The 437286-nt window shown below is 40.5% G+C and overlaps 10 protein-coding genes, 4 non-coding genes and 1 pseudogene across 51 annotated transcripts; 9 read left to right on the top strand and 6 right to left on the bottom strand.

The window, feature by feature from the left end:
• Positions 1-12370: 12370 nt before the first annotated feature.
• Positions 12371-132826, bottom strand: PBRM1 (polybromo 1). 30 transcript variants are annotated; one of them, XM_020971510.2, is made up of 34 exons: positions 132616-132707; positions 131650-131705; positions 130489-130565; positions 127057-127209; positions 126444-126541; positions 123353-123500; positions 120555-120698; positions 110817-110933; positions 105395-105463; positions 103265-103363; positions 101686-101771; positions 100939-101034; positions 98075-98166; positions 91012-91225; positions 85141-85282; positions 83209-83306; positions 81028-81072; positions 75449-75725; positions 66976-67081; positions 61843-62485; positions 54758-54969; positions 40938-41123; positions 40052-40209; positions 38738-39004; positions 35271-35416; positions 32036-32193; positions 29725-29908; positions 28388-28598; positions 27381-27582; positions 24105-24269; positions 20531-20686; positions 16762-16832; positions 16408-16624; positions 12371-15300 (listed from the first exon to the last, which is right to left on the bottom strand). In XM_020971510.2, the coding sequence occupies exons 4-34, from the start codon at positions 127192-127194 to the stop codon at positions 15128-15130; spliced, it is 5118 nt and encodes a 1705-aa protein (XP_020827169.1). In that variant the 5' UTR covers positions 127195-127209; positions 130489-130565; positions 131650-131705; positions 132616-132707; the 3' UTR covers positions 12371-15127. The 30 variants fall into 30 exon arrangements, with proteins under 30 accessions (XP_020827169.1, XP_078008425.1, XP_078008424.1 ...); XM_078152299.1 differs by having other exon boundaries at positions 40938-41120; XM_078152298.1 differs by having other exon boundaries at positions 91012-91222.
• Positions 132827-133018: 192 nt separating this feature from the next.
• Positions 133019-146594, top strand: GNL3 (G protein nucleolar 3). Its single transcript, XM_020971522.2, has 15 exons — positions 133019-133112; positions 134225-134283; positions 134780-134917; positions 135083-135193; positions 137916-137999; positions 139089-139224; positions 139858-139964; positions 140845-140965; positions 141940-142027; positions 142464-142638; positions 143058-143200; positions 143306-143442; positions 143522-143715; positions 146098-146152; positions 146239-146594. The coding sequence occupies exons 1-15, from the start codon at positions 133100-133102 to the stop codon at positions 146340-146342; spliced, it is 1665 nt and encodes a 554-aa protein (XP_020827181.1). The 5' UTR covers positions 133019-133099; the 3' UTR covers positions 146343-146594.
• LOC144457332 (small nucleolar RNA SNORD19) lies at positions 139275-139350 on the top strand. Its single transcript, XR_013486645.1, has one exon. It is a non-coding gene; the product is annotated as a small nucleolar RNA SNORD19 (small nucleolar RNA).
• LOC144457359 (small nucleolar RNA SNORD19B) lies at positions 140025-140104 on the top strand. Its single transcript, XR_013486665.1, has one exon. It is a non-coding gene; the product is annotated as a small nucleolar RNA SNORD19B (small nucleolar RNA).
• On the top strand, positions 141701-141772 carry LOC144457333 (small nucleolar RNA SNORD19). The gene has a single exon (XR_013486646.1). It is a non-coding gene; the product is annotated as a small nucleolar RNA SNORD19 (small nucleolar RNA).
• Positions 142311-142387, top strand: LOC144457334 (small nucleolar RNA SNORD69). Its single transcript, XR_013486647.1, has one exon. It is a non-coding gene; the product is annotated as a small nucleolar RNA SNORD69 (small nucleolar RNA).
• Positions 146595-146767: 173 nt separating the features above from the next.
• On the bottom strand, positions 146768-160544 carry GLT8D1 (glycosyltransferase 8 domain containing 1). Of its 2 annotated transcripts, none has more exons than XM_020971526.2 (10): positions 160483-160544; positions 151990-152043; positions 151805-151903; positions 150970-151183; positions 149049-149166; positions 148699-148783; positions 148416-148528; positions 147819-147985; positions 147610-147722; positions 146768-147517 (listed from the first exon to the last, which is right to left on the bottom strand). In XM_020971526.2, the coding sequence occupies exons 2-10, from the start codon at positions 152003-152005 to the stop codon at positions 147327-147329; spliced, it is 1116 nt and encodes a 371-aa protein (XP_020827185.1). In that variant the 5' UTR covers positions 152006-152043; positions 160483-160544; the 3' UTR covers positions 146768-147326. The 2 variants fall into 2 exon arrangements, with proteins under 2 accessions (XP_020827185.1, XP_078008421.1); XM_078152295.1 differs by lacking the exon at positions 160483-160544 and adding an exon at positions 152568-152719.
• Positions 160545-161389: 845 nt separating this feature from the next.
• Positions 161390-165867, top strand: SPCS1 (signal peptidase complex subunit 1). 2 transcript variants are annotated; one of them, XM_020971527.2, is made up of 4 exons: positions 161921-162044; positions 162622-162681; positions 162755-162841; positions 165638-165867. In XM_020971527.2, the coding sequence occupies exons 1-4, from the start codon at positions 162009-162011 to the stop codon at positions 165761-165763; spliced, it is 309 nt and encodes a 102-aa protein (XP_020827186.1). In that variant the 5' UTR covers positions 161921-162008; the 3' UTR covers positions 165764-165867. The 2 variants fall into 2 exon arrangements, with proteins under 2 accessions (XP_078008423.1, XP_020827186.1); XM_078152297.1 differs by lacking the exon at positions 165638-165867 and having other exon boundaries at positions 161390-162044; positions 162755-162794.
• A 2602-nt stretch (positions 165868-168469) lies between these two features.
• On the bottom strand, positions 168470-204210 carry NEK4 (NIMA related kinase 4). 5 transcript variants are annotated; one of them, XM_020971537.2, is made up of 16 exons: positions 203937-204210; positions 197861-198127; positions 194728-194925; positions 194455-194562; positions 193452-193606; positions 190962-191103; positions 190319-190714; positions 189580-189633; positions 187900-188013; positions 185286-185435; positions 184554-184620; positions 183500-183618; positions 178725-178813; positions 171980-172185; positions 170161-170294; positions 168470-169534 (listed from the first exon to the last, which is right to left on the bottom strand). In XM_020971537.2, the coding sequence occupies exons 1-16, from the start codon at positions 204027-204029 to the stop codon at positions 169442-169444; spliced, it is 2385 nt and encodes a 794-aa protein (XP_020827196.1). In that variant the 5' UTR covers positions 204030-204210; the 3' UTR covers positions 168470-169441. The 5 variants fall into 5 exon arrangements, 4 of the variants coding, with proteins under 4 accessions (XP_020827196.1, XP_020827199.1, XP_020827198.1 ...); XM_020971540.2 differs by lacking the exon at positions 187900-188013; XM_020971539.2 differs by lacking the exon at positions 189580-189633.
• An 11349-nt stretch (positions 204211-215559) lies between these two features.
• On the top strand, positions 215560-260136 carry ITIH1 (inter-alpha-trypsin inhibitor heavy chain 1). Of its 3 annotated transcripts, XM_020971561.2 has the most exons (22): positions 215560-215692; positions 216183-216203; positions 216578-216744; positions 217684-217788; positions 218175-218337; positions 220792-220902; positions 232520-232645; positions 232728-232844; positions 234279-234447; positions 234584-234709; positions 235109-235290; positions 236005-236190; positions 239009-239148; positions 239993-240153; positions 240355-240366; positions 241620-241640; positions 242795-242878; positions 245221-245334; positions 245468-245669; positions 246134-246306; positions 247419-247530; positions 259715-260136. In XM_020971561.2, exons 1-22 carry the CDS (start codon positions 215603-215605, stop codon positions 259842-259844), a joined length of 2712 nt encoding a protein of 903 aa, XP_020827220.1. In that variant the 5' UTR covers positions 215560-215602; the 3' UTR covers positions 259845-260136. The 3 variants fall into 3 exon arrangements, with proteins under 3 accessions (XP_020827220.1, XP_020827221.1, XP_078008419.1); XM_020971562.2 differs by lacking the exon at positions 216183-216203; XM_078152293.1 differs by lacking the exons at positions 215560-215692; positions 240355-240366 and having other exon boundaries at positions 216166-216203.
• LOC110197518 (twinfilin-1 pseudogene) lies at positions 250428-256440 on the top strand (annotated as a pseudogene).
• A 9687-nt stretch (positions 260137-269823) lies between the features above and the next one.
• ITIH3 (inter-alpha-trypsin inhibitor heavy chain 3) lies at positions 269824-301288 on the top strand. The gene is given in 23 exon segments (XM_020971559.2): positions 269824-270012; positions 271574-271594; positions 273213-273379; positions 275217-275321; positions 279063-279225; positions 280545-280655; positions 281288-281413; positions 282454-282570; positions 285516-285684; positions 288997-289122; positions 289608-289789; positions 290515-290700; positions 291144-291156; positions 291159-291282; positions 293396-293550; positions 294009-294011; positions 295555-295581; positions 295836-295883; positions 297549-297662; positions 298364-298568; positions 299404-299576; positions 300526-300637; positions 300954-301288. Coding segments are annotated over 23 exon segments (2772 nt in total). The 5' UTR covers positions 269824-269838; the 3' UTR covers positions 301105-301288.
• A 10099-nt stretch (positions 301289-311387) lies between these two features.
• On the bottom strand, positions 311388-354142 carry LOC110197544 (inter-alpha-trypsin inhibitor heavy chain H4-like). The gene is made up of 21 exons (XM_020971553.1): positions 353975-354142; positions 352864-353024; positions 341917-342021; positions 341540-341702; positions 341200-341310; positions 340222-340350; positions 337398-337514; positions 336337-336505; positions 335658-335783; positions 334646-334827; positions 334178-334363; positions 331407-331546; positions 330960-331111; positions 326712-326750; positions 323674-323727; positions 322444-322479; positions 321440-321637; positions 319391-319577; positions 313304-313455; positions 312113-312200; positions 311388-311607 (listed from the first exon to the last, which is right to left on the bottom strand). The coding sequence occupies exons 1-21, from the start codon at positions 354044-354046 to the stop codon at positions 311505-311507; spliced, it is 2670 nt and encodes an 889-aa protein (XP_020827212.1). The 5' UTR covers positions 354047-354142; the 3' UTR covers positions 311388-311504.
• Positions 354143-362595: 8453 nt separating this feature from the next.
• On the bottom strand, positions 362596-394239 carry LOC110197545 (inter-alpha-trypsin inhibitor heavy chain H4-like). Its single transcript, XM_020971555.2, is given in 21 exon segments — positions 362596-362843; positions 363413-363512; positions 364264-364415; positions 364588-364649; positions 364651-364769; positions 365341-365538; positions 365846-365905; positions 367034-367090; positions 367326-367480; positions 367773-367912; positions 376700-376885; positions 377291-377472; positions 380835-380960; positions 381550-381718; positions 381962-382078; positions 382841-382969; positions 383527-383637; positions 383856-384018; positions 384234-384338; positions 393215-393375; positions 394135-394239. Coding segments are annotated over 21 exon segments (2658 nt in total). The 5' UTR covers positions 394216-394239; the 3' UTR covers positions 362596-362758.
• A 9763-nt stretch (positions 394240-404002) lies between these two features.
• Positions 404003-435488, bottom strand: LOC110197543 (inter-alpha-trypsin inhibitor heavy chain H4-like). Its single transcript, XM_020971552.2, has 21 exons — positions 435315-435488; positions 434107-434267; positions 425676-425780; positions 425298-425460; positions 424970-425080; positions 424281-424409; positions 419970-420086; positions 419507-419675; positions 418793-418918; positions 418114-418295; positions 417606-417791; positions 413271-413410; positions 412825-412979; positions 412537-412587; positions 410983-411117; positions 409183-409221; positions 407798-408001; positions 407123-407303; positions 406686-406837; positions 405901-406000; positions 404003-405377 (listed from the first exon to the last, which is right to left on the bottom strand). The coding sequence occupies exons 1-21, from the start codon at positions 435393-435395 to the stop codon at positions 405293-405295; spliced, it is 2772 nt and encodes a 923-aa protein (XP_020827211.1). The 5' UTR covers positions 435396-435488; the 3' UTR covers positions 404003-405292.
• Between the last annotated feature and the right edge of the window lie 1798 nt (positions 435489-437286).

Here is a 437286-nt window from a genome sequence, read left to right as displayed (position 1 = left end):
GGGTTCAGGGGCAGCTTCAGAGAATCAGTGGAGTTGAAGGTGGGATTTAACATATATGTGAAGGAGAACTTTCCAGGGATGTGGAACAGTGTGAGCCAGAGCACAGAAACAGAACAGTGCAGGCTGTATTTGTGGGAGGAATATGGTCCAATTTGACTGGAACATAGAGTAAGTAAAGGGCAGTAATATTAAGTCTGGAAGCGTAGGGGAGGGCCAGATTGTGGAGCACTTTGAACACCAGGGAAATTTAATTTAGTAGGCAATGAGTTACTGAAGAATTTTGAGCAGAAGAGTGATGTGCCTGGATCTCAGGATTAGAAAGATTAATTTGGTAGCTCTCTGGAGGTTTGGAAAAGAGAAAACAGAGTGGGAAGGCCTATTAAAACTCCAGACAGGGTGGCCAGGCAGGAAGAGTGACGTGGCTGCTCACGCTTTGGGGATAAGAGAGACTGGGAGTCATTAGCTATGATATTTCTAGTGAGAGAGAGGACTACCATATCTTAACTCTGTTTTGCCATTGAGTCCTAGGGTCTTCCAGGCCTTAGCATTTGCCCTGGCACTGTGCCCCCCAGGCCTCTGATCTTCCATTGCACCTTGAGAACTCTTGAACCTTGTGTACCACCACTGAATCCTTAGGAATTTGGGGCTTTTCCATCTGCCCTGCAGTTGAATGCTCTTAATATATTGTTAGAATGAGAGATTCTTGAAATTAGGGACTATTTGTGCTTTTCTATTTGTATGCCCATTACTGGCACATAGTAAATGCATATTCATTCATTCATTCATTCATTCATTCATTGCTGAAGTAGACCTGGCATGTGGTAATGGGGCCTACAGTAGGGTGACGGCAGTGGGAATATAGAGTATGGAATGAATGCAGGAGATATAGTAGAGATGAAATCAATAGGATAAGGCAACTGAGGAGAGGGATGTGGTGTATGAGGAGGGGGGAGAATCAACCATGACAGCAAAGTTTTGAATAGAGCTTATAAGTGAATCGTGGTACCATGGACAGATATTGTGAGCTCAGAAAGAGAACGAGGATTAGGGTTTCCCCTAATAATAAACTCTGCTTCAGAAAAGCTGGGATTGAGGGGCTAATGGGACATTCAGATGTCCTGTAGTCAGCTAGATATGCAGTTGTGGAATTAAGGTCAGGGCTGGAGAAGGAGATTTGGGAATCACTTACATTATTTCCAAGGAAGAGAATGAAGAGGAGAAAATAGTGCTGATGACAGAATCTTAGGGAACATCTTCCAAGGCTCTAAAGAGGATGAAAAGCTGACGAAGGAAATAAGTGCATGGAAAGAGAAAGTAGGAGAACTAGGAGAGGGGAATCTTTGAAGATAAAGGATGAACGGATATTCAGTAGGTGAATCTACCTTCTATCTATCTACCAATCTGAGAAGTGTAGACATAGAAATGACAAGATCTGGCACCTTCCTAGAAATGTGGTGTGAGAGGTGTTTGGATGAAACCAAGGTTACGAAGCTTGGTGGCTAGAAGGATGGTAGTACTCTCAACAATAATAGGGAACTTCAGAAGAGGGATGGGTTTTGGGGAAAGATAACATGTCCAAAACAGAACTCATCTGAGAACTGGTCATCCACTTTACAGTTTCTAACAGAAGGGGGTAATGTGGGACTGGTGTTCAGGAGAGATGGAAATGTGGATCTGGTAATCATCTGCATAGAGCTGATCACCAAACTCTGGGAGGCTGGCAAGGTCAACAAGGGAGAGTGTAGAGAGAAAACAAAAGAGGCCCAGAACAGAGTCTTGGGCTACACATACAGTTAGCAGGCATGACATGGATGAAAAACCAGCAAATGAGACTGAGGAGTGGTCAAACAGGCAAGAGGAAAACCAGGAGACAGCAACATCACAAAAATGCAGAGGATTCAGGAGGAAGAGGGTTATCCATAGTGTCAAGTACCAGACAGAAGTCAAGAGGCATGAAAATTGAGAAAAAGTCATTAGGAGACTGGAGAGGTGTTGCCATTGATCAATAAGGTCAGAAGCTTAAGAAGAGACTGAGAGTTGAACAAAAATGTAGGCTCTGAGCACAGACAGCTTTCTCAAGGAGGTTAGCTTTAGAAGGGGAAGATGTATGTGTGTGTATGTATGTATGTATGTATGTATACATATATGTGTATATACACAAGCATAGAGAGAGAGAGAGCTATTGAGGATGGTAGGATCTAGTGGATGTTTTTTTTTAAGGAAGGGGGAGACTTAGGCTTATTGGTAGGCGTCAAGGAAGTAGCCAGATGGGGAAAGACTGGCGGGGGAAATGCTAGTGGAGACAGCATGCTGGAGATGGAAGGGATGGGCTCTTTCCAAAGTAACTAATGATCTCTTAGTCGCCAAATACAATGGCGTTTTCTCAGTCCTCATCCTCCTTGACCTCTTTGTAGACAGCTTGTCACTGTCTTCTTGATACTCTCTTCTCTCTAGGTTTTCAGAACACCACTTTCTCCTGGTTCTCCTCCTGCTTGTCTAACTCATCTTCCTGTCTTCTTTGCTGGCTCCTCCTCCAGATCATGCCCTCTATCCATAGGTGTCCCTTAGGGTTCAGTACTCATTCCTCTTCTCTTCTCCCTACACTATGCCACTTGGTGATCTCATCAGCTGTCATGGATTTACTTACCATCTTTATATTGATGATTTAAAAATCTACCTGTCTTGTCCCAAATTCTCTGCTGACCTCCAGTCCTGCATCTCCAGCTGCCTTCCAGACATCTTGAACTCAATATAGCCAAAACTGACCTCATTATCATTCCTCTCAAAACTCCGCCCCCCTCCCCAACTCTGCTTACCTTCCCTGCTAATGTAGAAGGCACCACCATCCTCCCAGTCCCTCAGGCTCATGACCTCACAGTCATCCCGGACTCCTCACTATCTCTTACCTCCCATTTCCAAGTTGTTGCCAAAGTCTGTTGACTTCGCCTTTACAACATCTCTTCGATATGCCCCATTCTCTCCTCTGACACTGCCCCCCCCCAACTGCAGGCCCTTATCACTTCACTCCTTGATAACTGTACTAGCTGCTGGGGGGTCTGCCTGCCTCATGTCGCTCCTCACTTCATCCTCCATTCAGCCACTTGAGAGACTTTCCTAAAGTGCAGGTCTAATTACGCCAGCCCCTACTCAGTAAACTCAAATGGGCCCCATTGCCTCCCAGAGCAAAAACAAAATGCCCTGTTTGACATTTAAAGCCCTTCACAACCTAGCCCCCTCCCACCTTTGCAGTCTTCTTACACCTTCCTCCCTGACATATACTCTTTGATCCAGTGACATTGGCCTCCTGGCTGTTCCATGCACAAGACACACCATTTCTTAGTCTGGGTATTCTGTCTGGCCGGCCCCCAGGAATGTTCTCCCACTTCCACTCTGATTACTGACCTTCCTTGTTTCCTTTAAGTCCCAACTAAAATCCCACTGCCTACTGGAAGCCTTCATCAAACCCTCTTAATTCCAGTGACTTCCTTCTGTTAATTATTTCCTATTTATCCTGTATGTAGCTGGCTTTGTATATGTTTATTTACATGTTGTCTCACCCATTAGATTGTAAACTTCTTGAGGGCAGGGGCTGTTTTTTGCTTGTTCTTATATCTCCAGCACTTAGCACAGTGTCTGACACATAGCAGGCACTTAATGTTTATTGAATTGAATTTAAAAGTATTTATAATTGTTGGTTTTGGTAGGAAGGGCCACCTCATATGAGACTGCAGTAAAAGAAGTGTGTGTGTGTGTGTGTGTGTGTGTGTGTGTGTGTGTGTGTGTGGAGGGTGGGGTGTCAAGAGGTTATGAGAGGAGGAAGGGTGAGTTAACTTGTGACAAATGATATGATATGAGCTCATATGATACGTTCTGATTGTTTTTTATTTCTTTTGGTTTTGCTGTGATTTTACCTTGCTCGTTTGCTGTTTTATTGATTTTTCTGCCCTCTTTTAAAAAATCGAGTTAGCTAAAGGTTATCAATTTTATGTCTTTTCAGAGAACTAGCTTTTAGTTCTATTTTTTGATTTTTTTTTTTGTTTCCAACTTACCTATTTCCCCTCTAATTTTTAATAGCTCCTCTTTCGTTCTCATTTCAGGTTTATTTGGGGCTTTCTAGTATTTTAAATTGCATATTAAGTTCATCGGTCTTCTTTTGTTCTATTTTGTTAATGTTTGTAAGGATATTTCTTCCCTATAGGACTGCTTTAGCTGCATTCCAGAAATTTTGGTATGTTGTTTCATCATTACCATTTCCTTTTACATAGTTATTGTTTCTATGATTTGTTGTCTGACCCACTCATTATTTGGGATTTCATTGTTAAGTCTCCATTTGTCTTTTTACTTTTATTTGTGGTCCCTAAACCAATTATTATTATTATTATTATTTTAACTGCATTGTGGTCTTTAAAGGATCTGTGAACGATTTCTGCCTTTTTATATTTGTTTGTAATATCTCTGCTGTACTACATAATTAATTTTTATAGACATTCTATGTGGTGCTGAGAAATGTCTTGGCCTCCATGGGGCTGTGCCTGAGGTCATCTCCCCCTGCCTTCTCCAGTGCAGCCTCTCAAGTCCCTTTTTCCTCCCCAGGGCCTCCTGGTCCCCACGGCTTCTTTACAAGCTCCCATGCTTCCTCCTGCTCCTGCTTGCTGTGAGCTTAGCCTCCTGAGGTCTCACAGGATACATCCCCACCACTTGCTATGCGAGCAGGACCTCAAGGGAGTATCCTGAATAGTCTAATCATGTGCTTCCATCTGTGGCCCTGTCTCTAGCTAATACTATGCTTTGACTCTTTAATAGCATGCACACTCCCTTCTACTCTATGCATCCCAGTGCTTCTGAATCCTGAGAGAGCAATGTACAAACCCCAGCCTTTCTCTCCACCTATTTCCTCCCTTATTCCCATACACATTAAACCCTACCTTGGCAATGTCTAATTCCAGATCTGCCCATCCTTTTCACTGTGCCCTGTGGAATTCCTGCTTCATAATTAATAAGCTTATTTTCATCTTAAACTTTTCCTTTCTCACGCCTTACATTTTGTGGCCCTCACCGACACCTGGATCCCTCCTGATGCCATAATTTCTTTTATCATCCTTTCTAAAACTGGGTGTATTTTCTGCCTGATTCACTGATTGTGGTGGGGAAGTCAGACTACTCTTTGTTTTCTTCTTTTTTTATTTTTAGGCAATTGGGGTTAAGTGACTTGCCCAGGGTCACACAGCTAGTAAGTGTCAAATGTTTGGTCTGAGGCCACATTTGAACTCGGGTCCTCCTGACTTCAGGGTTGGTGCTCTATCCACTGTGCCACCTAGCTGCCCTACTCTTTGTTTTCCATTGCCACATTCAGACTTTTCCTCTACCATACTCAGCTACCTCTCCTCTTGAGATTCATGTTATCTGAATTTATTACCCAATCTAGATCCTGGTGATATTTATTGACACCCCCCCCCCCCGGGAACTTTTCTTTCCTCATTGCAGTACCCGGCTCACAATCTCTCTTCTCTCCCTCACTGCTGCTCTGATACTAGAGGCCCTCATTCTATATATTGTTGTTCCCTCAAATACCCAAACTTCCCAGTTCTTCAGTATATTCATGTCCCATTCAGTTCCTCCTTCACTAAGTCAGTTACCCAGAGATGGCCGTAACCCTTATATGCTCATAAACAATGAAATCCCATAATCTTGTCCTCATTCCATCTCTCCCTGTGCCTTACGGCCCATAACCCTGTTCGCTGTCCTCACCGTGACCTTCATGTCTTTCCCTAGTCATCGCTTCTGCACCGGCAATGCTCTCCTCTCTTCTCTAACTCGACCCCTTGGTGAACCAACTCAGCTGGACTCTATCTTCTACTTTAAGATTCCACTGCCCCCTCGTCCTATTGATGATCATGTTCTGGCAACTCCCACCACCTTCCATCTTCGATGCTATTCCTGTGCTACTGATGAAGCTTGAGGAAATCATTAACCTATGCCCACTGGGTCCATTTACTCATCTTCACTTGGGTCTCACAGCAGTAAGGCAATCGGCTTACTTTTTAATTAAGCCACTGCTCCCCCCCCCCCCCCCGTGGCATGTTCCAAACCTTTTTGTTTCTCCTCAAGTCTCTCCACTCCTTAGCTGAGGTCCACAATTCATTTTACCCACCAACCTGGGTATATTTATTATGGGTTCCCCTTCTCCCTATTGCATCACCTCCACTCTTGTCTCAGATGAAGAGGTGGCCCTTCATCTTGCCAAGGCCAGCTCCTCTACATGTACCCTAAAAAGTCTTTTACTTCGAAGGAGAGCATTTCTATGAATATAGCAAAACACAGAGGATTGTATATGACACCATTAATCTCCATTTCATACCAGCTTTTATAAGGTACAAAATAAATTTCATATGTTATTTTTAAAACTGCCCTTGTCTGTATTTCCACTTGTTCCTTCTGTTATTTATTTAAAAAATTTTCAATGGCCCCCCTTTTTTGGGTATCCCCAAACTGCTTCCTTTCCAACCTCATCCTTTCGCAATTAAAAACTAAGAAAATAGAAACCCTTGTAATGAATAGGCATAGTCAATCAAAATTGTATAGTAGTTATGCCCAAAAACTGCCCTGTTTTCATGGCCACCCCTTTCTTGCATCAGATCCCTCCTCCACCCCATTAAAAAGCTGAAAGAAAATAAGACATGGCTGGTCATTGCATCAATCGGAGTTCTTAAGTCTTTCCATATTGTTTTTCTTGTCCTTGTATAAACTCTTCTCCTGTTTCTGCTCATCTAACTGCACCAGCTCATACTACCCAGAATTCTCTGCAATTATCTTGTCATTATTTATCGTGCAGTGTTCCGTCACATTCACATGCAACAGTGTGTTCAGCCATTCCCCAACTGATGGGCACCCCCTTGAAGGGAAACCCCCTTAAGGATCTAGATTTTTCTTTTTAAAACCCCCTTTAGGATCAGGCAATTTGTTCTGCTTGAGCATCTTTATCCTGTACTGTCCTCCGTCATAAGCTCCCCTCTCCCTATGCCCACTAGTTTCCCTGTTGTTTGATGTATTTCTGCACCAAATTGTGTGTTCATGTGTATTCATCACTCCTTTGGCTGTTAGATGATTGAGGTTCTTATGACGCCTGCTCCCTCACCGTTTTCTCACACACTCCAATTAGAAGGACAAACAAGTTCCAAACCCTTCTTGCTGCTTTTTCTAAATACTAAGAAGCTATTTTATTCTTTCCCCTCTTAAAACCCTCAGAACTGAACCAATCCACTTCACTACTTTTTTTTTTTTTAAAGACATTAAGGTTCTGAAGGGATACTTGTTTCTTTTCCACATACTAGAATCTTTGGGTTACATCACTGTTCAGCTCCTTCCAATTCTCAAATAACTTTATCTTTCTAGGTTTTTTGGACTTGTGTGTGTTTCTATGTTCCTACTCGGCTCTGGTCTTCTTATCAAAAATGCTTGGAAATCCTCTATTCCAATCAAGGTCTACTTTTTTTCCCAGTAGAATTACACTCAGTTATGAAGGTTAAGGTATTCTTGATCATATACCTATTATCTTTTCCTTTTGGGAATATTACATCCAAAGATCTCCTTTCACTTTTAGTAGAAGCTGCCAGGTCTTGTGCGATCCTTATTGTGATTCCTTGGTACTTGAACTTTTTTCTGTGTGCATTTTATTTTTCCTTTGATGCTGGAACACCAAATTTTAGCTATAGCATTCCTAGGACTTTGAGGTTTCTTTCAGGAGATGATCGATTCTGTCTTCATTGGTTCGGACAGATCTGGGCAGTTTTCATTTATGACTTGAAATAGAGTGTCCAGACTTCTTTTTTGGAGGGGGGTGGGGTATATGCAAATCTTAGTATTCAGGGAATCTGATGATTCTTAAATTATCTCTTTGACCTGTGTTCTAGGACAGTTGTATCTGTTATCAGATTTCTTACATTTTCTTCTATTTTTTCAATCTCTTGACTTTTGTTTCAGTATTTCTTGCTGTTTCATAGAGTCATTGATTTGTTTGGTCTGTTTAATTTTTATAGGGAGTCCATTACTTGGCTTACATCTTTCTCTTCTAAATGACTTGTTCTCCTTCCAGTTCTGTCCTTAAGAGTTTTCATTTCATTTTTTACTTCTTGCTTCATTTCTCCTAGATATCCATATAATCCTTGCAGAAAATTCATTTTTTTCTTTGAGAATCTGCTTGCAGCTATTTATGGAATTAGTGTATTCTTCTTTTGGGAGAATCTCTGGAATTGCAATACTTTTTGCTATTAGTCTGTCTTCTTTGGTTTGCTTATCTCTCTAGCTTTAGTTACTTGAGGCTTTTTGTCAGGGCCAGGCTCTGCCCCTGACACACTTTTGAGTGGATTGGTTAGTCCTGGGTTACCTGGATTCCCCTCTTCCCAGGCAGGGTTAGGCCCTTCTGGATCTTTGAGGTTCAGAATGGTGGACCTTCAGGATCCTTTCTGGTGTCTCAGGACCGGGTACTAGGGACCTGGTCTGATGAGTGCTTGGGCTAGGCATGGTTATTCTGTAGGGAGAGCTGGGTGGCCTGCTTAAGTTCAGGCAGCCAGGCTGGCCAGAAGTTAAATGTACATCCATAATTTTACCCCCTCTTATCTTTCCTAGCAGATTTCTCCTGTCATTCACTTATCTTTAATCTCTATCCACTGGCTTCTTCCATGCTGCCTACCAACACATACACACCTCTTTCCCATCCTTAAAAGAAACCTCTCCCCAGAACCTACCACCTCATCTAGGTATTGTCCTATTTCTTCTCCCTTTCTTGGCCTTTGAGAAGGCAGTCTGCATACACCAGGTACTTCCATCTCCTTTCTTCTCACTTTTTTTTTTAAACTTTGCAGTCTGGCAAACGATTTCATCATTCAGGTAAAATTGCTCTTATCGCTCTCTTAATTGTGAAGTTTAGAGGTATTTTCTCAGTCCTTATCCTTGACCTCTCTGCAGCATATGACACTAGATAACTCTCATCTCTCAATTCTGGTGACCCTAGGTTTCTCTCCAGGCTCTGTCCTGGGCCCTTTTCACTCTCATTTATTGACCCCCTCAGCTCCCACTGGTTCAGGTAGCATCTCTAGGTAGCTACATATCCAGCACCATTCTCTCACTTGAGCTCCAGTCCTGGACTACTCATAGCCCTCTGAACATCCCAAACTCACGTCTGCTAACTGGGTCTTTTGCCTTAGCTCTTCCAGACCTTTGCCCCTTGGCTCCCTTCAAGACTAAGCTCAAATTCCAATTTACTCAGGGGCCTCAGTTTTCCTTTCCGAGGCTGCCTCCTGTATCTGTCTTGTATGTACCTTGTTGTTTATGTGTGGTCTGCTTGAGAATGTGTGTGAACTCCTGAGGGCAGGGACGAAAATTTCCACAGCTTAGCCCAGCACCTGACCCATTGTAAACTTAATAAATGCCTACTGATTGACAACCATGGGAGCCCCACTTTCCTCATTTTAAAACTGAGATAGATCCTTGCACTGCTGAGTCAGCAGGGTTGTTGTGGGGAAAGTACTTTGTAAATTCTAAAGCACTATATTGCTACAGCTGCTGGAGAGTGCTTGGCTGCCTTCCCAATGCTCCCCCACCCCTCTCCAAACCTCTGCCTTTCTACTTCCATCCAAGTCCAGACCCTCATCACTTTTCACCTGGATTTCTTTCCTCTAGTCATTTATAATGGTGCCTTCCCCTTAGTCTATGACATGCCTAAGTGTCCAAATCACTTCTCTATTTTTGAGCTACCTATTGCCTAATGAGTAAAATTTAGTCTACATGACCTGGTTTCACAACACCTTTCCTGCCTTATCTCAAAACTGTTTTCCTTCATGTTATTGAATTTCAAACTTATGATTTCCATTTTTACTTTGCCTTTTCCCATCTTTACTTTTGTTCATTATCCCGAATGCTTGGACCGTACTCAAGACGCTCCCCCCTCCCCCCACTACTGTTAAAATCTCTTTTGAACCCCAACTCTGGAGCCACTTTCGCCATAAAGCTGTCTCTGATTCCTACCAGCTAGAAGTGATAACTTTTCCACCTCTAACTTCTCAGGGCATTTTCTCTGGACCTCTCTTTTGCATTTATTACATTCATCCCTTGTATCAGACTTATTCATATACACACCCTATTCCCTCTCTGTCATGTAAACTCTGTGAGGACAGGGAAATGTTTTATTTTACCCATCTACCCAGCCCCAGCACAAGCCCTTCACGTTCTGGAGGTCAGGGTTTGTTGGATGGAATGGAGTCTAACCTGCAGCAGGGGGAAATCCTGCAAGGATCTGTGGGAGAGAAAAAAATGGCTCCTCGGCACATCAGCCGCCAAGCTCCGAGTCTGGTACTGGCTAGAGCTTGAAGGCCGGGCTATGACGCAGTTTTCTCTGACCTGTTTTGTCACTATACACGGTGTTATCCTCTACTTTATTTGGTTACAATGAGGCCTATTTTATAAACACGAAGTCTCTGAAACAGAGAGGCTAATGATGTCTTGCTACTGGTTTGGCCAGAAGAAAAAGCACCCATTTTAAAACACCAACCACGTGTTAAAGTGTCAGAGCAGACTGCCGAGGTGGCCACGTGGTCTCCAGCACCAAGAGAGCCCTGATTAGTGGTCCCATCAAAACACATTTCTGGTTTTTGTCTTCCATGCAGATAGCCGCTTCTTTCATAGTAAAAACATTTAATGAGACCTCATTAAAAAGTACAGCAGTTCACATTAAAGAGCAGAAAAATGAACATATATATTATCACGAAAGGCAATGTGGTCGAGTAGATAGAGAATTCTGACCTCAGAATGAGGAAGACTCTGGTGCATAATGATTAGCTAGGGGAACTTGGGGAAGTCACACTTCCTTGTATCCCAGACAACTTGATAAGTAAGGTACAGAAAAGTTGTCAACCTTTTATTGGTGGAGGGGACTTTCATTTGGAGAGTTCCTTACACTGAAGATGAACTCACAGGACTTGCTTAATAGTAGCAAAAAATGATTAGCAATGCCTGTTGCTGCTAATTTATCACATTTTCATAGGTTTTAGAGTTGGAAGGGATGATCATCTACTCTAACCTCATTTTACAAATAAGGAAACTGAGGCCCAAGTTAATTGACTTGACTGTTTTTATGCAGGCAGTAAGTGATTTTCTGAATCTAAATCTAATGCCCCTAATACTACATGACATTACCTTTTAACAGCAGAAAATCTGCAAGGTCAGAGTCATATTTCCCCAACATCTGAAAATACAGTCTGGCAGTCCTCAAAAAGGGGCCATTTATTTCATTTTTTTTGCCTATGACAAAAGTGATCATTTTTATTTATCTCTACAGGAAAGAATCCTACCATTTTCCCTGACAACTCATTTTAATGGCTAGGAGACTATCAGGCAATAATGTTTTACCTAATCTAAATCCTTTGTACTGCAAAGTACCCATTAAGATTATTACACTTCCCCCAAAGCAATACCTTCCCCTGTGAAGCCATCCAAGTTTCTCCAAGAAGACTGAATTTCTATTCTTATAATTTAGTAGCATTCACAATTCAACCAAGGATTTCCTTTAGTTTAGCAACAAGGTTGCAACTTTTTTTGGGTCAAGAAAAATGATTTCGCCTTTGCTTACTTTTTACATTTTCCAAATCTCCCCAGAAAAAGTAGACTATAGTTTTCTGGTTTCTCTGTTCTCACGGCGCATTCCCTCCTGGGATACATTGGGAGTACATGAAAAGGTAGCTCCAAATATTTTACTGCTCATTATATTTAATAGTTTTTAAAGCCTCCTACTTTTTTGGGATATCAAGGAAATCATATGGACTTTGCAAAGTGATGTGAAAAGCAAGAATTGGTTGAATTTGACTAACACTAACAGTTTCTTTTAAAAAGTGCCAATGTCTTACACACAAACGCATATTAGACATACCAAAGCCATACTTTCTTGTCCATACGAGTGGTGTACTTCACCTACTGCAGCGCTATTTTTTATGGATAACATGCTGTCTTCACCCTACAACTGAACTTAGCTTCTGCTTGACCTTGAATTGCAACTTCTACTTGGGGTTGTCTTTCACATTATATTACGGTGCCAGGCTAGATTAGGAATCTCCTGATTGCCTGCTCCAGTGGCATGCTGGGCATGGCTGGTCAAGTCTCACTGAGCCCAGTGTCAGTGGGCAACACCAGCAGGTCATTGTGGGCCTTCTTTTCTACTTGCTATGTTCTCTTCCTGTGTGACAGGCATTCCCGATGCCAAACTCCAAGTCTTTTTAATCAAAGATTTATCATAGTCTTTATATGATCACATATTTTAGGAGCCATACATTCCTGAAACTAAATTCTGTCAACAAAACCTTAATGGAACCATCAGACCTGATTAATCTAAATCACTTTGCAAACTCCATTTTTATTTGGATTAAAAAGCTTCAGATGAACAAAATGATGGTACATACATATTATAAGACTGGTTACCACTTTAAAACCCTTTTGATACAGAAGTAAGGATAAACCAACCACGACTTAACAGGTCTGAAAACGTTTAAGCTGAAAAGTCACCAACACCAATTTTGAGATTTTGCACAGGTAATTTTTTGTTTTTCTCTTGAAGGGGAAAGGGTTTGTATGTGTGTTGTGTGTGAGAAATGCAATTAATGGCTTTCAACCAGTTGACTGAAAATACATACACTATTTTAATCTATATTCTTACTTTGCATATAAACCCAATTTTCTCCCATACATACTTGCGCTTTAAAAATATTACAATGCTGTTTAGGCCAACATATTTTCCACAGCCATACAAACCAGAGGTTCTAAAAACCACAGGAAAAATGTGTGGTTATTTTATTATTTTTTTAATCACTTGAATTAGAAAATTTTTTTTTTGGTTAGGTATGAAATTCTAGACTGCAGACCTCAAATCCTATCTCCTAAATTTTTACTGACATTCTCCACAGAAATACACAGAAAGACATGATTCTAAAATAAATACACAGTTAAAACAAAACAAAACAAAACAAACAAACTTGACTGGGCCCACAAATAGCCTCAATGGCACTGCTCTGCATGACCTTAAAGGAGACCCAGGGTTGATTTGGTTAGTTCTTACAGTGACAATGAAGCGGGGAAAGGGGTTGAAAAAGGAGTGCTCCCAGCTTCTAGTGCCTTCAATAACAGCAACCATTTCATTTGCTGAAATAAGTGTTTCTAATAGGCTCCCAAAAGGAGTCTTATCCAGGCCCCAAATAAAATAAAGTAAAACAAACTTAAAAAATAAATAAATAACTTAACTAAAATTAATTCCAGGCTCTTTGGTGTAATTTTGTTAATGTCTAGGAATAAAAGTATCTGATTTTAATATACAGTCCATGATGGTGGTTGGATGGCTCAGATAAACAAAGAACTAGGACATGTTCATTATCTGATTCAGTTCAATGTCTTAATCTTTGTGGTGAAAACAGCAAAAACTCTAGTCACTGAGATGTATTCTAACAAGACAGTAACATAAATTTTTAAAAAAGTGTTTGAAATTACTTAGAAATACTTGATGAAGATTTAGATCCAGTGGTTGACTACGGCAGTTATGACGGCCTACTGTATTTAAGTATATATAGAGACAAAAGAGTTTCTCTGCTCTATAGTCATGATTTAATAAGAATGGCATTTACACATTGGGGTAACTAATGCCTACTAGAAAAAAAAATAGGAGTTCTTTTGCGGTTATATGATAAAACCACTCTCAAAAACACCAATACCCCCCTCCCCCCAAAGTGATGTGATGTAGTCTATAGCAGCATGTGAAAGCTTTGTCCAGCTGCCTGGGCATTTTCCTGGATAGATGCTCTAAAAGTAAGCTGCCACCTGAAGAGTGTTCACTATAAGGTTAGACAGGAAATGAAATATTTCTAAACTAATGTGTATGGGATCTGTGTGGCCTTTTCAGAAAGCATTTTCTTAGTGATTTTCCCCCCAGCTCTAAATGCACTTATTACCCCCTGAAATTCAAAAATTTAAGCTAATATTAAAAATATTTCTGAAACAGAAAAGTTGCAGCTCATAAGTTTTTGGCTGAAAACGTGTAGCAAGTCCTAAATGGTAGAAACTTACAATCTTGAAACTTGGAGAAAAAAATGCCACGCATAGGAATGAAAAATGGGGAGAAAAAAAAAGGACTGTGAGTAACTGATTCTCATAATTTCATTTTCAGTGTAGGTTTCAACTTTTACACACTGCTGTATTTTATTTTTAAAGCAAGGGTTATATGTTTTAAAAATCACCTCCAGCCACCATAATACTCCAGTGTGAACATAAATGCTTTTTAACATATGAATTTGAAAACTTCATAAGATCTAACAGAACATGTGGAGACAAACTGTGAATTCTTTTTAAACAGTTGAAAATGTTCTATACAATCGCCTGTTAAGACTCCACAAGATTATGCACGTCTTTGTAAAGGTCAATTACTACCCAGACATTTAATGAAGCACAAGAAAATGTGCTTGCTGTACTGGACTGGTCTAGGGTACAGGCAAAAGCTTCAGAAGAATGCCCAGCTGCTCCCCATTGAGTAGCTACTGATCAGATCGAAGTCTCTACAAATCTGCCAAATCTCTAATATTTCTTCTTGAAAAAGCATTTTAATTCACCCGTAAGCAATGGTTTCTGCTGGAAGTGCCTTAAAACACGCAGGCACGAGAACAGACATACTTTCCTACAATGTAAACTAGGACTAACTTCACATTTCATTGTCATTTTAAACTAATTTGTAAACAGTTGTTTTTTTCATGGTTTTTTTTTTTGGTCTGTTTTTCTTTTATAAAAAAACCCCCAATGGTATCAGATTCATGGCAACAAGTAAAAAGATAACTCCATGTCTACACATACAACCAAATATGAAACTGGCTTTCAAACAAAGGAAACATATGCAAAAAAATCTTTGTGTATTTGATAAAGTCAACTTAATATAACAAAAACAAATTGAAATATGCTTATTAAAAGTGTCCTTATATAAAAATGGTCTTGCAATGTACAATAAAATGCAATAAAAATTATTGTTTTGTTATCCCCCCCGTAACTAAAACAGCTATTGTTCCACAAAACTCTTTTATGTTTGTATCAAAGAAAGTAATTTATGCAATTAAACATTTTCTATGTTGTATGCTTGGCGAATGTTAAGGGTATCTCGAAGCATCAAATCACGAAGGCGCCAGAGGGCATCTGCCATTGTAGTGTGGGCCCCTTTACTTTTCAGCCAGTGTGAAGGAAGACGGCTTTCTTGTTCTTTTGATAGATGAACATCTCGTCTTCGGGCTGAGAAGTAAAACAGAGTGATCACCTAACCTCAGCTTTCATTTTCTTAAGGTTTACTACATTTATTAAAGTAGGGAACAAAGTTTGTGAAGTTTCACTGTGGCATATTTCCAAATCCATTCTCCCTATCATTTCAGTTGGTGTCTATTACAGCCAACTCATTACAATTCCTAACTGCACCACGTGCCAGCTGTGGGACCAGGAGCAAGTTCCACCAGAGTCTCAGATGCCTCATTTGTAAAATGGGGGATATCACAATTCACATCTCTATAGCAATCTGAAGTTGACAAAAACATCTTTCTTTTCTCATTGTTCTGAAAAGTAGCATAATTGAACTAAGGTTCAGAGAGGTTAACTAACTTGTCCAAGGTCACACAGCTAGTAAATGTTGGAGCTGGGAACTAAAGCCAGAGCTCATAACTGAGTCCAACACTCTTTCTACTACAACCCCATTCACCACCTGTCAGAACTCATACTTTAGAGTTGTGGTAAGGAAAACACTTTGTAACCTTCTAAATGCTATACAAATAGGTTATTATGATTCCCATGAACAATAATAAAGAAAGGATTAAAACATTTTCCTTGATTTAAGCTTCCTGAGTTCTCACTATAGATTAGGTTAATGCTTATATATTATGGTCAGTGACTCCTGAAAATACATAAATATTGTTGAATTGAAATACATTACTTTTCGAGGTTAATGTGATTATTTTTAATGACTTAAGTTTTAGCAAAATTCATTTCTATGCCTGAGCAGATAAACTTAGAATTTACTGAAAACAGGGCAGTCATATTCAATACAAAATGCAACACTAAAGTCTGGCAGAAATAGATTTTCATTGTGCTGTATAGTATTTACTACCTCGCATCACTAAGTTCAAAGCCTGTAGTTAAAATGTTTTGGGATTTCTTTGTATTTTTCAGTGGCTAGTAAGTGTTTAACCAAAAGTCATTGTATGAACAGTTGCCTCTAAAACTTCAGTACCAAAATATAAACTACTGACACACATGCCATATAAATTGCTTTGAAAATGAAAATACCATGAACTGAAAATGCCAAATCCAAGCAGGCATTAGCTTTGCCTGGTGTAGATACTCTATTCTTACCTGCAAGGGTCTGGTCCCACTTGCTAATACTGTTTGATTCGGCACTGAGCCCCTCAATGTATTTCAGGTAGGCCTCTGAATGCAGAAGCCGCTGTGTCTTTGGTGGGGGAGAGACAAACATTGGTGTTGTTGGCTGCTGCATGACAGGCTGGCCTGCTGGATTCTGGCCGGGATACGGAGGTGGTGCTTGTTGGCCTGGGGGCCCAAGAATTCCCATCTGAAATGGGACATGACCAAGAAATGAGCATGTCTGTCTTCACAAAGAAGAAGGTTCAGCACACAGGGCACAGAGGCATGCATACACTCAGATGGGCAGAACTCTGGACATGGAGGAGACCAAGCTAAGTGATTTACCTGCTGTCCGTAAGGACTCCCTCCCGGTGCTGGAGGTCCTACAATGGGGGATACTCCTTGGCCCATCACACCTATGTTTTAAAATGTAATTAACACAGTTAGAGGTTCAGGAAGTACAGGGACAGAAAAATCATTCTGATAAGAGATTATGTCATTTATGCCGCAAGGCCCTATGTCTTTTTGTCTTTATGGCTGTGTCCACAATACACTCAATGCAGCTTTAGAATCCTGCTTATTTTTGAGGGATAGGAACTGGACCTGCCATTTCACTGGTATACAGAACTCCTCATGAGGAAACTCTTCTCTCTGGATCTGGAATTGGGGTGAGCAGTTGTTGTTTGTTTTTTTTTGAAACCTAAAGTCTTCTGGAGGGCAGCAAGGTGGTGCAGTGGAAAGAGTACTGCCCTGGATTCAGGAGGACATGAGTTCAAATCTGGCCTCAGAACACTTACTAGCTGTGCGACTCTGGGCAAGTCACTTAACCCTGTTAAAAAAAAAAGTCTTCTAGAATTGTCCCAAACATAGAGAAGTGAAGGGCCTTGCCCAAGGTCTCCCAGCCGATATGTGTCTGAGCTGGGGCTTGGACCCAGGTCTTCCTGGTTTTGAAGGCTGCTATTTCCATGAACAAAAACAGTGACCTAACTTGAACTTAAATGTCTATGCTCTGAACCTTAATGAATGCTTAAAACTTTTACAAATCCTCAAGAGTTTTTCCCCCCCAACTGGCTATGGCCAGAGTGAACCTTTATGTCTAAGGTTTCTGTCTTCTGTTTGGCAGCACAACCCTCAGATCTAGGGTTTTTATTATGTGCAGTAACGGGTGACATTGGCATTAAACTCAAGAGTGTATAAAGTGCTAAAAGAGGAAGGAAATTATAAATGGATGGATAGGTGAAAAGTAAAAAGTGCTACAAAAATCCAAAGTCGTATCATCACAATTATTATTATTATTCAGCAGGGCTTCCCAGTGCAATATATAAAAATAAACCAGAAGATGAAAATATTGGCTTTATAATTATAACTAGCACTGACTGGCACAGAAAATATTTGCATCTCTCATATTTGTGCTGTCATTAGGCATTAGACTAAAATAAGTTCATTTTTAATTGCTATGACTTAATATTCAAAATTACTATGGGCATGACAAAGGCAGACTTTTGTGCTACTGTTGTATTTGTAATATCTTCTATGACAGTAATCTATTTTTTTAAGTTCCTTTGGTGACCTTTCACCAGCAACTGTTGTCTCACAGGTATCCTTTAATATTCTTGTAAAACTCAGTTCAGTTTTCTAGGCTTGTTTCAATCCCTATCTCATCTACTGGCTTTTCTGATGAAACAAGGACTTAGTTCTTTAAAAAGCCAGGACTTTACTCTGTGAAAGCTCTTATTTGTGGTTGCTTCATCTCTGGTCCTGCTGACTTGCTGCATAGATGGTGCTGGGTGAGATTTTCTTTCCCTGGACATTCCTATTCTAATTCACCCTGCTTTACCCAGAGTGCAGATGTTTCTTTAGGGATCTAGGGAGGCCAACTGTCCTGCGACGTCACTGACAAGATATTTTTCCCTGTAGTATTTGGGGCTCATTTTTGTTGTTTTGAAAGAAGAGAGAAAATTACTATATGAGCTGCCTGACTTGAGGCAAGCAGCCACTCTACTGCCTGTGATGCTTACATGGATCTGCCACAAATGTTAGCACAGACCATGCTGGCGCCTACTGGGTGCCAGCACCGAGTGTGCCATAGAAAGGCTCTGCAGGCTAACACAAAACCAATCCATTTTCTCTCTTCTGTTTCCCTGTCCCAGATATTCATGTTACTGTTGCTAAGATGGTGGCCAGAAAGAACATGAGTTATCTCTGCAGCACTTTTAATTTTGTGTTTATATGTCTGATATAAACTTACTCCTCTAGCACGTTAAGAATCATACTATTATTCTCATGAAAAGTCTTATTACATATAAGAACTTTGACCTATTATTTTAAGTCTATATAAACATATCTACTTTTAAAAAATGTGTATCTAGGGGCACTGGGAAGGCGGAGAGACAGAGAAAACTTGACCACTCATCACAAAGTGTCTGCTTGTCTAAGATGCTGGTGTTTTTGACAGTTTCTATTAGGATGTAGATAATTGGATAAACTGGATAATTAAAAACAATTAACTATTAAATCAATGAGGCAGCTACAAAGTATGATTAAAAATTAATGACATCAATTTTTTCATGCCACATGTAAAAATGGGCCACTTAACTTCACACTCGTATCACAGTTACACAGAACCAAACGTCTCCATTCCTCTCTAGTAACATACCCCTAACTTTCCCTGTTCTAATGATTCTTTTAACAACTCCCAACCTTTTAAATACTTTCCAGAAGCCTTTTTTCAAAAGAAAAAAAATTTTTTTCCATCAGCATCCAATAATTCTTGAGGCTTCTCTATAGATTTCAAATTTTTAGTGTAAAAAGGCCCTAGAAGCCAGTACCTCTGCTTCACATATCCCACAAATGCTTTAATATCATCTCCTTAGAACTGTTTGGAACTCAGTAATTTTGAGACTCACTTAACTTTCCTGAAGCTTCAGGGATTCCTAGTCTAAAAAGTGTGTGTGTGTGTGTGTGTGTGTGTGTGTGTGTGTGTGAGATGAACATAGGGCCTTACAGATAGTACATATTTTATAAAGTTTTGCTGTATTAAAAGATCAGATTATTAACTGAGTTTATAGCTTATAACTATACATAGTGGACTAACTTCATAGGGTAATAAACTTGAGCTGGAAGGGATCTCAGAAGCTTCCCTCTCTTATGGACACGGAATCTGAGGCCTGGATGGTTAAGTGACTTGCCAGCATCACTCAGGTAGAATTTGAGAGCTAGTCCTCTGATGAGAGAGGTGCCCAGTTGCCTCTGGATTCATTTGAAAGTCATAATTCTCAGAAGACAAAGCAAGCAGATGGCCAATCGTTCTGGGTCAGAAAGCAATTTATGTACTTTTCCCGTCACTTAATACTTCCAAAACATGCCCTTTGATTTTCTAGGAATTCTTGTAAAAAAGGTCAAGCTGAATAAAACCATTTTGATATCATGTTGCTACCTAAAATGCTTATCGAGTGGGTCAGCACACAAGCCAGGGTATTTAGTTTGGGGGAATCAACTGAGCTAAATTCAGCTGAGACTCATAACCTCCCTTCTATCCATCCTTCAGCTTAATTAATATTCCTTCAATCTGTTACAAACTGCTAACCAGAATTTCTGAGGCATTGCTATTTTCTGATGATTTTCCCCAATTTCTTTTGACAGTTGCTCCTTCACAATCCATTTAAGAAGGAGCAGAAAAATAGGAGAGGGAAACTGACTTTTTTCTGTAGTTACTGAGAATAGCTTCTGTGAGATAAGACTGCATCAGGGAAGGACTGTACCAAGTCCTTTCACAGAAATAAGGCTCTGAAGAATTTGGGTAATTGTACAGTCTTTCTTAGGCTGTATGTGGCATTTTCAGGCCCTGGTAGGATGAATTCAGTGATACAGGTTTTAGATTAGTTTGTTTACTTTGCCTGGCCTTCTACCATGCTGCTCCTTTTAAATCAGGTATCTACAGGGACATGCTCAGTATCTGTAGCAACATAACACTGGTTCTCCTGATGGTTATTACTAGCCTCTTCCTCAATAGTGTAAGAAGACAAAGGGGCAGGTATTCTCTAAAATACCTGGCTGCAGAAGAAAGATGAAAAAGTGAAGATGAGATAATGAGTGAATGAGGATGATTTCTTACCCGGTGGTGGGATGCCTGGGATGCCTGGCATACCTGGCGGAAGGTGGTGGGGTGGGGGCACCCCAGGGTGAAGTGGCTGCATGCTGCCCATGCTAACAATGCCATCAACTGGCCCCTGCAAAGGTGGCAGGACTGGCGGATAGCCACCTATCATGCCTTAAAGGACATAACAAATTTCAAACATGCATCAATAACATGCAACATGATCTAAATAATTAAAAACAAAACCTCCCCTCCAAAAAACCACGTGCACTACTAATGAAAAGCACCTTTAGTACTGCATGATACAACAGCAATTAGTATCTTGCAATAATGAACAAAATAAAAAGTTATAAATATGAAATACACCTTTCTGGATGAATTAGTATTTAGTATATTATTATTATTTGTTGCTGTATGTTCATCCTGGGTGAAATACACTGTATATTCTTAGTTAAATATTAATGAAAATTAATATTACCAGCCATACCAAGATCATTACTACTGCAAGCTGTTCATACATCGCAATCAGTTCTGCCAACTGCAATCCAGATTAAACAGCATAATATTGACTTCCCTCGACTCTGCACACACCTGGATGGTGCTATCATGCATAAAAATGAGGGCCCGGCTACATGGTTATGAAGTACCCTGTATCATGAAGCATGGGATTCCTTGGGGCATATATATCCAGGGTCCTGCCCCAGGACAAAGTAAGGGTCCACACTCGCACCGGAAATATACACTTGTCTAACTCATAAGACCTAATGATAAGGAATTGTTTCCCCTTCGACTTTAAATTGTGACAAATGAAATAAAACAAAAACCCAAATTGAAGCCCCAGGTAGTTGACTGCACAATAATAAAAGCACTGGGAGAAGTGGCTGGTGAGAGAACTCAGATGAACAGGGGGAGAGCTCCAAAAAGTAGAAATGACTCATAAGGGTCACTTCTAAGTTTATACAATACTCATCTTTGGGTAAAGTATTTTCTGTTGGCTAGGGAAGAAGGTTAGTGAACAAAATATCAAAATATCTGGCAAGTAACAAGGATGAAGAGAAGAAAATGTTCTCAAAATGGCAAGGACTCACTTATAGGAAAGTTTTTAAGGAGACATTAAAAAAAACCAAAACAGCATTTTTTTCAGGTCACCCAATTTCTCTTTTCTAGAATGATTAACACAGTGGTAATAATGGACTCCAAAGCATTCCCCACAGAGTACCCTTGATTCCCCCAAATAAAGCCACCTACACACCATAACCTCTTCTGCAAAAGTGAGGATCGAGGGAGCCTGTAGCTAAGAACACTACTGCCAAACCTTATTTTTACAAAACAGTGCTATAGGTGTTTAAGTGCTTGTGGAAGGAATGGGTGGGAAATTCAAGCTTTTTAGGGTTTGACCAACTCAGACAAATTCTTAGGAAATGAGTGATAAATTTAAAAGGTCTTTCTTTTACAGCTATTAAATAACTCAAAATATTTATTACCAAAGACCAGGGTCACTCAGGACTTAACAGAATTCACCTTGGCCAACTTCATGAGTCAGCCAAGGAATCTTGAATTTGTTTATATTGATTTAAGTTGATTTTAACTAACTCATTTAAATGGCAACATTTCTGAATTTTGTAAAGAACTTGAGCCTGAGTTGTATAATTTCAAAAATGCAAAGGCAGAGAAATAAAAGTTACTTAGGAGCATGAAGAATCGCTTTCTAGGGGGCAACACAACCCTAGCATACTACCAGATGCTGCTTTTTGGACTAAGAATATACTGATGTGCTGTAAGGCTTTGCTTTCAATTACAAAAGCCCATCTGAATGCAAACGTCATGGGCTGCTACTAAAGAGCCATCTATAACTTAACTGAACCAGATACGTGAAGCTTCTTCATTAAACTGTACTTTGGCATTTACTATCCCAGTCACATTTGTTCAAATGAGCTTTGGTGTTTGTAAGCAAAGCTAGTCCCAGGCAACAACAAATCCAAGATGGCACCAGGCTGTTACTGCCATTTGTAAGACCATGAAAAAGCATCCTTTTAATGGCATGATGCATTGGCAAACAATACCTTATTTTCTCAGTGGATTAAAGGTTGGTTATGTTAGAAATCACATCTGATCTGTTCCCTCCACACTCCTGGGGCCAGTGAGCTCAGAAAGCACACTCCTGCTAATGGAACCAGGGTGTTTTCTAGTGAGGGTGTATATTTTTGTCCAGTGTATGGCTATTCTCCCAGTCTATAAACGTCTACATGACTAAGGTACCTTTGGACTTGACATTGTTATTCCCCAACAGGGAGCTAAAATGCTGCAGCTGCTGTTCTTCAAAAAAAAAAATCCACATTAAAAAAAAAAGTTGTTTGTACTTCTTTTGTGAATGTGCCCTTAGGCATTTTAGCCAAGGGCACAATGCTAAAATTTTAATGCATAAAATAAAGGCAATTTTGACATTAATGAGGGAATGATTTCTAGAAACCTCAGAACCTTATTAACCAAAATGGGCCATGGAATAGAGCAAGCAACTATGCAACTTGTTAGCTTTACATCAGCTGTGATAAATGCAATCAATTCAAATGCCATGATTCAAATGTGCTTTGGTGAGTGCAATTATTGACTTAAGCGACAGTGTTTGAGAATTTTGCCATCACAAAGATGAGAGCACCAATGGAAAAATGTTACCCTGTACTTATCATTCCATTTTAAAAAATGAAAACAACAACAAAAAGAAGCTAAGACTATATTGAACACCACTGCCTTAGAGTCACCACAAAAGGGGCAAAAAAACTGCTTGCTTGACAGTGGAAATATGGAATAGCTGAAAAGGTACCTCGTTTTCTATCAGAAAGTCCACTTCTAGGGAAGTTGTTACAGACCTCTGAAGTTAGAACATGCCAAACAATAAATTAAGAAACAGCCAAATTTGCTATGGCTATAAGAACCAGAGACAACACACACAAGCAACCACATTCACAATTTTTTAAAAAAAATATGTGACCGGGATACTAACAGAAAATGCAGTTTAATGCAATAAAATAGGAAAGCATTACAGAGTGGGCATGATGAATATAGATACATATTTAATTTAGCAGTCATGCACGTAAGTGATCAGGAAAGGATTTAGAATTGAAATCAAAAATCCTTTAAATGATCAGTATTTTAAGGATGGCTGCGATAAAACAAGGCCGACTGATACTGCATGAAACAGGGAATGAACCACACTACTCTGAGTTTAATTTGGCAGATTTTTCTGAAAGGATTTTTTAGGACAGTGCTCAAGGTCTAGTTACCTTTCTGGTTACAGCAAGAGTAATCTGGGGCACAGAGTATGACTAGATCATCCCCACAGCCAAGGCAGAATTGCTCCCTATGAATTCTCCAGTGTTGGGCCCAGTTCCGGTGTTTATGGGGAGGGTATTTTCTGGGTGGAAGAGGGCAATAGAGGAAGACATGGATGATCTCAAACTCTGAAAGTAGACTGGTTATGAGAAAAGGCTGGAGGAGCCCAAGGCTCATTTGGAACTGGAGGGAAAAAAAAATGTGATCCATTATGAAGGAATTTCTTAAAGTGGAAAAAAATGGTCTTAGCTCCTGCTTTTACCTGCAACAGGTGTCAACTGCTGATTGAGCATCGCCATTGGTGTTGGTGGCGGCACCACCCCCATGAGTGCCCCCGCGGGGGGGCCCGCCCGGGGAGAAGCACTCGGCTGCGGTTGCTGCGCTGCGCGCTCTCTCTCCTGCTGCTCGGCAACTTTAGCTGCCCGCTCTGCAAAGGCATTTTAGATTTTCAATTCTGCTTTTAACCCAGGAGTTCACAACACCATCCATTTCATTCAACAGGACTAGCAAAACACAGCGACAGTTTCATCTAACGGAAAGGCATAGAGCAGAGGCCCATTCTCAACCCAGGATATACGGCTGATGTCGTTGGGTGGGTAACCTAGTGGGCATCCCCAGCTCTCCTAGCCCGTCGTGAGAACTTGTCTGCAAAGATTTCAAGAATGTTAAGACTGCAACACACATTCAGAAAGCACAGGTTTTAAACATGTCACCAGCATAACCAATGTAGTTAATTAATGTTGATGAGGCACCCTGACGATGAAAGCACTAATTGTCATTACTCTATTATTAATGGCATCACGGATTGTTTAGAATTTCAACAAGAAGCAATTCCATGGCCCATTATCATTTTTGGCACAATCAATACTTGGGTTTTCATGATTGCTTGTACCCAGTCTTACAGAGACCTGGGCTCACTGGTGTCCTGGGGGATAGCAGCTGAAGAAAATTAACTCTGTAAGGGAAGAGTAGCTCACTGCCTATTTCATAAGTTTTCAGGTAAAGCTGATGACTAAAATCATACATTCGGATGAAGCAAAGAGGGCTGTGTTAATAACTAAACTCCAGGGGAAAGAAATGATTTCTTGTATACTTGTCTAATGTAGTAAGATTTTACCAAAAATAATCAAGTTTCTTGAGGCTAAACTGTTCAACAGTAAAATTAAATTACCCCATGCAGCTGCTCCTTAAATTAGCAGATTCTAGAAATCAATGCTGTATATCACCTATTATATAGCAATAGCAACATCCTTGTTCAAATTCTGAGGTCAGACATTCTCTGCAAGGTGACTACATTCCTTCAAGCTAATTTTTCTGCTTCTCCATGATCCTAATAGCTGTTTTTTCACATAGGCCCAATACAAAATACTGACTCTCCATTTGCTGACTATGACCATTTAATACTTTCAATTCACAAAACTCCCTCAATCTGGATTTAAAATGTTTTATAACATAGGTGAGATGTTTTCCTCATTTTTCACATATGTAAATTGAAGCACAGAGACATTTGGTTACTTCCAAGGACACAAAACCAACAGCACCAGGGAGAGGAGACCATGAAATCCTGAATTCTAATATCATATTCCAACCTCCAGACATTGACTCTCCAACATGGAAACTCAAAAGAATGATACTTGAGCTAGGGCAGCAGAAAATTTATCTCCATGTCACATATATTTAAGGAAAATAATGATGTGAAACTCCAACATTTCCCTGGTTATAAGAGGGTCAAAGCTGTAAAAGCCAAAGCCTCTTTGACTGTATTAGAGTAACTCCTTATTTATGCTCCAGTTTACGGGGCTAGTGGTTTTCTGAAAGGTCTTCTAAATAATGAATTATAAGAGAAGGGACATGTGAAATCTAGTTATGGTTGAGGCAGGTTGAACACTGAACGCTAAGAAACTAGACTGAATGTTGACGTTTTTCACCACATAATCCACACAATAAATGGGAGAAGAAATGCTGGTAAAAGAAAAGACAGAAATTCAGGCTTACCTGTAGATTAAGCTTCTAGGTGAATACACCAGCACGTTCTTGTTGGGTGGAAACCAACCAATGCCCCTAATCTACCCTGTCTGTACCTAATGGAGGACCGCTTATATTTGACTTCGATGTGTTAAAACCCAAGGGAGTTTGGATTTTCTGACTGATACAGCACCTTAAGATAATATCATTAAATTCTGAATGACTTCAGACTCCCCCTTAAATTCTGGATCCTGAGATCCTCTTTCTTTCCCTTCTCTTTCTCCCTCACAAGTCACTACTATCTTTACCTTCACAAACTTGAGTTTTTCTCTCCCACTCATATCCTGAATGATTTTGCTTCTCTTCTCACAGGACAAGCCTTACAGGTCCTCATTTCCTGCTGCTGTCCAACCCCTGCTAGTACATTATGGCCTTAAATTCACCAAGAACTGTAGGCTTCCAGATTTCTATGTTATAATTTATTTAGAGTAAGTCAGCCTAGACTAGAAGGTACAATATCACTTTTTGGGTATTCTTATGGAGTCTTTCCCAAAAAGTCCACAGGGTGGATTTTTTTGACTAAAGCTATTGAATAAAAAGGCAGCTTTTTACATTGTCATCTTCTTTATATCTCCTGCAAAACAAACAAACGAACAAAACACTGCCCTGACTCAGCTCATCCGACCTGCCTTGTACCTACAGAAGGGAAGCTTGCCCTGATTCCATATAATGAACTAAGATGCAAAATTCTTGGTGGCAAAAATGCAGCCATGGGCCAAAGTCTGACCAACCAGCTGGCTTGATTTTCTACTACTTCTCTCTTTTAAAACAAAAGACAAATCCCACAAGTACTTGCTTCTCAGTTAAGCCACCAAATCCTTGAAAGCTGACTCACCGCCCCCCACCAAAAAAACAATTTCCAAGTGGAATAAAAGACAAATAAAGATAAGGAATCTCATTACAGAAATACTAGTAATCTTAACAAGAAAACACTTATGCATTCAGAAAGGATATATGCTAAAACCTGCCTAAGAGACCACCCATTTTGGCATGGCATCTGCCTAAAAGGCTCAATAGTCCTAGTCTAGAGTCAAACAGAGGCAGCAAAACCCTGTACTATATTATGTAATGTATTTGCAGTTTTTTGAAAAAAGACATTATGTTTCAGGTGGTCTCCTTAAGCAGGTTTCACTATATTTATATGACAGGCTATATCTGATACACAGCTATTGCATCCTTCCCCATTTTCCCTACTAGGGGCAGCTGTTTCGAGGCACAAAGAAAGAAGGAAAACATGCCTTTTCAGAAGGGCTTTCCGTACCCTGACAACTTCTGCTCAGGCACGCTGGAGGAGAAGTCAACAGATCTGGGTTAAGTCAAATGGCTGTGTCGTCATCAGATCGGATCATGCTGGATGCTACCTTGCTGAATGTGTACTTAGCATTTGAGATAATCCTCAAATAGAAAAACTCCACATTTCTGAGTAACACACAATGACCAACGGGTAAAAATATGGGTAAGTGGTTTTAGAAAAGGTGTGATCAGATGAAAAGTTTGGCTAAAGTCTATTTACCTTCATATTCTGCCTTCTTGGCTGTCTCTAGGTTTCTCCACTCTGTTCCCACAAGCCTGCTGAGCTCTCCAAAGGAGTAGTCTGGATGCTGAGCTTTAATCACAGCTCTCATCTCACTGCTAAAGAGGATGTAGCCGCTCATGTTGATCTTCCTTTTGGAGCCTTCCTTCTTAGAGCTGCCCTTGGCAGACTTAGGAGTAGACTGCAAGAGAGAAAACCCTGAATTGTCTACAATGCAAATGGAGTTTGTTAACTGCCTAAAGTTTCTGGACTCCAGAAAAACATGGTTTAATAGTTCCTGTTGTGGATTGATGTTACAGAGATGTCAGGTGTCAAGCTGACCATTTTCTTAGTGGGGGAAGGGGAAAGGAGCCCAAGCATAAATAGTACTTGGTACTTGTTGTAGTATGTAAGAAATAAATTAATATTCCACTGGACTCAAGCATTGCAACCTGTAATAGTGACCTCATAATTAGGGCTTGAGAAAATTCTGAATGGAAAAACATCATCAATAATCATCTCAAAACACAGCAAGATGAGTTTTCCAAAATAAGAGTAAGCTAATGAAGCATAGATAACAGTAACCAGGTGGCTAGTCCTCTGGAAAGCCAGAGAGTAACAATGAAATGTCATTCCTTATTGTTCTTAAAGACAAAGCAGGATAGACATTCCTATGACTTAAAAAACAAATGTTTTTATTTTTAAAAAATCATCTTCATTGAAGGTTTAAAACAATAAGTAAATTGAATTTTTTAGTTTATTTTTGTCTCAGTAGCTTACTATACAGAAGCCTAGAAAGTCCCATACCAGAGAACTAGAGATGAAATCCTATATCGAGTTTCTTCTCTCCACTAAATGATTTTCCATTCCGACCCCCTCTTTTCCTCCCCCTGAATCCCCCCCCATCTCCCTCCACCCAAAGGAAGGGCTTTCTTCTACAATTAGAAAAATAAAGCAACCCTATTTCTTCTGCTTCGTGTGTGTGGCCAGAAACATATTATTTTCACCTGTGGGGGAGTGTAAGGCATAATGTCCAGATCACTGGCCAATGGAGTCTGAAGCTGTGGCAAAGAGGGGGCTTCAATGACTTCACCCTCCTCTTCTCCCATTTCTTCAATATCATCATCTCCACCTTCCAACTCGGCAAATTTTGCTTCTAGCAACTGAATCTTCTTTTCCAATAATGGCGAGGGTTCCTTCTGTGGAACTATGGGTTTTCTAAGACAGACAGAAATAGCAGAAAAAATAACAGAGAGAAGAGAGCACAATAGGCTACTATCTAATTTCTTGCTTTTTACTTCCAGACACTACTCTAGGGAAAAGAGGGTATGCTTAAGTCAGAAGGCTGCACTGTAGAGGAAATCTTGTTCCAGATACCAGCTTAGATAGATATTTACAAAGCTACGTTGTCATGTATCATATAAAATATTTGTTTTTGAAGCATTCTGTTAGGTACCTCAAAGTTTTTTGGGGGCCAAATACAAACTTACTCCCATAATAATAATGACATGGATAGAGGGTTTACAGCCTACCTCAATCTATTCTCATCCTTTTCAAATTTTTGTATTGGGCCATCTTTCTTACAGCAATTTAGCCCAAAGTTGAGTCTTGATTGCTTAAAACAATGAGAATAATCTTCAGAATCTATATGGAACTTTTATAACTTCTTAACCATCAAGATTATTACACCTCATAGCAAATGGTGACCAAAAATACTAATGCAATCTTAAGATACAATAAGAGATGTGTGATGATCAGGACGGTGGAATGACTGTTCTCCATGTATTTTAGTTTGTGTCAACCACATTTGGAATATTGTGTTCAGTTCTTCTGAGTGCCACATTTTAGGGAAGGGCATTAATAAATTGGAGAGTGACCAAAGAAAAACCAATGAGATGGTGAAGAGGCCAGAGACTGTACCAAATGAGGACTGGGTAAAAGAACTCTGAGGATGTTTAGTCTGGGAAAGAATAGACTGGGTGGGTGGGGGAGGAGGGTGAGGGGGGCCATGCTGGCTGTCTTCAGGAATCTGAGAGGCTGTTCTGTGGAAGAAGGATTAGAATGGGTTGTAGAGAGAATTCCTGTTGGGAGTAAGGGTGTATGCTAGACTCTGGAGATGGCCTCTAATGAACTCAGCTGAAGCAGGCTGCTTAAATACAGTAAATAATTTCCTTTCCCAATTTAACCTACTTTATTTTTCTCTTTTAAGTATTTACATATATACACACACTATTTTATAAAATCACCAGTCACTCAAAAATAATTTTGACTACACAATTTTGATGTTCAACGACTCTTAAAAGCCAAAGAAAAGGTTTTTCCTTTAAAATGTTTTGTATTTTACCTGAAATAGTAGATTTCATCATCTACCACTTTAGCAGAGAGTGAAAACCTCTTCAGCCCTTTGAATTTCTTCATTTGTTTGTCACTCTCATTATAGCGGCTCTCACAAAGCAGAACATCATTTTCTGGTATTTCAGTTGGCCTGCAGGACAGGAAATCCTTGAATGACAACACAGCACACTTTCCTGGAAAAAAAAAAGTAGGTTAAATCAAGCACATCCTGTAGTCATGTGGGAACACTGCCATCTAAAAAACCCAAGTACTTCTGTGCAATTAGGAATAATTCTGGACACTGAGCACTGCCAGGGCAACCATTTTTATAAAGCACCTTTAGGAAGGGGAGGCTTTTATTACTTGTTAGAAAAAGTGAAAACTGAGACTTGGAAAGGGTAAGAATATTGCTGAAGGCCCATACCTCAATGGCAGACCCAAGTCTACCAACTCAGGGCTCCTTTGTTATCACAATTAGGAAGGAAGGGAAATTGAGCTGTGCAGGCAGGGAGGCAGCAACCACTGCCAATGACTTATCAGGAAGGCATTAGACTCATTCTGGGGCTTCCTGGTGACACTGGATAAAAGCAGGGGAACCAAGAACTTCTGGGATGGTACTACTGTTAGAACATGTGTACCTCTGCCATAGACAATTCCAAGGGAATAGTTAAGGGCTCAGAAGTTCAAGGACACAGCTGCCAATCATCTTCTGATATGGAATCATCATATCATGAGCCCACTGATACTCTTCGAACCTAAGGCTTTAAAACACTGCTTACGGCCCCAGCCTAACATTCAGGCACAGGGAAATAACTCTTGGAGCCCCCTCCTCTAGGCAAGAACTTTGTGTGACAGACAGTGTGGCTGGGGACAAGAGGAAGTCAGGGGGCTTCATGATTACTGGGGTGTTTTCCATATATATCTGAGTTTGTGTTTTCTGTATTGCATGTGTCCCTAGGGAAGTCTTGTGTGCTGGGCTATGCTGCAAGCTGCCTCAGGCAGAGAGCTGGACAAAGAGTTTAGGCAATGATGAATGTGTCACGACATCAGCAGTAGCTGGGTTCTTGACACTGCCCAAAGAACACCCCTATTCTTTTCAGTCTGCTTGTGTCAGTCAGGAGTCCCAGCATCTTGCCACCAGACCGATATAACACATATCTGGCTAGGACAAACAGCAAGTTTCAGGGAACCTGATTAAGTCTCAAGACATCAAAGTGTCTCATTTTGTGAAAAAATTTTAAAAATGATCAGTCAGACCAAGGACAAAGTTATAAAGAGGTGAGGAACTTGGCTAGCAGCTACTCAAAGACATTATACTCCACCAGTTCCACTTCCTAGAGAGGTTTTTCAAGTTTATCAGAAATTAGGATCTAAGGAGTAGAAATGGAAGAAGTTCTACCCTCCTAGTGCAGTACTATACTTTAAGAGGGAGGCCCCTCTTTGCATTCCTCTCCAGTACTGGGGACACATGTACCATGCCTAGCTGTTCCAGACAATTCCTGCACATATCTAGAACTGAAAGAAGAGCTAAAAGACCAATGAAAAAAGATCTCAGGAGAGACTGAAAAAAGGCACTGGGGCACTGTCCCTCTGGAAAAAAAAATTCATTTGAGATCACAGAAACAAAATGTATATTAAATAATGACTATATTTAAAAGAAAACCGACTTCATTTCCTAATAGTTTCTCCCTATAGGTTATTTTTGAAAATGGTAGCTATAAGAAGAAGAAATAAGTTTCAGGAGCAAAATAAAGAAAAGTTTTGACCAGCACACAGTAGATGCTTAATAAATGCTTAATTCCTTTTCCCTTCCCCTTTTTACCAACTTCTGTTATTACGGATTTCCTTTAAAGTGGGAAAAAATGACATGTTTAATATAAAAAAAGTAATGAAATCTATATGTAAAAATCTACCATTAAAAAAAAACAACCAACCTTTGATGATAGTTCCTTTTTTTTAACTTTAAAGTTAAACACAATCACATTTAAAACATATGACAACCCCAACTCCATTCCAATGGATTTTAACAGGAGGGATGTAAACTGTGAAAGAAAACCCAGATTATCAATAAAAATAAAAATGTCCTCAGTGCCGGAACCTATTAAACTAGTCACAGTAATGCTGGAATAAAAATGAATATATTGAGAAGGGCAAAGTCACGTGAGCAGGTAAGAAAATCATATCAGAGTGAAGATCCAATAAGGTGACTATCTGGAACCCATGACACTGGCTGGCTCTCTCTTTTTGGCAACTATTAAAATGATTTTGATAGAGACAACAAAAGCTCTAGCCCACCAGGATCTCCAAGTATGAATATTTACCCAAGATACATGTCATGGGACAGGTTTCTTCCAAATTGCTCAGAAACACTTCTTTTTTGTAGAACATTTTTGTTGGCTCATGTTCTGTTTCTTCAGGGTGAATGAAGATGGGGCCAAAGAAATATGCAGCACCATCCCGGACCCATAGCTTTTCAATTCTACAAAGAAGAGAAGTTTCCAATAAAGTAAGAATTAGGTTGTATTTGGAAATGGCTAATCGATTAAAATAAATTAAAAAAAAATCAATGGTCATTTCTATGCAGATGATTCTAAGATCTGACCCATCCCTAACTTCTCTCCTTACTGCAAATCATGCATTTCCAATTGCCTACTGGGCACCTCAAATATGTATGAAACTCAACACATCCCACACAACCTTTGAGACTGTTCATCACCCTCCTCTCTTTGACACACTTGTGTCTCTAGGATTTTGTGACACCGCTCTCTCCTCCTACCTGTCTAACTGCTTCTTCTCAGTCTCTTCTGCTGAATCTTCTTCCAGGTCAGGCCCACTACCATGGTGGCCCCCTAAAGCTCTGTCCTATATCCTCTCATCCTCCTATACTATCTCACCTGGTGGTCTCATCAGCTTCAAAGAAGTCAATTATCATTTCTACATAGATGATTCTTAGATCTATTTATCTAGCCCTAACCTCTTCCCAGACTTTCAATCATATCAGTGTACTGTACATCTCAAATTGGATGTTCCAAGACATGTTTCAAATTCAACATGTCCGAAACAGAACTAGTTAGCCTCTTCCTAAAACTCTTTCTTCTTCTTAACCTTCCCGACTGTTGTCAAGGGTACTATCATTTGTCCAGTCATTCCTTACTCACACTCATTCTATGTAGCCAATCTTTAGGATTTCACAAAATTTCTTCCATATGTCACCTTCTCTTCACTCATGAAGCCACCTCCCTCACTGAGGCTTTCATTACTTCATGCCTAGAACATTGCAATATCCTTCTCGTTAGTCTCCTTGCCTCAACTCTCTCTATTCCAGTCTACCCTTCACTCTGGTACCTTATTAAAAAGCACAGGTCTGATTATGTCACCACTTCTACTCAATAAACTCTAGGAGCTCCCTGTTACCTCCAGGATCAAATATAAAAGCTTCTGTTTGGATTTTAAAGTCTTCACAACCTGACCCCTTCCTACCTTTCCAATCTTCTTATACTTTACTCCCTTTCCATGTATCCTATGACACTGGTCTCTCTGCCATTCAATCAATCAATAAACATTTATTAAGTGCCTACTAGAAGCAGCTAGGGGGCTTAGCGAATACAGTACTGGGCCTGGAGTCAGGAAGACCTGAGTTCAAACCCGGGCTCAGACACTTATTAGCTGCATGACCTTGGGCAAGTCATTCAGCCTCTATTTGTGTTAATCCACTGGAGAAGGAAATGGCAAACTATTCCAGTAGTTGTGCCACAAAAACCCCTTGGTAAGTCTGGTCCATGAGGTCACGAAGAATTGGACATGAGCGAATGAATAAACAACAACAAAGTGCCTACTATGTGCCAGTACTATGCTAAGTGCGGGGGAGATAAAAAGAGGCAAAAGACAGTCCTTGCCTTCAAGGAACTTACAATTTAGTGGGGGAGACAACATGCAAACAAATATATACAAAGCAAGCTATATACAGGATAAATAAGAAATAATTAACAGAGGGAAGGCATTAGAATTAAGAGGGGTTGGGGAAGTCTTCTTGAAGAAGAAAGGATTTCAGTTCGGATCTAAAGGAAACCCAGGAGGGTCAGTAGTCAGAGAAGAGAAGGGACAGTGTTCCAGGCATGGGGAGAATGTTCCTGCCAGAGAGAATGCCCAGAGCTGAGAGATGGAAGTCTTGGTTCACAGAAAAACCAGGAGGTCAGTGTCACTGGACTGAAGAGTATGTGTTGAGCAGCAAGGTGTAAGAAGATGGTCCCCAGCCACTTCCCACCCTTAATCCTATCTACACTCCATTCTCCCCTGGCCACATAGGCTAGGTCCCAGATGCTCTGTTCATCCCAAACTACTTAGCCACTCCTGGATCCCTCCCAGAGTCTTTCTGTACATAGGGTCCGTCTGGACTCCATTAAAATGCTCAGATTCTTAAGATCTGGCCTGCTTGCATTAGTGATACAAATGCTTAGATTCCTTAAGAGTCTGACTAATATGACAGATTAGTTCTAATAAACCCTGTCTTTGGCTGGGGAAAAAAAAAGGACTGGAAAGGTGGTAGGGTGCTAGGTTATGAAGGATTTTGAATACCAAACAGAGCATTTTGTATTTACTTCTGGATGCAACAGGGAGCTGCTGGAGTTTATTCTGTGGAGGTGGCAGGTGGGTGATATGATTGGACTTGGCTTTAAGAAAAAAACTTTGGTGGGTGAATGGAGGTTGGATTGGGGAGAGACATGAGGCAGGCAGACCCACCAGAACGCAATAAATCAGGCATTAGGTGATGAGGGCCCTTTGAACAATGTCCTCCATCTCCCAATTCCTTGACTTTTTGCTGGCTGTTCCCTACTTCTGCAACGCTCTCCCTCCTCACCTCTGCCTCCTTCAAGTCTCAGCTCAAATGCTACTTTCTGCAAGATGCCTTTTACCACCAGTGTTTTCCCTCCCACTTACACTATATACATCTTGTATGTAAATGGCCATTTGTAAAACATCTCCTTCATCAGAATATGAGCTCTTTGAGGGCTTTCTCTGTGTCCCCAGCACTTGGCCCAGTGCCTGGAACACAGTAAATCCTCAGACATGGAAAAAAAAATAATCAGTCTCTCTTGAATATTCAGATAATAGGCACCATATAGGGTAATTTCAGTGGTCACTCTTATGACGGAGAGAATCTTTTCCTGATTTTTTTTCCAAGTAAACATATGAGCACACACTGATGAAAGAGAACAGAAAGTTCAGCAGCTCCCACTGAGAACAGCACTCCCCTAGCTGCCCAACTTGACTCAGTGATGCCTGGCCGAGATGCCTTGGGCCAAACAGTGCCACAGTCCAAACTCCAGGCTCTATCTTGAGCTGTCATAAGGAAAGAGAGAGATTCTGGGATATGGATGCAAAGGTGGCTAGAAAGCGTTCACATAGGTTGCCACCTCAGGATTCAAATGACCTTGCTTTTTAAATTTATATCATATTCCTTATTACCAGTCTAATTCTCAATGGACTGCTGATTTTTTAATCCATAATATTTTTATACCTATGCTTTTCTAATAGGGAAAAACTCCAAATACTCACCTGCCCACTCGAGGCCGTACTAAGCCATGAGATTTTATGAAAACACAGTCTCCAACCTTCAGCCACATATCATTGTATCGAAGTTGTTCAAAATAGTGGCAGCCTGGCTCCCCATTAGACATTTCTACTGGTACATCTTCTTTCTCCTATAGTAAAAGATGTAGTTAAAAGATGATATGAGAAAGGAAAATGAGCATCAAAGGAAATATTCAGGGATGTGAAAGGGAAGATAGATTTTTAAAGAATATTAACTGAAAAAATTAAACTTCCATCATGGATATAAATGCTGAAATTAGTAAACCAAAGAGCCAGTCCTGGCTTCTCATAGTACTGGACGTTGAAACTTTGTTATAACCTACACTAATGTATCTGGAGGCAACTAGGCAGCTTAGTGGATAGAGTGCTGGGCCTGAAGTCAGGAAAACTTGAGTTAAATTTGGCCTCAGTCACTTACTATCTGTGTGAGACCTTGGGCAAGTCACTCTGTTTGCCTTAATCCACTGCAGAAGGAAGTGGCAGACCACTACAGTATCTTTGCCAAAAAAATCCCACGGACAGTTTGGTCCACGGGGTCATAAAGACTAGGACCCCACTAAATGACTGTACAGCAGCAACAACAATATATCCCTTTTAAGTTATAAATGCGATCGATATAAAGACATTACCACAAGATGATACTTTGAAATATGACTACAATTAACTAAAGGGAATTTTTAAGGGGCATATTTTAGTGACAAGACTAAGATTATAGCTAAACATAACAGAGAAAAAGAACAAATTTTAAAAGGTGACTTAGAATGAACTGGCTTCACTTAGAAGAAAACAGACTACAGAGTGGATAAAAAGATAAGACCCACAATATGTTGTTTATAGGAAAACACTTAAGGTTTAAAATGAGAGGTTGGAAAAAGTTTATTTTATGTTAGCTGACTCCAGAAGATTAGGAGCTGTAATCAAGATTTCAAAGACGGATTAAAGTTAGAAAGTTGAGAGATAACGTTGACAATTAAAAGAAACACTGACAGTGAAAGTATTTTATCTACATGTATATGCATACATATTTGTACACCCCCCCCCACTCCAAATAACACAGAAACTAAATTTTTAAGGGAAAAATTAACTGAAATGCAAAAAGATCTGGATGAAAAACATTAATTTTCAGAAATACCAGTATCCTTTTGGGTTCTAAGTCAAACTACACATATACATTATATGTATGCGTATATATACATCTATACATCCATCCATATGTATGTGTATACGCACACATTTCTCAATCTTCATTCTCCTTGACCTCTTGGGTCACCTTCCTCCTTGATATTCTCTTCCCTCTAGGTTTTCAGGACACAGCTCTCCTGGCTTTTCCTCTACTTCTTCTCTGTTTCCTTTGTTGGATCCTTCTTCAGAGCACACCCTCTGAACCACAGGTGTCCCTCAGGTTTCTGGCTGGGCCCCCATGTGGCTCCAGCCCCCGTGCGTTCCTCTTTCTGCTCTCACTTCTCTGTCCCTGGCCCCCTTCCTCTCTCTCTTCTCCATTGCTGTGGGCAAATTCATACTGCTTTACATAGGGGCCTGCTTAGAAAGTCCACTTATGTAAAGCAAGAACTGTCTGTATAAGGAAGTTGCAATTAAATGAAATAACAGTTTATAGGTTCTTCTTGGGAGCCAAGTAATGGAGCAGGCAGAGTTGGTTTTACCTTGGTACCTTTGAATTGTGCTACTTATGATGGGGATAAACATGCAGTGGAAAGAAAAATTGGATTTGGAGCCCCAGGACATACAAATCCTGACTCTGCCACTTTTTCCTGTGTGACTGTATACAAGCCATTACCTTTCTAAGCTCAGTTTCTTCCTTGGTAAAATGAATTCAAGACTTGAATTTCAAAGGTCATGCCATTAAAAAAAAAGAAATGAGCCAGATCAGATACTTTTCATAGTTATAGCTAAGAGGAGAGTTCTTAACTACATAAGGGATAGAAATGATCAACAAAAAGTAGAAAATTTGTATGAACACAACCAGGAAAAGAAAGGAAGTGGTCACTTTGGAAAAATTTTTTTACACTGACTATCTTTGATGAGAGTCTGATATTTAAGATATATAGGAAACAAACATGAATACTGCAAACACATAAAACCAAAGAGTCATTACTTAATGGAACTGCAAACTATCAAAAACCTTAAAAAAGATCCAAATTGCTAATACTAAAACAAATACAAATAAAAATAATACTGAGGTTTTTCACCTCACATCCAGCAAATTGGCCAGGATAACAAAAGATGGGAATTGTCAATGTTGAAGAGGACGTGGAAAGACAGACACACAAATACACTGTTGGTGGAGCTATGAATCTGTCCACTAATTCTGGAAAGCCTTTTAAAACTATGTTAAAGAGACTAAAATGTCCATAACTTCAGACTCAAAGACCCCAAATGTGAGGCATATACCCCAAGGTATGTGATGTATGGCAGCTAGGTGGCACAGTGAATAGAATCAACGCTGGAGTTAAGAAGACAAGTACAAATCAGCCTCAGACACTTTTTTAGTTGTATGACCTTGGACATGTCATTTAAAGTCAGTTTTCTCAACTGTAAAACAGAGATATATAATACTACCTCCCAGGGTTGTTGTGAAGTGCCTAGCACAGTGACTGGCACACTACAGGCACTATACACATGCCTGTTTCCTTCCTTCCCTTTGCAAGGAAGCCTGAGATAGAAAGGCAGTACTTTTTGTAGTAACAAATAAGGGGAAACAAAGTAAATGTCCATTAATTGGAGAATGGCTAAAGAAACTGAGATACATTGATGTAAATGACTATCACTTTACCATTAAACAAGGAATATGATGAACTCAGAAGAGGCATGGGAAGGCTCATGTAAACTGATGCAAAATGAAATAAGCAATTCTAGGAAAACAATAAATACAATGACAAAAATGTAAATGGAAAGAACAACAACAAAATGAAACCAAATGCTAGCTAATTATAATGACCAAATCTGGCCTTGGAAAAGAGATGAGAAGATGTGACTTCCGTTCACTGGACTTTTGAGGGGAATGGATTATGGGTAGGGAGTTCAGCACAGACTTTCAGACTCAGTTGATGTGCTGGACTGCTTAATTTTTTACCCTCTTTTTTATTCATTGGTGTAAACAACAGCCCTTTGAGTAGAGTAGAGGAAAGGGACATAAAATTAGTGTAAAAACAAAGAAAAAAAATAAAAAAAATTTTAAAAATACATCAAGATTTATAAAAGTTTAAAGCAAAGGAAGCTACAGGTCAGAGACAAAATGCTGATCTCCAAATTGCCTTTTACTGCTAAAATTAACTTGTATGATTCCCAGGAACGTTGTTTAAATTCTTCTTTCCTATTCACCCTTCTCATTACTGGTACAACATCAGATAGAATTGTTTTATAAATATTTTTCTTTCCAAATATAAAACCCTTTATGACTTTCTTCCTCGTACCTTTTCCAGGTTAAGGAAAGTGTCTGCTCCTTTACTATCCTCTGAAGTTTCAGTGTGTTTCTCATCATCCATTTTGTCTGTATTTGCAAACACAGAAGCAACACGCACCACCGGCAGAGGCACATCACGTGGGATAAATCTAACGGAACTGACAGGCATGGTCCACAGCTTAATTTTCTTAAAAGACTTTGTTTTGGCAGAATATCGTGACTCACAGACATAAACATCTTCATCTCGAAAGGTTTCTGGACACAGTTTAAAGTATTCCTGTTAAACAAAGCAATAGCATTAGATTATTTAATGAAATGAAATTACTAAAAAACCCAGAAATGACTAAATATTAAATGCTATTTTTCTGTACAAAGACAAAAAATGAAAACAATTCCTGTTCTCAAGGATTTTCTAATTTATTATAGGAAACAATATCCATACATAGCATGTAGTGAAATACAAAATAAATATAAGGGAGTTAAATGCAAAGTTGTTAGGCAGAAAAAGCCCTAGTAATAATGACAAGTAGCTCACATCTATATCTATTTAAAGTCTGCAAAGCACTTTTCTCTATAAGGAGAAAACTACTCTGTAAGGAAAGGAGTCAATTAGTGTAATCTTTAAATTACAGATGAGGAAACCAAAGTTCTGAAAGATTAATGATTTGCCCACAATCCGTATAAGGGAGGAATTCTGACTCAGATCCCTGGATTGCAGGACCAAACTGCCTCTCAAAGTCATGACTGATGTCACTGAGATCTCCTCTGACCTTGCAATTGCCTGGTAATGTGGCACTCTCTCCACTGCCACCATACTGCTTCTAGGCCTCAGTGTCCTGATCTGTAAAATAAGGAGTCAGACTGGATCTCCAATGTCCTTTCAAACTCTACATCCCATGTCTGCTCTTATGGTCTTTGCTACTCTCCTTTTCCCCTAGCACTGGGATACAGCAAACTGAGAATATAAATACAGAGATCCCGAACAGTTAATTTCAGTTTTTCTTTGAAAATCTCCCTTCAACTGAGAAAACACACCAGTCTGATTAAACATTTTGTTGCTGACAATTAGTTTTTATGTGAAAGAATTAACATTCACTCCACATAAAGTGCTTAACTCTTTCCTTAAATTATTATATGCAATCACACATACTGATTTCAATTAGATTAATACAGTTCCTGTCTTCCAGAGTTTCAAAGTTGCTCTGTGTGTGTGTGTGTGTGTGTGTGCGTGTGTGTGTGTGTGTGCGTGCGCGCGTATGTGTGTGTGCTATGTGTTTTGTGTTTCATTATAAAACAGGTGATGAATTTGAGGGCAGTATCTCACCTTAACAAACATGACTACACATTTGCCTAGGATTTTGCTAACAGGTACTTTGTTGTAATAGTCACTTTTAAAAACTTCTTTTTCCAAAAATTTTCGTGTAGCAAGGTGGAATGTTTCATTTGGCCGATAAAACCAACAGCCACACAACCATTTCTCACCTAAAATAAATAAAAGGGGAAAAAAACCACCACATTAAAGACAAATGTTAGAAAAAGCAAATTAATCTATTAATTCATCTTTTTAGGACCTAAACCCAGTAATTACAGCCTGTATAGTCTTTAATTTTTCTGTCACTGCCTACTCAAAAGAGTTAAGCTAGCCTTTTACCAAATTTCTGCAAACAAGTAAGCAAGGAAACAGCAGTTTAATTACACTATATGCTGGAAGTTTGGCTGTTCTAAGAAAAATGCTCTAACAGGTCTCAAAGAAGCAATTCAAAATGCTAGTGGGTTAATCTCATATCCTCCATCTTTGTTTCTTAAAACATTCCATTACTTCTACCCACAGCAGCTCTTTCCCTCCTGCCTATTAATCCATGCTCCTCTCTCTTCTTCAAAACTCATCTGTAAACATTTGACCTCAATGGTGGGGAAACACAGCTTATTCAATATTTTCCTGTAAACAGACTGCTTTTAAAGTATTCTTTTCATGTGAACATTATTTTAACTTGACTGTAAACTCATGGATAGCAGGAATCATGTCTTTTTTTTTTTTTAAGCCTGAACACTCTCCAGAGCAGGTGGGTCCAGGGTTTTACAAACAATGGGTGCTTGATTACCATTTAGTGATAGATTGTGCAAAGACTTACATCTACTTAAATTACATATGCTCCCAAAACATCCTGTATCCCTCCTCTTGACAGCCCTAGTGAGACCTTGGTACTCACCAGCAGAATCTTCCCACAGTCTTTCAATACAGACTATGTGTGGTTGGAGGTTGGCTTCTGCTGGCTCCACATAGACATAATCCCCAACGTGGTACATGCTGTTCTTGAAGCTACAATCCTGGCTGTATGTTCGATGTAAGATAGAGAGGCCTGCTCCTCCAGAGGAATCCTCACTCTTTTCAGCTTCTTATTTCACAAAGCAGAGAGAAAAAACCATTAAAGAGAAAGTTGAGAATAGCAAGGGCTTTACTTTCATATCTACTGGAAAAGGTTCTACTGTATCTACATTGCATGTGGTGTTTGCTTTTGGTTTCAGATATTTTTTTCTGATATTAAAAATGTCTGTGCCTATATTTTGCAGGGTTTCTAGCATCTCTACTGAGATAATCATGTAGTTTAGGGTTTTAATGTGATCGTACTGATTGTTTTTCTGATACTGAACCATCTTTGCATCCCTGGCATAAAAACCAACTTAATCATAAAGAATGATTTCTTGGATAAATCACTCGTAGTCTGTTTGAGAAAGTTTTGTTTCTAATTTTCAAATCAATATTCATTAATGATATTTGCTTATATGGTTTTCCTTCTGTGTTTTATTCTTCCCTGGTTTAGGTATTAAGACTTATATTTGTCTCATAAAACAATTCTAGTAGGATACATTCTCAATTTTTGAGAATAATTTGTGAAGTATGGGTATTAATTATGTTTTTAAAACTTGAAAGAATTCTCCTGTAAATCATTAGGATTAGGAGTTTTTAAAAAAACTTTATAGCTGATTTTCTAGTTCTTTTTCTGAGACTGGGCTATTTAAAATCTCTATAAGGTCATCTGATAGTTAAGGCATACTATATTTTTAAAAGGTATTCCTCTATTTCTTTTGTATTCTCAGTTTTCTTAGTATATGACTGAATATAAGAGGTTCCAAGTATTCTTTTTATTTCTTCAGGTTTTGTTTTGACTTTACTTTGTTCACGTCATTTTATTTGATTTTCTGCTCTCTTGTTTTTAATCAGACTAGCTAAAGGTTTATCAATTTTATTAGTCTTTTCAAAGAACCAGCTTTTAATTTGATCATGTCTACTTTTTTTTGTTTCCAGTTATTTCTGCTCTAATTCTCAATATTTCTTCTTTTGTGCTTCTTTTAGGTTTTTTTTTTATTTGTTGGCCTTCTAATTTTTTAAATGCATATTCAGTTCATTAATCCTCTCTTTTCCCTATTTTGTTAATGTATGTTGAAGATATATGATCTTCTGCCTGAGGAAGATTTAGCTGCATCCCAGAAATTCTGGTATATTGTTTCTTCATAATCATGTTCTTTCACATAATTATCGTTTCTGTGATCTGTTCTTTGACCCACTTATTATGTAAGATTTCATTTTTAAGTCTCTATTTGGATATGTCTTTGTTTGTAGTCCCTGAACCAATGACTATATTTATTGTGTTATGGTCTGTAAAGGATGTATTTACTATTTCTGCCTTTTTACATTTGTTTGCAATGCCTGTGCCATAATATATGATCAATTTTTGTTAAAGTTCACATAATACTGAAAACCACGTATATTCTTTTGCAGCCCCATAGCAGATGTCATAAGTCTTTTAGTTCTTGTTTTTCCAACAATTTGTTCAGTTCTATATTTTCCCTTTTATCTGTTAGACTCATCTAAAACTGAGAAGGATATTGAAGTCTCCTGTCACTATAGTGTCACTGTCTATGTATTCTTGTAGCCGTTAACGTTTCCTTTATGAATTTAGATGTTAAGACATTTGGACCATATACATTTAGTATTGATAGTGGCTTGTCTATGGCTTCTTTCAACACAATGTAGTTTCTTGTCTGTCCCTTTTTTCTCTTTTTAATGTTTGTTTTTGCTTTGTCAGATAGCATGTTTGCAACTTTCGTTTTTTTTTGGAATGACTTAATGCATAACAAATTTGTTTCTAAACCCATAGTTTTATTCTGTGTATGTATGTCTTTGTTTTTTAAATGTGTTTCTTATAGGCGATAGATTGTAGGGCCTTGTTTTCTTATCCATTCTGTCACTTCTTTTTGTTTTATCTATTCACATTAAAAGTTATGAGAGGGGCAGCTAGGTGGCACAGTGGATAGAGCACTGGCCTTGGAATCAGGAGAACCTGAGCTCAAATCTGGCCTCAGACACTTCACACTTACTAGCTGTGTGATCCTGGGCAAGTCACTTAAACCCAATTGCTTCACCAAAAAAAAAAAAGTTATGAAAGTTGGGTTTATATTTTCCTCCATTTGTCTATGTAGCTTCAGTTACCTTAGCTTAATCTTTTATGATGGCCCAATTCTTAGTGGCTCTCTTCCCCACTCCCCTAATCCCTGCTTCCTGTTGGTTATTCCTTTCCCTTTGGAATTTTATGTTAGCTCCTTTTTCCTTCTAATTATTTCTTTCCCTCTATTTTCCTTTCAGTCCAGTAGATTTCCTCTACTTCTCTCCTTCAATCAGTCCTGTTGGTTTCTTAAATTTTATTTTCCTCCTTCATTCTCTTCACTATCCCTCATACCTTTCTGCCCACTCACAGGCCCTTATTCTCCAGTTCATGGCCCTTATGCTTATCTAGTCCCTTCCTATTTTTTGCGTTCTTGATGGAATCAAAACTTCAAAATATCCAGTCTGGACCCTCCCCTCTAAATAGTTTCTGCCATTTTATTGTAGAGCTTTCTCCTCAATCCCTCTTTTCCCTTGTGCCTCATTCCATGAAAGATGCCAGTTCTTGCAAGTGACAGTGAGAACACTCCCATCCCCTCATGTCCTTGATTATACAGCCTACTAGTGAGTTCTATGCTTTCCCTGGTCATCTTTCTTCACCATTTGCCTTAAAATCTCCTCCATGAGTCCATGCCCTCCTACACTCTCAGTCTTAGTAGCCCCCAGAAGCTCCTCACATTCTAAGGCAAGATGAATGCTATTTTCAAGCATCAAAAATCTGCAACACCCAAAACAAGGTTTTCATCTCCCTTCAGATTCATTTACACCCCTTTCTTATTTCAATTGTCTGGGATGTAGGAGAAGCAAATAATTTCTTCAGGTATGATTTTCTTCCTAAAATGTTTCACATTTCTCTTTATTATTGATTATTTATCTTTCATTCATTAAAGGTTATGCTCAGATTTGTAGGGTGGCTCACTTGGGGCTGCATCCTGAGATCTATTGCTCTTCTGAACACATTATTCCATTCCTTTCTGAGTTTTCTGATGGGTTCAGAATAGTCTTGTGTTATTCATATCTCCTTTCTTGTGTATTTGTAGGTTTTCCTCCTAGTCACTTGCAGAATCTGTTTTTTTTTCTCACTGGAATGATTAAATTTAACCACTGTCTTGAAGTTTGCAGCCTTGCTTTTGTTCTGGATTCTTTTAATTGGTATTTCATTTTTGTGCTTAGAAATTCTAGGCAGTTTTTTCTAGTATTTCTTGCATTATGGTATTCAAGTTTTTTGACCCGTTGTGTTCTCCTTGGGATACCTATAATCCTTTAGTTCTCTCTCTACATCCTGTCTTTGAGATCAATTTCTTTTTATTTCTGCTGTGCAGGCCTTAAATTCGGCTCTCACAATACTCATTTCTCTTTTAAATCACTCAGGAACAGCAAGTTGTGGTTTCATTTTCAACTCATATTCCACAGGATTGTCTGTCCCATCAAGTATTGAATTGTTTCCCTTTCTTCTGTGGTATTTATCCTTAGATGCTTGAACTTGTTTATGAGACCTGAAATCCAAATTTCCTTCTGCTCCTAATGTTTTTCCTTCTTTCCTTTCTCTGTTAATGTTTTCCCTATTGATTTATCTATTTATGCTGAAGGTCTCTGAGTTTTCTTTCCTGTGAGATCTTTGGTAATTTCAGTCCCCCCCCCACCTTATTTTTCCTTATTGTTCATTTTCTGACTCTGTCCCCTCTGGGGACAAATTTCCCTGGGGGCTGGATCTCAAAGGGTCTCACCTTCCTCTCATGCTGAGCAATTCATGGTTCATAAGCATAGATCACTGCTCCATGACTTTTGGATGGACAGATCTGGCCCCACTTGGAAGCTGGGCTATTTCCCTCGAGCTTAGTAGAGTGCCACTTGGTAGAGCATACTCTTCTCCTCCCCACTGCATCCCCAACCTTCCAACTCAGTGGTGTCCTGGCCTGTTCTTTCTGTTTCTTGGGTCTCTGTCCCAGCAGAACAGAGTACTAGAGTACTGCTAGACTGATGCTACTGCAACCCGGGCTGATTTTTATCCTTTGGAGTTTGGATCTCCCTTCTCTACAAGGAGGAGAGGAGCAGGAGAGGGGTTGGGGTATATAGGTTATACTCTATTTCTCTTTTTTTTCTCCTTCAATTAAAAAAAATCTAGTATTTTATTTTTCCTCAATTACATGTAAATACAATTTTTAAAACATTTATTTTAAAAACTTTTGAGTTTCAAATTCTCCCCTTCCTCCCCCCCTACTCCCATTGAGAAGGCAAGCAATTCAGTATAGGTTATACATGTTATAGTTATGCAAAACATATTTCCATATCAATCATGTTGTAAAAGAAAACACAGACCAAAAAAAAATAATAAAGAAAAACAACAAAACAAACCCTCAAGAAAAATAAAGTAAGTAAAAAAGTATACTTCAATCTGTATTCAGACACCATCAGTTTCTTCTTGGAGGATGGACAGCATTTTTCATCATTAAGTCCTTTAGAGGTGTCTTGCATCACATATTGCTGAGAACAGCTGACAATCTTATAATATTGCCGTTACTTTGTACACAATACATTTTGCTTGCATCAGCTCACGTTAGTCTTTCCAGGTTTTTCTGAGAGCATCCAGCTCATCATTTTTTTATAGCACGCTACTATTTCATCACAATTTGTTCAGCTATCCCCACTTGATGGATATCCCCTCAATTTCCAATTCTTTGCCACCAGAAAAGAGCTGCTATAATTATTTACGTACATATAGGTCCTTTTCCTTTTTTTTTCAATCTCTTTTTGAATGCAGACCTAGCAGTGGTATGGTTGCACTCTATTTCAAACTTAGATATGTGTCCTGCCCCTTTTCTTCTATTCCTTCACTCTCATGCTAAGATCTTTTTATTTTTAAATTTAAAAAATTTCAGTTCCACTATGCCCAAAGGGCTACAAAAATGTGCATACCCTTTGATCCAGCAATAGCACTTCTAGGGCTATATCTCAAAGAGATCAAACAAATGGGAAAAGGACCCACATGTACAAAAATATTCATAGCTGCTCTTTTTGTGGTGGCAAAGAATTGGAAATTGAGAGGATGCCCACCAATTGGGGAATGGCTGAGCAAGTTGTGGTATATGAATGTAATGGAATACTACTGTGCTATAAGAAATGGGTGAACAGGCTGACTTCAGAAAAACCTGGAAAGACTTATATGGTCTGATGCTGAGTTAAGTGAGCAGAACCAAGAGGACTTTGTACACAATAACAGCCACATTATGTGATGACTAATATTGTTAAACTGAACCCTTCTCAGCATTACAAGGATCTAAGACATCTCCAGAGGCCTCGGGATGGAAAATGCTGTCCACATCCAAAGAAAGATCTATGGAAATTGAATCGTTATCACTTATTTTTACCTTCTGTTGAGTTTTGTTTCATCTTTCTGATGGTTCCTCCTACTGGTTTTAATTTTTACTTACAACTTCACTAATGTGAAAATATGTTTAATGGGTATGTAAATGTAAAGCCTATATCAGATTGTGTGCCATCTTGGGGAGGGTGGGGGGGGAGGAAGGGGGAGAAAAATTTTCAACTCAAAAGCATATGGAAGTGATTGTTGATAAATCAAAATAAATTAATAAAATTAAAAAAAAAATTTCAGTTCCAATTTCTCACCCTCCCTTCTCCACCCATTGAGAATGCAAGAAACAATACTCATTATACATAGGAAGTCATGTAAAACATTTCCACATCAGTCATGTGGCCAAAAAAAAGGCAAGAAAAATAAAGAAAATGAAAAAAATACTTCAATCCACATTCAAGAGTTCATCAGTTTTCTCTTGGAGGTGGGCAGTATTTTTCATCATGATTACTTTGGAAGTGTGTAGATCATTATATTGATCACAGTAGCTAAGTCTTTCACAATTGATCATTATCACAATACCTCTGTTATGTAGATTGTTCTCGTGGTTCCACTTATTTTACTCTGCATCAGTCCATAAGTCTTCCCACATTTTTCTGAAGTCATCCCCTTTATTACTTCTTACAATGCAATAGTATTGCATCACAAACATATATCCAACTTGTTTGGCCATTCCCCAACTGATGGGCATTCCCTTAGTTTCCAATTCTTTGCCACCACAAAAAAGAGCTGCTATAAATATTTCTGCACATATGGATAATTTTCTTTTTTCTTTAATCTCTTTGAGACACAGACCCACTAGTGGTATTGCTGGGTCAAGGAGTATATGCAGTTCTATAGCCCTTTGGGCAGAATTCCAAATTGTTTTCCAGAATGGTTGGACCAGTTCACAGTGCATTAGTGTACCTATTTTTCCACATTCCTTCCAGCATTTGTCATTTTCCTCTTCTGTCATGTTAGCCAATCTGATAGCTATGAGTTGGTACCTCAGAGTTGTTTTAATTTGTAATTCTCTACTTATTAATGCTTTAGAATATTTTTCATATAACCATTGATAGCTTTGATTTCTTCTGAAAACTGTTCATATCCTTCAAACCATTTATCAACCAGGAAATAAATGGCTCTTATTTTTATAAATTTGGGCTCAGTTCTCTATTTATTTGAGAAATGAGACCTTTATCAGAGAAACTCGCTGTAAAGTTCCTCGCCCCCCCCCAGCTTCCTGGTTTCTTTCTAATTTTGGCTGGATTGGTTTAATATAATCAAAATTACCCATTTTACCTACCATGATCCTCTCTATCTCCTTTGGTCATAAAATCTTCCCTTATCTGTAGATTTTTCCATGCTTCCCTAATTTGCTTATATCACCCTTGACGTCTAAATCACGTACTCATTTTTAGCATATCTTGGTATATGGTATGAGATGTTAGTCCAGGGGTGGGGAACCTGCAGCCTTGAGGCCATATGTGGCCTTCTGAATGTGGCCTTTTGACCAAGTCCAAGTTCTACAGAACAAATCCTTTTATTAAGGGGATTTGTTCTGTGAAGTTTAGATTCAGTCAAAGGGCTGCACCTGAGGATGTAGAGGGCCACATGTGGCCTCGAAGTTGCAGGTACCCCACCTGTGTTAGTCTATGCCTAGTTTCTACCATATTATTTTCCAGTTTTCCTAGAAGTTTCTGTTGAATAATGAGTCCCTGCCCCCAAAGCCTGAATCTTTGAGTTTATCGAACACTAGGTTACTGTGGTCATTTACTGTGTATTGTGTACCTTAAAAGAAGTAGCTGGTGACACAATGCATAGACCACTGGGCCTGGAGACAGGAAGACCTGAGTTCAAATCCAGTCTTAGATACTTCTTGTGTGTGACCCTGGGCAAGTCACTCAACTTCTGACTGCTTGACAAAATGGATCTACTGGAGAAGGAAATGGCAGACCACTGCCAAGAAAATCCCAGGTGGGGTCACAGTCAGACATGACTGAAACGAGTAAACAACATTAAGTACCCTAATCTATTCCACTGATCAACCACTGTTTCTTATCCAGTACCAGCCTGTTTTGATGATTACTGTTTTATAGTGTAACTTGAGATCTGATATTGATAGGCTGTCTTCCTTCACTTTTAATTATTTTGCTTTTTTAAGTGACTTGCCCAGGGTCACACAGTAAAGTGTCAAGTGTCTGAGGTCAGATTTGAACTCAGGTCCTCCTGACTCTAAGGCTGGAGCTCCATCCACTGTGCCACCTAGCTGCCCCTTTTCCTTCACTTTTATGCAGGCATACCTTATTTTACTGTGCTTTGCAGATACTGCTTTTTTTTTTTTAAATAGATTGAAGCTTGTGGCAACCCTATGTTGAGCAAGTCTATCGGTGCCATTTTTCCAACAGCATGTGCTCGCACTGTCTCTGTCATATTTTGATAATTTTTGCAATATTTCAAACCTTTTCATTATTATTACATCTTATCTCTGATCAGTGATCTTTGATGTTACTATTGTAATTTTTTTGGGGCACCACAAACCACGCTCACATAAGAGGCGAACTTAATTGATAAATATTGTGTGTTCTGACTGCCCCACTGACTGGCCATTCCTCCATCTTTCACCCTCTCCTCCAGCCTTCCTATTTCTTCAGACAAAATAATATTGAAGAATGTTACATAAATTTAGCTGAGAAAGCAGCAACAGGGTTTGAGACAAATGACTCCAATTTTGAAAGAAGCTCTACTGTGGGCAAAATGTTATCAAATAGCATCACATGCACAGAGAAATCTTTCCTGAAAGGAAGAATCAACTGATGTAGCAAACTTCATTGTTGTCTTATTTTAAGAAATTGCCACAGCCACGCCAGCCTTCAGCAACCACCACCCTGATCAGTCAGCAGCCATCAACACTGAGGCAAGCAAAAAGATTATAACTCACTAAAGGCTCAAATGATGGTTAGCATTTCTTTAGCAATAACGTTATTTTTTAGTTAAGGTATGTGTGTTTTTTTAAGACATGATACTATGGCACACTTAAAAAGGTTATAGTATAAACATAACTTTTATGTGCACTGGGAAATTAAAAAATTCACATGACTCATTTTATTGTGAAATTTGCTTTACTGCAGTGGTCTGGGACCAAACCTGCAATATCTCCAAGGTATGGCCATAGTGGTTTGGCCTACCTATGAGCAATGAATATTTCTCCAATTGTTCAGATGCATTTATTTGTGTTGAAAAGTGTTTTGTAACTGTGTTCCTCTAGTTCCAGTGTGTATGCTGGCAGGTAGATTCTCAGGCATTTTATACTGTCTGCAGTTATTTTAAATGGAATTTCTTTCTATCTCTTCCTTTTGGCTTTTGTTGGCATTGTATAGAAATGCTGATGATTTATATGGATTTATTTTATATTCTTGCAGAGATCTTTTGCAGCACAGAATGCAACCAGAAGATATGGAAAGTCTGAGATTAGTGAGACAGCAGGGATGATAGAAGGAGAATTGGTCTTATGTGTTTATATTAGAAACCAATTTCTCCTATATCTTGGAAATGGTTGCTTCCTCCTATCAGAATGTAAGTTGCTTGAAGGAAGAGACTGTTTTTGCTTTTTTATTTGTATTCCCAGAGCTTAGCACAATGTTTGGCACGTAACAAAGTAAGCACTTAACACAGGGTTTCCCAACCTAGTGTATGACTATCTTCAAGGGCTAATGGAAGCCTGTCAAAGAAATATGGGGACTATTTAGCAAATAACTATATTACTCTACTGAAATATTAAAAAGTAGTAGGGTTAGTGGAAAAAATTGGACTGTGAAGAAGAAGGGCATGAGTAGGAAAGTGAGGGAGCACAATAACACATCTGCATAATCTGAAAGACTACTGATGGACTAATTCCTTCTGACTGAACCAAATGAAAACCAAGATGGGTTTTGGATACAAAGATCTTTTACTATTAAGCCAGGGGGGAAAAAAATCAGTGACAGTGACCCAATAAAAGATCAACTGATTTCTGCAATGACCTGAAACTCTAAAGTGATTTCCCATCAATAGAGTCACAAAATTTTTGGCATAACCTTGAAGAAGCACATTTCATTCTTACTACACATGCTCACAATTCCGTTTATAATTACTTATCTTTGTGAATTAGAATTTTCTGTCTCATTCTTAAAGAGGCAGCTCAACATGATATGTGGCTTTTTCAATAACTATACTGAGACCAAAACTGTTAGTTGCCAAGAAACAAAATCAAGGGTCTCAAATTAATTTGACGGTTCTGATAAACATCTAATAAAATTAAGAAACTAAAAAATTTTATGTACTAAATAAAAGTTTTCTTTATGAAAAATTAATCTCTTATTTCTCATAGTAATAGTTTAACTGAAACCAAAAGAGCAGGGTGAAGAAAAAAGGTTGGGAACCCCTGGATCAATAAATGCTTTTTCATTCATGATTCCCAAACTGTCCTATAAATTGATTTGATATTTATTGCCTTTTAGTATTGTCTTTATATAGGCTGTTGCTGTCATTCTCTGTATGTTTCTTCGCTTCTCTTTCACTTTCTTTCACTTTTAAAAGCCCAACTCAAAGGCCTATAAGAAGCCTTCTTTGATCTCCATATTTAGTAATGTTCTGTTCTTTTAGATCTTAAAAACGTTTTTTAAAGGAGAAAAATCACAAAACTGTGCTACCTGGTCTGCTACAACTTTATGTTACATAATCTTAACTGGGTCCTCATGATTTCAGAGTAATCCTTTTACACCTCCCTAAATGATTCACTACCCCACTCGTTATAGTGGCTTTTAATCCCTCCTCAAACTTCATACAGCTTCCAATTCTTTCCACCTCTCAGCTAAGGACCTTGACTCACATATATTTCACTGAAAAAAGTGAGGCCATTCAGGGACAGCTTTCTCCCTTATCATCTCGCATCACTCAGATGCCTTCTATAATTTTCTCTACCTTTACCCATGTCTCATTGAAGATATGGCTCTTCTTGCCAAGACAAACCTCTCTATGTGCTCAAGTGATCACATTCCATCTCATCTTCTCCAGCAGATTACCCCCCTTATTCCTACACTGTGATCTTCAATCACCCCCGTTAACTGTTTGCTTCCCTATTTGCCTAAAAACATACCCATGTCTTCTTGATTGTCCTATGTGCTCCTTCCCTTTCATAGCAAAATTTCTTGAGAAGGCTTTCTACAATAGGTACCTCCATTTCCTTTCCTCTCATTATCTTTTTAACTCTCTACAGCTCTGCTTCTGACCTCATCATTTTGGGAACTGCTATCCCCAAAGTTACCATTATTTCTTAAATTGCCAAATCTAAAGGACTTTTTTCAATGCTCATCCTTCCTGACCTTTTAACCTTTGACATGGTAGCACTCTTTTCTCTCTGATACTTTCTTCTCTCTAGGTTTTTGTAATATTGCTCTATCCTGGTTTTTCTACCTGTCTGACTGCTTCTTCTCAATGTCCTTTGCTAGATCCTTGTCTATGTTAAACCCACTAATGGTGAATGTTCCCCATGGTTCTGTCCTGGGCCCTCTTCTCTTCTTCTATACTATTTCATTTGATGATATCATCAATCCCATGAATTCAATTATCATCGCTATGATGATGATTCTCAAATCTACTTAACCAGCCCTAACCTCTAAACTTGAATCTCTAAACTGAACTCCTTATCTTCCCCCCCCAACATTCCTCCATTCCAAACTTCCCTATTACTATTCAGGGTACAACCATGCTCCCAATCATCCAGCCACCAACCTAAGTGTCATCTTCAACTTCTTAATCTCTTTCACGCCCATTCCCTCCCACTCCCAATCTAACTTGTTGTCAAGGCCTGTTGATTTGACCTTTGTAGCATCTCTTGATTTCTTGTATATTCTGCCTTCTCTCCTCTGACACTGGCACCTTACTGGTGCAGGTCCTTAATCTCCCTCTACTTGGACTATCATAATAAACTTTTGGTTGGTCTCCCTGACTCAAGTCTTTCACTACTCCAGCCTACCCTCCACTCAATTGTCAAACTGATCTTTCTAAAGTAGGGGTCCGATCATGTCCCTCCCTATTCGAGAAACTCTAGCGACTCCTTATCAGTTGCAGGATCAAATATAAAATCCTTGGTGTCGCATTCCAGTGACACTGGCTTCCTTGCTGTTCCATGAAGACATTCCATCTTCCAACTCTTTGTCTTTTTACTAGCTGTCCTCCATGCTTGGAATTCTCTCCCTCCTCATTTCTACCTCCTGACTTCCCTGGCTTCCTTCAAATCTCAGCTAAAATGGTAACTTCTAGAGAAGGCATTTCCTGATCCCCCTTAATTCTAGTTTTTTCTCTGCTGGTTATTTCCAATTGATCCTGTATATAGCTTGTTCATACATAGTTGTTTGCATATTGTCTCCCCATTATACTACAGAGTAACTGAGAGAAGAGACCTTTTTTTCGCCTTTCTTTATATCTGTACCACTTAACACAGTGCCTAGCACATAACACGCCCTTAATAAATGCCTGTTGATTGACATGCATTATAATTATCTATGCATCTGTTGAATTTCTTGTGAGCAAGGATACAGCCTTTTCATAAAATAAAAACAAACAAAAAATCCACAGCACTTCTCTTAAACCAAACTCATTCATGACTAAATTATACACTGACTTATTTTAAGGTATACAAGAAAGTCTGCCATACTTCCAAATATTTGGTTTTTAAAAAAGAGCTCACCATTCCATCAGACAACCTATCCATTCCAACTCCACAACAGTTACTGTTGATGAATCCTGTGAAGAACCATCTTGTGTTCCTTCTGGATCTACCGATGGAATTTACTAACAAAAGATTTCTCACACTTGGCCAAAAATAATTGAAGAGGCCAGTGTGAAAACAAAGATGCCTTTTCTAGATAATGTGTTATGTAAGCTACTCAAAAGAATGATTCATTTCCAATTTAAAGATAATGCAGGAGTGAAGACCTGCCAAATGACTGAAGATCAACTAGCTCTGGACATGTGTTATCTTAAAATTCTTCTGTAAGCAATAATAATCAACACAAACATTCAGGATAATTTTAAGGATCTCTTTTTTGGTAGCATTAAATAATTTCTCAATGAAAAATATGCTCAACTTAATTTAAACTATGCAACTCAGTAGGAAGTATAGTGTAGAAGAAGAAGAACTGCGTGTGGAGTCAGGGGGCCTGGGTTCAAATCCCAGCTATGGCACTCACAGGGCAAGTTGTTTTGGCCCCTCTGGGTCTCAAGGGTCCTGTAAAATGAAGAGGTTGAACTAGATGAACTCAAAACTCTTTCCAGTTCTAAAACTGACATGATGACCTGGTTACATGTAGTCTGTGTGAGAACACTGTAGGTGGCAGCCATGAAGATAATTTAACTAATGAATGACAAATCAACTTTTCCAAAATTAGCTGTAGATTGCCTTTGCTAAAGTCCTTCCCTGATGCCTCACTGTGCTATGGAGTTGACCCTGGCAAAAATGACTTTAGTGGAACACAAGCTCTGGAGGACTCTATGCCAAGCTGAAAAGGCTCTCAATATTGAACTGTTCGTCATCTGGGAATCAGCTTAAATTCACAGAGGTTGGCCATAGAGGGATGCATTTTTTGGCCAAAGCAACTCTTTAAGACATTCTACAAAGTTGCAGAAGTATGATCTGTGACAATGTATAGAACACCCACAGCAATGAAATTCCCTTTCCCTAAATAACAGTAATGATAATAATGATGATGATGATAAACAATGGCATTTACATAGTTCTTTAGGCTTGAAAACCCCTAACATGTTGACTCATTTGATCTTCATAACTCTGTAAGGTACTATTATTACCCCATTTTGTAGATGAGGAAACCTGATGAAGAAGAAAGAGTGTGTAAATGCTTCGTAGCCCTAGTCAGATTCTTAATTGCTTGTCAGTCCACAATACTAAGAAGTTCTAAGTACTCTTGTGAACTTTTATCATCCTGTTTCTTACAGACAGAGAAGATACCTTTATCTGCTATTCTGTACCTAGACTTCTAAGCCTTTTAAGCCCTATGAAAATACCCCACAGTGATGATGAGGACATATAGTTCCTCTTAATGACCTCTGTTGTAGGAGACATATCTTAAATTATGATTCTTCATTTACAAACTCAGGATCCTTGTAAATAGAGGGATTTAACTACAAAATCAGCACTACACTTCTTGGTCATAAAAAAACCCCCAACAACTCACCTCTCTTTTCTTCTTCCCGTTTTAGTTTATCTTCTTCTATTTCTTTTGGTAACTTTTCCTTTTTCTCTTTCTCCACATCATTATGGAGATGCTTTGTTGTATAACTGAGTGCTGGTGAGAGAAGGATTTCTCCGTTTTTGCAGAGCTCGTCACGGATTTTAATAAAGAATTGTTGAAGTTCTACTGCATCTTCGTATATTTCTGAATCCGTCCTGGAAGGACACAGGGTATATTTTCAGTTGAATTATTGTCATTACTCTTCCTTTCCTATCTCTTCTCATACACGCCAAATAGCATTAAAACGAGCGTTTGTTTTCAGTGATACTGAATACAATTCAGGTACAGGGAAATAATGTGGATACATTTCTAAAGTACTGCTAAAAAAAACTGACTCTTACCAGTTTAACTACTATTTGTAATATGGTCTGTTCATTTCATATCACATATGGCATATGTCCAACAAACAGACCAATGGCTTCTCAAATTGAAAGGAGTGTTCAAATTCAAATACTCAAGGGGAAATCATATGTTTTCATTATTATGAGGTTTTGTTATAAGGGTTGAAGGGGCTTTTGGTACATCCAAATGCACCAAAACTAGCATCTAAATGCTTGTTACATAGGATATATACTGCTAGATTTTATATAATTCTTATGGGTGGCTAGCATAGGCTCTTTGACTCTTTATTGGCTATGTGGGCTAGTGGGATACAAAGTGAATATTCAAAAATCTGAGTTATAACACAAAGAATCAGAAGGGGTTCTGACAACAGTCAAATAACTTTTTTTAAAAAAGCCATTAACATCAATTTTATTCCCAAATATCAGTTTTCACTTTAGTTTCATTGTTGTTGAGAAAAAACAATTTCTGGACAACTGGGAGGATGCGAGTGGAAACTAAGTCTCAGAAAAGTCAAGGGTCATATCACCAATAAAATGTCAGGCCTGATTCACACCTAGGTGTCTTGACTCAAAGTCCTTTTCAACACTATGCTACCACGTGACCTCTAGCAGTTTGCTAAACTTTTTGGGGCATCAGTTTTCTTATACAGAAATGAGGTGGCTGATATAAATATAAATAACTTTGAATCTCAGAGACTGAAAATTATCCAAAATGCTAGTTTGTCAGTCAAATATTCTATTATGTAATTATAGAATCATTTTGTCAAGATATGAGGAAAGGATACTTCTGTGTCTCCATGTCATCATGAGAGGAGCTGGGAGAGGAGCTAGAAAGGGGAAGGAGATGCTTGTTTTTATTAGCTATGACAGTGCTGTTCCTGGGACAAGGACAGCAGCAATGTATGCAACACGGTTAAGCCATAAGTGCCTCTAATGAGAGGAATTCAAACAATAAAGCTACTACTAAGCTACCACTTGAAACAAACTGTTTTCTTAGGAACAAACAGAAGAGTATGGTAAAGAACTTGATGAGGTTTCGCTTGAAAGATACCTAAACACAATCCTTTTTGGGTACAGAAGTAGATCACTCTCAGAAATGAGAGCCATATTTTCCAGGAAAAGTGTTATGGGTACACATGAATGCCAAATTCAACTTTGATGTATGTTTTGAGTATTCTGAAATCTAGTTATTGAAAACATCAAATGGATAACTGCAAGTAAATAGTTTGTAATTTTAAGTTAAAAGCTAATTGTATATTCAGTGACTACATCTCCAGACAGGCTGTTAACTCTTAATAGAAGAGCTCTTGTGTGTGGGGGTGGTAAAGAGGCTTTCTTGGCATAAATGGCACCAGGTAATCGACAAATTAACATTTAAAAGAAAGTGAGTGAACAGTGAGTTAGCTTTCTGTGGGAAATGGTTGTTTTTCTCATATTGAAGGGAAAGGTGAAATAAAAAGGTAAAAATAAAAGACCTGATTCTATTCTGAGGCAAGCATTCTGGCTAATTTGTGGGAAATCTTTTCAAAGGAAGCAGATGATCTGAAGAAATGATGAACTTTTCAGGGTCCTTGCTATACTTCCCTTGTCCCTGACTTTCTGTGTATTACACAGGTCTAAAAGCAAGCAGGACAGAACACTTATCCTGAAGCAATGCCAGCAGATGAAGGTGGAAAGTGGCCAAGTGTTTGAAACTATAAATCAAGTAGAAAACACCAGACATTTTCCTGGAAAGTAATGAAGATTTCCCTCTACGAGCCACCCTTGTACTTTTACGGACTGCTACCATTCAACAACTTATTCAAGTATTTCCTCTGCCAATATAATGAAATGCAGAGGGCCAAATGCTTTATTTTGAGTCACCTACATTGGTAATCTTTTCAAATCTTTTGTTCTACTAAATTCACATTCAAATTGAACCACTAAGCTCCTTTACTGAGTTCTCAATCATTCCCCTGCCTGCCCAACAGACATCTAGGGAACATCTGCTGTGTGCAGTCACTGTCAGGGGCTGGGATGAAATCATGGAGAGTGGGAGAGGAAGAATTCACCAGCTCCTTGGTGAGCAATAAGGAAGATGAACCATGATAAAAACAACTAGCTAAAAAGGGTGCCTCAGATCTATGGAAGCCCATAGTGCTTCTCAGATGCTACTTGTGTGAAGATCTTGCCAAACTATGCATTTATAATGATTCTTCTAATACTGCACCAAATGATGGACGTGATTCCCTCTTTTCCTTTTTCCCAACTGAAGTATGTGTTCTAGTTTTACTAGATTCATGCACAGTCCGTGGATTTCATCTCCTTAAAAACCGTTATGTCATTATTGCACAATTTTGGACTCAATGGAGCTGTAACCAAACTTTCTGCAATGAGAATATCACCGAACAAGACAAGGTAGCTTCCTCCAGGTGATGATTTAGGAGATGCAAAGAAGACAAACGATGGTCTGTGTGTCTAAGTGCAAGCAGTCTCTGAAAGAACTTGCTAGCAGCAACTAATCCGGAAACCACTCAGTAAGCCACTGAAATCTATTGGGGGAGGACACTTGAAATTGGGGACAGGAATTTCTGACATCTGTGACTACTAACAATTTTGTCATAGCAGGAGATCTGAGCTTCAGTTTCTTTGCCTGAAAAATATATGAGTTGGATTAGATCAGGGGTTCCTAATTTTCCTTTTAACTCCTTGGCAATTTAGTAAAGTCTATAGATCCCTTCTTAGAATGTTTTTTTTAAAAATAATAATGATAATAATAATAATAATAACTAGCATTTACATAGTGCTTTAAAGTTTGCAAAGTACTTTACAAATATCTCATTTTATCTTCACAACAACCCTGAAAGTTAGGGGTTATTATTATTTCCCATTTTAAGATGAGAACACTGGGGCAGCTAGGTGGCACAGTACACAGAGCACCGGCCCTGGATTCAGGAGGACCTGAGTTCAAATCCAGCCTCAGACACATAACACTTACTAGCTCTGTGACCCTGGGCAAGTCACTTAATCCCATTACCTAGCAAAAACAAAAACAAAACAAAACAAAAAAGAAACAAGATGAGAACACTGAGGCAGACAGAGGTTAAGTGACTTGCCCAGGGTCACATAGCTATCTGCTAAACTTTGGTCCTCCTTACTCCAGGTCTTGTGCTCTATCCACTGCACCATCTAGCTGCCTAACACATAAAACAAAATAAGATTACAAGCAAAACTAATTATATTGAAATGTGGTTATCAAAACATTAGAAAAAATCAAATTTATGAGAGTTCATGGACAACCTGAAATCTATCCATAAAGGGGAGCTCATGGACCTCAAATAAGAACCCTTGTACTAGATGATTTTTAAAGCTCCTTCTAGTTCTAACCCATATGTCAAGGTTTTCAATCTACGTAAATAACATAGAGGCAGCACAACATAGTAGAGGGTGAACCTTGAAGTCAGAAAGACCCGGCGTTCAAATCCTGCCTGATACACGCTAGCTATTTATTAGCAGGCATGTCATTCTTCCTCTCAGTGCCCCAGGCAGATCTCTACAAGTGTAAATTTCAGACAAATGGCAGAGCTGTATCAGTGGAGGAAGTTCCCTATGTTGATGAAATCAAAAGTCTAGGATGACAACCTCTCTCCAAAACAACAACCAGCAAACTCTGACCACAAACCTAACGTAATAAAACTATCAGCAAGGGGGTATTTCCTATGAAGTGCTAAAAGCAGCAGGTTATCTCCATAAATGACTGCATCATTCACAGATATAAAGGAAACTCAGTCTCTGGAGGTGCCTCTAAATGATCCAGAGGGTATTGAGCCCAAGGCACACCTGAAAAGAAATCCCCTTTACAACGAGCACAAATCGGTGCTTCGCTTCAAGGACAAACTTTATCTCTCTAGACAGCCCTGGACTTGGACTCAGGAAGACAGGAATTTAAATCCTACCCGAGACCTGGACAAGTCACTTAACCTCTGTCTGCCTCAAATCCCTCATATATAAATGAGGATAACAGCACCCAACTCCCAGGGTTATTGTCAGGACAAAATGAGAAAATATTTATAAAGTGCTCTGAAAACCTTACAGTGCTATATAAATGCTAGCTATTATTACCACCACCACCACCACCACCACCACCACTTTTAGTAGACAGCCAATTCTATTTTTGGAAGTTCATTCCCTTTTCTACATAACAGCCCATTATCCAAAGAAAGCAATAAATACAATATTTAAGTACCCTTTAACTCAGGGTTTCCTAAATTAGGGTCTGTGAACTTTTTTTAAAAAAATTTTGTTAACTATATTTCAATGTAATAAGTTTCCTTTTTAACTCATGTATTTTCTTTTATGCATTTAAAATCATTATTCAGAAAAGAGAGCCACATATTTTTATCAGATTGACTGCCCAAAGGGTCTATGACCTCCAAAAAGGTTAAGAATCTCCGCTTTAGCTCTTTACCAAGTATCTTCCCCCCCCCCACCCCAAGCATGCTGAGAAGCCACGTGGAATACATGAAAGGATCTTCAACTGAGAGTCCTAAGTCCTAGATCTGACTCTTGGCTCTCTTATTAGCTGTGTGACTTTGGGTAAGTCCTTTAACTTAAATGTCAAGTCCACACTTGGGTTAAAAAAAAATCAACTATACAAGAAAGACTTGATGTGGCATGAATAGACATGAGTTTACATGAAAAAAAAAACGATCTGGTGATCTCAGGATCCACCACTGAAGAGGCTGCTTTAGAAGCTGGTGGGTTCTCCCCTACTGGAGCAGCACTTGTGGGGGATGCTGTTGAGAGGTGGCTTGGGCAGGTTTGACCAAGACAGCCTCTGAGGTCCCTACCAATTCCTAAGAACATGCCAGCTTTTCTGGCTGTCATGTCCTACTGCTGTTGTGATGATGACACTGATACCTATCACGTGGAGTACCTGAATGTTTCCAAAGCACTTTATAGACATTATCTCACTTGAGCTTCAAAATAACCTGCTGAGGAAAGTGACGTGGGTATTACCTCCATTTTATGCAGGAGGAAACTTAAATGCAGAGAAGGTTAAGGGGCTTGCCTATTATTAGACAGCTAGTAGATATCACAAAAAGGATTCAGACCCAAGGCTTTGTGACTCTAAGTCCAATGCTCTTTCCATGGTACCAGAAACTCAAATGCCAAACACTTTATCTAGCTCTACCTCTTTCATCTGGTATTTATGCAGCTGATTAAAAAAAACAACTGAAGTACTTCACATTTATCCCTGTCAAATTTCATTTTACTGGCCCCTCATACTAGACCAAGGCTCCTAATCTGAGGTCTGTGAACTTGTTTTAAAAACATTTTAATAACTGTATTTCAATACAATTGGTGTCCTTTGTATTTTTTATTTTATATTATGCATTTAAAAGCATTATTCTTAGAATGGGTTTCAACAGATTAGCCCACCAAAGAAGCCTCTGTAACACAAGAGAAGTTAAGAACTTCTTCTTAGACAGAAGACATCTTTTAAGATCCAAAGTATTAGTTCTTCTTCCTGACTTCTTACAAGTCTGAGTAACATTTCAATTCATGACTCACAGATGCTCAGAGCTGTGAGACCCAGCTGGATAAGGGACTTGCCCAAGGTTACACAGCTAGTTAGAAGAAGGACTTGGATTAAAATTTAGGTTTTCTGATATACCACATAGCCTCTAGACACTGGAAATATTTGGTAATGATCTCTAAAAGATCCTTAAGTCTTATATTTATTGCTTCATTTAATTAACTCATGTCAGTATGAATTACACTAAACTCAGCTCTTTAAAAATCTGAAGAAAACTCCTTTAAAGTGGAAAAGACCACTAATTTTGGTCTAATTTTTAGAGAACATGGCATTAAAGCTTATGATATATTCTTATACTGTTAACTTTTAAAGCCCTACAGATCTAGTCTTTCTTTCCAGACTGATTGGACATTACTCTGCCTCCCACACTCAGTGATCTGGACCAACTGGCCTTGTCTCTGTTTCTTACCCAAAGCAACCCCTCATGCCTCCTTACTTAGACCTCAGAGTTCTCTTCCTTTAAAATGTAGCTTAAGCAATATTTTCTGTATGAAGCCTTTCCTGATTCCTCCAACGGCTAGGGGGCCCCTCCCCCCCAACCACCCTGTGTATATGTGTATTTATTAGCTTTACATTTATGCTGCATATATTTTATAAGTCCTTGTTGTCTCCATTAGAATGTAAGCTCACTAAAAGCAAAAACTTCTTTATTCTTTGTACGTATATTTCCAGTGCCCAAAATAGTGCCTGCCAAATAGCAGTCATTTAATACATCCTTTTCAATTGGTTGCATTTAATTAATACAATCTATGGAATATATTCTTGGATTTGTATCTGGTGAATTTTTAAAAGATATTTTATAAAATGGTTTTATTTTAGCTCCCACATAAATGTTTCTCCTTAATGCTTGTCTTCTGATTTTTAATTGTCCTTTCTAGTATTAATTTCATCTGTTCACTCTCTCTTTTCCCTGACAAATTACAATTGCCCTCCAGATTTTAAAATTGGAGTTTCAGAACAGAATCCCTCCATCAGATCATCAGATGTCAGTGATGGAACTCTCTTATACTCTGAATAATGTGAAACGAAGTTGCACAAAATGCAGATCATTTTGTTAACCTCCAAATAAAACTTATTTGTCTTCCAAAGGAAATAGTCTAACTTACCGATTCATTCTTCTTGCCCTTTCCAGCACGTCAAACATCTGTTCTTGAAATAAGTCCAGCCTGCGATAGCGATTATTTTCAACATTCTTCCTAATTATGTCAAAAGTCAGAGGGGGTTTGTTTGGGAAACTAGGATCCACAGAAGGGATTTCAGCTAAGGAGTCACTGTAGCACCTTCCCTCATCGTCCTGATGGCTCATTACAGACACAAAAAGATTGTGGATAAGCTCCTGGATAAGTAGCGTCACATTAGGAACATGAGAGTCCTCATCTCCTTCTATGTCTCTTCGAGTTTCAAGCAAGACCTTATGCAGGACTAAGGCATCTTTGTAAATCAGGGATTCGGGCTCATTATATGTGCAAGCATTATTAAACATCATGACAAAGTCTTCAACCATGGAGTCGATGTCTTGGTACTTGTTAGCCATCATGTGGCTTCTGATCTTTTCCATGTCCACAGGCTTTTTGATGGTGAGATAGTAGTCTGGCAGCTCTGACCTGGAGGGGAGTCTCAGGAAGATGGCGCTGAGCCGGCGGCCCCGCTTATCTGTGTAGTTCTTCACTGCTTCATATACTTCATTTAGTTTCTGTTGCATTGGAGTCATGTATTTTGACTTTTTAGGAGAAATGCCACTCTTTCTACCTAAAAAAATAGTTTCAAAAGTTATAGGAGCAATAAAATATTTCCATTTCTCCCACAGCCTACTCTTCTCCTCCTGTGGCTCAAGCATCCAAGTAAAGATAGGCTAGATAATCTAGGGACAAATATGATTATTCTGAATTCTATCTTTTATGAATACATATGTCCTATATTAGTGGTTCCCAACCTTGTGGTTACTGCAAGGAGTTCAAGAATCCATATGCAAATCCACAAATAAACCAAAATAGCTCTATGGGCTAAAGGTACTGCAATATATGCAATGTTATATATAGATGCTAATGGGATTAGAAAGATACAAATTCATTTAAAAGCTTTACTGAATTCAGAGTAGCTTTCTGTCATTAAGTATTTTTATACTATTTATACTAATCGTACAACTACAAATATATAGGGATTAATGAACTTCTTTGATGTAAAAAAGGGATGCTCAGTCAAAAAGGTTGGGAATTACTTTCCTAAATGGTTTTGCTGCAGAAAATTATCAATTAAAAGAAAGATTAAGCTGCTAGGATGGAACCTCCTCCTTCTATGAGAAGAATATATATATATGATAATGGTCAGTGTTAGCTGCCATACTACTGAAGGTCCAGGAACCCTCTGACAACTCTTACAAAGTTCAAGAAAGGCAGGAGGAGTGTGGACAGAGAACTGACCATATGAAAATGGAACTCTATTCAGAATTTCAATCTTGACTCACTGGTTTACTTACAGATTAGTTCTTTTTCCTCTCAAAATGCCAATTTTCTCACCACCAAAATTAAGAGTAATTCCTCCTCCCATCCACCTGTCCTAAGCCTATTAACAAGCTAGAGATGAGATCAGATTGATCAGTGACCCGAGATCGTCAGAGAGGTGCCACACAATAATGCATTCATATTACCATCGTAGCTCTTCCTCTGGACTTTGATTTCCTTGATTTAAACATTTTAATTTGTAATGCTTCACTACTTACTAACTCTTCCATAGATTAAAATCCACTCAATTAGGAACAGAAGTTTATTACAAATGAAGTCTTTGTAAAGTACTGCCAAAAAAATTAAAAAGCACTCATTCTCTGGGTTCTATTACAATATCTAGGTAATAACTTTAACCTCAATATAAGTTAAAGATTTAATACTTTTATAAAGGGAATTCTAGATATAAAGCTCAGTAGGACAATTAATAAATGGCTAGAAATTTTGACACTGAATCTCTACCATAGTTGATCAGAATTTCAAACCGATTACTTTTCAGGTTCAGTTAAAAGCACAACGGCTTTTTTAAAAACAATATGTTGACTGATGACTCATTAAGCAGTGGATTTTTAAAAGTAGTTTTACGGTGAAACCACACGAAAATCAGCTAGCCCTGATATAGTGCTTTAGGGTTTGTAAAGAGTTTTACATATATTCTATAACCTTTTGAAGTAGATGCTATTACTACCATTCCAATTTTACATATGAGGAAACTGAAACATAGAGAGGTTAAATGACTTGATCAGGACCGAACAGCTAGTATCTAAGGTGGGATTTGAACTCGGGTCTTCCCGGCTAAGTCCTGTGCTCTATTCATTGTGTTAATTAGCTGCCCAGTGAACACATATTGGTTATATGTGTTTTTAAGTCTGGGCAAAAATATATCTTTAGGCTACATAAGGGTATCATAAAATAATGTTTGGAGATTTTCTTCACCTGATATTTTTCAGTTTTTAAATTATAAAAGTACCGGGCTTAAAAACCCCCCCATCACTCAAACATAGTGATCAGAAACATTTGACACAGTATTATTCTGCTACATTACTTGATAACTGAAAGCATCTTTTGTTCTTAATATTTTCCTACAATAAGAGATCTTTTTTGCTGGGTCATTATCCTATTCCTGCCCCTTAAGAGTGGTGCTATTACCTAAGGCTCTTTCCTGGGCCTTAATCTCTCCTTTCTTTTTAAATTAAAATAAAAGCATTTAATAATAAATTAGTTTAATTTAAATTTTTCATCCTTTTAAAAAACAGATGTTTTATTGACACCTTCCCCCGCCCCCGCTTTTAAATACTTCTGTCACTTCCCAGTGAATCCTACTCCCTTACCACAGAGAATTTCAGCTAAGAAAACAATAACAGAATTAATCTGTTATCTTGAATTGCAATTCAATTTCACATTACCATCTTCCTGCTGTGCATTTCTACCTCAATGCTAGATGTTCCATAGGCAACTCAAACTCAACATTTCCCAAATTATATTTCTATTTCCTTCCAGTCCTTCCTGCTCCCTGTCCTCCCCACCCCCATCCTTCAAATTACCCAAGTGTGCAGCCTTGGAGTCACCCTTGATCCTTGCCCCGCTCTAAGTCTTCTACCTGTACAATTTAAATCCATCCCATTCTCTCCATCCCCACAGCACCCTTGCTTCCAGTTCCCCTCTCTCAACCCATCCTTTACACTGTTGCTAAAATAATTTTCCTAAAACATGTCCCTGACCCTACTCAAAAATCTTCACTGGCTCATTGTCTCTAACATTACATTCAAATACTTTCTGGCCAGCTGTTCCAGCTTCCTTTCCCATCATTTCACCTTCCTTCTCTTCACATGCTGATCGAGTGACTTTGGCCTGCGGTCTCAGTGTTTCTGCACAAGGCGGTCCTCGCCACCTGCAATGTCCATCCCTCAAAGCTGTTTCAGTGAGCACCACCTCCTGCAGGGGTCTTCCTGGAACCCTCCTCTGTAATTCTCTCTACACAGTGTATGTCTCTCCACACCCCCAGAGAAGTGAACGCCTCAGCCTCAGGGGCAGGGGCTAGTTCATCTTTCGTTTTTGTATCCCCAGTGCCTAGAATAGTAAGTTCTTGGTATAGATGTTTGTTGAACGAACTGAGTAAGCAATGCTCCAATGAGACAACTATTTCTCAGTTAATTCCAAATCACAGAAGCTCAGAGCTGGACAGATTTTAAAAACAAACTAGTCAAAGCTTTCCCTGAGCAATGACCACCTCATAATACAGCCAAGAAGTAGTCTTCCAGTCTTCTGTTTGAAGACTTTCACAGGTGGTGAACCCTTTACCTCCCAAGAGAGCCCTTTTATGTCTGCCTGTTTGGGAGTTGGTGGTTGTAGAAACCTAAATCTGCCCCCAATCCCTCTTCTATGTGATGGCTATTCTAACAGACAGTTCTCGCTTTATGTAAGTGGTCTGTTCTGCAGACCTCTATGTCAAGTGATTTTTATATAATGTGCATTTACATAATGTGAATTTCCCCACAGATGTGGGGAAGGGAGGGAAGAAAGAAAGTAGGAAGGGGGCTGCATGACGTTGGAGGGAGGGGCTGGCACACAGTTCAAGGACATGTGGGGCTGGGGACAGAGAAGTGAGCACAGGAAGAGGAACACAGGGCTGGGGCTAGAACTAAGAGGAAGAACACATGGGAGGAAAACACATGGAAACTGTAAATGGACACAGGAGAGGATGGGCAACATGCAGGGGGCAGGGACACACACGAAGTACCTGAGTGTGAATGGACAGAAGACAGACATGTGGGGACCAGACATGTGGGTGTGTGAGTGGAGAGGGCCAAAAGCCCCCCATCTCGGTGCTGGAGGTCTCGAGCTAAGCCCTCAATCCAGTGGCAGCAGTCTCTTTGCACCTCTGTTCTTCTGTTTTCATTTGAAGGTTTTTTTTTTTTGTGGGGAGAGGGAGTGGGAGGCTGGGGAGCGCTGAGCCAAGGGGCAGGAGCAGAAAGAAAACACAGTACTGTGTGGTGAAGTCACCATAGGTTTTTTTGGAATGTCAATTTCTTTCAGAATTCTATATGTAAAGTTGAATTTGTATGATGCAAATTTACATAAAGCAAGAACTGTCTGTACTTGAGGATAGTTGTCACTTCACTCTGAGTCTTCTCTAAACTTGACCCAAGATACCTAGTTCTTTCAATCCATATACGGCCTAAGTTCTAAGGCCTTGCTGATCTGGGCTGCCCTCCTTTTTGGGGACCTGGTAGCACAATAATGTCCTTCCTCAAATGCAAATGCGGTCCAACCAGACTCTTAACCATCAGGACTATCAGCCTATGATTACTTTAGTTTTTCACTGTATATTGATTACACATAATTAACCTCTGTAATTCTCAGCCTAAGAGCACTAGAGGTAATTTTAAATCGAATTGATTACAAAATAAAAAAGGAATATGGGCTCCTGCACACTTGTGTATAATTGCAAACAGGGAAAGTTTTTATTACTCCGTCTTCTTTTATGTAACAAACACCCACAGTGTATAAGAAAGTAAACTGAAGCCATATGACATTTTTTACACCATTTCCTTTTCCCTACCTATTTTTCCCAGCTGAAGTATTTAGATTAGAAAAAGAGTGAGGGCAGAAGAATGGTCACTTAGATGCTAGAATGCTAGTGACTTCAAGAACTATCAATTACTTCATGACCTTTCAGTAAAATGGCAATCTCTCATTAAACACAACACTTAATGCACATGCACAATTCTGCCTTACTTAGCTTGAGTTTGGGAGAGGCCATGTCATCATCCTCAGGGAGTGGGCCCAGCTCTTTTCTCTTATCTCTGAGCATCTTCTCCAGAACATGGGCATCATTATACACCTATTTCCAAAACAACATCAAAAAGAAAAAAAGCGTTTAAGGGATCTGACACTATGCTAACTATTCCAGCAACTGCCTATGGGCAATGCAATTTTTTCTTGTGTTGAACCACATTTATGCATGTTATACTTCTCAAAAGTGTTTCTATTCCTTTGGGTCAAAAAAGCAGCAGATTAAGTCCAAATAGAAAGTATAGATGGAAACTTTGCTAATGTTGGGAAGACTGACACCTTGAATATGTGTTCTACACTAAAGTCATACTTGACACGTCTGATAATAGTCAGGAGGTGAAACCACATACCGTGTGGCAATATAAGTGATCGTGGCACTTACAGTTCTACTACCGTCTGGATGATCCTATTTCCCTAGGAGTCATTTTTCCCGACGACCCCCTGGCACAGCTTAGGCGACATTCCCAGATATGGGGATGATACGCTCCTGTCCCTTCTGCCTTACATATCTCTTCATTATCGGGGTCCTGGTATCCAAGAGTATAATAGTAGCTAGCATTCCTATAATGCTTCAAGGTGTGTTTTCAAACATTTGTTATCTCATTTGGCCCTCACAATAGCCCTGTGAGGTAGGTGTTATTATTATCCTCATTTGACAGATGAGGGAACTGAGGCTGATTTGCTTAGGATGACACAGCTAGCTAAGTTTCTGGAATAGGATTTGAATTTGGGTCTCCTTGATTCTCAGCACTCCATCTACTTGGCCACGTAGCTGCCTCCAAAGCTAGAATGCACCTCCGAGGTCATCTAGTCCAACCTCTTCATTTTTAAACTTGAGGAAACTGAGGCCCTGAGATCTAAATAATGAGTCCAAGGTGGAATCTGAACTCAGATCTTCTGACTCTGGAGCCAGTGTTTTTCCTATATTACCACACCGAACTACAATGAATAAAAACCAATAGTCAACACTGGCGTTAACTTATAAAGCCTGTATCTACCCTTCTGCCTAGCATTCAAGGCTCTCAACAATCCCGTGCCTCCATATCTTTTAGCTTTCTACCATATTATTACCTGTAGGTAGTAGCAGGTAGCCTACCAGTAGGCCTGGACTCACCCCTCCCCACTCATCACCACTTCTGTCCCCTCTGACTCTGCTGTGATGAGACATCACATCAACAGCCATGCTAACCTGAAAGGTCTTGTTTTCTCTTTCCACCTGTTGAATTTTAGCCATCATTTAAACCTGATTCAAATACCATCTCTTCCATTAAGTTTCAGACCTAATTTCGAAGCACTTTTTTGGATAACTCTATTATGTACTACTATATATTACATTTATTAAGTGCCTACTTTGTGCCTGGCACTGTGACTGTGTTGGGCACTGGGGACAAAAAGTCAAAATGAAACAACACTTGCCCTCAAAGTGCTTACACTCTTTTGGGAGTCAACAACATTACACATAATTACACATAAGTAAATATAAAATACCCAAAGTAATTTAGGTGGGAGAGGAAGAGGTCTAACATGAATGGCAGTTTGGTGACACCAGATAAGGGATTCCAGAGGGCACAATGGAGGGGTAGGGAAGAGGGCCACCCGAGGAATGGGGATGATGTAGATGGGCAGGAGGAAAGAGCCAGTGGGAGTCAGGACAGGGAGCTGCAGCCTAGCCTGTCCACAGCTCTGAAGCACAGGGATACTGAGCAGAGCCACAGGGCAGCATGTTGTTAGAAGCTAAGGTGCCTTGGTCTGTTGTATCTCTCTGGGTTGGGGTCCTATTCCTTTACTGCAAAAATTCCTGAGGGGAAGAACAGGGTCCTGTCAAAGCTCAGCCCACATGAGGTACTTGGTGTTTGCTGCTGTTACAGAACGCCATACCACACAGCTTAATGAGAAGTGCTAGAATGCAAGATTCTATTGACTACTGCTTTGCTTTTACAAAAGTATTTGATTTGGTAGAACAAAATGCAGCCCTGAAGGTTCTCCTCAGATGGGGTATCCAAAGCACATAACAAAATCATACAAAACAATGACAGATGGAACTATGGTAAGAACCTCATTCAGCAACAGACTGCATATTGACAACGAGGAGGTATGGGACGACCCCAAAGTGTTCACAGACCTAGGCCTAGAAGGGACCTGAGAGGTCATCTAGTCCAACACTCAGGATGAGGAGACTGAAGCCCACAAGGTTAGAACTGAGGCCACCAGCAGCAGAGCTAAGACTGAACTTAGATCTAGGACTACAGACCTAGCATTGCCACTGCGGCCTGCCAATATCATGGAAGAGGACCTACAGAAAGTCCAAACAAAAGAAGAATTCCCTATGGATGGTGAGTTTCTCCTAAACATTTACATTAAGCCCCAAAGCACTGAAAAGCTTCACTGGAAAACACAGCAGTGGGAAAGATTGTTTTAAACATCCACACTGCATAAAAAAGTGGGTAAAAGATGCAGTCTTTGGAGAGGTAAACTGTTGAATTAATATGTCCATCTTGTACAGGTGATGCAGATAGACAACAAGTTGGGTACAGAATAAAGTAGCACAGGAAATCTGAGTGGACTGCACTTGAGAAAAGCTCAGTGTTTTCAATAATTCCCTAACTGATGGCTGCCACAAAAGCCAATCTCTTTAACACCAGTATTTTCCCAGTGATACGATACTGACTGCAAATCAGAGAATGCCAAAAACAATTTCTACTGCAGAAGTGGTGTAAAAGATGTTAAAGGGCAGGTATTACTGGAAAGGTAGTGGACTAGTCACATAGTGAGAATGAAACACAACAGGTGGACAGACAAGGTGGTGCACTGGCCCCACTGGAATATTTTAAAAAATAACAGCCACAACAACAAAAAAAACCAAGAGGAAGGCTGGCAGTGGGTTGGCTAGAACTTCTATCAAAGATTTTTCTATGGAAAACATGGAGAAGAATCACATAGAATGAGAAGGTGTGGAAAGGCTACGATCTGTTCCAGTAGAGAAAAGTACTTTCCCAATAAAATCACAGATCCCAAATAGCAAAACTTAAAGACCGTTACAGGTCCCTTGATTAAGCGGAGAAGTGGAACAATAAACAAACCTTACCTTCCAGGCTTCTTCTGCTATGCTGCATTCTGAGTAAGAATTAACAAAAGCGTTGTTAAAGTCACAGAACAGTAGAGTCCACTTTATAGAGAGTGGCCTCTCCCCCTTGGCTGACACTAATCAGTTCTCCTTTCTAAGTTCTATGGACAAGTAGTGTCTAAGGCACTGACAGTGGATAGGAATGACAGTATCATAGGTGCCCTTTCCATGATGCAATCCTTTATGCCAAATCTAATCTATCACTGGCCAAAAATGGGGGAGAGAAGAAAAAAGAGATTTATAAATGCTGTGGTATTTCTGGAAGAATGAAAGTAGATACAGGACAGCAAACTTATCAAACCAAAGGAAGGAAGAGGAACTTTCTCTTTGGTGTAATTGCAAAGATTTGAAACTTAATCTGTTACATATCAAAATCGATAATTTTGGGAAAGAATACGCTTTCAACTTCCGTGTAACCACTGAAATCTTATCCAACTGTCCTTGGAGAAATGTAGTCATTAGAACATGCCACACTAAATCTGAATGATTCATCCAATTCAGGATTCATTCTCTACACACAGGGTTTTACGTATGAGTGGGCCTCAGTAAGTATTTGTTGAATGAACTGACTGTAAAAGTAGAACCTATCTTTGGGTACTTTCAGAGGGGTGGTATGGTCTACTTTTGAGATTAAATTTTAATTTTTTGTAATTCTATTCCTTCTAATTTGGGGCAGAATAAGGGGAAATAGCTAGGTAGCTGAGTAATTAACAGTAGGAACAGAAGATGCCATTTTAAGGCCTATAAGAATACTAGATATTCTGATCTATGAAGGATTTCAGAATGAGCCAAGTTAGGCACAGAGGAGTTAAGGAGAATGCCATATGAGCTAAGTACCTTCCAGGTAAAAAATATGTAGTTTTATTTGCATTTCTAATTATCCTACCCTGATATATTATTTTTGTATGGTATAAATTCTTTTCTCTTGTAGTTAACCCTTAGAAAATGCCATTCTTATGAGCTTATGTACATAGAGACAGTGGACAGAAGGGGAAGTGAGGCAGATTCTAGAAAAGGGCATCCAGGTATGAGACCAGCATTAGGAGAAAAGTGAGAAGTAATTGGGAAATTCTCAACCAAAGGAATCAAACAGGATTAGAGCAGTGGGAAATCTAGAGATAGGCAGGCCTTGAGCTTGGGATGGGGCTGGAGGGGGAGGAATTCAATGATCAGAGAAGGCCTGGAAAGTAGTAAATAGTGAAAGTCCTGAGGTCAAAGTCAAAAGCCCTTTGAATTGGCTCTCAGGGGGAACTGGTATCCTGATAAGATGCAAAGGTTGGGCAAGACCTAAGGAGCAGGACTGAATCCTTCACATAAATGGAACTTCCCCCAATCCTAGATACCTCCGACAGGCCATTATGGCTAGACTGTCCATGGATCTGTCTAAAACCTTCTTGAATTTTGAATGTTTTCAGCTTATACCACTTATCAGAATAACAAATGCCTTAATTTACTACCAAATGTGTAGCCTTTCAAGAATGAAAGGAGATAACTTTAGTCAATTTGGGAGTTCTTTCAGCTGAGGAAGGATGAGAAACTGAAGAATGAAATTCTGAAGACACAAAGGAAAACAATTTCAATGAGGAAAAATGGGAATTGCCTGGAGACCAATGGGCGAACAGAGAATTCACCTGATAATTCATTTTTAAACATGTATATAAGGGATGGAAGCAAGGAAAGGTAATAGAAACTAACCATGCTGTTCATAGTGAGCAGGAGGTAAGATTACTACTCAAGTGGATGGATCAGTGATCGCTGACAAGGGAAGGTGAGCCACTCAATTCTCATTTTTGAAATCTGTTTTCTTGGCCAAGGACAATGACTTTTGGATTGGAAAAAAAGAAACCAAAACAAACAAAACAAAACAAAATTGGCTAAGGAGGAGTAGCTATCTAAGGATGGTAGAAGTACTTAGCTGCCCTTGATGAAACTGACTCACCTGGCCAAATGAAAGTTCTGAAAGAAATGACAGAAGTGAACACTGGGTAGTCAATATCTGAAAGATAGTAGAGGAATAGAGGAAATACATCCAGACTAGAGAAGTGCAAATATCATCTGCATTTTTAAAACAGGAAGGAAACAGTCAGCAAACCTCACACTGATTCTTGGAAAAATTCTAGGATACACAGTTATCCCTTACATATCATGGGGATTAAGAGCATGGGGCCTCACAATCTGGAAAACCCACATAAAATTTTTTGGCCCTCCCTTCGTACCAAAGAAGTTGTCTGAATTATTATGGTATTAAAAGAAAAAATACGATTTTATAAAATATTACATATATACACGTACATACATATTTTATGCATTTCTGAGTTTCTAAACTTTTTCTGTGTTGTTTACTGGCCTTAGTGTGTCATCTGTAGCTTCGGTAAAACTTCCAAAAAATTCCCATTTAATTTCTTATGCTGACCCTCAGTATGCCGAAACTGTGATGGGGAAAGTTGTGATGTGGAAGGGATAACTGTATTAAACGAGCAGTTAGTAAACATTAGAAAAGGAAGTAGTGATCACTAAGAACAGTATGGTTTCAGCAAAAACTAACTTTATTTCCTTTTTTGACGTGGTTACTAAACTGGTAGATTAGACGAATGTTATGGTCATAGTTTACCTAGACTTTAACAAAGCATTTCATAAGGTACCATGAGATTCTTGCAGAAAAGATCAAGAGATGTATGTTCTACACAACAGAACAATTAGATGGACTCAGAACTAGCTGAATGGTCCAAAATGAAAAAGGAGTTATTCACTGATTTCACGTCAACTTAGAAGGAGGTCTCCAGTGCAGTGCTTGGCCCTGTGGTATTTCACATTTTTATCACTGACTTAGATAAAGGCATAGATGGTATCCATACAAAATTTTCAGATGCCTCAACTCTGGGAGGAATAGCCAACATAGCAGATAACAAAGTCAGGATCTCAAAAGATGATAACAGGCCATAAAACTGGGCTGAATCTAATAAGATGAAATTTAATTGGGACAAATGTAAAATCTCACCCTTACACTTAAGAAACTGACTTCATAATATGAAACAGGGAAGGTGTAGTTAGAAAGAAGTTGGTCTGAAAAAGACATGGGGTTTTATTGGACTAAAAGCTCAATGTGAGTTAACTGGCAACATGACCAGCCGAAAAAAAGCTAATGTGATCTTGGGCTGCATTAAGAGAGGCATAGCTTCCAGGAATAAAGAGGAGATCATCCTTCTACCTGTTCAGACCACATCTTGGAGCACTGTGTTCAGTTCTGGCTGCCACAGTTTCTAAGGAGACTGATAAACTGAAGAGTGGCCAGAATGGTGAAGGGCCTCAAGTCTATGCCATACGAACTGTCTGAGGGAACTGGGGAATATGTGGCCTAGAAAAGAGATGGCTCAGTGAAAAATATGTCTTCAAGTATCTGAAAGGATATAATGTGGAAAAAGAAATAGATTCTTTCTGTCCTGAGAGGCAGAATTTGGAGTAATGGAGAGAACTTGCAAAGAGGCAAGTTTAGGCTTGATGTCATACAATCTTCCAAACAATTTGAGCTCTTTGAAAGTGGAAAGTGCTGCAGGAGACTGTGGGCTCCCCCTCACTGGAAGGCTTCAAGCAAAGACTGGATGGCCACTTGGGGGCTGTAGCAGAGATTCTTTTCTTGGCTCTGAGTTGGCTTAGATGGTCACTGAGGTCCCTTCCACCTCTGAATTTCTGTGATTCCTCTTCATTATCGCCTTCTCCAGTTTCATTTTGGTTTTCTTAAGCCAATTGTTGCTTCATATTTTATTGAACCAGGGTTATAACTCTTATGTTTGTTAGCACGTGTTAGGTATGTTCTAGTGAGGAGTCCATGTATGGGTTGGACTCAATGATCCCTAAGGTCCCTTTCATCTCTCAAATTCTGTGATTTATGTGTCTGATAAACTGATTATGGCTGATCTATACCTTATACCTTAGGTGTTGTCTTGCAAAGCAATCTTTAAAATCCCAATCATTTTGAAAAGGGTGGTCCAACTTTATTTTCAAGTTAAATCTTTATTTTCATCCTCTCATTTAAGTCAAATTGTTTTCACTATTATTTTTTCACAACACATCAAAATAACCCTAGCCATGCATAACCTATAAGTATTCTAATAGCTAAACATGAAATAGATAAGCAGAAAATCCATATGAACATTATGATACAACTTTTTTTCAGACATTTTTGCAAAGAAACGATAAAAAATTCATATGCTTTGACCCAGTGATTATACAACTAGGTACATATTCCAAGGAGGTCAAAGACAAAAACAAAATCCAATATACATTAAAATATTCAGAGCAGCTTTTTTCTTTTTTTGTAGTAGCAAAGAACTGGAAACAAAGCGCTGTTTGTGGAATGACTGAATAAACTGTGGTATATCAAAATAAGGAAATATCGTGGAGTAAGAAATGAATATGAGAAATTTGCAGAAGCATGGGAATTGTATGAACTTATAGAGAACATGTATGAACTTATGGATATTAAAATTAACAGAACTAAAATAATAATGATAGCACTACAATAATGTAAACAAAAGATCACAAGAGAAAGCCAAAGTTAGAGCAAATGAAAAGCCAATAACTGTCCTGATAATGAATAGGTAAAGAACACAGCTTCCTCTCTCTGCAAAGAGGAAGATGAATACCAGGGAAGAATGTTATATACACATTGTCAATTGAAGTCACTGTACAGGATTGTTTTTGCTTAACTTTTTTCTTTATCCAAAGTGACATTTCAATTTAGAGAGGGTAGCACTTTCAGAACTGAATGTGATTTAAAACAAAAGACATCAATTAAACTTATTTTAAAAAAAACTTTTTTGTTTGCTTTTTTATTTAGGAATAGTAATTAGCATAACTACTAAACGGAATGACCTAAAAAAACACAATTATAAACATTTTCATAGTACAAATATTTGTTTGTTTTATGGGTCAATGTGACCAAAAAAAATTCCTAACAAGCTTTTCTGCACTTATCTAGGCTGGTCTTCAGATGGAACAAAGTCTATCATTAGGGCCCATACTGAAGCTTGGTAGGATCTACCAGAACTCATACCCTGCTGGCAGAACTTTTGAGAATTCTGAGTTGCATCTGTGCTGTAAGAAGGCAATGAAGGAGGACTTTTGTGGAGGGGCTATGATCTGCTCTGGTGGACAGAATACCCATAATCATGAAATCATAGTTTCAGAGAAGGAGAATGAGAGAGAGAGAGAGAGAGAGAGTGAGAGTGAGTGTGTGTGTAACTCTGCCCTGAAGCCCCAAAAGGAAATGTGTTTATGAGGTATGAACAGTACCTGTGAGCCTTCTTCATTATAGTGTCTGGCATTTCGAAACATCAGCTTCATATCTTCCATCATCGCCTCTTCTCCTGCATACTTGTCATTACGAATGTTATGCTCAATAATTTTTAAGTCCATTGGTTCCAAGATGATTTTGTAATAATCAGGGTAGTCCTTTTTAGATGGCTTAACCATAAACAGATCACAGAGTCTTCTGCCTGTACCTGGCTCTCGAGCTTCAAGAACAACGTTGAATAAAATTTTCATTCGCTGCTTTCTTATGTTCTTTTTACTGTTAAGGGAGCAAAGGAATAGACAACTTAATTTCTTCTTTTCACAAGGGTGGAAATTGAAATGGCACTGCTTTCTTTCTCTATCTGGTAGGCACTTCATAGTGATTATGCCTCCCTTTGCCATATATGCCTACAAACAATGCCATGTGCTAAGTCAATACTTTGGGAGCTGTCAGGGGAAAGGTAACTTTTAACAAACAGGCACAGCCAAATTTCTAAAATAGTTTACAACAGGGAGGCTGTGTCAGAACTGGCAAACAGATCTCTAGGCTAATGGATCTTAGGGAGAGATATCTGTCTTTATAACACTTTCCAGTGAGTCCAATTTTCATGAAGAGATGTGACCTGACATGCAGGAAGAATGAAATCTTTTAACAACTATTACCCAGTTTCAGCTTTTAAGACTCATACAGCAAGGCTGCAGTTAAACTGAGTAATGTTCTTTTCCTACAAATACACTTAACATTTATCAAGGAACCACAGTAGAAAGAGAAAATCCCTAATGCCTGAGGTCCTCCCTAAGGTTTAATCATCTTGGTTGCTAAGAAGCTTGTGTAAAATGTGCATGTCTACATAGTGGATTAGCATTTCCCCACCAGCGTCATAAGGGAACACCTATATGTTACACATTTCACTGGTACATCATGGCAAATCCTAGTTTCTCTTCTTCCCCTGTGTGAACTTCTGCCAGGCCAACCCTTTTTCTCATTCTGTTTCTGACCTGCAACAATCAATGCCAATCTTAAGTAAGAAGCTAGTTTGGGGTTATTTGGGGGTGTAGGTGGTCTATGGCTTATCCAAACCTCTCATGTGGCTGGTGCCAATTTTTTTTTATTAATGTGTGTGGAATTCCCACCCCACAATTTCATTTCCCCTCCAGTTAGGAAATGATAAACTTAGAAACTAATAAGGGTGATATGGAGAAGTGTTATGCCAGGTAACAGAATTTAGACTATAAAGGACCTTAGAGAACATTTAGTCCAACCCCCTCATTTTACAACTGAGGAAACTGAGGTCTAGAGAGGTTCAGTGACTTGCCCAAGGTCACACAGTGAGTTAGTGGCAGAGTCAGCACTAGAACCCAGGTCTCCTGCTTTCCGGTCCAGGGCTCTTATGTCATAAGCCTTTGGTGGTGAACTCCCAGCTGAACTGGAACCAGTAGCCTCCAAGTAAGCAGCTGAGGCAGATAACCTAAAAGTAAGAAGAAACGGCTGTGCAGAGACTTGGCGGCAAATGTTTTTTGTCTGCTTCCTAGTCTATAGTTCAAAAGTTGTCCCTAGGCACAAGCTAAGTGGCTGGGAGAGTCTATCCATCCCTAAATAGACTTCGCCCACTGACACTCTGAGTTATGAAACTTCTAAGTGTCAGAGGTTTTCCTCTCAAAAATTCAACAAAGCATTAAAACAAACAAGCAAATGGTCAGGCAAAGACATTTCTGTGCTTACATTATGATTCTAAAATACATTTGAGTGTCTATTGACTCTGTAAAGCTAACATTTTAAAAGGTTATGGCAAGCTGGATGGAGGAGGTTATCTAGAAGAAAAAACACACACAGAGGCTCACTGTTTCTATTTAAAGAATCACTGTTATTCTCTGATGGTAGGTGCATTTTCCCTCTGATCATTCATGGCTGTTATGGGCTTCTGGAGCACTGTGACATTAGCTTTTATGTCTTTAAAAAAAAAACAAAATACATCACTTTGTTAAGTGATAGCTCTTCTTGACGGCTTTGTCTAAAACTTCAGTGTAATTTGGAAGCAGTTTCCTTTGATAGATGTGATGAAGCCAAAGAGACATCCCATGATAAAGACATGGTAGGAATAGCTTTCCTATCCCAAACTTTTAGCAACCAGACAATGAGAAACTTTACACCTGACATTAAGGCTTAGGATACAGGTTATTTTGACCCTCAGACTTTATAAAACAGGCCTCCAGGTCCAAAGCTTGAAGAAAGCAAATATAATGTCTGCAGGTCCTATGTCACAAAACCTGAATGTCTGACTTTCTGAGAGTTCAACTTTAAAGTAAACAAACTCAAGAATTCCATTCTGAAATCATAATCAGCTCAAAAAACATCTCTTAAAAAAGGGACTTAGAGGGGCAGCTAGGTAGCACAGTGGATAGAGCACCGGCCCTGAAGTCAGGAGGACCTGAGTTCAAATCCGGCCTCAGACCAAACACTTGACACTTACTAGCTGTGTGACCCTGGGCAAGTCACTTAACCCCAACTGCCTAAAAGCAAAAAAAAAAAAAAGAGGGGGGGCCTAGAAAGTGTGTGTTTTTGTTGCTTTAACAGAAACATTCTAATGGGAGAGGAGATGATTTCTCATTTTTGGTTGACTGGAATCTATCCCTGGTTATACACCAAATTGCTATCAGGCTAGAGCATTGGAAGTAATTTTTTTCATTTGGGAACTTTATCAACTTTTAGAGAAGGAGAGGAATAGTTTTTAAATAAATCCGGAAGCAATTATAACAAAGGCAGAGCGTTTGCATTTTCCCAGACATGTAGCTACACAGCAAGCTTAACTGAATCTTTTACATTATGCTATAAACATTGAGAGGTCTGACTACTCTTGGCTGTTGTCAGATAGACAACTGATGATAGATGGTCATTTTGTCTCCAATGACTGACACCTGCAGGCAGCCTTTAGTGAGACAAGTCCCAAATCTGAAATCAAAAAGGACATAACCAGGAAACTACTTTAATCTGATGCTTAAAACTCAATTTGCTATAAATTTTTGTACATTAAAAATACTACCCTCCCCTCCACCTAACTCACTTATTACTACAGAAGATGTGAGATAGTCCTAACCGTATTTTAGGTCTTTTTTCTCCTGATGCTCTATTAGAAGTTTATGCTAAATAAGCCTGCTTCATGGCTTTCAAAGACAAACTAGCCTTGGGAAGTCAGACAAAAAGAATGGTTGCTTACAAAAGTGTATGCTTTTCTATTTTTCCTTACCATTTTTCTTTTCTTCTTTTCATACATTCATGATACCCAATAAGAACTTAAAAATAGAACTTCCTTATGCCTTTCTACTTTTCTTAAGTTGAAAACCTGAAAATGAAGCAATTGACTACAGGGAGTGGATACAGCAGCATTCTGTGGAAGAACTCAGATGTACACTCAGGAGAGCTAGGTGCATCCTACTGGCTGGGCAATCCTTATAAAGTGGGGAAATCATGATTGTCAGGCATTTTGGATTTCACCGAGAAAGAAATCCTGGTGTACCTCCTAGTATAGTGCCTAAACAACAGATGCTTAATAAACACTTTTACCGATTTCCACATAAATTCAAGATCCTTTGCAGGTATAAGGGATTTCGTGAAATTTTTATGAAGAATAAACAGATGAGTGCCTCATGTCATGAGTGAAAACATCTAAAAATCTAGGGGAAGTCAATATTAATCTTGGAATAGAAGTAAAACGCTTCCTTCCCCCTTGACATTCACTCTTAATTTGTAACAGTGTTGGAGAGATATTATCTGTCTCTCAGTTAAAGAAATGTAATTTAGTTTACTGCCTGTTGTGACTTATCTGCTCTGAAGATTAAGTATATAGTTGGGAGGGAAGAGGAGACTAAAAGAGTTCTAGCCCAAACTACTACCCAAATACTGTTGTCATATGATATGCTTCCAGATACTGTTCCATCACTCCACAATCATAGTGAAACTCTTGATTGTTTCTTCTATATCCCTTACCTCTATCTTCTCACCACTAAGTCTCTTCTGGACCCAAATCTAATTGGGCTTCAGCTATTACCAGTCAAGTGGCTATCAGTCCAAGTGGGAGCTTTACTCTCATTCTGCAGGACCGATTTTTAACACTGGTGACTCTCAGCTTCTGTTTCTACAATATGTGCTTTTCTGGCTTATCTCACATTCATTCATTCAAAATTCAACAGTTATTTATTTATGTACCCACTCATAAGCTCAGACTACACCTATTGAAACAGTTCCTTTTCTCTCTCTCCAATACTGACTTCTTCTAACCATTAACTCTGAACATCCTTTGACTCTTCTCATTTTGTGGGGAGCCCATCTCTTTACATGGTTTCAATGACCATTACAAGGAGAATAGTTCTCAGATGTTATCATTACTCTCTACTTCTCCAGTACTGATCTTGTACCTTCTTTTGCATGATCACCTAAAATTCAGTATGTCTAAAACTAAATTCAAATTTTATTTGCTTTGCTATCATCATCAACAGACCTGAGGGTAATGCTTAAAACTTTAGAGCTGTTTTACACTTCTTGCTCTCCTCAGCCTTTGACATTAAGGATTAACAATTCTACTACCAATTCTTCTAAATCATATTTTAGATCTACTCCATTCTTCCATTTTCAAAGCTAAAGCTCTGGTCCATAATCTAACTACCTCATTACTGCTCGGAACATACTAGGTCTACCTTCATTTTTTGCTCCTTCTTCATTCCACCTCTATTCACACCCACAAGCAGAACAAAAATCACTTCCCTTGCAGTTTCATATTCATTACTATTCTCCTTCTCAGAGGCTCACAGTAGATCTTAACTGCTGTTTTAATCAACATAAAACCTCTGGGCTTTGAGGCCCTTTATCAAGTTATAACCAACCCAATAATCAGTTACTGCCTGACTTGCACTCATCATTTCAGATGAGCAAACTTCATCTTTCCCTTTACTTTCCTCACTCATCAACACTTATCTCATTCAATGACACCTTCCCAGACTAACTAGATCTGAGTCTAGGAACTAAATATCAAATGTTTCTTTACTGAAAATCTACTATGCGTACAGCCTACTTAAGGTTGTATTAAGGGGAGTTGCATTTGAGGGCAGTATTTCATTATGCTGCAAATAACTGAAACACTCTGAATTTGTTGTTTTAAACGGACCTTATGTTGTTTGTTAATAGGCATGAAAAGATAATTTTAGAGGATTTTAGTACAAGCGTTCTGCCAAAGTTTTGCTTAAACAAAACAAAATTATATTCTACCACTGTGGAAAAGTTTGAGAACAACTAATGTAGGTGATACCAGTGGAGCACAATCCTTGCCCTCAATAAATTTACTAACAGATAAGGCATTTTTGGCTCTCTTAGTAAAGCTAGTGACAAGTCCCTGGTCTAGGCGTCCTGTTAACTTGTATTATTGAGGACACTCTTTACACTCTGGAGGTGCTACCACTTTTTATTAAAATAGCCTGGTGCTAAAAATAAAGCTTTAGGTTTCCCTGTCCACCTAAATAATGGTGACCACATCCCAGAAAAGGTTAACCTTTAGAAGTACGTTTATGCATAAAAAATGTGTGCACACCTGGATAGCCTCCTGAGGCCCAACATCTCATTGTCATGAGTGTTCCTGGGAAAGCAGAAACAAATATTTTACATGTGGAAAGAAACAAAATAAGCAAACATCAGATAGACATATATAAACTAAATGTGGCTGAGAAAAAGGCAAGTGGCTCTTTGTCCCCAAAGATTAAAGATAAAAGGGGTATCTGGAAACCCTTCAACAATGAAAATTAAGCTTTATCGTTGGTGTTTTGGGGAAGAAGAGGAGGAGCTTCACTGTCATGAGGGACAGAGAAGACCACATGCAATTGCACTTGTACTGAGGCATTAATAAGGCGATAAGGCAGACATAGAAGCACACTACAGTTAATCCTCAGCTCTGGCAGCACTCAGACAGCTTAGTAATCAGGTGAAGCTCTGTGAACACATATACTGATTCCTATAGCAAAGTTTGACATTAGCCTGGTTAAGTGAGCGTGTTTATTCTACACTTTATGGAGGCACACCTGCCAAAGTAATCAAGCTCCCAAAGGCAGTCTGCTATACTTCTCTTTTCCTGGACTACTTTTCCCCTTTTCTCCCAAGAAGGATTAGCCTATCTCACAAATATTTAATTCACCTCACAATTATTCAAGTTGCATTTCATCTCTGAATTTCTAGGCTATAGCTTTTACTGCTCCCAAATATAATCTATATTTATTCTGTTTTCTTATTTATGTTTGATCATTTATTGTATGTATCATTTCCTGAGGACTCTGGATAGTGACAAAAAGTTTTCATCAGAGCTAGAATCATTATCCCCAAAGCACACTATTTAATTTTCTTTTACTGGTGGCTTAATGGCAAAGAAATTTATTTAATTTTATGGAATGCATCCTGTACATTTCAAGCCAACAACACTTATAGTTTGTGTGGCTCTGTCCTGGGTTGAGTTGGCTTTGGAAGTTTTTAAAGACCTATCTTTTCCTTTAGTAATGGTAATAAACTGTCTCATCATTCATTACCTTCATTACCTTCTTTGCCTGAAAAGTATCTTTGATTGCTGACTGAGTTAGAAAACACAGGTAGTGATGTAGTATAAATTGCACTCACAGACAGTCTTGATTTGATGTTTCTGATCTTGTTTCACATTTTTTCCATCCTTCCCCCTCATACAAGCAATTAAGAACTTACAAGATTGAAATTCATAGGCCAGAAGTGGTGATTCTCATTTCAGGATGCACTGACTTATTTAGCTATGGGAGTCTATCAAAATAAATGTATTTTCAAAGCAAAAGTTCTCCTCCCCCCATGTTGGTATAAAAGGGAACAGATTGAGCAGCTTCTCATTTTTAAACAACTGACTAGATTTAAACCTATGTCCCTCGTTAAAGAAGTATATGTAGAAAATCACGTAAGCAATCACTAATTTACCCCTTCCAGTTCAACCTGTTGGGCTTCATGGTCAACCATATTTTATTCTTTATATTTGGCTTAATCTCTTATCAATTATTCCACAAACTGCAGGGCCTGCTGTGTGGAAGAGCCTAAGACAGTGGAAGTTGGGGAGAAAAAGCATCTCACAGCATCGGAATCAATCTGAGAAGCCCCATAGAAATGCTCTAAGACAACAGAGCTGGGTGGATGGAGCTGCTGGAAGTTTTACGGCCAACAAACACCTTTTCCAGAAACCTCCTCAAAGGCAAGGAGGCAGGCTAAGAAAAGCTGAGGCTAAGGTTACGGAGAAGGGCATGGATCTTCTGTCTTAATGATTTCACGAACTGCATGAAGACATGATTTAGTATTCTGTGATTTGACATCTTAAAAATAAGATCAGAATAATAAGGAAAAATAAAAACTTACTTTACTGAAAACAGTCCAGATGTTCTTAACTAATTTTAGTTAGTATTAAATTGCTAAAGTCTTTGCAGGGACAGGATTTAAAATCTAGAAAGAACTACTCTTGATTCTTCTGTGGCTTTCTAAAAATATTAATTTTTTTGCAAATATGAAAAGGAAAGCTATAAGAACTAGTGGAGTATTTTAATGCTTAAGAAAGCAATATTAATGTCTGATTTAAAACTGATATTCTGATATGAAAAGTTATCAAAGAATCTAAATGGACAATTATACAATTCATACTCGATAGCATATTTACCTTCCTTAAGCCAAAAGACAAGCTAAAGAAGTGAAGGAGAAAGAGTTACGGCTAAGAGAAAAGTACCTTTTTCTTTTGGCACTCCCAGTGTCAGAAGTGGCTGAAGAGATCATACTGTCGCCGTCCTCAATGTCGTCTCTTCTAGCAAGCTCCTTCTTCTTTGCCTGAAAGAGAACAAATCCCTGGAGTCAGGCTTACTCTACTAAATACTCTTGGAATACATGAATAATAAAGAGCCGCAAAGATCAGATTCACACTGAAAGATACAACTACAAGTAGGATGCATGAATATTAAAGCACCATTACAAATTTTCAATAACCACAAATTAATGAAAGTCTGCCAGACAAAAAAGTGGGTCAAAGAAGGACCTAGATATTTAAGGAATCAATTCTAGCCAACAGCATTTAAGACTACAAAATACCTGAACTAGCCCCTTAAAAGTTCTAACAAATGAGACTTAAGATGCCAATGCTTCCTTCCTCTGGTGGCCATATTAAGTGGTATTCTTTTCATGCAACTTTAAAAAAATTCTATGAGTGCCTTTTATTTCAGAGGGGCAGTCTCGCTGAAAACAATGGAAGTTTGAAGAGAGAGCTGAAAGAAGATATACTTTTCAAGCAACACATGAATTTTTAAAGCTCTTCTACCAAACAGAACAGAAGCCCTAACCCAGCAGGCTGACATAACATAGATATAGCACTTAACAACAAATAATAAGTTCATAAAATCTGCGGTGGCCTTTGCAACTACTGTTGTCCATTTAAAATTCTTTCATTCACTAAACATTTATTGAATGCCCACTAAGTGTACAGCATTACACTAGGTGCTGAAAAACAAAATAAAACATGGTTCCTGCCCTCAAGGAACTTAAAGTTCCACAGGTGAGAGATAAGATATGGGCAGGAAGTGATAGATGAATACAAGGTAAAAATACTACTCTTCAGGTGGGCCTGGTATCAGAAGTTACGGGATCCTTGCAGTTGGAGATTGCAGCATCCTGAAAACAGAGATCACGTCTTCTCTGCTTACTACATTTTTGTGTTGTTTTCTATTGCAACTATTGTGCTATGAAAATTAAGATTAAGGAGTGTTCTCTTCTACCTGGGAAGGCTTCATGGAGGAGGTAATACTTGAACTGGGTCTTGATGTATGGAGAAGATTTCAAGAAGTGGGAAATACATTCTAAGGTGCAAAGATAGACATTAAAGTGTGGACTACATTGGGTGAATAACAAATAGTCTGATTTGGCTGGAACATAAAATATTTTCAGGGAAGCAGTATGAGATAAAGTAAGAAAATTAAATTGGAATTTTGTAGGGGCCAGAAATGCTAAGTTCAGGAGTTTGGACAATATTTGATAGGCCTGAGGTGGTCTTTGTCTATTAATTCTCCAAGACTCTCTTAGACATCAAAGCCCTATGGAAAAAATAAAACTGTGAAGTATGAGAAGTTTGTTTTTTGCGTCCCTAACTTTCCTTTTTATTCCAATGATTATGTCCCATCCTGCTTCTCTAGGTGTCAGTGATGTCATGTTCTCTCTACTGTCCTGCTAAGACAATTTTAAGGAAACGAATTTACAACGTAGGATAAATGCCTAATAAGAGTTTTTGTATTTTAAAAGGGACAGATATTAACAACAAGGTAGAGTACTGAGTCAAAAGCACAAAGCTCTAAAGGTGGAAGATTTCAAGTACCAGTGAACCAGCAGGTGAGGTATTGCTTATAGAAGGAGGGCTTTCTAAATATCAATGTGCAGAAAGACAGTGTCTGGCACCCACGTGTATGTATGGCCCTGTCTGCAGTATCAGTGGTTCCTGAGACTGTGTTGCCGACTATAAGAAGATGGTCAACAGGATTTGTGTGTAAGATGAATAAAGTCAGATAACATGGAGTCTCTTGCAATTCACATCTCCAAGAAAAGAAAGAAGGCACATCTTTGAAAAATTATTTCCACTGAATATATAACAAAAGCTCACCCAAATACCATTATAACTTACCTGCATAACTTGTTGCATTTTTAGAACTCGTTTGTAGATGGCTGAATTGGGAACATTGTAACGTTTGGCATTTTCAAACATTAAATTTAGATCACACTCCAAGTGATCTAAAGTTTCATATTCTTGGTTCTTTAGTTTGGTTCTGTGAAAGAGAGACATATGACTTGAATTCTGCCTCATGGAGGCCAGCTACTGTGAAACATCCTTTGTTAAAATCTAACATGGATTCCTAACAGAAGGAGTCTGGGATCTGGAGTCAGAAGAAAGAAATTTAAATCCTAGCTCTGTTGTTACTCACTATCTGTGACCCTGGATAAATCACTTAAACTCTCCAGATCTACTTCTATGGCTGTACAATGAAGGCAGTGGCCAAGATGAGCTCCAAGTTTACTGTTAGCTCTGTTACCAGAGTATACTAAGTATACTCTCAATCTCTGACCTGGTCTCTCCAGCACCCACTTTGGGGCTGTGCTCTCCTGACTGATGAGAGTTTATGACATCTGGCTGGCTGCCTCCTCTCTCCACCCCTTTCTCTGGAAACAATGAAATCAAATAGACATTATCATTCTTGGAAAGAACAGATCACCAGTTGCCCTATGAAGGGCATCCTGGTGACTTCCAAGACAAAAACACTCCTCCCTGTTCCCCATTCCCCTATCTCTGTTGTGTTCTCCTATCAGAATCTAAGGAGCAAGGACCATCTTGTTTTTTGCATTTGTACCTCTAGTGCTTAGCACAATTCCTGGAATATACTAAGTACTCAGTAAATACTAAATGCTTTTTCATTCATTCACGGCATTTTGGGGATAATAACGATTAGAAAACTGGAGATGATCCAGAGACAAAACTACCTATTTCCCTTTCTAGTGGGTAACACCCTTTCTTGAGGAATAAAACTGATTTAAGAGAGTTTTGAACTGTAGTAGTGAGTCCAATTATCATCCTAATACAAACACTTCTAAGAGGGCATTTCACCTTTCTGTATAAATCAAAGCACAGGCAAAGGCCTTGGAAGAAGGGTAATGAATCTTCTCTAGATGTCAACCTGGGGTAGTACCCATATGAAATGTGCAGAGAGATTTTCACATCTTAGTTATCAAACCCCTCATCTATTCTCAGGATAAACATCTTTCATTAGTTAAGAAGCTACTGAGTAAGTGTTTGTTGGATGAATGAACTGAAGTATGACAATACTCCATCTATTTTTTATTTATTACACTTGGAATTCAGACTTCTGTTTCTTTCTTAAATGATACCATTAATAATATCATGAACGGCCCCATGTACAATGTACTATGAAAGGGAGTATGATGTAGTGGCGAGAAGGATTTGGAATTAGAAGTCCAGTTTTGCCACTTCCTGGCTATGAAAGTTAACAAATCACTTTTCCTATCTGGACATCAGTTTGTCATCTCTAAATGAGGGGAGTTGGACTACATGATTTTAAGGTACTTTTTGGCTCTGACATTCTGTGATTCTAAGTAACTTATGTTTGTCCTAAAACCACACAGAAAATAGTTTAAATTACATATGCGTGTGTGTGTGTGCATACACACAAAGGCCAGATTTCTAAATTCTGACTGAAACACACATGTGCTAACTTTATTATAATCAGGTAATGAAAGAAGCAAAAAGAAAATATTACAGCTGTTTTACAAAGATGAATGTCAATCTTCTAACTTGACCATTAGAATAATATTATGAGTGGTTCTCCAACTGGTAAATGGCCAAAAGATATTAACAAGCAGTTTTCAGAGGAAAAAATCCAAGCTATCAATAGCCATATGAAAAGCTCCAAAGCATTAATAATAGAAGAAATACAAATTAAAGCAACTTTGAGGTTCTACCTCACACTTGTTAAATTGGCAAACTTGACAAAAAAGGAAAATAATGAATGTTGGCGGGGGTTTTGGAAAAAAGATACATTAACGCACTTTGGTGGGGCTGTAAACTAGTCAACCGGAAAGTGATTTAGAATCATGCCCAAAAAGCTTTTAAGCTATGCATTTACCCAGAAATACCATTACTACCAAAGAGATCAAAGAAAGAAGAAAAGAAGCCACATATACAAAAATAATTATAGTAGCTTTTTTTGAGGTGGCAAAGAACCAGAAACTAAAGGGGTGCCCATCAACTGGAAAATAGCTAAACAAATTCTGGTATATAAATGTAATGGAACATTACTGTGTTTTAAAAAATGATGAACAGGATGGTTTCAGGGAAACTTGGGAAGATCTGTATGAACCGATGCAGGACAAAATGAATAGAACCCAAAGAAAAATTTATAAAATAACACTGTAAAGACAAATTTGAAAAATGTAAAAACTTATTAACACAATGACCAATCATAGTTCCAGAGAAAAGATGAAATATGGTACCCACCTCCTCACAGAGGTGATTGGGCTCAGGGTGAGTACAGATTGATTTTTGGGATATGGCCAATACTGGAATTTGTTTAACTTGACTATGCATATTTGCTATAAGATTGTTTTTTTCCCCCCAATGGAGGAGGGGGAAAAGGTGGGAGGGTAAGAAAACAGGATTTTGCTCACTAAAAAAAATAAAATTCAGAAGGATAATACTACATATTCTATAAGTAATTATAATTTAGTGTGCCATTCAAAAAAAAAAGCTATACAATTTACATGTGGTCCATAAAACAAACATAAACTTTCAAGGGAGCATATCACAGCAAAGAAAAAAAATGCATAAATTCAGCCATGAGTTATATTTTGCAAATGTAGGGGTTAAATAATATCTTTGGTACCTATTCCCACAAATGCATAAGAATAAATTCTGCAAAATACTAAGTGCTCTCCACATCAGCAGGGGACAAAGGCACAGAATTTTATATGCCACACAATTTTAGAGACCATCTCATTCAAATCTCTCATTTTACAAATGGGGAAAGTAAGTGACTAGATAAGTTTATATAGCTAGTCAGTGGCAGAGGCAGGACTTGAATCCAGATATCCTGATCTTTATCCAAGTGTTCTTTGTCCCACAGCTTGCTGCTTCTCAACTATTTATTATTCAGTTGTTTCAGTCATGTCTGACTCTTTGTGACCCCATCTGGGGTACTCTTGGCAGAGATACTGGAGTGGTTTGCTATTTCCTTTGCCAGTTTATTTTAAAGATGAGGAAACTGAGACAAAGAGGATTAAATGACTTGCCCAGGGTCACACTGCTGGTAAGTGTCTGAGGCCAGATTTTAACTCCTAAAGAGAGTGTCTTCCTGACTTCAGGCCCTGCACTCTATGCACTCTATGCACCATCTAGCTGCCCCTACTATTTATTAGGTATCCACTAAATTAACACAAATTATGGATGAAGGCAGAATGGGAACACATTAGAAAAGAACCAAACAGCTCCGTCCCATAAACCTAATGATGTAGCTGATGGGTCGGCCAATCCCAGCACACATGCTGGGACACACGTGAGGGACATGGTGGGTGCATCACTGCTTAACTTGCCTCGTGCCCACTACAACTTATGAGGCATTCTGGCACTGACTGAAGGTTGAACTGGATCACCCCAAAGGCCCCTGGTAATGCTGAGACTCTGTCATTCACCTAGCTTCTCTCCTCTCATTTTCTCCCCACCACCTCAGCCCCAACCTGGCACATCTAAATCTTGCAGATGTAGCAAAGAAACTACACAGTCAATATACTTAGCATCTTTAAAACAAGACTCAAGTTCTAAACTACCCCTAAACAAGAGCAGCAAAAATCTATACCAAGAAGAAATTTTTCTGACATAGTATATTTCTGTATAATTGTAGTGCAGCTCTAAATCTGTGATCCTCTGTGGGCCAGTCACTTAGCAGATACCGTGCTAGGCACTGGGTATACCAACACAAAGAACGAAACAATCTCAGGCAGAAACAATCTCCTTACGCAGAGGCAATAGGGTACAATGCAGAAACCACAGGCTGATGAGTCAGAAGATCTGAGTTCATATCCAGCTTCTGACACTTACTCCCTATGTGTCCCTCCCTTTATTTTTCTGTCCCCACCCCTCAGCTAAACCTTCAGTTTCCTCATCTGTAAAAAGGGATTGGGTTGCACAGCCTCTGGGGTCCCTTTCACTTCTGGGTCCATGATTCTAAGATACTAATCCCCACAACTGCTAGTGGCCTCTCTCCCAAACTTTTACCTGACTGCTTTGTATTTCTTATATTTATATTTACTTCGTATGCATTAGAATGTAAGATCCCTGTGACTGTATACTGTTTCATTCTTCACATCTCTATGCCAGGATCAAGCATTGGGTCTGATACATAGGAGGTGCTTAACAGATATTTGCTGAACATCTGTAGAATAGAGAAATAAAACCTGTGGTACCTACCTCACAGAGTTGTTGCAAAGTTCACAAGAAATAATTAAAAGAATTTCGCAAACTTTAAAGCAGTTATTAAATCTGCAAAGATTTTCTACGTGAGGCAATGACAAGTAATTATGGCTAAACAACTAAACTTGTGTTATTTCAAGTTAGAACATTTGAATAAAAAGGGCTAAAGAAGATCAGTCCTTCTTGTAAAGGACAAAAAGTCAATTAAAAGGTTATTTCTCTCAGGGTCTACCTGCCACTATCTTTTTTCCAGCAGGGAAGTAAGACAGGGGTAGTTTAGAGGTTTCTAGGGCACTTCTCTCATAAACTGTAGGTAGACTGTATTTTCATTTCATTTTAAGAGGGTGCCAAGTACACTGATCATATACTATTTCTCCATAGCATCTCAAAGCTTTCAAATAAAACACCCTAAGTACTAAATTGCTGAGGAAAAAAATAAGTTATAAAGAAAAAAATCTTCAAAAATGTTACCTAATTCTGATTTTTGGAATCCAGCTATTTGAAAAGTTAGTTGTTACATTTCAATTCCTGGAAAACTGGACATTTGTCCTAGTTGGCTCATGTAAAGTTTTAGCCCTTTTGATTTGTTTTAGAAAAGCCACTCTATTTAACTCTGATGAACACTGCCAGGTCTGATTTCCCCAAATGACAAAGTCCAAAACAGATTTTGATGGGGATTAAATTAAGGCAATATTCTATTTGAACGTTGCATCTCTCCTATTGCTTTGAAGGGTTTTATATATATGCCTTAAGAATTCTGATTTGCCAAATACTCAATAACCCTGTACCTTAAACCTAAGTGAAAAATGGAAGTTAAACAGAAACTTTCTCAAATTTGTTTTTGGGAAATACAACTATTGTTGTTGTTTCTGCTTCCCTCTTGAAGAGGCCCATGGCATCAGGAAGGCGATGCCATGACTTGCAAGTGAACTGGATTTAAGTGAGGGAGGGCTGTGCAAAGTCACCAGCCTCAGGAACTCAGGAACTCAGTTTGACTGAGGCAAGGCCCATTCAGTGATTTAAGGCTAGGTAAGAAATGAGGCAAATGGGAAAAACTGAGTTAATTTCTGAAAATGGTTTATACATAGTTCAATGTCTAGAATACATCATGAACACAGATAAATAGTCATAATGAGGTATTAATAATCAGAGAAGGAAAATAGGTTTTACAGTCTGGTCAGTTCCAAGATAAATGCCAGTTACATTTTAATTGTTTATTTTTCATACTCTGTCTCCTAACCAATTAAATACTCAGAAGTAATCTTTACTTGCACTATGATAAATTAATAACTGTGCTAAGAATGCCACCTGTCATTTAACAGACTGAATTTCTCATATGGAAAAAAAGAGGAAAGATATTTCACATAAAACTTGAGAAACTTCCAAATACCCTCAACCCAAACATATTTAACTTTCTGTAACTCTTCCAGGAAAGAACATACATACAAAAGTTCAAGCTCAATCAAATGCAGTCACTTGGAAATAACTAAGAAATACACAGATAAAAGACTGTTCTCTTACCTTATCTGCTGCAGGGAAATGGGCATTTTGATTTGCTGATAATAATCAGGATATTTTTTCTTCGAAGGCAAATGGAAAAATGGTTCTGCTATTAGTTGTCCCTGGTTATTCCGACAGCTCCTAACAGTATCATACAGCTGATAAAGGGGATTGGAAACATCCATAAAGGAAGTAATACTCTCTGCTTCTGATTCCCCCTCTTCATAACGAGCTGCTAGAAAGACAAAAAGGAGTGTTTGTGAAGGTTTTTTGGAAAATGAAATTTCCCTTAAAAGTACTTTGTTAACCTGCATAACTAAGGTATGTATTCTTAAAGAGTAATTGATTTAAAAAACTAGCAGCTCACTGCAAATATTGATAACACCAGGAATGCTTAAGAGTGTGGGTAATAAAGTCACTTACACTGTTTCCCAAAGGACCGATGCTCAAGGTCATGAACACTAGGAATACCGATGATCGAACCATACCCCACTAAGTCTGTTTTGCCCATTCATCTGATGTCCTTGGACTGCTGTACTTTGGGTTCATGCCTGCTTTTTACAGTTTGTCTCCTTGATGTCACTTTTTATTGGTGTCAGTGCACCTGAGGAGTCTTCTTTTTCTAAAGTGCTTTTTTAGTCTATAGGCTAGGAAAGCAAATAACCGAGTTTGTTAGAATTGTTTCACAATGGGGCTCTGAGGAAGGGGCGGAGAGGCTCTTATCAATGAACTGCATCTGATTTAATGCAGGACACTGGTGCCCTTTGCTATGGCAACCTTTTCTCCTCTGGCCTTTTTTCGGCTGACTCTCAGGTTCTGTCTTATCTTCATTTTCTCTCTAGTCACAAAGTCAGAAGTTTATTCCCTGATGCTAACAAACAAGCCCCCAACTCCCAGATCCTATTATCCCCTAGAAATAGTTCCCTAAAGACCTCTTCCCTTCATAGCCAAATTCCTAGAAAAAGCTGTCTATCCTTGTTGTCTTGACTTCCTTCCTCTCCCTCTCTTCTAAATCCTCTGAAATCAGGGTCCTCACTTCATTCTACTGAAATTGTTTTCTCCAATCTTGCTTGACAATTGTGATGGCCTTTCTCGGTCTTGCTGACTACCCTGTTAGCCTGGATGCCCTCTGCTCTCTGGGCATTCATGTCACTTTTTTCTATTAGTTCTTCTCCTATCTGACCCCTCCTTTCCAGCCTTCTCTGTTGGCTCATCATCCATACCCTATTTCCCAACTGTGGTTGTACCCCAAGGCTCTGTCTTATGCCCCTTCCTCTTCTTTCATCTCTATAAAGAAGACTCTCAGATCACTATATTCAGCCTTCATCTTTCTCTTGAGTTCTAGTCATTATCACCTACTACTTATGGGATACTACAAACTGAATGTCCCACAGGCACCTCAAATTCAATACGTCTAAAACCTTACTCATTTTGCTCCTGGCCCCCCAACCTATCCCTCTTCTAAAACTTCCCTATTTCTGTAAAGAGGGTGGCCATTATTTCAGTCGGCCAGGTTTGCTTCTTGGTGTCACCCTCAACTCCTTACTCTCACTTACCCGCTATGTTCTGCTACCAAATCTTCTCATTTTTATCTTTACAGCACCTCTCACACCCATCTTCTTCTCTCCAATCACACAAGTGAACACGGGTGGTAGTTGTGTGAGTAGAGAGGAGGAGATGGATGTGAGATAAGAGCTCATCACCTCTTACTTGGACGATTAAAACAGCCTCAAAACAATCTCCTGGCCTTCAGTTTCTCTCCACTGCATTCCATCCTCCATATGGCTGCCAAAGTCATTTTTTTAAAAGTACAAGTCACAATGTCACCTACCCAATAAACTCCTATTACCCCTAGGATCAAATATAGATTTTTATGTTTGGCATTCAAAGCTTGACACAACCTGCCACTAACCTACTTGAGAGGCACCCTATTGTAGTGGACAATAAAGTGTAGTCAACTAATGAGCATTTATTAAGTTCCTACTGCAAGTCAATCAATGGGCCAGACTAGGAAGATTCTAAGACAGAAGTGAAGCCGTTTCTGCCCTTTTTTATCTGGTGAGGGGTGAAGTGTCTTCATATGTAGGTAGATACAAAATAGTCACAGGATAAATGGGGTGGGGGAGGTTGAAGGCACTAACAGCTAGAGGGAATCAGGAAAGGCCTGATGTAGATGCTGCCACTTGAGCTGAGCCTTCAAGGAAGAAAGATTCTGAGAAGTGGGGGTAAAGATGGAGGGCATTCCAGGCAGGAGGGACAGTCAATGCAAAGTCCCAGAGACAGGATGGGGAGTAACTTGTGTGAGGAACAGTAGGAAGGAGGGTTTTGAATGGACCATGTTATATATGAAGGAAAGCAGAGTCTGAAAGGTAATAATCGCTAACATTTACATAAACACTTTAAGGTTTGCAAAGCACCCTTCATGCATTATCTCATTTGTGCCCCATGACAACTGTGTGATATAAACGCTGACATTATCCCCGTCTTACAGATGAAGAAACAACAGTCCAAGGACATAAACCATATGGGCAAAACAGACTATGATGGGGGCAGCTAGGTGGCGCAGCGGATAAAGCACTAGCCCTGGAGTCAGGAGGACCCAAGTTCAAATCCGGTCTCAGACCAGACACTTGATACTTACTAGCTGTATTACGCTGGGCAAGTCACTTAACCCCAATTGCCTCACAAATAAACCCAAAAAACAAAAAAACCAAAAAGACCCGAAACAGACTGTGATCAGATACTCATATTGTTCATAACCTTGAGCATCAGGGTTTTAGAAAACTGTGTAAATAACTTATGAGAAAACTGGAGCCGAGAGAGGTTAAGTGATTTGGGTTATGGAATGGGGTCACACAGCTAGTAAACATCTGAGGTAGCATTTTAACCCATTTTAAATGAGTAATTTCCATGCAAAATGCTAAGTGCTATGGATAATTATGAGGTTATCCTTTTTTCAAGTTTTGGTTAATTTTTTTCATCTCCTGGAGTCAACTTTATCTAGGAAAGGTGGTTTAGAAATCCACAACTGAAGGGCTAGATAGTAAGTACAAATTTTCTTGTTTCAGATTATAAGCTCCTTGAGGGCAGGGTCTGACTGTCCTTTGCCTCTTTTTGTGTACTCAGTGCTTAGCACACTATGTGTCACAGTCTGGCACACAGCAGGCACTTAATAAATGTTTACTGACTTACACAGCATGATCTCAAATATGTATCATAGGACCATGAATAGTGTGGGATGGTTTACTATATACTCTTAACAGAAGGGTCTCATTGCTTACCAACAGCTACTATTTCTTTGGCTCTGGGATTTATAAGCAAAAAGCTAAGGTTAGGAAACATGTACACATATGCTAGTCGAATAGGAGATGGAGAAGGAAGGAAAAGGAAACACCATTAATACTGATAATATACAAAATGCCTAAAAAAAAGGCTAACATGTTTTTAACTAGACTGCATCAACATCTCAATCATAAAGACCTATATCAATCAGGTTTATTTAGTAAAATGTCACTAACCACAATGGGGTTCAAATGAAAGCCTAACAAATATAATCATAAATCAGTTTTCAGAAGGCTATTAAATTAAAATAAGAGAGAAGTTTCCAACATATTTGTCATTAACCATACACTTTGGCAACATCTCCATTTTCTGTTAGCATGGGAGCTGACAGACCAAAACTAACAAATTTCACCAGATTGCTACATACAAACATATTCTGTTTTCCTTCACTAGAATATCTCTGAAAGTTTGTAGGTATATTTTCCTACATAGGAAATTTCAGGTTAATTAGCAGGTCACCTAGGCAGAAGTAATAGGAACTCTTCACTTATAAGGAAGCATACTGCTGAAGTCATTGATGCAAACATACTTAAAACTCTCTGATGATGAGGGCTAGGGAGTATTAATATAAGTTACTCGTGGAAGCCAGAAGCACAATTTTTATTACATATAGCATGCTCTTATGTGCTTCCCTGTCCATACATATAAACATGCATGTATTATAACTGAATATGTTGTGAAAATAAGATAATAAAGTCAAAGAAATCTGATAACCTACTAAGTATGCAAGAAAAAAAGCAACAATAAATTTCCAGTATCCATGCTAATAGGTGTAGGAGGAGGAGCCATGATGTTGGTTTTGAACAGAGTATAATACTTTGTAAATCTGAATTCCAGCAAAACTACAAGACAGTATTTTAAAGACCTGACTCAGAAGTCTGAAGCTGTCTAACTTATGTATTTCATCTTGTTGCCATCCCTCAACTGATCTTTAGAATGAATTGTATCACCTCTCAAACTAATACAAAGCACCATTCTACAGTGGAACTGGCCCCCCTGTTTCTGAACTTGCCGATTCACATCTTTCCTGGGTAAGGTTATAATTATTTTGGCCTGGTTTTTTTTTTTTTTAAAACAGCTGCTAGGCTAGAAACAAAAGATCTTGGTTTCCATCAGAAGATGTACTTCAGATCAGCAAGTGACAATATCAATAGCAATGTCCAAAGATCCTGGCAAATGTTTCTAATTTCTGTAATCTACTCTCAAATAATCCAGTTATCTGGATGGTAGCAATAACTGATGGTTTTAGTATACAGCTCCCAAAAGGGGGGCCACTAGTTAGAACATCCAGTCAATCAGTAAGTCAAGTAGTGTTTACTAAGTGTCTACTAGGTGCCCAGTACAAAGGCATAAAATAGGGAGACATATGCCCACCAAAGTGTTTGTCACCATCATGAAGGATGTCCAGTACAGAGTCCAAATGAAAGAGGTATTGTCTACAGATGCTAAAGTCCTCTAAATATTCCTGTTTGTGAATGACCTTATTCTAGAAGCATCAAGCTCCATAATATTGCAGTCTTCTAAATGAGATCCATAATAACTCAAAAGAGTTTGGACTAAAAATCCATGCAGGAACAGCAAAATGAATACAGAATGCCTATTGGCTGGACTGGAGAGAAAACGTGTGGCTGCCTCTCATGCAGCAGTAGATACCCTGGACAAATGCTACCAATGAGCTGGGTCTGAAATTGAACAGGAGGAAGAGAAGAGTGGGCTAGATTGCATGGCACAGTTCTTTTAATATCCCCAAGTTTCTTCCTTTAAAAGAAAAAAAAAAGGCCAATCTTCTTCATAACAATATTCTTCTAGTAATGGAATAGTGTTCCAGGTAACAGAATATTATAGTCTTCAAAGAAATGAGGCTGAGGATCACCCAAAGGTTAGCGGAGAGGTGCATGGTGAATGTAAGCAGCCTGCAGCACATTATAAATAAGGAACTGTGCCAAAGAAGTGTCAAGGATGCAATCAGAGAAATGTATAAGTGGAAAAAGCAATGCGCCGATCAAGTAGGGAGAGTGAGAGCTAACTGAGAGATGGACTGTATAAGATATAATGTCAAGAAGAGGAGAAGATGGAATACTGAATGAAGTGCCTAGGAAGGCTTTACAAGAGGAGGTGGACAAGAGCTGCACCGACTGGGCAGCCATGGAAGGGCTGTGGTCTTTTTCAATGGAGGGAGTGTGCCTGCACTGATGGGACCAAAGATTCATCAGTGTTTGGGACGACGAAGTGGAAGAGTGAAACGGGATGCAGTTTGGGAAATCTGTGCAGGTATGTCTTCAGTTTTTTAGATAGAGTTAACAGGTGTACGAGATGATTTGTTTGTCAGTGGTCTCTCCTTCCTTGAATCACAGGGTAGGATTTGGAGCTTTAAGGGCCCTTAAAGACAGATCATCTAGTTCAACTCACTTGTTTTTCATTTTACAGACTAGGACAGATGGGCTCCAGGGAGGTAAAGTCACGTATGTGCCGAACAGCAAAGCCAAGATTTGACCCCAAGTTCTTTGTCAGCAAACACCCATCTCAGTACAACAGATAAATGCTAAATCTCTCATCCCCCTTGGTTAGGTCCTCTAAAGACGCCTGAAGTTTGAGTTCTGGCTCTGCAACTTACAAGATGGTGACTTTGGGCAAGTCATTTCAGTGAGGCCAAGAGGTGTTTTCTTATATGTAACATGAGGAGGTTCAATTAGATGATCTCTAAGGTCCTCAAAGCTTTAAATCATATGATCCTTTTGTACTTGCCAGATTGTAGAAGTATTTATATGTGTATCGTATTCTCATTAGTAGGCTGTAAGCCTACTAATTTAAGGACAGGGACTAGACCTTGTGCCACTTTGATATTCCTAGAACCCAGGACAGATTATAAGATCACAGAAAGAGAGAAGATGAAGGGACCACAGAGAACACTAAGTCCCAAACTCTTGTTTTACAGATGAGGAATCTGAAGCCCAAAGACATAGGATGACTTGTCTACAATCACCTTAGGAGTATGTAACAGTCAGAAAGTGAATCCAGATTGTCGGACTCCAAACTCAGCAAGTTGTTTGACTCTAAATTTCAATGTCTGTTGAACTAAATTACAAATACAAATATCAAGGGTACAAATTTTAAAAATCTAAAACTGCATTTAAAAGTAAAACTGTCACACAATGAGATACACCTGCACAGATGTTCTGTTTAGAAGTTGCTTACTTTAACACTGAACCCACAACATTAATTTTTATTCCTTTGGTTGGGTTTCTTTAAAGAATACTAGCAATTTAAGGTATTATGCTGATTCCAGGCAATGCTAGGCAATAATGCACTAGATTTGTAGCTAAGCTATACTACAATTCAGTAGTCAAGAAAAAATGATGTTATACTGAAAATATAACTAAACTACTGGAGATTCTAATATGATGTGAATTTTTCTACATGAGATTCTGATTGCTTCTGAGATTTATCCAATTAGCCACTATACTTTTTAAATTAGGATCTACGTCAAGGGAATTTTTTTCTGTCTTTATCCAGCTGCAAGTCTCAAACCAAAAGAAAATGTAAACTTTTGCTATCTTCACCAATAACAGCAGTTATTAAAAATTTAGTCAAGTAGTCGATATTTCTAAAACTACAGAAACTCTTACACACACACACACACACACACACACACACAAAGCACTTAAAGCAAATTCGGACAATTTCACTCATTCAGTGAGATTTCCTAAAGAAAGGTTAGAATTCTTCAGGACTCAGTTCCTACCAGCTAAAGCAGCATCCTCATCGCTTTCTGAGCCGTACTGGAGTGCCATAGTTATTGCTGATAATCGACCCCCTTGGACTGCTCTTTTATTACTGCAAATAAAAATGAAAAATAAAGACAGAAGAAAAAGTTAGGATAATTTAGCTTTCTTCAAAAAGACATCACTCACTCAAAAAATATGTATACATATATGCATACAAACACGCAAACATAAATACAACCAGATATGTAGAAATTCCTCTTGCCTAACTGCCACGTGCCATCTTTGTATTTTTTAACATGCACCATCTAAGAACTGTTGGGCAGCTAGGTGCTACAGTGGATAAAGTGCCGGGCCTGAAGTCAGGATGACTCATCTTCCTGAATTCAAATCTGGCCTCAGACACTTACTAGCTTTGTGACCCTGGGCAAGTCACTTAACCCTGTTTGCCACAGCTCCTCATCTGTAAAATGAGCTGGAGAAGGAAATGGCAACACATTCCAGTATCTTTGCCAAGAAAACCCCAAATGGGGTCATGAAGAGTTGGACATGACTGAAAAAGAACAAAACATAAGAACTGCAATCAAACCCGAGAAGGTAGACATTTTGTTAGTGTGGCTTTATTCTGATTAGGTACTGGTGATGAAAATCACTACAATACAGAAAAGAAAGGGTCTCGGGGAACCTATAGTAGATCACACAAACTTGCCACCTGACTCCCATCTAGTACAGGATGGCAACACTTCTAAGTTTCAGAACAAAAAGAAGCTGGTCATAAGTATATAGTAATTCCTCACTGAAGAAAATGACATGACATTCTTCCAACATCTTATTCACTCAAATATGGATGTTATTTTATAGTTTGTCTCCTTTAAATAAATTATATTTTGGGAGATTATATTCTGTCATTATATCTCTGTTGGTTACTGGCTAGCATTAATAACTACCCTCAATGGCTTCTGCTTAGAATTTTTTTTCCCCATTAATCATTAGGTTTTTGCTTTTTTTCTAATTCAAAATATAAGCTAAACATTTCTAAGAGGTATCATGGTGTTAGGGATAAAGGACTGAACTCATAGGCAGAAAGGCTTGGGTTAAGTCTTTTCATTGACACATAGTGACTCTGGGCAAGTCACTTAATAGCTCAATGCTTGAGGTAACTCTCTAAGACTATATGTAGAGAACAGCTGCAGATCTGCACTGAGTCTCCTGGGAATTTCTCACACTAATGAAATAACAGGTCTAGACTAAAGGTAAAAAAACCTTCCAAAACGAACAAAATCATTAGTGCTTGAGAAAGTAACCAAAAAGATGTGTGCATTTATCAGTGTTGAATCAATAACAAGAAACACCATACAGTCTTTCTCTTCGTTTAAGATGCAGTTCAAGTATGGGTCTTAACGCACAAAACTTAATGCTATTCCCTCCTCAGGCATGTAAAAAGCATGCTTTAAAAAGCTGAAAGTTGGTTTGCACGAAGCATTTCCTGATCTCCCCAAATGCTAGTACCGTTCCTCCTAAACTAACTTATATTGAATTGCTCTGTAATGTTTTTATTAACTTTATATTTATGCTGTATGTATTTCTATATATACTTGTTCTCCCCCATTAAAATGTAAGCTTATTGTGAGTGGGGATTGTTCCTTTGTGTGTGTGTGCACACGCACTTATATTCCCATATGAACACAGTAGGTGCTTAATACTCGTTGACTCATTAAGAAAAGTTCAATTAATGATTCATTAGGAAGCAAAGGATTTGAAATAGATCTCTTCTGTTCATCTTACTAAGCTTGTAAACACTATGCTTTTTAAAAAGATTATACTTTGTCATTTTCACAAACAGCAATTCTTTTGACTGAAATGGGGTATCACAGAAATAGCCTTATCTGCAGGTTAAAGGACTATAAGAAATAAGAGAAAATTATGAAGTAATATAATAATTTTTTTCCAGAGACACTCATAGTACATAGCAGCCAATAGATTTCAGTTATGTAATATCAATGAATGACGGATTGGTGGCACAGTGGAGAGTGCCAGGGCTGGAGCCAGGAAGACTTATCTTCTTGAGTTCAAATCTGGCCTCAGACATTTACTAGCTGTGTGACCCTGGGCAAGTCCCTTAACCCTGTTTGTCTCAGTTTCCTCATTTGTAAAATGAGCTGGAGAAAGAAATGGCAAACTACTACTCCATTAGGTTTGCAAGGAAAACCCTGAATGGGGTCATGAAGACTCAGACACAACTAAAACTATAGAACAACAACAATGTCAGTGAAGGAGAGTAATTAAAAGCCTTAAAGGCCTTTATCATAAAAATCCTAAACTAAAAATCCAAATTTGGAGTCTTCTAAATCATGAAACCTCAGTGTTTTCTGGGGAAGCCCGTATTTCAAACCATGGAAGGATTAATAATATCTTTTTATACTTACATAGTCCTATCTACTTTTAAAAAATTTTTTCATTGATGCCTTTGCTTTTATACATCACTCTTTTTAAAATATATTTCTACCCATCTCCTACTTAGTTAGCCACCCCTTGTAATTAAGATTAAAAAAATGAAAAACAAAAAACAGTACAGCAAATGAAACTAACATGTGGACAATGTTTGACAATAAATGCAATATTCCATACACCTAGCTGTCAACCTCTACAATGAAATGCAGGGAGGTGTAATTCCTTGATGTTTCAACAGGGCCAAGGTCGGTCACAATTACACAGCATGCAATTTCTTTGTTGTATTTCTATTTAGTGCTATATACATTTAAAAGAACTTCCATAGGTATTCTCAAAAAGTTCTAACAGCAGCAATGATTCTATTTCAAATTAGTATTAGGCAAAGCTATTGAGATTTTGCGACCAATGTGCAATGCTCAATTATTTCTCTTACCGATAATATTTGCTGGTAGGATTTCTCTCTTCACTAAGGCTGCCCTTACCCTGTGAAGAACCTGTCAGCTTGGCTGCAGCCAAATTGGATGGAGTCCTGTTCAGAAATGAGACAACTGAGAGGCCCAAGTCCCAACTGATACAATAAAGAAATCATGACACTCAGCAAACAAGAAGTCAGAAAACAGTGACAAGAAGTCATGGTGGGCAGAAAAGAAACCCAGAACTTAAGAGCTAGAAAGGCCCTTAGAGACAGTCTATTTCAACTTCCTCATTTTATAGATGAACAAACAGACTGAGCTGTCTAAGCTTACAAACTAGTGAATAGCCGAGTCAAGACTAATTCTTTCTACCTTTCCACAGTACCTACCTAGACTTGGTTTAATGGGAATCAGTTAATAATGTGGTTTGGCAATCTTTTTGCTAGCAGCCTTTTTTCCCCAAGAGAATGTAAGGAGATAGTGATGGATATATAGAGCCATGGGAGGTGTCACTGGAAAGATACTGAGTGTCAGGGGTAGAACTCTCATTTAAATTATAATAATGTCTCTGCAGAAGAAGGGACTGTGGGTAATTTATATGGAACTCCATCCAAATCCCATGATTAATTTTATAGTTATGAAATGAAATGTGAATACTGTTTTAAAAAAACAAAACAATATTAATCTTCCTGAAAGGTAAATATATCAGATTATAAAAACCTAAGAGTCATTTATACCCCGTGTTCTGAGAAAAACTTTTGACCCACCTTATTCGAAGGCTTGATTTGGCCATTTCAACATGTTCAATTTCTGCCTTTTTCAAATGAAATATTTTTTTAATTGAATTTGCATCCTGTTAAAATAAAAATTATTTGGTTTAGTAAGTGCATAAAATTTTTAAGAGGTTAAACAAGGTCTCATTCCTTCTTCTATAGCACATACTACATGAAGAGCAGTCTTCTCAGCCATACTCAAACTAATGCTTCTTACTGCTTTTACCAGGCCACCTGATCCCCCCCCCCCAAGCCTCCACAAAACTGTCACTGATTTAGTGGAGCTACATAGACCTTTCTGGATCTGTCACAGAAAGTATAGCACACTAAATAAAAAGAAAGTAAAGCATTGATAATAAATGGAAAGAAAAGGTAAGCTAATATAATGACCAATACTTGTTTACCTTAGACTAAAAATGGAAAAAGGTATGGGCCTTTTCAGTTTGGAGATTATACATGTCAGCAGAAAGGTCTCTTGGGTGAATATAGAGGCTCAGACCAATTGTAAGCTATTAGCTTCTACGTCTAAAATCCAAACTAACAACTCATTCTAGGAACAAAATAATTTCCCTTGTCTTTTAAATTAAACTACAAGAATTAAAGCCAACTTCTTCATTCAAGGCAATGGGTTTAGAGCACTACCAAGACATTATGCTGTATATCAGGTAGCATTTATATAGCTTTAAGGCATACAAAGCACTTTACAAATATTATCTCAATTTATCCTCATTTTACAGATGAGGAAACTGAGGCAGACCAAGTGGCTTGGTTAGGGTCACACAGCTAGTATCCAAGGCTGTATTTGAACTCAGGTCTTCCTGACTGCAGGTCCACACTACCAAATATGGTCTCTGAATCAGATGTTTTTGTTTCTCTTTGTCACAAGGGAAGGTTTGGTTTGGAATGAGGTAGGTGGGAAATGGTTATTATATAAAGACAACTGCATCAATAAAACTCTTTTCTTAAAAGAAGTAAAGTCAAATAAGAGAATGACTTTTCTATTAGCTACAGCAGCAGATAATTCTAAAAACAGGACTATAAAAGTGCCTTAATAAAGACACCATAGGATCAAAGAAAAGAAGCTCATAACTCTAACCTGATTCAACTTTGAAGATTTTTTAAATGTCTTTTTAAAATTAGTGTCATCTGCTTTCCAACAAGAACTGCAGGTCTTAGGATCAGCATCCTCAAGACTGGAGGCTTTGCCAAAAATTTTCTAAGTCACCTTGCTATGCTTTGCTGACAGGTACTTTTGCCAATTCCAAAAGAAGTTTTGTTAATTCGTAGTGAATCTATAAAAGGCTCAAAGAGCTTTAGGGGCTTGCCCACACTCACCTTACCATGACTGTAGCCAAGACATGTACCTACATCTCTTTTGACCCTAAATTCAATGCTTTTTTCCCCACCATACTTTGCAACTTTTATTAACCTCAAACCAAGGAGATAACAACAACTCACTTTAAAAGTATGCTATATGAACTATTTAACACATTTACAACTTACTTAATAGCATGAAAGTCAGAAAGGGAAAAAACAGACCCCCCTCAACCCCAACCACTTATTAGAAACTAACCTTGAATACTTGAGACCCAGGTTCATTGTAGGTTTTGGCATTTTTAGCTAGGAGATCTATATCCTTTGCCATTGCATGGATACTTTTATAACTCCCATTCTATGAAAATAACAAAATAAGCAATAAATATTAGAAAAAGTTATTAAGAATTTTAAAATCAATTATCTACATATTTTGAAACTTCAGTGGAGGCCCAAACTCTTTAAGAAAAAACATTCAAATAACTAACAAATGCAATAATTTAATCTTTTTAAAAAACCTTATTATTATGGGCAATTAAGCAAGTTTTTAATCATTTAAAGCAAAACATGATTCAGTTTTTAGACAACATGAAGCAAGATGCAGATTAGCTGTTTTGTCAAAAAAGGCAGGAAACAGGAAAAGGGGAGGACACTCATAAGCAAAGGCAAGAATGGACAGGACCTTTTCTGGAGACAAGAGGAGAATGGGGCTGTGTGTTGACAATAAGGGTTAGGGTCAGACTATGGCTAAAAGATAAGCCAGGCTTCTCACAGCCCCTCTACCTCTTAATCAATGGGTTTCATGAGTAGCTGGGCTAACAAAACATATCACCTGGGTATCAAACTTCTCATAGGGAGTCATGCCAAACTTAGTTGGCTAGGTTTTGGACAAGAGATACCTATTATATCCCCATGTTATACTTGAGATTTTCCCAGCTCCTTACCAAGAGTTTGTGCTTCACTGACAAAGTCTTTGGGAACTTAGGGTCATCTCCATGCAATGAAGAGGCACTTGAGAAGGGCTACTGTGGATCAGGTATGTAATTGGAATAACAACAATACTAAGAGCTTACAACTGTACAACACTTTGACTTACAAAATGCTTTACATACTCATCTCATTTAATCCTCATAACCACTTTTTTGTAGTGGGTAGTAGTTTTTTTTTATCTTTAATTTACAGAGGAGGAAATTTAGGCTCAGAGAGTTTCAATGATTAACTAAGGTCACGAGCAAAGCTGACACCTAAATCCAGGTCTACGGACTCCAAATCCACTGCTCTTTTCATCACACCAGGGAGTCATTCTCAATTCTTGAATAACAGAGTGACATGGTAGAAAGTGAGTTTTAGAAAGATCAGCCCAGCAGAAAGTAGGATGGACTGTGAAGAATCTGGAGTTAGAGAGATATATACAATAATTCAGGTGTAAGGTGATGAGAGCCTGGATTAATATGGCGATAGAAACAGCAAATCTAAGAAAGTCTGGAAGGATGAAACATCAGTACTTGATGACAGAACAGATGTTGGACTCAAAGAGATACAGGTCTGGTAATAACCTGTGAGAAATCAAAGTTTATGCGTCAAGGTATAAGCCAATTTTAAAGGGTCATGAAAAAATATCCTTCTCCTAGGAATATGTTAGAAATCTAGGATGATTAGGGATAGGGAGATTGCATTCTTCTCAAGATCAGACACTGGCTGCTGATGACATGGTAAGTAGGCCAATATTTTAAAATACTGTGAAAATTTCTGTGCTCCCAAATACCGCATAATAAATTGGTTTTATTATTAAATATTAGCCAACTACATAGAAATAACAGAAATGAGTTTTCTAAGTCAGCAATGACTGTGATATATTTTATTTTTGGTCACAGGGCAGCATTTATTCTGCCAATGAAAAAGTCCTATTTTCTGGAGAAGTAGAAAGTAGCTATTATCTCCTCAAATGCTGTACTCAATTAACATTGCCCATATCTGTTTACATTACATAAGCCATACACTACAGAAACATTTGCTTCTAAATATATATGTACTCACATGCACATACACATATACACACACACACACACACACACACACACACACGTGTGTGTGTGTGTGTGTGTGTGTGTGTGTGTGTGTGTGTGTGTGTGTAGGCAACTGGGGTTAAGTGACTTGCCCAGGGTCACACAGCTAGTAAGTGTCAAGTGTTTGGTCTGAGGACAGATTTGAATTCAGGTCCTCCTCATTTGAGGGCAGGTGCTCTATCCACTGAACCACCTCACTGCCCTCCTAAATATATTTTTAAGAAGTGATTTTGTATTCTAAGCCCTTCTCTCAACTTCCCCAGAAGTCCCTAGGTAGATCTACTCAGAATTATACTACATACAGTACATAGACCTCTTCATACCTGTATCTTCTGAGCAATAGTCTTAAGATCAATGGGCTCCTTAATTATTGCATAATAGTCAGGATATTGCTGGAAAACAAAATACACGTATTCCATTAAGCTCAAGCAGTCAGTTAAAGAAAGTATTATTCCATAAGGCCAAATGAGCATTTGTTCCCCTAAGATGTTGAAAAGCAAAGATCTAGACGGCACACCAGCACACATCTGAAGCTACAAAGCAGTTCTGTACCACCTGTGGCCTGTGGGCTGTCAGTGGCCCGCGGGCATGCCCAAGGATTTTGGGCAGCCCGTGAAAAATGTAGAGGAAAATATCCTCTACTGCTGCAAGCTGCTCGCAGGCCACAGGGTTGTGTGGGCCTGCTAAAAAGCATTTGGATTTTAACATATCACCTAACACTGCACAAGTGTGGTATCTGCAGATCCTCATGAGACTGGTATAACTTGAATACTTTTTATCCCAAATTCAAAGAATCACAGAACTTAACATATAAGAACACAAATCATCCAGGCTCAGAGACAAATGGGGGAAATTCTAGAAAGGCTGTTTACAAATTCTTTTATTGCTGTATTGTGAGTAAAATGGAGTTTTTAAAAATTTGAATCCTTAAGGTTTTAGAAAAGGTAAGAAAGGCCTCCTGTTAGTTTTATCCTGAATTAAGTATTTTTGATGAAAAGAGGATAATAACATGTAAGCTGAACCCAGTTACAGCTTATGTGATCGTTACTACTCTAATAATAACGGAAGAGGAGGTCTATTTAAAACATATAAAAAGGGTCAACTTTAAGAGTCAGGAAAATTTGGGTTCAAATCCTGCCTTTGACACATACTAGCTGTGTGACTGTGGGTAAGTCAAGAACTTCTCAGCGCCCAAGACAACTCTGAGACTAAGGTTCAGTTAAGTTGCAGAACTGCAGCAGTAGAGGGAGTTTCCAAGTCAGGAGTTCCTGACACTGACTGATGAAATCACAGATTTGGACCCAAAAGCAAAAAGGGAAGCTACAGCATAAAATAGAGTTCCAATCCATGAGCCCTAGGGACAAGATGTGGAGATGACCTCTCTCTGCCTCGGAGCTCCTGCAGTACCTGTCTCGAGGCTCTTCAGCCTTCTAATGGGGGATGGAGATGGCATGGAAAGAGCACTGGGCTGGCTGGTTGACACACCTATGCTCCAGGCCCACGGGTGATGCTAACCAGAGAGATACAGCTTATTTCACCAGGGTGAGCCTGTCTCCTCATTTTAAAATGAAAAGACGGCACTAACTGACTATTAAGGTCCTTCTGAAGTCTAGGACTATCTTCTCTTGCAGGTCTTTGTATCCATCTTATCTTCTCTGCTAGAAGCAGAGCTCTGGGAGCAGATACTATCTTCTGGGAATTCCTGGGAGCCCTTCTCACAGCATTGTGCTCAACAAATCTTGACAAATGTTGACTATCAGTAGAGCCAATTGTTTGATTCCCAGAACAGAGAGGTTTTTGCTTTATTTTACAGTACTACTTTCTATGGGTCACACGCACTAAAAAAGACAATAACAATAAAGCCATAGAAATGAACGTCTATTTCTGTCCTTTTTACTGGTTGATTTTGTTTCTAATCCCTTAATACAGGTGTTCTCCTCAGGTCCCCTTTGGCCTTCTTTCACTCTCTACACTCTCCATTGGTGAGCTTATGCTCGTGGCTTTAGCTACCACATCTGTCCAGATGAATTCCCATCTGCATCTGCCATAAACACCTCAAACTCAACACATCAGAAGCAGGCCTCTAACTTCCCATCTAAACCTGCTTCTAATTTCACTTTCCCTTGTTTGGAGTTCAAAGTCCTTCACAATCCAACCCAATCCTGCCTTTTCAGGACTCTTCCTCCCCCACCAGGGGCACTGAACTCTCAGCTCTTATTCAGACAAGACCCCCTCCCCCCAACTCCCACGTCTAGGTGTTTTCACCAGTTGTATGCAATGCTCCCCCAGTTTACTTCCATCTCCTGGCTTCCCTTCATTTCTGTAAGTCCCAGCTACAATCCTACTTACTACAAGAGCCTTTCCTGATCCTCCAGTGTCCCCTCACTTCCCCCATTTATCATCTCCAGTTTAACCTGTATATATCTTGTTTGTAAACAGTCATTTGCATGTTGTCTCCCGTATTAGACTGTGGGCTCCTTGACAGCAGAGACTTGGCTGGTTTTTTTTGCCTTTCTGTCTGTAGCACTTAGCACATAGTAAGCATTTAAGAAACAATTACTGACTCTTTCTGTGGTACCTCCATTCACTTAGGTTCCCAGGTCTGCTATCTTGGGCTCATCTCCTCTCTGAAATCTAATTGGTGACCAGGTCCTGCCAATTCCAGCTCCTGAATTCCTTCCTTCCTCTCTATTTCCATTGGTACCACCTAGTACAGAGGCCCTCACTACTACCTGCCTGGACTGTAACAATAGCTCTCTGAAAGATTTTTCCATCTCCACTCTCTCCACTTTTCAATTCATTAGACCACTGAATAATCTTTCTTGCGTACAGATTTGGTCACGCCATTCTTTTACTCAAAAATTTCCCATGGCTGCCACCTAATTTTTACTAAGTAAAGTTCAAACCTCTGCCTGACATCTGAAATCCCACAACTTCACCTCCTACCCCTACCTTTCCAGTCTGATATTATACTTCCCCAGAGGAGTCTATGTTCCAAGGAAACTGGATACCCTTTCCTGGCCAATCCCTTCTGCCTCCCTCCCCTCCCATATACCCTGTGCTTGCCTTTCTTGGCCTTCTCTTAGGCTATCCCCTGTCCTTGCCCTTCACCCACTGGAGTTCTGTCCATCCTTTAATGTTTCCCTAATATGAATAATAAAGTGAAGTTACCCAAAAATCCCCAAAGTCACAGCTAACAGAGTTTAGGAACGAAAAAAAAAATGTAAAGAAAGGAGGTTTAGCAATACCAGATTTTAAACTATATTATAAGGCAGCAATGGCTAAAAAATAGGAAGGTGGATCAGTGGAACAGAATAGACACACAATACTCAATAGCAAATGATTATAGTAACCTCATGTTTGACAAATGTAAAGTTTTAAACTTTTGGGATAAGAATTCATTATTTGGTAAAAATGACTAGGAAACTTGGAAAGCTGTACGAGTTCAGACCAGTATCTTACACCATCTACCAAGGTGGTCAAAATGGATCCACATGATGGTGATATAAAGGGAGATATCACAAGAAAATGAGAAGAACATGGAATGCATTACCTATCAGACTTATGGATAGGAGAACAATTTATGAATAAATGAGAGAGAGCACTGTGAGGTGTAAAATGGATAATTTCAAATACATTAAATTAAAAAGGTTTTGTACAAATAAAACTAATGTAGCCAAGATCAGAAGGAAAGCAGAAAATTGGGAAAACATTTTTTATAGACAGTTTCTCAGATAAAGGTCTCACATCTCAAATGTATAAAGAACTTTGTCAAATTTATAAGAATACCAGTCATTCCCCAATTGGTAAGTGGCCAAAGGATATGAACAAGCAGTTTTTCAATAAAGAAATCAAAACTATAGTCATATGAAAAAATGCTCTAAATAATTATTAGAGAAATACAAATTAAGACAACTTTGAGATTTTATTTTTTACCTATCACATTGGCTAAAATGAGAGCAGAGGAAAGAAACACATGTTGAAGGGGCTATGGAAAAATTGGGAAACATTCACTTTTGGGTGGAACTGTGAACTGACTGAACCGTTTCGGAGAGCAGTCTGGAATTGTGCCCAAAGAGCTACAAAACTATGTATATACCCTCTCACCCAGCAATACCATTATTAGGTCTGTTTCCCAAGATGATCAGGGAAAAGGGAAAAGAATTTATATGTTCTGAAATGTTTATAGCAGCTTTCTTTGTGGTGTCAGAGAACTAGATATTGAGAGAAATGGCCGTCAATTGGGGAATGGCTGAACAAGTTGTGATGGAATATCACTGTGCTATGAGAAATGATGAGCTACTGCATTTGATGAAGCGTTAAATGAGCAGAAACAAGAGAACACTGTACACAAAAACAGCAATATTGTTCTAAGAACAACTAAGTAATTTTGAGTATTACAAATACTCAAATCAACTACAAAGGACCTGTGATGGAAGGGACTACCCAGCTCCAGAGAAAGAACTGATGAACACAAGTATGTACAGGATGGTTTTACACACACCCTTATAACATATATGACAGGAGGCTTCTCTAGGACAGGGTGGGGAGGGAGGGAGAAAAAAAGTGCACAGTAGAGAACAAAATAAAATTTAGAAGGAAGCCAAAAAAGCAGGATAGCTTTGAAAATGATGTGTAGTACTTACTACATACTTTAAAAAAAAGTCAATGGGGTGAAACGGTAATTCATGGTTTTATACTGAATCCTCTTTTCATGTTGTGCTGTGTACATGGAAATTTTTTTGGGGGGAGGGTCTTTATGTACTGAAGTTCAAAATGCATAGGGAAAAAAACCCAAAAAACTAGAGCTTAAGACTGCTTTTCAATCACATGGAAGAGAAACAAAAATAAACGTCTTACTGAGTGCCTCCTACATTATAATCCCATGGAAGAGGAGGCCCCAACACCAGCCTTCTCTAAATCAAAGCTCTGGTCTGATCATGATCCCTGTATGTGCTCTGCTTTTATCCTCTCTTCCAAGTTCCTTGGCCCTGGCTCTAGCCTATTCCCAAAGGCTCCAAACTTCCTAGTTCCTAAGTCTTCTTAGACCTCTGAGCAAACTGCTTTGGCCTCTGTATACTACCAACCGAGGTAAAGGAACAAACAAGAGGGAAAAAAAGGGGCAAAAGGTTTTAGACTAGATAATCTCTAAGGCTTTTCAGGCTCTACACGACCCAGTGTCTCCTCCAATCCCGAAACTCTCTTCAGGTCTAGAGAACGAGGAATTGCTTTCTCTGTCCTTGTCATCTTTTAGTTTTCTCTACTGCTTCCTTCTACTTTCATTAAAAATACAGTAACAACAAAAGGAAAACAATAACCAAAAATTCTCTATATGCTTCAATCCTCTTGCTTCCTTTCTAGTACTGGAAAAATAGGCACAGCCCCCTTTTCTTCATTGTTCCTTCCATAAGAATGCTGATGTCACATATATTTTGACAACTCTCAGATGTACTGGGTAAGGCCTCTTTAGGTGAGCTCACTTTAAGTCATGCTGTAGACACTTTGAAAGCATCAGACTTGTTCAGAAAGCACCTCCTTACTCAGAAAGATCTTGTCTGATGCTGCTTCTTTCTCCTCCTCATTTACCTGGTGATGGGAAAAAATGAATGTGATGAACTCACTTCTCCCTCACCCTGTCCTCAAGGCCTGAAAGGCTTTCTTCTTTCTTACTTCAAAAACGGCTAAGATTCTTACATTTTCGTATCAACAAACATGAAAAGTCAAATGTCTTTAGTTGCAACTCACCACTTTTGAAGGAAGTTTCTGAAAAAGCTCACTTATGAGACGTCCTGATGGGTTTGTAGCTATGGCTATGGCTTCAAGAAGCTGCTCAAGGATCTCTTTCAGGTAACTTGGAGAAGACTGGCAAAGGCAATAAAAATGAAAGTGACTTTGTGAGTGTTGAGAAATCTAAAATAAATTTGGAGCAATCAGTAGTTACTAAAAATATAAGTCTAATTCATGGAGGATTTTACAATAGAGGGTATAAAATTTTTTATGCACATTTAGAGAATACATTGCAGAACTGTTATACTCACATTCTATTAGGCAGAACCTCATAAATGAAACTATCTTGTAACCAAAATCTTTTATTGTTTTAGTATATAAATCCTCTGCCTCATATTTAAAATAGATCTACCTTATATTAAATTCTGTTCCAAGGTAAACTGAATTATGACAAGATAGTAATGTCAGAAAAAAGGAAATGCATACTTTCAAAGGATGAAACCTAGAAGAAATAAGTCTTCATGACAATCTGTTCGTTTTCCACCTATTGTTTATGATCCAAAGATAGTTGGAGTCATGGATGCTATGAAGAATTAACTCCCAAATTTACTCTCAAAGCTGGCATTAAGACTTCCTACTTTTCTTCTTATGTTTTGGCATTTTGATCATCACCTGCATTTACCACAAGTCAGTATATATTCGAAGGCTAACTACCAGTTTGTCAGTAAATAAACATTTATTAAGTACCTACTACATTCCAGGCACTGTGCTATGCACTGGGGGTACAAAAAGAAGCCTGAAGGAACTCACAACCTAATGGGGGAGACAACAAGTAAACGAATAAGTACAAACAAGCTCTCTGTTTGAAGGAAAGCACTAGAATTAAGATGGGTTGGGAAAACCTTCCTGTAGAAGGTAATCATAATAATAATAGCTAACATTTATAGAGTAAATACCATGTGCCTGGCACTATGCTAAGCACTTCATAACTATTATTTAATTTGATCCTTATAACAGCCCTGGGAAGTAAGTGCTATTATTACTCCCATTTTATAGATGGAAAAAGCAGAGGAAAACATAGGTTAAATTACTTGCCCAGGGGCACACAGCTACTGAGATCTGAGGCTAGATTCGAGCTCAGTTCTTCCTGACTCCTGGCCTGGCGCTCTGTACCCTATGGTGCTTCCTAGCTGCTGCCCCAATGTTATTATGGTGATTTTAGTTTTGGTGAACTACCAAACACCAGTTAATGTAGCAGATGAAAGGTTACTAGCAAATTTATACATTATATTTCTGTGTACCTTCTTCTCCCAATGCTCACTACCTACATAAGAGCCTCTAACTTGACTCAGCCTCTCAGCACAGGAAAGCCTGTCCCTTAACACAAACTAACTCGCTCCTGTTACTGAAGTGCAACCGCAAAATTTAAGTTATCTCAGATTCACCTCAACTGTTTCTCCCCCTACCCCATTTAAACGAAAAACAAAACAAAACTGCCTACTATGTACCAGATTAACCTGAATGTGTAGGTCATTTCTTTCCATCCCCTCAATCTGTCTTGCATAAAGCCTGAGTAGAGCCTATAATTGGTATATTTAGTGTATCTATAACCCCCTACTGTGTAGTGTGATATTATTTTCTGTGTATTTTCCCCACTTCCAGGAGACCTCATTTAGGTAGGTTTGGCTTGTATTTGGGGGCAGACCCCAGCCTTAAGGAATTTGCTAAATTTTACTTGGGAATGAGATGTGTGCAGAGATAGGGGAATTTCAGGAGCACAAATAGCGGGGAGGACTGATAAAGGCGTGGGCTAATTGAAGGAAGTTAAGGATTCTAAAAGACCGAGGTAAAAGGAGGGGTGCATCTCAGGCACGGGCATGGAGATGAGAGATGCCAAGTTGTATTCAGGAAAAGGTTAAGTAACCAGTTTGGCTGGAATGCAGATTGTGTGAAGAAGGGGAGCGCAACGTGTCTAAGACTGGCAACACAAGTGGAAGCCATAATGCAGCAGGTTTTAAATGCCTGGCTGAAGAGTTTATGGCTTATCCTAGAGGTAATGGGAAGTCATTCCAGATTTCTGAGCAGGTTACTTGAAGCTAGTAACTACGTTCTCTTGAAACTTTTCTCCTCTCTGGGTTTTTGTAATACTGATCCTTCCTACTTGTCTGACTGCTTCTTTTCACTCTTTGCTGGATCTTCATCCATATCAGAACCAACAAATGGTAGGTGTCCCCTTGGGCTGAGTCCTTGGCTCTCTTTCTCTCTCTCCACACTACCTCACTTGGTTGGGATGTGTGAGATGTTCAGGAGGACTAGCACATCACTTGTGATGGCCTGCCAAGCCCTTTTGAGGGCTGCTCATCCACCTTTGGTGGTTTCCACCTGATTCACTCAACTCTCACCCATTGCTTCGAGAAGCTGTAGCATTCTCAGAGGCCACACTCATGTAAAGTGTCTGTGTCTTCATATAGGCAAAACCAGGCTGAGGGTAATCAACAGGCCTCAAACTTGTCAGTGAGTTAGGGGAGATATCTATCCCAAGTTATGTGAAGACTTTCCCTAATGAAATGGGCGAATAAGGGGGCAGCTAGATGGCCCAGTGAATAGAGCTCTGGCCGTGGAGTCAGGAGGACCCGAGTTCAAATCCAGCCTCAGACACTTAACACTTATTAGCTGTGTGACCCTGGGCAAGTCACTTAACCCCAATTGCCTCACAAAAAAAAAGGGGGGGGGCCAGATAAGAACAATTTGTTCCAACAGCGACAAAGGCAGTTGCTATAGCAGGTGCTGAAGAGCACCTGACATCTAAGACGCCAAGTTCATCTATTGCATTCTGGACAAAAGCCAGTTGTCTGGACTTTTTTGTCCCACCACTGGCCTTCGATGACTCAGGGAGAGTAAGGCTGACAACTCTGTATTGCTCTGCCTCAGCCAAGCTTAATCAAATTCATGCACAAGTCAAGACATTAAGCAAGGTCTTCAAAAATAGGGACAAACAACTATCTCACCTGGTAATCTCATCAGCTTCCAAAGATTCAATTGTTATCTCCAGGAAGACAACTGTCAGATCTGCATATCTAGCCTTAGACTTTCTCCACCTACAGTCCCACAACATCAACTATCTACTGGAATTTTGAACTTGATGACCCGTGGGCACCTCAAACTCAATAGGTCTAAAACAGAACTCGTTTTCTTTCCTCCCCAAAACTGACCCCACTTCCAAATTTCCTTATCATTGATGAAGGCACATCACCTTTAGAGACACCCATGTTTGCAGCCTCAATGGCATCATCGACTACTTGACCACCCTCACTTTACACATGAAATCAATTGTCAAATCTTGTTTCTACCTGCACTTCTCTCACATACATCACCTTCTCTCCATTCACACAACTACCACCTCTTCCTTGGACTGCTGTATTAACCTCCTATTTGGTCTCCCTAACTCAAGCCTCTCCCCAACACAACATCCATGTTCCACACATCAGACAAGTGATTTCCTGAAGGGTAGGCATGACTATGCAAGCCCCTCACTCACACTCCAGTGGCTCTGTTACCTCTAGAAACCGAATATAAGCTCCTCAGGTCATTTAACCTGGGTGCTTGCTTGCTTTCCTGTCTTCTACATCACTATCCTCTGTATCATCTACAGCCCAAACACACAGGCCTACATGCAGCTCCTTACATATCTCTGGCTGCTGCCCCAGGCCTAGCATACTCTCCTCTCCTTTCTTCTCTGCCACCCCCCAAAATCTCTGGCTTCCCGTGAGTCTCAGCTAAATGTCATCTTCTGGAGGAGGATCTCCTAAAGACTAGAGCTTTTCTCTCTAAGACTGCTTGCTACTCATCTATTCTGAATGGATCTTGCATATGCTTACTTACTTACAGGTTGTGTTCCACTTACTACGCAAGTTTCTCTCTATTCTGACTAGATCCAGCATTCACGTGAGTGAATTGCTAGATGGGTTGATCTGTGTACTCAGAGATGGTCTGCATAACCTTAGCAGTTCTCTGACTTAGAAGGGACTGCTACTAACATTAAGAGGTAACACTTTTTCAATTCGTTTATTTTAAACCTAAGATACCAAAAAAAGGAGGTCTCTCTCTCTCTCTCTCTCTCTCTCTCTCCATACACTTTAGTACATGAAAAAGGGGATAATATATGAAACTGTGAATTTCTATTTCATACTGCTATATATGGATACATATATATGTACATACACATTCACATATACATATAACATCACAAAATTGTTCACTTGCCTGTGCTTTTTTCTAAACTTTCTTCTGTTTTTTTCCCTACGCATTTTGAAAAAAGGTTTAAATGGTCTTTTTCCTTTTTCATCAGTATTGCCATGCCTCTCCCTCCCTCCAACTAAAAATCGGAAAGAAAACAAACCCTCCTAACCGACAAGCACAGTCAATCAAAATGAATCTGCTCAGTAACCACATTCAAAACCGAGTGCCTACTGCGCTGAGTCTATTCATCTCTCTGTCAGGAGTAGGTAACATGTTGTGAGCTAGGTTCTCTGGCGATACAGATAGTCACTGCATTGATTGGTATTCTTAAATTTTTCAGAGTTGTTCTCCTTTACAATGCTGCTGCCCTTGTATAAATTGTTCTGCTTCTGCTCACTCCATTCCGTATCAGCTCATACACCAAAATTCTCTGACATCGTCTTGTCATTTTTTATGGGACAGTAATATTCCATTTCATTCATATACCAGTTTGTTCAGCTGGTCCCCAACTGATGTGCCCCCTGTTAGGTTCTGGTTCTCTTTTTCCTTTTAGTCTCCCCTTTTGGATCAGTTTTTTGCTTGCAGCTATTCTCTCCCTGGTATTATCCTCCCTCTTATTCCTACTTGTTTCCTATTGAGTTTATTTCTACACTAAATTCTTTGAGAGAGAAAGAAAGAGTGAGGGAGTGTGTGTGTGTGTGTGCATGTGTTCATCTCTCCTTTCAGATGATGGTAAACTCAACTAATGCCTGCTCCCCTTACCCTCTTCTCTATATTTGTATACTTGTCTTTTCATGCAAAAGAATTATGAGAAATAGGAAGCTCCCCTACCTTCTTCCTTTCATCTCCTTAAATTTAGAAAGAAGCCCCCCACCCCTACGTCTTCTGTTTTTCCTATTTACCTCCTTTAATAATCTTTGAAGACATTAATGGTTGTGAAGGGAAACTTCTTTATTTTCCCCTTATTAGACTGTTAGCAGAGCATCATCATATAGCCCCTTCTAATTGCTCAAATAAAATTACCTATCTAGGCTTCTCTAAACTTGTATTTGCATTTCAAAATTCCTACTCTGCTATAAAGACCTCTATTCCATTAGAAGTTCATTATTTTGCCTGTAGGATTATATTTAGCTTTTGTTATTTTTGGTCATTAGCCTTTTGGAATACTGCAGTCAAAGATCTTATCTCATTTTTTGGCAGAATCTGCCACGTGCTACGTGATTCTGACCACAGGTCCTTGGTACTTGAACTACGTTTTTCTGTATGAACTGTAGCATCTTTTCTTCAATGTTAAGAGTTCTGATTTTGGCTATGGCATTCTTGGGACTTTTCCTTTTGGGGTTTCTTTCAGAAGATGATCAATTCTTTCTGCCTTCACTTTACCCTCTGGTTCTAACAGATCTAAGTAGTATTCATATATGATTTCTTAAAATACAAGTGTCTAATCTTAAAAAAAAATCCTGGCATTCATGGAATCTGATAATTCTTAAATTATCTCTCCTTGTTTTGTTTTTTAGGCGCAGTGTTTCTGAGACCAGATTTCTTACTTTTCCTATTTTTTTTCTGATCTTTTGATTTTGCTTTAATATTTTTTGCTGTCACATGAGATTACTGAATTCTGTGTGTTGTCATTTAGTTTTCAGTGTGTCTATTACTTGGGTTAGGTTTACTACTTTCTCTTCTAAGCTGTTTATTCTTCTTCCAATTCTTTCCTCCAGAGTTTTCATTTTGTTTTTTATCTTTGTCCTTCAAGGCAAATCATGTAGAAAATCCATTTCTTCTTTTAGTTTCTGCATATAGTTCTTAGAGAGTTATTCTCTTCTTTGGGAAGATCTCTAAATTTATATTAATTTTTGATACTGGTTGGTATCTTCTTTGAGTTATTATCTCTCCAGCTCCAGTTCTAAATTGAAACTTTGTGCTTCAGGCTCTCACTCCTGCTGCACTTCTTGGGGAGGGGGGAATGGTTGGCCCTATTTAGTCATACCCTATGTCACCTGGGTTCCTGTTCCCAGAGCTAGTTTCCTCAGGATCTTTGAAGTTTACATATAGCTTTTAATCTTGAGGTCTTCTCTATCTCAGAACAGGGTGATATGGACTGTGGAGCCCTGGGGTATCCTGATCTGAGTCATGAGATCCCACTAGTCACTGTTGCTCCAAGTGCCCTACTCTGGGTTTATAACTATTTTGGGGTTTTCTCTGGGAGGTTCTCTGCTCCTGATGCCTCCAGACACAGAATCCAGTAGACTACAGGTGTCTCCAGCCCCCTTCTGATTACACTGAGAGGCCACTGGCTTGTCTGTGTTCCCCTTTCCTATTGCCTGTGAGCTAATGACTGACTTTCTGTATGGTTCTCATGGGGAAGAAGTTTCTAACTGTAGTTTCTTGATCATCATCATTCAATCTAGTAGAAGTTTCATGTTTTTGCTGAGTTAGGTGTGAAGGGGCTGGACAACCTGCCTCAGTTTAGGCAGCTACCCCAAGTCCAAGGAAAAACACTTCCTAAAGGCCTCTTAAAGGGTTATTGTTATTGAATGAGCTTATAAATCTTATGTTCAAATAAAAAAGATTCGCCTAACTAGAGAGCAGTGAGGATCAACAACCAAGAAGCGAACAGACAAACAGTTTTGTGGGGTGCAAATGTTCCTGAAAGGACCAATGACAAAGACTGTGTGCAGGGCAGAGCTGAGTCACTCTAAGCACAGGTGTTTTCCTTCCTCATGTGCCTCCTTAAAATGGACTGGTGTAAAAGCGTGATCTTGGTGTGGATCATGATATATTTTATAATTTATTTGCTTTAACACACATCTATTTGTCTTAAGTAAACAGTTATTTTTTTCAATGTAAGGTCCTGGAAGATACGGCCTATTTTTGCTTTTTCTTCATGTCCCCGTGTGCTCCCCAGGTGGTGGCACACATTAACAGATGCTCTCTGGCCAACATTAAGACCCATGCCGCGGGAATGTCACTTTTGCAGCTGCATGTAAGAGGAAGAGGCCACAAGGAAAACATGAATGAGAAGCACATCCCAGGGGACCAGGCAGAAGATAATCACATGTGAACAAGGGTGGTGGTTATGAAAGTAGAGGGAAGGGGATGGATGGCAGAGATAACATGGAGGCAGAACTGAGAAGCCTCAGCAATTAGTTAGCTATGAGGCTTGGGAGTGAGGGACAGGAGAGAACAAAGGTGACGTATAACCTGATTAACTGGAAATGTGGCAACTCCCTCATGAAATAAAGCATGGAAGCAGGGAGGATAATGAATTCTAGTTAGGACAGGTTGAGTTTGAGATAAAGGGACATAGGTTGAGATGTGCAACAGGCAGCTAGCAATGGATTAGGACAAGACATACAGATTTTGAAGTAATTTACACAGACAGCTGAAACTATGGGCTATGATTAGATCAAGAGAAAGTATGCAGTGAGAAGAGGGCCTAGAAAAGTCCTTGTTGGGAACCAAAACGTAGAAGAACCAAGAGAGCAATTTTACAGAAGCCAAGGGAGGTTTTAATTCTGCTAGTGCAGTTTTATCTGCAGCACACTCATCTCAGGAAAGAATGTCCTCTTTGGAAGAAGGGGAAATACTCTGTTTGGCTTCTCTGATGATTCTATGGCAGAAGAGGGTTTCAAGTCATCCTTTCCAGTGACCAATTACAGAACCAAAGAATCCAAGAGTTGGAGGGACCTCAGCAGCCATTCGGTCCAAACCATAGCCCACAGAAATGTCCAACACACCTGAAAAATGGTCCTCCAATTAAGGGGAGTGTCCCCCCTACTCCTACTGCCCTGGCTGTGCATTCCACTTAGTCTAGTGGTTAAGAAGCTTTTCCTAAAATCCGGTCTCAATTGGCTTCTTTGCAATTGCTGCCCACTGAGCACGGTTCTGCCCTCTGGGGCAGGACAGAACAAATTTGATCCCTCTTCCATATGACAGTCCTTCAAATACTTGAGGACGGCTCTCATATTTCTGAGTCTTTTTTTCTCCAAGGTGATCAGCTCATCTTCAACCATTCTAATTTTCCTCCTCTGGATGCCACCTAGCTTGTCAATGTCCTTCTTAAATCGTGGCCCCCAGAACTGAACACAGTATTCTAGATGTGGTCTGACCAGGGGGCACACTGGGAAGCTATGCTCTACTTCTTTCTGGAAGCTCTGTTTCTCTCTTGGTTGCCACATCACACCGCTGACTCCCACTGGATTTGTAGTCCACTAAAATTCCTAGATCTTCTTCAAACTGCTAACCATCCTGACTTGGGAAGCTGATTTATTTAACCTGACTGCAAGACTTCATATTTATCTCCACTGAATTTCATTTTATTAGATTCAGCCTTCTCAAGATCTTCTGGGTCCTGACTCAGACATTCAAGGTGTTCATCCCTTCTAGTAGAGCAGGACTGCACAACATACAACACACAAAAAACGCAGAGGATGTAAAAGAAAGTAAAGATGTATGGAGTGCTTTGTCTGTGACCCACTTCACCTGCCTTCTACTAGTCAGGTTTGTATAGATTGTGCCCATCATGCAACTTGGCAGACCAACCATTGTCAGTCTGTCTCTAAAAACCTATCTGCAGTCCAAAGAAATTCAGCCTATTTTAATTTTGGCCCCTACCTACTGCAAAGTTGTGTAGGTCTGCAGTAGAGTGTCAGTTGCAAAAGAAAGAGGCATGGCGCGACTCTTTCTAAGTCAATAAAATGTTCAACAGAACACCTAGCTTTATTTTCTCCACAAGAACACTATGAGATACTTCATTAAACACTTTGCTAAAGTCTAGATAAACTATAACTAGAGCATTCCCTTTATCTATGTGTTTGGTAACCCTATGCCAAAAAAAGGGCAGTAAGAATCACGAGTATTGAGCAAATCTATCTAGTAAAGAAGACCTCACAGTCATGAACAGACTGTCTGGCTGAGCAGCCGATGAAGATTTTCTGCCTCTGTCATGTCAGTCTTGGCTGAGTAAGACATGACTTGTCTTTGATCAGATTTTGCAGTTGTTCTATAGCTTATTCACATATGAAAAAAAATTCAGCAAAGCTGGATTGAGGCAATCAATTCCCACCTCTGGACATGCCTTCTGACGTAGGGCTAGTAGCACCCCCTTTGGAGAGCATTATTGGGGTGGGTCACCTGTGGCCTCAAAGCCACATGTGGCCCTCTAGGTCCTCAAGTGCAGCCCTTTGATTGAGCCCAACTTTTACAGAACAAATACTTTTATTAAGGGGATCTGTTCTGTGAAATTTGGATTCAGTCAAAGGGCTGCACTTGAGGACCCAGAGTGCCACATGTGGCCTTGAGGCCGAAGGTGCCCCACCCCTGTTAGATGTTAATTTCACATGGGATGGAGAGACTAAAAATGTTTCTGGCTATGTAGCCTCTTTAACTCACCAGCAAACCTGTTGAAATTTCAAAGGAGAAGCTAGATGCTCATGGTATCACAACAGGAAACATCCTCCTCAGAAGAGCTTGTCTTCTAAGATTCCCATCCATTAATGGTTCAAGCCATTTACTTACCACTTCAGACATTGTCCCTTGATTGTCATGCCCATCTTCCTCCTCCTCATCCTCATCTGCATCTCCTTTCTGAACAAATTCATTCCTTGTGCGGAGGTACAAATCCCAGAGTTTACAGGCAGCTTTAAATTCCGGAGAATCTGGCTGTGCACAAGCAAGAGAACAACACACACACACAAATGACCTCAACAGTTACACAAAACACCTCTTGTGTGCCCTACACAGACCACCATTTTGACATCATATTTCTAAAAGGTTAAGTAAATAAGAGTCTTTGAAGTTAAATCCCTTGAGCAAGAAGTGGGCAATTCCTCTTTTATTGTTGTTAAAAATTTATTTTTATTCTGAGCCTAAACATTAAAAAAAACACATTTCCATAAATACAGAATAGAAAAGGATTATACATGAAACTCCGGATTTCTATTATGTACAGCTTGCTTTTCTCTTAAAATATATAAGTTCAAACTGTAGGTTTCAAAGCTGTCCTCCTTATCTGTGTTTCTTTCTGACCTTTCTTCTGTTCTCTTCTGGGCACTTTTTTAAAAGATACGTTAATGACCCTTTTAAAATTTTTGTTAGCCCATCCTTGTCTTCTCCCTCTTACCTCCCTCTACAGGGGAAAAAAAAAAAAGAAAAAGAAAGTCCTTGTAACAGAAAAGCAAAACAAATTCACTGGGCAATTCTTATTTGTTTAGTGTAAGAGTACTCATGTGCCAATTTAAATGATTAAAGCTCTTTCCCACTTAAGTTATTCTGGTGTCTGTATTTCCAATTTAAAGCAAGTACTGGACATCAAAATATTAGCCTAAACTTAACACATATCAAGTTCAAAAACATTATTCAAAAATCTCACTTAAGTAGCACTCTGTGCAATATTTATTTAGCAATAAGGATGAAATAATTATATGGAGATTTCTTTATGTGGACAATAATAAAGCTATACAGTTACCTGACAACAAAAATATTTCAAAAATCTTTAAAAGATCCTTCAGCTCGAATACTTGGATGTGTAAATGCACAGCCTCTTTATAGAGAGGTGGCAATGAAAAATGTTCACTAGGTCTCCTTGGCCCACCTGAGGAACAAGGCAAGATGCGCTGCTATAAAATAAACTCTAAGCTGATATGGATTTTAAAAGATTGTTGAACCAAATATCTAAAGAGTTATTAAAGGCCAATTGATGGATGAAAGGGTATATTGAAGAAAAAGAAAGAAAAACAAGAAAAACCTAAAGCTAGCTAACAAGGGTAAAAGAGCAATACATTCTTTAAGAAAATTGGGTGGGTAGAAGAAGTGCATCTACAGAAAAACGTCATGTTTCATGGGACAACAAAATGATGGAATAAAAAGGAATAGGAATAAGTCTCCAAATTTTACTAAACGCTGAGCAAGGGTAATCTTTTAAAAACCTTTAGTAACAATTTACTAAACCATCTGTGTATTCTTCTCACAAGCTTAAAGTTAGGCCATGGGGTCAAATAAACATGCAGAATTTCTGCTAACTTCATGGATCTTTTCCTCTGCTTTCTCTATCCATTATTTTTGCCTGTGGGCCAGTCATATCTCCCTTTTGCAAGTCTTCCCTTCGCCCTTGGTGGTAGTATTAGTCAACAAAGAAAAAAGGAAATTTCAAAATCTATACGAACCTGAATAATATTAAATAAAAATTTTAATTATATAAATTATTAATTATGTTAACATATAAATTTAATCATATAAATAAATTAAATTAAAATTAATGTTAGTTTTAGATCCAGTAGGCTTTTCCAGACATAGATCAATTAAACTTGAGAGTCTCAAGTTTGACACGGACCAAAACCTAGTCAAGGGTTGTCAGGGATAAGTCTGATCTCTAAGAGAAGGGAGGGCATGTGTGAACCTAGCATTAATTTGGGTACATTCTGCTCCATGATGGCATTTCCCATGTCCTTTTCTTTATTTCCTTTGTACAATACTCAGAAACTAGCCACTCAATATTAGCAGTTATAAAGACTGATCCTTCCCATCCATGATTTGACCAAGAACTTAACTTAAAATGGCAACTAAAATTCTCTTTACACACTATGACTTGGGGTTAATTATAAATGTGACAACCAACACTTATATGGCTGATTGTACAGGTGTCTCCCAAGTTTTAGAGAATCTGACTTACAAAAATACAGATTTACAAAACAGATAAATCAGAGATTCTTTGCTTTATCAAAAAACTCATTACAAATTTCCTTTTAATTAGATATGGACCAAAATGCACAATGTAGAGAGGCCAGCCTTGGAGCCAGCCAGACTAAATGGGACATGCTAGCACCGGGCCATATGGGGAAAAAAAATCACTTAATGTCTCAGTATCTTAGGTAATTCTGTAAGATTAAAAACTGTAAAGGAGTCAGTGATCTGCATAGGTGAGGAGAAGAAGAGGAAGAAGAAGGATCTGATCCAGTATTCGGAAACATTTGCTTACAGATCAATGACTTGAGAATAAAAATAGACAGAAAAGCTTCAAGCCAAAGTGCTCAAAGTCACTGTCCACTGAAGACCAGTTCAAAATCAATTGTCTCAAATTACAGTGGAAATCAATGAGAACGTATCATTTGAAAAGCACATTAATTTGTAAAAAACAAAGCTACTGCATAAAATGTATTGTTCTTCAAATCACAAGCACAATATGGAACCACAAGATCCACAGGGCCAAAATATTCTTTTATACTGGTGGGACTATTATCCCCCTTAGTGGATGAAATACATTTTGGCTTTCATAAGGAAATGTCAATTCAGATGTTCAAAAACTGCTGCTTTCTCACCTTATAATAGGCCTTGGCGTTGTTAAAGAGCAGCTGAAAATCAGCCGTCAGCAGGTTAACGTCATCATACTCTTCCATTTTCAGTTTTTGTTGAATTTTCATCAAGTCGATGGGCTGAGAAACCACTTCATAATAATCTGGTTGATTTCTGTCATAATTTATAAGTGTTACATGTACCAATTAATCCAAAATCTATAAATGAAAATACCCTTTCAAACTTTTTCTAAGGAAACTATAAACAGTATTTTAATGAAAAATGTGTAACTAGATTTATCTATTTCAAATAAAAGACAACAAGATATCAATTTTCATGTCTCTAGTACAACTGAAATACAAAGTACAACTGAAAATGAGTATTGTTCATGAAACTGCATGTATCTATTATGGACATTGTTTTACTTTTTAAGTATCAACATCTTAAAGAACATAATATCCTCAAAAATAGCCTTTCACAGATGAGGTTTAAGGGCATGTATGTTAGCCCATTCCTCATCTCCCCTGTGTAGGAAAACTAGTAGCTTTTTCATTGTGCAAGTGTGGTTGAAAAGGCTCATTCAGGCCTCACAGCTCTTTCTAAACTTATCTTCAGTTCATGACTGCCGGACTTTTTACAGTAAGACACCCTTTATCGAGTGCTTACAATGTGCATGACATTGTGCTGGAGCACTGAAGAAAGATACAAAGGACTAGGTAGGTATTTGCTGTCAGGAAGCTTCTCTAGTCTAATAAGGAATAACTCAGGTGAAAGGGGCAGCATACCTAATACATACCAAAAACCAAACAAGTACACACTAATTAAGGATATACACACACACACACACACATACAATATACATAATATGCATAATATATGTACATATATGTACACTATATTTGTGTATACACACATTTATATGGAGACAAACCCAATTTTGTATAACATTACTTGTGTTAATAGAGTAATTAGAAAGCTCAGAGATAGACTTGTCAGAGAAAAGTTTAAGAACAAAAAAGTCTTATTGCTTCAGCCAAGTCCCTATTCTGTCTGACAATGGCACTTCTCATATGGTCATTACTCTCCATGAGTCTATTTATTATTTTTTAAAATTTATTTTTATTTTGAACTTAACAAACACTCTGAAAATGGACATTCTTGTATACACAGTACAACTGAAAATGAGTACTGTACATGAAACTGCAGATATCTATTATGTACATTGCTTTACTTTTTAAGTATAAAAATAAGTTCAACTTGTAGTTTTCAAAGCTGCTTCTTTTTGGCCTCCCTTCTTTTCTCTTCTGTGCACTTTTAAAAAGATGTCTCACTGACCCCTTTTCTTTCCTTTTTTTTTTTTTGCTACTCTATTTCCATACCCTTTTGCCTTCTCATCCTTCTCCAATGGGGGAGGGGAAACAACAAAGAAAAACAAAACCTTTCTAAAAAATAGGTATAGTCAAGCAAAACAAATTTCCACATTGGCTGTTATGAGGCCTATTTCAAAGCCTGAGGGATGAATTCCAAATAGGTGTCTCCCTTTTGAATCCATATTCTCATGTCCCTCTTTCAGCTAACAGGACTCTCAAATGAGGAAGGCTGGATCTCTAAGAGGAAGAGCCTCAATGCCTGAAAATAGACTTCTCCATAATATCAGTGGGCTCAGACCTTAATTAGGAAAATTGGTACCAAGACTTGTTACTGCCCTGCCAAGTATTTTGAATTGGTAGTTTGAGTTAGTCTCAGGGAATTTTCACAAAATTTGTACACAAATGAGACCTTATGAAATACATGGTATATCAGAAAACACAGTCGACTTGGAGCTGGGAGACTTATGTTCAAAGCCCACACCGTTCTTGACAATGTGTGTGACGCTGTGTAAACCACTTCTGTCTCTGAGTCTTATTTCTCTATTTGTAAAACTAGGAGGTTGGAGGAGCTGATGCCTAATGTCACGTCCATCTCTAAAGGTTGCTGATTTCATGATATTATTTGTAATCTCATGGTGTTCAGTTTTTTGGAAGGAAGAGTTTTACGAGCAGAGCTCACAGAGGCACTTCTACTTGGGATTTTAAAGGTTCAAAGGTGAAGCAAGCCAGTCACATTAGGGAGACTGTACAGGGAATCCCCTGGATAGAGCACAAAGTCTAGGGCCAAGAGTCATGAGGAGTAAGCACAGTGTCTTGCACATAGCAGACACTGAAAGTTTGATAAACTGAATTTTACTGAGAGGCAGTATGGCGTAGGGGATAGGGCACAGGGCCCTAGACTTTGAAAAAGCAAGACCTGGGTTCAAATCCTACCTTAGACACTAACTAACTGGGTGACCCAGGGCAAGTAATTTAATTTCTTTGTGATTGGTTTCTTCACCTGTAAAACAGGGGGATTGGGCTCAATGGTATATTTAAGGCACTTTCCAGTTCTAAATCTATGATTCTATGAATTGAATGAGGGAAGTTAGATAAAAAACACACCATCCCCTGGCCTCTCTGCCACTTTCAGGCTATTCACATCTTCATTCTAAGCTACAGTCTTGTTTCAAGATGTACTTTCCTAACCTGCACTTACATGAACTGATGCTGAGTGAAGTGAGCAGAACCAGGAGAACACTGCACACAGGAACAGCAGCATTGTGCGATGACCAACTATGACAGACTCAGCTGTTCTCAGCAATACAATGATCCGAGACAATTCCAAAAGACTCATGATGGAAAATGATATCCACATCCAGAGAAAGAACTATGGAATCTGAATGCAGATCGAAGCATACTACTTTCGAGGTGTGTTTTTTTTTCTTTTTCATGGTTTTTCATGGAAATCTGTTTAACATGATTGTACATGTATTACCCACATCAGATTGCTTGCTGTCTTGGGGAGGGAGTGAGGGAGAAAAATTTAGAACTCAAAATGTTACAAAAATGAATGTCGAAAACTATTTTATATGTAATTGGAAAAAATATCATCGGAAGAAAATGTGCTTTCCAGTATACTCGACAAACGAGCTCAACACCTCTTTTCAAATACTATTTGGGATCATTTTTCCAAGAAACAAAGTGGCAGACATGTTACACAGTGGATGGTAAAGTATTTGTTCCACCAAAGCTATCCTTGTTTTACCTTCTTTTTGGTGCCCTGATAAAGAGTTCACACAGGAGCCTGCCCTGCTCATCTTTGTAGTCTCTTATGGTGTTGTAAAGTTCATGGCACACAGCAATCTAAGAGCAAAATAAAGAATGAAAGCAATCAAATAAGAGTACAGAGCTGTGATGGCAAAGGGAATAGCTAGTACTTTTCAATAAAAAGAGTTATTAAAGTCGAAGAGGCCACGAGTAAGGGCAAAAACAGATGGACTCCTAAGAAAAGACTTTATGGCCCAACGAAATTTAAGTTTGAAACATGTTTTTAATACTTTTATTTATTTTTAGAAAGATGCTTTTGGTAAGACTTCTAAAAATATCCCATAATGGGCAGTAAGTTATATATTAATAATCTTTATTAGTTAATAAGACTTAAAAAATATTTTTGAAGTCTTCTGAATTAGTTTTCTAAAAGGAGGGAAAAAGCTCACATATCAGTAAACTTCCAATAAAAAGAAGTTGAAGCAATCTCTCCTGAGAATACCAAGCAAGGGTGGGGAAAAAATAGTTCTTAAGCCTATAACCATCTCTATTATTCAAAGATATGCAAAGAAATCATGGAAAATGAAATTGGTTAAGAATGTTTGACTTACAGGATCTACAGTTGGGAGATTAGAAAGCCGTCTCCTTTTCCTGCTTGGGCCTGGTGTTGGTACTGAGTGGTGACCATCATCAAAATCCCCACTGATGCTGCTGGAAGGAGATGTAGCCCTTCGTCTCTTGGAGCCCATTGAATCCAACTTCTTCTATAATAAAACAATTAGCAATGTTCTTATATTTAAATTAAGGACCTGGGAGCAAAGCCTTCTGGGGACCACTTGCTACCAAGCTTTTGATTCATTTAATGCACATTATGGTAGCTGTAGAAAGTTTAGCAACACCCAAGTCATTCCAATGCAAGTTGCTGGGCTATATTACTGAAAAGCCTCATTGCAAGAACAATGCTTTTAGTTAAAGGCAACCTTCAGCTGCATATCAACTGTAATGTGACAGATACAGTAAAAGCTCATTAACTTGGACTTATTCAACCAAGCCTGAGCTAAGGTTAACCTTAGGCAAATGAACAGCATATACATGGCTATAAAGGACTAGGGGATATTTTATCTGCTTAAGAGGACTATTCTCAAATCTGTTAGCAGTATCTATTTACATACTAAAAATCACTGAATTTTACCTGTTTATTCAAGCAGGATTAATAAATTATCCATTGAAGCACAGTCTGGTTTGTTATTCATACTACCGAAATTCTACCTTTTTAAAAAGTCTATAATTCAGATTGATCTTCCTCATTGAAACCAAATTAGTAAGGCTTTACTGTATTCATGTATTCTGGAACTAAAGAATAAGGATCATTTGCCAAGAGGGTGAAACCTAGGAATACAATGCTTAGTCTATAGTGAGGAGTCTAGAAACTAGCATTGTGCACAAGCCTTCCAAAGGGTTTTAGGGCTATCACTCTCTAAGGAGATTAAGAATGTAGGCAAGGCATGTATCAAGAATGAAAAGAACAGATGGACGGCCCAAATGCTCCAACAGTACTCTCAAGATGTTAAAAGGTGGCCTGTAGAATGTTCAGTGGATTCTCTGTGAAGGATTTATGGAGAGCCATGGATAAGAATCACACAGGACGACACAGAGGTATGGGGTGGATAGGTGATGAGCTTATCAGCTGAGGGAGTGCCCACATATCTAGGTATCTCTCCCTATTCTTTCCTTCTCTCTAAACAAAACAATATGAATTTTATCATTTAACAAACAAACCATTAAAATACCATTATTATGGTGCCAAAACCACGGTAAGTCAAGTGATAAGGTGTTATGAACTGTTCCTGAGATTCTACAACATGAATACAAGATCATGTTAAGAACCATGACTTGGCTGCTTAAAACAAAAGTCAATTGTTTATGAATCAAACAAAAGGCAGTGACACCCAGCTATGAAAAGTTGAAAATCACCAAGAGCTTGGTTGTCTTGTTGGCAGAAAACATCCTACTCTCAAAATAAAACACCCTTCAAGACCACTAAGTTGTGTGGCCAAAATTTAAATGGTAAATTGTACAAATTCCTTTTGATAATTGTGTTCTTTTGCTATTTGTCTGCTGAGACTTTTATAGCCATGCCCCCACCTAGAGCAACCTTCCAAAAGAAAACCAAAGTATAAATGCTGTCTTTCACAAATATATTATATTATTATATTATTTGTACTTATTTGGAAGTGAAATTGTGTTGTTTTGTTTTTTACTACAGGTCTTAGGACTGACCTTTGAGGGTCAATACGTTTTACCAACTGTTTAATAATGGAATATTCTAGTTAATGTTCATACTTGTAAAAATAACATAGCCACTTATCATAATTTTTTACCCATTATAGTAGGAAGAAATTAATAGCATTTGAATTTCTCTTTAAGTTTCAGGGCTGTTGCTAGGTACCAGTCTCTAACATGGGAGTTGTAATTACTAACTGTATCTCTGCTAAAGATAGAAGAGACTGACAAATTAGAAGGGGGGGGGCGTATTTCATATTTGCTTATTTAATTCAATTAGAAGATCCCAGTGTCAACTGAGATTCCAATGACCCTGTTCTAAAACTAAAGATTCTAGACCACTTACTCACACTCAATTTTCCTGTGAAACTAGGAAAAGTCAGAACATAAGGAGAAAACACCCTGGTTGCCAATAACATTGGGGAAAAGTGCTGTTAAAGTTTCTGCCAGGCTGTGGTCCAAGCCTTCTACTGGGTTCTCATAGAAGCACAAACTAGGGGTACAAATTATCAATAGAGGAAAAATGTGGGATTCTTACAACTCTTCACCTGGATGCAAAGTCTCTACATTGAGTTTTTAATGTTTGTTTTATTTGTGCAAGGTGATTGTGAAAGTATTTTAAAAATAACACAACAGTACTTGTTTCCTGTATACCAGGTGTACTATAGGTATGGAATTTTTAAAGGAGCTAAAATGTATATAGGCCAAGGATACAAAGTTTAAAAAAAATCTGATAAACTGTCAATATATTATAAAAATGATGAGATGCTCTTGATACAATCCAAGAACAGCAATCATATGAGTTTGATGAAAGTGAAGAAAGGACTCATTAAGTGAAAGGTCAAAAATGAGCAGTGAAGGGTGAGCATGGGAAGACAGGAATAAAGGAAGCGGGTGTGTAAATGACCAGTAATTTACCAGATTTACCAGAGTACAACCAGCGCCTCGAAAAGCCAGTCTCCTCATAATGTCTGAAGGCCAAGTTAAGCTAGTGGGAGAAGGCAGAGCTTTACAAGTGCTGAATCGGCAAAGGTGTTACTATATTCAAAACTGAAAGAGAAGAACAGAGACAGAAAAAGGAAAATAAAAAGGAAGGGTCAGAAGAAGTAAAAAGGAGTGAGAATAGACAGAAAGCATTTAAGTAGAACTGTTTAAAAGGGATACAATGGAAAGTTGGAAAAAGCGATATTAGCTAACACCTATAAAACAAATTCCTGCAAAAAGATTTTCTGCACAGAATAACTAAAAATCTTCAGTCACCAAGAGGTGTTGGATCAGATTAGTTTTTTAGCAATTGTCCTACTGTACTTTTTATGATGTAACTATGTAAGCGTATACAAAATACTATTTGAAGCCTAAATTTTAAAATATGGGGGGGAAATGCCACTTAAGGACAGCATTCAAACACCTACTTTCTGAGAATACTTTTCATAAGCATCTTCAAAATGCATGTTTATGAAAACCTATGTATGGAAATGAAGTTTGTTTAAAAAGCAGCTACTTATTTATGTAGTAGAAAAAAAATCTGGAACATTTTATCAGTGTTGTTCCCATGATGGAAAATGGAAATTTCTGGAGCTCAGGTCTCAAATGTTAAAACAGTCTTGGCTGTGGTCATAAACTTGGAGGCTAAAAACAGTCTACAATGGGCTAAGACAGAAACATGCTAAAGTCGTTTACCACCTGTTAGTAAAGACTGCACGCCCTGAGGACAGGGAAACCTAGTACATTTTGAATACCTTGAAATTTTTTTAACTCACCTGTACAGCTATTAAAACTTGATATCCTTCAGAAGAAAATACAGTTATATTTTAGATACCTCATATGTCTCCAAAAGCTACAGAAGATAGTTAAAGACTTTTGAACCACTAAAATGTGACAAATTATGCCTTACTGATTTTTTTATTCAAAGTATCTCTTTAGACAATACTCATCAATTGTTTAAATGAGCATTTTTCTTAACAAATCAGATATTAAAAAGTGCATTGACATCCCTGTAGGTTATAATAAATTAAGAAAGAATATTTTCATGAAGTTCATGTGATTCTTAATGGGATCCACACAAAACTTAATAATTTGCTCTTTTCTGAAAAGGGCAAGACCTCAATGAGTTACAAAGAAATGATAATGAATACCATTACTCTCATTAACGAATATCATTACTCTCACTTTCCAAATACAACACAGACCAAGAAAAAAGATTCACCTGCGATGTGGGGAATACAGGTAAGGTACCTGAATAGTAGAGGTTATGAGGTAAGGTAAGAAGGGGAGGCTAAATTGTCCAAATATAAGCACATTATAACATAGTTTAAGATTTTTACATTCGGTTTTTTAAAAATCTTTATGAGTTTCCTATGTAGTGCTTGTTAATATTCATTCTTTTGATTCTTTTTCATAAGAATTTTTAAGAGCAGTAGCATAAGATATAATAAGAATTAAGACTCAAGAAGATCTGTGTTCAAATCCTTCTCTAACACTTCACCGGCCAAATCATTCTCTTAGTCCCCTCAGGCAACTCCCTAAGACTGTAACTGACAAGATCAGTAGCTGATCTGCAGTAGCTAAGAGTTTCCACGAAGAGTTTCCACGCTAGGACAGTCTTACACCAATGAAATCAAACAATAGTAACAACAACAATAACAATAATTCACATAGTTTATATGTCACTATATAAAATTGCATTTCTTTTTTCTGTTAAAATATTTTGAGAAAAAATAAAAGCATGTAGGAAAATGTGCACAGCATTCAAAACAATCAAAGTTTTTGGTAATGCTATAAGTATTATACGTTGAAACGGCTGGCCGGAAAGTAAGAAGAAAAACACTAGGGTTTTAAGAGGCCAGTTTGAAAAGTATAAAAAAAAATAGCTGGGGAGAATTCTTGTTACAACATCCCCACGAACAAAAATAAAAGGATACTGTAATGACGAACGAAATTCAGAAGGTAAAATGAAGGATTTTTGACACTGGACGAACTGGAGAAAACAACAAAAGAAAATTACTTGACCCCATAAATAAAATGCCAAAACAAGGGACACAATACGGAAGCAGTCCTGAGCCCAACTGGTTATTAAGGAGGGAATTTCAAGAAGGTAGTGACGGGTTCTGTTTGGAACTCTGAACTTTCGCAGAATTTTAGCTCCGTTTCGCATCTCCTCTTTGTTTAGCAAGGTAGAGAGGTGGGGTGCAGGGCTCCCCAGGGGACAGGTCCCTCGCGGCCACGGACTGCGCCTACCACCTCGGACAAGCCCCTCTCGCCTTGCCCCTCTGGGACCCCAGCCAAGCATCCTCTGACAGCCCCCGGCCCCAGCTCCGGGGCGGCCAGGATCCCGAGAAAACTGACATCTGGAGACCAGGTGGGGATCCCCCCCCCCGAACTCAGGAGAGCCGGAGCCCCAGAGGGCACGGCCCGTGAGGCTGGGGGGGCCGAGGGCTGCCCGGGGCTGGACGGAGCCCGCCGGGCGGGACTCATCCCCATTTTACAGAGCCACAAGACAGAGGCACCAGAGACGGAGGGGGGCCCAAGCAGCCGAACCTGGGAGAATAAGGGTTGGGGGCGTCGGGAAGAGTTAGGAAACTCAGGAACTTCGGGGAAGGGGGATCCAAGTCGGCGAGGAGGCGGGAAGGGGACCCTCTCGAAAAGGGGGGACCCCGACCTCGGCGGGGGAGTGGGGGATGGGGCCCCCGTCCTCGGCGGGGGGCCTCGGAGGACGAGGGGAGCGGGCGGGCGGCAAGGGATCCCCCGGCTTCGGCCGGGCTCCCGGGGGCCGGGAAGGCTCCCTGTCCCCGGGGCCGCCACACAAAGGGGTCCCCGTCCGAGCGGACCCGGCCTCGGCGGCCGCGGCCTCCTCGGCTGCCGCCGCTTCCCCGGAGCTCCGGCCTTACCCAGCTGCTCCGCCGCCTGCAGCCCCTGCCGCGGTCCCCGACCGCCGGCGCCGCGCCCCGTCCTGTGGCCGCCACGGCTAAGGCTGGCGCTGCCGCTGCTCGGCCCGCTCCTGCTCTCAGACCCTCTCGGCTCAGGTCCGACTCCGCTCCTGGTGCCGCCGCCGCCGCCGCCGCAAACCCAGCCTCACGGCCGCCAAGCGAGACCGGCCCCGCGCGACCGTGCGCGTGCGCGCGCCCTGGGGTGAGGGGGCAGGGCCGAGCCAGAGGGAGAGAAGGGCGCGGGGGCGCGAGCGGCTCCGAGAAGGAGCGAGCGCGAGCCCAGCCAGGTTCTGGCGCGGGGCGGGGCGGGGCGGGGCGGGGCAAGAGAGGAGGCTCAGGCACAGGCGCGCTTTACGGCAGCGTCTTCACGTCGTGACGGCTCTGCGCTTCAGTCTGCACGTGGCGTCCGAGTAGGCAGGACGTGGGAGCTGCTTTCTCCGCCACCATGAAGCGGCCTAGTGAGTGTTTGTTCTCCGAGTGGCGGGAGTTCCTGGGCATCGAACGTCCGCCTCCTGGGTCTACAGCTGGCCCCCTTCGCCTGCGGCGCAGCTTGTTCCTGCGGGGTGCGGGGCCGGGGAGTGGGCTGGGCTGAGCGCGGGGCTCGGGCCGCTTTCAGCCTCGGAGGTTGGGGGCACTGGAGAAAGCCCTGGAGCTGGAGGCCGGGTAAAGCCTAGCCTCGAATCCCGGCTCTCTGCCTCCCTCCCCAGTGTGTGGCTCAGGACAAGGAGCGGACACCGAGGAGGTGGGCCTGACGGGCGGCTCTGGCTGCGGCCCCGCTCTTCAGCCCTGGCGGTGGTCCGAGGCCCGGGGATGGGGGGGGCACATCGGTGTAGCTGCTGCAGCATTTGTATGAAGTAGGGGTCTTGGGCTTCGGGGGATTGACGCCCTTTAAAATTAGAAATTCGTTTTCCTAGCAGTCTTAGGTGAAGACGGCAGTGCTAGTATGACTTTGCCTGTTTTAGTAGGGAGGGAACATCTGAGATAAAGGGACTTGCAAAGTGGTCACTGTTAAGTAGCAGACCCATATTCAATCAACTCTTGACTAATCTTTTCCATTACTGCGTGCTGCCTGTATGCAAAAATTAATTTGTAAGCCCCCAAGCCACCAGTAGGGGAAATCAGCAAATAAGTAGGATGAAAATGAGAATGAGTACAGAATGCGGTGGAGTCAAATAAACTATTCATTTTATTTTGGGTGGAGAATGACTTAATCAGGATTTAAGGGCCTTGAAGGTTTGGGAGGAGAGGTTAGAGTTGATCATATTATAGATGAAAAGGACAGCATGAGCAAAGGCATAGGGGTGGGAAATGGAAATTAATCTAGTTTGGCTGGAGTTAGGGTCTCCCCAATTGAAAATAGATTTCTCAAAATCATAGATTAATGCTTTAGGACTTTTCCTAGTCATTCGAGCATAGCCATGTATGGTGGTCAGAAAGGACATGTGTTTTATGTATTTTAATTACAGTTGCTGACTCTTTGTCCCTAGTACCTGTAGGGTACAAAAGAGGAGGGGATGGACCTATAGGAGCTCTAGTTCTGACCTTATTATGAATTATTTTTTGTTCCTAGAATTAAAAAAAGCAAGTAAGCGCATGACATGTCATAAGCGGTTTAAAATCCAGAAAAAGGTGGGTTTTCTGCATATAAGCTTTTGGGGATATATTTTGGCTTGAACTTATGTCATCTGCAACAACTATGAACAACAACTGGGCTTGTATCATCCACAAAAACAGCTATTGGCACGAAGTACATGCTAGGTACCAGATTTTTAAAAACCCTATAGGCATAAATTTCTTTTGGCAAACATTCTTCTCTTTGGGAGGGCGGAGGGAGAGAAATCTCATCTCTGGTGTGAGAAAGAACTTTGTTGGTCCAGCGTGTACATTAGGGTGATGCTGTCTGACCAGGTTTGATATGTGAAAGCTAGATGTTAATGAGGCTTCTAAGATCTGCAGCCGCTTTGAACCATCCTTGTTGCCTTAATAAGACTTTGGTTAATACCTTCAAAGTCAGTTGTATTTGGAATATGACTTGGAGCTTAGTAATTTTTTTAAAAATTATTTTTGTTAAATAGATATAATTCTGGCAATTTTTAAACCAAACTAAATGGCTGTATTAAAATAGGTACGGGAGCATTACCGAAAAGTGAGGAAGGAAGCCAAGAAACGTGGTCGCAAAAAGCCAAAGAAAGATCCTGGTGTGCCCAACAGTGCCCCCTTCAAAGAGGCCCTTCTTCGGGAAGCTGAGCAAAGAAAGCAGCAGGTAAGACTCAGTTCAGAAAGAGGCAGGGTTTTGCTCATTTTGAGAGGCTTCGTCTAGGAATTCTTATGAAGATTAGGGTAGACATTATTTTTAAAAAGAGGTAATAAGAATATGATTAATGATCCTAAACCTTTTTTCTTTTTTTTTTTTGGCCTGAGAGAACAGCTTGAAGAACTAAAGGAGAAGCAGAAACTTAACAAACATAAGGAGCAAGGACAGAAACGAAAACATGATGAGAACAGTGTTGCTTCATCAAACACAAAACCACCAGAAAGGGTAGGCTTGGCTTTATTTTTGAGGGGAGAGAATTGGGTTACTCATTTGTAAGAAGAACATAGTTTTCCCATCCAGTCTAACAGTATTCGGTTTACCTACTAGGTGGTGGGCATACAAATTATCTCTTTAAAGTAGAATACTCAGATAGAATTTGAGCAGACTTTTTTATTTTTGCCTTTCTCCTTACTGAGCCTGGCATGGTGCTTTGCATATACAGATGTCTAATAAAAGCTTTTTGAATTGAAACCACAAAAATGAAATGAAAGATGACCATGTGTAACATGTAATTTCTACATGTTTTCATTTTGAATTTGCAACCCCTTTAAGCCCTTTTCATCCAAATAATAAAAAGTGTGTGTAAATGAAAAAATTGGTAATTTAGCACTTGGGCTGGATAGTTGGCATCATATGGTGAAATAATAAGAAACCATGGTCTACTAAAAAGAAAATTGACTCTGGATAGTCAGAGGATCTGGGTCAAATTCTGTTTCTTACATTAGCTGTGGAACTCATCAATTTGCATAACTTTCCTGGGCTCTGGCTTCTTTATCCATACAATGAAGGGGTTAAATCAGAAGGCTTCTGAGGTCCCCTCCAGCTATATAGATCCTATGAACTACTGATTCAAATGCTTTCTCATCTTTATAAGACTGTTTTCCTTACAAATGCATTGAGGGTATTTTTGATGAAAATAAGAGACAGGATCAAGCAGGCTTTCATAAATGAATTTCTAGAAGCAACTAGTTGGCGAAGAGCGAGCATTGGCCTGGAATCAGAAGGACCCGAGTTCAGATCTGGTCTCAGAAATTTTCTAGGTCTGTGACCCTGAGCAAATCACTCAATCTCATTTTCTGCAACTGTAAAATGAGGGATACATTAGCACCTACCTTTGTGAAGATCAGCTGTTGTATCTGTGAAAGTGCTTAGCACATGCTCAGCACATAGTAGATGTTACATAGATATATATTTATTTATACCCTTCATACCTTTCTCTTTCCCTTCCTACAACGAAGTATGTGTTTCTAGGCAGCTAGCTGACTTTTTATTGTCAAAAGAGCATTTGGCTTGGTAGAGCAAAACACAGCTGTGAAGTCTATCTTCTAGTAAGGAGGACTTTCATACAGAGGTGAAGAACAAATACGTTTCCTTGAAAGATACAGATAACTCATTTAGTTTGATCATTAGTGCTGGGCATAAAATGTAGTTGGATCTATTTTCACCAAAGGTGGCTACCATTGTCATGAAAGATAGTCTTGTACAGAGTCCAAATGGAAGAGGGATTCCATGTGGATGAAAGATTCTTGTTCTTTTTTTTTGTGTCAGACCCTTTTGACAGTCTATGTAAAGAGCTTTTGTCAGAATGTTTTTAAATGCACATAAAATAAAATCTATAGGCTTACAAAGGAAACCAATTATATTGAAATAAAGATGTAATTTTTTTCTCATGAATATTCACGGACCCCTTGTACTCTATTCATGGACCTCCTTCGAAGTTGTCTGTAGACCACTCAGGTCAAGAGCTCCTGCTGTAGATGGTAAAGCCCACCAAATGGTAATATTCTATTCCTGATATTGTGATCAAGCATCACGACAATATAGGGTTTCCTTGGTGAGCTCCACAATTGATCAAAAGAAGTTAGCCTAACAGTCCTCATGGAAAATACTTTTTGGGTTTCTGGACTATGACATACAGTTGAATGGCCAAATCATTGCTGTATTTTCCCTTTTTTTACCATCAAGTTTTAATACATTTGTATATGTTATCTAGAAGCTTCATGGATGAAATACTAGACATACAGTCAGGAAAACCTCGGTTAAAATCCCACCTCAGTTTATAACTCTGTGACTCAAGGGAGGTAATTTCTCTGAGTCTTAGTTTCTTAGTCTGCAAAATGGAGGTTATAATAGCACCTACCTCAGGGTTGTTAGGATCAAATGAGAAAATGCATGAAGGGCACTTTGCCAAATATAAGGCTCTAGATAAGTGTGAGTTTTTATTTAGGGTGGCTTATATGGTAGGCCTAGAATTATAAGCTAGAAGTGAGCCATATGACATTTAGCAAATTATGCAGTAGTCATAAGTTGGCCCCTACAACAAAAATCCATCTTTTAGGTTACATCAGCATTCTCCTAGTAATGCTTTATGATAGCAAATTTTAACACCACAGCATCCAAAGAATTGAAATTACCCATGAGCTCCTTTCTTTGTATCTCAGTACCTGGAATGTAATAGATGTTTAATAAATGCTTGTTGATAAGCTATAGCCTAGAGGGAAGTGGAGATATGTGAAGGTAAGTAGACTACAGCTTACTTTTAGTCATCTTGTATACCAGAAGTGACATGAGAAACCATCAGGAAATACATGATTAGAGAAGGATATGTTAGCAAGAGCAAGGACTAAATAATGCTACACTAGTAGTTGTGTAATGTAAACTAACCTAGAAGGCTTCAGCAGAGGGTCTGTAGGAGAATGTGGTGGGAAAGAATCATACAAGACATGATGATATGGATGGGTGGCCTTTTGGACTGATGGAGAAAATGTGCACTGATAAGGTCATATCTATTGAAATGTATATAGTTAAAAGTTAACTTCATATAGGGTTCACCATAATGTCATTAGAAGAGTATTAACATGCAAGAGTAAAAATGATCCAGCCTTTTTATTTCATGTATAATTCTTTAAAATTCTGATTGTCTTGTTTTTCTCTCCTCATCATTTAGGAATTTGTGGGAAGAAAGGCAAAGCTGTCTTGCAGAACAGTCAAGCAAGGCTCAAAAAAATCATTTTGTAGAGAACTTCAAAAGGTATTTTTCCCAACAGGTGCTAGTTTTCCCTCCTAATCATTATATTAAAAGTGACTTTTAAATGTTCATAGGATCATATGTGTAACTGGAAGGGACTTTTGACTCACCTATGCTTAAAAGACTAGAGAGGCACACACCTTTCTTGTTGTGCCTGTTTCCCTGATTCATAAAATGGGGCTGGTATTTGTTCCTCATGACCTTTATAGAGGTTAAGTAAGAAAGTAAATTTAGTTTTTCCTTTCTAATTTATTCACTATGTAGGTAGCTCTGTGATTTCTTTGTTCTTTACTTTCCACCAAGATCAGAAGAAAAACCCTTAATACCCGAGATCTTCCTATTTCTAGATTTTCCTAATTGAGTAGCTGCTTTGTTGACTGATATTTATTTATTTAGTTAGTTTTGACTGATATTTAAAAAGATAAGATTTCTGTTGGCTTCTATGAAGTGGAAGAGGTGAAAAGTTTTCATGTCTGTAATGGGATATCCAAATCTTTACAGTATGAATAAATTCTTGACCTACCCAATTAGAGTCATCTTAAATGGAGAGTCAAGTCCTTAAGGAATAGAAAATTGAGAAAGCTGAAAATGCTGTTGTAATATAGAGAGAAAAGGTTAGAAGAGCAGCACTCTCTGTTATAGCTAATTTCTTGTTCAGAACCCATTTATTAGGTTGAAGTAGATTGCAAACTCAGTATTCATTAGAAGTCTGACCTGGCAGTCAAAATAGATGATATGATTTTAGGCCATATTAACAGAAAGGTCTGGCTATACTCTACATTTAGTCTGTGTCTATAATATTTGGTTCTGGCATCTTGTTTTAATAAGAGCATTTGTCAGGAGCAGCTAGATGGCACAGTGGATAGAGCTCCAGCCTTGGAATCCAGCCTCACACACATAACACTTACTAGCTCTGTGGCTATAGGCAAGTCACTTAACCCCCAATTGCCTCACAAAAAAAAAAAAGGAAAGAAAGAAAAAACAAGAGCATTTGTTAGGCTGGTAAAGAAACTGGGAGTGTTTCTGTTGAAAATAAGACTTATACATATTGCCTCCCAAGCATTTGTGTGTTTCTAATCTTTGTTCCTGTAGGTGATTGAGGCCTCAGATGTTTTGCTGGAAGTTTTGGATGCCAGAGATCCCTTAGGATGTAGATGTCCCCAGGTGGAACAAGTCATCACACGAACTGGAGGAAACAAAAAACTGTTGCTTGTCTTGAATAAAACAGGTAAGCCATAGATTTGCTCATTAAAAATGACCTTTTTATCTCCTAGATGTGAGATATGAGGAAAACATCTGTCAGTCTGAAATACCATTGGAGACTGTAAGATCCAACTCTGACCTCAGCCTAGTTCATTCTTTCTAGTTGCCAAAGATGATACCACCTAACATCACAGTGGCGTTTAGGTTTTAGAATGCTGATGGTTACAGAACTTTGTATTCTGAGTATATGTTAAGCTGATTTATTTATTTTTCCTTTGTGAAGATGATATCCTTGATGGATTGTCCAGTTCAGGGATGACCTCCACCTATTTTTATCTTTATCATTTAGCAGATTGCATTTTATTAGAGCTCAATAAATGGTTGTAGATGGTATGTGAATTCTTGGTGTTGAAAATTCAAACCTAGGGCTTGGACAAACTTCAACCAGAATATTTCTTAGAAAAATCACCAAGTGTCAGGGAATCTGACACTTGGAACCTAAGTTAACCTGGGACACAGATCTTAAATTATTCTTAGGAGTAGAGGCTTAAAGTCATTATCTGAGGATGGTGCCAAGGTCAGAATCTAGGTATGGCTAAACGTTAATAGCAAACACGTATCTTAAATTTTAGCGTGTAAATTTTCTTACTGCTTCTAGATCTGGTGCCAAAGGAAAGTTTGAATAAATGGGTCCATTGCCTGAAGAAAGAACTCCCAACAGTTGTTTTTAGAGCCTCAGCATTTGGAAAAGAAAAGATAAGGATGGTAAGGGTAGCTAACTCTTTGTAATATTGGGAAGATGTTCAGCTCTCTACCTAATAGTTGTCTGGGTTGAAATGTGATGAACACTGACAACTTGATGGAATTGTGAAGATTACAAGATCCAACTCTGATTTCACCCAAAGAGGATAAGATTAGAGGAATTCTGATTTCTGTCAAAAACTGTCATTTTTCTGAAACCAGCTATGCTAACCTTATTTATGATGGCATTATTGTTATTGTCCACTATCTGGGTATGGGCTCAGAGATAGGTGGATTGTGGCGAAGACAATAGTAACTCATAAAAGGAATCCTAGAATTGTATGTAATTAATTATTCACAGACAGGGAAAGGGACCAGTTAGATTGGCTTACTCAGGAAGGAGAATCATGACTATTTGAACCTATTTGAGAGAAGTTCTTTTCAATTCTGCAGTGTATTACTTTGGAGTGGGGGGAGTGGTGTGTGTATTGTGTGTGTCAGAGAATTAAGTGTCTTCTGGAAAGGCACTTAATGTGTGGCAGACACTGTGCTAAAACACTGAGGATACGAAAGTGCAAATTTACAAATATTTCATTTCATCCTCATGACTACTTGGAGAGCTTGATGGGTTGGTGCTATTATTATCTCCATTTCACAATTGAGGAAACTAAGTCCGAGGGAAGTTAAGTGACTTGCCCACAGTCACACAGCTAGTATCTGAGGCTGGCTTTGTGTGCAGATGTGCCTGGCTCTAGGCCTAGTGTTATGTACACTGTATCACTTTTATGTCTAGATGTTTCTTTTCTGCTATGTAGTAATTTTTTTTCCTTGCCTAGAATGTTTACCGTTCTAGACTAGAGAGATTGACAACTCAAGAAGGTAACTAACTTGTTTGACCTTGAAGCCAGGGAAGAAGAAGCTGGACCTCAGCAGGCATGGCATGTGCTTGGGTGGAAAGGGCCTTTTGACACTCCTTAGTGATTTTTGCAAGACTCAAAACAAGGCCATTCGAGTTGGTGTGATTGGTGAGTTCATGTAATCATAACTAGCAACTTTTCCCTGGAAACTAACATCACAAATTTGCTTAAAAAACAAAACAAAACAAAATGTATTTTGCTTAAAAAAAAAAAAAGGCTAGAGGAAGTGGTAAATACTTGGAAAGTAATATCCACAGTGTGGATGTGAATTACTTAGTCTCATGTAACTGTTCTTGTTTAGTTTGAAAAACAAATCATTTGATACCTCAAAAAAAGCCCTAATAACTGAAATTGATTTAATCTGCCTTATTTCTTAAAGAAGAAATCCGTTTTATTGATATCTTTATTATTCCCCCCTCCCAAAGAGCCATCATCTATAGCAAATAATATTTTTTAAAGATAAAGAAGAGAAAAGTCAGCAAAAACAAGTAATACCTTTTTCAATGCACTACCCCTCTGGACCTCCCACCTCTACAAAAGAGGAGTTGGGGTGAGGTTTTTATTTCTTTGTAATTTTGCATCATGTTCCATTTTGATTGTTTTGTGGTTCTTTCCATTGACATTATTGCAGTAATTTGTTTTCTAGTTCTGCTTACCTCTGCTTCACATCATGTAAATCTTTCTGTGCTTGTTTTCATCTTATTTGTCGTATCTTAGGGCAGAGTAATATTCTGTTATATTCGTGTTTTTTGCTACCACAAAAAGTGCTGCTACCCCTTTGGGGTTAAGACTAGTGTTAGAATATTTGGGTCAATGATTATCTGTCCCGACTATTGTTTGAGTGAGAAATGAAGATAGAAATGATCTTACTATTAAAATGAAGATATGAGATCCAACTCTGATCTCACTCTGAGCAGGACGCTCTAGATCGCCATCAGAATGTCCAGTTTTATTTCATATTTCAAAAGATGGTTTAGTGTGAGTATTCTGTACACAAATGCAGATGACCTTTCTATGCCATATGAATTTCCAGTTAGTTGTTTGCATGGTAAATAATGACATATTTATATTTCCATTTGAAGGTTTCCCAAATGTGGGCAAAAGCAGCATAATCAATAGTTTAAAACAAGCATATGTGTGTCATACTGGACCAGCCATGGGTCTTACAAGGTAAGTGTCTGAAAAGGGTGAGAGATCTTGGGGATATTCCATGGAGAAAGTTGTAACTTTTTTGGTGTGTCCTTTTAAACTGGACATGATTAAGGAGGTCTCAATATTTTATTCCTTTTTAAGGGTTTCAGTTAAAGGGAGATTTCATCTATCACAGCTTTGGTAGAACTTGTACTCATTTACCAGTTTTTCTAGTTACATGAACACCAGAAGACGTTATGTTATCCCTATATATGAGATTCATTTTCTGTGTGAAAATACTTAGGGTTTCAAATGTCATCCATACATGAAGCATATGATGACAGACTGGATCTGATGATCTGTGTTGAATTTATTCAATCCAACCCTGAGCTTCATGTTTGCTTAGGTTCTCTTTCTCTCTCTTCATTCTTTAAAGATTTTTTAAGTTTTTGCCTACTGATTTTTTCTTCTTTAGATACATGCAGATTGTCCACATTGACAAGAATATCACGATGTTAGATAGTCCGAGTATTATTGCATCTCCTTCTAACTCCGCAGTTGCTCTTGCTTTGAGAAGTCCCACAAATATTGAAAAAAGAGAACTATTAGATTCAGTAACTACAATTGTGGAACACTGCGATAAACAGCAGGTAATACAGTCTTTTTCAATTTTAATTGTGTCCTCATGAGTCTGCTTTTATTCAGAGTTCTTGAAGGCCATTCTATAGTGATATAATGCAGTCTCATAGCCAGAGATAAATGTTCTTGGAATCACTTGATTGAAGACATTGGGTTGTTTACTAGATGAGGATTTATTCAGTAATTTTGTTGTTGAGGGTTTTTTTCCCATCACTGAAAAGGCTCTGAGTCTTCATTTTTAAGGAAATGGAAAACAGGACTGTTTGACAGTCCTGTGTAACCAGATAGTGCAGTTCCTACTGAGTCATTTCCTGAATACCTGCATATCTAATGATATTGTACTTAGTTGGTTTTAACAACATTGCCTCCTTAAAACTCTTGACAAAACCTATGCTGAGCCAGATGAAGATGACTTATTTTCTTGTTTCAGCTAATGTTACGATACAACATCCCAAGCTATAGAGAGTCTCAAGAATTCTTGACCGTGCTAGCACAGAAGAGAGGGATGGTGCGGAAAGGCGGTCTGCCCAAAGTGGAGGAGGCTGCTAAATTGTTCTGGTCTCATTGGACAGGGTAAAGACTTTATTCCAGCTATTGAAAACTTTTTTTTAGTGTTGTATTGGATTAGCTATTAATTTTTATCTTTTCTTTCTTTCTTCTTTTTTTTTTTAATACTAGCCCCAAAATGAGTTACTATTGTCAGGTTCCTCCATCATTGACTTTTTCTTCACATCTTACTGAGAGTATTGTAGGAGATATGCAGCAGGGTCTTAATCTAGAGGAGCTAGAAAAAAACAACTTGGGTGCCATTAGAGGTTAGTAAGACCTGTGCTTTCTTGTATTGTTTAGACTTCATGCTAATCTGTTAAAGATTCATTAGATTTCTTTTCCTAGCCATCAGGGGTCCCAGATTGTCAGGTAGCATCCTATTCCAATGCTCTGGCCTGACCAATGGCATAACAGAGGAGAGGGACGTGCCTGAGGAACTGTCGAGACAGGAAGAGAATGAAGACAACGATGAAGAAGAGGAGGAGGAGGATTTTCTATATGAAGAAGATGATGAGGATAGTGATGATGAAAATGTTGATGTAAGATTGGTTTTAGAAATCTTTTGAGTTTTAAGCAACCAGTAGAAACCTCCTCAGTATTTCAAAGACCCTTCAGTGTTACCTTTGAAATTATGATTCCAAAGAAAAGGGAATCTAGCTTTGTTATATATCTTGCATGGAATGAGGGGAGATGCATGAAAGATATTGTAGCTGTGGGCAATGATTTGTCTTTGCCAGTTATTCACTGGGACACCCTAATAAGAGCCCTTGGTCCCATTCCATTTGCAAAATGAGGAAACTAGATAATAGAATATCAAAAGAAGCTATCTAGTTTAGGAGTTTTTAACCTAGGGGCTTTGGATACATCTCAGGGCATCCATGAACTTGGATGGAAAGAGAAATTGCATTATTTTTATTAATCTCTAACTGAAATTGAGCATTTCGTGAAATTAATAAGCATAGGTAACAAAGGTATTCTGAAAGGGGGTTCTTAACCTTCATCAGACTGCCAAAGTGATCAGACACAAAAGTGTCCAAAACTTCTGGTTTTTAGTTTAACATCATTATAATACATTAAGAGATCATTATATCGTTACTTGAAGAGCTCCAGATCCACCCCCTCAATACTTTTTCAAGGCAGCCTGTGCTGTGTTGGAGATCTTCCTTCTGTTTCTCCCATTCTTTTGAAGATGGCTGTTGGGTGCTCCTTAGGCAAGCCTTCACTTTCTCAAACCAAGTCTTTCCAGTTCCTAAAGCCTTGACCTCTAGGTCTGTCCCTTTTCTGGTTGGTCTCTTACTGTCAGCGCTTTCCTAAGACATGACACCTAGAAGCAAATGTAACGCTGGAGAGGTGGGAGGACTGCCACCAGCCAGGCTGTCACCTTTTTTAACCATACGCTGTTGCTCTTGAAGCAGCTAAGTTGGCATTTACTTTGGGGGCAGTTTTACCACTCTGTTGGATTCATTGAGTTTGGAGGCTACTAGATCTTTTTGTTGAGTTGATTTTTATCAAAGTGAATTCTTATCTAACATGTTGAACTGTCCCAGATTTGGCTCATCTGCAGTTTAGATAACCAGGTCGTAAATTTTAAAAGTGCTGAATAGCACAGGACCAAGTAAAGCTTCATGGGGCACCTCACTAGATACCTTCCAAGATAACTGAATCTTGAGTGATTACTACATTTCCAAATCCACCTAAATATCCTATCATCTAACCCACATTCACTATCTTGTCCCAAGATGTTAGCTATTTCACAAAAATAGCATGAAAATCTTTTAAATACCTTGTTAAAAATCTGGGTACACTAGAAGTATTGCCTTGATCCATCAGTCTGATTATCCTTAATCCTGTCAAAAAAAGTAAATGAAGTTAGACCAACATTATGTATTGCACGAAGTAAGCCGTTGGTAGCTCACCCTCACTTCTGATAATGCATTCTAGAATTTTGGTAGGCATCCAAGGCCTATAATTCGTGCTTGTTCTCAGTAGCAACTCCTTTTAATGTTTTTTGCCTTATATTTTGTAGTCTAAAGGGTCTCAGAGAAAACAAGCATGTTAAGAGCAATCTTAAATCTCCATTGTCCCTTATTTAAAAGTTTTTCTTTTGTCTTGTACTTCACTCAATAGCCTTAGCTCCTTCTGAGAACCCTTCTTACCCAAAATTTAGGTGAGACAATAGGCTGTGACTGTCTTTCATTTTCTGTCACAAGTCCCAGGCTTCTCTCATGTCCACCCCCAAAATAGGTTGTTCTTGCTCATGAGAATTGGGTTGAAAATAGAAATTTCCACTTGTTTCCTCCACCTAACCTTTCAAATTGTGGAAATTAGGGAGACAGATAAAATAATTGCTAGCTGTTCTACTTTAGGTAGAAAAATAGCTCTAGGTGATATCCAGATAATTTGATCTGTTCCGTAAACTTTTCTCTTCATCTGCTTGGTCTGTGGTATAAACTCTTGTGACAATATCCCTTCTGTCTTTGGTAATCCTCACTCAAACAATCTCCATCATACTTCTCTCTGGTCCCTCATGTGAGTATATCATTTTAACCTTTTGAATAAAGTGCCTTTTGAATAGAGTCATTCGGGGTTGGGGGAGTGTCTCATCCCATGTTTCAGTGATACTTTATGGGATAAATTTGGTATGCTTTCCTTACATTAGGATCTCTAGTTTATCTTGTGCATATTTGTGTCAGATGGTCATGGGCTTTATTGCTTTAATGAAATTAATCTTTAGTGCTTGGGGGCTGGGGTGGGGAGGTGTCTCCTGTTAACTAAATTGTAGCTTTTTTTTTTTTAAACGGTATCTACCTCACTAGATTTTCTTGTCAGTGCTTCATCCCTTCCTAGAACTCATTTCTATGTTTTCATAATCACAAGGTCCACTGAGAGGAATCAACTGACCCTTTAATGTTTCCTCACAGGAAAGAAGCAGGGTAGGGACCAAAAGACTTAAAGTTGAAGAAGAGCTCCAGCCAGGTATGTTGAGAGCTAATGGATCCTACTGTTTGGAATATCGGGATTTGGTAGACATTTTCACCATGCTGCTTTCTCTCTTTATAAAGGTAAAGAGTTTGGTGCTGGAGCAGAAGAAAAGTCTTTTCATGTGGATAAGATGGTAGAGGAAGACGATGACACTTACAGTTTTAATACAGATTATGTGGAATGAAACTTAGTCCCTTATGAGCTTACTGAATTGCTATTAACTTGATTGCTGAGTTATCTTGATACAAGATATTATGTATATACTGCAACAAAAATGGTTATGGTGTGAGAAACACGTACAGTAATTATTACATGTAAATATGTAAAACTTGGACAAATGGGTAGCAGATAGGACATCTGGTTTTTGGTTTTTTTATGCTAAAGTGAACTGTTTGAACTGATGAAAGACTTGTCATAAAATGTCACCATTGATTTATTTCTGTTATTTGTGCTTCATAATAGCGACCTGAGGCATTATCCCCATTTTACAAATCAAGAAATTGAGGCTCAAGTTAAGTGACTTATCTAGATTAACATAGTGTCATACACACTGATGCTATTTGTTCTAACAGATTCATTCTTAAGGCAAAAGAATAGATAATTAGAAGATGTGTTTCTGAATTTTATTTTTTAGAACAAGATGAAAAACCATCTTTAAATAATGATTTAGTACTGGGGAATTCTAACTATGTCAACAAAACTAGGAGACATATAACTTGTTGAAAGGAACAAGAAACCATAACTAGCGTGTATTCTAAAAACTAAGTTATGAAAGAATGTAAACATGCTTCGAGTGGGTCTCATGCAAAGTAAAGTGTCATATACAAAGCCACAGGTTACAGGAGTAGAACAAAAACAGCATAACTAACTGCAAGATGGCTCATCAGTCTTAGGGAAGGGAAGGTATTCCATTCACTTCTGCAGGACAGATTCTCTCGGTAGTAGCAACAAAAAATTAACTATTAAAATACTTTTTCTCAAGTAAGACAGGTGTAAATTGGTTTTCATATTATAGTTGAGAGAGCTTATGACTTCATAACAGTTGCGTCTAAGTTGGTTTTTCCATGTTGCACACAGAAAAGTTCTCAATATCACATGGAAGACATTTTCCCAACTAGTACTATCCTTTAGTGTTTCCTGAGAAGATACTGGTAGTCCATATTCTACTTTAGTCTGCATTTGCAATTTCTACATGTCTTCGGATTAGGCTGAATTTTCCTGTTGGATCTGGAATATACCATTTTTCCCAAATGTCAGCATAAGAAGCAGTTCTTCCCCATGGTTTAAAGTGTCCGTTCCAGTGGAGTAGTTTGGCAGCCTTCACAAACTGAGGTGAATATCGATTTCCAGCACTAGAGCCTTCCATTAACAAAACAAAACATATATACATATTAACAAGTGAGCTGTTAGTAACTAAAGACATGCTGAAATTTTAAAATCCGATTACTTACCAAGATGTCGGACATTCCACATGGGGTCAATATTTGAATGTTGTTTATAAAATACTATAAGTAGAGGGGGTGTTGTAATGCTGCCTGCTAGTGTTCTACTGTATAATTCTTCTCTGGAGGGACAAACAAAAAGTCATTAAGGTAGTATAAGCCCCAGATGCTGAATTAATTCAAATGCTCACTACAACTTACTGTCTCTATATACTTACTCTACATTAAGTTTCATCCATTTTTCCAGTTGATAAGTAATGTTTTGTTGTTTCCATTCTGTTAAATTTGCGACAAAAACCCCAGGATTAAAAGAGCAGGTGCTAGCTTTCATGGCAAGATTTCGAATCCTTTTTTTCTTATAGTCCAGAAATCCAATATAATTATACTGTGAACAGAATTAAAATGCAGTTTATCTAAACAGAACAATGAACATTTTGTGTTAATCCGACCAAAAAAGGGAACAAAGTGATCAGCATAATCAACAGCTACATTGTTGAAATATTGTACAGTCAAGCCTCAAATTAATATGGAAAACATTCCTGAGAATGCATAACATGAAATTCTATAACAAGGGGAAAGAAATGGCCCACTAGGCAATTACTGATGCTCTTAGCCACAAAATACTTAAATGAAAAAGGTAGGAATGAATATGTGGGTGTAGTTTTTGAAGTCTGGAGAGCAGCATAAATGCAAAAAAGGAAACAGAACATTGTGCTTAAGGCTCTGGTGACACTGCCATTTTGTTGACACTGGTCTCAATAATTAAAGCTGTGTCTTCAGTTACTATTTAGCTTACATTCTGATGGGTGATTCACCTGATTCCCTGCTCCATGGACAATAACTTTCGCAGAAGTTGAATCACAGTCTTCTGAAAAAGCAGCTGCATGCCCAGGCTTCAAAGGTGTATTATAAAGGGCACGAATATCACCTGGAAGAGTAAAAAGATGCCTCAAGAGAGGCCCTGAATGCACCAAGTTTTCAATGAAAATGACTCATTTCCACTCATAGTTAAATGTCCTAACAAATTTAAAATTAAATCTGAGACAAGTTCAGTTAGCTGGATTAAAGGGGTTGAGAGCATGACAGGGAAAAAGGTACCTTGTACTATTACATCATCATCCACATATATTGCCTTTTCTGCATTTGGAACCAAGTTAGGTAGGTAGAATCTTGCAAAGGTTAACTGTTAAAAGAAGAAACGTACACAGCTTGTAAACACATTAATATAGCACTTTAAAGATGGAATGCTAGTTTTCTAGGGCTAAACAAACACATTTAAAGGATAAGGGCTGGTCCCAGGAAGCTGCCCGTGTCACAGTCATGACAAGCTTTTTATTTATATGTATGTGTGTGTATATACACACATGAAAAGCTCCAAGCACCCCACAAGTTGTTACTGTGTACCAGCTTCAGGCCTCTCCTAGACACAAATGATGGATAGTACTCACTGGCTTCACGGAGTCCACCTGTTTAGGATCCACCTTTACTTTCCCTTCCAAAAGTTGAGGGTCAAAATCCACAATTTTGTATTTGATGTTTTTCAGAGAGCCACTATTGAGCCAGGATCTGACCATGGTAAAGCACCAAATGTCATGTCAGTCTTAGTATGTACATGATCATGTTTCAATAAAAATAAGACAAATGTGTCCTGTTCTTTAGCAACAGTACCAAGCATTTCAGAGTGCTTCTAATGGGCCTGTGCAGGGGACAGAGTATCCTACCTACCTACGTACAGTCTAGAGCCCTGAAAAAGTGCCGGGGGTTCCCATGTAGGAAGTATTTTTAATAGGAAGGGAGGCATTGTGGTAAAAGGGAAAGAGCACTGATTTCTTGAGTCAGGACCCAAGGTCAAATCCCATCTCTGATCCTTACTACCTTTGTGTGACCTGGGGCAACACCTCCATAGGTCTCACTTTTCTGTAAAGTGAAGGAACCCTAGATGGCCCCTGGGGACCCTTCCATGATGCCATAAATCTGGGATTCAGCTACTGAATTTTACTAGAACCAATGCCATGCTACAAAATGCTGATTCTTCCAGTAAACACATATGCAAGTCTCTGAGTCTAAAAATGGACAAACCCCAAGGGGAAATTGTAGTCAGCAAACTTGGACCCGAGCCAAGGACACACTGGAGTTGAAAAAATAGGGTTCCTCTAGTCCCACTCTTACTGACTTCCCAAGTGAATTTGGTCAAGTATATTCCCCTCTCTAGGTCTCACTTTCCTCTAAGATGAGCTCAGCTTTTATCTGAAAATGAATAAAGAGCTTGAGAGAGGGTGTGTTTACTAAATTCGTGGCACATAAATGTAATGGACCGTTACTATGAGAAAAAGCAAATATGTGAATGCAGAGAGGCATGTTAAGACATACATAAAGTAAATAAAAATTTAAAAACAACATAGACAATGCCTAAAACAATGTAAGTGGAAAGAATAAAACAATAAATGTAAAACTGTAGAGAACCAATTTGGTCCCAAAGAAGAGCTACAAGATGCCTCTTCCTACCTTTGCAGAGATGGCATGGGGCAGGGAGTAGTGGTCTCATAGGTATGGAACATTACATGTGACAAATTTTTTCTGTGTATTGATCAGTTATTTTTAATGTAAGGAGTGGCTCTGAGAGAGGAAATGGTACAGAGAAATTGAGGTAATGTAAAACCAGAGTAAAAATCTATTAAAATCTTGGGGTGGGGGCAGAAAGGAAATAGATCAAATCAATCAATAGTTAACACTGATTAATTTCTTCCTCTTTATATCCAACACACTGCCTCCTAAATATGCCCAGGAAAAAGTGAGTTCAAAAGCATCTACAGTCACCAAAGATACAAGTATCTTCCTACATTTATGATTAGTTTACAGCATACTTTGTGTTCTCAGTACATGCCATTTTAATAGTTTTAAAGCTGTATTTGTTCCTGGGCTGGGTGGGGGGCCGCAGGGATAGGAATGAAAGACCCTCCAAAGATCACTGTAAAGAGTGCCTATGATACCATGTTGAGAGTGGAGGGTGAGAAACCTGCTACCAGGCTAGCTGTGTCACTATGGGTAAGTCAGGTATCAGCTTCCATTTCCTTATTTCATAATGTATCCTAGCACTGTGTGATATTTACAGTGTTATGGTGAAAAGAGCTAGAAAAAGGTACATTTAGAGAGTAAAAGAGTGAAACATTTTCCAACTCAGATGAGCTTTTAGTTTTTTCTTTACTAAAAGTTTTTCTTTAGGAGAAAGCTCTTGTCATTTAGGACTCAGCCTCAGCTAGAGACTCTAATGTTTTATGTCTGCATATGTTGCATTAGGTGACGTGGCCTTGCAGGTTTTCCCAATTCCTCTTCTGCAGCATGGTATTAAGAACTGAGATAGGAACTTACCTAAGATGGTCTGCAGTATCATTCAAAGTAACAATGTAGAAAACCACATTGGAGTGGGTATTATGGTAAATACTATTCATCACTGCAATTGTGCCCCCAAGTCTGTCTTCAGATGCTGCAATGACTACAGGAATCTCCTCTTCACTCCTATAGATCAAGCTTTCAGGAGCATTAGGCACAAAGGCTAATGGCTGAAATCCCACAAGATTTGGATCTGTAGAGGGCAGAAAGACAAGGGTAAAGGGAAGCAAGTTTGGTCAATACCACTAGACACAAAACCCAAGAAATGGAGAGGTGTGGAAGTCAGGGAACAAGAATGGTAAAATGCCATAAATCCTTTCTGCAAATTGCTACAGTAGTCTTGTTTCACTTACTTATGTATTTTTGGCTCTGGCTTTCTATTCTAAAGCACTAATTATCCAAGCCTAACTGGCTTGTTTAAGCTAATCGAGATTGTGCTGGAGGGGGTGGGGTGGGGGTCTTTATGCTGTATGCCAATGTTGGAAATTAACTTGAGAAACAATCCTGTGCTTATTAGTTAAGAGATGCAAAGCACTTTCCTCACAATGAGATAGGTAACATCTTCATTTTAAAGATAAGCAAACCAAAGCTGTGAACAGTGCAAGAGCACCCCTCTCCTTTTCCAAAGTCTGTAAGATCTACAATCACAAGTTTCCTCTTCCTTTCCCCTCCCTCTCTCCTGTAGAAGTAACTTGGCATGTAGTAAGTAAAAGACTACAGAACTATATTTACCATCTTTTAACCATCATGTCAATGGAGGAGAATGGCAATCTGAGTTGTGATTTACTTTATAAGACCAATAAGGTCACTGTACCTGAGACCTCCCTTTTCAACAAATCACTCAGACCAAGGAAATTATGATGCAAAACTAGTAAAAAGAGAGCAACAGCGAGGACTAGGATGATGATGTTCACTAAAACAAAAAAAAAAAAGAAAAAAGTTAAATGTCTTCGTTATTTAACCAATTTCAAAAAGCTACAACTTGGAGAAATCACATACCTTTGCGGAATGACATTTTTCCTTTCAAGCTTAAAAGAATGTCACTTAATAAGCCTGCAAGAGAAAACATTAGAATTACTGTGTGCACCTAGCCCTAATGGTTAAATTTTCTGGTGGCATTTCCATGAAGTTCAGCAGTAAAAATCCCAACCCATGATATTTCTATAAGTGGTCTAATGTCCAAGTATAAGCTTGAAGTGCTGCGCCAACAGTAAAGTCAACCAAAAAATAAAAGCAGGTTCAATATCAAGCAATTCACAACATTCTTTGGTGCTATATTACATTAACTTTAAAATTCCAAGTCCCCTACTTTATAGTGATGCTGAAGCACAATTCTGTTATATGTCAACCTTCAGGAAACTTTCACCCAACTAAATACCAGCTGCTATGCCAGTAATTATGGTCTAGGCTTTGTTAGAGTGATAAAAAAAAAATCCCACCATCAAAGGAAAGGAGAAAACTCAAAAATCAAACAAAACAATTATGAAGGGAATAGGAGAAAGTGAAGTAGAGGTGGAGGAAAGCAAATTCAAAAAAAGTCCAGGTGCTGATATACCTAGATTCACAAAGTACAATACCTCTTCCTTATGATCCGATGAATTATGTTGCTGTATGACACTGGTGGAACCAGCTTATATGTGGCAGAAGATGGAGTTTCTGGTTTGTGTATTTTTTGCTTTTATGCACAGGATTGCGATCAATATTGAGTATCTGCTAAGTACCTGCTTTATGCCAGGTTCTGCTAGAGATATGAACATGAACAACATTGTACATTCATGGAGCTCATAACTTAGACTAGTTGGGGAGTTAAGACTTGCTCACAAACAACAAGGGCAATAAATGATAAACACAAGAATATAAGCAAAATACTCTGGGAGTGAAGAGATAGCTTATCCCTTACCAAGCAATTAGAAAATCTTGGGGTATTTTTCTTCCTATCTTACTGTTCCTGCTCAGTATCTTTTCTACTATCTCATATACATGGAGGTACCCCAAGGCTCCACCCTGCGTACTCTCTTCTATCTATACGCATGATTTCATCAGCTCCTATATATTCAACTCTCATTTTATGCAGATGATTCCCAAATCTACACATCCAACCCACTTCTCACTCCTAAGCTCCAATCCCACATCTCCAACTACTTGCTGGACATTTTCCACCTGAATGTTTCTTAGGTATCTCAAACTCAACATACACAAAGCCAGTCAGTCAGCCAAGAACTTTTATTATATACCTACTATGTGCCAGGCACTGTGATAAGCACTGGGGATACAAAACAACAAGAAGAAAAACCAAAAGACAGTTCTTGCTCTTGAGGAGCTCACAATCTAATGGGGGAGACAACATATAAACAACTATGCACAAACAAGCTATAGGCAGGATAAGTTGGCAATAATAAATGGGGAAGGCACTAGAATTAAGAGGGATGAGAAAGGATTCCTGTAGAAGTGGGATTTTAGCTGGGACCTGAAAAAGCTAGGAGGTGGAGAGAAGAATGGAAAGAATACTCCAGGCATGAGAAACAGCCAGTGAAAATGCCTGGAGTCCAGAGATGGAACGTTTCATTCAGAAACAAGACCAGTATCACTGGATCATGGCAGAAAGGTATAAGAATACTGGAAAGCTAAGGGTCAGGTGGGGTGAGAAGGTAGGTTATGCAGGCCTTTGAAGGCCAAACAGGTTATTTGATCCTGGAGGTAACAAGGAGTTTTGGGTGTTTACTGAGTAGAGGTATGATTGGGTCACATCTGTACTTTAGGAAGATTACTCTGACAGTTGAGTAAAAGATGGATTGTAGTAGGAAAGACTTGTGGCAGACAGCCCAACCAGCAGGCTACTGCAATTGTCAGGCATAAGGTGCCAAGGGCCTGCACCAGAGTGGTGGCAGTGTCAGGGGAAAGGAGAGAGCACATGGGAGAAATATCATGAAGGTAAAACAGACAGGCTTTGGAGAGTAAGAGACAGTGAGAAGTCAAGGATGACACCTAGGTTGTGAGCCTGAATAACTGGGAGGATGGTGGTATCCTTGACAGTAACAGAAAAGGTTGGAAGGAAAGGGTTTTGGACTTGGTGAGTTTAAGATTTCTATAGGATATACAGTTTGATATGTTCAAAAGGCAGAAGAAGATGTGATACTAGAGGTCAGCAGAAAGGTTAGGCCTAGATAAGTAAAACTAACAATCATCAGCAGATTCCATGGGAGTAGATGAGATCACTAAATTGAAATAGCATAGAAGGAGATGAAAGCCCAGACAGAACCCCATGGGATAGCCATAGTTATTGGGCATGACCTGAAGTAACGGAAATCTGAGAAGGTACAGTCAGACAGGAGAACCAGGAGACAGTACTGCCATGAAAACATAGAGAGAATATTGTATCAAGGAGAAGAAGGTAATGGACAGTGTCAAAAGCTAAAGAGAGGTCAGGAAAGATGAGTAGTAAGAAAAAGACAAACTCATTATCTTTCCCCTTAAACCCTTCCTTCGTAACTTCTCATAACCATTGCCAGTCACCCAAGTTTATAACTTGACCCTTTAAGTCTTATACTCCACACAGCCAATCAGTTTCCAAGATTTGTTGATTTGATCTCCTTAACATCTCTCACCTCCAACCCTTTGTCTACTCACATCAGAATACCTGGACTATTGCAACAGACCCCTAATTGGTTTCCTTGTATCCTGTCTCTTCCCTCTCCAATTTATCACATACACAGCTGCCAAACTGATATTTCTAAAGCATAAGTTGGATAACACCATTCCCCTGCTGAAGAAACTTCAGTAACTCCCACTGCTTCTAAGATAAAAGACAAACTCCTTTGGTATGGTGTTCCTTCAGTTTGCTTCCAGTCTATGTCTCTAATCTGTTAAAAATTATTCTCCCTCAAACTACATTCCAATTGGCCCACTTGATGCTCCTTGTATACCGTGTCTCTGAGTCTTTGCATGTCTGCCCTTCATGCCTGGAATGCTCTCCCCTCCCATCTCTAGTGCCTGAAAACCCTAGCTGCTCTCGAGGCTCAACTCAGGTGCCACCTCATCCAAAAGGCCTTCCCTCTTTCATCACTCTCCCTCTTTCTCTCTCCACACACACACACACACACACACACACACACACACACACACACACACACACACACACACAATTTTATTGTATTTTATTTTCAGTTCCAGGTTCTCTCCCTTCTCCAACCCCCTTCTCCATCCCACTAAGAAGGCAAGAAATGCAAAACCCATTACAAATAAGAAGTCATGCAGAACTAATTTCTGGGGAAAGAAAAAGAAAGAAAAAAATGCTTCAATCTGTACTCTGAGTTCATCAGTTTTCTCTCTGGAGGTGGATAGCATGTTTTATCCTAAGTCCTTTGGAACTGCAGTGGGTCATTCTGTTGATGTTACTAAGTCTTTCACAAATGATTGTCTTCACAGTATTACTATTACCATGTAGATGTTCTTTTGGTTCTGTTCACTTCAACTTTGCATCAGTTCATACAAGTCTTCCCAGGTTTCTCAGAAATCATCCCCTTCATCACCTCTTACAGCATGATACTAATGCCTCACATTCATACGCCGTAATTTATTCTGTCATTCCCCAATTGATGGGCATGCTTTTAGTTTCCAATTCTTTGCCACTACACACACAAAAAGTTGCTATAATTTTTTCTTATGCATGTGTCCTTTTTCTCTTTGCTCTTTTTTGGGGTATAGACCTAGTAATGGTAGCCTATGTTAAAGAGTATGCACAAATTAATAGCATTTGGGGTATATTTCCAAAATGCTTTCCAGAATGGTTGGACTAGTTCATAGTTCCATCTGCATTAATGTACCTATTTTCCTATTACCCCCTCAAACATTTGGCATTTTCCTTTTCTTTCATCTTAGCCAATCTAATGGGTTACAGGTGTTACTTCAGAATTGTTTTAATTTACATTTATTTTTTAGTGATTTAGAACACTTTTTTCATGAGCATTGATAAATTTGATTTCTTTTTCTGAAAACTGCCTGTTCACATCCTTTGACCATTACTTTGTACTTATTTTGTGCATATCCTGTTGTTCACTTATATGTGAAAATATTGCATTTTTCAGAAGTATGTAAGTTTGTTGAGAACTATATCAATTGGTCCACAGCATGTGCATAATAAATGCTTGAAGAAATGTATTTAATTAGATGAATGACCTAGTTGTAAATATACTTACAAACTTACAAAAATAGGCACTGGTAACATGTCCATATATTGAAAGAGAGGCCAGGTGCAAGCCTGAGAATAGAGAATGAAAAGGCCAGAAGGCAGAAATATACCCAACAGTGAGAATGATTTTTGAATACAAGAAGGCCTAACCAATCAGGTGAAAAGGTGCCTCTTTCTGTTATAAACTTGAATCACAGGAACAAGGAATTTAACCCTGCCTATCAAAAATTGATGTAGTTGTGTGTAATAACTTAGGATAGGCAATAATTTTGGGATGGTTTGATTCTGTGACAGCAATGATCATGCAGGTGTGCTTCTATTGACATAAGGCTTACTCAAACTGCTCTACTTTAACCACTTGAAATCAAATTGATCTTGTTACCTAATCTTTCATTGACTTTCTATCAGTTGGGTGATGGACTTCATGCTATAAACGTCTGTTTTCACTGATCTCTTTCATTGTGGTTTTAATTCTATGGTTTTAAAGAATGGATATATTGGTTCTAATTCTTCCTTACAACATGACTAATGTGAAAATATGTTTAATAGGAATGTATGTGTAGAGCCTATATCAGATTGCATGCTGTCTTGGGGAGGGAGGCAGTGACGAAGGGGGAAAAAATTTAAAACTCAAAAGCTTAAAGAAGTGATTGTTGAAAACTAAAAATAAACAAATTAATAAAAAAATAAAGAATGGATATCAATCCACCACAGAAACATGTGAAAATTGTAGTTATTAAAGGGTACACTTCAATAACTATTAGAGATATTACAGAAAAAAAAGCTGGTGTGGAGAAATGAAGCCTTTCAGGTATCATTCAAAACCATAAGGAAACATGATTAGTTACATGGAAGCACAAAAAAAAAGTGTAGTAGAAAATGAAAAACACCAGAAGGTGACAAACTATTGATGGAAAACAGTAATTCACCCTTAGAAAGCAAACAAATACCTTCAGAGGGACTTGGCAGCTAAAGGGATTTGTTACTAATCCCTCTCTGGGTGGCACATAATTCTTGGTTGGAAGAACAACCTATAAAATAGCCACTATCACTATGAAGCAAAAATGCTTGTCATGAGCAAAACAATACAAAAACTGTATTGGAGTACCTAAGATTTGACAAAGGTAATTTTTACTGATGAAACTCACTTTTCACTCAGGATTATACCAAAATCATTGTCAGAAGTGCAGGTGAGCCTGTAAGATCTGGGCATCTTTATGAGACTAAAACATCCTCCCCCAAAAATGTTCTGGAGATTTTTCATTTTCAGTGGGCCTGGAAGTCTTTTCCCCATTGAAATAATGATGAACTCTGATAAACATAAAGGTGTACTAAGAAGCAGAACTGTTCCAAAATTACAGAAGTCCCCACAAGGAATATGGAAACAGATGCTACACGTTGCGAAAGGTTAAGAAATTTATCTGAGATGGAGATAAATATGTTTCTTTGGCTTGGGAAATCCAGATTTAAACCCCAGTGAAAATGAGAGAAACTTGACAAAAAATGTATTGTTCATATGTACATGTAATATCTAACGTGATGAAAGTATATTTTTATGATGAAGAAAGTAATAATTTCTCCAACATGCCACTGTGAATCCTCTTAGCTATTAATGTTCTCTCTATATTCAAATTATCTCATATTTACTTATTCGTGTAACTTCCTCAAAAACTTTTTTGTTTTATCTTCCAATCCCTGGCCACTAGTGAAAGACCTTACATGTGGTAGGTACTTACTACCGAATTAATAAATATCCTCTGAAAGTTGCAAACAAAGCATTATTTCCTATATTTTTGGAACTATACCATCTATTTTGGCACACAGAACTGTATATCTTGTTAGCTCATTACTACTCTACCCTTAAAGAGTTACTTTGTGTCATAGGAATTGTATCCCAAAGTACAGAAATATCTTTATCTGTTCCATTGTACAAGAGTAGCATCATTACTAGAAAGAACTGATAGGCCATTACTGTTTAAATGGCTTTGCATAGCAAAAGAAATCTGTTCCTCTTCTGGCTTTTGTTTAGCAATTATTCTTCATCAACAACAACCCATATTTATAGAGCACTTTCCTTCCAACAACCAGGTGAAAATGCAAATGTTATTATGCCTATTGTACAGAAGAGAAAACTGAAGCTTAGAGAACCCAAGTAACTTAGACCAAATCACAAAACCAAATCAAATGGCCTTTTCTCAACCCTCATTCTCTTTGACCTCTCTTCATTCTTTCACAAGGTTGATCACTTTCTTCTGGATATTCTCTTCTCTCTAGGTTTTCAGGTCACTGCTCTCTCCTGGTTCTCCTCCTACCAGTCTGATGGCACCTTCTCTCTCTCCCTTGCTGGATCTTTCTCCAGATCACGCCCTCTAACTGGAGGTGTCCCTCAGGCTTCTAATCTGGGACTTCTCTTCTCCCTCTGTACTACTTCATTTGGTGATCTCATCAGCTTCCATGGATTTAATTACTTTCTCTATGCTGATGATTCTCCAATCTACCTATCCTGCCCAAATTCTCTATTGACCGCCAATCTTGCATCTCCACTGTCTTTCAGACATGTCAAACTGGATGTCTAGTAGATGTCTTAAACTCCATCAGTCTAAAATAAAACTCATCTTTTTTCTAAGCTCTATCCCATTCCCCTCCTACCTCCCCTATTAGTGTAGAGAGCAACATCGTCCTCCCAGTCCCTCAGGCTCACAACCTAGGAGTCATCCTGGATCTCTCACCCCCCATATCTAAACTATTCTCAAGGCCTGCAACATGTCTCAAATATGCCCCCCCTTCTCTCATCTGACACTGAGATCACTCCGGTTGCAAGCCCTTATCATCTCACATCTTGATTACTGTATTGGCCTGTGGATGGGTGTGCTTGTCATATGTCTCTCCCCACACCCATCTATTCTCCCTTCAGTCACTAAAATTACTTTCCTAAAGGGCAGGTATGATCATGTCACTCCCTACTCAATAAACTCCAGTGGCTCCTTATTACCTCCAGGAGCAAATACAAATTGCTCTGTCTGGCATTCAAAATCCTTCCTAATTTAGCCCCTCCTACCCTTTCAGTCTTTTTACACCTTACTCCCTGACACATGAGTGTTTGATCCAGTGACACTGGCCTCATTGTTCCGTGGACAAGACACTTTCTCTCTGAGCCCCAGGCATTTTCTCCAGCTGTCCTCCATATCTAGAACACTCTCCCTCCTCTGTTCTGCCTACTGACCTCCCTGGCTTCCTTTAACTCCCAACTAAAATCCCATCATTTACTGGAAGCCCTCTCTAAGACCTCTTAATTCTAGTGCCTTTGCTCTTTAATTATTTCTTATTATTTCCTATTTCTCCTGTGTGTGTATCCCGTTTAGTATATCATTGTCTGTATGTTGTCTTCTCCATTAGACTGTGAGTAGCTCTCTGAGAGCAGGGACTGTCTTTTGCCTCTTTTTGTATCCCCAGTACTTAACACAATGCCTGGCATGTTTTTTGTGGCTGTTTTTTTTCAGTTGGGTCAAACTCTACGATCCCATCTGGGGTTTTCTTGGCAAAGATACTGGAGTGGTTTGCCATTTCCTTTTCTGTTCACAATGAGGAAAATAAGTGTCTGAGGCCACATTTGAACTCAGGAAGATGAGTCTTCCTGACTCCAGGCCTGGTACTTTATCCACTTTGATACCTCACTGCCCTCTCCTGGCAAGTATTAGGTACTTAATAAATGTTTATTGTTTCCTTCATTCAGTAAACATTTACTGAGTACATATCGTGTGAAATTTGTTACATAATAAAATTCCATTGCTAAGAAAGATATGGCTTTCCAAGAAACTTGAGCAAATCATGATCTTTTTTCCAATTCTACATTTCCAATGAAGCATTATATCCAAAGCATTTAATGAAGCATTACAAATTGCTACTCTGTACATTTAATTTTGGAATATAAGGTAGGATAGACTATGAAAGGCAATTCTATAACAGTCATATTTATATAATGAAGGTCCTTAGAATGTAAGTGGTACAAACACTATTATCCTTCAGTTCAGAAAATGAACTCAAGATACTATTCCAGGGTCATGCAACTGGTAGATGTCAGATGTGGAACTCACCAATATTTTCTTTCACACCATGGTTTCCCCTTCCTTCAACATAGAGATGCCAATAGGGCAAGCTGAAAAAGCTCTTAAAGAAACAATACTGAGGGACCAAATATCATTGTAAATAATTTTTAGCTATACTCAGTGTTTTCAGTGTATACACTATTTACAATGATATTTGGTCCCTCAGTATTGTTTCTTTAAGAACTTTAAGTGACTTACCTGTTTACAGGTAATGGTCCTAAAGGACGAAGAATTCCTGAAGCTGAGAGTCATACAGTTATCTGTAGAAGGCAAAGAAAGAACATTTGACTCTGACAGAACTCATCTGTCTAAGGGCTGGGGCTTCTCTGCTATATGGCAAGAGGATGAAGGTCCTTCTGGAGCTTATCAAGTCTCTTGGGACCCCTGTCCGAGGCTGAGCTCTCGGAGGTCCCGAGGTCCCCATTGTGAGTCTTGCAGAAGCCGGCAATTCACTTCCTTTCTCCAGGCCTTAGTTTCCTCAGCTATACGTTAGGGAGGGGGGCAGGGAGTGGAAGAAGCCTAGAGATCGCTGGTTCCAGCCCTGACATTCTGGGAGTCTGAGCCCGGGGGGGGGGGGGAATCAGTGGGTGGGGAGCCTCTCCAACGCCCAGGACCCTCCTCCTCTGATGGGGGGTGGGAGCCTCCCTCGGGGTGGGGGAGGGGCCTCGAGCCCTCCTTTGGGAATGGGGAGTCGCTGTAGGGTCCGGGGGTGGGGAGGAGCCTCTTCCTGGGGGTTCCTCAGACGCCACGAGTCCTTTGCCCGTGGGTGCCCAGGCGACACGGGGGGCTTCCTGATCCTGCGGAGGGGGCTGTGGCTATACCAGCCTTCTCCCCCTTCCTGGGCTGTCCCAGCCACAGCCCCTCGACCTGGGTCCCAGCGCGACCCAGGGACCGAGGCACACCACCCCACTTCCTCACCTGCGACCTGAGGAGCCTCCCTCCAGTCCGAGCTTGACCCCGCCCCCAGAGCCTGACTCCGCCCCTGCCCGCCCCGCGCGCTCGAAGTCCAGCCCCCGCCACCTCAGCGCCTGCCGACTGCAGCTCGTCGTTCGGAAGGGCTCGGGGCTGTCGTGGATACTGCCTGATAGATAGAGGAAAACGCCTCTCCTAAACCAGAAGGATGGACCCTGGCATCCCTGTCTCTCACTTGTCACATCCCTGGGATCCTTCTCTCACCCCTCGTAGCCACGGCAACTGGGGCTATGGCAGTGAGAGAGCTTCCCGCGCGAGCAGGCAGAGTGTTTTGCTGCCCGCACCACAAGGGGTCCTCGCAGTAGCGAGGAAACTGTTGCCATGGGGACATGACGCGAGCCAGTGGCCGTTGGGCCGCCGAGTAGCTTTCGGGATTGAGTCGGGCGTCCGGGGCTGCAGCACCCCGCTTGGAGTTGGCACTGACGGCGACTCCTCCCCGAGGACGCAATGTCTCCCTCAGGCAAACCCAGCAGCCGCAGTCGCGCCTGGTCCAAGCCAGCCCCGAAGGCACACGTGGCTTAGCGACGGGGCGGGGCAGACCGAGCGGGCCGGCCTGCGTGGCGCGGACATCCGGTTCCGGGATCCGGATCTCTGCGCACCCGGGGCGAGCCGCTCGGCCCTGTCCCCAAAATCCGCTGCCTCCGGTCCTGCCAGGCCTCTCGTCCGGCATCAACCCCGGCCGCTCCCAGTCCAGATCCCCGAAGCGCTCCTCCACGGGGTCCCTGCAGCGCCGCCTGCCCCCGAAAGCAGTCATGTTGGACGGACTGAGCTCCCTGCCCACGCAGATGGTGAGTGTGCCCGGTGCAGCGCTTCCCACCCCGAGCGGAGAGCGAGAGGCGTTTAAAGTGCCAGACTCCGGGCCTGCCCTCGAGCAGCTTACATTCCCTCAGGGACTGGAACGCACGGGTGGTCGCTCCGAGGCCTCCTAAGGTCCCATACATGTTTGGTCTTTTTGGGGGGGAGGGGGAGTGGGCTTTGCACGGCTTGGATCCTTTCCCTCGGTCGTCCCTCTCTTCCCATCACTTAGCCCCCGCCCCTTTCCCCTTCTATCTTCAGGTTCTCTGGGTCTTTCCTCCCTTCCACTATAAAATGCTGTCATCGCATTTTGAACCTCTCTGGGCCACGTACCGTACCTGCTTTTTCCAGTCGGCCAGCCTGGGCATCCTCCAATTTAGGTTTTTGTTCAAGCTCCCAGTTCCTCTACCAACCTCTTCCTCCAACCCAAAATTTCTAATGGTTCCTCGTTTGAATGCAGATCAGCTATATGGCTAATCTGGGGCAAGATCTAAAATGAAAATATCTTGTAGAAGATGAAGGGTCGTTGAAGAAATGGTTGACTTTTCTTTTTCTTTTTAATTCCTGTAGGATTATAAGGGTCAGAAGTTAGCTGAACAGATGTTTCAGGGAATTATTCTTTTTTCTGCAGTAAGTATCTATCTTCATTTGGTTTTGCTTTCCTCAGCTTAGCTTTTCCTAATAAGACCTGTCTCTCTCTTAGGTAATTGGATTTATCTATGGATACGTGGCTGAACAGTTTGGATGGACAGTCTATATTGTTATGGCTGGATTTGCTTTTTCATGCTTGGTAAGAAATACCTCTTTGGATCACGGCTTCTTATAGTAGTTGTTAATTTACTTCTTCTGAATTCTGTAGCCCTGATGGAGGAGTGTGAGATGAAATTTGGTACTGGCTACCTTCAGTATCTCCATTACTGTCATTATAAGATAGTGTAATACGTATTAATCCCTACTTGCTACATAGATGCCGTGCTGTACATGAGAATCAGCAGCAAACCAGATTTAGATCCACTCTAGACGATATTTTTTAAATCATGGACTTGAAAGGATTTCTTGTGCTCTCCCTGCTTTACTTCCCCCCATTCAGGGCACACCATCTCTGGCGTTGGCACAGGCTGTGCCCCCTACTTAGAATGTACTTCTGCTTCACCTAGTTTCCTCACTGGCCCAGCTTAAGTGCCCTCTTTAACATGAGGCCTTTCTAAAGGTTTCTTTCCCTTCAGATTATCTTGAATAAGCTTATCTGTGTATACATTGTTTCCCCTGGATAGATTCTTCACTCCTTGAAGGCAGTAGCTTTTTTCACTTTTGCCTTTGAATAATTATTATTATATAACTGATTTTATTATAATTTTTGTGGTATCTGGCATGTAATCAAACCTTTCTGTACTTTTTGGACAGCAAATGTAGAGGAAACTTTCAAATATTAAAAGACTAATCACCTAAACAAAAACAATTTAACTAGAAAACTGCCTGAGAACACCTTGCAGGCTATTTAGGCATAGGTATGTGTGTATATGCAGTTTAAATGTGACATAGGTAAATGTGCACGTTTTGTGCACATGGAATGGTATAAAATGCTTCCTCTCTTTCCATTTAGAATGTGTATGTATTTCTACAATCAGTCAACAAATATTTATTAAGCACCTGCTGTGTGCCAGACACACAGGTGATGGGGATACAAAGACAGAAATGAGACAGTTCTTATTCTCAAGGTACTCACATCGTACACATGGTGACACACATACATATAAGTATATGTAAAATAAATACAAGGTAATGGTGGCGGGGGAGGAGGGAGGAGTAGCAGCTGGGGAGTTGAGAATCAGGGAATGCTATCGGTATGCGGTTGTATTTGAGCTAGGGAAGTTAGGTAGAGGAGGTAAAGGGGAGTGCATGCCAGGTCTGGAAGGTAGCCTGTATGAGTGCAGAGGTAAGTGGAATATTGTGTGTGGGAAACAGTAAGAAGGCCGGTTTGGTTAGGCTGAAATGTACAGTAAGGGAGATGACGTATAAGGACACTAAAAATGTAGGTTGGAACCAGGTGGTTAAATGCTAAATAGAGGAATTTGTGTTTGATCCTAGAAGGCCTGGGGAACTACCAGAAAGTTCTTGAATAGGGGAATGACACAATTCATGCTGTGCTTTAGGAATATTGTTTTACCATTCCTTTGGGGGCTGGATTAGAATGGGAGAAATGAAGTGAGGAGACCAATTAGCTAGTTATTGCAGTAGGCCAACAAGCTGTTATCAGAGCTGTAACTAGGATTTGAAGAGAAAGAATAGGACCGATAGAAGATGTCACGATGATTTGGTAACTGATTGGATTTGTGGGGTGAGGAGTCAAGGATGATACCAAGGTTGCACACCTGTGTGATAAGGATGATGGTATCCTTAGCAGAGATAGGGGAGTTGTTTTGGGAACCAGTTCAAAATGTCCAGTGTCGGACGGTTGGTGTGAGGATGGAAATAGGGATTGAGATTAGGGCTTAAAACGATACACAGATATGGGAATCATCTGCACAGAGATGATAATTAAACTATGGGAGCTGATTAGGTTTCCAAGTCAAAGAGTATAGAGATTTAAGAAGGCCTAGGACATAGTCTTGAGATATACCCAGTTAGGAATAGGATATGAATAATGTTATGGCAAAGGAATCTGAGAAAGAGTGGTCAGACAGGAGAACCAAGAGAAAATAGTGCCATGAAAACCCAGAGAGGAGAAAGTATGCAAGATGATAAAGTGATCAACAGTGTAAATTAGTCCAGAGAAGTCAAAAAGGAACAAGGATTGAGAAGCAGCTATCAGATCATATTTGGCAAATAAGAGATCACTGATAACCTGGGAAAGAGTATGTTCAGTTGAATGATGAGATTAGAAGCTATGTTGCAAGTTGCTGAGGAGAGAAAATGTGGAAGAAATGAGTATAGACAGCTTTTTTAAAGGAATTTGATTGTGAAAGGAAGGAGAAAAATATAGGACAATAGCTTGGGGGGATGGTAAGGCCTAATGAGGTTTTATTTGTTTTTGTTTTTTGAAAGTATAGGGAGACCTGGGTAGGTTTGTGGGCAACAGGAAAGAAACCAGTAGAGAGGAAGAGATTAAAGATTTGAGAAGATAGTGATTAAGTAGAGGCAAATATGCAGGAGAGGACAGAAGGGACTGGGATCAAACATACAAGTGAAAGGGTTGGCATTGGTGAAAAGAGCCATCTCTTCATCACATACTGGAATAAAGAAAATGGAAGATGTCTGGGAGAGAAGAGAGCTCATAGTGAATGGCTTCTATTTTCTCTGAAAAGTATAAGGCAATGGTTTCTATGAGAACAGTTTGGAACAGCCCCTAGAAGAGGGAGCTACAACAGAAAATCAGTTACCATGATAGTCATGGTCAAGAAAGCATCAAAACAGCTTTCTTCTTATGCCTTATTAAATGAGGTCCACATTCCTGTACCTTTACATTACAACAGGAACTTGGAATCAGTTATAAATTAGTAGAGAAACACTGTAGACCAATGTTTCATGTTATTTTGGACATTTGACTGTTGTATAAGATATACATTTTCTCCTTCCCCTCATCAAGCTGACACTTCCTCCGTGGCCCATATATCGCCGACATCCCCTCAAATGGCTCCCTGTTCAAGACTCAGGCTCAGAAGACAAGAAACCAGGAGAGAAAAAAATAAAAAGGCATCCCAAAAATAACTGAAACACGTCACATACTTCAACCTTACAACACTCATTCTGTTCTTTGTGAAATCTTAATTTGTCATATCCAAACCGCAAAATAAAACTACCTACATTATTATTGCAGAGCTGTGCTTAGAATTTGTTATTTATTGTTTACTAAAAACAATTGGGTTTTGTTCATAAAACATTTTTGGAGACTGGCTCCATAAATTTCCTGTGAAATGAAGGAAAGAAAAGTACTTATATGGAATGTGCCTTGCAAATGTGCAAGTTCTTTGTTTGAAGCCCACTAGTATTTCATAGATTATTGCAATTATGTATTTTATACACTCCCATTTTGAATAATTAAAACAGTTCTGTGCTATGTTTTTTCAATAAAACAAAGCTACTCCAATACTACATTGATTAAAGGGTCTTTTGTGCAGTAAGTAGGCAAGAAGAATAATCAATTTTTATCGCTACTGCTTTTGTGAATGAAAGTAGACCTGTATACTATTTTTGTGGCTGACAGTTCAAAATAAAGCTTTTTTTTTTTGTGAGGCAATTGGGGTTAAGGGACTTGCCCAGAGTCACACAGTGAGTGTTATGTGTTTGAGGCTGGATTTGCACGCAGGTCCTCCTAACTCCCAAGGTCAGTACTCTATCCACTACACTACCTAGCTGCCCTGAAAATAAAGCTTTTTAAATATTTTCTTAACATGTAGCTAGCTCCCCTCCCCTAGAAAGGAGTAAGTGATAGTAACTTTAAATGATCAGCAGTCATTCTCAGTAACACACTAATTATTCGGAGCATTAACTAAGTGGTATTCTGGGATCTGTGACTTACTAAAATACATATATATATTTAGTACATTTCTACCTGCTAATTATCCAATACCGCTGACATATAGAAGGTACATCATCCATGCTTTCTTTCTGAAGTGAGCTAGAGAAACTAGAAAGCTTATTCCAGGGAGCAGGAGGAGGGAGATGGATGGCATGGAGTCTAAAATGTAACAAGGCATGGACAGTTAAAAATAGACATCTACAGTTAAACTTCATTTTAAGAATGAGCTAATAGTTAGGAAAGTAGAAATAATTTTTATTTTTATATTATGATAGAAGTATTTGAACTAAACCTAACAAAACCTATTCAGTTTTTCAGCCTTAGCAACATCTGGTTTTAAAGTAATAAGCTAAGAACAGGAATGTTTACAAGTCACAGAAACAATTCAGGTGATCAGCTTTAGGTCATCTTACTGGCCCTGGACTAAGGAGCCTTTTAATACAATACAAAAAGGATAATGGTAAGCTGGAGAGTTATCAGAATGGTGAATTATCTGTACACAACTTCACTTTTTTTTGCATTAAGTACCTATGTGCAAAGTAATGCTTTAGATGTTGGGGAAGATAATGCAGTGTGTCAGAATTAAGGATGTTTACTCTGAAGAAAAGTCCTGGAGGAAGACATCGTTGTCTTCATGTATCCTGCGGATTGTGGGAGAGAGAATAGTAGTCTATATAGTTGCCAAAGATAGACTGAGAACCATTGGATAGATGTTATAGGTAGGCAAATGTCATTTCCATATAGGAAAACTGTAGCTGTCTTGGAAGAATAATAGACCTCGTAGGGCAAGGAGCTCTCCATCCATGCTGGAACTAAAGGAAAGGCTAAGTGACCACCTCTCCAGGACATGGAGAAAAGATTACTTTCATGGAGGGAAGGTTGAACTAGATGACAAGATCAGAAGGCTGGAGCTGGAATGGGCCTTGGAGAAGATCTTTAAAAGAAGGGATTCCAGTTCTAAATCCGGGGTCTAAAGACCCAGGAAACAGAGAATTAGTAACTTCACTCTCCCACATCAACCCAATAAAGATACTGTTAGAATGAGCGAATAAAAGACAAGAGTTGGAGATGCTAGGTATTTGGAACTGAAATGCACCTTCAGGAGCATCTATTTCAATTTAATTTTTAGAACATGCTAAGGAAGCTAAGATGAAGATGTGACAAACTTCCTAAGGAGGTTTTACCACAGCAGCAAGTAAACAGAAAACAACAGTATAGTGTGTTAATGCGTGGATTCAACTATCCCTGTTCTCCATTTCCTTCCCAATTTGATGCTTTTATCATCACACCATAATGCTTCTTCCATAGTTTCTTTGAATTGTATGACAGCAGGACTAGGGCTATTAGTAAAATTTAGGTCATTCATGTCAGGGAGTTGTGGTTTATAATGCATAAAAGTATTTATTAAAAGAACACCATCTTGCAAATCTGACTCTGAGATTTTCACTATGTGTAAGACATGGCTTATGAAAATCCAGCATAATCTAATGCTTCAAGTCCCTAAAAGGAGCAGGGTTGTCATGTTTATGAAATGAAGATCCACATTTTAATATAGCAGACTGTACAAAGGCCCAGTTTAGGAAAAAGCAGAACTGGAAGGGAATGCAGTATTTCAATGTAAATAATTTTCAAATGCTACAAAACAGAAAACCGTCTCAAGTCAATATTAAAATGTTAGCACTTTTCTAATGTAATTCCCATTTACATATCATATTAAGACTTATGAAGATTTTTCCTTATAAGCCTTCGAGGTCAGTAGTTTATTATCTTGGTTTTACAGTAGAAGAGGAACCTGAGAAGAGTAATGGCTACATGACTACAAAGTGTCAGAAACAGGATCTGAAGTCTTCTGATCCAAGTCCTGTGCATTTTACACTACACACCAAAAAATGAACAAAATTTATTTTACAAAATGCTATTTATTTACTTCATGGTAATTTTACCTATTATAAAAAACAATTACTAAAATATACAAAGTAGACCTTTAAAACATGGAAGGATAATAAGTGTCATGATACAGAAAAAGCAACCAAATAGAATAGGGGAACCTATGCAAGGGAATTGAATTCTCTATTTCAGGAGACATAAAATGCCTCAAATTCAGCTCAAAAGTACCTGGATTTTACTTACAAATTATTTCATTCCAAAAGGAATTAGTACTCAGGTATGTTCTCGCTGATGAAAAAATGAATTAAGCAAAGCCAGTATACAAATATATACTGAATAAATAAGCCAAAAGCACAACTTAAATAGGTTCAGTTCTGCAAGTATCTTGTTCAAACTAAATGGAGTTAATTTTTAAACTTTTGTAAGTGTATAAAAAGTTATGTATAGCTCCATTCTTCAAATTTATAAAGATCATGCACTGACTTCAAATTATCAGCTACTACTGTAGTGTTTACTAATATCACCACCATATGCTTATCATCAAGGATATTAGGTAAAGCCACTTGTTTCGGCAGCTTGTTACACAGCTATAGCCACCAAGAAAACCCTTGTGTTCACATTGATAGCACTGCTCTGGTAGGTTCTGACTATTTTAGAAGAAATCCTGATACACAATGGTTTCAAGCTGCTTAACCAAACAAGTTTCATGTAAAACATGAAATGCTTTTCCCACAATGTGTACCTATTTATTCTTTTTTTTAAAAAAAAAAAGCCTCTTCCTAAACCAGTCAAAAACAGCACTCATTCATAGCCATTTTTATACTCCTGCAAAACACAAATCCCAGAAAAACAGGCATAGCCAAATTTAATGGCCACCAATTTTGATATGTTTGGTTGAGGTAATCCTTCCAGGGAAAAGAAAAAACAAACCAAACAACCTTTAAAAATAGGTCTTCAGTTCTGACAACAGATTAGGACAAGTGCTCAAAAATTCACATTTTCTTCAAAAAATTTCAGCAGTCGAGCTTTTGTGCTATAATTTACATATTTTTCACCCAAATGCTCCTGCAAATGCACCTATGTGGAACACAGAAAAATCATCATGAAAAATGTGCATACCAGATGACATTATTACAAATATAACCCAAAGTACTACCAATTTCGACTGCCAAATTTAGGGATGGATTGGTAGTAAAAGCTTATGTTATACCTTTACTTTAAGACATAGAGAAGTGATGTAGCACAGTAGCATAGAGTAGCGATGTAGCAAGCCGGCCTCAAAGTCAGCAAGACCCAGGTTCAGGTCTCACTTCTGACACACATTGGCCCTGTCAGTGTAGACACATACAGTATGTGGCTGCTTCACCTCAGTGTGCTCTAAGGAACTTGATAAGACTATAAATTCCAAAGAAGGTGTCAACATACATTGATAGAGGGAGTTTCCTCACCTAGGGATTCCCTATTCTAATGACATCACTGGTATAGTCCCTAGTTCTGTGTGTGTGTGTGTCTGTGTGTGTGTATACTGAAAAATAACATTATAGGCTTCTCTCAAGTCATATTTAGGAGAAAGGGAAGCATAAATCTATATTCAGACCAATTCAGTCTTGAGTGTCTACTACATGCAAAGTGCTATGCTCTGGAGGGGGAAATAAAAATTAGTTCAGGGTAACACTACACTACAAGTTTATCTATATACTTACTTCTCTCTTCAGTTCATCATCTTCTTCCATGAGATCATACACTTTCTCTAGAAGCTTCACTCCCAACCCTTGAATTACATCAGCTCTCAAGACTTCAATCATTCTTCTGATCTTTTCAGAACCAGACACAACAGCTAAGAAATAATAAGACAAGGGCAACAATAACCTAAATCCATACACTCCATAACAAGAAGAATGAAACACATTTATCTTGTTATCCATAAGAAATACTTTCACGTTTAATGAATTCTTACATTCTACTTGTTGAGTACAATTTATAGAGATCTACACTTGAGCTCTGTTCACATTGGGAATTGGTACACAAATGGTTTTGTGCCTTATTGAATGAATGGAAAATTAAGTACGTGCACTGTGCTGAGCACTAGGGATACAAATAGTGCCTGCTTGTGAGGGGCTCACATTCTAACAGGAAGAGAAGGTTTATATACAGAAGGTTTCATCTGTAAGTCAGATGGAAATGACACAAATAAGATATAGTCTTAAGACATAGTAGCCCTCTTTATAATGCTTCCAGAAGTAATTACCAACCCCTAGTAACCAAATCCAAATGAGATGAGCCTCACTTTGAGAATTAGATACATTCAATTAAAAATCAAGTAAATCAGGGAGGTGAGTTTCTATTACAAAGAAGCCTCTATAATCAATCAATCAATAAGCATCTATTAACTGTGTGAGGCACTGTGCTAAATGCTTTGGAAACAAACGCAAAAACATGGTCCCTATCATCGAGGAGATCACATTTTAATGGGTGAGACAACCTGCAAACAACTATATACACAGAAGATACATAATCCCAGTCGGGGTAGGGGGGAATGGAGTCAGGAAAGGCTTCTTGCAAAAGGTGGGATATAAGTTGAATCTTGAAGGAAGCCAAGAAGTGGAGGTGAAGAGGGAGAGCATTCCAGGCATGGAGGACAGCCAGTGAAAAGGGCTGGAGTTGGGAGATGGAGTGTCGTGTGTCAAGATGACATAAGAAGGCCAATGTTGCTAGATCATAAGAGTATGTGGATGGGAGTAAGGTGTAAGAAGACCGGAAAAGCAGGAAGGAGCCAGGTTGTGAAGGCTCTAAAAGCCAGATAATTTTATATTTGATCCTGAAGTAATAGGGAGCCTGTGTATACGTCTGTGTGTGTGAGTGAGAGTTTGTGTCTGTGTATGTATGTGTGAGGTTGAGTGAGAGAGAAAGAGTCAGTCAGACAGATCTTCACTTTAGGAAGATCACTTTGGTGGATGACAGGAGGATGGACTGAAGTCAGGAGAAAATGAAGGCAAAGAGATCAGTCAACAAGCTACTGCAATAGTCTAGGCATGAAGTGATAAGACCCTGTGCCAAGTGGTTATTGTGAGTGGAGAGAAAGGGAGGTACATGAGATATGTTAATAGGCTTTTATGTGGAGTAAGTGTGAGAGGGTACTCAAGGGTGACATCTAGGTGGTGAACCTGGGTAACTACAGGATGGTGGTGCCCTCAACAGTTAGAAGAAAGTTACAAAGAGGGGAGGGTTTTGGGGGAAAGATAAGTTCTAATGGGTTCACCACAGGTTCCTTTAAATAGTAAGCTCTCCTAATATATCTAAAATGTGATGCTATTTACAAAAACCCAACTTTTTAGAGAAACACCTACTGCATAAAGCATGGCATCAATAGTACATCTTTAATCAAACAACTAGATTAAAATTTCATCTGTAAATGGTAACATCAAATGTGCAAACTACTATTAAACTACTTTGGCTTTCAAGTATTCTACCCCCAGTAAAGAGATACTTTCCAGTTTGCTTCAAAAGTAACAAGTCACAGACCTGGAGAAAGTTCTTTAAGCCTAAGTTCCTCAGAATCCTCTTCAACCTTCCCATACAGAATTAGTGTGTCTCTGTATTTTCGATGAAGTCTAAACTCTGACATAGGAAGAAGTCTTGGAAGATTCTCACAATTCTCTTTAGAGTCCATTTTTAGTGTCTGAGTCATCAGGTGTACCAAATCATTCATTTCATTTGTATGGCCTCTCCTGAAAAAGATTGCATCTATAATTAGTTTGGTCTTAAGAATTTTCATAAAAAAATATAATATACTCATGTTCACTTTTTTTTGCTTTTATTATTTTTTTTATCTTTTTTTTCCTTTCAGTTAGGCAATGGGGTTAAGTGACTTGCCCATGGTCACACAGCTAGTAAGTATTATGTGTCTGAGGTCACATTTGAACTCAGGTCCTCCTGAATCCAGGGCCAGTGGTCTATCCACTGTGCCACCTCGCTGCCCCGCTTTTATCATTTTTTAATGATTTTCTGGGGATTTTTCCCCCTATATCACCATAGTTTCCATCAGTTTGCCTCTTGCAGACAGTCATTCCATATAATGAATAGCATTTTTTAGGACAAAAAAAGGAGGAAAAAACCCAGAATAAATGACCAGTACATAAAGTTTGAAAATAAGTGCAATGTACAGTACCTGTACAGTATTCTGTACTGTAAAAAGAGTGAGAAGGAAGTGTCTTCTTATATCTCTTTTTTCAACCATACTTGTTCTTTATAATTGTATATTTACTTTCGATTTTTTTTGTGGTTCTTTCCATTTAAATTATTGTAGTTACTGTGTTCATTGCTTTCTTAATTCTGCTTACTTTGCTCTGCATCAGTTCATAGAGATCTTTTCATGCTTCTGTTCATCACATACATCATTTCCTATAGCACAGTAATATTCCATTACATTCATGTAACAATTTACTTAGCTATGCCTCAAATACTGCCCCCTCCATTCTTTGCTATCACAAAAAGTGCTGTTATTAATATTTTGGTGTATAGGGAACTTTCTTCTTATTAATGGTCTCCTTAGTGTATAAGCCCAGAAACAGAATCTCTGGATCAAAGCATATGGACATTTTAGCCGCTTTATTTGCATAATTACAAATTGCTTTCCAAAATGACCTTTTCTAATTCAAAGTTCCATCACAGCATTATAGAAGGTGTCCATCTCACACCCCCTCCAACATATACTATTTCCATCTTTTGTCATCTTTGCCAATTTTCATGGCGTAGGGTAAAAACTCAGAGTTGTTTTGATTAACATTTCTCTTATTATGAGTGATTTGGATCATTCTTTCATATTTTCAATCAGCTTGCAATTTTGGGGGGGACTGTTCATATCCTTTGCCTACTTGTCTATTGAAGAATGACTACAGGTCTTTAAATGTGTGCATATTTATACATATATATATATATTAATTGTTTATATATCTTAGATAACTAAGATTTCTCTTTATCAAAGAAATTTAGCACAAAGATTCCCCCCCCCCATTTACTGTTTCCCTTCTTATCCTAGGTGCATTAATTTTGTTTGGCAGAAGCTTTTCAGTTTCATGTTAATCAAACATATCCATTTCATCTTTTGTGGTGGCCTCTCTCCCCTGTTTGGTTAAGAATGCATCTATTAGGGGCAGCTAGGTGGTGCAGTGGATAGAGCATCAGCTCTGGAATCAGGAGGACCTGAGTTCAAATCCTGCCTCAGACACTTGACACTAGCTGTGTGACCCTAGGCAAGTCACTTGATCCCAACTGCCTCACCAACAAAAAAAAAAATCTTTTTTTTTCCTTTTCGCTTAGGTGATTGGGGTTAAGTGACTTGCCCAGGGTCACACAGCTAGTTGGTATCAAGTGTCTGAGGTTGCATTTGAACTCAGGTCCTCCAGACTCCCAAGACCAAAGCTCTATCCGCTACACCACCTACCTGCCCCTACATGTCTTACCTCTAGCCATGAGAGGTACATGATTTGCTTCTCTTCTAATATTTTAATAATATGATCTTTAATATTAACGGCACATTTAGAATGTTAATATTAATTTAATATTAAGGTTCATTAGAATGTATTGTGGAATACAGTAGATGCTATTGGCCTAAGCTTAATTTCTGTGAGACTGTTTTCCAGTTTTCCCATCAGTTTTTTAACCAAATAGGCAGTTCTTTCCTAAATAACTTATGTTTTCTACTTTATCAAGCACTGGGTTATCGAGTTCCATTGATTCTGATTCTCCTTTGCCCAGTCCCGGAACTTTCCCAAGTCAGACTGAACCAAAGTATCCCTTTAATAATTTGACTGGTATAGCATTAAAATTATAAATTAACTTTGGTATTATTATTTTTATTATATTGGCACAGTTCAGCAATGGGCACTGAATGTTCACCCAGATATTTAAGTTCTTTATTTTTTTAAGAAGCACTCTGTAAGGACTCATATGTACAAAAATATTGATAGCAGCTCTTTTGTGGTGGCCTAGAACTAGAATTTGAGGGGATGCCCATCAATGGGGGAGTGGCAGCACAAGTTGTAGTATATGAATATAATGGAATACTATTGTTCCATAAGAAATGGTGAGCAAGCAGACTTCAGAAAAACCTGGAAAGACATGAACTGATGCTAAGTGAAATGAGCGAAGAGAATATTGTACACAGTAACAGCCACACTGTGCAATGACTAACTTTCAGACTTAGCTCTTCTCAGCAATGCAAGGATCTAAGACAACTCCAAAAGACTCATGATGGAAAATGCTAGCCACATCCAGAGAAAGAACCATGGAGTATGAATGCAGATTGAAGCACACTATTAGCTTTTTTTGTTGTTTTGTTTCCTCTTTCTCATGGTTCCTCCCATTAGTTCTAATTCTTTATAGCATAACTAATGCAAAAAGAAAAGAAAAAAAAGAAGCACTCTGTAGTTGAATCTATAAAAAATTTTCTATGTTTTGGTAAACCGATCTCTAGATATTTTATGCATTTTGTATTTATTTGGAACAGAATTTTTCTATTACTGCCTCTTGGATATTTATATTTATATTCTATTATATATAGAAATGCTGTTGATTTTTAAGGACTTATTTTGTAACCTGCAACTTTGCTAAAGCCATTGTTTCAATTAGAATCTTTGTCAATTCCCTAAGATTTTCTAAGTAAACTATCATATTCATCAGCAGATAGGGATAGTTTTATTTCCTCTTTACCTAACTTAATGCCTTTAATTCCTTTCTCTTCTATTATTACTATTGCTACCATTTCCAGGATTATATCAATAATAGTGGGGAAAGTAGGCATCATTGTTTTACTCCCACAGGTCTTGGGAAAGGTCCTAGTGTATCCTCATCGTAAATGTATGATGCTAGCTTTTGGTTTTAGATACTTTTGATGATATTTTAAAAAGGTTCCTTTCTGCCTACACTTTGTAGGGTTTTTAGCATAAATGAGTATTATACTTTGTCAAAGGCTCTTTCCAAATCTATTGAGATAATCACAGAGCTTTGGATATTTTTGTTTTCAAAATAGTTATAATTGTTTTCCTAATGTTGAACCATCCTTGCATTCCTGTTACAAATTCAACCTAGCTATGATGAATGACTTCTTTGATGAATGGCTGTAGTCTGTTTTTATTTAAAATTTTGGAATCAATATTCATTAATGATACTGGTTTATATAGTTCTTATATGCTTTATCCTTCCCTGGTTTAGGTTTTAGCACAATATTTGCCTCATAAAAGGAATCTGGTTTTCTTTCTAGAAATATTTTAAATGGTTCTTTTTTTGTCAAACTTCATTTTTTTCCATTAATGGTTTGGCTCAGGTTTCAAGGGTACATCACCTTGAGTTGTAACTTGAGCTCCTTTGCTGTTCTGAGTACATTCCGTTCCCTTTTGCTATTTCTTGTGGGTGCAGAATAATTGCATGTTGTTCAAATTTCTTTTCCTTTATATTTGAAGTTGCTTGCAGAATTTGTTGCTTATCATTAAAATTATTAAATTTAAACCTATGTATTTTGGAGTTCACAACACAGAGTTTTTTCTTGTAGACATTTTGTTTTCCATATTCAGAAGTTCTGGGCCGTTTTTTTGTATTATTTCTTGCATTATCATTTCAGGTTTTTGGCTCATCACGCTCTTCTGGGAGACTGATAATCTTCAAGTTGTTTCTGTGCACGGTGTCTCAGAGACAAATGTTTACGAGCACGTTCTCTTTTTAATGTCATTGCTTTTTGCTTCTCTTCTTTCAGACTGCCCTTTACTTCTGTGTACATTCAGTCCCAATCAGTTATTATCGCTTTTGTTTCTTTGGTAAGACTTAGCACTATGGATCCAAGTTTTTAAATCCTGCCAATTACTTGTACTATGCACAAAGAATTAAGAAGGTAGAAAATAAATTCTGCTTTTACAATTCTCATTTCTCTTTTAATCTATTCAGAAACATCCTGCTGTGATTCTTTACTCTCTTAGGAATCCACAGGATCTCTCTCCTGAAGTGTTGAATCATTTTCCTTTGTGTTGCAATATTTATTCATAGATGTCTGGACTCTTAGCTATTCTCAAAGCCATATTCCCTTCTGTTATTAATGTTTCCACTGTTGATTTATCTGCATTTGTTCAAAATTTTTAGTATTCTTCCTCCTGAGATCTTTAGTTAATTCCAGACTTTTTTTCCCCCCTTATATTCCCTTATTGCTCATTTTCTGACTCCTTCCCCTTTGTTTGTTTCCCCATGGGCTGGTGTCCCCCCCCCCCATGCCATTTCAGACTCTTTCCATACTGGGCATTCACATTTCACAGGCCTCAAATCTCCGCCCCAAGTGACTTCTGGGGGGGAGAAAAAGCCAGCCTCAGGTGGATACTGGGCTCTTTTCCCTCAGGCTTAGTGGAGTGCCTCACAGCCATACATCTGTCCTATCCCAGTTCCTTCTGTTTCTCAGTTTTCTGACTGAGCACTGCTGTAATATGAAGTGTCACTGAATTATTTTCCCAGCCAAGTAAGCTTCTGTCTTTTAATTCTCTGCCACTGGGAAGAAGCAGGGTAAAGGCAGAAGACAGTTTCATTGCAAGCCCAAAAGTGGTCCATGCAACCCTGTATAAGGAGTATAATGAGTGTGGAATGAACAAGTTAGGAGTCAAGGATTACTCTTCCCTGCTGTTAGCTCACTGAATTGTTACCTCCCTAGAGTTGTTGGTTTTCCAGACTGTGAAGGCAGTTAAGTTGTTTCACCTTTTTTTTTTTTTGTATTTTGTATTTTGCTAGGCAATGGGGTTAAGTGACTTGCCCAGGGTCACACAGCTAATGACTATTAAGTGTCTGAGGCCAGATTTGAACTCAGGTCCTCCTGACTCCAGGGTTGGTGCTCTATCCACTGCACCACCTAGCTGCCCCAGTTGTTTTACTTTTTGCACATAATTCCTGTCTAATTTTCTACCTTGTTGGTTATGTGATCCAGAACACTCATATTTTATTTTCAAGTCAGAATTAATTTGAGAGTAATTTGATCAGCTTTTCAAGGAGAATTTTTTAAATCTTTACTTGTCCAGTCTGCTTTCTTTATGGCCTTTCCCAGTTTCCTTGGTAAAGTGGGACTTTGGAGTGTAGGGTAAATGATGTGTGTGTCTGTGTATATACATATTTAAAGACTTACTAGTACTAAACACTACAAGGAAACATACAAAGGGGTAAAGGAAAACTTACAGAGATTTTATCAGTTAACATGGCCCTATATGGATTCATGGGAACCTGTCTTGTACTTATTAAATAATGTATATAAATTTCCTCACTTCACATTGCCAACCCTTTTTCTCCTCAGATTTTTTTCTAGAATCATCTTCCAGTATAGATGTTAGGTCAATTTTTATCTTTTATCCAATGGATTACAGGTTTAGCAAACCTACTAGTGTCTCAGTTCTTTTAAAGTCTGTTTCTTCTACTGTAGGTCCAAGTGTGGGGGCCTCTGTCCCTTTCATACACTCTACTCCCACTGGACTGACTCCAGGCATCCAGCCTGTAAAGAACCTGCCATAGCTTCCCTCATCCAAGTCCCTTTGGATCATGAAATTGAAACATTGAGCTAAAAGTATACGGTGGAAACAGAGGCATATCAGTAGGATAATTTAGGTGCAATTATCTAAAGGCAGGGAAGAAACTAATGATCTTTCACAGTCCTATGATTACCATTTCCAATTTAATAGCTGCTTTTAATTTTATATTTATCATAGTCATAGATTATTCCCCCCATCAATATTCAAGTAAAAAATCAGCAGCTTGAACATTATATAATCAAAATGACCAAGTCCCAGAGAAAATGAAAGAAATGCAGCCTTTTCTTTTCAGTAAAGAAGTGGATGGTAGGGGGTAAGAACTATGGATGTAGAATGGTGTAGAAACTATAACATGGTTTATGTACTGGCTGTTTTTGCTGAATTGTTTTTAAAAAATCTTTGTTACAAGGGAAAGCTCCCTGATGAGGAAGTCTGGAGGGGGATATTCAGGAATGAATATGATATATAAGCAAAAAGCATCATTAAAATATACCTAACAAAAGCTGGCTAGCAAGCTCGTACCAATTTGAACTAAATTTACAACTTCAGTATTGCAGAAAAAAGAGCCAACATAGGCCTTCTATGTGAAAAGAAGTACACAAAAATCAGATGCGTTCACTAGTATGCATAATTAAGATAGAAAACAATTTAAAAAACACAGACTTGCACCAGCACATTTGGATTAACCTGTGAAGGGAGGTTAAAAAAAATACACCTACCCTTCCTTGGAATCTCCATCCGACTTATCAGTTGAACTTGTAGAAGAACTTAGCTCATCCTCAGACAGACAACGAACTAAGTTCTTTTCCTATTGACAAAACAAAATTCTCAGTAATTACACATCCAAAATGCAAGGATATGACACGGTCTTGTATGTAAGGTGGCATGGATTGTAGGATCCTTAGTTGTAAATAACCATACCACACTTGTGCTATGCTGATAAGCTTAACTGGTAAAGCCCCTCACTGCACTTGCTCTCTGCTGACACATCATTATGTAACCGTAGTTAATGTAAACTTATGAGCTTATTGTTGGCACGATGCCTTCTTTGTGTGTTTCTCTATAAATCAGCAAATGCAGAATGTGAAAGCAGAAAAGCTGTGCTTGTCTCGACCCGCCGCCACCAAGAATTAGGGGGATGCTGTAGGGACGGGTGCTCCTAGCTCTCATCCCGCGGGTCCCTGCAAGAGTAAAGTGATTAAGCGGACACTGTAGAGGCAGATGCCCCTACCCTCGTCTCATCGGCTGCCAAGAGAAAGTAACATAACTCCTTACCTGGGGCTCCACTGTCCTTTAAGTCTGCCCGAGTCCAGTGAACCCACAGGCAGCTGAGGAGCTCCTGTGTTACAAGCCTTAAGCTAAAGCAACCTCTATCTATCTGGCTACAATTTAACTCCTCTGACCTAACCCATTATTTCTATTAGTAATACCACTATTCATCCAGACTCCTATGTTTGAAAACTCAGTGTTACATTAGACTCTTCCCTCCTTCACCTTTCATATCCAATTAGTGACAAGGTCCTCTCATTTTTACCTATGCAATCTCTCTTTCATCCATCTCTTACTTTATTTCTACTGCCATCATGTAGGCATAGACTTTCAGCAGTAACACTCACCTGGACAATTACATTTGCTTCCTTTCAGGCTTTCCTGTCTCTGCTTCTCCTTCTAAACCATCCTTAACACTACTTTCCAGCTAATCTTTATGTATAGATTTGGTCATATAAAAAAATCTGTAATAGCTTCCTATTACCTAATAAGTAAAGTTCAAACTCCTTAGCCTGAAATTCAGAACCCTCCAAAACCTGGCATCATTCTACCCTTCTAGCCTGATACTGGTCCCCCTCCAAGTACTCTAGATCAGTGCTTCTTACACTGTAGGTCAGTTTAAAATTTGGCAACAGTTCAAGGTTTCTGAATGCGCAACAACCAAAAATTAATTAAAAATCAAATGAGTAATGAATCTAAGGTGTTCCTGGCAGCACTTGCCCCCATCATATAGTGCAGCTTCACTGCAGCTGTGGTTCTGAACACATATCATGCACACTTTGCACTGTGCATGCCATCATGCCCTGCAACACCAATGAACACTGCCAAAATGTGAAAAGGGGTTGCAAGTGGAAAAAGTTTAAGAAGCCCTGCTATTGTAAATAACCTGCATTCTCCTTCCTCCGTGCCTTTACTCATGCTATTTCCTGTGCTTGGAATTCCTATCTACCTACTACCTTTTTTGTTTTTTCCTATCTTTTAAAGCCTAACTCCTAGGAAACTTTTCTTATTTCCTTGAATTTCACATAACATTTTGTTTTGTTTCACCACTTTAAGGAATTATGTTAACACTACGTATCACAGGCATTTGCATTTGTGTCTTATTCCCCTAGACTTTAAATTTCATTAAGATAAGGACCATGTTGTAACTAACCTCAGTAGCTTCATCAGCCCCTAGTATAGTGCTCTATAAACAAATGATTACCACTTACTACATATTTGTTGAAGAAGATAGAAATTACTCTGTAAACCAAAATTCTTTACTGGATTGAATAAAGCCCTTCTAACCCAGACCACAAGTGAAGCCTAACGAGCAACATGTTTCGGTCCCACAGCACCTCAGGGAAAAATCAACCCTAACAAGAAGTATCCTTTTCACCCAAGCAAGAACAATTCTACATAGTGCTCAAATCTTTCAGTGTGACTAGGACTGACCAACATGGGCCCTGGCTTATTAGACTAACCATCAAATTCTATCCAGAAATAACCTTTTCTGGTTAAAGCTTGATTATGATGAAGGAACATCTGATAAGCAGCTCAGAAGGAAGCCTCATGTGGAATATGAAAATACATTAAGTGCATTCAAACCTGTAATCTGAACCAATCGGGGCTTAGGTCAGTCTGAATTAGTGGAAACATCTGAGTAACAGAATGTTTGTTTTTTAAAGAAATGAAACTTTGTTATGCTCAGATATAAGTCTTGTTCTTCACCAAAATGTATAGTGTCAGAGTAGAACAGCAACAAACTGCTCTTTCCCCTATGTGTTGTTATTCAGTTAGAAAAAGTTTATCGTAAGTCAGGAAATATATAACCCTTTTTTCCCCACTAGATGACAATCATGCCTCACAAGTAAGGAAAAACAATGTCCAAGTTCTATTATAAATGTACAAGAAAGAAGAATGTGTAAGAGACTGGTAGTGAAATGAGAAAATAAGGGATTTTTTTTTGCCAGATAGATGGGCATGTTGGCAAAGTGTGTGTGTGTGTGTGTGTGTGTGTGTGTGTGTGTGTGTGTGTGTGTACCAAGAACCAAGCTAACAAAGTTACAACCTTGGGCTACTTATTTTAGTGATGAGTTATTAGCATAATAATTAGTTGTGTGTGAATATAGTCTAAAGTTTGTTGTCTTAGTTCCAGTATTGTCATCCTTAATCAATAAAAATTTAATTAAGTGCCTACTATGTGTGGGGATACAAAGACAGAAATGAAACAGTACCTGCCCTCAGGGAATTTATATTCAATTGGAGAAGACTTTGTGTACATATATAAGGATATGCACAATCCAGGGTTCGGTTAGGGCCCAGAGCTGGCCTGGTGATTTCACTGGCAGAGGGAACTCCTGGGGAGGCATTTCCTCCCTAATGCAGGGTAGCAACTTCTCTGCCACTCAGTGTTTAAAGGGCGATCGAGAGCAGCCAGAGCCACTGGCCATCATGAAGCTGAGATAAGATTCCAGCCTGGTTCTTCTGGCTCTAAGATTGGCCTTCTGGGCACTTGGCCACACAGCCTCTGACTTACATGACACCCCTGCCATTCAGGCCTATCCAGTAAAATGAATGACCAGAAGCTCAGGATTGTAACGACACAGGACAGATACAAGGCGACTGGGGACCACAGGGAAGGCATTAGAAGCCAGGGAGGGGTAGGATCAGGAAAGACTTCATGTATCAAGTGGTACTAGAGGTTTAAAGGAAGCAAAATATCCTAAGCTCCCCAAGTGAGAAGGAGAGGACAGATCTCAGGCAGGGGGACAGCAAATCCAAAGGCTCTAAGAGTGTTGTATATAACAAAAAGCCAGAAGGTCAAGTCTGCCTGGACCAGAGAGTGTATGAAGAATGCATATGTAAAATGACTAGGAAGGCAGGTTGGAGCCACATTATAAAGGAATTAAATGCCACACAGGAGATTCTATTTGAGCCCAGAGGCAACAGGGATAAACTGCAGTTTACACAGTAAGGGAATGACATGGCCAAACCTGCACTTGAGGAAAATAGGCAGCTGTGTGGAGGGTAGATTGGAGAGAGGAGGGAAGTGAAGTAGGGAGACCAATCAGGGGACTCTGCCACAGGTGAGGTGAGAAGTGATAGAAAACTGAACTAGGACAGTGGCCATATGAACAGAAAGAAGGACGTAGGTATGAGAGATGTTGGAAGGTAGACATGATAAGACTTGGCAACTGATGTGATATGTGGGAGTGACAGGAAGGAATCAAGGGTGACACTAAGATCATAAACCTGGATATCAGGAAGGATACTGGTATCCTCAGCAGAGATAAAGAACTGTGGAAGAGAGACACATTTTGAAGAGAAAGATAATGAGTTCAACCTTGGATATGCTGATTTCGAGACCTCCTATAAGACACCTAGTTTAAAACATGCAAATGACAGTGATGCTGGAGTGGTGAGAAGACAGACTAGGGCTGGATACATACATCTGGGGATCATTTGCATAAGGATAATAATCAAATCTATGAGATATGAGGAGGTCACCAAGTGAGAAAGTAGAGAGAGAGAGAGAGAAGGAAGTCCAGCGAACAGTTATAGGGCTTAACATGGCTAATGATGCAGCAGAGGAGACTCAGGAGTGGTCAGACAGGAGAACAAGAAGAGAACCCATAAAGAAGAGTGATTCCAGGAGGACATATGACCAGTAGGGACAAATGCTGTTAAGTGGTCAAGAAAGATGGGGATTGAGAAAAAGCAATCAGATTTGGCAATTTAGAGGTTAGAAACCAGACTGCAAGTGGCTGAGAAAGGAGCACAAGGAGAGTAGACAGCTTTTTCTAGAAGTATGATTAGGAGGAAGAGAGATATAAGATAATTGCTTAATGGGATGGTACTGTCTAATGAGTTCCTTTTTTTTTTTTTTAAAGGACAGGGGAAACCCAGACATGTTCACAGGCAGCTGGGAATGAACCAAAAGATAGGAAGAGACTGAAGATTTGAAAAAGAGGCTGTTGTGGAGGCAATCTGCAGGGGAAGACAGGAAAGGATGAGATCAAGGTTTCGCCCTGCCAAGAAGGGTTACCTCTTCTTTATCAGAGACTGGAGTAAAGAGGAGAGGACCTCCAATTATTATTTAAGAAACTTTTTATAGATGGGACAAAAGCAAACTTTATCCTGGTCTCCTCTAACTAAATGGAATTCTCATTAATGAGGTTTTGCTGTAAAAATAAAGAAAAGAATTTAAACACTTCCAAATTAAGGAATGTGGCTTGTGGCTTACCTGAGAGGTGTCCACATCTGAAGATAACTGATGAGCTACGAAATGCTCATCTTCTATATGCAACTTCATTCCTTCTCCTGCATCCAGAGAACCTCTTCTCACTAAAGGACCTGAAAAAACTATCAAAGGCCATTTGGCTTAAAACTAGGGGCATCAGTCAGGCAGAGCAGGAAGGAGCTAGCAGAAAGAGCACTGGCCTTGGACTCAAAGAATCAGAGACATGGAGCTGGCAGGTACCTGAGAAGCCATCCAGCACAGCCCCTTCATCTTACGGATGAGGAAACTGAGCCTTAGAGAAGTACAGAAGACAAGATTTGTGTATCTGGCATGACACTAGCCATTTGGTTAGGGGTGAAACAATTAACTTCTGAGTCTCAGTTTTCTTATTTGTAAAATGGGGATATCTATACCACTCACAAGTTGTGTTACACTCTGTAAAGCACTGCATAAATGTTATCTGTTTAAACATTTTGCTCATTTCTTAATAATCCCTAGCTATGGACTACCCTTCCCAATGGCCTTTACTCTCCATTCATGTTCTTGAGCACAAGGGGTTGAACCTAGACAAATTAAGACAAAGTTTAGAAGTGGAAACACAATAAAAACTCACTTGAAAAATCTTTTTTTTTTTTTGATGAGGCAATGGGGTTAAATGACTTTGCCCCGGATCACACAGCTAGTAAGTGTTATGTGTCTGAGGACAGATTTGAACTCAGGTCCTTCTGACTCCAGGTCCTTCTGACTCCAGGGCCAGTGCTCTACCCACTGCGCCACCTAGTTGCCCCTCACTTGAAAAATCTACTGTATTCTCTGGTGTTAGTTATACATACTTAGGGGATTGCATTTTTCCAAACCAAAAGTAGGTATGGACTATGTTAAGACTACCTAAATTACTTTGTACTAGCCAAAATCTCAAAATGGATCCTGAAAGTTCCTATACCTCACTGAGTATAATTTCTTTTCTTCATATCTTCACGCAGAAAAAAAAATTAAATATATATACTCCCTCCCCCACCACTCACCCCAAGGTTAGGGGAGGGAGAAAAGATCTTACCAGTGGGAAATATCTCTTCCTGTGACCGCTTTAGTCTCCTCCTTTCTCTGGCAGACAAAGGTCGATCCTTTTGAAGAGAGAGAGTTAAGAGTTACTCCATCACTAGCCCATGAAAATGTTCTGCAGCAGTCTTCAAGGGGCACTTTGAAAGTAGCCTCTTTCAATGTCAAAGCCACTGCAGCTATAAGCACATATACTTCAGAGGTTTGCAAATGAATAGTTTTCAATGCATTAAAAAAAGTCTACCTAATCTTCCTTAATTTCAAATTTTTATATTGGAAGTAGCAGGGGACCTGAACCAAGGAAGCTGCATGCCTGCTCAACTAAGCAATCCGACGGGTCCCTATTCTATAATTTGCCAATGTTCTTTCTCATTATGGAATTGAGATACCTTTCCATCTTTCAGTAAACTATTCTGCAAACCAGGACTAGGAGAATAATAGTACATTTCCCCATAGCAGCTTAAGGTTTACAAAATGCTTTTCCTGCAAATACTCTGAAGTAGGTATGGTATTATTATCATCATTTTGTAGCTGAAGAAACTGAGGATTGTGCGACTTGCTTAGGGTCACACAACCATTAAGTGTAAAAGTGGGATTTGAATCAGTTTTTTGCGTCTAAGTCTAGTGTTGCTTCCACTACACATGCTGTCCTCAACTCCACAATTTACCCTGATTTTTACATCAAAAAGTATTACAAAGGCTAAGTCAATTTCAAAAAGTTCCTGCAAACCTTGGAGGACGTTATCTCACTGCTTCTTGAACTGTCCACAGACACCATTACTTCCGTGTTATGTTTATCAGCATCCCTCTGTGTCATCTTCTCAACTACTTTACTAGCAATGGGAGGAGAAGGCAAAGGTCTAGGAGACACTTCCTGGAACTTAAAAAAAAGAAAATATAAGACAAGTTCAGTTTCATATTCATCCTTTTCCATTTTTCACTTCACATTATAGTCTCCCAAAACTGTTTTTCCAAAAGCTTGCTTTAAAAAGGTACAATGTTTATATTTTTACAAAAATAATCCACCCAATATTAGCCACTCTCTATGAAACTTAGAAGGAAGAATACTAGAGGAAACTCCTTCAATAAGTCAGCCATCTCCATTTAAGATGAAACTTAATTATCAATACTTCACTAAAGAGAATTGCACATTTAGCCATCCTGGCCTACTCCCTTACACACCAAAAATGATCTTTCCATCTTCTTCCAAAAGGAAACATTTCCCCTACTATGTGTAACTGGTTCATATTTTAAAACTAATTTTAGCATGTCATCTTTTCCAAGTATTTCCTGCTCTTCTGATGATAGCCTTTATGTATCTTATGGGCAACTGTTACTTTAACTGAATCTAAAACAACTTACCCAAAGCCTGTCATAGGTGAGACAAATTTCTTACTTCAAGAATTTGTGATTGTATCATGTAGGTGCTGCCTCCTCTGATTCACATCACAATCCCTTTTTATCCTAGTAAATGGTTTTCAAAGAATTGCCATGACCCCTAGCAGTACCACATTTCAAACTATATTACAAAGTGATAATCACGAAAACAATCTGGCACTGGCTAAGAAATACAGTGGTGGATCCGTAGAACAGATTAGGTACACAATACGTAGGAGTAAATGACCATAGTAATCTAGTGTTTGATAAACCCAAATATCCAAGCTTTGTGGGCAATAACTCGACATTTAACAAATTGCTGGGAAAATTGTAGAACAGTTTGGGACAAACTTGGAAGAGAACAACATCTCATACTGTATACAAAGATAAGGTCAAAATAGGTAGATGATTTAGATATAAAAAGTGGTATCATAAGTAAAGTTGGGGAGCATGGAAAAATGTACCTGTCAGATCTATGGTTAAAGGAAGAGCTTATGACTGAACAAGACATAAAAATGGGAAGAAAATGTATTTTGATTAAATAATTAAAAATTTGTTCGTACAAACAAAACCAATGTAACCAAAATTAGGAAAGCAAGAAATGGAAAAAATTTTTACAGCAAGTTTCTTTGATAAAGGCCTCATTTCTCAAATATACAGGGAACCAAGCCAAATTTATAAAAATAAGAGCCATTCCCCAATTGATATATGGTCAAAGGATATGAACAGGCAGTTTTCAGAAGAAAAAATCAAAGCTATCAATAGTCACATGAAAAAAATACTCTAACTCATTACTGATTATAGAAATGCAAATTAAAACAACTCTGAGGTACCACCTCATACCTATCCAATTGAAAGAAAAAGAAAAGGACAAATACTTGGAGGGGTTGTGGAAAAACAGGGACACTAATGTACCGTTGGTGGAGTTGTGAACTGGTCTGACCATTCTCAGAACAATTTGGAACTATGCCCAATGGGCTATAAAACTGGTGCATACCATTTGTTTGACCCAGAAACACCACTACTAAGGTCTGTATCCCAAAGAGATCAAAGTAAAGGGAAAAGGACCTATTTGTACAAAAATATTTATAGCATTTGTATAGTGGCAAAAATTGGAAATTAGGGGGATGCCCCATCAATTGCAGAATAGCTAACTGTGGTATACCACTGTGACAGAATACTATTGAGCTGTAAGAAATGACCAGCAAGATGGTTTCAGAAAAACCTGGGAAGACATATATGTGAAGTGATCAGAACCAGTAGAACATTCTACAAAGTAGCAGCAATAGTGTAACAATGATCAACCATGAAAGACTTAGCTACTCTAATCAACACAATGATCCAAGACAATTCCAAAGGACCTATGATAAAAAGTGCTATCTATCTTCAGAGAAAGAAAGTGATGAACTCTGAGTGCAGATGGAAGCATATTTTTTTCACTTTTTAAATTTTTCTTGGTTTTGTTTGTTTTCTTTTGCAACATGGCTAATATGGAAATGTTTAGTATAACTTCATATGTATAATTGATATCATATTGCTTCCCTTCTCAAGGGGGGGGAAGGAGGGAGAGAATTTGGAATTCAAAATTTAAAAAAAATTTATGTTAAAATATTTCAATGTAATTGGGAAATATTTAACAAGGTAAAATTAAAATATACACGTGTGTGTGTGTGTGTGTGTTTTAAAAAGTTGCCATGATCAAAAAATTTGTCCTTCTAAGGCTACCATGGTGATGACCCTCTAGAGACCAGGCTGGTCCTCAGACAGACAAAGCCCAGTCCATCACCAGGATCAGATGTGAAATATTTCCAGCTTGGAGAACCTATCAGAATTTCTTCTCTGCTGAAAATTCAAAATTTCCTTCATACCATAATGAGCAGTGGAGTACACAATTTTTGTGTAGTTTTGAAAATTTCAATGTTAAATATACATGACAAATAAATTATCCCAAAGAAGTTTCTGCCCACCTGTCCATTATCTCTACTTCGTTCAACTCGTTCCCTTCTTTTCTGCCTTCGTTGCTGGGATTGGAAGGGCTCAGACACAGAACTATGGGGCTGTAAGTATGGGTTGATTCTATCCTAAAAATGAAAAAAAAATTCTTGTATCCATGGAATGAAATGGGATTTTATAAATGGCCAAGCCTTCTCAGTTAGCATCCAAAAAAGTGTTTCCGGGGCTGAGGAGAAACAAATTTCCCTTGGTACATGAAGAAATTCTGAAAATAAATGTCTTTTAGCTACTCTGGACTACAATCAAAACAGTATCAGTCTACTCTATCCCAATTCAGAATTCTTTCTCTTTGCCCAATTAAAAAACCCAAATTATTCTGGACTAATTGTTCCCTGAATGCCACTTTCCGTCCATCTCCCACTTCTGTGCATTTGCATAGGACCATCCTGGGAATGCACTCCATCTTTACTTCAACACCAGAGAATCTGTATGTTTCTTCAAGGCTTGGTTCAGGTGTCTCCGATACCCTCAGCTGTTAGTGCTCTCTCTCTCCCTAAATTTCTCTCACTGTGGGTGCACATGTTCTTTCGCCTAGTCAAATCCCTGCTCTTTAAGGGCAAGGAAAATTTTACTTCTGTCTTAGTACCCTCAGCACTTAGCACAGTCCCACCTATTGAATAAACATTTGTTGAACTTAACTGAACTCTTTCGGCTAAGAATTTTCTATAACTTTTTCATGGAAAAAATAATTGTAAATGTGTGGTTCAGCAAAATACCACTTGTTTCTTTTAAACTAAGAATTTAGTTCCTGATAAAAACCAGTGATTTGGATGCAAAAATATAACCTACTTTCAAAAATTTAATTTTATACATAAAAAAGCCTTCTTTCAGTGTTTCCATAGAACAACTTTCAGGTGTAAAAATATCCAGATGCCACAAATTAAATTTAGATAGTTATATAAAGAATCAATGCATATCTTATACACACACAAAAAAAATAGATAAGAAAATGCACTTCCCTCCCTTCTTTGCAGAGTGGGGAGCTATGAATGTGGAATTGTATTTACTCTCAGATTTGGCTGAGAAATAGCTTCATTTTGCTGAACTAATTTTTTTTCTTTTTTCTTTTGTGTTACAAGGGAAGGCTCGCTGGGTAAGAGGCAAGGGAAGATGTACTCAGAAATGAAGGTAATATAAAAACGAAATGTACCTCTAAGATTACAAATGAAAAAATGTTTAGTTGAAAGATAACAAATTAAAATAAAATTGTCTTGTACCAAATTTACTATTGCAATGTCTGTGTTTTCTAATAACTAAGACTATGGGGCACTGATAGTTTGACAAAAAAATTTCTTTTGAAAAGTCAGTGATTCAACAGTAACACAAAGTAAGGCTGAGCTATTAAACAGAGAATAGCATTTAACCAATAATTTTACATCTACTAGCAACCAACAAACTATAAAACTACAGGAAAAATATCTTCTATTCTTTTTGTCTTTTGTCACTGCCTTCAATATCAGGCAGAGAATAGTCACAAAAGATGAAAAGCTTGAGCAGTTCTTACAAAACTATAAACTGCTTCATCAGGAATTAAATGAGATCAAGTCAGCTGATCAAATTCTAAAGAGAGAAGAAATCCTAATTTACCAGCTGGAACAAGTAAGATATGATCACTAGAAGGTTTAGAGACTTACCAGGACAACAGGAACGAATGACGCTAAGAGCTTTTCGGTCGCGTCCGAACTATCCTGAAACAAGAAGGTCTTGCATTTTCATGAACAAACAAAACCCAGAGAAGTAATAAAACTGGTAACAAAAGTAGCTCTCAAAACTTATGTGAATGTAATCTGACAGTCAAACAAGGAAAAAGAATTATAATTCTGGTCCCATATTTCACTTCCTCTTCAAAGTCCTTGGATGTCAATTTTAAAAAATCTTTTCCTCACTATTCCACTTTACTTTTCCAAGCCTTAATCTTTTGATGACTTCTTTTTCTTAATTAAACAATATACTCAATCTACTTTTGACTATACATCTTCTCTAGAAGCTGACCAAAACTTGCCCAAATTGTGATGAAAATGCACTGAGGACCCAGGAGAAATAATGTTAAAACGTCAGAACTAGTAATGGAGCTGGCTTAGTCCTATATAGTGAAGGACTGTGCAGGAGGGAGGCAGGATGAAAATCTAAGCAGTTGTTGAGAGTTTCTCCCTCTCCACTACCATCAATGGTACAGAATAGGACAGAGATAGCTGAGAATCCCTTTGGTCCAAATTCCTTGTCTCAGTTTTTATATAAAATAGTATATGGAATAGCTGATTTTCTTTTAACTTCTTTTTAAAACAGACCTAGATAAGATAACTTGAATTAGATTCAACTAGCACTTTTTACTCTATTCTGAAACTGAGAGCTGACACTGGCCAAAAGCCTCACCTGGCCCGTTGGCTTGAGGTCCTGGTGTAAGGGCTGCAGAAGTTTCATTGTGTCATTCTCTTCATCAATGATCTCACCAGAAGTCTGAGAGGAAGCCAGATTTTCAGGCTCCATACTAACTTGTTGACCCTCTTCCTTCACTGGGGCCACATTAAATTTAGCTTCTGGCTCATGAGAAATATCAGAGCGTTTCAGTTTGTCATCTTGCAGTAAGTTGTCATTCTTTGAGTTTCTCCTTTCAGTAGCAAGTAAGATGTTAATATCCACCTTGCTGATTGTTGCTAAAGAGTCTCCAGGGCTGGGCATATCATTCTTGTTGGGATGGCTTTTAGGATATGCTATTTCTGAATGGCAAGCATCCATGGGTTTATGCTGCGATAAACATTTTTCTTCAACCTGCAAACATGCTTTAAGAATTACTATGGTACTAATATCTTATTTTAACAATCCACATTATTTTAAAATGTGTTTTAAATAAATTAACTTTATTACCATGATATCTTTTTAATATGGTTTTAGAATTAATTTTTTTACAGGACATTCTTTAGAAAAGCACAAATATTTCACATAAACTGATAGCCTGATATAACGACCTATTATTTTAACAGCTGTTTTAAAATGCATCCTTTTAATGGGAACATACCTCTGTAGGTGTCTTGGAAGGCTTTGAGAAATATTGCTGAGAGATGATCCTTTCACTGTCTGATTCAGTTTTTACTGAAATAAGTTCAGCAGCAGGTCTGGTTTTAGGGTTACCATTTTTAATATGGCTTTTGGAAGTTCTCCTTCATAAAGTGAAAATACAGGAAATATATTAAAAAGTTGTTTCATTCAATATGGCAAGATTCAAACACTTATTAAGTGCCTACTAGGTGCCATACCTTATGCTAGGTATGCTGAGGATACAAAGACAAAAAAAGAAAAAAGTACATTCTACTGAGGAAAAAAATGTGTGCAGATCTGAAAATACACAATACAAAGTAGGGTTCTAATAAGCTAGGTGGTACAGTGGTAGAGTGTTGGCCTTGAAGTCAAGAAGTCCTAAATTCAAATTTAACCTCAGACACTTATTAGTTCTTTTTTTTTAAAGGCAATTGGGGTTAAGTGACTTGTCCAGGGTCACACAGCTAGTAACTGTCAAGTGTTTGGTCTGAGGCCACATTTGAACTCAGGTCCGTCTGACTTCAGGGCCAGTGCTCTATCCAGCGCACCACCTAGCTGCCCCTTCAGACACTTATTAGCTATATGATCCTGGGGAAGTCACTTATCTGCCTCAGTTTCCTCATATGTAAAGTGGGGATAATAATAGCACCTACCTCCTAGTGTTGTTGTAAGGATAAAATGAGATATTTGTAAACTTTAAAGTGCCTATATGCTAAGTATTATAATCAAATGGATCAGAGCCCCTTCTTTCTTCAGCTCTTCCTGTTGAAAATATTTCTTTGATTTCCCACCTTTGTTGGGAGTCTATATACAATGTGGCATAGTAGATAAAAGTACTGGTTGTGAAGGCAGAAGAACTGGATGCAAATTCAGCTTCTGACCTATACTGATGAAACAAATCACTTAGCCTAAGACTTCTCTGCAGAGTCAAGGGCTGGCTGCAAGTTGCCTTAGAGAGAGGCACCCACAAAGTCACAGTCACAGATCCATGTCATAATAATGTGCCCAAGAGTCTAAAGAGTAGGAATGGACTTTCCTTTGCTATGAAGGGCTGCAGGGCTCTCATTCTGGACATCACTGATCTCTGCCCAGGACTTGAGGCTCAGATGTAGAAGGTAAAGAAGATCAGGTGTGATGTGAACTTGTTCAGGCCATGCTCACCAAGCTGCTTCCTCCTTTAAATTTCCTCATTCCTTGACTTCTTGTATATTCCCACCTCGCTGTTCATTCTTGACCTTCACAGCCACCACTCCTCCCTTCCTGTCCCCATCACACACACACACACACACACACACACACACACACACACACACACACACGGCTTAAACAGAATTCCTGATAAGGTCTGTGTTGGAAAGAGACCACCCTTGAGGACCTTTCCAACTCTTAAGAGTCTATAATTTGGAAGAAGGTGACAGAGATGGGGGTGGGGTGGGGTAGAGAACTAACAAAAGGGGGAATAAGGAAAGGCCTCTTGTAAGAGGCACTTGAGCTGAACCCTGAAGGGAGTTAGGGGGTCCAAAAGGCAGAAGTGAAGAAGAAAAGTGTTTCAGGCATGGGGGACAGCCTGTACAAAAACACAGAGATGGCAGAATAGTCATATATGGGTAAGTCAGAATTTGGCTACGATGCAGAGTATATCAGAGAAAGGAAACATTAAAAATATAAGTGTGTTAGACTGTATTAAAAGAGCACATCACATCCCCCCCATCCTGGGAGTCAGCTTCTCAAAGTCTGTCTGCAATCTCTTTAAACTCCTTCAGTGGGCTTAGAACTAGTGTGACATAGCAGAGAGAATTCTGGATTGGAGTTAAAAGCAGTGGGTTCCAATCTCATCTCTCATGTTTACTATCTCTGGAACCATGGGCAAGTCAATTAATCAAAGTCTCAGGTTCATATATTTCGTGCTAGAAAGGACCCCAAAAGTTGTGTAGTCCAACCCTCTTATTTTCAGATTAAAAAAACCTGAGGTTCACAGTAGTGAGCCATCCAATGTTACGAAGACAGGAGGCACGCCCATCCCTTCAATATAGGCATATATATATATGATATATTGAATATATTATATATTCAATATATAATATAGGTTACACTGTGTGAGAGAGACCAAAGCAACAGATCTGGGAATAGCTGTATGGGGAGAAAAGCAGATATGAGACAAAATGGGAACTGACTTTTCTGAGGGATCCCTCATGGGGTCCTTCAGAGGTCTGAGAATAACTTATTATATCTGAACAAATCCTATGTAGCCAAACAATTTGGTCTTTGTCTTGGCCCTTTAGGTTTTCAATTTTAACAAATACAGACAACAGCCAAAAGTTAAAAGACAAGAGAATTTAGTACCTAAGTCATTTCCTGTAAAGATCTGGCTTTAGGCTCCTACCTAGAGAAACATTAAAAATATAGATGCCTTACTTTATTGCAACTATTAAACTTTTTAGCCAAGATTCTTGTATGGGAAATATCTTACGCCTTTGTGACCTCCAAAAACAAAGAAATGTGGCGTTTTATGTAGGGTTGCCTAAGTATGCTTCTCACAGAGGGTCTTTCCTCAGGCTTCTTGCACAACATGGTTCTTATCAGTTCTGCCAGTTGTGGGCTATAGTCCTTTGGCATTGGTGGCAGCTGCAGGGAGAAACAACAGGACAAATATGACTCAATGTTGGATAGAAAAAAGTAAATAATCACCAACAGTTTCCAACATACATTTATAGCCACCCAGCTAACCTAAACAGGGTATCTGTCTGAGGCAGCAATGGCTAAGCTGTTTTGTATGGAATGACAAGTTTGAATATTTACAATGTCATAATTTTACATCTTATCTATAAATAGTTTAATAAGATAATGGGAAAAGATGGGCTGGTCATATGGTGAGGACAAGGGATGAAAAATGGAGAGCCACAGCATCCCCCGGTCCCTGTAGCAGGGGGAGCCTCGCTCTCACCCAGCTTTGATGCAAACCTTAATCATGAAATGCTGTGATATTAAGAGGGCTTGTTACAATGACACCCACATAATATATAATACTATTTTCTGCAATTCTCAATTTAGAAATAGACATAAGTTGTTGCAGATGATAGTTATTGTAGAACAAAAATAGGATCAAAGCAACAAGGTGGATTATTTTCAATGGCTTTCATTTAATATCTACTTAATATCAAACTTTTTTATGGACCAGACACCCTCCCAAAGTTCCATTGAATCTGCACTGTAGCTGAGTACCTGTTTTCAAAAAGCCATCCAAAAATATTTTTCTAAAGCCATTAAACCAGCCTTGCAAATTGATACTAAAAAGTATTATCAGTGCATTTTCCTTACTCTAAGCTCACCTTTCCCCTATGAGTTGAATAATGTTTTTTCTACTCATTCAATGTAAATTGATACTTACCCTGGACAAGTGGTTATTTGCAAAGTTGAGCTAAATAAATCTTGTTCCCAACACTAAATACAATCAGTTCAAGACTTGTTTTTACCTTTCCTTCAATAATTCGATAAACTAAAGAATTCATGTCTTTTGCATTGAAAGCGTGCTTCAGTGTAGCCATTTCATAAACACAGCATCCCAAAGCCCAAACATCAGACTGGAAAAATAAAAAAAAAAGTGTCAGCATGGTTACACCATATGCTTCTTAATTTTTGTAATAAAAGATAATTTTCCCTATACAAATTCAAATTTTATTCAATCTGGCTCTAAAAGTATGAACAATTAGAAGCAGGGTAAGTCGATAATGGTAGCCCTTCCCCACCTTATAGTTGTAGGGTTTGTTTGAGAATAATTCAGGACTCATGTAGTACGGTGTTCCGATAAGTGTACTAGCCATGTCATACTGATTTTCTAGCACTCGGGCAATCCCCAGATCGCCTACTTTGATGATGTTTGTTCTCGTTAAGAAGACATTCTGAGTTTTCAGATCGCGGTGAAGGATGTGTTTTTCATGCAAATACTGCGAGAGAGAAAGAAAACTTCATTAGTAGCACACAAAACCCAATTTCTTTTAGATCATTTCTCTGGAGTTCCTTGACTATAAAGACACAACAAAACTTTTCTTTGTAATTATTATTATATAAAAGGTTTAATGTAGACCCTTCAAAAGTAAGAAAATCAAATCCCATATACGTTTCCCTCAAAGTTTCCATAATTTCTAGCCATTTAGATTTAAGACATGACTTTTCTTTTCAGGTAAGAAAAGACAATGTAAAAGGTAACCTACAATGGTTTTTAAAAAGTTACCATTTTAGTATTACACAAACCCAGTGAAAACCATTCTATTCCTTCTCATCAAAGTCAGGAAATACAATTTGTATTGGGGTAGATTTATATTTCATGATAGCATCATACATTTAGAGATAAAAAGAAAACTGAGGAAATCATCTAGTTCATCTTTAATTTTACAAAGGAGACAAGAAAATAATTTTCCCAAGGCCACACAAGGTAAGCAGCAGAAATGCTAAGATCTATACGTGGGGCTTTTTCTAAGCCACCATGCTGTCTCTGTTCTTTTTGTTTTACAGATCAGGAAACTGGAGCACAAAGGTTAAGTTCTGTGCCTGGCTGACAGATAGCCAGTGTCAGAGCCGCAATCAGAATTACCTAGCATCCTAGTTTTTTAATTCTTGGCCCACAATTATTTGCATTAGACTCAAGGCAGTAGAGGGAAATAGAAAGATTAAGTTGGAGTCAGAAAGACCTGTGTTCCAATCCTGTGTCTGATACTTTCTGTGTGGCAACAGGCAAGTCACTTAACTTCTGAACCTCAGTTTTCTCATTCGTAAACTAGAGGCAATAATACCTAGAGGACCTCACAGCGTCGTTGAGAAGCTTAAACGAAAGTGCTTTGCAAATGTGAAAGAGCTCTATTCATGTAAGCCTCTAATTTTATCACATCATAATGTCCAAAATGAATTCTTTCTCACCAACAGGGCTGTCCCTATGCTGTCTCTGCTGTTCTCCTGTTTTCTATGAGCATTTTTTTTTTTTAGTCCTGCCACAGAAAGGCTGACTCTAGATGAGAGATGTGGGAATCCCCAAGGTCAGTCTACAAGCAGGGCCATAGGTTCACTTTTATCTACAGTGTCCTTGAAGATCTAGATGGGCCGGCCATTCAAAGAAAGTTTGCTCAGATCCAGAATCACACTTCCAGTTAGCTCACTTTCACATTTACATCTATTAAATATAAGCTTATTTTTCTATTTTTTGTTTTTGTTTGTGAGGCAATTGGGGTTAAGTGACTTGCCAAGAGTCACACAGCTAGTAAGTGTTATGTGTCTGAAGCTGGATTTGAAGTCAGGTCCTCCTGACTCCAGAGCTGGTGCTTAATTTTTCTATTCTTAAACTGCCCTCTCCATCTGCAGGAGGAAGCCCAGACTGTTATACTTTCATGTGTGTTAATTAGGACCCCCAACCTTGCTACTTTAAGACAAATCTTTTTTAGGGGAAGTGGATAACCGATAATGAATCTACTCATTATGTGGTCATAAAGACCCAGTCATTTTTATCAAAGGAAATTTTATTCCTAACATGAATAAAGAACTGTCTCTGAAATCTCTCCTTCATATGTGTCATTCTGTGACCTGAAGTTATGATTATAAACTTGTTTAGATATAAATACCACTGGGGTAGAATGTAAAAAAGTTTTCTATGGTAAAAGTGACACCTAATATATATGGCAATACTGAGAATTAAGTGCTAAAGTGCCCTTTATTTTAAAGGACAGAAATATTTCAACAATATAGTATACATATTTCCAATATAATAGATATTTCCCTACCTCCTTAAATGGACTACATTAAACATTAACAATCATTTCTTCATGCCTGATACTATCATTAGGAACACTGATTACTGCACCATGCATTGCTATCCAGAGGTCACACAAAATAGCCTACGACTGCTATTGTTTAAAGCATAAGCAGCAGTGGCAGGGTGCAGTGCACACTGGTCTGGAATTGACTCAGGCCCTCACTAGCTCTGGGATCTTGGGCAAATCACGTCACCTCTGCCTGCCTCAGTTTCCTCAACCATAAAATGGGGATAATAACACCACCCATTTCCCAGGGTGGTTGTAAGGATCAAATGAGAAAGTATTTTTAAGCACTTAGCCTAGTGCCCAGCACACTGCAGGTGCTCTGTAACTGCTAGCTGGTTTTATTTCATCTCTTCTTTTTGTAATTGTTAATCTCCTGTCTAGCTGTCACCTGCTATTTCTAGCTAATGTTCAGTATGCCTGTTGCTAACAGCCTTTCTCCACCACCTTTCTAAGTTTCTGCCTCTAATATGCTGGATGGAGGGAAATCAGATAACCAAGTGTACTAGAATTGTGTCTAAATTAAGAATCAGTAGGTTCTGAGGGAGGGCTTTCATAAAGAGCAGGAGGTTTAGGTCATGGGCTTTATCATATCTAGCCTTTAGCACACAAGGCAGTGTGCCTGCATGAGGCAGGCATTCAACAGGTGTTCCTTTCAACGAATTTTTTACTAAATTTCTGGTTCTTGACAGAGTTCCTATTAGCTGATGCTGCTGAACAGAAGCATCACACATGTTGCTGTATTTAGGAGGATAGCTCCCAAAGCAAGAATCAGGGAGTTCCCCTGTGTTTCCTTTGAAGTCAAGTACCCTGAGGGTTTAATAATCTGTGGCTCAGGAGGCGCTTTTTTTTTTTCAGAAAAGAATTTTAAAAGCTGTACTTTAACTGAAGGCTAAGCCAAGTGTTTATGCCATGATTATAAATATCCTTGTTTACAATATAAAACTTTAACTAGTCGTCCACGGATACTTGACAAAACTGCAATCCAGCTGAAAGCTTCCACAAAAAGCCACTTGAAATTCTAAGGTTATAAAGAAGGACCCAGAAGACGAGATGCCGCCACATTGATTGATACCTGCAGAGCCATAGCAATCTGAACAAACCACTCCACCACCTGGCTCTCAGGTAGAAGTCTGCCCTTCTGTTCTTTGAGTTTTCGATAGAGATCCCCTCCTTCACAGAAACCCATAACTATGTAGAGCAGGCCATCTCCTCCTTCCCAAGACTCTCGATAGGTAACAATATTGGGGTGCTTCAGCTGAGACAAAAGCTGGGCCTCTTGCTCGGCAGCTTTCCGCTCTCGGCTGGAGGCATTTCGGAGGTTTAGTTTTTTGATGACATACTGCAAAGAAAACATACGTTTACACATATGTATACATGTACATACACATGAACCAACCCACATGGACGTACTATTTCTAATCCTCATAAGTGATTGCAGGGTGCTAAAAGAGATTCCTATAGAACCTAGCTTCTAAAACAATTTCATTGTAAAAATAAACTACTCAGGGCAGCTAGGTGGCGCAGTGGATAAAGCACCGGCCCTGAAGTCAGGAGGACCTGAGTTCAAATGTGGCCTCAGACCAAACACTTGACACTTACTAGCTGTGTGGCCCTGGGCAAGTCACTTAACCCCAATTGTCTAAAAGCCAAATAAAATAAAATAAACTACTCGGTGCAACAAGGAGACTAATTCACATAGCCCAGGGGTGAGGAACCTGTGGCCTCGAGGCCACTATGAAGTTTGGATTCAGTCAAAGCCCTGTACTTGAAGACCTAGAGGGCCACATGTGGGGAAAATGTATATGTATTGTATAATGACGACAGTGAGAAAACAGTGGAGCTTCAAAAAGAAATTGCTAAAAAAGATTCCAACTTGACCTATCACCAGTTCCATTACAATGCATATACTGTTATTCTCCTTCATGAAAAGTGAACTTCTACCCAAGTCCTCTTCAGATGTCTTACAATAGTGTGGAGATCATGATCCTGGGTTTTTGGAAAGCAATGCCATTGGAAGACAAGCTCTGGCAAATCCTGCTGGAGGTGGAAAGGCTTGATGTTTGAGCCTTGTGACCATCTTCCTGTCTGCCATATGAGAACCAGTTTAAGTTTAGAGGAGCTCAAGAAAGGACTGGCCACTGTGGCAAGCTGAGCTCAAGGAAGGCTTAGTCACCAGAGCAAGAGTGTTTATACTTTGCCCATAGGACTCATGAAACTATGTACCAAGTTGCGGCGGTGGTTGTGATCTGTTAGTGGAGGGAAAACTGTGAAATCAGAAAACTCAGAATTCCCTAACCCTGGATATTTTCCATTTTAGTTTTCTAAAATGACAAATAATTGTTTATGACTACATATGAATCAGTCATGCTTTATCATCTTATATGAAGCAAGTGGTATTACCATACATTTGTAGAGCAATTACAGTTTAAAAATTTTTTTAAATTTATTTAATATTTTATTTTTCCCCAGTTACATGTAAAAACAATTTTTAACATTTGTTTTTAAAACTTTGAGTTCCAAATTCTCTCCCTTCCTTCCCCCTCCCCACATTGAGGAGGCAAGCAATTCGATATAGGTTATTAAACATGTGTAGTGATGTAAAACATATTTCCATATTAGTCATGTTGTGAAAGAAAACACAGACAAAAAAACCCTCAAGAAAGATAAAGAAAGTAAAAAGAATATACTTCAATCTATATTTGGACACCATCAGTTCTTTCTCTGGGGATGGACAGCATTTTTTATCATAAGTCCTTCAGAGTTGTCTTGGATCATTGTGTTGCTGAGAATAGTTGTTATTCACAGCTGATCATCTTACAATATTGCTATTACTTTGTACAAAGTACATTCCACTTTGCATCAGCTCATGTAAGTCTTTCCAAGTTTTTCTGAGAGCATACTGCTCATCATTTTTATATCACAAGAGTATTCCATTATAATTACATACCACAATCTGTTTAGCCATTCCCCAATTGATGGTCAAACTCAATTTCCAATTCTTTGCCACCAGAAAAGAGCCGCTATAAATTATTTTTTGTACATATAGGTCCTTTTCCTTTTTTGTTTTTTTATCTCTTTTGGGATACTGACCTAGTAGTGGTATTGCTAGGTCAAAGGATATGCATGGTTTTATAGCCCTTTGGGCATAGTTCCAAATTGCTCTACAGAATGGTTGAATCAGTTCACAACTCCACCAACAGTGCATTAATGTCTCATTTTTTCTCACATCCCCTCCAACATTTGTCATTTTCCTTTTCTATCCTATTAGCCAATCTAACAGGTCTGAGGTAGTATCTAAGAATTGTTTTAATTTGCATTTCTCCAATCAATAGAAAGTTAGAACATTTTTTCATATGGCTATACATAGCTTTGATTACTTCAACTGAAAACTATTCATATCTTTTGATCATTTATCAATTGGGAAATGGCTCTTATTTTTATAATTTTGACTCAGTTCTCTATATGTTTGAGGAATGAGGCCTTTATCAGAGAAACTTGCTTCAAAAATTTTTTCACAGTTACTTACTGCTGTTTTCCTCTCCATCCTATTCCCCTCCCCATTTATTCTATTCTTTCTCCTTTCACCCTGTCCCTCTTCAAAAGTGTTTTGCTTCTGACTACCCCTTTCCCTAACCTTCCCTCCCTTCTATCACCTCCTCCTGCCCCTCCTATTTTCCTGTAGGGTAAGACAAGATTTCTCTACATAACTGAGTGTGTATGTTATTCCCTCCTTGAGTCAATTCTGATGAGAGTAAGGTTCACCCATTCCTCTTTACCTCCTCCCTCTTCCCTTCCACTATAAAAGCTTCTTCTTGCCACTTTTATGGGAGGTAATTTACCCCACTCTACCGCTCCTTTTCCCTTTCTCCCAGTCCTCCCAGAGGACTTTCACCCCTTAATTTTATTTTTTAGCTATCAACCATCCCTTCATATTCAACTCACAACTGTGCCCTCTGTCTAGATATACTCCTTCTAACTGCCCTAATAATAAGAAAGTTCTTATGAGTTACAAGCATCACCTTCCTGTGTAGAACTGTAAACAGTTTAACCTTATTAAGTCCCTTATGATTTCCCTTTCCTGTTCACCTTTTCATGCTTCTCTTGAGTCTTGTATTTGAAAGTCAAATTTTCTATTCAACTCTGGTCTTATGATCAAGAATGCTTGAAAGTCCTCTATTTCACTGAATATCCTTTTTTTTTCCTCCTGAAGGATCCTTTGCCCTCTGGAATATCATATTCCAAGCCCTCTGATCCTTCAATGTAGAAGCTGCTTACTTTTGTGTTATACTGACTGTGACTCCATGATACTTGAACTGCTTCTTTTTGGCTGCTTGCAATATTTTCTCCTTGACCTAGGAACTCTGGAATTTGGCTATAATATTCCGGGCAGTTTTCATTCTGGGATCTCTGTCAGAGGTGATTGCTAGATTCTTTCAGTTCCTATTTTACCCTCTGGTCCTAGAATAACAGGGCAATTTTCCTTGATAATTTCTTGAAATACGATGTCTCTTTTTGATCATGGCTTTCAGGTAGTCTAATAATTTTAAAATTATCTCTCCTGGATCTATTTTCCAAGTCAGCTATTTTGCCAACGAGATATTTCATAATGTCTTCAATTTTTTCATTTTTTTGGTTTTGTTTTATTGTTTCTTGATTTCTCATAAAGTCATTAGCTTCCATTTGCTCCATTCTAATTTTTAAGGAATTCTTTTCTTTTTTAAATTAATTTACTTTGATTTATCAACAATCACTTCCATAAGCTGTTGAGTTTTAAATTTTTCTCCCTCTCCCTCCCCACCTCCCTTCCCACAATGGTGCACAATCTGATATAGGCTATACATATATATACATAAGGAATTATTTTCTTTAGTGAGCTTTTGTACTTCCTTTTCCATTTGGCCAGTTCTACTTTTTAAGACATTCTTCTCCTCATTGGTTTTTTGGACTTTTTTTGCCATTTGGCCTAGTCTGTTTTTTAAAATATTATTTTCTTCAGTATTTTTTTTGTGTCTCCTTTACCAAGTTGCCTCATTTTTCATAATTTTTTTGCATCGCTCTCATTTCTCTTCCCAATTTTTCCTCTACCTCTCTTACTTGATTTTCAAAATCCTTTTTGAGCTCTTCCATTGCTTGGGAGACTAATTCATTTTTTTCTTGGAGGCTTTAGATGGAGGAGCTTTGATTTTGTTGTCTTCTTCTGAGTGCGTGTTTTGATCTTCCTTGTCACCATAGTAACTTTCTATGGTCAGAATTTTTTTTCTGTGGTTTGTTCATTTTCCCAGCCTATTTCTTAACTTTTAACTCTTTGTTAAAAGTTGGGCTCTGCTTCCAGGGTGGAGGGCACACTGTCCCAAGCTTTGTGGGTTTTGTGCAGCTGTTTTCAGAGATACTTCTAGGGAACTGCAAGTTTTCAGTTCCTCCAAGGTGGTATGATCTAAGGAGAGGTGTTTACTACTCTCCTGGCCTGTGCTCTGGTTTGTGAGATACTGCAGAGCACTCTTTTCTGTCCTGGAACTGTGAGGAGGGTGTCCATTTCACTGCTGCCACAAGCTCAATGCTAGTGCTCCTCCTCACCCTGGACTGCAACTCAGATCCGAGTATGGGCAAAGCAACAGAGTCTTGCCCCCAGTGCCAGCAAAGAGACCCCTGTAATCTCCTTCTGACCAGTTGTTCAACCCCCTTACCATCTGTCCACTGAGAGCTCAGGAAGCAGCTGCTGCTGCTGCTGATTCAATGGCTTCCAAGGCCTACTTCCCGGTTTACTGGGGCTAGGGCTGTGCTGGCATGACGCGCACTAGACTGTGCTCCATTCTCACCTAAGTGCAATAGACCTTTCCTGCTGACCTTTAAGTTGTCTTTGGCTGAAAAATTATTTCACCCTGAACTTTTGTGGGCTCGGTTGCTCCAGGAATTGTTCTATGGCATTATTTAAAGGTGTTCAGATTCTAGGTAGAGTTCAGGCAAGTTGATGCTTTTTCTTCATCATCTTGGCTCTGCCCTCTCAATTACAGTTTTAAAAGCCCTTCTTCATCTAATCCATTTAAAAATACTGTTTATTTTGAACTTATCACCAAAAATGAGTATTTTCAATGCAAGAATGCAAGATACATAAAATATATAAAAGTATGAAATTTTCATTTCTCTTGATTTTTTTTAAAAAGTACATAATAAATACAACCCATCACTTTCAAAACTGTCCTGCTTGTTTGTACTTTTTTCTGAACTTCTTTCTGTACTCCTGTAATGCATTCTTTTTTTTTTTTTGGAATCTCCACCAATTCTCCCAACTTGGCTTCTGTCCTTTCCTTCATTACCATCCTCTACCCAACTGTCCCCAGCCAGAGCCCCCATTCCACATCCTTCACCCCTGCTGTCATCTTTGACCCTTCTGTTGATTTTCATTCTGGATTCCCTTCCTCCTACCCCTCACACATTCCAGAAGACTAATACTAATAAAGATAATAACTGGTAACAGCACTTTAAGGTTTGTAAAGCACTTTACATCTATCATCTCATGTGATACTCACAACAACAACAGAAGGTAAGTGCTATTACAGATAAAGTAAATGAGGTTGAGATAAGTGACTTGCCCAGGGTCACACAACTAGTAAGTGTCAGAGGCCAGATTGGGAATTCAGGTTTCCTGACTCCAAGTCTACCACTCTTGAGCCCCTAACCCCTGGCCCCTTACAATGACTCTACTAGGCGCAATACCCCCAGCCCAGCCCCTTATGCTCATCTTTGCAAATCCTTCATTCCTGGCCCAGCTTCTCCGGGGCTCCCTGCTCCTAGTCCAATCCAAGCCAACATGCATTTAATAAGGCCTATTACGTGCAAGAAACTGGGCGCACAAAAAACCCAAACAAAACAGAGGCAAAACATTCCCTGCACTCTTTCACTCTACATTAAATGGGGATACACATGCGTGATAATTTGAGGAACGGGGAGGAAACACTAACACCCCCAAGGGGTCTGTCCCCAGGAGAAGGACCAGGACCCTGCTCCCCTCCCCTTCCCCTCCTGCCTCCTCTTTCTACCTTCTTCGCTCCCCCCCACCTCCTCTCCGTTTCCCCTCCCCCTCCCCCTTCCATCCTTTCCCCCTCCCCTTCCTCCTCCCCACCTGGCTCCCCCCACCCCACGCGGGTCACCTGCTTGCCGTCCTGCCGGTGCCGGACAAGCGTCACCTCCCCGTAGGTGCCCTTGCCCACGGCCCGCAGGAAGCAGTAGGCAGCCAGGGGCATGGTCTCCGCGGGCGGCGGCGGCGGCGGCGGCGGCTGGGGCCGAGGCGCTGCTCATTCCCCGGCAGGAGCAGCGGGAAGCCTAGAAGCTCATTCACAGGGCGGCGGAGGCGGCTAGGCCTAACTGGAGGCCCGCGGCCGACGCCGCTGCCATAGCGATCCCTACCCCGCCACTGCGCATGCCCCGGAGGACCAGCCATCGAGAACACTCGGCCGTTCTTTCCCACCGGTGGCCAGAGCGTCTCCTGGGCTCGTTGGCTCTAGTGTTGCCGGGCACCGCTCCTCTCCCCCGGGAAGAACCTGATTCTAACCGAGACGGAGGGGACAATGGGGGCGGGGCAGGGGAGCAGCTAAGTCTCCAGACCCTGCGGGGGGCCCATTCCCCATGGATTCCCTCTCATCTCCATCACCTACCTTCTACAGGAAGCCTTTCCCAAAGTACCTTAATACCGTGGATCATCTCCATTTTATGCTGGCCATAGTTTGTTAGTCCATAGTTGTCCTCATGTTGGCTCCTTTAGACTGTAAGCTTCTTGAGGGCAGACACTGTCTTTTTGCCTTTCCTCATATCACTAGTGCTTAGCCTGGCACCTACTAAAGTGTCCTTTTCCCTCTCTTCCACTTCTGCCTCCCAACCACTAGTGCCTTTCCCTTGTTAGGTCATTTTGTGTTTGTTTTATGTATGTTTTGTTTAAACATACCTACATATATGTGTGTAACATACACATCCTCTCCCGAATCCCATTAGACTACAAGCCACTTGAGGGCAGGGACTATTTTACTTTTGTCTTTGTATCTCCAGAGGCCGCTGCAGTGTCTGGTTAAATGAATGCTTGAAAATAATCCCAAAGGTTAAAACTCTACATGACTGATTTCAGTCCAGGAGGCACAGGAGAACTGTCAAGGATGAAATGCTGAAAGCACAAAGAGAAACAGTTCTGAGGAGGAGGAAAAAGGGGGAGTTGTCTGAAGAGACTGTGTGGAAATAAAAGGGAACTCGCTGCATGATTTAGATTTTTTTTTTTTAACAAAAAGTTATGTACAGAAGAGGCAAGCAAGGGAAGGTAGCAGGGTGGATACAGAAGTATGGCAGTGCAGTAAAACTAGTGTCAGGGATTGCTCAAACTCAGAGACTGTCCCTGTGAGGAGAAGTTAGAGGGGAAAGGGCCAGGTTGCTGTTCTACCTTATGGCTTTGTCTCTTGCTAGATCCTCTTGGTGGTAGAATTCATCTTGATCCAAGAACCCTGCCATCTCTCTCCTTGGGAGTGGGTCCAGGACCTCTCACCCTTCCACCACTGCCTTCAGTTGCTGCCATTTCGCAGACCAAGAGATGGGCCTCTCCTGGAGCAACATTAACCCCCCTCCAGAAACTATTTTATGCTAGTGCTTTGCTAATATACTGCTGCCTCTCTGTGGCTGCTGTCTCTAGGACTGAGACACTCTGCATCTCCATACTTTTCATCTCCCTGGAAAAGTTTGTGCAGTCAATCTGAGTCCACCTTCTGAACTAGTCCCCTTTCTTTCAGTTCTGATCTTTGACTAAGCTCTCTGAATCTTTCCTTTCCCTCCCCCAACAAAGATCTTATCCTTTGACTTTGCTTGTTAACACTGGCATTGCACGCAGAGGATCTGAGTTCAAATACTGCTTCTGCTATTTATTTTTAACCACATGAGACCTCAGTTACCTCATTTGTAAAATGAAGGGGTTGGATTGGTTGATATGTAAGGACTTTTCCAGCTCTGTCCATGACCCTATGATATTTTCCTCTACATCTATAACATTTTGATACTGAATCCTCTATGAGAGCCATTGAAGCCACCATTTGGTCTAAATTGACCAACATTAGAATTCTAGATTCTCAGAATCAGGAGGGATTTCAGCAGTCTAATCCTTATCTGAAGCAGACATCCCTTTAAGACCAGTCCCAACATTTCTTCATTGAATTAAGTTGTTTTTTGTTTTTGATTGCTCAGATCTACAACTGTTTGGTTGCCATTGTGACATAGCCTTAACGAACCCTCTGCAATATACTTTTCCAGTCTTAGTTCATACTCTTCATGTATTTTACAGCCTAAAATCCAGCCAAAGTAGACTACCCTCAGTCCTCCATTATGCCCTCTTCTGTGTGTCTTTGCTCACACTGTCTACCCGAAATCTTTGTTTTCTGGGTCCAGCTCAGATTCTATGTCTTTCCATGAATGAAAATTGAAAGCAATCTTTCCTTCTTCAGATTTCTCATTACCTGAACTCCTGTCTTTACTTACCTCACTCTTATGTCATAATTATCTGTCCATCTCCAGCTCCTATTAGCTGTAAGGTTTGTTGAAAAGTCATCCCATATTACTTTTGAAGGTAGGCACTATAAAGATAATTGCTTGCTCATTGACCCAGTGCTAACTTTTAGCATTCATGTATCCAGGGGTGCTTGGATTTACTCAAAGCCATTTTAACTTGCTTCAAATGCCTATTTCTCTTCCTCATAGGAGATAAATGGGAGAGTGAATTCAGGATCACAGGACTACTCCCTGAAATGTAATTAATCCCTTATTACTAGTTTTAGAAACTAAGCTAAACGCAGAATTCTCTGTCAGTGGCCCTGTGTCTCACAAAAAATGGTTGCTCTCCTTAGAATCATCTTGAAATTTTTACTGTCTTGCAAAAAACAAAAACAACAACAACAAAAACTGAGTAGAAGGACAAAAGAATCAAAGACACTTTTAAAAATCTTAAAATAAATTTGAATCAATTATTTTGACACTACCTACATTTCCCAGTGTATCCTTCTTCTCCCCTCCTCCGCCCCGACCATCTCTCATAATGAAGAATAAAAATGAGAGTGGAAAATCTCAGCAAAACTAACCAATAATCAAAAAGTCTGATATTGTATACAGTGTTTTACACTCATAGTCTCCCACTTTAAGAAAGAGAGCTATCTTCCCATATCTCTTCTTTAGGGCCAAACTTGATCATTATAATTCCACAGCATTAAGTTTCAACAGACATTTTTATATACAAAATTTTTTTTAAAACTCCATTCAGCACATGTAGGACACCTAGTTTGGCCAGCCAAACTACTCTCTCTCTCTCTCTCTCTCTCTCTCTCTCTCTCTCTCTCTCTCTCTCTCTCTCTCTCTCTCTCTCTCTCTCTCTCTCTCCTTTGTCCCCTGAATCCTGGCTCCTGGGAGGCCTCACCATATTGGTGACAGACTGTGTGGTCATCTGATTGGCATTCATCCTGCTGCAGCTCAGAACTCCTAAACTCAAGTGATCTACCAGCTTCTGACTCTCCAGCAGCAGGAATTGTGTGCCCCCATGCCTGGTCATTACAAGCTATTTTGATGAATCACATTGGAAATTTTTATACCCTAGAAAAAGAATCTGGGTAAGGCATTAATCATTTTATCAATCAAAAACATTTATCAAGTGCTTATTATAGATCAATAAACATTTATTAAGCAGCTATTATGTACCAGGCACTGTACTAATACTAAGTACTGTGCTAAATATTGGAGATGCAGAGCTCGCAAGGAACTCAATGCAATACTTGGGAGTTGGGACTAAATTCAAGCAAGCCATATCAGCCCTAGCACACTGACACACTCAAACTAGTAGTTCAAGTCTTAGCAGGCCATCTAGTGGCTTGTGCAGGTTTTGCACCCTGAGTGACTGTACCAGCCCTGCTGCTGAAGATAGGTGGTACGGTACTACTGTTGCCCTTTACATACCTGTCTTTTTCTCTCTGTCCAAGCAGAGCAAGTGCCATTGTTGAAAGGAGAAACCTTTGGGCTACATAGTCACTCAACAAACATTTATAAAACATATCCTCTATATGACACCCTGAGCTAGAGAAGGTAACAGAAATTACATGAAAAATGCACAACCTTATTGGTAATAGAAGAAATGCAATTTAAACCACCCTTGAAGTACCATTACTCACATATTAGCAAAACTCAGTGTTATCAAGCTAGTGGGTATACAGGTTCATTTATTCGTGGTTGGTGTCACAAGTTGGCAACATTTAGCAAGGGCTATAGAACTGTTCTTGCTAAAAGATTTTTTTAGGGAAAGGAGGAATCTTTGATCACCTATTGGGAATATAACCCAAAGAAATATGCTAAAAGAAAAGTAATTTGTACCAAAGATGTTCTTAGAAGCTCTATTTATAATAGGAAAACTTAAATGGCAATGATTCCAAAGCAAAGGATGATACATTGACGTGGAATAATATAGAGCTATTAAAAATTCAAATTATATGGACCATGTTGAAAAAAGTAGGGCTTGAGATAGATTAAATATAGTACTATGACAATTGAGTAAAAGTATCAATATGTACATTAACCAAGATTAGGAGAAATTTAGGAGAGATATAAATAGTTTAATGTTTTATTAGGATCTTTTCCCTTAATTGCATATCTCTCTATCTATCTATCTATCTATCTATCTATCTATCTATCTATCTATCTATCTGTATATGTATGTATATATAAAATCTCTCTCTGTCTACTCCTTTCCATACCTGTTGCCCAGGTTCTTGTTTTCTTGCCTGGACCATTGTAATGCCCTTCTAAGTGGCTTCGCTATTGCTAGTCTCTCCCCTTCCAAACCATCCTTCTAGAGTAATTTTCCTAATGCACTGCTCGGATTATGATATCTCAGAAACCTTCTTCATTTGCTCCCCATTACCTGAGTAGATGGACAAAGGAATCAAAGACACTTTAAAAAAATCTTAAAATAAAGGCTCTATATGATTTAGCCACAACCCATTATCTTCAGTGTCATTTTCTGTTGCTCCCTTACATCTATCCTACTTTCTGGCCAAATTGGACCTACTCACTCTTTCCTGAACATATTCTATGCTTTCACCTATTCGTCTTAGCTCATCATTTTTCTTCTGCTTTGAAATACCTTTTTTTGAGTCCCCTAGTCTCTCAGGTTGGGATTATTGCCTCCTTGGTTTCAGCCACTATAAATCTATTAACATCTATTAACAGCCCAAAAAACTTTAATTTTTTTTTTTTAGTAACTGTTAGCTCAAATTGAACTAGTAGTAAAATAAAAAATCCCAAGTCTTTTTCATATGAGCTGCCATTAATCTAGGTCTTCTGAACTTGTTCAGTTGATTTTTTAAAAAAACCTAAATGTAGGATTTTCATTATTGTAATAGAGGAGTTTTTTAAGTCAACTTGATGACCTTACTATGTAGTGAAACTTTTAGTGGGGCTTTTGAAAGTGTCTCCCTATGGATGATTAGGATATGTCCAATGGCACCTTGTTAAGAAGGCAAATGATATCTCCTGGTAGTGGGTTAGTAACCAAGGCTGCCCCAAACATAAATTGTTGGGTTTGGAGCTACTCCTTGGTATCTCTGGAGGTTGTATTTCTCTGATAGGGGCTGCCCCTGGGATGAATTGCTTGGCTCAAACTTAGGAGAATGGATTCTGTTGAGAGGCACCCTTTGACCTCACCTATAAAGAGGACTTGATAAGCTTTTTTTCCCCAAAAATTTTTCCTTTTCCACCTTTCAGGAGAGATCCTGAGAGAACAGAAGTTGATGGGGTAGGGTTCCCCTCTCTGAATGGCAGGACTATTAATGCTAACTTTGGAAAGCCACATGACTAAGGCAGAAGTGCACTCATCTATGAAGTCCAATTGGGAATGTCTGGATAATGTTGTTCTTTAACTCTAACCTTCTAGTTGGGGTGAGGCCAGAGATTTCTTAGACAGGCAGCCCTAGAAATTAGCCTTCTAACAAGAAAAAGGAAGCTCCAAATTTAGGAATCAATTATCTCAATGGTACACCAAGTTTTTAGAGTCCTAGAATCTAGCCTTCTATCTGAGCCATTTGCCTCTTAGGAAGAAATGAAGACTGTATGTGTGGAATCCAGTGCTTCATGAAGTAGCAACAGTGGACCAAAAGCCAAAGTATGGAAGGGCTTGGACTTTGTACTCTGCTATTACAATGAGTTACTCTGACAATGTAGAACAAATGAAAAAATGAGTTGCTTTTTAATCTATCAAGTCCAAAGTATGTTATCCATTTGGGGAGAGCCTAAATCACAGTATGGTACTACAAATATAAGAAGGACTACGTTGGGCCCTATGAGAAAGAAAGTTTCCCTAAAATTTTGGAGGTTGCTCACTGCCAACTCCAGATTTAGTTCCCTTCTGAGGGGAGTTAGAACCACAAGGTAGCACTGAGTCTGAGAAATTTAGGACAATCATGGAAAAGTAGGACTCACTGGAGAGGGAAGAGAATTGTGTTGATTTTTGTGTGCTCTTACGAGTTCCTTTATGTGTCTTCTGTATTTGTTTTTGTGAGTCTTTTGAATTTTCTACTCTTTCTGTGGTTATCTTGTACCTTACCTGATTCTATTTGTTACCATGAGTAGTTGTATGGGATCTTTAAGAGATTTTTACCCATACCTGCAATGAAGACATGAGCTATATTCAGTGATTTTCCAGAGTAAAGATTGGGTGGGAGTAATAATAAGTAAAAGAAAGAGTGACTGTTTGGGCATAACTCCCATTATCAAACCCAGTCCTTTTAAGCCCAAAGTAGGGGATTCTACATTAGGAGTTACATCAGCATCTTAAAATAATAGAATTAGAAAGGATCTTAGACATCATCTAGTGATTCTAGTCAAAGCCTCTTGTACAATTGAGAAAATTGTGTCTCAAGAAGGTCAAATGACTTATTCAAAATCATGCAACTATTAGATTTCATCCTGATTCTGATTTTTGTATTCTGATATGTTTGCCCACCCTCCCAGCATTTTATCACCCACAAATTTTATTAGCATATTTTCATTAAAATTATCAATTAAAATATCAAATGGAATAGGGCCATGAACAGAGCCCTGTGGAACACTAGACTATCAGTCAATTTATCAATTGGATTGATAATGCAGTCAAAGCAGCAATGAATCTATTTAATCATTCTATAATCCAGCTTAACTCTCTCTGTCTGGTCCATAAGGATGTGGAAAAACTCTTAAACACCAGGTACATATTATCAATAGAGGAGAATGGTAAGTTAGAAAGAGCATTGACTAGTCCAGGAATCAGAAGAATTAGAATTGAGTCCTGGGTTAAGTCGTTAGTTCCTTTGAGTGGAGAAGAATGCTAGTGCTTGCAGCTGCAGGGGAAGAGAGGACCTTCCCAGGTAAAGACCAGAGCACAGACCATGAGAGCAGTGACCACACCTCTCCTTGGATCACACCACCATGAAAACATGAAAATTTGCAGACCCCTAGAACTAGCTTTGAAAACAGCAGCATGAAAAAACCTGAAGCTTGGGAAAGTGCCTCCTCACTCTCAGGTGAGCAGAGACCAACTTTAATATAGTTCAAAGTCAAGAAATAGGTTAAAAAAATGATCAAACAATAACAAAAAAGGAACATGATCATAAGAAGCTACTACAGTGGCAAGGAAGACCAAGAAACAAATTCAGAAGAAGACAACAATATGAAAGTGGCTATAAGCAAAGCCTCAAAGACAAATGCTAATTGAATACAAACTCAACAAGAATTCCTGGACAAGTTAAAAAAACCCAGATAAGAGTGGTAGAGGAAAATTTGGGTAAATAAATGAGAGTAACACAAGAAAAATATGAAAAGAACATTAACAGCTTGGAAAAAGAGGCACAAAAAATACTGAATAAAATAACACCTTAAAAAATAGAATTTGTCTAATGGTAAAAGAAGCACAAAAATTCACTAAAAAAAAGAACTCTTTAAAGAGCAAAATAGGCCAAATGGAAAAAAGGGCTACAAAAGCTCACTGAAGAAAATAATTCTTTAAAAGTTATAGTTGACCAAGTAGAAGCTAATGACTCCATGAGATATAAAGAAACAATAAAACAAAGTCAAAAGAATGAAAAAAATAGAAGAAAATGTGAAATATCTCATTAGAAAAACAGCTGATCTGGAAAATAGATCAAGGAGAAATAATTTTAAGAATTATTAGACTATTTGAAAACCATAATTTTTTAAAAAATCTAGACACCGTCTTTCAAGAAATTATAAAGGAAAATTTCCTTGATATCTTAGGGGCAGAGGGTAAAATAGAAATTGAAAAAATTCATCAATCACCTCCTGAAAGAAATCACAAAATGAAAATTCCCAAGAATGTTAACACCTTAAGTTCCAGAGCTCCCATGTCAAGGAGAAAATATTGTAAGCCACCAAAAAGGAACAATTCATATATTATGGGGTCAAGATCAGGATTGCATAAGATTTAGCAGCTTCTATGTTAAAGGAACAGAGGGCTTAGAATATGATATTCTGCAGGGCAAAGGAGCTAGGGCTACAACTAAGAATAACCTACCCAGCAAAACTGAGTATAATCCTTCCAGGGGAAAAATGATATTTAATGAAATATAGGACTTTCAAGTATTCCTGATAAAAAGACCAGAATTGAATAGAGAATTTGACATTCAGACGCAAGACTCAAAAGAAAGATTAAAAAAAAAAGCAAATATGAAAGAGAAATCATGAGGGACTTAATAAGGCTAAACTATTTACATTCCTATATGGAAAGATGATTCATGTAGCTCCTAAGAACTTTATCATTATTATGGCAGTTAGAAGAAGTCTATCTAGACGGAAGGCATGGGTATGAGTCAATTATGTTGGGATGATCTAAAAAAAATAAAGGAGTGAGAAAGAGGTATGCACTGGGAGCAGAGAGAAGGGAAAGGATGAATGGTGGAAATTTCTCACAAAAAAGAGGCGCACAAGGAAGAGCTTTTACAGTGGAGGGGAAAATGGGGGGTCACAATACTTGAACCTCTCTTTCATCAGAATTGGTTAAAGAGGGAAGAATATTTATACACATTCAGTTGGGTATGGAAATTTATTTTACCCAACAGGGAAGTAGAAGGGAAAGGGGATAAGAAAAAAGGAAAGGGCAATAAAAGGGAGAGTAGATTAAGGGAGGCAGTGGTCAAAAGCAAAACAAGCTTTTGAGAAGTGACAGGATAAAAAAGAGAGAGAAAGACAAACAGAAGAAAATAGGATTGAGGGAACTATATAGTTAATAATCATAACTGTGAATATGAATGGGCTGAACTCACCGGCAAAAAAGAAATGGATAACAGAATGGAATAGAAATCAGAATCCACTAATAAGTCATTTACAAGAGACACACTTCAGATAGACACACACACACACACACACACACACACAGAGGACTGGAGCAGAATCTATTATGCTTCACTTGAAGTAAAAAAGGCAGGGGTAGCTATTATTTCAGACAAAGCAAAAGCAAAAATAGATTTAATTAAAAGAGATAATCAGGGAAATGACATTTTTCCAAAAGATGCCATAGACAACAATATTAAGCATTTTTATAGCAAGTTTCCCAGATAAAGGCCTCATTTCTCACGTACGTAGGGAACTGAGTCAATTTTATAAAAATAAGAGCTATTCCCCAATTGATACATGAACAAGAAATATGAACAGGCAGTTTTCAGAAGAAGAATTAAAAACTATTTATAGTCATATGAAAAAATGCTCTAAATCACTATTTATTAGAGAAATGCAAATTAAAACAACTCTGAGGTACCACCTCACATCTATCAGAAATGATAAATGCTAGAGGGGATTTAGGAAAATAGGTACACTAATGAACCTGGAGTTGTGATCTAGTCTAACTGCTCTGGATAACCATTTGGAACTATGCCTAAAGGGTTTATAAAACTGTACATTTCCTTTGACCCAGCAATATAAACACTGGGTCTACATCCCAAAGAAATTGAAGAACAAAGAAAAGGACCTAAAATACTTATAGCAGCTCTTTTTGTGGTGGCAAAGCACTGGAAATTGAGAGGATGTCCATTAATTGGGGAATGGCTGAAAAAGTTGTGGTATATCATTGTGATGGAACACTATTGTTCTACAAGGAATTACAAGGGGGATGGTTTCAGAAAAGTCTGGGAAGGCCTATATGGACTGATGTGAAGTGAGCAGAACCAGGAGATCATTGTAACAGCAATGTTGTAATGATGATCAATTGTGAAAGACTTAGCTACTCTGATCAATACAATGATCCAAGACAATTCTAAAGGACTCATGATGAAAATTATTATCCACCTCCAGATAGAGAGAGAGAACTGATGCACTCTGAGTGCAAATTGAAGTATAATTTTCTCACTTTATTTTTCTTGCTTTTTATTTTGGCAACATGGCTAATATGGAAATATATTTTGCATGATTTCACATGTATAATGGATATCAAATTGTTTGCCTTCCCAGTGGGTACAGCAGGGGCTGGAAGGAGGTATAGAATATGGGACTCAAAGATTTTTTTAAATGGTAGGATAAATACTAAAAGCAAAATTAATTCCTCTGAGCCTCAATTACTCCATCTGTAAAATGAGGACAATGATATTTGAAGTGTCTATTTCATAATGTTATTCTGAAGAAAAGTTATCAACTTTAGCATACTATATAAATGTGGGCCATGTTAATGATAACCTTTCCCTTATCTTTGACAGTGATCTTTTCAACAAAAGTTGAACTTGAAAGTTTACTGCAGACCTAGCTTCAGTTACCTTATCAGAAAAGATATTTGAGGCTTGAAGGTTAGTTGACCTCCCTCTAGGTCTATTGACAATTCATCCTTTCCCAGAATCTGCCCCCAGGGTTACAAAGTACAGACTAACCAAACAGAGAAAGAAACAGTGTCTTTCTCTCTTTAGTCTTATCAGAAGTTAGAGTCCAAGTGAACTATGGAGATCTGACCTGTGTGTCCACCATATCCTGAAGAGGGACTAGCTCTGTATGTAATAAAGAGAATAAGGGTCTTTGTATTATTCAAAGAGAAAATTCTGCAGAAACAATGGTACGGCTATCGTTCTAACAAATACAGGTGGCATTATGAAGGGAGCCAAAGGGATCAGCCTGGATCAAATGAGCTCTATTTATAAAATGCTTAACATAGTACCTAGCACATAGTAGACTGTTCCCTTCTTCTACTCCCAGCCCAAAATTGATTTTGCTGCCCTGTGGACAGCACGTCACACATGAAAGGTCACTGTAATAAATACATGTTGAAGTAAGTCAATATCACTGTAATAAATACATGTTGAAGTAAATTCAATATCAATGCCAATCTGAAGTGACGAAGATTTGTGGAAATGTTTGACTTAGTGGTGGAAGTAGGATTGGTGTAGCATCTGTGTTAAAAAGTTGACTTTTAAAGAATTTTAAAAGTTTTTAAAAATTTTTTATTAAGCCATCACCACTTATTGAGAACTCACTACATGCATGAGAATGAACCAGGTCTCATGGAATCTCAAGAGACGGTCTCAGTAAAAAACCTTGTCATTGACAGCGGTTTTACAAAAAGTATATGTTCTGATTTTACTGGAGGTTAATAGAGGTCGGAGTTTGGGCAACCTCTCCAGAAGGGAAAAAAGATATGTAACTGTTGAATTCTGATTTTTTAAAGTTTGGAATATTTGCCTTTGTCTGTCTAATGTTTAATCTGTGTTTCCACATCACTGTATCGATCAGCACTTTGGGAAGAGTACAGCATCAATGTGAGTCCCTCAAACTGAGGCTGACTTACAATATGGAGCGTCACATGCTGTTTTGCCTCTGCCTGTTATCCCTCCCCGGTCTCATAGCATCAGGCTTAATAGGCCAGCCTAGGAGCATTGGGGTATGTAACCGTATGGTATGAATTAGCCACTCCTCCCATTATGTGGAGGGGAGTGGATGGGATGCACTTGGGAATAAAAAAGGGGGACAAATCCATGGTGACCAAAACAATGGGTCTCCCTGATGCGTAGCCTTATTCTGCTGGTGTTGGGGATATGAGCCAATCTGAAATAGCCCAGATGCTCGTGTTGAATCTTTCCAGGGGAGGAATAAAAGGACACGCTCATTGCAAGTTGTTAAGTGCACTGACTACAACTGCTTAATTTCCCTGAAATCCTCCCCCTTCCCCCAATAATCTGTCACAGTTTCTCAGGAAATTGTCCTTTTTACCCTTCCTTTCTACAAATATGAATTTTCTAGGTAGGACTCCAAGGAGGAGATAAAAAGGGACAAAAAATGACCAAGAGGTTCTATTGTCACGTTTTATAATCAGATTATTGTTACTGGTTTAGCTCTCTTCCCTAGTCCTTGAACTTGCTTTTATTTTGCAGAAGAGACAGACTCAGGGCACAGTAAGTAAACTTCTCATTCTTGGGAGAATGGTGGTAGGCTATTGCGGGTTTTTCCCCCAGGCTTCACTAATAGCATGCAAATTCTGAAATGTTTAATCCCGCCACTCCTCTCACGCAGATGAGAGTTTGGGGCTCCTTCCTGGGTGCTAAATAATTGGTTGGCAAGGGTTTGGCTTCTGATTTAGTCTCCCCCTTCAATGATGATTATCTTTAAAAGTCTGAACCACCCGGTGATTTTGAAGATCTTGGGTCTTTTTCAATCAGAACAAAGGGTATTATCACCCATGGAACTATATAAAAAGGAAGCTGAGAAAGGAATTTTGTCAATCACTCCGAGACCTCAATACCAAAGCATAATCATTTTTCATCTATAGATTGTCAATGGAATAGAAATTCAGAGAATGAAAGTTAACTGCAGAGTCACCTCCCGATTCGCTAATTATGTGATCACCAGCCAAGCCATCAACCATGGCAGCACCGCCAAAGAAATTATCTTCGACGTTGAGATCCCCAAGACAGCCTACATTAGCAATTTCCTCCTGTGGGTAATCCCTTCCCTAACTTGTTCTGTGAATCAGAATGTGCAAATAAATCTACTTGGTATCTAAATAGGGACCATCCCTACGTTTTAAGAATCTCAGGGGACCCATATACCTAGTACCTAAGTCTGCAGTTCCTAAAGCCAAAGATAATAATTTGATTTACTCCATCCTTTTTTTTTTTTTTTTTTAAGTTTTCTTTTCTCTAGATAGTACTATCTTTAGGAAAAGAATCAGGGAACTTTGTCCAAAATCTTCCCCAAAGTGATGATGAAATTATGGGGCTCTATGGGACAAGAATAGGCAGGGAAGGGCTCTGCTCTTGGGGTCCTCTGACAAAAAGAAAACTATTCATTATAGAACTAGTATTTGAGGAAGAAGGAAAAAGGGGCCAAGTTTCCTGGCTTAGCTCTGGCCTTGGCCTTCACATGATCAAATTGCTTGCTAGTTACTAAAAGTCATATGAAAACTATTTTAATCTCACTGCCGAAAGTAAACTGTAGGAAGACTTTAATTCAAATCTGACCTTAGACACTTACTAGCTGTGTAATGCTGGGCAAGTCACTTAACCTCTGTTTGCCTTAATCCACTGGAGAAGGAAATGGCAAACCACCGTAGTATCCTTGCCAGGAAAACTCCATGGACAGTACGGTCCACAGGGTCATGAAGTGTCGGACATACCTGAATATTAATAACAGAAAGTAAGGGAGAATTTGACCATGTCCCCCCCCTACCCTTCAAACCTGATTTGTGGACTAGAGTGACTTTTTGCTTAAAGTCTACTGTGAGAAACTCTTAACATTCTCAAGATCAGGATATGTTCAGGCCATGGGAGGCTGCATACGCTCTGATCAGGATGAGGAGAGTTCTTCTGGGAAGCTGTCTGCAGGAATCTATTCAGGAACATGCATTTCACTAGTGTGCCTTTTCCTTCTTAACAGTACAGTGGATGGAGTCCCCTATCCAGGAAATATCAAAGACAAGGTGATTGCCTGGAAACAATACCGGAAAGCTGTTGTTCGAGGAGAGACTGCAGGTCTGGTAAGGTAAGCTCTCGCCCTGACTTCCTGTATCAGGTGAGTGTGTTTGTGTGTGTGTGTGTGTGTGTGTGTGTGTGTGTGTGTGTGTGTGTGTACTCGTGTATGTTTGGGGGCGATATAGCTGGGCTGCAGAAATCCATGTGTATACCAGTGAGATCAAGGAGCTCCCCCAGAACCCTGAGCATGGAAATTTGCTTTACTCATTTAGTTCCTGCAAAGAACAGGAATCTACAAGGACTGAGAATATCAGAGCTTGGCTAGGAGAAAAAAATTGACCTAATCATATTGGATTCACAAAGCAAGGCCTCTGAGTGAAAGGCAATGTGAGTTTAAAGGTGATGCTTTCAGAGTCGTGAAAGTATAGAGATTAGTTTTCTTCTTCTTTTCCCTAGGGCCTCTGGGAGGAAAATGGAAAAATTCAACATTGCAGTCAACATCGGTGCTGGCAGCAAAGTCAGCTTTGAGTTGACATATGAGGAGCTATTGAAGCGACACTTGGGGAAATATGAAATTGTCATTAAAGTTAAACCAAGGCATCTGGTCAAACAGTTTGAGGTAAATCCCCTTGGGATTGACTCTCAGCATCGAGAAAGTGGACCAGAAATGCTCCCTGGACCCATGGCCTGTCTCTTGTTGTACCTCTTACAGGGTAGTTTGGAAGAAGGATTCCTAAATAGGCAAGTAGGGACCAGGGTACTAGTATTAGCTTTGTCACCTCCTCATTCTGCAGCTTTGGGCAAGTCCCTTATCCTCTCTAAACCCCAGTTTTCATATTTCTAAGATGAATGGACTGGAATAGATATTCCCTAAGGACCCTTCCAACTCTGATATTGTCAAAATCTTACTGCATCCTCAATGGAGGTCCTTCATATAAAGACAGATATAGTTATAAAGGATATCTCTGAGGCATTGTGGTATAAAGGAAAGACTGTTGGTTAAGTTTAGAGTCAGAGGACTTGGGTTTGAATCTAGTCCTTGCTACTTGCTAACTAGTTTTATGACTTTGGGTGAGTCATTAAACCTCCCTAGGTCTCAGTTTCTTCATATGTAAAATGGGGGGAGGGGTGGCCTTGGATTGGACACCTCTGAGGGATCTACCAGTCTCAGATCCTATTAGTTGCTCAAGAGGGACTCCTCAGGAACTTTCCCCCTGTAGGATGAGCAATGGGGATTGGCTTTTTGATGGTGGGCTCCATGGTCCTTGGTGTGGTAGAAAGGCAAGCAAGGTCTTGCTCTGGTTATTTTGTGGCTCAAAGGATCCTCAGGGTAGGGTGGAGTTTAGTGCCTGAGAACCAATTGCTTTTGATGTTCAGCACAGTTAAACTGTGACAAGGAGAAAAAGATTAGAAAGTTAAATCACTTAAAGAAAGTTTCATATCTAACACTAAAAAACAACCTACTGCTGGGCCTAAGGGACTGGAGCAATGCACCCACTCCTTCCTAAACTTTGCTCCAAACCCATGTGGTCTGGACCAGTTTCAATCCTGGGAGAAGAGTAGCCTCTAACGAGAGGTGTTAGACTCCCTTCCTCACACTCCTCGGCTTGTTACCTTCCTACCTCCAGAACCTTGGGGAAGGTTGACTTAGGGTTTGGCTCTTATCTAGTTTCCTCAAAGGGAAGTGGAAAGGTTCCCAATTTATAATATAAATCAGGCATGTAATTCCTACACACAAAAGAAGGGCTAACATACACAAACGATTCACAGTGTGCGTTGACAGAACAACTTAAAAAGGATTCAGTAACTTATAACTGCTATTATACTTTCTTAGGAAAACGATACTTAAACCACATCTGAACATAAAGCAGTTTGCAGGGCTTCTGATTAGGCGTTTTAGATCTCGCCTCAGCTCTGCACTGTGCAAACAATTGCTGATCTATGTCTTCTAGTTAAATAAGCCAGGCTTGGTCCAGTTCTCTTGTTGGAGGTCATCCTTTCCAAGAGTCCTGAAGCAGGGGCAGTCATCTCTGATCTAACTGGACACAGTTCTTCCTGACCTCTGGGATTCATAAGGTTGAATTTAAGCCTGGGCACATCCATTTCAGGATGCTTGTTCACTCAAGATGACAATAATAAAGAAAAAACACAAAAGAGGTAGCCCCAAACCCAAGCTTAGGCTTTCCTCAGCATCGCATAAACTCAGGATGGAGGATAGGGCAAACTCCCCCTTTCCCACTCTTCATGTAAAGCAGCATGAAACAGTTCTGACAGTTGGAAGAGAAGAAAGATTTGAGGCTGGGGTCATCCTCTCTTAAATATCATCAGTTCTTCCTACTTACCAGTCAGCAAGGGGACTTTGTTCCATCACCTCAAAGCACAAATTCTTCAGTGGTGAGTCACACATGACTGGAAGCAGTCTGCAGAATGTGCCTATGGTCAAGCAGAACAGGAAGGGCAATTCTGAGCATGCTCCATGGAATGGTCCTTGTTATTCATGTACCAACAATAGGAGTTATCCTTTGTAAGCCCATCTCTGATCATGATAATGAGATCCAGGAGCTGGGACTAATGCCCTCTTCAGGTCTTCAGCAACTACTTTTTGATGATACTAGTGGAGTATCAGTTGATTTTGAAAGGTATGATTAGGTTCAGGAGAATCTCTGCCCTGTCTATCCCAGAATCTTAGAATTGCAAAACATTACAGCTTGAAGGAATCTTAGAGATCTCCTGGGTCAACATCTTCATCGTATAGAGTAGAGAGGCCTAGAGAGGATGAGTGACTTGTCCTTCAGATCTACCTCTAAGAATCATTCAGAGAGACAGTGGCAGAGGTGAGCCTATAGCACAGGTCCCCCCACTTTCCAATCCAGTGGACTTTCTACCACCCCTGTGTATGGTGCTAAGTGAACCGTTTCTTTGAACATGTTAGGGCAAAGAGAGCTGATACCTCTGCCATTCTTTTAACTTGTTTTAGAGTGTACTTCCATGTTTTCCTGGGTACTGTTATGTTTGGGATAGAGGTGGATAGGGTGGGGAGTCATGCTATAATGCTTTTTCTTAAACTTTGAAGATTGAAGCAGACATCTTTGAACCACAAGAGATCAGCATGTTGGATGCTCAAGCATCTTTTCTTTCTGGGGACATGACCCAGTTTATTGAAAAATCCTTCTCTGGAAAAAAGGTATGTTGAGTGATTCAAAAATACAGGCTTATATTTTCAACCCTGAGGACTTCTTCATTAAGTCTTTAAAAAAAAAATCCTGCCAATAACCTCCTTAAGTCTCAGAAGTAGAAAAACGGAGCCATATATGCTCATTTTAAAATTTTTATATTTTATTTTTTCTCAATTATACATAACAATTTTAAACATTCTTTTAAAAAACTTTGAGTCCTAAATTCTCTCCCTCCCTCCCCTCCCCCTCCTTGAGAAGGTAAGCAGTCTGATACAGCTTATATATGTGCAGTCATGCAAAACATATTTCCACATTAGCCATATTGCAAAAGAAAACACAGGCCAAAAAAAAAACCATAAGAAAAATAAAGTTTTAAAAGTATGCTTTAATCTGTATTTAGATTCCATCAGTTCTTTCTCTGGAGGTAGATAGCATTTTTCATTGTAAATCTTTTGGAATTCTCTTGGATCATTATATTACTGAGTATAACTAAGTCATTCACAGCTAATCATTGTACACTATTGCTGTTATTGTATATAATGTTCTCCTGGTTCTGCTCATTTCACTTTGCATCAGTTCATGTAAGTCTTCCCAGGTTTTTCTGAACCCATCCTTCCTGTCATTTTGCACAATAGTATTCTGTCTCAATCATATACCACAACTTGCTCAACCATTTTCTAGTTGATGGCCACCCTCTCATTTTCCAATTCTTTGCCACCGCAAAAAGAGCGGCTATAAATATTTTTGTACATGTAAGTCCTTTTCCCTTTTTTATGATCTCTTTGGGATACAGATCTAGTAGTGGTATTGCTGAGTCAGAGGGCATGCATAATTTTATAGCCCTTTGAGCATAGTTCCAAATTGTTTTCCAGAGTGGCTATATTAGTTCACAACTCCAACAACAATGCATGAATGTACCTATTTTTCCACATCCCCTCCAGGATTTGTAATTTCTGATAGAGGTAAAGTGGTACCTCAGAGATGTTTTAATTTGTATTTCTCTAATCAATAATGATTTAAATATTTTTTCATATGACTATAGACAAATTATTTTCTTCTTATGTAAATTGCCTGTTCATATGCTTTGACCATTTATCAATTGGGAAATGACTCGTATTCTTATAAATTTGACTCAGTTCTCTATATATTTGTGAAATGAGGCCTTTATGAGAGACACACTATAAAAATTTTCCCCCAGTTTTCTGCTTTCTTTCTAATCTTGGCTGTATTATGCAAAACCTTTTTAATTTAATTATAATCAAAATTATCCATTTTACATCCTATAATACTCTCTATCTCTTGTTTGGTAATAAATTCCTCCCTTATCTATAGAATTGACAGGTAAACTATTCCACACTCCCCTAATTTGCTTATAGCATTGCCCTTTATATCTAAATCATGTACTCATTTTGACTGTATCTTGGTATATGGTTTGAGGTGTTCATCTATAGCTGTTATTGTTCAGTTGTTTTTCAATCATGTCTGACTCTTCATAAACCCATTTGGGATTTTCTTGGCAAAGATACTGGAGTGGTTTGACATTTCCTTCTCTAGCTCATTTTATAGATGAGGGAATGAAGCAAACAGGGTGGAGTGACTTGCTTAGGATCACATAGCAAGTAAGTGTCTGAGGCCAGATTTGAACTCAGGGAGATGAGTCTTCCTGACTCCAGGCTCAGCACTCTATCAATTGCATCACCTAGCTGTCCTGGTCTATACCTAGTTTCTGACAAGCTGCTTTCCAGTTTTCTTAGCAGTTCTTGTCCCAAAAGTTTGGCACCTTGTGTTTATCAAACACAAGATTATGATGGTCTTTTCCTAATGTATTGTGTACCTAATCTTTTCAACTAATCCACTACTCTATTTCTTAGCCAGTACCAGATTGTTTTGATGATTACCACTTGCAGTACAGTTTGAGGTTTGGTACTACAAGGCCACCTTCCTTCATATTTTTCCCCCCATTAATTCCCTTGATATTCTTGACCTTTTGTTCTTCTAGATGAATTATGTTATTTCCATAAAATACTTTTTGGTAGTTTGGTATGTCACTGAATAAGTAAATTAATTTAGGTCGAATTGTCATTTTTATTATACTGTCTCAGCCTACCCATGAGTAATTAGTATTTTTCCAATTGGTTAGATCTGACTTTTTTGGTGTGAAAAGTGTTTTGTAATTGTGTTGGTATAGTTTCTCTGTTTGTCTGGGCAAGTAGATTCCCAAATATTTTGTATTATCTACAGTTATTTTAAATGGAATTTCTCTTTCTATCTCTTGCTTCTGGACTTTGTTGGTGATATATGGAAATGCTGATGATTTATATGGGTTTATTTTGTATCCTGTGACTCTGCTAAAGTTGTTAATTGCTTCAACTAGTTTTTTAGTTGGTATTCTCTGATATTCTCCAAGAATACCATCATATCATCTACAAAGAGTGATAATTTTGTTTCCTTATTGCCTATTTTAATTATTTCAATTTCTTTTTCTCCTCTTGTTGCTATAGCTTGTATTTCTAGTACAGTATTCAATAATAATAGTGATGATGGGCATCCTTTCTTTGCCCCTGATCTTATTGGGAAGGCTTTTAGCATATCCCTGTTATAAATAATACTTGCTGTTAGTTTTAAATAAATACTACTTTTCATAAATACTACTTTTCATTTTAAGGAAAGCTCCATTATTTCTATGCTTTTTAGAATTTTTAGTAGGAAGGAGTGTTGTATTTTATCAAGAGCCTTTTCTGTATCTATTGACATAATCATGTAATTTTTGTTTGTTTTCTTATTGATATGGTCAATTATGCTAATAGTTTTCTTAATGCTAAATTAGCCCTGCATTCCTAGTATAAATCCCTCGTGGTCACAGTGCATGATCTTTGTGATATATCGATGTAACCTCCTTGCTAGTATTTTATTTAAAATTTTTGCAGCTATATTTATTAGGGAAATTGGTCTGTAGTTTTCTTTCTCTATTTTAGCTCTTCCTGGTTTAGTATCAGCACCACATTTGTGTCAGAAAAGGAATTTGGTAGGATTCCTTTTTTGCTTATTTTTCCAGATAGCTTATATAGCACTGGAACTAATAGTTCTTTAAATGTTTGGTATAATTCATTGATGGTTTGTCTACTTCTTCTTCTGTTAATCTGGGCATCTTTTGTAAATATTCATTCATTTCTCTTGGATTGTCAGATTTTTTGGCACATAACTGGATAAAATAGCTCCTAATAATTGCTTTAATTTCCTCTTCATTGGTGGTGAATTCACCCTTTTCATTTTTGACGTTGGTAATTTGGTTTTCTTTTTAAAAAATAAAATTAACCAATAGTTTATCTCTTTTATTGTTTTTTCCCCATAAAACCAGTTTCTAGTTTTATTTATTAGTTTAATAGCTTTTATATTTTCAGTTTTATTAATCTCTCCTCTGGTTTTCAGAATTTCCAATTTGGTGTTTAATTTTTTTTAATGTGTTCTCTTTCTAGTTTTTTTTTAGTTGTATGCACAATTCATTGATCTATTCTTTCCATATTTTATTGATGTAAGCATTGAGAGATACAAAATTTCCTTTAAGTATTGCTTCGACTCATAAATTTTGGTGTATTGTCTTGTCATTCTCTTCAATGAAATTACTGCTTTTATAATTTGTTCTTCAACCCACTCATTATTTAGGATTGGATTATTTAATCTCCAATTAATTTTCAATCTATGTTTCCATGGCCCTTTGTTCAATATTATTTTTATTGCATTATGATCTGAAAAGGACACATTTAATTTTTCTCCATCTAGTTGTGAGGTTTATATGACCTAATACCTGGTAAGTTTTTGTGTAGGTGCCATGTACCACTGAGAAAAAGGTATATTCCTTCTATTCCCATTCAGTTTTCTCCAGAGGTCCATCAAATCTAACTTTTCTAAAATTCTATTTATCTCATTAATTTATTTCTTGTTTATTTTTTGGTTAGATTTATCTAGTTTTGAAAGGGAAAATTTGAGGTTTCCCACTAGTATAGTTTTATTGCCTATTTCCTCCTATAACTCATTTAACCTTTCCTTTAAGAATGTAGATGCTATACCATTTGGAACTTAGATATTCAATATTGCTATTACTTCATTGTCTATGGTATCTTTTAGAAAGATGTAGTTTCCTTGCTTGTCTTTTAATTAGATCTATATTTGCTTTTCTTTGTCTGAGATCACAAATTGCTACCCCTGCTTTTTTTTTTTTTTTACTTTGGCTGAAGCATAATAGATTCTGCTCCAGCCCTTTCCCTTTACTCTATGTGTGTCTCTCTGCTTCAAATGTGTTCTTTTAAACAACATATTGTAGGATTCTGGTTTTCCATCCACTTTGCTATCCACTTCTCTTTTATGGGTGACTTCACCATATTCACATTTACAGTTATGATTACAACTGTGTATTTCCCTTCATCCTATTTTCCACCTGTTTTTCCTTCCCCCCCTCTCTCCTTTTATCCTGTCTCTCCTCAAAGGTGTTTTGCTTCTGACCACCACCTTCCCCAATCTGCCCTGATTTCTATTAGCCCCTACCTTCATTAATTACCCTTCCCTCCTACTTTCCTGTAGGGCAAGATAGGTTTCTATGCCCAGCTGAGTGTGTATTTTATTTCTTCTTTCAGCTCATTCCAGTGAGAGTAAAGTTCAAGTGTGGCCTGCCACTTCCTATCTTTTCCTCCATTGTAAAAGCTCTTTTGCACCTATGTGAGATAATTTACCTCATTCCACATCTCCCTTCCCCCTTCTCCCCATGCATCATTTTTTCTCACTCTTTAATTTTGTTTGTTTTTTGGATATCATAGTCAACTCACACCTCTGCCCTCTGTCTATGTATACTCTTTCTAACTGCCCTAATAATGATGAAGTTTTTAGGAGTTACACATATCATTTTCCCATATAGGAATGTAAACAGTTTAATCTTACTGCATCCCTTACTATTATTCTTTCCTATTTGCCTTTTTATGCTTCCCTTGAGTTTTGCATTTGAAAATCAAATTTTCTATTCAGTTCTGGTCTTTTCATCAGGAATATTTGAAAGCTCTCTATTTCATTAAATATACATTCCTTCCCCCCCCCTGAAGAATTACACTTAGTTTTTCTGGGTAGGGTATTCTTGGTTGTAATCCTAGGTCCTTTGCCCTCCAAAACATCATGTTCCAAGCTCTCTGCTTCTTTAATGTGGAAGATGCTAAATCTTGTGCAATCTGGACCATAACTCTATGATATTTGAATAGTTTCTTTCTGATTGTTTGCAATATTTTCTCCTTGACCTGGGAGCCCTGGAATTTGGTTACAATATTCCTGGGAGTTTTCATTTTGTGATCTCTTGCAGGAGGTAATTCATGAATTCTTTCAATTTATATTTTACTCTCTGGACCTAAGATTTCAGGGAAGCTCTCCTTGATAAATTCTTGAAATATGGTGTCTAGGCTCTTTTTTTGATCATGACTTTAAGGTAGTCCAATAAATATTAAATCATATTTCCTCAATCTATTTTCCGGGTTAGTTGTTTTTCCAATGAGATAGTTTACACTTTCTTCTACTTTTAAAAAATTCATTTGACTTTGTTTTATTGTTTCTTGATGTCTCATGTAGTCATTAGCTTCCACTTGCCCAGTTTTAATTTTTAAGGAATTATTTTCTTCAGTGAGCTTTTGTATCTCCTTTTCCATTTGGCCAATTCTACTTTTTAAGGAGTTGTTTTCCTCAGTGAATTTTTGTAATTTTTGTATATCTTTTTTCCTTTTGGCCAATTCTGCTTTCTAAAGAATTCTTCTCTTGAGTGTATTTTTGTGCCTCTTTTACCAATTGGTCTATTATGTTTTTTAAGGGGGTTATTTTCTTTAGTTTTTTCTGCTTCCTTTATTAAGCTTTTGACTCTTTTTTCATGATTTTTTGGTGTCACCATAATTTCTTTCCCCAATTTTTCCTCTATATCTCTCATTTGAGTTTTAAAATCTTTTTTGAGCTTTTCCGTGGTTCTTTTTTTGGCTTGAGACCAATTCACATAATTCTTTGAGGCTTTACATGCAGCTGTTTCAACATTGCTGTTCCCTTCTGAGTTTGTGTTTTGATCTTCCCTATCACCACAGAAACTTTTTGTGCTTAGGTTCTTTTTTGTCGTTGTTGCCTGCTCATTTTTCCAGCCTATTTTTTGATTTTTAACTTTATGTTGAAGTTGAGCTTTGCTCCTGGGGTGAGGGGGGCACTGTCTGAAGCTTCAGATTTTTTGCTCTGCTATTTTCAGAGCTAGTTCTGGGGGTCAGTAGGTTTTTGTTCTTCTGAAGCGGTATGATCTAAGGTGGTATGCTCTCCTGGCCTGCATTCTGGACTGTAAGATTATAAGCAGTGTTTCTGCCCTGAAACTGTGACCAAAGCCCCACCCCACTGCGGCCTCAAGCTCTGGTATTCTAGTGCTCCTCCTTGCCCTGGGAATGTGATCCAGATTCCTATATGGGCAGTGCAACAAAGTCCGGCACCCAATGCCAGCTAAGGGTCCCCTGTAGCCTCCTTCTGATCAGTTGTCCAACCTCTTTACTGTCTGTGGGCTGAGAGCTCCAGAAGTTGCTGCTGCAGATTCAGCTGCCCTGAAGGCCTGCTGCTGGCATGTACCTAGCATGGCCTACTACTGGCTGTCTTGTGCAGAGGCCTGGGGCCTTGCTGCTCACTTGCAGCAGGCATGAGTCCTCATTGCTAACTTGCCAGGCATGAAGTGCACCAACCATACTCCCCTCTTGTCCCAGTGAGACAGACCTTTCCTGCTGATCTTCTAAGTTGGCTTGCACTGAAATATGGTTTTACTTCAACCTTTTGTTGGTTTTGCCATTGCAGAATTCATTTTGAGGTGTTATTTCAAAGTTATTTGGAGGAGAACTTTAGAGAGGTTGTGTCAGTTCCTGCCTTTACTACATCATCTTGGTTCTGCCCCCTCTTCAATGATTTTTTGTGCTTCTTTTACCATTACATCAAATCTTATTTTTAAGGTGTTATTTTCTTCAGTATTTTTTGTGCTATTTTTCCAAGCCGTTAATTCTCTTTTTACAATTTTCATTCATCACTATTATTTCTTTTCCAATTTTTCCTCTACCACTCTTATCTCTTTCTTTAACTGTTCCAGGAATTCTTGTTGGGCTTGTGTTCAATTAACATTTTTCTTTAAGGCCTTACTTTTAGCTGTTTTCACATTGCTATCTTCTACTGGGTTTGTATCTTGGTTTTCCTTGACACCAGTAGCTTTTTATGGTTAAGTTCTTTGTGACGGTTGTTGTTATTGCTTGCTTGTTTTTCCAACCTATTTCTTCACTTTGAACTGCATTAAAGTTGGGCTCTGCTCACCTAGGGGTGAGGAGGCACTATCCCAAGTTTTAAGCTTTTCTCGTTGCTGTTTCCAGAGTTAGTTCTGGGGGTCTGAAAATTTTTGGTGCTTCCAAGGTGTTGTCATCTGGAGAGAGGTCTGGTCATTTCTCTCCTGGTCTGTGTTCTGATCCCCTGGTAGGGCCTCCACTTCCTTTAAGCCATGAAGTGCTACTGTTTCTCTCTGCCTTGGAATTATGACCTAAAATTGCCTATAGGCAATAGAGTTGCCAATCAGTGTCAACTGCACCCAGTACCCACAAAGGTGTCCCCTATCATCTCTTTCTGATCAGTTGTCTAACCCCTTTACAATCTCTGAGCTAAGAGCTCTTGAAGTTGTTGCGTCATCTGTTGCAGCTGCCTTCAAGGCCCACATATAGTACTGCCTCCATATGCACTCCAGGTCATTATAGACCTCTCCTACCAACCTCCTAAGTTTTTTCAACTATAAAAATGTTTTACTCTGACCTTTTGTTGGCTCTGCCACTCCAAAATTTGAATAGAGATATTATTTTAAAATTGTTTGAAGGAGTATATGGGGGAGTTCAGTTGGGTTGCTGCCTCTACTCCTGCATCTTGTCTTCCTCCTTTAACAGTATTTTATATTATTGCAAATATTCTATTTAATTTCTCTTCTGTTTTATTGCTTAATTGGGAAAAATGGTTTTTAATAATTTTCCTTATGTCCTCTTCTTTTGGATAAATTCTTTGTCTTCATTTTTGATATTAGCAATTTGGTTTTCCTTCCTTTTGTATCAGATTAGCTAACAGTTTATTTATTTTATTAATTATTCTGAAAAATCATCTACTTTCATTTTTCAATGGTTTTTTTATTTTCAGTTTTGTTTATTTATTCTTTGATTTTCAAAATTTCTTCTGTCAAAGATCCATTTTCCTCCTGTAGAATGATCTACAGTTTTGCAAGATAAGTTATTCTTGGTTTTAAGTCTTTACCTTTTGCCTTGTGGAGGATAACACTCTAAGATTTTTTTCTTCTTCATAGTAGTTGCTTTCCAGGTCTTGTGGAACTATAGTTCTCTGGTACTTAAACTCCTTCTTTACATCCCCTTGTAGCATTTTTTCTTTACTTGGAAACTTCTGTGTTTTGGCCATAACAATCCTAGGCAGCTTCAGTTTGGTGACCTTTCAGGAGGTGACCAACTGATTCTTTCTGTTTTCACTTTGGTCTCTGGTTCTAATAGATCTGGGCAATTCTCTTTTATAATTTCTTAAAATATGGCATCCAGGTTTTCTGTTTGGTGATGGTTTCAGGTAGCACCGTAATTCTTAAATTATCTCTCCTCAATCTTCTTTCAATGTCAGTTTTTTATAGCAGATACTTTATATTTTCTTCTATTTTTTAATCTTTAGACTTTGCTATTTTTAGGTGCCATATTGAGTAATTGAGTTCTGTTTGCTACATTCTGTATTTCAACGAATTTGTTACCAAGACTCTATCTTCTTACAAAATCCCTAATTAGGAGTACCCCTGACAGGCTCCAGTGGAACAAATCTTAGACCTTCTGTGTTGCCCGCAACCAGATTGTACACTGAACGGAGAGGCGTGACATGGGCCAGGTGGAGTAGAATTACTGACTCAGTTTATTCATCTGAGGGTACAGGATATATAGAGAAAATCTAGCCTAACTTCAAAGAGTCCTCCCCGTGAGATACTCCCCAGAACATCTGCTGAGGATGTGACAACATGAATTTCCTCGTTATCAGGGGTTCTTAGATTGGGTTGTATTTTCCAAGGTTTTCCCAGGCGCCTTGGCGCCACCTGCATAGAGGAGTGAATGTGTAAATCTAAGGTTCAAAGAGTGAGAAGGAGTGTCTCAGGGACCTCCTAATCAGGAAGGGATTGGAGAGCCGTACCACTTAATCATCGAGCCCTTACGGGTAAAAGCCTGGGCAGAGGTCAAACTCTGCCTTGGATCTTAAACCCTTATCAGACTCTTGAGATCGGCCCTCAACACTTCCGGACAGCTCTCCTGGCATTGGAGTTAATGTTCTAAAGTGTCCTTATTTCCTACTGTGGCTGCCAGTGTTCTGAGGAGTGTTCAGCTGGGCCCTTTCTCCTTGCAAAGTGACCTATGGGGTCTAGTTCTGTCCCTACTTCTGTTCTCATAGGCCACATTCAGGATCTATCTGTAGGCCCCTGATTGTTGGAGCTTATGACCTCACCTACACAAAGTACTGGTTGGCTGGCTTCAGGTTGATTTGTTGGAGCTCACGCTGGCTTCCCTGCCCTGATTTCTTTCCCTACTGCCGCTAGCCTGGCTATTGATCTACACTTATATTGGCTTCTCTGGATTCTCCCTTCTCTATGGCTTCCAGCTGGTTTATTCAAGTTCGTATTGCTTTCTCTGGTTTGATCTCTCTTCCAGCTCCTATTGGCTTCTGTGTTTGCTTGCACTTGGACTGGGTTCCTCGGGAAGACCCTTCTACCTGCCTTTTCCAGTTTCTGATTGTCTTGTTGGGACGGGTATAAACTGGGTGGAAGAGCTTATTTCTCATTCTTTTCAATTTTCTTTATTATTGCTCTTTCTGGGATCACATTTCAGATGTCACCATCTTATCCAAAAGTCTCTGCCATGTTTTTTTTTTTAAACTCTTTTAGAAAAGGCAGAAATTCTGGCTTAAGACCAGCAAAAACTTCTGCTCAGGCTTTTCTTTCTTGTTTCCTCAAAATCCTTTCTCCTGAGACCTCTCATCTCCCCAGCAGAAGATTCTCGGACCCAGGCAGGAGAGCTCTTTAAATGATTATTCACTCAGTAAGTACCAAAAAGTTCAGGTTCCTCTATTTTAAAATTTTAAATCTCTTCCAGTCCCTCATGTAGATAAAAGTGTAGTAAAAAGTACAGATATAATGCCAAACCTGAAGCAAAGTCATTGTCTCTGTCATCTGCTTAAATATATTTCTAGCCCCTTCACATACAGATGTGGCCAGAGACTGAAAAAAGACTTTGCTTTGCAACTTTTACTAATTTTGAATGATTTTTTCACTTCTGATATAAATTCCACTTGATCATGATGAGTTTTAAAAATATATCATTGTCTTCTATTTTTCAGCATTTTATTTAAAATTCTTGCATCCATACTCATTGATGATATTGTTCTACAGTTTTTCTGTGACTTATCCTTTTTTGATTTGAGAACATTTCACTATATTTTTTATTGCTTCTGACAGTATACCTTTCAGTTTGAGAATTTTATTTCTCATAAATTTCATTCTTTTGTTCACATTTTCCATTGATTTTTTATATGTTGTTATTTTTTATAATAAATTTGTCTTGTTCTATTTTTATTAATAGTAGGTGACATTTATATAATGTTTTAAGCTCATAAAGTGCTTTGCATAATATATTATTTCATTTGAGTTTCATAATAGCTCTCTATGGTAAGTGCTACAGTTATTAGTAATTTTAAAGATTAGGAAACTGAGCTCAGTTAAGTAACTTAATACAGCTAGTGAGTGTCCAAGGTATGATTTGGTCCTGTTTGATTCCAAGTCTAGAATTCTCTCCATTGGTCATGTGTTTCTTGGATTAATTTCGGGGGTCATTGTTGAAGTTGATTTTTTTCTTCTACTCTTAGTGACTTCTCTTTAGTATATTTTAAACCATAGTATTTTGTTTTTATTTGTGTTGGAATTCCCTACCCCACCCCCGATGAAGTACAAGTCTTTTTCCTTTATTTTTCTTTATTTGGAAGCCTTTTTTGAGGTTCTTTATTTGTCCCCCTTTTCTTTCCATCCACTTATTGTTTATTTGGGGTGGCATTGCTATCTTTACTAAAGCAAGCGTTACCGTGTAGCTCTTTGACAACCTTTCATCCCACCATCTTGCCAGAAGTTTATCAAAATCTCCTTTTTAGTGGGGCTCTGTGGGAAGAACCAGAGCAGTTTGTAGATGCCTCTCAGCATCCAAGGGGCACCATTTGCAGGAAGCATTATGGCCCTTGCAACACCTAGAACCCCACCCATGTTTACCTTTTCCTCTTTCTCTTCCAGATGAGGAAAGAATCCAATGGTCTCATTGAAGGTGTAGACAAACATTTTCATCTATTCAGTCATCCTAAGCTAATGTTTCTATTTCCTTTTCATATCCATGTGAAAGTGTAAGGAGGAACCTTGCATAACTAGTAGACACATGGGCATCCCTTAAAAGAAGGGGATAACCTCTTGTTTCCTTTGGGGGCATAGCAAAAATTCTAGCTGATAATAATGGTTAAATAAAGCGTTTTTGAATTGAATGATTTCAGGGTCGTGTGTATTTTAATCCTACAATTGATCAACAACAGACCTGCCCCACTTGCACCAAATCCTTACTGGATGGAGATTTTACAATAAAATACGATGTGAAAAGAGATACAGTCTGTGACCTGCAGGTAGGTTCCCATTTAGGATATGAGCTAACAAACAGATGGGTGTGTGAAATGAATTCCTTAACTTATCTCTCTCTTGATTCAGGTGGTCAATAAATATTTCGCACAATTCTTTGCACCAAAAAACCTGAAGAACATGGTCAAGAATGTAGTTTTTGTGATAGACATTAGTGGATCAATGGCTGGTCAGAAAATAAAACAGGTGAGTGACAGGCTTTGCAAAATCGGAAAGTTTCATCAATTAACCCTCACCCACACACCATAAATTTTAAATAACTAGCCCAACTTCTTATCTATCTACTCTGGGTTTTTCTTGAAAGGCAGGTTGGAGAAGTTGAGTTTACATCCCTATTCAAAACCAGAGTGATATATTGGAAAAGGCATGGATCTTATGGTCAGGAGATGGGTTTTCATCCACTAACCAGCTGCATGACTTAGGGAACTTTTTCAACACCTCTGTGCCTCTGTTTCTTCATCTGAAAATAGTAATAATAATGACTGCCCCATTTACCTCACAGGGATGCCACGGTAGTGGAGATAGCACTCTTAGAATTTGACATACATTAGGCAACAATAAGACATTGTACCTCCCTTCACAGAATATGCTATTGAGTAGGGACAAATAAGAGAAACATACAGATACATTTTTTATGAGTTAGAATATGATAACTCCATAAGGGGGATGCAAAATGCTGAGATCATTGAGGTAGATGGCTGAGATTGTAAGTGGCACAGTCGAGAGAATGTTGGACTCGAAATTAGGAAGACCTGAGTTCAAATCCTACTTCAGACACTTGTGACCCTTCGTTACTTAACCTCTCTCAGTTTCATCTATAAAATGAGTATAATCATAGCACTAACCTCTCAGTATCATTGGGTGGATCGAATGAGATAATATCTGTACAGCACTTTGCAAACCTTGAAGTGCTAAATAAATGCCCCCTATAATTATTATTGCATCAAATAGAGAGAGAACTTCCAGATGGGAGGGTTAGGGGAAAATTATCATTTTGAGGGAGTCTGGATAGATTGGGAACTGGCTGTATGGAATTTCTCTCTGTGGATGCATTGAGAACTATATGGTCTGTGTTGAGAGCACAGCTAGTTTTAAAGGCAGGAGCTGAACTCAGGTCTTCCTGACTCTAAGGCCAGCCTCCCCTATGCCATATTGCCACTCTGTAACATTTTCATCTATGTCTGGGAAAATAGAGGTCAATGTGTGTCTTATACTTAATCCCTTCCTTGCCCCAGGGCTCCCATTCGTATTGGGCAGCAAGACCTCTTCATTCTTCTAAACGTGGCTTTTTATGATTTTTCTTCCTATCCCCCTTAACTCCATCTAGCAGACTTTTGCTTGCTCAGGAGCTTCTCAGCTCTCTCCTCCATTCAGCTTATCTTCCATCCTTTCCTCATCATTCAGTGACCTGGTCCATCCTAGCCTCCCTGTTCATCTGCCCCCAGCTAGGGGTGATGGGCATGATTTCCATTGTCTGTGACTGAAGGGAGGTGCTGCTACTCAGTGGTGCTTCCCCAAAGTCACTCTGGGCACCCCACTCCCAAATGTCCCTCCACCAGCCTTTCCTGTCCTCTCAAGTGTTAAGTCCTGTCTTCTAATAAGCTCGGTTCTTTCTTCTAGACGAGGCAGGCTCTCCTTAAGATCCTGGATGACATTAAGCCAGATGATTACTTCAATTTCATCCTTTTCGGGGGCCGAGTAAGAGCATGGAAAAATTCCCTCATCCAGGCCACAGCTGCCAATTTGCAGGAAGCCAGAGTCTTTGTGCAAACCTTCAATCTCGCAGGCGGTAAATGCCGGTGGGGCTTTGTCTTGCTTTGCTCCCCATACCACATGAAACTCAGTTATGTTCATCCTTTTCTCCTTGACACAAAACAACCAACTTGGCCCCTTTTCCAAACTATGCCTGTTTACCTCCAATGCAGCAACAAATCTGAATAGTGGCTTGCTCGAAGGAATTAACATCCTGAATAAGGCTCATGAAGTTGACCCCAGGCTCAGAAATAACGCTCCCATCGTCATCATGTTGACAGATGGTGAACCTACTGTGGGTAAGTCCCCAAAGGCCTCATAAACCAGGCAAGGTGATTTGGGAAGTCCACTTAACAAATGCTGAGCAGCTTCTGGGTGCCAGGCTAGGGACCTTGCTATTGGGTTGGGGAGACAGATAAGTGAATCTTGCCATTTAGTGACTGATGATGATGAGGAGGATGATAACGATAACAATAACTAGCATTTATATAGCATTTGAAGGTTGGCAAAGTGCTTTACAAACATTTTCTCATCCTCACAGCAACCCTGGGAGGTGGGTGCTATGCCCATTTTACTGATAAGGAAACTAAGGCAGACAAGCAGGGTAGAACCTAGGAGTTAAGGGGAGGAGATAGGAGTAGAGAGCCCCCACTTGGGGGGAGTGTTATGATTTTGCCAATTTTTATGTTTCAATAAAGGGGAGACCAATCTTACCCAAATCCGAATGAATGTCAAGAATGCTGTCCAAGGGAAGTTTCCACTCTACAGTCTGGGCTTTGGAGAAAACGTTGACTTTAATTTCTTGGAGGCAATGTCTCTGGAGAACGATGGGGCAGCCCGCAGAATTTACAGAGATAATGATGCGGCGGAGCAGTTACAGGTATGTGAGCCCTGGGGCTTCCAAAGCTGGGTACTCCCGGTCGCAGGCAACGCATGTTATCCTTGGGCCAGGAAAAACAGAGAGACAAAGCATCGCAGAATGTGAGAATGAGGCAGGGACCTTAGAGATCATCTGGTCCAATCATCTCACATTACAGAGGGGGAAATTGAGGCTGAAGAGAATGGACTTGAGTGAGGTCATACATTGAGACAGTGACATGACTGGAGCAAGGTGGTTTCATGGCTGTGAGAAGTAGCCCATTTCACAGAAACAACTAGGTCAGATCAAGCAAAAGGGAAAACAGGCAGATGATCCAAGCATTCTCTACCATTTCGGTGTCTTTTAAGGAAATACCATAGTGCTGGATCTGTCACTAATTCACTCTGTGATCCTGGGAAAGTGACCTCACCTCTGACCCTTAGTTTCCTCCTCAGTAAAAATGAAAGGTTGGTTACTTGCAATTCTAATATTCTGTGTCCCTGAGATCCATTACAAATCGCTGTGGCGAGCCTAGACACATTCCTCCTGCAGAAAATCCTCTGAATGTCTGTCCTCCAGCCTTTCAGGAACGCGGACAAATGCCTAGGTTTTCTTGTGGTTCAGAACATCATTTTCCCTCCATTCAGAGACTTGCAAAAGGTGTGAAGAGTAGGGGGAGAGGACCTCACTTGCATGAGGCCTTTTCTCCAGGGCAGCTTCTTGTGTCTCCTCCAGGGCTTTTACGAGGAAGTTGCCAACCCTCTGCTCAAAGATGTGGAATTCCAGTATCCCAAGGCCTCCATCCAAGCCCTGACAGAGAATCGGGTCAAGCAGTTCTACGATGGCTCTGAAATTGTGGTGGCTGGACAGCTCACTGATGGTGGAAAGAAAGGCTTTAAAGCTGATGTGACTGGCCGTGGTGTGAGTAGCCAGAGATGGAAGGGGCCTTAGACACACCGACTCCAAATCCTTTGTTTTGCAGATGAGGAAACTGAGGCAGACAGCAGTGAAGTGACTTACTCCGGGTCACAGGGCTAGTAAGTGTCTGAGGCAGGATTTGAAATCAGGTCTTACTGACTCCGGACCCAGTGCTTCCTCTGTGCAAACATAAGGCCTCCCCTGTTTTCCTCAACTTCAGGAGAGATTCAGCCTGCAAAGTATGAAACCCACACGGGGGCTACTCCTTCCCCAACCCTCATCCTGGAAGGCAGCTGAGCCACATTTCTCTTCCCAAGGATCCCAGGCACTCAGACTCCACCCCCAGCTATGCTCTGGCCAGAGTAAGCAAAGCTACCACTTTTTTGTGTCTGGGCCAAGCAGCACAAAAAAAGTCCACTCAAATTAACTTTTTAAGTCACCTTCATTCTGTAGAGAGAGAACCCCTGGGGCAGTGTGAGACTGATGCTGGGGAAAGCAGAGCAGGTCAGGCTGCTCTAGGGAGAAAGTCCCTGGGAAGGGACGGTCTGCAAGCCTCCCAATTTAACTAATTACTCTTGCTGCCTTGTGTCAAGCTCAGTTGTCTCTCTCCTGCTGATGCTCTAAGTGCCCTATACATTTCAGCACCCAGAGAAAAGCCCAGGTCATAGGATCACATATTTAGAGATAGAAGGGCCCTCAGAGACCCTGGCACCCTCTAAATGCTAGTTGACTGGTAGTAAGAGAAAAACCTAACACAAGCATACCTGTTGTGGAAAAGAATAACAGCTTCCCTATGTCTCCCAAATATAGTATTGCACCTGGAAAGGAAAGGAGAGGACCCAAATCTTTTCCCTGGTTCACTTTGAACGTTTTGGGAAAAAAGTGAGCTTCATTCATTTGACTTCAGTCATTCATTTGCTGAGCCCTGAGCACTTAGAAGGTGTTAGTGCCTGGCACCAAATATGTGCTTAACAAATGCTTATTGACTTGGTGGTGGTGGATGTAAAGAGGGATAGGATGCAGTCCTTGCCTTCAAAGAGCTTATCACCTAATTGGAGATCCAAGATGTATGTATGCAGAAAGTTAAATAACAGTGCAAGGGCTACCCAAAAGTATTTAGATAGCTAATGGGCAGATAAGGGCTACATATGGTGAGTACTATGCCATGCATTCAGAGGAGAGAGTGGTCTTTACAAACTGGGGTGGTCAAGAAAGGCTATACAGAAGGCATAGACATGGAATTCGGCCTTCTTGGTAGGATTTAGACAGGCTTTGATAAGGCATCCCAGGGGCAGCTAGGTGGCACAGTGGATAGAGCACCAGCCCTGAAGTCAGGAGGACCTGAGTTCAAATCTAACCTCAGACCAAACACTTGACACTTAGTAGCTGTGTGACCCTGGGCAAGTCACTTAACCCCAATTGCTAAAACAAACAAACAAATAAATAAATAAAATAAAATAAAATAAAAAGATAAGGCATCCCAGAAAAAGTGAACAGTACCAAGAAGACATGGAAGCAGTAACCCATATCCCATTTGGTGATCAGTGAAGAATTTAGTCTTGCTGGAGTGAAAGTTATGGTTTTCCCTCTGGAGCACAGGGAGATAGGTTTGGGAAGGTAGAGCAAAGCCAGCTGCCACATGGCATAATGGAGAGAGCCCTTTGAATCTCACCTCTGCCACTTGTGTGACTGCCGGTGAGTCACTGAACCAAGCTGAGCCCCAGTTTCTTCATCTTTAAAACGGAGATGATAATGCTTGTGCTGTCTCCCTTATAGGGTTGTTGTGGTGTAAGCTGTGAGGTGCTAGCTACACAGATGTGAGCTCTTGTTGTTATTGTAGAGAGCCTCATGTGCCAGGGGAAGGGATTTGGTTTTGCAAAAAGATTTGACTTGAAAGGACTAGAATCTGGGTCTTCCAAGTTCTCCATCCACTGCTGAGTTGGAAGGCCTAGAGCTAAAAACAGCAAACGAGGTTGAATAAGAGGTATGTTCTGGCCTGACTTTCTGGAGAGAGCTCATAGTAAATTTGCCTTGTCAGTGGAAACACTGCCCGTGTCTCTGTCATTATAAATCACTTGACAGGAAAGGAGCTTTCTTCTTGCGGCTCACCTTTTTGGCCCTTTGCCAGGTTCTTTAACTGAAACTGATTTAATGGACTCCAATGGTCTTAGCTAGAAATGCATATTTAACAGACAATGATAAGGTGCTGTTATGCAGTTTTATAGATTTTTCCAAGTAGTGTAAGCTCTTCTATTGATGTATGTATATATATATATATATATATATATATATATATATATATATATATATATATATGTACAATGAACTCTCAGATAACAATTTTTTTCTCCCTCTCCTAATTGGAAACCCCAAGGAAAATGAAAAAATCATTTTTATTGAAAGCCCATCATGTTTGTTGCCAGAAACTAATATTTTTCATTTTACTAAACTTTTCACTTGGACTTTTTAGTAAAATAGATCTAAAGGGGTTCACTAGCTATCTTCAAAATTTGGTAAGCAAAATAATAACAACAAATAGTAATAATAATAATTTGTAAGCTTTTGCAAAAATGTTATGGTAGTATTAAGACATTACTTATGAATATTGTAGTAATTTGTAACTACTGAATTGTGAGATACGCTAGCCTGTTAGTAATGAGCCACATAAAATAAGGTGAAAGAGAAAAGTAAGTAAACATTAAAAATACTTTGTGTAAAAAAAACAAAAAGATTTGACTTGAGTTCGGGGGCTAGGCCAGGCTATGACCACATTGTCCCCAGACCTCATCCAGTGCATTTTTTTCATCCCAACAATCCATAGGCAAGCCAGGATCTGGTAACAACATGCTCAGTTGATGAAGAAGAGATGGAGAAAATTCTCCGTGAGCGGGGTCACATGTTTGAGCAGCACATTGAGAGGCTCTGGGCTTACCTCACCATCCAACAGCTGCTAGAAAAACGGTAACAGCCATAGTGCATTCCTGATCCTCCACAGAGTAGAGCAATAATCCAAATATCTTTTCCATTTGGATCGAGGATATCCGCCATGTTTTCTTTTTTCTTCTTTTTAACAGACTTAACTTTCACCATTGTGTTTTGCTCAATAAGCTAATATTAATCTATTAATCCACTATAATGATTGAGTATCTATCATTGTTTAAAAAATATTAAAATTAGCCTTTGTTTCCTTAGCATCCCATCAGGCAGCCCTGGGGGAAGATAGCTCAGAATATTTCAGGTGATGGTCTGAGATTTTAAACTGTCATGAATTCTTCTGTAAAGGGATAGTACACAACAGAAGCAACTGAATGATGATTAAAGAAAAAGCACTCCATGAGATTTACTAGTATTTGTCTTGGAATCAAGAACTACTATCCCAAGTTTACAGCATTCATTTGTTTGTTCAACAATTACTTATTAAGCATCTTATTAACGAGGCAGCTAGGTGGTTCAGTGGACAGAGCACTGGGTTTGCAGTCAGGAAGATCTGAGTTCAAATCCAGCTTCAGACATTTACTAGCTGTGTGACCCCAGGCAAGTCACTTAACATTTGCCTCAGTTTCCTCAGCTGTAACATGAAGATAGTGATAGCACCTATCTTGCAGGGTTGTCAGGATCAAATGAGATGATAATTGTAAAGTGCTCAGCATAAAATACCTATTCCTTTCCCTTCCCCACCTCCCTAAGTGCCAGACAGCATGCTAGTTATAGTTTTCTCTATGAGAAACCCATACTTCTCCACCTCCCTGGGTCAGGAAGTCCTGGGACCCCTGACACAGAGCTCAGACCTGGTGTTATCTCTCAGGACAAAAGCAAACAGTGAGAAGGAGGTGAATGACCTGTCTGCCAAAGCCCTGGAGCTGTCCCTGAAATACAAATTTGTGACCCCTCTGACCTCCATGGTCATCACCAAGCCGGGAGACCCTGATGACCAGCTTGCCATTGCTGATAAGCCAGGAGAAGAAGGTATGGAGGCCTCTTCATTCTGTGGGTCGAGGCAGCTCTCAAAGGGTGCTCAGCAAGCTGTCCCTGCTGCTGGTCCAAAGGCAGCTTGACCCATATGAGGCATCTGCCGGAGATACCTCTTCTCTACTTGCTAGCTTGTGGAAGAAGCAAATTTACTTAAACTTTACTCAATGTCTTAAATGCTTGCTTTTCTCTCCCCAGAGATGGCTGAATGTAAGTTCCCAATGGCATGATTCTTTTGGGGGTGTTTTTTTTATGGGAATTAACCATGGATAGCTTCTCCAGCTTGAGAAACAGCTGTTGGGTGCCTGCTTTCTGGGGAAGTGCTGTACCATTAAGCTATTGGCTTCCAAATAAGCTGACACTCAAGCCCTCTTTGCACAGGGTTCTCTCTCTTTTCCTCCTAGCCATGCATGCAATATGAAATGGAGTCTGGGGGGTGCTTTGTCTCAGTGCTGAGCCTTCACAAGTTATCAGTAGGGATATTTCCATGCACATCTATGGCTCTTTTCTTCTTTTCAAGCCCTGATCTTTTGTGTTTTCTAATTAACAATCAGGATCTTTCCATACTTCTGCAAGCTCCATCCTTTCTCATTCACCTAGGTTCTGGGATCCCTTGTTAATAATTAGGTTGAAAATCATATTAATTCCTTGCATGTATGCACTATTTCATGCCTCTCCAAGCATGTTCACATCCATTATATGATTTTGCCCTCACCATACCCTTGTGAGGTAAGTTAATTAGGCATTATTATTATTATTATTACTACTATTTGGGGGGGGCAGATAGGTGGCATAGTGGATAGAGTTCTGGGTTTGGAGTTGGGAAGACCTGAGTTCAAATGTGACCTTAGACACAAGATGTGTGACCCTGGGCAAATCATCTAACCCTGTTTGCCTCAGTTCCTCATCTGTAAAATGAGTTGGAGAAGGAAATGGCAAACTACTCCAGTATCTTTGCCAAGAAAACCACAAATGGAGTCACAAAGAGTCAGACATGACTGAAATGACTGGACATCCTTATTTTACAGGTAAGGCAACTGAGGCCCAGAGAGATGACATCACTTATTTGCCCAAGGTTATATACAAACTTAGTGAGAAGATCAGGGCTAGAACACAAGTGCTCTGATTCACAACTCAGGGCTTTTATCACCATACTCATGCCTTGGTAATCAGAAATGCCCCTTTTGTTGTGACAGTGGGCTCTGGAGAGGAGAAGTATTGGCAGTCTTGAAGACTTGGCTCCCTAGCTATGGCTTCTCAGATCCTCACGTGCAGCACTGCCCTCTTCTGCAGGTCCCAAGGACCAGCTGGGTCTCTTCCCCCAACGAGGTTTTGTGTTACACCTGGCCCAGATTTTTGGAGGCCCTTTGCCTCATTGATCACACATGACAGGGGACAGGGACATGCTCTTTCCCCCTGGAAGACTTTGGTGACATGTGCATTACGTTTTGTTTCATCCACAGTGCTGAAAAAACCGAGGAGGAGTAAGTACTGAGCTCTCCCTGGAATAACCTCTGCCATCTATACAGAGTCTCCCTGTCCTTTCTCCCTACCTCCTTCTGCAGCCCTCAGGGGGATCCATGGCAGATGCCACTAATGCCACAGAAGTAGTCAGGGGGCTGATTTCCCCCTAGTTTAGGTTTTCCGTTCCCGGCCGTCAAAGACAGACATTGTTTGAGGGGTCAACAGTCAATCAATTAGTGGGTACCTCTGAATAGCACTTCCCCTAGGGGCATTGTGGGGCACTCTCCCTAAACATGCCCCCAGGAAGGTCCCTGATAGGGGAAAAAGAGAGAAACATTTCTCTAAGGTTGTCCAAACATAGGGTTTCTTCCAAAAAAATCATTCTGCCCTGACAGATATTTGGGTGGGAGGAAGTCCTTCCTCTCAAGGGCTGGCTGGGTTAGATAGTCTATACATTATAATAAATACGTATAGTCAGGCAAAACTAATTGCTCCATTGGCCACATTCATCAAGTACGTGTCTTCTTCTGCACCCTGTATCTGCCACCTCTCTGTCAGGAGATGAGTCTTCTGGAATCATGGTAGGTCACTGAATTATGCAGAATTATGGCTTTAAAGGTGGCCTGTTTCCTACAGCGTTGTTATTGCATACATTGTTCTCCTTGTTCTGCTGACTCTGCTCTGCATTAGTTCGTGTAAGCCTTCCAGGTTGGTCTGAAGCCATCCCTTTAATCATTTTTTATGGCACAATAATATTCCATTAGATTCGTGGCAATTACACATACACCATATTTTATTCAGCCACTCCTTAAATGAAGGACACTCTTCCCATCTAGTCTTTTGTCATTACAAAAAAGATATATGTTGATAAAAAGATATAATATATAAATATTTTTTTACATATGGGTTCTTATCTTCTTTCTTTTATTTCTTTGACGGGGTATAAACCTGGTATTGCTGGGTAAAATGTTATACACGGTATAGTAACTTCTGGGGCATCATTCCAAATTGCTTTCCAGAATGGCTGTACCAGGATATAACTCCACCAACAGTGCATGACCACCAGTTTTCAGAGCATGTTGTTATCCCCCAACACTTAGCACAGTGACTGACACACAGTAAGTACATAATAAAGGTATATTGATTGATGGGTTGATCGATTTTTCCTGGGCAGCAATGTTGCTTCCAGCTCACCAGCAACCTCCTGCGTCTCGGCTTCCTCCTCGTCCTCAGGGTCCTCCATCTCATGTGACCGGTGGTAAGGCCATTTGTATTCTGTGACAAGTTCTGAGGAAAATTGCTTGAAAAAGGGTCCCCAGGGAGGCTTGGTCACCCTCCACCTGGCATCCCAGGCTTCCCAGGCTCTAGCTACTCTTACCTTTCCCACCTTCAAGAAGCAGCGTTTCTGAAGCCCCTCCAGGTGGGTGAGATCAGTTACCTGTGGCAAGCCCACTGACACAAGGCCCAGATCCTCCTTTCCAGGTCATTTCATGACTCTCTCAGGCTTTCATGGCCTTTCCTTTAGGCCCCTATGAGTGCCACAGAAAGTATTGTGTTTGTGTGAAATCCATGGAAACAAATGCCAAGACAGAGACTCAGACAAGGGCCGCTAGCTAGTAAGTGACAGAGCTGGGACCAGAAACGGGGCTCCTGATGCCCAGAACAAGGCGGGTTCCCCTCTCTGGGCTGCCTCTTTCTTCAAGGGTACTTCTTATCTAGCTTTCCCTTAAGAGCAGCTTTCTCCTGATAGTCAGCTATGTGGGATAGTCAATAAAATCTTGAAGTCAGGAAGATCTGAATTCAGATCCTACCATAGATACTTAGTAACTGGCAAAATCACTTAACCTTTCCTAGACTCAATTTCCTCATCTGTAAAATAGGAATGATAATAGATAGCATTCCCTTCACAGGGTTGTTATAAAGATCAAAGGAGATAACAATTGTGTAAGTGAATTTGTATATAATATATATATATACATATATATATACACAAAACATATATATACACACACACACACACACACACACACACATATATATATATATATATATACACACCTCAAAGAGCTATATAAATACTAGCTATTATTCAGAAAGAGATGCATAATTCCTTGCTCAAGCCATAAAAGTAGATAGCTCTTTAAGTTTTCTAAGGCCTTTTGGGGCTGGTGGCCAAAAAGAAAAATGGGAATTTCTTTTTTTTTTTCTTTACCTTTCTGAGTCTCAGTTATATCATTTGTAATGGGGATAATAAAATGTTCACTACCTATCTTGTAGGGTTGTTCTTAAACGGAAAAGTGCTATGTAACCATCAGCTATGTTATTATAAAGGGCCAGATAGGGGTATTGTCTTATTGGAGGACATCAAGTGGAAGAACTCTCCATTCTCCTATTTTCTTGCATTTTCATGGGCTCCATATCTTATTTCTGGGGCCCCATCATCCTCACGATTTCTGCATTTGACTCTAGTCTTAAATCATTCTTTTTTTTTTACACTAATTTCCTTAGATTATCTTAATTTAGAGAGTATTTGTTAGAGTTTTCCTACTCTGTGGGAGGAAGCCATGAGAAATTACTTTGGGGTCTTGAAGTGTTGGAGATGTGAGTTACCTTGACTAGGTGTGTACTTCTCTATTAGTGCCTGCCCATTCTTCCTGCTGACAGTATGTTTATTTGTGGGATAGTTTGCCCCAGGGTCATGGGAGAAAGATTATTTTATTTCTACTTTTCATGCTTAACTATTTCAGTAAATGCCTTTTCTTTTAGTTAATTGTGTCCACTGGCTGACTATCAAAGGTGAACACCCTGCTTGGGGGTTTGTGGTCCATAGTTTTAGGAATGGGAAATGGAGTATCTTGACTCCAAGGCAGCTATACCTTCAGGAGAAGCAGTCATTGTGAGTTAGAGAGGAAACTGATAACCCTGAAAAAGCTAAATGACTTGCCCAAGGTCACATATGTAATAAATTTCAGAGGTAGAATTTGAATCCAGGTCTTCTGGGTTCTAGGAAAAATGGGAATTTCCAACAAAAGGGAAAAGGATAGAGTTCTGCCATTATAAGAAGTCTTAGCTATTTACTGTGGGCCCCATATACAGGACTGGTCTTGGTTTGCCTCGGCTCCCCTCCATGGGCACTGGCTCACCTTCCTTCAGCTCTTGCTCTCATGGTCAGCCACAACCTTCAAAGTACCTTATTTCTGGGTGTTGCTGGACAGAAAGCCAAGGGTGGAATAGCGGCCCAGAGATGTTGAAGGGAGTGGGAACTTTTAACAAAGGATTCAAAGTTCGTGTCCATCTCAGAGACTCCTAGATTAGTGACTGTTTTCAGTATCCAGCTTGTTTCATACGGGGCATTCCTTCACATCATTCCCAGGCATCTTCTGTCATTGTGCTCCTGCCTGCTACCTCCTTGTTCTGACTCTTCTTTTGGGGTGGGGCTATCAGTCATGCAGAGGAGGCTGGGATTAGAGCTGCACTCTAGATGACTTCCTCTTCTGGCAAAATGGTGCCCAAATAGGCCAGACTGTCCTCTTTCCCTTGCCCACCCTCCAAAAAATTTGATTTAGATACCAGAATTCCTAGTTATACCTCTGCCCACAGTGGATGGAGACCCACACTTCATCATCCAGGTGCCTGAGAAAGATGATGCCGTCTGTTTCAATATTAATGAGGAGCCAGGTGTGGTGATGAGCCTCATCCAAGATCCAGACACAGGTTGGGGCTGTGGGCCTGGGGCTGAGGGTGGGGTCATATAACTTTATGGTACTTGGGGAGGGGAAATGTGTGGGAGGCAAGTAGGAAGGGGACCTTGTAGCTCATTGGGAACTCTATGCTTTTTTTTCCCCAGGGATCACAGTGAATGGGCAGCTCATTGGTGATAAAAATCATGGCAATGGGAAGAACAAAAACACTTATTTTGGAAGGCTCGGGATTATGAACCAGAAGATGGGATTTACATTGGAGGTGACACCTCAGAACATCACCCTTCGCTCTGGCATGAAGGGACCTGTATTTTCCTGGCTGGACCAAGTCACACTGAGGCAGCAAGGGTAAGGTAGCCCTAGCTCACTTGAGACAACAGGGCATAAGATTGTCTCCAGGCATTGGAAGCACTGTCTACATCCTTGCTCCCCAGAATACAAAAGCCAAGTGCTCACTCTACTGACCTTAGCATTAGGCACAAGAAGGGAGGCAACACAAATAGAGGCCTCAATCCCTGCCTTCAAGGGGTTTGCAGTCTAATTAGAGAGCTAGAAATTATGTGTGCACAAGTTTATATACATGATAGTCTCAAGAACATTTTGGAAGTTTTCTGACCCACATATCCATCCGTGACCCCAGCCGGAATCACAAGATGAGAGACATGACCTGGTCCAAATTCTACATTTTACAGTTGTGGGAACCAGGGACTAAAGTTCAATAGTGTGTCCAAGGTCATAAAGGTACTATATGGCAGAGTTGGGATTTCAATTCAGATTCTCTGACTTCAAATGTAAGGCTCTTTCCACTGTAGGGTGACAGTGACAATCATCCCAACTCGGAAACTGATGGTTTCCATGGATGATGGAGCCACCATGGTTGTCGTCTTGCACCACGTGTGGAAAAAGCATCCTGTCCACCAAGATTTCCTCGGACTATATACAGTGGACAGCCACAAGATGTCACCACGGACACATGGGTTGCTGGGTAGGATTCGAGGCGGCTTTGGTTTTGTTGTTTCTGGGATGTGGGTGGGAAGGGGCTTCTCTGAGGGCAAATTGTATAGCAGCCACTGGAATTCCAAGAACTGAGGCTCTCACTCTTATTATCTATAGAAAATTCCTGTATTTCCTGGGACATGGCTGACACCATAACAAGTTATTAATATCATCATACAGAGGACCTTTGAAGTCCTCTGAACTTTATGCTCAACATTGAAAAGCAGGATCTTATTTACTGAACTTCTAATTCTGGGCAAAACCTATAGCCTAGCTAGACCTAAAGTAAGGGACAGATAACAGTTAGGGGAGGTGTCAGCAGTGTGAGACTGTATGGGCCAATGACTTCCAAAGCATGACAGTTAATGGTCTACATGGTTTCTCCAGCAATGTTAATGTATGTAGCATGATACTGGCTAAAGTTTTTTTTCTGGCATAAATTATGTAAAGATTCTGTGGCCTAAAACTTTGGTCAATACAACCTCATGTCTCCATAACTTTTTTCCATAGGCCAAGGGTCACTAGAGCCCATTAAAAGTAAGAAATGATTATTTCAGGAGTCTTATTGGCTATAATTTTATTTCAAGATGGTGGACTGAACTACAAATTAATGATAAGACGTATTTTGATGCTATTTTATGTTCCAAAATTCATCAAAATCAGATAGCTTGGAAAAGTTATTATGGGATAGGCACAAAATACCAAGAAGTTAAATTGATAGCAAAACCCCATTTCATTCAGTGAATAGTTTTCTTCTGTTCATTGATGTGTCACCCAAAGCAACCTTATTTTACCCACTCAGCACTAGGGCTCACCCTTTGCCATGATGATTTGAAGTGTAGGAGTGAGAGGCCCCACAGGGTCTAGGGCTCTCCTGGAGTAGTTCTTCCTGTGAAAAACCAGAGACCCACTAGTCTAGACTAAAATTGCTAGTCTATGGAATTACATCCAGAAAGTAAGTTTTCCTTGTTCTTCCCTTCCTTTCTTCAGCAAACATTCATTGAGCACCCATTCTATGCTAAAGCTCTTTACTAGATGCCTCAGTCTTTCATCTTTCAGAAATCACAGATGTTAACCATAACCTGTGATGAAACTTTGCAGGGCAGTTCTTCCATCCTTTTGACTTTGAAGTTTTTGATGTCCGGCCAGGCTCTGACCCCAAGAAGCCTGACGCTACAATGTTGGTGAAAAACCACAGGCTGGTGGTTACCAGGTAAATAAATTTGAGAACATTGCCTTTGATTAATCCCTTTGTGCCTTTCAGGGTCTCAGTGTTGTTAGGATAAGGTCATACAAGTTCCTTTGAAGTGATTGGGACTCTTCTCAGGATGAGTGTCCAGAAGCGGGGGTCCAGACTACTGCATTCCACTAAAGGCAAAAGAGCTTGAAAGGTAGACTCTGCCCACTGTATCCCTACTACTTCCCAGATTGCTGGGGACTAATTTGTCACATTCCTTAACAAGAACAGTCACCTATCAAGGTAGCCAGCCCCAAACATCTCAATGGATTGTGGAAGGACCCTAGTGATAGCCAGCTCTGTGTAGAATGTAATCACTTCCTTAGGTCCCCAAGTCACTATGTACAGTCGAGCTTGGGGGACTTTTAGTCCTTCACTCTATAGGGCAAATAATTTAACCAGTCTTGGCTAAAAGCTACACGTTGCACTCAACCATTTCCTGTACTTTGTTTCTAGTTCTAGCAGAGATCTCCTTTTCTTTCTCTCCCCTCTCTACCATCCCCCCAGCCCCACTGGGAATACAATGAGGAAGGCTTGATTTGCAAGGAAAGAGTGAAATTCAGAACATGCCAAAAAACAAAGTACAAGAAATCATAGTGCTGAAAAGTTATATGACTATGTAAATGAACTAATTAACTATTTAAATTACTATGTGACTAGTAAATTGACTTGTCAGGTCTACTCTTCCTAATCAATATTATCTCCTTTCTCCCCATGGGGAAGCCTGGCCATCACAGCCTCCTGGCCTCTTTCCTATTTTGATTAGAAGTCATTCCAAACAATATACACTTACCTCGTGGTCCCCACTTGCCCATGATGTCTTACTACCAGATGGTCTCAGCTCACCTTCCAGCATGCTTTTTATTAGCTGTATGGCAGGTTGTAAATTAGTACTGAATCCCTAGCTAATTAATAAAATGTAATTATGCCTTGTTAGCCACTAGTTCCTCTCCCATACTGACTGTCACTAAATCAAGTTTGATGTCTAGATTATGACAAACATTTCCATCATCAGTTCACCAGAAAGCCCCATCTCTTCATACCACCTTCTCTGATCCTTACAATGCAATAGCTTTGATCTAGTCCAAGAAAGAAGGAATTCCAAAATCAGCATTTACTGGATGTCTTCTGTATGTAGTGCTCTGGACTAGGAATTGAGAAAGCTTCTTGGGAGGTGGGGGCAGCTAGGTAACAGAGTGAATAAAGCACTGAGCCTGGAATTAGGAAGACCTGAGTTCAAATCTGGTCTCAGACACTTACTGAGTAACCTTGGGCAAGTCACTTAACTCTGTTTGCATCAGTTTCCTCATCTGTAAAATGAGCTGGAAAAGGAGATGGTAAACCACTGCAGTATCTCTGCCAAGAAAATCCTAAATGGGGTTATAAAGAGTCAGACAAGACTGAAACAACTGAGCAAGAACAAACTGGGGAGGTAAAGAAGTGACAGGTCACAAGAGAGAAGAGCTTCTCACTTTCCTCCTCAAAAAGAATAATGAAACACCAAAAAGAAACAAAACTACCTGAAACCATTAAAAGGATGCTTTTTGGGGAAAAGTCAAAGAAGTGATAAAAATGAAAGTTTCAAAACAATGAAAAAATATTATCAATTAAAAGAAGCTGAAAACAAAATCTGCAGAAGAAAAATATACTGAAAAAAAAGCACCCAACCACAAAAGTATCCAGAGCAAGCTAGAATCTCTTAAAGACATGATATAATGAATAGTAGGGGCGGGAAACCTGTGGCCTTGAGGCTACATGTGGCTCTCTAGGTCCTTAAGTGTGGCCCTTTTGAATCGTTCAGTCAAAGGGCTGCACTTGAGGACCTTTAGGGACACATGTGGCCTCGAGGCCACAGGTTCCCCATCCCTGGTAGACAGTGAAGGAGTTAATGTATAAATGAAATTAGCAAAAATATAACAAAATTGGGTAAAAACAACTATCAGAGCATAAATTTAGATCTATACTTTTAGCTCTAAAATTAAGACCTTTGCTTCCATCTAGTCCAAACCCCTCATTTTACATATAAGGAAACTGAGGCCCAGAGGGAAACTAAGGCCAAGAGAGGTTAAGTGACTTGCCCAAGCTCACACAGGTAGCAAAAAGACAGTCCTGAAATTCGAACCAAGACTGGATGTTGAATCCAAATCCTCTTACTCTAAATACAACCTCTTTCCAGTGTACCAAAGAATCTCGAGACAACATGATGAAAAAGTTCAATTTGCAAATATAAGCAAAGCAATAGGCTCAATGAAAAATGCAATTATTTAATTCGAGGTCAGAATGAATGAAATAGCAGATGAAACAAATAAAAGAGCTCAGAAAATGATGGAAAAGGATTTGGAGTCAATGCAGACAAAAGTGACATCTGTAGAATAGAGTAAGAAGGGAGAATATTTAAGAACTATTGGTCTTCCCCAAAACTGTGAAGAAGAGACTGACTCATCACTGTATTTCAGGAAATCATATAAGAAAATTTCCCACAAATATTTAAAAAGTACCAATTTCAAGTCAAAAGAATTTACAGGATGCCAACAAGGGTGAACCCGAAAATCCAAGCTTCAAGCTTATAATGACAAGGAGACAATATTATAAATGGTCAAGAAAAAGAGACATTATGTATCTGAAATCACCAATTCATATTGCAAAATATTTCCCCCAAAGTTATCAAGTCAAGAAAAACAAGAAATATAAATACAAAAGAATCTTGAATATTGTATTCCAAAATAGGACTTTCCCTGAAAAGCTAAGGATTCTTAGAAGAGACAAAAGATGGTCATTTTAAGTCTGCATGAATTTTATGAATTTATGATGGGGATGGCGCAAACTTAGATCAGCTTTTGACATTAGAAACCAACAAAACTACAGAGTTAGAAATGAATCGCAAAAACTTAATGGGTAATTTACAAATGTGATTACGCTTGTTACAACTAATTGCTATGACAATATTGATATGTTAACATTTTCCTATGTTAATATATGGAAATTAAAAACCACAGTGTTATTTTGGTTAACAACCAAGTGACAAATGGGTTTGAGAGGGGAAAAATAGGGGAAAAGACAGCAGAGGAATAAGATGATTTTGGGTATGACTGAATTTTCAAATGATAGAGAAAAAAGAACAGGTTAATAAGAGAAAAGGGATGGGAAGTAATGCCAGAATGACAGTCCTGTAACACACAAGGTATGGGGGAATAATGAAGAAGTAGAGTTTTTGCAAAACATAGTTTTGCAACTTATAATTGCATAAAATATAGGAGGTTGGGAAGCATTGGTTTTTGCAAAATAAAAAAGATCATGTTCTGTTTTCTCAAAAATGAGTAACTCAATAGAGTAAGATAGAAGATAAGTCAAGTTGAACAATTATAACCTTCAACTTGACAGAACAAAGTCCTACTTCAAAGCCACATGATAGCGTAGAGGTAGCTCAGAGTTCTCTTAGGTTATGCCAGTGGAGAACTGCAGTTGGCAAGTAGAGGTCTATAAAGAACATGATTAATAACATCCAGATTAAATCTAAATACGCTGTATTTTTTAAAGTTTTGTTTTTATGCCATAGTCACTGCCCAATAGATCATCCCACCCTCTGACACTGAACCCTCCATTGTAATAAAGAAACACAGTTAAGCAAAATTAATCAAGAAGTAGCCAGGGGCGTTTGCAGATGGAACACTGGACTTGGAATTTGGAAGACCTGAGTTCAAATCTTACCTCAAACATTTATTAGCTGTGTGACCCCAGGCAAGGGAATTAATCTCACTCAGCCTCAGTTTCCTCATCTGTAAAATGGTGATAGTAATGGCATCTACCTCGCAAGGTTGTTGTGAAGACCAAGTGAGATATCATATGTAAAGCTCTTTGTGCATCGTAAAGTGCTAAATGCTAGATCCTTCATCAGGCACCTAACATGTGTGTAACTCTGGGCAAGTCACTTAAAATCGCTGTCCTCTCAGTTTCATCATCTCTAAAATGAGGATAATAATAGCACCTACGTTCCAAGGTTTTTGTGAGGATCAGATGAGATAATTATATGCTTTGCAAAACTAAAAGCTCCATATAAATGTTTGCTATTATTATTTTAGTGTTCTTCTGTCATTTCCATTACTGTAGTCTGTGCAAATCAGCAGTTCTCAAACTTCAGCTTCAGGACTCTTTTACACTCATAAATTATTGAGGATCAGAAAGAGCTTTTATTTGTGTGGATTATATCTATCTATACTTACAGTATTAGAATAAAACTAAGTTTAGAAATAATTCACTTAAAATAACAAACTATTACATATTATCATAAATAGCATATTTAATAAAAAATAACCATAATTTCCAAAACAAAAACAATTTAGTAAGGAGAGTGGCATTGTTTTACTATTTTTTGCAAATCACTTTAATGTTTGGCTTAACAGAAGACAGCTGGATACTCATATTTGCTTCTGCATTCAATCTACTGCAACATGTTGTTTTGTTTGAAGAAATATGAAGAAAATCTGTCCTCACACAGTTAGGTGGTCAGAAAAGGGAAGAATGTTTCAATAGGCAAATGACATTTTAGTATTATTATGAAAATTGTTTTGCTCTCATAGACTTCCTGAAAGAGTCTTGGAGATCTCCAAGAATCTGTAGGCCACGTTTTGGAAAACTGCTAGGTAAATTGTTATCCTGGTTCTTTCTACTCCATTCTGCTTAACTTTCTGCAAATTTCCCCAAATTTTTCTGAGTTCCTCATATTTATAATTTCTTATTGTGCAACAGTATTCCACAGCATCTGTCTACCACAATTTGTTCAGACAATTTAGAATCAAGAAACACCTACTTTGTTTACAGTTTTTTGGCACCACAAAATGTACTGCTATGAATATTTTTTATATGCATGGAGCCTTTGTTTCTGTTTTTTACTTCCTTGGGATTGTTATATAAAAGGGTATGAATATTTTGGCAACTTTTCTCCCATTCCAAATTCAACATATACTTTAATTCTTGGTGACTTCAATGCAAAGCTGAGGACGGGAGAAGACAGTGAAAAAATATGGTGGAAAACATGATTCAATAGTAGTAAATGAGAGAGCTAATGGCTTATAGACGATACAGAAGCATTGCATATTCCAAGAAGAGAATTGGGAGACACTGCACATGATGAATGCTGAATAACAGCATGAAAAGGAAATTTATTACATTTTCATGGGCTATAATGACTGATTACTAATGTGGTAGTCATTTCGGAATTATCTGTCTATATATCATCAGATCACCAGCTCATTAGAGAAATGTTAAAAATCACTATCAAACAGAAGAAAGAATAAAAATGAGACAAAGATATATCAATCAATTGAAGCAACTCCAACTTGATGTATTTAAACAATTTGTTGATGCTGAAAAATGGCAAAAGGATAAAACAATGTGGACAATTTACTTGAACATGTTTACATCTACGTAGACTATTCACATTTCTTTAGGAAGTTTAATGTAAACCAATGATCACAATGATACCAAAAATCCTAAAAAACTCCTTATCAAGAAAACACTTGATTTCATTCCAAGGAGAGAAATATGGAACCCAAGAACAATATCAGTTTAGAGTGTAAAGTCATTCACATTTGTTTTTGTCTCCCCAGAGTTTGGAATGATGCTTTGCATGGAGTAGGTGCTTATTAGACATTTGTTGTATTGAATGATAAGATCTTGCAGAGGAGGAAGATGGAAGATTATGAACAGTAGTATCCTTCCATATGACAGCAAGAAGTAGTGAAAAGAAAACAAGTTAAAAGGAAGTTGGTGAGATATCCAACTAAGAAAATAATCCTCAGGATGTTTAAGAATGAAACTGGAAAGAGGACAATAAACATAAGAAAAAAGGGTAAAAATCTTCCAAGATTTTTAAAAACAAATATCTTTCATCTTCAAAGACTGTGGAGATGTTATATTTGAACTCTAACGCTGCAATCCCTTGTAGATTTAAGTTGGAAAGATAAGCTAAAATTTATAATGCTTTAGCTACTGCCGAAACTCTGGAATTACATTGATGACTTCAGAAAAATATAAATTTAAAATAGATAGCATTAAGAGAAATAGCTCAAAGGGTTACCTGTCCAATTGCATGTCATAGTCTGACCAACGATATTCTAATCTATTTGGTTATTTCTGTATGAATTGTTAGGCAATGCTCTTTTTTTTTTTGAGGAATCAGGGTTAAGTGACTGGCCCAGGGTCACACAGCTAGTAAGTGTCAAGTGTCTGAGGCTGGATTTGAACTCAGGTCCTCCTGACTCCAGGGCCAGTGCTCTATCCACTGCACCACCTAGCTGCCCCTTAGGTAATGCTCTTTTAAGTGGCCATAGACCTCGCTGAAAAATTCCTGTTGACTTCCTGGAGCTGATAGCTGAAGCTCACTCTGTTCCAAAGCCTGAGATCTAAAGGCTGCCCTCACCACCACATCCCACAAGAGTGATGTTCAAGTAAGCAAAGAACTTAGACATAAGGGAAAAATAGTCTTCCAAAGCTATCTATGAGCTACCTGTGGTCGGATCTTCTGGTCAGCCTGCCAAGTCTTAGGATAAAGATTGTAATTCTTACATTTTACCACTGCTAAAAGGTGAGCAGCTCTGTCACATATCATACAGATTAAAATTTCAGAACATGCAGTGAAAAGAATGGATTTTCACTACGCAGTCTCCAGAATATTCTCACACTCTTCAAAAATGTGTGTAGCAACAAGATCAACCATGAAAAGGACTTTGGAAAAGGTCATATTAAAGATGAATTATTTGGGACAGTGAAGAAAAGCATTTCACTGAGTGCATATAGAAAATATTTGAGCTCTCAATCTTCCCTTGACCCTTTGACTGAAGCTGAGGAAGAATTACAGTAAAGTAAGATTAATGAAGTCCTAACTGATGTTGGTATGGCTGCTAAGTATTCAAAACTGCAAGGAGTAACATTCCCCATTGCTGGAGAAATTCTCTGGGTTTTGGAAAAATTAAATAGTAGTCAGCTCAACTATGTGCAATTGTAAATAAATGTAAAAAATTAAAATATAATTCAGCCAACATGACAAATATAGTGCTGAAAGACTTGCCAAAAAAGGATTCTAAAAGATTGAGGATATTATCCTTTTTTCCGCAATGTGTAAACATTCCCATAAGGAGATAATTTGAATTCTGTGGGTTTTGTTCACTCATTGCCTGGGTGCACATGCAGTACAAGAGAAAGAATACTTTGTTCTCACCCTAAGAGTCCTCCACTACAAGTTATAGGAAGAAAACTACAGATGGACATAATTAGAAAGATTGAATTAGATAATGGGGATGAATTAACAGCAGACTTCCTTTGTGAAATACCTCCAAAGCAACATGTCCATTAGCGTAATTTTGCTAAACTAAAGGACCTGCAGGAAAAAGAGGAATGAGAAGACTAGTTAGGGGTCCAGTTGAAGCGAAAGCCGCTACTAACTAAACTCTATTACATACACTGGTAATGCTAAGTATTATACAATCAGCTTTAAAAGCCCAAGTTTTAATACTAGACAACTGAAATCATTACACATTAAGGTGGAGTGTTTAGAAAAAATTCCATGAAAAAAATATCACTTCTTACTTGTTGATTTTTCAACAACACAAACCCTAAAACAACTATTTCTACTTTTTTCATCTTAAAGCTAAAACATTTTAGGTAATATTTTAGGATATTGCTTCATATAGCAACACAATCCATTTTTATTAGTCTGAGAATTTCCCATAATCCTAAAAACTGTGCACAATATGGCTAATTCTAAGTCTTCTTAATGATATATAAAGAAAGGCCATTTTTTTCTCCTTGTACTTCCCCTCCCAAGACAGTATAATTTGTTCAATTGGACATTCAGTTGATACATTTTTAAACGTTAACAAAAACAGGAAATATGTGTATTATTTAATGAATTTGTTGAGGAGAGAGTTATTTTCCTTTCTAAAAATTTCATTTTCTGCCTGATAGGCAGTAATTAATATATTCACTTTGGGGACCATTATTAGCTCCTAAAGAGATCTAGGATGTTTGAAAGTCATTCAAAAGTTCTTTGAAACTCTTGTAGTAGTCTGGGATTTCTACTTGAATTCGTCCTTTTGTTAGTGACATTAATGTTGTGTCAGATTTGTTGACTTTGAAAATATGAAATATAGTTAGTAATTTTTAGCAATGAATGATTTCTACTTACATTTTGGAAATCTAAATTTAAACTTTTTGGGAATATTTTTTAAAGAATTTCAAAACTGATTAAGTTATTCCCTTCCTCAGGAGGAGGTCCAATGCTTATAATCCCAGGCTGAGTTTAAAGTTAATGTCATCAAATCAAAGCTGATAATGACCAACTGAAATGTTGAGAAAAAATAATTTTAATGCTGGTAGGGTTTTCCTGTGGAAAAAAACATAAATTCACATAGGACAGTAATAATTGAATTTTTAATATTTAAGCATGCTAAGTAATTTACATTGATACTGCACTAATTAGTACATAGCAAAGATGAGTTTTAAATTTGTTTTACAAAATAAAATCTGTGGTCATTAATAAGACCCAAATTGAGTTGTTACTGTAGTTGCAGCCATTATTTTCAGGCAAGAAGAATGATTGATTACAAAGTAGCCTGTTATGATTCTATAAAATTATTTGATACTAGCTCCACATGGACAGTTAAGCAGTAAGTTCTGCTTGCACTAAATGAAATTGAATGGATATTCCTGAACATATATAGACATACGATAAATCAGTCTTAAGATAATTTTTATTAGTTGTGATTGTTGAAAATAGAAAATGCATGTTTCTCTAGCATAACCATATGTTTAGGGTAGTATTACCACAAATACATGTATTTCTAACAATTTATATAGCAACAAAGAATTACATTCCTCTTGTGAAAGTTTCATGAGTATTTTTATTTGCTCTCAATTTCTGTCTTTAAAAAAAAGAATATAATATTTAAGCCTCAATGCAGTCAGCATCATGTCATCTAGAAATAGAAGCAGTGAAAAGATATTGTCTTCTAAATGAAATTCCTCTTTCATTTAACCTTTCTTCCATGTTCACAGTTAATGGAGAAACACTGTTGATGGATAATGAGCTGGGACAAATATTTAATAAGAATAAAATAGGGAGCTGGGCTGTATTTGGGAAATTGTGCAGCATCTTCAGCGAACCTAAGCTGCTCCCTAATGCACACCTCCATAATTTGTAATGCCAATATCCTCCTGGTGATGACATGTAGTTTCAAATCATGGAGCATCACAGTCATAAAATAATGCAAATTGCTGTCAATGGAAAGATTCATGATGATGGCGAATAGGCTTCAGGATGTTACTAATGATGACTTGTAGGTAAGAAGTGGCCTAAATGACACCATTCAGGAAATATATGATCAGAAAATAAGGTGGGCCAGTCATATAACACAAGTAAGAGATGACAGATGGACAGCCTGAATTCTCCAGTGATACCTGTGGAATGTTAAAAGACTTCAAAGAACACCTGAAGGATATTGGGTACATTCTCTATAAAGAACTTCTAGAAGGAAATGAAATGAACAAGAATTCCACAGAATATGAAGGCAAAAATAAATTGTAGTCTCTACTATTGGGGGTGAAGATTCCACGTTGAAACAAGGCAATTATAGTATGCTTAATCTGCCATTAATCTGACAGAATATCGGCATTATACATCTGTGCACCTACTAGCATAATAACTAAGTTTATAAAAATACATTTTGAGCATCAAAATTAGATATATTTTAAATATTGTATTGATGCCCTTTGTTTTTACATCACAGAATGAACTATTTCCTCGGAGAATGACTAAACAAATTGTATAAAAATAGAATTAGTATGCTATCATGAGAAATTAAAAATATAAAGAGTACTCAGAAATACAAGAAGATGTATGATGTAAAGTTAAGAAAGAACCAAAACCGCAACATATATAGCAACTACAACTGTGTAAATAATATCAAAATAACAGAAACAAAATATGAAAAAATACACAGAAAGAAAAAAGTTCGGAAAAAGACACAAATAGGACATTTTTTTACTATCTTGTTAATATAACTCTTAAAACAAACTTTGACAGAAGTTAATAGTTTCATGTATAATCTTTTTAATTCTTATTTTTGCATTTAAATGCTTGTCTTTTTAATGTTTTGTTAAGATTATATTAATGCAAAAATCTTTTTTCTTTTTTCAATTTTTAATTAATTTATTTTGAATTATCAACAATCACTTCCATAAACTTTTGAGTTTCAAATTTTTCTCCCCCTCTCTCCCACCTACCTCCCCAAAACGATGTGCTATAGGCTATACATATATATTCCTATTAAACATATTTTCACATTAGTGATGTTGTAGGTAAGAATTAGAACCAATAGGAGGAATCACCAGAAAGAGGAAACAAAACACAACAGAAGAAAAAAAAAAGCAAATAGTATGCTTCGATCTGCATTCAAACTCCATAGTTCTTTCTTCTTTGTGGGTAGCATTTTCCATCATGAGGCCTTTGGAGCTGTCTTAGATCCTTGTATTGCTGAGAAGGGTTAAGTCTGTCAATATTAGTCATCGTACAACGTGGCTGTTCCTGTGCATAATGTTCTCCTGGTTCTGCTCATTTCACTCAGCATCAGATCATACAAGTCTTTCCAGTTTTTTCTGAAGTCAGCCTGTTCATCATTTCTCATAGCACAGTAGTATTCCATTACATTCATATACTACAACTTGTTCAGCCATTCTCCAATTGATGGGCATCCTCTCAATTTCCAATTCTTTGCCACCATAAAAAGAGCTGCTATAAATACTTTTGTACATGTAGGTCCTTTTCCCATTTGTATTATTTCTCTGGGATATAGCCTTCGACGTGCTATTACTGGGTCAAAGGGTATGCACATTTTTATAGCCCTTTGGTCATAGTTCCAAGTTGCTCTCCAGAATGGTTGGATCATTTCACAACTCCACCAATAATGTATTAGTGTTCCAATTTTCCCACATCTTCTCCAACATTTATCATTTTCCTGTTTTGTCATGTTGGCCAATCTGATAGGTGTGATGTGGTACCTCAGAGTTGTTTTGATTTGCATTTCTCTAATCAATAATGATTTAGAGCATTTTTTCATATGACTATAGATGGCTTTAATTTCTTCATCTGAGAACTGCCTGTTCATATCCTTTGACCATTTATCAATTGGGGAATGACTTGTATTCTTGTAAATTTGACTTAGTTCTCCAATATTTTAGAAATAAGGCCCTTATCAGAGAGACTGGTTGTAAAAATTCTTTCCCAACTTTCTACCTTCCTTCTAATCTTAGTTGCATTGGCTTTGTTTGTGCAAAAAACTTTTCAATTTAATATAATCAAAGTTATCCATTTTGCTTTTGGTAATGCTCTCTATTTCCTGTTTTGTCATGAATTCTTCTGTTCTCCATAAATCTGATAGGTAAACTATTCCTTGCTCTCTCAGTTAATGCAAAAAAATCTTTGAAGGGAAATAAGAGAAGAACGTAGTCCTTACTCTTGAAAAGCTAACCATCTAGCCAGGGAGACAATATCAGCACATATAAAATAACTAGAGAGTAATTACAACTATCAGTCAAAATAACAGCAGGTACAAGAAGTTATAAAAATTGTATTAACTTCAGTAAGGGACGTGGAATGTGGAAACAATCGCAGTTTGTTGTTCAGCAGTTTTTCAGCTGTGTCTGACTCTTCATGACCCCATTTGAGTTCATAGTTGTTTGTTGTTTTTTTTTTGGGAAAGACACTGGAGTGGTTTGCCATGTCCTTCTCCTGCTCATTTTACAGATGAGGAAACTGAGGCAAACAGGGTTAAGTGACTTGTCCAGGGTCACATAGCTAGTAAGTGTCTGAGTCCAGACTCCAGGTCTTACCTTCTATCCACTGTGCTACCTAGTTGCACTATTGCAATGGTGTAGCATTAAACAAATAAGACTTTCTGTGAGTTTTATGTGGGACCTGAAAGAAAATAATGAGTATGTATTAGAATGAGGAAGGAGACAGGCAAGTATTCTAGGGACCTTGAGCCTCCACTGCCTACTTCTGGTAACCCATGGACTTGGGTGGGTGAAGAGAAAGCTACTACACTCATGCATGGCTGCGGATCCACCTTTCTCAAGTGGTTTACAATTAATATATTTCTCCTTCTAGGGGCTCACAGAAAGACTATAGAAAGGACCCCTGGCTGGGCAGTGATGTCTCCTGCTGGTTTGTGCATAACAACGGTGATGGGCTGATTGATGGCATCCACACTGATTACATCATCCCCAGCATATTCTAACTCAGCATTTGGAAAAATCTTTTGTTCTCCTTAATGAGTTTGTAGTTCTGAGCACATGACAGCCACCTCTTAGCATTTGTACTTGAGCTTAAACAAGAGGAAAAGCATCCTCAGCCTATGGGATGGGGCTGGATGGAGCAATGGTCCGTAGTTCAATGTGTACACATATCTTCTGACCTCACTCCATTCTACTTTTTAAATTAGATTTCTCCCTGAGCTCTTTTGAATTCTGTTATGTAATTATGGTTGACATGTTGTACACCTCATTAAACAATGGCTTTATCCTGCTTCACAGCTGTTTATATTTAGGAAATCGGGGAGTGGTTACTGGGGAGACTGACATCTGAAAGGCCCAAGACAACCCATAAATGGAACTTTGAAGGTATTGCTTTAGAAACAGCAAAGCTAAAAGGAAGGGAAGAATGGGCCAGGAAAGAGAATGGAAGGACCAGAAGTCAGAAAGGCAAGGTACCTGGGACCTACCCTCCCAAAAGATCAGCATCCTCATCTTCTTAGAGCCATCAAAATTGATTATCTGGGGACTGGTGAGCATTTAAAAAAATCAGACTTGTCCAGCAACTCACCTCTTTTCCTATCATCTCTGAATTCTCTCTGTCTTCCCCCCCACTCAAACAGTTTCTTTCTATAATTGCATTCTCCCTGACTCAAGGGAAAATGAATGGGTATGGAATTCCAAGAAATCCCTCTCAAAAATAGGTCTCTAGGGAAAGAAAAAAATGATTTCAAGATGTTCTTACAAAAGAGACCCTATTATACCTGTGTAGAAGTTGGTTTGTGAAGCTTATTTTGCTTCCAATATCCTCTCCAAATGAATTTGAGTTAGAAAAATCATTAAGTAAAAGAGGCAAGGTCATTGTCTTCCATCTTCCTGGCCTACATGCCTGCATTTATTGTTTATAACTGAGAGTCGTAAAATAGTCTTGACTTTGGTGTTATTTGAACCCATGGCTTAAAGTCTACAGAGTGGTTATGATCTGGGAGGATGATCCAAAAAAGAGAAAAAAAAAAGAAGAAAAAAAGAAACAGTTCCTCTTTTTGGTCTATTATGTCCCCATCTAGAGTTTGCTCCTGGAAAATCTCCAATACAGGTCATATCTAGTTTCCACAAATATAGATGAAAGGGCCCCCACATCTTGTAGAACGATTCAAGGTAGCAAAGGCATATGAATAGAAGATAACTTTTAGTTCACCCCATAGAAAATGTAGAAAACAGAGGGTTTATGGTGATACATAAATATATTGACACATAAATATGAAATATTGGACTTGGAATAAGAAAGAATCAGGTTAAAATCTGGCTTCTGACACAGGGTAGGCACTTAACCTCTCTGCGGCTCAGTTTTCTTATCTGCAAAGTAAGGAGAATGGATTCAGCGGCCTCAGAGGTCCCTTCTAGCTCTAAATCTACGATTCAATGAAACAGATGCAGAAAACATATAAGGCACTCAAAGGACTTAAAGAATAATGTAGGCAGATAGGGAGAACACAATAAAGGACTAAGCAGTTCTCTTTAGAAGGAACTCCGTTGGGACAGCCTTTTGACACTGACAAATCCCCCCACCAAGTCCTACATAGTACATCCCAGACTTGTCACTCTCAATTCAGAAATGCTAGGAAGGTCCTGATGAACCATGCCCCACACCCCCCAAAAATATTTCACTCCACCTAAAAGCTACTTTGGCTGAATGAGCAACAACCCTTTCCACTGAACTCATACTGTTCAAATGTCTCACTTAAGGTGTGTGTGTGTGTGTGTGTGTGTGTGTGTGTGTGTGTGTGTGTCCTCGAACTCGAGAGGTGGCTAGGTTCACATCTTTTGTCCTGTTCTCTCCCACTCCCATATTGTGGCTTTGCTCTCTACCTACAGAAGTCATGTGGTTGATCCTTTTCCTGATTAAGAAATCCTCTTCTCACTTTAGAAGGCTAACTACTGAACTCTTGAAGTTAACTTGGGGTCAGCCATAAGGCACTTGCCAACGCTGGTACCACTCAGGAAATCTCTGGATAGAAGATTAGATTCTGGCATTTCACTGCCTTAACAGTCAAAAGACAAAAGGAAAGAGGCTGGAAAACAGTCTGTTTTTCTCTTATTTTTATAGAGCTAGCTACTCCAGTAAGAGTCTGCCCTATGGAGTTCCATTTTGGGGGCAGGTCTAATCAATATAAACCAATCAAAGCCATCCCCTGACTTCTCAATAAGGCATGCCTACATTCTTCATGGGAAGGTGCTTTTCCAACTGTAGACAAAGATTCATCAAATCAGAGACTCTCCTGGCTAATGCCTTTACACTGTATTTAGGTCGACAAAAATCTTTTCTATCTTCTCACACATGCATTAGCCAGTAAAAGCAAATATTCAAACTTGCCAAGAAAGTTGATGATTAAAGATCATTTGAGTTTACAAAACAGAACACTTTAAAAGATATTTCAAAAGATCATATTTTACAGTGTAAAGATAATAGCCCTGTAAATGGACCTCTAAGAAAGAGGCCACTTAAAGTCATTTAAGGCAGACATCTCTTTCTGAGCTGGTAAATGCATGTGTTCTTCCACATATCATAATATCTCTCCTGACCATCTGACTAGGGCTGGAAGGAAGCTGGCTTCATAGGATCAGTGTGTTATGGAGAAAAGGACAGTGAAAAGGGAATCAGAAGTGGGCTTTTAGTTCTCGATGCTCAACTAACTTCCCATGTCCTTGGGGGAAAGTTCCTCCCTATCTTTGGGCCTCAGTTTTACCATCTGTAAAATGAGGAAGTCAGACTACATGATCTTTAAGGTCCTTTTCACAGCTATGAGCCTGTGAATCTAATCAACCAATAAGCATTGATTAAGCACTTACTATGTGCTAAGGCAATTAGAGAAGGAGGGCACTAATAATTGGGGGGAATCAAGAAAGACTGTTTGTAGGGCATGACTTGAGCTTCATCTTGAAGGAAAAGAGAGAATTCTATGAAGCAGCAGCAAATTCCAAGCATGGGAGAAAACAAGGGAAAAGACATGGAAACATGAGATGGAGTGTTGTGTGTATGTTCCAGAGAGAAGCTCTGTTTGGCTGGATTATAGAGTGTGGGAAGTGGAGTAATGAATAATTAGGTTAGAAAGATAAATCGGGACCAGGCTTTTACAAACCAAATAGAGTCTATATTTGATTCTAGAGTCAATAGGTAGGAGTCACTGAAGTTTGCTGAGTATAGGAATGACTTGTTTAGACCTATAATTTAGGAAAATCATTTTGGCAACTGTATAGAGGATGGACTGGAATTGTTTCAGACACGAGGCACAAAGACTGATTAGGAGGCTATTGTAATAGTCTAGGTGAGAGATGATGAGGCCTGGAACTAATGTGTTGACTGTGTGAGTAGCGAGAAGGGGCTAGAGATGAAAAATGTTGCAGAGGTAGAAACAGCAAGGTTTGGCAACTGATTGGATATGTGGAGTGAGAGGGAGGAGTCAAGAATAACTCCAAGGTTACAAACCTGAGAGACTGGAAGAGTGATGGTGCCCTTAACAGAAATAGAGAAGTTCAAAAGAGGGATTGGTTTGAGGGAAAAGATAATGGATTTTGATTTTGACACATTGAGTTTGATATGTTCATTGGACATCTAGCTTGAAATGTCCCATAGGCATTTCTTACATGTTACTCTCCACTTTCTCTATGATTCAACTACACTGGCCTTTTTGATTTTCATTGCCTAAGACATTTCATTCCTGTCTCAAGGACTTTGCATTGACTCTCTCTATGCCTGGAATGTTTTCCCTCCTCATGCCTGCCTCGTCCTTCAAGGCTTCCTTTAAGACTCAACTGAAACCCACTTCCCGCTCCCAGTTGCTAGTGCCTTCCCTTCTAAGATTATCTACCACACATTACACACATGCACACACACAGACACACACATATGTGTGTGTGTGTGTGTATATAATATATACATATATATACACACACACACACACACATATATATATATATTGAATATACCCAGTTATTTATATGTTGTCTCTCCAGTTAGAATGTGAGCTCCTTTGAGAACAGGGACCAATTTTCCCTTTCTTTGTATCCCCAGTGTTTTAGCTTAGTACCTTATTCATAATAAGTCCTTAATAAATGCTTATTGATTAATTAATTGACCAACTCATATAGGACTGGAGATTAGGAGAGTACTGGGTTGTATATATACACAAAATCTGTAGGTCATATAGATATAGATATAATATAAGATATAGATATAATACTTAAACCCATGGGAACTAATGAGGCCACCAAATTAGAGTGTGTAGACGAAGAAGAAGAGAAGGCCCAGGACAGAGCTTTATGAGCACACCTACACCCATAGACATGATATGCATAAAGGAAAGGATTTCCTCCCCTTTCAGTTAACATATTTATAAAACACTGTCACACATGTTGAGGTTTTAACATGTCATGAGCAGTTTGAGCCTGAGAGTGGAATAGCTGTCTGGAGAGTAGACCCTTGCAAAGATGTGGGCAGAGAGAAGAGGTAATTTTTCTCCTTACTGTCAATAGTCATATGGTTTTAAAGGGGAAGCCTTGAGAGTACTGCACAAAGAAAGAAGCATTCCTACCTCATAAGAGGATCAAAGCATCTTGTTTACACAATAAAATCTTATCACGTGTGACTACATCCAGTGAATATGTCAGCTGAGGTGGGCAGGGATCCCCTTTCTTACATATTGATGATGATTAGAAAAGATTGAAAAGGAATGGATGGGCAGGAGGAAAACTAGGAGAGGGCAGGATCAAGAAAACCCAGAGAATAAAGAGTATCCAAGAAGACAGCATGGTCAACCACTGCTCAAATGCTTCGTAGAGAAGATGGAAAGTTAAGAAAAACCCATCAAATTTGGTAATTAAGATGGCTCGAGTAGCTTTGGAGAGAACATTTTCCATTGAGTGAAGAGGTCATAGTGTAAAGGGTTTAGAACAGAATGAGAAGAAAGTGGAGGCAAGTATAGTTCCCCTGCTCCCCAGAGATGGGCTGAGAAAGGGAGAAGAGATATAGGATGAAAGCTTAAGGCGATGGCAGGATCTGGTAAAAAAAAAATTTGAAGTTGTAGGAGGATTGAGCAAGTTTGAAGGTATCACAAAATGAACCAGTAAGAGGGAAAGATTGGAGAGTAGAGGGGAGGAGGTTGATATGTACACACACATACCAGGACATAATGACACAAAAAGCAGAAGCAGGAAGCCAAGAAGTGGTAGACCCACATTATTGACAGGTTGTTAATCAGGACACTGTGGGGTCATATCTCAATACTCCAGTGGATAGTGACTGAAGACAGGACTTTCTCACCCCTGATACTGCCTCACCAGCGATGGTTGCTGGCAATTTTTTCCCTCTTAATTCTACTTTCTTTCTTCCTTTCAGAATTGGGAGAAGTCTAGAAACCATCTCTTAGGAAGACCAACTTAAGGAATTGGAGAGGCTTACCATCAGAAGAGGTCTTAGAAAGGACATAACAGCATTTCCTTAAAATGGCTGCAGAGCCATCCTGGGGAAATGGGAGCAAAATTGTTTTGTGTGCTTCCACAGAGCAATACTATGAGAAATGAAGTTACAGAGAGGAAGATTTCAGTTCTACTCATTGGAGCTACCTAGCAACTGAATGGATTGTCTGGGGAATAAGCTCCCTATTGCTAGAAATGTTCAAGCAGAGAATGAACAGCCCTATATTTGGTGATCTGTGAAGGGGATTTCTATGTGGAGTGAGAGATTGGATTAGACTTGGCCCCAAGATCTTATGACTGTAATTCCTTTTGGGGTACACAAAGAAGTCCCTGCTCCAGGTCTCTCTCATCACCAACTCATCCTCCATATAGTTGCCAAAGTGATTTTCTGACTATGTCACTCACTACTCAATAAACTATAATGGTTCCATATTGCTTCAAGAAAAAATATAAAATTTAAAGTCCTGCCATTCACTCCCATTCCCAAAAGAGTTTCAGATCCTTTGTAAGAGCCAGGAAGGTGATTAGTAGGATGACTTCATTTCTATTTTTTGTGATGGTGGACAGAGGACCAAACATTGGAGTTCCTGTGATGATGATGATGGTGACAACATTGATGATAACTTACATTTCTATAACATTTAAAAGTTTCCAAAGTACTTTTTTTTGTTTTAAAAAAGCTTTTATTAAAGATCTTTACAGAAGAGCTTTGGGCACACCATTCCAGGTGTCACAGAGTCCTGCTATGTAGTTGGCACTGGCTGGGGCATACCTGGTTGCTGTACCTCTCAGATTTGCTGAAGGCTATCCTTGTCCTCTTTAACATTGCTATGGCATAGCTATGCTTCTGTGCTACACTGAAAACAGGAAAGTGGCCTTGAATCCTATCCAGAAATTAGATGTGGCCTTTTGTTCTCTCATATTCCAGGAAAACAACTACCCTTCCTTCCTGAACAACAACACAGCTCCTGGCTTCCCTGTTCCACCCTGCTTCCTGTCTTCCCCCCCAAAACACTCAGACCAAAGATGCCCAACAGTGAGCATCCTGTTTTCTGACCTTAGAATCACAGAATGACAGAGCTGAGAGTACTGTGAAGATTATCTAGTTTGCCTCCCTCACTTTACAGAGGGAGAAACTGAAGCCCAGGTTGGGGAAGGGACTTGTCTAGGGTTATACTATCAATAGCAAAGACTAAATTCAGATCCAGTTCTCCTAGCTCCCAGCCCCCAAATCTTTCTCCTGCGCCACACCTTAAGTCTCCTTCTGATTTGGGGGCCCATTCTTCTTTGGTCTCTGGGTCTGCCGTCATTGGTTTCTGGTCAAAACTAAGGTCTCTTCTGGCAACCTTGTATTCTCACTCTTGACTTACTCCCATGCTTGGTCTTTCCCCCCAAGTGCTTCCACTTGGTGCCATCTGATTCTGAGTCTTGATCTTTTTGTCTGACTTTTTCTGAAAAAGGCATTGACTCAACCCATCTCTGCTCCCTGGCAAAATCATTCCATGAGTTCTACCTCCCTATACTGTGTAGTGCGGATCCAGCCCAGTGTACAGAAAACCCATTGACCCTGTAGTCAGGAGAGTTGAAGTTCCACCTGAGCTCTTATACTAAATACATGTGTCCTTGGGCAAGTCACTGAGGTGTCACCAAGTCATACCCCTGCTCTGAGATTCAGTTTTCTCAGCAATGATATTTATATTACCTTCCTCACAGGCTTGTTGGGAGTGGGGGAACACTTTGCTGATCTTTATTAGCTGTGCTCCCTCAGAAAAATCCCTTATTCTATCTCGGCCTTTTTTTTTCTCATCTGGAAAATGGAAATAATAATACTTGTATTATCCACTTCATTAAATTGTTGCGAGGCTCACACGAGTTGATAAAGCATTTTGCAAACTTCAACGTACTAGATGTCAGCTATGATAGTAATAATAAACCTTATTCATTAACTTTGTTACTGTGACCATATCCCTAATTCAGGAATTCACAAAACATATTTGCATATTAAAAATCTCACCATCTTTCCTACAGTAGTCCTTCTGTTCTTCCTTATTTTCCCAACATTTCAGATGCCATGTTCCATTTCCATTTTAATTGATATAACCCTTGTATAGAGTCATTTAAAAAAAAAAGTTTCCAATTACTCCCCCTCCTCAACAATCTCTTATAACAAAGGATAAAAGAGGGAAATAAAAACAGTTCAGCCAGACTCAGAAAAAGTCTGATGTTATTTGCAATGTTTCTCAGATATACCCAACCCCCAACCTTTGCACAGAAGTAGAGGAGGGAAAATGCCTTTTCCTACTTTTGCTTTCTTTTTTTTGAGGCAGTTGGCGTCAAGTGTCTGAGATCAGATGTGAACTCAGGTCCTCCTGACTCCAGGGCTAGTGCTCTATCCACCGCACCACCTAGCTGCCCCACCCCCCACTCTTTCTTAAGGCCATATTTGAGCATTACAATTTTGCAGCATTCTGTTTTGATTGTTTTGTGGTTGTTGTTTCCATTTGTGAAATTGTGGTCATTGTGTTTTGTATATAGTTTTCCTAATTTTGGCTTATTTCTTTCTGCTTCGGTTTGTATAAATCTTCCCTTGATTCTCTGAATTCATCACACTCAGTGTTTCTTATCGCACAGAACTATCTCATTACATTTATTTACTTCAAGCTATTTAGTCTTTTCCTAATTAATGGGCATCTACTTTGTTTCCAGTTCTTTTGCTGCCACAAAAAGGGCTGCTATGAATATGTTGATGTATATGAGATCTTTCTTTTTGTCATTTACCTCCTTAGAGGTATATACCCAACAATAAAATCTTTGGGTTAAAGGGTATGCATATTTTTGTTTCTTTATTTGCATAATTTCGAATTATTTTCCAATTCATGTCTCCTCTCACAGTGCATTAATATGGTCCTCTTTCCACAACCCCTCCAGTGTTGACTGTTACAATCTCGTCATCTTTGTTAATATGTTCAGTGTTTAGTAAAACCTCACAGTTTTCGTTTGAATCTCTCTTACTATTCATGATAAAATGAGTTTTTATTGATTGTATCACCATATTTCAAACCCTTCTGTTCTTCTTCCTCCCCTTCCCAGAGAGCCATCCCACATAACAGATATTTTTAAAGGCAAAAGAAAGAGGGGGGAAAAAGTCAGCGTATGTGACGGATACATTGAAAAAGTTTGAGATTCTATACAGTGTACCACAGTTAGGGACCTCTCACCTTTGCAAAAGGGTGGGCGGGAGTGTTTTCTCATATCTTTTCTTTCAAGTCATGTTTGTTCTTCTTAATTTTGCAATATTCACTTCTGATTTTTTGTGTGTGGCTGTTCTTTCTATTTACATTACTTAGTCATTGTATGTATCATTTTCTTTGTTCTTCTTACTTCACTCTCTAGCAACTTAGATCTTTCCATGCATTTCTTTATTCATCAAATTCATCATTTCTTACAACACAGTAATATTTGATTACATTCATGTACCACAATCTGTTTAGCCATTCCTCAATCAATAGATATCTACTGTGTTTCCAATTCTTCACTATTATAAAAAGGGCTGCTATAAATATTTTGGTTTCTATGGGGACATTCTTCTTATCAATAGACTCCTTGGAGTATGAGCCTAGTAATGGAATCTCTGTTCAAAGGGTGTGGACATTTTAGTCCCTTTATCTGCATAATTCCAAATTGCTTTCCAAAATGATTCACAGTTCCACCAACAATGCATGAGTGTGATCCTCTTCCCATAATCCCTTAAACATTGGCTATTCCCATCTTTCGTTATCTTTGTCCATTTTCAGGATGTGAGGTAAAACCTCGGTAATTCTGATGTGCATTTCTCTTACTATAAAAGATTTAGAACATTTTTCCTATAGTTATTAAAAGTTTATAATTCTTCTTTTGAGAACTATTTGGTCATATCCTTTGACCATTTATCTATTGGAGGATGGCTTTTGGTCTTCTATATGTCTTCTAGTTGCCTATTTGCCTTACATATCACTTTTCAGTAGAGATGCAAACTAGCTATTTTTGTACCTGGGGCTGCACAAAATGTACTTGGGACAAACTGTACAACCCAAATACTCGAGCCAGAGCTTCTAGCACACATCATCAGGATAAGACCTCAAAAAGGGGATGAAGAGAAAGTGGGTGGGGCCAGGGAGGGGTGGGACCATCCCTTGGGATGCTGTGATAAGTGAAGCTTGGAAGTGCAGTCTGGCAGCTTCCTAATTTTAACTAATTCTCTCTTACTGGATGCTGAGCACTGTTTTTTACACTGTGGGCTGCAAATACTTTTAGTGTCCTCTAAATTCCACCTCCTAATTATAGCTCCATTATTCACCCATAATCCATCTTTTGGGGGAGGAATATTTTGCCACAAAGTCAAGTTGCCATACTTCCTACCTGGCAGTAGCCCATATCATATCCCAAAAGCTCCATTCTCAGGATATGGGGGCAGCCACTTCTCCCATTTCCTGCCCTGTGGAGGGTTCACTGGACTGGTTGCCTAACATGTTACTGATTGACTCTGGGCAAATAGCAGATTCCCATAACAGGAGGCGACTGCCCTGGAGCTCAGCTCAATGCTTCATCATGGCTGTCACAGTCAGACTGTACATCTCTCTGGTCCTGCTCGCTGGCCTGGGGACCTCTCACTTTTTGATAAACCCTCTCAGGAACATCATGGTGAGTCTAGACCCTCTGCTTTCTGAGATCTGGGCCATGCTGAGGGCTTTGGTAACAAACAAGCATACATCCCAGTGCTGGTAGGTCTTTGGCTAGGCAGGCAGGCAGGTGGGGAATCCTTAAGGTATTTATTCCATGCTCCCCAGGCTATAATTGCTGCTTCCACAAACCAAACTCCAAAGGGAATAAATCTTCCTAACTTCCCTCTGTCCAGGCGTGAAGGGTGTGTCTGGGTCAGACCTTCATTTTGGGCTTTCAGGCTCCTGAGATAGTCAGCAGGCTCTGGTGAACTTGAAAGCAACAGGCCTGGATTTGAGTCCTGACTCCACTACTGACCTCCCTCCTGAGCTTGCGGCAAGATAACTTCTTTTCCCTGGCCCTCAGTTTCCCTATCTGTAAGATGGGAATAATAACACCTGGCATCCTCACAAAGAAGAGCCCTTTGAAAAGAAAGTGAAATTTTGTTGTTGTTTATTTTGGGGTTTTTTTCGGTTGGGCAATGAGGGTTAAGTGACTTGCCCAGGGTCACATGGCTAGTAAGTGTTATGTATCTGAGGCCGCATTTGAACTCAGGTCCTCCTGAATCCAGGGCTGGTGCTGTATCCGCTGTACCGCCTAGCTGCCCCACCTAGCTGCCCCCTGAAAGTGAAATTTTGAAGGAAGGAACTCCACAAACATAACAGATTAGGGGGTGCTGGGAAGATCAGGTTGGGGGGAAGCCTCTAGGTTTGACAAGATCACAAATTGGGATCAGTTGTGACACCAGAGTCATCTCTTTCCAGATGTTGTCCCATAGAGGAGAAAGTCTGAGGAGTGCTAGAGAATGATGGGGCTACGGCAGGAATAGAAGCAGGAGTGAGAAAATCGGGAAAGAGCAGCCTTGGGGATCTGTCCTCGAAGGCCAGAGTTATATCTAAGCTGGGGCCGAAAGGCCAGGGTGGGAGCTTTAGAAGGTACTGACAGCCCTACCTTGTTATAGCTCTGGCCTCTAAGGGCAGAACCCGAAGGCTGCTTCATCTCCATTTTCTACTCACTTTGCTGTACCAAACCCCTGTTCCTTGTTCATCCCCATTCTCAATGGCAGCTTGAGCATGCCTCCTTTCCCCTGAATCTTGGCAGTGCAGAAGGCCCAGGCAGTGTGGTCCTGTAGGGATTCTTCACATTCAGCTTCTCACCTGTCTAGCCCTCCACCTCCCTTACCCACACTCCCCACCCAGGGATCAATGATTTTGCCCTAAGATCCTCTTCTTCCTCTGGTGGTCACATCCCCAGGCCCCCTCCCCCACCCTCCTCAGCAGCTGCTGGTCCTTCTGTGCTAGTAGCAGAGAGACTTTGAGTTGTCCCAGGTCCTGTATGCAGCTGAACCCAAGGCGAGCCTACCCTTCCTACCTAAGGCACAAAAATGGCTATTTATGGCTTTATGAGAGGCCCTGGGTCTGGGCTAAGGACAGTGCTTGCTTTTCAAGCCACCACCCCCAGGGTCCAAGCTCTGTGATGGGTCTGAGGAAAGTCACCTTTGGTCTCTCCTTGACCAAATTTTTGCCTTTTTCTGTTTTCACAGAAGCGGAGCCTCCCAGATACGGTAAGTACTTTCATCACTCTTAGAAAGGTTGCTCAATCGCCAAAGGTACAGTATACAGAGTACTGCTCTAGGGTGGCACGTGTGAAACATCAGGGCTTCCCGGATGACAGTAGCTACACATTGCACAGTAGGGCCCTCCATAGGATTCTAGTCTGGATCATATGTACTATACAAACACAGCCAGGCCTTGCCCTGTACAATATCCAATAATTAACTACTATCTCCACACAGGACTTTCAGAAAGTCCCTTCCCTTGCTAGATCTCCCCTTTATCTGTAAAATGAAGGGCTTGGATTAGTTGACCTCTAAGACCCCTTTCAGCTTTAAATTCTATTAGGCTATGACTGATTCTCATCATTCATCCACCCATCCAGCCATTCATTCATTCTTCATCTAGTAAGTGTCCTGAGGATACAAATTATAATAAGACAAAATCCCTGAGCTCAGGGAGCTCCTAGTCTACTTGGAAAGATAAATCTTACCCAAGAAGGGTTAACTCAAGGCACAAGGTAGGATACAAGATGAGAAGGGATAATATTTGAGAAACATTTTATAAACCCTAAAGCATCATTATCATCATCATCATTATTATCTCAGCACCAGAAGAGAGATATAAGCTATACTTGCTCGGGCATTCTGGGAAGGCTTCCTAGAGAAAGGGAATTGGGCCCTGAAGGATGGGACTCTTAGAATGTTTTAGGGAGGAAGTATTGTTTTTACTGGGCCCTGAAGTTCTCAACTGGACTTCATCTCCTGGGGGCTGGGCCTGTGGGAGGGAAGTCTAGGGTGAAACCATGAAAGGGTCCAGGAAGAGTATGGACAGACTGCTGGATGTCAGACCCATACTGGGATATGTAAGGCTTGGTGCCAACCCTTGGAGGCTGCCATCCTGAAAGATGGCACTGCGCCCTTCATGGTTGTTCTCTAGCACCCCTAAAAGAGCTTCAATTCGGGTCTGCTCAAAGGAGCAAAACTTTTAATAACTCCCTGTTCTGTTTCCTGAGTGAAGTTCAGATTTCTTAGCTTGGCCTTGAGGGCCCTCTTCAACCTGGTACCTTCTAGCCCTATCTCATAGTATTTCCCCTCTTCCTCATACACTCCAGGCTTCAACCAAACTAGGCAGCTCTCTGCCCTCCAAAGACACCCTAAGACCTCCTGCCTCCATGCTATCATGAGCTCCTGATATTCCTTGTTCCTGGAATGCCCACTTTCCCCTTCTTCACCTGTTGAATTACTGCCCATCCTTTAAAGCCCAGTTCAAATGCCACTTTCTCCAGGAAGCGTTCCCTGATTCTCTGGCCAGTAGTAGCTTTCCCCTTTGGGCCCAACATGGCACTGTTTATACTTCTCTGTTGCACTTCTGTATTATTGAGTATTAGTTTTATTTGTGTTGGTGTCTTGACTGTAAGCTCCATGAGGGCATGGTTACTTCCCCCATTACTTAATGCAGAGATCTGCACACAGTAGGTACTTAATCAAGATTTGTTAAGTGTTATGGAATCCCAGCTCCCATCTTGGCTCCTGAATGGATAAGTGAACAAGAAAGTATTTATTAAGCACTTCCTATGTGATGTGATGGCTCAGTCCTGCTATTCTTTCTTCATCTCTCCCGGGGCAGGTTGTGAATGGCATTGAAATATATAGCACCAAAATTAGCTGCAAAGTGACCTCCCGCTTTGCCCACAATGTGGTCACGACGAGGGCTGTCAACCGTGCAGACACTGCCAAGGAGGTTTTCTTCGATGTGGAGCTGCCCAAGACAGCTTTCATCACCAACTTCACCATGTGGGTATCTGTTGGTTACTGCTCCCTGTAATAGGAGCTTTCTCCATGCTCTCTTTGATTAATCAGACTAACCCCACCTGGCCCTGCCATACCTGGCCTGGTTCTGAACCCCTCAGTGTCACTGGAGCTTAGGACATCTATGTCACTTTACATCATTTCCAAAGGCTGGTTTTTTTTTTTACCATCTTTCCCATTTGTTTGCACATCAAATTAAAGGGTCCTTATTCAGCGTATCTTATGAGCCCAGCCCTTAGATAAGAGATAAAGGACCTCCAGAAGTAAGAGAGAACCTTTAAGACAAGATCATGGTTTCTTCCTTAGACTAAGAGGCCATACCCCATGTTTCCACCTCAGCTTGGGGGCTCCCTGGGGCAGGATGTCAGTTTCTGTTTCCTTGCCTCTCCTCACTCTCCTCACCCCCAATCTATAGCAATGAGCTCAGTAGATACCCAACGCATGGTGCATACATACAGAGGGGTGGTTGCAACAAAGAGTAATAAAGACTAAAATTGGGGCCCTTGGGGAAGTGGAATCTTTTGGACAGAAGCCTGGGGACCCCCACACTTAGGGATGGGAGACAGATCCAACAAAAGAGATAGAAAGGAGTAGTCAGGTAGGTGGGAGGAGAACCAGGAGAGAAGAGTGTCATGGAAGCCCAGGGAGGAGAGGATATCTGGAAATAATAATGTCAAAAGCTGTCATGTGGTCAAGGAAAATGAGGACTGAGCTGGGTCATTTAATTGAGTAATTGATGGGAGGAAAAGTGTGTGTGGTGAGGAGGTATAGGCAGCCAGTATAAGAAATCCTTTCTAAAAGCAGTGAAGGGGAAAAAAGATAAGATAGCTGGGTCTAAGGAAGATTTTTAGGAGGGAATTGTTTTTGTTACTCAGGGTGGAGACTATATTTATAGGCTGAGTAGAAAGACCCTGGAGAGAGAGGAAGGGCTAGAGAGAGGGAATGAAAATGACATAGAGATGATGAATGATGGAGCAAGTTCCTAGAGGAGATAGGAAGGCATGGGATCACAGGTACCAGTAAGTGGTGGGGTGAGCCTCTGGAAAGAGGCAGATCCCTCTCATTCTTTGAGCCTGGAAGGAGGGAGGAAAGGATGGATAAAGACACTGAATGCAGCAGAATGATTCTCCTTGAACTTCTATTGTTTTGTGGGACTGTTGGTATATTTGGATACTGACACACATCCACATGGGGACCCCATTTTGTAGTTAACTCTGAGCATATAGCCATGGCCTTTGGGTACTCGACTTTTCTCCTTCTTAGATTCTTCCTAGAGAAGCAAAACTAGGACTCCAAGGTGGGAAGTTGGAAAACTACAGAAATTCTGTCAGTTGCGACCCTGGGCAAGTCACTTAACCCTGATTGCCTCCCAAAAAACAGGAAGAAAAGAAAAGAAAGAAATTCTATCAGCCATTTGGATAGCACAAAACTGTTCTGAACACTACTTACATAAATCATCTCATTGATCCCTACTAGCTTCTTAGGGGGCACAATAGGCCATGGAAAGATTTTTTTTGCTTTAGTACAACTAAAGGATGGCCCAAGGATTCTTAAAGGCAAGGGGGATGAAGCCAGTCAAGTTCAAAAAAAACAAAACCAGAGTTGACAACTGATTGATAGGTGCTTTTGTGAACCAGCAAAAGAGGTGAAAATATACTGCTTAGTCCCAAATATGTTGTCTCCCCTGTCCTTCCTTCACTGTAACAAAAGAATGATAGCATCCTTTATTAAGAAGAAGTGATGGCAGGAAGCATCAGGGCTTGAGGACCTGGACACTAGAAGGCAAGAATGGACTTTGACTGCTACATCTTCTTCCCAACAGGACAATTGATGGTGTCACCTATCCTGGAAACGTGAAGGAAAAAGAAGTCGCTAAAAAGCAGTACGACAAAGCTGTGTCCCAGGGCAAGACGGCTGGCTTGGTCAAGTAAGTGGAGGCTGGGCAGGGAGGGGCATCTGGTACCCAGGCTCCCTGAGGTCTGTTGTGATGAGAGCTGAGCAGTGAGGGATTGGACTCTCTCCACATCCTGCAGCCTGGGCTGGCGCAGGTCACCCTTCATCCTTTGTGGAAATGCATCCTCTCATAGCATCCTCTTTCCTCATCTGGCTTTGATGGCTTCTGACATACATATATATATATATATATATATATATACACACACACACATAACATGTATATCCACATATATGGACAGACTACTTTATGTATATATCTTGTTGGGTACATAGTCATTTTCATGTCGTCTTTCCCATTAGACTATGAGTTCCCTGAGGTCAAGGCTTGTAATGCTAAATAAATGCATGTTACCTTGATTTAACTTAAGAAATGGACACGAAAAAATACATAGTAGATAGATCAGTGAGCTTGGAATCAGGAAAACCTGGGTACAAATCCTGCTGCTTATTAGCCATGAGACCTTGGGTAAGCCACTTAAACTCAATGAACCTAGGACTTACCCATACAATATTACAGACATACTGCTATCTGTAATAGTGGAGGGAGTACTTATATTAATCTTCTTGAGGAATCATTTGGCTGGGTCTGTAGGGCCTGTGACATTGCCCCATTCCCTGTTCTGTACTCAGGCATGAAGTTGGTTTAATTCTGGGAGTCTGGCCTCTAATGAGAGAGGGCTCCCTTTTTCACACGCTCAGCTCATTAAAAACATTTGGGCAGCTAGGTGATGCAGTGGATAGAGCACAGGGACTAGAGCCAGGAAATCCTGAGTTCAAACACAGACTCAGACATGGCATAGCTGTGTGACCTGGGGCAAGGCACTTAACCTCTGTTTGTCTCAATTTCCTTATCTGTAAAATGGAGATAATAATAGCACCTCCTTCCCAAGGTTGTTGTGTGGATCAAAGGAGACAGTAACTGTAAACTGCTTAGCACAGTCCCTGGCACATAGTAAGTGTTATTTAAATTATTATTATTATCATTAGTTAGAAAGCTCTTAGCACAGTCCCTGGCACATAGTAGGTGCTAAATAAATGCTAGTTGTTGTTCATCTTATTACCTCCCCTCTGGAATCTTGTGTACCTTTCTGGGTCTGTCTGAAGTCCCACAATCTGTTTTATTTTAAAACTATGTATATAGGAGCAGTCAAAGTATTTGCAATTCTGGTTCTGTTGATCTCACTTTGCATTACTTCTCAAAAGTCTTTCCAAATTTCCTTCATATTTCTCTCTTTGTTGGTGTTACCCCATTATGTTTAATCACACTACTCCTCTATTTTGATGGGTCTGGACTCTCATTGATATTGACACCTCACCCCACCCCTCATAACCCATCCACCCTTTCTCCTCCTGGGATCTCCTTGTCTCTATCCTCACATAAACTCCCCAACATGCAGGGGGATGCCTCTAAATCTCTTTCCATTGCTTGAATACAGAGTACACATCTTGTCCATTGCCCTACTTGCCCTACATGAACCACCATCTTTTGTAGTCATATAATATACACATCTCTCTGAGGACATACCAATTTTCTTCTGTAATTTGTCACCGGTACTGTGTTGCAATATGCTCACTTCCACCATTGCCCTCCAAGTGAGCTGAAATTTTTGTTTTGGAGTTTGTGAAATTCCACGAATCATAGCATCCACCAAATAATATTGTTTAAAAGATAGGCTTTCATTTCAGGAAGAAACTTGGGATCTTTAAAAACATTGTGTAATTTCCCAAAAGTAATCCACTTTGTTTTCCTTTTTTGTTCAATTCTGGGGCTAACTCTACTCATTTGCAGTGTTAGTCCAAAATGACATACGCTGATAGACCAGCTCAAGTAGTTGTCCATCCAGCAGTATTTCATAGTCTGGACCAAGCGTTCTTCATCCACTTGGTTTTTCCCGTGTGGATGCTTAGGTCAAATTCTTTGGAATGATTATGGATTGGCTCTGAAACATTCTGGGGTTTGATGCAATCAGGATAATGCCATCTACAAATAGAAGCATATGGAGGACTTTAGCATCTCCCTTTCATTTGGTTAGCCATACTCTGATTGGTGGATAGACAAGTTATTCGCAATTTTTGCCATTACAGATGGGACAGATATAAATTTTTTACATAGATAATTCATTTTTTCCCCCTTTAAATTATGTTTTGAGGATCTAACTAGCAATGGAGTTGCTGGGCCAAAAAGCATTATCTGTTCATTTTGTGAAGTCCTTGGTGTTTTTGCTCTACTGCTGTCCAAATTTTTTGGGTAGGTCTACCGTCCCATCAGTGATTAATTTTTTCCTCTACCTCTCCACTATAAAGTTGATCATTTTTGTTATTTTTGTCATCCTAGTGGATAGCACTTTCATAGTTATTAGTGAATTTGGACATCTTTTTGTTTGTTTGTTTTTTGCTGTATAGCTGTCCAGTTTTTCCTACATATTTATATTGAAAAAGTGATTCCACTGATTCAGAGTGCAGATTGAAGTTTCTTTCTTTCTTTCTTTTTCTTGTTTTTTGCCCTCTGGCATATGGCTAATAAAGAAATTTATTTTGTATGATTCATATTTGTAATGGATTTTGTATTTCTTGCCTTCTCAATGGTTGGGGAAGTGGGTGGGAGGAGAGAGAATCTGGACCTGAAAATAAAATAAAAATGAAAGAGCAACAATAAAAAAAGACAGAAAGAAAACTGATGCCATTCCCCAGCGCCTTTAAAGTGTGGGTCTCTCAAAATACCCTTTACACACATTGCATTTTATTTCTCAGTTCTCTCTTCCATTCCATTGATCTATTTCTCTATTCTTTTTTTCTTGCAACAGATAGATTTTACAATTATTGCTTCATAATCCATTTGGAGATGTAACAGGGCATGCTTGACTCTCCCACTTCTATCGCTCTGGCTTTCAACTCTATCCTGGGCTTGGGCTTCTCTCAGAAGGTATTCTGGGTCTCAGGGTACCTCAGAGTTTTGGAGCCTGGAATTCTGGGACTCTGAAGGCAGAAACTTCCCCAGGGGACAAGAAAGGATGATGCTGGGTCCTTCTAGGGTTCCAGGATTAGAGAATTCTGGAGTCTCAGAGCTATAAGGGTCTTCAAAGGTCATCGAGTCCAGCCTTTCCATACAAGAATTCCCTTTAACTTTCTTCCCAACAGAGGGTCATTTAACCTCTGCTTAACATTGTGGGATCAGAATTTATATTTGAAATGAATTTTAGAGACAATCTAGTCTGTCTCTTTCACTTTACAGATGAGGAAATTGAGGCCCAGAGAAAATAAGTGATTTGCCTAGGGTTGTAAGTGAATTGGAGCTAGAGTCAGGATTTGAAACCAGGTGACTGAGTTCCAAATCCATTACTCTTCTCATCTGAAAACTTCCAGTGTGAGGAAGCTCACCAGCTCCCATGGCAGTCTCTATTCCATTCTATCGTTGGACAGCTCTGATCATTAGGCAGCTCTTTCTCACTTTGAGTCAAAATCTGTTTCCCTGTAACTTTTACCCATTTTGTCTAGTTCTTGACTCTCTGGGCCCAAACAAGGCCCTCCTCCACAGTATAGTCCTTTATGGACCAGGGAGCTGCGGGCATATCCCCAGTGAGTCTGCTTTTTCTTCAGGTCAAACAACACCAATTCTTGCCACCTGGGGCAAGGGTTGAGAGGGATGTGCATGTGCCCTTCAAGGCTGGCACTACACTAGCATGCTTTGTCCCTGTCTCTTGTCTTTACCCAGAGCCTCAGGAAGGAAGCTGGAGAAATTTACTGTGTCTGTGAATGTGGCTGCTGGCAGCAAAGTCACCTTTGAGCTGACCTATGAGGAACTGTTAAAACGGCAAAAAGGAAAATATGAGATGTACATCAAGGTTCAGCCCAAGCAGCTGGTCAATAACTTTGAGGTAAGTGCCTGGTGTCGAGATGTAGCTTCAGAGGAAAGCAGGGGCAGGGCAGGGCAGGGCAGGGCAAAGCTGTTGCCCAGAGGCTACAGGGGGACCAGGGACACTGGCATTTCTGCTGATGGACCTTGGGGATGGGACTTGGGCAGTTCCAGAAAGGTGCACTCGGTTGAGGCTACTAGGTACAAACCAAGGTCAAGGACAGAGAAGCCAAATGGGTCCAGGTGAGCATCAGAGGTAAGTCTTCCAGACTGAGGTCCAGAACATAAAGGTCAGGAGAGAAGGGGATGGCAGATAGGAGGCTGAGAGAAGTATCAAAGTAACCACCAGGTGAACTGAACATAATGCCAGCTCAGAAACTATCTGAGGGCCAAGTGTCTGGCCCCTCCAAACTCACTCTTACCCCCCTCCTCCCATACCTCTCTTTTAGCCTGATCCAGGCTCACAGGTGAACACCTGGACATCCCACTTTCTCACTGAGTCCTAACAATGGGAAATTTATTGGGAGTGAGACTTGAGGATCATTCTTGCTTAATGGATAGGACCAGAGGTGTCTCTTCCTCCATTGCTGTCCCAAGCAAAACCTTCTTGCTCTTTTTCTCAACACTCTCATCAAAGCCTGTCCTCAGGAAAGTACCAAAGCTCTTTCATCCCAAGGTGTCAGTGCTTCTCACATATATTCACATGCCAACAAGGATCAAAGCTAGATGCATCATAGAATTAGAAGCTAGAAGGCACCTTAGAGATCATTTAGTCCCAAACTCTCATTTTACGGGTGAGGAACTGAGGCCCAGAGGCCACACAGCTAGGAAGGTGCAGAACTAGGATTTGAAACTTAAATTCGAAAATTCAAGAATTCCAAATCCAGGGATCTTTTTACACGTGTGTGTATGTACACACACATACACACATATGCGTATACATGTACATATAGATAACTGAAATTAATCTAGCACCTTTGCTTATATTACCTTATTTGATATACTCTGTGACGTAGTGATTATAAACCTCATTTTACAGATGACAGAACTGAGGCTGAGAGACATTAAATGCTCGTAGTCACACACAGCTAGTAGTATCAGAAGTGTGATGTGAACCCAGGTTTCTTATCTCCAAGTCAAGTGACTCCAAGTCTTTTCATTATGTCATGCTGTCTTTGATTTCAAGTCAAAAAAATAAAATTCTAATTGCAGAATTTTAGCCAGTAGCCAATCTGTGGGATAGGTCTTTTGTAGGCTACCAAGTCCTACTCATTATTCCTGGAACCACACTAATTTAGTCTCACTTTTTTTACTTCCCCCTCTCCTTTCCTGATTTTGTAGATCGTGGCAGACATCTATGAGCCCCAGGGGATCAAAGAGCTGGACGCTGATGTTTCATTTATCACCAATGACCTGATGGATGTCCTCAAAACCTCCTTCTCAGGAGAAAAGGTACTGCAGACCATTTAGTGTCCAAAGGGTGCATGATACACTCATCTATCACTGTCTCCATGTTACCATGAGGATGCAGGGAATTCCAGTTTGGGGGCTGGGGACTCAGAAACTTTACTCACATCATAAATTGTAGGCATGATCTGCAAAGGGAAAGACTAAATCAGGAGAAGGGCTCAAGTAACCTGCCCAAGGTCACACAAAGAATGGATGAAAGAAATGGGACCAAAACACCGCTCTTAATTGCTGGTCCAGGGGTTGTTTGGGTTTTTTTTCTTTTTCCATTAGACCTTGATGCTTCTCATCAACTGACTAGGATTCTGGGATCCTAGAATCTTAGAGCTGTAAAGTAGCCCAGAGGGAATCTAATCTGATGTAGGAATGTACTCTATGATTTTCCCAGCAAGTAGCCATACCTTACTCTCCTTCTCCCAAAGTAGTTATTGCTGGACAGATCTCAGTGTTAGGACATTGCTTATATTGAACCAAAGTGAACCTCCCTGGAACATGTACCATGCATGCTCATCATGTACTCTGATCATTGAATCACTGGCACAAACTCATAAATGCCAGAACCTGTATCTTTCCAACATCTGACATCACCCTACAAATCCGTCTCCTCTTCCTTTCAGGGCCATGTGTCCTTCAAGCCAACTTTTGATCAGCAACGCTCATGTCCAACTTGCTCCACTTCTCTCTTGAATGGGGACTTCATAATAAGATATGATGTGGACAGAGAACAACCTGGAAATGTGCAGGTAGGTAAAGCCTATAATTCACATAGGCTGTAAAAGAACCACTTATCAGGTAGAGAATTGAGTGTGGTTCTGGGACCTCTAGCGGAATCATCAGGAAGGGATCACTATAAAGGAAGCCATAATGTTGGATTGTGAGTCTAGTCAGCCTTTCTAGCACTCAATCACAGCTTTCTCCATTCACTGATGAGAGCACTCAGGTAGCAACATTTTCCATTAATGATGACATTGTCTGAGACAAACTGTTTACACTGGGCTCATTTCCTTAGAAGGAAAGAAAGAAGTAGTCAATCAATAAATCAACAAGCATTTATTAAGTGCCTACTATGTGCCAGGCACTGTACTTATCACTAGGGACATAAAGACAAGAGTAGAACCAGTCCCTGCCTTCTGGGAGCTTACATTAAATTGGAGGAGGCAACATGCACATAGATAAATATAGAAAAAGTAAATATGAGGGTTTGGGGAAGGCAGGCGGAGGTGAAGACATTAGCAGTTAGAGAAGTCAGGAAAGTTTTTATATAAAAGGTAGCTCTTGATCTGAGTTTTGGAGGAAACCTAAGAGGCAGAGGTATGGAGGAAGTACATTCCAGGAACAGAAGATAGCTAGAGCAAAGGTTTAGAGACGGGAGATGGAGGGGAGCATGTGGGGAACAGTTAGAAGGCCAGTTTGATTAAACCACAGAGTGTGTGAAGGAGAAGTCATATATAATAAACCTGGAAAGGGCTTGTGAAGGGCTTTAAATGCAAAAGAAAAGAGTTTGTTCCCAGAGGCCATAAGAAGCCCCGGAATTTATAGAGCAGGGGAGTGTCATGGTCAGGTCTTCTTTTTAAGAAATAACTTTGGCGATAATGTGGAGGATGGGTTTGGAGAGGGGAGATACTTGAATCAGGGAGACTAGTCAGTAGGCTATTGCAATAGGCAGGTGAGAGGTAAGAAGAGCCTGAACTAGAGTAATGAGAAGGAGATTGAGGCCAAAGATGTTGTGGACGTAGGAATAAGGAGATTTGGCAATCAATTGTGTTCTGTTTTTGTTTTTCAGATCGTCAATGGCTACTTTGTGCACTTCTTTGCTCCCCAGAACCTCCCTGTTGTGCCCAAGAATGTGGTCTTTGTCATAGATGTCAGTGGGTCCATGTCTGGTCAGAAGATGACTCAGGTATATGATCATTCTACGGAAAATGCCAAGGGATACAAATGGGAAGAATCTGTCATTCATTGTGCTGCCAGAAAAGAGTGGGCTGAGGGAACCATTAGGGACATCCATGCCTTCATGATGAACCCAGGACATTCTTGACCAGGAAGATGCTAGCACCTGCTCTGCTAACCTGGGAAGCAACAAGACACATCTTCTCCCACTCTCAGAGCATCACAGAATCTCAGGATCTAAGAGATGGATGAAACTTCAGAAATTACCTAGAACAATGCACGTCTGACCATGAACCCTCTTGACCATGTGGAGACTCCCAATGACACATGACCTAGCAAGGCAGAATGTTTAGGAAGTTGTTGTCCTTATACCCAGCTTAAGGCCATCTCTATAACTTCCACCCATCGTTTCTGGTTCTGCCTTCTAGGGGCCAAGCAGAGAGTGGACCTGTGTTCAAAACTAGCTTCAGACACTCATTTAGCTCATATGTGAAATGAGGAGATTGGACCAGATGGTCTCTAATACTGTTCAGCTCTAAATAGATGAATTTATCCCTTCTAAATTTTATCTTCTTTGATTTGGTCAATCACTAAGGCCAATCAAGTTCTCTTTAAAACCTAAGTTTCACTCAGAGCATTAGCTATTCCTCTTAACCTTGTGTCCTTTGCAGGTTTGGTAAGCATGTCATTTATGCCTTCATCCAAATGACTGATAAAAATGTTGATCAGTAGAGGACCAGTGACGGACATCTTAGACACTATTACAAATCTCCCTTCACTTTGACATTGATCCATTAGTCTCTACTTTCAGGGTCAAAGAATTCAATGAGTTCTTAATTCCAGGTATACTAGATCTACCATATTCCCCTTAACTACTAGTCTATTGACCTTGTAAATAAAGAGAATAAGGTTACTCTATCATAGCCTTTCTTGATGGGCCTGTGTTGACTCTTACAGATCACTTCTTCCCTTTCAAATTGCTCATAAACCATCTTTTTTTTCTTTCTTTCTCTTTTTTCTCTCTCCCTTTCTTTTATATTTTCTCTTTTCTTTCTTTCTTCTTCTTTACTTCCTTTCTTCCTTCCTTTTCTCTTTCCTTCCTTCTTTTCCTTCTTCCTTCTTTCTTTCCTTCTCTCCTTCCTTCCTTCCTGCCTTCCTTTCTTCTTTTTTTCCTTCCTTTTTTCCTTCTTTCCTTTTTTCCACTCTCTTCTTTCTTTTCTTCCCTTCTAAACTTTGCCAGAATTCGAATGTCACTAGCTTAGAGTTTAAATAATCCACTTTTCTCTCCCTCTTTTAAAATCAGGATGTTTAGATTTAAAGTTTAGGATTTGAATTAGCATCAATCCAGACATAATTGTTTCTATATTAGGCTGGGGAAAATCTACCTCCTGCTATAGGGCTTTATCTCTCCTTCCCATAAGAGATCCAATGAACCTACTTCCTGCCTTTAGAAATTTCACTGTGAGGATAGAAAAGCTTAAGAATGGTGCTGTGAAAGAACCAGCGGTGGCATCATCAGCTTCTAGGCCAACAAATGATATTCTCCACCCCTACTAACTCTGCTTTCTGGGCAGAAGAATAATGTTTGAGAACAAAGAACATAGATTGTACCATTAAAGAAGAAGCCATTTTCTTAGTCCTTGCCCTCCTTCCTACCCAATTCTTCCCAGTTACAAATATCTTCACCTAATACAGAAAATAACTTGTTCAGAAAGTGTAATGAATGAAAAGATGAAGGAAAATCTAAGTAACAATGGGTAGTAACCACAAAACAAAAATGAAACCCTCAATTATAAATATGACCTCCTTAAATTCTTCATAAACTTCATTCTTGATCCATTCATTTCCAGCCTGTCTGCCCAGTCCTGTATCACTCTGACCCTCCATCTCATTGATCTGTTATCCTGGGGGGAGGTAAGGGAGGTTTAGATATGCAATCAGACTTCAGAGTGTTCAACTCTCACTTCAGCTTTCCAAGTGAAGTTTCCTGGCTGACTGTTTTTGTACAAGGGACTAGAAAAAAGGTAGAGAATACAGAAGATCCCAACATAGCACAGAACCTTCCCCATCCCAACCCAGCTGCACCTTAAAGTATGCCTGTCACCTTAAAAGTTTTTATAGTTGCACTGTTTGTTTGATGTTTGTACAGTTTTAAATGATTGCTAAATTTGAGGAAAATATAATTGCTTGTACCTAAAAAGAGAGAGAAAGAAAATCAGGATGTTTGCTTACCTTTGGTCTTGAAGAACATCCCTAATTTCCATGATTTTTTTTTCAAGTCACCAACAAGGTCTCAGCAAACACCCCTCCTGATTCTTTTACTGGCCTAGGATGTAGTTTCTCTGAACTTAGTGATTCACATTGTTAAAGGCAGCTAAGAGTTCTCATATGATGTCTTCACCTTTCTTAGGTTTTAACTCCTGCTGTTTTTTGTACCAACCTTCCCTTCCCAAAAATTCTTCTTAAGAGAAAGATCAGAAGCCAAATGAGAGTTTAGTTCTACCTTCTTTGTGTGTGCATTGTCATCACCCTAGCCTCCCTAAGCAGCGTACCTATCTTTTCTTTGATCTTCCTCTTAAGACCTAATTTGTAATAATAATTGACACATACAGGATTTTAAACTCTGCAAAATGCTACACATACATGAACTCATTTGAATCTTACAACAAGTATTTGACGTAGGTACTATTATCCTTATTTTACAGATGAGGAAACAGGCTCCAGGAGGTTAAATGCCTTCCCTAGAGTCACACAGTTTAGGAAATGTCAGAATTGAGATTCAAACCTAGGTTGTCCCGACTCCAAGTCAAAATTCTATTCAGTAAGCCATACTGCTCCTGATATTTTAAAGAACAGTCTCACTCTTTGTATCTATCTAGCAGTTTCTTGCCCTTGTGTCTTTTAAATTAAAAAAAAAAACACCAAAACAAAACAAACCTATCCTCTCTCTTGCAGACAAAGCAGGCACTTCTCCATATCTTGAATGATGTAAGAGAAGATGATTTCCTGAATTTTATCCTGTTTAGCTCAGATGTGACCACCTGGAAAGAAAATATGGTCCCAGCCACTCCTGAGAATCTCAAGTTAGCAAGAGAATTTGTACAAAGCATTCAAGACAGAGGAGGTAAGACACTGTCAGCACAGTTGGCCAGCTTCATGTACTCCCATCCCACCCCCAAAAGCCCCTTTGTCATCTTATCATCCATCCTCCAGATCTGGTTCGGGCTTGGCTCCACAGCCACAATCATCTCTGTGTGCTAAGTTCCACTGCCTCTAGCTAAAGTAGACCTGGCTAAGCCTTGAGTTCTGGGAAAACAGCCTATGAGCGAGTCTTTGAGAGAAGACTTCCAGGCTCAAGTTCCCTCAGCCAGGCAGGGACCATGGCCCAACTTCTGTAGAACATCATTGATTCAGTAGGCATCCCTTATCTAAATTTCTTCTGGTTCCCTTCTGGGGCCCCATATCTTCTTGGGTCATGCATAGGAACTGCCAGTTACAGAGAAAAGAATGAGCTCGTATGATACAATGATACAATATGGTAGAACTGGATGGACTTGGGTATCCCCTCAACCAAGGATTCTTAACTGGAATCTGTGAATTTGTTTCTTAAATAATACTTTGAAAATTCTATTTCAATATAATTGGTTTCTTTTGCAATCTTGTCCATTTTATTTTATGCACTTAAAAGCATTACTCTGAGAAGGGGAATCCATAGGCTTCACCAGATTACCAAAGGGTCCATGACATCCACAAAAAATGGTTAGGAATCCCTGGACTAGTTCAGTCCTCTCATTTTAAAGTTGAAGTTGAAGCCTAGAGAGAGACACTTTCCCAAAGTCAGGCAATGACTCAGCGGCAAAGCCTGGGCTCCTGACTCCCCAGTCCAGCGCTATTTCTGTTTCCGCAAACTGCCCTGCTTGAGTCTAGGAGTAGGAGTTGTCATGAGGCTAGAACATTGATGTTACTTGGTCACGAAATTGGCAGATATACCTGCCTTAGGATGGATCTTAACTGGGTTCCTGATTATAGACCCTGATTTTTAAAGAAGCTACCAGCTGTCACCAGGCTGGGAACCCAAGAAGGTCCCCAAGGCTGGAGATAACATGGTCTATTCATTCCATTGCAGCATTTTGGGATGATAAGGCAGTGTTCAAAGATGTTTTTAAGGCTTTCCTTGTTTGGTTCAGGTGACTCAGTAAGTTAGACCTCAGGCTAAAAGCATGGGTTTAATCTTACTACTTAGCTTCTCCTTAATGCAAAGTCATCTCCTGTTCATCCACCCCTCTAATGTTTTACTTATAGGTACCCTTGGTCACAAAGGGAACCGGGAAAGAGAGTGCAGATGGTTCACTGTAGGGCCCATTGTTGGAGACACAGCTCAGAGCTTACATCAAACAATCAATTAATCAACAACACACATATCAAGCACCTACTGTGCCACCATGCTAGGCACTGGAGTTACACATACAATAAATGAAATAATCTCTACTCAAAAGCAGCTTAAGTATCCTGCAGAGGCTGGGCATCGTTCCCATATTCAAAGTCCATATGGTCTGACTTTTGCCACTCATTCATTATGTGACTTCGGTTAAGTCTTTTTCTCCTTCTCAGCTTCAATCTCCTCCATAAAATTAAGGGAATGTCTAAATGATCTCTAAGGGGCAGGGTGGTATAGTGGATAGAGGGCTGAGCCAGGCAGGAGGCCTGGGTTTAAATCCACCTCAGACACTAGCTAGTCAACCATCAGCAAGCCACTTAGGCTTTCAATACCTCTGTTATCTAATCTGTGAAATGGGAATAACATTTGCTTGACCTACCTCATAAGGTTTTTGCAAAGAAAAATCTCTGGGAAACTGAAAGCACTATATCAATATGAGTCATTATTTCCAGATCTAGGCTTCTAGTTCCTATGACTTTTACCATTCTCAAACCCACAGTGCCCAGAACCCTGTAAGGCACAGCTTTCAGGGACACACTCCAAAGGGAACACATCTGACACCCTCTGTCCCCTGGCCCTTTAAACAGAAGGCTGATGTTAGTATCTCACTAAATCCCAGATCTCTCTAGCTTCTCACAGCTATCCTTTCCTAAGAGTCAGGCAAATTCCCAGCCACCCACTGACTGAGCCAGGCAGCCTGTTTATCCTCAAGCTGCCTGGAAGCAGCTGGTCCTCTCTTTGCTGGCCGGCCAGATGTGGCACCTTTGGCCTGGAGGGGCCATGCTTGCCTGACTCCTCATGGTACTTGTCTCCTAAGTGATTCTATTTTTTCTGAGTAATAATAATAATAATAAATTTCTAAGTAACAATAATAACAGTTAGTACATACAGCATTTTAAAATTTGCAAAGTCCTTTATGTTACATCATCTCATATCTTCAAAGAGATTATAATGCGTTCCTTACTCTCTGCCTCTGATGGTTGCATAGTCCCCTCATCAGTGCCCACCCTAGGAAACTTCTGGCTTTGGCAATGATGTCAATTATAATTTTGTTTGGATTCTTCCACCAACCATCTTTCACAGGAAGATCTTGAAGAAAGTATATCTTTAGAAATGTCCTTGGAACCAAGGCAAGATAGATGAATGGATGAATGAATGGATGGATGAATAATTGTATCTTAGAGCTTTAAAGAAAATCCCCCAAACTCAAATCTTTCCCTCTGCCATAATCTTCAGATCTTCAAATTGTTCAATCTTCAAATCTCAAATCTTCGCCAAACTGAAATATTTCCTTCTGTCATAATAATGTTATTTTAAATTAATAAGTATTTATTTTCTTTCTCCCTTCTCTACCGCCTTGGGAGACAAAAAAAGAAAACTCTGTTGCAAATGTGGACAACCAAGCCAAATAAAAAGTATCCAAGGCAGATCACATTCCCTTCACTACTTTATCAATGGCTTCAAGAGTTGTTACAACCCAAAAAATCCATCAGTTTGTGGCTAAGCTGGTGACAATATTAACTGAGTTTAACCAGACTGATGCTCAGGGCGCAGACATCCACTTTATTACCAGGTCTATTCTCAAAACCTTTCCAAAAGGGTAGCACCTGCCTACCCATTGCAGGTAGCCTACCTCCATGACCTGATGAGGTATCAATGGAGGACTTCCACTGCTTCCTCCTCTAGGGTAGAATAATTACCATTGCAGTGTCTCACACTCATAAAGGGTTTTTGACATTTTTGCCAGGCACTTACACATCCGTTGTTACTTGAGATCCTCACAACAGCTCGGTGATGGGAGTTAGGCACAAAGATTTTCATTTCTATTTTACAGATGGGGAAAAAGAGGCCCTGAGAGACTAAGCTGTGCAGCTTATTATTTTTCATGGCTATGTAACTTATTAGTAGAGGATTTGGGACCAGATCCTGAATCTTCTTAGGTGCTCTATCCATTGCAAAGGAGACCAATGGAGTTCTATCTGTCTCTCTGTGTCATAGCGACCAACATCAATGATGCCCTTCTCAAGGGCATTGAGATGATAAACAAAGCTCGAGAGATGGGAATCGTCCCTGAGAGAAGTACATCTATAATCATCATGCTGACAGATGGGGAAGCCAATGTTGGTAGGTGGCTGAGCAGCAGAAAAGGTGGCAGGGATAAGGGACTGTCTGGTGAATTATGGGGATGGGGGGCTACCGATGAAGAGGCCCCTGCTCATGTTGGGAGGAAGTTGCACAGTTGTTATGGTACTGCAACTCAAAGTTGGGGTTTCGGAGCAGCACCTTCAGTGAGCCAAAAAATAAAATCACTTGGGATCGCTCCCACCTCTTCCTGTCTCTTTTGCTTTCTTAACTCCACAAGGCCAGTAGCTTGCATCTCACTTATCTTCTGTTCTTGGGGCAAGCTGGGTAGAGGAATTTAATTGTCCAAGGGCTGAATCTGATTCCCTGCTAAACACTGCTTATCTCATCAAACTAGAAAGGATTTCCTAAATTGCTTTTCATGGCCCTTTCCCCATTCTTTTTTAAAAATTTTCCCCCCATTCTTAACTCACCCCATTGTGCCCAGCTCTGAATCCAGGCCTGACTCATCTGTACTCCCTCTGCAGGAGAAAGCAGAGTTGATAAAATCCAGGAGAATGTGAGGAATGCCATTGGAGGGAAGTTTCCCTTATATAACCTTGGCTTTGGTGATGATGTAAATTATAACTTCCTGGAAAAGATGGCATTGGAGAATCATGGGTTGGCCCGACGAATCTATCAAGACTCCGATGCCAACTTACAAATGCAGGTACGAATCAAACCCCAAGTCAGTAATAAATATTCCCCCTGCCCCAGCATCTTGGGCACAAGAAACAGCCATTCTATTCTTCTCATTTCTACTTCTAGAATTTTTTGATTCTAACCTCAAAATCTAAAATTCTATGCATCTGACTTGTCTGATCTTATGATTCTAATGTACAAATCTAGTATTCCATAAGAGACAGGATAGCATAGTGAGAGTTACCGTAGAGTCAGGATGACCTAGGTTTAAGGCCTTTCCACTTCTAAGATCTATAACTCTGATTCACGAGTCTAAAATTTCACTATCCTATTTCTGAACTAAAGATTCCATGATTTTTAACTTTCATTTCGAAGACCTTATGATTCAAATTCAAATTTGAACTTTGAATTTCAAAGAAGTCCATAATCCTACCTTCCAGTCTATGATTTTCATTTCCAAGACCAAGTTTCCAAATTGTTGGGAGCCTCTTGCTGAGGAGCAGAAGGGAGGTCAGGTCTGCTGGGCTGCTCAAGAGAGCTGTTCTCATCATGACAATATACATAAATGCTTAGCAGGCCTGCCTTCCCTATTTCTCAATGACAAGGCCATAGTTTCTCTCCCTTGTGTGGTTAAAAGCTACATAAAGCATTAAGGGGCCTTCTATCCCTGCTATTCTGAGAGACTCAATGAGCCTGCTGCCCTAGGGCCCTGGGTGTCAGGGGTAACTATATTCTAACTCTTGTGTTTCTCAGGGTTTCTATGATGAAGTGGCCAACCCACTGCTCATTGATGTAGACTTGCAGTACCCACAGAATACCATCAGTGACATCACCCAGAACAACTACCAGCATTTCTACGATGGCTCTGAGATTGTGGTGGCTGGGAGAGTGGTGGACTTCAAGATGAACAGCTTTGTTGCTGATGTGAAGGGACATGGTGTGAGTCACTGTCTAGATAGGGGGCCTGGCACTGGGCTCCTAATCAGAAGGGAGGTTGTACCACTGTGGCATCTGACCTTGGAAGTGTGCCAGCTTAGGATTTGGTGCTTAAGATGCTTTCTTATGGATGGCACAGATCCTGGTGTTAGGAAAGTCATTAGCTTCATGGCCACCTCTATCCTAGCTTCCTCCTATGGAAATTTGGGAATCCAATGGCAATCACCTCTCTGTATGAATCTGAGAAAGTGCAGAAGCCCTCTGTCCCCATAGCCAGCCGTGCAAAATAAACATGTTAATACATCCCATCAAATCAGAGTATTGGCATGAGACAAGAGTTAAGTCTACTGTGTTGGGCCTTGAGCCTCTGCTGAGCACAATGCCCCACTCCCCCATTTCCACCAAGGCCAGGATCTTGCCCTTCACACTTTTTCCATTCTCCCCAGGCCTTAAATGATCTAACTTCACAGAAGAAGTAGACATGAAGGAGACGGAGGAAGCCTTTAAGGAACAAGAATACATCTTTGGGGATTACATTGAGAGACTCTGGGCCTACCTCACAATTGAACAGCTCCTAGAAAAGCGGTAACCCTCTTTACACCTCCCTCCTAGCCAGTGCTCTGAGGCAATCCTGAAGTCAGTATATTCCCTGGCTGAGGGGCTCTCAAGACCACTTGGACAAGGTCTGATTCTTGGTGCCTCCCTGAGAAGGTCAATATGGTCTTTGGCTCATTATGCCAAACATTTACTCTGAAATAATTTCCAAATGTGCCTTGTGTCTAGGTTTATAAAAAGGTAGTTAATAGAGTCCCCAGCTCCTATATAAGCATACTAGGTAACATATGCATATGAGTAGAGGATAGTTTTTATTTTATTTAAAGAAAATTCAGAAGATTTAAAGGACTCACTGGTTCCCATAAAGAAATACAGGGAAAAACAGAAAGGAATCACTATAGCCCATTAGCTCCCCTTAGGAGGGAACTGACCACGAGGTTGATAGCAGGGCAACACTGATTTTTTGGTGAAATCTATCTCTTCTACAAAGTCCTTACACAGTCCCTCCCAGACTAATGATGCTCCTTTGTTATTTGGGTTAACTTCAGAAGACCAGATAGGCAAGCAAACTCCTTTCCACTGGACCTACATCATCTAAATAAATAACTAACAGTAGGGAGTGGCAAGGTCTTGATGTCTTTCTCAATCATGTCCTATTTTTGTGCTCCTTGCTTCTGCTCCTCTACCTCTGAGGGCCATGTGGGCAATCCTCTCTCCAAGAGACATACCACTAAGGAACTTCTTTTTTTTTTTTCTTTATAGAAACCCATCCCCAAACTTTTGAACTTGGAGTTACTTCCAAGACAGTCCCAAGGTTAACACTGTCCAAGAGATCTTCCTTCTCTGGCTAGAAGGCTGGATTCTGGAAGCAAATTGCTTAGGAAAGCTCCCCTCCTCAAGTAAGGAGGCATTGAGGAATATTGTCCATTGTTGTCCATGAACTCTTGTTGATCACTTGGGCTAGTGCATGTAGCTTCCCTGTGTTTCTTTCCCAATGTAATTACTGAGGGCCCCAGTGAGAGATTGTGTGCATCCACAGAATCCATCTACCATCACTCCTTTTCTAGGCCTTTTTCCCTTTTCCTCCTGCCAGACCAAGGCATGGTTTGGTGCCACTCTTCTCTGAAAAGTACAAAGGTGAAAAGATGCCATGACATGAAAACCATTTGGGGGTGCAGCCTAGGTCACTGAAAATCAATCAGGCAGTTTTCTTTTGTCCTTTTAACATGGTGTCAATGGGCAATTCATACTGTCTATGGGGATTTACTTTTACTAGCCCTAGACAAAGACTTACTACTGTGTAAACTTGGGGGCAGCTAGATGGCTCAGTAGACAGAGTGCTGGGCCTGGATCAGGGACACCAGAGTTCAAATCCAGTTTCACACACTTACTAGCTGTGAGACCCTGGGCAAGTCACTTAAGCTGTATTTGACTTAATCCCTTGGAAAAAGAAATGGTAAACCACTCTAGTATCTTTGCCAAGAAAATCCTATAGACAGTATAGTCCATGGGCTAATGAAAAGTTAGACATAACTGACCATAACAACAAACTTATCAAGTTGACTGGAGGAATGTCCCCTCCTATCAATCTTTTATGATAATAATTACCATTTAGCGTTATAATCCAGGACTGATTTTTGTTTGGCCATCCTCTCAGCTAAGACTTCCGAAGTTCCTCAAGTATTTCCCTGAATCAAATCCTTCTATTCTTGCCCTCACCCCATCTCCCAAGTATTGAATCCACCTGGTAGGGACTGAACCAGTGCCCAGATCTGCATTGACCTTACCTGTTCAGCTCTGTTTTAGGAAATTTACTTTTAGGAGCTAGTGTTGAACTGAGCTGAGGTCCACAACTAGACCTCTAAGGGCAGCATCTTGAGGACCATTGCCTCTATACCTACTTCCAGTTATTTCAGAGCCCAAGCACTGCTGCTGGGGAACCAATCCATTCCTGAGTGGTCATGAAGCACCCATGACACATGTGGCCTCAGGGAGTTCACAATCTTACGTATAAACAGGATTTATGCAAATGAAGCAGCTAGGAAAGGGGGAGGGAGGGACTGTTACATTAGCATTGGAGTGGGAAGGGAGGTCTGGATTGTGTCTGTCTAGAGGGTTCACCTTTCTGCCTACTTTCTCACAGGAAAAATGCTCAAGGGGAAGAGAAGGAGAACCTGACAGCCCAAGCTCTGGATCTGTCCCTAAAGTACCACTTTGTGACACCACTGACTTCCATGGTGGTCACCAAACCCGAAGACAATGACGATTCAGAGTTTATCGCAGACAAGCCTGGGGAAGGTAGGGGGCCCAGAGACTATTCTTGGCAAGGACCTCAGACCAAAGGGACTGGGAGGCTGGCTTGGGTGGGCCCAGGGTTCAGATAGGCTGTGAGCACTCTACAGATTGAGACAATGGCTTATAGTGCAAGGGGGAACTGGTCTGAGAGTAAGAAGAGCTGGGTTCAAATTCCTATGGTGTCATTAGTTCACTGTGGGACTTTGGGTAACTCCCTTGGCTATTGCGGGCCTCAGTTCCCACTTTCTGTAAAATAAGGGTACTGAATTAAGTGACCTCTAATAATATGCTTTGGTTCTAAGCTATGTCCAGTCTGAGTTTATCCATTTTCAACATGAATGAATCATGTCTCTGTTAATTCAAAATTTGGGACCAGTAACTGCCTTAGGTTTCTGTGTAGCTGACCCCCTTTGACTTCTCTCTTATCTTTTTCCCCATCACTTGGTTGGCTGGGAAAACAGAAGGTAAGTCTTCCGACTTGGTGTTGGCTGGGGTTTGCTAGGGGATCATGGGAAGAGGGAAGGAATGGGAAAGACATAGGAAAGCTTCTCCCAAGCGATATCCAGGTTTTCCTAAGCCCCCATGCTGCTTCATTTCTGGGCCCACACTCTATAGCTCCAGATCCCCTTGGCATTGCCAAAGGTAAAATTAAATACCAGAGGACTCGGTTATGTTATCACTCATATTATTCACCTTTCTATAGTGATGGAGCACAGTAAGTCAGGGGACCTAGTCCTATATTTGTCCCTAACTTACTATGTGACTATGAGTGAGTAACTTTCCTTCTTTTGGCCTCAGTTTCCCCATTTGTAGAAATGTCCTGCCCTGTTGACCCCATAGGGTAGTTGCTATGATCCATTGAGGTAATGATGTGAAAGAATTTTGTAAATGTAGGAGATTATTTATTTCCTGTCCTCCCCCGCCCCGGCCAACAAAGTAATTTCATGCTCTAACAGCCTGACATTCATGGCTCCTATTGGGGTACTAGTCCTGCTCCTAACCTCCCACTCAACAATAGTATTTTAAAGGGGAACCCAACCCTCTTCCCACCATTTCCCAAAGTTCGTCACATAGGTGCCTCAGATGATATGGCCCGAGGTCCTAGTTGGACTATAGAGTTGGAAATGGAAAGAAGAGTGTGGAACTCTTTCCCAAATAAGAGAGGCAGTATGGTGAAGTGAGGCTAGTCCTCCTGAGGTAATATTTGGACTCAGAAGATGGGTTCAAAACTAGATTCTTCCAGTTACATAGTTTGACTTTGGGCAAGTCACTTAATCTCTCTGATTTTCAGTTCCCTCATCTTTAAAATTTTACCTACCTCATAGAGTAGTTTTGAAAATTTAGGGCTGTAGAAATATGAACCATCTTTATCAAGAGCCAAGAACACAAGCCTCTAAAATCCTTCCCTTGGGCAGGAAGAAAGAGACATAAGCAGATATTTTCCATAGACTTTAGTGATGGAAGGACCTAGGACAGGGGTCTGCAGCCTCAAGACCACATGTAGCCTTCTATGTCCTCGTGTGCAGCCTTTCAACTGAGTCCAAGTTTTAGAGAACAAATCCTGTTAAGGGGATGTTCTGTGAAGTTTGGATTCAGTCAAAGAGCCTCACTTAAGGACCTATAGGGCCACAAGCAGCCTCAAGTCCTCAGGTTCCTCACCCCTGATAGCACATCATCCAGTCTAACCCCTTCATTTTACAGGTGAGGAAGCTGAGGCCCAAAGACATTATGGGATTTGCCCATGGTTACTCACTAGTAAATGTCAGAGCTAGGATATGAACACAGATCTCAACAACAAAATCAGAGCTCATTTTATCATTCTATATGATTTCTCTCCTTTTTAGGGTCCCACCTTTACCAGACATACCTTTGCTGCAATGGGCTAGCCCAAGTCCAAACTTTGAAGGGATCATAGAGAATCCTGATAGATAGACCCAAGGGTAGACCATGAGGACTGGGGTAAGGCCCTAAAAAACTGCTTACAATTGCCTTATCTTTTCTTTACAGTGAAGGCGGATCAAATCTCCCATGCCTGTGAGTATCCTATTCTGCCAGGGTTAGGGCTAGGATTAAAGAAATGATTTTTCTAAAAAAGTTAGTGATCAGGGCTAAGGGTAGGATGGGTGGGAAGACACATGAGTTATCAAAAAATATTCTTCTCTCAAAGATTCATAAAAACAAGGTTTTCTTTTCTGAAGTATCCAAGTATGGGAATTAATGTCAACACTGATTGGAGACCTAGCCTTCCTCATGTAATACTGCTATTTCCCCCCTTTTTGTCTTCTCAGATGCAACCCAACTCAACTACCAGCCTCCATCCAATCCCTACTACTTTGGTAAGCCTCAAGTCTTCTCTGAGGGCTTGGATCCCAGCACCAGCACCAGCACAAGTGCCCTAAGAAAACCCCTTCCTTCCTCTGAGCATGAGAGATCTAGGGACCAAAGAGCACACACATAGGGAGCCAGTGGAAAGGGCCCTGGAGGAGGGGATAGGGTTGGAGAGGTCGAGAAGAAAACGAAGATGATTTGAGGGTGGGGGTAGATTGAGGTGTGGAGAGAAGTTAAGGGGAGAAATTCCTGGTTAGAGAGGAAGAGGAGACATCCAGAGGGGGAAGGAATTGGAAGTCTGAGGAGAGGAACCTCAAAGAAAGAGGTTGGGAGAAAAAGATGGCCCATGGGAGAAACCATAGGAAAGAGGCTTTGTAGGATAAAAGGAAGGAAGGGCTTTGTTTGAGAAGTCTTTGGGGGGGGGGAAGTTAATGGAGAAAGAAGAGGGGCTAGGGAGAAGTTCTGGGGGAGAAGAGGAGGAGGTCCAGAGAGAGGGGAAGAGAGACAAGAGGAAGAAACAGTGAGGGCAGAATCTGGGAAGAAGCGGTTCCCTTCAGTGGGAAGGAAGGAGAGGTGGAGGAGGCCCTGGAAAAGACACTTGGTGGGGAAAGATTAGCTGAGCCCTCCATAGGACTGTCATAGCAGAGACCTCCTATCACAGCTATGGGGGGGGCATTAAACTGTAAGCCACCCTACATTAGACTGGAAGCTTCTACAGGATGATAACTGGCTGGATTTTATCTTTTCTTTGGTTCATTATGAGACACAATGTCATTCATATAATAGGCACCCGTGTTTGTTTTTTATTATATGGAAACATGGGAGTCAGAAACAAAGGAAGAGTTGAAAAGAAAGCCTATGTGAAAAGAGAGGAGAGATGGGAAAAGGAGAGGAAGGGGGAGGCCCAGAGAAGGAGCAAGAAGGAGGAGGAAGGGAGAGAGAGAGAAGCAAGGAGGGAAGATTCAGGTGTCAGATTTTAGGTTAAAAATAAGAGAAAACATGAAGCATTTTCCCACCCCCAATATCTTAGTGAGTAATGATAATAATAGATTTATATAACGTTTACTGTGTGTTAGGCACTGTGCTAAATACTTTGTAATTATTCTTATTTGATCCTCACAACCATACTGGGAGGTACAAGCTATTATTATCCTCATTATACAGATGAGGAAACTGAGGCAAATAGGTTAAGTGACTTGCCTAGGGTCACTAGTGGCTAGTGGCTTAGGCTGGGTTTGAAACCAGGCCTTCCTGACCCCTTCCTGACAGAGGCGAACCAAAAGCTAGGTTGCCCTATGTTACCAGTGACCCCAGGCTGGTTAAAGCCCTCACCCCCTCCAGAACAATGACCCTCAGTACCTTCCTGGGGCAAAGTCAGAACCATTGACCCATGTTAGGACCTTTGAGAGGCTGAGTGGTACAGCAGAGAGATTGCTGCACTTGGAATCAGGGAAGACCTAGGTTCAAATCTTGCCTCTGCTACTTCTTGACTGGTCCAGTCAATTAACCTCTCAGAGTCTCAGCTTTTCCATCTGGAAAATGGGGACAATAATATCTATAGCCTCTACCTCTCATGGTTGTCATGAAGCTCCAGTGAATAATGTTGGTCAAAAGCTTTGTGCCCTGTCCCTCCCAAGTGTCTAACCGATGTTCTGTCTACCGTGTGCCGGCAGTGGATGGAGACCCACACTTTATCATTGAAGTGCCCCACAAGGATGATGCCCTCTGCTTCAACATTGATGCACAGCCGGGGGTAGTGCTGAATCTCATCCAGGACCCAGACACAGGTGGGAGCTGAGGCTGAGGAAGGCTGGGGATAGACTGGCCACATGCATGCTTCTGGTATGATCCCTAGGAAGGCTGTGGAGGAGGCTGCCCAGAATCAGCTGACAATAACAAGGCCCCTCTGCAAGCTCCTGTGTCAACAGGAACCTCAGGGGTCATCTAGTCCAGCCCCCTTACTAAGCGGAGGAAGCTGAGCCCTACAGTGGTTAAATGACATGCCAATAATTATAATAGCTAGCGCTTAGTAGGGCTTTAAAGTTTACAAAGTGCTTAATGCATATTATCTCATTTGACATACTCGGGATCATATAGGTAGTGTCAGAGACAAGACTTAAGACAGTCCTCTGACCTGGGACCCGGTGCTCTTTCCACGGGTCAGTCTGGGGTCTAGGTTAGAAGTAAGCTGAGAATTAGGGTCAGGGTTTAGTTTGTGGCTAGTTAATTAGTCAATAAACATTTATTAAGCATCTACTATGTGTCAGGCAATATGCTAAGTGCTGGGGGTATAAAAAGAGGCAAAAACTCTGGGGGAGACAATATGCAAACTTGCATAAACAAGGCAGAGACTGGGTGTCAGTTTGAGGCCAGAGTTAGGGGTAAGTCTACTGTTGGAGAAGAATTAATATCTCTGGAAGACAGAGGGGAGTCAAATGCTGAGGACCTTGAATCACTCACTCACACTCCTCATTCCACTGCTGTCCAGGCATCACAGTTAACGGGGAGATCATTGGAGAAAAGGAAGCCAGTTCAGAAACAAAGAAAAGGAAGTCATACTTTGGGAGACTTGGGGTTGTTGACCCTCGAATAGACTTGCAGATTGAAGTGACACCGCAGAAAATCACCCTCTGGAGTGGAAGCAAGAGAACCAGCTTTACCTGGATGGACACGGTCACCATCACACAAAATGGGTAATTGGATTTTCCAGATGGCTCAGAGCCTGGACTTCCAGAAACCCAGAATGATCCCTAAAGAAAAAAAAAAAGCTGTAGATCGTAGAAACTTAGATCTGGAGGGAGCCCAAGATAACATCCTGCTAAACTTTCTGATCTTACAGATAAGTAAACAGAGACCCAGAGAGGCAAAATCACTTACCCAAGATCAACAGAGCTACCTTTAGGAAATAACCCCAAAGTACACTCTGAGAAGCAGTACAAACAGAAAATAGAACCATTTTCAGAAGGGTTTGGACAAATCTCTGGAGGGTAAATCTCTATTAGGAGGAGCTGGGGTGTCAGGGAATGACATCAGAGACAGATTTAAAGGGGTGGCCCAAAGGAACTTTTCTGGTTCTGACAAAAGTAATAGATGAAGCTGAAAATTGGAAAATAATAACCATAACAACATCTAAAAATAATTTACTACATTTGTAGCACCTTAGAATACTGAGACTCATTACAACCCTATGAGATGGGCAGGGCAGGGACCATTATGCCCCTTTTGTACATATTATGAGGCCTAGAAAGGGAAAGTGACTATGACTAAGTGAGTCAGAGACAGAGACCAAGTTGTCTTCTGATTCCCCAGGCCAGGTCTCAAACAAATCCTTTAACTGAACTAATTGTGTGCCCAGGTCATACAGGATGAACATTTTCATTCTAAAGTGATCTCAGAAGGTTTCCAAGAATTCTATTTGCACTCAAATTCTATCTTTAATTCAGAACTGTTGCTTCCCCTGAATTAGATTTTAGAGAGTGTCTGATGACAATCCTCCTCGATACATGTCAAATTCTTTTGGCTTTTCAGTTTGTCAGTAACCATCAACAGGAAGAAAAACATGGTGGTCTCAATTGGAGATGGAGTCACCTTTGTGATCGTGTTACATGAGGTGTGGAAGAAACATCCTATCCACCAGGACTTTCTTGGGCTATATACAGTTGACAGTCATCAAATGTCAACAAAGACACATGGACTGCTGGGTATGAGTCTAAGCATACTTTAGAGCCAAGGGCCTTAAGATTTTTTGCACCATGATCCCCTTGGGCAGTCTGGTGAAGCCTGTGCCCCCTGTTCAGAATTATGTTTTTAAATGCATAAAATACATAGGATTACAAAAGAAACCATTTATATTAAAATAGTTATCAGATATATACATTTAAAGCTCACCAGCCTCAGGTTAAGAACGCCTGCTTTAGGGGGAGCCAAGTGCTCTGAGTTTGGCACAGTCTCCTGTGATTACTCCCAGCATTTGCAAGTAGTGATAAATTATGATCACACAAAAGTCTTCCTCCAGTGAATCATTATGATGGGTTCTCAAAGGCTATGCTAGTGGATCACAAAAAGTTCTACTGAATGAGAAAGGCTTTGAAAACTGGCTGACTGTTGGACTGTGCTTCTTGTTCAGCCCGAGTCTGGAAAAGCTGGTTGACCACCAAATGATGACTTTTGGTTCCAACCACAGTAACTCATGGAAACTATCTACTAAGATGTTGAAAGGGATTGCAACTGTCATTTGTGGAAGAAGCAGCCACATTACTAAAATCATAGATCTCTTGCTATGATAACACTATTTTTGGAAGAATATTGTTTGGAACAACCCCCCCCCCAATAATAATACTAACAATGATGATACCACTTGATATTTACATAATGCAATAGCTTCCAAAGCACTTTCATAACCATATTTCATTTGACCCTCACAACATCTCGGAGAGCTAGGTGTGGGAAAATATTATTCCCCATTTTATAGATGAGGAAAGAAGAGCTCAGAAAAGTGAAGTCACATAACCAGGGTCATATAGCAAATCTGGTAGAGCCATGAATACAGAGGTCCCTTGCCTCCTAGGCTAGCATTTTGTCTGTCATACCAAAATGGACATTTTAGGAAAATGACGTAGGTGTTGATACTGTGAACTTTTGTCTTCCTAGGACAATTCTTTCACCCTTTTGACTTTGAAGTTTTTGATGTCCGGCCAGGCTCTGACCCCAAGAAGCCAGATGCTACAATGATAGTAAAAAACAATAAGTTGACAGTTACCAGGTAAATAGAGTCTCCTAAAAATCTAACTTTCCTATAGATCCTGTGCATTTATGAGGACTATCCCTTGGGCCACACTAAATTTGCTATGAGGCCCCTAGATTGCTATTTTCATGGTTTAGAGGTTTTTTCAGGGGCTCTTTCAGTAAGAGAGGCCATGGAGAAGTCCAAGCCCCAAGATGAATGTTAAAGGTCTCATGCTTCCATTGTTCACTAAGATCAGAACTAAGTCCCCCTCTGGACAGATCCACTTTTCCATATAAGACCCTGATACCTCACAACCTTGACCAATTTTATAGTTCATCATTTTTCTTTCCAGGGGATCACAGAAAGATTATATGAAGGACTCTGGCCATGGCACCAAGGTCTCCTGCTGGTTTGTCCATGACAATGGATCCGGGCTGATTGATGGTGTCCACACTGACTATATTGTGCCTGACCTGTTCTACCACAGTGCAACTAACTTCTAATCAGACAAACAGGCGAAAGGCTGGACTCCAAGAGAGCCATAAAAAGTGGCTTGTCCTTTTGTGCACTTTTGTAATCTATGAAAAGGAGGCTAACGTTGATGGAAATTATAGAAATTTAGATGCTAAGAAGTAATGAGAGATTGAAATAGAAAATAAAATAAAAGAATAAAAGCCATGCTACAAATCTAGAATCAGAGAATTTCAGAATGGGAAGGGACCTTTAGTTTGACCTGTAGCTGAAAAAGAATCCCTACTCAGCAAGCCTGAAGACCTCCGAGGAGAGCAAAAGTCTGGTGGGAGGTGAGGGAAATCCGTCTATGTGGCATTTCTTACTCTCCCTTTGTTCCCCCATCCACTGGCCTGCTGCGTGATTTTCATTTTGGGAGGGTGGAGGTTGTGAGGCAATTAGGGTTAAATGACTTGTCCAGGATCATATAGCTGGTAAGTGTCAAGTGTCTGAGGCTGGATTTGAACTCAGGTCTTCCTGATTCCAGAGCCCATGCTGTATCCAAGAGCCACCTGGCTGCCCCAGTTATACGTGTGTGTGTGTGTGTGTGTGTGTGTGTGTGTGTGTGTGTGTGTATGTCTATATATTTTTTTAAGTGATTGGGAATGCTTTTCATTCAGTCATTGTCCAATACATACCCTTTGTAACAGTTCCCTTTGTAATAACAGTAATTTTTTAAAAGGCTAAACAAAAAAGATACCATGACTATATCTGATAGAAGATGCAGTTATTTACACCTACAGTTTCCACCTCTCTACTGAGAAGGAGGAAGTATGTTTCCTCACCTGTCCTCCACGACCAAGACTGGCCACTCACTGCACTGAATCTGAGTTGGGCTACTTATTATAGTCATGGTGTATGTTGTTCTCCTGGCTCTGTTTTCTTCTCTGCATCAGTTCACGTTTCTCCGAATTTTCATATTCATTGTTCCTTGGAGGTTTTGTTTGGTTTTGTTTATGTTCTGTTTTATGGGGGTGAGGGGAAGGTTAGAGGTTTGTCTGGATCTATGAATTCTTTAGCTTGGGGAACTTCTTGGTTCAGTAACTACCAACAATGACGCAGATAGGAGGCTATAAACTCCTTGAGGGGAGGACCCTGTCTTTTGCCTTACTTTGTACCTCCACAGTTTAGCGCAGTGTCAAGCAAATAGTTGGTGTTTAATAAATGTTCATCTTCTGACTATTTGTAGAGAGTTACCTGAGGTGCTGAGAGGCTCAGCACCCTGACCTTGATTGCACAGTCTTTGAGTGTCAGAGATGAGACTTTTCCCTAGAATGTCCTGGTTTGGAGGCCAGCTTTCTATCCACTATGCCAAGCTGCCCATTTCATCACTCCTTCAGGTGTGAAATATTCCATTACATTCATCCGCTATACATTGTTCATACGTTCATGCATTGTCATGGCTATGTGTTGTTCAGCCATTCCCAAATGATGAGCATCCACTTTGTTTACAATTTTATATTACCACAGTATAACTACAAATATTTTGGTATGTATGAGACATTTCTGTCTTTGACCTCCCTGAAATATGTGGCTAATAGTGAGATCACTGGGTACAAACTGATAAATGATAGCATATTGAGTGATCTTGCCAGTAAATCAATATACTCTGATTAAATGCTTACTATCTGCTAGATTCGTGGGGCTAGGTGGTGCAGTGGATAAAGTGCCAGGCCTAGAGTTAGGAAGATCTGAGTTCAAATCTGGCCTCAGATACTTACTAGCTAAATGACCCTGGACAAGTCCCTTAACCCTGTTTGCCTCAGTTTCCTTATCTGTAAAATGAGCTGGAGAAGGAAACGGTAAACAACTCTAATATCTTTGCCAAGAAAACAACAAATGGGGTCATAGAGAGTCGAACACAACTGAAACAAGTGAGAAAAAAACAGCAATATGTCAGATTCAGAGCTAGGTGCTGAGGGTACAAATACAAAAAGTGAGAGTCTCTGCCCACAAGGAGCTTACATTCTGTTATGGGGATACTACATGTACACAGAGAAGTAAATATAGGACATATACAAAAATAGTGGGAGTGGGTGGGTCTGGTAGGATTGACACCTGGGGGAGTCAAAAAGGGCTTCTTGAAGTGGCATTTGAATTGATTGTGAGGAATTCCAAGAGGTAGAGGTGAACAGGAAGAAAGTTCTGGTCATGGAGGATATGGCCTGTGCAAAGTCAGCCTGCACAGAAGAAGGAGATAGATATGCCAAAAGTCACAAGCTGGGCAGCTTAGTGAGTCCAAACCATGGGAAGAAGATGAAAGTATAAAAAGGCTGGAAAGATAGGTTAGGGCCAGATTGGTAAGGGCTCTAAATGACAAATCTGCATTTAATTATACACTAGGCAATAGGGAGCCATCAATGCTTTCTGTTTGTTTGTTTTTTAAGGAGAGTTGTGATGTGGTCAGCCCTGTGCTTTTGGGAAATCACTTTAGCAGCTATGTGGAGGATTGATTAGAGAGAGAAGAGTCTGGGGGAAAAGGAGGACAATTATGAAGCTACTGCTGAGAGATGACGAGGAGCTGGATTAGGCAGGTTTTAACTGTGAGGGAAGGGGCAGATGATAAGGATATGGAGGAGGTGGAGGAGGGGGAGTCAACAAGATTTGGTAACTGTTTGAATGTGGGGATAAAAAAAAGAGTGAAGATTCAAGCCTGTGTCCTTGACAAAAATAGGGAAGGTTGGAAGGCTAGTGAGTTTAGGGAGGAAGATGGTGGTTTTTCTGTTTTGGATCTGTTCATTTGGAGAGACTTAAAGGACATCAGGGTGGAGATGTAAAGCAGAGAAGTGGGGATGTGGAACCAGAGCTCATAAGAGACATTAGGATTTCATTCTATAGATTTAAGAGGCATTTGCATGGAGATGATAGATGAAGCCATGGAGTTGATGAAATCAAGAGGGAGGGAGTGGAAAGGAAGAAGAGAGGTGGTAGGACAGAGCTTTGGGGTACACCGATGAATAAGAATGGAACGTAGATGATGAATCTGCAAAGCAGATTGAGGATTAGAACATGTGTCCCATGCGACTCATAACTATGCAACTATAGGGACTGAGTCTTCCTCTTTTCTTGGAATCCTCCTATAGCTCCCTCCTGGGAACAATATCTCTGCTGAGTGGGTTGCTCAGTTGGGCTTTCAGGCTCATGCTCCTCTCCATAACATGACTCATAATTGCTAAGGGTAGTTCTCCTATGAGTCCACAATCCAGTCTCCTCTGCTATCAGGGGCACTGTTTCTCACAGCTTCTTTCTCCCTCAGACACCTGCCTTTCTGTGTCTATGTCAGTTTGGAGTGTGTCTCTTCTGCAATTGTGCCTGGAGCTCTGTCTACCGAGCTGCTGGATGGAGTGTCTCCCTCTGGGCAAGTCACTGCTAGATGCCATGGCCAGTGGGGTTGGGGGAGGAGAGGGACCTTCTCTCCCCTCTGTGCCTCTGCGGGAATTTCCTTTACAAAGTCCCCCCAAGTCCACATTCACTGCTGAGCTAGCAACTGGGCCTTTTATTGCTCCTCAGAGGAATCGCTAGTTTTCTGCTCAGCCAATCACACTGTCCTTTCTGATTTACTCAAAGGACTTATTTGTGTCTTCTGAAAGTGGAGCTGATAGGCAGTTGGATAGTAGATAAAATGCCAGCCCTGGAGTCAGGAGGATCTGAGTTTAAATTTCACTTCAGACACTTAATAGCTGTGTGAATCTGGGGCAATCGCTTAACCCTGTTTGCCTCAGTTTCCTCATCTATAAAAATGAGCTGGAAAAGGAAATGACAAACCACTTCAGTATCCTTGCCAAGAAAACCCCAAATGAGGTCACAAAGAATCAACTGAACAACAATGACAACAACAAAGAAGGTGGAGCCATTACACATTAAAACTCAATCTTGTGGCTTCATTAGTTGAGTTGTGTATGTAGAAGAGCATCCCATTTATAATCCTTTACATATAATAAAATATCTACTAAGTGGTTGAGTCTAACTCTCTTCTTGAACCCAGAACTCTTCCAGAAAGTGCAGATGCTGCTCCAAACCCAGAGGTTCTGGGAATTGTACTTTTTTTGAGCCAAGTTGCAAGCTCTGGGATTGTCAAAAGAACATCAACAACAGAGTTTCCCACTCAGCCCTCCAGAAGTGTAGCTTAGCTTATCCTGGGGCATGGAACTTGGGATCCAGAACTTGGCAACTTGGGAGGTGATGGAACTCATGAGGGTTGATACATTCCCCAGTTCCAGATGGCCTGTTGCTGGTCAGCTAATCCATCAGACTGCAGCCATTAGTCCAGGCGAGGAGTCATGCAGCCATCACACTGCCTTGGAAGTCCTCTTTCTGACCTTCACTCTCTGCCTCTGTTTCTGTACCTGCTACATGATGTCTCTTCTTTTCTTGCTTTACAACCCAAAGCCTCTGTTGTGCTCTTCTGTGGCTGGGAGGGGCAATCATCTAATCAACAAACATTTATTAAACACTTAGCAGCATACCAAGCACTGTGTTGTGTGATGGGAATACAAAGACAAAACTGAAACAGTACTTGCCCTCAAGGAGCTTATATTCTAATGGGGAAAGATGACATGTACTCATATGAAGCACAGCTGAAGGAATTTATAAAAGAGAGAGCTTCATCAGTAAAACTTGCTGCGAAGACTCTCCCCTCCCCAATTAAATTGTTTCCCTTCTAATCTTAGTGACATTGGATTTGTTTGTGCAAAGACTTTAAGTTTATGTAATCAAAATTGTCCATCCATTTTACCTCCTGCAAATCTCACTATCTCTTGTTTGATACTGAACTGTTTCCCTATCCATAGATCTGACAGGTAATATCTTCCAAGCTCCTCTAATTTATTATGTGACCTTTTATATAGGTCACGCATACCCATTTGGAGATTATCTCGGCATAAGGTGTGAGGTGTTGGTCTACAAATAATTTCAGTTAAACTGCTGTCCAGTTTTCTCAGAAGTACCTGTCAGTGAGTCCTTACCCTAGTAGCTAGAGTCTCTAGATTTATCAAACAATAAGTTACTAGGTGCTTTTACTTTTGTATGTTGGATAACTAATCTATTCCACTCAAGACCCTCTCTTTTTTAATCAGTATCAAATTATTTTAATAATTATTGCTTTGTAGTATAGGGTGAGATCTGGTCCTGCTAAGATCTCTTCCTAACCACCTTTTTTCCCCATTATTTCCCTTAAGATTCTGGGTCTTTTGTTCCTCCAGATAAATTTTGTTCTAGTTCTATAAAGTAACCTGTTGATAGTTTGGTATGGCACTAAATAAGTAAATTAATTTAGGTAGTACTAGTAGGGTGATGGGACCTGGACCCCTAAAAGGAAAAGACCATGTCTTTGAATGCAGCCCAGTCCCTGAACTTTCCCTGGCACAACCCAGGCCCTGGAATTTTCCCTGAGGCATGTGGCCCATCCCAGACCTGGGAGATACTCAATAATCCTTTTAACTGCCCTTTCACTGTGGCTCTCCAACCACTTAACTCCTTTCATTGTCTGCACCTGCACCACCCCAGGCTTACCACTCCTTAAGCCCATCTAGATCTTCTCACTATCTTTTCTTATATATAAGTATCAGTCTTATCCCTACCAAACCACAGATTCACTTAGAATTTAGTCTGCTTCTATTGGTGACACAAATAATCCTCACTACTTTGATTGAAAGAAGATTTGAGTAGTCAAATTTTTTCAAGGCAGACTTACCCTGTGCCCTTACATTTCATGGTCCCCAGTACCCCAAATCACAACAGTACTGCAATTTTTATTACATTAACTCAGACTACCCATGAGCAATTATTATTTCTCCAATTATTTATACCTCTGTTTCTGTAAACAGTGGTTTCTAGTTGTATTTATATAGTTCTTGGTTGTGTCTTGACAGACTCCTCAGGTATTATATACATTCTGTAATAATTTTAAATGAAATTTCTCTTTCTACCTCTTCTGGCTGGGTTTTATTGGCAATATGTGGGAATGCCAATGATTTATGTCAATTTATATCTGCAACTTCACTGAAGTTATTAATTGTCTCAATTACTTTCTAAGTGACTCTTTAGGATTCTCTGAGTATACAAGATCATCTGCAAAAAGTGATCTTTGACTATGCTTATTCCCTCATTTTATTTTTTTTGTCTTATTGCCATAGGATTTCTAGTACTATATTTAAAAAGTGGACAATGCACCTTGTTTCTTCATTCTTGATCTTATTAGAAAGGATTTTAATTTAGTTTATTTTAATTTATTTATTTTCATTTATCCCTACTACATTTTGGTTTTAGACATACACTATTTATCATGTGAAGGAAAAATCAGCTTAGTCCTATGTTTTCTACTGTTTTCCTATTTCAAACATTTTTTTAAATTTATGCTTAAAAAACGTAAAGACTAGATCTCATTATCTTGCCCTGAACAGAAATGTATAGGTCATTCATGAGCCTGCTCACATTCAAACTGGCACAGGAGTTTTGACCTGCTCTGTTTCTGAGCTAGACCAGTTTATTCCTCCTTAGGCAACTTGTTAGCCCATTGCTACTAATACAGTGCTCACCATATTAATACCAAACATTGTGGATGCCCAATTAGCTCAGCCCACTGAACTCCCAAGCTCTAGTGATCCATCAGCCTAAGCCTGCCTGGTATTGAGTACAGATGTACACTACCATGCCTAGCTTTTTTATTCTGTGTGTGTGTGTGTGGGGGGGTGTTTTTGTATTTAATAGAAATGGGTGTTGTATTTTGCCAAAATATTTTCTTGTATTTATTGATATAATCGTATGATTTTTGCTGGTCAATCATATTTTTCTCATATTAAGCCAATCTGGCATTCCTGGTATTCCTGGTATAATCCAACTTGGTCATAGTGTATAATCTTTGTAACATGTTGCTGTAGCCTCTTTGCTAATATTTTATTTAAAATTTGCGCATTTTGCAGTAGTTCATTAGGGATATTGCTTTGTAGTTTTCTTTCTCTGTTTTAACTTTCCATGGTTTTAGTTTCAAGATCATATTTGTAGCAAAGAAGGAATGTATAAAGATCTCCCCCCACACATTTTTTTTTGCTCTTTTTGCAAATAATTTGTATAATATTGGAATTAATTGATCTTTGAATGTTTGATAGAGTTTGCTTATAAATTCATCTGTTCCAAGAGTTTTTTCTTTGAGAATTAATTTATGGCTTATTCAGATTATTTTTGGGATAGTGAGTTGTTAAATTATCTCTTTCCTGTTCTGTTAATTTGTACATTTTATATTTTTAAAACATTTACATATTTCATATTGTCACTTTTATTGGCATAGAGTTGAGTAAAGTAGCTTCTAATAATAACCTACATTTCTTTATTTGTTGTAACTTCTCCATTGTCATTTTTATACTGGTAATTTGGTTTCTTTTTAATCAAATTAGCTGATGGCTTATGTATGTTTGTATGTTGTTTTTTAAAAATATCTCTTAATTTTATTTATTAATTCCTTGGTTGCTTTCCATTTTGTTAATATTTTCTTTGATTTTCAAGGTTTTTACTTTGGTGTTTAATTTTTTTTTTTAATGTACTAATTTCTAGTGGGGTTTTTTTAGCTGCATGCCTAACTCTTTGATCTGTTCTTTTGTTGATAAAAGCATTTATAGACATAAATTTTCTTTTCTGATTGCTCATTTATTTAATGTGTTTTTTTTTCTTGACTTGTGTTTGTATTTCAAAGTTTCTATTCAGCTCTTTTTAAAACAAAAGAAAATTTAAATCAGGAATGCTTGGAAGTCCTCTATTTCTCCTGCAGGATTATTCTCAGTTTTGTTGGAAAAGTTATTCTTGGTCGTAGGCTTATAAATTTTGCCTTTTGGAATGTCTCATTCAATCCTCATTGTTCCTTTCTGGTGGTAACTACTGAAGCTTGTGTGATGCTGACTCTGGTTCCTTGGTACTTAAATTTTTTTCTTGCCAGCTGCTTGCAGTACTTTTTCTTTGGCCTGGAAGCTCTGAATTTTGGCTATTAAATTTCTAAGAGCTTTTTTTTGGTAAGTATTCAGTGTTTTTCTATTTTTTATTTTCTACTTTTTCCTCTTGTTCTAACATGTGTAGGCACTTTTCTTTCATGATTTCTTGAAATATGATATCCAGACTCTCTCTTTTTTTTTTTTTTAGCCAGGAGGGGGAGGATTAGTTCATGGCTTTCCGGTAGTCCTCTCAATCTATTTTCCAGGGCATGAGATTTACATTACATTTTCTTCTATGTTAAAAGTTTTGATTTTGTTTCAATATTTCTTATTGTCTTCTGGAGTTAGATTCTGTTTGGATCATTTTAATTTTCAAGTAGTTTGTTACTCAGCTTAGAATTTGTACTTCTTTTTATTTACTTATTTGTTTGTTTATTTAAGGATTTGTACTTCATTACTAAGCTGTTAATTCTCCCTCCAAGTCTCCCTTCCATAACTCTCATTTCTTTTCCAATTCTTTCCTCTATTACTTTCATTTAATTTGTAACATAATTTTATCTCTTTTTTAAAAAACTTTTACATCATTTCTTCTAGGAATTCTAAAATATCTTGTAGGCAAATTGTTTTTGTCTTTGAGGCTTTGCTTGCAAGTGTTTTAGAGCTATTCTTCTGGGTTTGTGTCTTGGGAATTCCTGGAGTCATTATAGCTAGGAATATTTTTTTTGTTTACCTTTTTGTTGTTTACTTATTCTTCCAGCCTTCCTTGATTAGGACTTTGTGTTAGGGCTAGGTTCTGAATATTTCTATTGTGGCCTTGGATAAATCTGGCCATTTTTATCTATTGTCCTGCTTCTGAGGTCAGAATGACAGCATTGCCAGCCTGTCCTTCATCAGGGTCTGGCTCTAAGGTTTCCTCTCTCAAATTATGACAGAGCTAAGGTCACTGAACCTGGTGGCTGAATCTAGAGTCTTACGTACTCATAACTACAATAATAACAAAAATGACAACAACAATACCTACCATTTATATAGTGTCTAGTATGTGGCAGGTACTGTGCTAAGTGCTTTACGAATATCCAGGGACTGGATCAGAGTAGCCATGATGAGGCCCTGATCTTCACCCAGAGGCCAAGTCTCAGATTTGCTCTTCCAGATGTGAGACAGTGCTGAGGCACTGCTTCTTGACCAGGAGTTGAGTCTCAGAATACCCTTTAGGGGACTGGGATTGGGGAGCCCTGAGGCCCTGCTTTTCACTTGGGGATTAAATCTTGGATGATTCCTCCTGGGATTGGAGTGATAGATCTGTGGTTCCCAGGGGATTGAATTGTGTGGTGATTAATTAGGGACTAACTTGTATAGAGGTCAGGATCTGGGCTGTGTGGCTTCCTCTCACTTTGCCATCTTGGCACCTCCTATACTCAGTCTTTATAAACTTTAAAACAACATATAAATATTGAATGCAAACCTAATATGAGCAGACAGTATAGTATGGCAGGCAGTAGTGCTTTCCTCTCTCTCTACTCCCCAAAAACCCTACTTTGATTTTAGGTTGGAGGAAGATATAGTCTTACCATATACTGGCCCAGTCAGACTCTATTTGGAGTATTATGCTCAGTTCTGGGCATGACATTTTGGAATGACATTGACAAGATGGAGTTTATCCAGAGGAAGGCTACCACAGTTGTGAGAAGGTCATGTGATAATAGGATGAATGGAAAGTGCTGGGACTGTTTAGCCTGAAGAAGAAAGGACTTGTGGGGAAGGCAATATATCCATCCTCAAATATAGAGTATCCCAAAAACTTTAGTGTCATTTTAAGCAATTAAAGCTTAAGCTTTAAGTTTTAAGCCATTCAAGTTTAAAACATCCTGTATTTGAAGGGCCATCATATGGAAGAGGGAGTAAGTTCATTTTACTTATTCCCAGAAAGAAGAAGGAACCATTTGTTGCTGAGAAGTAAATTTTAACTCAATACAAGGAGAAAGTTCTTAATAACTAGGTCTGCCTATAAATGGAATGAAATCCCTTTGTAGATAGTGAGCTCCTTGCCATTAGAAGTCTTCAAACCAATGATTGATGACCACTTGTCAAGGGGGAGAGATTTCCTGCTCAAGGGCAGGTTACTTTGGATGTCCTCTGAAGTTCCCTTCAGCTCTGAGATTCTGTGATTTTGAAGGTTCTATGATTCTGATATTCTGTGAACCTGGGATTATTAATACAAATTAGCTTGGGATAAATCCCTAAGGCAGGTGTCCCTCTTCCCTCCAGGACCAACTCCATACTTCATTATGGGATTCCTTCACCAAGGACACACTCACCCCTTTTTACCAGAAAACAAGAGGCATCACACACAACAATGCTAACCCACGGCCTTGGCTTTATAGCATCTCCCAAGCTGGCTCCAAGTAGCAGCTCCTGGCTGATCTGGGCCAGGTATGTGAAACAGAGTGGGGGAAATATATGTTATTTATTGTCTATGAAGTTTTTCTGTCTTGTAAGGATTGTTCCAGGGACCAGCACAGCAATGTTGGCATTGGGGTGCTTCTTTCTCCATTTTGGAAATCCAACGTGGACTTTCTGTGATATACACAAATATGCACATTAACAGAGTTTGTTAGAAAACTCTCAATCAACTTTCTGATAGTTTTATTTTCTAATGATCTGTGTTTTTTTAATTTTTCTTCAATTATCTATAATTTTAAATGATTCAAATTAATTGTGGTGTTTTGTGTGCTCCATTTATCTGTGGATTTTAGATCATTTGTAGATCTTAGATATAGGTTTATATTATCTGTAGATTTAGATCACTTGTGTATTTGGACGGCTCATAGCTTTGGATTATCTATGGGGTTGGGTTATCTGCAGATTTGGATTATCTGTGGGTCTGTCTCAATGAGTCTTTTCTTGGCTCTGATTACTAGGAACTAATTATACCACTTCAAAGGCTGCCACCATGGCTCTGGGTACCAGTTCTATGCTTAGGCCTAAAATGCCCAAATGTAGCATTCTAGACAGCAAGGGAAGGAACAATCAATAGATGGAATAAAATCAGGGTATCTTCACTGGGCTAGCCAATGGTTACCTGGTGATTGTATATGTCTTTCCCATTGTTGTCAGTGCCATCTTGTCATCTTCCAAGTAATGGCAGTGCAAGTGATGGTAAAACTGACCTGGGGAAAGCAGTCAGAGAATGTATCAGATGAAGAGATAATGAAACGCAGGGGAAGACAGAGAAAGAGATAGAAAGCAAAATGGAAACTGAGATCCAGACGTGGAAAAAGAGAGAGAGAATGAATAATAGAAACAGAGTCACAAGAACATGGGGAAATTAATTAAATTAATATCAAATTAATTAATCAAAAATTAAATAATAGAAACAGGTACAAGAACACAGAGAAAAATGGAGAGGTAGAGACACAGAAACAGAGGCAGAAAGACTAAGAAATAGGTAGGAAAAATAGAAACAGAGAAAGACAAAGAGAAAGAAGGAAACAGAAAAGAAGGAGAGACAAAGAGGGAGGTGGAAGAAGAGACAGGAAGAAACAGAGAGGAAGGAACCAAAAGACAGACAAAGAGGGAGAAAAATAATTCAATCTTTAATGCCAAGAATGAAGCGGCTCAAGCAGCAAGCTCAAGTAACAGCTTATAAAGGCAAATAGAAAGTGGAAGGTGATCAAAAGTGGAGGGGGAAGGAAGGAAGATGAGGAGGATCACAGAAGGAATGGGCAGGAAAAGGCAATTTTTAGAGGAGATGATCAGGAGATGGACATAGGAGTAGGAAAAGGTATGTATATGTGTATGAGAGGTGGGAAAGTTGGTCAAAGAAATAGTCAGGGAGACATGAGGGGATATGAACAGTGTACAAGCTATACTGAAAAGCCCACCATCTTAGTAGGGAATCTGAGGAGATGGGGGGATGAGGGCATTCACAATGGCAGAAGCCTGTCAGCATGGGCACAGTTAGAGAATGAAGGGTAGACAGAGGGATAGAGATGATCAGGGTCAGGGAATGAAAATAATAAAGGATTACAAAGGGAGAAATGGAAGGAAAGGTAGCAGGCTGAATAGAGGGTGATGGTTGATAGGGTAGGAATGCCCTGAGGGGTGGAGAGTGTTCAGAAGAGGAGATGTTCATAGAGGGGGACATTCAGAATGTCAGAATTTGAGAAGGGTCACAAAAGAGCATAGTCAGAAGGTGATGAGAAAAAGGAGCTGATCAGAGACATAGTTGGTCAAGGACCCATAGGGATCTGTGGATAGGGTCCAGTCATACCAAGGATCCCACTGACTTTCTCAGAAAAGTGAACTGGATTCTGCAGAAAGAGATGGAGTCCAGGGATGAGATGACTCAAGGACACCAGACCGATGGTGACTTTTTTGGGGGCAATGAGCCGCAAGGCACGATTTTCCATGATTATCTTCAGCCTGTGGAAAACCAAGCCACGAGTAGGGTAGATGGAGGACCATCTAAGTCATTCAAAATTTAGAGAATAGTAGTCAGAATGGGGTTTCCTGCCTCTCTAGTGTAAGACAAGCAGACTTTGTGTGAAAACAAACCTCACAAAAGACTCTAATATCCAGTATCCAAGAATTCCCACAAGGGCCTCCAGATCTTGTTCATGGGGACCTAGATGATCTTGCTAGGCTAAAATTGCTACCTATTCACTATAATCTTCTAATCTTTGCTCCAAACCCAGCCACCAATAACCTCAGGCTTCACTACTACTACTTTTTTATTTTTTATTAATTTATTTTTAATTTTCAACAATCACTTCCATATGCTCTTAAGTTTTAAATTTTTCTCCCTTTCCCTCCTCTGCCTCCCCCTCCCTCCCCAAGATGGTGTGCAATCTGATATAGGCTCTACATATACATTTCTATTAAACATATTTTCACATTGGTCATGTTGTAAGGAAGAATTAGAACCAATAGGAGGAACCACAAGAAAGAGGAAACAAAACAAAACAGAAGAAAAAAAAGAGTAAATAGTATGCTTCAATCTACATTCAAACTCCATAGTTCTTTCTCTGAACATGGATAGCATTTTCAATCATGTGACTTTTGGAGATGTCTTAGATCCTTGTATTGCTGAGAATGGCTAAGTCTATCAAAGTTAGTCATTGCACAACATGGCTGTTACTGTGTACAACGTTCTCCTGGTTCTGCTCACTTCACTCAGTATCAGTCTATACAAGTCTTTCTAAGTTTTTCTGAAGTCCACCTGCTCATCATTTCTTATAGCACAATAGTATTCCATTACATTCATATACCACAACTTGTTCAGCCATTCGCCAATTGATGGGCCTCCCCTCAATTTCCAATTCTTTGCCACCACAGAAAGAACTGCTATAAATATTTTTTTACACGTGGGTCCTTTTCCCATTTTGTTGATCTCTTTGAGATACAGCCTTAGAAGTGCTATCTCTGGGTCAAAAGGTATGTACATTTTCATAGCTTTTTGGGCATAGTTCCAAATTGCTCTTCAAAATAGTTGGATCATTTCACAACTGCACCAACAATGTGTTAGTGTTTCAATTTTCCCACATCTTCTCCAGCGTTTACCATTTTGCTGTTGTGTCATGTTGACCAATCTGATAGGTGTGATGTAGTACCTCAGAGTTGTTTTGATTTGCATTTCTCTAATCAATAATGATTTAGAGCATTTTTATATGACTATAGATGGCTTTAATTTCTTCATCTGAAAACTGCCTGTTTGTATCCTTTGACCATTTATCAATTGAGGAATGACTTGTATTCTTATAAATTTGACTTAGTTCTCTATGTATTTTAGAAATGAGGCCCTTATCAGAGATACCGGTTGTAAAAATTCTTTCCTAGTTTTCTGCTTGCCTCCTATTCTTGGTTGCATTGGCTTTGTTTGCTTCACTACTACTACTACTACTACTATGACGACGACGACGGTGTACTTGTAGGTCTTCCCCCACCCACCCCCAATCCTGATTCATTCTGAGTTTGGGAAGTATATGTATAGAAACAGATAACTAGACTTGGAGTCAGGAGATCTGAGTTTGAATTTTGGTTGACATGCATGAATTGTGTTACTTTGAGCAAGTTACAACCTCTCAGCATCAGTTTCCTCATCTACAAAATGGGGATGATCATAGCTCATGTTGTAATGAAAACCCTTGCTGAACTTTAAGAGCTCTGTAATAGGAAATACAAGAAGCCTTAGTACTAAAGAGTTACTTAAGCAGAAAAATAACTGACCAGACAAACTCTTAAATTCTAAACTGCCACAAAACCCATCACTTGCTCTCCCAGTGCTATTTGACATGAGTCATGATTTAATCAGGACTTAGAGTTCCATTATCCATCCATTCCCTCCTCCACCACTGGGTTCGAGTCCCCAGATCTGCTTCTAACTTGTTATGTGACCTTGGGTAAGTTCTCTCACTTTTTCTGAGTGATGCCTTCTTTTTTTCTTCTTTTTTTTCCTATTTTTTTTAATATAAATTTGTTTTTAGTTTTCAACATTCACTTCCACAAGTTTTTGAGTTCCAAATTTTCACCCCATCTCCCCTTCCCCCCACCCCAAGATGGCATACATTCTGAATATCCCTTCCCCTAGTCTGTCCTCTCTTCTATCTCTCTCCCCTTCTCTTATCCCCATTCCCCTTCTATTTTCCTGTAGGGCAGGATAGACTTCTGTACCCCATTTCCTGTATTTCTTATTTCCCAGTAGCATGTGAAAACATTTTTTTAAACATATGTTTTTAAAACTTTAGGTTTCAAATTTTCTCTCTTCCTCCCTCCACACCCAGCCTCATTGAAAAGGCAAGTAACTCAATATAGGTTGTATATGTGCAGTTATACAAAACACGTCCTTGGTAGACATGTTGTGAAAAAGTAACTATATTTCCCTTAACCCTATCCTGCCCTCCCATTTATTCTATTCTTTCTTTTGACTCTGTCCCTCCTCAGAATTATTTCCTTCTGATTACCCCCTTTCCCAATCTGCTCTCCTCTCTATCATCCCCCTGTTCTCTTGTCCCCTTCTCCCCCTGTTTTCCTGTAGGGTAAGACAGATTTCCATACCCAATTGAATGTGTATGTTATTCCCTCCTTAAGCCCAATCCTATGAGAATAAGATTCACTCATTCCCTCTCACCTTCCTCCGATTCCCCTTCCACTGTAAGAGACTTTTCTTTTCTGTTTTTTTTGTGAGATAATTTACCCCATTCTACCTCTCCCTTTCTTCTTCTCCTAGTATAATCCTCTCTCATCCCTTAATTTTATTCTCCAGATATGACCCCTTAATCTTCAGCTCACCCTGCGCCCTCTATCTATCTACATATACATACATATAATTTTTTTTCCTCCAACTACCCTAATACTGACAAAGGTCTCATGAGTTATAAATATCATCTTTCCATGCAGGAATGTAAACAGTTCAATCTTAGTAAGTTTCTTATGATTTCTTTTTCCTGTTTACCTCTTCATGTTCCACTTGAGTCCTGTATTTGAAAGTCAAATTTTCTATTCAGCTCTGGTCTTTTCATCAAGAATGCTTGAAAGTCCTCTATTTCACTGAATGACCATTTTCTCCCCTGAAGGATTATACTCAGTTTTGCTGGGTAGGTGATTCTTGGTTGTAATCCTATCTCCTTTGCCCTCCGGAATATTATATTCCATGCCCTGTGGTCCTTTAATGCAGAAGCTGCTAAATCTCGTTTCATCCTGGTTGTGTTTCCACAGTACTTGAACTGTTTCCTTCTGGCAGCTTGTCATATTTTCTCCTTGATCTGGGAACTCTGGAATTTGACTATAATATTCCTAGGAGTTTTCCTTTGGGGAATCTCTTTCAGGAGGAGATTTTTTCTATTTTGCCCTTTGGTTCTACTATATCAGCGCAGTTTTCCTTGATAATTTCTTGAAAGATGATGTCTAGGCTCTTTATTTGATCATGGCTTTCAGATAGTCCAATAATTTTTAAATTCTCTCTCCTGGATCTATTTTCCAGGTCAGTTGTTTTTCCAATGAGATATTTCACATTGTTTTCTAATTTTTCATTCTTTTGGATTTGTTTCTACTGTGTCTTGATTTCTCACAAAGTCACTATCTTCCAATTGCTCTATTCTAATTTTTAAGGAAGTATTTTCTTCAGTAAGCTTTTGGACTTCCTTTTCCATTTGGCCAATTTTGCTTTTTAGGGCATTCTTCTCCTCATTGGCTTTTTGGACCTCTTTTGCCATTTGGGTTAGGCTATTTTTTAAGGTGTTATTTTCTTCAGCATTTTTTTGGGTCTCCTTTAGCAAGCTGTTGACTTGTTTTTTGTAATTTTCTTGCATCCCTCTCAGTTTTTCCTCTGCTTCCCTTACTTGCTTCTCAAGATCCCTTTTGAGCTCTTCCAAGGCCTGGGACTGATTCATATTTTTCTTGGAGGCTTTGGATGTAGGAGCTTTGACTTTGTTGTCTTCTTCTGGTTGTATATTTTGATCTTCTTTTTCACCAAAGTAAGATAATATAGTCTGACTCTTTTTGCGCTGCTTGCTCATGATCCCGGCCAATTACTTGAGTTTTAAACTCTTTGTTAAGGTACGAATCTGTTTTCAATGTGGAGAATGTACTGTCCCAAGCTTCGGGGGGTTTGTATAGCTGTTTTCAGAGATACTTGTAGGGACCTGTAAATTTTCAGTTCTTCCAAGGTGGTATGATAAGGGGCGAGGTGTTTACTCCTTTCCTGGCCTGTGACCACAGGTATTCCTTTCTGTCCTGTAAATGTGAGGAGGGGTTTCTCTCCACAATCACTATAAGCTCCACTGTGCCAGTGCTCCTCCTCACCCCAGCACTGCCGGCCAGAACTGTGACCCAGATCCACACACGGGCAAAGCAAGAGATTCCTGCCTCAGCACTGGCAAAGAGATTCCTGCAATCCCTCTCTGATCAGCCACTGGATTCCCCCTCAGTCTGTGGGTCAGAAGCTCGGGAAGCAGATGCCCCCCCACCCCGGGCCAGGCTCTTGGGGAATGGAGCTGAGACCCCGCCTTCCTTTCTCAGCACTGGCAGAAACAGACTTTTCCCACTTACCTTCTTCTTGGGCATTGGTGGATTGAGGAGTCTGGAAACTGCCACAGCTGCCCGCGATTCAGTCCTCTGAGGCCTGCTCCTACACAGGGCTGTGCTGCGCTCCCAGCCGGTGTGATACACCTTTCTATCAATCATCCATGTTGTCTTGGGCTGGAAATTTGTTTCACTCTGTCTTTTTGTGGGTTCTGCTGCTTCAGAATTTGTTTAGAGCCATTTTTTATGAGTATTTGGAGGGGTTTGGAGGAGAGCTCAAGCAAGTCACTGCTTTCACTCTGCCATCTTGGCTCCACCCCTTTCTTCTTCTTTTAAAAAAGGGGGTTAAAACCGTTCTGGAGAGCATTCTGAAACTATGCCTACAGGGCTGTAAAACTCTGTATACTCTTTCATCCAGCAATAGCATTTCCAGGGCTATATTCCAAAGAGATTTTACAAAAGGGAAAAGGACCACAGGTACAAAAATATTTATAGCACCCCTTTTTGTGGTGGCAAAGAATTGGAAATTGAACAGATGCCCATCAATTAGGGAGTGGTTGAACAAGTTGTGGTATGTGAATGTAATGGAAAGTGTTCTTTTGGAAATTATTGTTCCATAAGAAATGGTGAGCAGGCGGATTTCAGAAAAACCTGGAAAGACTTAAATGAACTGATGCTGAATGGAATGAGCAGAAGAAAGAGAACATTGTACACAGCAACATTATGTAATGGCCAACTTTGATAGACTTAGCTCTTCTCAACAATAAGTTATCTAAAACAATTCCAAAAGACTCATGATGGAAAATGCTGTCCACATCCAAAGAAAGAACTATGGAGTCTGAATGCGGATTGAAGCACACCATTTTCTCTCTTTTTGTTGTTTTTTTCTTTCTCGTGATTTTTCCCTTTTGTTCTGATTTTTCTTTCACAATATGACTAATGTGGAAATGTGTCTCATATGATTGTATATATATGTAGCCTAGATCAGATTGCATTCAGTCTTGGGGAGGGGGGAAGGAGAAAAAAAAATTGGAACTCAACATCTTATGAAAGTGAATATTGAAAACTATCTTTACGTGTAATTGGAAAAACAAAATACTATTAAGTAGGAAAAAAACACAAGCAAAAAAGGGGGGTTAAATTGGATGAGCTCTAAAATCCCATCCAGCTCTAAATCTATAATCTTGTGGTCCATTCTTCACCAACACTCAAGCAATGGAGGCTAACCAGCTTCTTCTCTATAGCAAAAGGTATCAGTTGAGATGGGAGCAGGGAGGGAGGAGAACCCCAATCAAGGGCTCCAATGCAGAGCACTAGGCTAGTGGCCAACCAGGCTTACCCAGAAAACTCCAAGGAGAATATCTTCTGCCACTGATAAGAGGAGCTTTTTTCATTTTGACCACGGCCACGAATCACTATGATGCTATCCTGGTTCACATACACCTGTATTTCGGGAGTCTTGTAGCTCACCTGGAGCCAGGAAAATGTATCTAGAAAGTCCTTATAATGGCCAGTCACCTCAATGCCTAAAAACCCATGAGATTGGAGAGGTTAACAGCAGGACCAAGGACAGCAACACGTCACCTCCTTTGGGAAGTCCAGTCTTTTCAACTAGCCTCCTTCCAGCACGACTTTCTTAATGAATTCATTCAACCTGGTTCAGACCCTGATCACCCCTGCTTGGACTTCGCAACAGTCTGATTGGTCCTTTTGGCTTAAGTCTTTCCCCTTTACAATCCAACTTTCATACATCTATGTGGAGCAATGGATAGAGCACAGAACACAGAACCCAGAAGACCTGAGTTCAAATTCTGCCTAAGACACTGACTAGTATGTGACCTTGGACAAGTCACTTAACCAGCCTGTGACTCAATTTCCTCATCTATAAAATGGAGCTAATAATAGTACCCACTTGACATTGTCAGGATCAATTGAGTTAAGTAAGTAAAGAACTTTGCACACCAAAAAGCACTATAGAAATGCTATTATTATAATTATTGTTATTATATTACATATAATACTACATATTGTATAGCTAACAAACTAATTTTCCTAAAGTACAAATCTGTCACTGCTCTATGAAATAAACGTCAGTGGCTTCCTATTGCCTCTGGGACCAAATATAGACTTCTCCATTTGGCATTCAAAACCCTTCACAACATGACCCTATTTTTCTTTTCAACCTTATTTGTACATTATTCTCCTTCCTCCCCACTGTGGTCCAGCTAAAGTGGCCTTTTTTGCTGTTACATACTCAGCACGATGTATCCTGTCTTCTTGCATTTCCATTGGCTACCTCCCACACCTGGAATGCCTTCCTTCCTCACCTCTGCCTCTCAGAATCCCCAGTTTCTTTCAAGATTCCTGGATTGCCCAGGAATCGTGTGTCATGAGAGCTTTCCTGATCCCCACAGCTGATAGTGTCTTAACTCCCTAATCACTTTGTATCTACTTTGTTAAACAAAATATAGGTATGTGACATCTCTCCCAGTTACACTGTACTATCTGTGATGATAAGGCTATTTTCACTTCTGTCTTTGTATCCCCAGCACCTAGCATAGTCCCTGGTATATAGTTAGACCTTAATAAGTACTTGTTTATTGATTGATTAGAGCCTGCTGGGATTAACTCCACCCAGCCTTGACTAGTACTTCTAACTCAGAACTCCCTCAACTCTGACAGGCTCCATCTACACTTTTTTTTAAAGGCAATTGGGGTTAAGTGACTTGCCCAGGGTCACATAGCTACTAAGTGACAAGTGTTTGGTCTGAAGCCGGGTTTGAACTCAGGTCCTCCTGACTTCTGGGCTAGTGCTCTATCCACTATGCCGCCTAGCTGCTCCTCATCTACACTCTTAAGCTAGAATCATCAAACTTTTCCTGTATGTGTGTCTTCTTTCCCCAGTAGACAAGGGGCTCCTTCATTGAAGTGTGAGGATAGTTTCTTAAGTCAGAATGTCCTTCCTGAATGACCTTGTGTTCTCAGCCCTTTGTTAAACCATGTTGGTGGGAGAGATAAAGGAGAGATAGACCCTAGCCCTCTCCTATGGGAGCTCCCAATCTGGGAGGGACGGAAGGAACAATTCCAGACCTTACCCTCAGGAAGCTCCTGGTCTAAGAAAGACAGAGGAGGAACAGACTTCAAATCCAATACTTGAGCTAACTGTCTAGGGGAGATAGGACTCAATTACAGGGAACAAAAAAAGAATACCACAAGACTTTTCAATGAGATGAAAGATTATGTACAATACCAATTCAGTGGGATTTGGTAAAAAATATATAGAGAGAAAGAGAGAGAGAGAGAAAGAGAGAGGGGTGTGTGTGTGTGTGTGTGTGTGTGTGTGTGTGTGTGTGTGTGTGTGTGTGTGTGTTGGAGGATGGGCAATTACCTTGTACTGGATCAGAGATCAGATTTACTGGCCTAAAAGGTGATCCTTTGACATCCAAACACAAAACCTCTTTCTGGTTTTTTTGTATAATCAGTGACAAAATGAAGTGAGGGGCCCTTTCCATTGACTTCAAAGATTCTTCCAGAGGAACAGGGGTAGGAGGTGTTGTAATCCCCACTGACAGTGGTGTAGAGGTTCCTGGAACAGAAATAATGATGAAAACAATTCAGATTTATGTAGATTAAGTATACAAAACACTGACCACAACAACTCTATGAGATAGCGAGATATTAACTAGAGCTATGATGTTATTGGTATAGAGAACTCCCAGCTAAGGAAATTCCCTCCACCAATGTAGGTTGGCACCTTCTCTGCAAATTTTAATCTTAGAGAGTTGCCCAGAGCAGTGAGAGGTTAAGATACTTTCCCAGGATCTGTATTTGTCAGAGATGGGACTTGAATGAAGGCCTTTGAAGTTCACTATGCCACTTTGCCCCTCTGTTAGAAAGCTGAAACACGTATTATTATCTCTACTTTATGGATGAGGAAACTGAGCCTCAGACAGGTTAAATGATTTGTCAAAAGTCATACACTAGAACTAGGTTTTGAACCAAATCCTATGATTCTAAGGCTGGCATGTCTATCAAACCATGCAATTCACTCTAGTCAGGCCAAGAGCAGAATGGGGTGGGACAGGAGCAAAAGTGGTTGAGAAGTTTGTCTCCTATATGAGATATGAGCCTCTTTGCATCAAAAGGAAGAAAATCATGATTGGTTAATCCAGCAAGCCAATCATGTTTCTGGTGTCTTTAAATGACTGGAAGAATTTCAACAGTGGACCAGTCAAGCAGCGAAAAAACCAAATAGTAGAGGCCTCCAGGATAAAGGACAGCTAGAGGAGGCAGACATTTCTACCTCCTTCCCGGATTGTCCAGGAATCATTCTATTTCCTATCACCAATCCCAATGATGAGGCACAAGGTTTGTCCCTGTCAGGTATTCTACCTGGTAAGACATCTTCTAAAGGAGCCAGCAGGGACCCTAGGGAAAGAAGAAGGGATAATAACCACTTACATATATATTATATTACACATAATACATATTATATATTATACATATGTATATAGCCCAGCAGTGAAGCAAATGGTCGTGGAGGACTCCAAGATCAAGAGCCTCTTGTGGAAGTAGACACTTAACACCTGTGCCAGAGATCAGCAAGGGATTGAGGGAAGTGAGCCCAGAGGGAGTGTTACACACTACCCTCCCCCCACTGATTATGGTAATACGCTGGACCAGTAGCAGATAATGCAGCCAAAGGACATACCAAGCACAAACATGGACACAAACAGACACAGAAAGATAGACACCTAGCAAAGGAAGCAGTTTCTAGGAGTGTGACCCCCTTGGCAGACAGTATGCTGTCGGTGGATTCTAGAAGGGCCCTGTCCCCCAGGTCCCAGCAGAGAGCTACAGCTAAAGGGAAGCTCACAAGGACAGTACAAAGGAAGAGGAAGACATCCAATAGCCAAGAGTTCTGAGTTACCCTTTGTCACGAGTTCTCTACGTGTGTGCCTCACTTTATTTGGACTTAAGTTCAAGGCCATTCTCCCCAGAGGCCTTGTGTGTGCATGAGGAATGGAATGTTTTCTGCCAACTATTCTGTCTATAATTTATCAGTAGATCCCTTTTCTAAACATTAATGGAGTGCAGCTGACTGATTGATCATGGGGAGGGACATGCCGGTGGGGGCTTAGAAGCTACAATGCTATATAAACTCCATAGAACTATAAGAATGAATAGTAATCAGCTTGGGACCCTGACCAAATACAAGTGTCTAGGGTGGGAAGAGACCCGAGAACCATTGTCAGAGTCATGATTTGTACTTTGCCTATAAACTTAATGCTTTTTCTACTACACTATACTGGAAGGATATGGGGGAGGGGGGAGAGGATTATCACAAGAGAAAAAAAGCAACGCCTGTCCTAGGGAAACCTAGGACCTAGGGAAGAATCGCAGCAGGCTTTCTTCCCCAGGAGCCAGTCCTAGACCCTTTTCCCCAGAGCAAGGTTCAAAAAAGGGAACAGAAGGAACTTCTATACATTAGGGGTCTGGCCTTCTAAGGATGGTTCAGCTAGCTCCAGGTAGGATTTCTCCCAACCTCCCTTCAAACCATTTCCCCAAAGACCTCACCCTCACTCTACCAAGTGGCCTCACACAAGTCAGTTGGTGTCTTACTTAGTTCAGCTGGTTCCTGGAAAACAATCTTCCTTCTTCGAAATTTTGTTCTGCCTGCAGGGAGATGACTATGAGTCAGAAAACCTGGATTCTTTCTAATCCTGACTGTTAGCACTTAACTCACTTTGGTCAGGTCCTCCTCTTTGCACTAACTCACTGTCTGGCCTCGGCTGAATTACTCTCCCTTCCTGACCCTCAGTTTTCTCATGTGTAAAATGGGGGGAATGATTTGCATACTTCTACCAGATCAGGTCCACCTGAGGAGATAGTGGTTTAAAGCTTTAGAAAGAAATGAAAGAGGGGCCCAATCCAATTCCCTCCAGGGAAGAAAAGAAAGGTTCAGGGTTCTCCCAAATATGACACCTATGCCAAGTTGGGTCATTAGTAGTAGGTATCTGCTTTACTCAAAGGAACTATTCACCATGTCACCCAGATCCCCTTGTGACCTGTAGTAAGCTCACATTGGCAGGAGTATTCAGCAGGGAGGCTTACTGACCACCAGTAAGATATGCTAGAGGCCACTAGATGACCTTTAAGATCTCTTCTAATTCTTTGATTATATATGCTAATGAGCTGACAACTAGAGTCAATCTGGGGCCAGCCGGAGTTAGTGCTCAGGCTGAAGTGGAGTTTGGACTCATTGTGTGCTCAGTGTGGAGGAGTCTGGGGTTGGACTCAGTCTGGGCATGGGCGTAGGGGATCAGTAAGGAGCTACACTGATGTCTGCTCAGAGTAGAGCTAAGATTAGGGCTCTGTGTGATCAGCAGAGGAAATTAATTTGTGGCCAGCATCAGAGTTTGCTCTGTGATTGAGAGTAGGACTCAGTCTATGGCAAAGTCAGAGTTCAGTATGGATCTGAGATTAGGACCAGGATAAAGAAGTCAATCCATGAGCAGGTTTACAGGCCAGTGTGTACCAGGGTGTATGTGTATTGGAGGTGGAAGAGGAAATCAGTCAACGATTGGGATTACGGCTTTGTCTGGGAATGGGAACATGGCTTATGTACTATATTAGTATATACTAGGGTTAGGTTAAAATTTGAGGCTATTGGGAGAGATCAGGTTGGGACAAGTTTAGGAAAAAGTATGGATTTAGAGCTAATTTTAAGAGAGTTGATGGTGATGTTTGGAAATGGAATCAGTGCTTGGTCTGGGGCTAGACTGAGGAGTGGAAATTAAGGCTCAGTATGTTCTCAGGGCAGCTAGGTGACACAGTAGATAAAGCACTGGGCCTGTAGTCTGAAAGATCTGAGTTCAAACCCAGCCTCAGATACTTACTAGCTGGGTAACCTTGGGTAAGTCACCTAACTCCTGTTTGCCTCAGTTCCTCATCTATAAAATAGGGACACACTGGAGAAGGAAATGGCAAATCACTCTAGTATCTTTGCCAAGAAAACCTCATGGACAAGTCCATGGGGTTATGAAGAGTCAGACACAACTGAATAACTGAACTACAACAATGTTCTCAGGGTAGGCGGCTTTAGTCTGTATCTGGCAATGTACTTATTCTGAGGATGGAGTCAGGGATTAATGTGGGGTCAGAGTTAAGAATCAATCTGGGGACAGTGGCTAGGACTCAATATGTGGTTGGGATTAGGGCTTTGGGTCTGATTGAATCTAGGATTCTTAATCTGGGGTCTGTAAACATACATATTTTTTAAATTATTCTCCAAATTGTTTCAATATGATTGGTTTACTTTGTAATCTTGGTATTTTATTTTTACAGATTTCAGGGAAGGGAAGGGAATGAACATTCATATAGTATCTATATGAATCTCATTTGATTCTCTCGACAACCCTGTGAGGTAGGTGCTATTATTATGCTAATTTTACAGCTAAGGAAACTGAGGCAAACAGAGTTTAAGTGACTTGCCCAAGGTCACCCAGCTACTGCGTATCTGAGGCCAGATTTAAACTTAGGTCTTCTTGACTCCAGGCCCAGTGCTCCCATCCAATAGGTCACTTAGCTGTCTAGAATTCATGTTTCAGGGGCAGCTAGGTGGTGCAGTGGATAGAGCACGGGCCCTAGAGTCAGGAGGATCTGAGTTCAAATCCAGCCTCAGACACTTGACATTTACTAGCTGTGTGGCCCTGGGCAAGTCACTTAACCCCATTGCCTAGCCAAAAAAAAAAAGAGTTCATGTTTCATCAGATCTCCAGAGCTATGACACAAAGAGGGTGTCAAACTCCTCTTGGGGGCTTGACAGGAGTATGTGAGCATGGAAGAGGATCAGTGTGTTACCAAAGAGAGAACAGGATCAGAGCTCAGCCTTGGGGTTGGAGTCAGGGAAAGTCTGAGGTTAGGACCCAGTCAGAGGCTGAGGTCAGGAGTTCTTAGTATGTGGTCATGGTAGGGAGAACCAGTTGGTAACTATGGTAAGGGAGCAGGATCAGGGCTCATACTGGAGTGGGGTTAAGGATCAGTGCATAGCTGAAATTTGTGTGCAGTTTGGGGGCAGTCTGTGACTGACATTAGGGCACAGCCTGTGGCCAAAGTCAGGGCTCTCTGTATGTGGTCATGGTCATGGGGAGCCTGCGGCCAGAGTGAAGGGGCAGGGGCAGGGCTCCCTCTGGGCTGGAGTTAGTGACCAACAGGGGCATGAAATCATAGCAGGGAGCATGTGTTTGGTTTAGGGCTTAGTGTGTGGCCATAGTAGGGTGGGGGTTGGGAGGACGTCTGTGTCCTGGGTTGAGGTTCTTTCTGCAGCCATCATTCAGTGTGTGTTAAGAACAGGGGATCAGTCGGTGGACAAGGTCAGGAGGCAGTCTAGGGCCAGCTTAAGGCTCGGTCTGTGGTTAGGTGGGGTTTAGTTCAGGGCTGGGTTTAGCGTTTGGTTTGTGGGTAGGGATGTGGTAATGTCTGTTCTTGGGTGGAGGGCTTTATTCTGTGACCAGGAATAAAATTCAGTCTAGGCCTGGGGGTTAGGGGTCATTCTATGGTCAGCGTCAGGCCTCAGTCTGTGGCCAGATTTAGAGATCATCTTGGGCGGGAGTTAGGAGCAAGTATGGGGACCCCATTAGCAGAAATCCAAAATTTACCTGATCTCAATGGTTGTTCCATTTTCAGCTCTCCGTGATCTGAAACCAAGAAGAGAAACGTCAACACTTAGCTAAAAACTTCCTATCTGACCCATGAGTCCCAATTAAGTTTTCCATAGGCAAGAAGAAATAGAATGACTGAGCCCTCAGAGTAACAGAGGACCCCAATCATCTATCAGACAGTTTGGCTTGCCTTTAACCAGAGAGGGAGGGAAATTCTAAGTCCTCAGTGGGACATAATAGATGTAGGGCAAAAGCATTGATTGATATGGGTGTGTAAACCCTCAGCATTACACACTGGGGCTTCAGAGGGGTGTGGAGTGAGAAGGATAAAAGACTGAAAAAGTCTGGTCATAGTGCAACCCCTCCTCTGGGCTCACTCTCAAAACTCATACTGAATTAGCAAGTTAGATTCCCTGAAGAAAATGACCACTTGGCAAGGTCTGGGGTTAACACTGATGAGTTGGGGTTTCTCTAGCCAGTGTTTCTTAAACTGTGGGTTGTGACCACATATGGGGTCATGAAAAATTTGGCAGCAGGAAAAGATTTCTGAATGCACAACCACCAAAAATTAATTAAAAATCAAATCCGTAATGTGGATCCGAGGTGCTTCTGGCAGCTCTTTCCCTTGTTTCACTGTGCAACTTCACTGCAGCCTGAACACAAAGCATGCCTGCTTTGCACTGCACGTGCCCTCAGGCCATGCAACTCCAACAAATGCCGCAGAAATGCAAAAAGGGTCCTGAGCAGAAAAAGTTCCAGTTCATGAGATTCCCCAGGTGGGCTCTGAATTGATTATCAGCTAGAGTGAATTTGATTTTAGAAAGGGTATTTACTAAGCAGGTGTAACCAGGGCATTAGATAGAAACCTTCCCTCACCCCAATCTAAAAGCCTGGGGAACACTCTCCCAAATATATACACGGGGTCAGCAGGGGAGCAAGCGTAATTGTAAAGTACTATGATGCTGCGACATATAGGTAGTGCTCACAGCTGCTGGTGACTGGCAGCCCTTTCTTGAGTTTATAGCTGGTATCCTTTTAGGATTCAAAGGGTTCATGCTCTAGAAGACTGCTTCCTCCCCCCAAGTGGCTTTCTTTCTCCACATGCATTTGTTCTTAGCCTGCCTTTGGTGTATCTTTCTTCTAGCTGGGAGCATCATTTGGTACTGGTCAAGTCTCTAAGGAATCACTGGTTTGGGGGGGGGGGGAGTGGTACAAAAAATTCTTTCTTTTCCCCAAGAACATTCCCTCTCATGGACCTGGCTCCAACTCTCAAGCTGAAATCCTCAGCTCCACAGCCTGAAGCTCTCCATTGTTAGGTTACTTTGCCGTTGGACTGACTTCTGTTGAAATTTTTACAGCTATTTAAAGACCCTAGAGGCCTAGCTGGCCCATTTGGTGAAACAATTGGTTATGACCTTCTTGACTAATCAAAGAATCTGATGCCTTACAAGGAAATCACAGGTCATGAACTATTGTGTTTATACATTTAACACTCTCTCATGTCTTTATGTTGATTATATTACATTAATTGAAGCGGGGTATAGAATGACCTTCTTACACTACATCCACAGATAAACACTTATTGTCTTCAGCAAATCACCTGGGGGGCTTTTGGCAAAGTCCTCAGTCCCAAATCCTGGATATCTCTAGTGATTTAAAGAATTTCAAGCATTGTCCTTTTTCCACTGCTTTGTACTAAATAGTCTGAGGAAAGTCTAGGTGACATAGTTCAAAACCAATCTGGAAATTAAATTTCTTCCATACTTCCAAATATCTTGTAGCACGATTTAACAAACAGGTACAATTTTACAAAATTCTTATAGGCTACTGACTCTCGGTGTTTGTAACAGGCCTTCCCAAGCCAAAAACAGTTAATGGAAGAAAAGGCTCTTTGAGGGCAGGAACTGTCTTTTTGCATCCCCAGTACCTGGCACATAGTAGGACTTAATAAACATCTATTGAATTGAATTGAAAAAGGAAAAGAAAATCAAGCCTCCCAGAGGGAAATCCTGATCCCTACAGAGTTCCCAGGACAGGCAAGCCTTTCCCTATAGGGATTATGGACCTGGGGTCACCTAGAAGTCACTCCCTTGCCCTTAGGTGAGAAAGCATTATTGCTCTGGGTGAAATTCCTTTCATGAGTTCTTTTATCACATAGAATGATCTAATTTGAGGTCTAGTCAGAAACATTTACTGGAGTTTCTTTTACACACCAAGTGCCATATGTTTACAGCAATCCCTAAGATGCATAAAACAACACGCATGGAGAACTAGAGGGTACCACAAAATTCTTCAAAAGAACGTTGCCAATGCATTAGGGCAATCCAAATGGAGTTCCTAACCCACCCCTTGCTAGGAAAAAAAAAAGTTTAACTTTAAAATGGAATCAAACTAAGAAAAAGTCCCAAAGAGAAATGGGGATCCTAAAAAGAGATGAAGCATTAGAGGCTGATTTCTTGGTTTTGTGGCATAGCAGATAAACATTATCCTATGTCTCTTGAGTCCATAAGTATCCGAGACAAATTGTCTAGATTCATGTCACAATACAGCAAGTTATCTAGGTCTGTTTAAAAGTAAAAAAAGGGGGGGAAAAGGGCATTTATAAGGTGATCACAGTATGCTCTAGGTAAATTGTTAGTTGCCCATGTTTTATTTTATTTTATTTTATTTTATTTATTTTTTTGCTTTTAGGCAATTGGGGTTAAGTGACTTGCCCAAGGTCACACAGCTAGTAAGTGTCAAGTGTTTGGTCTGAGGCCGGATTTGAACTCAGGTCCTCCTGATTTCAGGGCCAGTGCTCTATCCACTGCGCCACCTAGCTGCCCTGTTGCCTATATTTTAGGCAAGCAAAAATCCATACAGCCCCTAAGGGTACAATTATGATATTAGTGCTGAAGTATTCAATCAAGCACTTTCAGTTTAAGCAAAGGCTATCATATAGAACCTTGTCTGCTACTTCCCCAACTCCCACTAGCAATGGCGGTTTGGATCCCTAAGGGTTGGGTTAACTACTTTTCCCTTCAGGGTCCTGTTCCCAAGTAACCCTAAGGGTTATTGGGGTTTCCAGTGCTATTGAACATAAGCCTCCCACTGATTATCAGTCAGTGATTTCAATTAGTTTTTAGGAAAAGGGTATTAACTAAGGTGGTATATTAAGAACAGTTGGCATGTTTTCCCCAAAAAACCCTGGACATACTCTCCCACAAGAACACACAGAACTGGGGGGAAGGGGTAAGAGTGAATTTAAACTTAGAGTATGATGGTAATGAGGCCTTTTGCAAACATGGATAGGCTGTGACTTGTAGAATGATATCTGTAAAGTTGTATCACTATTTATTCGGAAGTATGGAAGAAGGTTAATTTCTAGATCTGCTCACAAACTGTGCCTCCTAGACTCTTCTGTGATTGGTTGAAGAGAATTAGATACTTCTCATTCCACTTTGCATCTGCAGTCCTGCCTGGTTTCAACTCCACAGAAGAAGATGCCCTTCCCAGGATAGCCTTGGACACCATCTCCCTCAGCCTCCTCTCCCCTCTGCTTGGAGGACTGGAGAGTAGAGTGCTAAACTCCTCACAAAGCCTTCCTTTACAGAGGACAGAACTTCCAGCTCAGAGCCCAGTAGAGAGATACACCTGAAAGGAATCTCATGAGTGCTTTCACAAAGGAAGAAAAGGACTACCAGTAATAAAGAACTGTGTATTTGCCCTTTTGTCATGTGTGTTCTCTAAATTTGAACCCACTATCCCCAAGATCCTTGTGTGTTCAAGAGGGGACTGTTTTGTATCTGCTATTGTTGCTATATCTTCTCAGTCAATATTTCTTTTGAAAAAGCTAATTGATGTCAGCTGGTAGATTGATCTGGAGGAGCACATCAGATGGGGGCTCATGAACAATAGTGTTAGTAACCTCAACCCCTCTAGAATCCTGAATAGAGGAATAGTCAGCCACCTTTTGGGGACCCAACACTAGTGGGAATTGGAGAAGTAACTCTGCAAGTGGTATTAAGATCCATAACATTATAAACTTAGAATTAGAAGGTACCTTAGAGGTCATTGAGTCCAACCCTCTGATTTTACAGATGAGCAGAGAATTTAAGTGATATGCTCATGATAGTAGCTCATAGCTAGTAAGTATCTGAGGCAGGATAGGAATCTAGGTCTTCTTGACTTCACCTCAAGTGCTCTTCCCTCTATACCATGATGCCTTAGCCCCCAGAGCCAGGAAGTGCTCCATATACTGCTTACCTGTTTCCACAGACTTCACAGCCAACTGGGGCTGACCCTGGTCAGGCTGGTTGACTACCATACATGTGAGTGGAGTGACAAAGCTGAAACTGAGTGAAAGGTCCAGAGCCCTGGCCTTCAGGCTCTGCTGCGCAGTACCCGAGGCTGAAACACTGAAAATCAGATTTATTAGCATTCAACCTGAAGAGGTTCCACTTCCCTCCCTTCACATACTCACCTTTCTCTCCACAGTTCAGAGTTTAAGGGACAAGGCTTTCACCCCCTTCCCAACTTGTCCAGGATGTGACAAACCTAACTAGAGTTGAGTGATGGGGAGTTCAGGGTTGCATGATTACAGGGGAAAGAATTTTTTCCTTACTTCTCAGGCCTTCATAGATGGGTCTACTTACCCAGAAGAACAGACAGACTCGGAGAGGCCACAAAGTCACACAGACAGGGGTCACTCACGCTTTCTCCAGCAGCTTCTGGATGGTCAGGTATGCCCACAGGCGCTCCATGAAGCCATGGGAAATGTACTCGGGGTCCTGAAAGACCTTCTCCTTGTTTCCAATGTTCACTTCTGTTTGGAAGTCGACGTACTGGGTGTTCTGAATAGACGGGACACACGGACTTAAGCCAAGTACTTGCCTTGGGATATCCTGGGATGTAGGATCCCTCCTATAAGGACTGGGGCAGCATCAAACTAAGCCGAAACCACATAGCTCCATGTTATGTCTCATGCCTGTGCTGATGGCTGATTGATCTCATTTCATCATTTGGAGTTACTGTAAAAGGTTATAAAATATAAAACATGTATATCTGTCTTCCATGGAATCCCAGGATTGAGAGCTAGAAGAGAATGTCATGATTCCCTCCTACTCCCTTTTTTGACACTTGAGGAAACTGAGGTAAGTGACTCATCAAGGTCACACTCATGTTAAGTAGCAGTCAGCCATCTAGCATTTATTAAGGGCCTACCAGGCCTTGTGCTAAGTGCTGAGGATACAAAGAAAAGAAAATAAGACAAGGTTTCTTTTCCCATTGAAAAATAAACCAGTTTCCTCAGACATTAAATTGATTACAGACACCACTGGTTTCCTTTCCTCTTTCTCTGTTCCTCTCCTCTTTTCCAAAATACCCTTGCCTTTCTGTATACTTCTGAATCTTCCAAACGCAAATCGATTTTGAGCATTTCTGCTGCCTCAGAAGTCCTTTACCACCACCAAGTTCATAATTCTTTGCTCTTGCTCTTTCCTCCTTTTTTTTTTTTGGCTAGGCAAAGGGGTTAAGTGACTTGCCCAGGGTCACCCAGCTAGTAAGTGTCAAGTGTCTGAGGCCAGATTTGAACTCAGGTCCTCTTGACTCCAGGGCTGGTGCTCTATCCACTGTACTACTTAGCTGTCCCCCTTCCTTTTAATAAGGTCCTATAAGTTCTTTCTTTGTGGCTCTGGCTTGTTCTTTTCCTCACCTCCCACCTCCCCCAAAGTCTTAGCCAGGCTACAAAAGGCACTGACTGGTGCAATGAAGGGCCAGGGGTTACTGGGTCTCCTCCTCAAGCCCAGTTCTCTTGGGCAAGTTGTCTTTTCAGCCCTAGACTTTGATAACCACACCTCTGCTCTTCTCACCTAGTGGCCTCCCTCTAGCCCTGATGGATCACACTGAGCTAGCCAAAATGTGGCCGATCAGTTCGGCTTGACCCTTAGCCCACCCTCCTCAAATCCTAACCTGACCCCCAGCATCATCTCCTGGTCATTGACATATTCAGTCATGGGGATTTCAGAGTCGAAAGAGACCTTTGGCATCTTATAATCCAACCTGTACCTAAATAACATGTCTTATAAATGGTCATCTATCCTCTACTTGAAGACCTGTAGGGACAGGAAACTCACCACCTTCCTGAGCAACCCATTATATTTTTTTACAGTTCTAATTGTGAGGATATTTTTCTTATATTGAATCCAAATGTACCACTCTTCAATTTCCATCCACTCCTCCTTATTCTACCCTTTGCATTGAAGTAAAATAAGTCCTCTGTCATATGGCTACTTTTCAAATATTGGAATATGTCTGTCATCTTTTCTCCAGGCTAACCATCTCTGTTTCCTTTCCTTGACCTCTAATGCCATAGTATTTTCATCATTCTTTTTGTACTCCTCAAAGTTCTTTCTCAAATATGGCACCCAGAGCTAAGCACAATGCCTTCCTTGCAATAGGCTTTCAATACAACTGAATTGAACACAATATTCCTGCTGAGTGCAGTTGCACATGCCTGGTGGTTCCTGCTGCTGAGAAGGTGGATGCTGGCCGGCCACTAGAGTTCCAGAGTTCTAAGTGGAGATAAAAGCAGTTGGGTGTCCAGCTAAGTCCAACACTAATATGGTGAGCCCTCGGGGAACGGAGGGCCACCAGGCTTCCTAAGGAGGAGTCAACTGGCCCAGCTCAGAAAAAATCCTTTCGCCAGGATCAGTTTTGGGATCAGGCCCACAAATGGCCACTGTATTTTGACTCTCGGCAAGATAGAGACCCAGTCTCAAAAAAATGAACAGAATACCCAAATACGATCTGGGCAGAGCAGAGGACAGCAGGATTATGGCCTCCCTCATTCTTGATGCGGCGTCTCTATAAATGCAGTTTTAGATGACACCAGTTCTTTTTTCCTACTTGTTTCAAATTTAAAAAACAACATGGCTTTTCACAATACGGCTTTTTCTAGAGTGATTTCACGTCGCTCGTTCCATAGCATTCTGCTTGCTGTTCCCCTCATATAACATTCTATCTCCCACATCCCCCTATGTCTACACTGCCCTCCATCTTAGCCTCTATCTTTTGGAATTTCTAGTCCACTTCAAGGGTCAGCTTAAGTTCCACCTTGATTTTCTCTAGTTGTTAGCATTTTCCCTGTCCCCAACCACAAGTACACAGTTACTTTGTACATGTCTCCACCAAGAAATAACTTTGTATTTACTTTATGTATATTATACACTTACTTATCTGTGTGCGTTTTCTCTCAGTAGAAGGTAAGCCTGCTGAAGGCAGGGACTGTTTCTTTTTTGTATCCTCAGTGCCTAGCATGGTCCTTGGCCCCTAGTAGACAACATATAAATGTGTCCTGAATGGAACTGAACTGAATTCACAGGAATGTTTGTCCGTCCTGCTTCCTTCATCCTGTCCTTGTACTATACAGGAGACAGCTCTCAAGCCAAGGCTCTCCCATCAAAGGATTTCTGGGTCTCACTCACCGACTGGCCCCTGACTTGGGCTGAGAGCAGGTCCTGGGCTTGAGGCGTGAGCTTCCCAGCCACCACTAGCTCAGAGCTTTTGAAGAAGACCCTGAAATTGTCCTGTGTGAGCAGTTCCACAGCATTGTCTGGGTACTGGAACTTCACCATGGTCAGCAGCGGATTGGCCACTTCCTGGTAAAAATCCTTTAGGGGAAGGGGTGGGGGTAGGGTAGAATTAAGTATGGTGGGTTGGGCAGCTCTCTAGGGCTTGTAATACTTTAGAGCTGGAATCCAACTCCCTCACTGGAAATAAAGGCAAGGCGAAGCTCATAGAAAAAGATGTTCAAAGTCACACAGAAATTGAGGGACAGGTTCTAATTAAGGTGCTGGGAGTTCTTCTTTTCTCTAACTCCTCCATCCGACATCTAGGGGGTATTCACACTCAGAAGGACTTTTCATGGGATCCCAAAGGCCAGGTGCTGGTACCTGGAGCTGCAGGTCAGCATCTGAGTCCTCATAGATGCGCCGGGCCACCCCTCCATTATCCAGGGCCAGCTTCTCCAGGAAATCATAGTTGACATCAAAGCCAAAGCCCAGGCAATAGAGGTGATATCGGCCTCCTACAGTTGCCCTCACATTCTCCTGAATCTTCTGCAGTTTTGTCTCCCCTGCAGCAACATGGGCCAGGGAAGAGGCAGAGAGGCAAGACAAAGAGAGAAAAGATGGATGGACACAGAGAGAAAGAGAGAAAGAGAAATGGAGAGAGGAAAAGATTGGGCATTTCTTGAGTGCTTATTATAGGCCATGAACTATGAAAGAAATATCAGTTATCTGTTCAACAGTTAAATATTAAAGAAGAGAATAGAATTGTAGGATGTGAGAACTGGAAGGGACCTCAATGATCATTTACTCTAACCTCCACCTGGATGGAAATATCTTCACAATACTCACCCCAACCCCAGCCAGTTATGGAGTCCGGGGATCATACAGGGAAGCTGGGGCCCCAAAAGGGCAAAATACTTATCCAAGGTCACATAGACAGTTAATGGCAAAGATTGGACTAGAACCTAGGACACCCTGCTCCCAGTATGTACCTCTGAGGAGCACCTACTTTAAGCTCTACCTACTCTTGCCTGAGGCCATCTCTGACCACTCAAGCCCCACTGATAGCTCCCATCTGGGGTTTCCTGGAGAGCTTACCAACAGAACCACATATCCCAAGCCTTCAGTTTATTCCCATGCCCATCTTGTCTTCCCACTCAGGTTGGGAAAATCCCAGTGTCAGAGTCTAGGTCTGTTCCTCCTCTGTCTTTTCCAGACTCTAATCTCTCCGGAGGCAGGTCCAGGGTCTGCCCCACCTCTGTTCTCCCCGAACTATCATCCACCTCTCCTGGGAAAGGGTCCCCAGAACAAGAGTCCTCAGGACACACACCCCCTTTAGGCATCCAGAGGAAGTTGGTGCCCAAGCAGGAAGAACCCTCCCCACCCCTCACCTCACCCTCAGTGGGATCTCCATCCGTGAGCAGGATGACCATGGAAACACTCCCTGAAGGCCGCTGCTTCCTTCTGTCATTCTCATCCAGCATTCTCACAGCCAGAAGGATGGCCTCATTGATGTTAGTTGCTAGGGAGAGAAATCTTCTCACACCTGCCTCAGCTTTGGCACCAACTGAGATAGGTGGAGGGTGAGAGGCCTGGGAGGAAGAGAGGGGTGGAGGCTTGTCCTGGGGCAGAGCAGAAGGGAGGAGACTGGAGATTGGGGTCAGAAAGGGAGGATGGCCAAGGGACCAGGCCAGGTTATAGAAGTATAGCTTGATAATTTTTCAGGACCACCAAGCACAGACCTGCATCAGTGAACAGAGAAGTTGAAATTCACATCTAGATTCTATGTATGTTTAGCCTAGCTTGAGGCAGTGTGTGGGTATTGGGGGTGGAGAGCAAATTATTGATTGATTGTCTTTTTAGTAAAGTTAGGACATAGGGTCAGTGGCCCACTGGGAATGGAGACAAGGAAATAACCAATGTTCTTCTCAATAGCTGCCCAATAGGCCCTGTTTTTGACCAATTCTCTACCTTTCCCTACTAGACTCTTCAGAAACTGTCATCTAAGCAGTGATGCTAGGATCCTTGAGGCTAGCCACACTCCCCACCCCCTGAAGACCTGGCCCTTCGCTCACCACCTAGGGCTTGAGTATTAGAGAGAAATGTCTTGGCTGATTCCAGGTATTCTTTTGAGGCCTGAAGCAATATTGGCTTCCACTGAGTCACTCTTCCACTGAAGGCAACCAAGTTGAAATGATCCTCTGGTTTGAGATCATCCAGGATCTTTAGTAGGGCCTCCTTGGTCTAAGAGGGCACAGAAGGAACTTGGTGGAGGAGAGGTTTAGGAAGTGAGGAAAGGAGCTAGGAGGAGTTTCATGTTCAGGGAGCCAAAATATGGGGTAGAAGTTTAGGGGGCAGAGAGGGAACGTGAAGAGAGAATCAAAGGCAGAGAAGACAGATGTCAGGAGGCTTAGGAGATAGGGAGAGAGTCCAGAGAAGGGGAAGAGAAGAGATTAAGCACTCATATAACACCTAATATGTGCCAGGTTCTGTGCTAAACTGAGTAATATTTTACAAACACTATCTCATTTGATCTTCACAACAACAGTACAAGGTAGCAACTATTATAACTCTCATTTTACAGTTGAGGAAACTGAGGCAAACAGTAGTTAACTAAATTGCCCAGTGTCACCCTACTAATAAGTGTCTGAGGCTAGATTTGAACCTAGGTCTTCCTGACCATGCCTAATGCTCTATCCATTGTGCCAGAAGTTGCCTCCACACTATCTCTATGGTAGAGATGGTAGGGCACGGAAGATAGTGGAGATAGTGAAGAATCATAGATAGAAAGGTAAGACTGAAGATGCTCAAGGGGAAGAGGAAGGAGACAGAGGGAAATTCAGCAGGGAGAGAGAATGAAGGGATGCTCAGAGGAAGAGTGGAGATTGGGGCAGAATGCTCAGGAAATAGGGATCTGAGGCTGAATGATGCTAGCTCCTTTCCACCTGGCCCATTCCTTGACACATCATGGCAGAGTCAGAGGGATGCCCTGGAGTAAGAGCTGATAGGGTGAAAATATGATAAGGATAGAAGGGTAGAGGCATAGCCTATAATGAACTTGGTTCCTTTTCGGCCTAGAGCAGTCCCCAACTCATCCCCCTTCCCATTCCCACATGGTTCCAGGACACCTCCTGACCTTCCTAATCTTCCTGCCAGCCATGGATCCGCTCTTGTCGATTGCAAAGACCACATTCTTGGGCAACAGGGGCAACTCTCTTGGAGCAAAATGATGCACGAAGTATCCATTCTCAATCTGCAGCATGGGAACAACTGTGGGTCAGAGCACCTTGCTCCCTGCTTGCTGGCTTGGCAGAAAGTAGTGGCCCCACCCCCTACTTCCATCCTCCCTTTGGCCAATGAGACACAGGCTCCTGAAACTTAGTGAGTTAGCCCTCCTTGTAGCCTGCCCTTTCCTTCACCTCAGAGCAGGACCCTCCACCCCCACCCCAGCTCCTCTCCAAAACCTACCCATCCTCCAAAGCCTATCTCAAGGCCTGTCTACTGAGCAAGGCCTTCCCTGACCACAGCTCACATGTTTATGACCCTTAGACATTGAAGAGAGCTTTCTTCTACAGAGACATGGAGCATGAGGGATATGATTCCCATTTTACAGACCAAGAAATAAAAACCAAGGGATTTCTTAAAGCTACAGGGTGGGGATGGGAGGTGTTAGTGCCAGGCCTAGGACAAGAAGCTTGGTCTCTGTCTCCCAAATTCCTGTCCTGAGTTCTTTCCCATTGCATCCTACTTCTACTAATTCAGCCAAAAAGCATGTGCCATGTGTCACAGTAAACTCAGCTCAAATCTTACTTCTTGCAGGCCTTTCTCCTAGTCTCCCCTTCTTTTGTGCCTTCCCTCTGAGATCACCTCCATTTACATGTACTGTATGCATCGTGTATATATGTAGTTATATACATTATATCCTATCATACATATCATATCTATATATTACATCACATACAGATTATATTGCATACAACTATATTACACAAAATATCTAATATGAAATTATCTATATTTTAAATAAATTAAAATTTATATATTTATATAATTAAATATGTTACATATATTATATTGCATGTTGTCATCCCTATTAAAATGTGAGCTTCTTGAGGGTAAAAATTGTGGTTTTTACTTTCTTCACATCTCCAGCAATTAGCTCAGTGGATGGTACACAATTAAGCGCTTAATAAATATTTGTTAACTGATTAAGTGGTTTACTAAGCTATGGCAAAGACAGGAATGACCAGCACCAGATTCCTGCCCTCAGGGAAGTCAATGGACTCTTGAGATTTAAAAGGATTTGTTGATGAAGAGTGCCTCCCACCAAACAGCAAAGAGGTGGTACGCAAGGATATGGAATAAAGATGTGGCCAGTGTGTTGATTTATTTTGCTTCCCTGCAATTATTTGTTATGAAGAAGGTTTCTATTGGTAGGGTATGGAGGGAGGTGTGTAAATGGGAAGTGATAATGATATCCCAAACAAGGAAAAAAACATTAAAAACAATGCTATTTTTAAAAAGAAGAAAGTTAGTGGAGGGGTATGAGATGAGGGAAAGGCAGTAGGGCAGAAGTGGAGGATGACAGAACACAGACAACTTCAGTACCACAGGACATTCTGGGTCACAGGGGTGGACAACCAGCAGCCTGGAGGCCTCTTGTGGCCACATGTGGCCCTTTAAGTCCTCAAGTGTGGCCCTTTGACTGAAGGCCACAGGTTCCCCACTCCTGGCTAGGACCTCAGGCTAGAGAGGCATATTCATCAGCCTTCTCCGAACTACCTAACAATCAATTGAGAAGGATTCATGAAGTGCCTGGCATATACTGTTGTTGTTCAGTTTCAGTTGTGTCTGACTCTTCATGACCCCATTTGGGATTTTCTTGGCAAAGATACTGGAGAGGTTTACCATTTCCTTCTGCAGCTCATTTTATAGCTGAGGAACTGAGGCAAACAGGGTTAAGTGACTTGCCCAGGGTCACACAGCTAATAAGTGTTTGAGGCCAGATTTGAATTCAGGAGGATGAGTCTTCCTGATTCCAGGCCTATCATTCTATCCACTGTACCACCTAGCCATCCCTGGTATGTACTAGGCATTTAATAAATGCTTCTCAATTGACTGGATTGAATGGAAGGTAGTTCAGAGGAGGCCAGTGTTTGTTTTGAACAGCACCTTGATTGTAGGGTTGTCCACTATGCTACAGAATATAAAGATTGAAAAGAAAGAAAGAAAGAAAAAAGAAACAAGTGATTCTTTCAAGAATTTAAAATTCTATCAAGGGAAACAACATATACAAACACGTTGCTTTTACTGTCTGCACTCTCTGCAGTTAGAGTATAAGGTACTACAGATCTCAAATGTGGGGTTCTGCTACAAGTGGAAAACTGAGGTCAGAAAACATTATCTCCCCTAATGGGAATGGACAAGAATTCATAAAGAACACAGATCAGCAGCAGATCTCCCTTTATGGGGAGGTAGGGAAGAAGAAAAACAAGAAAAAAATGGAGTTACTGAGACAGACTCTGGATTGAGCTGACAATCCCTTACCCTCCCACTGCCCACCAATTAACTTGAGCATACTTCCTTTCAACTGTAATTCACAGATTTGGCAAATAATCACAGAAGGCAAGAATGAAAGAGGTGAAAGGTACTTTCAGCACTGCGTAATACAAGCTTTCGTTGCACAGGAGACAAAATTGAGGCCAAGATATATAGACAATGAAGCCACGTGCACAGTGATGCCCTGTGTCTGCGTGGCACAGCCTATGTCTCCCTCATAATGCTGCCAAGCACAGAGCTAGGCACACAAGGATGGGTCAACAATATTTGCTGATGGATTGATTTCCCAAAAGTCTACAGTGTTGCTAAAGTCAAGGATAGAAAAGGGCTTCATAGCTGCTTCCTTCCCACAGGGTTCCCAGAGCCCATCCTTCACATTGTGAGGCCCCTATAGCTCTCACCTGGATGGCTCCCGCGATGGCAGTTCGATCCACATCATAATGGACAATGAAGTTGCCATCCAGAATTGTGTCCAGCCTCCCGGGCTTCTTCTGCTGCTGGGCCAGGGATGGCTTGAACACTATGTGAGCCTGGAGGAGAAGAAGCTGGTGCTGAGAAGTTAGCTGAGAAATCAGAGGTTGTTCTGGGCCCTGCAGGTGGCCCAAGAGCTGAGGAAGCTGGAGTAATCCATCTGTAGCGATGCCCACAGGAGACCAAGAGACTTCTGAAAGAGTGGCTTACCTGCTAGATAGTGGTTAACCAGATTCCCAAGTGCTTCCCCTGACGCTGGCTTTGGGGTAGAGGAATTTTGTGGAGGGATATGGAAGCAACAGCAAAGAAGAAGGCCCAAGAGAGGGGCCATGGGGCACAGGTGCCACAGGGAGGAGCCCTTGGGAACATCTGCTCTGAGGAGCCATAGAGCTTCAGGGTATGTGGGGGCTGGTTAGTCAGAGGGATGAGGTGACTCCTAACCAAGGAGTGATGGTATAATTGGAGTATGAACTACTTATTAGGAAAAACCTTCATTGCTGCTCTAACACGAGCTAGGAAAAGAGATAATAATAACCATTTCTCTTCCCCCTCTCCCTCACAGGGGACCTGAATATATTGGACTCTATTCCAGTGACCCAGCAAAGGTACCTGTGACTGACCTCACTCACCAGCTCCTCTTGGTGATTAGACTGGGACAAAGGTGCAATAAAACATGAGGAATTCCCTTCTGCCCTCCCTGGGTCTAAATCACCCTCAGGCAAGAATTCCATAGTTTCTTCAATAGAATGGCCAGATTCCCTGTACCCTCTGTGTGCAGAAGCCTGAAAACTTTGTAATCATACTGACCCGCCCAATCCCCTCTCCTGCCTTGTGCCTCATTTCCTCCTGTCCCTATAATGACTTAGGCTAGGGCCCAGGCTTTGTCCTCCCAGGTCTCAGCATCTGACCTTGGTCTTGTTCTGTGTGGTGGTGAGGGCATCTGCCAGATCCTTGGTCATAAAGGTGATCTCAGTGTCCAGGGAACTGATGCCCTGAGGCTCAAAGATACGGATATCTATCTGTGGGATGGAGGGGGGAAAGACATGAGAAGAGTCTGGAGGTCTGAAGGAAGGTGATAGCTCTATGCTTAGGGAGGCCCCAGTCTGAGGAAGAAGAGGCCCTGGCCCTTGGGAGCCCTGGTCTGATGGGGGTGAGGGAAAGAGACAGACTTCCCTGTGTTGGAGAAATAGAGAGAATGCACCAAGGCAGGCTTCCCACGGGAGGTGACTTAGGGCTCAGCCCTATTACCTGCAGATGTCTGCCCAGCTGTTGGGGCCGGACCTTCAGCATTAGCTCATATTTCCCCAGCTGCCTCTTCAACAGCTCCTCGTAGACCAGCTCAAAAGTGGCATTGGCAGTTGGGGCCACATTGACAGACACCTGGAACTGCTCCAGATTCCTCCCTGTGGCCCTGGGTGGGAGGTGGGCTCCTTAGTGCCACTGGGAATGGACGGGGTGGACGGGGGGAGCTTGGGCAGAGCTGGGTTCTGTAGGGGTTGTTGTCAGTGTGGCCATGGCCACAGTCTAGACAGGCAGGGCAGGAGGTGCTCTCAAGCAGGAAGCTGGCTGTATGGGGCTTCCTGGTTCCTTGGTTGCGCTGCCCAACCTTTGTCCCAGATACTTACTTGATTATTTTAGCACTCAGCCCATTGGCCAGAGCTAAGCGGTACCTCTTCTGGTCAGATGCCTTCTCCTTTATCTCCCCTAGGTATGTCGCACCGTCAATGATCCTAAGGAGGGAGGAAGAACACAGAGAACCCTCAGGGAAGGAGCTCAGGGACACTGAGGAAAGAGGGCTAGAGGAACTGAAGAGGGGCAGGTTGGGTTTTGATTTCTCATATTACTTAACATCTACACTTCTTGTTCAGTCGTGTCCAACTTTTCATGACCCTATTTGGGGTCACTGGAGTGGTTTGTCATTTCCTTCTCCAGCCTTTTTAACAGAGGAGGAAACTGAGGCAAACAGGGTTAAGTAACCTGCCTAGGGTGACACAGCTAGTATGTGTCTGAGGCCATATTTGAACTCAGATCTTCCTGACTCCAGGCCTGGTGCTCTATCCACCACGCCACTTAGCTGCCCATAACATCTATACAATATAACCTCTTTTAGATTGTTTTTCCTTGTTCTGAATGGTTCCTATACAAATTTTTCTATTTGTGATTTAAAACCCTTCCCCATCTGGCTGCAGCCTACATTTCCTAGCTTGTTACATGAATCATCACTTAGAATGTCATTTGGGAATAAGCAAACTTTCACAAATGACATTCAATAATGAACCATTGCTATACTGGAACTGTGTTGGAGAGAGAAGAGAACAGGTGCAGGCAAACCAAATAGAAGGCCATTGCAAGAGAAGAGGTAAGAAAGGACGAGGTTCTAACCTAGGGTGTTGGCCATGTGAGTGGAAAAGGAGCAGATGCAAGAGACGTTGAGGCAACATCAAAAAGACGTGGCAAGTGAGTGAAGATGGGGGATGGGAGGGAGCAAAGACCCAAAGATGACTGATTTGGTGGACCAAGGTGACTAGTCAGAAGGATGATGGTACCCTCAAAGAAACAGGGAAGTCAGGAGGCTGCCTCATTGCAGTGGGGAGGTGACTCTGGGGCCTTGAAGGTTAAACAGTGGAATGCAAGCTCTGAAAGTTTCTATCACACTAGTGAGGCTTCATGTATAGTCCAGGAATGTACTGGTAATGTTTCCTGAGGATCTTCTTAGTGGAGGGAGGCTCATTACCACTTAGCGATGAATTCTTTGGCCATAGCAAACTATGAACTAATAAACAAATATACAATGCCTCTTGGTCTTATGTGTTTTTTCTGCTTCCACAGTGACAAAATGGCAGAGAAGGAAGCGATTGGTTGCTGTCCTTCGTTCTCCAAGACGATCAAAATGACATCACTACGTTAGAGTCAAATTACGATGCGTCCGACTGTGGCTGAGCAGACCAATACGAGCTCAGAATGCACAGATAGTCCATGTGAACATTTGGGCTGGGTTCCCTAAATTTGTTCATCTTACATTTCTTTTGAGCTATGTCCATTCTGCTTTGCTCATAGGGCACAGCACCTTCTCTGATAAGGGCACGCCATGCTGGATGTTAAGAACCATACAGTTTTTAGACTATCTATAAATTAACATAGGTCTTGGTACTCTAAACATAAATTCCCTACACAAAAATTAATGAATCAACATACTACTAGAGGAGGAGTAGCATAACAATATTGCCATTCTTGCTATAAATTAAACCACAGGGAAGTTGCAGCCAGATGGGAGGGTTCTCATAGGTACTTCTTATAGACAAAGAAAATAGAATTAGTTTTATTGTATGCTTCTCGGCATACAATACAAAACACCATTTCACGGGATAATCAATCAATAAACATTTATTAAGCTAAGTGCTGGAGATACAAAACAAGGCAAAAGACAGTCCCTGCCCTCAAGGAGCTTGCAGTCTAATAGAGGAGACAACATGCGAACAAATAATATACAAAGCAAACTATATACAGGATAAATAGGAAATAAAATTAACAGGGGGGAATTAAGATTGGCTGGGGAAGGCTTCTAGTAAAAGATGGGATTTTATTTGGGACTTAAAGGAAGATAGGGAGGTCAGAAGGCAGAGCAGAGGAAAGAAAACATTCCAGGCATGGGGGACAGCCAGAGAAAGTTCCTGGAGCCAAGAGGACTGGCTTGTTCATGAAACAACCAGAAGGCCAGTGTCATTACATCAAGGAGTATGAGTTGGGGAATAAGGTGTAAGAAGACTAGAAAGGTAGGAGGGGGCCAGGTAATGAAGGGCTTTGAATGCCAAATGGAACATTTCACATTTGATCTTGAAGGCAATAGGAAGCTTGCACTTTAGGAAAATCGCTGTAGTGGCTTAATGGAGTGGGGAGAGACTTGAGGCAGGCAGCCCTATCACCAGGCTATTGAAATAGTCTAGGCACAAGGTGATGAGAATCTGTACTACAGTGGTGGCAGTCAGTGTCAGAGAAGAGAAGGGGACACATTTGAGAGATATTGCAAAGGTGAAATTGGCAGGCCTTGGCAAAAAGATTGCATGTGGAGGGAGAGAGAGAGAGTGAGGAATTAAGGAAGACACCTAGGTTTCAAGCCTGAGGGACTGGGAGGATGGTGTTGCTCTCTCCAGTAATAGGGAATCTGGTGGGGGAGAAGATGGGTTTCAGGTGAAAGATAATGACATCTGTTTATCTTGTATTGCAGTGTTCATGATAACAATTTGTAAAAAAAAAAAAAAAGACCACTATGGGGAAAAATGCATTTTATGTACCAACATTGGTTGCAGAGGATAATTAATAATAATAATAATAATAATAATAACTAGCATTTATATAGTGCTGTAAAGTTTGCAAAGCCCTTTACATCTATTGTCTCATTTTATTTTCACAACGAGCCTGGAAGGTAGGTGCTATTATTATCCCCATTTTCCCAATAAGGAAATAGAGACAGAGTTAAATGACTTGTCCAGGGCCATATAGCTAATAAGGATCTGAGGCTGGATTTGAACTCAGGTCTTGCTGACTAAGCCCAGTGTTCTATCTACTTCATTAGATATCTGGAGACAAGTAAGTAGAGAAATTTTATGAAGAACATAACTGGGTCAAACTCTCAAAATTAAGTCAGCGTGTACTTTGTTAGTCAATTTCAGTGCAAAGGCAGGAATAGATAAAGATGGGGGAAAACAGTGTTAGAAATCATGGGTGAGAAATAGGAAATAAGAAAAACCAGAGAGATTTGTAGACAGAAGCTTCCTGACTACATCATGAATATTTTTTGAGAAAAGAATCAGTAGTTACTAGACATGGTTTGAGCATTGAATAACAGCCCCCAAAACAAAATTGATAAAATTTTAATGGACAGGAGAAGATCCACTGTTGATATAGAAGTCATCCCTGAGTGGCTAGCGTTTTAGTAGCACTTTTTAAGTTTTGTAAAGTGTTTTCCACATGTTACTTTATTTGATCTTGATAACAACTTTATTAGGTAGGGACTGTTATCATGCCCATTTTACAGATGAGAAAACTGAGGCAGAGAGGAGTTAAGTGACTTGTCCAGGCTCACACAGCTAGTAAGCATCTGAGGAAGGATTCACAGATTCTCCTGGTTCCAGGTTCATCACTCGATCCGCTCTGTCACCTGATTTTCTGTATATTGTCTAATTGCTGACTCTAGGACAACAGAGTCTATGGATAGACTTTAAGGGGTCCTAGAACTTGGATGGGGGAAAAAATGACATCTCTGTTTTCTGACCCCTAACTGAAATTGAGCATTTCCTTCAATTGTTTAAAAACCTTCTTCTGAGAAGGGATCCATAGACTTCTCCAGACTGCCAAAGGAGCTCATGCCATATAAAAGATAACTCCTGCATTAGAACAAAGATTAGAATTAATATGATTATAATGATTGATGGTAGAAGAAAACGAATGAGAAAAAGATATGGTCTAAAATTGAAATAGCTAAATCTTGACTTATTTAAATAGGTAGTTGAAAATGAAAACTGGGAGATGGATGATAGAAACATTGACACCAATTATTATAATTCTATACAGAAGTTTAGCTGATGTAAATTAATTGCCATGACAAGAACACCAATGAGAGGCCCCAAACCATCTTAGTAAGCGCTTAGTTGCTAAGTGCTGAAAGACGGCGGACATAGAGAGCACTAGTTTAAAACATATGTTTGTTTATAAAATCTTACAGTGAAAGATAGTGGAAAAAACTAACAGTATCACCTCACAAGGCTGAGAAAGGTAGTGGATAGTATGATGTTTAAAAAGTTGGAGACATAGTTTTTGGGTAATTAGTCATTTTATTAATAATTATTATTTAATTAATAATATTATTTAATTAATACTAATTATTATTTTATTCATAAAAGAGGTCCATGGCATTCTTGAATGCCAAAGACCATCATGGTGGTATACTTGCAGCTTAAATACCCTCGGAAAAGTAGGTTTTCAGAAGACAGCAATAAACTCTGATTGGTTAACAATTAATGAGAGAATGAATATTATAATGAGAAGTGGGCTCTCTCCAATGAGGGGCTGAGAGAGTGACATCATGTCACTCTTAGACAAAGAAATTGTCTTTACACCCAAATCACCTCCAGCCTTGGCCAAAGGATCTGCCTCCATTTAAATTTGATTGAGTGAACCACAATGGGAGGAATTCACCTTAAATAAGATGGTCTAGGTTGGGTAGATTTTTGGCAGAGGTCAGTAATATACTTCAAAGGCTGTGCTTTGAACAAGGAAATAGAATGGGGAAAAAGCCTGGTTATTGGTTATTCATTGATTATTAATAGTCATTTCTCTCAATAGTAAAAACCATTTTAAAGAAAGCTTGATAAGAGACCTAAGTAAAGCAATCTTGAGGATATTTTAAGTATGAAAATGGAATGAGGAAAACAAACAGAAGAAAATTAAAAATCTGCAAAGCTTTTTATAGCAAGTCACTTTTACCATCAAGGATAGTAGAGGCATCACAATGGGACTCTAACATCACAGTCCCCAATATATTCATAGAAGAGATGAAAAAGGCACTAGGAGAACAAAGACGGGAAAAGCAGCCACATTAGGCCAATTGAATATATAGGAAGTCCGTGCTGGAAGCGACACAATTGTGAGGGCAGTGACGGTATTCAAAATGAGGGAAAAGATATCAAAGACATGGGGGAAAAAATGTCAGACTTTGTTAATACTAAAAACAAAATGACTGACAGAATATGCGTCACTACTGACATATGCCCAAGTTCCCATGTATATAAAGTTTTTAGGAGAATCATCTTCATGAACATCAAGGGTATCCTAAGTCAGGTTATTGGTAGGGAACAGGAAGGTTTTCACAAGCAATTTTCTATAGTAGATCACACTTTACCATTGTACAAATGACTAAAATATATAGAAAATATGAGATTCCACTATGCTTATCATTTGTTGGCTTCTCTTAAAGTTTGATTCAGCAGAGCAAAATGTTGCCTTAAAATGCTGTCTTCCAATGGGCTGTCTCCCATTGATATCATTCAAGAATCCATGAAAGGAGGGACACCTAGGTGATGCAGTGGATAGAGCACCAGCCCTGGAGTCAGGAGAACCTGAGTTCAAATCTGCTGTCAGACACTTGACACTTACTAGTTGTGTAAGTCACACACAACTAGTCACTTAAATCCAATGCCTAGCCAAAAAAAAAAAAGAATTTATGAAAGATGACTGACTGATTGAATGAATGGAAAACTATTCATTAAGCAATTATTATATGCAGAGCACCGCAAACACAGTACCTGCAGAGGTGACAGATGGAAGAGATATAATCTTATTCAATAACCCTCTTTTCATAAACATCAAGATGAACCATAATAATAGCTAACATCTATGTGGTGCTTTAAGGTTTGCAAAGCACTTTGCAAGTCTTATCTCATTTTTATCTTCACAAAAACATCAGGAGTCAGGTGTCATTAGTGATTCTTCCTATTTTATAGATGAAGAAATTGAGGCTGAGAAAGGTTAAGTGACTTGTCCAGGACCAAATGTCTGAGGTAGGTTTTGAAATTGGGTCTTTCTAACTCCCAGCCCAGTGCTCTATCTACTGTGCCACCTAGCTGTCATAAAAGAGGAAGATATATGCTTATCAGAGGTATTTGGTACTGTTGATGGAGGTGAGCTAGTACAGAGTTCAAGGTTAAAAAAATATTCCACATGGATGGTGAGGTTCTCCAAATCCTCCTATTTGTAGCTGACATTGTGCTCATTGCATCAAATTCTAGAACGCTGAGCGCCTCCTAGAAGAGATCCATAATTCCTCACAATCTGCCCAGGAAAAAGCTAGCAGGTGAATAATGTTTATTACCCAGTTTGTGACGTACAGTTGCATGGACAACCTATAGAACTTGTTCATCAACTCATATATCCACAACCAATAGTACAACTGGACACTGCGTTGGGCCTCAAATTAAACAGGTGGAAGAGAATGGATTGGGTGGATTGACTTCAGGAAATTACAGTACTCTAAGACCCCAAATTTCTCCCAGAAACAAAGACCCAGCTTTTTAATATCAATATTCAGCCGCTGTTGTGATACGTGAACCCAAAATATTGCAAAAAAATGAAAAATTAATATCTCAAAGAGAGAAATGTAGAGATGCATGAATTGTGGGTGTGAGTAGGCTGTGATATATTTTTTAATGAGGAACTTCAAGGAAAAAGAGTGAGGAAGAATGTCATCAGGGAAATATCTGATGGGAAAAGATGGGATGGCCACATGGCGAGGGAAAAAGAAGATCTGACAGCCCAAATCTTCCACTGGCATCCTTGAGAATCAGGTGAAAGTGAGAAAAGCCACCATTATGAGTGGCACACTTATGGAAGGACATGGAGAATAGCCACGTGGAATGGGCAGTCATGAATGGGTTGCTATCTGCGTCATCCAAGGAAACGTTCAAATCAATAAGATTGAATATTTGAGGATTTGAGAGCAAAAGTGAATCCAAGAGGAAAACTAATAGCTTTCATTTTGGACATGTTGAGCTCAAGATGGAAGCAGACAGTTGGTAGTGGGGAACTTGGAATTCAAGGAAGAGGTAAGAATTGGATATGCAGATATGGGAGTCATCTACATCAAGATAAGATTTGAACCAATGGAAACTAATGAGATCATCAAGAAAATTGGATAGTGAAGGAAGAGAAGGCCAGGACAGAATGCTGAGTAACACCCAAGCCTAGGAGGTTGGAAATGAAGGAAAGTCTAGCAAAGGAGATTGAGAAGGAGCAGAATAGAGGGGTGTTAGGAAAACTGAGGAAGTTCCATGTCATAAAGCCTCAGGGGAGGGGAGGGCAGAGTATCCAGTAGGAACAGGTAGTCAACAATTTCAAAAGCTATGCAGAGGTCAAGAAGGATGAGAGCTGAGAAAAGGCCAATGGTCTTGGTGATTAAGGTTTGGTTGAGAGCCTTGAGACAGAGCAAGAGCAGACTCTGGGTCTGCCATCAGGGTATCCACAGGCTAACAGACAGAAGGAATAGGACCAGCCTGACCTTCTGAGAGCTCACAGCCAGAGGAGAGAAAATCAGAGGAGAGGCTGGCCCTGCCCTCAGAGAACTTGCTGAGTGGGGCAGATCAGTCCATCCTCCAGGGTCTTTCGCTGGAGAGGCTGGGAAGAGACCTAGCGATCTGATGGATTGTTTGAGTTTCTAGGCTGTTCAACTCAACTCAAAAGTATCAGGGGTCTTCTGTGAGGATGTCAAAGGATATTGACAAGACCATTGGGCTGGTGTCTGGAGTATGGCACCACCTGTTGAACAAATTATATATTACATTCCTGAGCTAGTTAATTGTAAAGTGTGATACCTTGGCTTCTCTTCCTCTATACAATTGTTTTTAGTGAGCTCATCAACTCCCATGGACTTAATTTTGACCTCAATGATTCTCAGATCTGCTTATCCAGACCTAACATCTCTTCTGACCTCCAGTCTCTAACCTCCAACTGCCTACTGGACATCTCAAACTGGATGATTTACAGACATCTTAAAATGAACATGTCCAAAATTGAACTCATGATCTTTGCCCCCAAACTGCCCACAATGATTGTTAAGGGTACCACTATTCCTCCAGTCATCCAGGCTTGCAACCTGACTGTCATCCTTAAGTCCTCATTCTCTCTTACCCCTCCTCCATATCCACCCAGTTGCCAAATGCTATCAAATCTCCATTTGCCACATCTTTCATGTGCCCAGTCCTTTCTCTCCATTTACCTCTGATGCTGGCCCTCATCACTTCCCACCTAAACTCTTGCAATACTTTCAGGTTGGTCTTCTTGCCCCAAGTCTCTGTCTCACTGCAGGCCATCCTCCACTGAGCTGTAAAATTGATCTTTCTCAGGGTAGCTAGGTGGTGCAGTGGATGGAGCTCTGGCCTTGGAGTCAGGAGAACCTGAGTTCAAATCTGATCTCAAACACTTGACACTTAACTAGCTGTGTGATCCTGGGCAAGTCACTTAATCCTAATTACCTCACCAAAAAGCAAAAACGAAACAGAACAGAACAAAAATGATCTTCCTAAAGTCCATGTCTGACTATGTCACATATCTCCCTATTAACTCCAAGATCATATATAAAATCCCCCACTTGACTTTCAAAATCCTTCATAACCTGGTCCCCTCCTACCTTTCCCGTCTTCTTACATCTCACTTTCCCCTACATACTCTACAATCCAGTGTCATTGGCCTCCTTCCACAAGACACCCCATCTCCTGACTCTGTGCGTTTTCACTGGCTATTTTCCATGCCTAGAGTTCTCTCCCTCCTTATCTTTGCCTCCTGGCTTCTCTGACTTTCCCCAAGTCTCATCTAAAATCCCACCTTCTGCAAGAAGCTTTTGCTGCTTCCCCCTTAATGCTAATCCCTTCCACCTGAGATTCCTCCCATTGACTCCATCTACATCTTACACACACAGAGTTTGCATGCATATTGTCTCTCCCATCAGACTGCGAAGTCCTTGAGAGTAGGGACTGTTTTTGCCTTTCTTTGCATTCTCAGCACTTGGCATAGTTCCTTGAACATAGCAGGAGCTTAATAAATGCTTGTTGACTAACTAGGTCTCTTCAGAAAGGGGGAAATGATAAGGGACTTTAAAGGAAAGGAGAAGGGAGGTCTCTTGGAGGAAGGAATAACCAATCATGACATCATCAGTCAATAACAATCATCAAATCCTAGAGGTGAACAGGACCTCAGAGGTCATGGTGAATCAGAATCATGGGATTGGCTGACTCCCTTTGTAGCTTGCTCCCCTCTTGCCTTCAGAGATGTCACATTCTCAGTTATCTTCTCACCTCTTTAAGCATGCTTCTGCTGTCCTATTTCACTGAGTTCTCATGCTCTTCTTGAACAAATGAGACACCTGCTCAGAGGGAGCAGAACAGATGGACTCAATGATTTCTAATATGGTTGCTGCCTGAAGGTATCTTCTCTGTTCTTGTCAATCTCATTTACTCAAAGGGCTTTAACTGCTGCCTCTGTGGGGATGACACCCAAATCACATCTCCAGCTCTAACCATTCTACTGAGCTCTAGGTCCTCATCTTCATCTCCCTGAAGGCCATCTCTACCTGCATGTCCCATCTACACCTGAAACATGCAGGTAGAGATAATGTCCCCAAACCGAGCTCATTATTTCTCCTCTCACACTTGCTCCTCCTCACTTCACCATTTATCTTTGCATACTATTCACTCAGTTGCTTATGCTTGTAACTTTGGAGTTGTCTTGAACTATTCTCTCTCCCTAACCTCTCATAGCCAATTAGTTACTCAGTCTCGTTTAGTTTACCTTAGAGTATCTGTCTCCCATCCCTTCCTCCTCATTTACCACCAATATCCTAGGATAAGCCTGAGTATGTGCCAGGTTTCCTTACTAAGTTGCACGAGAGCAGAAGATGTGACTTGACCAGGGCAGAAGATAGAGATATTATTTCCTTCATTGGACCCAATGTCTCTCTTAACACAGCCTCAGATTGTGCTAACATTTTGACTGCTGTATTAATCTTATTGAGTTTGCAGTCCACTAAGACTCCCAGATCCTTTTCAATGTTTAGTTTTTACCTTGTACTTGTGCAGATGATTTTTACCCCAAGTTCCAAGGCATATTTATTCCTATTATATTTCAACTAGAATCTATTTCTGTTATATTTCAACTGCTAGTTTCAATTCATTCTCATTGTTCTGTCCTGTAGTGATCACTTTGAAGCTTGATTCTTCTGTTGTCCAATATATTAACTACCTTTCCTGTCTTTCTATCTATAAAGAGTTTCTTAGGTCATGTTCCTGGCAAAAAAAAGACACCTCCACCAAGTATCTAGAGAGTTGACATTCCCTATTATTACTCTATTTTGAAACTGTGCCAATTTCATGATCTGTAGGCAGCTTGGTGAAATGAAAAAGCACCATACTTATGTTTAGAAAATGTGTGTTCAAGATATTTTATTGCTGTATAACCTTGTAAACATCACTTAATTTTTCCAAGCCTCTATTTTTTTAGCTGCAAAGTGCAAATATCAATATTTGCAATGAATATCTCTAACAGTTATTCTGAGGACAATACTCTAAAAACTTTAAATTACTATAGGAATCTATTACTATTAGAAAAGTATCATCTATGCTCTCCATCTGTCCAGGCAGTTTGTAGTATATACTCCCATAGGAATAGCTCTTCTCTTTCTCTTTCCTCTTATTCTTATCTAAATTTTCTCCACCTAAAATTTCTTTCTTGGGTCCATGAATTTCCATGCAGATGTAGACTCTCAAATCAATTTTTTTAAAACTAGGTATGATACTGCGTTAAAACATTCTAATTATGAGTTTCATCCCACCAACTCTACATGAGTCATGAATTATTTATATCCTTGTACTAAAATGTCAAGTTTACTCTACTCATTACCCGTATTCTGCATATTAGTGTATACCTATTAGGTCATGAGCCCTGTTCCTGACACTCTTTATAAGGGAGTTGGGGAGCTAAGGATGTCGAAGCATGAAGGGAATTGGAAGTTGCTAAGTATCAGTACCTACATGGAGAAATTGGTGATGAAGGCTGTCTTGGGTATCTCCACCTGGAAGGTGGCCTCTTGGGCTCGTTCAGCCTTATTGACCACGTGGCTGGTGATGGTGGTGTGGGCAAATCGTGATGTGATCCTGGAGCCCATGGTGAGACTGTAGATGTCAATGCCATCCTACAGTATGAATGATACCAGAAGAAGGAGATACAATGAGAGGATTTCTGGTAGTTTCTTCTGCTAGCCCTCAGTTCTCTCCCTACTGCAGACAGTCCCCTGACCCTGCCAAGCCAATTACAAACCAATCAGTCACTGTGAGCATCAGGTAATAATCAGAGCAGTATAGAACATCCCCTTGCTAGGGAAATGGTTTAAAGTCTAGGAATGGGGAAGCAGCAGTGGGAAGCTTGAGCTGTATCGGAAAATTTGGGCTCTAGTCCTGTCTACGCTGACTTGTTTGGCAACTTCAGTCAAGACTTTTAATCTTTCTGGGCCTCTGTCTCTCACTTTTGAAGATGGGGAGAATGAAACTTATCCTAGTCTCTCATCAAGGGCTGACAGCAACACAGGTAGGTGAAGGCTAGAAGTGTTTGGGAAGTGAGCACAGAACCTTTGAAACCCCAAGACTTCTCCCCCTCTACCCTAGGGGAATGTCATTCTCTTAATAGGGGAGCCAAGTCTTCATCAGGTGTCCAGGGTTTATGCTAGAGCTGCTCCATTTCCTCAGTATAGATCTCCCTCACCAACCCAAGGTCTATGATAGTTTTGTTCTGGCCTTCGGTAGAGATATCTCACCAAAATTCTGGGTTATTTAGGATTTCCCCCACCCACTACCACACACACACACACACACACACACACACACACACACACACACACACACACACACACACACAAAACCACCACCATCAGTTCCCCTATAAAACTCCCAGATCTCTGGTATATTCTATCTAGGCCCCCAGAATATTCATCCCAAAGGCTCCTTCAGACATACTCAGCAGTACACACACTCATATCCTACTATTCCATATATGCACACAGATATATAAACACACTTCCAAATATTTGTGTGATTATCAGCTCACAAATATGCGTTCATTCATGCTCAGAAACACACACACAGGTACCTCCTGGGCAGCAACAGGGCTGAAAGAGGCCAGCAGAAGAAAGAGTAACAGGGTATGGGCTAGAGCCTCCATCCTGGTTGTATAGGGATAGGAGGGGCCAGAATTTAGAAGCTTCTATGAATTAGTAACTCTCCCTTCCTCCCTTCCCTCACCTAGTTCTATCCCTGACCCTAGGGTAGATTCCAGGAAGCTGGTCCTAAGGCGGTAGATATTTACTAATCAAATGCAATAGCTCAGGATAAGTGGCCAGGCTCCACCTCCCAGAGGGACTTTGATCTATTAAGAAACACCTTCCTCTCCTCCCCCCAGACAGGAAGGCTTGGAACAGACTCTCTCTGCACTGACAGTGGTCAGACCATGCCATCCATTGACTGCCACCTTCTCAGTCTTGTTTTCTAGGCCACAGGCCTCTTTTTCAACTCCAGCACTCCAGCTAGGTCACACTGAGGTAGGAGAGAGAATGGCACAGGGAAGCAGGAGTAATGAGCTTGCAACACATTCAGAATGGAATAGTGTCAAGGTCAATTCAATTCAATACAAAAGTATTTGTAGCACTTGGGGGCAGCTCCCCAGCTTCCAAGGTGGGTCCCCCAGAGGAGACTAGTTCAGGTTTGAAGTATTTTGTGGGTCTATATCTCCAACAATCACAGGTCAGGGCCCCCACCAATGTGTTTAATTTAATTGTCAGCCAAAGGACACAATTGGTTCAAAGCAAAGGCATTTAATTAACAATATAGTAATAAAGTAATAAAATCTATAGTAACATAGAGCAAGAAATCATAACATATTTTCCCCATAAACACAAGGCAAGCTCTCCCACAAGTATACCCACCATCAATGGGAAGATATAAGACACATGTGCAGAAGGGACACTTAGGGAATAGGGAATATGTGTGGCCAGTGTGCATTTATGGGGACAATTCTCATCTCTGATGGGATAGCATCACTGACATCTTTTAGTGATATCTTCATTCTCTTCCCTCTGGGGGCACTCTCTCCACCAGATGCTGTTTCACTGTACATAAGCGTGTGCTAGAGTTTCCAGTGACTACGTGGTCTCTATCAGACACTGCCAAATACAGCCCCACTGAATACCTGCCTGCAGAACTCTGCTTTTAGTTTCTGACTTTAGTTAAAGGCCTTGGTTTAATGCTGTGTCTTTCTAATAGAAAGAGTGGACTCTGCTGTGTTTTTTAAGTTCAAAGCCTTGAGTCTTTTTTAAAAGTTCTTTTAAAAAATTAGCAGCCCCTTCTTCCATCAGAGGAGCAGCAATGGAACAGAGCAGAACAGAATGAAGCAACTTCTTTGATTTTTCCCTAAGAGGTGACCCGTGCTGTTCCCATCAAAGGCTTGGTCATAGCCCTTCATTTTCTTTTCTTTTTTTTTCTTTCTTTCTTTCTTTCTTTCCTTCTTTCTTTCTTTCTTTCTTTCTTTCTTTCTTTCTCTCTTTCTTTCTTTTTTTTTTTTTGCTAGACAATAGGGTTAAGTAACTTACCCAGGGTCACACAGCTAGTAAGTGTTATGTATCTGAGGCCAGATTTGAACTCAGGTCCTCTTGACTCCAGGGCTGGTGCTTTATCCACTGTGACACCTAGCTGCCCCTAGAGCCCCTGATTTTCAAGAGGAGACCCTTTGCTACAGCCATTAAGCTCTTTAGAGCAAAGCAAAGAGATGTCCCTACATAAACAGCTAGTTCTCTCAAGCAGAACTTCCTGGCCCAGGAACTTGGGTCTCTGTCAAAAATCTTACTTTAGCTTACGGTGAGCATTCTGTATGTCCCCTGATTTTAATCTTTGAAGACAAGACTGTATCTAGGTATCCCCTATGTAGCAGCTACTTTCCCCCCAAATTTCCAAGGGCTCTGGGTCACCATAGTCCCAGGAATTTCCATGGGGTCAGACCTGACCACTTTGCCTCCCTTCTTCTGGCTTTGCCGTGGGGCTTTCTCCAGAGGCCATCCCAGGTACCAGACTGGGCCACTCACCTGATTTCCAACCTTAGTCTTCACCCCAGGGCCTTTTCTAGCACTTCTTCAGCCATTCCTGGAACCACACTTTGGCTGCTAGTTTGCATCCAGGCTTCTGTCACAACCCCCTGCCAACCCACTTTGTATTGCCATCTCCTGTCTCCCCACCAGAGTCCCATAGGCCATAACTCTGCCTGTTCCTGCATGCTCCGAGGTTGGCCTTCCAAGACATAACCTTGCCACCTGCCCATGAGGTTGGATTTTAGGGAAGTACTTTAACAATCTAATCACTCGCCTCCTTCAGTAGACCTTACTCCATTCACTTATATTCCACTTGAACTCATTTCTCAAGGGCTAGCTCACTCCTGTTCTCTTATATACTCTCAAATCCTAGTGACTCTATGCTTACTATCTATGTACAAACCCCATTCCCCATTTCTCAGCTGCCTCCTCGTTTATTCCAATACAACTCAACCTTTCTCCCCTACTCCAGATCTGCCTGTCCCTTCCACTATGTTCTCTGGAATGTCAATTAACAAACTTCTTTTCCTTCTAAACCATTTATTTTCTCTCTCTTTCAGTCTTCTGGTGCTCACTGAGAACTGGTTTCCTTCTGAAGATATTGCATCCCTGCCCACCCTTTTCAGTAATCTTCCCCCCAACCCCTTCTGACTTACTAGTCATGGTGAAAGACTTGGAAACTCTTTGCTTCTTGTTGTCATTTCCAGACTCTCCCTCTACCACCATGACTCAGCAACCTCTCCTCTTTTGGTGTTCATCCAATTCAAATTTATCACCCAATCCAGATCTTGATGGTTATTACCTACTGACCTATGTGCATTCTTTCTTCTATCTCAATGAGTGTAGTGACTAGCTCACAGTCTCTCTGTCCCAACTCCTTCCCTCAGACTAAGGGATTTAATATACATATTGGTGCTCTCTCAAACACGCTTATCAATCTGCTCAGTTTCCATGATCTTTTTATTGATTTCACCTCTGCTACATACACACATGGTTATACCCTGGATCTTGCCATCACCCACAACTATTCTACTTCCATGTTCATGAACTCTAAAATTCCCTTATCTGATCATAATCTTTTATCATTCCTACTTTCCCTATGCCTTGTGACCCCAACCCACTTTTTCATCTTTACTGTAACCTCCATTTCTTCTATCCCTTTGTCCTTTCTCAAGCCATTATCTATGAATTGACTATACTCTCTACTCTTCCCTGTCTTGACCCCTTGTTGACTCAATTAAACTTTATGCTATACTCCTGAATCTTTTTCTCCCATGGGAGGAACTGTTGTTCTTAACCCTTCCTTTCATGCAGGTTAGGCTAACTTTTCCTTACAAGATACTGAGATATTCCTCAAGACTTGGTTGTCTCTAAGAGGTCTAAGCACTCAGACTGTTGATATCATTTTATGCAGGTGCTGACCTGCAGATAAAGTAGTCAAAGGACCAGGAGTGGGAGGATTGTTCTTAGAGATTTGGCTGGTGGATTACTATTGTTTTGTTGTTAACACAGGGAAGGAAACTAGCAGCTTTGATTGAATCAACTAGTATATGTTCAATGCCTATTCTTGTAGAATATCATTCTTTTCTGGCCAAGTAAAGCTCCCTTTGTTAACTGCCAAATGGCTTAGTGAATATGTCATTTTGTTCTAATATCTAACATAAACTACCAGGGGGCTGGCCTGAGTCAGACCAGACCAGAACACCTTTTCATACCATCAATCATGCTTTCCCTAATTCCAACCCTGGATATTTCCACCATCCACCTCTTTTGCTCCTACTCACACACCATTGATTGGAGCTGGAGAAAATCAGAAAACTGTGCTCATTGAATCCACCATAAATTTATGTTACATAATCTCAACTGGTCTCTCACTGCAACAAAGCAATTCTTCCGCACCAGAGGTATCAAACACGTAAGCAACACTCCCAAGTGCAGTCCCGATGAGATTAAAATGTAATTGGGAAATACTTAAAAATAAATTTAGAAAACAATAAAATGTAGATAACATTACATTTTATTTTTGACTTAATTTTTATTTTCAATTCCAAGTTCTATACCTCTCTTGCCCATTGAAAAGGCAAGACATATGATTCCTATTATATAGATAAAGCCATTCAAAACCTATTTCTGCCTCCTTCATATAGATTCATTTCTATTTGAGTTTGACACAGCTGTTCTACACCTCTTTAATTACTTGGGACCTCCATCCAGAGTCATAGTCTTGTTTGTTGCCTAAACTTTGGGCATTTGTGTAGAGGCCATGGTTTTTACTACCAATTCCTTTCTTGGATTTTGTCCTCTGCTGAGACTCCTTTGGCAAAGGAGCAAAGTTTATTCCTTTGGTAAACTCCTCTTTCTACCTCCCAGATATCTTTGGTGTAAAAACAGTAAGCTTAGGGCAGGGTTTAATGGTTTAAAGTGAGTAAGTGGCCAAGACTCTTCCTTTCCTAAGGAGTCTTTTCCACAAAAAAAAAAAGAGAGAGAGAGAGAGAGACTGAGACCAGGGGTGGATAAGATTCCAAACAAGATAAAAGGAGAGAGAAGCAAAATGGTCATATAATCTGTATCTCCTCTCTACCATCAGTCATTTCCCTGAATTTATAATGAGGGCACATATTACTCTGAGCACGAGCCAGTCCCAGGGGCAAACAGGAAATATATAGTATATGGAGTTGAATTAGAAGTCAGAGGAATAGTGCCTGTAGACAACTATGGTAATACAAAGTCCCTATGGTAACATAAAGGGTGATATCTTAAGCAAATTTGGGGAGCATGGAAAATTTTACCTGTAAGATCTATGGAGAAGGAAAGAATTTATGACCAACAAGAGCTAGAGAGCATTATATAGAATGGATAACTTTGATTATATTAACTTTAAAAGGTTTTGCACAAATAAAACCCGTGCAGCTAAGATTAGAAGGAAAACAGAACACTGGGGAAATTTTTTGCAGCAGCTTCCTCTGATAAAGGCCTCATTTCTCAAATATATAGAGAACTGAGTCAAATTTATAAGAATATCAATCATTCCCCCATTGATAAATGGTCAAAAATATGAATATGCAGTTTTCAGAAGAAGAAATCAAAACTACCTATAGTCATATGAAAAAAAATGTTCTTAATCATTATTGATTAGAGAAATACAAATTAAAACAAATCTGAGATACCGCCTCTCACCTATATGAACTGATACAAAGTAAAGTGAGCAGAACCAGGAGAACACTGTACATAGTAATAGCAATACTGTATAATGATCAACTATAAATAACTTAGCTATTCTGATCAATAAAATGACCCAAGACAATTATAAAGGACTTAGGATAAAAAACTGCTATCCACCTTCAGATAAAGAACTGATGGATCCTGAATGCAGATTGAAGCATAATTTTTTTCATTTTATTTTTCTCGCTTTTTGTTTGCAACATGGCTAATATGGGAATACGTTATGCATGATTTCATATATATAATTGATATCCCATTCCTCACCTTCCCAATGGATGGAGAAAGGGTGAGAGGGAGAGAATTTGAAACTCAAAAATTCCTTCAAATGAATGTTAAAATAAATAAGAAATTTTTAAAAAGAGAAAAGAATAGTGAGGAGAGCAGAACCAAACTGGAGACTAATGAGAGAATAGAAACATGTTGGGATCAAGCTAGGACCACTGGTACTTTGCCCAATTTTGGGACTCCATGAGAGGCCTTTCTAGGAGGGGAGGGATTGGAATCTGAGCACCTGAACTATGGTCTTTTGAGTTCCTGGGTTTTGACTTGCCTGATCTAAGAAATATTTATGGATTTCCACCCTGCTGAATTAATGTATTTTATTTCATTTCTTTATAATGGCATAATTAAGGAAATGTATATAGCTATATTTATTTTCTTCTTTTTTTTAAAGTAACCTCAATTGAAATGCAACAGAGACAAAATGAGCAGAGAAGTGTTGCTGGAGTACTAATAAGAGTTGAGCCAAGAAGCTGATTGGACAGACCTCCATTAAACCCTTAGACTAATGAGCCAAGTGTTGCTACCTGCAAAGCGCAGGAAATAGGGGAGCCAGAAAGAACTTGGCATTCCTCCCTCTCCCAGAATTCCCACTGGTGTTGAGTTGGGATGCATAACAGCCAAAATAAATGATTGACAACCCTTAGTTCTTAGTAAACAAGGTTAGGTAAGTGGTCAGCAGCAACCTCCCACGGTTAAAGCTTAAAAACAAATCAACTGTTCGTTAAGTACCTACTAAGCGTGAGACATTTGGTAGGTGCTAGGACTACAAAAGAGAAATGAAATAGTTCCTGTCCTCAAGAAACATAGATTCTCCTAGAGGGGCAACAGGTAAATAGATAAATAAATACAATATAATCTGAAGACCTCTTCAAATGGACATTAAGGAATGGGGCATCAGAAAGGCTTTCTGTATTAGACGGCACCTGAAATGAGCCTCAAATAATCTCTGAGATTTATAAATGTGCCTTATTTGATCCTCATGGAGGCAGGTGCTATTGTAGATGAGGAGACGGAGGTTGGTTGACTTGCCCAGGGTCACCCAGCTGCTTGTAAATGTCCAAGGCTAGATTGAACCCAGGTCCTCCCGACTCCTGGTCCAGTTATCTGTCCACTGTACCACCTAGATGCCTCAAGAAAGAAGCAGCTTTGAAGAAAGCCAAGATTTCCAAGGGGCAGAGCTGAAGAAGGAACACATCCCAGACAGCATAAAGTTTGCAAACAGGCAGGACTGAACCTGTGATTTCACTTGGTTGTAGAAAAAATCTTAGATACATCTACCAATGCAAGTTGGCACATTCTTTACAATTTATAGTCTTAGAGAGTTGCTTAGAACAGTGATGTTAAATTCAGAAAGAAAAAGGGGCCGTGAAACTGTCCATACGGGTGCCTGCTGGCTTCATACTGATTTTGAAAACCACAGATTAGTATTATCTATGTTCTACTGTATTTTCTTTTATTTTGTTAAATATTTTCCTATTACATTTAATTTGGTTAAAAGATAACCAGTTTAAGAGAATCTGGTCTTTAAAATATTTGTTAAATATTACATTACTTGTTAAATATTTCCCAATTACTTTTTAATCTGGCAAAGGCTGCACTCTGGGAGTTTTGCTACCAGTGGATGTGTTTAATATCTTGGGCTTAGAGTCGTTCAGTTGTTTCAGCTGTGTCTGAGTCTTCATAACTCCAAAGACTTCTGTTCATGGGGTTTTCTTGGCCAAGATACTGGAGTGGTTTGCCATTTCCTTCTCTAGTGGATTAAGGCAAACAGAAATTAAGTGATTTGCTCAAGGTCACACAGCTAAGAAGTTTCTGAGGCTGGATTTGAACTCAGGTCTTCCTGACTCCAAGCCCAGCACTCTATCCACTGTACCACCTAACTGTCTCCAGGCTTAGAGTACTGAGAGTTTTAGTGATTTGCCCCCAGTCACATAGCCTGTATGTGTCAGAGGTGAGAAAAGCTCAGGATCCTAACTCTGAGGCCAGCTTTACATGTACTACCCCATGGCTTCTTCTCAATGGAATATCAAAATCAGGTTAAAATTAGTGGGCCAGTTTGAAATGGAAAGCGTATGGATGGGAGTAATAGAAAATAGGTCTAAAAAAACCAATTGGAGTCAGATTGTGGAAGGTTTGTATTTTCCATCAATTACTGAAAATGATTAGGTAATCACTGACAATGCAGCCATTAAACCAGGGAAAGTTGTCTTATGATCACAATTAAGTTTCTAATTGTGATTATGAAAAAAATGAATAAAAATAAATGAATCAACTGAGCAAGTGCAGAAAGGCAAGCTAGAGCTAAAGTGCACATGCTAAAAAAAAGACCTAGGGATGGTGCCTCTTTTTTTTCCCCAATAGTACATCTGAAAAGGTGGTTTGTAGGGAAAGGACTTGGTCCATATAAAAGTGCTATGTAAATGTGTTTTGATTTTCTTTTTTAGCAGATTGGAAGCTCTGGAGTAGGATACTCAAATTTGGGTGCCATATTTTAGGAAGACTACTGACAAGAGGAAGGGAGACTGGAGGAATCGAAATCAGAATATATAAAGAACGTTGAAGAAACTAGGGACGTTAAGCTTGAAGAAGAGAAGATTTTGGTTGAAGGGAGAGGAACATAATGGGTGTCTTCTAGTATTTGCAGGGTGTCATGCAAAAAAGAAATGAGAATTTCTCTGCCAGAAGGCAGAACTTGGAGAAGTTTTGGGAGATTGCAAGAGAAATGGATTTGGGCTCACCAGAAGGAAAAACTTTACAATCAGGGCTGTTCCCAAAAGGAATGATGTACTTAGGAAGCAGTGAGCTCCCTCTAACTGGAGGTCTGCATACAAATACTAGAAGACTACTTTTTGGAGCTATTGTAAAGGGGATTTTTGCCCAAATCCAGGTTGGATCTAATGCCCTCAGAAATCCATCTAGCACAGAGATGATATGATCCCAAGGTTCTAAGGGTCCAGCCTCCTATAGTTCTGCAGATCCAAGAGTGTCATCCCAAACTGGCCCAGGGCAAGTCCCTGGAGTAGGTGACCCCCTTTCCCCCATGACTCTTCATACTTCATTATGAGATTCAGCGACCAGGGATGCCTTTTGCCACTGGTCCCCAGGAAATAAGAGGCATCACACAGAACAGTACTGACATGACCTCTGCTTTATAACATCTCGCCACCCTTCTTGCCTTCACATTTGTCCCAGATAGACGATTAGCAAAAGGTAGGGGCAGCTTCTGGCTGGCGTGGGCTGCACCAGGCATAGGGACCAGAGGAGGAAAGCATAGCTGGCCATTAATCTTCACCTTATAAGGGTTGCTCCAAAGACCAGCATGGGAACGTTGGCAGCGGGGTAGTACTTCTGCTTCCTTGAAAATCCACCACAGGCTTTCTGTGAAATAAACAGAGAGACAGAGAGAGATAGAGACAGAGACAAAGACACAGAGACAGAGATAGTGTTCATCAGAAAAATTCTCAGTCAATTATTTGAGGGTTTTGTTTATTTTCTAATCATTTTTTCATTTTCCATTAATCATCTTCTTTGTTCAATTATCTGTAGTGTCAGAATTATCCATTTTCTAAAATGATTCATGCTTTTCCTCTACTTATTCTCTCTTCTTTTTCCTCCTCTAATTATTTGTATAGTTTGCTTTTTCTATTACGTGTGATTAGAATTAACTGTGGTTTTCAAAGAGGCTCCACGCATCTTGTTATTTGGAATATCTGTGAGTTTGGGATTATCTAGGGGTGGCAAGGTGCCCCTATGTTGGCTCAAATCTTTGGAAATTACCTGGCCAAAGGTGCCACCGTTGCCTGGAGTGGCCAGATCTGTGTTTGGGCATTAGATTCCGACACTTGAGGTTCACTGGGAGGGTGTGGAAGGGAGGGATTGACAGAATGGAACTCAGGCACCCTTACTCCCAGTCTAGCCTGGGCCCACAGCAGACTGGCCTCTATTACCTGGTGACATTATACGTCTTTCCCCTCACACTCAGCTCCCGTGTGTCTTCAGCTGTGCTCGGCCCAGCAGTATCCCACTGAAAGTCCTGGTAAAACTGACCTAAGAAGCAAGAGGTCAGGGGGATATGTTAGAGAAAGAGCCACGGTGAGACAGGGACAAAGTCAGAGAATAGGAGACACACAAAGGGACACACACACACACACACACACACACACACACACACACACATATGCACATATGTGAAGAGACCAAGAAAGAAACATCTGGACAGAGAGAAAATGACCAACAGGGATAGAAAGAGAAACACAGTGAGAGGGAGAGGAAGATAAAGACAGAACAAGAGGAAGGAAGAGAGAGACACAGGAGGCTGAAAAAGAGATAAACTGAGAAAGAGGAAACTGAATTCAGACTCCCATAAAGAGGTAATGTTTAAGTGAATACTAGGATAAGGGTTTATGGGGGGGGTGGGTGGTTCTGAAATATGAGGATAACTACTCAGATTTGTGAGAGAATTTTCAAAGGGGCAGATAATCAGAGAATGGGGTAGTCAGATGGATAGGAGATGATCAGAGTTGGATGAATCTAGAAAGGTATCAGAAAAGGGGAATGAAAGAAGGGGAGTCTTAAGTGTCTCAAGTGGGATGAACAGAGGGTAGATGATGGCCAGGAGAAGGAATGTTTTGAGTACTGGAGTCTGTTAAAAGAAGACTGTGGTCATAGGAGGGGGCATTCATAAGGCTGATAGTCAGAAAAGGGGATGCTCAGAAGTGAAGATTGTAGGTAGGGGCACAGTCAGAGAAGTAAGTGGCCAGAGAACTGCAAAGAGCTGTGGATAGGGTCCAGGCTTTACCAAGGACTCCACTGGCTTGGCTGGAGAAGTGACCTGGATCATTTAGGAAGAGCCGCAGTCCAGGAGTGGGATTGCCCAAGGACACTAGGCCAATGGTGACTTTGTCTGAGGCACTGAGCAGCAAAAGGCCATTTTCCAAGGTCAACTTCAATCTGTTGAGAAACCAAGCCCTAAGGAGGGTAGATGGGAGACCCAGGGAGCCAGCTCAAAGTCTGGGGCATAATAGTCAGAAAAGAGAATTTCTGCTTCCCCAGGTGCAAGGGTTCCCAGTCCTGGGTTCAAGGTCCTACCTGCTCCTGAATCCCCTCATGCTCCCAGGCCTACCCAGGCATCACCAAGTACAGCGTCCCCTGCCATTGGTAAGAGGAGCTTTTCCCGCCGCTGCCCACGAGTCACCACGATGCTGTCTTTCGTCACACGCACCTTCACCTCAGGATTCCTGTAGCTCACCTGGAGCCACACAAACTGATCTGTGCTCCCCTCATACTTGCCAGTCACCTCAATGCCTGGAAACCCATGAGATCAGAAGGGTTGAGAGCAGTCCTCAGGGCAGCAACATGTCACCTCCTCTAGGAAGCCCATGCTGATGAACCATCTCCCCATGGAAGCTAATGTCCTCTTGGGGAGGCCTGCTGGGGATGGGCCCTCCCAGCCCTGACTGATCTTCTGCCCTGCATTTCCTCTATTCCTTCAGGCTTGGTCCACTCTCATTGGTGTCCATCCATATACAGCTCTGTAAAGGACCCACAATCTTTTTCTATGGGGGTCCTGCCTCTCCAGTGGACCTGCGACTCTCTAAGGATAGCGACAGTTCCTCAAGTCAGCCAGCCTTCCTTACCACCTTCCTGTACCCAACGTAACACTTAGCCACACTATGGAAGAGAGAGCAGAGGAGCAGACTCTGGCCCTGACGTCAGAGAGCTCCCGGTTGAGGGGACACAGAATAGCAGCTGATTCCCCAAGCCCCGCCCTAGTCTGAGGGAGACAGACTTCTTGACATGGAGCAAGTTGGTGTCATCAGGAGAAGACTGAGGGAATGTGAACTGTGTGTGTATGAGCTGGTAGGTGGACTCTCACCTTGGACGGGATCAGAGAAGATATCGACAGGGGTCTGGAATGATACCCTGATGTCCATGCACAGGGCCTCCTGGATACTGTTATTACTCTGTCTGGGCAGTGACAAGATGAAATGAGGGCCCCTTTCCATCGGACCAGGAGAGGAGAGAACTGGGTGATGTGATTCCTCCAACTCAGCTTTATAACGACTTTGAACATCTAAAGAATAAAAAACAATAGCAGTTTAACATTACAAAATTCTTTCCTCACTGTGATCTGGGTCCTATAAAGTATCATCATGTCCATTTTACAGAAAGTGAGGCTCAGACAGACTGAACGACCGGACCAAAGTAACACTGTTGACTTGTTATCATCCTCCCCAGCCATAGGGTCTGAAGATACATAATAAGAGTCCTTGAGGTGCCTGCAGTTGGCACTGAAGGGAGTCTTACATAAGAGATGAAAAGTGAAGGTTGCCAGAAAGGTAGGCGGCAAGGGCTATTCTGAATGTCTCAGGGTGCCTTACTTTTCAAGCGAGGTGCTGGCCTTGACCTGAAGGCTAACTTGCTCCTGATGGTCTTTGAATCTGGAAGGAGACAGACATGGAGGTGATGAGGGAAGAAGGGAAAACAAAGGAAAGCAGCCAGGTCCGTTCTGATACCCCAGAGAGAGGATCCAAGAGAGAAGGGGCTTCTTCCAGTGAGGCAGACACCAGGGTCCTATAATGTCTCAACCATTGGACAAGAACTCTTCTTCAGGGCCCCCCCTCCGGGGGATGCGTGATGACCTGGTCCAGAGAGAGTGTCCCCCCTCCCCACGCACAGACGTTAGCTGTAAAATCTCTAAGGCATCTCCCCAGAGAAGTCAGCCCCTGTCTTCTTCACCACAATACCCTCACTGAGCCTATGTAATCTGGATGAAACAGACACAGTCTTTAGATATTTTCTTCTAGCTGCAGAGAGATGACAAGGAGCCTGACGACCTGTAATATTTCTCAATCTGACCGTCAGGACCTCACTCACATTGGTCAAGCCCTTCTTTCTGCAAATAACTCGCTGTGTGACCTTGGCTGAATGAGTTACCTCCCCTGCTGCTCAGTCTCCTCATCTGTAAAGCTTGGAGAAATGACCTAGGCTGTTCTACCAAGGGCCTCATAAGGCAGTATCTTCAATGATTTTATCTTCACAGCTCTGAGATGTAGCTGCTTTTATTATTTCCATTTTACAGATGAGAAAACTGAGGCAAACAAGTTAAGTGACCAGCTCAAGAATAAACAGCTAGTAAATGTCTGAGGCTGGATTTGAAGTCAGGTTTTCCTGACTCCAGGCCCAGCACTCTAACTTCTGGGCCTCCTAGCCTTGTCTAGGTAGTGGGTATGGGTTCCATAGAATCAGTCACAATATCTTGACTGGATCCCTTTCTTACCAATAACATAGAGTAAGATCCCAACTGTTGGAAATGTTTGAGCCACTCATCTGTCAGGGATGCTGCTAGGGGAGATTCTGGAGGTATTTTGAACCTGAATTAAGGGCTTGGTCTAGTCAAAGCTAGGGTTTAATCTGAGGCCTGAGTCAGCAGACAAACTGGCCAACAGGATAACCAATCCTCAGTCCTTCCTTGACTTCATTCACACCAAGCTCTAACCATGGCACTAACCCCAGTCACACAGCCACATGTATCCCCTGAGCTCTGCTCCAGGAAATCCATCCTTTACCTTGAGATATCCGTGCATTTCGTGATGATAGTGAAAATGAAAACGACTGACCATTATCTGAAAAAAAAAGGAAAGAGAAGTTGGTCCCCAGGTTCTCCCTGACTCTGCCCCCAAAGCCCCAACCTAATGTGGCCAAGTTCTCAGAGAAACAGAGCTCTGGAGCCCTCAGGGCAGGGCAGAAATGGGGGCAGGAGGGATACCTGGGCATTAGAGTTTAAAGGACCTGGAAAAGTCTGGTTCAGGGAAAGCCCCTGACCTCCAGGAAAGCCCCACCTACCCACCCACTGCTCACCTGCTTCCACTGGCTTTGAAACCACCTGGGCCTCATATTGGCCCTCTGGTTTGGTGACCACCATGGATGTGAGTGGAGTGACAAAGCTGAATTTGAGGGACAGGTCCAAAGCCTGGGCCTCCAGGCTCTTCTGCTCATCACCTGAGGCTGAAACACTGAAGGTCCAGGCCATCAGTGCTGGCCTCTTTCCCTCTCATCAATCATTCTTTCTGCTCCTTCTGGACCCCCAAGGGGGGTCATCACTCTAACATCCACTGCTTTGGAAATGAGGCAGTGGGCTTCTTCTCTCTCCCTTACAGGATGTAACAGACCCACCCAGACCCCTCAACCCCCCTCAACTCCACAGCCCAGGAGGGGAGCACCCTTCACTCATGGGTGTTGTGACCCAGATGAGCTGCAGAGAGCCTCAATGCTTTCCCCAAGGTCACACGGATAAGGGTTACTCACACTTTCTCGAGCAGCTGCTGGATGGTCAGATATGCCCACAGGCGCTCCATGAAGTTGTGGAAGATGTACTTTGGGCTCTGGAAGACTTTCTCCTTGTCTGCAACATTTACTTCTGTTTGGAAGGTGAAATTCTGGGTGTGCTGAATAGAGGGGAGATGGGGGTGAAGCCTAGCATTTGCTTGGGGCTCTGCTCAGGTCCCCAACCCCTTTCCACCTTCCCCCCAACTAGACAGAGCAGCATTAAACCATGCCTGAACTGCAACTGCAGACAATCTCCCTGGATGGCTTGTTGGCTCCATTAACTTCATTTCACCATTTTAGTTGATCATCAAACAAAAAACTATTTTATACATCTATCATCCACAGGCCAACAGAGCTTAGAATTTCAATTACATGATTGCCTATTCCAGGATCCTCATTTTACAGATGAAGAAAATGAGGCCCAGAAGTTAAATGATCTGCCCAAAGTCACATAGGGTAAGTAGCAAAGCTAGATTCTGTTTTTTTTTGGGGGGGGATGAGGTAATCAGGGTTAAATGACTTGCCCAGGGTCACACAGCTAGTTAAGTGTCAAGTGTCTGAGGTCACATTTGAACTCAGGTCCTCCAGACTCCAAAGGCTGGAGCTCATCCACTGCACCACCTAGCTACCCCCAAAGCTGGGATTCTTTCTCCACTAGAGCAAACCAACATTTCCTCTCAGCAGAAAAAGATTAATTACTCTGTCTTCCTGTGATAGCCCTTCTTATATTTGATGACAATCTAGTCTTCTTTTCTCCAGGTCAAACATCTCCAGTTCCTATTCCCAAAGGGCTATAAAACTACATACCCTTTGATGGAGCAATACCACTGCTAGGTCTATATCCCAAAGACATTAAAAAAAAGGAAAAAGGACCTATTTGTACAAAAATATTTATAGCAGCTCTTTTCGTGGTGGCTAAGAATTGGAAGTTGAGGGGATGCCCATCAATTGGGGAATAGCTAAAACAAGTTGTGGTATACAAATGTAATGGAATATTATTGTGCCCTAAGAAATAACAAGCAAGGTGATTTCAGAAAAGCCTGGAAAGACTTACATGAAGTCAACAGAACCAGGGGAACATTGTACATAGTAACAACAATATTGTTTGATGAAGAAGTATGAATAACAGTGATCAAAGATAATCCCAAAGGAATAATGATGAAGTATGCTATCCACTTTCAGAGAAAGAATTGCTATTATTTGAGCACAGATTGAAGCATGCTATTTTTCACTTTCTTTCATTTTTTCTTTTTTGGTCGAGTGTTCTTATACAAAAGGGCTAATATGGAAATGTTTTTACATGATTGCCTATGTATAACTTATATTTGCTTGCTTACCATTTAGGGAGCGGGGAAGCGAGGGAAGGATAGAATTTGAACTCAGAACTTTAAATAAAAATATTAAAAATAAAACATCCCTAGTTCCTCCAACTAGTCTATAACTGACACAATTTCAATGTCTTTTTCCTTGGTGACTGCAGAGAATAAGGAACAGAAGGGGAGAATTTCTGCTGATCAGACTATGCAGTGGTATGCGTCCTGTTATTTCAGCACACGCAGAGGAGTCATCCTCCCCTGAATTACTACTGCCCTGTTGTCAGAAGTTACAACTTGAAGTGAAGAAGAAGCAGCAGCAGCATTTCTGCTGCCCCAGAGAATTTTCAATTCTGAGGACAAAAGTCTGTGCTGGAGAACGCAAAACAAAGTAGATGCCTCTCAACTGGGGAATGAATGAACAAATGATGGCGTGGGAATGTAATGGAATATTATTGTGCTGTAAGACATGAGGAAAGGAGGGGCAGCCAGGTAGCTCAGTGCATAGAGCACCGGCCCTGGATTCAGGAAGACCTAAGTTCAAATCTGGCCTCAGACACATAACGTTTAGTAGCTGTGTGACCCTGGGTAAGTCACTTAACCCCATTGCCTAGCCAAAAAAACAAAACAAAACAAAACAAGGAAATGAGGAAAGGAGTGGTTTCAGAAGAACCTGGGGAAACTATTAATTGAAACAATTGATAACGAGTTAAGTTGCAACATATAAAATAAATCCACAAATAATATAAATAAGCAAATTAAGAATTTCAATAAAAACTAAAAATAAGAGCAATACCTGAAATTGAATACTGGTATTTAGTATTCGAAGATACCTATCTTCAATCATCAAATACAACATTGCCATGACAGTGGTAATTCAGAAAGTTGGTGGGAATTTTCTTTTAGTTTCAGTAGCATTCTGCCAAGCTGATTTTTTTTCCCTTATATGAAATCTTAATTCAAATTCAGAAAGTTAATTATTTGACAGTTTAGCAAATTGGGAAGAGAGAAATGCTTCTGGTAAATGGGGGGGGGGGGGGAAAGTTGCACTCTTTATTTTCTTCTAGGATAGCCGTTTGGAATCAGAAAAATATAGGGAAGGACACCCAATCTACTCTTTGGAAGTTTAATGATTTACATTTGAGTTCTCCTTTCTTCACTATCAAGTGATTAATGCTGCGTATTAGCCCTTTTGTAAGTCTGTTTCACAGCCTGTGAGTTAGTGGATACATTGTTAAGGACTGAGGAGATACATGATTAAGGGGGAGAAATGATTAAGATGGTCACTGCCCTCAGGGAGTTTACTATCCACCAAGGGAGGCAAGGCTTGCCTAAGTAATTTTGATATCAAGTACAATGGAGTTTCCTGGGAAATCCAAGTGAAGTGCTTTGAGAAGTTCACAAGAAAGAAGGATGTAAAGAAGAGGAAGGGTCCAGAAAAGCATCTGCTTACCAACGGAAATATACCCAATCTGATTTGTCCCGAAGACTCTTACTTGTATATAAATTTAAAATTCTACTTGTAATACCTCATCATGCCTTGTCATTTATTTGAACCTGAAAGAATTAGTTTTAGTGAGCAGTAGATTATACCTTCTTTTTATGCTATTTCTAACCTAATGTGGGAAAAATATCTGCCTTTATAATTCTGCTCATCTACATTTTAAACTATGTCCCAATTCTGACCCCAATGGACTTAAGACCAGTACCCAAAAGAACTTTATGCCTAGTAGCTTTATTTCCAAACTATGCAGAAAAACTGCCTGTTGTTAAAAGTAGCAATTAATTTTATCACTTTAAACCAAAAAACACGTGGTTTGTTTTAACCTCTCACCATTTTCTGTCCTCATCGAAAAAAAAAAGTCACAGGGTAATAGGAATGGAAAGCTTTCATTAGTGATAATTTTTAAATGATAATGCTAATTGTTATTCTTGAAAGTATGTCCTATTTAATGTAAGTTTAGAAGCTAAATAAATTTTAAGTGACCTGGTCATTCAACAAATACTAAAAGCCTATTATTTATAAAATAATGAAAGCCCTACTCATATTTTGGGTATAACCTAGACAATATACATAGTATCCCCTTCTAAATTATGGCATAAGTGAAACCTCATTTGAATTAGAAAGTTTATGAAGTATTCAATAATGCCAATTTAAATTTGAGAGCATTAGAAATAAAGTGACTTAAATGGGGGGGAAAATGGACCTAATTAAAAGGGACAATTAGGGAGAATACATCTTGCTAAAAGGTACCATATACAATGAAATAATATCAATACTAAACATATGTGCACCAAATGGCATAGCATCCAAATTTTTAAAGGAAAAGTTAAGTGAATTACAAGAGGAAATAGACAGTAAAACTATACTAATGGAGGGAATTCAATTTTTCCCTCTCAGAGCTAGATAAATGTAACCATAAAATAAGAAAGAAGTCAAGGAAATGAATAGAATCTTAGATAAGTTAAATGAGATAGACCTCTGGAAAAAACTGAATGGGAATAGAAGGGAGACTACCTTTTTCTCAGTTATACATGGCACCTTCACAAAAATTAACCATGTATTGGGGCATAAAAACCTCGCAACCAAATGAAGAAAAGCAGAAATATTAAATGTACCCTTTTCAGGCCACAATGCAATAAAAATTACATTTCAAAAAGGTCATAGAAGCATAGATTAAAAGTTGATTAGTAACTAAATAATCTAATTCTGAAGAATGAATGGGTCAAAGAACAAATCATAGAAACAGTAATTCCATTAAGGAGAATAACAAGACTACATTCCAAAATTTGTGGGATACAGCCAAAGCAGTACACAGGGGAAATTTTATATCTCTAAATGTATACATCAATAAAAGAGAGAAAGAGCAGATCAAGGAATTGGGCATGATACTAAAAAAAAAAATAGAAAAAAGAACAAATTAAAAACCCCAAATTAAATATCAAAATGGAAATCCTGGAAATTAAAGGAGAGATTAATAAAATTGAAAGTTAAAAAAAAACCATTGAACTAATAAATAAAGCTAGGAGCTGGCTTTACTAAAAGAAACAATAAAATAGATAAATCATTGGTTATTTTGATTTAAAAAAAAGAAAGAAGAAAACCAAATTACTAGTATCAAAAATGAAAAGGGTAGATATACCACCAATGAAGATGAAATTAAAGCAATTAGGAGTTATTTTGCCCAATTATATGCCAGTAAGGTTGATGATCTAAGTGAAATGGATAAATATTTACAAAACTATAAATAGCCCAAATTAACAAAGAGGAAATAGAATACTTAACACTACTTTGAGAGAGAGAGAGAGAGAGAGAGAGAGAGAGAGAGAGAGAGAGAGAGAGACTGAGCAAGCTATCAATGACCTCTCTAAGAAAAAATCCCCAGGAACAGATGGATTTACAAGTGAATTCTACCAAACATTTAAGAAACAATTACTCCTAATACTATATAAACTATATTAAAAATAGATAAAGAAATCTATCAAATTCCTTTTGTGACAAAAATATGGTTTTGATACCTAAACCAGGGAGAGAAAAAAACAGAGAAAGAAAACTATAAACCAATTTCCTTAATAAATGTCAATGCAAAAATGTTAAATAAATACTAGCAAGGAGATTACCCCAATCTATTGCAAAGATCATACATTATGGCAAAGTGATATTTATTCCAGGAATGCAGGGCTGGTTCAATGTTAGGAAACCTACCAGCGTCAACAACAAAAACAACAAAAATCATACATATGATTATATCATTAGATGGAGAAAAAGCCTTTGACAAAATTAACACCCATTCCTATTGAAAACACAGCATAGGAATCAATGGAGCCTTTCTTAAAATGATAAGCAATAGCTATCTAAACCAACAGCAAGCATTATCTGTAATGAGGATAAACTTGAAGCCTTTCCATTAAGGTCAGGAGTGAAGCAAGGATGGTCATTATCACCACTATTATTCAATATTGTACTAGAAATGCAAGCTACAGCAATTAGATAAGCAAAAGAAAATAAAGGAATGAAAATAGGCAATAAGGAAACAAAACTATCACTCTTTGCAGATGATATGATGGTAAACTTAGAAAGTCCTTAAGAATCAATTAAAAAACTAGTTGAAACAACTAACAACTTCAACAAAGTTGCAGGATATAAAATAAGTCCACATAGATAATCAGCATTTCTATATACTACCAACAAAACTGAGAAGAAAGAAATAGAAAGAGAAATTCCATTTAAAATAATTGCAGACAATATAAAAGATTTGGGAGTCTACTTGCCAAGACAAACCCAGGGATTTTATATCATAATTACAAAATACTCTTCACATAAATAAAGATAAACAATTGGAGAAACATTAATTGCTTGTGGGAAAGCCAAGGCAATATCATAAAAATGACAATTCTACCTAAGTTAATTTACTTATTCAGTGCCATTCCAACCAAACTACCAAAGAATTATCTTATAGAGCTAGAAAAAAATAGTAATAAAATTCATCTGGAAGAACAAAAGGTCAAGAATATCAAGGGAATCAATAAAAAAAATGTTAAGGAAGGTGGTCTAGTAGTCCTGGGTATCAAATTATATTACAAAAGTGGTAATTATCAAAACAATTTACTATTAGCTAAGAAACAGAGTGGTGGATCAGTGGAATAGATTACACAAACTATAAACAATAGTAAATAACAATAGTAATCTAGTGTTTGATGAACCCAAAGACCTAAGCTTTTGGGGTAAGAACTCAACATTTGATAAAAATTGTTAGGAAAACTTGAAAGCAGTTTGGCAGAAACCAGGCATAGATTAACATCTCACACTGTATGCCAAGATAAGGCTAAAATGGATAAATGATTTAGACATAAAGGATGATATCATAAGTAAATTAGGGGAGCATGGAAAAATGTATTTGTTAGATCTATGGATAAAGAAAGAGTCTGTGACCAAACAAGAGATAGCAAGAATTAAGGGAAGTAAAATAGATAATTTTGATTATACGAAATTTTAAAACTTTTGCACAAACAAAACTAATGCAGCCAAGATTAGAAGGAAAAGAGGAAACTGGGGGGAAATTTTGCAGCACTATTCTCTGATTAAAGCTTCATTTCTCAAATATATAGGAAACCGAGCCAGATTTATAAAAATAAGAGACATTTCCCAATTGATAAATGGTCAAAGGATATGAACAGGCAGTTTTCGGAAGAAAAAAATCAAAGCTATTTATAGTCATATGAAAAAATACTCAATTACTATTGATTAGGAAAAAACAAATTAAAAAGACTCTGAGACATCACCTCACATTTATCAGGTTGGCCAACATGACAGAGAAAAAATGACAAATGCTAGAGGGGATGTGGAAAAATTGGGACACTAAGGCACTATTGGTGGAGTTGTGAATTAGTCTAAACGTTCTGGAGAACAATTAGGAACTATACCCAAAGGGCTATAAAACTATACATGCCTTTTAACCCATTACTAGGTCTGTATCCCAAAGAGATCAAAGAAAAGGGAAAAGTACCTACATGTGCAAAAATATTTATAGTAGCTCTTTTTATGGAAGAAAAGAATTGGAAATTGAGGAGATAACCCATCAACTGGGGAATGGGTGAACAGATTGTGGTATAGGACTATGATGGAATACTATTTTTCTATAAGAAAGAATGAGTGGGATGTTTTCAGAAAAAGCTTATAAGACTTATATGAACTCATGCAAAGTAAAGTGGGCAGGACCAGGAGAACATTGTACATGGTAATAGCAGTATTGTAAGGATGATCAACCATGAAAAACTTAGCTACCAAGACAGTGATCCAAAACAATTCCAAAGGACTCATTATGAAAATTGCTATCCACCTCCAGAGAGAGAACTGATGAACTATGAATGCAGAGTGAAGCACACTTTAAAACAAAATTTATTTTTACTGTCTTATTTTGTTTGTGTTTTCTTTTGCAACATGGCTAATATGGAAATATGTTTTGCATGACTTTACATGTATAATTGATATCAAATTACTTGCCTTCTTAGAAAGGATGGGAAGGAGGGAAAGAATTTGAAACTCAAATTTTTAAAAATTGATTGTTAAAAAAACATTTACATGTAATTGGGAAATATTTGATGAAATAAAAACAAATTAAAAAAAAACAAATACAAGGTCTTTTGCATTACTACTTCCCCTGTTCTTTTAAGAAAGCTCCTTAAATTCTTTCTGTGTAGCTCTGGCTTGTCCCTTCTTTCCCCCCTTTAACATCTTAGCCACTTAAATCAATAAATTACTGTTTCTGGTGCATTTGAGAGCCATATTTGACTGTCTTCTCCTCCTCTCAAACCTTGGACAAGCTGGGTCACCAGCCCTGGAACTTGCTGTCCACATCTCTGTTCCTTTCACCTAATGGCCCTTTTCCCCAGCCTTGGTAGATCACACTAAGCCAGTCTAGCCGGGACAAAGGAATATTTGGGCTTGGCCCTGTCCACACCCTCTAATATTGCCCTTGCTCTCCCCTGAGACTCATCTCACAGAGAATGTCATTCAACTACGCGAATCTCAGAGTTGGAAAAGACTTCAAGGCGCATCAAACCCAACCCATACCTGAGTAGGAGTGCTATCTACAACATCCCTCCCGATGAAAATGAAGTCAGTCTTACATGACCTCTTAATCCACACTGCCATTAGGGTTTTTACCTAACGATATAGTGCTTAGCACCTTATTGCTCTTAGCTCTTTCTTTTTTTTGTTTGTTTGTTTGTTTTTAGGCAATTGGGGTTAAGTGACTTGCCCAGGGTCACACAGCTAGTAAGTGTCAAGTGTTTGGTCTGAGACCAGATTTAAACTCAGGTCCTCCTGATTTCAGGGCCGGTGTTCTATCCACTGTGCCGCCTAGCTGCCCCATCTCTTAGCTCTTTCTAAACACTTACAAACATTTTTTCAAAACGTGTTCTAGGAAAGGCAGTGATGGCTACTGGGCCTCTGAGATCTAGGTCCAATTCCTCTATCTTTTCAAGTCCTACTAATCCTCAAAAAATCAACTGAAGTCCTCTCTCTCCAAAGAGACATTTATTACCTACTCCATCCACAGTGACTTCTCTCTCCTTCGACTTCATACCATACTTTCTAGCTTCTACTTTGTCATTCTCCAGTGGACTCCTTGGTGAGTGCTGTCTCCCTCAGATTATAAGCTCTCTGAAAACAGAAACTGTCTGTTCCTTCTCTGTCTCCTTTTGTTTGCTAAAGACAGGCCCCAGATCTGTTTCTACTCTCTTCTCACAGAGTGTCAGCTGGCCAAGGTTAGTAGCTACATTGGGTCTGCCTAACTGTCCAGTCCTTGAAAGCTGGGCCTGGGTCCTTCTGTCATCTCCTCTCATCCCTCTCCCCCAAGACTCTGAGCTCCTTGAGAGCAGAACCTAGACCTGCTTCTCTCCACACTTAGCTGCCAATGAGCAGCACCGACCTGGGCACAAAGCAGGGAAGGGAATTCTTGTGGCTTAGGAAAGACTGGATGATGAATAGATTGAATAATTTCAGGCAGAGGCACAACCATGACTAGGACCCAGATCTCCTGACTCTCAGACCAAGGCTCTCCCATCTAAGGATTTCTGGGCTTCACTTACCAACTGGCCTTTGACTTGGGCTGAGAGCAAATCCTGGGCCTGGGGTTGGAGCTTCCCAGCCACCACTAGCTCAGAACCTTGGAAGAAGACCCTGAAGCTGTCCTGAGTGAGCATCTCCACAGAATTTTCTGGGTACTGGAACTTCACCATGGTCAGCAGTGGGTTGGCCACCTCCTGGTAAAAGTCCTTTGGGAGGGAAGGGAGAGATTAAGGCAGACTGAGGCACAGTGGGCAGGGCAGCTGCCTGGGGTCTGTAGGACTTTAGATCTAGACAAGGTTTTAGGGATGGTCTAGCACAGGGCTTCTTAAACTTTTCCGACTCACAACCCCTTCCACACTCCTTAAATTGTGGGTCAAGACCGCATCCAGTTTAAGAAGCGCTAGTTCAATTAACTCTTTCATTGGACAAAAAAGGGAAAGTAAAGTTTACAGAGGGGAAAGGACTTGTCCATAGTCACACAGGAATCAAGGTGCTGGGGGTTCCTCTTTTCCCCTCTAATTCTATCTGATGTAGCGTCCCTCACATAAAGGGTACTCATGACCTCCCCTGGGAGGTCTCCCCATGGGATCCCAAAGGCCAGGTGCTGGTACCTGGAGCTGCAGGTCAGCATCTGAGTCTTCATAGATGCGCCGGGCCACCCCACCATTTTCCAGGGCCAGCTTCTCCAAGAAAGCATAGTTGACATCAAAGCCAAAGCCCAGGCAATAGAGGTAGTAGTGGCCACCTACAGCTGCCTTCACATTCTCCTGAATCTTCTGGGGATCTCTCTCCCCTGTAGCAATAATGAATGGGCAGGGAGGGCAGAGGGAAATATTGGTTAGGTATTCAGCAGGTGAGTATTAAACTAGAATCATAGAAGGTCAGAGCTGGGAGGTACCTCTGAGACTAACTACTTACTCTAAGCCCCTCCTTTCATAGATGAGAAAACTAAGGCCCACAGAGGTCAAATGACTTGTTAAGGCTCACAGGTAGGATCAGAGGTAGGATTTGAATATAAGTCCTCTGACTGCATAACCAATATTCTTTCCAGTGTACCTTGATGCCTCCACCTCCATATGAACAGAAATCTCCTCCACAACAACCCTACTTCAGAGTGGAAATGGTAAAACTGAGGCCCAGAGAAGGCAAGAGACATGTTTCCAACTAGAACTTAAGGCCAAAATGGCTGCTTGAAAGGAAGCTGACTACCTAGTTCTCCCATAACTATTCCAGCAAAAACCTGAAATTCACTCCAGATTGGATAACAATCGAGGAATCCAATGAGAAACTTCAGTAAGTGACTTTATCCATCCTAGAACTATACAAAAAGTCAGTCAATAGTCCATGGGCAATAAGAAAGGGGACCACTAGCATAGGCAAATGAACCAGTAGTCTCCCAGTGGGACCAGAGAAGGGCCTGAGACCAGTGTTGCCTGCAATGCTTTCTGTCTGGAGGCATCAAGAGCACTGGGCTCTCCCAAAAAGCCCCAAGAAACCCCAAAACCAAAAGAAGGAAAACATAGAAGACAATATGAAATATCTCATTGGAAAAACAACTGCCCTGGAAAATAGATCCAGGAGAGACAATTTAAAAATCATTGGACTATCTGAAAGCCATGATCAAAAAAAGAGCCCAGACATCATCTTTCAAGAAATTATCAAGGAAAACTGCCCCGATATTTTAGAACCAGAGGGAAAAACAGAAATTGAAAGAATCCATGCATCATCTCCTGAAAGAGATCCCCAAAGGAAAATTCCTAGGAATATTGTAGCCAAATTCTAGATTTCCAAGGTCAAGGAGAAAATATCAAAAGCAGCCAGAAAGAAACAATTCAAGTATTTTGGAAACACAATCAAGATAACACATTAAGGGACCACAGGGCTCGGAATATGATATTCCAGAGGGCAAAGGAGATAGGATTACAGCCAAGAATCACCTACCCAGAAAAACTGAGCATAATCCTTCAGGGGGGGGAAATGGATATTTGGTGAAATAGAGGACTTTCAAGCATTCTTGATGAAAAGACCAGAGCTGAACAGAAAATTTGACTTTCAAATGTAAGACTCAAGAGAAACATGAAAAGGTAAACAAGAAAGAGAAATCATAAGGGACTTGTTAAGGTTGAGCTGTTTACATTCCTGCATGGAAAGATGATATTTGTAACTCATGAGACCTTAATCAATATTAGGGTACTTGGAGGGAAAAAATTATGTGTATGTATATATAGACAGATAGATAGATAAACAGAGGGCACAGGGTGAGTTGAAGATGAATGGGTGATATCTGGAGAATAAAATTAAGGGGTGAACAAGGATTATACTGGGAGAAGGAGAAAGGGAGAGGTAGAATGGGGCAAATTATCTCACATTAAACAGACAAGAAAAGGCTTTTACAGTGGAGGGGGGGAAGGTGAGAGGTAATGAGTGAACCTTATTCTCATCAGATTTGGCTTAAGAAGGGAATAACATACACACTCAATTGGGCATAGGAATCTATCGTACCCTACAGGTAAATAGGGGGTGAAGGGGGCAAGAGAGCAGGGGGATGACAGAAGGGAGGGCAGATTGGAGGAGAGGGTAATTAGAAGCAAACACATCTAAGGAGAGACAAGGTCAAAAGAGAGAACAGAATAAACATGGGGTAGGATAGGATGAAGTGAAATATAGTTAGTTTTCCACAGCATGACTACTATGGAAGTGTTTTGCATGACTGCACACGTATAACCTGTATCGAATTGCTTGACTTCTCAATGAAGGTAATTGGGGAGGGAGAAAGGGAGAAAATTTGCAACCCAAAGTTTTAAAAAACAGATGTTAAAAAAAATTGTTTTCACATGCAACTGGGAAATAAGATATACAGGCAATGGTGTATAGAAATCTATCCTGCCCTACAGGAAAATTGAAGGGGAAGAGGATAAGAGAAGGCAGGGAGGAGGGCAGAAATAAAAGGGAGGCAGATTAGGGGAAGTGGTATTCAGAATGCATGCCATTTTGGGGTGGGAGAGTGATGAGATGGGGAGAAAATTTGGAACTCAAAATATTGTGGAAGTGAATGTTGAAAACTAAAACTAAATTAATTAATTAAAAAAGGAACCCCAAAAGAAAAAGTTCCAGTAATAGCATAGCCAAAAGCTAGAACTCCTACATCAAAGAACATACTGCAAACATGCAAAAAGAACCAGTTCAAGCACCGAGGAAACACAGCTTTTCCCTTAAATGAGAGAATGTCTTGTAATCTAAATTTTCAAAAGACAAAAGATTAGGTTTACACCTAAGAATAATGCACTTTGCAAAGATGGGTGTAATCCTATAAGGAAAACAATGGGTATTTTTGGTAACAGAGGACTTTTAAGCATTTCTGATGAAAAGACTAGAGCTGAGTAGGAAATTTGACATGCAAACACAAATTCAGGAGAAATGCAGATGCTTAATGAAAGCAAGAGATGCCACCCTGAGGAAAAGCCTTGTATGCTAAATCAAACACTGTGCATTTCAAGCTTCATTTTCTTTGTACCTCAAAAATGCCACTTCATGGAATATTTTAACACAGAGCCCTAACCCTAACCTTTGATTTCTTATAGAGACAATAGTTGAGTTTCCTAAATCTAATGAATAAAGGCTTTTTTATGCTGGGGGCGGGGTGGGGAGGGAGAAGGATGGTAGTAGAACAAGAGATGAAAGAGACATTAGGGGCCATCTAGTTCAAGTCTCTTGTTTTTCACATATGTGAAAGCTAAGGCAGCTGACCTTTCTAACATACCTTCTCTGAAGCACACTGCATGAGACTTTCTCTAACTTTTCCACCTCTCATCAGATCTCCTAAAGAGCTTGGGGACAACAGCCCTCTGTCTGTCTTGTGTTGTCCTCTTCTTTATTCCCATGTGTGTCTCATGTATGCGAATCTCATCTCCTCACTCAAGCTGGGAATTCCTTGCTAGCAAGGGCTAGTTAGTTCTAATTCTCCTCTGTCTCTCCTAGATTGTGTGTATTCTGTGGGTAGGGCCAGGATCTTCTCCTCTGTCTCCCCTAAACTGCTACTCTCTTATCTTGGGAAAGAGTCCCCAGATCAAGAGCTCCCAGGACACATAGACTGTTAAGGAACACCCCAGGAAGTAGGTGCCCAAGTAGGAAGAACCCTCCCCACCCCCACCTCACCCTCAGTGGGATCCCCATCTGTGAGCAGGATGACCATGGAGACACTCCCTGATGGCAGCTGCTCCCTCCTGTTGCTCTCATCCAGCATTTTCACAGCCACAAGGACGGCCTCATTGATGTTGGTTGCTGGGGAGAAAAATCTGCTCACACCTGCCTCAGCTTTGTTACCGACTGAGACAGGTGGATGGTGGGAGGCCTGGGAGGAAGAGAGGGATGGAGGCTTGTCCAGGAGCAGAAGCCCAGCAGATAGCAATGGAGGCTGGAAGCTGAGAGATAAGTTAGAAAGGGAGGGTGGACAAGAGACCAAGACAGGTTAGAGGAGTATAGTTCGATCATTGTTCAGGACTTGGTCAAGGGCTTGCTTCAATGAACAGAGAATAACTTGAAATGAACATTTGGAATCTATTCAGATTGGCCAGTCTAGCTTGAGGCAGTGATTTATACTGGGGCCTACAAAGGGGAGGAGGAGCTGGGAGAGTTTGGGGAAGGGTGTAGATCATAAAGTAATTGATTGTCCTATTGGGTTAATGGGGTTGGGAAATAGGGCCAGGGTCCAGCTAGGAATGAGGTTAAGGAGATGCCAACTTTCTTCTCCACAGCTGTTCGGTGGGTCTCCCTGATTAGATTCCTCCCAAGCCTTCAGCTAAGCAGCCAGGCTAGGAGACATGAGGCCTGCCATATTGCCCACCCTCTGGAGCCCTGATTCTTTACTCACATCCATGTGCATGGATACTGTGGGCAAATTTCTTGGCTTCCTCCACATGCTCAGTTAAGGCCTGAAGCAGTGCTGGTTTCCACTGGGTCACTTGCCCGCTGAAGGTGACCAAGTTAAACTGGTCCCCTGGCTTGAGATCACTCAGGATCTTTACCAGGGCTTCCTGAGTCTAAGAAGAAAGGAGACTCAGAAAGCAGGAAGGAGAGATGGGGCCGAATGCTTAGGGAATAGGAATCTGAGCCTAGAGGATATGGTTCTTTTCCCACCTAGGCTATTCTCTGATACCTGGTGGCAGGGGTGGGGTCATCTCTGGGTCTGAGGCTGATAGAGAAGGTGCATCAGAGGGACAGAGGGACAAAGGAGTGGCTTGTGGTGAACTTGAGTCTTCCCTTGTCTGAAGTGGCCCTTTTACCTGTTTAATCTTCCTACCAGACATGGACCCACTCTTGTCGATGACAAAGACCACATTCTTAGGTAGTGCAGACAGCCCTGTTGGGGCAAAGTGATGCACGAAGTATCCATTCTCAATCTGCAGTGTGGGGACAACTGTGGGTCAGAGCTATACCTCGCACAGCCCATCTCACCTCCTTTGCCAAGAGTAGGTTTGGGATCAAGCTTGTTGCCACCACCCTTCCTCATTCTGATGAAACATGGGGGTCTTTAAGCTTAGTAAGTTACCTTCTCTTTGAATCCTTCCCTCCTTCTCAGACCAGGAACATCCTCCCAGCTCCTCTATAAATCTTACCCAAGGCCTGACAACTAAGCAAAGCCTTCCCTGATCTCTCAGTATTACCCTGACAATCTTAACAGCTCATGTACCTATGATATATGAATGTTTAAAAAGATAGTTCTTCTGAGGTAGGTCATGTGGGGACTATTATCACCACTTAACAGATTACCACACTGATTCACATCAGTGAGGGGAAGTGCCTCTGGGGTCATCTAGTGCAACTGTTCATTGCTCAGAAGAAAAAACTAAAAGCCAGGCAGAGGAGGGAATTTCCTTAGAGACACACAGCAAGCAATGTCCATAGATAAAATGGAAATGCACACTAAGGTACAGATGTCATGCCTCTCTCAGACTGGGGACTTCTTCAGGGAGGGGCCCTGGACTGCACATCCTGTGTCTCCCTATGTAGTATGCTGCTCGGTACATATCTCAGCACCTTGGATGTACTGGTTCTCCAAAGGTTTTTGGTGCTGCTAGGATGGGAAGGGCTTGGAAGCTGCCTCCTTCCCACAGAGTTCCCAGACCCCATCATTCTCATGGCCAAGCCCCTGCAGCACTCACCTGGATGTCCCCTGCAGCAGTGGCTCTGTTCACATCATAACGGACAATAAAGTTACCATCCAGAATCGTGTCCAGCTTCCCGGGTTCCTTCTGCTGCTGGGCCAGAGATGGCTTGAACACTATGTGAGCCTGGAGGAGAAGCTAGTGCTGAGAACTTGCCTGAGAAGCCAGAAGGAGTCACAAGTCCTTCCAGTAGCCCAAGAGCTGCACAGGCTGAGAGAAAGCATGGGCTACATAGTGAATAATCTTTTTCACTGGGACCCCCTTCTTCCCTCTCTAGGGCTGGCCCTAGCCAAAAGCCAATGGAAATGCTGAACTGACTCTACTGTCTGGAAGGTCCTTCCCTGGGGCTTGACAACCTGGTAATCACAGTGACCTGCCCATTCCCTATCCCATCCTACCTCAGTTTCTCCTGTCCCTGTTATGACTTGTGGCCATTACATTTGGGGATCAGAGGTTCCTCCCCCACCCCCAGCCTAGGGCTGAGCCCAGAGAAGGGGCACTGGAATTAGGGAATGAGGAAACTAGGCTCTAGGACAAGTCCCCTCACCTCTAGACTTCAGCTTCCCTATCTGCATGAGTCTGAGACACCCCAAGCCTCTGGAAATCAGATGGGGTGAGGACTGGGTTATGTGGGATGGAGCCCAGACTATTCCATTCTGTTCCCCCAGGTCTCAGCATCTGACCTTGGTCTCGTTCTGTGTCGTGGTGAGGGCATCTGCCAGGTTCTTGGTCATAAAGCTGCTCTCAGTCTCCAGGGAGCTGATGCCCTGAGGCTCAAAGATGTGGACATCTATCTGTGAGGTGGAGGGGGATAAGGCATGAGAAGAAGGTGGAGGAGGGGGTAAGCTTGCTCAGGGAACCCCTTATCTGAGGAGGAAGAGCCTCTGGTCCCAGGGAGCCCCTGCTGGGAGCTGGGGATGAGGGGAGAGAAACAGACTTCTGTCTGGTGGGGGTGGGGGGCAGAATGAGTGAATCAGGGCAGCCTTCCCAGAGGAGTCTTAAGGCTTATTACCTGCAGGTGTCTGACCAGCTGTTGGGGCCGGACCTTCAGAATCAGCTCATATTTCCCCAGCTGCCTCTTCAACAGCTCCTCATAGACCAGCTCAAAGGTGACCTTGGCAGTTGGGGCCACATTGACAGACACCTGGAACTGCTCCAGATTCCTCCCTGTGGCCCTGGGTGGGAGGTGGGCTCCTTAGTGCCACCGGGAATGGACAGGGTGGACAGGGGGAGCTTGGGCAGAGCTGGGTTCTGTAGGGGTTGTTGTCAGTGTGGCCATGGCCACGGGCTAGACAGGCAGGGCAAGAGGTGCTCTCAGGCAGGGGGTTGGCTGTGTGGGACTTTCTGATCCCCCAGCTGCTCCAGCCCAAACCCTGCCACAGACCCTTACCTGATGATTCCAGCACTCTGACCCCTGGCTACAGCTGAGCTGTACTTCTCCTCAGCAGCTGCCTTCTTCTTGATCTCCCCTGGGTATGTCACACCATCAATGATCCTGGGGAGGGAGAGAGAAGGGGGTCATAGAGAAGCCTCAGGGAAGGAGCAAGAGCTGGGGGCACTGGGGAAGGAGGCTGGAGGGACAGAGGAGGAGGGAGAAGGTTGGATTCTGACCTATCATGTTACTTAACATACACAATGCAACCTAACTATGTTAGATTGTCCTTCCTTGTTCAGAATGGTTCAGATACAAATTCTTCTACTTATCATTTAAAATCCTCCACCATCTGGCTATAGACTTCACCTCCAGGGTCCTCCTCACAAAGCTCTGTTTCAGTCAAACTCGTCCATTTGCTCTTCTGCTCTTGTGTGTATGCAACATTCTGCCTCCCAGCATGCCCCATGCCTAGAAAGTATTTCTTACCCCACTTTTGACTCTTAGAGGCAAATCTTAGATCCCTTCAATGCCTGGCTCAAATGCCTCTTCCTACATGAAGCCCTTCCTGACCTCCCCAGTAACTGGCCCCTCTCTGAAATTTTTGTATCTACCTTGTAATACTTTTAACTTATATTTCTATGTGTTTGTTTCCCTGACAGAATGTAAATTCCTCAAAGACTGTTTCCATTTTATCTTTGTAACTCCAGTATCTAGCACTGGACTTGGCACATAGGGCATGCTAAATAAATGCTTATTGATTGAGCCTCCTAACTGGTTTTCCTGCCTCCAGTCTTGCCCTTCCCAACCCATCGTACACATGCTCATTGACTGATCTTCTTAATGTGTTCTTGTCTCAAGGAACTTTTAGTGGCTCCCTCTTGCTGATTTAATAAAGTAAAAAACTTCCATTCCAGTCATTCAAGGTCCTCCATACTCTGGCTGCCACACATCTGTCCAGCTGCAGCCAAAATAAAGAAATTCACTATTCCCTAATCTCACCTTGTCCTTGTGCATCTTAGTGCCTTTGCTCACGTGCTTGGTGATAATTATTCCAACACACCTATGTAGCTGTGTGGAAGACGGATGGAAGAGGGAAGGGACTGGAAGCAGGGAAATCAGTTAGAAGTTACCATACCAGTCCAGACCAGAGAGAACAAGATCTTGAAAAAAAGTAGTGGCTGTGTGAGAGGAGAGAAGGTTCATTGTGATTCCAATTGGAGAGAGGTTGTGGAGGTAGAACGGGTAAGATTTGACAACTGATAGGACATAACATGGGATATAGCAATGGTGGGAGAGGCAGAGTTAAGGATTACTCTTGAGTTTACCAACCTGGGGGACTGGGTGGAAGGTTGGCGATGCCTTCAATGGAAATCAGGTAGTTGAAAAGAGGAAAGGGTTCTAAGGAAGTGACAATGAGTTCAGTCTTGAACATTTGAGCTTGAGATGCCCAGAGGACATCCAGTTCAGTAGGCAGTTGCTAATGGGGAAACTATATAAGGGTTTTGCTGCCCATACCCAAATCATCTAACATAGCAGCACCCATGTGAGAGATAGTGGGGATCTGTTTCTCAGAGAAGACATTTTGTATTCTTCTACCACTGGATGGGAGGAGATGGATGGGAGCAGCCTCTTTTTATTGGTTTGCATCTCTAGAACTATTGAGGGCCGGCTCTGAAGACTCTGATCTGGGTTTAAGATCCAGGACAGAGTTTGACTCTTGCCCAGTCTTAACCCACAGGGCTCAATTATTTAGAAAGCAGGGCTCTCCAAATCTCCCCCTGCAAGGGAGGCATCTGAGACATTCCTTCTCACTCTTTGAACCTTAGGTTTACACATTCACTCCTCTATGCAGGAGGCGCCAAGGCGCCTGGGAAAGCCTTGGAAAATACAACCCAATCTAGGAACCCTGATAATGAGGAAATGTATGCTGTCACGTCCTCAGCAGATGTTTTGGGGGGTGTCTGACGGGGAGGACTCTTTGAAGTTAGGCTAGATTTTCTCTATATATCTTGTACCCTCAGATGAATAAACTGAGTCAGTCTTTACTGCTCCGCCTGGCCCATGTCTCACGTTTATTTCACACCTTCCCGTTCGGTGCACTATCTGATTGCTGGCGACACAGAACAGGCTGTATCTTTAGAACTGCCAAAGTGGAAGAGTCTTGCAGTCTTTCCAGGATGTGAAGGTCCTGTTGAACCACATCATGCACTGAGCTATGTGGGAAGCTGGTTCACTTTCCTCTCTCTTTTAGGCCCTGTAGCCTTAAGAATTGGGCTTGGGTTTTGGTCTGTTTTGTTAGTTCTTTTTTCAATTCTAGACAAAGGTGATGAAGTAACCAGACTAGAGCCATGGCAATCTCTGAGGGAGAATATTGGTGCCATGCCAGGAAGGAGAAGCCTCTTAAGGAGACCTAAGGAGCCAGGGTGTCAGGACTAGAGCCCATGGAGGGCTTTGGATTTGGAACTCATTGAGATGATGCTATATACAAACTGAGTCAAACCCAGAGACTGAGGTGATGTGGGATTGTAGCTCTCAAGTTGGGGGGAAATTTTTTGTAAGTTTGTCTTACTATACCTTTCAAGTAAATATTTCTTTGTCAAAAGCTAATTTGGCTATCAAATGGGTGAATGAAACTGGGGTGTAAGAGACTTCTCTATTTCCCTAAGATTACCAACAATCTCCCCATTCTAGAGAGACTGCCTGACATGTGGTAGAGCCTTAGGAATCAGGCTCCTTAGACTGCCAACATTACAGGCTATGCAGTATCTGGTATCAATAGAGCTGAGTTCCAAACCTGGAGCAGAGATGCAAGCTACTGATTAAGATTTCAGGCATCACTGCTGTTGAGACAAAATCCAGATTGCAGAGGACTGGAACACAGAGGAGCAGTAAGCTAGGGGAGGGAAGACAGATACAACTCTGTTCATCACCTTTGCCTTGTTTAAGTTCTAGGGTCCACCCAGCTTAGGGTCTAGCACACACACACACACACACACACACACACACACCAAACTCATGCAACACCTCTCTTCCTTTAGTCACCTTTCATGACCTGCAGTTGTGGCAGGAGGGATTGGGAGACAACTGAATGTGGTAGTCTGAGCATGGAACACTTATCAGCTACCTTTCCAACTTTTGCCATGTCTAATAAACTATGTGGCCATGAAAAGTTACTCACTTGTATATTGAAAAAGGAGAGGGTTAAAATTGAGTTGGGAAAATTCTCAGATCTGGTGTGGTGGTGATCCATAGATTTTCATTGGTAATGGAGGATGGATCAGTGAGGGTCTAGTCCTGGGAGCATAGACTAATTTTTGGTTTTGGAAGTGTGTGGTTACATGGAATAGAGGGGCTGGCTCTCCACATCACAGTGTGCCCAGGTTGTCGTTGACTACTGTTCACTAATTTCATCGTGGAGAAAAGGTTTTTCTGAGCTGGAACTGAGAACGCTTACAAAAAGCCCCAATGATTCTACCTTGGTTTTTTCTCCCTGGTTGCCTTAGATGGAAGAGGTAATAACTGCTGTAAGCCTCCAGGTGGGGAGTGGCCTCGAGGCTGCAAGTTTCCCTGCCCCTCACCCCGATCAGGTCTCCAAGTCCAGTATCTCCAAGTCAGATTTTTGGGGCAGCTGAGACTGGTAAGATTTGAAGTCCTGCTTGACTAAGCCCAGCAATAGATTGATATCACGTTATTGATTTCTGCAGGCAAGGGAAGGACTATGCTGCACTCAGAGATGAACTGGAAGGGGGTAAATGCTTTGAGGTAGCCATTTTAAGTGTGTGTCCATTCTCCCCAGAGAACTGAAGTGGAATGGGGAAACTGTGCCCCTGGTTTGGGGAGGGGTTATTTTGTAGTTCTGTTTTTCTATCTTCTCAATAAATATATTTTTGTAAAAGCTAATTGGTGTTAATTGGCTAAATAATACTGGGGCACCAATAGTTGGGTTGAACAATAATATGGGGGATATATTAGCTGCAGTTGGGATTTATATTGGGGAGAACATAATGGAATGGCAGTTCAAGCTCCCATTTGAAAGAAAGCATTTAAAAGAATGACCCAACTCCCTGGGTTACCCCTAGAACTCTGAGAGAGTGATGTAGCCTTACTTTGGGAGCTGACTTAGCAATGAGGGTAGCAGACGGGATAAGGGCAACAAGATACTCCATGTGGGGTTTATTTCTGTCTTTGCCTCTCCATCTCTATCTCTGTTTCTCTGTCTCTATCTCTTTCTCTTACCCTTCCTCTTCCTCCCCCATCCATTCAAAGTCTATAAGTAACTGAATTAAGTCCCCTGTGAAGGTATACAGCCTCTCATTCCACAGTCTCAGTTAATCAGCAGTTATGTTCTCATTAGGCTTCAAGTGAAATAGGGCTGTCCCTTAGAAAAGAAAAATACTATCCCCTCTTGCCTGGGTGGGAGTGGGTATTAGACCTATAATGTTCCAATAATTTGGAGCCACATTTCATCATCCTGTAGTCTAAATTCAGAAAACAGGTTTTCTTCCTGATCCAACCATTTAAAGTACCAGTTTGCAGAGCTGGGTGACTGGTCTATGTGCATAGAGGGAATCTTCTGCCTAGATTTCAGAGACTTTCACTGGACCACATAAGACCACTCTTTTGATGGCAGGAATACCTGGTGGGTAAAATATTTATTCTACTTCCTCACTGGTTAGTTGCAAATTGACAGCTTGTCTTCTGTTGGCCCAACAGAAGGCAAAATATGAGCTAGTGTGGGCTGCTACTGTTACTGAGGCACATGAGACCTGGGATATTTAGCAAGACCATACCCATGGCCTGCACCACAGACTGTACAACAAATTGTTCACTAAGTTACAACCATACACAATAATTCTGGATGCAAAATAGATCTAATTGAGGCTAAGGGAGAGAGGGAGGAAGCTAGAGATTCTGAGAGATAGAAATAAGGTTGGAGAGATTCTAGGTATGATATAGAGCTAGTACAAAGTCAGTGAGAGGGAAGATAAAATGCCAATTTGGGGATGTTGATGTTAGTCAACAAACATCAAGAGCATGCAATGTGCCAAATAAAAAGGAGTGGATGGTCTTTGGGTCACTTCCATAGGAGAAAATAAATCTACTTCCAAAGAGGAGAATGCCTGGTAAACTATTGGCATGCAAACAATATATAAACAGATACAAAAGGACCATTGGTTTGATGGGTCCAAGACACAGTAAAATCAGAATTATAAAAACCAGACAAGGATGAGAGATGAGGTGTGGAGAGGTCTGGACTTTCCCCCTCCCCTAAATTGAGGTTATAATTGAACTAGGGGTCAAAGTTGAGCCAAGGAACAAGGAGAACAGGAAATAGTCTTGTCACCAAAACTTTATACAAGTTCTTTGCCTTATCTGAGTCTCAATCTCCCCATCCATAAAATGAAAAGGTTGGGTCAGAGTATCTCTAAGGTTTCTTCTAGCTGAAATTCCTTTCTAAGACCTGGATCTATGCCCCCCTGGAGGTTGAGATGAGGGTCCAGGGAAAATCCTGGCCCCCTCCAGCTGCACCTCTGCTGTGGGTAAGCTCAAGACAAACATTTCCTTAATTTCCTGTTTCAGAGGACAAAAAGCCCTCAGCCCAGAGAGGTCATATGACCCTAGATAACAAAGCAAGTCAAGAAAAGACATGACCAGACCTTGTGATCATAGAATCACAGATTCAGAGCTGGAAAGGACCTTAGGAGTCATTGAGCTCAGCCCTCTCATTTTTCAGGATGAGGTTAGATGACTTGCTGAGGGTCACACAGCTAGTTCATATCTGAGGCAGGATTTAAACTCAGATCTTTGTGACTCTAAGTCCAGCAATCTTTTCATTAACTGCCAAATGAAACAACATTGGTGAAACACTTTGTCAAGTATATATATATATATATATATATATATAATATTATATAATATATATATATATATATATATATATATATATATATATGTGTGTGTGTGTATATATATATATATGTATATATATACACATATATATACATATGTATATATATGTATATATATATGTATATATATATATATATGTATATATATATATATGTATATATATACACATATATACATATATATATATGTATATATATACACATATATATATATAAACGGAGAGGGATTCAATGACCTTCTATAATCTATTTCTAGCTCTACAGAGAGGCAGGTGAACCATGAGAGAATGGTGTTTCTGAAACCAAAGGGAAGAAAGATCATCCAGTAGAAGGGTTTGGTCAACAGGATATCTGGTCAGGGGGTCCCAACCTGGAGGGTCCACATCCTAGCCAGCTTCTATGCTACATGTTCCTGGTGTACCCATTGTGGCCCAGCCCGAGGCTAAGTATCTCTGCTAGGTCAGATCCTGGCAAGACCTTGGTCTCATTACAAGCAGATTAAATCGTTGCCCACCCTAGAGAGATGCTGAGGTTCTGTAAAGGGCCTGACATGACTCCCCCTCCTCTCCCTAATTCCCCAACTCCACTCCAGCTCGGCTATAGAATCAGAGGCCCTCATCCTGGGCAGGAGTGAGTAACCTGCGGCCTCGAGGCCACATGCAGCCCTCTAGGTCCTCAAGTGCAGCCTTGTGACTGAATCCAGACTTCACAGAACAAATTGTGTTCTTCTGTGAAGTTTGAATTCGGTCAAGGGGCCGCACTTGAGGACCTAGAGGGTCGCATGTGGCCTCGAGGCCACCTGTTCCCCGCCCCTATGGGACCTAGGGAATGAGCAACATTAAAGGGACGTCCCAAAATCACCGAGTCCGTCTTTCTGCCCCTGAGCAGGGACATTATTTACTCCATCCTGGTCAGAGGAGATTCTGTCTCGAAGTTGAGTCCTCCTCTTTATCCTTTCCCAGAGGACCTTTTACAATGCCCTCCCACCTGCCTACATTTCCTTTTGTTACTTATCTCAGGTCCACCCTTTTCCCTCATCCCCGTCTTTCCTCTTGTAGTTCTGGTTAGGTGGAAAACAATGGACCAGAAGTTCTCCATCTACTGCAAACATTGTGAAAAAATATTTGGAAACCAACTCCAGGACAGGAGGAGAAAGAACAGCAAGTGGGGGTGGGGAAAGGGAGAAGAGTCTGTGTTCTGGATAGGTTCACATACACACATGCATGAATACACACACACACACACACACACACACGCCACCTTCCCTGCCTCCTTATGCCCTACCCCGAATGCCGTAGCTCGCTTAACTTCTGGGCAACAGTTTTAAATTCTATAAAATGACCAGATTTTCTCTAAGGTCCCTTTTAGCTCTAAATCTATGATCTTATAATCTCCTGGATGCTTTCTCCTTCTTGCTTTCCACAGACATTACACTCCCATGCTTTTCCTCCCACCTCACTAGCCACTCCTTTCTTGCATCTTTCAATGGCTGCTCATTTTCTTTGTCACTTCAATGTGGTTGCTGCCTAAGAGTTTCCTCTTCCTTTTCATTCCCTTCCCTTTCCTTCTCTTCCTTTCCCTTTCCTTCCCTTCTCTCCCCCACCTCTTTCCTCTTCCTCCTCCTCTTCCTTCTTTTCCTCCAATTGCTTTTCCTTCTTCTCCTCCTTCCACATCCCCCCTCCCCCATATTCCTCCTCTTCCTCCTTCTTCTCTCCTCCTCCTCTTCCTCCATCCTGGGTCCCCTGGATATGTTTCAGCTTATCAATGTCCTTTCCAAAATGTGGTTCCCAGAAGTAGAAACAATTTTACAGATGTGATTTGACCAGAAGAAAAGACAGAATTGCCCTCTTCTTCATTATGGAACCAATGCTTCCCCTAATATAGCTGAATATTGTGTCATCATTTTGGGCAACTATGTTAATTTCTGTTGATCTTGGGATCTCAGATGATTTTTAGCATTTAATCCTCACCCTGCCTTTGTATACCTGATTTTTTTTCAATTCAAGTTTCAAAGCATTCATTTATCCCCACTAAATTTCATATTGTTAGTCTCAGCCTATTTTTCTAAGCCATAGTGATCATTTTAAATCTTGGTTCTTCTGTTGTCCAGCATATTTAGCTATCCCTCCCAGGTGTCTGCCACCTATAAAGGTGTCAAAATGTCATCTGTGTCTTCATCCAAGTCATTGTTATAAATATTGAACAGAACAGGGTGATTAAAAGTTTCAGGCAAATGAAGAATTTCTTAGAGTCTGCTTCTAGCAGAAAGAGACATCCTGACCATGTAGAGACAATTGGCATTCCTCACTACGGCTCTGCCTTGCCTCTATAGCAGTTTTGTGTTCTGGAGGCAGCCTCGTGGAGAGGAAAAAGCACTTTACTTAGAATTAGATCTATGTTCAAGATCAGTCAGTGCACTTTCTTATAAGATGATCTTGGGCAAATCACTTAATATCTCTTTGAGCCTCAGTTTCATTACCTATAAAATGTGGATACCAATATCTGCAACATGTACCTTAAACAGTTGAAGGATGAAACTAACAAGATGAAATTGAACAGGCATAAATGAGCGTATGGATAACACTTTCTAAACCATAAGGTACTATAGAAATCTAAGCAATTACCATCAGTGGAGTATCATCCATACCCTCTATCTGGCCAGGCAGTCTCTAGCAATTTCCACAGCAGCACCACTTCTCTTTACCTCTTCTTTTATTCTTATCCAAATACTCTGCACCGAGATTTTTCTCCTGGTTTCACCAACATTCATGCAGATGCAGACCTTCAGATTCATGTCTTTTCAACAAGGTATGCTTTGCAATGCAATACTCATGAGTCCTATTCCACCAAACCACTTTCAGTTAAATGAAGTCATATATATCTATCTCTTTGTACTAAAATGTCAAGTTCACTCTATCCATTATCCCTGCTCTGAACATTGGTGTATATACATTAGGTCATAAATATTGCTCCTTATACCTTTCATGGACAGAAATACGGAGCAAAGGAGGTTGGAGTATGGGGTGATGGGGTGTTAGGGAGAAGAGGGGAATTTGAGGGAGTAGGCAATCCAAGATCAGTACTTACATGGAGAAGTTAGTGATGAAGGCTCTTCTGGGCAACTCCACCTGGAAGATAGCCTCTTGGGCCTCTTTTGCCTTATTGACTACACGGCTGGTGATGGTGGTGTGGGCAAAGCGCAATGTGACCTTGGAGTCCACAGTGAGACTGTCCAGATCAATACCATCCTACAATGGGATTGCCAGAATGAGGAAACAAAATTGGAGAATATTTGATAGTTCCCCCCTCCCACTAACCCTGACTAGCCTATTCACAAGTCCCATTGCACACTCTGGGCATCAGGTAGCAAAGTACAGATGTGATATAGTTTAAAGTCTAGGAAGAGGAAATCAGGAACATATTTTGGCATAGAAAGCTGGGATATGTTAGGAATCTAGATCTGGGTGACCCTGGGAAAATTGTCAAACCTCTCTGGACCTCTTAAAGATAGGGAGAATGATATTTTATTCTAATCTCTCACCAACAGCTAATCTCTCAGCCCAAGTGGTGAAAGACAGAAGTGTTTGGGGGGTGAAACCTGCAGAACTTTTCCTTCCTCTACCCTAAGGGATTGCAATTCTCTCCATAAGAAAGCTAGGCCCAAGTCACATGTCCAGGGCTTATGTCAAAGCTTTTCCATGTCCATAGACAGACCTCCCCCACCTACCAAACTCATTGGAAGTTCTGCTGTGATTCTTTTTACAGAAGTAGACAGGTAAAGACAACCCACTAGCTTCCTGGGATATTTAACACTACCCCCAATATCCGGAATACACTCATTATCAGATATCTATTCCTAGGTTCATGACATTCTCCCCCAAGTCCCCTAAAACACACTCATGCTGTCTTATGTTCGCATATGTCCACAAATGCATACATTCACACATTTGTACACGCACCCTCTCACAAACATATAGTCATACATGTTCATGAGCACATACAGGTACCTCTTGGGCAATGGTGGGGCTGAGGGAGGCCAGAAGAAGAAAGAGAATGGGGAGTAGTAGTGCATGTGCTGCAGGCTCCATTTTGACTACGCAGGGATAGGGAGGGGCCAGAATTTAGAATCAGTAACTCACCTCTCTCCCAATTCTCCCCTGGCTCCTCTCCCACCCCCTACTCCTATATATTCCAGGAAGTTGGTTCCAAGGTAATGTGTGTTTACTGGCCAAACGCAGCCAACAGCTCAGGATAAACTGCCAATACCCAACTCCCAGAGGGCCTTTGATCTATTAGGAAATACCTCCTCTCCCTTCCCCCACCCTCCGCCTCCCTACACACTCAGTGGAAAATCTAGCATAGCTTCTCTTTGCCCCCATAGGGTCAGACTATCTCACCCAGAGATCTCCCTTTCTGGGTCCACTCAATACAACTTTCTCAGCTCCAGTGCTTGGGTTGGGTAACAATGAGGGAAGAGGAGAAGGTGATAAAGGGAATAAGAAGCCATGTATTCAATAAAAATTAAGACTTTGTAGTATCAAAGTCCATTCAATTCACTTCTGTTCAAAAATATTCATAACACCAGGAGCCACTTCCTAACTCACAGGGTTAGTTCACAGGGAAAGTTTTCTAGGTTCAAGATTCTCAGTGGTTCTGCACCCCCTAAGACTAAACTTCAATCTTTCTCTGTCTACTGGCTCCTTCTCTACTTCCTACAAACATGCTAGCTTCTTCCCTGAGCCTTAAAAAAATCCTCATTTTATCTGAACATTTCCAGTAGCTGTCACTCTGTATCTCTACACCCCTTTATGGCTAAACCACTCGAGAAAGCTTTCCATATTTGGTGCCTCTGTTTCCTCTTGGCAATTGCTGCCTCTTACTCTCTCCTAAACCCTCTACAGTATGGTTCCTGACCTCATCATTCAACTGGGACTGCTCTCTCCAAAGTGCCAAAATTAATGGCCTTTTCTCAGTCCTCATGATCCTTGCTTTCCCTTTAGCCTTTGGCACTGTTGACCACCCTCTTTTCTTGAATACTCGCTTCTCTCCAGGTTTTTGTGACACTGCACACTCCTGGTTCTTCTTCTACCTCTCCCTCCTTTTCAGTCTCCTTTTCTGGATCTTTCTCCAAGTCATGCCCACTAAACTGTTGGCTGTCCCTCAAGCATCCTTGGCCCCCTTCTCCTTGCACACCGTCTAGCTTTGATGATCCCATCAGCTCCTGTGAATTCAATTATTATTTCTATTCAGAGGATTCTCAGACATACTTATTCAACTCTAACATCTCTCTTTATTTCCAGTCTTGTATCACCAACTGCTTATTGGTTGTGTCAAATGGATGACCCATCGATATCTTCAATTCAACATGTCCAAAACAGAACCCATTGTCTTTACTCCCAGGTCCTCTCCTCTTCCTAATTTCTTTACCACTATTAAGGGCACTACTGCCCTCCCAGTTACAGACTATATATTTCCTATTTGTTATTTGTTATGGTCTTTTGTGTGGCTAGTATTTGGTGAATTCAGCTGACACGTGTACACTGAGGACAAGCAACCAATGAAGCAGTTTTAGTTCTGAGACTTACTTGTACCCCCTAGACCAGCAATATTTGACAGGGGGGCAGTAGATAGATACAATTCTACTCTGGCACTCATCTTGGAGATAGGTGAGGGAAGGACCAAGTGCCCAGCCGAGGTCCTTCTCCTGCTACTCTCAAGGTGGAAACCACCATCTCCCTAGAAAAGAGGTAGGCCAGATGAAAAAGTTGTATCTATTCATAAATCCCACAAGCTTTATGTCTACACATTTAGACAATCCATGTGGACATGTGTATCTTACATGGTTATATATATATATATATATATCTTGTATAAGAAAATAAGTCCACCAGGGAGATAGAAACAAAGTACTATATGAAGTCTGAGAGAAAAGAGCTTACAGGTGACAGGGATCAGAGAAGGCTTCCTGGAAGAGATGGCATTTGAGTTGAACTTTAGAAGACAGGAAGAATCCAATAACTGAATTGGAAAAGAATGAACAGTCCAGACCCCTGGAATAGCCTAAATAAAGGGGAGGAGATGAAGGCAGGGTGTGCCCCAGACTTATTCCTACTGAATAAACATTCAATAAATATTTGTCAATGATTATGATATGTAGCTGTTTCCTGTCAAAACAAATAGTCCTATCCACCCCTCCCCATTTACTCCCCCACCTTCTGAGTCAGGATCTGCATTTAGTTAACACTCTAATTAGAACTATGTGGTAGATTTCACCTCTCTATTCTTGGTATAGCTAATGGTCTATGACTAAGTTAGCGAATTTAGCTTCTTGAGTCTATATTAGAGAGATTATATTTGTAAAGTACTTAGGACAATGCCTGACACATAGTAGGCACTGTATACATGCTTCCTTCCTTTACCTCACCTTGCTTCTCTAGTCCCAGTGATTCAGACCACTTTCTGTTTAGATGAAACTGCCTTTGTCTGGCTATCTCTCCCTACATTTGCATCTCTGTTGTCCTCCCCAGTCTTTACCTTTCTCTGGCCTCCCTTTTCACTGCACTGTACAATTAAGTGGTACACTTAAGAAAATCCCTTTTATCCTAGATCTCTTTTCACATTGCTTCCATGTTCTGGTGCTCAAGGAAACCTAGCCATCTCCTGAAAATACCAGAATCTACAGCCCTCAGGGCTGGGGGTTGGTGCACTCCTCCTTATCCTTTTTTAACAATGGTTGATATGTTAGTTTTGCTAAACCGATTTTTAAAAATAAATAAATTTTTATTGATATATTTTGTTTTTTATAATCACCAAAATTTCCCTCAGTGTGGAAATCAATGACTTCCTTGGGGTACTAGGCTAGTAGTGGATTCTCCAGGTCAAAGTATATGGACATTTTACTCATTTTTATTTGCATAATTCCAAATTGCTTTCCAAAATGGTTATATTGATCTATAGCTTCACCAACAATGCATTAATGTACCTGTTTTCTCACAATCCTTCTAACATTGAGGCACATAGTAGGCACACATACATGTCTCCCTACACTTCCCTGAGCCTTCTTGACATGTCCCAAAGGGGTAAGGCCCTAAAAGCAGGAGGTTGGGGCTGGGGGTGCGGAGGACCTCCGGGAGAGTTGGTAAGGAAAAGAGATTATATGCTTTGGGCATGAACCAAGCCTAGAGGCAAGTGAGGGATAGAAACAGGGGCAAATGAGGAGTGGGAGGCACAGTTTGAGCAGACTGATCAAGGGGCACAGCAGCAAATAGAGCAAGGCCAGAAAAGTCAAAATCAGATGAGGAAGATTAGTAGCATGGTGGGGTCAAGCCATTATCTTCATTATCTTAGTTCAGTCTTGGGATTCCAACAGTGGCTAATACATTTCCCTCTCTACTTGGGGGTGGGAGAGATGAATCTAGGCACCAGAACTGTGTTCTTTTGAGTTCCACCTCTCATCTCTGTGCTTTTTTACTGGCTGTCTCCCATACATGAAATGCCCTCCCACCTTACCTATATCTCAAAAAGAGCCTCTTATCCTTTAAGATTCAGCTGAGGCACCATTTTGTGCACAAAACTTTTCTTGATCCCCTAACTGCTTATGCCTTCCCACCCGTTGTATTGTTGCCTAATTGTTTCAGTCATGTACAACTCTCCATGATCCCATTTGGGGTTTTCTTGTCAAAGATACTGGAGCAGTTTGCCATTTCCTTCTCTAGCTCATTTTACAGATGAGGACACTGAGGCAAACAGAGTTACATGATGTACCTAGGGTCACACAGCTAATAAGTGTCTGAGGCCAGATTTGAACTCAGGAAGATGAATCTTCCTGATTCCAAGGTCCAATGCTCTGTCCAGTGTGTCACCTAGCTGCCACCCCACCCTTAGTATACTATATTTAATTATTGTGTGTATATGTATTATAAAGTTATATTTTTGTATATAACTATTTATTTTTAATATGCAATTGTTACCTCTTCCATTAGAATATAAGCTCATCGAAAGTAGGAATTGTTTCATTCTTAGTATCTCTACCCCTAACATCTAACACACTGTCTGGCACATAGTAGGTGTTTAATATATATTTGTTGATTGAGTCTTAGGTTTTGACTTCTGTATAGAGAAAGAAAACTTTTGTCTGCCTGATCTAGGAAAGATCCATGGCTCCCAATCTATTTTGATTGTTTCAACATTTTTGTTTGTTTCTATCTGTTTTCGGGTTTTTTGGCACGATGGATAGAACACTGAGCTTGGAACCAGGAAGACTCGTCTTTCTCAGTTCAAATCCTGCCTCAGACATTTACTAGCTTTGTGGCCCTGAGCAAGTCACTCAATCCTGTTTGCCTCAGTTCCTCATCTGTAAAACGAGCTAGAGAAGGAAATGGCAAACTACTCTAGTATCTTTGCCAAGAAAACACCAAATGGGGTCACAAAGGTTCAAACATGTCTGAAATAACTGAACAACAGCATCATTTGGTTTTTTTAAATTCATTCCTAATAGTATAATTAAATAATTGCACACATAAATATTTTGAATAATTTTTATTTAATGCAACAGGGATAGGATGAGGGGAGGCATTTTCCTGGAGTAAAAATGGTGATTAAGCCAAAAGTCCAATTTGATAAATCTGCCTTTGATAAGCCCTTAGACTAATAAACCAACCTTGCTAGTATTTAGAAGCTAAAATTTCACAAATTACTGCTTTGGCTGCATCCTCAAATTTTTGATATGTTGTCTCATTGTTGTCATTTTCTTTGATTTTACTGGTTCTATGATTTGTTCTTTGGCCTATATATTATTTGGGATTATATTATTTAGTTTCCATTTGCATTTGCCTCCTTACATAAAATATTCTTTAGTGATTACAATTTTATTGCATTGTGGTCAGTAAAAGATGTGTTTAATATTTCTACTTTTCTGTACTTGTTTGAGTTTTTATGCCCTAGAAATAGTCAGTTCTTATAAAAGTACCACACAAAGCTGATAAATAGGCATACTCCTTTTGATTCTCATTCATTCAAGACAAAAGATCTATCATGTCACATCTATCTTTTCTAAAATTATACTTAAATCCTTAACTTCTTTCTTATACTTTTCTTAGATTTGTCTAGCTTGCAAAGGAATGAATTATTATAGTTTTTCCATGTATTTCTATTTTTATCTTCAAATATTTAAATGCTATGCCTTTCTGTGCATAGATAGTAAGTATGGATTTTTTAAAAATTATTTATTATTTGAGCACGATGTAGTTTCCTTTTTAGCCACACCTGTGGTTACTGTTGCCTTGTCTGAGATCTCAAGACCTTGTCACCCTGCTTTTTTATTTTATCTGAGGCACGATAATTCTATGGCAGTCAGCTGCCTCACTGCCAGAACCAGAAACTGTGCTGTGAAGACTTAACCCTTTCATCTCCGGAACTCCAATCCTAGGGTCCCATGCTCTGATTCATGAGCATCTGCAAAGCCATTATTCCAGCCATGCCCAGCAAGGCTTTATTCTACTCTCTGGCCATGTTCTCACCAGCTGCCTTGCCATTATACATCCATGTTCCCCCTTTCCAGATGTGCCATTATAATCAAATCAATACTGCTGTCACACCTGGAAATCTACTGCCCATGGCTCTACTCACCAATTTTCTGAATCAAAGTACCCCTCCCAGGGCAGTGAGGTAGTGCAGTGGATAGAGCACCAGCCCTGGAGTCAGGAGGACCTGAGTTCAAATCCAGCCTTAGACATATAACACTCACTAGCTGTGTGACCCTGGGCAAGTCGCTTAACCCCAATAGCTTAAAAAAAAAAATCACAATCCTTGATGCTGCTTTCTCTCTTGGGTGACTGTTTTTCTTTATCTTTGTCACTTTAGATACAAGTCTCTACTCCTTCTTGGATGCAATGTTTCCTACCCATCCAATGGTTCCCCATGAAAGCTACACAGGAGGTAAGGAGAGGTGAGGAAGGAAATTCTTTCCTCTTCCCTTCAGGGGTCTCCTTCACAGGAAGTTCTCTAGATGGTACAGTGGATAAAGCATTGGGCCTGCAGTCAGGAAGACCTGAGTTAGAATCCAGCCTCCGACTCTTACTAGCTATATGACTCTAGGTAAAGTCACTTTATGTGTCTGCCTCAGTTCCCTCTACTGTAAAATGAGGATGGTAATCACATCTGCTTCATAGGGTTGTTGTGAGGATCAAATGAGGTAATATTTGTGAAGGTACTTAGTACAGTCCCTGGTGAGTATTTGTTGTTCATTAGTCATGTCTGACTCTTCATAATCTATTTTGGGGTTTTCTTGGCAGAGATACTGTAGTGGTTTGCCATTTCCTTCTCCAGGTCATTTTACAGGTGAGGAAACTGAGGCAAACAAAGTTAAGTGACTTGCCCAGAGTCACACAGTTAGTATCTGAGGTCAGATTTGAACTCAGAGCTAGTGCTCTATCCACTGTACCACCTAGCTGCCCCCTAGTACATATTAGGTGCTTAATAAGTGCTTGTGCCCCCTTCCCTATTGAAAAGACATTAAAGGGGCAAGTAGTTGTCAAAGGAAAATAGGAAATTTTCAAACTACTGAAATTCATTCAAGGCTTAGCTTTCTAAAGTCCTAATCAGAGGCATTTGCATCTCACAAGAGATCAGGCATGCATCCTTTACAGTTAAACACTTCATTAATACATTCTGGACCCTCTATGACAACTTCAGTTGAGATGAGGTAGAAAATCCTTTCTCTTATAATGAAAAGATCTAGGCCAGTGGTGGGGCACCTGCAGCCTCAAGGCCACATATGGCCCTCTAGGTCCTCAAGTGTGTCCCTTTGACTGAATCCAAATTTCAGAGAACAAATCCCCTTCATAAAAGGATTTGTTCGGTAAAACTTGGACTTAGTCAACGGCCGAGTATGTGGTAACTTGTTTGTACCACAGGTACAAACCTCAAGGCCAAAGTTTCCCCACCTCTGATCTAAGCAAATTAAGACAATTCTGAGGTTCCACCTCACACCTACCAGATTGGCTAATGTGACAAAAAAGAAAAATGATAAATGTTGGAGAGAATGTGGGAAAACTGGGATGTTGAAAAGACCTAGGGATGCTGTTTCTCTGAAGGGATCACATCAGAGGAAGGACTTTGTAAATCAGAAAGTTCTATGTTAATAGGAGCTATTCATATTTGGTTTGAGGCACTACATTTTAGGAAGGATATAAAGGTAGAGGTGAGTCAGGGGAGGACAACCAGAATGGTGGGAGGATGAAGATCATTAAAGGAACTAAGGAGAAAGAAACTAGAAGAAATTAGTTTTGGAGCACAAATTGGGGGACAGAGAGACATGAGTGTTGTCTTCCTATGTTTGCAGGTGGTCATGGAAAACAGAAATTGGTCCCAAAAGAGCAGAAGGTAGATCATTTTAGGGAATCTCTACATCTCTACAGAGATGTAGATTTAAGTTAAATGGAAGAAAAAAAACTTCTTAATAATAAGAGAACCAAAAAAATTAATGGTCAAAAAATCTTAATAATATCTTAACATTAAAATATCTTACTAATAAAGCTTCTTAATTAATACTGTCCAAAAATGGAATGTTGTTTGGGAAGTAGAATGTTCATTACCAGTTCAAGTCTTCACAACTTGCACAGCACTGCCCAGCAGGGCACGCAGTTATCAGACAGGGTGTTGTGCTCTATGAGCAAAGCAGAATTGAAATAGCGCCAAAGAAACGCAAGATGTGCATATTTAGAGGATCCACCCCAAATGTTCACATGGACTATTTGTGCCCGAACCTGTAGTAGAACATGCCGAGCTCCCGTTGGTCTGATCAGCCACAGTCAGAAACACTGAAACTTGACTCTAGCATGGTGATGTCATTTTGGCCCCTTTAGAGAGCAGAGGACGTGCAATCAACAAATGCTAGGGAACTACTTCCCAGGGTTATTATAAACGGGATTTTTGCTTAGATTGGACCAGAATTCCTCCTGAGTCCATCTAGTGGCAGGATTCTAAGGCTGAAGTATTTTGTGGTTCTATACACACACACAGAGCTCATCAGAAAATCCTTAGAGTTGGGGCAGCTAGGTGGCACTGTGAATAGAGCACTAGCCCTGGAGTCAGGAGGACCTGAGTTCAAATCTGGCCTCAGACCAAGCACTTGACACTTACTATAGCTGTGTGACCCTGGCCAAGTCACTTAACCCCAACAGCCTAAAAATTTAAAAAAAAATCCTTAAAGTTTTATTTATTGAGGGTGGGGTGGAAATTCATCCCTGATCAATTAATCCCCCTCCTCCAGCCTAATTAATGAAATTGCAGAAAGTATTATTGATAAGAGTGGTTCTAAGTCTTATTATATCTTTATGAAGTATCAAATTCTCTTTGATAGAATCAGAGAAGAGCTGGCTATTGGCTGGTAAAAGATAGGCCATGCTACTGGAGACCTTTACAAAATGGGACATGCTCTCTAGGGCAGGAGTTATTAACTTTCTTGTGTGTGTGTCCTAGACCCCTTTGGTATTCTGGTAAAGTCAGTAGAGTTCTTCTCAAAATAATATTTTTAAATTAATAAAATACATAGGATCACAAAAGAAACCAATTATATTGGAAAATAGCTGTCAAACTATTTTTTAAGAGAAGTTCACAGATCATAGGTTAAGAACACTTTCTCCAGAGATATACAAACACAGACAGTTGTGTCAGAAGGCAATGCCAAGGAAGGTATAGGAGAAGAAAAATTGTGCTAGTACTCAGTGGCCGAACAAAGAGGAGCAGACCCGGGAAGCGGAGACGAGTGAGCTACCCAATAGAGACGCTGTAACCAGGTGGGATGTTTGGTGTATGGACGTAGCTGGGGGATAGGGAGACAAGGCCGCCTGCAGAGGGGAGCAGGGTGAAAACAATCTGGGGAGGGATAGGATAGCAGAGACTTTCAGTACTAGAATTGAGAGCTGACTCGGCCACAAGTTCCACACGCGCTTGTCTCACAACCACCTTATTTTAAATTTGTGCCCGTCATTTTCATTGATAATGTGTGTATTTGTGAGTCTGCCTCAAGTTTGTGAGGGGAATTTACTGCTCTTACCACGCCCTTCCAGTAAATGCCTTCGCTTCGAGGTAAATCCCCCCCAACCCTGACTAATAACTCAAGGTAAGAGCATCAGCGAGTGTTTTAGAAGTAAGGACTCCAAGGACCTTTCGAGCCCGAGGAAGCAGTTACTCTTTTAAGGGGACTGAACCAAAAGTTTGAGTGGGGTCTTCCCCTCCCCAGTTGATTTTTCTTGACTAGGTAAAGAGGCCATTCTCTGCCTCATTTCTTACCTAGCCTTAACAACTGACTAGGCTTTTCCCCAAGGCAAAATGAGACCTGTGACAGACCTTAGCTTAAAAAGGCCAAAGTCTCCCACTACATCCAGGGCCATCGCCGGTTGTCTTGAGCTATATCTTGCCATTGGACCCAGATGGCAGTGAGGCTGGTGACTTTGCACAGCCCTCTGTCACTTAAATCCAATTCACTTGCAAGTCACGGCATCACCTCCCTGATGTCACTGGTAGTCTTCCAAAAGGAAGGACAAACAATGACAACAGAGTGGGAGTGGTAGGGGCAGCTCCAGAGGAAGGGCTACGTTTATTTTTTTTCCTTGCTAAGCAATTAGGTTAAGTGACTTGCCCGGGGTCACACGACTAGTAAGAGTCAAGTGTCTGAGACTGCATTTGAACTCAGATCCTCTGGACTCTAGGGCTGGTGCTCTATCTACTGCACCACCTAGCTGCCCCTACATTTATTCTCTATAAACTCCGGGAGTTAATTAACCATTTCTTTTTTTCAAAGGTCTGCAGAGAGAAATTATTTAATTCTTTGTATTTGAATCCTCAGAACCTAGCATAGTGAATGGCACATAGTAGGTGATTAATAAATATTTATTGATCAATTAATTGAAACGTCTTTTTGGAGGTAAACAGGAAAGAGAAATCATAAGGAACTTATTAAAGTTGAACTGGTTACATTCCTACGTGGAAAGATGATATTTGTAACTCAGGGTGAGGGCATGGGGTGAGTTAAAGATGAAGAGATGATATCTAAAAAATAAAATTAAGGGGCAAGAGAGGATTATACTGGGAGAAGGAGAAAAGGAGAGGTAGAATGGGATTAATTATCTCATATAAAGCTTTCACAGTGGAGAGGAAGTGGGGGAAAGTGAGAGGGGAATGAGTGAATCTTACTCTCATCAGATTTGGCTCAAGGAGGGAATAACACACACATTCAATTGGGCATGGAAATCTATCTTACTCTTCAGGAAAATATGGGGAAAGGGGATAAGACAGGAGGGGATGATAGAAGAGAGGGCAGATTAGTAGAGGGGGTAATCAGAAGCAAACACTTTTGAGGAGAGACAGAGTCAAAAAAGAGAATAGAATAAATGGGGGCAGGATAGGATGAAGGGAAATATAGTTAGTTTTTCACAACATGACTATCATGGAAGTGTTTTGCATGACTACACATGTATAACCTGTATTGAGTTGTTTGTTTTCTCAATGAGGGTGGGTGGGGAGGGAGGGAGGAAGAGAATTTGGAACCCGAAGTTTTAAAAACAAATGTTAAAAATTGTTTTTAAATGCAACTGGGAAATAAGATATACAGGCAATGGGGTACAGAGATCTATCCTGCCCTATAGGAAAACAGAAGGGGAAAAGGATAAGAGAAGGTGGGGGTGACAGAAGGGAGGGCAGATTGGGGGAAGGGGTATTCAGAATTCATGCCATCTTAGGGTGGGGGGAGGGGAGAGAAAATTTAGAACTCAAAATCTTGTGGAAGTGAATGATGAAAACTAAAAATAAATTAATTGATTAAAAAAAGAAACATCTTTTTGGGTTCAATTAATATGGGTTTTTGGAACATCTGTGAATTTTGGATTTGCATCCCAAACAGGTTCAAAATAAGTCCATGAGACAGATATACTTCTTCCTCCATGACTGACTGCACACTTCATAATAGAATTCAATCACCAAAGACATTTCTCACCACAGTCCCACAGGAAATGAGAGGTATCACACACAGAAGTGCTGACAAAGACTTTTCTTTATAGTATCCCCCCCCCCCAACTTGGTCCCAGATGGGCAATTAGCAAAGAGCACTGATTGGGCCAGGCATGGGGACCAGAAAGTTATAGCTGGCCCTGATTCTCTTCCCCTTCATAAAGGTTGCTCTAGATACAAGCACGATAACTTTGGCGGCACGATGGTACTTTTGCTTTCTTGGAAATCCACCATGGACTTTCTGTAAAATACACAAACACAGCTTGTCAAAAAAATCCTTAATTAATTATTGAGGATTTTGTTAATTGTCTAATGTCAGAAAATTGTCTTGTCAGAAAATCCTTAATTAATTATTGAGGATTTTGTTAATTGTCTAATATCTCTGGTGTTACATTAACTATTTCTTTTTTTCTTCAGTTATCTGTGATTTTCAGATCATGCATCTTTTTAAATGATCTGTACCTTGTTTCTCCTAGTTCTTGCTCCCTTATTTTAAATTCCTATTATCTCTACTGTTTGTTTTTTATGATGCAAGGATTTCAAAGATCTTTTTGTTTTGCATTTTTGTGGGTGTTTGGAAGATCTCTGGGTTTTGAATTATCTGGAGATGGCAGAGTGTCCCATAGTTGTCTCAGACCATCATAGACCACCTGAACAAAGGTGTCACCACTGCCTTGAGTAGCCAAAAAGGATTGATGGAACAGAACCCAGGCACCCTCACTCGAAGTCTAACCTGGGCTCACAGTAGGCTGGCCAATACTTACCTGGTCACTGTAAATGTCTTTCCCTTCACGCTTAGCTCCAGTGTGTCTTCAGCCGTGCTCAGCCCCTCAGGATCCCACTGCAAGTCCTGGTAAAACTGACCTGAGAAGTAAGAGGTCAGGGGGATATGTTAGAGGAAGAGGGACACACAAAGAGAAAGACATACACACACAGAAATGAAAAGAAACCAAGAAGAAGAAACATCAAATCAGAGAGACAGAAAAAGAAACAGAGAGAAAGACAGCAAGAGAAATCTAGAGAAGGAGAAAGAGAGGCGAGGCAGAGAGAGACAGAGAGAAGTAAAAATTCCGATTTCAACTCCCAGAAAGAGGTAGCTTTGGAGCACGTACTGGGGAAAGAGTTGCTGAAAGGGGAGTGTTGATAGATGTTCAGAGGTGTGGGTGAATTGTCAGAGAGTCACAAATGGGAAGGAGAGGGTGGTCAGAGAGCTGGGATATGAGCTGAGTTGGAGAATGATAGGAAGGCAAGGATGACAAAGGGAATACGGGAGGAGGGGAGATGGTGGGATTAATACAGCATTAGGGATGGTCAGAGGAGCACGTGACGGTAAGGGAATGCTCTGAGATGAAGAGAGTGACCAGGGAGAGGATAGATGATCTCAGAGGGGAACATTCAGAAAGGAGGTGATCAGAAAAAGGAAGCAGTCAGAACGAAGGATAGCGGCGGGGAAAGGGGGGTGGGGTGGGGTGGGGAGGGGAGGAAGGTGAAAGAAGAAAGTACTTGATCAGGAAGTCAGAGATTGCTGGTGACAGTGTCCAGGCCATACCAAGGACTCCACTGGCTTGGCTGGAGAAGTGACCTGGATCATTTAGGAAGAGCCGCAGTCCAGGAGTGGGATTGCCCAAGGACACTAGGCCAATGGTGACTTTGTCTGAGGCACTGAGCAGCAAAAGGCCATTTTCCAAGGTCAACTTCAATCTGTTGAGAAACCAAGCCCTAAGGAGGGTAGATGGGAGACCCAGGGAGCCAGCTCAAAGTCTGGGGCACAATAGTCAGAAAAGGGAATTTCTGCTTCCCCAGGTGCAAGGGAAGGCACTCTGTCCCACCGCCAAAAGTAGGGATTGGCTCTTGTCCACAGGCTCCCCAGGGGCCTCAAGCTCTGGCACCAGTGGATCCTGCCCATTTCTGCTGGTTCAAGGACCTGACCAGTCCTGGGTTCGAGGTTCTACCTGCTCCTGAATCCCCCAATGCCCCCAGGCTTACCCAGGCATCACCAAGTACAGCGTCCCCTGCCATTGGTAAGAGGAGCTTTTCCCGCCGCTGCCACGAGTCACCACGATGCTGTCCTTCGTCACACGCACCTTCACCTCAGGATTCCTGTAGCTCACCTGGAGCCACACAAACTGATCTGTGCTCCCCTCATACTTGCCAGTCACCTCAATGCCTGGAAACCCGTGAGATCAGGAGGGTTGAGAACAGTCCTCAGGGCAGCAACATGTCTCCTCCTCTAGGAAGCCCATGCTGATGAACCATCTCCCCATGGAAGCTAGTGTCCTCTTGGGGAGGCCTGCTGGGGATGGGCCCTCCCAGCCCTGACTGATCTTCTCCCCTGCATTTCCTCTGTTATATAGCTTCATAAAGGGCCCATCTTTTTCTATGTGAGTTTTGTCTACCCCAGGAGAGCCCAAGCCCATAAAGCATTGATATTTCTCTTAGCCAAGATGAGGAAGGTACAAGAGAGGAGATCTTAGCTTTGCCCTCAGGGAATTCCCAATCAGAAGAAAGAACTCTCCAACACAGAACAAAATATCATAATGAAATGGGAGAATCTGCACTATTGAGAGTAGAAGATTGAGGGGAAACATAAACTTCTGAGTGTGTGCGTGTGTGCGTGTGTGTGCGTGTGTGTGTGCACGCATTCAGCTCTTGTTCACTCACCTTGGACAGGATCAGAGAAGAGATTCTGGGGGGTCTGGGGTGATCCCTTGATGTTCACACACATCGTCTCCTCAGAGTGATTGTTTCTCAGCAAGATAAAATGAGGGGCCTTATCCACTGACAGAGTTGGGGAAGGAACTGGAACTTCATGTGATTCCATCTGACGACTAAACTTAGTTGGACCATGGGAAGGTGGAAAGGGATCTAAGGAAGAAATAGAAAGTAACAATAAGATTTTCATTTACAAATCTCTTTTCCCATCACAGCTCTTTGAGCAAGTATCACCATGCCCACTTTAAAGAATCAAGTGAGGTTCAGACAGATTAAATGAGCTGCCCAAGTAGAGGGAATATGTATTGGAGCTGGCATTTGAACCCAGATCTCCAGTTTCTAAGACGAGTGTTGTTTCTGTGAGACCCTGGAACTGGTCCTAGTCAGGGACGGGCCTCTTGCCTAGGACAGTAGTAGAGGAATATCTGCTTTCTCTCTGGTCCTCAGGTCTGTTATGAGTCTCCCCTCCACTTTCCTCTCCCTCTTTTACCCCTTCCCCCTGTCAAATCCCTTGGGAAAATGTACTATAGAAAGACATCTTTCTTTGAAGAGGGGTAGGAAGGGGGTAGGGATACAGAGCATGCCTTAAACTATGAGGCTTGAATGATGGGTTAGTTGGCTTAATTGAATGGCTTTCCCCCCTTCTTTTTACATTGTTTATTGTAAGGGATCATTTTCTGAACAGAAGGGAGAGAGATATAAAGGGAGTTGACATGAAAATTTAAATGCCAAATAATTAATTTTAAAGACAAGAAAAAGGAAGGACCATGCAGAGGTCCATGGAGTTAGGACTTTCTGTGTTCTGGCCCTTCATCCTGATGCATAGGGTATGAGGAAATATAATGTAGTGGTCCATTTTTGGGCACAAGTGACCGTGGGCAGCTAGGTGGTGCAGTGGATAGAGCACCGGCCCTAGATTCAGGAGGACCCGAGTTTAAATCTGGTCCCAGACATATAACACTTACTAGCTGTGTGACCCCGGGCAAGTCGCTTAACCCCATTGCCTAGCCAAAAAAAAAAAAATCCGAAAAGGACCCACCAGGCTTAGATCTACTCATCTTAGAAGTGTGGGGAAGGGTAGAGGAGGAAGTTATGTGTAGGGTGAGAGGGCAGCTCATCTTAATTCCTTTCAAAAAACCTCTACACTCCCCCTGGCTTTGGCCTCCTGGCTTGGACACCCTCCAAACGAGCCCTTTTTGACTTGGCTCCGGACAGCATGGCCATGTTTTCATCCCTTGTATTGGCAGACCAGGCACAGAAGGCGTAGACTGGACACCCAATCTCCGCCACCCGACCCTTTGTATTCGCTCTGCTCTTTCATGAGGCAGCTTTACCTAATCCTCCGGGTGCATGGTCTTCATAGTCGGTTTGCACTACGAACAAGAGAGAGAGAGAGACAGGAGGTCAGGTAGAGTCCTGAGGGCGCTAAGGCAGAGGACAGAGGAGGCTGGGCTTAAGGAACCCAGCAAATGCTTCCCTGACCTGCCTAAAGAACAGAAGTGTTCCACACAAAGGCCCAAACCTAAGCCGACCGTTGCAGCCTTTGAAAAGATGGAACAAGAAACTTGAATTTTTCCCTTTCCAAAGCATGGTTGCCAGGCTTCACAGAGGGTAGTAGCTAAGTACCAAGATTAGAGAGCTCATATTGGGGAGACCACAGTTCTCATCCCCAGAAGCCACTGTGTCGCCGTGGGCAGGTAACCGCCCCTGACGCAGCTCAGAATGCTGGGCCTAGTATCAAGAAGATCCAAGCTCAGATACTTGACTGTGTGACCCTAGGCAAGTCACTTTATCTCCCTTTGCTTCAGTTCCCTCAACTGTAAAATAGGGATAATAACAAGCATCTTCCTCTCAGACTTTTCTTTTTTGCTTTTTCATGAGGTGATCAGGGTTAAATGACTTACCCAGGGTCACACAGCTAGTAAGGGTCAAATGTCGGAGGCTGGATTTGAACTCAGGTCCTCCTGACTCCAAGACTGGAGCTCTATCCACCACACCACCTAGCTGCTCCCCTCTCAGACTTGTTGTGAGGATTAAATAAGATAATATTTGTAAAGCACCTAGCACAGTCTTTGGCGCGTAGCAGGTGCTATGTAAATGCTCCTTCCCTTCTCTGGACACCAGTTTCCTTCTCTATAGCTAACGTTATAGTGCCAGAAGTATACTGGCAAATGTTTAACAACCAGCTCTCCGGAAGAAAAAAAATGAACTCATGACACACTTGTACATTTAATTTGTATTAACAGTTTCTCCATCGCATTCTTAAGCCTAGAAAATCAACAAAACAAATAAATCAAGATTTGTAGCATTTACAAATTTCCAGGGTATGAATGCTCATACTGAAAATTGTTCCAGCATACCCCTGCCTAGCACTTTAAGGTATGCAAAACACTTCATATGGTATCTCATTTAATTTTCCCAATGACCCTGTAAGATAGGTATTGTTATTGGCATATCCATTTTACAGATGAAGAGCTCGGGTCTCAGAGGACTTACATGAACGGCCCAGGGTCACACAGCTAGTAAGCGTCCAAAGTTGGACTTGAACTCGGGTCTTCCTCACTCTACACCCAGCACAGTGTGCACTATGGCGCCACCTAGCTGTTGTACAATGATGGGGCTGGACTAGATGACCCCAAAGGGACCTTCCAGCTTGTGTTTTCTGAGAGTCTGGTCCTGCTCTCAGCTAAACCGATGGCTGAAAATCTAGACTTCAAAACCAGATAAATCAGAGAACAAAGCAAGGTAAAGCTGAGAATCAGTGGGACATCATGGAGCCCGAGGGAAGGGAAGAGGATCAGTGAGAAAAGAATGTGGAAGATGCATCTCTTTCTGTCTTGGCCTGCATCTTCAGGGGGCTAGGGAGAAGAAGGGTCAGGACAGAGAAGAGGTGTCCAGGTTCGGCAATACTCAAGGCAAAGGGCAGGCAGCGAGGAATGTTGAGCGTGCCTCGCCCATATCCACTCAACTCTCTAGGACAGAGTGTACATGGAGCTTTATGTCCTCAGAGCCTTCTGGGATGGCTTAAGAACCAGTGTTTCCCACACCTGTCCCCTTAATGATGAAAGTGATGACCCTAGGATCATGTTAGTAATGATGTAGTAAAGGTCCCAAGGCTGAGTTAGTCGACTTACTATCAAATGTGGGTACTCCTTTAAGAAAGAACCTTCCTGAAAACCCTGGAAGACCTACACCATCTGGAAAACCTGGAGGCCCTCGTGGTGCCAAAAATCCTTGGCTCTTCAAGATCGGTGAACTTTGGCGAAAGCCTGAAAAGCAGGTGGAGAGTGAGGAAGGAAGTCTACTGCAGAGGCAGGCAGCTAAGTCTGCTCTTACTCCCCAGGGGGAGGCTCCAGTGGAGAGAGGCTTCTTTCACAGGGGCCATGCCTCAGAGAAAGCGTCCCAGAGTCCTACAATGCTGGAACCATCGGACAAGGACTCTTTCCCAGGGCCTGGACCCCGAGGGACCCCTGGCTAGCTGCAGAGAGTGTGTCCCCCCCCCAATCCAGAAGTGTTCCACACAAGGGCCCAAAACTAAGCCAACTGTTGAGCCTTTTAAAAGATGGAACAAGAAACTCGAATTTTTCCCTTTCCAAAGCATGCTTGCCAGGCTTCACAGAGGGTAGTAGCTAAGTACCCAGCCAAGATTAGAGAGCTCATATTGGGGAGACCACAGTTCTCATCCCCAGAAGCCACTGTGTCGCTGTGGGCAAATAACTTCCCCTGATGCAGCTCAGTGGCAAACTGGACAGAATGAATTGTAAAATCTTTAAGACATCTCCCCTCGACACCTCGCCCCTGCCATTCTCTCCCAAGATACCTGGGCCAGGTGAAAGCTTCTTGCTGTTTGCGAGGACATGATGGCGAGTGTAGGCATCTCCCTACTCCTGACTGTTCCCGCCTCATTTCACCTTGGCCACTAACTTCTAGTACGACATTGGCCAAGTTGCTCACCCTCCTTTGCCTCGATTTCCTCATACATAAATATGGGAAACGACCTGTGTCTCCCCACCTCCTTCACTCCAAGGAAGATTAAACAGGGACAACAGTTGCATCTCTGGCAATGGAGCAGTGGAGAGGGATTCCATAGCACCACTCATGTTTTCTCAGTAGGATTCCCTGTCTCCTCCCCTCTGAGATTCTTTCCAGTTTATCCTGCATATATTTTGTTTGTACGTAGTCACTTGCGTGTTGCCTCCCCAGTTAGACTGTGAGCTCCTCGAGAGCAGGGACTAAGGGTTTTTGGTTTGGTTGGCTTTTCTGCCTTTCTTGTATCCCCAGTTCTTAGCCCCTGGCACATAGTAGGGACTTAATAACTGCTTGTTGACTTGACTTAGTAATGGCATGTACTGAGCTCCCTATCACAGGAAATGTTCAAACTAAGTCTGGTTAACAATCTGTCATCAACGTTCTGTGCATGTGTGTTGCGGGAGGGGAAGGGGCAAGGGGGGCAGAAGCAAGCCTAGGTGACCCCTAAGGTCTCCCCCACATTGTGGTTCTGCATGATTTGTGAGCTGGTTGACTGGAGCCCATTTGTGGCCGAGGAAAGGGTAAGGACCGAATTGGGGGTCGAAGTCAGAGGTGTGAAAGCTATCTGTGGGGCAGATTGACATTAAACCAGTAGATAATCTCAATCACACAGCCACATGGTGTCCCCTGGGCTCTGCTCCAGGAAATCCAGTCTTTACCTGATGTAGGAAATGTTGACAATAGATAAAATGCAGATGAGTGATATTTATCTGAAAAAAAAAAGGGAAAGAGAAGTTGGTCCCCAGGTTCTCCCTGACTCTGCCCCCAAAGCCCCAACCTAATGTGGCCAAGTTCTCAGAGAAACAGAGCTCTAGAGCCCTCAGGGCAGGGCAGAAATGGGGGCAGGAGGGATACCTGGGCCTTGGAGTCTAAAGGACCTGGAAAAGTCTGGTTCAGGGAAAGCCCCTGACCTCCAGGAAAGCCCCACCTACCCACCCACTGCTCACCTGCTTCCACTGGCTTTGAAACCACCTGGGCCTCATATTGGCCCTCTGGTTTGGTGACCACCATGGATGTGAGTGGAGTGACAAAGCTGAATTTGAGGGACAGGTCCAAAGCCTGGGCCTCCAGGCTCTTCTGCTCATCACCTGAGGCTGAAACACTGAAGGTCCAGGCCATCAGTGCTGGCCTCTTTCCCTCTCATCAATCATTCTTTCTGCTCCTTCTGGCCCCCAAGGGGGGTCATCACTCTAACATCCACTGCTTTGGAAATGAGGCAGTGGGCTTCTTCTCTCTCCCTTACAGAATGTAACAGACCCACCCAGATCCCTCAACCCCCCTCAACTCCACAGCCCAGGAGGGGAGCACCCCTCACTCATGGGTGTCATGACCCAGATGAGCTGCAGAGAGCCTCAATGCTTTCCCCAAGGTCACACAGACAAGGGTCACTCACGCTTTCTCGAGCAGCTGCTGGATGGTCAGATATGCCCACAGGCGCTCCATGAAGTTGTGGAAGATGTACTTTGGGCTCTGGAAGACTTTCTCCTTGTCTGCAACATTTACTTCTGTTTGGAAGGTGAAATTCTGGGTGTGCTGAATAGAGGGGAGATGGGGGTGAAGCCCAGCATTTGCCTGGGGCTCGCTCAGGTCCCCAACCCCTTTCCCTCTTTCTCCCAGCTAGATGGAGCAGCATTAAACCATGCTTGAACTGCAACTCCAGGCAACCTCCCAGGCCCTCGCTGTCTGGCTTGTTGGCTCCTCTTTGCCATCTTGTGTCTTTTTAAAAGGTTATAACATGTAAAATAGTATGCACACCTACCATCCGCAGGGCTTAGAGTCGAAAACAGACTTCAGGGATCATCTATTCCAGTACCCTCATATTACAGATGAGAAAACTGAAGCCCAAATGATTCAAAAGATTTGCCCAAGGTGAAATGAATGGTGAGGAGCACAGCTGGAATGCTTTCCCTACTGCTAAGCAAGGCAACATTTGCTCAGAACCGAAGCATCTTATAGGGCCAATAATTCAGACTCCATGACAGCCCTTCATACAGTTGGAGAGAACTGAAACTTCCCTTCTCCAGGACAAACATGCCCTTATCCTTCAACCAGTGTTCATATGGTGCCATTCCAGTTCTCTTTTCTTAGAGCTTGGGGACAATCAATCAATCAATAAACATTTTATAAGCTCCTACTATGCATGGGGGTCTGGGAACAAAAAGACAAAAGCAAAATACCTCCTGCCCTCAAGAAGCTAGCAGGGGAAACGGTATGTAGCTCTAGAGGCAGAGACACAACACATACAAAACTGATGCAGGGCAACCTCAAGGGAGGAGGCCAGAGGAGGGAAGGCATAGGCTGACTCGTCACCTGAATTGCTACATGTCCTTGGACTTCTGTTTGTCTGCAATGTATTAGTTAGGCTAGCAGTAACCAATCAATTAGGTCAATGACCCCTGTCGATGTGTGTCCTATGATACCAACAGTAACCAGGGGAGTGACCCCCTGCCCCAAAGTATTGCCTTCTTGCCTGTAGTTATGGGTGATGACTTTAACACTGATGGCTTCAAACTTTCCTGCTGCTCCAGAGAATATTCACTGAGATCATCATTCTTCTCCCTTCCTCTTTTCCTTTTTCTTTCAAGAAAGACAATTCGATCTTTCTACATCTCATTTGGCTTATCCCTTCTCTCCCCACTCACCTTAACCAAAATCTTCACCAATTAAATCCAAAAGTCACTAGCTCTGGCATGTTCCAGGACCAGGTATGACTGTCTTCTCCTCCTCCTGAACCTTGGGCAGGTGCTGGTTCACCAGCCCTTGCCATCCACGCTCTCTGCCCCTTTCACCCAGTGGCCCCTGTCCCCATGGCTCAGAGTTGGAAGGTACCTCAAGGAACATCTATAGTATGACTATGACCTGAGTAGGAGCTCCATCAACAAAATCATCCCCTACCAGGGGTCATCAGCCCAGAGAACCGTGGAGAGCTCTAGAAATTCTCAAGACTTCCGCTTCGCTATTGGTCACCTTGAAGTATCAGGAAGCTTTTCCATAGCTGGAGTTGAAATCCGAATTTCTGAAACTCCCACACATTGTCTGCAAAAATACATCTGAGGCCAGGGAAGACAAGTTCACTTTGACTTTCCACCTGCCATTCCCCTCTGTCATTATATTACTAGCCCATCTTCTTTTCCAGCCAGACATAGGATCATAGATATAGAAATGAACAGACCTTGGGGGCCATCAGATTCAACCTCCTCATTTTTCACGTGAGGAAACTGAGGCTGACAGCAGTTAAGTGACTTGCCCAGGGTCACACAGCTAATAAGTGTCTGAGGCCAAATTTGAATTCAAATCTTCCTAACTCCAGACCCAGTGCTCTGTGCACTATGGTTCCACCTAGCTGCTTCTAAAACTGAGGTGCCTAAAACTGGCTTCCATGTCTGATCTCAGAGACCTCACAAATTAAAAAATGAGTCCTTGGGCATTTTCCACTAAATTGCACACCTTCCAGCCTTTTAATAATTCTATTGCATGCCTAGTCCAAACCTATACTGACTCTTACCCAGAAGGAAAGAGATACTATCTCAAAAAGATTCCTAACTTGGTCCTATAATATTTTTGTGATATAAGAAATCTATACTCAGGACTGATTTAAGCATACCTCTGAGGTTTTCCACTGGCAAATCTCTGCACATGAAATCTTTCATTTTTTAAAAAAATCACTCCTTCTCAGATGAGTTTAGGGATCAATTTCAAAATACTACCCAGTCTTATAGTTCACAAAATATTGACTAAGCAGTTCCTCCTGGTCTTATTTTTAAAATTACTACTTTACATTTCTTCAACTCTTTTTCAGGTTTTTAAAATAATCTTAAAATGTCCTTATTCTTACACTCAGGATTTACTGCTAACATTAAGCTGTATGTTTTTACATACAGCTATTTATGTATTTACACTCATCAGCTCACAATGCTCGTTAAATACATCAGGCTCCATTTTTTTCAATAAACATGACATAAAATTCTATTTAGCAGACCAACAATGCTGAACAAATTAAGCATGAATATACAGTAATAAGCAGTGGAATAATTACATGCAACTAATGTGCATTAAATAAAATTATAAAAAAAGGTAAATTAAGATCATTCATCAATAGCAGCATGGTTGGGCACTTTGCATTTATGATTTTATGATTTACTTTGGGTTTGTAATGAGAATGATAATACCTCTGGGAAAGAAAAACATTGTAAAAACCTAAAGGGAATCCCCTCCTGTACCAGCTGTCACTTTTCTCTTCCTATTCGAATTACCTTGATTTTCTTAGTTGTATCTATGTTTGTAACCCCTCCAGGGAATGCAAGCTCCCTGAGGGCAGAGATTGATTCCGTTTTGCCTTATATCCCCAACATCTGGTACAGTGCCTCGACCTTGGCACCCAATAAATGCTTGTTCAATTGAACAAATTATTTCCAAGGACAGATTATTGCTTCATTTGACTGCCCTTGGCTGAGTTAACATAAATTCCTTAGCTACCAGTGTTCGGGTCTAGTCCTACCTGCAGCATCATCCATCCCACATCTCTCCATCCCATCGACAAGAATCAGCTCCTTGGGGAAAGGGATGGTTTCATTTCTGTCTTTGCGTTCCTAGCCCTTAGTGCGGTATCTGGCACATTCCATTGTTCGTTGTTTTTCAGTTGTGAATGACTCTTCGTGACCCTCTTCAGGGTTTTCTTGGCAGAGACGCTGAAGTGCCATTTCCTTCTCTAGCTCATTTTACAGATGAGAAAACTGAGGCAAGCAGGGGTAAGTGACTTGCTGTTCATACAGATTCTAAGTGTCTCAGGCCAGATTTGAACTCAGGAAGATGAGCCTTCCTGATTCCAGGCCCAGCACTCTATCCACTATGGTGCCACCTAGCTGCCCCATCTGACACACAGTAGATGCTTAATAAATGTTTGTTGATTGACTGATGCAGGAACTTTGTCCAGTCCCTTACCAGCCTACCAATATAGGTCAGGAACTCCTGACCTCAGTCCAAGTCTTCCTGTGTCTGAGGTTGGTTCTTTATGCATTAGGCCTCACTGTTTCTCTAGTTATAGCATGTCTATGGAATTCTCTTGATTTAACAACCTAGTAACTCTATATCAAAGGAAATGAGGCCATTCTGGCACGATGTGTTCTTAATCAACTCACAGTGCTCATCTATCATTTCTTCCCTTCCTAACTGTTCACAAACTATTCCTTTAGCAAAGGGTTCTACACTGTTTCAGGAATGTAAAACTTAAGTTTATCTTATAGTTAGAAGAATCCCCTCATTTTCCCTCTACCCCCCAAGCTCTAAAATCCCTCCCTACCTTCCCTTCACTTGAACAAAATCTACTCTTCTTCAAAAGGTCAACCCAAATCTCACCTCTATGAGAAAGTTTTACTCACTATCCAGCCCACAGTAGTTTCTCTGTCTGTTGACCTTATATAATACCACACTCTCTAGCTGTTTATCCCACTAGATCATTCTCAAAAGGTCTCTTGAGGGTACACTGTCTCCATCACACTATCAGCTCTCAAAGGACAGGACCTAGACCTGCTTCTCTCCACACTAAGCCATCAGTGAGAAGCACAGACCTGGGCACAAAGCAGGGGAGGGAATTCTTGTGGCTTAGGAAAGACTGGATGATGAATAGATTGATTAATTTTGGGCAGAGGTACATCCATGACTAGGACCCAGGTGTCCTGGCTCTCAAGGCCAAGGCTCTCCCATCTAAGGATTTCTGGGCTTCACTCACCGACTGGGCCTCGACTTGGGCTGAGAGCAAATCCTGGACCTGGGGCTGTAGTTTCCCAGCCACCACTAGCTCAGAACCCTTGAAGAAGACATTGAAGCTGTCCTGAGTGAGCATCTCCACAGAATTTTCTCGGTATTGGAACTTCACCATGGTCAGCAGTGGGTTGGCCACCTCCTGGTAAAAGTCCTTTGGGAGGGAAGGGAGAGATTAAGGCAGACTGAGGCACAGTGGGCAGGGCAGCTGCCTGGGGTCTGTAGGACTTTAAACAGGGTTTTGGGGATGGTCTAGTCCAATTAACTCCCTCATTGGACAAAAAAGGGAAAGTAAAATCTACAGAAGGGAAAGGACTTGCCCATAGTCACACAGGAATCAAGGTGCTGGGGGCTCCTCTTTTCCCCTCTAACTCCTCCATTCCCCAGTACCTGATGTAGCGTCCCTCACATAAAGGGTACTCATGACCTCCCCTGGGAGGTCTCCCCATGGGATCCCAAAGGCCAGGTGCTGGTACCTGGAGCTGCAGGTCAGCATCTGAGTCCTCATAGATGCGCCGGGCCACCCCACCATTTTCCAAGGCCAGCTTCTCCAAGAAAGCATAGCTGACATCAAAGCCAAAGCCCAGGCAATAGAGGTAGTAGCGGCCACCTACAGCTGCCTTCACATTCTCTTGAATCTTCTGGGGATTTTTCTCCCCTGTAGCAAGCGATGCCAATGAATGGGCAGGGAGGGAAGAGGGAAATATCGCTTAGGTATTCAGCAGGTGAGTATTAAGCTAGAACCATAGAAGGTCGGAGCTGGGAGGGACCTCTGAAATTGACACATTATAAAACTAGGTAGAGTTGGAAGGAACCTCAGAGACCATCTAGTGAAGCCCCTCATTTTATAGAAGAGATAAATGAGGTCCATGCAGGACAAATGACTTGCCATGGGCCACACAGGTAGCAAGTATCAGAGGTGAGATTTGAACACATGACCTCTGACTCTACAGTCACCTCTACCTCCATATGGATAAGCATCTCCTTCACAACACTCTTCCTACCCCCCCAAAAAAAAAACACCTTGAGGGAGTTCAACTCCATTGGAGTGAAAATGATAAAATTGAGGTCCAGAGATATTGAAGGTCACCAAGAGAATTAGAGGGAGTGCTGGGAGTGGACCAAGCAGAAAGAGTCCTCCCTCCCTGACCTTACCCTCAGTGGGATCCCCATCCGTGAGCAGGATAACCATGGAGACACTCCCTGATGGCAGCTGCTCCTTCCTGTTGCCATCATCCAACATTTTCACAGCCAGAAGGATGGCCTCATTGATGTTGGTTGCTGGGGAGAAAAATATGCTCATACCTGCCTCAGCTTTGATACCAACTGAGACAGGTGGGTGCTGGGAGGCCTGGAAGGAAGAGAGGGATGGAGGCGGTTCAGGGGTAGAGTGAGAGATCAAGTAAGATTAGGGGGCAGAGTAGAAAGGGAAGGAGACTGGAGACTGGGGTCAGAAAGGGAGTGGGGTCAAGGGAACTGGCCAAGTCAGCAAAGTGTAGCTCGAACATTTTCAGAAACGTCAAGCAATGAACAGAGAAGTTGAAATTCACACTTGGATTCTAGGTAGATAGGCTAGTCTAGGGTAGCTCGAGGTCTTGAGTACCAAGTGTGAGTGTTGGGGGTAGAGGATAGATTATTGATTGATCAAATATCCTTTTAATAAAATTGGGTCATAGGGCCAAAGCACAGTTGGGAATGGGATCAGGGAGATGCCAATACTCTTCTCAATAACTTTCCAACAGGCCCTGTTTGTTTTTGTTTGTTTCTTATCAGATCATTCATATTAGATTCACCAGAAACCCTCAGCTAAGTAGGTAGGCTAGGAGCCATCAGATCAGCCACCCCCAGACGCCCTGGCCCCTCACTTACCACCCTTGGCTGAGATATGGGAGGCAAATTTCTTGGCTTCTTCCACGTTCTCAGGGGAAGACTGAAGCAGCATTGGCTTCCACTGTATCACACGTCCATCAAAGATGACCAAGTTGAACTGGTCCTCTGGTTTGAGATCACCCAGAATCTTTACCAGGGCTTCACGGGTCTAAGAGGGCAGAAAAGGAAGGGGAGGAGAAGCTCTGGGAGCAAAGAAGGGGCATGGCAGGTGATGAGGGCTAGCAAGGACAGATGTGGACAAAAGCCTCAGGGAATATAGAACTGAGACTGGAATATGTTGGTCTGTTGCTGCATGGGCCATTTCCTGACTGAAGGTGGCAATAGTGGCACCAACCCTGAACCTGAGGGGCTGAACTGAGGCTGATAGAGAAGGTGCACCAGAGTGACAACAAAGTGGCTTGTGTGTCCTTGAGTCCCTCTATGTGTAAAGTAGCCTGCTTACCTGTTTAATCTTCCTGCCAGACATGGACCCACTCTTGTCAATGACAAAGACCACATTCTTAGGCAGTGTAGACAGCTCTGCTGGGGCAAAGTGATGCACGAAGTACCCGTTCTCAATCTGCATTGTGGAAACAGCTGTGGGTCAGAGCTACACCTCCCATACACCTGCATACCTTCTATCCTTGCCAAGAAGAACATGAAAGTCAGCCCTCCTTCCTCCACTCACTCCCTCTCTTTCTCTGTGTCTCTGTCTCTGTCTCTCTCTGTCTCTGAGATATGAGGGCTTCAGAGCTAAATGAGGCAGTGAGTTGATAAAGTACAAGACTTGGAATCAGAAATATGAGTTCAAATTCTGTCTTACAGTTAATTATCAGTTAGGTAACCCTGAACAGACAGTTAGGTGGTGCAGGGAATAGAACAGACAGTTAGGTGGTGCAGGGGATAGAACACTGGAGTCAGGAAGACTCGCTTTCCTGAGTTCGATTCTGGCCTCAGGCACTTACTAGCTATGTGACCCTGGGCAAGTCACTTCACCCTGCTTGCCTCAGTTTCCTCATCTGTAAAATGAGCTGGAGAAGGAGAGGGCAAGCCACTCCAGTCTCTTGGCCAAGAAAACCCCAAACACGGACACGAAGAATCAGATATGACTGAAATGACTGGACAACAAACCCTGGACAAGTCACTTAATTTCTCATTCTCAGTTTCCTCATCTATACAATGGGGGTGATAAACAAGACCTGCCCCATAGGGTTGTTGCGAGGCTCCAATGAGATAATATGTATAAGACACTTGGCAAACATTGAAGTGCCCCATAAATAGTGGTTATTATTATTGTCCTTGTTGTTAGTGAGCTAGCCCTCTCTTTTCTCCTCTTCTCCTGCTTCTACCTTGCCCTTCCCCTCTCCTCAGACCAAGAACACCCTGCCGGTGAATCTCTTAATCCTTCCCGTTGTCCAATGCCCTTCTCGGGGGCTCTGCACTGAGCAGGGGCCTTCCTTGACCCCTCAGCAGCTACCATGAGTATTCTACCACTTCACGTGCCTGCAACAACTGAATATTGACAAAGATCTTTCCTTTCCTCCGGGGACCTCATCAGGTGGGTGGTATAAGGGGGTTTGTCCCCATTTTGTAGGGCATGAAATTGAGACTCAGTGGAGCTGACTGTCAGTTGAAGATTGACTTTTGAAAGCTTGAACATGTAGTTAGTGACAGAACCAGCACTAGAAGGTAAGTCTTCTGGTTTCTAAGTCTTCTGGACTCTGTCCCCTGCATCTTCCTGCCACTCACTCATTAAATAAACATGCCCCAGGTGCCAAACGAAGTGGAGAAGAGGACAGGAGGGCCTGGGACCAGGTCCAGTCCTCGGGGAACAGCTGTAACTTCAGAGGACTTGGTGAAGCATGCCCCTGCCCCCTCCCTCTCAGCAAAGAGGTGTGAGCGTCCAGTTTACAACGGGGCACCCACTTTCTTTTGTTTTTTATTTTTTTTTAATTTTTCTTTTTTTAGGCAGTTGGGGTAAGTGACTTGCCCAGGGTCACACAGCTAGTAAGTGTCAAGTGTTTGGTCTGAGGCCGAATTTGAACTCAGGCCCTCCTGACTTTATCCACTATGCTACCTAGCTGCCGGGGCACCCACTTTGAAGCAAGGCCAATGCATTGACTGTTTGCTTCACTGTATTCTTTTTTTCTTTTTCTTTACAAAAGATGGATGGTTCTGTCGAGGGCAATGTAGTCATTGCGTTATGATGATGAGGTCAAAAAGAAAAAAGATCATTAATAAAATAAAATGTTTTTTAAAGGAAACTAAAGAAAGTACAGTATGAAATGGGGCAGACAACATGGGGAAAGGGTGGCAGGCATGTAGCTTATTGATCTGGGGGCAGGGCAGTGAAAGAAGCCAAAAAATTTGAAACCCCAACTCTGCCATTTACTATCTGTGTGGCCTCATCTAGGTGGCCCAGTGGATAGGTTGCTGGGCCTAGAATCAGGAAGACCCAAGTTCAAATTCAGCCTCAGATACTTGCAAACTGTGTGACCTTGGGCAAGTCACTTAACCTCTGCTTGCCTGAGTTTCCTCAGCTGAGGATAATAGCACCTCCTTCCTAGGGCTGCTGTGAGGATCAGATGAGATAATATTTGTAAAATGCTTAGCACAGTGCCTGGCACATAGTAGGTGCTATATAAATGCTAACTGTTATTGCGATGATGATGGTGATGGTGGTGGTGGTGGTAGTGGGGAGAATGATGATGATGGTGATGATGATGATGAAAATGAGGTGATTGGACTAGATGAATGAGAAGGTCTCTTTCAGCTCTAAATCTCTGATCCTCTGATTCCATGAATACAACATGGCAGGGCAGGATGGGACCTAAGCCTAAAGTAGCACAAACACTAAGTTCTTCTGAACTATTTTCCATTGCTTTTACTGTATGTATCATCTGTCATCAAGGCACAGGGAGCTGTGGATCTCAAAACATGGGGTGCCCCCAAGATGCAAAATGGAGGGCAGAAAAGGTCATCCCCTCTTGTAATGGAAGCAGACAAGAATGCACATAGGATAGGGAAAAAACATCAGCAAAAAAAAGGGCTGGGCACCCTCACGGAGGGAGGTGGGGAGGAGGAAGAGCACGAATTTCTCCAAATGACAAATAAGAATTAAAATGTAAATTAAAACAACTCTGAGGTTTCACATTACCAGCAAATTTCCAAAGATGACAAAAAGAGAGAATGGCAAATGTTAATGGCTTATATAGAAAGACAAACACACTAATTATGGTTGGCACCTAGGTGGTGCAGTGGATACACTGCTGGGCCAGGAGTCAGGAAGACGCACCTTCCTGAGCTCAAATCTGGCTTTAGACCCTTACTAGCTGTGTGACACTGGGAAAGTCACTTAACCCTGTTTGCCTCAGTTTCCTCATTTGTAAAATGAGCTGGAAATGGCAAACCACTCCAGCATCTCTGCCAAGAAAACCCCAAGTGGGGTCACAGAAGAGTCAGACACAACTGAAATGACCACACAACAAAAGAACTTTGAACTGATACACCACTCCAAAAAGCAATCTGAGAATGATGCTAAATGACGACAATATATTCTATATCCAGAGATCACATTGATAAGCATATACCCCAAGTAGGCCAATGATGAAAAGAAAAGTCCAATATACTCCAAAAATATTTATAGCAGCACTATTTGCAATAGTGAAAAAAAGAACTGGAAATGAAGAAGATACCCATCAAACAGGGCATGGTTAAATAAATTGTGGGACATGAATATGATGGGATATTACTGGGCCATAAGAAGGGATGAGCATAAAGATCACAGAGAAGCAGTGAAGGACCGCAGGGAACTATTTCAAAGTAAAGTATGCAAAAGAAGGAAAATAATACAATCAGTGAATATAACAAAACAAATAGAAGAAAAAAACAACCACCATAAAATATCTAACTTGAATGTTGTGCAATTATATTAACTAAGCCTGGCCTTGAAGAAATCACAGGAGAATGTTTATCCCTCCCTTCTTTGCAGAGGTGGGGGACTATGGGTAGAGAATATTATATGTAACATTGGACTTGGTTGATATGTTGGTGGGTTTTAATGACCTTTTTTTTCTTTTTTATTCTTTGTTGTAAGAGGTGTCTGTATGAGGGGAAATAGAACGGATATGTTTGAAACTGATGAAGTAAAAACAAAATGTATCAACAGATATGCATTTTAAATAAATAAATATATGTATGGATGTGTATATACATACGTATGTATGTATGTACACATACGTGTATGTGTGTGTGTGTGTGTGTGTTATCCCTCTCAGAGGGCAGGGCACTGGTCCCCACATCATGTGTCTTCCTCACAATAGGGCCAAGCACAGAACTAGACACAAAAAAGGGGATTAGCAATGTTTCCTGATTGATTGATTTCCCCCAAAGTTTCCAGTGGTGCTAAAATCACAGGAGTGTGGGTGGAGGGTCAGGAAAAAACATTCATCAAGTGCTTACTACACTGTGCTAATTTCTTTATAAATATTATCTAATCTGAACCTCACAATTACCCTGGGAGGTAGATGCTATTATTATCCCCATTTTACACTTAAGGAAACTGAGGCATACAAGGGGTTAAATGACTTGCCTAAGGTCACACAGCTAGTATATGCCTGAGACGGGATTTGAACACAGTTCTTCCTGATTTCGGGCCCAGAACTCTATCCACTCTATGCATCTACCTACTTTTCCTAGATGGAAATGCAGCTGCCTCCTTCCCACAGGGTCCTAGACCCCATCATTCTCATGGCCAAGCCCCTGCAGCACTCACCTGGATGTCCCCTGCAGCAGTGGCTCTGTTCACATCATAACGGACAATAAAGTTACCATCCAGAATCGTGTCCAGCTTCCCGGGTTCCTTCTGCTGCTGGGCCAGAGATGGCTTGAACACTATGTGAGCCTGGAGGAGAAGAAGCTGGTGCTGAGAACTTATCTGAGAAGCCAGAAGGAGTCACAAGTCCTTCCAGTAGCCCAAGAGCTGCACAGGCTGAGAGAAAGCATGGGCTACATAGTGAATAATCTTTTTCACTGGGACCCCCTTCTTCCCTCTCTAGGGCTGGCCCTAGCCAAAAGCCAATGGAAATGCTGAACTGACTCTACTGTCTGGAAGGTCCTTCCCTGGGGCTTGACAACCTGGTAATCACAGTGACCTGCCCATTCCCTATCCCATCCTACCTCAGTTTCTCCTGTCCCTGTTATGACTTGTGGCCATTACATTTGGGGATCAGAGGTTCCTCCCCCACCCCCAGCCTAGGGCTGAGCCCAGAGAAGGGGCACTGGAATTAGGGAATGAGGAAACTAGGCTCTAGGACAAGTCCCCTCACCTCTAGACTTCAGCTTCCCTATCTGCATGAGTCTGAGACACCCCAAGCCTCTGGAAATCAGATGGGGTGAGGACTGGGTTATGTGGGATGGAGCCCAGACTATTCCATTCTGTTCCCCCAGGTCTCAGCATCTGACCTTGGTCTCGTTCTGTGTCGTGGTGAGGGCATCTGCCAGGTTCTTGGTCATAAAGCTGCTCTCAGTCTCCAGGGAGCTGATGCCCTGAGGCTCAAAGATGTGGACATCTATCTGTGAGGTGGAGGGGGATAAGGCATGAGAAGAAGGTGGAGGAGGGGGTAAGCTTGCTCAGGGAACCCCTTATCTGAGGAGGAAGAGCCTCTGGTCCCAGGGAGCCCTGCTGGGAGCTGGGGATGAGGGGAGAGAAACAGACTTCTGTCTGGTGGGGGTGGGGGGCAGAATGAGTGAATCAGGGCAGCCTTCCCAGAGGAGTCTTAAGGCTTATTACCTGCAGGTGTCTGACCAGCTGTTGGGGCCGGACCTTCAGAATCAGCTCATATTTCCCCAGCTGCCTCTTCAACAGCTCCTCATAGACCAGCTCAAAGGTGACCTTGGCAGTTGGGGCCACATTGACAGACACCTGGAACTGCTCCAGATTCCTCCCTGTGGCCCTGGGTGGGAGGTGGGCTCCTTAGTGCCACCGGGAATGGACGGGGTGGACAGGGGGAGCTTGGGCAGAGCTGGGTTCTGTAGGGGTTGTTGTCAGTGTGGCCATGGCCACGGGCTAGACAGGCAGGGCAAGAGGTGCTCTCAGGCAGGGGGTTGGCTGTGTGGGACTTTCTGATCCCCCAGCTGCTCCAGCCCAAACCCTGCCACAGACCCTTACCTGATGATTCCAGCACTCTGACCCCTGGCTACAGCTGAGCTGTACTTCTCCTCAGCAGCTGCCTTCTTCTTGATCTCCCCTGGGTATGTCACACCATCAATGATCCTGGGGAGGGAGAGAGAAGGGGGTCATAGAGAAGCCTCAGGGAAGGAGCAAGAGCTGGGGGCACTGGGGAAGGAGGCTGGAGGGACAGAGGAGAAGGGAGAAGGTTGGATTCTGACCTGTCATATTACTTAATGTACATGATGCAACCTAACTATTCTAGATTGTCTTTCCTTGTTCTGAACGGTTCCAATACAAATTCCTCTATTTATCATTTAAAATCCTCCACCATCTGGCTGCAGGCTGCACCCACAGGCTTATTCCATATGACTCTGCTTCACAAACTGTACTGTATAGTAAAACTGTCCCAGTTGCTGTTCCCTGTACACAACATTCCATGTCCCATCTCCTGTGCCCCAAGCCTGAAATGCACCCCTCAGCTCTGCTCCACAGAATCTTGGAATCAAAGCTCAGCTCTAGTACCACCTCTTACTTCTCTGATCCTCCTAGATACCAATACCTATCCCATGCCCCAAAAATTAATTTATATTTGCCTTGTATATACTTTGTATTTTCTTATAAAGGACCATGTTCTTTTCCTGGACAGAATGGAAGCTCATGTCTTGGCTCCCCATTATCTAGGACAGTGCTAAATAAATGTTTATTGGTTGACCCTCCAACCTGCTCTCCCTACCTTGAGTCTCAACACTTTCCCACCCATCCTATATGGGCTTCCTAAGGCTTCCTTTGGTTCAAAAACCCTCTCTGGCTCCCTATTGTGAAATTAAAAACTGCTTATCCTGGCATTTCAGGTCCTCCATATTCTGGCTTTCACATATCCATCCATAAAATAATTAATAATAAAATAAAATTAAAATTAAAAATCAATAATAAATTTATAATATATTGAGCTATAATATATGTATTATGCTTTATTGTTATATATAATTATAATAATATATTTCTATGTTATATGTGACATATAATATATTAATTATAATATATCGCTATAGTATAATATATAAATATATAAAATGATAATATATAAGTCATTAAGGTTAGCAAAGAAACATTTTGTGTGTGTGTGTGTGTGTGTGTGTGTGCGTGCACACACATATCCATGTATTTTCACAACCACTCTGTAGGTTGGGTCATTTTACAGATGAGGAAACTGAGTCACAGAGAGGTTTAGTAACTTGCCCAGGGCCACACAGCTTGTCAGTGCCTAAGGCCAGATTCAAATTCAGGTTTTCCTGACTTACCAGCCCCAAGATTCCTTTGTGTGCTTTAGAACCACCCAAAGTAGAGACCTCCTCATTCCGTGTTCTCACTCCATCCTGGACCATCTTTTTGCCTTCAGTCACCTGCCTTGAATGAACTCTCCTAATATCCATTTCTGCTCCTGGAAGTCTCTCCTCCATGAAGCCTTTGATGACTCCTTTCCCAATCCCAATCTGTAGGTGATCTCTGCTGCCTCTCGTCATGGGTCTGTCTGGATTTCTCCCTGTTTCTTAGTTCCTTCTTTCTTAAGTCAGAGGTATTCACTTATCTTTAGACAATCAACTTCTTTCAAGCAGGTTCTCCTCCCCAGCCTCCCCAGTATCCCCAAGACAGAGAGCAAAACTTTGCACACCATGCTATAACTTCTTAATAAACATTGGTTCAATTGATCCAAATGGAAGTCCTATCTCCCCCACCAGACCACGAATTCTCAGAGGAGAGGAAGGTCATAAAACTAACCAACTGATCTGGATTTTTTCCTGTGCCCCTTATTTTCCTAGGCCCTACCTCAGGGACTTTCTAGGGAAAATTCAATTCAGTTCAACTCGAGAAGCATTTATCAAACACCTGCTTTGTTTAAGGCACCGTGCCAGTTGCTTAGGATTGAACAGCAAAAGGGAAGCAATTCCTGTGCTTAAGGAGTTTACTGCCTACTAGAGGGTGACCATATGTACACACAAAGTATTAAGTACATACAAAGCAATTTTGTGTATGTAATGTGGGGTGGGAAGTGGGGATAGTTCTAATAACTGGGAAAAACGAAAAAGGCTTCCCATAGGGAATTTTGAAAGGAGGTAGGGATCCTGAGATGTGGGGGTGAGAAGGGAGAGCATCCTAAGAATGGGGGACAATCTGAGGAAGGGCACAAAAGTGGGAGATGGAATGTCCCATACAGGGATCATAAAATTGGCTCCTTTGGCTGGAAATTAGAATGTGCAAAGAAAAGTAATACGAAGCAAATGTAGAAATATAGGCTGAAGCAAGACTGGAAAGGACTTTAAAAACCTCACACTGTGCCTGTATTTCTATAATTCCTCCAGAATTGACTATTCCCATCTTTTGTCATTTTTGCCCAACTTGCTGGGTGTGCAGTGGAACCTCAGAGTTGCTCTGATTTGCATTTCTCTTACTATAATCTTTCAGATGGTTGTCAATAATTTACAATTCTACTTTTGACTAATTATCAATTGGGAATGATTTTTGGTCTTATACCACTCTGTTTGTTCCCTGTGTATACTGGATAGTAAACTTTCATCAGAAATAGATGATGCGAAGATTTTTCCCCTAATCATTGCCCTTAACCCATTTGTATTATTTTTTTCCAGAAAATGCTTTTTAATTTCATGAAATCAAAATTATTTGCTTTATCTTTTATGACAGTTTCTATCCCTTGGTTGGTTAAGAATTCTCCCCCTAGCCTAAGTTGTGCAAGGCATCTGATCTTCTCTTCTAATTTTAATTATTTTAATGATATAACCTTTAATATTTAGTTCATTTATCCATTTTGAGTTTATTGTGGCCTATGGTGTAAGATGGTGGTCTAAGCCTGCCCCAGCAATTCTTATCAAATAGACAGGTGCATCAATGCATTGTTGATGGGACTGTCGATTCACCCAATGCTTCTGGAAAGTAATTCAAATTATTCTAAGAAAGTAACTAAAATGTTCATTCTTTTTGAGCCAGAAGTTCCACTGTTGGGTATATATACCAGGGAAGTTGATCATAAGAAGAAAGATCTCATATGCACCAAAATATTTATAGGAACACTTTTTGCAGCAAAGAACTAGAAATGAAATAGATGCCCATCAATCAGGGAATGGCTAGATATGATGTGGTACATGAATATAATGGAATATCACTGTGACATAAAAAATGGTGGTTAAGAAAAATACAAAGGAGCATGGGAAAATGTATATGAAGTGATAGAAAGTGAAGTAAGCAGAACTAGGAAAATAAGATACACAAAGAGCGCAACAACGTAAATGGAAAGAGTAACAACAAAACAAATGAAACTTAATGCAGTGAAATTTCAGTAACCAAGCTTGGCTCCAAAGAACAGAATGTATGTTCCATTCTTCTTTGCAGAGGTGGGGAAGTGTGATTGTAGTACTCCACATGTAATGTGGGACTTGGTTTAGATGTTGTTCAGTTTGCTCAACTGTTTTTCTTTTTCCTTTCCCTTTTTAATTCTTCATTATAAAGGATTGTTCTCTGGAAGAGAAAGGTACAGGGACATATTAGGAAATGTCCCAATGATGCCGCCATGCTGGATACCATCCCTCCACCTTTTTAGCTTCTTTTTATGTGGTATCTTCTGTCATTAGATTGTGAGCTCCTCGAGGGCAGGGACTATCTTATGCCTTTCTTTGTATCCCCAGTGCTTAGCACAGTGCCTGATACATAGTAGGCACTTAATTAATGTTTATTGACTCTGACTCCTCTCTCTCTGTCAAAAGAAAAGGTATTAATAAAAAAAAAATTAAAAGCTAAACAGAGGAATTTGTGTTTTACCCCAGTGGAGACAGAGGACTGCTGAAGTTCCTTGAGTGGGGAAGTGACATTGTGGAACCCGTACTTCAAGGATATCAATTATATATCTCTGTGAAGGAGAGATTGGAGAGTAGAGAGACAAAAAGCAGGGCCATCAATTGGAAGGATATTCCAAGAGTCCAAGTATGAGATGATAGGGGCCTGGATGAGGATGGCTGCAACATGATCAGAGAGATGGGCACAGATGTGAGAGATGCCATGGATGTAGAATCCAAGACCTATTGCATATGGAGGTGGCAGAGGAAATGAAGAATAGAGAAAGACTGCAAAGTTGGGAATCTGAGTTATTAGAAAGATAGCATTACCCTTAAAAGGAAATAGTAAGTTAGGAGAAAGGCTGTGTTTAGGAAGGAATGTAGTGCAATAGATAGACTGTCATTTGGAGTCAGGAAGACCTGAGTTCAATTCTATCTCAGACAATTATTAGCCAAGTGAGGCAAGTCACTTAACTTCTCTCAGCCTTAGTTTCCTCATCTGTGAAATGGGGATGATACTAATAGCATATAACTCACAGGGTTGTTCCTAAGATCAAAGAAGATGATATAAGTAATGCACTTTGAAACCTTAAAGTGCTAGTTATCAGTTATTATAATAAATAATAATATGCTCTGCTTTGTACATGCCTAGTTTGGGATGCTTATGGGACATCCAGTTGGAGATGTCTAGCTAGAGGTTTGTGATAGGGAACTGGAGTTCAAGAGAGATGAGGGCTGGATATATAGGTAATAGAGTCACTTGTAGAGAAGAACTGAACCTATGGGACCTGAATGATGAGATATGGGGTGTGTGTGTGTGTGTGTGTCTGGGAGAGAGAGAGGGAGGGGGAGAGAGAAGAAGAAGAAGAAGAAGAGAAGAAGAAGAAGAAGAAGAAGAAGAGAAGAAGAAGAAGAAGAAGAAGAAGAAGAAGAAAAGGAAGGAGAAGGAGGAAAAGGAGAAGGAGGAGGAGGAGAAGGAGAAAGAGGAGGAGGAGGAGGAAGAGGAGAAGAAGAAGAAGAAGAAGAAGAAGAAGAAGAAGAAGAAGAAGAAGAAGAGGGAGGAGGAGGAGGAGGGAAAGAAGGAGGAGGAGGGGAAGAAGAGAGAGAGAGAGAGAATGAGAGAGGGAGGTAGAGAGAGAGAGAGAAGGGCCCAGGTATACAGTCAGTGCCTACTATACTCAAGGCTGTGTGCTAGGGAGACAAAACGGATTTGTTTTGAGCCAGGGGAAGAGGACTAAACACTGGACATCAGAAAGGACTTCCTGTAGGAGGTGGCACAAGGAAACTAAAGATTCCAAGAGACAGAAATGAGAAGGGGGTGTGTTCCAGGTGTGAGGAACAGCCAGTGCAAAAGCACAGAGATAGGAGATGAGAATCTCAAGATGTTGCTATCTTTATGACTCCATTTGGGGTTTTCTTGGCAAAGATACTGGTGGGGTTTGCCATTTCCTTCTCCAGCTCATTTTATGGATGAGGAAACTGAGGCAAACAGGGTAAAGTGACTTGCCTAGGGTCACACAGCCAGTAAGTATCTGAGGCTGAATTTGAACTCAGGAAGATGAGTCTTCTTGACTCCAGGCCCAGCACTCTCTCACTGCACTACCTAGCTACCCATTGTTGCCATGATTACCTCCAAATATTCAGGAGCTGATGATACAAGATTAGATTAACCAAGAAGTGTTTGGGCCGCTTTCCTAAGAATAGAAACATTCTACTTCCATAGGACTGTTCTCTGTCACCTCCTTGAAGGGAGATTCTAGTTAAATTACTGGTGTACAAATGGTATGCAGTCACAAATATGGCCATAGAGTTTGATGACTTCAGGAAACAGTAAAATCAAGATTACAAAAACCAGACAGAGCTGGAAGTGGGGCTAGAGATGAAGAGTGGAATGGTCTGGGCCTGTCTTCTCCAGCATTGGACCAGGAGCGATAAAATGGCTAGAATTTATGTAGCATTCTAAGGTTGGCAAAAGCACCTTGCAAGCGTTGCCTTACTTGATCCTCTGCAATAACCCTGTGAAGTAGGTGCTTCCATTATCCTTATATTACAGATGAGGAAACTGAGGCTGAATGACTTGTCCAGGGTCACACAGTTAGTAAATGTCTGCCACAGGATTTGAATTCAGGTTTTTCTGACTTAAAGGCCAGTGCTCTATCCACCACTCTATTGCACCACCTAGCACTAGCCTCCTCCTAGCTCTGCCATTAACTCACTGTGTGATTTTGTCTAAGTCTTTTGCTTTCTCTTAGCCTTAGTCTCCCCAACTGGAAAATTTGAATAGGGTTAGACAAGGGTCACTGAGGTTTCCTACAAGTGTGATATTCTGATTCTAGAGCCTGGATAGCTACTTGGCTGGGTACTGATCCAAGGCTCCAGAAAAATCCAGTCTCCCTCCAGCTACACCTCTGCTGTAGGATTTTGAAATCAGGACAAACATTCCCCTGCCCCCTTATCTCAGGGAATAAAGGGTCCCAGGGCCAGAGAGGCTCCGGGTGCCTGGAACACCCAAGTCAAAAGATATGACCAGCCCTCGAGCTTAGGAGCTCCCAACCAGGAGGGCAAAGCTCCAGAAAGCTCGTAGTATGGCCCTGCCCTGGGAGAAGTGTCCCTGCTGGATCAGTATTGAGACAAGGATTTGGTCTAATTTCCAAACGGATGAAATTATTGCCTGCCCCAGACAGGCTGAGGTGTTTGGAGGACAGTAGAATACAGGTTTAACATGATTCACCACACCTCCCCCTCCATCCTAGGCATAGAATCAGAGTCCCTCATCCAGAAGTCACAGGGTCCAAACTCCTGTCTCTGGACTGGGACCTCATTCACTCCATCGTCTAGACAAGGTTCTTCCCTGAGATTGAGCTACTGTAATAGACTTCCCTTGACAATGTCCTCTCTTCTTCATCTTTGCTTCCTTTCATCGCCGGCCCTGATCCTCTGCCCCTCCCCCATTTCCTGCTATCACCCTGGGAAGGCCAGAGAAGAAGTTCACTGCCCCACTGCAAACATTACAAAATCTGTTTGGAAACCAGTCAGAGGAGAGGAGAGGGTGAAGAGGAGTAGGGAAGGGAGGAGAAAAAAGATGGAGGGCAAGAGAGAGAGAGCTCGTGTTCTGAGTTGGATAAGTCACAACCTGCCACTTTCCTCACTGCTCACCTTCTACTTTCCTCCTCTAGGCACCTCTAGGAGGAAGGCGTGATTAGAAGGAACAACAAAGAATGTAATAAGAGGATGCTGGAGACAAGAGGACACAGTGGAAATCATAGAATCCCAAGGTCAAAGCAACCTTTGGGGTCACAGATCACCATAGAACTGCAGCCCCCCTCCAATCCATACACCAGCTCTCTCGACTTCAGAGACACCATGCTTTACTGGTTCACCTCCTACCTCTCATATCTCTTCTTCTCAGTCTCTTTCAATGGCTCCTTTTCCTCTTCTAAACCCCTCAATGAGGTTGCTCCCTAAGGGTCACTTTTCTCCTCTCTTCTTTGTTTCTCAGCAATCTCATTCACTGCCCCATCTGCAATGAGCATGTATGTGCAGATGACACCCAGTTTATGTCTCTAGCTCAGACCTCTCCTCTGAGCTCCAGAATGATCTCTCCAACTGCCTTCAGGATATCTCTGCCTGGATGACCCATCTGCATCTTGAGCTCAATGTACATGATACTGAACTCATTATCTTTCCCCCTCCATTTGTTCTTTTTAAATTCAGTTTTTCTCTCTGTGCACCATTCAGTCTCCAATTTTTGTCCATCTCTGAAGCTTCCTTCTGCCTCACCCATTGTATACAATCAATTATCAAGTCTTATTAATTCTACTGTGGAAATTACAAGGATGGTAAATGCCTCAGTCCATTAAAATTAGGAAAAACATCATCCATACCTTCTCTCTGACCAAACGGTGTATAGTAGTATACTTTAAAACTAATATTCCTCTGTTTCTCTCTTTGTCCTAGCCCAAATGCTCATCACCTGTTTTGCCACCCACATGTTCATGAATTTCCATTCAGTAAAGGATGTGATTCCGATGAGGTTATATTTTCTTCCTTGTGTTAAAACCTCAAGTTGACTTTATTTGTTATCCATACTGCTATCCATATCCATTGATGTACAGACACTAGAGGTCATGAATAATTACTCTTAGGAAAGATGAGGAGCACAATAAGTTGGTGGGGGGTGTAAAGTATGAGAGGGGGGAGGAGGCATGGGGTGATAGGAAGGTCCAGACTTCTCATCTATATGGGAAAGTTGGTGATAAGTCTATCTTGGGCAGCTTCAGGAAGATAGTCTTTCAGTCCCCTTCTGGCTAATTGGCTCCAATCATGACTCTCATCCTACCAGTCTTTGTGATTCATATGAAGTCATATTTATTTCCTTGTAATAAAATGTCGGTTCCACTCTGCTCATTAGCCATACTCTGCATGTTGGGTGCATATATACGTCAGGCCATTAGTCCTTCTCCTTAGACTTTTCATAGGGGAGATAGGAAATGGAGAAAGTTGAGATATGGGGGATAGGCCATCATGGAGAGGAGGAAAATTGGAGGCGGAAGGAAGTAGGTCATCCAGGGATCAGTACTTACATGGAGAAGTTGGTGATGAAGGCTGATTTGGGCAGCTCCACCTGGAAGACAGCTTCTTGGGCCTCTTGTGCATTATTGACCACACGGCTGGTGATGGTGGTGTGGGCAAAGCGAGATGTGACCTTGGAGTCCAGGGTGAGACTGTAGATGTCAATACCATTCTAGGGTGGGATTGAGAGAATGGGGAGGTCACCAAGGGGAAAAGATCTGGCCCATGACAGTGCCTCCTCCACAGTCTTATCCCCACTTCCCTGATCCCTGGAGGCAGAACATTTCACAAATGTCATTAGTCATTGCATGGAAGAAGTGACAGAACCCAAGTTTCTCAGTGCAACCCAATTAGGAAAGAGGGGTATAATATTATGTAATTCCTATGGGGGTGGGAAGAAAGTGTATTCCAATATAGGAAGGATGAGTTGAGTTGGGAATCAGAGACTTAGGTCTTGGTTCTGCCTCTATTCAAGGTTATGGGTGGCTGAGCAAGTGACTTCACCTCGTCTTTTACTCTGAAAGATGGGAAGAAGAAAGGCTACATAAGTTTGGTCCTGAGATCCCAGGAACTTTCTCTTTTCTGCCTCTCTTCACAGGGAAACTAAGGCCAGGCCAAGTCACCAAAGCTCTGGCCAGGGCTTCTGAATCATGCCTTTCTGCCCTAGGGTCCTTGTCAGTATGGTAGGTGACTGTAGATACCTTGCTTCACTCTCAGTAAGAACAAAGTCATTGAAACTTTTCTATATTCATAACACAATAGATGATAAATGATGATAATGACGATGTAATAGCTAGCTTTAAGGTTAGCAAAGCACACTACAAATATCTCATTTAATCCTCACAACTGCCCTGGGAAGTGGGTGCTTTTATTAGCCCCATTTTACAGATGCACAAATAGCCAATAGCCACATGCCTGCCAGCTCAGATATTCATTTGTACATACTCATACCCCATTCATTTGTGCCCATTTTATAGACATAGGGTCATCACAGTAGCCTAAAGACACTTAGAGGTCATCTAGTCCAAGCACATAATTTTTCAGTTGAAGAAAATGAGGCCAAGGATAAAGTGACTTGCCCAAATTCATACTGTGATTGACCCAGAAGTCAAACCCAGGTCCCCAAACCCCTAGTCCATTATACTTCCAGATGCCTCTGTATACCCTCAAAATCTATTTTCTCCCACATATATGCACTAAATCACAGACACCCACATACCTTCTGAGCAGCCACAGAAACGAAAGAAGCCAACAGAAAGGTGAGGATAGAGAAGGGCAGGATGTGAGCTGGGACCCCCATTCTGGTTGGACAGAGGCAATGGCACAGGAAGGGCCAGGATTTAGAGCCTTCAGTGAATCAATAACCACCCTCAGCAGTGATTACAGGAAGTTAGGAAGGGGGAGGGATTTTAATAGGCCAAATGCAGGGCTCCAGGATAGGACTTCCCAGAAGGCCTTGGAACTGTTGGAAAACACCCCCTCAGATAGGAAGCCTCACGCAGTTTCCTCCTCTGTCCTTCTGTATCCTAGGCAGCACCACCCACACACCAACCCTCTCTCCTTGCTTTTGGATCTAGGACATTGCTTCCTTCCCCCTACCCCAGGACCTAGACTAGATTACCCCAAGTGCTGGAGATGGAGGAGAGGTAGAGTCAAGGAGGGAGAAATCACAAACTTGAGCAGAATTGAGAGAATTGAGTTCAAGCCAATGCAATTCAAAGAATCTTTATTCAATACCCAACCAAGAACTTTGAGAGATGAAAAGATATAAAAAATGTTTAGATAAGACAAGGTTTCCCCTTCACAGATCAGTATAGGGAAAAGAAGCCAACACAGAGGACTTGAATATAAAAGCCCCAAATGTGGGGCCATGAGGCCCCCCTCCTCCCTTTACTATCTCCTAAGCAAAGCGTGAAATCCAAGGGAGGCGGATCAACTCTGTCATATTTTGTTTCAACACAACCATCATTTCCCAATCACCAACTCAATCCACCCCCACACCCACCAGCTTGCTGTAAAAAAAAAAAAAAAAGCAAAACCAGCTAATTTAGCAATTGTGACTGATAACATATGTAACCTTGGGTTCGTAGAAATTTATCACTTCTTAACAGAGCGAGGAAGTGAGGAATTTTTATTGACCTATATTGTCCATTGTATTTGACCCAAGTTCAGTTATCCTTTAGTTTTGTCTTCATTTATATTTTTGTAGTCAAAAGAATGTTAAAATTATTTTTACATATAATTAGGGGAAAATAAAATGTTAAATATATGTTTATAGTCATCATGATTATCGTGTTTAGATAGTAAGTAGATAGAAAATTGGACATGGACTGAGGAAGACCTGGGTTCACAACCTACCTCCAGACACACTGACGGTTGATTATGGTCCTTTGTTCTTTGGAGAGGACCAAAATGACATTATTATGTTAGAGTCAAGTTACTATGCGGCTGACTGTGGCTGATCAGATCAATGTGAGCTCAGAACGCTCTACCACAGGTTGGGCGCAGATAGTCCATGGGAACATGTGGGGTGGCTTCTCTAAATTTGTGCAGCTCGCATTTCTTTTGAGCTACTTCAATTCTGCTTTGCTCATAGAGCACAAGACCTTCTCTGATGTGGGCATGCCATGCTGGACAGTCCTATGCCAGTGTCTGCCATTTCACACAATCAATTCCCTAGTTCTTAAGAGAGACCTTGAGAATGTGGGACAAGACAATGTGAGATGAGCACATGTGAGCGCTTGCCCCGCGTGAGTTCTCCGTAAAATAGTCTTTCAGGCAAGCAAATGTTTGGCATTTGAACAACGTGGCCAGCCCATCATTGTTGTGCTCTCTGCAGCAGAGTTTAAATTCTTGGCAGTTTAGTTCGAGAAAGGACCTCAATGTCTCATATTCTATCCTGCCAGGTGATCTTCAGGATCTTCCTAGGACAATTCAGATGGAAGCGATTCAGATTCCTGGCAGGTACAGTAGTGACATTTTTTAGTGACCCAAGAGGCATATCACTTACTAAACTGGGTTCTAGAGGTCAGGGTTGCAAAATATCAGTACAGAGTCAATTAAGAGTGAAGCAAGTAGCTGTTTATCCTGACCAGCAGAGGTAGATAGCAAAGTGGATGGCAATCTACCCTGAGCATGACTTGAAAGTCTCCTTATACTCAGGTTATTAGGGCAGCATTCATAAGCTAAGC

This window comes from Phascolarctos cinereus, unplaced genomic scaffold (assembly GCF_003287225.1).
Source record: "Phascolarctos cinereus isolate Bilbo 61053 unplaced genomic scaffold, phaCin_HiC Scaffold_4;HRSCAF=312, whole genome shotgun sequence".
In the NCBI taxonomy this organism is placed as follows: Eukaryota; Metazoa; Chordata; class Mammalia; order Diprotodontia; family Phascolarctidae; genus Phascolarctos; species Phascolarctos cinereus.
This window is presented reverse-complemented; position numbering and strand designations above follow the sequence as displayed.

Coding starts and splice junctions, on each gene's coding strand:
- ITIH1 (XM_020971561.2), top strand. CDS start 215,603: ATGGAGCGTCACATGCTGTTTTGCCTCTGCCTGTTATCCCTCCCCGGT. Junction 232,845..234,278: donor CTGGTCAGAAAATAAAACAG/GTGAGTGACAGG, acceptor TCTTTCTTCTAG/ACGAGGCAGGCTCTCCTTAA. Junction 242,879..245,220: donor TCCATCTCATGTGACCGGTG/GTAAGGCCATTT, acceptor CTCTGCCCACAG/TGGATGGAGACCCACACTTC.
- GNL3 (XM_020971522.2), top strand. Junction 135,194..137,915: donor ACACAAAACCACCAGAAAGG/GTAGGCTTGGCT, acceptor CTCATCATTTAG/GAATTTGTGGGAAGAAAGGC. Junction 142,639..143,057: donor AACACTGCGATAAACAGCAG/GTAATACAGTCT, acceptor TTCTTGTTTCAG/CTAATGTTACGATACAACAT.
- PBRM1 (XM_020971512.2), bottom strand. CDS start 127,194: ATGGGCTCCAAGAGACGAAGGGCTACATCTCCTTCCAGCAGCATCAGT. Junction 110,934..120,554: donor AAGGGACAATGTCTGAAGTG/GTAAGTAAATGG, acceptor TGCCTTTGCCAG/TCTTCTCCAAGTTACCTGAA. Junction 91,226..98,074: donor TGAGGATGCTGCTTTAGCTG/GTAGGAACTGAG, acceptor TTGTCTTTCTAG/CAGCTCGTTATGAAGAGGGG.
- NEK4 (XM_020971537.2), bottom strand. CDS start 204,029: ATGCCCCTGGCTGCCTACTGCTTCCTGCGGGCCGTGGGCAAGGGCACC. Junction 194,926..197,860: donor AGATTGCTATGGCTCTGCAG/GTATCAATCAAT, acceptor TCTCTCTCGCAG/TATTTGCATGAAAAACACAT. Junction 188,014..189,579: donor CATTCGTTCCTGTTGTCCTG/GTAAGTCTCTAA, acceptor TTTCATTTTTAG/GATAGAATCAACCCATACTT.
- GLT8D1 (XM_020971526.2), bottom strand. Junction 149,167..150,969: donor GATACTGCAGACCATCTTAG/GTAAGTTCCTAT, acceptor TACCATGGTCAG/ATCCTGGCTCAATAGTGGCT. Junction 148,529..148,698: donor TGATGATGTAATAGTACAAG/GTACCTTTTTCC, acceptor TTACTCTTCCAG/GTGATATTCGTGCCCTTTAT.
- LOC110197544 (XM_020971553.1), bottom strand. CDS start 354,046: ATGGAGGCTCTAGCCCATACCCTGTTACTCTTTCTTCTGCTGGCCTCT. Junction 331,112..331,406: donor CAGAAGCTGCTGGAGAAAGC/GTGAGTGACCCC, acceptor TCTGATTTTCAG/TGTTTCAGCCTCGGGTACTG. Junction 323,728..326,711: donor GGAACAACCATTGAGATCAG/GTAAATTTTGGA, acceptor ATCTCCCTGCAG/GCAGAACAAAATTTCGAAGA.
- SPCS1 (XM_078152297.1), top strand. CDS start 161,405: ATGGACCCTGGCATCCCTGTCTCTCACTTGTCACATCCCTGGGATCCT.
- LOC110197543 (XM_020971552.2), bottom strand. CDS start 435,395: ATGGGGGTCCCAGCTCACATCCTGCCCTTCTCTATCCTCACCTTTCTG. Junction 412,980..413,270: donor CAGCAGCTGCTCGAGAAAGC/GTGAGTGACCCT, acceptor CTGGACCTTCAG/TGTTTCAGCCTCAGGTGATG. Junction 409,222..410,982: donor AGGAGTACCCACATTTGATA/GTAAGTCGACTA, acceptor TCTTGTTCGTAG/TGCAAACCGACTATGAAGAC.